General features: G+C 51.8%; 78 protein-coding genes and 1 non-coding gene across 79 annotated transcripts in view; 42 read left to right on the forward strand and 37 right to left on the reverse strand.

The window, feature by feature from the left end:
* Positions 1 to 1,203: 1,203 nt before the first annotated feature.
* On the reverse strand, positions 1,204 to 10,558 carry TGME49_273885 (hypothetical protein). The gene is made up of 8 exons (XM_018781703.1): positions 9,122 to 10,558; positions 7,388 to 7,970; positions 6,620 to 6,723; positions 5,707 to 5,867; positions 4,811 to 4,919; positions 3,962 to 4,105; positions 3,119 to 3,493; positions 1,204 to 2,304 (listed from the first exon to the last, which is right to left on the reverse strand). Exons 1-8 carry the CDS (start codon positions 10,037 to 10,039, stop codon positions 2,221 to 2,223), a joined length of 2,478 nt encoding a protein of 825 aa, XP_018636740.1. The 5' UTR covers positions 10,040 to 10,558; the 3' UTR covers positions 1,204 to 2,220.
* A 3,615-nt stretch (positions 10,559 to 14,173) lies between these two features.
* On the forward strand, positions 14,174 to 29,227 carry TGME49_273870 (SWI2/SNF2 ISWI-like (AT hook); the record flags this gene model as incomplete). The annotated part of the gene is made up of 20 exons (XM_002365947.1): positions 14,174 to 14,611; positions 15,258 to 15,628; positions 16,534 to 16,680; positions 17,029 to 17,384; positions 17,958 to 18,270; positions 18,668 to 18,792; positions 19,429 to 19,547; positions 20,238 to 20,435; positions 20,934 to 21,022; positions 21,706 to 21,876; positions 22,306 to 22,443; positions 22,929 to 23,279; positions 23,699 to 23,903; positions 24,609 to 25,124; positions 25,598 to 25,659; positions 25,838 to 25,970; positions 26,502 to 26,585; positions 26,943 to 27,128; positions 27,543 to 27,665; positions 28,072 to 29,227. The coding sequence occupies 20 exons, from the start codon at positions 14,174 to 14,176 to the stop codon at positions 28,615 to 28,617; spliced, it is 4,671 nt and encodes a 1,556-aa protein (XP_002365988.1). The 3' UTR covers positions 28,618 to 29,227.
* A 1,406-nt stretch (positions 29,228 to 30,633) lies between these two features.
* TGME49_273860 (hypothetical protein) lies at positions 30,634 to 32,486 on the forward strand. The gene has a single exon (XM_002365946.1). It carries the CDS (start codon positions 31,199 to 31,201, stop codon positions 32,228 to 32,230), a length of 1,032 nt encoding a protein of 343 aa, XP_002365987.1. The 5' UTR covers positions 30,634 to 31,198; the 3' UTR covers positions 32,231 to 32,486.
* Positions 32,487 to 35,762: 3,276 nt separating this feature from the next.
* Positions 35,763 to 38,133, reverse strand: TGME49_273850 (hypothetical protein; the record flags this gene model as incomplete). The annotated part of the gene is made up of 1 exon (XM_002365945.1): positions 35,763 to 38,133. One exon carries the CDS (start codon positions 38,131 to 38,133, stop codon positions 35,962 to 35,964), a length of 2,172 nt encoding a protein of 723 aa, XP_002365986.1. The 3' UTR covers positions 35,763 to 35,961.
* Positions 38,134 to 40,575: 2,442 nt separating this feature from the next.
* TGME49_273840 (brix domain-containing protein) lies at positions 40,576 to 44,631 on the reverse strand (the record flags this gene model as incomplete). The annotated part of the gene is made up of 5 exons (XM_002365944.2): positions 40,576 to 40,846; positions 41,628 to 41,993; positions 42,281 to 42,365; positions 42,806 to 43,502; positions 44,029 to 44,631. The coding sequence occupies 5 exons, from the start codon at positions 44,629 to 44,631 to the stop codon at positions 40,576 to 40,578; spliced, it is 2,022 nt and encodes a 673-aa protein (XP_002365985.1).
* Positions 44,632 to 46,108: 1,477 nt separating this feature from the next.
* On the forward strand, positions 46,109 to 47,699 carry TGME49_273830 (hypothetical protein; the record flags this gene model as incomplete). The annotated part of the gene is made up of 2 exons (XM_002365943.2): positions 46,109 to 46,289; positions 46,839 to 47,699. 2 exons carry the CDS (start codon positions 46,109 to 46,111, stop codon positions 47,006 to 47,008), a joined length of 351 nt encoding a protein of 116 aa, XP_002365984.1. The 3' UTR covers positions 47,009 to 47,699.
* A 35-nt stretch (positions 47,700 to 47,734) lies between these two features.
* Positions 47,735 to 49,928, forward strand: TGME49_273815 (hypothetical protein; the record flags this gene model as incomplete). The annotated part of the gene is made up of 2 exons (XM_018781702.1): positions 47,735 to 48,341; positions 48,685 to 49,928. The coding sequence occupies 2 exons, from the start codon at positions 47,735 to 47,737 to the stop codon at positions 49,794 to 49,796; spliced, it is 1,719 nt and encodes a 572-aa protein (XP_018636739.1). The 3' UTR covers positions 49,797 to 49,928.
* Positions 49,929 to 57,072: 7,144 nt separating this feature from the next.
* Positions 57,073 to 70,706, forward strand: TGME49_273800 (WD domain, G-beta repeat-containing protein; the record flags this gene model as incomplete). The annotated part of the gene is made up of 6 exons (XM_002365940.1): positions 57,073 to 59,406; positions 60,098 to 67,571; positions 68,017 to 68,497; positions 68,938 to 69,346; positions 70,010 to 70,120; positions 70,614 to 70,706. The coding sequence occupies 6 exons, from the start codon at positions 57,073 to 57,075 to the stop codon at positions 70,704 to 70,706; spliced, it is 10,902 nt and encodes a 3,633-aa protein (XP_002365981.1).
* A 2,479-nt stretch (positions 70,707 to 73,185) lies between these two features.
* TGME49_273790 (hypothetical protein) lies at positions 73,186 to 76,219 on the forward strand (the record flags this gene model as incomplete). The annotated part of the gene is made up of 3 exons (XM_018781701.1): positions 73,186 to 73,480; positions 74,047 to 75,664; positions 76,105 to 76,219. 3 exons carry the CDS (start codon positions 73,186 to 73,188, stop codon positions 76,217 to 76,219), a joined length of 2,028 nt encoding a protein of 675 aa, XP_018636738.1.
* Positions 76,220 to 78,837: 2,618 nt separating this feature from the next.
* On the forward strand, positions 78,838 to 95,284 carry TGME49_273780 (SWI2/SNF2-containing protein; the record flags this gene model as incomplete). Its single annotated transcript, XM_018781700.1, has 12 exons — positions 78,838 to 80,374; positions 81,025 to 81,794; positions 82,126 to 82,746; positions 83,322 to 83,516; positions 83,941 to 85,060; positions 85,450 to 87,198; positions 87,632 to 87,972; positions 88,668 to 88,920; positions 89,122 to 93,476; positions 93,906 to 94,043; positions 94,452 to 94,588; positions 95,170 to 95,284. The coding sequence occupies 12 exons, from the start codon at positions 78,838 to 78,840 to the stop codon at positions 95,282 to 95,284; spliced, it is 11,331 nt and encodes a 3,776-aa protein (XP_018636737.1).
* A 1,001-nt stretch (positions 95,285 to 96,285) lies between these two features.
* Positions 96,286 to 99,685, forward strand: TGME49_273770 (hypothetical protein). Its single transcript, XM_002365937.1, has 3 exons — positions 96,286 to 97,964; positions 98,407 to 98,481; positions 98,846 to 99,685. Exons 1-3 carry the CDS (start codon positions 97,723 to 97,725, stop codon positions 99,069 to 99,071), a joined length of 543 nt encoding a protein of 180 aa, XP_002365978.1. The 5' UTR covers positions 96,286 to 97,722; the 3' UTR covers positions 99,072 to 99,685.
* A 961-nt stretch (positions 99,686 to 100,646) lies between these two features.
* On the reverse strand, positions 100,647 to 103,423 carry HSP70 (heat shock protein HSP70). The gene has a single exon (XM_002365936.1). It carries the CDS (start codon positions 102,961 to 102,963, stop codon positions 100,939 to 100,941), a length of 2,025 nt encoding a protein of 674 aa, XP_002365977.1. The 5' UTR covers positions 102,964 to 103,423; the 3' UTR covers positions 100,647 to 100,938.
* Positions 103,424 to 106,447: 3,024 nt separating this feature from the next.
* Positions 106,448 to 107,440, forward strand: TGME49_273750 (hypothetical protein; the record flags this gene model as incomplete). Its single annotated transcript, XM_002365935.2, has 1 exon — positions 106,448 to 107,440. One exon carries the CDS (start codon positions 106,448 to 106,450, stop codon positions 107,438 to 107,440), a length of 993 nt encoding a protein of 330 aa, XP_002365976.2.
* Positions 107,441 to 107,963: 523 nt separating this feature from the next.
* Positions 107,964 to 111,837, reverse strand: TGME49_273740 (acetyl-CoA acyltransferase B, putative). Its single transcript, XM_002365934.1, has 10 exons — positions 111,666 to 111,837; positions 111,342 to 111,421; positions 111,098 to 111,199; positions 110,643 to 110,780; positions 110,322 to 110,485; positions 109,916 to 110,044; positions 109,468 to 109,597; positions 109,190 to 109,360; positions 108,855 to 108,974; positions 107,964 to 108,382 (listed from the first exon to the last, which is right to left on the reverse strand). The coding sequence occupies exons 1-10, from the start codon at positions 111,722 to 111,724 to the stop codon at positions 108,219 to 108,221; spliced, it is 1,257 nt and encodes a 418-aa protein (XP_002365975.1). The 5' UTR covers positions 111,725 to 111,837; the 3' UTR covers positions 107,964 to 108,218.
* Positions 111,838 to 112,827: 990 nt separating this feature from the next.
* TGME49_273730 (phospholipase, patatin family protein) lies at positions 112,828 to 116,620 on the reverse strand (the record flags this gene model as incomplete). The annotated part of the gene is made up of 6 exons (XM_018781699.1): positions 112,828 to 113,327; positions 113,485 to 113,832; positions 114,113 to 114,496; positions 114,958 to 115,681; positions 116,058 to 116,101; positions 116,354 to 116,620. The coding sequence occupies 6 exons, from the start codon at positions 116,618 to 116,620 to the stop codon at positions 113,124 to 113,126; spliced, it is 1,971 nt and encodes a 656-aa protein (XP_018636736.1). The 3' UTR covers positions 112,828 to 113,123.
* Positions 116,621 to 118,685: 2,065 nt separating this feature from the next.
* Positions 118,686 to 122,221, reverse strand: TGME49_273720 (hypothetical protein). Its single transcript, XM_018781698.1, has 5 exons — positions 121,220 to 122,221; positions 120,827 to 120,956; positions 120,306 to 120,581; positions 119,960 to 120,020; positions 118,686 to 119,377 (listed from the first exon to the last, which is right to left on the reverse strand). The coding sequence occupies exons 1-5, from the start codon at positions 121,658 to 121,660 to the stop codon at positions 119,335 to 119,337; spliced, it is 951 nt and encodes a 316-aa protein (XP_018636735.1). The 5' UTR covers positions 121,661 to 122,221; the 3' UTR covers positions 118,686 to 119,334.
* Positions 122,222 to 123,516: 1,295 nt separating this feature from the next.
* TGME49_273705 (hypothetical protein) lies at positions 123,517 to 125,833 on the forward strand (the record flags this gene model as incomplete). Its single annotated transcript, XM_018781697.1, has 18 exons — positions 123,517 to 123,712; positions 123,775 to 123,885; positions 123,973 to 124,060; positions 124,113 to 124,188; positions 124,250 to 124,302; positions 124,360 to 124,437; positions 124,506 to 124,549; positions 124,603 to 124,631; positions 124,694 to 124,756; positions 124,814 to 124,872; positions 124,926 to 125,003; positions 125,055 to 125,096; positions 125,153 to 125,185; positions 125,243 to 125,280; positions 125,337 to 125,414; positions 125,471 to 125,495; positions 125,555 to 125,661; positions 125,720 to 125,833. The coding sequence occupies exons 1-18, from the start codon at positions 123,554 to 123,556 to the stop codon at positions 125,831 to 125,833; spliced, it is 1,275 nt and encodes a 424-aa protein (XP_018636734.1). The 5' UTR covers positions 123,517 to 123,553.
* Positions 125,834 to 126,291: 458 nt separating this feature from the next.
* On the reverse strand, positions 126,292 to 131,171 carry TGME49_273690 (Wee kinase). The gene is made up of 10 exons (XM_018781696.1): positions 130,524 to 131,171; positions 129,299 to 129,896; positions 128,869 to 129,051; positions 128,297 to 128,371; positions 128,002 to 128,071; positions 127,490 to 127,821; positions 127,215 to 127,381; positions 127,043 to 127,085; positions 126,793 to 126,942; positions 126,292 to 126,684 (listed from the first exon to the last, which is right to left on the reverse strand). The coding sequence occupies exons 1-10, from the start codon at positions 131,042 to 131,044 to the stop codon at positions 126,439 to 126,441; spliced, it is 2,385 nt and encodes a 794-aa protein (XP_018636733.1). The 5' UTR covers positions 131,045 to 131,171; the 3' UTR covers positions 126,292 to 126,438.
* A 3,330-nt stretch (positions 131,172 to 134,501) lies between these two features.
* Positions 134,502 to 136,765, forward strand: TGME49_273670 (hypothetical protein; the record flags this gene model as incomplete). The annotated part of the gene is made up of 1 exon (XM_002365927.2): positions 134,502 to 136,765. The coding sequence occupies one exon, from the start codon at positions 134,502 to 134,504 to the stop codon at positions 136,602 to 136,604; it is 2,103 nt and encodes a 700-aa protein (XP_002365968.2). The 3' UTR covers positions 136,605 to 136,765.
* Positions 136,766 to 139,071: 2,306 nt separating this feature from the next.
* AP2VIII3 (AP2 domain transcription factor AP2VIII-3) lies at positions 139,072 to 146,585 on the reverse strand (the record flags this gene model as incomplete). The annotated part of the gene is made up of 4 exons (XM_002365926.1): positions 139,072 to 143,265; positions 143,760 to 144,551; positions 144,988 to 145,104; positions 145,434 to 146,585. The coding sequence occupies 4 exons, from the start codon at positions 146,583 to 146,585 to the stop codon at positions 139,072 to 139,074; spliced, it is 6,255 nt and encodes a 2,084-aa protein (XP_002365967.1).
* Positions 146,586 to 148,406: 1,821 nt separating this feature from the next.
* Positions 148,407 to 149,378, forward strand: TGME49_273650 (hypothetical protein). The gene has a single exon (XM_002365925.1). The coding sequence runs from the start codon at positions 148,623 to 148,625 to the stop codon at positions 149,097 to 149,099; it is 477 nt and encodes a 158-aa protein (XP_002365966.1). The 5' UTR covers positions 148,407 to 148,622; the 3' UTR covers positions 149,100 to 149,378.
* A 2,420-nt stretch (positions 149,379 to 151,798) lies between these two features.
* On the forward strand, positions 151,799 to 155,908 carry TGME49_273640 (hypothetical protein; the record flags this gene model as incomplete). Its single annotated transcript, XM_018781695.1, has 4 exons — positions 151,799 to 153,840; positions 154,431 to 154,630; positions 155,139 to 155,422; positions 155,779 to 155,908. The coding sequence occupies exons 1-4, from the start codon at positions 152,778 to 152,780 to the stop codon at positions 155,906 to 155,908; spliced, it is 1,677 nt and encodes a 558-aa protein (XP_018636732.1). The 5' UTR covers positions 151,799 to 152,777.
* Positions 155,909 to 156,564: 656 nt separating this feature from the next.
* Positions 156,565 to 159,662, reverse strand: TGME49_273630 (DnaJ domain-containing protein; the record flags this gene model as incomplete). The annotated part of the gene is made up of 6 exons (XM_018781694.1): positions 159,521 to 159,662; positions 158,855 to 159,186; positions 158,210 to 158,391; positions 157,821 to 157,882; positions 157,136 to 157,175; positions 156,565 to 156,610 (listed from the first exon to the last, which is right to left on the reverse strand). Exons 1-6 carry the CDS (start codon positions 159,555 to 159,557, stop codon positions 156,565 to 156,567), a joined length of 699 nt encoding a protein of 232 aa, XP_018636731.1. The 5' UTR covers positions 159,558 to 159,662.
* Positions 159,663 to 159,860: 198 nt separating this feature from the next.
* On the reverse strand, positions 159,861 to 160,466 carry TGME49_273620 (hypothetical protein). Its single transcript, XM_002365922.2, has one exon. It carries the CDS (start codon positions 160,447 to 160,449, stop codon positions 159,901 to 159,903), a length of 549 nt encoding a protein of 182 aa, XP_002365963.1. The 5' UTR covers positions 160,450 to 160,466; the 3' UTR covers positions 159,861 to 159,900.
* Positions 160,467 to 162,131: 1,665 nt separating this feature from the next.
* Positions 162,132 to 164,662, forward strand: TGME49_273610 (hypothetical protein; the record flags this gene model as incomplete). The annotated part of the gene is made up of 2 exons (XM_018781693.1): positions 162,132 to 162,367; positions 162,961 to 164,662. 2 exons carry the CDS (start codon positions 162,132 to 162,134, stop codon positions 164,660 to 164,662), a joined length of 1,938 nt encoding a protein of 645 aa, XP_018636730.1.
* A 2,212-nt stretch (positions 164,663 to 166,874) lies between these two features.
* On the reverse strand, positions 166,875 to 173,495 carry TGME49_273595 (hypothetical protein; the record flags this gene model as incomplete). The annotated part of the gene is made up of 1 exon (XM_002365920.2): positions 166,875 to 173,495. The coding sequence occupies one exon, from the start codon at positions 173,493 to 173,495 to the stop codon at positions 166,875 to 166,877; it is 6,621 nt and encodes a 2,206-aa protein (XP_002365961.2).
* Positions 173,496 to 178,574: 5,079 nt separating this feature from the next.
* Positions 178,575 to 194,439, forward strand: TGME49_273580 (hypothetical protein; the record flags this gene model as incomplete). Its single annotated transcript, XM_018781692.1, has 15 exons — positions 178,575 to 178,813; positions 179,221 to 180,818; positions 181,223 to 181,356; positions 182,791 to 183,285; positions 183,612 to 183,691; positions 185,076 to 185,340; positions 187,000 to 187,393; positions 188,202 to 188,503; positions 189,407 to 189,649; positions 190,386 to 190,481; positions 191,309 to 191,395; positions 192,303 to 192,449; positions 193,496 to 193,555; positions 193,854 to 193,949; positions 194,404 to 194,439. The coding sequence occupies 15 exons, from the start codon at positions 178,575 to 178,577 to the stop codon at positions 194,437 to 194,439; spliced, it is 4,272 nt and encodes a 1,423-aa protein (XP_018636729.1).
* Positions 194,440 to 196,323: 1,884 nt separating this feature from the next.
* Positions 196,324 to 215,650, reverse strand: TGME49_273560 (kinesin heavy chain, putative; the record flags this gene model as incomplete). The annotated part of the gene is made up of 22 exons (XM_002365916.1): positions 196,324 to 196,966; positions 197,606 to 197,945; positions 198,735 to 198,953; positions 199,463 to 199,602; positions 200,274 to 200,472; positions 200,939 to 201,118; positions 201,461 to 201,607; positions 202,280 to 202,415; positions 203,355 to 203,810; positions 204,235 to 205,115; positions 205,725 to 205,902; positions 206,556 to 206,671; positions 207,367 to 207,472; positions 208,001 to 208,188; positions 208,580 to 208,697; positions 209,442 to 209,639; positions 210,380 to 210,433; positions 211,284 to 211,474; positions 212,180 to 212,379; positions 212,972 to 213,067; positions 213,709 to 213,922; positions 215,516 to 215,650. 22 exons carry the CDS (start codon positions 215,648 to 215,650, stop codon positions 196,533 to 196,535), a joined length of 4,926 nt encoding a protein of 1,641 aa, XP_002365957.1. The 3' UTR covers positions 196,324 to 196,532.
* A 2,633-nt stretch (positions 215,651 to 218,283) lies between these two features.
* Positions 218,284 to 223,341, reverse strand: TGME49_273550 (hypothetical protein; the record flags this gene model as incomplete). The annotated part of the gene is made up of 7 exons (XM_018781691.1): positions 218,284 to 218,823; positions 219,207 to 219,530; positions 220,432 to 220,536; positions 220,808 to 221,245; positions 221,569 to 222,015; positions 222,261 to 222,370; positions 222,729 to 223,341. 7 exons carry the CDS (start codon positions 223,339 to 223,341, stop codon positions 218,284 to 218,286), a joined length of 2,577 nt encoding a protein of 858 aa, XP_018636728.1.
* Positions 223,342 to 224,657: 1,316 nt separating this feature from the next.
* TGME49_273540 (phosphatidylserine synthase, putative) lies at positions 224,658 to 226,502 on the forward strand (the record flags this gene model as incomplete). Its single annotated transcript, XM_002365914.2, has 1 exon — positions 224,658 to 226,502. One exon carries the CDS (start codon positions 224,658 to 224,660, stop codon positions 226,500 to 226,502), a length of 1,845 nt encoding a protein of 614 aa, XP_002365955.2.
* A 1,458-nt stretch (positions 226,503 to 227,960) lies between these two features.
* TGME49_273530 (flagellar associated protein) lies at positions 227,961 to 228,671 on the reverse strand (the record flags this gene model as incomplete). Its single annotated transcript, XM_002365913.2, has 1 exon — positions 227,961 to 228,671. One exon carries the CDS (start codon positions 228,669 to 228,671, stop codon positions 227,961 to 227,963), a length of 711 nt encoding a protein of 236 aa, XP_002365954.1.
* Positions 228,672 to 231,670: 2,999 nt separating this feature from the next.
* On the forward strand, positions 231,671 to 239,427 carry TGME49_273520 (PCI domain-containing protein; the record flags this gene model as incomplete). Its single annotated transcript, XM_002365912.1, has 11 exons — positions 231,671 to 231,802; positions 232,640 to 232,864; positions 233,563 to 233,719; positions 233,961 to 234,459; positions 234,901 to 235,006; positions 235,741 to 235,854; positions 235,992 to 236,101; positions 236,801 to 236,880; positions 237,347 to 237,526; positions 238,303 to 238,499; positions 238,954 to 239,427. The coding sequence occupies 11 exons, from the start codon at positions 231,671 to 231,673 to the stop codon at positions 238,957 to 238,959; spliced, it is 1,806 nt and encodes a 601-aa protein (XP_002365953.1). The 3' UTR covers positions 238,960 to 239,427.
* A 420-nt stretch (positions 239,428 to 239,847) lies between these two features.
* On the reverse strand, positions 239,848 to 242,716 carry TGME49_273510 (hypothetical protein; the record flags this gene model as incomplete). Its single annotated transcript, XM_002365911.1, has 2 exons — positions 240,576 to 242,716; positions 239,848 to 240,014 (listed from the first exon to the last, which is right to left on the reverse strand). Exons 1-2 carry the CDS (start codon positions 242,617 to 242,619, stop codon positions 239,848 to 239,850), a joined length of 2,211 nt encoding a protein of 736 aa, XP_002365952.1. The 5' UTR covers positions 242,620 to 242,716.
* Positions 242,717 to 245,787: 3,071 nt separating this feature from the next.
* Positions 245,788 to 255,967, forward strand: TGME49_273500 (O-linked N-acetylglucosamine transferase; the record flags this gene model as incomplete). The annotated part of the gene is made up of 14 exons (XM_002365910.1): positions 245,788 to 246,355; positions 246,752 to 246,858; positions 247,813 to 247,858; positions 248,657 to 248,731; positions 249,093 to 249,286; positions 249,670 to 249,798; positions 250,505 to 250,574; positions 251,029 to 251,258; positions 251,839 to 252,014; positions 252,874 to 253,249; positions 253,426 to 253,845; positions 254,204 to 254,386; positions 254,807 to 255,016; positions 255,815 to 255,967. The coding sequence occupies 14 exons, from the start codon at positions 245,788 to 245,790 to the stop codon at positions 255,965 to 255,967; spliced, it is 2,937 nt and encodes a 978-aa protein (XP_002365951.1).
* Positions 255,968 to 257,950: 1,983 nt separating this feature from the next.
* TGME49_273490 (glutamine synthetase, type I, putative) lies at positions 257,951 to 263,761 on the forward strand. The gene is made up of 7 exons (XM_002365909.1): positions 257,951 to 258,395; positions 258,788 to 258,884; positions 259,425 to 259,582; positions 260,394 to 260,508; positions 261,269 to 261,807; positions 262,520 to 262,816; positions 263,512 to 263,761. Exons 1-7 carry the CDS (start codon positions 257,961 to 257,963, stop codon positions 263,608 to 263,610), a joined length of 1,740 nt encoding a protein of 579 aa, XP_002365950.1. The 5' UTR covers positions 257,951 to 257,960; the 3' UTR covers positions 263,611 to 263,761.
* Positions 263,762 to 265,292: 1,531 nt separating this feature from the next.
* Positions 265,293 to 281,763, reverse strand: TGME49_243482 (dynein heavy chain, putative; the record flags this gene model as incomplete). The annotated part of the gene is made up of 15 exons (XM_018780676.1): positions 265,293 to 265,811; positions 266,548 to 266,701; positions 267,732 to 268,154; positions 268,887 to 269,192; positions 269,675 to 269,837; positions 270,490 to 270,746; positions 271,193 to 271,279; positions 271,636 to 271,817; positions 272,751 to 273,474; positions 274,019 to 274,270; positions 275,304 to 275,747; positions 276,549 to 276,881; positions 277,373 to 278,140; positions 278,696 to 279,655; positions 280,030 to 281,763. 15 exons carry the CDS (start codon positions 281,761 to 281,763, stop codon positions 265,699 to 265,701), a joined length of 6,900 nt encoding a protein of 2,299 aa, XP_018636727.1. The 3' UTR covers positions 265,293 to 265,698.
* A 1,051-nt stretch (positions 281,764 to 282,814) lies between these two features.
* On the reverse strand, positions 282,815 to 294,149 carry TGME49_273478 (dynein heavy chain, n-terminal region 2 protein; the record flags this gene model as incomplete). Its single annotated transcript, XM_018781690.1, has 10 exons — positions 282,815 to 283,189; positions 283,738 to 284,682; positions 284,999 to 285,103; positions 285,549 to 286,268; positions 286,889 to 287,101; positions 287,938 to 289,086; positions 289,566 to 289,835; positions 290,352 to 291,061; positions 291,650 to 291,995; positions 293,001 to 294,149. The coding sequence occupies 10 exons, from the start codon at positions 294,147 to 294,149 to the stop codon at positions 282,815 to 282,817; spliced, it is 5,982 nt and encodes a 1,993-aa protein (XP_018636726.1).
* Positions 294,150 to 297,685: 3,536 nt separating this feature from the next.
* TGME49_273472 (hypothetical protein) lies at positions 297,686 to 300,089 on the forward strand (the record flags this gene model as incomplete). Its single annotated transcript, XM_018781689.1, has 3 exons — positions 297,686 to 298,189; positions 298,599 to 298,791; positions 300,049 to 300,089. 3 exons carry the CDS (start codon positions 297,686 to 297,688, stop codon positions 300,087 to 300,089), a joined length of 738 nt encoding a protein of 245 aa, XP_018636725.1.
* Positions 300,090 to 300,115: 26 nt separating this feature from the next.
* On the forward strand, positions 300,116 to 303,098 carry TGME49_273468 (hypothetical protein; the record flags this gene model as incomplete). The annotated part of the gene is made up of 7 exons (XM_002365907.2): positions 300,116 to 300,148; positions 300,368 to 300,469; positions 300,847 to 300,907; positions 301,339 to 301,450; positions 302,207 to 302,276; positions 302,762 to 302,890; positions 302,997 to 303,098. The coding sequence occupies 7 exons, from the start codon at positions 300,116 to 300,118 to the stop codon at positions 303,096 to 303,098; spliced, it is 609 nt and encodes a 202-aa protein (XP_002365948.2).
* Positions 303,099 to 303,962: 864 nt separating this feature from the next.
* Positions 303,963 to 310,546, reverse strand: TGME49_273460 (eukaryotic translation initiation factor 3 subunit 6 interacting protein; the record flags this gene model as incomplete). Its single annotated transcript, XM_002365906.2, has 8 exons — positions 303,963 to 304,920; positions 305,361 to 305,552; positions 306,110 to 306,181; positions 306,781 to 306,943; positions 307,803 to 308,021; positions 308,287 to 308,772; positions 309,340 to 309,680; positions 310,346 to 310,546. 8 exons carry the CDS (start codon positions 310,544 to 310,546, stop codon positions 304,675 to 304,677), a joined length of 1,920 nt encoding a protein of 639 aa, XP_002365947.1. The 3' UTR covers positions 303,963 to 304,674.
* A 2,561-nt stretch (positions 310,547 to 313,107) lies between these two features.
* Positions 313,108 to 324,790, reverse strand: TGME49_273445 (sufB/sufD domain-containing protein; the record flags this gene model as incomplete). The annotated part of the gene is made up of 10 exons (XM_018781688.1): positions 313,108 to 313,694; positions 314,265 to 314,366; positions 315,153 to 315,301; positions 315,738 to 315,885; positions 316,640 to 316,756; positions 317,394 to 318,392; positions 318,763 to 319,763; positions 320,788 to 321,121; positions 321,414 to 322,283; positions 323,069 to 324,790. 10 exons carry the CDS (start codon positions 324,788 to 324,790, stop codon positions 313,554 to 313,556), a joined length of 5,583 nt encoding a protein of 1,860 aa, XP_018636724.1. The 3' UTR covers positions 313,108 to 313,553.
* Positions 324,791 to 326,376: 1,586 nt separating this feature from the next.
* On the forward strand, positions 326,377 to 331,066 carry TGME49_273430 (SAM-dependent methyltransferase; the record flags this gene model as incomplete). The annotated part of the gene is made up of 7 exons (XM_018781687.1): positions 326,377 to 327,376; positions 327,718 to 327,826; positions 327,965 to 328,120; positions 328,445 to 328,620; positions 328,951 to 329,097; positions 329,863 to 330,418; positions 330,925 to 331,066. 7 exons carry the CDS (start codon positions 326,377 to 326,379, stop codon positions 331,064 to 331,066), a joined length of 2,286 nt encoding a protein of 761 aa, XP_018636723.1.
* On the forward strand, positions 329,549 to 329,621 carry TGME49_273420. Its single transcript has one exon. It is a non-coding gene; the product is annotated as a tRNA-Arg (tRNA).
* Positions 331,067 to 333,033: 1,967 nt separating the features above from the next.
* TGME49_273410 (tyrosine-tRNA ligase) lies at positions 333,034 to 337,741 on the forward strand (the record flags this gene model as incomplete). Its single annotated transcript, XM_018781686.1, has 3 exons — positions 333,034 to 335,777; positions 336,367 to 336,463; positions 336,827 to 337,741. 3 exons carry the CDS (start codon positions 333,034 to 333,036, stop codon positions 337,739 to 337,741), a joined length of 3,756 nt encoding a protein of 1,251 aa, XP_018636722.1.
* Positions 337,742 to 339,066: 1,325 nt separating this feature from the next.
* Positions 339,067 to 342,049, reverse strand: TGME49_273400 (hypothetical protein; the record flags this gene model as incomplete). Its single annotated transcript, XM_002365901.1, has 4 exons — positions 339,067 to 339,141; positions 339,646 to 339,786; positions 340,717 to 340,888; positions 341,913 to 342,049. 4 exons carry the CDS (start codon positions 342,047 to 342,049, stop codon positions 339,067 to 339,069), a joined length of 525 nt encoding a protein of 174 aa, XP_002365942.1.
* A 3,685-nt stretch (positions 342,050 to 345,734) lies between these two features.
* Positions 345,735 to 349,847, reverse strand: TGME49_273390 (mitochondrial carrier superfamily protein; the record flags this gene model as incomplete). Its single annotated transcript, XM_002365900.1, has 7 exons — positions 345,735 to 345,947; positions 346,495 to 346,632; positions 347,048 to 347,173; positions 347,601 to 347,686; positions 348,283 to 348,398; positions 348,740 to 348,867; positions 349,173 to 349,847. The coding sequence occupies 7 exons, from the start codon at positions 349,845 to 349,847 to the stop codon at positions 345,735 to 345,737; spliced, it is 1,482 nt and encodes a 493-aa protein (XP_002365941.1).
* A 5,522-nt stretch (positions 349,848 to 355,369) lies between these two features.
* TGME49_273380 (ion channel protein) lies at positions 355,370 to 367,419 on the forward strand (the record flags this gene model as incomplete). Its single annotated transcript, XM_002365899.1, has 6 exons — positions 355,370 to 360,263; positions 361,068 to 364,471; positions 365,059 to 365,304; positions 365,519 to 365,689; positions 366,549 to 366,692; positions 367,360 to 367,419. 6 exons carry the CDS (start codon positions 355,370 to 355,372, stop codon positions 367,417 to 367,419), a joined length of 8,919 nt encoding a protein of 2,972 aa, XP_002365940.1.
* A 2,559-nt stretch (positions 367,420 to 369,978) lies between these two features.
* TGME49_273370 (coatomer gamma 2-subunit protein, putative) lies at positions 369,979 to 374,086 on the reverse strand (the record flags this gene model as incomplete). The annotated part of the gene is made up of 2 exons (XM_002365898.1): positions 369,979 to 370,325; positions 371,299 to 374,086. 2 exons carry the CDS (start codon positions 374,084 to 374,086, stop codon positions 369,979 to 369,981), a joined length of 3,135 nt encoding a protein of 1,044 aa, XP_002365939.1.
* Positions 374,087 to 377,509: 3,423 nt separating this feature from the next.
* Positions 377,510 to 389,704, reverse strand: TGME49_273360 (ABC transporter transmembrane region domain-containing protein; the record flags this gene model as incomplete). The annotated part of the gene is made up of 14 exons (XM_002365897.1): positions 377,510 to 377,897; positions 378,317 to 378,447; positions 378,877 to 378,967; positions 379,438 to 379,485; positions 380,050 to 380,196; positions 380,656 to 381,011; positions 381,388 to 381,569; positions 382,097 to 382,241; positions 383,128 to 383,284; positions 383,761 to 383,874; positions 384,943 to 385,052; positions 386,078 to 386,404; positions 387,319 to 387,537; positions 388,628 to 389,704. 14 exons carry the CDS (start codon positions 389,702 to 389,704, stop codon positions 377,510 to 377,512), a joined length of 3,492 nt encoding a protein of 1,163 aa, XP_002365938.1.
* A 2,182-nt stretch (positions 389,705 to 391,886) lies between these two features.
* On the forward strand, positions 391,887 to 394,257 carry TGME49_273350 (molybdopterin converting factor, subunit 2 protein). The gene is made up of 2 exons (XM_002365896.2): positions 391,887 to 393,086; positions 393,647 to 394,257. Exons 1-2 carry the CDS (start codon positions 391,940 to 391,942, stop codon positions 393,967 to 393,969), a joined length of 1,470 nt encoding a protein of 489 aa, XP_002365937.2. The 5' UTR covers positions 391,887 to 391,939; the 3' UTR covers positions 393,970 to 394,257.
* A 2,179-nt stretch (positions 394,258 to 396,436) lies between these two features.
* On the reverse strand, positions 396,437 to 397,060 carry TGME49_273340 (hypothetical protein; the record flags this gene model as incomplete). The annotated part of the gene is made up of 1 exon (XM_002365895.1): positions 396,437 to 397,060. One exon carries the CDS (start codon positions 397,058 to 397,060, stop codon positions 396,437 to 396,439), a length of 624 nt encoding a protein of 207 aa, XP_002365936.1.
* A 2,462-nt stretch (positions 397,061 to 399,522) lies between these two features.
* TGME49_273330 (hypothetical protein) lies at positions 399,523 to 402,837 on the reverse strand (the record flags this gene model as incomplete). Its single annotated transcript, XM_002365894.2, has 1 exon — positions 399,523 to 402,837. The coding sequence occupies one exon, from the start codon at positions 402,835 to 402,837 to the stop codon at positions 399,523 to 399,525; it is 3,315 nt and encodes a 1,104-aa protein (XP_002365935.2).
* A 2,890-nt stretch (positions 402,838 to 405,727) lies between these two features.
* Positions 405,728 to 411,034, reverse strand: TGME49_273320 (hypothetical protein). Its single transcript, XM_002365893.1, has 6 exons — positions 409,685 to 411,034; positions 408,533 to 408,640; positions 407,817 to 407,947; positions 407,418 to 407,492; positions 407,051 to 407,169; positions 405,728 to 406,802 (listed from the first exon to the last, which is right to left on the reverse strand). The coding sequence occupies exons 1-6, from the start codon at positions 409,719 to 409,721 to the stop codon at positions 406,556 to 406,558; spliced, it is 717 nt and encodes a 238-aa protein (XP_002365934.1). The 5' UTR covers positions 409,722 to 411,034; the 3' UTR covers positions 405,728 to 406,555.
* TGME49_273310 (hypothetical protein) lies at positions 409,528 to 414,277 on the forward strand. Its single transcript, XM_018781685.1, has 4 exons — positions 409,528 to 410,756; positions 411,929 to 412,427; positions 412,781 to 412,848; positions 413,293 to 414,277. The coding sequence occupies exons 2-4, from the start codon at positions 412,134 to 412,136 to the stop codon at positions 413,363 to 413,365; spliced, it is 435 nt and encodes a 144-aa protein (XP_018636721.1). The 5' UTR covers positions 409,528 to 410,756; positions 411,929 to 412,133; the 3' UTR covers positions 413,366 to 414,277.
* Positions 414,278 to 414,855: 578 nt separating this feature from the next.
* Positions 414,856 to 415,347, forward strand: TGME49_273300 (hypothetical protein; the record flags this gene model as incomplete). Its single annotated transcript, XM_002365891.1, has 1 exon — positions 414,856 to 415,347. The coding sequence occupies one exon, from the start codon at positions 414,856 to 414,858 to the stop codon at positions 415,345 to 415,347; it is 492 nt and encodes a 163-aa protein (XP_002365932.1).
* Positions 415,348 to 418,348: 3,001 nt separating this feature from the next.
* Positions 418,349 to 422,654, forward strand: TGME49_273290 (Mpv17 / PMP22 family protein; the record flags this gene model as incomplete). Its single annotated transcript, XM_002365890.1, has 3 exons — positions 418,349 to 419,966; positions 420,573 to 421,320; positions 421,931 to 422,654. 3 exons carry the CDS (start codon positions 418,349 to 418,351, stop codon positions 422,139 to 422,141), a joined length of 2,577 nt encoding a protein of 858 aa, XP_002365931.1. The 3' UTR covers positions 422,142 to 422,654.
* A 2,195-nt stretch (positions 422,655 to 424,849) lies between these two features.
* TGME49_273280 (hypothetical protein) lies at positions 424,850 to 432,809 on the forward strand (the record flags this gene model as incomplete). Its single annotated transcript, XM_018781684.1, has 10 exons — positions 424,850 to 425,043; positions 425,669 to 426,129; positions 427,032 to 427,157; positions 428,046 to 428,122; positions 429,152 to 429,391; positions 429,904 to 429,969; positions 430,297 to 430,402; positions 431,030 to 431,152; positions 431,775 to 431,855; positions 432,442 to 432,809. The coding sequence occupies 10 exons, from the start codon at positions 424,850 to 424,852 to the stop codon at positions 432,537 to 432,539; spliced, it is 1,572 nt and encodes a 523-aa protein (XP_018636720.1). The 3' UTR covers positions 432,540 to 432,809.
* A 986-nt stretch (positions 432,810 to 433,795) lies between these two features.
* On the forward strand, positions 433,796 to 439,028 carry TGME49_273200 (hypothetical protein; the record flags this gene model as incomplete). The annotated part of the gene is made up of 7 exons (XM_018781683.1): positions 433,796 to 435,241; positions 435,885 to 435,943; positions 436,224 to 436,287; positions 436,558 to 436,626; positions 437,184 to 437,296; positions 437,716 to 437,884; positions 438,333 to 439,028. The coding sequence occupies exons 1-7, from the start codon at positions 434,357 to 434,359 to the stop codon at positions 439,026 to 439,028; spliced, it is 2,055 nt and encodes a 684-aa protein (XP_018636719.1). The 5' UTR covers positions 433,796 to 434,356.
* Positions 439,029 to 442,029: 3,001 nt separating this feature from the next.
* Positions 442,030 to 444,834, reverse strand: TGME49_273150 (zinc finger, C3HC4 type (RING finger) domain-containing protein; the record flags this gene model as incomplete). The annotated part of the gene is made up of 2 exons (XM_002365886.1): positions 442,030 to 443,843; positions 444,168 to 444,834. 2 exons carry the CDS (start codon positions 444,832 to 444,834, stop codon positions 442,276 to 442,278), a joined length of 2,235 nt encoding a protein of 744 aa, XP_002365927.1. The 3' UTR covers positions 442,030 to 442,275.
* Positions 444,835 to 446,451: 1,617 nt separating this feature from the next.
* TGME49_273140 (radical SAM methylthiotransferase, MiaB/RimO family protein) lies at positions 446,452 to 453,860 on the forward strand (the record flags this gene model as incomplete). The annotated part of the gene is made up of 9 exons (XM_002365885.1): positions 446,452 to 447,346; positions 448,044 to 448,794; positions 449,371 to 449,481; positions 449,969 to 450,069; positions 450,522 to 450,754; positions 451,866 to 452,027; positions 452,498 to 452,653; positions 452,903 to 452,982; positions 453,455 to 453,860. 9 exons carry the CDS (start codon positions 446,452 to 446,454, stop codon positions 453,567 to 453,569), a joined length of 2,604 nt encoding a protein of 867 aa, XP_002365926.1. The 3' UTR covers positions 453,570 to 453,860.
* A 302-nt stretch (positions 453,861 to 454,162) lies between these two features.
* Positions 454,163 to 455,444, reverse strand: SRS30A (SAG-related sequence SRS30A; the record flags this gene model as incomplete). The annotated part of the gene is made up of 2 exons (XM_002365884.1): positions 454,163 to 455,294; positions 455,367 to 455,444. The coding sequence occupies 2 exons, from the start codon at positions 455,442 to 455,444 to the stop codon at positions 454,284 to 454,286; spliced, it is 1,089 nt and encodes a 362-aa protein (XP_002365925.1). The 3' UTR covers positions 454,163 to 454,283.
* A 3,748-nt stretch (positions 455,445 to 459,192) lies between these two features.
* SRS30C (SAG-related sequence SRS30C) lies at positions 459,193 to 460,384 on the reverse strand (the record flags this gene model as incomplete). The annotated part of the gene is made up of 1 exon (XM_002365883.2): positions 459,193 to 460,384. Exon 1 carries the CDS (start codon positions 460,315 to 460,317, stop codon positions 459,193 to 459,195), a length of 1,125 nt encoding a protein of 374 aa, XP_002365924.1. The 5' UTR covers positions 460,318 to 460,384.
* A 1,193-nt stretch (positions 460,385 to 461,577) lies between these two features.
* Positions 461,578 to 463,002, reverse strand: SRS30D (SAG-related sequence SRS30D; the record flags this gene model as incomplete). Its single annotated transcript, XM_002365882.1, has 1 exon — positions 461,578 to 463,002. The coding sequence occupies exon 1, from the start codon at positions 462,832 to 462,834 to the stop codon at positions 461,578 to 461,580; it is 1,257 nt and encodes a 418-aa protein (XP_002365923.1). The 5' UTR covers positions 462,835 to 463,002.
* Positions 463,003 to 467,153: 4,151 nt separating this feature from the next.
* TGME49_273100 (3'-5' exonuclease domain-containing protein) lies at positions 467,154 to 474,992 on the forward strand (the record flags this gene model as incomplete). The annotated part of the gene is made up of 9 exons (XM_018781682.1): positions 467,154 to 468,703; positions 469,687 to 469,767; positions 470,073 to 470,161; positions 470,670 to 470,824; positions 472,394 to 472,504; positions 473,388 to 473,498; positions 473,985 to 474,087; positions 474,534 to 474,573; positions 474,936 to 474,992. Exons 1-9 carry the CDS (start codon positions 467,474 to 467,476, stop codon positions 474,990 to 474,992), a joined length of 1,977 nt encoding a protein of 658 aa, XP_018636718.1. The 5' UTR covers positions 467,154 to 467,473.
* An 818-nt stretch (positions 474,993 to 475,810) lies between these two features.
* On the reverse strand, positions 475,811 to 486,654 carry CDC48CY (cell division protein CDC48CY). The gene is made up of 15 exons (XM_002365880.2): positions 485,918 to 486,654; positions 484,998 to 485,087; positions 484,364 to 484,488; positions 483,713 to 483,836; positions 483,154 to 483,276; positions 482,617 to 482,712; positions 482,248 to 482,442; positions 481,581 to 481,768; positions 481,071 to 481,287; positions 480,326 to 480,582; positions 479,471 to 479,749; positions 479,042 to 479,170; positions 478,284 to 478,407; positions 477,693 to 477,841; positions 475,811 to 477,059 (listed from the first exon to the last, which is right to left on the reverse strand). Exons 1-15 carry the CDS (start codon positions 486,213 to 486,215, stop codon positions 477,018 to 477,020), a joined length of 2,436 nt encoding a protein of 811 aa, XP_002365921.1. The 5' UTR covers positions 486,216 to 486,654; the 3' UTR covers positions 475,811 to 477,017.
* A 1,282-nt stretch (positions 486,655 to 487,936) lies between these two features.
* On the forward strand, positions 487,937 to 488,815 carry TGME49_273080 (hypothetical protein; the record flags this gene model as incomplete). Its single annotated transcript, XM_002365879.1, has 1 exon — positions 487,937 to 488,815. The coding sequence occupies one exon, from the start codon at positions 487,937 to 487,939 to the stop codon at positions 488,813 to 488,815; it is 879 nt and encodes a 292-aa protein (XP_002365920.1).
* Positions 488,816 to 488,960: 145 nt separating this feature from the next.
* On the forward strand, positions 488,961 to 489,648 carry TGME49_273075 (hypothetical protein; the record flags this gene model as incomplete). Its single annotated transcript, XM_018781681.1, has 2 exons — positions 488,961 to 489,288; positions 489,599 to 489,648. The coding sequence occupies 2 exons, from the start codon at positions 488,961 to 488,963 to the stop codon at positions 489,646 to 489,648; spliced, it is 378 nt and encodes a 125-aa protein (XP_018636717.1).
* Positions 489,649 to 490,228: 580 nt separating this feature from the next.
* On the forward strand, positions 490,229 to 499,230 carry TGME49_273070 (GTPase activating protein for adp ribosylation factor, putative; the record flags this gene model as incomplete). Its single annotated transcript, XM_018781680.1, has 12 exons — positions 490,229 to 490,644; positions 490,950 to 491,002; positions 491,538 to 491,577; positions 491,915 to 491,981; positions 492,950 to 493,391; positions 493,744 to 493,888; positions 494,393 to 494,497; positions 496,169 to 496,271; positions 496,690 to 496,723; positions 497,221 to 497,282; positions 497,752 to 497,805; positions 497,956 to 499,230. 11 exons carry the CDS (start codon positions 490,229 to 490,231, stop codon positions 497,788 to 497,790), a joined length of 1,506 nt encoding a protein of 501 aa, XP_018636716.1. The 3' UTR covers positions 497,791 to 497,805; positions 497,956 to 499,230.
* Positions 499,231 to 500,424: 1,194 nt separating this feature from the next.
* TGME49_273065 (hypothetical protein) lies at positions 500,425 to 501,531 on the forward strand (the record flags this gene model as incomplete). Its single annotated transcript, XM_018781679.1, has 2 exons — positions 500,425 to 500,720; positions 501,336 to 501,531. The coding sequence occupies 2 exons, from the start codon at positions 500,425 to 500,427 to the stop codon at positions 501,529 to 501,531; spliced, it is 492 nt and encodes a 163-aa protein (XP_018636715.1).
* A 943-nt stretch (positions 501,532 to 502,474) lies between these two features.
* On the forward strand, positions 502,475 to 503,771 carry TGME49_273060 (ribosomal protein S17, putative). The gene is made up of 3 exons (XM_002365877.1): positions 502,475 to 502,891; positions 503,149 to 503,236; positions 503,407 to 503,771. Exons 1-3 carry the CDS (start codon positions 502,810 to 502,812, stop codon positions 503,585 to 503,587), a joined length of 351 nt encoding a protein of 116 aa, XP_002365918.1. The 5' UTR covers positions 502,475 to 502,809; the 3' UTR covers positions 503,588 to 503,771.
* A 252-nt stretch (positions 503,772 to 504,023) lies between these two features.
* On the reverse strand, positions 504,024 to 506,654 carry TGME49_273050 (hypothetical protein; the record flags this gene model as incomplete). The annotated part of the gene is made up of 2 exons (XM_002365876.2): positions 504,024 to 504,651; positions 505,106 to 506,654. The coding sequence occupies 2 exons, from the start codon at positions 506,652 to 506,654 to the stop codon at positions 504,272 to 504,274; spliced, it is 1,929 nt and encodes a 642-aa protein (XP_002365917.2). The 3' UTR covers positions 504,024 to 504,271.
* Positions 506,655 to 507,852: 1,198 nt separating this feature from the next.
* TGME49_273040 (hypothetical protein) lies at positions 507,853 to 509,672 on the reverse strand. Its single transcript, XM_018781678.1, has 11 exons — positions 509,374 to 509,672; positions 509,204 to 509,310; positions 509,035 to 509,147; positions 508,901 to 508,970; positions 508,810 to 508,844; positions 508,687 to 508,752; positions 508,572 to 508,626; positions 508,494 to 508,514; positions 508,421 to 508,437; positions 508,248 to 508,363; positions 507,853 to 508,190 (listed from the first exon to the last, which is right to left on the reverse strand). Exons 1-11 carry the CDS (start codon positions 509,600 to 509,602, stop codon positions 508,084 to 508,086), a joined length of 936 nt encoding a protein of 311 aa, XP_018636714.1. The 5' UTR covers positions 509,603 to 509,672; the 3' UTR covers positions 507,853 to 508,083.
* A 669-nt stretch (positions 509,673 to 510,341) lies between these two features.
* Positions 510,342 to 512,958, reverse strand: TGME49_273030 (phosphoglycerate mutase family protein). The gene is made up of 8 exons (XM_002365874.2): positions 512,198 to 512,958; positions 512,032 to 512,099; positions 511,848 to 511,937; positions 511,585 to 511,667; positions 511,425 to 511,488; positions 511,261 to 511,305; positions 510,704 to 510,814; positions 510,342 to 510,616 (listed from the first exon to the last, which is right to left on the reverse strand). Exons 1-8 carry the CDS (start codon positions 512,384 to 512,386, stop codon positions 510,343 to 510,345), a joined length of 924 nt encoding a protein of 307 aa, XP_002365915.1. The 5' UTR covers positions 512,387 to 512,958; the 3' UTR covers position 510,342.
* Positions 512,959 to 513,743: 785 nt separating this feature from the next.
* On the forward strand, positions 513,744 to 514,316 carry TGME49_273020 (hypothetical protein; the record flags this gene model as incomplete). Its single annotated transcript, XM_002365873.1, has 1 exon — positions 513,744 to 514,316. The coding sequence occupies one exon, from the start codon at positions 513,744 to 513,746 to the stop codon at positions 514,314 to 514,316; it is 573 nt and encodes a 190-aa protein (XP_002365914.1).
* Positions 514,317 to 515,005: 689 nt separating this feature from the next.
* On the forward strand, positions 515,006 to 523,192 carry TGME49_272910 (T-complex protein 1 delta subunit). Its single transcript, XM_002365872.1, has 13 exons — positions 515,006 to 515,322; positions 516,179 to 516,280; positions 516,781 to 516,833; positions 517,494 to 517,583; positions 518,145 to 518,303; positions 518,637 to 518,786; positions 519,305 to 519,476; positions 519,879 to 520,069; positions 520,281 to 520,448; positions 521,193 to 521,279; positions 521,613 to 521,740; positions 521,931 to 522,022; positions 522,403 to 523,192. The coding sequence occupies exons 1-13, from the start codon at positions 515,298 to 515,300 to the stop codon at positions 522,612 to 522,614; spliced, it is 1,629 nt and encodes a 542-aa protein (XP_002365913.1). The 5' UTR covers positions 515,006 to 515,297; the 3' UTR covers positions 522,615 to 523,192.
* A 2,851-nt stretch (positions 523,193 to 526,043) lies between these two features.
* Positions 526,044 to 529,734, forward strand: TGME49_272905 (hypothetical protein; the record flags this gene model as incomplete). Its single annotated transcript, XM_018781677.1, has 7 exons — positions 526,044 to 526,184; positions 526,549 to 526,641; positions 526,740 to 526,813; positions 527,168 to 527,287; positions 528,696 to 528,747; positions 529,102 to 529,225; positions 529,706 to 529,734. The coding sequence occupies 7 exons, from the start codon at positions 526,044 to 526,046 to the stop codon at positions 529,732 to 529,734; spliced, it is 633 nt and encodes a 210-aa protein (XP_018636713.1).
* A 1,023-nt stretch (positions 529,735 to 530,757) lies between these two features.
* Positions 530,758 to 534,287, reverse strand: TGME49_272900 (DNA repair protein RAD51, putative; the record flags this gene model as incomplete). Its single annotated transcript, XM_002365871.1, has 5 exons — positions 530,758 to 531,833; positions 532,111 to 532,279; positions 532,951 to 533,243; positions 533,705 to 533,804; positions 534,219 to 534,287. The coding sequence occupies 5 exons, from the start codon at positions 534,285 to 534,287 to the stop codon at positions 531,400 to 531,402; spliced, it is 1,065 nt and encodes a 354-aa protein (XP_002365912.1). The 3' UTR covers positions 530,758 to 531,399.
* Positions 534,288 to 538,319: 4,032 nt separating this feature from the next.
* TGME49_272890 (RNA recognition motif-containing protein) lies at positions 538,320 to 544,344 on the reverse strand. The gene is made up of 10 exons (XM_018781676.1): positions 543,630 to 544,344; positions 543,081 to 543,166; positions 541,748 to 541,815; positions 541,049 to 541,150; positions 540,525 to 540,586; positions 540,198 to 540,258; positions 539,810 to 539,875; positions 539,193 to 539,276; positions 538,505 to 538,621; positions 538,320 to 538,425 (listed from the first exon to the last, which is right to left on the reverse strand). The coding sequence occupies exons 1-9, from the start codon at positions 544,304 to 544,306 to the stop codon at positions 538,505 to 538,507; spliced, it is 1,323 nt and encodes a 440-aa protein (XP_018636712.1). The 5' UTR covers positions 544,307 to 544,344; the 3' UTR covers positions 538,320 to 538,425.
* A 2,771-nt stretch (positions 544,345 to 547,115) lies between these two features.
* TGME49_272770 (hypothetical protein) overlaps positions 547,116 to 547,670 on the forward strand; it is an 11,393-nt gene continuing 10,838 nt past the window's right edge. Inside the window, exon 1 of the mRNA XM_018781675.1 lies at positions 547,116 to 547,670. This exon is cut by the window's right edge and continues 396 nt beyond it. The gene's annotated coding sequence lies outside the window, so the exon portion shown is untranslated.

Here is a 547,670-nt window from a genome sequence, read left to right on the forward strand (position 1 = left end):
TCGTTACCGTTCGAGGAGCGAAGAAGAGCGCTTGGCAAGGGGAGACGCCGCGCGGCGCATGCGTGCAGGCAGACAAACAAGCAGAGCAAGTGCGAGGGAAACGGAGGACAAGACGGTGTCGGCCGTTCAGAGAAAAGACGAGCAGTTCCGCGTTTCGTTTTCACTCGCAGAAAACCTTGGCAAAAGGCGAAGTGACAACGGCGAACAGTTCTCGAGCGACGAGGCGCTGTCTGCCCTGTCGCGTTTCGCATGCTGGCCTTCGCTTTCTTGGTCCACTGTTGTCTCAGAATCGTTCACTCCAGATGCGTCGGCGAAGAGGAGGCGCTCGGCCTTCGGGACGGTGCCCTCTTTGTCGTTTCCCTGTCGCAACGTGAAGCAGTCTAAAGGAGAGAGGAGAGAGAGAAACGAGCGGAGAAATCGAAGACTGCGCGAAGGGATGCGACGCTGAAGCGCCCGAAAAGAGACAGAGGAGCGGCGCTTCGTCAGACACCGGAATCTGCGAGTGGACGGGGAGAGCGGCAAGAGGGACAAGGTTGTTTCGCGGAATCTCCAAGTGTCTTCTTGGGAGAGCCCGGTGGCAAAGAGGAAGACCATCCGAGGGGAGACAGCGAGAAGCGACGGGGGTCGAAAGGCAGAGAAGGAGCGACAAAAATGGAGAGGGAAGAAACGATATGAAGGAGAGAGGGACATGGAAACGAGAATAAGAGATATGATAAAGGAGAGTCAAAGACAGCGAGAGGGGATAAGAGAGAGATGATGCACAAGAAGCGAGAGCTGGCGCGTAGTGGAAGGTGACAACTTGTCCTTTCCTCTGCGCTCATGGGAAGAGGCTGTGCCGTTGGCAACGTTGCACAGAGGCTTCGACCAGATTCGCGTTTTTCAGAAAAACTCAAATAACTTCGAGAGACTTGGTGACATATATACATATATATATATATATATGTATATATTCGTATGTATGTATATGATTATTGCTCGATGCGTATGCATACTCTTTTATTGATTGGTCGTGTGTGTTCAAGAGCGACCGCGTTTTCGACGGCGTTCCGAACAGAAATGAGGAAATGGTTTTTGGGATTTTCGGCGTCTTTCGTCGTCGAGAACGACGCGGCTTTCAAGCACTCTCGTCTCTCTTGTTTCTGCTTTGGACTACATTTTTCCTGTCAGTTTTTTTTTCACCGCCGCATGCAGATAGCCTGTCACTGGAGATCTACCGAAGCACGGAACTACAGAGCGGTGGAGAGCGGGAGCGATAAGAGCGCTAGAGAGGCAGACAAACCAGCGATAGAGAGACGCCGCGAGCTACAGGTCACATTCCGAGTCAGAACGCAGCAGAGAGATAGAGACGTTTGTGTGCGTAGACAGAGACATCGTAGGAGAAGAGAAGGAGACATAGTTTCGCCGTTGCCAGCAGCGGGAAGTTGGGATGAAGTAGTTCGGCATCGAGAGATTGCTGAATCATCAAGTGCATGCCAGCTATACAACTAATGTGATCTTCACTTCGACAGTCTCCTTCCTAACGTCAGTCCGTCCAGAGTGCTTCGGTCTACCTATCTGCATGGCGGACAGCGGACATGGCCGATCCACCCTCAGTGGCGGAGATTTCGATTCGCCTCACTTCGCCGTAGTCGACGTTTCCGGATATACTGAAGAACGCTCGCGACATGCAGCGACAGAGCGTTACGCCAAGAGTGTGCTCACCACAGTTGTCAAGAAAATGAAAAACGGAAACAAACGCAACGCTCTCTCGCGGTCGCGAGGCGCGTGTCTAGACAGCTCTGCTTTTCCTCCACTTCACATTTGTCTGCTCAGCGCGGCAACTTTTTTCAACTCTCGCCGCCATTCGCCGCCGCTGTCGGCTTCGCTGCCTTGGTCCGCGAAATAGGCGAGGCATGCGAAGGCTGCATGCGAAAAAAGGAGAGCGGGACCTTGCACCTGTGTCTGGCGCTGGTTTGAGTCCGCATTGAAGGACGCGAAGGGGAGAGAAGGGAGAAAGACAAGGAAGAAGCAAAAAGAACGAAGGAGAAGAAGGCGACGAAGGAACAGAAGAAGAAGTCGAGGAAAGACATCTCGAAGAAGCAGAAGAAAAAAGCAAAGGACCCTCGAAGGAGGGGAAGGGCAGTGAGCAGCAGACGAATCCCCGTATGACGATTATGATTCAGAACACGATGAAGATAAAGGGAGAAAGTGACATCATTGGAAGAGAGAAGAAACCACACATTAAGGCAGGAGACGAGAGACGATGTATTCTCGCTTTTCCGTCACAGTATCGAGGGCTTGCCACTGCGACAAGCGAATGACGAGCTGGAAAAAAAGAAAGAAACAAAGAAAAAACAACCATCCTGTTTCCCCACCGACAGCTGGACAGTCTGCACACTCTGCATACACAGACAACTCGAGACCCCCAAGAGCCGAACAAATCAGGAACACAAAAACGCACAGCTTCACATACCTGTCTCTGTACACATATATGTTTGTACATATATACAAATATATATATATATATATATATATATGTTTGTTTATGTATGCGCATGTGCATAGGATGGATGAATCTGCATGGTCTTTAAGTAAATGATGTCAGTTATCTATAAGCCTATGACCTCAAAAGCAATGTGTGATAAGATTGAGCATGGACTAGAGAGTCGACGTCTCGACGCAGAAAGCCACTCTCGGCACCCTCTTTCGGCGACGCAGAAGAAGGCTGTATTCTCTGCGCTTCCTTTCGGTCGCCGACCTCCCGCTACCGACCGCATGCAGACTGTGAAACACGACTACTGAAATACATCTTCGCCATGCGCAACTTATTCACACAATTCCGCATTCGCTTCAGGATATACTCTCACACACATGTTTATATATATACAAATATAAATATATATATATATATATAAATAAAAATATATATAAATATATATATGTATATATATGTATATGTATATATATGTATATGTATATGCTTGCACGAAGACTGAGTCGCGTTTTCTGTTTCCTGCGGTCACTCAAGCAAATGTTTGCTTGACATGCGCGCATGCAGGCCTGTGGAGAACGCGTGGACATGCGCTGTCTCGAGGTAGGTGAACGGGCAGGCGAAGCAGTGCCGGTCCCTCCCGCTCACCAGCGTGTATCCTGCGAGGCGCAAGTGCCGATGTTTCAAGGCTAGAAAGAGGTCTGAAGGCTCAGCGAAGTCTGGAAAAGTAGTGAAGTCGACGAGCACCGCGACGCCGCCCGTGGAAGAGAGAAGCTTCTCCTCGCGAGACGCGGAAGCCTTCTCTCTGAGCAAGACCGGGCACCTGTAGAAGCCGCAGAGGCGCGCATCTCTCTCCAGAAGTTCGCCGCCTCGCTCGTCTTCGTCTGGCCCAGCAGCTGGGTGCGCAGAGCGACGCGCTGCAGCGTCTCCCGAGGGTGTCTCTGCTGTCTCCGTTTCGACGGCGAGTCGTCCGCGCAGAGCCGCAGCCGTCACCTCCGGATGCAGTTTCAGAAGCTGAAAAACCTGCAGAGACAGAGCCGAGAACACCGCGAGACTCCGCTGTGGGGTCGGGGGGTGGGCCAGGTCGCGAAGTCCAGAACGATAGTCGGCAGAGGCAGGCGAGCAATAGAATATGAACAGGGAGGAAAACAGAAAGGCGACCAGAGGAAAGAGAGGAACATGAGCAAGAAGAATGAGAAGAAGCAAGACACGGAGGAAGAGGAGTACAAGAAGAAGAACAACAAGAAGGAGGACAAGAGGAAGAAGAAGGGGAACACACATTGAAATGAACGTTCGTTGTCCTGGAGAAAAAGGATCTGAGAGAACTGTGTCGCCACCAGACGGCGCAGGCTTGTGAAGGTCGGTGGGGAGAAGAGTCCAGCGAGGACACTGCCGCAGCGAGACAGCAAAGCACAGAAAACGCATGCAATGGTCAGACGGAGAGACAGATAACCGAGACGTCGCCTATCTGGGCTGATCCTAGAAACGGACTTCTTCTTCGGCGTCGCGAACTGCATGGGGAATGGCGTCGAGGTCTTCGCCTGTCTCGTCCTCTTCAAACGCGGCTTCTGTCTCTCGGCCGTCCGCATACAACTCGTGGAGCCCCTCCCACAAAGGCTTGTCCTTTTCCAGTTCCTGAGGAGACATGCGCATGCATAGGCTCACAGGATGCATTGCTGAGAAGCTTTCCCTACAACGGGAGAGCCTCTACACTCGCTTGATCCAGAGACAAGCAATCAAAGAAACGCATCGCCTTGAAACGTCCACATGACTGCTCAGCAAACGTCAGAAGTAGGAAGTCCGCTCTAATCTACAAGAACATGTCTGCCTTTACATACATACATACATATATATATATATATATATATATATTTGGACACAAACATATAAATATATATATATATATATATATATATAGGTACTCGACTTGCTTTCGACTATCGTTTCTTGTCGCAAAAGCAGAGGTTGACAGGGGAGGAAGTAATTTGCGAGAGAACGAGAGCATTGATTCGATGAGTAGCCTGAGTTCAGAAGCGACAGACACACTGGCGCGTCGGCGGCAAACAGGGCTCCACAGTCGCATTGCAGGAGGACTGGGAAGGTTGCGAAGGAGAGACAAAAACCATTCCCGGAAGACAGAGAAGCAACGCAGCCGCGAGTCCCTGAGACTCCACGCGCAGCTTGAACGGCGCACCAGCGCGAGTTTCGCTCCCCCCGGTGACATGACGGAACGCATCGGTGTGCCTTGCGGCCTTCGTTGACTGTGTTGACCAGGGGGAGATTACGGCTTCGCCTGGAGCAGTGTTCCGGCCGCGAGAGCTGCCTGTGTGTGAACCTTACCTCTCTGAGCTTTTGCGTTTTCGGCGAAGGATTGAGAAGCAAGTCGAGTCGGATCTGCGCAAGTTGCTGCTTCTGCTGTTTCGACAGCGCGGCCGACGTATCTCCTTGTCTGCACGCATCCGAAGCCCCGTTCAGCGAGTCGCTTTGCAGAAAAGGAGAGACATAAAAGGCGACCTCGAAGCAGACAGGAAATTGAAGTTTTGAATGCAGAAGTCGACTGTATGCGTCGAAACCAGCTGCAATTCTCTATCTCATGCAACATGTACGCTTCTCATACGAGACTGGATTCCAGCGGCTCCGGGGTCCGAACTCAGGCAGGCCAGCCGAGAAGACACAACAAGTCGTTTCTTCTCACAGCTTCGCGAACCGCCCTCGCTCGGCCGAGGCATCTGGCGAAGCCGACGCACGCAAAAGACAGACAGAGACTCCCATAGCCAGCTCGTGACGAATGCCGACTTCCGTTCGCTCACACAGACACCGAGAGAGATGGACAGTGATACGAAGACACCCGCAGCTTCAGAGAGAAACAGAAGACCCCAGTGTATCTCGACCCAGACGGCGACTGATAAATGCAGGCAAGGATATGGAAACAGACACGAACTGATGTAGATACAAATGCATCGACATCCGTGTACATATATATATATATATTCATACATCTCTCTATGAATATTGACGTACAAATATACGTATACAGGAAGACGCGCAGCGGCAGACGTAAGTAGGTAGATATGAATCACTGCCTATGAGTACATGTATCGCGAGACGAGGGAGACGTATGAGGGAAGGCCTCTTTTGGCCGAGGCGAAGAGATTCGCGGAACAAAAAGCGAACATGTGGAGTGGTTTGCCAAAAAAAAACGCGGCCTTCTTCTGCTCTCCATGCCCACAACATACCGCTCTGCTGACGCCAGCGAAAGAACGCACTGTGAGAGAAGCCGACGAAAGAGAGTCGCGTTTCCCTGGTGAAGATTCAACGCGCACCCAGCCCAAGCAGTCGTGAGCGCGTCCTCGCCGTCCATCAGCATGCATCGCTCCGCCACGACATCCTCCAGAGCCTGCAAATGACGAACAAACCAGACGAAAAAAAGCGAGACGCTCGTCGACAGAGCTCCCCCAGCGAACGAAAGACAACGCGGCTCAACGAACGCATCGCGGCACTCCCAAAAACGCACATCTTCAAGTTGCAGACGCTGTACACATGCCTCATGCGTCCATGTTCGTATGCACATACATATGCAAACATACGTATATTCACACGTATACAAACATATATATATATATATATATGTATATGTTTACATATATATATATGTATATGTTTACATATACATATATATATGTATATGTTTACATATATATATATATATATATTTATATATATATGTTTATATAAATGAGTATGCATGGAGTACATGGAAGAATGGTTTTCAAACCTAGAGGTCCCTGCTGGCAGACGCACGCCGGTATTGATACTTGAGTGCATGCAGGTGGGTCTGGATACACTTCCCGACAAGAGTTGCCAAGATGACAATAGAACGCCTACGCCTGGAGAACGTTCCAATTCCAAAGGCTCTCTAGACTCCTCGGCATGGCTGAGATGCACAGCATGAAGTTCGGTATGGCTTTTCTGACGTCGTAGCTCCTAGAATACTGAACATAACTCCCGCGAGGAGACACGGACATCCAAACGGGCATCCAGCTTGTCTGAAGTTTCTTTAGCGTCTCTCCACTTCTTGTCTCTGTTCTTTTGATTTCTCTCTCGACTGTGTCTCTCTTCTTCTGATTTAATCCTCGAGTTGCGACCTACAGAGAGAAAGGTGAGAGGAAAGGGATTTGCAGGTTCGCGCGTGAGCGTCGCGAGAGCCAACGTGAGGTTCGCAAGTTGAGAGGGAGGAAGGCAATGCAAAGCCCCTGAAAAAAACAGACATACGCTGCTTGCCTGCACGCGTTATCCCTATATCTCCACGGACATATACAAATATACATATATACATATATATATATATGCATATAACTCCACATACACATATACAAATATACATATACCAATATACATATAAATATGCATATATATGAGGAGATTTGCACACTCAGAGAAACGGACAGAGATATATGTATGGTTGTATGTGGGTATACATTTGCTTGTATGGGCCGTGAGGCCGTACCTCACCGTTTTCCGGAAAGAAATCGGGAGAGGCGCGCATGCAGAGTGTGATGCGGACATTCACACCAAAAACCTAAACGATGTAGGGTCGCGTCGTGTCTCCTTCAGGACATGAGGAACCGTGAAGAACAACGCGGGACAGTGAGGCGCATGCGTTTCCAGCGGAAGAGCAGACAACTCGGTGTCTTTCATCGGCCAAGAGTGACGGAAGGAAACAGCAAACCACGGAGAGAAAGGCGTCTTCGACGATCGAGATATTACGCCTTTTCGTTCAACCCCAGGATGCAGACGAGCACGCAGAGGGTGACTGCATGCGAAGGTCCGAAAAAAAAGGAAATGCGACAGCGAACACAACGCGAGACGAGAGCCAACAGTAGAAGGCAAACAAAAGGACGACGCTCCTCTGTTTACCTCTGAGAGCACGGAAGATCTCCTGATAGAGGCGCGGATGGACGACGCCGAGCGTAGCGAAACTGAGGAGGGCAGTGGTAAGCGAAACACTGTGGGTGACGTCACCAAGAGTCCCTCGCGACTTGGAAGAGTCGCGAGACAGCTGGAGAAAGAGCGGATGCGTCGCGACTTTGGTCTGTACTGCATGCGCCAGCAGACCGAGAAACGGCAGGTCTCGAAATCCCAGAGTCGATAGACCCAGAACAATGAAACTCAGCTCCTGCAGCGAACATGCGTCGACGCGGGCAGGCGGCGGAGACGTCAACTCCTGGCCAGTTCCTTTGGTTCCTGCCGGAACCGAAACAGACGAAGGCGGAGAAGAAGAAAGGAAGCGACAGTACGACCGCAGGAATTCCTGGAGGACCTCCCGAGAGGCGCCGTGAGAGAGGGGACAGAGCAGAACAGGAAGCTGAGAGAGCTGCTGCGGAGACAGAGCAGCAAAGCCGTCCGGCGACCCCTCTTGATGCTGATCGTCGGAGACGGACGCAGACGGCGGAGAGTCGAGGAGACGAAGAATGGAGGAAAGAAGGTCATCGGGGCAATACTGAGAAAAACCACACGCAAGAGCGAAACAGCGGGGATGCAAAGCACAGCTCAACGGAAAAGTATCGAAAAACACCCGCAAGAAAGCTCAGAGCGCACGAGCCTCAGCATGCAGCAACGCAGCGGCGAACGGACGCCCAACCGAGGCCGACGAAAAGAAGCTGAAATGGAGAGGAGAATGGCGACAGCGCAGAAGGGAGCACGACAAGCAGGAACTGGAAACCTGGAGAAAAGGGATACAGATAGAGCGGTGTTCGTATCGCTCTCCTCTGCGAAGTCCGGCGCTCTCCGCTACATCTCGAGACCGGAGAGGAACCAGGCCGACAGCACCGCTCAGTCACGAGAGAGAAAAACCAGAGGACGAGACAGGAGAAAGGGCAATCGGGATGTCCACATTTCGTCGTCTCTGTTGCTCATTCGATTTACAACGGAAATCAATGCAGGTCTCCTCAGCAGCGGCAGAGAAGAAAACAACGCGTGGAAAGGCAGCCGGACTTTTGTGGGGTCGCGATTTCAAAGTGCGTATCTTCCTCGTTCGGATTGCCATCCCTTGCCAGTCTTGTTTTCAAAAGTTGCTCAAAAGAGCTGGGTGCACCGGCCCTTCGGCTCGCTTGTCAATCCACGTCCAAGCCGCGATGTCCCTGTTTTTTCCTCTCTCTCATCGTCAACTTTCTTCGTCGCTTCCACCTTCTTCTCCTCCTTCTTCTCTTCCTTCATCTTCCCCTCCTTCTTCTCTTCCTTCATCTTCCCCTCCTTCTGCTCTTCCTTCTTCTTCCCCTCCTTCTTCTCTTCCTTCATCTTCCCCTCCTTCTTCAGTTCCTTCATCTTCCCCTCCTTCTTCTCTTCCTTCATCTTCCCCTCCTTCTGCTCTTCCTTCTTCTTCCCCTCCTTCTTCAGTTCCTTCTTCTTCCCCTCCTTCTTCAGTTCCTTCTTGTTCTCCTTCTTCTCTCTCCTTTTCTTCATCTCCTGCGTTCTCTCCTTCCTCTGCGTAACCGTCGCCTTCTCGCTGTCTGCACCCTCTCCTGTGTGGGCGCTTGCCTACCACCGAGACCGCCTTTCTCTGCTGTTCCTTTCCACGGCTTCGCGGCGTTTCTTCCTTTTCTGCGGATCGGACGGCGCGCGCGTTTCTCGGCCCCCTGACTGGCAACTCACCTTGAGTCGGCTGAAGGCGACGAGTGTTCGATGCAGATCGCCAGGTTTGAACGCGAGAAGTCTTTTTTTCAGTCGCGCGAGAAACCTTTGGAAGCGGATGTCTCGCCACACACTGTCTTGGCCCGGCAGACTCTGCGCCGCGGCCTCGACCTCGCCTGCTTCTCGCTCCGTCCTCGCTTCTCGGGAGACTACGCATGCAGCGACGCGGTTCAAGGCGACGACGAACTCGCCAGGGGACATGCCGACGCTCGCAGCAGGGTGGTTGTGCTCGTGCTCGTGAGCGAAGGAGACAAACTGTTTCTCTTTCAAGCGAAAGTCGAGAATCTGCAGAACTGTCTCGAGCGACAGCGGACTCGGATCCCGAAGGAGAGTCGCGAACGCCTCGGCAGAGGGCGCCGACGAAGAGAAGAGCCGCGATCCCCGCGGCCAACGCGCTGGGCGGAGGCACTCGCGGCAGACACTGGAGACGCCTGCGGAGGCGAAGGAAGCCGTCGGCGCAGGCCGCGAAACAGAGCAGTTAGACGCTGAAGAAGAGAAGGTAGAGACCGGACGGGCAGACGGCGAAGAACGTCGAGAAGACTGCGAGGAGCGGGGGGAAGGACGAGCAGCGAGGCAGGCCGCTGAGGCAGTGCAGAGGCGACAGGAAGAAAGAGAAGGAGACGAAGCAGGGAGGAGGGGAGAAGCAGGGAGGAGGGAGGACGAAGGCTGGGCGACGGACGGGGAGCGTCGAGTCTGATCCGAGAGAAAGCACCAGAGAGAGGAGAAAGAAGAAGAGAGAGGTGAAAAGATGGAGAGCGAGAGGCGAGACGAAACGAAGAGAGTGCAAGGTTGCCCGTGGAGGGATCGAGGAAGACGGGGACAGGAGGCCATCCATCGAAGGCCCCACTGGGGAGCCTCAGCGATAGACGTCCTCACCATCGTTCTTTCCTGTGAGTTCTCGAGTTGCGCGAGTCTGTTTCTTAAACTTCCGGAGCAAGTCCCCGCGAGAGAGAAAGAGAGAGAGAGAAGCGTCTACGCAGACTCGCTGCGTTTCCTCGGTCCTGGAGAAGGAAACTCAGTCCGTTGCCTCTCCAGAATCTCTACGGACGCATGGAGGAGTCAAGGTGCGTCCAGAGTTGAGGAAGAGTCGCTCCTGGACCTCGGTTTGCGTGGAACAACACAGAAGAACCACAGGGGAAGCCAATATAGATGCAGAGGCTCGGCAACGGCACCGTGGGATGGACTCCGCCGTCCAGGAAAAAGGCGCCGGAGGAAGAGCTTTCTTGTCCAGTCCTTCGTTTAGAAGATAACGCTCTGTTGAGAAGGTCTGGAGTGGAGCAAGAAGACTCTTCGCATGGGCCAGACGCAGTCGGGTGAAGACAGCAGATGCGTCACCGCGGGGAGTCGCGGCTATTCCACTTCTCTTGGGGGGATCCGCTCTGCGAAAACGAGGAAAAGACGAACTCCCGCGGGGAACGAAGAGGCAGCAATTGTCGCATGCGCGTTTCCACGTCGTTTTGGGTCGCGCCGCAGATTTTTGCGGCGGAGGAGACGGGGGAAGAAGCAGTTGGAAAAGACGCGCTCTCCCGGCATGGTAAAGAAGAGAAGAAGAGACAGGCGGATCCAGCGCCGCGCGGTGTCTCCAGTTTATCGCCGCGCTGAGCTTTGCAACGGCGAGCATGCGTTCGAGCCAGAAGGCAACTGTCTGAGTCGGAGAGGCAGAAGTGATCTTCCAGTGACTTCACTCCTGTTTTCGTTCGTTCTGAAGGCGCAAAGGCCTTTCCGTCGAAGCGCGTCTTCCTCTGCTTTTCGGGGGCATCTAGGCGAGGCAGCTAGGAACACAGGACAGATGAGCCACCCAAACAAAGAAAAAGGAAGACTGTCATGTCTACACAAAGCTGTTGTCATCTTCCTGTCTCTTCCTGTCTCGGAAGGAAACGACACGAGAAAGGATCTCCGGTCAGACCACAAATGTTTTTTCCGTTTGTTCCTGCAAGGCGTCGGTAGACAGAAAACTGTTTGCATGAGGGGGACTGGCGGAGGAGAAGCTGTCTGTTGCGTTGCAGGTACGTCGCCAGTTTTTGACTTCCTCAATTCTTTCACGACATCGGAGAGCCATCCAGAGTGTTCCTTGGCGACATTGCGCCGTTAACTTCTCATGCAAAAGGCCTCGAGCAGTCAAGGGTGACGGAACCGCTAACGAAATAGCAGTTTTAGGAGGGATACCTGTCACCACTGCGCTAGGAAAACTTTGGCGGAACAGTGTGTTGTTGCGGTCCGAACGGGTCGAGTGGTGTAGAGTGTACTGGAGTGTAGAAGATTCACGACTCCGAGCAGCGGTATCTGTTCTGGAAAGCACCGTCTCGCGTACTTGTGCATTGCTTGCGCTTTGCTGCAAAGTCCTAACACAGTTTCCTGTTTCCACGTCCACAAGCTTCTATGCTTGCCAAGCGCGCCTGACTACACTTCAAAGGCGCTGCGCGGCAGCCAGTGCAGCGAAGCTTCTGAAGGAAACCCAGGCCTAAGGGCATGCGTCTGTCTGGCACAGAAATATCAAGTTTTCCGGTTTCTCCGTCCGCCGGTGTAGTTGCTTTTTGCCTATCGCCAGTTCGCCATCATCTTTTCTCTGTCTCTCTTGCTCTCGCTTTTTCTCCACCCTCTCTTTAGACGCCTTGCGGGGGTCTTGGTGCGTGGAATCTTGCGTCAAGGTCCTAGTATATGTCGGAATAGCGACCGACCATATCATTGTCACTCCTGTGAAGTACGGTCGCGTCTCGACTTCAGGAGTGAAGATCATCCTCTTTTTGAGAGGCCTCACGCGAGATCCGACAGGAGAATATCACAAGCCACAGCTACTACCACAGCTGGACAACGGAGGGCACTCGCCGTAAATGAGTAGACAGAGTTAGAAAGCCCCCACATAACAAAGGAAACTTCGTGTTTAGACTTCTGAATGTACAGAGAAACAGAAGAGATGCTGACAGCATACACGGCCGCCAGTGTCCACAGAGGATTGAGTCGTAAATCTCGTGGACTCCTAACGAAGTCGCCTGTTAAGAGCGTGGTCAAAGTAGATACGAGCATAAGAGCTGTGAAGAAAATACGATCACGCTAAAAGCAGCAGCTTTTACCTCCTGCACAAGACCCCATAGTAGAGACACATTCACCTAAGAGGTTAATGGAGGTGAGGCTACTATAGGAAAACTGTGAACAGCAAGTTCTCCACTGAATCCAAATCAGGAGCCCCAAAATGACTTAGACCCATCTGGCCAGTTCTTTATGGAGGGCACATGTCCAACCGGGATCCTTATCGGATGTAGAACAGATACTGCGAGCGACCCCAAGAGAAGCTAATGGCACTGGGGAAACGAGGAGGTCGCGTTACGGCTTAAACAACTTTCTAACCACCCAGAGAGAAATTGGTAAAAGAATGTCACCATTTCCTCTGTACATTCCGCCAACATGTTGGCCTCTAGCTAGATAAACACAGGACGGAGAAACTACCGACTCGGTTCGTCTCTGGCTGGAGTGCAGACAGCCCCGTCGGTGGCATGCGCGTACAAGCTCTTCGCCATATTTAACCACCAGGATTGTTGAATGCATGGCTAGGATTCGATGCGGCTTGTGTAGAATTCAAAGATATAGACACACATAGAGGTACCGAGCCGCTTTCTTGCTTGGACCTGAGTTCCGACGTCGACTGACCAACAACACTTGACGGAGGGAAAAGCGAACGAAGACCCCGTATGCCACAAGCAACGCGGCCCAGTCAAGGATTTCTACGCAGACGTGAGAGGTGGAATTCGTTTCAGAAGCGACGAAGCCTCTGTTTTTCACTGACAGAAGTCTCGCCATACACGGACCCCCCTGGCGTAAGCGAACAATTTCGGACAGACGCGTCTTCGCACGCTTTTCCTTTCACTGCAGGCCTTCGTCTGTCTGCTTGTTTTCGTTCCGGCCGCGGTTTTCAGCGAAAGCCTAACGACAAGCTCCCTCCTCTTCACACTTTTGTCTTGAAACACGGTCCTATGCGTCTTTCTTCTGTGGAGGGTCTGTCTGTGTGTGTTCCCCAGAGGTTCTCGCGCTGCTATCCAATCACACCCCGGAGCGCGTACCGGTCGGTTTTTCCGAGCAGATTCAGCACAAGAGTGAAAAACGAACTCGCCTATTAGTTCGTATTTCTTCCCGCGCCTCGCCTTCAAACACAGAGGCTCCCGAGTCGCGAGACTCTGCCTCTCGCTCTGTGCAGGGGGGGAACAACACACTCGCACCGCACACGGTGTTGCATGCTCCCAGACGCGCTGCCTTTTTCTCCCGCTTTTTTCGTGTGAGGAGAAGCAGAGAAAGGAACTATTTTTCTGCGCAGATCCGAGGGAGACACTGCCGCTCGGCTCTCGCTTCTGCTGTCCTGCTTTGCATTCTCTATCGCTTCCGTCTCACGGAGAGGACCCGGACTCGGGCGGCGGCTCGTGCAAGTCCGTCGTGAGACATTCCCCTGTTGATTTTTCTCTTTCTTGCAGAAACCGCTGAAAGCGCAGCAGAACTAGGAGAGGAAGGTCGAAGGCGAGATACTGAGAGGGAGAAAAAGTCCGCCTCTTGCCGCGGCGCTCCGGCCGCAAGCGTGGCTTCCCTCGAGGATCTGGGAGAGGTTTAGATGCGTCCTGGCTGTTTTCGAATTTCCGCTCTTCTTCAGCGCCGTTTTTTCTTTCTTTTCTCAAAGGGGAAAACCAAAATTCGCCTGAGAGACTCTCGCGCCCCCGTCCGTCTCCGCGCTCCCAGAGGGGTCGCGTCCCCCTGCTGGTTGGGATCTTCTCTTCCGGAGGTCGTCCAGCCGAAGGGAGCGTTCTTTTTTTCTGGACTTTTTTAACGCTGCTATTCTCCAGCGGCTCCTTTCTCGTGTATCTCCCTTTCCTTGCGGTCCGAAACTCGCTGCTCGTCTCGCACTCTGCTGTTTTCTCTTCCGACAGCCGTCATCACTTCAGGCGCCATTCTAGCCGCCGCAAGTCTTTTCGTCTCCGCGACGTTTTCTGGACTTTTGCACCCCCGACCTCGTCTTTTTTCGCAGCTCTCCTCATGAATACCGCAACTGAGTCTTCCTCTCCTCCTGAGGGGGAGAAGGAGAAGAGCGCGGCGTCGGTCGACGTGAGTGTGGCGGCGAACAAGCCAGGCAGTGTCGAGAGCGAACTTTCTTCAGACAGGCGAATCAACGTGGACGACCTGTCTCCCGGGAACAAGCCGACGGGGGACGGGCAAGAGACTCCCGAGGCCGAGGAAGAAGAGGAGGACGAAGAAGAGGAGAAGGAAGACGAAGAAGAAGAAGGTCTGCGCGAAGGTGAAGACGAGACGCACACCTTCACGCAGGCGGAAAGACACTCCGGAGAATACGGCCTCGCAAATGCAGAACTCGAGGCGAAACTGAGGGAACTGCTGCGACAAGCCGATACGTTCTCATCCAGAATCCATGGAGGAGGCAATGCCGCCGCGCCTCCGAAGAAAGGCCCCGGCTCTCGAGTAGGTCATGAAAAGGCTGTAAAAAAGCAAGTCCTTTCTTCTTCAAGCCATCCCATTCGAGTCACTCCTCCTTTCTGTGTCGTCTTGCCTCTTTCTTCCGCGCAGGTCCGGACCTTCGTGTATGTGACTGCACTCTCGCGTTGTCTTGCGCGTCGTGTCTCCCTTTTAGGGAGGCCGTTGCGAAGACGCGGAGGACTATTTCCTGAGTTTCTCGTCTTTTCCTTCTTGCACTCTGCTCTCTTCGCTTCGCGCTTCTTTAGGCTTGTACACATCTATGCACTGCATACATATATCTATATATATATATATAGAGAGAGAGAGATATGTATATATATTTGTACATGTTTGTATCTATGTGTATATAGGTACAGGTTCTATTCCAGGTCCTTATTTAATGTCGCTTTTCACTCAATTGGAGTTACTTCAATGTGAACGCAGAGAGGAGCGTTGCATTCAGCTGTCCTCGCCGAAGTGGGGCGGTGCGAGTTGTGTTCCCATGCACACGCATATACATAATTATAGATATAGATAAATTCATTTGTAAATACGAATATATATATATATATATTTATATTTTTATGTTAGGATCCATTTGAGCAACCGCGTACTGCAATGAGTGTCTGAATCCGGCGCTTTGCTTTCCCAGGGGCGTGAGCGCCGCATGTTGAGTGAAGCCGAGGAAGACGACATTCTGCTGCGTCGCCTGGAGGAGGACTCGGGAGAGGGTGCAGAAGGAGACGCGTCGCGACAGGGTGATGTCTTTGTTCGAATAACAGAGCAGCCGTCGTGCATCGAGGGGAAAATGAAACACTACCAGATTGAAGGTCTGAACTGGCTGTACCAGCTGCACTGCCTGGACATCAACGGCATCCTCGCAGACGAAATGGGCCTCGGAAAAACGCTCCAAACGATCAGCATTCTCGCCTTCCTCCAGTTCGAAAAGAACATCCCTGGACCGCACCTCGTCATCTGCCCGAGATCCACTCTCGACAACTGGTTCAACGAAGTCAAAAAATGGTATGAATCCTGCTCTCGAATGCTACATTCGACCACCGAGTCATCTCTGTATATTTCTTCATACGAAGATCTACTCACCAATCTACCTTGATCTCTGTATCTCCCTACATGAATGTTCTTTTCCAGAACATGTATATACATATATATATATATATGTATATGTATACGTTTTAATCCATGTACCTGCATGTGGGATGGTGTTTCCAGATCCACGCAGATTTATTAGCTTTTGTGTCGTTCCTTATTAGTCTAGGATCACTACCTGAGATGCGAGCTGTTCTCGTATTTGTGCAGTTGTGGGTCATGTGTGTGCTGGACACCACAAACCTAACAGAGGTTCCCGGTCTGGCGCCTCCTAGACTCGACGCTTTGATTCTTTCATTATGCTTGTCTCTTCGGCATTCCCTAGCGAGAGCAGCTTTTCTCCCCAGTTGGTTCTTCTGTCTCCCCCGTCGTTCTGGTCTGTCCCACAGAAGCGTCTCTTCTCTGTGCTCTCCTCTTCCTCATTCTCGCTCTTTCTGTCAACAAATGTGCATGTATGCATAGATGTATATATATATATATATATATATGTATACACATATGTATAGATATATATATGTATACATATATGTATAGATATATATATGTATACATATATGTATAGATATATATATGTATACATATATGTATAGATATATATATGTATACATATATGTATACATATATATATGTATACATATATGTATAGATATATATATGTATACATATATGTATATATATATATATATATATATAGATATATATATGTTTGGAAAGCTGTCGTGTGTGTGGGGTCAGGTGTGTGAGTAGCGTTTGGCGAATTGGCTTGGCGAGCAGGGGAACTTTGGATGTCGCAACTTCCTCACGCGTTGTGCATGTCTCAGGTGCCCGCGGTTCCGGCCGGCGCGCCTGCACGGGACGAAGGAGGAGCGGCAGGAGCTGTACGAATCGGTCCTCGACCCTGGTCTCTTTGATATTTGCATAACGACTTACGAAATGGTCATCAAAGATTACCACCGTCTCGCGTCGAGGTGAGTGCAACGCGGTTCGCAGACGTCGACCGACGAAGGCACCGCTGAGTTCGGCGCCCAGAGGGTCGAGGGTCCACGACTCTGTTCGGCACCGAGACCCAACGAAGGCGTCGCATGCGAGCAGCGGAGAATCCCGCTCGAATTATCGAGTCTGCGTCAGTTTCTGTGTCTCTCTCACTGCTTTTTTCAAAAAACGACAAAGGAAAACGTCTGCTCGACGTTCCCAGCCTCCCCGTTCGCTTCCGCGATTTGACGCGCAATCGAGAAGCCTTCCTAGTCAGACGCACGCGCCTCGCCTTTCACAGTCTGATATGGACGCGTTGAATACATGTCGTTCGTTCACTGCAGGTTTCAGTGGAACTACTTGATCATGGACGAAGCTCATCGAATCAAGAACGAAAAGAGCGTACTGTCGGAAGTCGTGAGGCGCTTCCGACCTCGACGCCGTCTCCTGATTACCGGGACGCCTCTCCAGAACAATCTCCGGGAGCTCTGGGCGCTTCTGAACTTCATCATGCCGCAGCTGTTCGACGTCACGCTCGACTTTGCGGCTCTCTTCGACTTCTCGAGGCTCAACACAGAGCAACAGCAGCACCAGGTCATCACGACGCTGCACCGGATTCTCAGACCGTTCATGCTGCGACGTCTAAAGTCCGACGTTGCCAGAGACCTTCCTCCAAAAAGAGAAATCTACATCTTTGTCGGTGAGAGGAGCGTGGATCAGAGAGACCAAAACCTTTGTTGTGTTTTTGCAAAGATTCGGTTCTTCATTCTGATGAGGTCTCGTTTGCTGTACCAGCGCATCGAACCTCGTGTCTGGAACCCAGGAATGTAGGAGCTCTTAGTTTCGACGTTTGCATTTAACGCGTTAACAAAACCTGCCTCGCCGGCGTCTCGACCGGAAGATCAGTACTTCCCTTTCCTTCACATTTCCGTTCGTTTCCTCTCTCTCTGTCTCTTCCCCGCTGGATGCACTTGTCTGCAAATACTTGTAAAACAAAGCACATGTGTGTGTATGTGTGTGTGTACGGACCCCTACAAGTTACAAGTCTGTCGGGATGTATTTGCATGCCTTCAGGGAGGCCGCTGGCGGTCTCCTTGCGCATGCGCCTCGGTTTCTTTTGATGTTGGCCTCTCAACCTGTATGGACGTTTCGCCTTCTGTCTGGGACTTTGTTCGCCGGCAACGTAGTCGTTTTTTCTCTGTCTCGCGAGAGTGGAGACTCTGGATTTCGTTTCGCCTGTTCCTTGTTGCTCGTTTTTCGTCTCTCTTGTCAGGCATGTCAAAGCTGCAGAAGAAGCTGTACGCAGACATCCTGTCGAAGAACGTGGAAGTACTGAATGCGATGTCGGGAAGCAAAACGCAGATGCTGAACATCCTCATGCAGCTGCGAAAGTGCTGCAACCACCCGTACTTGTTCGACGGCGTGGAGCCTGGCCCGCCGTACGTCGAGGGGGAACATATGGTGGAGGCGGCGGGGAAAATGGCGTTGCTCGACAAACTTCTTCCCCGACTAAAAGCCGAAGGAAGTCGTGTTCTTCTCTTCTCGCAAATGACCAGGCTTCTCGACATCGTCGACGACTACTGCAGGTAGGGGCCGTAGTGTCACACTGAAGGCGTTAGGGAGAGAAAAAGGCCTGTCTGTATGAGGCAGGTCAAAGGCGACAGCCGCGCCGCGCCTCCAGTCCGGTGTGAAGGGCAGGGTCGCTGTGGCTTGAAGAGGGTGGACCTACGGTTAGAAAGGGAGAACGAGGAAGGAGAGGAAGGTGAGAACGAAGAAAGCGAGAGAACAAGAGGAAAGAAGAGGGAGAAGGAGAGGCGACTAGCAACAGAAGGCAGACGTCGGAAGAAGACGATCGCGAGACGTTCGAGAGCCAGGGAGAGAGAGAGAGAAAGAAGAAGACTGGCGCAGATTTCTCTTGTCCAGTCTGATGACGCAGACAATCGGAACTTGTTTTAATCATCCTTCTGTCTCGTTGTTCGACAGGTGGCGCGGCTTCGACTACTGCCGCATTGATGGGGGGACGCCGGGCACAGAGCGACAAGAGAGAATCGATGAATTCAACGCAGAAGGCTCAAAAAAATTCCTTTTTCTGCTGTCCACTCGCGCTGGTGAGCCACAAGGGAAACTCCCGGAGAAACGCCTTCTTTGTGTGTGCTGTAGAAGAAACTTCTAGTTTCCTTTCCTCTTTGGCAACGAGTGGACATGTCCTTCTCTTCGTTCTCCGTCGGGGGAATGGCAACGCGAACCGTGTGAGTTCTGCTTGAACGTCCGAAGGCTCCACCAACAGGGGACCACGGTTCTTCCTCTTTTTCTTCTCCGCGAAAACACCTTCTCATGCATACATAAACACATATATATATATATATATACATATATACATATATATATATATACATATATACATATATATATATATATACATATATATATATATGTATATATATATATATGTATATATATGTTTTTCATAGGCAGGCATGTGCAGATAGATCTCGATAACTATTTATGTAGGTGTGTGGATTTTTGCGTAAATAGACAGGTGCATGTCGATGCGCATTATTTATAAATGTATGTATGTGTGTGTGCTTGGGCAAGATTGGACAAGTCGCGACTGTAGATGTGAAGTAGTCCGTGACGACGAGGCTGTGATGGTGGAGTTTGAGGCTTTGAATGTCATGTGCCGTTGTAGTGTTTGCTTTTCGCTTGGTTTGAGACTTGCGTCGTCCCCGTTTTTCGTTCGTCAGGCGGCCTCGGAATCAACCTGGCGACAGCGGACATCGTCATTCTCTTCGACAGTGACTTCAACCCCCAAATGGATCTTCAAGCCATGGACCGAGCACATCGGATCGGGCAAAAGAAACGCGTGAGAACTGGGAAGGCCCTCTGCTGGTTTGCTCTGCCTTTGGCATTTTGTCGCATTCGCGTTCTGCGAACTGTCAGGTGCATTTATCCTCCTCGAGGTTTCGCGTAGAACAACATGTAGCTTCTGTTGTGTTTGTTCCAGACGCAGAACTCAACAGACCTCCCATTCGAACGATGGCGATACACGCCGCGAGGCTTTGGCCTGGGGCTGTGTCTCTGTGTCGCACCGAACCTCTTCGTCTCGGGGGGTATCTCTGTGCGCTGATTCTCTCCCTCTCACTGATTCTGTCGCTCTGGTTGGCTGCATGCTGAGCGAATGTGGAGACAGTCTCCTCACTGTATGATTCTCTTCATCACTCTGAGACGGCTTGACCGTTCTTTTTCGTGGAAGTCGATGCGTCGTTCGAGAGTCTTCAGAGTGCACCCCACACTTCGGGGCAGTGCAGGGGAAGTCGAGTTTCTCTGTGCCTTCCTTGGGCCTCGAGGGATTCGAGTGAATACGACTCACTGTCTCGTTGGGACTGCTGGAAGTGCAGTTCATGTCCAGGAAGTCCTTTTTATGCAAGTAAATGTTGCCGGTCGGTCGGTGAGTTCGCTTTTCTCAGCGACTCGACAGAGAACGTTCTCGGAGTGTCGAATGGAGCCGGGAACTTCACCTTGTGAAAACCGTTTTCTTCCTGCACTGCGCTAGGTCGTGGTTTATCGCTTTGTCACTGGCGACACCGTGGAGGCGAAGATCGTGGAGAGAGCAGCGAAGAAACTCAAATTGGACTCTCTTGTGATTCAAAAAGGACGCCTCAGCCAATCCAACCAAGCGCAAAAAGGACCCTCCACCAACGAGCTGCATGCCATTCTCCAGTTCGGTGCTCAGGAAGTCTACCGCACACAGGTAACGAATCCTTGTTCATAACTATCTGTGAACTACTCATGTACGCGTCTCTGGATAGACCTACATTCACAGTAGTGTCTGCATGTAGATGCTACCTACACACGTACGGTTACGTATATATACATGCACATACAAATATGTTTATAGATGTAACCATGTAAACATAGCAACGTGTGTATGCATTTGCCGCCGTGTTCGTATCTGGACCTTTTCATTTGATCTGATCGTTTCGTCCGAAGGTCGTCTGTAGATCGTCGGGCCACTGGAATACTGGGTTTCAGAGGCGGCTGCACTCGTGTCTAAGTATTTATACCTGTTCATGTAGATATACACGAATACGCGTAGACGTAGCTGTCGATTCTTGCATATATATATATATATATATATATATGTATATGTATATGGAACATGGGTGTCTGCACGTGGGGTGCATGAGTGCGGATTGTGGTGGGACGGGTGATGAAATGATTTTTTTCTGAGTGTGCCTGACCTGGCCAGGACGAGAGTTCAATCACGGAGGCAGACATCGACGTCATTCTTGCGGACGCCGAGCAGAGAACTGCGGAGATTCAGGCCCAGCTGACCAGGTAGGAAGAACGTTCTTCGTCGGTGTGTATTCACCATGCTCCGTTGAGACGGACACTGGGGCCTATCGCCCAGATTCGTTCTAAGCTACGCATGCATATTCGTAGACATGTATATTTCTCTCTCTGTGTGTATCTGTGTAGCCATTTGCATTTGTCACTTTATGTTCCTGAGTAGTTGCAGCGGGATCGAGATCGTCTGGAAGCCTGTGTGCATGGTGACGCAGGTGCAGGCCTTTGAGGATCTCCATGTTTTTTTTATGCATTTGTATGCATCCTCATTGTTTCTATGCATGCGTAAATGCGCGTACGTATGTTTGTGTAGAACCAGTTGCCTAACCGTTCCGAAATAATACGAAGCGCATCTGCACTTTCTCACGAGAAGCGTATCCCCCCTGTCGTTGCATTCGCTTATAGCGCGAGGGGGGTTTGAGCCTAAACAGTCGCTTTCTCTTTTTCTTTCGACCATGCATCTCCTGTTCCCTCTTAAAACATCGAACGAAATGTAATTCTGTATGCGGCTCCGAAGTGGTGCGTTTCATTTATCTTTTTTCGAAGACCTCCCCATTCTGTGTATCCCTTGATCTCTACCCCCTGTGTACCTATACATATATATATATATGCATGTATATATTAGTGCATGTGTGTGCGTGTTTGTTTGCGGCGTGATGGGTGGCGCGTTTCAGTTTGGAAAGAACTTTCGACTTGAGCAACATGAGTCTGGACGGAGGCCTGCACATGTACGGCGAAGAAGACGACGAGATGCGTAACCAGCCGCGAAAACCTGGGAGGAAGAAGGCGGTTAAACTCAACCGTCCTGCAACGTTCTTCGAGCTCGGCGACCGAAAGACCAAGTGGTGAGCTAAGCAAATTCTCTGTGGAGATACTCAGCAGAAACCCACTATTATCGCGCGTAGACTCGTCTGCACATATCTATATGTGAATGTGGCCACAGAGGTATATTGGTATAGACGTACACGTCTATACAGATGCACCCACAGATCTATAACCATATATATATATATATATGTATATATGTATATATGTATATATGTATATATATATATATGTATATATATATATGTATATATGTATATATATATGTATATATGTATATATATGTATATATATTTATGTAGGCGTGTTCATGTATACGTAGATCTATGATCTCTATCTACACGTAGACGACTGCGGGGAGATTATTAACGCTTCTTTTGGATAGAAGCGTCGCGAAAGGGTTGTGTTTGCTGTCCGCTGGAATTTCGTTTGCGATTTTTTTTTTCAAGGCGCGGTGACGGAGGTGCCGCTGCCATGGCGATGGTGAAGAAGGAACGAAAACTGTCGAGAAAGACCCTTACAGGCTGGAGAGCGGAAATTAACGGCGGCTACGACTTCCAGTTCTTCAATGCAGATCAACTTGATGCGTAAGCGGCGCTCTGCGCGCTCAAGCATGCACTGCTTTGCATGCACCGCTTTGCATGCGTTTTTTTCGTGTCCGACTGTCCCCGAGACATGCTACGCGTTTCCAAGGTGTCTCAGGATATAAAGACATCAGTGTGTATTTGGATTTAAACAGATGTCTCCAGATATAGACTGACTGAGATCGACGTTCGTCTCGCTACGTTGCCAGATGCATTGGTTCTCCTCTTCTGCGCAGGTGCAAAGGCTGCATGTATTGACATAGTCAAATAATTCTAACATACTTGGAGATACCTGTTCAAGTCGATACCTCTGCAATGCATACATACATATATATATATATATATATAACGGTATATATTTATATATATGTATATATGTATATGTATAGGTTCCTATATGTTTTTATGGGCATATAGGGATTGTAGTGGAGTTGAATGTGCGTGGTTCTTAGAGGTACAATGGATTTTGTGTCTCCGCGTTCGCGCAGTTTGGATGCGATCCAGCGCAACTGGCAGGCCTACCTGGACAACCGAAGAAGGAAGCTGCTGGAGACTTTGAAGAGAGAGAGAGACAGCGCCTTGGCATTGGCAGAGGGAGTGAAGAAGGAGGTCGAGACCGAGAAGGGCCAAGACGCGGAGGAGCCTCCTGCGAAAAAGCAGAAAACGTCCGCAGGCGACAAGCCTGAGACGCCAGTCTTCCAGAAGCCGACAGTCGCTGACCTGCTTCGTGCATGCAGAGAAAATGAAACACAAGTAGAGGGAGGCGACGCGTCCTGGACGCAAGGTCTCCGTCACCTCTCCGTTCACCAGGCCGAACAAGTCGAGAGACTCCTCGAGAGGTAATTGCCCGAAGCGGTTCCGCCAAATCAGACATCGCACAATGGAGCTCCTTTAAAGGGGCAGAGAGACGTCGAAGTCTATGCCCGTCGATCACGACTACTTGGAAAGCGTAATCCAATTCTTTCAGTGCCATACACACACAGTCAAATACATGCTTACGGAGACATGCGCCTATGTTTGTGCAACGTGACATGCTTCTCTTTTTATATGCATGCATGTGTGTATGCATGTATGTATGTGTGTATGTATGTATGTGTGTATGTATGTGTGTATGCATGTATGTCTTCCTCCGCACACCTGCACAGAGGACTGTCTCACGGTCTCGTTTCGTTACATGCACGCGGATGCCTCTTTCTGTCCGGATGCGGATGTTTGCCGCAGTATGGCCTTTCGTTTCTTCCTGTGTTTTCTCGATCAGCTTTGCGTCGGCAGCGGGTCTGTCTCTGAGCACCTTCGAGCCGAGACACCCGGAAGACGTCGAAATGGAAGCGTTGCCGCCTTCTGGAACCGTGGAGAAGATTTGCCGCCACCTTCGCTGTCAAGAGGGAGAACATGAATACTTGTTCTCGACTTCTGCTCCTTCTTTCGCTGCCGCCCTACAGCAGCTTGCTGAGGATTTAGTTGTAAGAAGAAACGCCTCGCTTTTGTGCGTGGAATACCCTCAGCCGAATAGAGAGAAGGATGGCACCTCAGATGGTGCCTAGGACTTTTTTTTGTGACGCGACACAGACAACCCAGGTCTGTCTCCTTTTTCTTTGGGCTCGTGTGGCGGAAGAAGAGACGAGAAGGAGACGTTCGTTTCGCAGCCACGAATCACGGTTGTGAGCCAAAGGTCTCACTCAGTCTTCAGTCGTTCGAGTTTCAGAAATGACGAAGGCTTTCTCGGTTCGATTCAGACCCTGTCCAAATGCGCACAAATGCAAACCTCAACACACATTTCATTATCCGCCTGTTTGCTTCCATACATGTGTACAGCGACTGTATTTTCTTGTGGGTACGTTCCATTGTGTCGGGATATATATATATATATATTTATATCGGGATATATATATATATATATATATTTATATCGGGATATATATATATATATATATTTATATAAAATACACCCTTGTTTCCGTGTATCAGTACGCACAGAGGGTTCTATTCACATGCAAATTTTTGAGTGTGAGTTGAGTATCCACTGTATGCGTAGGGTGTATGTGTGTGTTTTGTGGTTTTTTGCCCGAGTTCCTTTTTAGTGTTTGTTGCGCGATGTCCCGCTGTTTTTCTGACCGGTCCGAGCGTGGGAGTTTCAGCTTGCCCCCCGTCGTTCTTTTCTCGCTCAGGGTGGCCGTGCAGAGGCCTTGGGCGTACTGGTCGCCGTTGAGGCTGCGCGGCGTTTCGCCGTCCCGACTAGCGAGGCGGAGCCGGAGAGGCAGGGCATCGAGCGCGAGCGAGAAGAAATGGCTACGGAAGAAGAGGCCAAAGAAGCAGAAGGCAAAGAAGCAGAAGGCAAAGAAGAAGAAAGCAAAGACGCGACGAAGGAAGAGCTGAAGGAGAGTCACGAAGAGAGCGAAGCACTGGCACCCGAGGCCGAGGACGACGCTCAGGGAGGAGAGGAAGATGAGAGTGAGAAGCCGTCTCCCCCTGCCTCCTCCGGGTCTCCTGCTGCAGGCGAGGAGGGAGCCGTGACGAAGAAGAAGGCAGGACGTCCGAGAAAGAATGTGAAAGAAGAAGAAAGAGGCGTTGACGAAGACGAAGAAGACGAGGCGCTTCTCGCACTCCTGAAAGAAGAAGATCTCGACGACGAAAACGACCCTGAACGACCCGAGGAATTCACCGAGGAAATGCGCAAAGAGAAGGTAACACAGCAGCTGCAGTCAGGGAGAGAAGGGACAGGAAGCGGAGAGATCAAAGTAACGCAGTGAAAAGGATGACGTTTCGGTTGCGAAGAGTGCGAAGACAGGATCCTCTTTTTGCTCTCGTCAGACGCAGCCAAGTCGCATGGGACCTGTGTCTCGCTGGCAAGAGAAGCAGGTGTGTCTTTGCATGTGCATGGCCGTATCTATCCATGTCCATTTGCACATATACAAATACACAAAGATGCATGTATGTGTATGTATGCATGTATGTATATGCATGTATGTGTAACCATAGCTGATTCCACGTCCCCAAACCCAATACTTGGATCTATCAGGGGAAAGGAGCGTCCGTTTTGTCGCGTACGCAGACGTCAACAAGGAGACTGCGTGGTATTCTCTCTCTCTGATTGAAAAAGAATGAAATTCTGCAATTGGCTCGGCGTAAGGATGTGCCCTGTTGCGGCCTTTTTCAGGAGCGGCTTTTGGCTGAGGGTTTCGGCCACTGGAATCGCACGGAATTCTCAAAGTTTGTGAGGTACGCGAGCGGGTCTCCTCTCTCAGAACTGTCGTACCTCTCCACGCAGTTGTCCGTTTTTCCTTTTTTCTTTCGGCTCTTCTCGTGTGTTTTCTACGTGTGAAAGGTCTCGGTAGTGGCTGCGACTCCGACTTTCTCACACACACTGCGCATGCGCTTGCGTCTGCGCTCTTCGCAGCGGCCTAATTCACTACGGGCGCGACCGGCTCGCGGAAGCCTGGTGCGCTCACTTCCGCGGCACCACGAAAAGCTTGGAGGATCTGGAGCGCTACACGGAGGTCTTCTGCAAAAGATACTCGGAAGTCGAAGGGGTACGTTAAAAAAAATTGTATGGCATGAGAGGTCGGCCTGGTGGCGGTGCAGCTGCTGTCAGCTCAGCAGTCAAGCTCAGAGGCATAGATGCGCTTTATCCCTTTCCAAGTACATTCCGATGTGTCTGCAGACATGCATATATCAGGATGGAAGTGTAGAGATAAGCTGAGAGTTAGACTTGCGTTGGATATATATGGGTATGTGTGTAAATATACTTGCACGCGTAAACGCGAGTGGACTTACATGTATGTGTGTACTGTGGAGGACATAAGATCGTGTGGCGATCAGACGCGTATGCATGTCTGGCATTCGAGGTTGGGAGTGTCGTGAACGCGCTCTGGGTCACAGGTTTTCTGTCGACTGTCACAGAAAACGCATACAGGTTTTCTGTCATTGACATCGGAAAGAGGTCCTGTTAGGCTCTTCTCACCGAGCGCAGGGGGGGGGGATTCGGCAGGTGACAACGCGACTCCCGTAATTCGTTTTTGCAGATTTCTCCGTCAGTTGTCTCTGTGTTTCCGTCTATATAGGGCGACCGGATTATGCAGCGTGTGGAGAAGGCGGCAGATATTCGTGGAGCTCTGGACTCTCAAAGGCGCGCCGTTCAAGCCATGGTACATCTTTTTTTCAACCCCATCTACACTTCACACTAAGTTTATATATATATATATATAGATATAGATATAGATATTCATCATGGCTAGCTACTGATTCATACGTGGATTATATAGGCGCATGGTGCGCTTGGTGGGTAGCGTGGGCCGGGGTGAAGCCACAGAGAAGAACGGAAGCAAGGTGTAGGTTTATAGGCGCTGTGGCGCAATCGACTCTGGAGGCGCGTTTCTTCTGCACCGGTTTTCTTTGTTGGAGTGGAAGATTCGTGAAAGACTCGTCTCTTTCAGTTTCTACTGAACCAGAGTGGCTGGAGACCTGCAAGGGAACTCCCTGCTGTTTGCCTCGCTGTCGTGTAGGTCGAGGAACAACTTCGAGAAGAAACAGCAGGCAACGGGGCGTCGCGTCCGATTGAGCGTCCTGACGAGCTTCGCCTGCCTAAACGCCTCGCCCCCAGCACACACTTCACTCCCCAAGAAGATTCCATGCTGCTCTGGGGTCTCTACGAGCAGGGCGTCACTGCCTATGCCGCCATCCACGCGCTGGTATGCGAGAAAACGAAAAGTCGCATATGCAGAGATGCACCGTCCATGCAGGTCTGCGTGGGCATCCGTCGTTTACCGGTACACCGGAGGAGAACGACCTGTTCACGCACAGACACACATGTGCAGCCTCGACGTTTCGGAACGGGGCGCGTTGAGTTTGCATGCGGGAGCACAAGGACGTTCTTTTTCCGGGGTGGGCTCCATATGATACGTATGGCCTTTTTTTCTGCATAGTGGATCCCGTAACGGTCTACCTACCTATATATATATATATATATATACATATATGTACGTATGTGTATATAAAGGAGAGCGCCTCTAGGTACGTGAGTGGGCATGTGGCTTTTCGCGGATGGATTTCTTGTTCTCCTGGAGGCCATTTGTGTGTTTTTGCCGGTGCGTGCGTTCCTTCAGCTCAAGTATTACTGGTTTGACAGTCGTGGCTTCTTCCACGTTGCGTCGAGGAGCATGAAGCAAGTGGAGGACCGCTGCAAGGAGATCGTCATGGCCATTGAACTCGAGGAGACAGCGAAGACGGTGAGGGAAGGAAGAAACGCGTGGTAATTCGTAAATGTGTCATGTTGTGAATTGCTCTAGCTGTGTTGCGAATGTCTCTTGAAAAAGAGCAAGTGACAACAGCGAAGCAGAAGAACTGCCGAGCGCTGTTAAAAGCAGCACATGTCTTTCATGGGTTTGGCGCATAACTGTTTTTTATGTCGTCACCGAAAACGACAGAGGAAGGGCAGATTTCGATTTTCTTGTTTTCGAGAACAGAAACAGGAAACCCAGTTTCTCCTCATTAATGCTCCTCCACCATCCTAACGTCCCTGCGGCCTTCAGCTTCCTAGTGGTCTTTGAACCGAGACACCCAGTGTATCCCCCGGCGTTTTTCCCCATTTTTCTCCCCTCACTGCTGCATCGCCTCCGTTTTTTTCTTTTTCAGGGACAAAAAGAGTGCATGCGCTATCGGCAATTTCGGCCTACAAGTCACCGGATCGGGCGTCCGCCGACGCGGTTGAGTGCGGGAGGGCGGCCCGGGCGCGGGCATGCGTCACATCTGTCTCGGAGCCGGGAGAAGAACGGAGACGCTTTGGTTTTCCCCGGAGACGAAGGCGAAGAAGGCCGAAGCGTGTGTTGGGAGAACGAAGAAGGCGAGGAGCGGCGCGAGGGGAGGACAGACGGCATGGCTTTCGACACCGCGAGGAACGCCGACGGTCGGGGCGGCAGCCATAAGTCGAGGCGATGTACGGGGCGAAAGCGGGGAAGGCCTCGTGGCGGCCGGGGCAGAAGCTCGACCCGGGGCCTGGCTCCGACGCACCTCACAGGAGACTCTGGCACAGGCGCAGGATTGGGCTCCGGCGAAAGCGACCGGGGCGGCGAGGAGCAAGAGCTGCGACATGAGGGCGACGAAAACGAGTCGGGGAGAGAGGATGTGCGAGAGAAAGAAGAGGAAAAGGACGGTGATGAACACGGCAAACTGGTTGCGTAGGCGGAGGTCGAGAATCCTTCTTTGTGGCCTTCAACCGAGGTGCAAAAGGCGTAGATAGACATACCTGCACATATTTAACTCTAGATGGTCTTTCTTTTTCAGTCCAAGGCAAAGACGGAGAGACGGAATACAGAGACAGCGTCGCCGCAAGTGTGCGGAGCGGACAGCTGTCGAGAGAAAAGAACCATTGTGGAGTTTGATGTGATACCAAAAAACAGCGTGTCTCCCAGTTATCGAGTCGTAGAGTTCTGTTTTTGGAAACACATTGTCTGTGTGCCATCGTGCAAGCCGTCAGTTTCGGTGTCAATGAATTCGTTTTCGAACAATGCAATTGCTTCGCCACGCCTGAGCACAGAGAAATGTACCGGTCCAGTGTGTGAGGAAAGCCACGCAGGTGCCGAGGGGATCCTCAAAATGGGAACTCTGGAGTGTGGGTCCGCAGTTGTTTGTTTGGGCTGCAGGCCACAAGTGAAATTTCGTTTTACATGAGAGCAACTCACTCTTTGTCTGTTTTCATTCTCTTGGCGGTTGCTCTTCGCTTCTCAATGTGGTATGCAACTGTTTGTTGCGAACCCTTGCACCACGCCTCTAAAAACACGCTCGACAGTGGAATACGCTCTTAAGTCTGAAAAAACAATCTGGGCAACTATTGACGTCCTTCCGCGTCGATTGCTCTGCACACCGCCGTAGCTGTGTCTTTTTGCGGCGTGTACATTTCGCCATTCGTTGACGATGGATGGCTAGAACGAAGAAACGTCGAACCATTGAAAGACACGCGCCCTCCAGTGAGAGGCTTGTACGAGACTATTACGTTCCCCTTGTCCGCACTTCACTGTCTACAACACGAAAGCGCGAAACCGAAGCCGTTGACCTCGAAAATTGAATTTAAATCAACACAGCCCATCTATACACCCTCTAAACCTTTGCTTTACTAAAAGGCCCAGGCGGACACAAACGTTACAAATTCAGATCCTTCGGGACTCCTGCCACATAGTGTAGGCCATCTGTTTTCAATGCAAGTGCCCTATGAAGCCGTGTCTGAGCATCCTTAGTCCTTACGATCGTCACGAAAAACCCAGTCGAACGTAATTCTGCCAGCCAAGGACGTCAGGATCTATACCAGTGCTCCAACTCGTATAAACAGGTATGAGGAGTGGTTGATCGAAAGGAATTGGGAACAAGCGGCACAAAAGGGTGAAACGTGGATGCCGATGCTGACGCGCGACGTCCTTCCTGTCCGCCAAACACCGCTCTCTGGTGCTGTTCAGTGCACGAGACAACTCCCGACGAAAATATCCAGCACACCTGCTAAAGAAGATGGCTATCCAAAGAGATGATACACAATCTCTTAGAAGTGTTCAGATAGTGTGAGCAGAGTCACCATTGGGCGCGTCGCGTTCACCAAAATAAAACTCTCCGTTTGTCGATCACGGTGTTCGAGAATATCGGATACGCAGTGGAAGACAGGCAAGTAAGGGTATGGAGTGGATTTTTTAATGAGGGCAGAAGTTGTGCGCGCAAAGATTATGAAATTGGATTGAGAGTCCTCGTGTGCATGGTCGAGAGAATACAGGCTGGGCAGTGGAGACGACGCATCATAAACTGCAAAAGCAAAGTGAACACTGTCTGTCTCAACAACGAAAACTGTCGGCTTACATACATGAGCGTGAAGTTGTGCGGCGGACCGAAAAAACACAAGAGCATTCGCTGTATTCATTCAGCCACTGTCGGGCAACAGACGTCGACCCTAAAACCTATTCCCAAACACATACTGACTGATGCTTATGGTGCTCTAGATGGATTCATAAGCGAATGTTGTGAACTCCAAATCGTGACTTGGCAATTGTGCTTGACTGTCCGGAGATGCAAGGAGTCTACAGGCCTCGTTTTCATGAATAATGCTACCGAGGAACTCCCTCGCCTCTACAGCGTCGCTTTCAAAATATGCCACCACCAAATTTTGGTGGCTGGAATGAATGGCTAGCCACTTGATGCTGCACGCGTTGTGCATCTGCCAATGCTTTCCAACTCCTCTTCAAGTAAATTTGGGGGCGAAATAAGAAGCATAGTGTGTCTTCTGAAACAAGTGTTGAAAGATAACAGGGCTTCTTTGGCGTTGTTCTTCACGCTTGGACGAATCGGTTCTAATCTCTCGCCCGCCTCGTGGTCACCCGGTTTTAACCGCGAATCTGTGACAGCTGCTTCCGTGTCAGGACAAACTCACGGGGGCTAATTGCAGCCTGGCACGAGCGTTTTTTTCTTGCATCCCCAAAACGTTCAGAACGAGGCTCCGCCTCTCCTCCTTCCGTTGTATAGTGTCTTTTCGTGTACGGTTTCCGCGAAACAGGGAATCGCGAGACGAATTGATGTGCATAGATTAAGGTTCACCACCCTCATGGGACGCAAGCGGGGAGTATAACTTCCGAATCCATTTTGTTGAAATTGTAGAAACGCACTTTCCCTTAATGCCTTGGATGTCCCGTTTGGCCACCGACTGTCTCTTTTTCTGTGAAACGGGAGGCGCATCAAGAGACGGTGGGGGCATGATGTACTGACGGAACAGAAGGAACGTCTCGGCTCAATGGGTAGCGCTCGTAACCAGGTTTCTTCGTCCCGCATGGGACGACAGACTTTCGAGTCTTTTTGCGTGTTTCCACAAAGAGAGTCGCGGTCGACCAAGGCGATGCGACATCGATTTGCTTTTGAGTGGAGGAAAGCAAGTTTCTCATTTGTCGGCGTTTCTGCTGTCTTTCTACTCTGTCTCGACTGGCACAGATCTCCCCTTCTGCCAGCAGAATGTACTATGTCCTTTCGGCGCGTCCCTGTGGGAAATCTGCTGATGGAACCGATAAAGTCTGACTCTCTCGATGCGTTGAAGCACAGCGAAATGGGCATAAAGCGGGGAGGGACGGAGGGTGTACGCGGTAGACAGAAAATGGGCGTGGTCGAGAAGTTCTCCAGAAGCCTCAACGATGCAGCCTACTATTCGTCTTTTCTGGAGCTGAGCGCAAAGCAGACAACGAAGAAAGATGAGGACGAGGATGGTTCAGAGGACTCTGAAGATGACGAGGCAGAACGAGCGAGTTCAGCGAAAGAAGGTGAGCGCTCGGAAAAGGCAGATGAAGATTCGGCAGAAGGTGGAAATGGTTCGAGCAAAGAAGAATCAAAAGCAGATGGGGGGTCAGATGATGGAGGCGGGCATCACTTGTCTGGTGGACATGAGGCAAACACCAGCGATAAGCACGATACAGAGGAACACGCCAGCGAAAAACACGAACCAGCAGGCAAACCGAGGGAAGAGGAAGATTCAGATGGTTCTGAGAAGCGAAGTAAGACCCATCATGGGGGAAAACGCCACTCACTTGACGCTCCCGAAAACATGGACCCCGACAGCGAGGAGCCTAGCGGTAAATACAAGGTGCAGTTCAATTTTGAGCCAGGGCTCCTGATACCGAGTGACATGAAGGCGAAAGTGAAGCAACGGAAGGTTGCACAGGATGGCGTAGAATGGTTCCAAGTGGGAAGTGCCGAGCCTCCAAAACTGCTCAGCGTGGAAGGTGCCAAAGGGGAGGACAAATTTTTACATCAAATACACGTGGAGAATCGAAGCTAAACGTCAAAAGATCACAATTATGGGCCAGACCGTCCAATGAAGCCTGTGTTCCTTACGGAGCGGCCCAGTACAAGGGTATTTCACAGATCTAGAATCACAGTGACGAATTTGGACCGTTATTTGCGGGCTTTCCTCATTCTTGCGAGAAGGTGAATCATAGTTTCACACACTGACTGCAAACAGTTTTCAGGGAGCTAATAGTCATCTAGGCATGTGCGTAATGTCACGCTTAGAAATATGTATATATACCTATATGTGTGCATATATATATATATATATATATATATATATATGCATCTGGTGCACACACACCGTGTTGCTGGTGTGGTGGAGGTCAGGAAAAGAGAAAGAACGATTTAGAAGAAGCGAAGTGTAGTGAAACTTAAGAAGTTGTGTCGGATGGGCACAGGGGAACGGGGGGTTGTGTTTCGTTTTACCGATATGCAAGAGGAGGTACCAGTGTCCCCGCGTCGGTCCCCTGTACTACCACTTTTCCTCAAACCTGTTTTTCGTTTAATCTCGTTTGGGTGCAGCAAGAGCGAAGCGTGCTTTTGTCCTTTCCCCTCTCACTTTAAATCACCAACACTGGGGTCAAGACTCTCTGCGAATTCCCTAGTTCTGCTGCCGACTTCTGTAATACGCTCTCGTTTCTCCCTCACAGGTGTATTGACAGGGACTGACGGGGATATGTAGGGACGTGCACAGATACGAAACAAGGTAGCCGTATGCATCAATCACGAGTGGAACGGCACCTCATCGAGCAACGGTGCTCAATATTTCCTTAGAGCTCGGTCCAGTGGTTCGTCGCTCACAGTTTTCTGATAGGCTGTCACATCCCCTTGTGGGCAACGAAAATGCACTCTGTCATCATGTTGAAGACTGACTTGGGGGTGGCCTCGGCAGGGTCCATCCATGTCCACGCTTTGCACGTAGCGAGTGCTTCGAATCAAAGGCCCCGACCTGCGTCTGGATGGGGACGCAACTGCAGATGGGCATTGGCTTTCTGACTACCTTTCTATGCAGCCTCAGCATTTACCATCCTTTGTCCTGGTGGCTGCAGCCAAGCCTACCAATCGGGTTCACTCCGACACCAAACGCTATCTCAGTAACGCCATCTGCGTATGTCCGCATTAGCCTCAATAAATATCTCTCTACCTATTCATAGATATCTTTAACTCACCTCTTTACTTCACTTGTGTATCCATCTGCCTACACCTGTATCCGTATTTTCCACTGTCTATCTAGTCTCCAGCCATGCAGTCACTCCTCAATTTCTGATATGTAGAGTCGTCTAAAGAAGCTTCCTGTTTAGACTGGCACGTACCTACTTGGCCCGTTTTATCTCACCCACGCCAGGAAGGAGTTTGCGGTTAGGTCACTCCACGAGGTGATCTACCAGTTCGTAATTAGGTCTCGTCCACTCTGTCCCTCTGATTGATTTTTTGCGCACCGGGTCGTCCGCCATACGTCCAAAAACCAATTGCATGCGCGCGTCATTCGGAACGCGTATGATATGCGAATTCCCCTCACACACAGCGCCGTGTTTGCGATGCTTAGTTTCTTCAGCTGAAATCGATACACAGTCGGTCCGATCACTCTTCATGGACAAAACCGCTAAACACCACCTAGAATATCATCAGTGGTGAAGCCGTAGACATCGTCTGAACTACCGTAGAGTCTCGGGACAAACCGGATTCTCACGAAACCCGGCATGTGATGCCGGTTGCACAAGAGAACTCCAGTGCACTCTGAGAACACGTATAGAGCTACACTGATGCTCTTTCGGGCGAACCGCAACCCGGTGTCCATTAGCTGTATGAGTTGCGACTGGAAGTCGCTGGACACTCACACGCCACCCCGCGACGAGTGTCGCTGAAGCGCAGCACTCAGTGTTCGAGATGGTGAATCTTTGGTGGCGGTCTATGCGTGTCAGGGTGGCCATTGATTCGGAAACTACAGCGATAGCTGTGTTCTGGCAGCGCCTCCGAGATAGAAAACCAGATCGAATGTGCGTGCCGTCTACCATCGCTATCAGTGATAAAGCTCCGAACTGGACGCTACTGGCCTCTCGCTTTATCCGGTTGTGAATCTGGCTACCCGAGCGCGCTGGGCAGTGAGTGGCGTTGGTTTCTGCTGCAGTTTGGAACAGGGGGTTTCGCCACGTGTTTCAGTCGGATTCCGCAAATCGCGACTCTCCAGTGGTGCCACATTGGGCAAAACCGGAACGTTTTAATGGCAGTCTGACGGGGAGTTTGGCACTTCGGTATCACACTGTCCCACAGTGCCCCGTCACCGGGTGAAATCAAAGACTAGTGGACCCACCTCGAACTAAATGACCCCGACAAAAGTGCACAACTGCCTGGCAGTCAAGCAAAGGTTGGAATACCAGGTCGGAGAACACCCCAGTTAACCACACGAGAACCTGATTAGGCCTCGGCGCATCCTGTCGCTGTGCGATCACCTTGGAGGCGTCGGGTCGCGCCGGACCCGTGGTAGAGCCAGCGAAACGCGTACTCCGGCAGGTCGGGTCTTCACTTTAAGCGCCACGCATGGTGGCCCTGACGAATCTTGTGGAGATGCGTGAAAGAGATACGAGGTCGCCGACCCTTCAAGCGCGTAACAGCTGGGGTGGCGAGAGTCTCCACATGGTACAGAGGTCACAAAGAGCGTTCCGCATCCTAGCATCATCTCGAATCGTGCCAATGGAGTAGCTGAGGTACGCCTTGCAATGCAGACGTACCGACGTGATTCTGTAGCGCACTGTACTGAACCGTCTTTTTCAAAAGAAAATAACGTATTCAGAGCATGCATCACGCGACTCCACGTCCCTGAAGCCACAGTGTGTAGAGGCTCTCGGAAGTATCTGACGTTCTATCAAGTGCTTCTGTCTAAGGCTTCGATAGGACATCCGCCCGCAGCACATATATGACGTAGGCACAGAGTGACCAGCCAACAAAGACAGGTGCATCGGTAGACTGAATGTGAACCAGGGGGATCGTTGTTCGGCTGGAATCCACGCAGTGTTCTGTATACGTATAGAATGCTCAGGTCGGTGCAAGGCGAATGCAGCGAGAACCAGCATTGCGTCTAGATTCCCGTACAGCTGTATTAGTAATACGATATGTCGCAAATGCGCCGGCACAACGTGTGACAAACAGACGCCTATTCAGCCTGGGTTTCCTCGTGTAGAGACACGGAGCCTGCCGACATTAGAAACGCTTAGGAACTTGAGTCGTTGACAGTCAACTGCATATTTAGTTTGACCGGTCTTTTACGTGGTAGCTGGACGCTTGGCGAAACAAGGAAGCGCCAGAAGAATGGTGGACGCCGTCGTCCTCATCTCCCTTGAAACCAGTAACCCGGAAGAGTCCCAGATTACTCTTGTCTTCTCTCAGGTATACTTGCATGTATCCCTTCCCTCGCATCTTCTCTGCATTTCTGCTCTCTTCGACTCTGCAAAAGGGAAAGCGATTGCCGCTCACACACACATCTCTACGGCAACAAACTGCTTGTTCTCCCTCTGCCCGCAAGCCATCAAGACGGAAAACGTACTGAACGCCCGATGGGAGAAAGACACAAAACGAGCGCGAAACGAAGCGGGTCAAAGACCCACGACGACAAGGAATACAAAAGATACGACGCGCGCACAGAGAGAAGATCCCAGTCACTTTGCTCGCCATGTCCCCCCACATCCGTCGACCTCCTGTGACGCTAGCTTTGCTGAACCTTTCTCATTCACCATGTTTCGCATCCGATGTAAGCCGCTGAAGAGCGTCCATTCGCTGCTGCAGCTCACTGGCTTGGCGCCACGAAGCCTGGAGCGCAGCCTGGTGAATGCCCAGCACCTGCGCGACAGTACCCAGAGGGCCCGGCTGGAATCTCTCGGTTGCTTCAGAAAGAGCGAGGCCTACGTCGTTTAGTTGCTCGTCGATGTTTCGCAACCTTCTAGACAAGAGCTCTTCTTCAGAAGAAGAGTGAAACCCGCTCTCCGCTTCCCATTCTCTCTGCACACGCTGCGCTAGAGCGTCCCCTCCTGCAGCCCCGGTCGGGTCGCCATTGTCTTGGGGAATCTGCCGAAGAACCGAAGCTTCCACGGAGGCCAGCAACGTCAAAAGATCCCTTTGCTGGCGCTCAAGCCCATCGATGAAGTCGCAGATGTAGGTCTGGCGCTTCTCAATCTTGATCTGTTCTTCCCGCAAAGCATGGAGTTTCTTGCTCTCTTCAATCATCGCCTTCTCTACACTCCCCACTTCCTCGGCAACCTCGTTGAACCGCCGCACGCGGCGCTGCAGTCTCTTCTCCCACTTGGCCAGAACTTCTTCCACCCGCTCGTGCTGCAGTGTCTCCAGCGCGACTTGCTGAGGCGGCGGCAAAGTCTCCGCGGTGGTGGCACCGCTCGCTGTGGCTCCAGCGGGTCCCGAGGCCCCCTGGAGCTTTTCAGGTGCCTTCGCCGAGCCCGCGGCCGCCGCCCCGAAAAGACCTCCAGCCGCTGCGTTTCCAGAGCTCCCCGAATTCGCAGTCGAAGACGCGCCGAGCCCCGCTCCAAAAGGCGCAGAGACCGAGGAAGAAGAGGCACTGTCTCCTGCCGGCTTTGTGCCTGTCGCACCACCGGCGGCTGGCGCTGCAGCAGCCCCGAAAAGCGAAGTCGTCGCCCCAGTGCTTGAGGCCGCACTGGCGGCCTTTGTGTCACCGAACAGCGACGAGGAACCCAGGAGCCCAGTCGCGCCCCCAGTCGCCTTTGTCCCTTCAGCAGGGGCTGCAGACGCCGCCGGTGCTTCTGTGCCCTTTGCGGTCGCCTGCTTCTCTGCCGTATGCGCTCCAGCCCCATCAGCTGCAGGCTTCGCCCCAAAGAGGCCTGTCCCCGCGGTCGACGGCTGCGAGGAGCCTGCCACCGCCCCGAAGAGACCTGTCCCCGCGGTCGACGGCTGCGAGGCACTCGACGCCGCCCCAAACAGGCCTGTCCCCGCGGTCGACGGCTGCGAGGCACTCGACGCCGCCCCAAACAGGCCTGTCCCCGCGGTCGACGGCTGCGAGGCACTCGACGCCGCCCCAAACAGGCCTGTCCCCGCGGTCGACGGCTGCGAGGCACTCGACGCCGCCCCAAACAGACCTGTCCCCGCGGTCGACGGCTGCGAGGAGCTCGACGCCGCCCCAAACAGACCTGTCCCCGCGGTCGACGGCTGCGAGGAGCTCGACGCCGCCCCAAACAGACCTGTCCCCGCGGTCGACGGCTGCGAGGAGCTCGACGCCGCCCCAAACAGACCTGTCCCCGCGGTCGACGGCTGCGAGGCACTCGACGTCGCCCCAAACAGGCCTGTCCCCGCGGTCGACGGCTGCGAGGCACTCGACGTCGCCCCGAAGAGGCCTGTCCCTGCGGCGGGTGCGGTGGTGGCTGCCGCGGCGCCCCCGGTGCCTTGGGCTCCAGTCGAAGACCCAAACAGCCCGCCAGCGGGGGCTCCAGTGGCGTCGGCCCCAGCAGGCTTTGCCAAAGCCCCAAAGAGGGCGCTTCCCGAGCCTGACGCGGTTCCAGTGGAAGCTGCCTGTGCACTTGCTGTAGAGGCAGGCACGGTGCTTCCAAATAGCGACGGTTTCGCTGCGGAGGCTGAGCCGAAGAGTCCACTGCCGGTGCTCGGTGACGACAGGGTCTGGCCCGAAGAAACAATCGAAGTCGAGGCAGCCCCAAAGAGCGAAGCTCCCCCCGTCGTGCCTCCAAAGAGGCTCGGTGTCGCTGTCCCCGAACCTGCTGGGGCTGCGCCGAAGAGCCCCCCGGGCTTCGAGGTTCCAGAGGACCCCCCAAACAGAGATGACGAAGAAGAAGCAAAGGGACTGGAAGTTGAACCGAAGAGGCCGCCGCCCCCGCCCCCCGAGGCGGCGGAAGACGTGGTTGCCGTGTTGCCGAACATCCCAGATCTGAAGAGAAGACCGGGTGCGACGCCTCAGAGAGCAGACGCGGAGACGGGGATCGGAGGGAGGAGAGAACAGGGCAAGGAGGAAGTAACGGCACCTGACGAATAAGGCAAGAGAAGAAGCGAGGAAACGAAGAAGAAAAGCAGCAGAAAGACACCAGAAACGGGACGAGGACGGAGGGCGGAGAGGAACTAACACGACAAATAGACAGGGAGTTTCGACAAGCGGAGTTTCCCCACCTGGGAGGTTTACGAATTAGGAGACAAAAAACTCGACAACGATGAAGAACTCGAAGAAAAAGAGGAGATATTAACAGAATGTCACAGTTTTCGGAACTCAAAAACCGCGAGTCGACCTCACGGCCGGGCGTTGTTTATCATTCTCGAGTTGAGAGACAGCTGCCCCAAAAGACTTGACCGACCTCCGTCCCTCGTCGAACTCGTCGGTGTCGATTCAAGGTATTTTCCCCTTTTTGGCGAAGGGTCATTGGGTTGATTGCATCGAACATTTCTTGGCTGCTACGCAAAGAAGTTCCTTTGCTGTGTCGCACTATAGTGGGTGACACAACCCCGTTCGCAGACTCCGCACATGCATATACGCATTCGTCCAACATGCACACAAAGCGTGTGTAATAGAAACTCGTTCAAGCCACGGAAAGAAGAGTCAAAAACATAACAGTATCGAACGCTTTCCCGAATTAACCAGAGCTTGTTTCCGGCTAGTCCTAAATCGACTCGGTTACCTTGTGGCTTTTTCTAGCAGGACAGAGAGTGATTACTACGCGTGATCGGTGACAAAGCTCGACTATAGCCAGCAAACACGCGAAGTGCGCGCGATGAGCCATCACTAGACGAAGAAACAAAGGTTCCTCAGTGTATAATTGTTCATAGAATCACACCTACATGACATCCAGGTGGACAGTCATCCAAGGATGAAAGTGTAAGGACATACGCCGTTGGGTGTTTCGAACTTTCATGACAGAATGCAAGCCAAGAACTCTCTGAAGCTCAGGCAACCGCACTGACGTAGTGGCAACCCTCTCTATATAGATGTATATATATATTATGTGCATCAGAAAAGCAAATATACCGGCACTTTCCTAGATGTGCCTGAGTATCGAATATCAGCTGAGAGTTCTTGGATACAGCAGAAGTCCTCGATTCATACTCTCGTCCTGTGGCTTTTGCAGGCCATTCTTCCCTGTGTTTTCGTGAGGGCGCCGGTGGAGAAGGTGTGCCTGTGCGAGCGCACTTGCCAGGCCAGTGTCGAACTAAATTTACGATCTGATCGTTTTAGTTGCGTTCCTATCGTGACCTCGAGCGTGCCTCCTGCTTCGCCAGAGAACTCTCTCGGTTAGATCTAGAGGGCCTTTGATTTTTTTCTGCGCTACTGGACCGCTGCATTACGGGATTTTGACATATCTTTTCTCTCTGCACTCACAAGACTCAACTCCGCGGAGGTAGCACCTCTGCACTCAAAACCTCACGACAGGGTATTGTCCAATAGCGCAACGCATTTCAGAAACGACGCTGGAGCTGCTTCAATTAGTGAAGCACAATGCAGCAATCTTGCATGCGGGTCGGCCTTAGGCTTTTCGAACCTTCGTTAACGCAGCTCAATTACGGTCTTCAACAAGGGTCGTGTGTTCTGGTTTGGCTCCGGAGTGTATTTGGGACCCGGATACTCTGGCGACTAATATCAAGCTTGGAAGAACTAAAGAGATTGCGCAGTTTTTAGGCGACACAAAGCGACTGGCGGGGACTTATTCCACCGAAGGTTGTCCCTGCGAAGCCGAAAAACATTTTCATACTATCCTTTATAGTTCCCGTGCGGTTAGCGGAAACGGACAGGATCGCTGGTCCGCTTGGATTCTGCGACTTCCCTAAAAGTTGGGAGCCTGCACGCTTGTCGTTGATTGTCTTGACCCGACAAAACAGCAGATGCCAACACAGAAGACCGCATGTCTGTGCATTCGTACACGTCGTGGTTCATGCGTGGAGCTTCATACTGATGGATACGTATGCAAGGACGTAGCCGTCAAGATATCAGCATCTATTTGCCTGCGTGCTTCGTCTGTAAGGATTTAGTGCAAATCGCCATGCTTAGTCGTGCGCCGACTGACATCTGTACGTCGATATGCACTGGCTGACATAGACACTAGAGAATGCGATTTATGAAACCTGCATTGTCGCTCGGTGAGCTCTGTTGTTTCTTGGCATGTTCTGTTAGCATGCATGTTTGAGTAGCGGAAGTGGAGCCAAGCAGAAGGTCGCCGTTTCACTCCTGGTGGAACCAGAGCGTGAGCAGCCTAGCAACGAACGCAAGAGCGACATTGCGAGGCCAAGGCCCGCCTATGGACAGTTTGCGAAACATGCTTAGACTCTCTCCTCGCGCCGTTTCCACGGGTGTCTAGCCATAGTGCTTTTTCGGATCCCCTCTCACGTTTTCCCGGAAGCGTTTCCACTTTGCTGCTTCGCCTTTTTGTATTTTTGGAGCACCATGTCGGCAGACGAAAGTTTCTTTTTCCCGCCGCGACCCGCCGTGCCCGCGTGGGGCTTTCCTTGTTTTTTCTCATCCTTTCCCATCTTGGCACTTCCCCGCTTGTGGCTCTGATGGCCGCGCGCAGACACCGTCTCAATGACGCTCGAGCTTTCTGCTGGCGGGTCCACGGTCTTCTTCCTCTTGCTCTTGAAGGAAAAAGGATGGAACCTGCAGAAACGAGGACAGACGCGCCACGCAAACCCAGTAAAGAAGCCGTTTAGGCGAAAAACGCGTTGAAAAGCGACAAACCGTCACGCTTGGCCAGAAGGCAAAATTCCCACTGAGCAGCCACAGTGGCACGGAAACACTCGAGCGAAAGAAGTTGCACGAGGGTCACCCCCCAGCAGGGACCCCTTTCCGTGCTAAATTGCATGCAACGTGCATGCGGAGAAGCGAAAAGTAACAACTCAGACAGAGCTTTGATGGACTGCGTGATCAGCGAACAAAGTCGAACAAAGGTTTGTGTCCAGTGCCAACCGGAACGGGAGCTGCAACAGGCACTTTTTCCAAGACCGAGCAAGTCACTCTGCCGGTCTCGGCACAGTCTGTTCTCTTCAAGAAAACATCGATCGGCATGCACGTCGGCAAGCATGCAGCTGCTAAGGACGCCTCATGCGTTTGCCTCCTGTGCGACGGTTGCCTTCGTTTCCGAAAACCTTTGTCGCTTTTCCAAATGTGCCCCCATAGATTTAATTTGCACGTTTGATGAAAAACTAAATGCATGCATGTTGATGCATCTTCGGTCACCCCCATCTGTGTATGGACAACTTCCATATTTTCCTGCATACCACGGGAGAAAAGTAACGAGTGAGATACGGGCAGACAGAGATGCGTTCGCAAAGTCATAGAGAAACGCATTTCTTTGCAGACACAGTGAAAAGCTGCAGAAACGTTGAGGGACCCCGTGAGGCATCTGAACAGCGGCTCAGTTGGTGTGCATCCATCTTACCTCTTTCGCTGCCTGCCCGGTCCAGCCTCTTCATTGTCCTCTGCCTCGTCGTCTGCAGATGCATCGGCGTCGTCGTCTGTGTCGCTGTCTCCATCGGAGTCCGAGGCGTCTACGCCTTTTGTTCTTCTCTGCCTCTCTTTTCTCCCTTCCTCCCCGCTTTCGTCACCTGAACCTCCCTCGTCTCCGCTAGAAGCAGCAGCTCTGGCCTTGCCATTGGTTCCTTCCTTCTTCACTCCCTTCGTCCCTGACACCTGCTCGTCTCCACTGCCAGAAGCGGCGCTAGAACCGTCGCTGTCGTCTTCTCTGTCTCGTCTCTTCTTCTTCATCTGCAGCTCTACAGCCCTCTCCATTTCCTCTCTCTGCCGCCTGCGAAGCGACACCGGAAACGCGCAGCAATGCAGTTGCCCGCAGTGGCGAAAAGGACGCAAACTAAAAACGAAACTAAGGTGAGAAACCCCACAGAGGCGATGCATGCACCGGCGAGTGTGTTAGCGAAAACGACGCTGCCGACGAGGATGAGGAGAATTCAGCAGTCCACAGGGTGCATACACGAGAGGACAATTCGAGAGGCAACAAATCGAGAATGGAAGAGCAACTACACCCGGTGGGAGCAGAGCATCGCGATGGGCACGAGGGCGCCACAAAAGCCTTACTGTCGCTCGGCCTTCACAGCCGCCTCCTTCGCCTTCAACATGCGCAGCTCTTCTGGAGTCTTCGAAATAAAGTGGTGATAGAGAACTGAAAGAAACCAATATCACAATGCGGAGAGAAAAGGAATGCCATCACGCATGTACTACGGTCTCTGCTCCACCAAACGTGGAGTCCAAACATACAGAGCTACCTCCACATACGAACGCTTGCACGTAAATACATCGACGCTCTTGCTTTTCAACTTGTGACTCTATCTATCTATCTATCTATCTATCTCTCTACCTGTTTACCCATATGCATATATACATATGTAGACCCATACATATATGCCTGTATGTGTGTTTATATATATATATATATACATATTTTTATATAGGTTCTTCGTTGAGATGCAAATGCGCCTAGACGTTTTTTCGGCAGTTGGAATCAGTTCCCGCGAATTGCGTTCTGCGCGTTTCCTCTTTTTCGCTCTGTTCGCGCGAAGCACTGCCGTCGGCGTTCCACGTTTGACCCCCTGGTTTCCACACCTCTTCCGGCGCAGACGTCCTCCTCGATTTTGACAAGTTGCAGCTCCATTCTGGGTCCGAGTTCGACAAGCGCAATGGCCATTCTCCACATTTCGTCTCTGTGTCCCGCGTCCTCATCTTCGTCTCCGTCTTCTTCGTCTTCTCGCTCGCGCTTCTTTTTCGCTTCGCGGAGCTCGCCGTCAGCGCAAGAGCTGAGCAGCGCGTTCAAGCCGCCCTGCGGCTGGTTCGTTCTCGCAGGCGCGGGGCAGGTCGCCTTCGCAGTGCGCGAGTCGAACGCGACCACCGTCTCCTCTTCCTCGGCTTCGCTGTCTGAGAAACAGCTTCCGCGGCGCTCGCGGTGGAGAGTGATGTCGCAGATATCCACGTCTCTGCGCTTGAGGCGCGACTGCCGCTCCTCGTCTGACGCCTCGCTGGCATCCCGTAGGGCCTCGCCGCTCTGCAAACATGCCCGTGCATGCGCTTCGCGCTCGCTCTCGCGCTGCGGCGTAGCCTCGCGAAGGCCCAAACTCCTGAAAATTTTCCGCTCCACTGCCGGCCGCGACGCCGCCTCCACGAGACGCCGAACGCCCGACGTCACTCCGGCCGCGCGTCTGACGATCGCGTACTGCCGAAAGAGGTATGTGAAACGCGTTTTCGACGACCCAGACGCCGGCGTATGCTGGCGCCGATACAGCGCAACGCGCCGGCACTCCGACAACTAAACAGAGAAACCAGACAACACACACCAGAGACGCAAGAGGCTTCCGCACCGCGACTCGCGACGAGGCCGTTATAATAAGAGACGGACTCGAGACACAGATGGACGCTGGACGGCGCAGCTCCGAGCCGTTTTCAAGGCGCCGTGGTGGAGACAGACTGGAGACAGATAAAAAAAAGGAGACACTTTAGAGGGGAGTCCAGGACAGGCGAGAGCGAGAGGGACGGTCGCCAGGGAGAGGCAACAGACGGAAGACACTGTGCTCAGTGCCGCAGAAACGCTCTGTTCCCCAGAGAGGCGCTCAACTGTAAATGTGCGATCCCTTGGCCACAAGATGTATGTCTGCATACAGAAGGGTACTTGGGTGTTCCGTCCATCTGCGTTGAGAGGCTGGCAAAACAGTCAAGGACTTTTTCTGTCGCTCCACGGACGCCTGTTGTCTGCTGGTTTGTTCGATTTCCGTCTCTCACGTCTCTTTCCTTCGACTTGCCGTTTTTCTTCCCCACTCCCTTTCGGTCGCTCTCACCGGCACAGTTTGGACGTCGATTGCAGGGAAGACGTTTTTCATCATTTTTGTGACGAGCTGTTCGACGTCTTGGGCCTGGAGCGCAGCTCTGGCGTTGCCGGGGTCGCATTTGTCTCCTCCGTTCCTCTTGTCTCCAGCGCTGCCGCCACTGAAGAGGAGCAGCGCGGGCGACCTGAAGTCTCTGGAGTCGTTTCTCGCCTTGAGACCGGCGGCTTTTCGTACGTCCTTCATCAGCGAGAACTTCGACACTTGGAAGGTGAGTGTCGGGCCGCTCGGCAGCTGCGCAACTTTCAGGTAGACGCCGGCCTCGGTTTGAGAGACAGCCTGCAGATGTGTGACGCCGAGGAGCGAGGAAACGGCGACAAAGTCCTTGAGTTTGTTGCTGCGCTTCTCGCGAAGACGCGAGCTGCAGTATGGCGACATCAGCATGCGCAGGTCTTGGACGAGGAGCCTCGCGGCAGGCGTCAAGCGCCCCCGCTTCACCACGAAGGAGCACGGTGCCGAGGGAGAAGAAGACGGCTGGCGAGCGTCGCTCTCTTCCTCCCCTGCGGCGCCGCGCGCTGCGCGCCGCGAGGACTTCCCAGGCCGACGGCGTCGCCCCATGCCGCGAAGAAAGAGACAAAAGGACGCGAGAAGACAAGAAACACGAAGAGAAGAACCCAAAAGCAAGAGCAGTGAAGAAGACAAGATATCGAAGACAAAAATACGAAGGCTGGAGGGAAGAGAGAAGAGAATGAAGGAGGAAACGACAAGACGGGGAAATATATATATATATATAGAGAGAGAGAGTCTTTTCTTCTTGCTTGAGTCTTGAAGGCCGCGCTGACAGTTGAGATGAAGAGCAACGATGGGCAAAAAAGGGAGTTGCTGTGGCGCGTCTTGGGCCAGTGCTTGGAAGACAAGAGCGGGAAGTGCGACGAAGGAGGTAAGAAAATAAACGAACGAGAAAGAAGAAGAGAGACTTCTGGACAGATTGCGGAGCAATCGGAGAGTTGCGGTGCCCGACCAAGCGCGGGAGAGGGGCGAGGAAAGGGGGTTTTGAAGGCCTCGACCAGCTGAACCGACACTCGCGCAGAATTGCAGAGAAAAAGAAAACGGTCAGTTCCGTTTGAATTCTCTCTCGAGAAAAGTCAATGTGAAACACTCGACCCTCGAGCGGGGATTCTGTGGGGCAGAGGTTCGCAAACCGAACCGGAGAGGAGGCATTTTGGGGAACCTACGCCCTGGGTCCTACAGTAGGAGCCCTCCACCCCCAGGCTGTCGAAGAGGGGCACAACGAATTCAGAGTGACCAAGAAAGGAAGAGAAGTTCGAAAGGTTCCCGCACACCGTCTTGGCTTCTCCAGTGAGATGTGACTTACACTCGACGCTGTCGTCTGTTCGCGGCTAGGTTCGCGAAAAAACGCGCGGTTGCATGCGGAAGCCGCCGAGGTCAAAGCCCCAAGCGGGCAGACACACGAAACAAGTCGCTTCAAGCGCTGAAACGTGGTTTTGTTTCAGTCTTTAAAGTGTCATTCGACGCGTTTGATTCGAAAGAGACGGGGGGCGCCAAGCTTCTCCTACTGCCTCTCCGGTTTCCCCAGTGCCGCGCGCCGCGATGTGTGCCGGAGGGGCAGCAGGCGGACGGCGCCAGCCGAACGGAGAGACACAACGAAAGCGTGACTTTTTCCTTTGAACCGTCATTCGCATCTCTGCCAGTCTTGGCCGAGGGTTCCTCTTCTTCTTACTCCTTCGTTCTGCGTCTTTGCGGCTGAGTTCTCGATTCTCTAAATGCTTCGTTCCAGAAGCAACCCTCGCAATGAACGCGAATATTTGGGCTCCTCTTCTTGTACCTTCTTGGCCTTCCCACTCTTCATCTTTGATCTAAGGTCGAGAAGGACTTTGCTCGCGTCTCTCGTTCTTCTCTGTTTTCTAACATCTGTGTAGAGCCAGGCATCCACCTGTGCATACAGCCACAAAGCTGTACGTGTCTACGTTGTATCGTCTTGTCGAATGCACGATGAAGAGCGGTCTTCCATCTCTTTATCTTCTGCATCCTCCTTTTCCTTCGCGATTTTTTTCTTCGTTGTTCGGTCCTAAGCATGAGTCTTCGCACGCCGGCGTTGCCGGAGGATTTTGCCTACTTTCCTGCCTGGTACGGGCGAGTGCCTTCTTTTGTCGAGCTCGCTGATTCTTCGCACAAGCTCTCCTGCGCCGAAGAGTGGTTTTCCTGGAGAGTCGCGAATCTGAACTCGCTCTACCTGACAAGCATCCACCACGCAGGTGAGAACGCATGCGCAGAACGAGATCGACAGAAACACAACGAAGTCGTGAGGACAACTCTCCCTGCATCTGCGCTCCACACTGGCGCAACAGCATGCAGTTCGCCTCACAGACTTCCTCTCTTCAGTGCACGTTACTCGTCCTACATCAATCTACATAGATGTGTGTATATGCATGTATGCATGTATCTATAGTCGTTGCACATGGATACACAAGTACCTATATATATATATATATATATATACATAGATAGATACATAGATAGATACATAGATAGATAGATACATAGATAGATACATAGATAGATACATAGATAAGCTACTAAACATATATATATATATATAGAGAGAGAGAGAGAGAGGTATGCATAAGGTCGGGAGAACATATATGTGTGGGGACTGATGGGCAGGTGTTTCGGTGCACATGGAACCGAGGAACGCGCTGAAAGCGATTTGCATGTGCTTTGGCTCGGGGATTCGATCGCGTTTACCTGTCGAGGGCGAGCGGCGCATGCGGTGAGAACTGTTTGGAGCTTTTGTTTGTTTCCAGATCACCAACTGGCGCGAGTGTGGTTGGAAGGTCTGGACGACGTGATGTTCTGTCATGCGCTGAAGCGGATGCCCCTGGCAGAAAGACCTGGAAGCATGCAACAACGATTTCGCATCAAGTATCCCCTCAACGACGTGTGGACATATCGCCAGCTCCCTCCGCATGCGTAGACAAAGGAAGAGAAGGTCGTGAAGGACCAACGCTTGTGCACCAGGTCGAACGACCCTTTTGCGCCTGAGTGAAGACACTCAGGCCCGGTTCAGACCGACACCAGCAACTGGTCTGTCGCGGTCGTTGTGCCGTCTCGTGCTCTCCCTTCTTGCTGTATTTCGAGGCTTGAAGGCGGTCCTTCGCCTCCCTGAGGCTTCACGAGAGAGTCCCGTTTTCAAAACAGAAACACTGACAAGGACCGAGGAGGCGAGACCAAATGACTGAAGCAGACGCCTGAGGCAGCGGCGACGGAACGGCAGGCTGTGGCGCATATGTCACACTGCACATGAAACCGACTCTGTTTTGACTAACTGCGACGCCTCGCCTTCTCCTATCAACTCAAAGTGCTTGCGACCATACTTTCTCTTCGATCTGTCCTTGCCTGCCCGCACGGAGCTGGGAGTCTCCTGTCTCCACCGATTACACCCCGTCTCGCAGTTCGCTGGCACGCATGTGTGTCTCCGCGTCTCGACGGTTGCAAGGGACACAGGCGGAAACGAGGCAACTCCGTCTATACGGCGACGTCTGGCCGTAGCGCGTGTATACATTTGCATGCACAAGCCTTTGTGTTTATGTGGACTCGAGTGCGTGGGTGAGCATGGGATTTTGTGCCTGAGTCGAGGCGGACGAGTTGGGATGCGCACGTCCCTGAAAAAGCATTGCTTTTCTTTGAGGACAGGCTTCCGATGGTGGGGGAACACAGCGCTCGCTTGCCCTCTCTCAGCGGCGGACTGGAATGCGTTGACTTCGTCCAGTCATCTTCCCAAGCTGCAAGAGAGTCGGACTTCGGCGGAGGTCTCGGGGACTTTTGGAGTTTCAGTCTCGAGGAGCTGTGCAGCGCATCTTCTGGAACGGCCGCCGAGACACTCGCCTGGCGGGAGGTATCACAGCTCTTCATCTCGTGGACAGAGACTCGCGAGAAACTGAACCTAAGGAAGAACGCTTTGACCACACGCTTGCGACGGCTGATGCTCTTTCTGCCGGGGCGACGTGACTCTCGGACGAGACATGCGGCCCCGGTGTCGGTGCGGTGTCCCGCGCAGAACGCAGGCGGTCTCCAAGAAGAAGATGAAGACATCCAGAGAAACAGAGAGGCTAGGCTCGTGGAGGTTCTATGTCAGGCGCAAGAAGAAACAGAGGCTCTTCAACTGTTTGATCGCTTTTTCGAGCTCCTTGATATCCGATGTGGACGCGAAACGCCCTACGCCCTCCCCCGAACACTCGACCAGAGGAACGGAGGCGGCGAAGTGAGACGCGTGGATGAATCGCGGAGCGAAGGCTGGCGGCTGGGAGGTGAGAACGCAACTCTGTGTTGTGTAAAATGAGAGAAACAAGGCGAGGTAATGGGGTGCAGAACTTGTATCAGGTCGTTTTTCTTCTAGGAAAGGCGTTCTCGATTTGGGTTGGGGAACGAGAAGCACAATGAGCAGTTTCCGGAAAATGAAGAGAGAGTGCCCCCGGACGGGCGCCAGAACCGACCGGAACAGGCCGAGGAAGTGGCTAAGTCAGCAGGAAATGTCAAGTCTCGCCCCGTTTCCTTGTGTTTTATGCCTGAAAGGCAGCTGTACTGTCGTCCGATTCTTTGTACTGGCAACCAGTGTTTTCTTCCTCTTCCTGTCCCTTTGCTTCTCGCCAGGCCAGTCCAGCGGGCAATCAACTTCACCTGTCCATTCCGCCGCTGACGATCGTCTGAGAAGAGAAAGAACGTCGACGCGGCAAGCTGCCTGTGTCGGTCAGGCGAGCATTGACGAGGCGAGACTGGAAGTCGAGAGGGAGGAGTTTAGTCCTCTTCCTCTTGAGAATAGTTTAGGGTACGCTCGGAAAATATCTGATTTAGAGGCTCATGTAAAGCGTCAAATGTGCGAGTTCTTTTCGCCTTCTCAGGACACCATGACTGATGCATCTGCAAAGGGAGACGCATACTCACTAGAAGAAACGCTGAATCGTTCGTGCTCGCCTGTGCTCGGCGAGATGAACCAGATACCTGGCAGTATAGAGCAAATGCTCCAAATTCAGATAGAACGCATTCAGACGATTACCAGCGACATGGCTACACTTGTAAAGGGCTTTCTGGAGACAAGAGTTTGCGTATCTTCAGCGCGTTCTAGCATGCTGACGAACTCTGACAGAAACTCTACAGCAGGTCACGGTTCCGCTGCGAATGACAAACGAGGAAAGGGGCCGAAGGGTGTTTCTCCTCCGCAGGAAAAAACTCTCTTTACTCGCGGGTCCCAGGGAGGTTCGAGAAAGACAGCGCGGAGTGCTGCGGGAGAAAGCGTGTCTCTCTCGCACTTCCAGTGTCTCGTCCAGTTGCGGCTGCTCTGTGAAGCAGGCGCACAGTCTGTCTCCAATGAGCAGTTTCCGGAAAATGAAGAGAGAGTGCCCCCGGACGGGCGCCAGAACCGACCGGAACAGGCCGAGGAAGTGGCTAAGTCAGCAGGAAATGTCAAGTCTCGTCGAGCACAAGCAGAAACGGTTCGTAGCGCCCTGCTGGAGACTTCAAGTGCCTGCGCAGCGATTCTGGCTTCCACAGGGGAGGCTCTCAAGTTCTTCGGGGCACTTCAAGTAGCATGCAGCAGTGGGGAGTTGTGGGAAGAAGAGAGCGAAGCTTCGGATTCGGGGTTAGAACGCTGTCGCCGTTTTGCTAATGACCTTGACCAGCTGCTAGACCAGCTGCCTACATGTACCCGAGCACTTCAGGTTGCGTCGCGCCTCTGTGGCGCCACACAGGTTTCAGCGTTTTTCTGAGCGTTCGACCCGAAATACATCACAGTGTGACTCAACGCCGGATGCTCCTGACGCCAGTCGATTACATGATATCAGCAGAACTGTTAAAGAGTACAGCACTTCTGATCCCAGTGTTAAAACCGTTATATTTCCTCACAGAGGCCGTTCTTCCCACTGTGACCGAGCAACACCCAGACACCTACGGGTACATTAGTCCTTCAGGTCCCTAAAGCATCGAGAATCAACGTACTGCCGCCAGGTTACCTGAATTGTTCTTTCGGCAGTGGCTCTGCACAGGTCCATTATGTGAGCCCTCACTTCCTCAAGAAAACCGATGTACGCAAGCCGTTCTCTGTTCGGGACGTACCATCGGTTCAGATTGACCACGCAGGAGGTTCTGTAATTAATGTTGCGTTTTACGTTGTTGTCGGTTGCCGCTGCCCACACAGCACCGGTCTTCTCTCACGGTGCACTGCAGACGGAATGCTCTAGCGAAGTCCCAATCGATGCAGTACACAAAGCCTAGATACGTCCTCAAAAAGAGAAAACCAGTGATGCCACTATCTCGAGCTGTCCTGTAGCTCAAACAGGTACCAAGTGTAAACCACTGAAACATGCCCACGGTCCCCTGCAGGAAAGCCGCTGGTTGCAGACAAACTTCAACTTCTTTGAAGCGAGGAAAATCCACCGAGTCGCAAATGCCTGTCAGCGTTGTCTTCACCGACCTGGTAGCCCAAGCACTGTGCGTACAGAGTAACTTATGAGTCAGTTTCCAAGCAAATAAACAGCGCGAGCATTCAGAAGAACCCCGATGTTGATCAAGAGATGCCTTGTCGGCCACTGAAGCTCTTGAGACACTCGTGGACCAGAGGGAAGCCAGAGGTAATGTTCGACGAAAACTGAAGGACTTTAGCAGTCAACATTACAGCGGAGGCACATCCGTCCCGGAATGAGTCCAGTTCTGAGATACAGTCAGCCAAACGTCTTTATGATTGATGTATCCCACCACCCCACCGGACTGCGTAAAACAGCAAAGAGAGTCAAATGCCTTCCAAACGGAGACGTAGTGAAGAGTCAGTTGAGATGTTGACCTCCTGGAGGCTGTCCCACCTGTTTTGTGAACCTTGTAGACAAGGGCAGTGGGCAATGCATTACTGATTGCCTCAATGATATGATTGGTTTCAGCAGCTTTCGCTTGTTAACATAACAAGAAAACACATCTTGTGTCCCCGAATCGAGAACATTTAAAAAACGGGTTGCTCGAGAACAACCGCTACACAGGACAAATGAGAATGTCTCTTTATATTCAGCACTCCACTGTAAACCATAGAGCCAAGTCTAACCGTACAGACATTCTGTCACCTGAGAGACAAACAGATGCCAGATTCGCATGAGCCACTCTCATTTAGTACACCAGGAAAGCAATGTAGAGCCCGGTCACAAGGCCCAAAGATAATGCTATCACTGCGAGAGGTCCAGCGATCTCTTTTTCATCGAGACGGCTTGGTATGCTTACGCAGTAGATGTAACCAAGCGTGCTTGTCCATCCGTGGGTGACAGCAAACAGAAACATCACGATGACATACCACCAGAAGTCATTAATGACTGGAGCCCCTTCAACCTTGTAGCCTAAACAGAAAGGTACATAGAATATGGTCCGAAACAGCACAGCCGGCAGTAGCCACGTCCGCGGCAGCATGAGCCACTGAAGCCGCGTCGTCGCTTGGGAAAGGTCAGGCAGCCAGCGTCCTGCAACATCTCCAACGCTAAAGACCCCGAACAGAATCAGAAAATGATTAGATATGTTCTGAGAGTATTTCCATAAGACAGGCCCGACGCGAGGAAAGAGATTCATGGTAATGAAGAAGTTTAGGAAAATCGACAGTAACTCAGGAAACACGGTCTGTAATACGTGCCATTTGCTATACAACTCGGGGGCACGATGTCGAATCCTCCGTGACGAAGGTTCGGCACAAGCTTCAACTAAAATAGGGCTAATCGGTTTCGCCCCTACATCCCCGTGTACAACAGTGGACATTCCTTCCTCGTCCGAAGCCGCTTCAAGGTCTACGTCGTCGCTTTCCGTCACACTGTTTTCAACCGCCTCAATCTCTGCCGCAGCCTCATCTATTTCGCGCTCCTGTTGCCTGCGAACCGAGAGGCGCATCCTCTCAGTTCGCTGTTGACTAGCCTTTTTCAGTGCACGGCGCGCCCAAGGTTGCTGAAAGAGATACGAAACACTGACCGCGGAGAGCAGAGCTACTAAAGCTGAAAACAGGTAAACCGTCCAAGCCGTCGTTTGGACGCCAACACGGGTGTCCAGCGGGAACACGGCGAAGCCGAGCAGAGTGCTAAGGAGGAATGCACCGACACCCGCCAAGCCTTGGCCTACGTAGATTGAATAGTCAGAGAGAGAAGCATCGCAATTAGGAAAAACAGACTCCTAGAAGATTCCTCGCATAACATACGCGTGACCGAAACCGGGAGCGGCATTTGCTGCCAAACAGACTGGTTCTCAATCTTCGCGGTAACGCACAGCCCAGGTCAGCTCCTGCGTATCCTCTGTGTCGCCTCAGAATGTCCTCGAGAAGACGAATGGCCAAACGTAAGGCTAACGAATGCTGGTCGCGCACTGGCACAGGCATTCATCCGTGAGGAACACGCTGCCGTAAACTCGCTGTCTAGCAAGCGGAGGAGGAACTCTACGAAGGATAGCTAGGGCACATCGCATATGACGACGGCTGTGCGTTAGCTTTTTCGTCTTGCTTGGTGACTGTGTGTGTCTGAACGTGAATCTTGTCTGTCGTGAGTTTTTCCAAACAGCTGCTATTTTGTTGGGGAAGCAGTACCAGCGGTATGACGCCTTACCTACAGACACGGCGCCGACACAGGTCTTTGGCATAGCCCCTGCAATAGCGAATCCTGCGCCTTGGAATAGCCCAGAGCTTAACCCCGTTAGAAAGCACATCAAATGCATTCCTGTGATGGCGACCGTTTCAGGTAGATAGGCGAGGACGGGTGTTAAGATAGAGAAAACAACTACACTAAGACAGCCACCGATAAAAAGTAAGCTCTTTCTCAGCGCCCCAATCCAAAGAAGACAGGCTTGAACAAGAAGGATGGCGATTTGAAACATGGCCAGAAACGAATTATCCCAATGCGTGGCGCTGTCTGGGAACAACTGTGCGCTTATATAAGGCGCAAGATTTATGGTAAAGTTCCATCCGACTAGGGACGAAAACCCTAAAAGGCCGAAGACGGTGTTGCCAATCCGTGCAGCCTTGGGTGAGAACGAAGCTGCCCCATGTGACCCGCAAATATCGTCTATTCCATCGATAATCGATTCCGGGCCTTCATAGCTTTCCCCCTCGAATATGGACCGTCCAGCAACCGCGGAAGCACCTCCGAGATCTTCCGCTGCTGACTCTCCTGCTGTACTCATTGGCAGCCCCTCGCGTAAGGAGTAGTCTGTCAGGGTTGCCGCATCCGGATATCGGAACGTCGGTCTAGATGAGGCCGCTGCCTGCGCGACCGTTTCTTCTGTAGGCGGGAGAACCAGTGTCCGCTGACGATGCCATGGAAGCAGATTGAACGTCCTGAAGAGAACCGACTGGCGCTTAGGAGGCGGCGACGGTTGTGACGTCGGGCGAAGTGACAACGGTCTCGGGCGCGCTTCTGCAGGTTCAGAAATAGCTCGCGTGTGTGAGCTGGGAAACCTTCGCCCAGACCGGGGCCCCCCACGAGACTGCGAAGGTGATACTACGGATTCGGCTCGCTGCAGGGACAGTGGAACGAGATGAATTCCGTTTGGCCTCGAGGGAGTGTGGATCCCTTCAGCACATGCACTGCAGGGGTAACCCGCAGCGCTCGTGAGGGTAGGAAGGCTCTTCATGGTGTGCCCGAATCCGCCAGAGTTGATGGGCGTCAGACGACTGCGTCCCCGGATGCCTCTTCACACCTTACCCACAACCTCTGTGCACTCAATGACCACAACTAGTCGACAGAAAGTGGGACTGGGTTCCGGAGTTCAGAGTTGTACCACCCACGGCGACGATATGTGTCGAAGAAGAAAAACTATTCGAACGGGGACTTGCAGTGAAGCATTTCATTGCCCAAGAGCACAATGTAGGTTCTGCCTTTCTGATGTAGCACATATACTCTTTTGCAAATGGACAAAAGAAAAACGAAAGCTGCACATTGACGAAAGAGGCAAACATGCTACCTGCAGCGATAAGCTCTCTAAGATGGATCACGGTGTTTTGCACGCAACGTATTTGCCCGAACTGCAGCTTTCAAACTACGCGCCGAGCTGGTGCACCCGCCATGAGGCATCGATGCAAAAGTGTCTCGAAGCGCTTCTCCAGAGATACGAACGATGACGTCCCCCATCCTGTAATATACGCCCGTCAATGAAGTGAACTACAACCCATACCTTGGTGTCTCCTGGTCACAATAGCAGACTGGATCAAGAGTGATCCTGCAACAGAACTCAGAGAGCCAAAAAACGGTACGAATTCTAATCGGCTTTCTCTGCGTCTCAGCAAAGGCAGCCAAGGCTGCCAGCCGTGGCCGTGCGGCGAAGGGGGATATCTGTTTTTTGCCAGCGAAATTCGCGGCAACAACGCTGTTTGACGCCGTCTCTTCCGTAGGCATTTCCACGATTATATAAGTTGTCCTTCTTGTCACAAAGTCTGGTCACAAAAATGACTCATCCGCGCCTGTGCTCAGGTCAGAGCATCTAAACAGATGACTGACGGAATGCCTTTTCGGCATTCCACCCCAAATACTACCGCGTCGTAGAGAAACGCCTTCAGGACGACGAATCTGGGAAACGGAACAGAAGATCGGGCAGCAGCGTCGACGCTATTTCCTCCACAAAGGCAGCAACGCACATCTGCACGATACCGCACCGAAGTGAGAACAGGGCGAAGCGACAGATACATACATGTCCTCCCGCTCTCCTGGCTTGACCTAAGAAATGTCGTGGTTTTTTCCCGACGGTCGATAAAGCAGTTTTGAAAGACTTATTCAGGAGGGTGTATTTCGCATATGTGTTTGCGGTCCAGTCTAGTAAGCCTAGTAAGCGTCATCTTTGCCGCACACGGTTATATATAGTCCAGAGTTCGTGCATTTTATGTTCAAGAGGCAAGCATGCGGCTGCAGGCTTACAAAAAACAATCACATAGGGCAGCGGGTTGTCTTTGTCCATCCGTCTGCACCGTCGCAGTAAAAACCCCGACACTTCAACCACTGGGCGGCAGGCGACAAAATCGGTGATAACGTAGATGGGGGACGTTTGCATCGTTTGCGGAAATACCCGAGGTCTCTGCCTGATCATGCTAGAACACGGGATGGCCAGGCGCCAGCGAACTGGGTGAGCGGGTTCTTGTTTGTACACCTTGCAAGATTTTTGAGTTTTCTGTCTCATGTGTCGAATTGCTGGACGTTTTACTTGGCTATGTAGATGCTACTCCGTCGCATGAGAAAACCAACGAAATGGTCTGCAGGGGCAGCGCAGAGCTACATTGTGAGTCACACTTCGTCCCCACTTAGATTCTTGAAAAACCGTGGCAGATTCAGACTAAATTCACTGGCATCTTCTCAGTTACCATGGTGACCTCTAGAGCGAGAGAAGTAATGGATGAAGTCGGAGTTGTTTGACGCAGCTACAAGTTACACCATGATGCCTGTCCACTTGGTCAGATGGCGCTGGTCTACAATATCGCTTTGAAACACCGGAGCGAACACTCTAAGGGCGACCTGAAAGCTGAGCCACGCCAGGATGCCATTTGCTACAATGTTGGAGCCAAATTAAGAGTTTCTTCCATCCGCTTCATGCATTCATATATTTACAACGGTTGTACACAGAACAATCCGCTCCAACACCCTGTCGTCGTTCCGTTTCTCTAGGATGGTTTTACCTCATCACATAAGGTTTCAGGGACTTTGTGTAGCGGCACGGCAGCAGTGTACTTGTTGAAACGCTGTCAACGAATGACGATGATCCCAAAAGCATACTTGGATCGACGGGTTTGAACTTCCCGCTTATTTCGATTGATTCCCCTAAATCTGCAGTTCCTTCAGGCTTGACGGTCAAGTCGAAAAGAAATCAGCCACCGCGCCAACCAACATTCTCTCTATAAAGCAGCCGTGCCCGTTACAACCACACGAGCTGAGAGAAAAGCCTGACTGAATACCAGAACGTCGAACACATCATTTAGGTTTCTCTCCCCGTTTGCGGAAGATGACATCCTATGTGCATTACAATCGACGTCATCCCGCTGATATTATCAACCTTAGAACCATTTTCTAAGGGTTCCCTGCAGAGCCCGTTAACTACACGTGTGCCGGCGGTAATGATGGATCCGCATGCAGTACATTCGAGGCGCTGTGTCAACTATCGCTTGCGGGCTTGTGTGCGCTGATCCAAGTGGCTTCGTTCACGTCTACTTTCCCCTCGTTTTCTACTACAAAACCCCGTCAAGAGGCGCCAAACTAGAATTTATGGTCCTGTCTTTACTGTGCCGTTTCCCGTCCTGTCCTACCGCTGTTTCGAAGCGATCGTCCGCGAGCTGACGGCTAGAAAACGAGCTGCAGCCGCCCACCCACAACGACACATTGTCTTGCAACTTTTTGGTGTCTTTCGTTTCCTGGTTGCCTCATCAGATGGTTCTTCACTAGAACGAAACACTTTTCATGGGAAAATTTCCCCAGCGGCCCGCATCTCTAGTGCCGGTCGTGCCTCAGATATGCAGGTGTGTGTGGCACTTTTTCCTCGGCCATTTGGACATGTCGCCTACGAGTATACGCTTGTCTACCTGAACAAAATTATCGGCGCTGGAAAACGAGCGAATGCTGATGTTGTGGGGAGACCTGCATCCTTCGTGAACATACCCGAGTGGTGCTACGGTCGTTTCCGGTGTCGGCCTGGAACTTTTGTGTCCCTAGTGGATAGACCTCCGTCCACATGTGAACCCCTAGAGTCCAGTTCACCACACAGATGGTAAAACCGTATTTTCAGTGGTGGAAAAAACAGAGTCGAAAGTGGCTTTGTGTGCTGTAGAGCGAGGGCTCTCAGCAGTTCGTCCTCTTGCAGTTAAGATACCTCAGCGTTCTTTCCAGGCGCATCAATCTCCACGGGCTGTCCCTAGGCGTCGAACATGCTTCGGGAGAACCTCCTCTGCATGTCACTTTTGTCCGCTTTTGACAGCTGAGAAGTGCGGGGCCCTCCCCTTTTTCACCCGACCCCTGGCTGTGACACTTCGAAAGAGAAGTGTGCCTCCCCCAAGGACAGAAAATGTCTGGCGGAGGCCCGCCACCGATGCCTTCCATGCGGTCGTCCTTTTCTCCAGACCACCATTTGTGGCTCTCATCTCTCATCTGGCCCGACATTCCTCTGCAAGCGTCTATTTCCTGCATCGCCGTCAATCCAAGATGCACAGTTTTGGCAACAGGCACCCACACTGGCCACATTTACATTTGGCAACTGAGTGCGGTCCATGCCGCTCTGGCCTGTCCAGAAAGCCGCGTCTGCCGGCTTGGCTCGAACGCTGTGGCTGGGGATGCTCCGTCGTCGCATGCGGACCCGCCTTCCGAAAATCGGCTCTCGGTTTTGCCGCCGTCAGCTGATGGCTTCTCCACCGAGCAGAGCGCTGTGCCCGAGGGCAAGGAAGACGCAGCGTGGAGACCGGAAGATTTTGGAACCGGACGCGACCTTACTCAGGGAGACTGCAGCAGACAGAGAAACGCCAAGGTCTGCAGAGAATCGGTCTCCTCACGGAATGATGGTGCCTCTGGAAATGTCTCCGGCGACTTGCCAACCGGCAGTTCCCGGACTGAGTCGTCGCCGTTTTCGTCCGCTTCGACGAACGCAGGCGGAGCCAGCTTCGAGGCTCCTCTCCCGCTTGTCCCCCATTTGATTTTGATCAGTGAGTGGGGCGGATCTGCGCCGGTGATCGAGTGCGTCTTTGCCGTCGCAGCGGCGCCGCTGGTGAACGCATGCAGTGAAGAAGTATTGGTGTCTATACACTCGGACAGCAAACTGCGGATCTGGTCACTTCTCGACGGCCGGTGTCTGTCGGCCACGAAGCAGTTTCCGTATCCCTTGATCTCCATTCGCGTGCTGTCCGATCGGCGTTACGTCGTTTTAACTGGCAAAACCGGCGCGATGGTTTTCGACTTGTGGGCCCACTGTCTTGTGTGTCACCTCTCACTTTCTCTTCCAGGCGTTGCCTCGCCCTCAACTGTCTTTGCGCGTCAGCCAGGTGACGCAGCGCTTCAGGCGGTGCCGGGGGGCTCGGCGCCTGACAGCGCTCGGGGCCCTGGAGGAGCGGGGGAGTTCTATGGGAGACGAGATGAAGCGAAGAATCCGCTTTCGAGAGCCAACAGCGGGAGAATGTCCAGACGCTCCCCCAGGGAAGTGACGGAAGCTCCGAAGGCATGGCCGTGTGTCTGTCTCATCGCTACGGCCACCAGCCCGCCTCCAGACTGCAGCGAAGATGGACTACGAAGAGTGCGGACTTTGTTCCCGAATCTACTAGGTGACCTGCCATTCCCTCCTCTCTCATCGCAGGGGAACCCACAGCCGGGCAGTGAAAGACAGTCCACTGCAGAAGGAGTCATCTTTCGAAGCTCGTCTGGGGGAGACGCCGGAAGGCCGCCACCGGAAAACAGCATGGGTGTGTGTCCCCAAGGTCTCCCGCCTGACGCTCCCGCCTCGTGTGCGTCCTCGTCGTTTTCGCCCTCTTCGTCCTTTGCGTTGCTCCACCAACAGTCGAAGTCCCTATCCCCCACAGAGCAAGTCTTACGAGGAGACTCCTTTTCGTTCTTGGCTTTTCCTCAGGCCTCTGCAGAGGACTTTGCCCCGCCCTTTCCCCGTCTCAACACAGCCCCCCGGCACCGCGCCACAGAGGCTCCAGGAGGGAAAGGAGCCTCCCCTCTGTGGCCGAGTGATTCGGCCTTCTTCCACTTGGCTCCCGAAGACTCCCCTGAGCCGGGGCTCGTGCCGCCCTTCCTCGAGCAGCCCGTGACTGTCGCTGGACTGACGCCAGAGGGCCGCCTAGCTGTCTGGGACCTGCAGGCAGTCTTGGCTAGCTGGGAGGAGCAGCAGACACAGCTCGACGGGATGGGTGGGCGCGCACTGTTTCACGGGAAGCGGGAACACACAGTCTTTGGCTCGTTGGTGTCTCAAGACGCGGCTAGCTCGGCCCCACAGCGATACGTCGCCGGCACCACTCAGGGACCGTCGGGGCTTCCGGAGGAAGCTGCCGGGGATCCAGGACCGCCTGGAGACCGCAGCGCGGCTTCAGCGGCTGTTGGGGGTGCCGCGGGGCCTGGACGGAAAGGAGGCTTCTCCGGGGGACCGTACCATTCGAATTCCATGATCGGCCTACGCGACCCGCTGGCAGGAGACACGGCGGGAAACGGAGGAAGAGACAGAAAGAAAGGGACCAAGGCAGGATCTTCAGTCGGCGAAGGAGCCGCGGCAGTCCTCCAGCCCATGAGGACAGTGTTCGGCGGCATGTTCGGAGTTGGAGGAGAGGACGAATCGGATGACGAAGGTGACGAGGCAGAGGACAACCAAGCATCCAAAGGAGTCGAACCCGTATTCGTCTCCAGCGTCTGCTGCGAAGTACGCCAACATAAACATCTACATATTTTTTTTTACACATAAATCTGTATGCATGCACAGTGCGATTGCGAATTCAATTGTGCGGACACTGATGTATAGTTACGTTGGCAAATAGACGGAGAGAGAGCGAAGCCTTCGAAAACGGAGAAAGAGACGTATGCACCGAAACCGTATTGTAGCACGGCAGCAGGAAACCTATGCACAAAGCGAATGGGGCAGGCAAACACAGGAAACGCTTTTTGTCCATACGTCGCTGTATGTCGAATGGTCGAGGTCTGGGCGGATGAGAGACGCTGTCGTGCGTAAGGAAGAAATAGCTACCGAGCTGTGAGCGTTCGTACACAGTCCAAGCGCTGGACATTCGCCAGCCGGCTACTCTGCTCATTGCCGTTCCCTCACGCTTTCATGGACCCTTTAAATTCTCCCGACGTCTTCGCCACCTCTGCGCCAGAAACTGAAAAACTCTGTCTACTACCTCCCCGTGTAGTTACCTGACCCTACAATGGAATTGACTCCCGAAGACAGACAGTCACGATTCTGCCACACCTCAGTGCTCATGTTGCCTTCCTCGGTGCCCTTGTTTCTGTTGTATTGCGAATCTTCGTCGCCTCTGTAACGTCCGTTACGGTCCCCAACTGCGGTTTACTCCCATACACTGGTGGGTGTTTCTGATTCATGCACTGTTCTTCAGCCCTCATCGATTCCTGAAGTTGGCGGGAGCGGCGCCTCTAGTCTCCTCTCTGTGACTGCCTCATTCCTCGTCGCGCTGAGCTCCGAGAGCCTCGTCGTCTGGCGTCGCTTGCCCCGCATGTGCAGCCCGTCGGCGTCGCCTACTTCGATTTCCTACAGCCCGTTTCTGGACATTCCAGTCACCACCCTCACCTCTCCCGCGGCGTCCTCAAATTCCGGATTCCTAGGGCCCGGTTGTGCCCACACAGGAGACAGCCGAGACCGATCGAGCCAGAGCCAGGAGGAGGCCGAGGGGCGAGGAGACACTCGCGGCGAGGCACTGTCGTTGGCATGGTGCCCAGCGGTGTTTGGAGACACCTGGGGCGAAGGGGAGATATCCCAGGGACTGCCCGTGGGCTGGAGTGGCTTGCACCTTCTCCCCTACTCGCGACAGGTGTCTCGCTTCTGCGAAGAACTGGAGGCCCTTGAGCGACAGCGCAGCTCGGCGAATCAGGGGGCGCGAGCGGCGAGTGAGAACGAATGGACTCTTTCTATTCGAGGGCGAGGGTCGTCCAAGGCGTCGGAGTCTCGTGGGAGCTCGATAGAGAGTGGAGGCCTCGGGACGCATTTTTCCTGCGAAAATGTCGAGGCTGTTCTTCTCGCGTGGACCTCAGACGGTGCTCTTCGGGCGTTTCTTCTTCCGCTCCTCGACGCGAGCTTCCTGCCCAGTTCCACGTTGTCTCTCGCATCCGGAGGGCTGCCGGGAGGCCTCTCCCTCGCTCAAGGCATCCTCATTGGCCACATGCCGGACGACCTTCTTGGAGGCGAAGACACACCCACGCCTGTTTTCCTTCCTCTCTTCTCGCGCTTCTCTTCTGCGGTGGGTGGGGGTGCCCGACGGTGCTTGGGAGGGGGCGAGGTGGGAGAGCGCAGTGGCGGGGACAGAGAAGAAGGAAGACGAAGGAGAAGAACGGCGGAAATCGTTGGAGGGCTCCTGTCGCTGGGTGTCTCCCTGGAGGTCTCCGACCGTGTGACAGTGGCCTCGTGGAGTCTGGAGACAGTGGAGGCGATGCCTGCGGTACGAGACAACCCTCACCGGTTTGTGAGGGCCAGCCAGAGCAAGGATGCTCGACTGCCGCTGGAGGGGGAGGGGCTAGATGCACTGCTGTCCCCTGGCCGCTTGACTAACGCCCCCTCAGAACATGAGGCGCGGGATCCTCAGTTCGAGGAATCCCCCTTCGGTCAGGCGTCTTCGTCTTCCTTTCCAAGTTCTCGTCCGTCCGCCAAACCCCCGAGAACGTCCGCGCTTCGTCTTCGCGTCTCGCTGCGGGCGTCGATAAGTGTCGGCGAGTTGTGGCTGCTCCCCTCCACACTTCGTTCGAGTCTTCATCGCACCCTCTTCCCCCCGGTCCCGACTGTGCTCGACGGCGCCCGCGAGGACACAAAAAGGCCCTCCCTCGCCTCGAGGCGGAAGCCCCAGGGCGGCTGCCTCTTGCTGGGACAGGGGCGCGAGTGTGTAGACACGGGCGAGGCTGTGCGTGCACGGTTCTGGCGCCTCACTGGACTGCTGGAACAACGAAGGCACCTTAGCGAAGGTCGGGCCTGCCTGAGCTGTCTGGCAGGTCCGGAACTCGAGAGCGGGACTGGCGAGCGGAGTTTGGACGGTGGCACACACCCCACCAAAAATCCTCTTTCTTCACACGCGGGATGTAGCCTGCAAATGGACGCCCCGGCGTCTTCGCGCGTGTCTCCAGATACCAACGGAGCGTGTACATACACCTCAGATCGGCATATATTGTCCTGGTGTCTGGTGGAGTCCCACGGCCAAGTTTTCCTCATTTGCAGTGCGTCAGATGGGGCGGCGCTAGGACTCTGTCTGAACCACGTCGCTGCGCGGCTGAGGCTCCATCGTCACTTGGCTGGAGAGACCGCTGGGCACTCTGCAACTTGTGGACACTCTTGGAAGGGGCTGGTAAACGCAGATCGTGCTTCCCAGAGTGTCTCTACAGACGACACTCTGTTCTTGAGCGGGTCTCGCGATCTGGCCCCGTGGCCGAATGCCTGCCATGTGCTGCCCAGTTTGGTGCGTCTCCCCACTCCGGCGACACACCCCGGTTTGGTGGCTGCCGTGGAGGCGCAAGGCGCGCGCCGGAGTCTGGGCAAGACCGGCTGGAGGAGACGCGGACCCTCTGAGGCCACACCGCGAACGCGAGGGTGGGGTGGAGACAGCGTGGACGGGGGCGCGAAATCGAGACGGGGAGAACAAGAAGTCTGGGGACTCGTGGCTGGAAGCGCGCGAGGCTCTCCCCTTCGCTCGCTGTCCGCGGGGGTGGGCGCAGGAGGCGAGTCGACGACGACGTGTCTGCCGACGTCTGACGATTTGGAACCAGACGCGTTTTCGGACTTCTCGTCTGAGTTATCGTCTCAAGGATCCTCGGAGGAAACGTTCTCCGAGTTCGCCAGCGAGGAGTCGTCTGCACAAGCTTCATCGGCTTCTGGAGTCTCGTCGCCGGGATCCTCCGAGGACGAAGAGGAGAGAAGATCGCCTTCCATCGCCTCGCCTCTTGGCCGATCTCTCTCGAGGTTGTCCACGCGCCGCCGTGTGCGGCCACCTCCTGGCGCGCCTCCCCAGTCGCCGACGCCTCTGTGTGCGGCTCCGCCGGTAGCAGTAAAGACGCAGGTGACCCACTTCTGTTCTCTGAGCTCGGTGCTGCTCGCTGGAGGCACGAACCGAGGCGACATTCTCTTCTGGCGGCTGCCCTCCTTCTCCGTTTGCGGATATCTCCCTCGAGCCCTGCCTGCGCCTGTGTGCGCGATGCTGCGCGTCTTGTCGGTGTGCGGCGGCCAGGGCGAAGCGCAGTTCGACTCGAACTGTTTCTTGGTGGCCGACGCCACGGGGCAGCTCACCCTCGTCGACGCGGCCAAGTGCTGCGGGTGTACAGACACCTCGAGTGCAAATCCGCCAGACACCGAGTTCCACGCTTCGCTGTCTGCTCGGCGTCAGAAGCCGGACGGGGCTTCTGCCGATCGACGCCACGGAGTGCCCTCGACCAGTGGGGCGTCCAGGGAGCCCGCTAGCCAGACCAAAGATCGAGGCGAAGAGGATTCGCGTGGGCCGCAGGAAGCCGAGCAGAGACAGCAGCGAAGCGCGCCTGGCGCACGACCAGACGAGCAGGTCGCCTCGAGTCTGGGCTCGAATCTGGCTCCAGGGCTGGAGCCAGTGCTGTCAGAGAAAGGGCTCGTCGAAAGCCCCATGTACGTGCACTACCGCGCCTCGACGTGGAGTGTACGTACACCCGAGCTTCTCCAGGCGGTGCCGCGGCCGTGCAACTGGTCGGGTGTGTTTCAGCTGGAGCGGCCGGAGGGAGCGCCGTGGCGGACGTTGGGCTCTTCCGGCTCCCTCGAGGGCGGTCTCTCTCCCGCAGCGTCGCTCGTGGCTCCACACGCGATTCGTAAAGTTGCGGTGGATCTCTTGTCAGATACCATTTGTTGCATCACCGTGTCGGCGCGCTTCTTCCTGTGGAAGATTCAGACCGGGCAGCTCCTGAAGGAGGGGCCGCTGTCGAGGATTGCCGGCATCTTCGCACCCGACGTCCCCGACGCACACCTCTTCTATTCTCGCACCTTCCTGCAGAATCCGCATCTGTACTCCTCTTCGCCCCACCTCGAGATGACCGTTTGGGGGTTCGCGCTGGGACATCTCCAACTCGCTTCCTCCTCCTGTTGCCGCTGTTGCCACTTAGCCTGCAGTTCTTCTGCTTCCTCGCCTCGCCGTTCGGGAGCGAAATGGGCCAACCTGGCGCCGAACACAGAATCTCAGATGGTCGCGGCTGGCGACGTGGACCCGTGTGCGCAGAGTGGAAGCCAGGAGACACTTCTGAACGCCGAGCCTCCCTTCATCGCGGGTGAGCCGCCTTCCGCACCGTCGTCTTCAGACGTCGCTGAGAAGCGCCAGTCGTTTCGTCGGCGACGAGGCGAGATTCGAAAGGAAAGAAAGGACAGAGGCCAGAGCAGTGCGTGGGCTTCCCTCTGTTGCCACGCATCCGCGAAAAGCAGCATCGAGGCGCATCGAACGCTGCCTAGCGCCGCTGTCCTACTCCTCCCGGTTTCGCAGTTTCTCCAGCCCTGCTACCCCCCCAGAGTGGCGCTGCCTACTGGAGCTTCGGGCGCTGGCACCGACCGGGCCGCAGGCCTGGGGTCCAGCCGGGGCGCGGAGACCCCGCTGGCCGCGCATGCACTCGCACTCTGCTCTGCGTTTTTGCCTTTCGGCGTCAACGCGTCAGTCGATGCTGGCCTCCAGGAACTGTTTGCCTTCCTCTCGCCGTCGCCCTTGCCCCTTGTGCCGGGCGTTATCGGCGCAGACCTAGCGATCTCGTTCTCGCTGCCGCTTCTCTTGATTCACGGCATCCTCCACGACTCCTACGTGCGTCAGGCCCTCCGCGCCGCCACGGTGTGCGCGAGGCACCCGGGGGTAGACGCACGCACTTCCCTGCGCCCCCTCGAAGCTGCGCCTTGTTGCCACCAACCCTCGCTGTCTCATAACTTGCTTCTTCACCAGCGATCAGTCTTCCAGAGCTACGAGGTCTGCAACAGGGAGCCTCCGCGAGCGTCGGCTTCTCTCTCAGGATCTTCGTCATGTTTGTCTGCTTCCTCTCCTTCCCGCATGATCGGCTCTGACATAACGGGGTCGCCCCTGGACGGCGCGAGCGCGAGGGAATGTCTGGAAAGCTTCTCGTCTTTTGCAGCTGCGCTAGCGGAGCGTGACGCCGTCTGGACGGTGCATGCAGCGAGTGAGGTTGCACGGGCGCCGGCCTTCCCAGACGCGATGTCGTCTGTCGTGTCGCACCTCATACAAAGAGAGCAGCGGAGTCAACTGAGGAAGGCAGGATGTAGCAGCGCAACGACTCCAGCAATCCTCGCTGTCCAACAACGCCTGTGGCGCCTCCAGAAGCTGCCGGGTCTCTGCAGGTCCGCTGCGGCCCTCAAGGCCCTCGTCGCCTCTGGACCAGCCGCTGTGCTGATCGCTTCAACTGCGTGTCCGTCTGTGGTATCTCAACGGACTTCTCCGTCACCTGCTTCGGCTTCCCTGTCGCTCGCTGCGAAGGTGCGGGGTCAGCCAGCATCCCGAGAGGTCTCGCAGGCCCGACGGCGCAGCAAAAAAAAGAGCCTCCCGTCAGGCTGCGATCTCTCTGGCATAGACCTTCCTCCGCCGCCAACGTGTGAAGCCCTGAATCTCTTCGGACTCCCGTCTGTAGCAAGCAAGGGTGCGGGGGCCCTCCGGGTGTCGGCTGCGTCGCCCGTCTGTTTCTCCTCAGCATCTTCGCTCTCTCTCACTCCGAGCTTCTTGGGCGCCGACGCGGCCGTTGGACTGGGCCTCGGGGGAAGCAGGCGCGACTCTCGAGGAGCCCCGGGATTTCCCCAGGGACCCCTTTCAGGGCGAACCGGGGGCTACGTTTTTGGGCTTTTCTTTGCCTCGTCTACCTCCGCATTTCTCTCCGCGTCCGTGTACTCCGCCTCCACTGCGAGCCGCGCCTCAGAAGGCGCCAGAGTCCGTCTGCTGCAGGCCCTGGACGAAACGCAGAGCTGCGGCGCTGTCGGGACCACGAGCCGTCAGCTGCAGATCCAGATTCAGCACCACCAAAAAAGCCTTTACCACCATCTTCACGTCCTCCAGATGCAGCAGAAGCGCCTTGAGGCCAAGCTGTGCCCCGAGCAAGAACAGCCCGCGGAGGCTAAGAGACAGGCCACAGACGAGAGAGAAAATACAGTGCATGTCGGACCAGAAACGAGAGTCAAGAAACAGACTCTACCAGCTTCCGAAGTAGAGACTCCCGAATCCGGCGCTCCCATTTCTTCATCGTCGTTAACGAATCACATCCGTCAGTTGGAGATCCAGCAAGGTGCGATTCGCCAGCAGCTCATTAGCCTGCAGCAGCAGTTGATTTCCCTGGCAGACGGCGAATACTGGGGAGACGATGGGCGAGCGGAGGGCTCCCGTCGGCTTATACGCGGACGCGAACGGCTAGTGCACCTCTCGCTGTGTGTCGCGACAGCCCCGTGGCCGGGGTTCGCGGCCGTCCAGCGTTTCTGTGAACAGCGCGACGCACTCCGCATTCGCGGACGAGAAACCGCTGCTGTAAGCGCCGATCTCCTGAATGGCGAAGAGAGAGAGCAGGAGGCGCAACGACCACTGAAGGAATCGATTAACCCCAACTCGGCTGCTTCTGCCCCCTCGTCTCCGCCATCCACCTTCTCTTCTCTGACTTCTTTCTCCTCGTTGTCGTCTCTCGCGTCCTCGCCATCGACGCCCGTGTCGTCCGGTGAGGCTGCTAATGCTCACTCTGACGCTTCCAACCTCTTCCGGCTTCTCCTTGCTCTCCGGCAGGAAGAGCGAGGGCTGTGGCTGCGCCCCGGACCCTTCGCGTCCAAGGCGCGCTTCGGCTCTTGCTCTGCAAGCGCCACGGGGAGCGACGAGAGCCGCCAGCGAGGAGGACCTGTGCCCGGCGCCTCAGAGACTCGGCAGGCCTCACTTCCTGCGGCATTTGTGAGTGGCGGACGCCTGCCTCTAGCGATTGGTGGCTGGCCACTGCCGCGATTCGCCCTATATAAGGACACGGCTTTGAGTTCGCCTTCCTGCGCGCAGTTTCTGCGTTTGTCTAGCGCCTCGCTCGCCTCGCCGCATGTCTCCGCGGGCACATCGCTCTCGTTTCTCTCGCTTCTCTCGGCGGCCCTCGTCCCGACTCTCACCCCGCCTCCGCCCTCCGTGGGCGCACGCGCCGCACTGATTCAGGCCTTCTCTGACAATTTTTGTCACTCGTTTTTCCCCTCGGTTTCTCCTGCTTCGACTGCAGATGGTTGGCCCCAGGGCGGAGGCAGAGCAGCCCAGGAGACTGTTCATTTGCGGCATCCGTCAATCTGTGGCGAGTCTCGATCTCAGTCTCGTCTGACATCAATGGAGGACTCCACATCCCGCGGCCCTCCGGATGGGGTCGCTGACCAGCATGTCGCCTTGACACTGGAGAGCCGAAAGGAAGGACAGGCCTCGCTAAAAACGCTGCCTCCCTTTCCTTTCGATGTAGTCCCCGCAGGTCCCTCCTCGCCGCTGCCGTCTCTTTGGCTGTTGACGCTGTGCTTCCTGCATAACTGCCCCTCGCCTTCCCACTCGCCTCACGGGTCGCATCCAAGCGTGGGCGTTTCCGCTTCTTCTAGAGCTGCGGTGTACGTCCACCTCGGAGCCTGTGACCTTCTCAGGCGGGCAATCTGCGCCATGGAGGAGACGCAGCTCCTTCCCTTCGTCGATGTCTGCCTTCAGTTCCTCGGCGCCGGCTGTGCAGTTTCGCAGGCGGACCAAAAAGACGCGCTGCACCGCGCGGCAGAATCTGGCGTTGCGGCTCTGCCTCCAAATCTGGCAGACGAACTCGATGTCACCGGGCAGAGTGAAGTGGCTCTCGTCCTTCTCACAATCATTATTTACGAACGGCCTGGCCTCAGTAAAAGTCAGTGACTGCACGCGAACCAGCACACACATCCTTTTTCTCTCGTTGAATACTTGTTCCTTTCAGCAGGCTACTCTGCTTCACGCATACACGTTTTGAAGTGCGTACAAGCCACAAGTGCATATATATATATATAGATAAATAGATAGATAGATAGATATAGATAAATAGATAGATAGATAGAAGCATGTAGGCTGATGTGTCTGTCTGTAGTTAAACAAATATGGCGATGCATGTGTAAGGTCTCTCCCTGTATATACTGTCTCGCTCCATATGGTCTGTCGTCTGTGTCTTATTCCCCACGATGTTTGTGTGCTCGTGTTCGCGGCTGCTCAACAACTCCATGTGAAGTCATTTCATATGAAACATGAGGATACGCCTGTGGGTGTTCTGTGCTTCGAGGAGGATTCCCGGTTTCCCCCCTGTCTCTCCGTTTCTCTCTCAGTTGCAGGACTGAACGTGGGCATCATCGTAGGGCACCACCTGGCTCGCGCGTTTTTGGGGACGCTTCTGCCTCTCGCAGCTGCAGGGCCCTCGGCGTCTGCCGGCGGCATCGTCGCGCATGCGTCGGCTGGGGTGGCGTCCCAGGCTCGGGGGGGAGTGCCACCGGTCGCGCGCGCAGAACTGCTTATGGAGTTGTTTGCCTTGGGGCTGGGCATTGTGTGGGACACTACGTGTTTGTTGAGTCGATCCATTTCGGCTCTCTTGGATGGTTACGTCCCGCGAAGCCTCACAGCCAAGTTGACAGGCAACAACGGCGCAGGGGAGGCGCTTCTGCCCGACGAGCTGCTTCTCTGCCAGCTCATGGCTGCCATGTTCGCCTTTACCTTGCGGCCCCAGTGGAGCGCGTGCAGCTCCCTCATTCTCACCCGCCTCGCCCGCACGAACTTCTCGCTGTTCGTCAAAGTTCTCGGCAGAGCTGCCGGGTGCGTGAGACAGAGGCCGCTGTGCGGGAGGCAGGCCTCAGGTGTCGCCGCAGCGAGGGGAACGCCATCCCGACTCGCGCCGCTTGCCATCCCCTGCTTCTTGATATATCTCCATATTTGTTTTTCTGTCGGCCAACGCTTTTGGGAAGGAAGAAAACAGAGCTCCTTTCATACACGTCTATATCTGCACATGGGTGTGCTCGTCTACACGCAGATCCATTTACACATTGTCCTGTATGTTACTCCTTGCATGACGTATGTACATACTATAAAGATATATTCTCCGACGTCAATGCGCACAACTATCTACATCTATATACACGTAGATGTATAAATGTTCGTATGCTTAGACAGAGGTGTTTCCGTATGTGTTTGGTACGACCTGGGGCCGTGCGTGGATGTCATATTTACAGTTTCTCCTGCGGGTTGTGTTCGCTCAGCACTGTTGAGTTTGGCTCCGAGTATACGGCAGCGGCGTTGCTGACTCTCGTCCATTTCAGCGCGCGGATTCCCGAGCTGTCTCTGGAGCTTCTTCCGGACATGGTCGAAGCGGTAGTCCGGTGTCTAGACCCCGCGGAGCCTCACCTTCGTCGTCGTGCACTGAACGCCGCAACGGCGGCTCTGTTTCACCTTGTTCGTTGCTTCCCCATGGCAACGTTTCATCAGCAAACTCAACGCTTCGCTGTAGGCTGCGTGGATGGCCTCATCATCCTCTACGACCTGCGCACTGCCACCAAGTGGAAGGTGCTCGAAGGCCATACAGGCGCCGTTAACTGTCTCTCCTTCTCCGACGATGGATCGCTCCTCGCCTCCTACTCCAGTACCGACTGCACAATGCGCCTCTGGCAGGTGGGCCTGCTGTCCGTCCAAATTGCGAGTCCAAGTATACACATCCATACATTGGTCTTGATCCGTATATATATATATATATATATATATACATTTTGTGATTGTATTTGCATTTGTGCGCATGTCGTTTTATTCACGCACGGATTTCGAATACTACGTATATATAGGAGGCTCGACTGATATACATAATGGACATCATATTCCGTCGTGGTTTGAGATATTGAAGTCGCATGCTATGGAGTCGAAGAAACGTTCACCCGTGCATGTATGCATACTCATTTCCACGTTTATGTGTGTGTGTATTGATGCACACAACCTTCACAATAGCAATTGTGTGTGTGTGTAGATGCGGTGGACTACTGATACAAATGCTGCAGCTTGATCAGGAGATAGGGAAGCAGTATAGTCTGGAGAGGGTCCGCGAGCTTCTCCAGTTGTCTGAATAAACGCCGATGCGGTCAGCAATTATTTATATACATAGGTGCTTACTTTTACACATTCCGTTACGTGTATGCCAGAGATGGTTGGTCCCTGCGCAGGTTCTTTTCCTCGTTTGTGTGCTGACCATGTACATGTGAATGACTCCGAGTCAGTGTTTTTGTCTCACGTGTTTCGCTTTATTTAAATGTGATGGTTCTCGCCTTTCGCGTTTGTTCACTGCAGAGTTCATCTTCCGGATTCTTTGGGGGAATTCTTGGCATTTCAGCAAAGTCACAGAAGGTGATTGAGCTACCGCCCTGCCCCAAGAATATTTTCTGGCAGTCCATCCCTTACGTACGTCACATATCATGTAAAAAAAACTTTGAGACATCGACAGGTTGACTGTGTATCTTCGCCTTGGTAAAACTATTACTTTACCAACTAGCCAACTACATATCAGCTCTTTTTAGAGAATAAATAGCTTGTAAAACTTATATATATATATAAATATCCATTCAAATAGGCATGTATAGGGTGTATAGGGTTCGTATTCAGATGGCTAGAGCATGATTCTGCACGCATGCGTATATTAATGTATGCATATATATACAGTTTTGTGCAGGTGCGAATGTACATCCTGAGTTTTCAGGCATATCCGAATGACCAACTAGATTCGACGTCAATGCAGTTGGACGGTCTTAGTATATTGACTCTGTGGTCTGTAGCAACTCTAATAGATGTTCTGCGGTCCCTGGTTGGACATCGAGATGGCATGCAAATCTGCCAACACGCGTCGAAGCCACTGCGCTTTTTCTGGTCGATCGGTTTGCCTCATTTGTTTTCTCAGCAATTAGAGACCGTTCGCATGGTGAACAAGTCCAAAACGGAGTGGATGATCCGTCGCGAAGATGGCAAGGGCTACATGGTTTTGGTTTCCTAAATCCATCTGTGGGACAGACGACAAGCGGCGTATCTCAAAGGCAACCCGCTTATCTACAAGCCGACAGTATAGCATATATATATATATATATATATATATATATATATACCGGAGTGTTCTCGCATTAGTTTAAGTATATGTGATGGTCGTGAGGACTGCACATTTACAATGTCCGAGCACATGTCTATGCGCTTGAAAAGAAGAATGAAACTACCGAAGATTCGGAACACAGTATTGAGATGCGATGATGTTGATTGAGAAGTTCCAAGACGCTTGAACACCGGCGTCTTTAAATGACGGCCCTCGGTTTGCAGAAAAAAGACGTTTCTGCCTCTTCATGGACACTCATATGTGCACACGCACGTTTGTACATACATTGATACTGAGGAAGACGCAGACACGGATGAAGATTTTTGAATTCTGTAAAGTACACAATCATAGTTGCAGTTTCTTGTGGTGAACGCCTGTGCACCGTATCTCTCATTTCTCTCGCATACGTATAGAGGCCCATTGTAGCGGTTAGTTTTCGATCGACACTGCTTCACCGAAAGATCTCTTCAAGTGCATTGTAACGCACCCCTCAGCGTGTACATCTGGTAGCGATGCTAGGTGAAAACAGAGAAATAGTGACAATGTGCAGCGCAGAACCTTGCGTCTTATACAAGAACCTCATTCATGGGGTTTAGCGAAGGTGTCAACGTGTTTGAAGGCTAGACAAATAGTTAACGTTACTTTTGTCTGTAGAGGGGAGTCGACTACCAGTGGATTCGTACTTCCACGCCGTCCACACGAACCTTAAAACGCAGTTCGAGAGAACCAGCAACACTGCCGTGGATTTTTCAAATCGCGAGAGCGATTCTTTTGTATGTGTACCGGTGGCCGTAGACGGAAGCTGTCTGGCCCTAGAATCTTGCACCCCTCCCGCCAAGCAAACGTAACCCCGACAAGGTGCGCCTCGCCACCATTTTCAACTTGAGACAATTATGCAATCAATCAAAGGGGCAGTACGTTTGTAAAACTCAATCACTTAGCCAGTGTCCGTCCTCCACAGGACTATGCCCTTCACTACAGCTTCGGCTGTCCTACACTTTATTCACCGAAGAAATACCCAGGAAGTAGGTAGACACGATTTTACGCTAGTCCTTCCTACACGGAGAGATTCTACCTTCTGGACACACCATTCGTCCGACGAATTTATGTATGCGGGTGGCAATCTTGATTCATTATGTATCGTCCAAGGAATGGAACCGAAACCTCGTGTGTTTGCACTGAGAATACCCGCCTCTGGTTGCAGCATTTTGGCTTCGTGACTTTAATATGGAGCAGACTGTAATACTTCGAAAGCTCAAACGGTTCCTGTGAAAGAATGAACATGCGTTCTGCCTCATGTTGTGCTGCCCTAAACTGGAACTGGAATCTTACGGGGTACCTTGACAATGTACAGGATGGCCCGCGATCCACTCAGTGCGCTGGAAATGATACGAAACAGAGTGGAAAATGATGATGTGCAGAGTCTTAGCTTCAGGCGACGTGCTTTCAGCCACTTGGCTAAACGAAAAGATGTCCGGAGTGCGAGCATGCACCCGAAAAATGACACACGCAGTCAACGCGGGACAAACGTGAAACTATTGCGAGACGCCGGACTACAGCGACGCTAATCGTCTTCGTTTACTATGTGCCTCGGGAAACCAGCTCCCTTCGCTGAGGTTGTCCTGGGAAAAATCGAAAGTAGCTAGCCTACACTCATTAAGTGAATCATTTCCTTCGTTCCTAACCGCCAAAGGATTGTCTCGCAAGTCTTTTTTTTTGCGGACAGTACCCCCTGCCTTCCCATTTTCTCCCGTCCTTTTGTTAGCTGGCTTCCTCCGCGCGCTGCCTCGAAACGAAAGAGACGAGAATGGGTCTTTCTCCAGTGAAGTGATGCCTTCACACATTCGTCTGTGTGCAGCACGAATATATATTCGACAAATTGCTCCGAAACACCACCTGATACACGTCGAATATTTCTGCCATTTTTTCCTCTGTCAGTTCCTGAAGTTCATGATATGGAAACACTTGGGCGCTCGTACGAATTCACGCTACATGGCGAGCAGAGCAGTATACGTACTTTAGAAAACATGTATGCTAAAATACAGCCAATTATTAGCATGTATGAAAATTGTATTACACGTGTCTGAGCCTCCCTGTGTTCGCATGCCACACGACCGTATGTACCGAGTGGCTACCAATTTTTCTTCCACCCGCTGGCGAATCGCAGTTTTCTAGGGCTCGATTTTTTCCGTTTGTCTTTGCAGTCGTCGTCGGCGGCACTGAAAAAATAACTTGTTCTCGGATTCTCGGGACAGAAGACTCGATTTGTTTTTTGCGCGTCTAGAGCCGAATCGGACTCGGGAGTCGTGACCCAGTGTTTGAATTATTTTTCCCTTTCTTTGTGATATTTCTACTCCTCGGCGTTCCGTCGGTTGTGTGAAGAACGACTATGCAGGCAAATTGCGCAGAGGTGATTTTGCCATCGCTTTCCCTCCCTCTCGCGTACATCAAGTGCAGTCTACGTTGTATCCTTCATACTCTTCTCTTTTGTCGGCAGAAGGGCCCAGCTGTTAGTTTGTCGGATGCAGAACTTCCACAAGGGATACTGAGTTGTGGTATAGGAATGTTCGGTGGTTCAGATACGCTTCAACTCGTGACAGCGGAGCCTCTCAGTATCGCGTTTTTTAAATGCGGAGATGAAGAAGCGGAACGCGAGATCGAATCCAAAGTAGTCGCTTTTACAAGTACGCGAAAATAGCCGAAAGCAGGCGAAGATTCAAGTTCATTGAAGAAAAGAGCCCCCGATAGATACAGATGCAGCTGCGTTCTTGCGTTTGCATCTCTATTCAGTTGCTTTTGATGCCTGCTCACACAAACAAAAGCAACTCGAATGATAGTCACAGTCAGCAAAACGGCTCGGGTATTACGTGGTCACGGACACGATGTAGTTCTGTGCAGAGCTTATGTGAGAGATACATCCACGTTACTTTTCTTTGTGGGTTTCGTATTCCCTATAGATGGGTGTAGACACTCCGATAGATAACGGGATAACTGGATATATAAATGCGGTTATGTATGAAAATATGCACGTGTATCGGTGATCTATTTCTAGAGTCAATCTCAATAGTCAAACACGTGAAACTGGAAGGCGGCAGCAGGGGTGTTGCTAGTCACCCTTCGCAAGACCATGTTAACTCTCTTTCCTCCTGCGCCTGTCACTCAAGCATGTGCTTCTTCCATTCCCGTGCACGATCCTCCAGGTTGTGTTTCACCTCGTTGTTGGTGGTTCATCTTCTGTTTTGGTTCTCAGAAATGTTAGAGAGAGGGCCTTGCGACACTGCGCAGCTCTCTCTGTCCTTCTATCACTTACGTCCGCGCGAGCGAGTCTTGGGTCTGTTTCAGCCTCCCGATGAAAAAGTATTCTTTGAACGGTGGGTACTCTCCGTCTCGCTTGTTCTCCACGAGAATCTCGGACCCGCATCTCGTTTTTCAGCAGCACGGAAGCTCGACATCCGCGAACTTCCTGTGTGTACCACTGTTCGCGGAGCAAAAACAACTCGCGCTGAAGACGTTTCACGCGTTTACAGTGCCGACGTACAGATCCCAACGGATCGTCAGACATGCGCTGGTTCAGAGGGGTTGGCAGTTCTGTCGGGTGTATGTACACCCGCTGCCCATCGGCGCGTTGGACAGGACTTGTCTGAAATAGACGGAACGTACAAGCCGCCGACAGGTTCTGTATTCTCAAGCAGAGGGGAGGCGTCCAGCGCGCCTATTAGTCCGTTTTTAATGTGCACGCTGCCTCCGTCGAAAGTAGCTTGTTTGGGGACTTCCTCGTTGCCATCTCGATTAACTGAGCCGGCGTCTTCTGGATTTTGCTCTGAGGGTCAATCAACCACACACAGTGCTGGCTTTCTTGAGGAAAATGCGCGAGAATCGGAGTTGCTCATGGCGTATCCCGTGCCTCACAACCATGATCCATTCAAACAAAACGAAAGACGGCAACAGATTCTAACGTTAGGACGAAACAGTGACACCAGCAACGACAAGGAAGAGATGCGAGGGGTCGTGAATCTGACAGGGGACTATATCCGAGAGCTGTCGCACGTAGAGAAGCAAGAATTTGAGCAGCGAGTATCACCGGCTAATTCGTATCCTGTCTCTCTATCTTCATCAGGCTCTTTCACCCAGGGCCGACGGATTGCCCGCTCACTGACGGGTGTAGAACATTCGATAGGTGGGACTAATGCGTCGGGTGCAGTTAAGCCAATTCGACGAGGTGAATCCACCAGTGTTTTGCGTGGGCAAATCTCCACTACAAACGGTTCCAGCGGGAGTTTCCTTTCAGAGAAACACCTTGCAGAGACCCGTGTTGGTGGCCTCCTGTCTCCCTCTATAGCTTCAGCTCTTGACTCGCCCAGAAGCCAGGTCGCAGGGGGGAGTGCCCACGGAAGGTTGACCTGCTTTCACCAGCACAGCGAAACCTTGAGAGAGGAGGAGGAACCACAACGTGTACCAGAGTGTCAGAATAGAGCCAAAGACTATGTGCATGTACAAATTGCTGGCGTTTCTTCGACAAACATGGTGCCTACTGACATAGGTGCGGAACAAGAACACGATCAAGGCAGTGGATGTAATTGGTTCCAGTCGACGGCAGTTCAAGGTGACCTTATCCTTGAGGGTTCGTTGGGTGAGCGACTGAATGACACTGACCATACTCGGGAATTGGGGCGACGGGGAAAACAGACAAAACATGTTTCACGATTTTCCTCTTCCTCGTGGATGCTACAAGAGGAACGAGCAGCGCAGCGGTGCGTCGAACGGGCCGTTCGGCAGGTCATGATGAAGGTCATTCAGGTGACTACAGAGAAGCAGTGGCACCTCCCACCTCCTTTTCACGGAAGTCCGTGTGAGGGCTCCATGTACAGGTATGGCATGATAGTCCACATCTCCAGAAAATGCAGAACATTTCTGTAAATGTTATATCAGCTAGATGTCCGGACACACAAATGCTTGAATAGGCGAAAAGGGCCTCGACGGGGGCGATATTCTGCAGTGCGCGCAGAACAATCACGAAGTTCTGTAAGCTCTGACAGAATGCCTGTTAAAGTTCTTGTGCGGCAGCTGCACTCTCAGAGCAACATGTTAGGTCTTTCTACATGTGCAGTTAAATAGATGCACGAACAAGCATTTATATTCGCATTCACGCAGACGGACTGTGACTGTTGTCCGTTTCAGACCCACCCTCCTGCCCTTCTTATTCGCCTCGCCTCTACGTGCTTAATTAGTGAAACACGGAGGTAGATGTAACTGTCCACGAATTCGCAAGTGAATAAATGCAACGCTTGCGGTTCACATTTATTCGCAGATTTGAGATCAACTTCAGTGGACCTTCTGCAGTTTCAGTTGACCAAGGATGGCACATAAACCTCCCTGCAGCGCTGCGCACCGCCTACAGCCGACATATGCCGTACCTCACATAAGCGAAGCGCTGGTCAAGAAGGAGTTGAGCATTTTCAGGAAATATGAAACGGGGGTGTTTCACTACAGAGGAGTCCTGCACGATAATTTTTCTGTGGCGCGAAGGCGAAATTCATACGTGGTCTGAGTCGTCTTTTTCTAGTAAGCAGCGAAGCCTCACATTTGACACAGGTGTTGGTAAATCAGCTGGATAGTTTATTGTGGTACTCAATCTTTACGCGTCAGAGTTCTTGTATATCTTATGACTTCTGGTAGAACATGTACAGCGGATTTACGAGAAACAGTGTGCCGTCGCGTGTCACGATAGTCTGATCTCGGCGGCCTTCCGTGTGGAACTCCAGACAAAGCCACTGGGACATTCTGGGAATCTCACCAGTCTCACGAAAGGAGGGGACTCTCACTTTCCTGACACCCATTTGGTTGCCACATAGACACAAACACATGTCTATAAACCCGGACTGGTTTTTATGGAAATCTGTTAAGCAGATAAACAAGTTTAAATGCGAGACTCAACGCTGAATGCGGCTACGGATGTGTGTAGCTCATCGTGTCTTACCTATATGTGCATTTATATATATATATATATATATACATGCATAGACGAACATATATATATATATATCCGTGGCACAAATGTTCATTCAGCAAAAGGTGCCTTAATTGCCAGAGTAGGGGCTCTCCACAGATTATTCAAATCAGTTTTCATTTGCGCATATGCATATATGTACATACACGACCGAGCTTGCTCCTTTATCTGGACCGCTCTTTTGAGCGGCGGGAATTAACACCCAGATGGAGGCTACGCATGAACTGGAAGTGTTGTTGTCTTGCGTCGGGACCAGGGCGGAGGACATTGCCAGCGTCGCTGTAGCACACGACAACTGCAGACGACCTCATTTCAGACAGCCTTATTCCGTCTCAAACCGGCAAATGTACGACCGCCATTCTCTGAGAAATAAGGAACGAAGCAACACCGATCAAGACGACATCATCAGCCGCCGGAACAGCCTGTGTGATGGTGGCGCTGAATGAGCCTTTCCACCACTCCTCTCCTTCCGCTTCCAGGATCTTTTGCCTCTGAGATACTTTTTTCACAGCGGCGAACACCACCCTTGGGTGTCAGACATTTTTCGCGGCTGTTGTGTGGTTTAGACGTATGATTCAGCGTCAGAATTTACTGTCATGTAGACAACAGTCGGTCTGCGAAGCCTACAGGGTCACGCACATTCGACGATGCCTTGCAGAACACTTGTGTATGGATTCCCAGACCTGCCTCACACACACTTTCGTTTGAGCAATTCTGTGGCTTCTGCCACCAGGTTTTTCGACAGTAACTGTTGTGTTAAAACTAAGCTTTCCTGTTTTTGAGTACTCGTGGCATCCAATACAAATCAGATAACAACTGACGCTAGACTCATCTAAATCCTTAAAACGCTGGCACAGCAGCCGATCTGAAGAAACGCCGTCCGCGCTTAAGGTTGCATGATCCAGCCGGGACAGACTACGAGACAGTTAATTGGAACCTTTTCCCTGGGAGATATATTTCGGATCTTCTCGAGTGACACCGGGTCAGTCTCTTACTGCAGAAAATGCCAGGTACAAGACGTACCGGCGTGCAATGCACACCAGATTTTTTTGCATGCGCGCTGGCTTGTTGCATTGTCGGCTTTAAAGATTGACTGTCAAGAAATCGTCGACTCTTTTAACCAGACCGGCACGTTCGCGACGTTTTTGATAATTATGCGGCATGTAAGCATCAGAAGTAGGCACTTCTACTCATTTTATTAGGACATTTTTCGTGGATATCAGCGTCTCTTATTTTGGCGCAAACTCTCGACCTCAACGAAGCATGCGGTGACCCTTTTGTCGCGCTGGCATGTCGACTCTCCGATGCTCTAGAAAATGTGTTGCGATCTACTTTGGAGATCTCGGCTTTTTCTTCGATTCCTTCTTTTGATTTCATTTGCCGAAGTTCCATTTGAAGACGCCATTAAAGAGAGGGCCCACCGGCAGTCAGCTCCTTCGTTTCCACCCGCTCACGATTGCGTTCAGCCCCCCAGTAGGAATGGCATTTTTTGTGCTGCGAAGTTGCCTTCGACGATTAACGCGGTTACACTGTCCTTACCGCCACAAGCAGCCCTCTTTGTCTTTTACGTTTCTACTCATCACAAGTATCGACCTGGTGGTGATAAGATTTTGGCTTTCCTAACTCGCATACATCCCCACGTCAGCACAGTTGTCTCTCCAATGTTTTAACATACGCGTACACAGTATTCTTTTATGTACGAGTGACTCTACGGACACACGAATGGAACGTGTGCATATATTCGCTCTGGAATCTTGTCGTTTTTCTGCAACTGGTTCCCGCTTTTTGCGCCTCTCCTCTATTGTCGAACGAACCAACAGGCTGTGCCTCTCATACTCCAAATATACTCAAATGCATGTGTATACCGATGTGTATGTCTACGTGTATACATGTATGCAGGTGTTTGTTGATGTACGAATGTAGCAGATGCCTGTTTGTTTCCCGCATGAATGGTTCCTCGCTTGGCAGGGCGCCTCATGGATCGAGGTGCAGAGAGGATAGGTGTGTTGCCTGGCATGCGTTTCAGCAGCAGAAATGAGGGAAAAGGGTGCCAGTGTGTTTGGCGAAGCGCCGAACAACGCGGCAGAACAGACACGACAAGATAAGTCAGGTAGAGGAGACGAAAAACGCTCCAGACGAGCTGCCGGTCTAGCTGAGAGTGCTCACTTCACCGTCAAAGTAGAGGGGAGAGGAGCAGGAGGCACAGAAGAAGCCGGCCCGGAGGCGACAATGAAGACAAAGCCGACGCGCGGAAGAACGAGGAAGAGCGAGGCAGAGAGGAGGCCAGAAACCGATAAGAAGAGGGCAGTGAAGAGACGGGAAGCGACAACAAATAAAGAGGAAGAGGAAGGCGCGGAGAGTGTTGCAAAGAAGCAGATCGCGGGAAAGGGTGAGCGAGAGAGTCGCGAACGAGGGACACAGTCAAAGAGAAAGCGGAGACCCACAGAAGACGAAAACGCAGAGACAACTGAACCTCCAGCGTGTCCGAAAAACGGACGCACAAAGCAGGCGAAAAACTGTGAGCAAGAAACACAAACTGATAACCTGAGGGGCTGGCGCCCCCGTGCATTACGGAGCTGGAGATCCCGCCTTCTTCTTCAACTTCAGCGGCGAGAACAACTCAGTGCAGAAAATGCGACTCTAAACCCATGTACTGTAAACAGTGTGCGCCCTGAAGCTCCACCCACGTCTTACCTTCCTCCAGACCATCCTTCTTCGTGTTTGTCCGTATCTTCTCCATCGTCTTCTTCCTCTTCGTTTCCTTCGTCTTCTGCTTCTCCATGCATTCCTTCGTCTTCTCCAACTTCGGTCTGTGCGTCTGCTGATTGTTCTTCATTCTCGGCCTCTGCGGGCACTCCCTCTTGTGTCTCACCTCTTCACCCAAATCGGGAGGGCGAAGGACGCCTCTCAGCTGCGCATGCATTTGAGGCCTTCACGTACACCGGCGCTGAGGGGAGCAGCCTGTCCGCTCTTCGAGGGACGCCTGTGAAGAGGCGAAATGGAGGCCGGTCTCCGATGTCTCCTATGGAGGGGAGGTGTCGAGGAGGCGCTGCCTCTGCAGGTCCAGAGGAGCGTCACGGTCATCCACAGCCGACTTTGGGGGGTTGGGAAACTCCGGTGAGACCTCGCCGTGACTCCGCCGCTCCTGCGACGGTTCTCCCCTCAGTCCAGGCAGCGACCGCGGTCGCCGCACTTCGCGGGGGCGCATGCATCAGGGAAAACAAAGAGAGGCGCAGTGTGGCTTCGACCTCTCACGATGTGTCTGGCACTGGATCCCCCTTCTGTGCTCCTGGTTCGTCTCTCCCTCGCTCGTCAGTCGACCTCTCACTCTCGGGGGGTGCTGCGCCTTCAAAGTGCGTTGGGGTCTCAATCTCTCCTTCGCTGTCTCCGTCGAACTCTGGCGACCTTGACAAGGTCGCGTCGCCTACAGAAGGAAGTCAAAGAAACTCCATTCTGGCATTTTGGGAAGAAATCGACCGACGAAGGACTCTCAGTCCCTCAGAGGTTGCTGCCACCTTCACCTGCCCCGTCTGTGGAATCCAGGGGATGCGATTTGTCACTGGCCGCTACGGTGAGAGAGCCTTTTCATTTCCATATGCGTATATGCTCTTTGTCTCCCTCGCCTTCCCTCTTGTGTTTGTGTCCGTCTCTTGCCTTCTCCACGTGTCTCCGTAGATGCGTCTGTCTCGTTCCATGATCTCGGTTCGGCCGTCGTTGCTACGCCTTTGTCCCTGAATCGGCGAAGAGCCGAGGCTTCTACTCTGGATGTTCGACGACTCGTCACGGGCTCCCCGTCTCACAGAAACAGACAGCTTTTGAAAGCATTGCCTTGGTCACTTGCGACTGCGAACTCAGTGTTGTCCAGCGAAACCTTGCCAGCTAAAGTATCTGACGCAAACACGCTCAGGGACGCTTTTTTCTTAGGGCCGCAACCGGAACGCTTCACGGTTCACCTGAGTCGCTCCGTTTCCTCCTCTTCGTCTTCTCCCCCCCCCTTCTTTCGCTTCCCAGTCTTCCTCGTTGGCTTCGTTCCGCTCTTTCTCTCCACTTTTTGGGGTCAAATGCGTTGACGTATGGCGACATGTCTTTCTGTGTAACCACTCCACTTGTAGACGTAAGTGAAGGTGATGCCTAGGCACCACGCAGTTTTGATGGACCAGCCATACGAGCAATACTTTAACATCTGTTGTTGTTCCTGCTTACCGCTGTTCTGTCCTCCAGGCGCCTTCCTGGGTTGTTCGAGCTTCCCCGCATGTCGCGGGAAGAGGTCGGGCCGCGAGGTGGAGCTGTGGCGGGCAGGGGGGCCTGCGGGTCACAAACGGCGGAACGCGAAGTTGACCCTGACATGCGAAATGGAGTCTTGCTCTTCTTTTCGTGTGCATGCGCAAGGCGACTCAGAAGTCGGAGAGTTGCTGCGCCTAGCGCTTCCCTCAGTCATCCAAGGGGCCGCCGAGGCATTCTGGAAGAAGCAACGGGGGCAGGCAAAAGATGGAGAAACGAGCGAGAGGACGGCTCGCTTCCGAGAGGTAGAGAGGGCAGAAGGCCCGAAAGAGGAAGGCGTAGCCGAGCAAGCAAGAGGCATGCAGATGCGTGAGGGCGACAGCCAGGCTGAGGCACCTGCAAGCATGCATTATCGATCTAGCGGAGCAAGGATGGACAGCGAAGACAGAGAAACATTTACACGGGTTGCGGGAGACGCGGTCGACAAAGACAACAGTTGTGTCTCGTGGACACGAGACGAAGGCTACACTTGTGACTCTCCTCACGAGTGTCAGAGAGTCCAGAGAGACAGCAGAGACACCAGCGCGCGAAACGACATCCCAGACCTCCTGCGCCCTCTTTCCTGGTTACCCCGCGTAGATCGTTTGAAGAGCCGCAAAGCACCCTGGGCGGCTTTCTTGCCTTTCATCTGTCGCGCGGGAGAGATGTGGCGTCAGACGGCCGGAGACGGAAGTCGACATCTCAAAGAGAGTTCTTCTCGTGCCGCGTCGGTGAGTCGTCGTGCGAAAAAGCACAGAGGAAGGGAAGGGTGGGACGAGAGTGCAGAGAGAAATTAGCGGCGGCATGCGTCGGTGTGAAAGGACATTTGCTTCAAGATTTATTCTTGCTTCTCTCGAATACGAGCAAGGACCAACGAGACTTAGACTCTTGTGGCTTTCCGTAGCTTCGGAGGGCTTGCGCCGTGCACATAAGACAGACGAAAAAACGGGAAGACCATTCGTTTCATGCTGCGTCGTCTGGCGTTGGTTGTTCAGCATCCTTAACGGAGGGAAAGACTGGGAAACGCAGCTTGCGAGTGTGGTTCCTTCTTGCTTCGGACAGGACCGTCTCAGTTCGACGCGAGGGGGTTCAAACATACCGACTGATGAAGGCGTTACAGAGAGGAGGCAGAGTGTGAAGGACGATCTTTTGAATTCTGCTTCTCCTTGCGACGAGTCCCTCTTGCGCATGCTCCTCGCGGGCCTACCTGGCGGCGAGCGACGAACTGCTGGAGACGATTGCACGGCACAGCGCCCGCCAGACTGGGACTGGACGGTAGGCTGTCTCGCTCCCCCAGGTGTCCCGTTAGTTGGCCTGGCGGGTCGCGCAGGCGTGAGGGAGCCTGCAGAAGGCGCATGCAATGGACGAAACGAGGGCGATGCAGTTGATACTTTTGGCGAGTTTCCAGGTGACACAAAAACCGACAAAGGTGGGTTTGGAAGCGCACGGGAGAGGCAGAGGGAGGCGACGGAGACTGGAGTGGAAGATACAGGTGACCTTCCGTATGTCGACGGCTGCGTCTTCGTGCTTGAGGCCTACGAGTGGATCATCAGCAGCCTCGTAGAGCAGACCAGCGAGTGGTGCCACGTTGCCCCGATTCCAGGTCTCACCCTCAGATTCTTTAGAGAGTACCATGACCGCACGGGCGAACGCGAGAACGCCTTCTTCGTCGGAGACCATCAGGTACGTCGCAACGCGTCACAGCGACACAAGACGTTCACATGCGTACCGACATCGTTGCGTCCCGACCCAGATAGGTGTAAGTATATACATGCATCCGCGCAGTCGCGTACGTATCTATAAACATGTATTCTCACACGCACATGCGTAGGTATGCATATGAGTATACCGCCGCGAGCAGCTGTGACTTTGCGTCAAGTTATCTGATTCGCCTGACCAGGCGAACGGGTGGGAATTGGTTGTATTGGTTTCCTCCTTCCGTGTATAAATGACAAGGTGGTACATGGCTGAGGAACATTTCAGGTTGTTTTATGCATTTGCATTTTCGATTGACGATGGCTATCCCCGGGAATGTGAGCTACGCAGCGGCAGCCCGGCTGCGCCGCGTGCAACCGACAGGGTACGCCACACGCGAATGCCGTTTCAGCTTCTCTCGCGGGCGACTTTTTCGTGGTTTTCCGAACATGCCAACGGTGCCTCGAACATACTGACAGGGTTTATTTTTTGGCTGTGCGAAGTTTTCACGGTTTCACGTTTGCATTCTCGCCTATGTTTTGGTGTTTCCGTCTGGTATCCAGACAGCGCTGGCCATCGCCAATCATCGCATGCCTCCCCTGCTCCGCAAGTCGCTTTTTCCATTTCAACTCGAAGGCATTCTTTTCGCGCTTCAACGCGGCGGGCGGGTTCTAATTGGCGACCAAATGGGACTAGGCAAGACCATCCAGGCTCTCGCTCTCCTGAGTATCTACAAAGCTTTTCCCGTCCTTATTGTCGTACGTTTAAAGTTGCTTACGTCTGCGCCCGCACTACATAAATATATATATATATATATATATGCGTTTGTATGTATGTTTGAATGTGTGTTTGTATGTGTCTATGTCTACACGTGTGTATATACGTGTATATGTATAGATATACGCAGAGATAAATTTGAATTTGTGAATAGATGCATAGGACGTTCACTTGTGTACAAGAACGACCAAGGCAGGCATATAAAATTGCGGAATGTTTAGTCACTGTCCCGGCCTTTCACGGGTCCTCAGCATAGGAGCTCGAGTTTTTATTCCACATTCATTTTCCGGTCCCTTCTTCCTCACAAGACATGTGTCTGCGCGTTGTGTTGTGCTTAACTACATTGCATTCCAAGCGTATGTTTGCCTACGTTTTATGCGCGTTCTCTACACAACATGCTTCCAGGTTCCAGCTTCCCTGCGCCTCGTGTGGGCTGAGGCGATTGAGCGCTGGTTACCCTCCCTCAGTTGTCCCTCTGCTCTCCTCGTCATCTTCGGTAGCGACGACAGGCCGGCGCTTCCTGCCCCTTCCCCCGTTGGGTCTCCCGGCCATGTCCCTTCCTGCTTTAGGCCTCCGGTATCCGCGTTTCTTGAGCCTTCGGCTTCTGGAAATTCTCCCCCCTTGTCTTCCCTCGACCTCACGTCTCCCCTCGGGTTGTCCACAGCCCTGCCGTCTGCGTCTGCATTGCCTATCAAATCGACTGTCCTCTCCTCCCGCTCTTCTCCCGCTTCCCTGGCTTCGCCCCTAGGTTCCTCGCCACCGGCCGCTTGGGCTCCGTCCGGAGTCGCCCCCGCCGAAGCCTCTCAGCTGCCTGCCTCGCCTCAGATTGTCCTAACTTCCTACGAGATGACCCGCCGCCTGCCGGACTTTCTCAGTCAAATGAACTTCCAGATGGTCATCGTGGACGAGAGCCACAAACTCCGCACTCCTGCAAGTGCCGGCGCTGTTTCCGGACTCGAGGCGGACATGACGCGGCGAGTCCTGCAGCTCATCAAAGCTGCCACATACGCTGTGCTCCTCACCGGCACACCCAGCGTGAAGCATCCCTTCGATCTTTTCAGCCAAATCGATGCTCTCCGGCCTCCCATGGAGCCCCAGGCCTGGCGGCAGAGACAGGCGCGCGTCAGGGCCGACTGGGCGAGGTTCCGCCGCGAAGCGGAGACTGCGGGGGCACCTCGGAGCAGAGACCTCCGCGAGCGCGTGCGAGGCCCGGCGGGCCAGACTGGCGCGTGGGCGGAGGCGGAGGAAGAACCTGGATGGCGGGGGGCGGTGCGGGGGGCGGCGGATTGGGGGAATGAAACTGAGGGTGGTGAAAGGGCAGGTGGAAGAACCTCCTTCTTTTCTGGAGACAAGGTGGGGAGGCTTGAAGCTGATGGCGCGTCAGCGACTGCCGCCCCGGACCAGCTCAAACCGACGCGTGGTGAGGAGAAGGCGGCGAGATGTAGAAGGACGAGTTTTGCGGCGCGACCCCGGCGATACGCCCACGAAGGGAACATTTTGCGAGCCGACAGAATCCAGTTTGGAGGTACGGCAGAGTGGCTTGTAAAGTCGGTTTTCAGCAAGTGGAGACAGCTGACGTAAAGCTGTAGTGGCTAGCAATCCTCCTTCCACCACACGCACTATAGAGCAGACAAGTGTGGGACGCCCTGGAGCACCGCCGTCATCGACAAATCGGTTGTTCTCTCGTCTGGATGTAGACATGCGCGAGTGTGCAGAAATGCCAAGGTCTCTTTCTGCCTTATGTATGTATCGAAACACAGGTTCGAGGTATGCGGCCTGGGCGCTCTGTTCTGTTTCTGGTTCCTGCTTTACGTTTTGTCCCCCCACTCGCACAACTCAACTTCTTTGTCCGCAGAATCGGGTGTTCCGGTTTGTCTTGAGCTGCGATTTCCTCGGTGTTTCCGTTGCATGCAGAGGAGTACTGCACGTCGGTCTTGACCTACGGAAGTCGGAAGCGCTATGGCATTTCGGCGCGGAGCTGGGAGCTACATCTTCTTCTCACGACGGCGGTGCTCATTCGCCGCAGGCATCTGAGCTCGTGGAGAGAACCGGGTCCTCATGGAAAGCCCGGACGCTGGGGACTTCCATCGAATTCGTCCGCCCCACGCCCTCCGGGAGGAGACGCAGGCCAGGTGGCACGGGCCTCGGGAGGTTCCGGGCTCCCTCGGCGAGTCTCCGGAGCTTGGGACGGAGAACCCAAGTCCGAAAACGGAGACACACAGACAGCCGGAGACAGGCGGAGTGACGACGGCAGACACCGACGACTCTCCGGATTCGGGCAAGAGAAAGAGCGAAACGACGATGAGAGATGTGAGGGGTTTGAAGGCGGGGCAGCTGCAGGACAGGTCCGAGAAGACGAACAGGCGTGGGGAAGGCCGCGAGATGATGCGGGGGAAACGAGGCGGAAAGCAGAAGAAGGAAAAGCAATTCAGGAAGACAAAGAAGGTGCGATGTTGTCTCCAGACGGCGGGGATTGCCTTGCTGTCCCTCCACCGTGCATTCGAATTCTCCAGGCACTGCAACTCACCGGAGAGAACCAAGCGATTCATGCAATCGCCGTCGCCACAGTTCTTCGGCGACCCCCCTTTTCGTCGCTTTGCCAGGAGGTGCAGAGACTTTGCGACGAGCGGCAGAAATCAGCAAAAGACGAGCTTGCGCGACAGACAGAAGCACAGCTGGGGTTGGGAAAGAGAACCGAACGCACGCGCGGAAGCGGACACAGTGCGAAAGGGAAGACGAGGAGCTCTGCAGGGCGCCGGAAGGGGGCAAGCGGGGACAAGGTAGGAGGACCTGAGGACAGAGAGGAAGCAGGAGGAGCAGAGCCGAGGGGGAGGGAACTGCATTCACCGGAGAAACGCAAAGCGAAGAACGACGAAGAGTGTGGACCAGGGAAACGAAGGAAGACAGACGAAAAGAGACCCAACGATGACACCTCAGGGACACAGCAACGTCAGGACGTCGGAAAAGGCGGCAGGGCGAAGCGAGAGAACGATCCATCAGCCGGGCGTCGAGCCAGACTGGTGAAGGAGGAGAGAGACGCAACAGGAGATGCAGCGATCGAAGTGAATTTCGAAGCTTCCAAAGACGTCGAACACGCCAAGTGCAGTGGCGCGGAAGATCCTGCGCTCTCGCAGTCGACAAAGCGGTACTTAAAGACAAACAACGGCAACCCGCAGCAGACAGAGAAAACGCGAAGGGCGTCCCAGAGCCGAGGAAAAGCTCCAACCGGGAGGCCGGTGCCCTCCGGTGTCCATGCCGGCGAGGAGGGATCGAACCAGAGCGGCACGACTGATGCAAATATGTTTCGAAACAACAGTGGGGCAGGGAGAGATACGTCAGTTGATGACACAGCTGGAATTTTAGAAAGGTTAGAAGGTGAGATGCCCATGCAGGATGAAGGTCACGAACTGGGCGGAGGAGGCGACATACGGTCAGCCCTATATCTACGCGCAGTTGAGAAAATTGCAGATGCACTTGGAGGCAGCCTCGACCGCTGGACTGTCAAGACCGAAGCTGAGCGAGTGGGTCTGTCGAAGGTGAAAAGCGCTCTTCAGTGGCTGCGAGAGAAATTCCTCAGAGATGATGCAGAAGACGACGAGCAAGACGAAGAAGAAGGAAACGACGACGAAGGTAATTCTCTGACAGAAGAACCTGAGTTTGACGGTCAGTGTGCTTTCAGGGGTCTCTCGCCGTTTGCTTCGTCGCTTCACCCTCTGTGTCTTCATGCGCATTTTTTCTCTTGTCTCCCCTTTAGCTGGGGGTCTGAACGGCTACGGCTAGCTCGACCTACATTGCGACCCCGCGTCTACGCCACAGAGACACGCAGTGTCGACTATCTCGCACAGGCTGTGGTTGAAACGGTCAGCGGGAACATGTTCCTCGTCTCGCACTGTCAGGTTCCTTCTGGTCGCCTTCCACCGCTGCTACCGCTCCCCGACCTGTCACCTCAGACAGCGTGGGGACGTGGCTGTGGTTTCTGTCTCTTTTCTGTGAACGGAGTTAAACAACCGGATCGGTGTCTTTTTTAACTGTCTCAAGGTGGTGCGCAGGCGCTGTTGGCTGTCGCGTGTGTGCGTTTCCTATGCCGGGCGTCCAGGATCCCAGTCAACGAAGATTGTCATTTTTGCACATCATCGTCGAGTCTTAGACTGTCTGGAGCAAGGCCTCCGGTCCTTCCAGAAACGGTCGGAGAGAGGCGGGCGCCCTGGGGGCTCGCGAGGCCGGTGCCGCGGCGCGTCGGAGCTAGCCAACGCTCCAGCACTCCGTGAAGCCGCGGACAGTCTATGGGAGGGAGACTCTGCACGGAGAGCTGCTTTCGGCTTCGTTCGAATCGACGGAAGCGTGCCGGAGGAAGAGAAATTCAGACGACGAGAAATCTTCCACAAGGTGCCCCAGTGCAAGATTGCCCTTCTCTCCGTCACGGCGTCGAGCCACGGGGTGCGCGCTCCGCTACGACCCACAGCGCATGCATGCATGTACACATAAATCATATCTATACAGAGAGAAATTTATTCGTGTGAATGCGTCTACCTTGCACCTATGTCTGTGGTGTATTTAGGGGAGTCAGACCTGTTTCCGGTCGCCGACGAGTCGGAGGAAGGTGGTTTGGGACTCGCACGTCTAGTCGTCGGTGTTGCGTCTAGAAAACCAGGGAAGCCTGGGATCTTCCTTGGCATAACATGGTGTAGTTAGAAGTTACGGTCTACTGGATACGAAGTAGAAACAAGCAGTAAATGGCGAATCAGTGGTACAGTCTTGCGTCAGCTGAGGAGTCATATACGCACAAAGTGTACAAGACTTAAGCATGCTCTTCTGTGCATCTCCTTGGTGCGGTGATGCATCGCTGTGAAGGTCGTGCCTGTCTGGCTTCTCCATTCTTCTCGCCAACTTCATAGAGTCTCCCACAATGTCCTCATCACCTGTTTATAGATGTAAACGGTACCTTGTTAATTAAGCGCGCTTCTTCATAAGCGCGTGTACCCACACATACACGTAATCACAAATATATACGTGTATGTTTGAAATAATGTATTGTTTGGGGTTCGATGACGGTCTGTTCGTGCGATATTTTGTCGAGGAGCGCCTGAGAGTCATAATGTATGCATGTGCCTTTTCTGCTTTCTGCCCTGCAGGTGGACCTCTCAAACGCGAACGTGTGTGTGTTCGTCGAGTTGCTTCCAGAGCAGCACGAGCTCCTCCAAGCCGAGGGCCGCCTCCAGCGTCGCGGTCAGAGGCGGCAAGTCACGACTTTTTTTCTGATTAATAGATTTCTCGGAGAAGACGCAGATGCCGAAGGCTTAGGGGCCGAGAGCGCGGCTGAAGGCGACAGCTGGCGCCTCCTGACCAGCGATGCAGAGACGACAGAAGCGGCAATAGACGCGTCACGTAAGGACCCCGCCAGAGCCTCGGCGGAAAACTGCGACGTAGTGAGACGACCTGCGAGAAAGGGCAAATCCGGGGAGGGAAAGGGAGGTACATGTCATCCCGCGCAGACACACACAGACACCTCAAACGTGGGGGATGAAAAAAAGACGAAAAGGAAACCGTTTCCAGTCCCCTCTCGTCTGTTTGTTTCTTGCGTTGCAGTGGCGTCTCCATCCTGCGGGGAGGGATCGTCTTCATCTCTCCCTTCTCCTCGTTCTGCTTCGTCACCTGTCTCCTGCCCTTCGCAATCGGCGTCCCTGGGAACCAAGTCTGAGCCCTGCACGCGTGTCCGCCTGAGGGATTTGCTAACGCGGTTTTGGCGAGAGGTCCTGCGAGAGAAGAAGCGACTTCTTGCTGAGTGCGAGAACCTCGATGTCTCGGCCTGGCGGCGGTACTCTGCATGCGCCGCCGCCATTCACCACGTCGTCGACGGTCCTACTGAGGCAGCGGAAGGCGATACATTCCCTCTCAAAATTCACCAGCAAGCTGAGTGGGTCGGTGCTGCTTGTCGCGGAGAAAGCGAAGGCAGGCAGACACTCAATGTTGGCGAAGAGTCTGAGCAGAGACGTGAAGGAGACAAAGACGCCGGGGAGAGTGAAGACCAGCAAGAGAGTATCGGATCCGAGGAGGCGAAACAAACGGCGGTCACGGCTGGGAGCACGCAATACGACTCCAAGTCGGCAGACACAACCGGACGAAATTGGGCGCCTGAACGCGGGGTCGGTGCGCAGATGGAGCGCCATGAGAACAAGGAAGCAAGTTCGTGCAGACACACCTCGAACAAGCCTGTTTTCTTAGAGACTGTCTCCACGACGGTTGGCTTGCTTGGTACGGTAACGGAGACGCAGGTGGCCAATGAGGAGCTAGTCCACGGACTGAAAAGCCGGACAACACCGTCCGAAACTTCGGTCACCCTTCCTTCTATCTCTCCATCGAACAAAACGCTCGACAGGAGACGTCGCCCTGCTTTCTGTCTCGCCTCCGGCTTTTGCAGTGGAAGCGGCGATTCAGAGTTCAAGAGCGGGAGTATCCCAGAGATCAGCGAGACGCAGCCTGAGTTGCACTATCACGCGCAATCTCTGCACAGCGGAATGGAACGCGAGTTGGGGGCTGGGGAGGCGGACGACGACAACCCACTTGCGACGCATGTGGCGCCGAGGGATTTACGTTTCATCGTGTCGCCGTACACAAAGCGCGTTCATGTGCTTCGAGTTTGGAACACAAGGGACGTCACTTCTCGCATGCATACACGTTCTCCCGGCCATCCGTCGCCCTCTTTCCCTTCAGCCACCTCCTCTTCTGTCTCGCCAGATTCTTCCGATTCCGTCCCTCCACCTTCTCCGTCCTCTGAGGTGCCTTCCTCGGGTCCCGTTCCTCCATCAGCGCTCGACAGCCAGGCGCCATCTCTTTCTGAAGCCCCTCACTCTTCCCTCTCCTTTCCCGGTGGTTCTTCACTTCGTCCGGAGTCCCTCGCGCCTCTTCCTGTCGACATCGCTGGGCAGTCGTTCTTAGAGAGTCAAACGGGTACGCGGTGTGTCTCTTTCGCTCGCGACGCCTGTCTCGCGGTCGAGCCTTTGGGAATCTCGTTTCCCGCTGAGGAACTGCTTGCGCCAGGCGCCTTTCCTGGAGCTGTCTCTTGCACTGCGACTGCCTCGAGGATTTCCTTCAGTGAGGTACCGATGTTCTGCGCCACAGGGCAAAGGCCTGAGGTGCCAGGCCGGGCTCCTGGTTCAGGCGCTTCATCAGACGTCCTGTGGCGTCGCTCTGGGCCTTGGAGGAAAAGTGAAACGGAATCCCGCGAAGGATTTGAGGACATGGTGAAAGGCTATGCAGCCCGTTTCTACGCAGAGTACCTCTCCCTTACTTCCTACCAACGACGCAAACTCCGAAACGTGTATGCGCCGCTGGGCCTCCACGCCTGGATTGCTTCAGGGGCTGTCTTGACAGCCGGCAAAGCGCATGCGGCGGGCGCGTCTGCTAGTCGTCCTATCTGCGAAGGTTTTGCAGGTTACAATTCCCCATCCGTTCTTCAGATTGTTTCTCCCTTTTTTTCGGAACCGTTCCACACACCGAGAACGTATCATCAAGGCCAGGCGCCTCCTTACGAAGACAGAAAAGACGTCGCAATCGGGTGCCCGAGGCAGTGGCCTGTCAAGCTCCCACGGTCCTTCCGGGACCTCCCGCTCCAGGCCTACTTCGAAACCATGCTGCACATGCACTATACGCAGTGCATGCGACGCAGCAGTCTGGCGCACTTGGGAGAGAAGGCAGCCGAAGGACAAGACTCACTGGCAACTGTCTCTGGTTGGGGCACACCCAGTGACAGCAACTATTTTGTTCCCTCGCGGTACTACATGTTGGCCGGGGAGACACCCACAGAAGAGGCCCCAGGCCTAGGACACAACAGGGCGCGTGCAGCCGGCAAGGCTCCGCGGGTCGGACTCCAAGAGTCGCGGGAGTGTGAAGCTGAGGCAAGGACGGAGCCCCCAGAAGGCGACGGGACTAAGGGTGCACAACGCGCGAGTGCGGGATCTCTGGCAGTCGACGCCTCTCGTTCATGCTCGCCTCATGCGTCGCAAGAGAATGCCACCGAGACACATCCATTTGCGTCCGCGAAACCCAGGCGCAGCGACGCCTTGCGGGGCTCTGCTGCGTTGCGTGACGGAAGTGAGCATGCAGTGAAGAAGCGCAAAGGACGAGAACCGAGACGCGAAAACCCCAAAATACAAGGAGACGGAGGACCAGACGGGATGCAGGGGACTGTGGCGAAGGCGAGGACAGGTGGCGCGGGACCGCGAAGTTCGGGTGGTGCTCCCGATCTGCGGTGGGACGAGGACGAAGAGGAAGACGGCAGTGAGGGTGGTGCGTTTGACGAAACACTGCAGCGTCGCATTCCTGCGCCTGCACTGCCCCCACAGAGTGTCTCTGTGACACGGGGTCTTTCGTCGGCAATCCCAGCCACCTCCACGATGGTCCCAGGTGTCAAGGAAGAGTCGTGGCGGGGCGCGGATGAACCTGCGATCACAGGATCTCTGGACCCGTCCCAATGTGCCCTCTCGGGAGACGGCGAAGGCGCTGGTGGTGTAGAGACAGATAGAGCCCTTTGGCAGGGATCAGCACACACGTATCAGAGAAAGAGGCATGGCTCCACAAAGGCTCCTGCGTACCCGTGTGACGCTGTGTTGGGAGCCGCACAGAGTTTCTCTGATGATCCAGCTGTTCCCTTGAAGCTCACCACATCACGGTTCTTCCCACCATCTTCGTGGGAAAATGTTGCCTTGCCTTCCAAGGCCCCATCGTCTCTGAATTCTAAGATACCACCAAGTTGGGGACGAATTCGTAGGCTCACGGGTTCGTCTTTATCGAGTGAAACGAAAGATGGCGCATGCACCAGCTCTGATGATATCGTTGAAAGCGTGGACACCGTCCCGCCTTGTCCTTCGCCGACGCCCTCGGTGTCCCCTCGCTTCCCACGGGTCTTATCGAGAGAACATGAGACTGGAGGAGAACGGGTTGGTGTTGAAAACAGACTTCGATTAGATCGATATCCAAAAGAAGAGCACGACTGTCGCCTTGCATATGTCAGGGCGCTGGCCACATATAGTCGTCTTGGAGGCTCTTGCGTCACGTACTATCAACCTGTTTTTCTAGGTCCGTCCCGCCCCACCTTGCGTGTGAATCTGTCGCAGGTCGATGTGCCCCTGCAGACACTAGTAGACAAATGTCCCCTGATGGATTCCCTGGAAGAGGCGAGCCACGACGGCGGCGCCTGCTCTTCGCCCCCTCAGCCCCTCTGTCTCATGTGTTACCAGCCGCTTGTGGCACTGAGTACCACACGCAAGTGGAGTCGAAAATTGACAAACTCTGGAAGGGAAACGAAAGCGAAATGTGAACGCCCTCTGTCAGGCTCTGGTACTCCTCAATACGGGGTGAAAGCGGATGGTGACAGTGAGGAACAGAGATCACTCATGCTCAGTGAAGACGAGAAAGAAAAAGATCAGGAGAGTAAGGGTCAAAAGGCAGACTGTGGTGACAACGCGACTCGCAGTGCAATGCGAAAAGCCGACGCTCTACAAGGCTCCACGCCGCCCGTGGGCCAGATCACGGCGAGGGGTCTCCGCGTTTCGAAGCGCGGCAAAGGGAGACCAAAAAACGAACTGGTGGGCGACGGCGTCTCGGTGGGGGATCTTGAGAGGCGGAACGGTTTGCCGGTATATGAATGCCGGACACAAAAGAACAAAGCAGACGGATCGCCTTCAGATGGCCGCTCTGACTCCCAGCTACAAACGGATGATGAGGCCACTTTGGCATTGCACGACGAAAGCGGGTCCGAGCTGTGTCAAAGGGGTGCCCAGGTCATTTTCGCGAAGAAAGAGGAAGGCGATGCTTTCGGACCGTGTCACGACATGTGTAGTGACGAGTGGGAAGTCCGGTGCAGTGACAACGACTTGTTCTGTAGTGGAGCTTGCAGAGCTGCCTTCTTCGCGCGCAGGAATAGTGACAGTCTGCGTAGACAAGTAAGGGCAACTTTCCAGCATATTGAGAGAGCGTTGGGTCATACGAAACTAGATGCCAAGCGTACACAGGTGGTGCTGCACCACTGTCGGGGGGGGTTATGTGTACGCGACAAAAATAGCGGAGAGGAGCAGAATCGCAGTGAGGGGAACATGTGACTAGCAACCGTCCAGAGGAATGTAGACGGCAGACGCGAGAAAAGCGGGAGCTTTTTTGGGGAAGGCTGTCATGGCACAGCCGCGTAGCCTCCGACCCAAGCAGGAACTTGAAAGAGCCCAGGCGCTCTCTGTGTGTGGCAGACGAAATCGCTGAAGGCCGCCAGGCCTACGAAGGGGATATTGCCGGGGCAGGAAGCGTGACAAGACCAAGAAACAAGTTCCTGCACAATAAACAGAAACGGTCGCGCGTCCCCTGTGTCACTGTGTTTGTAGGTATTCCGATCTGATCGCGGCATCTGCAGTGGCTGCGGCATCGATTGCGTCGCCTTGCTTGCGGGTGTCAAGAGCATGCGAGAGGAGGGCCGAAACGCTGCAGCAATAGGCGAGTTCATCTTTTCCTTCGCTCCCACAGTAAGCAAGAGATATAACAAAGAAAGAGGCAGCATTTGCGTACGTATTGGCACACTGATATCTCGCGCGCTGTTGTGCGTCAACTGCGTATGTAAATTCGTCCGCTTCTAGCCTGTAACTGAACTCGCTGGTTTTTCAGCACTGTGCGACCGAGCCACCGTTCAATCGCTGCACGCTGTCGATGCTCCATCTGCTTTGTGGCGCGTCTTTTAGGTGTTTTTTTGTCTCGATTCACGACGATAGAGAAGGGCTTCGACAGCTACTTCGTTCGTTTTGGTAGTGTAATTGCAAGCCGCCCTGACCACGGGTGCGTCAAGGATTATGGCGGCCTAGAGCGTGTCGTCATAGCTCTTCCCCTCTTGATTTTCCCATGAGTTGTGAATTTGTCACTTTGAATCTCTGCCACAGTTCAGGGCCTTTCCGACCCTTGCTGCGCTACTGATTCGCGAACCAGTCGATGGCAACGCATGGCATGCAGATCATATAATTCCGGTCCACCAGGGGGGGGGCCTTTGCGATCTCACAAATGTGCAGACGCTCTGTCGGTAAGCGACGACCCTGGTTAACCAAAGCGAAAACCTGGAGAGGGGTAATCGAGTTCCTCGGTATGCTAGTCCTCGTGCAGGTTCCTATTCAGATGCTTTGCTTGTGTAGTAGTCGGGTTCAGGATGATTTTCCTTCACTCCTATGAAGCCTCACAGTTGCAAGGCCCCTACCATGTGATGCTTGTTCTCAAGCACTCGCATATACGATGGACCTCGTTGCAGACGAAGATGCAGTGGAGCGTGTGCATGCCTTTACTAATTAGGAATACGTGTGTGTCAGGACGGCCCCCTTCAGTGGTGAAATCAGCCTTCATAGCGGCAAATGCCAGTCGACCGAAAGAACATTTATGAAGGAATCAGATATGTCAAAGACTCGCCACATTAATGTGCATAATGATGCCTTGCACCGTCGTAGCATATCTACTGTTTGTATATGCGGACACAAACGTAAACAGACAGGTACAAAGGGGGTTCATGCGGTGTGCAGGCACGCGGATCATTCGTATTTCTAGTCATGCGTACATATCAATCGATACATACATTAGGGGTTTTACGTGAGACCGCTGGTGTGTTGTTTACAGAGCTTGTCACCAACTTAAAACGAACCGTGAAACGTCGCTGCGTGCCCACCGAAGTTGGATGGCACGTCAGGCAGGGTTGAGCACGGTTGAAAATCCACTATCATTAACGCAGTGATTCACTACTCGGCGGGCCGTAGGTTGATGCTCACACGATGAAACAAGTATAGGCGAGTACAGGGAGACTTGCAGACAGCTTCATTATCGTGAGCTCCAAACGGTCACGGATAGTGTGTCCTTCACTTGCGATTGTGGTCCGTGTTCTGTTATCGTATCGCTCGAGGTGGTCTCGACTTTCTCCGATCTTCCTTCACTTGTCTAGACCCGAATCGGTATTCGAGCAACAGTTTGGTTTTGTGTGATTCAGCTTACCAAGATGCATGTTTGAAACATTAGGGGAGAATTGGGAACAATGGTTTAATTTAAGACTTTTTCAGAGCCCAGTTACACGAAATTTAAAACCCACATGTGTAGAAAAATGTGCGGTCTCCTGGTCCGTCGTCTGTTGGTTGAGTTGCAACGCTGACAAGCAAAGTCCTACTGGGTTTCACTAACCTGCTTTTCCAGTTTTTTATTGCCAGGGAGCAATTCTACACAAATGGCGGGCAACTATTGATTCCTGCGAAAACCGCTTCCGCTCTCCGTTTGGGGAAAATCCCCGTGTACCAATGAAGCTTTACCTTCCCACTTGCTAGGCTCTTCCATCGCGGCAAAACTAAAGCTGGTGACGACACCCTTTTCTTGAGGAAAGCAATCTTTTCCATATCATCGTTATTACTATTGTGTTGCAGCACCGGTTGTCACTACTGGAAAAACATTTAAGTTCTGCGTTGCACAGAATAGCCAGAAATCCATTTCTTTTTATAAGACAGAAACTGTCGAAGGCGTTTTGAAAGCAGGTGTACCTACCGATACGGAAACAGCGGTGTCACTTTATTTTTGATGCCAACATTTCTCCAACGGCTCCAACAGTCGACACAACTGTTATAGTGGTGGTTCAGTTCGATAATTACAAATTTGACTCCCTAACACGTCGGTTGGAGACACTGGTCATAGACCTCCATCAAGGCTCCCTTAGTTCGCAAACATTTCATCGGTGACACAGTGAAACAACACTGCTGGGACAGCATTCCGCCGTTCTGACTCGCTGGAATACGCCAATGGTGTAATGCAGGGTTCAGGACAGCTTCGAGCATCATCGAAGCAACGTTGATGCTCCGAAGTGCTCAGGTGACAAGGAAAACTTTAGATTCATAAAGAAAGCTTTCCGAGAATACAGTCCATCTACGCCACACCATATGTCGTCCATCAAACTTACGGGAATCGAATGATAATCACGGCAATATTTTCTGTAGCGTACTACTCTGCGTTTTACAGTGGTGACAGAAACGTTTCTTTACCATCCACTACCCGTACACCATGACTCTGCACTTTCAAACAGCGTTTCATGGTGGGTTTGTAGGCGTGTACGCCTTCGGAACACCCCGGATTTTTTGTCAGTGTTTTGCAAGACACTCAACAAGCTATGACCAAAAGGGCGCAGCTCAGTTTACGCTAAACGCCTTTGAAACTGTCATCCTTGTTTGGAGCTGCTTCTTCAAAAAGGTCAAGAGAGAACTACCGAGGAAAACTCGCCGGAGAGAGCGCCTAAATTCATGAAAAACGCATGTCGCGTAAGCACCGCGTAGTGTTCATCAGATCGGCGTTCTTGTGAATCACTTTCGCAGACAGAGACGCCTCTATATCACCTTTGCGAGTAGCACTCCGCCGACCTCTTTGGCAACGCTGACGCCACCCGCTGCGGGTTCTGTTTTCCGGTGGCCGCTGCTCATTCAAGGGGCGGAGTCTACCAGAAAGCTGTGTCGACAGCCAGAAAGTATCCAATTGCTGGCCCCGCCCTCGCATGAGACGGACAGACTTCCGGTTGTCTGTCTCTGAGAAAAAGATATTATCCTCAAGAGAAGAACACCGATTGATGGCGACGCTGAAAGGCTTGTCGTCAGATCTTGATTGGATCCTTTCGGTTTTACGGTTCCACAACGTGTCCCAAACCTTGATTCAAAGCGACGGCAGGTGCATGCACATGCGAAACAACGGCGTGGTAATAGTTCAGCCAGCTGATTCTAGATCCTCTGCCAACAGCTTCATCCCTGAAGAGTGTTAAGATTGCTGTTATGTCAGACTTTTTTTTCTTCTCGTGCCTTCCACTTTTGACTGAAAGACTCCGGAGAAACATTGGTGTTTCTTTCGTTCGTCTCTTGTGCACGCTAACACAGAAAGTCGGCTGCCCATGGTAACTGTTTCAACCTCCAGCTTTTTTGTCTCGATTTTCTACAGTGACAGTAGTTGAACACGCATGCAAATGACAGGCCTCGGTGCCAAGCTGGCAAATTGTACGGCTCTTGTTTTTTGCGAAAGGGGGGTGTACAAACTGTCTACGTTTTTCAAAGTTGCGGTGGTCGGAGGCATCACATTACGAACTGAAGCATCTGTGTACGTGCACTCTATTCACATTCACAGGGGATAACAGTGTGTCTTTAACAGCAGTGATGCCAAATGGATGAATCTGAAGGTGGCAACGGGGGCACTGAAGCGCCCTTGTTTCAAGGAAACAATGGATCAAGATATCCACTTAGCGGACAGAGACAACAAGCGGAACATGGTGACACATTCGAAGCTCCGGTGACAGACAGTGAACCTGGCAGTGACAGCGGTGCAGGAGGCAACTTGTCTGAACATCATTTTTGGGCAGCTGTTGTCCTCGCCCTGGTCGCAGCTCTCCTCTGTCTGCTTGGCAAGTACGTCCTAATTAAGACAAAAAACCCTTACCGGTACTGCAGAACAATGCAGATGATGGTAACACGGGTATATGCTTCTTCAAGGTGTACAACAGGTTAAACTCGATCCTGCCAGGCTGGATAATCGTTTTGGCATGAGACGAAGTATGCGACAAACGTATTTCTTATCGTGCTTGAGAGTGCATTCCTTACGATCCTTCGAAAAAAATTGTTTGCAGCACCATCCAGATCGGGAATGAGTGTCGGCACACCACAATACTTGTATACGTCTGTTGTTGTCAGTTTGCACCTTCCGTGAGGCAACTCGTTAGGTGTATATTCAGTTCTCTAAGAGTCCCTTCTTCTAGAAGCCGTCGGATGTTTCCGTGTCTTTAAGAGGCGTTGCATTTCCGTCTGGAAACATGTTTTTTTCATGTACATCTCCATGTGGTTTCCCTTTCAGGCGTGCAGCAGCATTCGCCGACAAACGGGCGGAGGAGAGGAGGGCGGAAGACCAGCGGAGATGCCAGTCAGCGAGGTGAGGGGCGTAAATGATGCCGCCCCGAGTGTTCGGATTCGAAATCCAAAAGATGCACATTTTAACACTTGTGTGCAAGCGCATCCTCCTCTGTCTTTATTTTGATATGTATCCGCGCGAGCGCGCTTTAACAGAGCGGGTGTGAAGCATGCCCTTCGTCGTACGTGGTCGATTTTTCGCAGCGACGGAAAAACCGCGACAGGTTGTATGACTTGAATTTATTAGGCACGTCGTTAATAGCGTATGCACAAATCAACTCACTCAAAATCCCCGTGAATGACGACTGTATACCGTGTGTGTTCCATTTGTCATGTTGTAGCGAATCGTGTACGCGGTGTTGTTTGTTGTCTCGTACGTTTGGCAGGATGCGTTATGTGGAGAAGCTGGAAGGCGAAATGGAGGATTTCAAGAAAACAGAGGAGTTCAAAGAGCTAGAGAAGGAAGCTGCAGATCGAGAAAGAGGCATCCAACCAGAACATAGGCGAACCTGGCAGTTCAGGGGAACCATCCCGCAGAATCCGCATTTGGCACCTAGATTCCGGCCCAACGTAAATGATCGCTATCAAATCCGGCGAGGCAGAGGGGGCTGATGCTAAAAGAAGAACATGTGCAAACGGTTGCACATGTTTTGACGAGTGGCAACACTCTGCGAAGCACCATAACTTTTCGACCCTTGTTCATAAATACCGTCGGTGTGCCAACGACGCTGCCCTACCCCAATTCTGGCTCACCTTTTGGAGTGTGGGAAGCGGCGACAATGACCGTTCTCGACAGCGAAGTATTTCAAGTAAACAACGATGAGTTGGGAAGAATTAGTTCCCTCCACGTCTGACGGTGTTGTCAATGAGAGCGCAGGAAACGTGGTCATGAATGACGAGGCACAGAGAAACCGTTTTCGGATCGGTGCCTCTGAAAGGTGGTCGACCCCTGCCTCTTACACCTCAGTTTTTACGCTGCTGACAGGAGGTCAATTCCGTTTTAGCTTCGTGTTCGAACGTGAACTAGCATTTTCTTCCAATTAGAAGGTTGCCGTCGTTTTGGGTGCTCCTCAGGTGAGTGACACCCTCGTTCCTTTTGAAATGGAAGATATTCATCTGCATGTTTATTTGTCTCCCATAACATTAGTACGTTTCGTATATTGTCTTCGCCAAGGAAACAACTGCGTGTGCACTCGCTGCACAAGCTCAAAAGTCTGCATGGGCCACACGCGTAAAAGCTCAGTTGTCTTATTCGACGTCGCATTCTTGCGACCCTCACCACTGCAGCTTCCAAAACAAGATCATTGTCCTTGATGGTGGGCGAGTCACCAGCGGCCACCACAATGCGCAGACCCCTCATAACAAAAGGATTTGCCTCTCGCGTTGAGGGAATGATCTGATGCGTGCGTGACAGGCTCCATTCTTGCACCTCATGCATTCGAAAGAGTAGACGGTTGCAGATCCCAAGCTCACCTATTTGGGCAAGACCAATCGGTGTCCTGTTACAGCTGTGTAATCAGTCACTTGCATACTCCCGAACTCACGTTGTTGTCTGTCCAGCACTCCATATTTACGCATCGTGTGTTTCGAAAACCAGCGACCCCCGACGGCCGGAAGCCGCACGGTATAGGCACAGCGAGGAGTTAAGAACATAAAGATCGGAGATCATGTATTGTAATTATCACATTGTGAGCAACTATTGTGTACAAATGATCCGCTCTAGCTTTAGACGTGTCTCGCTGCTCCTGGATCCGCAGAACAGCGCCGACGCTACGAAAGAGGCGCCTGTGTTAAAACGGTTACTTCACGTGCTTTTGCTGGGTTGAAACAGCATACTAAGGGCAGACGCTGTTTTGTTATAGTAATGCGTCCACAGAAATCACTTCCGATGTGGAAGAAGGAGGATTTAAGCCTGGATTTGGCACGTACCTCTAAAGGTCTGCTGTCGCCGCAGAGCGTGTCCATCTCTGCGATGCTAATGCAACAGCTTACCGCTATTGAACTACTACGGTGTCAGCAGTGGGACCAACGGCTTTTTTTTTCCATTAACTCAGGTACCAACATACTAGATATCACTCGATAATGCTCGCGCATTTCGCCGGTGGGGACTGTGAAATGATGCAGAAGCCAGCGTCCATTCCTCTGTAAAGTGACGTCGAGAATCAATTCGTGCACCTGAACCCTATAGAATTAGGGATTATTCAGCAAGGGACTCATCCACATAGGTGGCAGGGTTTCTTTTTGCGAGAAAGTTGATGCTTCGATACTTTCGAAAACAATATGAAGTTGATGTTATATATACACACAGTGTATATACACCAGGACTCCCCCTCTTCAACCTCTCTTCCACGGAAGTTGATGCATGTGCGATACACCACTACTGGAGAGAAGTCAAAACTCCGGTTACTTTCTTCTTCCGAAGAACCCAAAAACTGTCACGTCACATGGGGTTTTTGTTCACTTCTTTCCGTTTCAACAGTTAATCAACTTCCTCCACGGTGGGGCCGCCAGAGCCTCCCATGCCTGCACCGGGCATACCGCCCATCCCGCCGGGCATACCGCCCATACCACCAGGCATACCGCCCATACCACCAGGCATACCGCCCATACCACCAGGCATACCGCCCATACCACCAGGCATGCCACCTGCAGCCGCACCTGCCTGGTACAGCTTGGTGATAATTGGTGTGCAGACGGACTCAACTTCCTTCTGCTTCGCCTCGAATTCCTCCTTCTCTGCTAGTTGGTTCTTGTCCAGCCAGTCAAGGGCCTCCTGGATGGCCTTGTTGGCAGTGTCTCTGTCCTCAGAGGAGATCTTGTCCTTAAGCTTCTCGTCATCCAAGGTCTGTCTCATGTGGTAGCAGTAGTTCTCCAGGCCATTCTTCGCCTCCACACGGTGCTTGTTCTGTTCGTCTTCGGCTTTGTACTTCTCTGCCTCTTGCACCATGCGGTCGATTTCGGACGCACTGAGGCGGCCCTTGTCGTTCGTGATGGTGATTTGGTTGCTCTTTCCGGTGGACTTGTCTTGCGCTGTGACGTTCATGATACCGTTAGCGTCGATATCGAAAGTGACTTCGATTTGGGGGACACCACGGGGGGCGGGGGGGATACCATCCAGGTGGAATTTGCCCAGGAGGTTGTTGTCTTTGGTCATCGCACGCTCACCTTCGTACACCTGAATCAGCACTCCTGGCTGGTTGTCCGCGTACGTGGTGAAGGTCTGAGACTTCTTGGTCGGGATCGTTGTGTTTCTTTCAATCAGCTTGGTCATGACACCACCAGCTGTCTCCAGACCGAGAGAGAGAGGCGCAACATCCAGAAGAAGCAAATCCTGCACCTGAGAGCTGGTAACTCCCTTCAAGATCGCTGCCTGGACAGCAGCACCGTACGCAACGGCCTCATCGGGGTTGATCGACCTGCACGGCTCCTTTCCGTTGAAGAAGTCAGTGATGAGCTGCTGAATCTTGGGGATACGGGTAGATCCACCAACCAACACAACTTCGCTGACCGAGCGCTTGTCAATACCAGAGTCCTTGAGGACCTTCTCGACGGGCAACAGGGAGTTGCGGAAGTAGTCCATGCAAAGCTCCTCAAAGCGCGCACGAGAGATAGACACAGAGTAGTCAATGCCCTCAAAAAGAGAGTCAATTTCGATGGTTGCCTGAGTGCTGCTAGAGAGAGTTCTCTTGGTGCGCTCGCACTGGGTACGCAGGCGACGAAGGGCACGGCTGTTGGTGCTGATGTCCTTTCCGCGGTTCTTACGCTTGAAGTCCTGGACGCAGAAGTCCACCAAACGGTTGTCGAAATCTTCACCACCAAGATGGGTGTCACCAGCGGTGGCCTTGACTTCAAAGATACCGTCTTCGATTGTAAGCAGCGACACATCGAACGTACCGCCACCCATGTCGAAGATGAGGACGTTCATCTCACCGCAGCCCTTCTTGTCCAGACCATAAGCAATGGCAGCCGCTGTAGGCTCGTTGATAATGCGGAGGACGCTGAGGCCGGCAATGGTACCAGCATCCTTGGTAGCCTGACGCTGCGAATCGTTGAAGTACGCAGGAACGGTAATGACGGCCTCCTTCACTTCCTTGCCGAGGTAAGCCTCCGCGATTTCCTTCATTTTGCCCAAAACCATGGCGGAAACCTCTTCAGGGTGGAACGTCTTCTTCTCTCCCTGGTACGTGACTTCAATGAGGGGCTTGTCTCCCGGACCAGCAATGACCTTGAATGGCCAATGCTTCATGTCCGACTGGACCGAGGGATCATCAAACTTGCGACCGATTAGGCGCTTGGCATCGAAAATGGTGTTTTCCGGGTTGCGTGCGACTTGGTTCTTCGCAGCATCACCGACAAGTCTCTCCGTGTCGGTGAACGCGACGTAGGACGGGGTCGTCCTGTTTCCCTGGTCGTTCGCGATGATTTCCACAGCATCGTTCTTCCACACACCTACGCAAGAATAGGTGGTGCCAAGGTCAATACCCACAGCAGGAGAGTCCGCCATGTTGTCTTCTGCAGGGACAAACAACTGCAACGCGACACAAAAAAGAACGGGGGAGTGGAAAAGGAAAAATGGTTGGAAGGAAAAAACACTGACCTTCGATCCGTCCTTAGTTTGAGCTGCACCGCACGGAACGGCACTCTCCTAAAGATGAAATGCGGGGCGAGTGCCGGACACACCCTATGACTCGTACCGGACAGCACACCCGCGCAGCAGCAGGGGATGATGAGGGACGAAGAGGGCGGTGTGTGGTATGTACTCGGACGTAGGTGCTGGGAGCAACTTGTCCGTGCTGCGGAGGCAGCACACGGTGCAAATCTCGCTGTTCAAGCCAAAAAAGACGAAACACACTGGCGATTTCTTGCAGAGCCCCGGTTTCCTTTCCGAAAGCCTTTCTTTCTTGCAGATACTTGACCGAACAATGCATCTTCTACACTCCTTTGCGCTCCATACTGACGCTTGCGACACGGACAGCACAAAGGTTCCTCGTGATGAGTACCGGCGTCGCTCGTGGGGGGAAGGGGGGGGAGGTGACGAGCAGGATGACGCAAGTCTTCGGGTGGGGGGGGCGGGAGCTTACTCAACGAGGTCAAAAAAGCAGGCACTCCCCGCAAGAGGCTGACGCTGCTTGCACGGTCCACTGCATGTCCTGCGTCTCTCCCTGACAGCTGCCAAATAACGGCTGTTGTGTTGTCCCCGTCGGGGGAGGGGGGGGGTTGCGCACGGCGCCGGACGTTTCCACTGGCAATAGCCAGTCACAACGCGTTACGGACAATATCTAGAACGCGCCCCTCACGAAAGTGGGATAGCTTCTCGGGGTGCTTCGAAATATTACTACCGAACCGCAATAAACAAAGAAAAAGAAGCACTAGGAGGGCCAGTGAAAGTTCATGTTAGGCGGGTGCTTAACTGTTGGATTCCGCGTTTGTAAAGAGTCGCAGAAGGCGGAGAGGAAGTGGTAAGAGACTACGGAAAGTTTTCTTCGAGAAGTCAAGCAGTCACAGCGGAGATATGAGGCACTTCAGCGACTGAGAAGACGGTGGCATTAACGTCAGAGTCACGCGCTCACGAAGTGACGCATGTAAAGTTGTTGGTAGATGACGTTTTTAGGGAGAAGAGCCGTGCATGGTACCGTACGGTGAGAAATGGTATACACAGTGGGACTCTGTACGAAACTGGAACCAAACTGCGGACACAGTGCACGGTAGCAGCACTCCACAAGTTAACAAGTAGTAGCAGATGAAAACCCACCGACGATGGAAGAATGTTGTGGGGTTAAGGCTACGGTGTGTGTCACCCCGTTAAACCTCTGTGTTCGTGGTAATACAAAGGTTATTCAAGAGCAGACTCGGAATATACTGCAGCGTAGGATGTTCCCGGTAATTCGTTGCTTGCGGGTTTCACTAACCAAGATGAGTTTGGGAATTACAGCGTGACACAGAACAGGGCGGGTGTTCTCACACCGGCCGGCGAGGAAAGCGTGTGCGAGCGAAACGGTTGATCCGTGCAATAGATTCAATGCTCGGAGAAGGCCAAACAAACACGAATTTTGCATGGTCACTTCGTGTATAGCAGCATCGCTGCTGATGTGTCAGGTGTTTTGTGGCCAGGTACAGTTATCCGAAAGTCGGCGCAAAGGAACCCATGAGGCGTATCCAATGAATCCTTTCGCCGTGTGCTCAGAAGTGGCACACCAGTACAGTTGTGATAGACGTCGTGCTGTTTCTTGTTCATAAACTGATGGGTGCACTTCTGCCTGAGTATCTGGAGAGATGTAATCATCGACGAAGGCTTGCCGGTCTGCCCGCATACACATCGCGGTGGTGTCATTTCATTGAACTAACCGGATGAGACAATGCTTAGGAAAGATGAAGTTTCTTGTTACATGAGCTTCGTTGTTAAGGGGAATGCATACGTGGTCAGTGGCTAACTGCCACCTCAGCACTACTACACCTGGAGGCGCCTTGCATCTCCTGTCTCACCCTTCGTTTTCCGTCTTTTGGTCAACGTTAACAGCCACCATTATCCATTGGCAGGAAACCCCTGTGAGTCACATATTTGAGGAAGGTCTACCTCATAATTTGACAACGCGCATTTTCTGTAAGTGGCTGTGTACCGAAACATGAAGCGAGTCAGTCAAAAAAGTCGAGTTCGCTGCTGTGTGGCAAGCTGCGCAGTTAACGAAGTGGGACAGGTATTTCTTTTGTCGCGCATCTGACTGAACGGCGAGCCACAATGGGAACGGCGCATCTCGTGAATCCCTCAGTCAACACTGTTGCGGACACCCCTGGAAGTGCTGCACAGTATCTTCGTAGACATCCGAGGGTCTTCCGTGCTAGTGAGTAGATACAAGTACGGATATTTCATAGAAATCAACATTCTCGACTCCCCCTTTTACACAGTATTCAATCGTGGGAGCTAATTTATCGTCAAGGTCATCAAACTACTAAACTGAACTACGTCACTGTTTGCCACGGTCACACACGATACCTTGTTTCCGCGATGAAGTTGACTCGACGTTTTTTGCGCGGATCCAAAATGTTTTGCGTTTCCCAAGACTAAACAAGTTTGTACAATTGAATCTGTCTCAAAACGAGTCCGTTGTCTGTGGGATTTTGCGTCAAAGAACAGTGACAAGCCAGACGTGTTGACTCAAACTAGGATTGCAGAAAAACATGCAGCGTCATGCGCGAAACGCGCGTTTCTACTGTTCATGAAGCCCTGACCCAGTGCTGGCACAAAGAAACCTGCAGGCCGTCACGCCGTTGACAGTGCTACCTATGTCTGAACCTATCATTCTCTTTTCAGTAACGGAAGCCGCATTCAGAGGAAGAGATTGGAGAACCAGGTGTCTGCTGAAATAAGCGGGCCGTCTTGTTAACGGTTCTCTTGCCCATTGGCTGCATGCTGACATCTGTGTGAACCGTCTGAGTTTAAGAACAGAGGCAACCCTCTGCGGACCACCTCCAAGAGCTCTACAAGTTAGAAACAGAATTCTATGCGCGAGCGCTCCTGCGCGAACCCTTAGGCGACGATAGTCGACACAGACAAAACCAGTCATCTACTGCCAAGATGGAAGCGACTGAGCTGAGGCCGTTGGTTCGAAAACGCAGAAGGGTGACGTCCGTCTCTGGGCTCTGAGCCCTGTGCGTGCACACATATGCCTCGACGCTTTGCTGTGCCCAACAGTAGGTGTATCTTTTGTCATGTTTCAGCGCAGTTCATCGGTTGCCCAATGATGACTGGAGTTGAGCCTCTGGTGTTGCCAGCTTGCTCCTTGGTGACGGAGCACGCCAATGGGTAAACATGTTTCCTTGGTGCTTGGATCAGGCACCGGCATTCGGCTCAGTTTTATCCCGCTGGGCCCCCTGTCGTCTTCTGTCACACCCACTGTCGTGACTACCCCGAAGACAGGGAGATAAGCGTTTGAAAAGAAACAGGCCATGAGCGCAGGCAGCAAACTTTTGTTGTTTTCTACGGTCATACAATGTATCTTTCTGGCCCCACTTCTGAGTACAGGGGCCGGCCAAGGCTTCCGACCCGGCAGCATCGGGGCTCCCAGCGGGGACTCTGCGTGCCACAGAAGCTGCCGAATCATGGTCTTCATTTGTCAGCTATAAAGCACACACCAGAGGGACCCAATTCTCACGCACTCTTGCCTGTTGGTTCTTTCCCCTTCACACAACATCCTGCCTGTATATCGCAAGTATCTTTCCTCGCCAGTCATCCGTCTGTAACGACAGACAACCCTCTTGTACAACGAAGTCCCGTTGGCAAGGCTAAGAGAGTGTATCACGAACAGAGTTTTCCACTGGAGAATCACTTGTTTGAATACAAGGCTCCTCAACTCTCAGGAGGCAACGTGAGAGCCGCCCTGCAGAGCTGGATGGCACAGCATCCGTCAGCGCCGCGAAAAGACGTCCAAAATTTTCCAGAGCTAAATAGAGTCACGTTACAAAACGGGGCCACGACCCCCAAACAAGTCTCAGCATGCAGACGAAGCCATGCGGTTACTCAATCGCGACCTCGGAATTCATTTCGTCCTCTGTCGACGCGACCTGCCGGCAACGACCCATTCTACACGTACGGTCACAGGAACCCACCGCGACCCGGAGTGGCGCCGCTCATACAAAATGTGTACGGTGTTGAACATCTGCAGGAATTGAATCGAAAATATCAAGCGCACCAAAGAAACCGAAGAGCAGAGGAGAAGCAACTACGTCGAGTCGAACTCACGAAAGCAGCGTTCGGACACTCGCTAGCACGCAACTGGCGCCATCCGAAAGCTGACGGTGCCCCTTCCCCCGGTGACAACCATTCCGTATTTCTACACCACGTGGGAAATCAAAACGTGAATACACTTGCGGCTGCATGCCAGTTCAAAATCAAAAAATTCGGCAAGACTCCACCTCGTACTACAACGCGATGGAAACGGTGTCCGACTTCAGAAACAGAGCAGTTGGGTCGAGACCCTGCTTAAGCCATCAAGTTTGTGTCACTTCAACACTACTCGCCCTCCTCCTGATAGACATTATTTTGCAGTGATGACAGCGAATCTATTGAGCTGTTCTCCAGAATAGCGTGAACAGCGAATGGATCAACTCGTTCGTCAAAGCGCCTAAGCCTGTCCTGGTTTCCAAGGAAGAGGACGCTCACATGCTCCCTACGTCAGAAGGATATTAGGAAGGGCTCTGCAGAGAATTTCCACGTTTGGCATTCCTTGTCTACCTAGGTAACGCACTTGCGTGAGCTGGCGACTCCCACGATGGCGAAGTGAGTCTGTCAGGGAGCACGCTGCGGCACCCCCGATGTTTACTCTCTCGCACCTTGATGTCTGAAAGACATCAGAATTGGAATTCTGGAATGGGCCCACCTTTGTCTTTCTTTCTGTGACCCACCCTGACCACCAGCGGTTCCATTTTCTAAAAGGCACTGCGGCCCTCTACGTGCTCGCCCAGTCACGTACAACAGGCAACTGTGCTAGACGCTTTTCAAGTGTACTCTGCGAGAAAAATTCATTTCTTGAATACATTCCTCTCCAGAGCCGTTTCTCGTTTTAGAGGCTTTGTGACAGCTTCGAGGGAAAGGTGTATAACGTATGGCAAAACAATCTCGCAAGTTAACACCCGATCAGGCCTGGAAAATGGTGCGCGTGTGTGGGTAGACAGGGCGTTTAGACAGGGCGTCTACTCCGCATGGACCTTGGAGATCCTGTTGAGACCATTACGCGAGCAAGCGAACATTCGGCGTTTCTATCGCTACCGTACCAGGTTCTCAATGATGGCTGCTGCGCCCATTCCAGTTCCCACACACATGGACACAACACCATAACGCAATTTCCTCCTTCTGAGCTCCGGTAAAAGGGTTGCGATTTGACGAGCGCCTGTGCATCCTAAAGGATGGCCTAAAGCGATGCCTCCGCCTGCATAACGAAACAGAGACTAGCAGATGAGCATAAGAGATATTCGTAATCACTGCCAAATAACTACGCCATTCTAAACGTATCTGCAATGTAGTGGTAGCTACATGCCTGTTGAGGGGGAAGATGAAGCACAACGACAATTGCGAAGTGGAACGACGCGGAGTAGTTCCAAGCAAGCACTGGTGCGTCTATACTGAATCACACTAAACTGACATGGCTCCACATTGGCTGTTTGAATCAGCGTCTCAACAGTAAAGTGACGGGTGCGGCAGATTGGCTCCTGGCGACCTTCCGGTGGTGACGACAACATCGGAGATAACTTTAGTTATCGTAGGGCTCTAAGAAAACATCAGCGACTAACAGTGCTGACCGAAGGAGTTTAATGGTCTCCCTTTATCTCTTCAGCGGTACTTGATTGACTCTCCCCACGTCAAGAAACCTGTGTCCCGAGTGCGGCTGCTGAGAAGCTTGCCTTTGGGGTTTAATTTCTCCTTAGGAATTTTGAGGTTGTTCACGCAGTACACGACTTGCGAAGCAAATGCCTCGTTGAGCTCAAAAATGTCAATGTCGTCCATCGACAAGCTTGCCTGCTCTGAAGTGCAGAAAATCATTCGACAACGGTACCAGAGACACGATAACAGCGCTGTTTTGAACCCCGTGTTCCTTGTTTGTTCACGAAATCACCGCAGATGCGGCCGGAAAGAAGCAAATGTCTGTAAACGTACACAGTGCTGCGGCATTGAGGACGTAACCGAGTAACATTTCCCAAGCGCCTTGTTCTATCATCTTCGTATGCGTCGGCCTCACCTAAAACAGCCGGAATGGCAAATGCCGGGCCGATTCCCATAATCTCTGGGGGTACGCCAACGACGGTGAAAGCCACAAATCTTGCTAAAATTGGAAGCCGAAGTTTCTCTGCTGTCGACCGCCTGGCCAGCAGAACCAAGGCAGCTCCATCAGAGACTTGGCTGCTGTTGCCTGCACCAACCACCCAGTCAAAATAACGCGTAGCAGTGGAGATCGAAATCGACGAACTCGTACGGCCGCCTCTCAGGAGGTGATGTTTCATGCATAACCATACTTACCGGCGGTAGTCGTTCCGTGCGCCTGAAATGCGGGTTTCAGTTTAGCAAGGTCTGCGACTGTCGTGCCTTTTCGTGGCCCTTCGTCAGTGTCAACTGTAACCTCCTTCTCCACCCCATTGGCATCCTTTACCTGAGCAGCCGCACGTGATACACGCATGCAAAGCTACTTATACATGTAGTCACAACTGTGAATGTTATATGTGTATGTACATGCGGGTAGATCTTCCTTCGAAGGCAAATGCATATCTACAAATGCATATACATGTTTATGGTTTCGTGCTTACATATACAGTTTGCATACTGTCACAATGATTTGGTGGGGAAACAAGGTCTGAGATGAACCGTCTTTTAGTTGAGTTTTTTTCCTCAGGTACAGGATTCAGCATGGAGTCTGTAGATGTGTAACCCGACAAACTCGACACAAAGGCGCTTAACTGTGTCGGCTCACCTTCACACGAAGCGGAACAATTTCCTCCTTGAAAAGTCCCTGCTCTTGAGCCTTCACACACTTTTCATGAGTCTCCTTCGCCAGCTGATCCTGAGCCTCACGACTGATACCGTACTTCTCGGCGACATTCTGAAAAATCTCAAAACGTGTCCCCGAAGGCCACCTTGATGGACGGCATGAGCTTGGGGATACGGAAGGTTTGCATCACACAACGCAAGGGTCGAGATGGTCATGTACTGACCAAATACACATATCTGCAAAAGCAGCGGATATATGTGTTGCGGGCAGATACCGTGTACCAGGAGTAGAGGTTGACAATGGAAGTGCCCGTAAGCAGATAACGAAACAATAGGCATGCAGGGACCTATCAGCAAAACAGGAGTAATCCCCTTAAGTGACCGCTTACTTCCGAAGTGAGCCCCATGGGAATGAGGCAATTGCGTGCTTGCTCATCTTGAAACACTCTCTCCGATAGCTTTTCGGGGTTGAGCGTCTTCATCATCTCAAAGTGTGACATGGACTCAACACCGCCACCAATACCAACATCGATGAAGCCGCCCCTAATGGCCGCTGAGCAAACAACAAACACACAACGGGACACGAGAGGAGCTGCATGCGAAACATCGGAGCAAACCGCTGCTCGTGGGGCATTCATCTTCGTTTCCACGCATGTTGCATGAAATACACAACGCTCTTCAAATATGCGCTTTGTGCTCATATTATGTACCGACGATGTTGGCAACAGCCTGCAGGCCGCTGCTGCATTGTCGATTGACGACGTTTACTGGGACAGACGCCGGTAATCCTCCCATAAGCATGCCAATCCGCGTTCCCAGGGCACCAGCTCCGGGCTGCAAGACATTTCCTGCATAAAAATGACAGTCGGTTGTCGGGAAATATTCTCTTACCATGGTGGACTGGTGAGCTGCAGACTGACTGAGGACCGTACTGCGAACGTCGATGTCATCAAAAGAATAACCATACATGCGTACAGTTGTAGACCCCCAGAAAGTGGTACATGGGTTTATAAAAGTGCGAAGCTTCAATACAGTAGAAGAATAGAACGTGGATGAACAGCCTAGAAAAGGATGAGAGCACAACGTGTACTGGAGTCTGTAGCAAGGGGTGACTGCGAGTTGTGCCCGTTAAACAATCGACCTTTTTGATTGAGCACCACCTTACCAATGCAGACGTCTTGAATCCGGTTCGGATCAATATTTGTTTTCTTCAATAGAGCCGCTAACAGATTCGCCAGAAGGTCTTCAGGATATGTGTCTTTGAAGCCTGATCCGAATACAGATGAGACACTCTTGTATCTACAGGCCGTTCAGCACATCCACGTTGTGCACGATCAAACACATCTCTTCTGGTTTCCTACTGAACGACTCACGAAACTGCTGTCAACGTCTGCGGAGCAGAGACGTACCACCTCTTTTTGCCTTCGTAATCGCCGTCCGGAGAGCCGCGCAAATAACAACATCGTCTGGATTTCCAGGAGTGGTGATGCTACGATGGAAAAGAGGTACACAGTACCGGAGAAACAACGCTTCTTCTTGTCAAGAAATACAACCCATAGAGCAATCTCGGGACGAAGAGGTTTGCTTTCCACACCCTTCAGTCGCCTTACCAAGAAACCATCTGTAGGTCGAAACTGCAGCAGTTCGGATCAGTTATCGCCAATATACAAAGATGAGCAAACAACCGTGCATCGAGTGACCTAACACGGACAACGTTCATGCTGTTGTCTCACCTCGAGGCGGTGTTGCTACGATGAGCAAATTGCCCGGAGAGTGTCGTTAGCCTGTTCATTTTTGGGTCTGCCTTTACAACTGTCTTCTTCGGAAAAAAGAAAGTCGGCGGTTACAACGGAAAAGCAACGCCCCTTCTCTCGACAAGACGAAAATCGACAGACTCGTCAGTAGAGTTACAAATTGGCGGTAACATTCGCATCCATAGACGCTCGTCTTGTCTGTAAGTGCCCGGAAAACGCAGCATCTCTCTACGCGCGGCAGCGTCGAATCGCCTCCCAACCTTGGACCAAAAGATGCTCTTTGGGCTGTGAACGGGATGCGCACGGCCTGCTCATGCTGTGTCGGATGTGAATGCTGGATTACTACGTATTGCGGTTAGTTTCCCACAGTTGGATCGTATACTACTGCGGAACTCGGGGACCGCTTGCACCCCTTTTTTGCGCCAGAAAGGCACGTTTTGCAATGTGAAGCTGGCTTCCATGTTGTCATGAGTCACGCCAGCGATTTTCTCCTGTGGGCAGACAAAATCGTCACATTGTACGTCCCCTTCATGGATAAACATTAGACTGAGCGAATGCATTGATTGAAAGCAGTCGCGATGCACTCATGGTGTGCGTTTATGCATTATGTCCCTTAAGGGTCAACCTGTCATTCTGGATGACACTTTCAGCGCAAACCTTCAGTGAAGGTGCAGTTTTCATGAGAACGGTGGAAATCAGGGTGGCCCGTCGCTAAAGTGCGGATTAAAGAGTCCTGCGCCTCCAGCGTAGGCAAATTACGTCTGTCTTGGCGACAGCACTATGCACAAAAATTGACATGCGCACTGCTTCTCGCATGTAACACAAGCATTTCCAGCTGCTCTCTAATGGTATAACGTCTCAGGCGGTCAGAAAAAATTTTGGGGCTACGAACCACGTTTGATTATTGGCTCTCTGTACAACACTGGCAGATATCAGAATTTGGCCGGGCTCTTAGTGATGCCTCACACTTCTTCGAGGTCTGACGTCCCTACAAATAGGATTTGTGACCTTAGTGGTAAGATGCTCTGACACCGTCGCTTCTCTGCTGAATCGACTTGTGTCACTTCGCAATTCTTTGTATGTCACCGCTGCTAGTCGTCGGTGAAGGGGTGTGCCCTAGTGCCTGCAGTAGTCGATGCGCTATACCCACACTAGATTGGATCACTCATTTGTAGGAGTATGTTATTTGTGAAGCTTTCTAGGATCCACTACTCGCCCTCCTGCAAAATGGATGGGAAATGAGTTCCACGATCGGATCATGAAACATTTATACGGAGACGTAGATGTACGCATATACATGCATATATTCAACTTCGCACAATTTGTATATTACAGTACGCAAATACATGCATAGACAGTCACTCTGGGCGAGCAGTGCAATTTTCGGGCCCCTCTCCCACACTCGCCCTCTTAGTTATTGCATGAAAATGGGCACGCTTAGGAGTTCGCATCATTTGCGAGAAGATTCCGTCTCTCCCGCTCTCTGGCTGCCGCTCGGATAACATAGTCCTCGAGCTCTTTTGGATCTGTTGTGACCTCCGATGAATCGTCGAACAGTGGTGGCACCAAGGGAAATGAAGAGACAGACGAAGTAGATGAAGTGAAAGCCTCGGTTACGCCCGGTAGATTCGTAGGAAACACCTGTACCACATAGGTCGAAGCAGCCACAGAAGCGCCAACAGTAGTACGTTTTCGTTAGAAGCAAAGCCGGGTCGGTAACAGATAGTGCTTCGACGAATTACCCGAACCTACGTCCACCAACATACATTACAAAAGTGGGATTCCAAAATTTCCTTACCTTTAATGCTTCCTCGTATCCGCGGCCCCTCTTCTGTGGGTCGGGGACAATCACGTCGTACAAACGAGCGAAGCCTGCCCTCACGCCCTCCAATATATGTTTCCGGGTCATTGAAATCCTGGCAATCTCCGCTGTGGAAGGATCCAAGGCAACAGCGAAAGCGTGCCCCTCCTTTTCGACTCCGTCCAAACCAGCAACCTGTAGTTTGATGTGGCGGTTCGTTGCTTCGTTTAACATCAGCATATCCTTCATGTAACGAATACGATGCTGTCGTTGCTTCATGTATTCGTAGACATGTCGCAGCTTGTGCTTTCCAGCGAAGAATCGACGAGCGAGACGATTTTCGACCTGCATGAACAGGCGACACGAACAACTCCAAATTTTTCTTTCTGTACTTCCTCATGGAGACGCCGTTATAAGCACTTGCGTCGTTCACTATTCCGTTTGCTGCTTCAGTGGAAACGATGAAGAGGTCCCTCTCCTCACTAGCACACAGTCAAAAGCAAATGTGCCATACTGCTGGATCATCACGCAGACTAAATCCACTGAGTTCGGGGACTCGACTCGATACGCCACGTCACAGTCCCTTGCGATCGTTCCTCACCCATACGTAGTTGATTCGGCTTACCGCAGCCTCGATTCCTCCTAGTCGCCCCACTCGCTTTCCGTCGGGTCTGCTCCGCAGAACGAGAACCTGATCGTAGCCGTCAGCTATGGCACTCCGGAAAGGGACAGGTTCATACAAAAGAGCGTCAGCGAGAGGCTCAGAGACAAATCCGCATGGTGCTTGTGGCGCAAAGCGGGGAAGCGCCGATGGTGTAATCAGAGGAAGGTAGTGAGGTGTTAGATTGGTGGACTCCGGGTAGATCGGCAGGTGCACCACCGGGCCTGCTAGGCCAGGTAACAACATCGATGCACGCACACATGCCATTAAAGACGGCAAGTCACGGATGTTTCCATGTTTGCTGTCGAGGACGATGGCTCGCTGACTACACAGTCCTGACGTGACGACCTGTAGGCAGAACATAACATGCGGAATGTTCTAATCATCATTGTCTTCAAATTAGGCTTCAGCAGATCACTTGGATCTCCGTTGTTCCCGTGAAAGAAAATATACATACGTCTTGGTGTCAACATCAACACACTTCGGAAGCACTTGTACTGAACTCAGGCGAACTTTTGTTGGTTCGCTTATGACTGATCCAGAGCGCATGCAGAGCCTATACTCCGCTGATCATTTGCTTGAAGGATGACGTGGGTAGGTCGAGGAGGTCGGTCTGGGTATATCTGCTTTCCACTGTACCCTAGGTTCACGCTTTCACTCTCGGGTCTACCCATAAATGTTACTGCACATGACTTCAGCACTCGCGCCATTTGGGGAATTACAACTAGCCACAATGTTATGACAGAAACCTACCGATTGATGGACATCAGCATCTGGGACACAAAATTCGCAACTTTTCGTCGCCATACCTTGAGCGGTTGCCAGGAATCATTGGCCTTGAATTTGTCCCAGTCCAACGGTTGCTTTTCCTGCACTATGTCCTTGAGTAGAACATCGAGGTTCAGAAGCGGTTTGCCCAGCTTATTGATGAGGAAGTCGATAATATCACCGTCAAGAAGGAATCCCAGTCCAAGGCCCCGGCCTATGCGCTTGAGATCGAGGAATTTTTTGCCCATGAAAGGCAGCCAGTCATAGTAAATTTGTGTTCCTTCGTAAGGCAGTTGTCGAGAAATGAAGTAAGCACCAATTAGGCTTCCAGCGGAGGAGCCGAACACGGCATCAAATGTATCTGCATATCCCATGTGATGTAGTGCCACTGCCATTCCTGCAGTGACGCAACCTCTCATAGCCCCTCCTTCTATGGCCAGAGCTAAGCGATGCTGCGAGTCTTTGTGTGGCCCTCCTCTGTAGCTGTCGAGCTTTCTTCTATACATGCTCAACAGTACAGGATGAACCGCATCCAGCAATGAATCTGCCAACTCTTTATATTTTTTTGCTACCGCCAAGATTGAAGCTCCGTTGTCACATCCAGCTGCCTCCGAAAGCAACCTCAGAAACGCCGTTCGATCCTCCCGTGAAGGAGCTGCTGTTGGAGAAGAGATGACACTGTCAAGCAAATTCGCGAACTGCAAGACTAGCATGGGGTTAAACTCATATGCCGGCGGGCGAAGGTCTCCACTCACATCAAGCGAGCTGAGGAAAATTCACAAGAGGACAACATCACCTAGAACTTCCATACAAGTCTGTCTTTCTCTCGTGTTGAGGTGATACTGGATTCCGTACCACACCTGCAAAAGAAATGAAATATCGTTCTATGGTCGCAAGCTTTCAGGCGAGACGCTGCCAAGAAGCAACCAGCGGTAACTGCTCCGCGGTTCCCGAACGAGATTCCCTCATTTCTCACGCGAATATGTCTACGCAAAAACCGCGTTGATGTGCTGCTAATGACGACTACCTCGTGTGATGCCTACCTCCATGAAGGAAGATTACTCGCGTCAGCAGACTAGAACCAGATATTTCTGAAACAGACGTAGGAGGGACAACTTCGAGAAAAAAGCGACCGACTCACCGTAACGGCACTCCTCGTCGAAGAGCTTTGTCAATTTGCTCGGGCTGGCGGATTGTCAATCTCCGACGATCAAGGAAAGACGCGTGGGTACGTGTGGAATGGGAGCTATTTCTCCTCGGAAAGGTCGATGTGGATTTCGGACCTAGGAAAAAACTCAGTTTCTCTGAACCGCTCCTCCCACGGAACGCCTGGAAAGAGACAAAGGGGGAATCCTTCCGGCAGTGCCATCTGTGAACAGACGTCAACGTTGTGGGAAATGCTGAAGCAAGACACCGACAGCCACTTCCGCCTCTGACCTCACGTGTGCAGTCTCGAGGTATGGGTGAAAAAGCGGCCGATGGCGTGACTAGTGGACATGGTGTAGAAAGGGACACGGTAATGCCGGTCACAAGAAGATACATGAGCTGCAGCACACAGCCGCCACAAGGACGGCGCGAAGGATCGCACGGCGACATGAGGAATACATCTTTTGTTATTTTGGGCACTCCGCGCGGTTGAAGCCCCCTTGCTACACCATTGTGGGCTGCAGACGAAGACGAGACAGGCGTAGGTGCCATCGTCATGTGCGACTTCTGGTGTCGTTTTCGGTGTCAATAAACCCATCTCCCAAGAAAGCGTATGACTGACAGCATTCACCGGCACCAACAAGGAAGTGAAGTGCCAGAGCCCCCACCGATATACATGGTGCTGCTTCTGAATTGCGCACTGAGTGTCACAGAACCGTTGAAATGTGCAGTTAGTGAGGAGCGGACACATACGTCACTTTGCATCTGTCCTTTCGAGAAGAGAAGGAATCACAAAGTCTATGTGCCCTTTAGACTACCCGGCACAAAAGAACATAAATGTAATGAAACACCGCCACTTCTTATGGGGCCGTTTGGGTACCATAGGGGAAAGAAAAGGACCCAGCGCGCGACGGGCCACGAGCTGCAAGGCGTACAACTGGTACAAGACAGCAGGACACGACAGACCTGTGTTACACGCTTTCTGTTTGATTCTTCGTTTTGGAGGCGTACGCCTATGCCTCAGAGTACAAGCGACTATTTGTTGGGATGAAGCAACGGAAAAAGTTTTCCAGTTCAAAGAATCATCATGTGTGAACGCTGGAAGAGCATGCGCAGCAAAGATGCGTTCAGCCCGCTTTCCAGGAGTGGCGGTGCCGAGACAGCAGTCCTGGTGCATCGGTTTAAGTTTTCTTTTCTTCTAGTACCACTTTCTCTCTCTCAGGATGAGACCCGTTCTCGTCGGAGACAAGGGGTCATTACTTGAGCAACAAACAGGGCTGAAAGCACGGTCAACTAAACCTCGAGGTCCGAAGTTACCGCGTAAAACGCATGCCCCCCCTGTCTCTTCTGTCAGACCGTTCCTGCAGCCGTGTAGCAACATCGAGCGCTTAGCGGGATGCCATTCTTTTGATTCTTAAGCATACACTCGTGTGACTTGACAGTTGAATACAAACAGAAAAGAGTAAGTATGTAAGGGATCACAAACGGACCCTTCTGGTGGAATGTTTTCTCCACTTTCACTTACGGCTGTTCGGCAAGATGCTCTGCGACAGTGCCACGATGCGGCTCACCATAGCCGCTGCCACCATCCGTAACTGCCCATCACCGACTTTTCCTCTCGCAGTCATAAGAACTCCTTTATTAACATAGCTTCATTTAAATTCCTATTTCATTTGAAATCAACTGCATCCATTTCTGGAGTAGCAACGGCTAATGAGGAGACACCCGCGTTTCATAGTCAATCGGATGGCGACAAGGCCAGCCGTCCGAGCGCGCAGCACACATCACCGCCCACCTTGTGGAGCTCAACACTTGATGAAAAAAGAACTAGATTTGTTCACTTACGATTACGGACAGGATATTCTGGCGCTTCCAAAATGAAGCGGAATAGATGTTTCCAATCTGGAGGAGAGAGTTCATTTGTGTAGCAGCTACAGTGTGGAATCTTTGAAGCTAATGGACTACTATGCATCGTGTACCATGAAAGCTCTCGCCATGAACTTTGTGCCTTCCGTTGCTGCTTTTTCTACTGCAGGATCAGCGAGGGGCACACAAGCTCCGTGGAGCTTCATTGCCTGATAGTAGACAGCGCAGCATCGTTTCCCAAGCCAGCACCTAGCAACGGTAAAAGAGTATGAAATGTTGTCAGCAGCAGTTGATTACTGTGGAACCGTTAAACGGCGGTTCGCCAAGACTCACGTTGTGTCAAGTTCACGGGTGCAATTGGACTGCTCAGAGAACCGCCGTGGTGAAAGGGGTATCCAATTGCCTTCTTCATTCGCTGAGGAACAGGTTTGGGAGTTCCATTGTATCTGTGGCAAGTCATGTCAATACTGATCAGGTCCCCGTGAAATAATTTGTCCTTGTTTTTCCCGCTAATCAGAAGGACATTGTCTTCGATAGATATCACACTATGCTGAACGTCGTCACTTGCGCGAACGTGAATGCCGAAGGGCCAGGTCACACGCGAATCCCACGGTGCGAAAATGCGTTCGATATTTCACAGTTTTATCGGCAGCATGAACTATACCATACCGAAGGAGACAGTTCCTCGCATGGCGGCGGCTTCTGTTCGGCCTTAGCACCCATGAAGCGTGGGAGTACGTGCTCTTTTACGTCTGAAAATCAAGCCGCGGGCATCTTAGGTTTCGTCAGGGAATCAGTAAAAATATGATCGTTTGGCCCATGTTGTATTCTAGTACCCACCTCAAGTCCGTGAGAGTTTACGGGGAGACTGTATAGTCCCAGCATTAAACCACTATGAAGAGCTTCTCACTGTGCAGCCGCCCATCCGCCGCAGGACTACGACGGTGACATAAAATCAAGAAGGTACACACGACAGCAAATGCCGGATGTTACCTCGCCTTCGTGGTTAGTGAAATTCACATTCACGACCAGAGAATCAGCCGTTCTCGCTTGTTGTTTTCTCTACCTGTTGCAGCCCCCGCGGAGAATAGAGGTGTTGTGCTGCCCTGGGTGCGTTGTTGTCAACCCACCAACAGATACTGTTACCCTAGTGGCATGGAGACAAGCCATCGGCAAAGCTGCATAGGCACAAACGGACAAGCCGTCCTGCGACACTTTTTAGAACGAAGAATCGATGGCTGTCAATTTATTCTTGTCACGGAACATGGGAGTTTTCACTATTTGCCTGTTCCGAGGGAAGTGCGTTGCTGCTTGCTCGTCTCTTCTCCGAAAACATTTCTCGCAGTTCCGGCATTTCACTGAAAGGCATGAAGCTCTGGCCAACAGCACGATTCTCTGCGCACCTCTCAGCCGTTGACTCCACGATGGTCATATGGTCTTGCCATTTGCCTGTACGAGACAATTGCGAACACCATTCGCAAAATACGATGAAGCCAGGTGGCACGGCGCGACGCTCGTATACAGCAACGCAGAATTCGCTCTCCTGTAAAAGGTGATTGAACTTGAATTACATTGAATTGCACACTGAACGGAAAGGACGTGGCCCCCCGACTACATTGGAAATCGAAGACTCCAAGAAGACAAACTGTTCTTAGCATAGTTATGGACTTCAGTGCATACTGATGAAAAGCTTTTCAGAAGATGGTTCACAAATAGAAAACCGTCACCACACAAATGAACACTGGGCCGTGTACAAGGTCTTGCCTATTAAAACGGTGGGACGCATAAGCACAGCCATCTCATCGCACGTCGACCGGTTCGGCATTCTTTACTAGGTTATCGGATGCATACGAGCCATGGTTCACCGATATGTACAGGCTGATTAAGCGTCCATTTAGCCCACCGTCGCACACGAGGCATTCCCAAGTTGACGCGTAGCATGAGCAACCACACCCTCTTTCTCGACACCGATGAGGGGGATTCGCATCATGCGTCAAATGGGTGTGCTTGCATTTGCATTTGGCTGCCCACCCGGTAACATCAAATCCAGCTCTCCGCGAGAGCCATGGTTCGGCGATGGCATCCGGATGATCTGCCCAGTGGAAACGACACGACACGAGAGTCTCATTTTTGTGCCTCTGCCAACTCCTCGCATCATCCTGCCGTAGAACTATCAAAATGCCGCTCCTGTCAACGCACTAGTGCTGCTCCGTAAGCAGGCGTGTTTTGCACCGGCAAGGGACAATCGAAGTGAAGCTTGATTATATGAAACGCGGGGAGTATTACCTCCCCCTGGTGTCAAAAAGGTGACATCCAGCTCCCTCGCGGCGTTTCTACCAGGATGTCGTTCACGCGGTGTGTGTCTTGGCTGCCTCACCAGGTATGAACCGATATTCGGAGCACCGGCACTCTGAACAAGGCGGTGGAAAGCGAGGAGGTGCAGGCCTCGTACCGGGCTCCCCATCTGATTGTGCCGCCTTCACAATTGGGAGGGGATGAGCTCTATATGGGTGCCCACAGAAGCAGCGACTTGAGGGGCCAATCCTGAAGCATTCATGGTAATCTGTGATCTCCACTCCGTTATTAGTGCGGAATAATTTCCCGTTTTTCGTCTTTCCAATCAGGTGCTCGTTACGCCAGACGGAATATAGTCCTGTTCAGGAACAGGTCCAAAGTCTAAAAGGAGCTAAATGACACAGCTCACGCCAAGCAGCTCAAGAGGGAAAAACAGATCCGATGGGCATGAGACGCTGATAAGAAGGTTGGTGCACACAGCCACAATCGAAGCATGGGTGTCCATAAAAGAAATCATGACAGAATACGGTGGAAGCGTCTCGCGCATATGGTTGAGGTATCGGGTGGGGAGACAAATCAGTGGGGAAACATGGTACTTAGTACCTGTTCTGATAGCGTCTTCGGCTGCCGCGACTTCAGCTCGTAACATGTGCTCGCTCCCTGCAGACGGACCAAACCGTCGTACACCATCCTTGAGGATGGTCAGGGCAGCTTGTGATGTAGTTGTGACTCCCTGAAAAGGCCCAATAGTTCGGAAGCGCAAGCTACTGGGTATTGTATGTAGTTAACAGCCCCGTACGATATGCCTTATAGGCTCCACTGTAGTTTAGACATCAAGGCATAATATAGACCAAAGGTGAACACCCTAGGTGACCCGCTCGTCCGCGCAACCTTCGAATGTTTGTGCTGCGCAGAACACAGGGTTGAAGCACGGCTTTCACAAAGGGGTAGACGGGCGCAGCTCGTGAAGCTAGACCGGATGGCATCTCAACTAACCTGAAAATGGTTTCGGCCTGCATTGTGCAGATGTTTCTGTGGCGTGTCTCTTTTTAGTTTGGGGACCGCCGTGGATAGATCACGAGAACCGGACACCCCCCGAGACAGTGCTATTGTCGCATAGTTGGAAGAAGACACGGAGCAATTCTCGGCCAGGCGACCCATGTCCCTCGATATGTCCGCCGTCTGTGGTAATCGTGTTGCCGAGGACTTTCGGTTTAATTGAGGATATGCACCGCAAGCGGCACCCCGGTACAGAGCGGACGTTCTCGCACCCCCAAGACGCGTTCGACGGGACCGGCTATAACCTGAGGATGATGCTGCAGGCGCGGGCTCATGGTATTTTCTACTGCTAGAAAAGCCCTGCGGCGTGGCGCTGGCTTCAGGACCCCATTTTGAGTAAGCAGAAGACCAGTTTCCAGTTCGAGTGTCTGTCGGCATCTGGCGCGTCTGAAAAGGGGGGGGGGGAGTCCTCACGGAACGCAAGAAACGTACTAGGCAGCCTTGCAGCAACAAATTACAGGGCCACCAAAGAAAAGAGAAGTTAAAAGATGTGAGACACTAAAATCGCGTCTCGTGTGTAAATTCCATCGGACTTCACGCAAAATGTTCAGCATGTGTACGAGCAATGGCGCTTGTCCGTGCCTGTTGGGGCGGTCCATTGGCCTCTTGTTTCTTGGACAAGAGAAATCGATTTGCGGCGCCACACCGTCGAGAGAGCTCTACCTGGCATGTTCGACCCACGTTTTCATGATTGGCAATGACTTCTTGATTACTCGATAAAAGCCAATGTGAATTTTACTGGAGCATAGAGAAGCATCATTCCCTTGGATGGATGGCCTGCCGGTCTACCGGACGCACACAAAAGCTTCTGGGGCTCCACAGCGTCGTCCGGAGGAGCCGTTGAATCTAGCCGCTGAGTAGGAGGTCAGGTAAAGCATTGGCCATAAACAAAGGATGCGAACAGCTCTGACTCCTGTGGTATTTAGAAGGATATTTTGTCATAACGATGTTCGTGCTATTTTCGTCGTGAGTGGAGGTCACGCAAAGAGGCATCCGTGCTGAGCCAGCTGACCTGCATCTAGCTACTGGTTTTGTTCGTCTATTCCATCAACTCCGAGCAACGCTTTGCTTTCACCGACCAGTGAGAAGGTCGTTTTCGCAGAAGCTTCGTTAAGCTGTTTTGTGACTCCTAAGGCGGTGGTGAGTCTCCTAAGAAAACGGTGCTCAATCGACACTAGTGTGCACATGCGTCAAGACTTGCATGATACCGGGAAGGGGGAGGATGCTGTTCACAAAGTCACCTTTGATTCTCTCAAGGGATGTTGCCAGCCTTGGTTACAGATCCCCGAGCGTTTGTCGTGTGTAGTTCTTGTACTATGTAAATCGGTGCCACAAAACTAGCATTCGGTTGTCTTGTTCTATTTCTACTAGCGTGCAATCCACACTACATAATGGACGGGGTAGAAACCCGATGTTCCGTCAGGGCCGTCATGATGATCTAATAGCAAGTTCCAAGAGCGGGCGTTTTTAATTCAGTCTCACGAAACGGTCTTGAGGCATGAGTAAACACTTTTGGGCTCACAGTGTGAATCTCTACAAAAACGCGGCGGCCACACGAATTATTGCAGACTCAGCTGGTGTCGTCAAAATCCCTGTTCCAACGATCCCGAGGGGATACCAGCGTTTACGAGGAGAAAGTATTGATGCCCCCCGACGGGGCTGAAGCTGGATACCCTATAACGCACTATAAGCAGGGATTTCTAGGTTTATATAAGCAACCTCCAGGGCAGCACATTCTGGACCGATCAAACTCATATACGAACCGAACAGCTTTGTTTCAGCTGCTCAGGCGCAGAGCAAAATGACTCCATTCCGAGACACGATGCACCAGAGCTCCATTTAGCAGCTGGGCACTATAATTGTTTGCAACCTATATAATCATGCTTCCTTCACCACATCGACAGGAATGCACAAGACCAACTTCAAATGTGGCGCACAATGCATTTCTACTTTCGTGGGCGGTCTCACGCACATCTCTCGCCTATCCCCTTAGTAGCGCACGAGTGAATAGGTCTACGAAACCAGACTGCACAGATGCTGTGGTTGGTATCACATATAACCGATAGAGAGAAGCGCAATTGAGAGTATTCGCCCTTGTAAAGGGATTATGTTTCGGGAATTTCTCTGAGTGCAGATGAAATGTTATTAGTAAAAGGGGCTGCTTTCGATCCGCTTATCCCACGCGTATATACACTTGGAAGCAGGCGCGTCACCTGCGCACCTTGTAGGTAACAGTACCTTTATTTAGACGGGCTTCTTTCACCCAACTCAATGCTTTCAAGTGCAATGAAGGGCTCTTTAGCATTTGTTGCAGTGGCGTCGGCGTTCGCCTTATCAAAGCCTGTTGACGCCCTCGGCGACATTCAGCTGGCCGCGGCAATTGCACGCCTCTTCGGGCTAGGTTCGCAACCAGACGCCGTTGCCACAAGCGTGAGTCGCTACCGCTTGCGTAGGTGAACTAAGTGATGTCAAACATTGTGCCCGGCCGTCAGAATGGGAAAGGGATTTTCGGACAGTTCCTTCAGACAGAAGATGCAGTACCTAGCAATGCAGTTCCTGATGCTGCAGTTGATAACGATGATGACCTGCGAGCCCAGTTTGAGGTATGTGCTTTATCTCGACGGAACAAAAACCTCTCAGCAAAGATTGATCCCACATCCACCCCCTTCCCCTCTCATCACCACCCGCAGATCTTGAACACAGATAGATATGATCATCTGCTGCTGACAGCGCACAAGAAGAGAAAATTAGCCGAGCAGCTTCGAGCAGCAGCTGACAGTGAGCCTCATTCACTGTGACGCGAGTAGCAGTGCTTGCTGACCCGTATCAGGAGCACAAGCAGCAGTCGTACCGTCTACAGATCATGAGAGGCAGAGGGAGACAGAGGAAAGCTCTGCTGAGGCTGTGTAAGCGTCGGGTTTAGAAAGAATTGATAACCGCCCTACCACTGTCAAGACTGCTGTACAGTTTCGACCGAACTCAGGCGAATATAATGGAGCGACAAGCGGATTTGCTGGACGGTAAACATACCTCAGTGGCCCTGGTCTTAAGCCAACGCCATTGCACGTACCTTGCAGCTGAAGCAAGCCAAGTCAAACGTCTAGTAGAAGCTGTAAAGGTAGAGGCTGAGAGGCCTTTAGAAGCCCCAACAGCAGGTGCCTGAATTTGATTCAACTGCAAAGCCACCGGTACCTTTAAGAATCTCTGCCTGGTTCCTCAATAGAGTGCGATATTTTGAAAATCGGGCCTGTCAAGTTTGTACCACAGGTAACTGGTAGAGCAACGGTGGTTCGTGCAGGAATGTCTCATTATCCATGCAGTCTTCTGAGCTTCTGAAGCACAGTGGAGAGTAGGTTTTACTTGGACCCTTTTTCATTTCCATCATGTTCCTCTCATTCGCATGGGCCGCAGTGAGACAATGGGTCGAATAACGGGAACTGCCTTTACGGTTCACTACAGGAAGACAGTGAAAGGGTACGTTGCACTGAGTTTTCTCCTTAGGAGCCCTGCGGCACATTGTCAACTTTGTAGGACATTTTTTTGGGAAGGCGTGGATTTGCCAATTGGAGCAGTTGCCGATTCACCCAATTGTAAGAAACTCGTTGTGTGAGACGTCATCCAGGGTACACTGACCAGGCAATAGGTTTCTCGTTCAAGTATCGGGGAAATGAGCAAGTTCTCTGCGCATCTTCAAGACTAGGACGTGACAGCTGGATTGACGGTGAAAAGTTTCTGTTGAACGTCTTGACCACGTTCGTCATGCTTGTGGCAGCCATGACGGAGGCCTGGTTCTGCCGAAATATGGGAATCAAAGGTTAGAGTACCAGCCTATGATTCAAAAAGGAGACTGCCTCAGTCACGTGACCACAGGAACGTTACCAAGCATTAAAACCGCTGTCACTGGTGAGTCCTCAGCAGTTATTACTAACGAAATATAACAAACCGTGATTGCGTATGCAGAAGCTAAAAAGGAGAAGATTATTCCTCCGCCCCCGCCGGTACCATAACGCTTAACATCTCGAAATGGGGCATCTGTTACACCACTGGACCACAGCCGCCGACGAAGAAGCCGAAACCAGCAAGAGTTAATGTCAAAGTTAGCATGGATGAAAACAGAGTAATGCGAGTCGAGGTAAGCCGAGTACAGACTGAACTCAAAAATAAGACAATTTTTTCAATCAAACCCAGGTCAACGGCAAGGAACAGCCAGTGGGTAAGCCTTCCACATTGAGTGTTACTGTGTTCAGAGGAAGTAAGAATTGATTTCTGTAGGGAAGCACGTAACGATCAACGCGGCCGAGTACGTGAAGAAGGCTGAAGAAGGCACCAAAAGTGACAGTGTGATCTCCGGACTATCAGATGCTGCAGATAAACTACAAGTAAGAGAGTGCTGTTTCTTTCCGAGCCCAAGATCTGGTGCAGCATTGTTTGGGTTAGGAGAAAGTACATAGCCTGGTTTCCCCAGAGGCGCATCACAAAAACGAAGAGTCGGAAGAGAAAAAGGCTGTCGAAGAGGAGACCGAAGAGGAAGAATCAGAAGTGGAGTTCTAGCTGGAATGTTGGCTTTCCTAGTCAATACACAACTCCGTCTGAGAGCGAAAACTACGTGAAAGATAAATGAGCGTAATTATTAACGGCGCAGTCTTAGCTTCAACACAAGGGCATATATGCCCCGAACAGCCTTGTGGAATCAGTATGCTGCCGGCACCAATCCGTGTGACACCGCAGACAAAAATAAGACCTAAACGATATTCATGAACAGTTTGATATTTAGATTGCATTATGGTTAATCCTACACTTTACTGGATGCTACTCTTGTTGATGCTTCAGTGGGTCTGTGACCCGTCTTCGACACGTTGCCCTCGCCCGCTCTCGAGACATGGACTTTATTACGCGAAGGTATCCGCCGCACAACACACTGCATCTGCGTAGCACTCACGAGTTGTGACAACTGAAAAACTTTTTTGACTGGCGAGGTCTTCTTCAGGATGGATGGGCAGCCAATACGCACAGTGACGAGCGTATTAAATTTCCGGCATCAATTCTTTTGCGGTTGTACCCGCTGTCTTACACACAAGAGATAAAAAGGAAAAACCGATACCGGACGGCAACGTCGGACACGGCAAAAACACTCATATACATCGTCCACACATATGTTACCGCAGGCTGTCAAGTGCAAATGCTGTCGTGCTCGCGCCCACTCTGCAGGCAAGCTGTTGATCTTGACCTTCAGCGCCGTCTTCGGTTGCCGGTCCCAGCGCAGGCAGCGGGACCAGAGGCGATCCCGAGTGAGATACTATTGCACACTCAGAATGCGCTTCGTTTTCTCTGTTTAGACCGGAACAAACCCCTGATAGATTTGTCCCAGACCGCCTCATATTCGTCCTCGATGTCTGCTGACTCTGAAAAACGACGGCATCCACATATGAGGAACAGGTGTGCACCCGTTCGAACTCGTACAGAGGAGCGTCTCGAGGAGATCATACTTCCTTCAATCCGTGCCAACTTACCCGCGCCAGGGAGTCTGTCGGAGCGCTCTTCTTTTGTAACAGGTTCACTATCTCTTCCGCTGCCCTGTCAAGTCGTTCTCTGTCATTTAGAATTCGACGGACACGCACGTCATCAATGATGTCATCCGTTGACGGTCGTTGCGCACTGTCCTGCGCCACACAACCAGATGCTTTACAAAAAGACCGTTACATGACCTCGAAATGCAATGCGTTATATCGCCGGTTAGGATTTTCTCTGGGATGCGCTCACCTTTGCTGTCAAAGCTCCGATAAGCAGTTTGAAGGTAGGGTCTCTGCAAGCAAGAGATATGATCCTAAAGCGACGTAGTTTGGGAAGCGTCTCCCATCCACGACGCTCCACGGCTGCCTGAAGGGGACTCATCACACTCATTCAGCTCACACTGTTCCTGTCACGCTCTCACCTTGGAGGACGTTTAGGAAATGATAAACACGTATGTCCAAGGATCAGTCGCCGGCACCTGGATGGTTCTTTGTCTGTGTACGGGACGCGTGCGTAGCACATCGCGTAAAGAATCATCCCGAGGCTCCACATGTCAGACTTCATGTCATAATTCGGGCTGAAGAGTCCCTGCATCGGATAAAACAACGAACATTCCGTGTGGGCTGTGTCATCCACGCACAATTGACGATAATAATATGAGAAATAATCATGTGGCAATTCCAAATAGCTACTCACCCGTTCATCGGTCTCCAGCAGCTCCGGGGCCGTGAATTCTATTGTTCCCGTGTATCCGTTTCGTTCGGCACGGAATATCCTCTCTCCCAGAAGTTCCGCCGTGCCAAAGTCGGACAGCTGAGCTCGGCACTGTAATTTGCCAGTCATTCGCTCAACAGAGTGCTGCAGAAGTACATTCGGTGGCTTCATGTCTCTGTACAGAATAGCGCTGTGGTGGAGATGTTGGAGACCGAAAAGAATGTCGAAAAACAATTTCCAGATCTGGTCGTCTGTCAGGTAACGCGACGGCGGATTCTCCACACCTCGGTCCCAGATCAAATTTTCCAGACTATCTGCACAGTGAGCACATGAGTATCACAAATCAACGTACAAGACAGGTGCGACTGTCATAACTCGCGCAAAACGTGCATACGTAAGTCTTCTCCGTTGACGTCTTAGCAAAGGCGGACGGCCAACGTGGGACCAGAAAGGTCGTCACTGTCAACAAGTCTGAGCAGTCACCGCCTGCTTACCGCCGTTACAATATTCCATGAGGACGAAGAGCCATGGAACCCAAGGACACATGGGATTCGACCGGTGCATCTGCAGGGACATGCCATAAGCAACGCTTCACACATTACTATTTTTCGCATTGACAGTTGCAAGAGATGCATCTGCTCGTTGGTGATCAGTTCATTTTGAATTCTGTGCACAACGATGGCGAAACACATGCCCCGAATAAACTGCCCCTTGATGTCTGGTACCCCGTCTTTGTCGCTGCTCTCACCGCAGCTCATACCGTGTACGCATCGTAAAAAATGAACTTACCTCCAGCCAAGAATGCTTGTAATCCACAATGTTCGGATGATGAAGCTTTTCCCTAATTTTGACTTCTTGAAGCATCTGCAAGGGACAGGGACACACCCGGGCAACAAAGGCTGACACTCGCGAATGCGTTACGTGTTCTATTTATCTGCAGTTCAACGGCGCCCGCTTTTACGGTTGGGTGCAACCTTGTTTCAGCACATGATTCCGACGGCGTCCCATTCAGTGACTGTAACTACCACTCAAAAGGTCTCACAGTCGACAGCTTCTGCTTCACGGACAACGAGTGTCAGCACCACACTGCTTGACACATTCGCGTCCCAGCACGATCTCGTTAACCCTGACACTAATTAGTTAATGCTTAAATCTGTTTAGAGTGTCTCTTTTGTGAAATACATTGCAGCACTTCCATCACGTAGTGTAAACCGCGTGTCGTTGAAGAAAAGCACACTGACACAGCGCAAGGAATTCCGCTTGACATGTACACCTGACATCCATCCACAGCCCGCTGGTTCCGATGCACAACCTCTGTAACGGCGCGCGCCACAGTAAGAACCTAGACTACAAAGGCCTACCTTTGCAAGCCAGTGCTTGTCATCACCGACTGGAAGTTTCTTAACTGCGTACTCCCCCAGCGTGAGTTCATCAAGGATATGTGTGCAGAGATAGACCTGGCCATAACTCCCGCTTCCCAGCTTTTGCTTTTCAATAAAGAAGCGATTGTAGTAGCCGGTGATCAAAAGCTCCGCGGGGATATTCTGCAAGACCATCCGCAAATACGTCGTCCGCATCGACAGTGACGCTGTCAAAAGAGGCCGAAGGAGAAACATCTCCGGGGACCTAAAACACGCTTCTTGCCCACCTCTCTCTTCTGCTCCGCGGCAAATGACCCTTTCGTTCCTCTCCCCGATAAGTATCCTAAAGGAATAGAAATCTTGACGGAACCCCAATGCCAGCTCAAGTCAACACAGAAAGAAGTGGGTTACAGAGCCTGGAAGTACTCACCCGGGTAGAGGGTATCGCATCCACTCCTTGAGGCTGATATGCTCCGAAAGAAAAGAACGGGGATTGGGGCTCTTCACGCTCAGGTGGGTCGGTTTTCCTATGCTCACGACACTCCCGCTGGCCTTCAAACTCCGTTGAAAACGAACTACTCGAATCTGCCGCGGAGTACGCGCTCTGCGCCATCGCAGCGTGACGAGACCTCGTTGAGTCGTCATCGCGTGTACCTCCGGGAGAGGAATTTCCACTGGCTCCTCGCGTGCGGAGTACTGAGTTGACTGCTGACGGCGAAGATCGAGATTCGGTAGTGTAACGATCAGAACTCTCTGTCGCCTCTGACGAGGTGTTGTACGACAACAATGCCGTCGTGGGGGGTGAAGAAACATCCGATGTCTCGAGCACGACAGACGCCAAAGATGAAGCCGGTACCTCAGATGTCTCGGTGGTAAAGCGGCTATACCGGCTTGGCGACGAGGCTGAGCTTTGCTGTCTCCTGAGACGTCTGAAGAGATGCTGAAGGATCTGGAAGTACGTTCGAGCTTCAAAGGAGAACTGTTTCAGGTCAGCTGTCTGCCCACAAAGTGGACACCGGCCCATAGGACTGCAAGAAACACAATCGCGAAACGAAATACAGCATTCCTCAGCAGTTGAGACCACGGACGAAAAGTGCAGCGACACCTGAATGTCTCATTTACCGTTCTTGGCTTTGCTCCAGGCCGTTGAGTACACCGCCCTGTACACTTGACACATGCGAACTGTGTATCAGCGAAATGACCAAAACTGTTTAACATGAACGAGCGGAGCCTGCCAGCTCGCTGAACAACGTGTGTCGTCAAGAATAAAACAACTTTCATTACCCTAACACGACTACCACGCTTCGAACGAACAAGGTAAGGTTTAAGAGTGAAGCGTCTTCTGCGCAATGCTTTGGCTGTATTCCTCCATATAAAAACAGTCCTTACAAACACTACATTTTCGCGTAGCCCAGGAAACGTCACCTAAGTCGGGACAAAGCTTAGGAAGTACTTCACTGCTAACCCACAACGCGGATAGGGTACCGTTTCGTTTAACCTATCATGAGCATGATGTTCGAAAGCATCCTCCGTTCTTCTGGAGGAGACACGGTCAAAGTGTACTCATGAAAGACACAAGCAATTCTGCGCTGGCAACAATATAGACTTGAAAAGAAGCACACTGATATGAGCAAATACACGAGAGATGCCCTTACTTGAGGCTGAGCGCTCTTTCTTCTGCAGCTGTTATGGGTCTCGCTCCAGCCCTGTTGGTATGAGGGTTGTACAAAACGATGTTCCGATTTTTGTACAAAACAATCTCATAGTTGTTCGTTAACGCCGTGTCTGTGGAGACAGGTGTTGAAAGACGGAGTCCCCCGGACGGGCAGCGGATGCCGCCTCGACTATCGTCACTCAATGACAGTATCGCGTCATCACAGGGAGGCAGCGAGAGAAGTCCGCATTCTCCTGGCAACGCCAGCAGAATTGGTTGGTGCGGAGGCGAGTCAGCGTGGAAATGTAGCGACAGGTCACAGCCAGGCCCCCGTTCTTCCCCTCCTCCCCCTGCAATTGTTCCTAGCTGGCACTGGCGTGTTTCAGACTCTGGAAGGACTTCGAAAGAAGACATCGGTTCTGAAAGACGAGCTCCCTCGCATGTTTCTGGCACTGCCGCTGGCAGGAACGAGGCACATTGCTCATCCACAGGGTTCCTAGCCCGCTGCGAGTAACTGTCCATGGCAGAGGAAAGATGTATGCGGCGTCCGGTGTCAACAGAATTGGAGTGAATCACGCAGCATTCGTTCGCATCCTTACAAAATCTTGCAAGAACTGGTTCCTGCTCTGCGGTACTGAGTCAATTTCAGTTCGTCTGCTCAAATAAAGCGGCGGAGAGCTCCGTCAGAACGCTCGTGTACGTCATGCGCACGAGGTAAAAGATTGAGGATGTTGCAGATAAAGGTGCCGGATTGTCCTGAGGGCAAAATTGACCTGCGAAGAACTGGGTCGATACTAAAAAAAGCTACAGCCCGAGCACAACAGACGAGAATGCGTGGTAGACACAAGGTCTACATTGAACGGAGAAGAAACCTGAAAAAGGTATACAGCAGCCGGCCAGGCTGTCATACCCGGAAATTTTTGCGTCTTCAGTTTAGAGACAAAAGCAAAAAAAAGGGATGTCTGCCCCCCTTGCGGCCGGCTTGCGAAAAGTAACTGCGGTAATGCGGATTTTGCATGCCTACTACACAGCTTTCGCTGGAAAGACTCGATCCGATAACGCGAGTCATGCAACTGTTTGCCATAAATTCTTGTGGAAAAGGAGGAAACATGAGTCGAATGAGTTCGACAATTACCCTCATTCTGCTTCACATTAGGGTAGTTCGGACTGCAAACTCACCTCGCCTTCGTCCGCCATGGATTGACGGCAACTCTCTGGGATCGATCCGAGCCATTCTGACTCTCTGGAACTTCCTCTTACACACATTCGTGCGTTTCGTGCCGAAGATTTCCCAAGAAAATGAGTGGTAGAAAGGAACAGCCCCGCGTTCCATGGGGGAATATTTCGCTCTGACAGTTTATGTTTTTTTAGCGGCAAACCTGATAACCTGTCAATGGCAGTGGTGACTACTGTCGCCCGCCCACCGTGCACGGGCTTTCTTAACGTTCACAAAATAAAGCCCAGCTCCAGCAGTAAGGTATTGACCAGAATGAAAGCCTAAGCATTGGCTGTCTCTGAATGCTAATGGGGTACCATGGCTTGCCAGGGTGTTGCATGTACACTGTTACCCCGTCTGACTGCCTACTATGGCTTCGCTAATTGTGCCTTAGAATCGCCGACCCACTACCAAACCAATCAATTCCTCGTTAAGGCTCGCTTCCCTAATGCATCTTTTTCCACGGCAGAAGGTTCACTATGACGCAGCTCTCGACCTGGAGGATCTTCCTTAGAGTTTCAATTCTTATGGAACTCCCCAAATCTCTTGGAAAGAAGGCCGCCTGCACAGTCACAGTGTTGTTGAAAGCTCCCAGCTTGGCTTGCCGCGCATTCAAGAACGCACTGCAGAGTTTCCACACCATTCTTGATTCTTGCTTCGAGAGTGAAACACATGTTCTAACAGCCGGTGCCATTTCCGTGAAGCGACAGCCGCAGTTGATTTCAATCATTCCAACGGCAGTCGCACCCAACGTTGTCGAACGCTAGGCTCAGCCATCCCCGAGGGGAAACAGAAATGCTGCCATCGGACCCGCATGGAACCCCTTCGATCTACCCCATTTCAAAAGCATTCTGAGCTGCAAACAGCTGCAAATGAAGTGTCTGCTTGGGGGTTGAACGGCGAGAGTGTGAAAGGGTCTCTAGCTTTATATGATGCCTGTTGATAAAAACGCCCCACGGAGGAACAAAGCGGTATGTATGGGGCATGAATGCAGTCACATGGAGCCAGTGGGCGTCAGTCTTAGACTTCGATGTTGCACCAATGCACAGAAGACTTCCTTGAGAGATCTAGTATTATGGCTCTCGATTATCGGACGTGTCTACTCGAGCTGTCCGCCAGATCCTTCTAAACCTGCTGACACTGCATACCTCCAGAGGTCTGCCGTGTTCGAAGTTACAAGTAAGGAATGCCCATGCTACCTATGCATATCAATCCTTTATATTCACTTTCCTGATATGTGAGACCGAAGATGGCTTACACCCCAAAAGCTGTCCGTGTGAAGGCGTCGCGACATGCATTCTCACGCTGAAACCATGGCGATATCTCTGCTTTTTGCAATCGTTCGTGCCTTCACCCCGCGAAAACGACCCTTCACAAAACTTCCCTGCAGTCTATTACAAACAGACAATGGTACACTGATGGGTGCACTTTCAGACACGAAAAACTAATCAGGAGCTTAACAATGGTGTGCACGTCGTGTGAGCACGAAAACAGGCATCGCACCGTACCGACAGATATGTGCGTCTGTGGTGCAGGACTGCTTTCAGCACCCGCTCCTGTACAGACACCATGATATTCACTTTCGTAGTCTCATTCCTAACTTTTGTCGGTAAAGAATACACGGATCGGTTTCTTGTTGGCCCGGCACTCGCTAAGCAGTTGCAGGAACACTTCTACGCTTTTGGGCACTAGCACCACTCACGAAACAATCCTGGGGATAACGACTGAGAATGGAAGGCAGCCCAAAGAAAAAAGGATCTAAATGTATCATTTTTGATCGATCTCTGTTTGGCGATGCTTGCAGATTAATCAGCACTCTTACCAAGTTTTCGAAGCCGTAGGGCTGTGTCTTACCCACGCATGCACACACGGCCCCTTCATGAGGATGATTCAGGAACATATTCGTGTGAAATAAGTAGGGAAAATGCTCGTGAACGAACCGCCGAATTTCCACAAAAATAATGCGCAATGGAGAAAAAAACTGTCCAAATTTTATTCTGCGTTGCTCTACGCTGCCCATCCGCAGCTTTGCGGTCACCCACTGCGAGGAGCATGCACGAACATCGCGGCTGAAATACTGCAACAGCAGGAGATCTTGATCGCAGGTGAATAATATACTCCATTCCTGCTACATCAATAATACTTTCTGTTCCGATTGTGTGAGTTAAGAAATGTGTTGTCCCGCTGGAGTCGTAAACTGTGCATTCTGAGGACGTGGACTACCGTGTCAACAATAGGTCTCTGCTCCAATTAATTGATATCTTTCTCCTTGTCTTCCAAGAACGCCTGGCACACAGAATCTGCTTGCTTTCTGCTATCTTCTGTGTTTTTCCGTACATTTGCTTGCCTTCTGTTTGCGACTCTACTTTCGAAGACACAATCTTCGTTGCGCAGAGAAGTGGTGCCTTTAGAGTCAGTGACCTTGGCTGTTTACCTCGTGTCAGAACTATTCTAAAGCCTGGAGAGGACGAAAAATGTATGAGACAGTTGACGCATCTGCATAGCAGTGCAGGCTGAAGCGTCTCTTTTCATGAAGGTGCCCCAGTAGCTGTTCTGACGCCCGCCGCCTTCGACACCAAAAAAAAATCAAGCTGAGGCGACAGAGAACATGACCGCTGGCGGTTTACTCGCTTTTGCTTGCTCGCAGCTCTGACGCAGACGCACCACGAAACACGGCATACGATGACTCCTACAACATGCGCATATCCAGTCCCATAATTAATTTTTGTAGAATGAACATCTCTTTCGGTGCCAGTGTCAATCATGACACCCATTAACCCGGAGGGCACATCCAGTAATGGAAGTGTATCTCTGGGATACAAAGAACCAGATGTGCACATTGAGAAATGCATACGAATGCACGGATGGAGCGGACCGTTTTCTCAGCGGAGGGTCAAACCCTCCGCTGTTGCACAGGTGAGGAATATTCAAACCGAAAGCGCGCGACAGGCGAACAATTTGGGTATCAGCGGATTTCGCATCAAGTCAGAGGCTCACCAGGTGGCCAGCAGAGCTCCGCCCAGGGGAGGGAAGTGTTGCTGCGAGATGGAGCTCCACCTAAGTCAACCATCGCTATTCAACAGGGATCGGAGCACCTTACTGAAATACCCAGGAGACGCAGGTTATGGCTGGGCATTCCCGACTTATGGAGATCCGTTTCCGTATCGTCATGAATGTTCCTTCCTTAGCGGGCATTTTGCTAGTAGGATGCGAGGAGTTACGGAACAGTTCGAACGGCCGTCCAGAGGGTCCAGTCTGGAGGAGAATAGAATCTTCCGACGAAGGAAGGAGTGTTTTGCTTTGAATACCCAGCAGCCGAGGACTCCTCTTGCGTCTGAAACAAACCCTCGTAGGCCGTTTGGAACAGATGACAAGGGCCAGCGCATGCAGGGCCGCGAAATCATGCATGGCGTGAAACGGAAACTCAGTGACGACGATACGAGTCAGGTTGATGGAACCAGTGGTCAGCGTCGCGTGCCCTCTCTTCGACGGCGTGCATATTCCCTACCTATCTACGAAACCGATGACGAGCAGGGGGATAGCAGTTGCTCCATGTGCCGGCCTGGCTGCGCGTGCCGACCCTCGTTGCTGGCCGCTCATTACCTGGCGAAACTACTTGACAAGACAATATTCCGTCCGTCAGAAGCCATGCCGTCGTTCTATACGACCGAAGAGTTTTTCGAAGCCATGATCTCGGAGAATGTTTCGCGAGAATCCAACGAGGGCTTGAACTCGGTGGCGAAACGCTGTGCTGCAAAGACGAGGAACACAGGTGAAGAAACGCCTTCGGAACCACACTCTGGTGCGCACATTTCGCGCTGCGTAAATGAGCATCTTCGCTCGTTCGTGGACAGGCCGGAGAGCGATCAGAGAGCGAATGGCTCAAGATTTTCTCAGAGTCATGAAGGGAAAGGAAGCTTCGCGGTAGACCCGAAAGCTCTGTCATCCGCACTAGCGCGCTATCGGAAAGTTCCCTTGTTTATGGTGTGCGCAGAAGAACATCTGCAATCAGATTGGTTGTCGCAGTTTACACCAATTCAGCGCCTTCAAGATATTCTTGAACCTGAGGTGATGTTCACGCGCCCAGAGAACTCTGCACAGCAGTTCACAGACGGTTATCGCAGCTGGGAAGGTCGCGAGTTGCATGTGCCAAGCGACTCTCGAGGTTTGTCTCTTTCGAGAGATGATGCAGAGACGTCAGGGCCATCGAGACAGAATGCAAATTCCAGCAGGACATGCCCTGCTCTGAGGGGCTATCTCTCTTCATGCTACCACAAACAACAGCGCGGATGCGATGAGTGTAGCTGTACAAAGAATGGTTGTGCGGTGAGGAGAAATCGGGTAATGCTGGTTGACAAGGAGATGCTCGAGCAGAGTGGCCTGGATCGCCGGTATGTCTGCCGCTTGAAATCAGCCGTGCGCCAGCTCCGTCGTAGTGAGAAACTGGCCGAGCTGCTGGCTTCCAGTGACACCGTAGAAAGTCCGAAAACATCAGAGAGACCCGGGAACGAATTTGATGATGAACTGGCCGACACCAGTAGTGACGGCGTCTCACGCGACTCTCAGTTGCAGCTCGCTGCGGACTCGCAGTCTGCCAGGCACAGTATGAATGGCTTTGCGAACGGTGCCTCCGCCGGCGGTGTATGCACCGCAACCAAAGACAAAGAATCAAGAGTTCGACGGAAACTCGCTTCAAAGGGAGAGGCCACGAAGGCGGATGTAGACGGCACGCACGCACGTCAGGACGGTTTCGAGGGAGACCGATGGCAGCGGAACGGTGCTGACGAACCAAGGTCATCGCGGGATTTGGATTCTCTAGCATACCTTTTGTTGGCTCGGGTGGCTGCGCCATACACGGATGTGTAACACTGTCCGAGGAAGATGAACATGTAGGTAACGGGAGCTTAATTCGGTACACGAATGAACGACACGGTGGCTTTTTCAAGTCCCGTCTCCCGGTTGCTCTGATGAAGTGATCGCGTGATAAGTTCACGTGAGAAAGTTGACTTTTAATACGAAGGGATGTCTGTCTCTAGCGTGGCGAAGCCATGCAAACGCGCGTGGGTCGACAGCTTGGCTAGCACCTATCCTCTGAATTCACCCATATACTGTTGGCCAACTAGACGAATATCCTCCGTCTCTACCAACAGCTCGATTACACGGCTTGCTCGGCTGACGCACTACTTCGCCCAACGATAAACGTGCACTGATTTCTGAAACTCGATACCAACCATTGACAGGGGACTAGATTGGAGGTCATAATTTCACATAGGAAACTACCTATTACACTATTCCGAGGTCGACCTCGGAGGTCTGCGTGAGTCCCTTATGGAGCCGAGTGCCACCATACCCAGACAGACAAAATTCGAGTAATACCGCTCGAAATGGCGTCTTACCTCTCACTGCTGCGCAGACATAGGTCACTGCACACGCACAAGTAGATACACGCACGTATCGTTGTCTGCGCCCGCGCACGTAAAAGCTGTCCGTGTGAGCAAAACAGACACGGCTGACAGTATACTTGCTTCGCGTACCCAGTTAATTGTAAATTGCAGTAATTGAGACACCCCGAGAGATAGCAGTGTCTCGGAATAATGGCAGCACTGGGAGACCGTTCTTCTGTTGCACGTGAAGGCTCATTATGGATGTAAACTATGCAGCAGCAAGGAACGCATGCATGATTGTGAAAGCATGTTGTTTCTGTGGTGAAAAATCCTGATCAACATCTCAGGAAGCGAAGCCCTTAGCGTGGATTTTGTGACGCTGGTGCAAAAGGCTGCCCTGCCTCGCCGTTTAACGCTACCGTGCAAAGATAGGCACGTAACATGGATCTGTACTCCAGTGTTGTGGACAAAGCAATGCACGCCGCCACTTCTGGAAATGGCACTTCGGCAGCTCAACCGGTGAAACTGAGCATATAAGTTCTTTGTGATTATTGACAATAATGACTTCAGGTCTTCGTCAATTGCATATGAAAACCACGAAGGCGGCATTTGATCCTTCGCTGCTCAGCACGCAGGCGAATGTGTCGTGCACCTTACGACAGAAGACATGGTCGGGACCACCGAGGTATCACGGGCTCGTGAACGATACCCTGATGCATATTTCACACCATAAATAATGAGTGTGGTCCGGCCTTGTATCCTACGACCACTTACGGCTTCGGAAATGCGCAACATACGCAGAAGACGAGAAATATCAAGAACTCGCACGAGCTACGCCGAGTAAAGAACGGAATACACGAATACAGCTTGATTCTTTCGCAGTACCAGAAAAAATGAGTAAATGTAGTCGTTTGCTGGTTGTGGGTTCCGGCCCAAGCAACAAAATATTTTGCAAGGCGAACATGGGGCTACACTGGCGAGATGCTCGCATGTGCACCCTTACGTGTCATCGGTAGTACCGCCCCGGCCATGTCAGTTAATAAAAGCCAGATTGATAAGAGCGATACAAAATTAAAAACCTACTCGTCCAGATACAATTTCTTGGACCCGAGGGGGAAAAGAGGAACCACCGACAGCTCCACGTAGAGTACCTTAAACAAAATTACTCGGTACACTATCCCCACGTGCCCAATGCCAGATTGCTCTGTACGTTCATCAAACTCTCCGGAGCAATGCATATTGCATGCACGGAATATAGAGAGAATAAGTATGCAGAGGTTCCGTGCGGAGTCCCATCCACACAAAAACAAAAGAAAGGGAACCAACAGCGATACGCATTACTCCATTTCACGAATAACGATTTAGATAACTAATCATGGAGCCACAGTACTCATATATATATATATATATATATATATATATATTTGTATATATATGCTTGTTGTCCAGCGGATCGATTCGTATGAACTCATATCGGATCAATCACCCGTCACCGCACTTGTTCTGAGCCGACAAAAGTCCAGCACGGAAATAGGAAAAAGACAACCTTCAGGGGGCCGAGCCGCGGCGGGTCTTGGTTTGGTGCAGTCGCCAAAGATAGTGACCGGACGGAACCTGGCAATTAACGGAGCCGTTTAGATTATCGACAGACACAGAGGAGCCCCTCTGGGCTGTCGTATCCCCATACAAGGCAACGCGACAGTGTGCGCCGGAAATTCTTTGTTGACAAAATTATTTCGTTTGTACCGTTTGATGATTCACGGGTTGACATCGTTTTCCCTGCCATAAGCAGGATTCAAGCTCCTCAAAACGATGTCCAGTTCATGCGTCGGTCACGCACAGTTCAATGCAAAGCGACGAGGGCGAGGTGATTCCGTGTCGCGGGTCTTGGGACGCCTTCCCAGTTTCGCTCGAGAGTCGCAAAAAGGTGCCGACTCTGCATGTGCTGCTTAAACGTGAGAAACACTTTCGCCATTCCCTTTCAAGTGCAAGAAGGTGCTGATTTCCGGCATCGACGGGACGTTCTCTGTCTGCAGGCTCAGCAGAAAAGCCGCGGTCTCTTTGCTCGCACATTCCTCTTTCGCGGTCCCGGGCACGCCCCGACTTAGTGCCAGCTGACTCAAGGCGCGTCTCTGCTTCGCAGCTTCGTCTTCCATTTGCTCACCTTGTCCAGGCAACCGCCCGACGCTTGGAGACAGGGCATCCGAAGCCAAAAATGGCACGCTCTGCAGCAAAGCCCACTTGTTTTCTACTCCTGGCCAAACGCCCGTGCCGCGCAGCAACTCGTGGACTCCCAGAGCAGCCGCCAAACCTGAGCCGCTCGTACGGCGCTCCTCTCGGATCCTTTCTGGAGGCAAAACCGCTTGAGGAATTCCTGTCGAGACCGCATGGGAACTCTGCGTCACAAAGTCTGTTCCACTGCCGAGGCCGTCCTTGTTTGGTGTCAGTACAGACGGAAGCTGGCGCCGCATCGCCACTGGCAACACACTCAACCCCACAGGAGGGTCCAAGTCACTCCGATCACCCAGAGGTCTCCCAGCTTCGTCCGAAGAGCTCAGAACAGAATCTCCCGACCGACTCTTTGCCACCGGCGACCCAACGTCAGAGCCGTTCCTCAGCTCGTCTTCACTTGTGCTCACGCACGCCTGACCCCTGACACTACCGGAGTGCGTGTCCACAGAAGACAGCGTCGGCGTGGTCTCGGGTTTCGACGCTAGCAGGTAGTCTTGTTCCGGAGTGTCCGCTGGATCCTCCAGTCGGCCTTCGCAACTCCTTCCTTCCGAGAGAGAAACGCGTTCCCTCGGGGACGCGTCAGCTTCGGAGGGCAGCGAATTCAGCCGCTTTGACTCAGCCGAACACCCAACGGCTGGCCCGTGGGAACGCACAGCCCCCTCAGCGACCTGAAAGGCCGAGAGTCGAGTTTCGCCCTGATCCCCGAGCGCACGCGGGGACAGATCCTCAGCCTCCTCGGCGCTTAATTGCAAGTGGGGTGTCTCATTCTCGCAATCATTCGCAAGTTTCACATCGCCTTCCGCCACCAGCGCCGCACATCGGTGGCGCAGCACCTCCCTCTGAAGCGCCACCATCGACTGGAAGGACTTCAAAAACTCTGTGAGGTCTTCTTGACGCGATTTCAATCTCCCAACAAGATTCTGCAGGCCCTGGAGGGCCTCACGTAAGCATGGCGTTTCCACCTGCTCTCGTGATTCATCAGCTGCTGCGCCTTCTTCCCGCTGTGTACCAGAACCCACTGAAGATTCCGGAATTATCCCGTTCTCTATGCCTGCCGTCCTGTCTCCTTCCCCCTCTCCTGCCTCCCCTGTCAGCTCCTTCCCGGAGACACGAGCACAATCAACCGCAGTGGCACAATCCTCGGCCTCCGAGCGATCAGCGCCTTGTCTGAGAAAGCCAGCATCTGACCGCCCAGATGTCCTCCCTTCGTATCCACTTTGTTCTGCTGTCGTGCTAGCAACACTGCCTTGATTTGTCTCTACGCAAAGCCCCTCGCGGCGGGCGTCCTTCAGTTCAGTCAGAATCATCGACAAAAGCTCGATGTTATCCCTGAAGAGCTGCTGCGCCAGTGCCGCGCAGGTGCCCACGCGAGTCATCGCCTCGTGCCGTTGCCTGGCTCTCATTCGCTCCTCTTCGGCCTTTTGGAGGCGCTCCTTCAACTGGTTCTGCAGCGTGCGGAGCGCCCAGAATTTCTCCAGCAGCTGCTGCGCCAGATCTTCCTTCTTTTTGCGGACTCGTCGAAGGTGGCCCGCAAGAGCCGCGCGGAGCTGCGGGTGTTCGCAGTGTCTGGAAGACGCATTTGTTCTTCCCTCAGAATCGCTTTTCTCCGACGGAAGGTGCGAGGACCCCTGAGAATGTGTGGGGGACAGCGGAACATCTGTCTTCCTCTCTGCGTCCGAGCGCGGACTGCTGTCGTCTAGCTTCTCCGCCAGGCCCCGCCGCGCCTCGTCTCTCGGCACGGCACCCAGACGAGTTCCCAGAGACAAAACGGTGTCGTTCAGTCTGCTGCTGCTGTCGCTTGTGCTGCAGGTCGCGTCATCGGACTCGCCGAGCCCCGTCAGTGCACCGTCCCCTCCAGAGGCTTGAACCGACCTTTCTGAAGGGCCTGCTGCCGTCGATCCAGAGCTGACACTGTCCCCGCGGAACGTGCCTCCTCGCTCGGCTCTTCGTTGCGGCGGCGCGATTTCTTGCTCTGCGCGGGCGGCTGCAACCGCGGCTTGAGCCGCTTCTGTAGCTGCTCGCAGCGTTCGAAGGGAGAGGATCTGGAGAGCTGCGAGGGCCTTTGACACCGAGGCGCAGACCGAGGGGGAAGAACCGAAAGAGTCTGGACTCTCGGCAGGAAGCAAGGCTTGGCCTGAGCATTCCCCCGAAGGCACGTGCGTCAACTGTGCCTCCACGCCCGCCAAAGTAGAGGAGAAGGCAGCGAAGAGCGGAGCTTCTGACGCGCAAGCCAGGCGGGACAAAGACGCAACGTGGGAGTTCATCAGTCGAGTTCCAAGTGTCTCTGAGCACGCCAGAGTCAAGGGGAAGTCTTCCTGTCTTCGCCGCTTCTTCGCCACCAGGTCTTGCGACGCAGTGTCGGACACGTCGTTCCCTGCTTCGGAGGCGCCTTCATTCGACGGTGAGACAGTGGGTGCCTGCTGAGGTGTCTCACTCGGTGCAACGCTCTGTCGCGAAGCCAGCCCCGGGTCGCTGAGACGATGAATAGCGCAGAAGTCGGAGAGAGCATCAAGCGTCGCACCGGGGAGAGTGGACACAGTCCGGAGACTCGCGTCGTGCAGGTGGAGTAGCTTCACACCTTCCTCGAACAGCTGTCCAGCCGTCCGCTGCGCACCTAGGCTTTCGTGGCCTGCTCCAGCCCCGAATGCGCGGATGAACGCTTCAACGTCAGCCGAGAGAACGATGTCTTGGATCTCCCCAGCGTCCTCCATATTATACCCGCAGCTGCCGGATCCCTCCAGAGAGGCGGCAATGCATGCGCGGCCTCGTCTCGTCCTGCCCTCTCCTCCGATACTGGCTTCCTCAGCGGAAATGCCAAACGTGCCTACCGCGGCGTCCCACAGACGGGCCCGGTCTTCACTTCCTTGCTTCCCCAGTGTGCCAGGAAGCGTGAAGGTGGACTGAACCTGTCCTCCAAATTCCCCCGCAACCGGAGTTCCCTGCAGGTTCAGAGAGAGCAAGGAGTGCGTCGTGGCACCGGTGCCTTCAACTCGGGATCCCGCTGCAGTTTCGTTACCCTCAGTGCAGGCAAGGAGACGGCGGAGCAGCTGTTCGGCCTCGCGTCTTTCAGCGGTGACAGGAGAGGATAAATAACTCGACGTGGAGGGCTCGACAGCCCCAACTGCCGAAAGCGGGAAGAACTGAGTAGACCGCGTAGACGTCGACTGAGACAGAGAACTGGGAATCGACAGCCGGCCATCACTGTCATTCCAACGGAGTTCCTGAGAACCGCCGACGCGACGAAGACTGTCGCGACAACCCTCTTGCTCAATAAAGGCTTTCGCATCCCCTGCACCTCCTATCAGCGGCACTCCGCCTAAAAGCGATTCAGAAATACAGCCATCGAAGAACGCCTGCAAGAGCGACGCTGTGCTGTCATCGTCCACAGCAGACTCGACAGTCGACACATCTGCACTCTTGGAGAGAACTCCGAGATCCTTGCCCTTCGCCTTGTCACCTTCTCGGGGTCCTTGTGAGCTTTTCACATTTGCCTTCGAGTCACTGCGTGCCAGTCGGCCTGCGCCCACAACTGGCTGTACATACACTCCATCGGCGGTCTGTCGTCCGTCTCTCTTGCCCGCCTTCCTGACACACCGAGACTCTCTGCCAGCCTCGGCATTCGCCGCCTCTCCGTCGGCGCATGCCTTGCGCTCCCGAGGCGACTGGCCACCGTCTTCTTTTTCATTGAATTTCACAGCCTTTCCAGGCTTCGAGACCGCAGCGAGTTGAAGAGCACTCGCAAGTGACGCAGGTGAAACAGAGGCGTCAAGAGACGAGACACTGGACAGCGCAGCCGGGTCGAGCGTCGGTGCACTGACTCCGTCACCTACCTGAGGCAAAGGAGTGGCGGAACTGCTGGAGACTGGGACTGAGGCACCGGGAAAAGAGTTCCGAGGGAGATTCCACGCAACCTGCAGGCATAAAAAAAGCGAAATGCGTGTTTATGAATATCCTGACCTTTCCGAGTGTCCACACAGTGCGAACTGGGGTAGAAAGAGCAACACATCGCACCAACGTCAAACCTGTGATTCCAGCACAACGCGTGTTCAACTGACAAAGCAATTACCCTATCCCTACGTGCTTCCCCTTCGATGTCTCCACGACTTCCACTCGCAAAAACGGGGGCTAGACGACAGGCATCCAGAGTTTTCGCAAACACATACTACCAACTCGTACCCACGGATCGCCTTTCGGGTCATCAACTGTTGTTGATCTGTTGACAATCGGGTACCCGGGCAGCCAGCGACCAACATGTACACCCAGGGACCACCTTTAGACGCATCGATACACAGAATTACTTCTCGTAAGGTTTCCACCCTCGTGGTGACAATTAATTCCCTTCAAAATCTCTCTGTCTCAATGCTCTTCTTCGCGCGAACCCAGAAGGCCACGGGACCCGCCTTACCCTCTGCTGCACTTCGGCCACGGGCGATGTCGGTTCTTCTTGAGACACGCGGCGGGTCCCCTCAAATCCCACACTCGCCTCAAGCGCGGACGTCTTCGCAACGGCGGCAGCAAGTCCCGAAGCACTGCCCCTCGCCCCCGGAGACTCGGTTACGCCCACACCCGACTCTCCGGCGTCGAGGCGCTTCGGGCCCCCCGTGGTAGCGAGCAACTTGGCAAGGCGGCCTTCCGCGGTTAGAGGCCCTGCGGCGTGTCGCGACGCAGCCACGGGTGTAGCGTCGTCGGCAGTTCCGGCACTGTCTCGCCGTCTCTTGACAGAGGCTCGTCTTGAGCTTCGGCCCTCATCCCCTCTGCTTTGAACCGCTCCAACTGCGATCTTTGAATCAGCAGCTCGAGGAGTTCGGACTCGAGCAGGAGCAGTCTCCTGCAAGGCCCGAGTGCCCCGGGGGCCCGCAGTCCCGGGGGTCTGCCCTGGCGCAGACAAGGGGAGAACAAGCGACGTTTGAGAAGCGGCTACGGGGTTGCATTGAGGAAGGACTGGTGCGAACGGGAAACCTGACCAGCTTGCTGCCGCGGAGTCCTGGGAAGACAGCTGTCCTGCCACAGGCAAGGCAGCGACATCGGAGCCTCCAGTGCGATGCCGAGAGACTGACACGGCGTGTTGAGCCGGCTTGAATCCGGAGGCCCCCCCTGAGGATACAGAGTCGGTGTCAGCAGACTGCGCCACCGCTTGCTGCTGGAGTCGCTCAGCTGCCAGCAAAAGCGTTTGCTGACTGGGAAGTGCGCCGTAAGTCTGAGACCACAAGGGGGAAAAGATCCAATCTCAAAGGTCAGGCCACTATGCAGGCGCATGCAGAAACTGTGTGCTCAAAAGACAAATGCATCACCAAAAGTCCCCTTGTATGTGTTGTAATACGTCTGACCAGCGTAGGAGATAACCAAGCTGTCTCCAAGGCTCAAATGACGGGTGATATCTAATGGGACGCAAAGGAGGCACCCATTAAAAACACAGAAAAAAACTGGACAACCCCGCTGTGTACGCAGAACTATGTGCAATGTGTGTGAAAGAGCCGTTCACATGACGTAACAAATACAAAGGACGCCGAAGATTGTGTCTGCAAGTATGCCGTGTTATGGATATGTCCTTTTACGAAACACAATTTTCGGGAGACGCACACACAATTCTACAACGTGCTAGAGGACTAGACTATCGTGGAAGAGACACGAACCTGGACAAAGCGAATGAAACACTCGGCGAGACACTTTGCCTTCTCGTAGCCGTAGTACTTTGCGGAATACGTCCGCATGCACCGTCGGCCGTCTTGGTAGTACCGAGTTCTCCACTCCTGAACAGAAAAGCCAAACAACAAACAAGACGAATTATCGGATCACCCAACGACAGACCTGCCCCCCTCCCGGATGAAAACAAATTAGGAACTCCCAGGCAGATCCATGCCACAAGCAATCCCCTTGTTTCTCGCGCGCATCTCCTTAACTGGTTATTTTACGGTCTAGCACCAGCACGCCACAGTCTCCCTGGTGCCTTTGCCCCCGCGGAGCATCACACGAGACGTCATCCAAAACCCCACAGCCAAGCAAACCTTCCGTTCCGCTACAGCCGGTCTCCATACTAACTAAACAGACAAGAACGGTAACGACAAAAGTCGCGACTCACTTGTTTGTCAGGGTGGTAAGATGCCTTGTTATTCCCAATGAACACTGTCCTCGGTTTCTCGCCAACTCCCGCAGCCTGGCCCTTCTCTTGAGAACCCACAGCGGCTGCAGCCGCGTCGCTTCCACTCCTTGCCAGGCTGCGGCCTGTTCCCCCTCCTCGCTTCACTTGACCAGCGTGAGCTCCTCGCCCCGTGGAAGTGCAAGCGCTGAGACCGGCGGCTGTCTGTGGAGTGAGCGGTGCGTCTGTCCGCACGCGTGACTCCATCTGGGTGCGCTCTGCGGGCAGAGGCTGGGTGAACGGCAGCACGCCAAGGGGCTGGGTAGTCGACGCGCGTGAGCACGTCGTGATTTGAGCGTTTGCGAAGGCTGACAGATTAGCTGCTCCAGCAGTGGAGACTGGCATCTGCCGAGCCAACTGTTGTGCCTGGAGTTGCTGGAAAAACAGCAACAAAGCGGTCTCGTCCCGCCGCTTGTCCTCTGGTGTGGCGGGAGCGCCGTGCTGGGACTGAAGGAGACAGGAGAGCGCCGCTAGCTCGGCTGCCGCATTCGCCGAACCCCCGTGGGTCGGAGACATGCCTGCAGGTACTCCCCGGGGCCGCAACGCAGCAAAGGCCTCACGTGTCTCCTGACTAGGGGCCACAGAGACCCCTCCGACGGAGACACTGGGTTTCCCTGCGTCCGATTTCAAGTCACCCAGAACAGACAAAGGGTCGACGCGGTTGGTGACGGCGACGCCCTGGTTTCTGGTGAGGAGTTGGTGCCACTGCTCCTTCTGGGAGAGAAAGACAGCGAGTCCGTCTCCTGGAGCTCCAGGGGGCAGTACTCCTGACGCCGCGAGAAATCCTGCAGGGTCGATGTGAGAGGGAGATCTGGTTGACGAGTCGGAAGCGGACTCGATGCCTCCCATAGATGTGGCACAGTTGATCGCAGCAGCTGAGAAGGCACTGCTGCCGCTGGTGCCTCCCGAGGTCGCGGCGGACGGTGAGGCGTCTGGACTCGTCGTGCAGTTCGTCGAACACGAGGAAGGGGTCGCGTCGACGGCGTTGACAGGAGTCAGCAAACCACTGTCGTCTTTGCAAACCGCCAACATGCACGGCTGCGACGGAATGGGAGGAAACCCACGGGGGGCAGGGGTTAACGGTTGGCACTCCATGGCGCCAGCTCCTGCACGCTTCACACTAGTTCGTACCGGAGCCGGGGCACCGAGAGGCCCGGAGATGGGCACCCGTGCGGAAACCTTGAACAATGAAGATCTAAACAGTTTCCCAGTCAGTGCGCTGACGATGTCTCAAGGTGCGGGCCTCACGAAGCGTCGACCTCCACTGTCCCCTGGCCGCAAGGCACCGGGGTCGAGGCGAGACTGAAGGGTTTCTCGCTGTTTAGGAAGGCGAAGAAACGCGAAAACACCGACAATAGACAAGAGAACGCGGCAACGGAAGGTTGCAGAGCAAGACGGCAAAAAAGCAGTGCCTGCAAACACTGCTTCCTGACCTTGTCAGGCGTTCACATGCAACACGGTAAAGGATTGCAACACGAACACCAGAGGAGCTCAAACTTCTATCAATACACAGACGTTCCTCCTATCTTTTCGTGATGGGGGGACAGGGTGTGATGTGAGTCTCCGTGTTTCACAAGAGTTCCAGGTAATTAAAACAGATTAGCCGTAAATTCAGCGGCCGGGAGACGATACCTCTTCACTAACGGACTGAAGAAAACACAGTGCCGGTGGTGTGGATACCGTAGGGAGAGACGCGCATGCAACATCCCACATACGCGAAAACGTGTTGTGAGCTATAAGCGATCTCGCTATTCGAAAGCGGTCAGTGCTGCGGAACTGTTTTTCCGTCCCGAGTGCCTCCAGAAGTGGAACTGCACCAGCAGCCAACACCGACACGCCGTGAGCTGGTGTAGACCGGAAAAGTACGCCACGCTCTCGAATGAGTTTTGCAATTTTTCCTCGATGATCAAAAAAACTTGCGAATTTTGATATCAAAACTCACGTACTGGAGGCCGAGAGCGACGAAAGGGTGCAACAGCACCAGCCGACATCTACGAACAAGCACACCTCAAGAACCAGCGGTTTATGGACTGACTCCTGAGTGTTGGTTTTCTCCAACACAGAAAACTGGAGGGACGTAATACGCGTCCACACACATAACGAAACGAAACAGCACACGTATTCGGACAGCTTCTGTGATCTCGCGTATATGGCACGAGGAAGGACTGTCCTTCGGACAGCGTGACTCAAAAGGCCGAATCCCGAGGAGGAAACAAACTTGACAGAATTAGGAAGAATCGGCAAGTGAGGAATAACTTCCGGTGAGCGGAATGGAATAGTAAAGGTTCTTTAAGCAACGCGAGAATTCATCCTCTCCGCAACGCAGCGGCGGGAGGGAGGGCGGAGGGAGAAACGACAGTGTCGTCGAAACGCGCTCGGACAGTGCGTTTCAGACCCGCCAAACCGTCGAGCCGACGCGGAAAAAGTGGAGAAATCCAAAGGAGTGGGTTTTTCCCACCGGAAAAGAAAATATGTTCCGACAGGATCGGCCACAGCGAGGGGCATTCGGAGGGCAAAACCCCCAGCGACCGGGCTGCCTTGAAAAAAGGGGTGCGTGCGTCCGAATCTAATCGACGGAAGATGAGAGAGGGCCGGCGAACAATGGCAGAAGGTGTTGGGAACACGTGCACAGAGTCGTGGCATTGAAGGAAAATGAATCAACTCACCCCCCGAATCCTGTGTATCCCGTATCGCTAGTCATTCTATTCCGATCTTTACGCTGGGAAATTCAAAAAGACTCTGACGAAGTGAGCAACAGTATCCGTCTCACATCTCTGCTTCGCTTTGCCACTCAGCACTCTACAACAGTGGCGGAGCCCCTCCACCATATCGCCCTCCTCGGGTTGAGAAACCACGCGACCTCCAATTTCGCTGGCGACGGAGTGTACAGAGTACCCACACTTGTTCCTCCAAAAAAACAACACCCATTTCATGCGCGACACTCTGCAGCCCTCCTTCCCTCCGGCCTCTGCTCTGGTGGGCGGGACAGGGAGGGCGGGAAGTGTGTTAGCGCGCTAACCCCGATACCAGAGCGACGTGGCCCCATTGACGAATGGCTGGTATGCTGATCCTGGCCCTCATTCCTTCGGACTCCCAGTCTTCAGGTGGCACTGTCAGCGCGACCCCCGCAGGATGCAGCCCGTGGAACAACACTCCCGCAACCCTACCACGTTGGCCCACACCAAAACGGACATCGCTGACCCGTTCGGGTGTTGGGAGACGTCTCCAGCTGTGGTGGTGGCTAGTGCTCCCGTCCTAGAGTTGCTGCGTCCTTTTACGAAACGCCAGAACCGGGAATCGTGCCACTATCCCATCAAACGCGCTAACGAAATGAAGACGAGCGGAGATACGAAGTTTCGATGGTTCGACGGCGGTCACAAAGTGCGGGCGGAAAACCTGAATTTCCTCGCCAGAGATGACCTCAACCACCCTCCCTGCCTTCCACGCCAATGCCGCGGTGCCATCTCCTGCCAGCCGAGGATGGTCGGCTGTCATGGCAATCGCCGGGCTGGCGAGGCCGCCTGTTGTATCCCCTCCGTTATACAAAGCCCGAGCTATGCAGGGTTGAGGAAGTATAATATTGAGTCTGTATGTGTTCAGGCAGGATAGTTTATGGGTGGGGGCGGCGGGGTCGCACATGGTGGATGGATTCTTGGTGTCCATCACGCGACGGTAAGTCTATACCTCGTTCCCGTGAAACACGGAGGAAAAGTAGGGAACAGCGCGGATATGGTTCTCGAGTAAACTCTCAAGCACGGAACGGCAATGCCGACAGGAATGTACCGGCCCGCGCAAATCGGTTCCTCTGTCTAGGACGCAAGTGGAAATGGTTGAAAGGGTGTTGCATTGTATGTAAACCGAAGAGACCAACTGGATCTACTGCTGTCTGCAGCTCTCACCTAGCAGCACACTTAACTGTTGGTGTTCTGCGTGCCGCTCATGTCTAAAAGACCTTCCGTGATGCTGCAGTCTGAGACAAAGGTGCGTCGAATGGTGGCGGACATTGCAGACGCTGGCCCTGGTGGAGGCGCAGGGGAACATGAGTAACAGATCCAAAATACTTTCTTCCTGCTGCAAGCTGCAACACGCGAGTCAGGTGTCCCTTATCGTTGGCGGTAACGTGTTGCTGCAAGGAATCGCGGTTACAACGGGACCCGCTCGTTAGAGCTGTTCCGGTCTACGAACATCAGTCATACAGAAAACCCTACTGTGTGTTACTTTGGAAATGAAAGTATGGGTATCACATGCTCCACCTCGAGAAGGTGCATTCATTCAGATAGTGAAGTTGTTGGCCAGATTCTGTGCGGTCAAGTCCAACTAAAAGCAGAGCACGCAACGTCGTAAGTTGGACCCCGCGGAATGCCAGCGCAAAGGAAGTTGCATTTTTATTCGGAAAGAGGACAAAATCGGGGAGACCCTTGGAAAAAGCAGACTGACAGGAATACGTGGCAGAGTGGGTTCGCTCTGTCATTCGCCTTGACCAACTCGACGAAATACTTCAGTATTCGTACGCACAAAGGGTGGCGCTTTTTAGGTACGCACGTTTACTCATCTTGTCATTCCTCCGAGGTCGCGGTCTGGGACCAGGGAGGAGAAGCGGAGGGATACAATCGAGAAAATAGAAGCATGCTGCAGTAGGTGTAGCAATCCAGTTAGTCACAACTGCAAAAAGACTGACGCTGCTTCTGAGGACCCGGACACAAAGCATCCAGAGTTATGCCTACGTGTATACCCCTACTCGTATTGCGGCAACGTAGATTGATCGAGTGTTAGGTACGGTTTTGCCAGAGGTAACTCTTGTTTGCTGTGCTGTGTCGAAACAAGACAGTCGATGGATGGATGTTCTGTTGTTTCTGGTAACCGATGGACTCCTTCGCGGTCAGTCTTCCTACAATGATATTGATGAGTATTCTGTAGATGTACACGAACCGGCATCTCCACAGCGGGCGGAAGATGATTGCGGGAGTCGATTGATGACAGGAGTAACTACTTTAAACCAACATCTCTCGGAGTTACTCACCGCTCTTCAGTCAAATGATTCCAGTCAATCACTACGAGTTAGTACCGTTTTTTTTTTCATTCGTCTAAGAACATACTTCAAAGGGGAGAAGTGTCGAATCTCTAAACCCAAGGCGCATCCTGCCAACCTGGACTGGAGCGGTTACAGAAAAACTGCTCGGCGAGATCCTGAGTCAAACGTGTCTGGGAATATCAGGTCTGATTGGCTGCTCATTGCCCCATCAAATGCGGCTGGACCAGAGACTTTTGCGACTAGTTGTACCGAAGCGGTAAACTCGTTGCCTGTGAGCAACTGGCCCCCTAAAACGATAGTTGTAGTTGTGCGCTATGGTTGGCGTGAAACGAATGAATCAGCTAAACGTGCTGACAGATTCTGCAGTTTGCATCAGACGATATGCTAGCGCATGGTGAAAATGATCAGCGGTTGACATTCTAATTACGTATGGCCGCATAAGCAGCGCTCCCGACAGGGCGGGCGCACCGCAAGGTCACTGCACACATTTGTACAGGGACAGTATCTACTTACAATGTGACAGTTACAGTACATGGTCTAGCGATGATCTTTATGTTCTTAATACCGGCTTTGTACGGACGATATGGTAACTTCTTAGTACCAATTTATATTGGTGGTTCGGAAGTCGTTTTCCCAAGAACTTCCGCGTATCGCCGAGAGTTGCTCATGTGTGCCCGGTGGCAGTCTGTTTTAGTTACTGCCGCTACAATAATTTCCCTCGCTATATAACGCCGTGGCGTTGTGAGGTCCAGTGTTTTATGAGTTACCATAACCGGCGTGTCCTTTTCTCAACATGGGATTGGTTCCGCTCCCGGACTTCTTGCAAGGTGCCTTCAAAGGCTGCCCCTCACGAGTCCGCCTACACCGAGTTAAGAAGACTCCTGGTGAATAATAGCGTGCACTTCTAGGTGGTGAGACAAAACGGGTTGTCTCGTTCGTTTTGAATTGTAGGTCCTGCATCAGTGGCCCAAAACACCGAACGGTGGCAGAGGCTCAATCCTTTCTCGTGGCATTGATTGGGCGTACTTTACTGCTTCAGATGGAACATCGTAGCCACACACTCTCTGAGTCGGGCGGTGATATAGTGAACTCTCGTATGCACATCTGAGATTTCTGCAAGTTTGTCTCTCAGCGTAGAGGAGGGGAGCAAACTGTGGGCGTACAGCCCGCCTCGATCTCGCCTCTGTCTGGGGCGCGGGTGGCGGTTGAGGGACACAACGCTGTTTAGGACTCGTCCATGCCACACGAAGAAAGCGTAGCAGAGCCATGTCGGACGCATTTCTGTATCTCCTTCGGAAATTTCGTCTCTTTCTGTGTTGGGGGTCACTGCTAGTTAACGCCCCACGCGGTTCCACTTTTTTTCCCTCTTTCCCCTTTCGGACGTTCGTTTCTTCTTGCGGTATCCGTGTGCCCTATCGAGTCAACTTTTCCGCGCGCAGGCTGACGTCTTCCAGGGACGTTCGATCCGGGATCACTCACATAAATTGAAAACACCAACGTTTTCTTCATGCGGACTGAATTATACGGTGGTCTATGTGACGATGCGGGTTGTGGATAACTCCATTCTTCTGTGGACCTTTGTTAGTGTCTGCCGCGGTGCCAGAGCCCATGTAGGCATTTCTGGTGTTTTGCCGGATCCCGTTTATTCTTTTGCTTCTCTTTAGCAGTATGTTCTGTTTCCCATTGCTGTTTTCTGTTATATGTCTCCGCCCACTAATTCATTGTGGCATTTGCTGAATTGAAAATCCGTATTCACACATGCACGGTGCCGCGAGTCATCGATGTCGCGCGATAGCCGAACGCGCTGAATATGAAGAGTACACTTCCGCAGTAAAATCTCATTATCGGACTGGCTGAATTTGTTTACTCAATTCTTGTTTGTAAGGCGTATTCAAAGCTGGAGGAGGTACTTGAGTTACTGAGGGAGGCTACCTGGAAGTGCTCCCGAATGTGTATGAAGCGCTACCATTCGAACACAACCCCTCTGCTAACTGTCCTAAAAGAGCGTTTTCTTGGGCTCTACGATAATGGATCATAGAAGTGAAATCGGTGTCTCCTTGTGCTTAGTTTTCTTTTAGGCTACATTCAGGGAGGAAGACATTTGCTTGTCAAGCCGCCCTTGGAACTAGCTTCGGTCATTAAAGCTGTGCCACGGAGGTGTATCGTCGCGCTCCGGCTACGTGCTATGTCCTTTTGAAACGTTCCTACTCGCTTGCAATCCCTGGCAGGTTGAGGAGGGGAATGCCAGAGATAAAATGGAGGCACGAGAAAGAGTGGAAGATGACGTTCTTTCCCAGCAGGTCCGTCCAGAGCCAGAAAAAGGTTTGCCTGAAATTGTGGTCTGTGCAAAGACTGTCGGCATGACCTCGTCGGAGAAGGTGAGCAAACCTGGTCAAGGGCTACATCAGAAATCGAGGGCCGTTTCAAAACCGAAAGGACGCGTTGCCACAGGACGTTTTCCCGTTTTGTTGAAACGAGAGGAAACGCCGATCCGGGCCACGTCCGGTCACCACCCAAAAGAGCAAGGAACAGACGCATCAGGAGATGAATCTGCATGGAGCGACGCAAGCAGCGATGTAGAGCCCCTTACACTGACATCCCCAGTTCGAGATTTGAAGCGAAGGGAGTTCGATGTGAAACTGAACGTGTTGCGAAGCCTCGTAAAAGCACGAGGCTCAGGCAGCCTTGTCCATCGGCCGGGAGTCGAAGAGGGAAGTGAGACTGATGAGTCCGGATGCTGCCGGATACCTCCACAGGGGCAGCTTGGTTTGGAGCCGACTGTATGTACACCGCAGGCAGCCGGTCAAGCGAGGGAAAGCTCAGCAGCATGTTGCGAAAGCCTGCGTTCGGCCTTTCTTGGGAAAAAGGCACAGAGGGGGGCAATGCGAACAGCAGAGAACCGACGGGGAACGAGGCGAGGCGTGCAAGTGATGAAGAAGAAGGCCCTTTTGGCAAAACTGTGTCTTGACAACGATAGTGGTGAAAACGTCCAGCAGCGCAGAATCAAAGAATCACGAGACAGAATGTTCGGTGCCGGGAGAGCAAGTGTCGACAAGAACCGGAGAGGGAGGCGTCGAGTACCAGGGGGGGTTGAGGGATTTCTGGGCACTGACAACGAATCTATGTGGATGAGTACTGCTTATTTGAAAGACCGGGCAGGCGACTATGCAGATGACCTTCTCGACAATCTAGGGCTTCTTGCCACAAACGATTTCCTGGACAGGGAGTTGGACAGAGACACACTGCTACTGGATTATGATGATTCTCTCTTTGATGATGACGATGACTTGCTCTTCCCTGACGACCCGTCAAACAGTCGTAAGTCCTCGCGCTCGTTGCTTACGGCTCTTTTGATGACTGCTGACCCCTGCTGGTAGCAGATCTTTTCGGCTCGAATGTACGTGCCTCCTTAGCATTTGTCTACATTTAGACAGTAGTTCATATACTGACAGGTCAAAGCGCCCGAATCACGCGAAAAAACACAGAACCCGCGTGGTTGTTGCTCTGATCTGAATTGTCGAAAAGCGCTTATGTCACGAAATATTTCTCGACTACCCAAGTGGCTCTGGTGCGGCGAGACGATTCTCGAGTTCCGTATCTCCACAGCCACACTGGACTGAGATACTATCGAGGGCGAGGGATAAAGAGTGCATGTTCGTACGGCGGTGTGCACAGAGGGAGCTTGTTTTAATTTTGTTTAAGAGCTTCAGAGCACGCAAAAATGATACACTCGCTTTGGTGACCCCTGATGTGATCGAGCCTAATTCCAGTTACCGAAGAGGCACTCCCTGATGCCTCAGGGGCATTTCTGGTGGTGTGGCTTACGCTCGCACCTGACGGTCGTGACCCCGTGGCGGCTCGTACACTGCATGCTTGGCCGAGTGTTTTTGTCCTGCGCATACTCACAGGTTACTTTCTCCCGGATGGGTACCCGCCGTCGCCTGGTCGACGAAACGAGGAGCGCGTCATCGACATCTCCAGCCCCAGAGAGGACAAGTCTTTGAGCGAACTCGAGAAAGAGACAGATGACGCTACAACGTGGACCATCATGAGACAGATGGTTGGTTCTCTTGGAGTGCGACACTGGGCGGCGTTTCTTCAGGTTCAGGTGAGAACGCACCAGACGCTTTAACTTGGGTATTTCGCTGTCGCTAGTTCTTCTTGCGCACCGGAACCATGAGTAAATTTGCCCCTCGATTTATATTGTTAAGGCAAGCTACCAAACACAAACGAGCAACGCTGGAAGCGACCGAGTTGTATGGTCCAGTGGACAGAATGTCGCTTGTGTTTACTTACACCAACGGAAGGATAGTCTAACAGGCATACACAGAACGCCGGATTTTGAGAAAATGGAAAGCGAGCAAGTTTTGTGACACCATTAGGAACTTTGTTGTATCGTGCTGTTGAGTTTTCGCCAGTGAAGCAGACCAAAGAATGCGTGAATATGCCCCCTCCTCCCCAGAGACGTGTCCGGTGTGCGAACTGCAGCTGACAATTGCTTCCGCTGACATTCAGGATTTAGTGGGTGTGGTCTTCACGTTTCTGCTGCCGTGCGTATATTGGACTGCTTTTGCAATTCGTCGTCGCCGGCTATTTCATCTGTGGTCGTTTTTCAGGCGGAGTTCTGGCTGTACAGTTCTGCGCATCGGCAGGCCCTTATCACCGCAACTGCTGCCCAGCGGTTTCTACGAGAAGCGGGGGGCACGAAGACCGGAGAAACTCAGGAGAAAAACGGCAGTGCCAAGGATGTAACCGCGACAGCAACCGCTTGCAAGCGGAGAGAACAAGAGTCAGCTGCCGCATCGGTGGATTCGCGTGCCGACTTGACACCCACTTTGGCTGTTAAGATGGTCGCTGCATGCGCACTTCGGCAGTTTGACAGAAGCAATGAATATCTGAGGTAGGCAAGCAGATAATTGATTCCCGCAAGGAGCACTGGACGAGCTGGGGTCTGCGGCTCCTCGGGGGTGAGACTCACTCTTTTCCAGAGAGCTGCATGGGAGAGGGTTTCCAAGTCCGTTCGAAAATTCAGCGCGTTCCCGTCTTCGGTTGCCATAGAATGACATCAAACACGTTTGAGCGTTGTGCCTTTCAAACGCACTCTAGCGCGTCTCGGACAAACAAAACCAGAGGCATAGTGACTTTACATACGGTGGAGCCCCTGTACGAGCGTCCTGGTGTGCATGTTATTCCCGATTGTTACAAAGAAATTTCATCGTGTGGTCGTTTTTGATTGTGCTGCTGTTCTCTTGGCAGGCAATTACGTGGTCGAGATCTGAACGCTCTATCCGAACCCCTTCAAGCGTACTTGGAGGAGGCAGTTCGCTTTCTAGCTGAAAATACAACCCCCACTCTTCCTTCGGTGCAGCTGGTTCCTCGTGTCTAAATGTCCTTGTAGGTTCTGTTCTGATTCTGAGGCACACGTTTGTGAGTGGCAGCCATGCGAATTTGCTCCTCCAGAGGCCACTTTTCTGGTCCGTCCGACCTTGTCGATTCGACCTCGCGCAGGATATACGCTACATTACGGAACGTTAGGTTGCCGATATTCCCTTTTCCCAATAATAATATCGGAAAGCGTCGCTGCGACGATGCCGGACAAAACCTATGAGAACCGTCCCACTGTTGTCTAGAGTGACTGGGCACAGGCTATTCAACTTTCTACAGAATAACAAACGTCCGCGCCCAGTGCTTTCGGGCCGGAGCTGGTAAGAGTCTTATACTCGCGAGTTGTAATTAATTCATTATCCGTACAGAGGCGCCTCGACGGGAAAATGTTTACGGCGTGTGCGAATGGAACGCATGCAGCATGGCCAGAAACCGGCCTTGACGTTACTGTAAAAATCCACGAAAGTCCAAAGAGAGATGAAAGGTGTCTTACCATCGTAACGGGCACGTAAGCATCTGTGGCTCCTGTCAAGGAAGTGTCTTTTCAACCGTCACTCGGAGAGGTTAGGGCGCGGCACCCCTATCTTCTACTCTCCTGACAATCACTTGGGAGTAAACACGACAGAACTAAGAAGCGGGGCAAGCGTGTAGCGGAAGTTAGGAACCACCGGGTCTAGTACCACGGACGTCGAACTCCATGACACTGCAAACAGGCAAGCAGGCACATACACACACACGCAGAGCCTGTGATAATAGTGAGGACACAGATGCGTCGTCACAAAACGGTTTCCCCCACATGCAGGACAACGATTGAGTTACGCTGGATAAGCGAGCAGCGAAAGCAGTCCAAGGGCTTTCCAGAGTGGATCACGTTTTACAGTGGCAGATCGAAATGGAGAGAATGTTGCTTGGCCGTTTCAGTCTCCGCCTTAGCGAAGACAACTTGCCTATGTATTTTGAACGATTCTACGTTTTGGCTTCGTTCTCCTATTCCCTAGCACCTTTAGTTAAATTTTGTGCCCTTATCCTAGGAACGCAACACGCACGCCGCCGGCAGGCGTCCACCTTACAGTTGCGTGTGTTGAGCACGACAGTTTGGGACCTCATGCTTTTAACTCCCTAGAAAGGGGGAAGCAGATCACCAAAGAATGCCTGACCTACTGCGACGGACTCCTCGCAAATATGGTAACTTCCCATCCGAAGGAAAACTCAGATAAGCACATCTCACCGGTACTGCCTGCCTTTCGAGTCAGTCATGAACGCTCGACCTGAGCAAAACAAGAGCGACACACGAAGCAACGTGCTTGGCGATTTTTGTCCCTCTGATGTGAAAGGTAGATCCGCATCGTTCCGGCGCAAATATTATACATATGCAAATGTGTCAGTGGCAACCCTCAAGGGAATTGTGTAGCCAGCTGATGTACGCAGCGGCCTAGACCCCGAATGCTGTAAACAAAGAGACCACAGACCGTACCCACACACACTCTCTCTTAGCCTATCGGTAGAGTCTGGAGCTTCACGACCAGCTGGGGTCTCTCAGGAACAGTCGCCTGCACGAATCATCCTTTCATGTCAGCGACAGTATTATAATCAAAATGTATCGCAAACACTATACCAAGGACTCGCAGCAGAGGCCTCTCCGAATGCTTGTAATGAAGAGCACATTCCACGTTTTCCCCGAAACGAAAAAAACTTTCGAGGGAACCGCCAGCGACATTGGCCGAGGCTTCGATGAAAATATCAAAAGATGTAAGCGTTCCTCACACGTCGTCGCGTCCGAAATGACCGCAAAGGACTGAGCTAAAGCGACTCGAATCTCCCCTTGTTACAGGCATCCGCAAGGTCTGGACTCAGTACTGTCTCTGCAAACAACCCGAGCTGCTGGGGTACCAAGGGCGAGGACAGAATCCTACCTAGGTCGTCGTACAGAATAGGACTGGGAGATGGTGAAGCAGCGTAGTTATCTCGACGAAACCTGGTAAATGAACGACACAGAAACAGGAGACCCATACCCGGAGGCGTCCGGTGAAGCAGCACGCGTTCTGACCCGACTGGCGCCTTTTAAGTCAACGTAGACTGACATATGAGCGATGCAGATAGGCTCCCGATGTCCGACACACTTGTGTCCAGCCAAGTGTGTGTATGATACCGAGTAACCGAGAACGCGAACGACCGCAGGTAGCTGCATGCAGTCTGGCAGACTCAGAACAGCACCATCACCAGTAGGTGAAATTGATAAGCGCCAACCACGACCTCTTTTCGTTGCGTCATCACCGTTATACTCCGCAGCGGGTTTGCTCACTTTGCATGTCGATACACCCCGTAGACAAGAAGGCAAGGGAGCAGAAGCAGCGGAAGAGTGCGGAGCAGCGCATGAGGAAGGGGAGAGAAGCCAGGAGGGGGCATGCCGCCTCCGGGCGCTTGTGTTCTCGGTGCGCGAAAACCTCCAAATGAGGAAGTGAATCCGCTTCTGGTCCGTTGATTCTGCATAAATAATATAGAATGAAACGAAAAAAACCGATTTCCGTCTCGCCACATAAACGAGGGAAGCGGGCACCGATAATATCACGCCGTGTCAGAATCTTCGCTGCCATCTAACGCATCATGCAATACTGTTATTTATTGCACGAGCGAGTGAGTTGCACTGATCACAAAAGCTAGCTTGCCTCGGATTGAATCCCACGCATCACTCCCAGAGAAAGCTCCGCCCTGTATTTTGCTCGCTACCGGACCCACACCGGATCATCGTGACGGTGGACGCCTGACTGCCGTTACGACTCCAACACCCGCGTGTCACTGCATCTGGCTAAGATCCGCACCAGCCCCCAATCATCCATTCGGCAGCAACTTCTTGATTCTCCCTATCCTGAAAACTCGTCACAACTCTTCTTCATGTGCTGGCTTGCGTTCCGCTTCGTGCTTTCCGGCTTCGTCTGCGGAAGCTTACCTCCATGTCCTTTAACGCCTGGTCCCTTTCCCGCTGTATCCGTTCTACCTGTTCTCTGAAATGCTGGTCGAATTCTCGCTCGCCTCTCCACTCAGCGCCTCGAAAGCCGTGTCTGCGTCCGGAAGCGTACCCGCCCTCTCCACCAACGGAGCTCGGGAGAGTCGCATCGTAGTCAGCGCGTTTCTCCGCATCTCGCAGCACAGCGTACGCTTCTTGTATTCTCTTGAACTTCTCTGTGCTGGATGCGCTTACGTTCAGATCAGGGTGATATTGTTTGGCTAGGCGAAGGTACGCCGACCTGATTGTGCTGGCCGGCGCGGTCCGAGAGACTCCTGCAGCCGTTGACAAACAGCAATGAATCAAGCCACGCCGGGTGTGCGTCGTTCGCGTGAGCGAGCAGTGTATGTACACGCGACACAAGTGGGACACCGTTCACACTGCCGCTTCACCAGCATCCCAGCCTCGATCGTAACCGACAAAAAAACAGTCTCGAGGTCGCGGAGAGCTGAAGCAAAATTAGCGTAGCTGTCTAAAAAAGCAATGGAGGCGAGTTCTGATACACAGGTAGCGCAGAGAGTGTGGTTATGTGAATCTCGTAACCGCAGTCACACTCAGTGTCTAGGTTCTCCCGTTTCCAGGACCCTGGCAAGGAGCCTTAATTCTTACCTAGAGTGACGTAGTGGTTGGATTTCTCATTTGACATTTTCGTTCGGGTTGTATTCACGTTGCCTCGGGGGCCGCTGTTCACCAGGCATTTCGCCCGCTGGATGCCAGATCACAACAACCCAGATAGACGAAACGCAAAAACAAACGCCTCAAGAAACACCAGCCGAAATCCCGAAAGCGGCTGCTCCTTGACGGTGTAGCGCCGCATTTCACTGTATGCCTTTTCTGTGCCAAACGACTGAGGATCCAGGCCGCAAGCATTCATTCAGAAAAATGAATCACACGACATTTTAACTCTCTAACGAAAGCAGGCTTGCCTTTCATCTCTCCGCCATCAGCGCCTTTTGCCCAAAAACTCGAGAGGCGCCACGAGAAACGACCTAAGTGGGACGGCAACAAGAATCATGAGACTCGCAGCAGAAAGCCTTTATATGAAGAACAAATTGAACAAATAAGGCAACATCGAACTTTAACGGCGCCTCATTCAACGCGCGAGGGGCATGCAGGCAGGGTCTGCGAACACCCGCTTGAAATCTGTACAGAGGCAGCCGAAGATCGGCCTGTTTGCGCGGCAGAACGAAACAAACAGCGACAACTTCAAGGAATCTCAGTCTCAGATGCAGATGACAACTAGAAGCTTTTGGATCCCGACACAAGGTGTCTTCCCCTTTCAGCAACGTTCCAGAACTGCAGTGCTGGGCTAGACGTTCGAGTAGCGGAAAGTTAGGGAAGCACAGCAGAGGAACAATAACGAGGTAAGAACCAACAAAATAAGCACGCACAATAAAAACACACAGAACCGGCACAGCTCCTCCTTTTTCATGGAAGGATGAGACAGCTGGAGCGTCGGCACCCTTCGCCAAAAGTGTATCAATCGCGGCAGTTAGAGCGGCTTTTGTCGTTTTCGTGACAATGGACTGTATTTTCATACAGTAAAAGGCACTGCAAATGGGTAGAGAAGGAGTCTGTGGAAGAAAGCGGAAGCTAAGCACTCGGCGCGTTTAACGCTGTCGTTTTTTTTCGTGTGAACAGTCGGTTGCATGCGTGAAGACATCCTGTCGCGTCTCCGCGGCTGACGTCAGAGTTGTTAGGCAAATTCTCCACAGATCTAGATTGCCGTGCATTCCTCGAGGTAGAAACCCGTTCGAATGTATGGCTTCTTAGTTCTCTGCATTGCGATACAGTTTCTGTATTCGGCGGCGCTTGCCCTTCAGTGCACGTTTCGTCGCGTGTAGGACCGTGTCGACTAACGGACATCATGAGTGTCGGGTGTCACTAAAGAACCGCTTCGCTTCCTCATTTGTGGTTGTCACAGAGTCGCTCGCTTTTCCCGTTGGGCAAAGCATCGGCCGTCTGCCTTCTCGGCGGTATTTTCTTCTGCACCACCAGGGATTCGTGGCTCGTTGACCTTGGGGAAAACCGTTGCTTCGGCAAGCGCGCAAGACACCGAACTTCTCTTTGGCGGACGTGCTTCTTTCTCCGATAAATTTGCGTCGATCCACACACTATCGAACTTCGCGCTCCCTCGAAGACGTAGGAAGCCTCATTGGCTGCTGACTGGAGCCCACCGGTCCCATCCGTCAGAATCCCAAAGCGCTGACAGTGGTTACTGGGGAAAGACTTTTTTCGGCTCACCGTCCTCTACTCGTGAAAGTCATCCAGAGCCTAAGGGCTGCACATTCACCGCTTTTGGAAAGGAAAAGTGGAGCTCCTCATTCCGCGGCTAAAGGGTTTGGTTCCAGCCCCCCTCTCGGCGTCTGCGTCTCATCAGCGTCGTCGTCCAGCGAAACTAAGAGCGGTTTTCGTCACGACAGGCGGCCCGTTGATCCGTGCACATTCGCTCCGGCCTCTATTTCGAACGTATGTGCGAATCCCCTAAAAGAAATTCCGAATATCGAAGCGTATCTGCAAGAGGCGGAAGCAGACCTGCGCGGTGTGACAGCATCCTACACGGATCTTTAGCATCAATCGGGATCCTATGTCGCCACCCAATAAGGCAGTCACACATAAATATGTCTTAGGAGAACTCTCAAACGATTTACCGAACATATTTGCCGATTAAGACTCCACCCGAATTCCTGAGACACACAAGGCAAGATTTGCAAGCATTCCTCCTCCCCGTACACATGCTTTCTTCAGCTCTTTGTGCGTAGAAGCATGGCCAGCATGTGTCCTGTAACGCGCCAGTCATCCATGCTTGCAGGAGGTAGTTCCAAAGCCCACAGGACACCCACAGGCCCATTCGTCTGGCCACGGAGCTGTCTTCGCAGGTTGTTCTATGTTGGAAACGACCGCATTCCCCTTCTCGTTTGCTTCGTTGTTTAACATCTCGCCGTCGGAGTTCGCCTTAACTGTCGCCTTCACGCCGCTTCCGCCGACGTCTGTCGAACCTCCGACTTTGTCCAAAGCTACGCGGAAAGTGGAAGCATGTCGGACGAGTGCCAGTGGGCATTTTTCCCCACATTCGAGGTCTCCGAACTCTGGACATTCCCGACGATTTCTCGGTCTCCTACTTCCGGCGCCTCGCCTCGCGATGTGTGTCCCCGGGATGACGACTCCGTTTCTGCAGGTGCAGACAGTTCCTTGCCCGACGACGTTTCTTCAGATTTAAATGGCGGAGAAAGCACTGACGAGAGCGACAACGCCGACGGGCAGCTGGCGGCGTCCCGAGCCTGTGGACAGAGCAGATCCGGAGAACAGGAGAGACAGCCTGCATGCGGGAGCGCCCTACGCGTCCGAGGGACAAGGAGGAAGGAAGACCGAGAGCGGCAGAAGCCCAGAATCCCTGAGCTTGTTCTCCCGGCAGTTCCTTGCGGAGAGCCGTACACCACAATCGTCCTGGTCCCGGTGTGTCTCGGATGTCTGGTTTTTTCCTCAAATCCCCCTGCGCTTCCCGACAGTACGATAAGCTGTCGGATTGCGAGACACCCGGCTTTCTCCACGGAGTGTCTGGCGACGCTGAGTTTCCGCATGGCCTTCGCCTATTTGTGTAGAGAAACTTCGGGGCTTCGGGGGGGTGCAGAGAAGAGTCACTCGAAAACTCGAGAGCGAGAATCAACCTCTCGAAAGAGAGGAAGAAAGGAGGAATCCGAGAGGCAAGAACCAGGCGCGAGTGGGGAGACGGAACTGGCCGGTAATACTGGCGAAGAAGCCATTCTTTTTTGTGCACAGAAACTCCTCGTTGACAGACCCCCTTTAGAGCGGTTCATCCTCCCGCCAGCTGCTCGTGAAGACCAGAGGTTCCTGCGGGGGACCGCGTCAGATGGTGACTGCGGTGGAGGTATCAGGACCTGTCTTTCGTCTCCTGCGTGCATGCGCTCTTGTGGGTCGCCCACTTCCGACGATGCCGGTGATATTCCATCGTCTTCTTCGTGCTCATCCTGTTTGGCTTCTGCTTCATCTGCCTGCTCGTCGCGGGCCTCTGCGTCTTCACACTGCAGGTCTCGTCCATCCTCTTCGGCTCCTGCCTCTTCGCTGCGCCCCTCTCCTTCTTCAGATCCCTCTCCTCGTGCCTCCTCTTCCTCTAGCTGTCCAGCTTGCTCTTGTGGGTTGTCTTCTTGTCTGTCCACCGACTCCCCCGGTTCTCGCACGTCTGCTTCGGGGGTTCCCGATAAGTTCAAGAGATCCTGTGCATATTCCGGAAAGCCTCCACCATCCAAAAAACGACGACTGCTGCCTGCAGCACAGCTGGCCTCTCCAACGTGTACCCTCAAAGGACACGTGTATCGCTGCCCTTTAGAGCGGAAACACTCGCTTCCCACGCCGTCCGTTTTTTTAGAGAAAGACGGCTCTCTCTCGTCCTCAGCGCTTCGGATTTTATCGCGTCTCCACGTAAAGTATGTCCCCTCTGAGGATCCCCACAAAGTGACTAGCGGGTCCTCGGGCTTTGTACGCACTGCATCCTTCTCTGCGTCTGTCAAGTCTGGGCAACTCGGAGGCCGTGCGTCACCGCCTCAGACAAAGACAGGCCTTAACCCGCTCATCTCTCTTCTCTGTTGTCTGCCTCTCCTCGAGCCTTCCTCGCGGCCTTCCTGCTTCTTCTTCCTCTCGCCGTCTGCACTTCTGACACCTTCTTCTTCTCGCGCGTCCTCCTCCTCTTCTTCTAAGCCTCCGTACCCGTCGGATCGCGTGAGGCCTGGAGGCCTGACAGGAGACGCGTTCAAGTTATCTAGGCTTCAGCTGCTGTACGATTCGCTTCCCTTGTGTTGTCAGCCTCTCGCGTGCTCGTCATCGTTGGTGTCTCGTTTTTCGTCTTTGGATCAGTCATTCGGCGTCCCCTCTGCGTCGCCTGCCTTTGTCCCCATCAACACGTGGGCTTTCTTTCTCTCGCTGCTTGCCACCGTCACATCTAGTCCTCTGCCTTGTGTCTCACCTTCTTCCGTTTCCCCCTCCTCCTCTTCTTTCGAATCGTCTGATGGCTTCTCGTCTCTCTCTCGATCGGCGTCGCCGCGCTTCAAGCGGGCTCTGGTCTTCGTCTTTGAGTTTATTCCTACGCTCTGTTGCTCTGCATGCTGTGAGGCGGACCACGCGGAGAGCCTCCGGAGACGCGGTGCAGAGCCGACAGCGAACGCAGTTGAGTGTAGGGGAAGCCAGGGCAGTAGCGAGACCAGCCGAATCGAAAACGTGCAGCGGGAAGACGATGCAGGAGGTTGCCGCCATGGGGCTGGTGAGGGAGAGAGACGCACCGAAGAGAAGGAGGGAGAACACCGCCTCGAGGCAGGCAGCACGGAACAGACGCGACAGCAAGGGCGAGAACCGGAAAGCAATGATGACGCGGGAATGCCGGTTTCAGATGAACAGAGAGGAGATCCGCAGCGACCGACAGGAAGGGTAGAGAGAGAAGAGAGACGGGCAGCGAACGAGAACGACGGTTTTTGGGCGCGAATCTGCGGCGTTGAAAACAGCCAATTCATTCGTGTGTGTCGAGAGAGATTCTCCCGCGTCGTCATGCTCCTGCCGCCGATCCCTGAGGCTTCTCACATCATGGGATGTGAAGAGATCAAAGGAGAACAGAGTGGGAGAGAGGAGACACATTCACAAGAGAACATCGAGGCAGATGCCGAGCTCGCCTGGACAACATGGATTGAACAAGGGGGGCGTGTCGCTGAGCTTACCAATCCGGCATTCGATCGGCCATTTTAGTGGCGGCTCTGACAATGCTTGTCAAGGTATCACGATGCGTTTGTGTAGAAGGATCGTCTCTTGTTTGTCGTGTGGTGCTAAGGGGGGGTATCGTTTATGTGGAATTTGTTAAAGGTTCGGGGGGTCTGGAGCAAACGTCGTGACGGCTTCTTTACTCTCTGCAAAGAGGCAACAAGAAGTCCCTGTCAAGGCTTTCTCACAACGGCCAGACCTTCTCGGAGCGCGTTCATGAACGGTTTGAGATCTACATTTAGGAATATAAACAAATGTGGATATCTGAAGATTGTGATTTAGATAGATATGTTATTCGTAGAGATACACTTGGCATAGATGTAGATATAGTTGGATCAATAGTGCGCATGTGCATTTAGACAGTTGTAGAGAAGAGATCTACACAGTGGCGGATATCTGAAATCTCTCAGGTCGCGGCGGATACAGATGCCATTGGTAGCACCAGTCATTTTAGATAGATACGTAGAACTCCACATGTGTCAGCAACGCAGCGGACTCTGGTTGTGAGACTTGCGTGCGGCTTTTAACCCTCCGTAGAGAGTATCTAGGATACTCCACGTGATGGTCACGTGCTTTGTGATTGCTGTACACGGCCACCCGACTGGACTGCTTAGGGCAGACAGAAGTGTTGCATCTGCAACCAGACACAGACGCAGCCGCTGGCAAAGAAATTCTTGTACCGTCGTAAAGCATGCAAACATTGGCACACCCGAACTGCATTCTCTCCGAAATTCGAGGAAGCTGTGGCTATTCCCACACGAGGCACGTTCGGCGACTCGGGCGAATTGAAGGCCTGTGCCGCAACAGTCGAATTTATCAGAGACTCAGAAAAGAACAGGATAAGGAGAAGAGACTCGTTGGCTATTCTCTGCAGTACATCAGGGCTCAGAGGGCAAGCATGGAAAACGTGTTGGCAATGAGTGCATCCATGCGAACGAGAAAGCACCACAAAAGTCAGTTTTGGTTACGAGATCGATAGGATGGCTGACCGGGTGATGAGTTCGTTGCCAATCAACGTGTAAGCAGAGAATCCACAGCAAGCGTGCAGAGCCGAGACAGTGCTGCATTGAGACGGGTGGAGACTCCGTGGAACAAAGTGTCTGTTTGTTCCGAGTATGTGGCAACGTATAAAGAATACACTGGAGTTTTTCACCTGCACAGGCAGCGCTGGGAATTTTGACTCACGTCAGAGTGTGTATCGTTTACACAGTAACCCGTCTTGTTGTCACGGGCTCTACATCCAACAACGCATCACGAGTTGAGTTCGTGCTTATCTCTTTCTTTTTTGTAACTCGAGAAAAAAGAGAACGCATGCCGTTTGTGCCGCCGCGACGCAAGTGAAGAGTTGTGGCACTTGACGCGGGTGGTTTCCCCAGCACGCAAGCTTCCTGAGGATTGAGACTGGGGCCACATGAGGAAGTGCGACCTGGGGAGCTCATGTTCCTCCCTGTTGACTGTGTCAGTCGCCAACAGATTCCTTTGTTTCATTATTTGTTGGCCCTCTTATCTCCCGATTTTCAACCGTCTTGGTCGGTGCCCTATCCGCGCGCTGTATGACGATGAAACCGGGCACCTTTACCGGTTTCTCAGCTGCTGAGCATTTACTATTCTGGTTCCTCTCACTTGAGGTTTGTGCTGCTTTTTGTATGCGAGCGAAGGCTCACTGAGGTCTTTGCATTCGCAAAAGATGGTGGAATGCAGAAGAAAGCACTAACACAGAAGCGGGCGCAAAAGGCTCCATCAGGACGCACAGATTCACGCAACCCTCGCAGTGGAAAGCCACCAGGAATCAGAGGTTGCCTTCAATCGAAAACTGCTACTCTCTATCTGTGAAGCCCGAAATTGCACAACCAACCTCACTATCCACAGCAAGACATATATCAGTACCTGTACATCGCAATATCTATACAGAACGCCACGTAGCACTCTCTCTTGCACGTGGCCTCACTACGTGTCTCACACTAAGTGTCACCATCCACATTGTCGCGTATCTATCTCAACATCTATCAATATAAAACACCGCTGTTCTTGCTATCTCACAACATGTCCCACTACCTATCTCGCTACCGCTTTCCAAGGAGCTACACGCTCACGTGAGAAAAAACATGGTCTCGTCACCGGGAAGTGACCATGCGCTCCCTCTATAGACGGCCTCCCGTTCGATAACGTTAGACATTTTCATGCTCCTCACGAGGGCTGTCTAATCAAAAAAGAGAGAGGAAAATGTCTCAACTTTTGCACCTGCCCAGAGTCTTTCGTTCAGCTGCTGCTGCAGCTGATGGTGAGCAGAGTAGGCGGGCTGGGGGCGGCCTGTGGCAGCTCTGCGCTGTGTCTCTGCATGCACTCCCTCTGGTTTCTCTGCATGCGGCCCCTCTGGCCTCTCTGCATGCGGCCCCTCTGGCCTCTCTGCATGCAGGCCGTCCGGGCTCTCTGTTTCTCTGCCTCTCCGCGGGCACGCTGGAGGGACAGAAGGCAGATAGCCACTCCGGCGAGACCCCAACAGGCGATTGAGTTCCTCTGTTAGTCGCTCTGATGGACAAAATGGCAGTTGTAGACATGACTGCAGAGAGGCAGATTGAAAGGAAGAAGATGCAGATGATGCAAACGAAGAAGAGGCGAAAGAGGCGAGATCCGGTCCCGTTTGCGGTGAGGCGTTGGTGTACGATGCGGGTGTATTGGAAGCGTTTGTTTCCGGTGGCAAGGGCGTAAGGAGCTGCGGTAAAATGTTTAGAACGAGGTCTAAGGCGTGGAAAATAAAGAAGCGGAGAGGCCAAGCTTGCTGGACCTGGCAGCAGCACTGCTGGGCTGTCACTACGTCACTGTGAAAGACGCCTCCGTCTCGGATCACCGCCGAAACGACTGGCGAGGTCTCCTCCAACGCCTTCGCGTCCTCGTCGTCGCTCTCTTTCATCACCTTCGTCTCCTCGCGACCCCTCCTGGTTCTTGCACTTTTGCATTTGTTTTTTCCACTTCGTCGCGAGGCGGACACCCCCAGAACGCGTTTGGACTTGTGGGGCCCTCTGTGATCCTTGAAGTTGATGCACAGGGACGCTGAGGCCGCACGGAGATCTCGAATGCGATTCGTCGTTGCCCTCGGAGACAACAGACTGCATGCAACCAAGGCAACTTCCTGCTGGGCACGAACCACTTCTGGCGGTTCGGAAGTGTCTGGCTCCCGGTGAGGATGCACCCCTCGAGCGAAGGGTCGCTTGTCGAGGAGAAGACGCAGAAGCGGCCGCGGACAGAGCAGCAGATCTCCGCAGTCGATCATCAGACGACAGGCGAGGTTCGGCGCACGGACCTCTGGAACCAGCGAATCGCCAGGAACGGATGCAGACTGTTGCCCCGCCGCTGACCCACCCTCGGCCGCCTCAGCTGTAGGCACAGAAGGCGAGAGAGAACCCCGCGACGCAGACGCTGCAGTCTGAGGCGGCGGAGAAGCTGGAGGCGGAAACGCGGTAGACGCAAAGTCCTCGGATCTCTCGGAGTTCCACTGAAAAGTAAAAGAAGAAGAATAGGGGGGAGAAGAAGCACGCGGAGAAGAAGCAGGCGGAGAAGAAGCAGGCGGAGAAGCAGAAGGGGGAGACGAGGGAGAAGGAGAAGAGGAAGAGCGAGAAGAGCAAGAATAGGGAGACGAAGAAGCGGGAGAAGCAGACATGGCACCAGTAGGTGAGGAAGGCACAGGCAGCGCAACTGTCTTCAAATACGTGCGTGTCGCGCCTGACTTGTTTGGCGGGCCTCTACATTCCCCACTGAAGCTGGAGGAGATGCGAATCTCGTTTCTCGCCAGAGCTGAATCCTGCTCTTCAATGGCTTCGTAGACAGCAAGAGGGAGAGCTGCGCCCTCAGGCAGTGAAGCCAAGAATGCGTTTCGACTTTTCACTTCTTCTTCGCCTCTTGAGCGTTCACTTTCGTGTCTGCCTTCTTGATTTTCCTCTTCACGTTTCTGTTCCCTCTGTCGCCCTTCTGCTAGTTCTGTCTCTTCCTGTCTCTCAGCTGTCTCTGCAGTCTCAAAACAAGACTCCTCGCTGCCCCCCTCCCTTGCACCCTTCGCTTCCTGCTTCCCATCAAGCGTCGCGGGGTTTGTTTCGTCGCCTGCGCTCTTGGCCTTTCGTCTCCGCTGCATGCCATGGAGGGGTCGGAGGAGAGGACTGAGGATGTCGACTCCGGGCCGCAAGCGGTAGGGCATGCAGAGGAGATAGATGCAGATCACGTAGACGAAAAAGGGGAGGAGCAGCTCTTCCTCCGCCTCCTTGCTGAGGCCGCGCGGCAGAAACAGCCACGACAGCGACGCGTCCCCATCCTGAATCATCTCCAAGCGAGCGCCGGCGACGAAGTGGAAGGCAGAGGAAGTGGGCGCGGAGACTGAAGCGGACGAAGAGTTTGAAGACGAGTGGCGCTTCAAATAGACGAAGAATCCCTCGACGCCTGGTGCCACCATTTCGTTTCGGAGGCAACGGCGCAGCCAGTGAAGCGTCCGCTGTCTGCCGACGCCGCTTCCATCGTCGAAAAACTCAGTGGCGTTTGAGATGGGAGGAGCTGTGAAGCCGTTCTGCTTTTCCAGATTTCCCCTTCGAGTTCGCCGGCGATTGGGGCTCGAACTACCTGACTCAGGCGCCGCTTTGGAAGAAGTCAATCGCAAATTTAGAACGCGCTGGCGACGCGTGCGAGGCGGCCGCCTGCCTTCCTGACTAGCTGGATGCGGCCCCTCAGTTTTGTCTAGTTTCTCTTCGGTTTCGCCCGTGCGTTTCAGTTCCGCTTTCGTCCCCCCAACAGGAACGATGCATGCGTCTTTCCCCTTGAGAGACTCCCCTCTCGTCTCCCAACATTTTCCCTCAGGCGGCTGTGCATCAGCACCCTTCTCCGTCTCGGTCATCTTCACCAGCTCGAGAGGCTCCTCGTTTGGCTTGTCTGTCCCGCCTATGTGGCTTTTGTTTCTGCCACCAGTGGCTTCGTTTTCTTCCTGATCTTGCGTTTCCAGCTTCGGGTGTGTATGTGCCAGACAACAAAAGTCGTCCTCGCTTGTTTCCTCGGCGCTCGCATGCGCAAGAAAAATGGTGGCCTCTTCGGTCTTGTTCTTCTCAGTGAGAATCGTCTGGGTCTTCTCGCCGCGACGAAGAGAGGAGAAGCCACAACCCGCAGGCGACTCTTCGCTTTCCTCGCGTTCACTCCGGAACCGCGTCGCGTCATTCATAACTTCCCCGTCCGTGTCATGGACTCTGTCGTCACTCGGAGGTGACGGGGAATGTTCTCTTTGTCGAGGGATCTGTTTCTGTGTTTCTCTGTCGAGGCTACTCTCTCTGTCCCTGACCTCTGGTTCTCCAAAACTACGGACCGTTTGCGTTTCAGGAATTGACAGTTTCGGACTGCCTTCGTCCTCACTGTTCACCTCGTTGTCGCCCTCGTCTCTGGCGGCCTGTGTTTCACTTTCAGGCTGCCCCTGCACCAGCACTGGCCTCCGATGCCGATCCAGTTCGCCGACTTTGCCAGACCCGACACAGCGACAGATGAAGCCATTTTCGCCTCTTTGTCGCGCGTGCACTTGTCCACGTCTCGCCGCTGGTTCTGCTCCCTGTGTCTCGCCTTTCTCGTCTACACAAGCGTCCACCGCGAGCTTCCTCACTTCGGCATCGACCACCGTCACAGGTGTCCCACCTCGCTCTCGAGGCAGTTCTCCACCAGTTCCCCGCAGCCTCTGGATTCGTCTTCTTCCACTCTTCTCTCCTCGACATTCGCCTCCTCGCTCGTTATCTCGAGTGTCTTTGCTCGCCTCTCGGCTTACCTCGAAGTCACGCTGCCCCACACACGAGATCCGGTCCTCTGTCTCACTGCCTCCCTGGTCCTCACCTTCTCCTTCTATCTCTGTCAAACATGCCTCGCCAGCGCTACGGGCTGGCTCACTCAGATCGACTCGGCCTTGGTTTCTGCTGTCTTTCTCCTCTCTTGTTTCGTCTCCCACCCTGTCGCCCACCTGCGGCTCTCGCGTCGCCATCACGCGGCGGCCCACACTGTCTCCGGAAAACGCCAAACGCCCTTCGTCCTCGCGATCTTCTGCTACGTCGCACATGCTGGTTCGCACGGCCTGCGGCGGGACTCTCTGTGATTCAGGCAAAGAACGAGAGGCCGCCTCACAAGCTGGCGACCCGATGCCAGATGCGATCGAAAAGACAGGAGACTCCGTAGGAGCCACATCGGAGGCGGCAGGCAGAGGCGTGGTATGCGCCGGAGGCGGGGAACGAGGGAAAGAGGAGGGACAACTCGACTCCGAGAGCAGAGCATCACGTCCACCCCCAGGCCGAGACCGCGAGCACCCAAGCCCCTGCACAGGCGGCCAACCAGAACGCAGTTGAGGCGTTGGAAGGCCAGAACGTGAGGCACAGGAAGGCGACAGAGACGGAGAAAGAGACACACTTTGGGCCAGTTCAGCCGCAGGCTGCCCGGCACCCCCGTCATGAATGTGAGCATTTTGGGGCGCCGCGGCGGACGGTCGTGGAGTAGGCGCCTCTGACGACACTGGAGGCTCCGCAGAACCTAAAGCTGAAGTCTGAGAAACCGCAGACGAAGCTGTGCGTTTGCCCTCAACTCGCGTCTTCCCAGGAGGAAGCGATTGACACCCGTTGGCGCTGCTCAACTCAATCAGCGTTCGGAGACGAGACAGATTCGCGACCTCGACCGGATGTACGAGCGGATGGAGAGGCAGTGCACAGCAGCGAGGCACGAGGTTCAGAGAGGAGAAGAACAGAGCACAGCGCAGAATCGCCTGCCGCAACACTTTCTCCGGAAGGCGACAAGACGCCGCGTCAGCAGACTGCGCAGGACCACAAGAGGCTCCACCCACGAGTGGCGAGCACGCGGGCCGGGACGAAGACTTCTGTGCGGGTTCAGCGGCTCCCCCAGACCTGAGGTGAGAAGGCGACGGTGAACTCGAAGACGCAGAAGTCTTAGAGGTGAGAACACAAGACGAAGACGTATCCACTGCACTCGACCGGGTACGACCAGAACGGCATGACGCCGCAGCTGGGTCGGATGTGGACTGCAGAGGAGAGGAGGAAGCCGAGACCTCAGCAGCTGCCTGCAGACGAGCGGACGAGCGAGTGCGAATCCCACACCGTGCTGGCAAGGTCCCTGGATCCTCCCGAGCAGAGCCGGGACAGTTGCCGGAGGATCTCAGCGTCCTCGAACAACCTAAGTGTACCACAGGCGATGACGTGAGAGAAGCAGAAAGCGTTGATGATGGTACCGAAGAGGTTACAGAAGACGGCACACAAGAGGTTTCAGACGACCGCGCAGAAGGTTGTACTGAATCGTGGGAGCCAGGAGGAGACAAAGCGGCAGAGGAAGGGGATGGCGGGGATGCCAGAGAGGCGGATGAAGCCAGGAGAGTCGCAAGTGGAGGATCGATGAGTAACGAACTTTCAGGCTTCACATTCCTGTCGGGGTCCGCATGGCAGGAAAACGTGTAAGTATCCCCTTTTTCTCCTTCAGACCATGTGTCGCATTCTGAGGAAAACGTCATGCGCATCTCAGAGGCCTGTACAAAGGGCAAAGCTGGACCCGACGAGCAGGAGGAATGAGCAGTGTTCGTTTCTGCCTCTGTCTCAAGAAACACAGAAGACGCGGCCGCAACTGGAGGCGCATCTCCGCTCCGCACAGAGCGCGCTTTCGCAGGGAGTCTTCTGTCTCTCGTACTTTTTCTCTCGCCGACGGCATCGAAACAATGTGAAAAGGTTACGCCCCCTATCTCTGCGTCTGCGGGAAGAGCTTGGAGACTTCTCATTCTGGCTGAAGAACGAGAGGCACCAAGCAGCTTCCATCCTTTACTGTTTCCGAGTGATGACTCTCGGTGGGAAGGGGGGTTCGAGTCCCCCCGTTCGGCTTCGGTTCGTTGGGGGGAAGAACTGTCACGAGCACCCGCTGGCTGAGTCTCGCGCTGTCGCCGAGCTGTCTCTGAAGACACAGGAGAATTCGCAGGCGGCGATGGAGGTGTTACAGAAGATGGCGAGCAGAGACCACGGCGACGATGAGCTCTCCAGCAGCCAGTGGCAGTCCTCTTGTCGTCGGATGTCCGACGAGAGGCAGGGCCCCCAGATGGCGTCGGCCAGCAAGACGAAAGGTGAGCTTTCGTTCGGGAGCTACCACAGGCTGGAGGGGGAAACTGGGAAACAGAAGAGCGACGTGAGAGCTGCTCGGTAGACGGCAACGTGGACTCCTCGACTGGACCTGAGATCGACAAGGATGCAGCTTTCGCTTGTTCTTGTACAGCTCCACGAACGGCGTGCGAGGGCTGCTCTTCTGACTGAGAAACAGGACGTCCTCTAATGGATGTAGAGACATTCCGTTCCTCAGCATCAGTGTATGTACACTGCGCCTGAGAGACGCTATGAAGGTTCGCCGGCGAGCGCGACGCATTTCTGGCCCTTGTCTCACTGACGTGTCTGCATCCGCTGCCTCGTGCAGAGACACCAAGCTCTTCTCCCTGAACTGTTTTTGTTTCTCGTCTATGACTATCTGCCCCGTCCTGTGTACGAGGCTCATTGGTTTCCTCGTTTGTGCATCCCGCCAGCACCAGTTTGCGCCTTTTCGATTTTCGCCCTTCATTGATGGAGGCGAGACTACCAGGGCAGCGCGTCTTCTGTTCATATACATCTCCATTCTCCGTGGCTTTTGTTTCTAACTCAGGAGAACATGCCTCGCTGCAGCAAAATACATTGGAGACAACGTTGCATGTTTCCTTGGAAAACAAGTGAGATGGCGACCGTGAGACAGTCCGCAACTTCTGTTCCCCTCGAAGGGGGCAAGGCACGGCGGGGACGACCTTCATTCTCGTACAGACGTTCTGCCAGTATCAGTCAGTTGGCAAGCGTTCGCTGCACACTGTTTTCTGTCAGAGAAATGCTCTTTAGAGCACGCTCTCTTGGGCTTGATGGAAGGAAACACTCGGGAAGGCTTGCCTTCCTCTCATGCGAGAAGACAGGTCTACACAGAATGCAGGCTTTCTTGCAGCGTCCGAAAAAAAACCAAGAAAAAAGGTCTTTCCATCGCCTAGACCAACTGATGTGCCGCCGCCCTTTTCCCCGTAACGGGAGGGGCCCGAGACACAGACGATGACTCTCGTAAGTGGAAGCGCTACACGCGTTGCAAAAATGTGTTCAAGTAACCACTTTCTTCGGTGAGTTCCTCCCAGAGGAACGGACAGAAGGTTGAAACGGATACGCAGACTGAGGTGTCCATCGCGAAACTGTGAAAACGGCCTCTCAAGAACCGTGTGGGTCAAATCGCTGGTAAAACGCGGATGGCCAGCAGCCCGAAAAGTTCATCTGGAATTTTTCCCTGTTCCACATCCAACTTCCCATATTGAACAGACAGGTCAATTCGGTGAAAAGGTCTTCCGACAGAAAAAAATAAAGCACACCGACTCCCGGCAAGCCTTCCTGGACAACGAGGTCTGAAGATACACGCCAACTTTACCCGGAGTGGTGCCGCTGCGAGGAATGCAACGGGGTCTTCCGACGGCGCTCAACTGTTGAAACGGCAAAGAGGTTCATTTTCGCCGAACCTCCAATCTCTGAAGATCAACAAGCAGTTGAGTTCAGTCAGAGAATTGCTCGGATTTGGCCGCCACATCGAGTGACGACCGTTCATGCACACACTCCTCGATGTTCCGTTGACTCAGTGGCGGCACCCGATGATGACGCTATCAAGCCTCAGGGGTGTCCTTGACGATGTAGCTATACACATGCTTTTTTCTGAGGCACGAACGCCTTTTTCGCTGTCGGGGGGAGAAGTGTAAACAGAGGGGAGGTCGTCAACATGAGCAACTGTGTGCCGATCCCTCCAAAAGTGTCTTTGGTCCGAGCAAAAGAGGCGGGACATACGGTACGCCGTCCATTCGGATGCCGCGCGGGGACTTCCCGCGCGCCAACTGGAAAACGGGGTTTCTCTGTCAGCTCTGCGGGGGGGTTCTACACAAACCAACTCAGAGCTACGCTAGGCCTGGCTTGTCTCATTTGAAAAGAAGGCGCTGGACGCGGGCACCACACGCACAAAGAAAGTCGCCACGCAACTGTCCCTGCCTGAGGTTCAGCGGGGCCGCCCCGCCTACTCCGGGTACTGTACCAAGAGAAGCTGCTCGCAGACTTTCATGGAAGATGCGGACGCCATCTCGACAAACAAGCGAAGCTTGACTTTCTGTTACACGTTATGCAAAGGGAATGCTAGTCTATAGAAACGAACCATTCCTGGGAACTATATCTTACAAGCCGGTCCACTGGTTGAGATCTTGAAAGTTTCTGTTTGTTTGGGCGAACCGGCATGAGTAAAACTGTGTAGAGCTTCAGTCGCGACCCACATGGATGTTTATGCAGAGGTGTACATGGCATATCTCTATCACGGTCTTTCTGGTTGCAGGGCTCCAGAGTCTTCATGATTTGCTCCTAACTCTGGTAAGTGAAAGGGGTCCAGATACATGGCCTGTCACCGAAAAGAAGAGCCTGTCACTTGTCTTGAGTTTCTTTGCATGCGCGAGGATCTGTCCAAGTGTGAACTAAAACTCTGTAACCTGCTTTGTGGCGCAAGCTCCACGACAAAAGAATGCACGTGGAAACGGATCCGGAAAACGCCTTGGGAAACAGCAGACCCGGCGGCAACGATTCTTTGAACGTTGGCAACCTGCTTACTCGAAATCAAGGGTGCATGGTGTTATCTCGTAGAGCAAATACAAAAACGATAAGATACTGCTTTCAGAGAAATGGCATCAGTGCGTGTTGTTGTTACAAAAGCGTGGGCGCCTGAGGTCACCAAGCAAGCAGGGAGTTGTAAGATGTATGTTCACGCGTTCGCCACCGTAGAAACGTGCGTCCGTCAGTCACTACGAATCCGCTTTTGAGCAACTTCGTAGAAGTGGCTGAAAAAGATAGGGCGAGCGACTTCAATTGTCAGGCAGTTTGGTTTGCTTCAACGAGGTCTCTCAGAGTTTGACGGGATGTTCTGCCGCCTGCGCAGAAACGCCGCTTCCGAACAGTGTGGATAGTCGCGAGTGCAAGGTGGCAAGCGTTGTTCCCAATGAGCATCAGAAGTCCGAAGGTGGTGACACAGCCTGCATCTGTTGCTTTCTACAATTCGGACTGGATTGTCGACGTAGAAACTTCGTACCCGTGGCCAACATGCCCCTGCACCTGCCGTTGTCCGCCTTCGATAAATGTCAGCATAGAAAGTCCCGCACAATTTGCTGCATGTGCAGAAAGTCGGTCCCTCGTTGCAACAGGTATTACATGTGAGCCATTCAGAAGTGATCCTGAGGAAACAACACAACTTGGAGCCCCCTGCTCACTGAACACATGCTGTTGTTTACAGCGAACTCGTAGTGCCTTTCTTATCATAACAACAGTTGTGTGATGTTGTTTGAATTATCCAGAGATGGCGTAAATGGGGAAGTCTGCTGTAATGAGGGCACGCTCCCATTAAACTTCGGGATGCGGGAGGGAAAAGGTGACTGTCGAGCGTTGATACTGCCAGCTTCAACTACTACTTGGTTAGCTTACCAGCGATTCACCGTCGTGTCCAGGATGAAGCACCTTTTCTCTTTGGGGCTTCTATTTACGGCAAGTAGCAACACCCTGTATTGCCAGAGGCTGCACCATTCTTCAGGAAGAAAAGCACTCCTTTTCTCTTTTGCCGAGCCGTAGTCAGAGATGTTTCACATCGCGGGAGTTCTGCTGTTGTGCGGTTCTGCTTTGTAGCTCCATCTGACGGAAAGAATGCTACACATGTGACTGCCTCTCTTTGTTGATCTAGACATCGTATTATTCTTTAGAATCTGTTTCTATTGTAGTATTTCTGTGGGCTAACTGGATGCTGTCCCTGCAGGACGGATGACTGTCAGCGGCATGCCGAACCAAATGGTGCCCATCAAGCGACACACCACGCTCAGATTCAACTTTCAGTGCAAGTTGATTTCATGCATTTTTGGTAATAAGCCGTTGGTGCCCATGTTCCACGATTCTTCTTGTAATCACGCAAACCTGACGATAATTTTCTCAGGAACACGAGCATGCGGTGGCAGTTAGAAGTATCCTCAAGGATCTCCTCGGTTTTGCCACTGTGCTTTATTCTCGCGCGGTTCAAGACAGCCCCAAACCCACGATTTCGCGAGACACCTCCGCCTTTCTCAAACGAACATGCTCCTTCTAAAGGCCGTACCCTGTAGTCGAGATCTCATCCGAACGCCACTTCTTTAGATTTGGGCTGCTACGGCACGCGTGTGGACTCGACTTCTGTACAACGCCTTTAAAGCCCATACAAATGTTGCATTTATTGGCGATTGTGACTTCCTTACTAACAACTGCCTGCGATTCGAACGTTTAGGATCTGAAGGCCAATATGCCTACATATCATGACTTGACAGTGGCTGCCAACGATATCCGTCCGTTCAACTCGTAGTAGATGCCCTCTAGAAGAAATTTCGATAATTCGTTGTGCGGTTGTACGGTAAGCAAATCAATACTTGCTCCAAATCAAGTCGGAAGAATCCGAGTGGATCGTCTAGATTTTTGCTGGGAGACAGGCGGCATGTTTTGTGTGCTGGCCATGCTGCGGCCTCCAAGAAAACTCGCAGCACAGGAAATGCTGCCTATCACTACCGGGTAATGCATTGATATAATCCTTACACAATCACTCAGCTGAGAATTGAGCACAGTCGCCGCGCACAAAACCATAACTTCGTCGTCTGAGGGATTCGCGGTAGAACCACAGTGGTATTTACACAGTTCAACTCTGTATCCTTCAACTAGAAAGAGATCGTCCGTCTCATGACGTTGTTGCTGGCGTGTATGCCCTTGATCCTTCAGCATCGTTTCTGCCGTGGTTACAATCAATTACGGAACGATAGCTGCAGTGTGCACATGCACTGAAAATACTGAGTACATGCAGGCCAGAAGAAATTTTTCGTTGCTGCTTGGGACCGACGGGCTTGCCAAGTCTATCGAAGAATTCTAACTAGGTGCCTCGACTTTTTCGCGATGAGCATTTCCCGTCTTGCCTCTTCCGGATACATCCAAGCTGAAAACTGCAAATTTGTTGTGAGAACACTTTGCACACTGCCTCCTCTCGTCGTCCACGAGATAAGCTGTCTGCATGTTGCGGCTTGCGGAGAATCTAGCTACACTCTTCCCTCTTTTCCTTGGCTTCCTTCGTTTCTTTTTTCCTTAATTTTGTTTTCTCGTCTTTCTTGTTTCTCTTCAATAGCGGCTTCTGCCTTGCTGAGTCGACCATCATTAGACACGTCGTTCCCGTTCCGCTGTTTCGGCGACAGCGTTTCGCGATCGAGACTCTTCCTCCCTTCTTTGTCTCTTCTTCTCTTCTGTGTCTTCTTTCCTCAGTCTCTCTGTCTTTCTTCGTCGTTATTTTGTTCTCTCCTCCCTTTTTCTGTGGTTGTGTCGCCTTTTCCGTTTCAACTTTTTTCGTCTTCTTGTCGATTGAGTGTTTCGCAGCCCACTCCTGCTCTGGCTGCGAATGCCTAGAGTAAGCACTCGCAAGTGTCGCTTAACCGCTTGTCCTTTACTTTCTACCCAAAGTATGAAAACTACCAACCAAGGGCTCCCCCGTTGCTTTCGTGGTCGCTTCCTTCCACCATATATGCACATCGGGATGTGTCGAAAAGCGAGAATTCCATGTCTTCCGTTCTAAAACTTGCTCATGAATCATCCACGGCGCTGTGCATTTCGCAGAGGGCCCTTCCGATCCCTTTTGCCTTTTATTCTTTGCACACCGAGCCCCCTGGCTTCGAAACCGGCTGAGGGCGAGGGACAGGGTTCCTTTCTGGGGACAGCAACTCCGGATTCTGAAGAGCAGAGAAAAGAACTTCGAGCTTGCTCGTGTGACTCTTCTGACCCAGAGCGAGTCCATGGCGAGAGCGAATCAAGTCGCGTCGGTGCCGGCTTTTGCCGACCGAGGTCACGGAACGGCGAAAGCAGAACCGCGCCCAGACGAAGGCGAGAGACAGGGGAGTTCTGGGAGTCCCCGGCGACCGGAAGAAGATGGAGCAGCCACATTCGCTGCCAACGCAGCAACTAAGAAAGACACACCCTTACAGGCGGAAATGCAAGCGGCCAATCCGCTTGTGTATGTGCTCGAGAGACGCCAGTACGCAACCGTTCTTGTCCCTCGACTCTCGGTTTTCCTGGAACTCCAACTGCATTCCTTCTTTCTCGAGAAAGGGAGTGCTTCACTGATGTCGCTTCTCAGCTTGTTTCTCCACAACATAGGCGACCTCTGAGGGAGTGCTAGAGGTGTCGGGAAAAGCGATCGTGTCGACAGCGTCCCCAGGCTTTTGAGTCTGACGACCGGTCTCCCTATTCAGTGGGTGCATGCGAATGTATTCAGACAGTGTATCTGAGGCAACACCGTAAGATGGAGTCCTGTGTGTTTTTCTTTGTTTGATCCTCAGTCCCTCTGTCGAGCATGGTCATGTGCTTTTGTGGTCTCCTTGACATCCTCCCAGACACTATCGACTGCCATCACGTCCTTTGTTTCTGTTGTCTCCACCGCAGACACTGTTCTCTGCAGACGCTGCACTCTTCGCTGGCCTCGTCGTGCTCCTCTGTGCAAGAGCAACTTCTTTCTTACCTGCAGACGAACTATGGAGAGATTTCTGCGATTGCGGAGGAGTTGGAGGACGCCGACAGCGAGCTGTTGCCCCTTCTCGCGCCCTTGTCTGCGTACAAGCTTCGCGCTGGTTCTCTTTCTCGTCAGCTGAATTCTCAGCGCAGTGCTCTCCTCTTTCTGCTCGAGCAAAAGCAGCGTGCTCTTTCTAGACGCAGACATCTGCGCCTCCTCACCCAAGCCTACCGCACTTTCCGCGTGACTGCTGCGGATTTGCTGTCCCTGCTCGGATCCTCGACGAAGCCCTCAAGCGAAGACCCTCTGCGATCCTTGCAGAACGGAGACACTTCGGAGACGCCTGCCGCCGCCCGCCTTGCCCCAGCCTCGGAGACGCGGGGCCTCTCCACTGTCAAGGAAGCGCGAGAAGAGCAGAAGGAGGTCGCCCACGACAACGAGGTGAAACGCGCTCGCGACCAGTTTCGGGGCTTGGTAAAGAACGTTAGACAAGCTCTGGAAGCCTCGGAGGGTCTCAGCTCCGGCGGCGCGAACGACAACGCGAGTGCAGCTTCGGGAGAGGAGTGTCTGGCTGTCGCAGCGTCGGAGAGAGCTGCGCGGGCAGCAGCGGCGGCCGCAGCCCCTCCAGAAAGCGAGAACAAGTTTTCCTTCGACAAAGCCGCGTTGCTGGAGACGTGGAAAGACTGCCAGTTCCTGCCTCTGCTCCCCATGCGGGCAGAACTCCTGAACCGATTCGTAGGCTTGGAAGCCGCAGCCAGAGAGTTCAAGAGACTCGAGGAGTGTCTCCTGGCAGCCCTGCCCTTCTTCCGGGAGGGGGAGAAGGAAGTGGGGGCTCAAGGCGCCTCCGCCGCTCCAAGTGCGGATTCACCACCCCAGAAGTCCGGTGCGTTTGTGGAGAATGCAACGTGGCTTTCTCTGGAAGAGGTCGAATCGCAAATGCGCCAACTGCTACAGGCCCCCGAGCCTTCGATTTCAGCCAGTTCAATGTGTGAAGGCGCACCTGAGGCCTCGCCACTGCCTTCCTGCTGCGTCTCTGGGACTTCCGGCTCTCTCGAGGGCTCGGCGTTCAGCGTCACTGGAGAGAGCACTTTGTGTGAGGTCGCAGAGCGCCGGGAGGTACGGCAAAGCTCCGTGGCAGGCCGCTCGGCGTTCCGCTTGCCTCTGCGCCTCGCCGAGCTTGCAGCAGCAGTCCAGGAGCTCCGGAAGGCCTTGCATGCGCGGCTTCTGCGGGAGTTACGCGACTTGCTTAGGGCGCTCTCTCTCTCGGCAATCGAGGCACAGAAACGCCTCAGAGAGAACTCGGACGCGGCCAGCAACGAAGGCCTTTCGCTCTCTTGGGTTTCAGCAAAACGCTCGGGGAAAGACGAGACGACCACGACGGTAACAGAGCATGAAGAGGCAAGGCGCGTCGTTCCGGCATTTCGCGATCAAGCTCACATCGAAGACGAGTGGTGTCTCGCTCTTCAGCACTTAATCAGACCTCTTTTGGACGAGACAAGCATCCAGAGGGCAGCGGCAGCAAGGGAAGAAGGTGAGGATGAGACAGAGTGTCGACGTTTAGAGTTCTTGGCGTTAATTGGCGTAGAATCGATCGCTTTTGGAAGCACGTTTTGTGGGCGAATGCACCGCGCCCTCTCAATGCGTTTCTAACAGCTGCTTCGAAGTAAAGGGGGAGAGCCACTCCTCCATTTCACCTGCGTCGATACATACGCTTATATGTATTCATCTGTATATATTCGTTTATGCGTACACTACGTTCTGGGTTTTTCGCGTACTTTCGTGCGTTCGAGGGTACACACTTGAGGTAACAGAGAGGCACGCATATTCACATATATCTACATGTATGTCTCTCTTCAACATGAACTCGATTAAGCTTCGCGCCTATTCCTTTTAGAACTCGTGTGGCGTCCATGGCTTTTTGTCCGTCGATTTCAGTCGAAAATCTCTTTCGAAGCCTCTTCGTAGACGCCGTGGTCGCCGACGCTCTGGCAGCATGTCAGCGACAGCAAAGCCCTGCGGGTCGAAGCCATCGAACCACCTCAGAGGCTCCAGCAAGGAGCGAAGTACACGTGAGTGAAGGAGTGTTGCTTCGTGGAACAACAAATGTGCTTCCTCTGCACTTCAACTGTAGTCTCTCTCGTAATGCTTTCACCCTGCTCGTCGATCCTTTCAAACAGGCTCTCTCGTGCTGCTTTCGTTCGCTGCACTGTTCGCTAGTTTGTCCGCAGAACTGATGGGACATTTATGAGAGAAGCGCAACTGAGGAAAGGAATATTTGTTCTGGGAAAAGTCGTTTTGTCTCCTCTCTACCCTCAATGTAGGCTTCTCGTAGTGTTTCTACTCGCTTCTTCTAATGTATCGCCCCTGGCTCGAAAAGACAAATTATTGTGGGAGGTGCATAGGCGAGAAAAACGTTCATCTCGCTCTCTCTCAGTCACTGTATTTTATTCTTCTTCTGTTTACTCGCTGCTGCTGGGAGTGTATTTGACGTTCTTACCGCCATGCTATCACTCGTCGGCTTCCAAATGTTTCGGATGGCATTTTCGTCACTGTTTTCGTCTTACTACTCGTGACCTATCTGCGCGTTTGATTGAGCTTCTTGTTCTGTTCCTGCTTTGTCAACCTTTCGTTTTCTTTCAGATTTTTTCTGATTTTCTCAATTTTTAAAAAAATTGTCGTTTTCCAAAATTTGCTTTTCCAGTTTCCCATCTGTTGAAGTTTTCTCCCTTTTCATTTTTTTTCAAATTGCTGCGGTTCTTAGATGCACAGCTTTCCCCGACAAACTGAGAACTTCTTTCTTACCTCAGTCAGGGGGGGCAGGGCTCTCGTTGCATGCGTTAGCTAATTAAAGAAGTTTTACTTTTCTTCATTTGAGCTATACCAGTAGGAACACAGATGACTGTCAAGCATAATGGTGTGCTCCTGAACGTGGTGGAAGCTGGGATCAAGAAAGATCTGCACTCAAACTTCGGGGTCAATTGGGGACAGCTCGTACAAGAGGAGTTCGTGCCCTGCTGTGGATCTTCACTGATTCTCGGTCACAACAAGTTAGACGCTAGCTTCCCCATTTGCAAAAACACCGGTTTGCCACAAGAGTGCTATGACTCACGAAGAGGAAGAAGGGCGTCCAAGTCTCGTGACGTTCTCCGTTTCCCTGTGCTGCTTCCCCTCGATCTTGGAGAGGGTCGTGCTCTTTAAACGCAGCGGGAATCGTAGCTGAGAAGATGATACTTCTGATTGCTTCTCTCAGGCCACTGCACGCCAGATTTTTTTTGACGTTCGAGGCAGAAGACACCACCTCTGACCTAGCATGCGCGCTTGTCTGGTCGTGCATGATTCGCATTTTTGCTGCTGTGACCCTTGAATGTGTTCCTCCTGGTTACTCGTTGTCGAGGTGTTCCTTGGACATCTGTTCGCTCCTTGTCTGTTTCTGGCTCTTCTTTCTCGGCTTGCCTTGCCTTCTACTTTCCGGCTTCACTGTGTTCTGCGCTTGTTCTACCCAGGTTTATCGCGCCTTTCTTCGGGCTCTAGTGGCGAGTCTCTCGGCGCCTCCTGGGGTGTTTCTTTGGGTAGCCAGACGACTGTCGGAGTGGCAACACTCGCAGAGACCGTGCGTGTCTCCTTTGTCTTTCTCGTTCGCCTCCTCGTCAACTTCTGCGTCTCCTCTGGGTTCAGCAGATTCGAGTGACGAACTGAAAAGAGTCAGCCGAAAGAGCGAGGCTGTTTCCTCTCCGGGCGTAGACGCCGCGAAGGAGACGAATTCTCGACTTCCACGGTCTTCGCCGCAGACACACTTCGCTTGCTGCTGCTGCTGTGAAGGCGAGGAGAATGGGGAAGCGACGGGGGTCGGGCGAGAGAAACAGGAAACAAAGGAGACGCCAAAAAAGGAGACGCAAGACGGAGACCTGGGGACCGTCCCCGAGGCGGAACCGAGACGACGAAGCAGAAAGAGAAAGCTGTGGCTGCTCGCTGACGTCCTGGCGGTTCGTGTTCTTCAGGTAAGCAGCTGGGATGCTTCTGTTTCTTCGATCTGAATGCCACGGTCGTGAAAGCAGGCGAACGCCGAAAAGAACGAACAGCAAATCAGACAACCAAGCGGCAGTTGAGGAACTGGAGCGCCAGTACACTCTGTTCGGGGCTTGTGCGGCAAACATTCAGACTTCCAACAAGGGTGTTCTCGGGTGCCGCTTCGCAGCTTTCCCGCTTGCTGCTCCTTCTCGAACGACTGCTCCAGGCAGGGTGGGGGGCGAGCAGGAATAAAAAGGGAGGCGTGCGTTTTCTCCTGAGTTTTCATCGGCGCTCTCACGGGTGTGGCCGTTCGCAGACTGTGGATGCGACGTTCGGGCGTCTCTTCAAACCGGCATTCAGAGAGATGTTCCTCTCTGTCTACGTCGACACTCTCGAGTAAGTTGAGGAACGATCATCTCCAGAGAGTGCTGTTGTCTGTTCACGTGGATGTGCCTTATTCGTATGTTCATGGTTTCATTCGACTTTTCACCAGATGTACACCCAACAGTTCGCTGTAAACGAACCGAGTCAGGCGACCCTTTCCAGACTGAGACGTCGGGACCATTTTCAAGCGAAAGAGGCTTGCAACGTCGAGATGCCGTGCTCCTTGAATTCATGAGCTTCTGTACGGATTTGCGTATTCTTGGCGAATTTGCAGTTGCGCCTACCTTATTCGGAACGAATATCAATATATATATGAACTTCATCAAGACGAGCAAAATTGCTCTCACGTACGTTGTGCACACACACTGCTCTCACCTGGACCTCATACTATCGCCAGCTGGTCTGGAATACCTCCATCTGTCCATTCATATTCACAAATTCATTTGTCACTAGTTCCCTAATACTCACATCTGTATCAATTTATATACATATATGTAGCTATGTATTTGCCAGTTATCTGTCTACCTATAAATATGAATTCATACGTGAAAATGACTGCATTGTGTTATATATATATATATATATATATATATATGCATTTATATTTGTCTGGTCTGCACAGTATAAATTAAGGCGTCTGGTGTTTAAAGCGTGTCCCGTTAGATTCAGGAGCATACCGTTACATTCGATATTCCTCGTTCATATTGTGTGGGTGTAGTTATGTATGTCTAAGCATGAAGGTGATTTGTTTCTTTCCATTGCGTTTCCGGTATCCTCGCTATTGTGCCTCGGATGCTTTCAGCGTCTCTAGTGTGTTTCCCTACTTCAGTTTGCACTCCCGTTTTGGTACGTCATTAGCGCTTACCTCTGCTCAATTCTAAGCTTGTGCTGGCTTGACATCGATTCAGTAAATGCGGCAATGCTGGTCAAGTTCCTTTCCTCCAGAGACACATAATCCGGTGTTTCCCGAGGGCGCGGTGTGCCCTCAGCCTTGCAGGTTCGGTTCTAGCATCACTTGCATGTTTCGTGCGTCTTGCCCACCAAGGCTCACTGTTTATGCTTTCAGGGTGCGTTGAGTCTGTGTTTCTGCTCGAGACTTTCAATGCGTTTGAGATTTGTTCGTCGACGATGTCGCGCGTCGCGTTTTAGTCGACTCGGGAACGACTGGTGGTGTGTTGTTTCGTTTTAGTTCTTTCCTTTCAGAGTCCCGTACCGACCCCCCACTGCCGAGTGTCTGGTTCTTTTGCATGCATGTTCCGCGTCTCCAAGAGTGAAACTTTTTTATGACCATGCGGGTCCTCGAGCTTCGCGTCACGAGACTCTGTATCGGATCTCGAACCTGGTGCCCGAGCGTCTTCCGCGCATTTCTCGCTTCTTCGTCACAACGTTTGTCCAGGTTCTTTTCAGCTCTCAAGTGGCTCATGGTGCCTTGCGAAGAAGCGCGGTTCCGCCGCTTGCCTGCCGTCAAGGCGTTCATGGCGCGTCGCTCTTCTCTCCTTCTCTGGGCGACGATCTTCGACGGGCAGCAGCTTGACCTCCTGCAGCGCCAGCTCAGGGAAGACCAGCAAGGAGAAGACACGCGAAGCGTAGGAGAACGGGACGCGAGCAACGACGCGCGAGACGGCCTTGATGCCTACCGGAAGATTCTGTATCGAGACCAGGTACGTGGAGGCTGACGTCTTCGTTCGATCTCTTCACACTCAAGGTTAGGGTGCAAAGCGAGGGGCAACGAATGTTGAGACGAGCGCGTGATTGCCACCTAGAGCAGGTGAAAAAAACGATCTCGGAACGATTACCGTTTCGCCTGCACACGTCGCAAAACGGTCAATTGAAGAGTTGCTGGCCTTGTGCGTCTCGAAGACGATGATTGGCGTCCCCCTCTACGGTGCGCATACCAGAGAGTCCAGCGTCCGTGAATGTCTGATGGGTGCTGCAGGGCCTGGTGTTTCGTTGGGGCGGCAGTGGGAAGAAGGTTTGATAGTCTGCATCGCTGGTCGACATTCGTGTTCGCTTTTCTTTAGGTGACGAGCAGTGCGTTTAGGACCCGTCTGCATGCGCTCGTTTCAAGATGCACTTTCTTTGCAGTGGTGTGTACTCAGTGTGCTGGGGGGATGGGACGCCAAAAAGAGGATTTTGGATTTCGCTGCTCCACAAGCCTCCATGCTTATCTGAAGTCTTCTGTAGTCATTCTAGCTGTTGGCGTCGCTTGCGTGTGCCAATGGAAAGGCGAACGATTTTCAATTCAGTGAAACGAACAGTCCGGCTCGCAGCAGGTGGTCCCCAGAGGAAGGCAGTCAATATGAACCTAGGGATCGCCAAGCATAATGCGGGACACAGAGTTCGTACAAGGACTGCCGACGTCTGCCTGTGCATCTCAGTTGATCCTCGTGGGTAGAATATGGTAGACGCCGACTTTTCGTTTGACTTCTTGAACCATCCGGGGACCATAAAAACTATAGCTGGAAAGACGCAGCCTCCAAACGCAAAGAAGGACGACCCGCGGGGGAAGACGGCTCGTGAGAAGAACGTTTGCCAAGTCTGCGCGGGAGGAGGAGGGGTGTAGGCGGTCGGACTCCGTGGTCTCCATCTCTGCACTTCATTCTCACGTGCTTGCCGCTTTCGCTCGGGCGTTTCTTCTTGTGGAGTCACGGCACTTCGGAAAACGGGCAGTGACGCAAGCCGGTGCATGTTAAGGCAGGCTGATGAACTGGAGGACAGCTGAAGCAGTCCTCAGAAGCGTTCAGCTCCACTTCGAGCACATATGGGGGATGCAGCAGTTTTGCCGACTGCATTTAAGGTCATCTCGGCATTGTTAAAAGGTCCTGCAGTGCAGACACGGAAAAGGGATCAAGGACGCGTCCGGCGCAAGAGGCTTCCCTGTAACCAGATGTGAAGAGGTCGAGAAGACGGCAGCTGCACGGAGACGCTGTTGAGAAAAAATTAAATTCTTAGGATGTTCAAATGCGTGGACGTCGCCGCAGAGGCCCCGCCGAACTGCGACGAGAGGAAGCCTGAGGTCCACGTTCTCGCCTTGCTCGGGGAGGGAAAGATGACGACGTCCGGAAACTCCCTTTTCCTCCCGCTTCTTCCACGAATTTCATTTCCAATGGTTAAGAGAGACTTTACGCAGGAGAACTCTACTGTGGGTTGGGCTAGTGAAAAACTACCATTTCAAGGACAAGGAGTGAAACGAATGTCTACCTACTTTAGGAGGACCAAAGAAGTAAAGTCCCAAAGACAACTGCAAATCCAAGAAATCAATTTCTCCCTTCTCACCGCGTCTTCGTTTGAATTTTCTGCCTTCTTCTTCTCTCTCGCAGACCTTGTGGTTCCCCTCCAGCGTTCTGCTCCTTCGTCTCCTTCGTTGCCGGGTCGACGCGGACAATGCCATGTTCTGCAAGCCTCTCCCTGTTCTCTCAGATAAAGGCTTCCATCTCGCGTCCAATCTTTCCCCGTCTTCGCATCTCTCCTCTCCACCTCATCCTTCCCTTCCAGAGGGGGATCCTGTCACTGTTGAGGACGCGTCGGTTCTCCACTTCTCTTCTGTTCTGGAAATGCAGCGAGCGTCGCGGCTCTTCGGTTCTCAGTGTTTGCCGCAGTCCCTGGCCTTCCTCCTATCTTCCCTTTCGGCTTATATTCGGGCACTGCCGGCCATCGCACGCAGAGATAACGGCGCCGGACCGAACCAGCAAAGCGTTCACTCCAGCCTCCCAGGTCCGCATGCTGAAGTCTTGCCGCTTACTTGAATTTATTGGTTTTCATCCCTTTGAATCGTACGCCACGGTCCTTGTCTGAGCGGGGAGACAAGCAAATCTGCTTCTCCCCAAAACAGAAGAGACATGACTGTTTTCTCTCTTGCAAGTAGAATATAGAAAAACGTTTCTCGCTTTAAGAAACCTGATCCGGCAGGCTTGCAGGCAAGTGCATGCTGTGAACGAAGACGCTCTCGATTGCATCAGGTCCGACAGAAACTGTCTACACAAAAACAAAAATCGATTTCTCCTCTAGTGCGATTTCGAAAGCGAACGTTTCCTTTCCGTATCTGAAATATTCTGTAACGATCGTTTCTCATGTGTTTTGCCTGCCTTAGTCGGCGGATGTACAAGTATGTCTCTCTCCATATCTCAGTCTTCTTACATAACTATATATATTCATGTACACATACATCTGCCTTACGGACAAATAGAATACAAATATCCTTATATATATGTATATATGTATGTACATATACTCATGTATATTTGTGTACAAGAATCTATAAGTGGGTATGTACACGTTCTTGTATATGTATATGCTTATTCATATACACATATATAGATAGATACAAATGTATACATTTGTACAAGAAGGTCGTTGGTGAGTAGGTACATGTGGCTCATTGTGTTTACGGTGAGTTTCTGTTTATGGATTGAATCTCTAGCTGTTATCCAAGTAGGGATTTCCCCTATCTTTTCTTCGAAGTGTTTTTCACGATTGTTTGCGCCATGGTTGTTCGCTCCATGGTTGTCTTTTCGTCTGTCAGGGTCGCCTGCTGAGGAGTTCGACGTTACTCGCGGAGGGCCGTCGCCTTCTCTGGCTGCCTGCACACGAGCCCTGTTGCTCATATCGGATGTTCGGGTGCTTTCCCAGTCGATCTCTCCTTCACCTGTTCCTCCAGTTTTCCTGCTTTGCGGTTCGGACTCACCTGGTGGATACCCGGAGAAGTCGCCCTCCGCGTATCGGCGCCTTCTCCTCGACTTCCCGCTTCCTGAAAGGAACGCCCCGTCTCTTGCCTCGGGTGTATCGACACCGTCTCAAGCGCTGAGACTGGGACCCGTCTTCCAGGTACACACTCCACAGGACGTAATTGTATTGCATCGTTTTGCGACTTCTCGAGACGTTGAATGCGACGCAAGAGAGGCCGGGCTGCACACACACCGTCTCTGGCCAGTGAGACGGTTGAAACCTCGCGGTATTTGTTTTGAAGGACGTAGTTGCTCCTCCTGCAGAAAGCTAAATAGCGCGAGAGAGGAGCGTAGATGGCTAGAGATGTGGGCGTGGATCCTAGGCAGACACGCGCCCCGAGGCATTTGCTAGAGCTATGGATAGTCCTTTGCGAGGGGAGGAAAGAGAGTTCTTTCTAGGACGAAGGACCGGGAACTGGCGTCCGTTGATACAGGTGGCGTCTGACAAGAGACCGGTTTTAAATTACGCCAGTTATTTCGTTGTTCCCTAGTCAGCGCCGAAACATGGTTGACGTCCTTGGAGCCCATAGCACTTACAGTTCTTTCCTTCCGCCTAGGCAGATGACTGCATGTAGCCGTATCAAGAGCGAGGGAAGACGACTACTCGGGAGCGCACTGTGGTCAGGGCCGTCGTACTGGAAGTCGTGCTCTCTGAGAGAGGCGAACTTCCCGGATACCGTTAGAGTTCGACCGCCTACGCCATTAACGCTCGCCCGCGTCGGTTATGTTCTATGCATCGTAACTGGAAGAGTTTCTTCCCCTCTTCACAGAAATGAGAGAATCCTAGTTGTCAAACGCTGATGTGGGCAGCAATGTTGTGCGTGGGGTGATCGTTGCTGAACATACTTCTTTTACCAGATATTTCGCGTGAATACGTGCTAAGAAGTCAACTCAAGAACTCCAAATATAAATGCAGACTTTTTACATTATATACATATGCGTCTTTTTGGTTTGTGAGTAATGTGTGCAACGCTTTTTATTCTTGTTTCGTCTGCGTTTCAAGGCCGCTCTAGGAGAGCTGCACCGGGGCGTGGAGGCCGCGCTGCCTTTGGGGCAATGCTGTGTCTGCATGCAAGCTAAAAAGGAAAGATTTTCTGGCGCATCCTCTCCGCCTTCTTCGGGCACCTGCGCGCACCGCCGAGAAAAAGAGCGAAAAAAACTTGAAGAAGGAAACACTTTGGCTGCGACGATGTGGGAGATCTTTCAGTCGGCTGTTGAGCTTTTGGCGACTGCACGAGCTCGACTGGTGAGATATATATATATATATATATATATATATATTTATATATATATACACACCACACATGTGTTTGTGAATATATTCGTGTGGATATTTATGCATACAGGTGTATGCGTTGATGCATACGTTTACATGCATATACATGTATATGTATATGCAAATATAGGTATAAATGTAAATATATTTATATGTGTACAGATGTGTGTACGTGTATGTACATGAATGAATAAACGTTGTGTGTGTATATATATATATATATATATATGTGGACCGAATCGCTGAATGAGAGGTAAGGTCGATGTTTTTCGTGATGGCGAGGCGGGAGAATGGTCTGCACATGCACAGGCAGTAAGTGAGGAGTGAGGAGTTGTTCTGGTTGTGTTGATAGTTCCAACGCCCCTATACCCCTCTGAAAACAGGAGAAGGCGGCCAATTACTGTGCAGCATGCCTGGATCTACACCTCCCCTTTTGTGTGCATCGAAAGTCTAAAAAAAAACGTGATGCTTTCCTTATACATCCAAACAAATACATATCTATATATCTATATATGTATGTATAAATATTTATGTACGGTTGTGTCTTTACGTATTATGTACACAGTGTAGCGAGTGTCGATTTCGAGTGTCTCGGAGCGGCTTGCGTGCTCGTGGAACCTTCGCTTTGTTCTGCAACTCTCTTGTTATTCACCTTCTTGGTAGGAGTCTCCTCAGCTGCCTGGGTCTCAACTATGCTTGTTTGCAGGAGCAACAGCTTTTGTCGCACTTGCAGATGATTTCTAAAGGGCGTCTCTTGCCCCTTCGCAGCATTCCAGCAGCTTACCGGATGACGCAGAAGCAGGTGCGTTCGTGCGTCGCTTGTTGGAAGAACAGCACTAGAGAGAGTTGTGAAAAGAACCGCGTTTCAGAGAACGATACACTCAGGAAGAGGCACGCACTGGACCCTCACCTGGGGGAGACTCGCTGGCTCTCGCTGTCAACGCGAAAGTCGAGAATCATAGTCCATATGTAGGACGCCCGCGGTGTGACGGTGTTTGTCCCACTTGAGCGTGGCAGCTTTGTCGCCGACACTCCACGAACTGAAGGTCGTGTTTTCTGCTGGCCTCCCAGCGAACCTTGTAAAAAGACGTTTCAAGGAAATCTCTTCCAGGTGCCCCGAGGAAACTCTGGAACGTGGACAAGGGGACAGCGCACCCCGTCACCACTCCAGAGCGCTCACGTTTCTCTTTCTTAGACGCAAATGCCCCACGAACGGTGGCTGTTCCGATCGAGTGATGCGTGCATCGCGGAGACGCTCACCCCACTTTTTCATGAGTGTCTCTACAAAGACACGAACAACTCGGTTCGAGAAGACAACACATTAAGACACACCTATAGAGAAAGTCAACTGCACTGTCTGAACACAAGACATATACATATATATAAGTATATATATATATATATATAGGTAGGCAAATGTGTAGGGTGTTAAGAAGAAACACTTACGCGTGTGTATATGCCATTTGACAAAGCAGAGTAATAGAGACTCCGATAAATGTCCATGGTGATCGCTGACGTTGTTCGGATGTGTGTGTTTCCTCTTTCTCTGTTCCTTCTCGTCTTCAATGCTCGATTTGTCTCTCTTGGAATTCGCGTTTTTCTCTCTTCTGTCGTTGTCTTGCGTTCTAGGCTCCCAGATGCGCCTCGCCGTACATTGACCGAGTCTTGCAGCCTCTGCTGCTTTTCCGCTCAACTGTCGACGCTGTATTACCTGGCGTAAGATTTTTCTTTCGCAGAACCATTCGCGACGAATAGCTCTGTCGACTCGTCTCAACACGCACTTACATAGATGTATCGCAGCTTGTACTTCTTCGCCCCATGCGTTTCATGATTACACTCCCACAATTTCCAGTACAGCTTCCATGGAAGTGTAAGTCTAAATAAAAGCCTCGCCACCATCATGCCATGTGGTGCGTTTACCAATGTCATGACGTCCGTAGGCACGCTAAAAGTTGCTGCAAATTCATGCATCATTCTTGCGCAAATGTATATTTATGCATATATCTATATCTATCTATATATCTATCTATCTATATATATATATGAATATGCATGGATGTATGCATGTATATCTATCATTTTATATATACATATATGTATGCATGGTTGTCTGTTCTACTTCCCTGGGCATCTGTCTCCATCTGCCTACCTGTTCATATATACGTTGGTGCGTGCGTTTGAAGATATTGGTGTCCAGGAAGCATCGGCGAAAGGTGCCACATACATCTCTATGTATCTATAAGTATCCGTCTCTCTTTTTGTGCATACTTGAATAGGAGTAGATATCCAGATGCTAGACAGCCCCATATAGAGATGTTCAGTTCCGTCAACGTGTGCAGATCTACAGAAGCTCGAATTGTCACATGTGATCCTTGGAGCTGTACGCAGCGGATACATAGATTTTCTACCTTTCCGAGTCTGTAGAGAGTTGTCTGTCACGACGTTGGTGGTGTGCACATACAGAAAAAGCAACGTGAAGTGTACACATCTGAATCGCTGCATGTGTAAACAGGGAAGTCGCCTCCTTCGATCGGTCTCGAGCGCGCAGGATCCCTCTCGGTCTCATTGCGGTTTCTCGTCTTTATTTTCCACTGGTTCGTGTCTTGGTTGTCCCGTTCTGCAGGACGCCGGTCGGAGTGTACTTAGGCGTGTGGTGACCATGGTTAGCTCTCTGTGGATAGAAGAAGTTGAACTTCTTCTTCAGACAGAAGAACGGAAAGAGAGTGCTCTGCAGAGACTCCAGCGTGGCAGTGTGGGCAGCGCACAAAAGGTAACTCAAAAGCTACGATATTTACGGTCTTAGTGCCGGCGTTGTACGGAGGATTTGGTAACTGCTTTGTACCAATCTGTGGTCGTGGTTCGGAAGTCGTCAAGAACGAACGCGACCTCCTATTTGCTAGTGCCATTCGTGAACTCACTTGGGCTGATCCTGAGTACGTAGTGAGCGAAACAGATACAAGGAACTTGACCGAGACAGCAGACCGTGTGGAAGTGAGGTACATGAGGAGAGGAGGCTTTCGTGCGTTCGTTCTGTCTCAATTTTTTCCCCCTTCCGTCTCTGCACCAACATGTGTGTTGAGGCCTATTTACTTGGCTGCACATGCGCAGGTAAGTCGGAGACGATCCTTTCTGTAGACGCTGGACGATGTGAGTAGTCTTTTTAAAGTCGTAGAAGAGCGGATTTCGAGAACAGATTCGACGCGGAAAACCTTCGCTGGCGTAGGATGTGAACACTCAAAATGTTTCGCTGGCTCTCCCTGCACGAGTTGCTTCCCGCTTCCGGTCTGTCTTGCTGCGTAGCTAAGCGGCGATTTATCCATTTAGAGCTTAGCGTAAAATGCGGACGCTCAGCCTGCCTCAAGCGTGTGTGACTGGGGTGCCAGTGTCTGGGAACGTATTTCCAAAAGCTTTTCTGGTGGAGGCAGCATTCTTAAAGACCTTATCAGGGAGTGCTTTAGTCTCCTGGATCTGAAAACGTGGTTTGGCGGTGTATCTCTCGTCACGCGCGGAAGTTCGAGGTCCGACCAGAAACTCGCCATGTCGAAAAAGACGTTTTCGACGCTTGAGCGAAAACAACGTCTGCGTACGTGACTTCTCAGTACAAGTCCAAAGGCAGCAGTCCGAGGTTTCCAGCTTGTACTGTTCCTTCCACGTCCGTTCGGTGTTTAGTGAGAAGAGAGAGTCTGTTTTTGTGAAATGACTTTGGACGCGTTTGTGTCTCCAGCTCTCAGGTGACGTTCCTACCCCCTAGGCTGCACGACTTGTGAGGTGTTCAATGGGGTGTCCTGCGTCTCTGTAACAATGGTGTCTGTACAGCAGACTGGGGCAGGAGGCACCTTGACGGATTTCGAGAAAATGAAACTGCAGCTTTTCCTCGTGAGTCTGGGACGGGATGAAAGCCGAGTTCAGCGAATGTCCAGTTGTGGAGCAGGGACTGCAGCGTTTCGCTTTTGCCCTGGTCGAGCGAGAAGCAAAAACACATCATTTCTGGAAAACTGGAACGAGGTGTCGGAAGCGAAGGGCAGCCACGGAACGGCGACAAGATGAGAGACGAAACGGGCCTGTCACGACAGTAGAGAGAATAAGAAAGGTCAATTGTCGAGCGTTGCGATGGTGCGCGTGAACTGAATGCCAATTCTGTTCTCCAACGTTTCTCTCCCCGTTCTGCTCGCAGGATGGACAGACTCTGGGAGAGGCACTTCTTCGCCAGCTGGCCGAAGAGCAGCCCCAGTCCCGTCTGCTGAGAACGCATTTCTCTCTTCTTGACAAGGTTCGTATGGGAGAGCACGTGGAAACGAAACCAGCTTTCACGAAACGTGCACTTCCGTAGGCCAGGTGTACGGGCGCGCCCAATTTTCAGGGACACTGGTGGGGATGACGATGAAACGCGCATTTGCACACCGGAATATAGGCAGTAGTGTATCCTTTCGAATTTCTGCGTTTACGGTTGAACTTCAGTAGCAGTCGTCTGCGACACGGTTCAGAAAGGGCCTTGTAGAAGTGGAGGGGAGAAAAACTGCGAAAAGGTGCCGGCGGTTAGGCGGGGGAAGTCCTATCTGTGCATGCCTGTATTCTCGAGCGGCGATTCCGGATGGATGACCCCCGAAGTGTCTCAACGTTTGTGAACAGAGGGAGAGTTGGAGAATGTGACTCCTTCCTTGAAACAGGGTGCACTGGGCTTCGGACATCCATATGCATGCGCTCCCTTTCTTTGATTTTTGCAGCTTGGAGACAACACACAGAAGAGTCACTCTGGGTGACACATTGAAGAAAATCGAAAAAGGTCGAAACCTGAAGAAGGAAAAGGAGCAGCCGCGGGAAAGAGGCACGAGAGGGCACAGAAAGTTTGAAACGAACAGCCGAATAGGAGTGGACGAAACAGGGAGGGCGTTTCACTGAAGGAGATGGAAGACGTGGTTCAAAATAGTAACAGAAACACATGCTTCGAAATTCTGTAGAGACGCTGAAACAGATAGCACGCTGACTGAAGTGCGTTTCTTTCGCCTTCTCGTCCGTGAGTTTTCTGTTTGTGTTTCTCCTCTTTGTCCTGTCGAATCTCTTCAGTGTTCCTTTCGGAGCTGAGAGAGAAGGTCGATACAGGTGCAGCGCACGCGAGAGAACGCAACCGAAGAACGAACGCGTGTTCCGCTGCAGATCTCGTGCTTTGTGTTTTAGCGGTAACTCGGAAACATAGGCTCTCTTCCAAAGAGTTTCTTCCCTCGGTTTTGCGTTGTGACGAGATGAGACCATGTGTTGTTGTCTGCTGAACAGAAAATAATAGCCGATGAGGGGTACTATTAATGTAGGATACTAAACTCTAGCACTTCCACGTGTGTTAAGAGTCAACTGAGTAGAGGCGCTGCGAGTGAAGAGCGTAAACAGCTCCGAAAGAAGTACCTGGGGTCTGTTCCTACAAGCAAAGTCTAGACGTTCGTTCTTGAGAAAGTATTTTTACCCGAACCACCAGAGCGGCACAAAACAGGTGAAGGCACAAGTAGTTTCCAAGATTGCTTCAAGAGGCGACAAAAAGTGTTGTGATGGTGCTTCGCTGGAGACGCATGCGTCTTCACATGCGACGGGCGTCTGACGAGGCGAACGCACGCAATGTTTGAGGCGCGTAGGCCGTAAAATATTATTTGGTGCTGACATGCCGCGCTCAACGGATCCCTGGTGGAATGTTTGGACAGGGCGATTGCGAGACACTTCAGCTCTGCATTCAGCGATGTGAAACGTGATACCATGATCCCTTGTCTTGGGTGTTGTCGGTTTGTCGCTCGCAAGAGGGAAACACAGCCAAAACGATGTCCACACATTTGAACGACGCGCTAGACACACACTCTGTTTTCTTCCGCGTTCTGCGCATGCACAGAGGGAAGTTGCAGGAAAAACAGCTAAAACCACTGACGTGTGAAGTACACGTACACCACAGGATGCACTTCCTCGTGCAAGACTCGCCAGAGTCTGCAGGGAACAGAGTGCGGTAACAGCATGGTACGCACGACGAAAGAAGAGACACACAGGCGCCTCGACGGCAGAAACGATGAAGTTTCGATAGGGTGATTTCTCTCTCGAAGAAGCCTCGAAGCGAAGACCAAAGGGAACAGGACCGTCGCCGAAAGCCAAGGGCATTCGTTAGGACTCTCAGCAGCCCATTCACCCTAGCGAGCTTTGATTGCTCTTCCCTATCTGCAGACGGACAGAAACTTTTCAGAACACATGGCCGATGAGGGCAGAGGCCGCGAAAGCGTTCATAAATGATCGCCAGGGGGATAATGCAATTTAAGAGCCTGGGTTTTCTCTCGTGATCGTGTCGAGGGACCCTGACTTTGGTGTCGAGAAGCGCGCGTGGCGCGCTTCGGATCTTCAGACTTCACGGATGTGTCGCCGAAAAGAAAGCGGCAAAAAAGGAAACGATGACTTGAAAACTCAGCAGGCAAGAGGTCACGTGCTCCGAGTGTCTGCTTCGTCTCCGTGGGTTCGAAGATCCAACGCCTCTCCTCCGCTCTTCCGTCCCGCGAAAGTTCATACCCATTATCCTCCTCGTCTCTCCCCTTCCATTATCCACATTATCCTATGTTCCACTCCGTTCTTTCTGCCCCCCCGCCTCCTTTCGCTGCGCTGTATGAAGTTCCAAACCCCGCCGTTTTCTTTCGACACCTCCACTCACAACCAACCAAAAACTCGCTGATGTTTGTCCTTCCCGTCGCCCCTTTGAACCCCATGTCCCTCACCCGAATCTGTGGAGTTCCTCACTCTCGCTTCTGGGGTTGTGCGACTGGTATTCCACGCTCTGAGTACGCACGAAATGGAGGGTAAACCGCTGCATAAGCACGTCTATTACCGGTTTCCCTGCTTACGAAGCTGGCGCGCGCCTCCGTATCAAAGCGGCCATGTTTGCAAAGCCTTTGTCTCTGGGATCTCCCGTGAACGCGGGGGCTTTTACCACAGAGACCACAGCAGGAGCCGACGGAGCTGCCGCCGCTTGTTGATCTGGACTTGAGACAGGCTTTCCACTCACTGGAGAAGAAGGTGAAGGAGGAGAAGCATGGGTCGAACTGACTTTCTCTACAGTCTTCGGCGGCTCTGCTTTCGCCGCAGCTTCGCGATCCGCGGACGTCGCCACCGCAGGGCTTGCAGTTTTCTTCCCGGACAAAGTGCCGGGGACCGCACGGGTCCCTGTCGGGCGGCTCTTGGGAGGCTTCGCAGCTGCTGGAAGTGCGGCCTCTTGGTGATTCGACGCAGGCTTCGCGCTGGCCACCTGACGCGTGGGCGACGCGCTGGCGCCTCCTGAAGAAAAGGGAAGAAACAAGGGTAAATGTTGAGAGACTGGCACGCCCCACGACCGAAAACGACGGCTTTGTGTCGCTCATACAAAGGCCAACCGAAATATAGAACCGGAATCTTTTGTTGTCGATTAGGTAGTTCCTAAAATGTGTCAACTTCTTTTAAAACCTTGAGATACTCGACAGGCACTGTCGACAGCGTGAAACCTGTCTTGACTTTCTACGAACGAAGTCTAGCGCTCCACATGTTCAGCTGCCGAAATCCAAGAGAAAATCTTCGCGACAGGCGCGCTCGGAAAAGGGGAAGGCGACGAGCAGAACGAAGGACAGTAGAGACCGATGCGTAAAGACGAGGAACAGACGCGCGTGGACAGTGCAAGCGAATCGCACCAGTGAGAAAGTACGAAACGCGCGAGGGTAGCCAAAACAAAGACAGACCACACACGAAAAAGGGCCGCATGGGGAGTCGAAAGAGTTTCGAGTGCAGTGGCGAGTTGGGGGAGTCCATGCAGCGAGGGAAAACGGAGAAGAAAAGTTGAAACCAAAGGACGATATCAAGCGGTGGGAACTGGCCGAAGACGAAAGAAAGCGTGAGCCAAAATTGACTAGAGCGGACAGATCCCACCCCTCCCCCCTTTCTTACGTGTCTTCTTTGTTCCAGATGCAGCCTTTGGCTTGTTCTTGGTCTTCTCTCTGTCTGCTTTCTTTGCTGTCTTCTTCTTCTTTTCCTCCGGGCGACCGTGCGAGTCCGAATCGCTTGCGGAGCGAATGAGGTCTTCTTTGTCAGCCGTGACGGCATGTTTTCCGAGAGATTTGCCATCTTCCACAAGGCCAGAGCTTTGAGACTGGAAAGCAGCCTCTTCCTCACTCGGGGCACCCTCCCGCTGTGCCGCTTGCTTGCGAAGAGCGTCACGTTCTTCCTCGAGTTCCTTAATGCGTGCGTCCTTCTCCGTGAGTTCCTCTCGCAAATCCGCCACCTGCGTCTAAATAACAAAGAGAAGAACCACAAGGCAACGCAGAACCAACTGAACGGCGAGCTTTTGAGAAACGACAATCAGGGCAATCAGAGGTCTTTCTTGGCGTATCGTTATGCAGCCAGATGGTGCGGAGATTCAGGAAGTCCTGGGCGCGCCATGGAGAATCAGTTAACATGGAAAAAGCTTCATTAACAGAGAAAAATGTCGTTTGGTTTGCTTTCTCTGAAGCCAGACGCGTGCGCAGAAAGCAGACTGTATCGGAAACCACTGCTTTTGCTCAAGGAAACAAATGGCCTAAGCGGACCTCGAACTTATCATCCAATCATTGTCAGACACTGCATGCATCACTATTTAAATGAACACTCTTTCTGCGGAAATACAATCGACATGTGACACAGAGCAGACCAAGTTGCATCTCCAATCGAGTGTGTCTAAATACCCGAGATGCACAAGGAACCCGAGTTCCTCGAAATATGCTTGCACATTATGTCTTATCGTGTACGCATATGTATACATGATGTATACATGTAAATATGCATATATATATATATATATATATATAGGACACAGAGTATATATCAGTCCATTGAGGGGACATACTGATGGTCTCCTACATGCACCAGCCCACGTATCTCTGACTGACTAGTTGACGCAGCCTCTGACCTCCTCCCTACTTTTCCCCTGTCGCTCTAGTCGGCTTCCCGCGACAGAAGCAGCGAATTTCTCTAGTGCATGCAGGGGAAGAAAAAGAGAAATAAGAAGCAATTTCCAAATCCCTTGCGGAGCAAACTGTACCTTGAGACCGGAAACAGTGCGTGAGTGAACAGCATTTGCGAGGTTGATGTGAGTCTTCAGATCGTTCACACAGTCGTTCGCTGCAGCGAGCTCGGTGTAAAGTTTCTCATTGAGTTTCCGCATCTCTGCCTCGGCTGCTCGCGCTTCCTCGAGTTCAACGAAGAGTCGAGAACCGTAGCGTTGGAGAATGCAGACGTCGTAGCCCAAAGAACGAAGCGTCTGGCGACAGAAAGAAAACGCAAAGCACTCGCTCGAATTCAACACGCAGTTCTTCGACGGAACCCGTCAGGTCGCCGGGGCGGAAAAGGCAGAGTGCAAAGAGAAGGAAAAGCTGGACACCTAATCTATGAAAACATCAACGCACACAAATGATGCACGGCTCGCGCCCCGTACCCGACGTGACGGAGGTCACTCAGACAAGAGTGTAGAAAAGCGTATTTTCTGTCCACCCTACAATTTCTCTAGCCACTCCCAGCAAGGCCAGAGACTCAAGACTCCACAGAGGAAACAGCGGTGAGGCAAAGTCGCGCCGCCTCATCTCGTGAGAAATGTTGCCCGACTCTCAACTTTTAGGCTCCACTGCTGACATCAGGGGCGTTCCCATGCAGGCACAAAACGAGCCCCAGGTGAAGTCCGTGATGATCAAACAGATCATTTTCCTACAAAGACACTTCTCGGAACTGCGAAAACATTTCTGAGAAGAGCAAACGCCAGTAGATTCTGCCTACCGTGTCTGGAGTCGACGCGTTGATTTCTTCATAGTGAGACAGAGACTGAGGCGCCACAAGCAACGCAGCTTTCTCCACTTTCAGCTTGTCGATGTAACTCCGCAGAACATCATTTCGTTTCATCAGTTCCTTGTATTCATCTACGAGGTGGGAACATATCCGGACACACGCACAGGGGAAGGACATGAACATGTGTAGCCCTCTACGCGTGAGACTTCCGGGATCCTGTCACAGCTTTGCCCGCGAAGGCTCCGGATTTCTCATCAGGCATCACATGACCTGCAGCCGTCTGCCTTGTCACATTCTTCGCTATCTCTTGTCTGCAAATCCGCCCCTGGAGGGTCGAAGCACCCTGTACCACAGCTCTGGCATCTGCCAGATCGCATACGGAAGAGAGTTCCTTTCCCTCCTGAACACGATTCTCCAGAGACACGCGTACCAAGGAATCGTTTGTTCTTCCACGTTCACAGACGTTAAAGAGCTTCTTATAGCGCCCTACATAATCCGAATAGACATCGGAGATGTATACGCCGAGCAATTCAGCCATTTTTCATCACTTTCCGTCGGTCTCCCGCAACTCTCTCGCGTTGCTCGTCTTACCACGATTTCCTGCCGTTCCTTATGACTGTGCTCTGCGAGGTTCTGCAGGAGGTGAAATCGGCTTCTAATATATTCTATCTGTCGCTTTTTCAGCTCCGAAGCAGGCCAGAACTTTGCCTATTTCACTACATGGTCTACAGAGTTCGATCTAGAAGGGCTTGGTTCACCAGCACAAACGCCCGTTGTATTTGCAGAAGAAACTCATCCTTACATGTGAGAAGTCGGAAGTCGGCATTCCTCTCGGAGAGTTGGATCGACATTTCTTCGATTTTGCTCATCAACTTCCCGAACTTTGCGTTCGTGTCTTCCTCCACGATCTTCTTCTCCTGTCGACGTTGCAGCTCTGCCTTGAACTCCATCAAAGCCCCGAGGAGGCGCTCGCAGTGGTCGGAGAACTCCACCCTCTCAAGCTGCAGAAACAACAAAGATGAATCTTCCCAGGTTCGGTTTCAGCATTCTCGAGTGAAAAATCCGTCTGACGCGAGGCAAGCTCTGGTGTTTCTGTGTGACCAGCTTGACGTTCCATCCCGCTGGATGTGGCGTCACCCAATGTGGACGAATTCAATGAAACCGGGCATTCATGTCTCGAATCTGACAAAGTCATCCTAGACCAGAAAGAGCTGGCATGCGTCTGGAGACCGCCTGTTTTGTGTGGAGTTACTAAGAACACGGCATTCTTTGCTGTAAGCGCGATTTTCGAAGTTCCTGGTCCCTCGACGCAGTTTTAGGCCAGTGCATTCGATGAAAACGGACTCCCTTTTGAATTCGAATACGTCTAGTAAGAACCTGAATCGAGAACAACGAAATTGCAGGTGATTCCTTGGAGGAAAACCGTGAGCCACAAGGCATCCGTCAGACGAACTCCCGGGTTCTCACCGTTGCGCGTTTGAATCGCAGCTGCATTTCCCTGAGTTTGCCGAAGAAATGGTCCCTGAGTTCGCCGAGTGCGCGGCGCATCTCCTGCTGTTCGTACAGCATCGCGAGCATGTTTTGTTCCCAAGGCGTCAACAAAGACAGAACGCTATCCACGATCCGCTGTCGCTTCACCTCGGTACCCTAGAAAATCGAGCAAGGGAGAACCGGAAACGAAAGGCTCTCGGAAATTGTTCTCTCGCCGTTGGACGCGTTGACACGCATGCGACAGTGCTCGACTCACGGTTGTCTTTGCGTCCTCTCGACAGCAGTAAAGACACTAAAGAAGGAACGGAATCCAAGTGACCAGTGGTCGGTAGGCAGTCACCGCTCTCCCTAATACACCACAAGAAAGAAGCTCTCAACTGCAGAAAGTTCAGGAAACAGCCGCTTCTTCGTCGTGGGCAACCTGCACCAAGAAGGAGAAGAGCTCTGGCTCGTGGTGCCAAGCAACGACGAACCATCAAGGGATTTGTTTCTGTCTACCTGGAGGTACATTTCGTCCTCTTCCTTGATTTTGCCGTCCATTGTAGGTCCGGTGGTCTCCTTTGGCGGGTGAGTGCTTGGAGCGAGGCCTAAAATCTCCTCAATCTGTTCGAGTGGCTCGCGCTCCTCGGGATTCTCGGAGGCATTCTACGGAGGCCGCACACACCAGAGAACTAGTTTGCGAGTCTCTCTAACGAACGACATGACTCATGTTGCGAGACGGGTGCCACAGAGCACTCGTCCTAGGCGTTTGCAGGCTCGCAAAAGTTTGCCGGTAACGCGCTGTCCTTTTCAGAGGCATTTTGGAACAATGGAGATGAAAGATACGCGTCGCAGAGCTCCCAATTACATGTGCTGTACGCATCGTGCGCAGGTCGCGACACATAGAGTGAGCGGCCCCTGACCCATATAGCACACATATAAGTATAGCCATACGGCTACATATACATACATGAAAGCACGGATGCATGCATGTTGTGTACGTCTATACGTGTGAATAGTTGTCTGTAGACATGCACGTATATAGTACATATGTATCTGTGTATGTATCTATGTATGTACCGCCGTATGCATACATAATTACATGTATATCGGTGTAAATGTGTGTGCGTATCTGTTTAACGGTAACCAACAATCGATTCCAGCACACGATTCTACATGCAAAGGATGAATCGGCATGTGCATGTCGATCTGCCGCCACCATCGGATATGGACGGATGAATGGAGACTCGAAAAGGCACATTTCTACACTGACAAAGGTGCATTGGTCTACTGGGAGAACTGGACAGACATTTCCCAAATGAAAGACAAGAGACGTACAGTGCGAGCAGATGGAATTCCTTCTCCCCTCATGATGCTTAAAGACGTTTCCAAGAGTCTGCTGTTTTCCGTCGTTGCCCTCTCTTCGTCGTCGGTGAGGTCGCGAGACGCTTGCGCCTGCAAGACCATCAAGCGTCTGCGAAACACAGAAAGAAGAGCCGGAAAAAAGTGAGACAGAGGACGAAAGATGTGTGTGTGGAGTGAGGACGAAACGTAGTATTTAGTGGCTGTGCGGAATGAAAAAAGAGAACGTGGTAGAAGGAAAAAACACAGAAGAAGAAACGTGGACATTAGCGTCTACGCACAAGTTGTCTTCTATCCCGATGTCGAGGAAGGAGTTGTAGAGTCGCATCACTACGCATTTTGCCTCATACTCAGTATATGAAGAAAACAGCCTTTGTCCACAGGGAGAATGTCCGAAAAAGGCTAGACTGCCTTCTGTAATTTTCAAGAGAAATTTGTGTTCTTATGAATTCCCCCTTTCATCTACAAACTAGTCATGGCGACGGCCTACTTCAGAGGCAGCGCACCGGTACTTTTCGAAGACGCTTCTATTTCGATTCTTTCGTCTTCTTATAGTTCAGGAAGACACCAACAGCGAATAGGAGTTCCAGGGACTAGCTACACCCCGAAACGGCAGACTGTTATTCCACTTGTCATATCTGATTCAAAATTTCAGGATCCCTTTTAACACGAGGCAAACACCTCTGCGGCTCTGTGGAGCATAACCCCCAGGACTCCAATACCAGTGCAAACATATATATGGATATACATATATATATATATATATACGTAGAGGAAGACATATAGACACAGGCAGAGACAAATATAAATACACACTGGTGGAGCGGCAGAATCCAAGGTAGAGATAGAGAGAAATATACACAGATCGAAGTGGGCATAGACCTAGAGACCGAGAGGGGCTTTCTGATCGAGGAAGCGTAATTGGCGTAGAGAGACACACAGGCATATATGGCGCGGAAGATGAGAACTAGATACTTTGTGGAGAGACGCTGCATGTCGTTCATCACTTGGGTTACTAGTGACTGGGTGCCTGGTGCCTCTTGACACTTACGCAAGGACATCGTTGAGCATGGCGTACGCGAGAGGCTTGACCTGGTCGATGTCGGGGAACATGAGACCCTTGAAGGCGTCCGCAGGAGAAGTGAATTCGAAGCAATCAGGAGAAAGTTCACCTGCGAGTCCTTTTCCTGACGCGTCCCTGTCGGCTTCGGGAACTCCACCGCGTTCCTGGAATGACTTGAGGAAGTCGGCGAAGCGCATGGACCGTTTGACTAACTTCTTCTCCGCGTCCTTCAGCTGGTTCTCGTCCTCGATTGCGGGCAGCGACGTGGCAGAGCCTTGCGCCTCGAGACCCTCGGGTCGGGGCTCCACAGCTGGTACGCTCGCCGTGAAAAGCACAGACAATCCCAATTTGTTCATAATCACGGAGTTGTACCGCGTCTGCAACATGAGGTCGTGGACCCGCTGCTGCAGCTTCTTCACTGAGTCGTGCTCCGTCTGGAAACGGCTGGAAAAACGCAAGCAGAAAAACACGAGCGACCATGCGGAGGACGATGGGCTCTCCCAGAGAGAAACCGGGACTCCTGGTAGACAAGAGACTTTCCAGAGAACGAAAAACATGTTTTGACAGGACGAATTGACTGAATGACAGAACGGGTCCATTAGGCAGAGGGTGGAAAAAAGAGAGAGAGAACGCAGCTTCGGAGAGGGAAAAAAGGGACTTTTTGAAGACAAAGAAAGTTCTACAATGACCGGAACTGTCGCGGAGACAGGAGGACAAACAAGCAAGAACGAAACTCGGTGGAGAAAGCCTGAAAACGCCTGAGCACCTTTAGCAAGCACTTCCGATATCTCTGGAATCACTCGCGCGCCACCACTGATCTCCTCCCCCCTTCCCACGTAGCATTCATTCTGTTGACTTCTCCACTTACAAAGTGAGTCTAGAGACGGCTTCAAGTCCGAGGGCTTTGGCCTTCTTCAGCTTTTCGAGAAGCATGTTTTTCTCGTTTCTCAAACGAACGAGTTTCTCCTCCATCTTCACTTTGTCTTCCTTCAACTGTTCCCTGTCTTCTTCTTCCAGCTCTTCCTCGACGTCGGTCGCCTCGTCTTCCTTCTCCTCCGCCTTGTCGCCTTCCCTCTCCTCTCCTCCCCTGGCCTTCACCTTCTTCTTTGTGACCTTCTTTTTCGTTTTTTTCAGCGCAGATTTTGGCGGCGCCTTCTCGTCACCCTCGGGGCTTTCGCTGCGTTTCTTCAGAGCAGACTTCTTCTTCCCTCCTTCGCCGGCTGTCTTCCCCTTCTTCTCCTCCACAAAACTCACTCGGCTCGGACTGCCCAACGGGCTCGCCTCTTCAACCTCATCCACATCATCTGCAATCCTCACCGTCGCCTTCAGCACCTTTTTCTCACTCTTCCTCCCCCGGCCTTCCTTGACCCGTGCCTCCTTATCCACCGTCGCTGCCGCGGCTTTTCCGGCTGTTTGGCGAGGAGACGGCGACGAGTCTCTGGAGGACACTGAAGCCTCAGCTTCTTCCGGCTTTGTTTCCTCATCGCTGACGCCTCGTCGAGTTTCGCTTCCCGCAACGTTTTCGTCTCGCCCCCCTTTCGCCTCGTCCCAGTCGACCTCCTTGGCCAGCTCCCGAGACTCTGGCTCCGAGCCTCCACCTTCCTCCTCCTCGGAGGTCGAAGAAACCTCTTCGAAACGATCGTCGATGTCTTCCAGTTCCTGCACAGCTGCGTCGATCGCAGGCTCGAAGGTGTCCATGTGACCCAGAGACAAAGACCCGTACGAGTCCGGACGCGTCCCGTCTCGCGTCTGGAAACAGGTCCAGCGAGCGGAAAACAGACAGAATGTCGATGATTGACGCGAGTGGAGGCGCTCAAAGTCGACGAGGAGAAACGGCAAATGGACATGAAGGCGAGACGAAACCGACAGCAAGGAAAGCACATGCGAACCGAGAAAAAGAGAAAAGACGGGGCAGGCAAATCCGACAAACGAAGGCCATAAAGACCTCATAGCGAACAACGCAGGTGAGCAACGCCACAACGCCTCCTGGAATTGCACAGTGGAGTGGAAAGGGGAGTTCCGCCCTACAGGTGGACTCTTCGAGGTAGACAAGCGCAGTGAAGCGGTGACAGATGAACTCCGCACAGATTTTAAACGGATTTGACGAACGCTCGAAACGTGGAGACTCAACAACAGTCAGAACTCGTACACGACTTAACTGCACTTCGTTTCTTCAGACTGAACTACTTTTCTCAAACTAGACGACGTCCAGCACATTTTAGCCTTACGCGCTGGCCACTCTCAAGCAGATACCAACTCGTGGTTGCTTCTGTGAATCTGACGCTACAGTTTACATATTCTGAATGTGAACATCCCAGGAAAACCTAAATTTTCAACATGGAACACGCGTCGTCTCACCAGTCGATTCGCTTGTTTCCGAGCGACTAATCCAAACGCCTTTGTCAAACTGACACCTGAGACTTCTCCTGAGTAGATATCCCCGCTGTTCAGCTTGTCGATTGTACGCAGATTCTGTCTGGCGGCAGCCAGCGTGTCGAGACGCCGGAACCCCTCGAAGCCCGACAAGCCTTGGGAGCTGAGGAAGAGGACACAAAAGGGAAAACGAGGGAAGAGATTGAAAACAGACAAGACGCACACGAATAGCTTTTCGAAAGACAAGAACGAACAGAGAAGGGCAACAATGCAAATGGCTGAGAAAGTGAAAACCGCATGTGTGGTCAACGAAGTGGAACAGCCACAAGAGGAGCAAACACACGGAGAGGGCTGACTAGCTTTTTTCGAGTAACGAATTGTTCACGAGCTGGGTCTCGGGTCTTGACAGCTTGATTCTCAACAAGGAAGCGTCGAGCAACACGAATTGAAAAATCCAAACAAGCCACCTGTTTCGGGCCATCCAAAACAACGGCACAGCGGAACTGTCAGAAGTGATAACAAATCGCATAGATGAAATCGCATGCCTGCTCTGGAACAGCAGCCACCTAAGAACAACTCGTCCAGCAAGACTTCCGAATCCAACGCCGAATCCGCGTCTACAAACAACCTACAGAATCTGAAAATGCATCTGTGGTTTCCTGTAGTGAACGATCTCTAGGATTTCTTGGCGTGTCAGTCGAAATAAAGTAGACAGGAAATCCAGGCTTTTTGCTGGGAGGTTTTTGCGGGATGCTTTTCGAAACACGATACGAGTTGCGTGCAGAGAAAGAAAAACTCGAGCAAACGGAGACGTACCCGCGCATCGTTTTTCTCTTTGAGAGCGTTCCGGATACGCCAAACACTCCCGCAGTCGGCTTCGTGGCTTTCATGATGAACTGCTGGAACTTGTTGATCTTCTTCTCCAAATCGATCTATTAGACGCGAAACACGAGGCAAAGCAAATCCAACACATGCATCACGGTGCTCAAAGCGGCCCTTGCCTTCCAAAGAACAAACGAAAATCTACCTTCTGGTCGCGTCTTTGTTCACGAGTCCAACATGTAGGAATCCTTGAGGCACGCAACGAAAACGGGTGTGTTCGCATCAAAGAACAAGAAGCCTTTTGAAAATTTTTCGAAGTCAAGAAAACGCGCAAGGCAAACATAGGAGATGGATACAACATCTTCGACGTCTGACTGGTCTCCAGTGAAACGGCACGAATACAGTCAAACCATGCAGAAGCTTCTGCTAGCGTTATTGAAGAAGGGTGCTGGATTTTCAATAGAAAACGAAATAAGATAACGTTACGCGTTCCTACTCGTGTCCCCAAAAACCCATACACTCGCATTTACACTTCGGCCCTCATCGAACGTCCCTTTACTCACATATGCACATGGGCCTACGCTCACGATCACACCAGTATACATACATACATAGACATACATATGCATATATACACATATATACATATATATATGTATATATATATATACGTATATATATATATATATGCATATACATATACAGAGAGCGGTGATTGTGGATGTCGAGGAAGAATCACAGGGAGATTTGTAGGAACATAAAAGGAATGTAGAAATCTGGTAATTCTGGCGAGTGTCTCCCTTACCTTTAGTTGTTGAACTTCCTCGTTGTTCTCCGGACTCTGTGCGGCACGCTGGGGTAGGTGGTCGAATAAGCCTGCGCCTGCCATGGCTTTGAGCTGCGACTGCAATCTAAGCAAATTCATTCACGAACACGCAAACGAGTCCCGAGAAATCAGCGAGAGAGAGGAGCACTTGAGAGAAACGCCAGCATGCGATAAGGGAAAGAAGCATGCAGGAAAACCAAAGCGTTTGGTAGCCACATTGCTGAGACGAAGCGGTTTAGCTCGTCAAAAGAGCGAAATGTGCACACAGAAGGGAAAATTCCGATGACATCTGACACTCTCACATTCACGTGTACATCAATGCATATATGTAGACTTACGTGCATAAACATATAAATATATACATATATATATGTGTGTGTGTATTTCTGTGTACATACATACAGTTGCTTGGCTGTTCTTTGTGCGTACACGCAGAAAGTGTTTCTCGTTTGAATTCGACATCTGTATGTCTCGTGGTGTTCGGTTTGGGCTTCGACCTACGCCGATCGAGACTTCCACTCCCTGTCAACTTTGAAGGAAACTGACGCACGCACGATTCAAGTGCGTAGTCTAGAGGATTCGCGTGTCTTGGGCAGTTCTACGTCGCACTGACCTCAAAATAAGCTTTTTCTGTTGGGCGATGAGAGACTGCTCCGGAGAAAAAAAGTTCGCAGACACCTTCTTTTTGATGGACTTGCACTTGAGAGCGAAACGAAGAGTGGAGAAGGACGTATCGAGATACATGTTGGAGGGGTGGACAGCAACCAGCACCGACGCGCGACTGTTCCCCCCGAGAGCTTTCTGAAGAAAGCAGCCGTCCACGGCGTCACAAAAAAAAAGAGAGGGACAGAAAGTCAAGCAACAGCCAAGCAAGGGGAAGCGCGAATCTAGGAAAAGATGGTCCTGTGGTTCGACTGCACATCCTTTCGAGATGACAAAGCTGCAGTTTCCAGTCTGTGAGCGTCGCTCGACAACGGATAAGTGTGCTGGATCGTGGTGTCGGTACACCAGGGCGTGCAAGCTCTCCACCAGCAACTACGAGGTGGAATCCCAGTTGCATCTCGGTCTCTGTTCCCCGAATCCAAGTTGTCTCGTGCGTCCACCTGGACCTTCCACTGCGTGTACTCCTGGAACGTCGCTTGTTCATCAAGCTACAGCGACCCGGCGACCTCCTTTTTCCTGATACACTCACCTGAAGAAGCCTTGTGAGCTTCGAGTCTCTCCAGGGTATATACACTTCCTTCTCGCCTTTCTTCAGTTTCCCTTCAGCCTGCTGCTGCGCCTGCTTTGACAACTTGGAAATGACCTCGCTAAAAGGAAAGCACGCATACGGAAACTCGGGAACGTGGTAGCAATGGATGTTAGCTCTCTTCCAAATCAGTCCCCTCTGTCGAGGTCATCTTTTCTCTAGTTGAACCGTGGTGTACAGCGAGCACAAAGAAGTTGGTTGCCTTAAACCGAGAAAGGAAGCGATATGTGCCATAACAGGCACAGACGTGGACCCCTGTCCATTTCGCATGACACTGAAATCTTATACCTTTCGCTGTCTTCGACAGTCTTCCCGTGAAGGCTGTGCGGCCCTCATACGGAAGCTGGCTTCCTCTCTAACTGGAGTGCTGTTCAGTTTCCTAGGTGCTGAAAGCTTCTGGCTGAAATGGCAAGATTGTTATGGACTGCCACAAGAAATAAACCATGTGAACATCGACATTTGAACCGCACGCAATGTCCACACAGCAAAGAACGAGCACCTGGCAGTCACGTCTGCACCACCAGAATGAGGGCACACGAGAAACAGAGCGCCTCCATGCTCCCCAAAAGGACTGTAAGGTCCATGCAAAAGAGTCCGGTAGAAAACTAGAGCCACCTCTGCCCCAGCCCCGGACGCGAACGCAAACATCCTCTGCAAGCTCTTCCCACACCGACTCGAACTATGCGCGGCGTGTCGTTAGTTTCAACACAGTGAGGGTGTTGAGTATACCGTTGAGAGAACATCTGACAGAGCGACTCGAGTCACGAAAACCCAGAAGAGAACTGCTGTCATGACGACGACTTACGACAAAAGGAAAAGGGACTTGTTGATGGCTTTTCCTTCTTCCATGACAAGCTTTGCGTTCTCGACCCCTTCCGAAGCACGACCTGCTTTCTCGTTTCCTGCCAAATCGACAATCTTCAGTTCTCCTCTTCGGCTTATATTCGAGCCGTCCTCAAACGTCCGCGTGGACTCGAGGGTGATGGAGAAAACGACGTGGGACCTGTCAAGGAACACAAACAGAAACGAAGACGCTTGCCAGAGACAGATCATTGCTACGACCCCGCGCCGGTAGAATGCGTTGGAGTTCGGTCGGGAGGTCACACAGTCTCTGAGTCACGCTGAGCGTGGCGCCTGCAAAACTAATTTAGCTTCTGCTTCAGCAAAACGGCTGGATGGGGAAAGGCGATTGGCAAATATCTTAACCTGGACAGGGAGAAAAACAGGATTCTGGGTTTATGCGTATGGCCCTCAAAAGTTTTCAGCTGTGTTTTTCTGTTTGTGTTCAGGCATCCCTTATCCTGAAGTGACAAGGGTGGTTTCCTGAGTTCCTTGAAGCACTTAACTTCATCAGCGGTTAAGGAATCTTTGGATCTTCTTTTCTGCGAAGGTTACTGCTATAGGATACTTTTTCATCACTGATCTCCGTGTGAGTCACACAAGCACTGGGATGTCGTAACATAAGACGCACAGGATGTTCTATGACAGAGATGAAATGCCTCATTTCCTCCCTTCTCTCTCTCGTTGTAATGCTTCGCTCGTTGATGTTCAGCAGGCACACGCTGTGCGCAGGCCTCACGTGGGTTCCTTCCCGAGCAACGGCTTTTTCTACGTGTCGTACTCGTTGGCCACCGCAGACATAACAAAGTCCAGCAACAATCCTTCCCGCAAATGAGACAAACGCAGCTCCTAGCTGTTCCAGTTTTCGGATGAAGCAAAAAGAAAGAGTTCAAAAACACTTACCGCGAAGACGTTTCGTTGAAATTTGTCCTTGCAAAGTGTCTTCTCTGCTCAGCTCTACAGACACACAAAATACCGAAAATCAAGGGTACGATGAAGCAAAGGAAATCACAAGGAAAGGCTCTAGAAACGAAAGGCAGTCTACTCACGGCGTTTCTCTCAGGATGCTTTTGGAGCTTGCAGCGATATATTTCAAAAAAGATGAATTATAAAATATACTGTCCTGTTCGGTCTCGAACTACCGAGGTCGCGTTTGACGATTTTCTGAAGACCTGGGGCATCTGAACCGTAGCGGTCTGACTCTTGAGACTTAGCGACGATAAACATCCCAGGTATTCGCATGTTCTGCGTATGGGTTTGATGCTTATAGCAACCCTCCAGGTACAGATGTGGCGCGTGAAACTGTCGTTTATCCCCGTGTGTTCCTGGCGGATGCTCAACGTTTATCGTACTTAATTCGACTGACAAGTGGCTATGCAATCTGTTCTCGGCGTACATACACAGGGGAATATCAACTTGTTTCCACTTCCATTCCTCACCTCTTTTTGGACGTTTCCTGATTCGGTGATCATACGCTACAGCATCTATACAATCCGCTTAATTCTATGACTTGTGCAACGCTTTTCTCCAATTGTAAGTTTGATCGATTCGTCTCTTCGATGAATTAAAGCATACTGCCTAATCAGTTGAGTTGCCTGAGAAAAGCTTGAGCATATGAGTTTTCTGATACTGCATATACTGCAGCAGAAACCATACTCTATTCCAGGAAAGTACACTGCTTCCCTCTTTCAAAGTGTGAATCGTTACCTATTTCCCTTCTCAGACAAATACTCCACGACATGTAGACGACTGCTCCATTCATCTTTGTCTCTCTCTTACTGCACCCGCCCGTCGATCTGCGACTTACGCGGCAATCAAGCTCATAGCTTCTTCCATCGTCGCCACAGTCTCCTCGTGAAGCCCCACGACGACGAATCCCCTTTTTGGGTCTTCCTTCACTTCCAAATTTTCCACTGCTCCTCCCTTCGCGGACTCCTGTAGCAGATCGTTCACGCGTTCCAAGTAGATTTCGACGTACGACACGCGCATGAGGTACTCCTGAAGAAACAAGACAGTTGAGGAACACTCATGTGGAGAAGGACCGGTTATGTGCGGGACCTACGTGAACTTCTTTGTTCCAGTCCACCGTGGGATGTCGGAAGTCGTCTTCCCTAGAATTAGAAAAAAGGAGAAGTCCTCTAACGCGCTCGTGCGTCACCGTAACGCTCCCACCACGCCTGCAATCGACCACACTCGAATCTGTGTACCTGCGGACGAAACTCCCATGCGTGCAAGGGATGCCGCTGAAAATGGACCTTGCAACTCTAGACCGGGAAATTCAAGTATAACGAGTACCAGGCTCACTGCAACTAGGCATCCACATTCACAAGAAAAACTCCCCGGGACGGAATGCGAAACATATGGAGTCAGAGAGAACAGAGCGCTTTGCCGAATGGGGGTGTACGATGCCAACGGGACGTTTCAAACTAATGAAAAGGTGATATTTCAAGGCCACGCAGAACAGCTGTTCCTTCTATGTATCACCAAGCAGCGGTTCTTCTTTAACCTTTCTCGGGTCACCTAAAACGGGAAACGTCGCCAGCATTCGCCTCGAAAATCCCCCAAATCCGATTCGCCTAACCGCACGGGTGTGGCACATTTCATGATAGTCTCTGAAGCCTTATTCACGGAAGCAACTGAAGTTTTACTGTCGATACATTTCAGACAATCTCGAAATATCCAGCCCTCTGCGTCCAGCCTCACTGTGTTTTCAGTTTCTGCATCATCGTGGTGATCATCTTTCCCGTTCCTGTCTCCCTCGTCGCCCTGTTGTCTCTTCAGCTCCTCTTCTTCTTCCTTCAGCAAAGACGGGTCCGTAACGCAGTCGAAAAACTCAGCAAGAGATCGAGGAAGAATGCCAGGGTCGTCTGCAACTCCCATGATCGAGTGAGTCTTTCCAGAACCTGAGGAGGAAAGAGGGACGGCAGCGACGCACTGGAGCCTTCATCTAGACGGAAGAAACACATGCACTGGACTGAATCGGCCGATTATGCCTGAAACACACCCTCCTGCTACACTTTATATAATGGGAGTTCTGCATCTTGCCTTCACGAATGAGAATTACACTTCACGACGTTATGTATGCAATTCCACGCTGACCGGAGTCGAAGCAAGACTCCGTGGTACAGGAAGTAAATCGGATTCCTGAGGTTCTATGAACTCGCCTGTTCTCCCAGATCACAACTGAAACTCGTCTCTCTCTTCCACATACAAAAAGGGAATGCTCCGTTTGCATGAACTCCCATTTTCACTCCACACCAAAAGCCGAAATCCCTAGGTTTCGAGTGCAGGGTTTCTGGGGAGAAGGGGTGGGGGCTTTTGCAGAGATTCGAAATGCAGAGAGGTCCACGGGAGTTGAGCAGCATTTCTAGATGAATAAAATCAGAAGGCATCTGGATCTTAGATCGGTCATCACGGTATGTCGAATCGTATACCAGCTGCGAGAAAAAGGCAGGGTTTAGGGACAGAACAATGCTCTCTCTGCGGCATGCGCACCTGTTTGTCCGTAAGCAAAGACGCAACCGTTGATCCCTTTGAAGCAATCCAGAACGATGTCCTTTGCCACGTAGTCAAACACCTCAGAGTTGTGGGCTGAAAAAGCAATGCGCATGTAGCACACCGGAGTCCTACGATACGAAAGGGACAGAGGAATTCTCCACATCGCCATCGTTGCTAAGACAGGTCTCCTCGTGTCCAAACAGACACCAGGAGTGAAGGCATGCGAATGTGAAGACGAAAGATCGTTGAATTTGCTCCACACATCACACACCTCTGTGCTCCACCTTCAGATGAAAAACGGAAAGTCTGGAAGACAACGAAAGACTCTCCCGTTGTCACGACTCACCACAGCGCGAGCTCAAAGTGAGCAGAACAGTTCAAAAACTACTGTCCACAAAGAAGCACAAACAGACCTCTGTAGATACACGCCTTGCCGCACAGCAAGAACAAGCACAGATTTATACGAAACAGAAACATAACTCTATGAACATGAGAGATGCATGACGCATGTGTGCATCAGTAGACCGAAACAGTCGGGATCCTCGAAATTTTGTGCGTCGACGTGGTCAGCGTGAGAGTCAAGGAAGTCCTTCTGGAGTACCGAAGACGCCCATGTTGTCTACGCGCGGGTCTTCGCGTATACATACGAGTCTGGACGTGTGTCCCTGCTTCTGTTCAGTGCAAAGAAAGCGTGGTTCTTCCCAGCACAACGAAAGGAAGACTGTTCAACTCACTGTTGTCGTCGAAGCAGCGGTCAAAAACATAGTGTCTCTGAATGATGTCTTTCTGTCCTTGGGACTTTTCTGCAGCTTTCTTCATCGTGCCCAGCACGGCTTTTCCTGCTGCTGTCTGTCGGCTTTCTTCCATCTCTAACTGAGACGGGGGCTCGACAATCAGTTCCAAGGAGCTTCTCTCCACTCTCCACGCTTTTACATGGCGAGCCTCAACCTGAGGAGATTTTTGGAAAGGAGGCAATCGAGAGGGAAACGTGGAACGCCACTGGATGGATATTCGACACCAGTCTCCTGTGGAGGTGAGGGGAAACACCGTGTTCCTTCACGAGAAGTTCGACACGAAAGGGGGTATGGATATGCAACACACCTGGATCGAGGGGCTCGCAGAAATGTCCGCAGAAGCGTAGAGAGGCAGACACAGGACTGAAAAAATACCACGAAACTGTTCGACGTTGATTTCTGTGGTGGCATCCGGATACCAATACGTTGTACCATATTCTTCTTTTCAGGGTGTCACAGGCAGAAAGAGGTACTGATGGTGTTGGCGCAACAGGGGCGACGTACGCGAAGGGCGGGGCATGTACACATGTAAAAAGTAATCCCAAGCGTCAGTTAGAGGAAAGACACGCAATAAACGGCCCATCGGGGTGCTCAGCGCAAGTACACGATCAAAGCAAAAGCGAGTGGTGCGAAAAGCTAATGTCGGAGAGCGACACCGGCAGGGAAGAAGCACAGAAGACAAAAGTAAACTGCACGCGGGCAAAACGACTGAGAAGCAACTACTAAAGCAGATGTGCCAGTTTCTGAAGAGTCCAGAGAAAAATGTGTGTACGACAGAGAGGAATACACCAAAGAAGTATAAATACGAAACAGTAAAGTGTCTGGGTTCGGATAACCACAGAAATGGTAGAAGGGGCACGAGGACTGTCGCCGTGTTGATAATCGGAAGCAGAGTTGGTGGGGTGCGTAAATCGAGAAAGGCTCGTTTTCTTGCAATTAAGATTGGAACGAAAAGCAGGAGTGGCAACGCGCGCGCGAGAAAAGAAGATTCATCCAAGGACTGGACAAGTGTAGAAGGGGGAAACACAGCAGGACGGCGAAGACACGCATTATATCCATGGAAAAAGCAGGTGACGACTGGTAGGGAGTAGGAGCGACGGGAACTAAGGTCGGCCGGGAAACAGTGCATACAAGGATCCTGAAGACGAAACTTGAATTCGGACGTTCCATTGGCATTCAGCTGCGAATGTACAACAGTCCAGGAGATACTCAGCTATAGCAGGCGTGGTCACTCGGCCTTAGAGGTCGCACGGCTTCGAGTAATTTGAGATTTACGAAGAATCAGGGCAGGGACGCCTAGAGCCACGACCGTTTCGAAGGATGGAATTATGCGACAGCGAAGAAAAATGACGAGACGAAGGCAGCGGACAGGGTGAACTCGAGAAAAGAGAAGAAATAAACGTGGGGAAAGGGTCGCTTCGTGTCTCCGATTGCTCAGGGGTTGCATCTCGTCAGATGAATCAGGAATACAGTCGGAATGAGGAAACTACGAGTTCCGTGTCGCCATCTTCGCGTTTTCTTTTTTGAGTCAAAAGCAGAGAACGGGTAGCCACCCAGAAACAGTTAACATGTGTCAGCGCTCGTGTTTGCGTATGTGAGTCGTGGACCAGAAAGGAGGAACAGAGGAAGCTCGGAGAAAAGCAAATGCTGCATATCCATTTATTATCTGGAAGAACGCGTTCTACGTCGGGAAGGTATAGATAGAACGCGACTTTTCTATAGTTATCTGTTACTGCGCAGAGTTTACCTCCTTAGGAAAGAGAGGACGCATACGAGTGCAGACCCGAATGCTCTCTTCCTTGTTGTCGTCCAATCCTGCAAGGTCGTCCATGCCCGTTGCATCCAGAAGGGCTCCTGGATCTCGATTCCCCTTTCCGTCCATGATGATTGAGGGGTGGGTGAAGCAGGAAGAGACTGAAGCGACTCAATCGCCCTGCTGATCGTCCCCTTTATCTCTGGCGTCCCTGCTCCTTTGCTTCCCTTGTCTTGAGCTTCCCTTTTTCAGCTGCTCGCCAGGAGTCTCGGGGCAGAAATGGCCCGGTTCCCGCGGAGTAGCGTAGGAATATACCGGCGGCAGTACAAAATGCCGAAAACACCCTGTGCTTTTGAGGGAAATTTTCTGAAACGTTTGCAAGTTTTGGTGGCGCCAAGAGAGAAAAAGTCAGTCTGAAAATCCCTCTGGCTCACAGCGAACTGAGAAGCACAGGAATCTCCGCGAATGTGTAAAGGTCCTTCGTGTCACCTGTACAGGGGCCCAGAGCGAAGAAATGCTCGGAGAAGAGCCCCACAAAGAAGGAAAAACTAATGCTAGAAAAATGAATAGGCGGGACCGGTCCTCGTTGTAGTCACGTTAGTCGAGGCAGAGCAACACCGTCCCGGCAAAAGCAAAAAAAAGAATCACCTCTTGCGATTCGGGGCTTCCTTCCAGCCCTTTGAGTCAGGAAAACGTGCGAAGTCAGAGATGTGAAAAAGACTGAGAAAACAGGGACGGATAAAAAACGGATCCTCGAACTAACTGTGTGTCAAAAAGTTCATTTATCCTCCATTTTTGAGTGCACAATGGCGAGATTCCACGACAGAACGGTTGGCAGCAATGCCGCGTATCCATTGGGTTCACTCAAGACACGTGCGACACCCAGCCAAGGCCATGCGCGAATAAAACTATGTGCATCCTGAGGTGGAAATAACGCTTTTCTTAGGCGACGAAGATGAAACAGCTTCAATCCGTTGGTAGTGCCTTCGCCTCCTGTGGTAAACGCGCTCCGCCTCGGTTGGACATGTCGATTGCTAGGACAAGCGAACTCAGTCCAAGGGCTTCAAGCGCGAGAGCAGTTCGCCCGCTTGCGCAGCAGATAGATAATTGCGTTTCTGTCCTGTTGTTCTGTGCACTATCGGAAGCTGTTAAGCATGAAAATAGAGGGAAAAGCAGGCTTTAAAGTCGCCGCGTACACAAAAGACAAGTGTCTGTGATGTTTGGTCTCTTGCAATTCGCTATTTATTCGGTTTCTGTCGATTGGATGGACGGCATCCGCACGCAGCAGCAGCTAACCGATGGTTTGCACGCCAATGAAAAACACAGTTTGCCGTAACGGCTGAGCGGCTGCTCTTCCCCCTACCAAAATGCGACAAACACATTTGAGTTCAGAGAGAAAAGACGCACTTTTTTGCAGCTTTTTTCAAGAAACTAGCGGGAGTCCGAGTAAAACCGCTGTCAAGCTCCGAGTGGCAGATTTGCTAGTGCTCGTGCGCTTCCATCAGTCGGTTGTCCTTGGTTATTCCACTCTTTCGCAAAGAACAAGCCGAAATGTATCTGTGCTTTTGACTCCAGTGATTGTGTTTTGGCTGACAAGACCATGGATTTGCCTTTCAGAGATCGAAGGAAAGGAGAGATCCTTGGTTCTCCTGGAGCATGCAGCAATGAACCGCATTACTGTGTCAGCCAACGCCACAGACGATACGCACCGACTAGGAAAAGTCATAATATGCAACGACAAGAGCTTCTATAGTGTATGTCAAATCAAATTCTTAGGTCTTGCAAAGAAGGTTAGCCTGTGGTCGAGTGCCGGCGTCGTTTCCTCGCCGAACTTCTGGCATCGGTGTGGTCGTTTCCAAGGGAACCTTAGCAACCTTCCACGGCTCGACAGTTCAGCGACATTGGATGCAGAGGATAGAATGTATGGAACCGCAGGTTACCATTGATCACATGAACACAGTAGTTAAGAAAACCTACGACGAGTTTGGTATGGACACCATAGTAATTACACGCACCCCCGGTGAGGCACTGCGATTTTTTTTAGCATGGGGAATGATGCGGTTCTCCGAGGACCCAGAAGCTTGTGAGCTCGCAGATGAGCGCCAAATGCGAAAGGAATGAGAGGAAAGTGAAAAAAAGAGTTGGCGGTGTTCGACATCGCAAATTATGTGATCGTTCGATCTGTTGCAGCTACTGCATTTTCTGCAGCGCTCCCTCAAATCATCTGTTCTAACATCGATGCACGATCAGGGAAAATGGCCTGGTCCCGAAGGTCGCCCCTACCCTCTGCCCACGGCACGGATACACTCAACAAACTCCTCACAAGATTTAGCCCCACGGGGAGAGTATTCAAAAAAATCATTCGTAAAAACAATCTGACCTTGTGGCATCGATGCCACACTATGAACAATCGCAGCGAGGCAGACCTCCACACTTCAGGGACATCCATGCCAGTTGTAGTAGCAGTGTCTTACACGAGGTAAGGATCTACGAATTCTCGAGCGTTGCTAGCCTGGTAGCCGGACAACGGATCTACTCCCACACACAGCTGGCATGTCCAACTGTATGAAACTGACACGAGGTAACACTGGTTGATGGCACCACTACTAGAGATGCGCGAGTTTTTAGCTTCTCTCTAAGAGAGCGTAAGTCTTCTCTGGAGATATGAGAAGATGTTCCCGTACTCGGATGCGGCTCTGGCAGCAGCGTGACGTTTCCAAGATGCCCGAAACGAAAATGGGGAGTCGGATCGCGACCAAACGTTACAGTGTCGAACTGGGGTCCAAGGAAGGCCAGTATTTCCTCCTGAGCTCACTTCGACTGCGTCCTTCTGGAGGATCATGACTTTTTGTTGCAAAGCACTTGCCTTGCGCCTGCCCACCAGTCTGATCAGGTGAGCTGTCTACGCAGAAAACCTCCAAGCTCGATTCGAGCGGGTGTCCCATCAAGTGCCGCTCCCAGCGAATGGCTTGTGAAAAACGCGAATCTTTGGTTCCAATGAAATAGGCGGCACGTGCAGCAATCCACACTTCAATTAGTGCTGTTATTCCTGGATGTAGAAGTAGAGAAATGTGGTTTGGGCCGCTGTAGCCTGGTGTCTCTACAGCCTTCAAGTCGTGGAATGAACCATCGTCTGAGACGTGACTACTTGCTTCTAGCGTCTTTATCATCAGTCGTCTAACTGTTGGCAAATCGAAAAAAACTACAGTGTATGGTGACGACGAAGCAGCGTCGCCCACTCGCCGTACGGCGTCTCGCAATTCTCGCTTCTCGTCTTCGCTTCCGTCCGTGCATATGAACGCCTGACACGGGACAGGACACAAACGCAGACAAGCAATGTCAAGTGTTTCGTCGCGGCAACCGTAAGCTGTAACCGTAATACTCTGAGAGGAGGTGACACACAATTGAGAAAGAAGTTCTGTGTAACTCTGCGGATGGATAAGATCAAATTTTTCTCAATAGTGACGATGTAACAGTCGGTGTTTAATCTGACGTTCCTGGCAGTGGGGCGATAGGCGGAGAGTCGCGAGCGTATACTTTCACAAGGAGGGTGTAGGCAGTCATAAACAAAACAGTCGCCCTCTACACGTCTGTGGAAGCTTCGTGAGTCCATGTACTTCCTGCAAAACAACCGGTTTTTCTTGGGTCCGTTTGAGAAGAGACACAACTGGTCATCTTCGCCTACCTTGAAAACCCCGTGCTCCTTCATTCTACTCACGAGGTACGCCGCTGCCCTTTGCAACGGCACTGAACGCTTCAAATACAGAAAATCGGTTCTTCTCAAATGTGCAGCAATGTATCCGTGTTTCGCCAGGTTTTCGTCTCTTTCTGTGCCACCTTCTGTAGACGCCCTCTCTCCTTTGCCGGCTTCGGTTTTATCCCGATTGCTGAGGAATTTGTTGATAAAGAGGTCGCCGATTTGTCGCAGTTTCGGATGTACGTGCAGCATGTCGAGCAGATGCGCGTCCAGCAGCACATCCGGCCAAGGCACCAACAGATTCTCCCCGAACTAAAATGTACACACAACCGCAAAACCCAGTGCCCCACAAAAAACCGTCTCTAAATAAAATCGCGTTACGAATCAGTTGCAATATTCTGTTTTTTTCCTTGCCATATACCCAGGTAGCTGCGACAGCAGATGCAGGGGTCCAACCGATTGGCACACAAACGTCTGGTTGCGTGTGCTCCAAAAAGTGCTAATCGCTCAGGGAATAAAACACGGCAAATCCAAGGACGAAACCCGAACCGTACTGGGCAACACAACGAATCGTGAGAAATAAACGCACTTGTATACTCTACGCATCCACATAAGACAGCATACGTGTTCCGGCAGCGAGCTTCAGCCGAGGGGATTGTCTGCTTCAGTGTCACAGCACAAGCAGGCATACTCCTTCGCGACCGTGCATGGGCATGCGTTCCCCTTGCCACACGCCTGCTCATGGACTACGTAAAGCATCTGTTCGAATTCTTTCACACAAGCTGTCTGCAGATAAATGAATATATATGTATATATATGTACTAAGTGCATTTGGTATGCCGATTGGTCTTCCGTATTGGTCCATGAATGGAAATACCAATTAGTTTGAGTGAACAGAACACTTCCCTGTGCATGTAAACGGACATACCTCCGTAGGCTGTGTCACGCCTGTTTTGCGTGTCCACGGAGAAGCCTCTGCTCAATGGATTTGAGTTATACCAACACTTGATAGTCGGTGACTTCCTGGCTTAAAATTAACTCTTCAACCAGCCTGGGAACCGTCATCTAATACGGATGATTCAGACCCTTTTCTAAATATTCGCCGTAACGTCCACTGGTGTATGTACTACATGCTACAGTTTTTAAAAAGCAGCAAAACAGCCTGCCCGCCATAGTCTAGCGCGGGAGACTCTGCCAGTCGACAGGAACTCACCTTCAACCACACAGTCTGAATTGCGCCTGGGGGGCGCTCCGCCACTGAGCGCCACAGCAGATCGGCAATGCGTGGGGCATCTGCTATGTAAAGACTAGCGCACCACTGAAAAGGCGACACACAAAAAAATGATGGGAAGGCAAAGACGTGGCTACGCGAGAGAGTGCGATAGAAACAGCGCACGCAGACGCACGCGACCGAATGAGAAGGCGAGCAAGAGACGGATCAGATATTAAGTATATTACCGGAGCATAGTTAGGATGCGAAGTACTGTAAAATGAGACCCAACGGAACGCCACGTTTTAATCTAACGAAGACAATCAGGGACAAGAAACGAACCGAGGAGACATGAAAGCACGTATGGAAACGCACTTACCATTTCCAGTGCCCGTACCGTTTCGCAGAAGCCTGCGAGCCATAAGGAGACTCCTGACCACGTATCTGAAACTTTTGCTTCCTCCTGTATTTCTTTCCTTGAGCGGCTCGTGTCGCTTCTTCGTCCCGGTTTGCGCTTTTCTCGTTCACCATCGCCAGAGGGATTGTGCCCTTCGTTGAACTCTCCTGTTTGTTCGTCGATCTCTTCCCTTGGGTCGCCGCCTCTCTGTGCAGGCGCTCTTTGACGCTCTTCAGGCGTCAAGGCGGCGTGGATCTGCGGACACCCTGGAAGATCGTTGACATTGCAGCACACGTCGTCCGTTTGTGCTTGTTCATCTGCTATCTCCGAAGCGCGGGAAGACAGACAGGCACAGAACGGGAGGCTCCTGGATGATGGCGTGGACGAAAAGCGCACCGAAAGGACGACATCCAGCTCAACCTGAAACCCGGAATGCGGCCACCGAAAGACAGGGAAGGACAAGGCTTCACGACTGTGCATAAGGATGGTCACCGAAAGACAACGTATACAAGGGAGAAGGCGAACTTCGGTTATGCATATTGATCCCCCGACGTGCTGTTCGGACTCCCCAGAACAAGGTCGTTTATACAAAACTTAGGCGCCCCACTATATAATGTGTAGCAGGAAACCCAGCTTCAGTACGGAAACGTTCCGTCATTATAAAAAAAACACTGACTGGCATGGTGACACATCAAGGTGTGAAACTGCATACCGTAAAGACATCCTAGGCCCTCTCCACTCACCGGCGTTGTCTGCTTCTCCTTCCTCTGTCGTCGCTCGCCCCAGGGGTCTGGACGCATCAGCTGATAGGTCAAAAAGTCTTCGTACTCCATCACAGGGAGTCTTTCTCCCAGATCCTGGAAATCAAAGAACGTACCCCACCGAACGTGCTTCAGCCACGAGTTTTCGGCCATCGCCGTAATTGTCTCTTCGGAGAAGTGCCAGTGCGCTAGCCGACACCATGGAGGCAGAACGAGGACCCACATGGGGAAGAAAGGAAACGTTGAGCGTGCAGAGCATGCGTGTGAAAAGGACGAGGATGCGCAAAGCATGTGAGACGCCTGTGGATGACCTCGATCCTCGCGCGCCTTTTCGGCCGTATGCACATCTGTCATTCTCCCTTGTTGCGCCGCGCGGGCGTTTAACAGAGAGATCACGAGTGCGACCCGGTAAATAACTTCCTTCTGAAGCTGACCACAAGAAGAGACAAAAAACAGATTCACCGAAAGCCCATGAGACGAGGTTAATCGGCAACGCCTCTCCAAGACAGCACTGGTTGACTGGCACTGGGGTTTGAACGTTGTTGGTCATACACGGAGAGGTGTGGTTAAAAGATCAACAGGTCAAGGAGCCACATGTATGCGCTGCAGACTGGCATACCGTACGTTCGCCGTTCCGAAAAACTTGGATCGTCTGTTCTTTGTCCCGAACTCACGTGGAAGCCTTCCCCGTTTTTAACGTCGTACACGAGGAAACGGAAGTCGGGAATTTCCGGATGTTCCAGTGAGTCTTGTGCCTCGACGCCGCTCAGGAGGGTGGCGCCGCCTGTCGAAAAACACGAAAACGTACGCAAGCAGCAAGTTCGGATGCTACTACCCGCTACTCCGTTTCGTAGAGCTTTCCTTCGGAGGGATGTTCACGTTGCTGGCGTAGCTATTGACCCCTCTGGGCAGTCCAGCTTTCTTGATACAAAACACAAGCGAAAGGCAACTCCATCCCGAAACGCCATCTGCCTGCATCTGCGTCCAGTCCCGGGTGTTACTTCTGTGACTGGCTGCCGTCAGTGGAACACTCCGCAGTTTTGGTCCAGTCGCGTTAGTCTTTGTTTGACTCTTTTGACGATTCGCTTACTTTCACTGATATGCGGCATAACTTCGAGGCATTAATCCACCCCAGAACTTACGAGGACACGTAACGCGGGATGGAACCAAGAAGCTGCTCAGTTTCCTGCTAATATTTCCGAAGGCGTAGCAGACATCCTGAAGTGCTGCTGGCGACACTGTTGCGGTGGTGAATGGGAGACACGAGAGGAAGACGGTAAGAACTGAGACGAGGCCTAACAGCAAGCGACGGTGGTTGAGCAGACAAGGCGGCCGGCCACCACGGCGCCGCCTGCATGCACTGAAAAAACCCGCGTTAACTGCTGGAAATAACGACAGCACAGAAGCTGTCTGCGGGCCCGGCTGAGTGGCATGGATCAACCAAGGTCTGCCTCCCTCGGCAATGCGTGGATTCGTGCTCGGACGCATGGTGCCGCGTGGTGGACTGGCAGCCAGGGCATAGCGTAAGACGAGGGTACCCGAAGAAACAGGGAGCAACCAAGTTGCTGAAGAGCCCCGACACGCGATGAACTGAGACAACGGATGCGGGAAAGGCAAGGCAGAAAACGAAAAAAAAAGACAGGGACTCGGCAGAAAGGGGACCGAAGACCACGGTGACACATGCCAAGAATTGCGGCAGCTCTCCAACATCAAAAAAATGAGAGCACGTGCTTGGCCCCCTAGTTGACAATGCATCTACCCTGGTCTCATAGACGGGATGCATGGACACTTGTGTCGGGGGAGGATTACACTTTTACTAGGCCTACAAGTCCATCAGGCTCACCACCGAAGAGCCAGACAAACAGATACGGATGAGTCGAGCGTGGTTAGCAGAGAATGCCAGTTGTACTATTCTGAGACACACCATCGTGCATGTGCTTTGTTTCTTCCCAGAGGCTCGGGCAACACGTGCGGACGGCATAGTTTCCCGCCATGCCGCCTCAAAAATCGACCCACGAGCGGCGAGGATTACCTTTATCGGGGAAAACGTTGGCACACACGGTCACACCGCGATGAAGTTGTTCGATGACCAACGCGCCTACTGGTTCGTTACCTCTGTTCGATGCTCCGCTGAAATGAAAAACAGAGAGCCGATTCCTTGAGAGCAACTGCCTAGGCGAGCGCCAACGAGGAGATTCGGAAACTCGCGAGTGTCTTGTGAATGCGCTCGGCGTGCGGTGTGAAATCCAGCCTGTGAGAATCCGCCGTCATGCAATTCCATCGAGATCTGACGAAAAATAGCGCCACAAAAGCGACTTGGAGACAGAAATTAAGAAGGCGCTGACGGGCGGCTGTATGGCATGTCTGCGCTGGAGACAAGGCGAGCTAAGGGGGCCAGCTGTCTCACGTCTGCGAAAAGGCGCCCATGAAGGTCACCTCCACACCGTCATCCCCCATAGTCATTCGACAAGGTGCTATCCGTTTATTCTGTTTTTTTTCTCTGGTTGGTTTGGACGAACTTCAAGAATATGTGGGAAAAAAAGATCTTCGCCGCTGATGCCATCACGAACTTGGAGCCCGAATAAAAGACGACGTGTGAGCTCGTAGAGGCAACGGCTTGCCTATGACCGGCTACTCTTTGCACAGTTCGTTCCGCCCCAGGAAGTGTGAGGCATGTTGTTCGACGGTTCTTTGCTTTCTCCTGTGTCTGCTCCTGGCGGCAGAAAGATAATTGTTTCAAAGGGCGAAGGACGAGACGTCGACTCTGGGGGAGGTCGATATCGGGGGCTTTCTGCGGTGCCAGCTGTCTTGTCGCTCGCAGGAGGAAAGAGAGCCAGTCTGCAGGATTTGTCTTATTAGTAGTCCAAGGCCACGTTGCACGCAGCCCAGGTGCTGGCAGAGTTCCGCCCACAGTTTCGGCCTTCGTGTAGCGGGCAGCTGATATCCCTTCCCGATTTTTTTCCATAACAGTTTGTTTCCCGTGGCTTTCCAAGCTGCAGTTTCCAGGACCGACGCGAAACGCTGCGTCCGGGTCTTTTCCACACGTCTGGGTGAGCAAATCCAAAGGCAAAATGCAACTCCCTTCAAGAAAGGAGTCCGGAACCCCCAACAATGCGGCGTCACCAGGCAGCCTAAAGTCAGCGAGAACCACACGCGCTTCGAGTCCCTCGATGGCCGAGTGTTCGCCTCGAGTGCTTGTCGACTGCGGTGTCGCTCCGACTGAGCAAGGGGCCCATGGTGAGCATAAAAGCTTGGAAGTCTCCACTGACAACTCAGCTCGCAAGGAACCCCGGCGCGTGCTCTGGGGTTCAATTCTCATCCTGAGTTTACTGCTTCTCGGGTTCTGGGACCAGCTGTTTCCGCCTTCCCAGATGAAAGATGTCGTGCGCTCTGTCCACGAAGGCGCCGGGAAACCTGGCGATGTTGCTGGTTCTGCAGAGCTTCCTGCAGAAAGGTGTGTCGAGGGAGAGTGGAAGAGGGACAAGGGGGGAGAGTCTGCACCAGGTGACGACCCCGCGTGCCAAAAAGGCGCCACACAAGCGACGCCTCGTCCATCTGAGGAACACGCGGGAGCGGCGAAACCAACCCCTGCAACTCCTTCCGTGTTTTCTTCACTCCTTGGTGATTGGTCATCTCCCGTTTCCAGCTCTCCAAAGAGCGCGAATGTCAGGCGTGTCGTGCTAGCGCTTCTCATTCTTGTCTGCATGTACTGTTTCATCCAGGCGAGAGACTGCTCACTCGTTCTCCCGCACCCCGGCTTCTGGCGTGTGGTGCACGGCATGTGCGTCGTTCACTTGATTGTCATGGTGGTGCTGCTGGTCGTTGACGAAGAGACGGGAAGACACGCGTTGGAGTTGCTGTTCCCCGAAATCGCAGGAAAAAGAGAGGAAATTTTTGCGGGGACACTAGTGGTAGACTGCCGAATCAATGCAAGCACGATCCACCGACAGTTGACAAGTGTGTGGTTCGTCTCCCACGTTGTTGGCTGGCTTGTAAAGATGGTCATTCTCCGACACTGGGGGTTTTGTCTCATCTACTCCCTTTGCTTTGAACTAGGCGAACTGTCGTTCCACTGGCTCGTCCCCGAACTCTGCGAATGCTGGTGGGATAGCATCTTTATCGATGCGCTGCTCAGCAACGTTTGCGGCATGTTTCTGGGGGTCCTCTTCATGAAGCTTGTCAACCTGTGCCAGTACGACTGGCTAGGCCGCTACCCGCAGGATCAGAACGTTTCCATGAGTCTGACTCCGTTTGCATCTGAAGCTTCCGACTGGAGCTTCTATAAAACGCCCCGCCATCTGTTCATGTCTATCGTGCTCCTTATGATCTGTCTCTTTTCGGAGCTGAACGTCTTCTTTCTTATGGCAGCCCTTGACATCCCTGCTGCGCACTACAGCAACCCTCTGCGTACCTTGTATATCGCTCTCCTAGGAGTTGCCGCAGCTGCAGAGCACTATGAATTCACCACGAAGCGCCGCGACAGAATTGGCCGGAACAAGTGGTTACTCATTATCATTCTCTTTGTCGAATGGCTGGTGTGCGCAAAATACGGAGCGCGCCGGTACGCTGCAGGGCTCCCTCCCCCCGACATTTTTGTGCCGTGGATTGTTAGCTCCATCCTCTTTTCTCTGTGGTGTTACTGTTACTATACCACAGCTGACCTCCGCACAGACAGTGGGGAAGGGAAGCTGCTGGCGAAGTCTCCCGGCGGGAAAGGAGCGGGTGACGAGAGCGCAAATCTGGCAGCAGAGTCGAAAATGACAAAGCGGTCAGCTAAGCAGTGTCCAGCGGCTTCCTGGCAGGATCGGATCAAGCTGCTCATTCTAACATTACCCCCTCAGGCATGCTTTATGCCGCTGCTGTATCTCTCGAAATTCTACTTTTTCGACTACGTGAAAATCGAACGAAGTCAGTGAAAGCCGAACAAGCCGGGCACGAGAGGAAAAGAATTCAACGAAAAGGAGTGATTCTTGAGTGATTTGTAGGGACAGCTCGGCCTTGTCCCGTGTGCCCAAAGGCAAGCGGCAAACTGAGTTGTAGGTCGAGGTGGGTTGTGGTCCATTCGGGTTACAACTGCCGAGACACAAAAGGGCAGGCGGCAAAGTTCCATGGCACTGGAGAGTGCTGCAGTGCGAATGTTGTGAAATCCCACGGTCGCCTTCTGGAGAAGGAGCGGAGCTTGTCTTTGTGCATCGGTGTAGCCTTGTTGTTGCAACAATGTGCTGATGAGCGCATGGCCTTGAGGAGGTTGTCTGTCGAGCACCGACGGCTTCAGAGGGTTCACGTCGGTTCATACAGAGAATTGCCCGCAGCGAAGGTTACTGCTTCTCCAAAGACGGTTTCTCTATAGATACAACGGTTTGGCCGAAACGTCACGCGTTTCGCCGGTGACAAGTTTTAACCCCGGCATCTGTTTGTGCATCTCTAAATTAAGCGCTGTCGGTAATGCTTTCCAAGCTTCACGCGAATGCTCCTGAGAACGTCTCTACTTGTTAACGCCAAATAGGGATTCAATATGAAATGCATGAGTGGCAATAAGATTTTTCGTTGAGTTTGGTACTGTCTCCGGAGGCGGCAAAGTTCCTCTGCAGCACCGCTGCAGGATTTTCATGCCGGCACAAACGCATGAGTGAGGTCCAGGTGGAAGCATCGAATTTAGTGCATCCTTGCGAACACTTCTAGAGTGTGGTCGAGACAGCCGTGCAGGTGTACCGCCTACGTTGTCAAACGTTGCAGACACAATGAACACAATGTGTGCGAATTAATACATCTACACCATTTGACATATCGGTCGCAACTTAAAGGCGAACCATGCCCCAAGAGCATGTGTGACGGGTCGTCGTTCGTCTCCAACGATGTCTTTGTCGCCGACATCAGTTCCAGGGGCTGATTAGTATTATTTTTGCTGTGATGGGAAACGTTTAAATGTTTTCTGCTAAAAACAAAGTCGTAAGTGTTCGTGAAACGGGGTGTGGATGTTACCCACCCGGGCTTGTCATGGTGTTTGCGGAACCGTTTCGGAGACAGTAGAGTTTGTGTGCTTCTGTTTACAGCCTACGCGTACCAGCCGCACAAAGACGCAGAGTCCGCAATGAACTCTATGGCATATGTCAAAAACTCAAACTTTAGAAAATGCCACTGCGATGTTGCATGATAATCCTTCTTGAGGGTAGTCATGTGGATATTGATCAAAAGCCCCGTGATTAGTCATTTCTAGCTAATGGGAAGTTCTTCCCCATTACGCAGCCACAACAACTATTAACGGGACACGACGAGTTTTCCGGATCGTCCTGGTAAGGCGTCCCGAGATGCGCTATGTGTTACCAGGAACTGAGGTTTTACTGCGAAGATCTAAACTGTAAACGATTGAAAGGTCAAGCGACAGATAGGTCGTCGTTGAAGTATAAATGAAGAGTGGGAATATGCTCGTCGGGGTCGATGCCGAGCTCTCGTAGGCGCACCTCTTCGTCCGGTACGCCGTTCTCTTCCAGTGTTTGCTCCATATTCAAAGGTTTCATAAGCCTCTTCCACGTGTACGAGCCGGCATGATCGTTCTCGCTGAGATATCTCGCCTGTATTTCGTTTATCGTGTCCTCGGATGGCACCTCAAGAACCACTTCATGCTGAACAAGCAAATTCATGATGCGGATTTTCCGTGCTTTCTTCGTAAGGCGTCCTATCACGTATTTCTCGTCGAGCCACCAGGGTGTCCCGATTGTCGTTGCCCATTCGCCGGAGGGGTACGGTGGTGGGATGTGGATGAATCTGCCTTGCGGCGTATAGGGCTGCTCGATTCCTGTCTCTGGGTCAATGTATCGAATGGGATTTTTGGTTTCGACGTCAAACCAGTCAGAAATGTCCGTTCCAGCAGCGGCTATCAGAGGAAGAGCTAACTCATTTTGGTGCTGGATAAGTAAAGGCGTCAAATCTAGAACACGACCGAAGAGGGCCACCCAACAATCGTACTGAGAACTGTGCCTCGCGAGGTCGGACAAGGTATAGTAACGGCACCGAGCCATTTGTTTGGCGACCAGACGAGGATCCACATCTTCATAGTTCTTTACCGTTACTGGTGTCTTCAACATCTTTCCGGAATTGTTGGTTCCACTGCAATCAAAATGGCTTCGAAGCTCGGTATTTTCTAAAATCGGTTCCCGTACGTGTTGTAAGGTCCTCGGTTTCGTTCCTCTGGTGGCAGCTCGTTGGAACGTGCTTACGTGTCGAGCGCCGCCAACTGTCTTCAGGTTGCTCGTGTTAATCGTTGTGCCGGTAGAAACGAAGCTGTTCTCCAAACTTGTCCCCACGTTTTTCAATGCACAGACAGGAAACCAGCAGCACTGACGAACCAGTCAGGGAGATGACGAGCATTTCTACCATCTGCCCAACTGCATTTCTCAAGCCCTTGCTAATTCTCAACAACCTCCGTTTCAGTATCCTATTCAGCGCCTGGCCAATAGCTTCGAACAACAAGAAGGAGGATACGTGTTGCTGCCCGCTAAACTCATTCTGTACGGCCGACATCGAAAAGGGTGCTCGGGGCTGTCCCCACATGACCGTGGCTGGACCTTCGGACTTATATGGGAAAGCACGCCTCGCGCGTTCACTGGAATAAACTCGAAGACTTTGTTCTGTGTCACTGTTGGAGGCCCAGCTGCAACACACTGGTAACACGATATTGCTTACGATTGTGCCGCCTCAGGTACGCCGTGACGGTGGTTTTGCTGCTGGCAGGAAGACGCGCATGACGTAGCAGCATGAATGGATTTATTGGCGTATGCCTGAAGCAGCTCTATTATATTGAGCATGGACACGGTGTGCTCCGCCACACGACACAAACGAGCAAGAACATTTGGGGCACTTCCTCTTTTGTGTGTTTTAGCAGGAGTTCCTCGTATTGTTGCCAACCTCCTGTTGCAGAGCAGGATGACAAAGAGAGGGTCTTAACGTAGCCGATCCTCCTTATGCGAGGGTGATACTATTATAGGATTCCGTGATCTATGTAAAGGAACCAGTTTTCTATATGTTGAGCGCAGTTATTTAGCGCTCACGACGAAAATAGTGTTGTCGAGCCTGCTGTTCTGCTGTAGAACAGGCCATCTTCCGCGTGTAGGCTCCTCTGTGCTGGACCTTGTGAATCTGGTCTTGCGCCATGGTCTAGTTACCAGATTTATTGACCGCATTGTCTCATGGGACCTGCTTCACGCATGGTTTGGCGAAGAAAAAGGATTCCGTCGAGGGCAAACTACTGTTTCTGTACCGTGTGTGTGGTGCGCGCTTGACCGAAACTCCCGCGATTCAGTAGCATGCTCCCGCGCTTGTTAATTCTGTAGCAGCGTCTTCATAGTGGCGTAGTGTCCATCTTCATCGACACCAAAAGCACAAAGGGTGCTGTATCTAGCATGCACAACTCTCAAAATAACGATATGCCGAATAACAGACTGGAAGTCGTCACAGCCGTGAGGGGGTATGATATCAGCATGAAAGGAATGTTCCAGCAAGATGCTCACTTGTTCGACTTTTCAGAAGCGTATTCCTCTACGCTGTACATCTGCGCCGACGTACCTATGTAGAGGTTTACCTGGGAATCGCGAATCTGTTTCCCCACCAATTCAGTTACAGATTATCCTCACCCACTGATGCACCTGTGCACTGCCACCCATATACACGGCTAACATCGTGCATACACGCGGTTGGTGAACAATCCCATTCATATCGATCTCCGTACAAACTCTTAAGGTGGTATCAGCATGCGTAGACCAGAGCGGTGCGGACAGTGGTCGCGCTGCCAGTTCATGTGCTGTGCCCGTTAGAGTTACGAATTCGTGGCCAGCGCGAAAGAGAGCACCTCGCCTAGTAGCCGTGCTCGCAATTCAAGACAAAACGCCGGAGGAATGCTTATTCACTGAAGTACTCCCTGATTTTTTCAAGGAAGAGCCACACTGTACTACGATGAGGTGAAGAGGCGACGCGGAACTTCGCTGAGACAAAAAACGATGACGTGCCTTGCGAAGCAGCAGTTATCACCATGTTACCTTTTGGCATTGCATTGTAGCTCCCAAAAGACGTAGGGACACAGTGCTGTGCCCCGAATACCACCACTAACCAGTTTCACAATAGTGTAGTCTCCACACGACTATTTTTCAGGCCTCTGGCAAGCCAGGGAACGGTGCTTGACCGCATCTCCTAGACTGCCCTGTAAATGAAAGTTTACTCGTTGTGGGTATAACGGATAGCACGGTTCACTTTGACTTTTCATTTGCTGTCAAAACCGCAACCGTCACGGCATATCGGTGTATTAGCCGGCCGTGGCCCCCAGGGGACCTTTGCCAGTTGTTGCCGGACCTATGAGTGCGCATGCAGTCGGACGAAGGAACTCGCCAGCTCTCTACCGTGGGGAGACGAACGTCTTTCAGAGCAGAGGAAAAGGTAGCGGTTCTTTTCGGAGGAGAGGAAGTCTAGAAAAGGGCAGCGTAGACGGTCGAAAAGCGCAGGGAAGGGAATTTCACGCGTTCCCTCCTTCTTCACGTTCCCTCTCGGCAGTCTGCCCCCCTCTGCCAAGTTCGCAACTCCCAAATTCATGTGTTTCCCCCCACATGTTTTGCTCGTGTATCTCCCTCCTCTCCCGTTGCTCCAGCTTTTGCCTTGACAGCCTTTTATCGCGTCCGTCTCCTCTTTCGCTTGTTCTCTAAAACATCTGACACACGAGCGGTTCCGCCTGCTTTGTCAAAAAAACACAGGAAACCACCTTTTCTCCGTTCTTCGCCGCGACGTCTTTGAACCTAGTCCTCCACTGACTTCTGGCGTGTCTTTGGAATCTGCATTCTTTCCCCGGTCTCGTCTACAGCCGCCTTTTCTTCGGTCCGTGAGTATTTTTGTCTCTTTCTCTTCCGTGCGCCTCTCCACCGCACCCTTCGTCCCGTGTGTCCGTGTTTTCTCCCTTCGCCTCTCTCCCCCGTCTCCCTGCACGACTCTCTGAGTTCTTTTGGGTCTTTCACTTTTTCTCCAGCCATTCCTCCCGCGACCTCAGAGGAATCTCCGCTTTTCTCCGCGAAAAGGGTACTTGCTTCCCAGAAAAAAAGTCGCCATGGTGTCGGACTCAAACATGGCAAACGGCGCTGCCCCCTCTCAGGGCGGCTTGGGCCTCATCAAGCTCATGTCCCCTTACTGGGACTCCCACATGTCGATCCCTGTGATGGACTGGATGTTGTCCAACGAGGTGTGTACTCTCTCACTCTCTTTCTCGAAGGCGAAGGCAGCTCGGTTTCCCGTCCTTCCTTCCCGGCAGTGCCACGTACTAATTCTGGCCCTTTGGAATCTCCTGCCTCTTTCTCCCGGCTCTCTCTCGCCCTCTGCGCGCTTCTTGTCCCTAGAGTCACTGCGTGCAGACATGTTTTCTCTTACAAATACACCTTCGAGTGTGTGTCGGCAACCCGGAGACGGGGTAACACGTTCCGTTCTCAGGTCGCATAGCGGTCTGTACTAGAAATGCTAAAGTTCTTCGAATTCGCGAAACCGAGCCCACTGTCCTGACACACGCTCCTCTGAGATGTGTGATCTGGCCGCGCGTGCTCTACACAGAGCGGTCGATTGTGTGTTCGTGTTTCTTTCCTCAGTGTGAACATGAAACATCCGTGACGATGAACTTGAGAGACCAATGAGCGTCTAGGTATTACCCATTACCTTTCAATGGTCTCCAGACTTTTCTTCGTCTTCCTTTCTTCCTGCCTCAAACGCTCGCTGAATTTTGTCTCCACCTATGGTCTTCATTCGTTTCTTCTGTCACCACCTTCCAAGGAGGACCAAGTGATTTCTGAACTCTCAGTGGTCGAGAAACGCGAGTCTCGTTCTTCCCTGTTGTCGTTTCACCAGATTCCGTGACGGCGGTTCTGCGGTACAGTGCGTGCCGCAGCTCCAGTGGCTGCCCGGTGGATCAGGACCTGTCGCAGAGTCACGTCTCCGGTTTTTTACCGACCTTTGTTGAATGTCTTGTGGCAGGACAGGAACTCTCCCGCTGAAGCCTTTTTTCTCTCTTTTTCTCCCGCGTGCTTTGCAGATGATCACACCGGAAGAACGCGAGCAAATGGGACAGAGTCTTCTCGGACAGGCTGCCACAACTCCTGCGGGGCGCGCCGCCGTCGAGGCAGAAATTCGGGAAATCGAAGCGAAACTGGTGAATTTCAACAATGCCATTGAGGCCTACAAGAAGGAGCAGCAGAAGCGCATAGGCGGCTACCCCGATCGCAAGACACTCGTCGATCTCAGCGAGTGGTGGATGACGGTACGTTTCTAAAAAACGAGCGTGTCCTGAACCTGCCGAACTTTTTTTCCCGGCGACAGCAGGTGGGCAACTACACCCTCGAAACCTGTGCAAATTCAGTGCCAAGCTACTGTCGATCACCCTTTGTTGAAGCACTGTGGATATAGTGGGGTCCACGCGATGCAAATGTCTCCTTGGTCCCCCAGCACAGTTCACGCGACTCCGCGAGTGTTTAACTGAAAGGATGGCTATTCAGCTACCGTAGGACCGTCGTGTCCAAGGCAAGTCGAGCGGAGAGAGGGCAGGGTGCGTGGGCGGCGTCAGTCGGAGTAAACGCAAAAATCAGGTCGAAAGATCTGAAGAACGGCTAGAAGGACAACGCATTTGAATGCTCGTTGTCGAACTGGGATTGGGAGTGGAGACTCTGTTTCGACAAAACCGGATACGAGAGAGGAAGCGAAGCAAGAGGTACAGCCCACTTTTCTCGTGACCCCTCACGGACAGAAGCAGAAAGCTTTTCTCGCCGGCGTCTCTGCCAGGGTGCCACCCACCACTTGGCTTCTTTAAAGCTGATTTTCATCTCGCAGTATGTTTTTTCTCGCGAATCACCTGGTTCTCCATGGTCGACTCCGCGACGCGTTCTGCGGCGCTTTCTTCGCTTTCGCGCGAAGCTGCGGCTGTTCTCTTACTCTGTGTTTCTCTGTGTCTGTCACGTGCAGAACTCGGGGCAGTCGCCAGCTCCGCCTGCTCTCGAGTTGGGCGTCGACGCTCTCGTTCCGCGTCTGGCGAAACTTTACTACGACATCGGCGACTACAAACAGTCGCTGCAGCAGCTGCAGTACATGCTGACCACCCTCTACGAGCTCCTTGCTGAAGGTGAGGCGATTCGCTGAAAGCGCGTGTGCCAGGTTCCTTCAAAATGGAAGCCGCAGATCGTCGGAGAGGGGCTTTTGCTTCGTTTCGCTCCATTCCGAAAAACCGATAGGTTCGCTTCGGTGTGTTTGCTCTGTACCCTATCTCTTGCCTTCATACATATATACATACAAAACACCCTTCAGTTTTGAGTTGTGTTTCTCTCCTGTTCATGGCTTCGTTTGCCGGGCCTTGTTGTTTTCAGGGACGAACACCCAGACGCGTATGGCGTGCTACTGGGGTGTTTGCGCGTGCATTATTCTGCTGCACCACCAGCAGCAGAGCGAGAACAAGTCGGCAGCGTCCGAGGAGACAGAAAAGAAGGAAGCTGCTCAAGACGAAGAACTGCTGCAGACTCTCGACCATGGCGAGGACGAGGAGGGAGATGCAGCGAGGGCAGCGCTGGCAGAAGCGGCGAAGAAAGCCGCTGTGGAGACACACACTGCAGCTCAGTGCATTTTGAAGCTCGGCGATATTCTAGACCAAGTGGCTGCTGCCTCCAGCAAAAAAGATCACCAGGGCAACCCGCCGCTGCCTGCCGGTCTGACCATGTCCAGAGAGCAGCAGCTGCTCAACCGATCGTGGCTTCTCCACTGGAGTGTCTGGCCGCTCTTCCGATACTATTTCTTAATGGTCCACACCAAACAATTCATTCCCAGAAACCAGGCTTGGAGTCTCATGCTCGAGTGGGTCCTCCACGAAGGGTAAGTAGGACATTCGGCCACCACACATGAAAGCAAGGAATCTGTGCTGCCTTTATACATATATATATATATGTAGGTATTTTATTTGTATTTGCAGGTATGGTTTCCGTGTTTGAGTGAGAGGCAAGATGTCCGTGTGTTTGTTTTGTCTGTCATGCCTCGATGCGTGGCGAGGCGTTCGGAAAGAGAGAAGGCGAGTGGGGAAAGAGTTTCGTTTCTTTCTGCGACACCAGGTGGTGTTACGGCCCGGGATTGCCTCTGGAGACTGTCAACATGCGAATGCCGCTCGCGACCTGTGGATGGATTTCCGTCTTCGTCTTTGAGTAGCGGTGGAGTAGCCAGAACATTCGCTGCAGTTCGGCGACCGCAGCTATACCCTGCACCGTCACTCCGCATTCGAAGTAGATTCGGTGTGATCATCCTGCTTCTGCCTGCTTTCAGAAACCTGTCCTGCGTCACAGTCGTGTGTCCGCATCTTCTGCGATATTACGCCGTCTACGCGATTCTGAATCGCAAGAGAAAAGATCATTTCCAAGCTGTCATTACAGTACGTCCCTTCGTGCCGCATGCACTCGGGTAGAAAGCGGACCTTTTCCCTCTTCGAGCATATTCGTCTTCGTGTCAGGACCGCATGCACGACCGAGAAACCACATCTAACTGAGCTGAGGAACACGCAGGATGGACACGAATGGAGGAAAACGAGAATGAGGAAGACGTGACAGAAGTTTCTGCAGATCTCGTAGTACCCTCGCGGGATAGTGTATGCGTCAAACGGCGAACCGTTGTAGTTTCGACTCTGTTTTGTGACGAGGTTCCTTTTTTCTCAGAAGGCAGGGTTAAAACAAGCATGGAATCCTAACCAGATAGTAACAGAAGCTAAACATCTCAGGAAGTTGTTGAGAGACACCACAGCGAGCCCAGCAGCGGTGTCGATACACCTCCCGTTCTGCTCGGTGTTGCACTTTCAACTGTCTGTGTCACGTTCGTGTAGTGGGTTCTTCGTGTTGCCGTTCTGCTTAAGCTGAGGCCTGAAGTGGGATAGCACTTGTTTTACTAGGAATAGGTCGTCCACGTATAGGTGCTAAGAGGGTTCCAACAGACCATACACAGGGGTACCGTGCACCACGTTTCAGGACAGGTTGTCTCTGGTGAGACACACTGCATAGGACTTCATTGCCGAGTTTAGAACCACCAACTTCTTTATGGTCGCAACACTCCATCACGTCAGAAAACTGCTCAAGAGAGCTGGAAGTGTTGGCTTTTCGTCTATTTTTTCTGCAGGCGATAGGCCAGGGCAAGAACCGCTACAGTGACCCCTTCACTTCTCTCTTGGAGGCTCTTTTCCTTGACTTCAACTTCGACGAGGCTCAGCACCACATCGCTCGAATTGGAGAGGTAAGGCTCTCCACCTTTTCTGTGCCTCTAGGATCCGCTCTTACTTGGTTTGTTTTTCCAGTTGCACGCGTGTGTATATACACCTGGTTGTGCGTATGTGTGTGTGTGTGTGTGGCTTTGCGTATTTCCTTTTCCAGGAATGTGACTCGGACTTCTTTCTTCAGCCTCTCAAGGGAGCGATCAACGAATTCGCACGCTTGTTGATCTTCGAGACCTACTGCCGTATTCACAAGTGCATCAACGTCGAGTAAGCAGAGGGAAGAGAAACACGAAGAACTTTTTCGCGTTGTATACCGTTTTGCCGTCGAATTCGATGCCACAAACCGAAGGTAGCGGTCACCGGGGAGTTGTCTCTGTTTTCCTCGATCTCTCTGCCTCTGCTTCTCCCGCGCTACGCTCTCTCTCTCTCTGACCCGTCCTTCCTGTTTCTCTCTCTTCCCTTGTTTCCGCCTGTGTCTCTAGAACTGTTCTTGACCGGTTCATGTCGATCAGCTTCCGTCGATCGTTTCCCAGTCTCAAGAAGACTGCACGGCTTTTCTTGGGGTGTCCTGCTAACCACCCGAATTGAAGAGCTTCATCCTGTGTCCTGTTGACGGATTTGGTGTAAATGATCTCTTCATATTGTCGAGTATATATTCAGTTATGTTTCTGTCGCGTTGGTACCTTGGGATTCCCAATTAGAGTACAGTAAGCTCGATAGTCATCTGGCGTGTATTGACCTACCGGTACATGCGTATATATATATATATATATATTCATAGGCGTTTATCTGGTCTATGTATAGGTCTATGTATATCCAGTGGTGTGCATTCAAGTCCTGTTCCTGTCGGTGTTGTTGTGGGATTCGTAGACAGAGTGTGGATGGCTCTCTAGTTAAAGACGTTCCAAAAGCGTTCTCTCAATGCACAGCGACTGGTCCGTGATGCCTGTCGTTTGCTCTTTGCAGCATGATTGCCAAGAAGGTGAACATGTCCCCTGAGGCTGCTGAGCGGTGGATTGTGAATCTCATCCGGCACGCTCGTCTTGGTGAGGAGACAGTAGTGGAATGAGTACTCGTGATGTGTTAGGTAAAGGCAGTTTTGCTTCAAACACACCTTCGGATATCGTCCTCTTTTCAGCCCCCTATGCACTATTTTGTCCTCGTCCGTCGTTGTTCATTTCAAGAGGACAGCGACAAGCTAGTCTCATTGCGAAAAGGGAAGAGACCACTGCGGGTGAGGAACAGCTCAAGACAGAGCTGCAAGGACGAGGGCAGGTGATCGCGTGGAACTTCTTGCATGCAGTGCCCATTTGTCTGACCACACTCCGATCTGAGTGCCGCCTGCGTGCGGCTTCGAGTGCACAAGTTCAAGGTTTTCCCTGTTCGTTCTGCTTCGGCTGTGGGGGGTCGTAAATGTGCCAATACGCAGAGACAGAAAGGCGATGAGATACAAGAGAACCTGAGACACAAAAGACAGATGAAGAGCTGCGTGTCGATTTTTTCTGTCTTCAGAGGCACGCATCGACAGCGAGAAGAACCGCGTCCAGATGTCCGCTGCGCCTCCGAACCTGTACCAGCAAGTCATCGACAAAACGCGAAATCTTTGCATTCGCTCAAACTTGATTCTTCAGAACATTGCCAGGCCTGCAGGCTTCACTGGCCGAGAAGGCGACGACGTCGTCACGTCAAGAAGTAAGTTGCCGCAACGGGTTCAGATCGTCCACGCCTTTGCTCACCGGGTCCAAGTTTTGCTGTGTTCTTCGTGAACACCCTGTGGAGTACAGAAAGTCTGGTGGCATCCAGCCTGCATTCGACCACCAATATTTGGATACAAGTTGTACAGTTTTGTGGTTTTGGCGTTGTTTGTTTCCTCCTCTGTGTCGGTCTGCCGGAGGTCTGTGTCTATTCATCTGTCTATCTGCATTGACGAAAATGAATTTTGGGTTTTTGTATCTGCGGTGTGCTTCTGAATGTAACGGCACATTGTGGAAACAAACGACTCCTTGACTTAAACTGTGGCGTTAAGTAGGCAGAGGCCATACGCGGATTCTTGACTTCCACCTGTGCATCTAAGTTGATACTCGGTTACATATGTTAGACACTGACCTGACTTCTGTTCTCTCTAAACCAAGGATTCTCTTTCTGCCACACACGGTGCATTTTCCAGTAACAGGCACGATGTCGAGCACCTCCTGCGAGTTCTAAGCGTGTGCTTTGTTGAGTTGTTGCCTATTTTCGTGGTTTAAGAAACCATAGAAAGGCGACGACACCAGCTGTGTTGGACGGAGATTGACCACGGAACGCTGCATGCGCAAATGGTCTTGATCCGCCGGTGCTATGCACCTGAGAGAAGCACCGGTTGTGCATTTCCGTTTCTTTATTCCTCGTTTTGTCAGCAGATAGAGAACACCCGGACGTCAGTGGGTATAAGTTGTGTGTCTCGGCTTCTCTCTCTTTCATTTTCTCAGCAAATAGACAGAGAGGAGGCCGAGGACGCCAGTGGGTCCAAGGAGGCGAAGGGGACGGTTTTTATCGCGGTGAAGGAGGAAGAGGAGGCAGAGGCGGGCGAGGAGACAGGGGACACATGGGAGATGGGAGGAGAGACCCGATGGCAGCGGTGGCTGCGTCCATGGCTAGCCGACGACAGGACGACACTGCCTTTGCGGTAAGAGCAGAGAGTTGACGTGGACCTCGAAAACAACGAATGTTGTGCATCCGCTACGCTGTGTACTTTCTATGTTGAGACAGGTTGTGTAATGCTCGAACTCGCTGTCAGAAACATGCACTTGTGTGACCAGACGTACGAGAGCAAGAGACGGAATAGCCAAGGTCTGTTGTAGCGTCGCGGCGACCCTGCCGGGTCGTATTGAGTAAAAGTGTTTCTTTAGTAATTACCAACTGTAGAATTCGCTGAAAATTAGAATTGAACGGATTACTTGAGTATCTTCAATCCGTTGCTCTCCCGTGGAGCAGTTTCAATTATAGTAGGCGGAAAGTGGTTATGGTTTTTAGAGCTGGAAGACAATCACTGGAGAATCAAAAAGGAAGCATTTCTCTCTCGTAGAAAAATATCAGTGGCTCGTGTTCCTTTGCTGTGTGTGGACTGTGACTGCTTGCAGGCGTAACTTCAGCCTTCCTTCGGTTATCGCTATCGTCTTGAAAGTGTGAAGTGCCCCTGTAAACAAGAAAACCTGTTTCGCCACTTCAGTTACAGTCTACATGTTTTTTCCATTTCACACGTCTTCCCTCTTTGTCTGCGCCTGTTTGTCTCTTTGTCGATCGGTCCAATGCGTCTGCATCTCTGCGGTAACTCGCCAGCTGAAAGGCAGAATTGCCCCGTTCATATGGGAGCAAAGTTACCGTGTGTTCCTCAACATATTTCTGTTCCTTCTCTGGTTCGGGTGTTTCTGCCTAATCGCAAAAGAAACTGTGTAAGCGACGGATCGGGTAATGTTTAAACTATTAAAACGGAGTTTTTGATGAGGCGAGAATCTGTTTGACGAGGTTGCGTCAGGTGCTTTGTCGATGCAAGCGTCAATCGCTGACTCCAGTGGCAAAATGCCAACCAAACATGCTAATTTAGTTTTTCCGTGAAGTCTCTGTCGAAGGAGATTCTCTATATTTTGCATAGCGGGGAAGGCCTAGGAGTGGTTTTTGCTGTTTCTTTCGCATTTTATGATACTTTCCACGTTTAGACAGGCTTGACGTCCACTCTAAAAAGTGCACAAGTCTCACTTTTGGGTTTAGGGTTCAGCGATTGGCACACATGAGACGAACGCTTGCAATGGCATTCTGAGAAAAGGAGAAGCGATTACTTTTCTACTCAAAAGAGGCTTGTTATATGACCATAGCAAGGACGGTGTCATTTGGCCTCCCTGCTTATGTCCTTGCCACGAAGGTAGCACACACATGAAAATAAAAACGATTTTCTTATAGGCACAATTCCAGTAAATGAAGCCATATATATTCGAGCCTCCGAGAGAACGGATACCCGCTTGTGCAAACGTCCGACACTAGATTCTCTCGGACAAGTCCAAGACTGCTTCTGAAATCGTTGACGCGATGATTGCAGCTGCCTGCGGCGCGGCGGGCTGAAGACTTGCGGGTGTGAAGGCAATGATGACGGGAGGTACGAGCTTCAGCAATAAGGTACTCGCTAACTGAGTAATCTGGCGGACAACTGAAAAGAGAGCAACTCACAGAAGCACGGGATTAACTGATCTGACAGAAGCATTTACCGCTCCATGTCTTGCTTGCGTTATCAGTGGGCAGAGGCTGCCTGGCATCCACCGGGCATCCCATGGAGAAAGAAGCTTTTCTTGTACTGGTACTGGTGACGGCCGTTCTCTTCTGCGGGATCTATACGCTCACGCCACCTGATTAAACATCACAACGCATCCATGGTCTGACAGGCTTTACTCACGCGACCTCTAATATAAAGTCGACAAATGGCACAAAAGCACTTCCTAAATAGCTCGAACGTTGCCGTGGACGTAGTGTGCCTAGAACGTGAGACATTAGCTCGAATCCAGGCCTCTGTCGAAACATGGACACGGGCTATCGTTTCACAAGCGGCTCCGGACCGTTGAGACGACCTCGCGTTAGCCTCGGACTGTTGATGAACTATTTCCCCGCCCTTGAAAGGCTTAAGTAACGGGAGCAAAGACTGACAACGAATTCCTGGCATCGCCGCTGACTGTTTTGTTTCGTTCTTGAAAAGCGTATTTCCACATTTACTTACGGTTCCGTAGATGGTTGCCGGATCCTTGTCGTTGGTGACCGTTGTTGCTGGCGTCAGAACTGAATGCCTCCAACTCTTCTGCGTTGCCAACAACGATTTTCGGAATGTGGCGGTCTTCAGAGGCGTGGCGGTGCTCGGCGCGTTTGCCGGCTTCCAGATCACGTTCAGCACCTTGACGTGAGGCGAGCTCTCTCTCGTAGGCAGATGATTCACCAGTCTCTTGTGACGCCTCAAGCTTTAAATCCGTGATGTGACGGTCGGTGAAATGGACACAAAACCAAATGGTTGCCAGCAAGTTCAGCGCCAACGCAATCACCGCGATACCACTAGAAATGCCGAGTTTGCAGACTGTTGAACCTCCAGCGGCGCTAACACAAGCGGCAACATCGGAAGTGGTTCCCCAAGCTCCCAGACCAGCAACCAATAAAACAAGCGATACAATCCAAGAAAGCGTTCCGAGCATTTTCAATGTGAATGATGGGTGAATCAAGCCGCCTGTCAGCATTCGACCCCAGGTGGTGCATAACCAACTGCACAAGAGGCCAATGGCTGCGAAGACGAAGGCAGGGATGACCAACGACCAAAATGCTTCACCGGCCTTCTTCAGCTCCGGTAAATAGCGACAGTTGAGCTCATACACTGCCGGACCCAAAAGGGTTCGACGAACGCGAGCCATGTCGTCTGTCATGTTCCCTGAGGCAGCAGGATCTCGTCCAAAAATGACCTGAAATGGTGCTAGAGCCCAGTCGCTCAGAAAGAGTCCCTCGCTTTCCTTTTTAGTTTTGAGAGAGTCCATCCTGGGTGACACTCTTTCAAGATCAACACTATCGCTGTCAGCGTCTTTCACAGGGAATGTGGCGTTGCTCGAAATGCTGTTCCCAGCAGGCAAAACGGAGTCTCCATCCTGTCGCTGGGGATACTTGTGGCCATCGTCCAAATCGGCATATTCTTCGACGCCTTCCATAAGCTTAGCAGCTTCACGAGCATCTTGGTCTGCACCGACAGCCAGTCGACGAGAAGAGGGTTCAGAACCTATAGTTTGATTCTCCACAATCTGTTCTGGTGGATAGTCATCAGTTTCCTTCGAAGGAGATAGAGGAAGAGAGTGCGTGCTGTTTTGAGCACCGTCTGGGTCTTCCAAGCAATACGGGCTGTCGATGAGATCCGCATACTTCCTTGGCTTATCTAGCAGGTACAGTGTTCCCGTTTCGTTGAACCGTTTCAGCTGGTGAATGCGGCGAACGCTGTCAAGGCTGCAGAACACGGAGATTGTGTTGTTGCCATTGCGATCTTCGAACTGGAATTCGTGGGATCTCCATGAACACGAAATAACCGCAAGCGACAGGAACAGTACTGAGAGAAGACCGCAGAGCGAAGAAATGCCCATTGCCTGACTGAGCACGAAATTCCATAATTTGTTCACTTGTTCGCTCTTCTTTCCTATGCTTCTGCGAATGCCTCGGACTGAAGACGAGGTTCGAGATATTGTTCGTGACAGGTGCCTCAATGCAGCTTTTGCAGGGCGTCTTTTCTGTATCCCAGTGACGTTCTGATCATTCGGAATTTCCTCGGCTGTCACTGTGTTTCGTTTTTGTTCTTCGGGTTCCGCCATGGGACAGCTTCCATTGTTGCTTCGGTGGGTATCGGGCTGCGTAAGGATTTCCGAAGCTGCTGAAATTTCTCTCAGTGTGTCGGTTGCCGGGGTTTTCGCATCCGAGATGTCTTCGTGTTCTGTGACATGCTGCTTCGCGTGAACTGTGGCCTCCATTTGAGCCTCTGCCTGTTTACGTTCGTCATCAGCGTGATTTGGTGTCTTGTTCTCATGCGAGTGAGACAGGCCTTCGTGTGCATCTGGACGATCGGTTCCATCGGCCTGTGACTCCTTGTCAAGGGTTTTCGGCCCTTCATTTCCTGCTGTTTTTTCGAGCAGGAAGGCCGATCCCTCACTCAAGTCTTCGTTTCCGCCCATTGAGAAAAACGCCGACGAACTGTCACTGAAACGTGGATCGTGATGCTGACCACCAGACGAAAACTCACGAATCATCGGTACGAAAGCGAATCAGTTATCACCGTTGGGCGTGACTGCCTCAAAAACATGTCAACAAACAAGTTCGTGGCCGAACAGAAAAGAACACTGTATCAGCGTAGTCAACTAGCGGGGAGTGTAGACAGGCGTGGTCGCGTACGCTCGAAACAACAAATGCGAAGTTAAGCCCCGTGGGCTCCCGCGTCGGCAGGACATTGGGGTTCGAGACAGAATAACGGTGGTTGGCTGAACGGACCTGACGGCCTTTTGAACGAAGACAAGGAATCTGCGCCGCTTTCTGGATGAGAATTTCCCACGCAAAACGAAGAAACTGAACATGACTTTTCATGGCGACGGACCTTCGTCTTAACACACCAGGCCTTCGAGCTCAGCCAACCAGGAGAGGTCACGTGGTTCCCCTTGATGTTGAAACGCGCTTACCATTGATCACAATCGCCTTTGGTGATATGTGTGGATCAGAACTGCCAAAGGTGTTAGCAGATTCAAGTGTAAATAAGGCTGGCTACAATGACTTGTTGATCTTCGCAACAATGGAATACATAAGAGCCTTGGACGTGCTGAATTCTGCGCATCCGTTAAGGTGATATACTCCTGTTTGAGTCTAGCCGGTGGCTTGTCCACAGAGTGCGGCTCTGTGAAAACAATACCAGCCCAAAAGTGACAGAAGACGATCTAATTTTTAGCCACTGCCAACTGGTGAACTATGCCGGTCGGCTTGGTCGATGAGTCGAACTAGGGAAGACTCGAGGCCGTCTTGCTGCCTTTATACCACACACAAGCTTTAGGCCCTTTCAGAGTGGTCAGCACTCACGGATAAGAGACCGCTGGTGGCAACAGCTTTTCTGTTTTCCCGTCTTTCCCGATGACAGGCTCACCATGAGAATACTTGTGAGCATCCGTAAAAATGGAAACAGATATGGTGCCTATGTTCCGGAGTGCGGGGTTTGTCTAAATGATATGGTAACTGCTTTGCACCAATATATATTGGTGATGCGGGCGCCATTTTCCCAACAAGCTGATGCGATTTTTTGTCTGTCAATCGACAGATATGTAGCTATCCGCTGCTCAAGATTTTGTCTGCCTGATGCCACCAAGTAACGCTGGGCTGAAGTTTCGCAGCGTCTACATCAAGGAACGGATGATGCGGTACTGACCAGTCGCCACAATCCGGTCTAAATGGTATAAGGCGCTGTGAAAGAACTCGAGACTTCGCTGCTGCCACTTCCGTGGTCTCAAGCTGCCCACTTGCCGTTCATCCAGCACTGTGCAGACTAACAACTCTTCTGGAGCTTATCAACCTGATCCGCTTTCTCTCGCGCTTTGCACGACCCTCATGTTAAGTGCATTGAGCACTGTGGTCACAGCACAACCGCCTACAATATCAGCCCACTTGCTGCCTTGGATCAGGCCTTACTGCCACAAACAAGTTATGTTTTCATTGCGCAGGGTTGCCCTGCTGACTGGGGTCGCTTCTTGCTGAAGAATGAAGCGAACAACCGTCATGTCACAGCACGGGTGTACGAGTTTGACGATCGCTCTACGGCACATTCTTTGCCAGCGTAAATTGCATCAGATGTGTTGTTCCTTCGTTGCCTCCACTGTCGAGTGACTACATCCCGTGACGTAGTGCAGTTCACTTACTTGTTCTGCAGCATGATAACTCTCCCAAGGCGTAACTTGATGAACCACCGTGGACCGGAAAACCACATTCGCGGTGAACCGGTGCAGTTTGGATCACGGTACGTATCAGTTCGATCGTTTTCTGCCGGTTGACGGTTATCGACTTGTCCGATTGTGTTTCTTTCCGTGATGAAACGGCACAGCCCTCGTTATGTTAAGGTTCCCTAACAGTTACCTACTCACTACTCCAACCGTGCATCCATGCCGCCTTTCCGTTTTTGGTGACTCTAACTCTACCGCAGATTTTTGACGGTTCGCAATCTCATTGTTTTTGTTTCTTCTGACTTTGGTCCGAAATCAGACATGCTCGACTCAGATGCTCCACAGCATTTCCCAGGCGCCCTCTTTCCCCCCTCCCCCCCCCCGACTGTTCGCCCGCACGTGACTGTGACTGTCTCCAGTTCCCGTTTTCACGAGTGGCATGTGTCCCTGTCTTCCCGCCTGAACGTCGTGCTGGCAGATTCGTTTATGGGCGTTGCACTTAATGCCGCATACACTCCGGCGCCGTTCCTTTCACGCGAGTGTTTGCGGGAACTCCGTACGTTGCTGTTTAACAAAAGGAAACGGCAGTGTGCACCCGCCTGTGCCGGTTAGGTTGTTGCGCGGACGGTCAAAAGGCTCGCTTTACCAGCAGCAGGGTTTTTCTCCCAGCTCGTTCTTGTCTCTTTGGAAGTTGCATTTTCCCTGCACCGTATGAAAGTAGAGCCACCTGTTCCTTTCGAATGGCACACACAGAAGACACTACACGTAACTGGCAGAACAGCGTTGCCGCATCAAACAGCCCGCTGCTGTCGTGCTTCGAGGCTCTTCCCCCCTCCTTTTCCGGCTTTGTTCTCCGCTTGAAGCAACCCTGGTTGTGCCTCAAGTTTCTCGATTCGGCACTGCCTCGCCCTCTTCACTGCAACTTACCGCTGTGCGCGACCAAGAACCTCGCCCGCTAGAAATTGCCTTGCACCCGACAAGCTCAGCGTTGTTGCCCCTTTGTTGACATGAAGTCTCTCTCAGGACTGGCCATTCTTGGTGGAGCCGCTCCTCGTCTGAAGCCACACCGATTCCTGACAACTGGTATGCCTGTTTATTTGCACCAGGCACCTTGTCGTCACCGCGGGACCGGGAGCTTCTCACCGTGGCTCCAAGGTCTTACACTTTCATTTCTCAAGTGTGCAGCGACTCGAGGGACAGGAACTCGAAAAAAGTTAGATCACAGAGGCGGAAACCCCCCACTGCAGTAGACTTGGGTGGGATGCGAGACACTGCAAAACAAAACGCAAAACGCCCTCGTCCCAGTGCCGTCAAAAAACCATCTCTTCCCTTTCTCCCTGTTTTCCTTCTCCTCCCGTATCCAGTCTCCTCTCTATTCTACTATCAACTCTACCATCCCCTGTACTCTCTATTCTACTATCCCCCATAGTATCCCCTCTACTCCCCCCCATCTACTCTCTACCCCACCATACACGTTTGAAAACGTTTTGTCTGCTTTTCGCGATGAACGGACCTGATCCTTCCCGGCCGTGCCTCACGCCGGAGTCTCCTCCTCACAGTCGCGGCCGTTCCTGCCCTCCCTCGGATCAACTTGGCAATTCCTCTTCGTCTTCTGCTACCACACCGGCAACCGACTTGGACTCTGCACTGCAGGACAACATCTTTGCGCAGGCGCCCTCGGAAACTTCTTCTCGTCCTCTTCCGATCCCTGCAGCCAACGCCCTGCGACACCTGCCTTCGCCGCCGCTCGCCAGGGAAGCCTGTGACGGAGGCGCGAGGCCCTCGCCTCAGCGGAACTGCTGCGACGGCAGGCCGGCTGCATGCAACCACCGTGCAGTCAGCGACGTGTGTGCGTCGCTCCCAGAAAAGTCCTTTGCTCGTCATTTCCTCACGTCTTCTGGGACCTTTCCGTCTGCTGCGGAGATCCTAAAGAAAGCGGCGTTCTTCAACTCGGGCAACCGCCCTCATGATGCCCTTCTCCTCTGCAACGCTGGCCTGGAAGTTTACGCCGAAGATGCCGACTTGTGGAACTGCAAAGGCGTCACTCTTCGAGCTCTTGGAAGACTCCAGGGTCAGTCGAAATACTTTCTTCCCAGACGTTTCGACATGTGTGGAAGTCTATTTAGAACCGGCAATATTGCCACCAGTCGTGCGTAGCTACACAACCGTTGGCTTCCTCAAGACAGGCAGAGAGGACTCCTCAGCTTTAGCAGAGAGGACTCACGGAGGTACAGCAGCGCAAGGATTCATTGAGTCTATTTGTGCACCTAAGTTCGGACTCGGTTATTAACGTCTCGTCGCCGCCAGCTTCCCGGAGAAGCAATCCTTTCCGTTGAAGAGCACTTTTCGTGCCGCGCCGGCGTCCTTGCTTTTCTTGTCGAGTATTCACTCTCAGGCAGGAGGGGCATGCACACGTTCTTGCGCCAACTGTGACAACTTTAAAACTGTTATTCTTCTACGGATGCAGAGGCACTTGATTGCTGCCGAGAGGCGCTTCGACTTGATCCACGGAATACAAATGCTCTAAACAACATTGGAGTTGCATTGAAGGAGAGAGGCGAACTTCTACAAGCTGTAAGAGGACCTGAACATCCGACGTTTGTCCCCGTTCCTTGCTAGAGAACGGTCTGAGATTCGCAGTCGAACTGCGCTCTTCTGAACGGTCTTTCGTGTCCGAGTCTCTTTCTTCTGTCAGCGTTTTCTATTTTGTGATGATACTTCTCCGACATTCACTCTCTCCACCCTAGTTTCTGTAACTTACGCGTTTCTGTAGCTTACTCTCCCTTCTTCCGCTTCCTGGCCGGTCGCTGTGTATGGTTGCTTTCGTTGACTCGGGAAAGCTGCAGACTCAGCCTTTTCCATCGCTTTTCCCAAAAGCCTTCTGGATCGCGTTTGCAAGTCTTTGCTGAGGTGTGGAGTGTCTTCACATTCATTTCTGTGCATCTGAATCTTTTCACCTCGTCGTTCTCCGCCTGCTGCGGCCTCGATCTGCACTGCTGCAACAACGAGAATCCGTCTTTTTTTGGAATCCCCTCTGGCATCACGTTGAAAAGCTTAGCACATGCAAATAGTGCCAACACGGTTTGGTCGCTTGCGAGCAACTCTGCAGTGAGAGGGTCATAGATGCGCTGCACTAATACAGGCGGCAAAATGCCAAAGCAAGAAACATCTGGTGAAGATCAGTGGCTGAACGACTGTTTCAACTGATTATTCTGACGTATTTGTTCGCCGCCCTCTTTCGCCGCTTTCTGCAACGTGCTTTTTCACTTGTCCTCTTGTGTCTGCAAGTTCCTTTTTCCGTGTTCTCTGTTCCTGGTCAGCTCAAACCGTTTCTCTCTCACCTCCACGTTCTTTTTCTCTGGCTTTTGCCCTTCTCGCATCTTCCCTAGGGAACGAAATCCATAGGCGTTCAGGTCCTCTATCATAGGTGTTTCACCGACTGCCGAAGTCCAGGAAAAAGAACTCCTGAAGGCGTACACACAGGAAGAACGTTCCCCTATCGCATGTGCCTCTTTGCTTTTCATGCAGGTCGAGCACTACCGGGCCTCTCTGGTGGCGAATCCTCACCAACCAAGTACGAGGAAAGGAGGGGGAAAAGCAGACGCGGAAGCTGCATGTTTCACTCACAGTTAGAGCCTCTGAGCTGCCCTCGTAAAGAGAGTGTTACCTGTCGGATTGTCAAAGGATCGACCGTCATGGCATCAGTGGACGTCAGGCGCTCCGTATGCGGGAGAACAGTCTCGTTAAGACTCACACAGCGACAAACGTTGATAGCGACGACGCACAAAAAGGCGTTCGTCACTGTGTTTTCTGTCAAACTTCTGATACTTGTTCGGCGTTTTCGTGGTCGCCAGTGGCGCTGCTCGACACTTCGAAAGGGCATCGAAAAACGCAGGTGCTTTTTCGCTTTTCCGTGGCGTCCTATCAGAGCTCCTATCCGCGCCTAGCCCATATTATCATGTGTAAAATGGAGTCTAGCTTCAGCTGTTATCTGGTTCGTGCTGCATGCCCGGGGTGTGTAAGGAAGAGGAGAGGTTAACCACGCTATTTCTTCCCCACTGACTGTCCTGCGTTTTCGCAGCGTCCCTCATCCCTCGGCTTTTCTTGCTCTACGGCTCTTAGCAGATGCGAGGGATGTCATGTGAGATATTCTCGACCTTCTTGAAAGCATCGACAATTGGCTCTCCGTGTTGAAAGGGGTTGACGTTGAATGATGTACTTCGTGTACAATGTGAAACTTGGCTCTGAAGATAGAGGAAAAGGAGTTAGAAATAGCTCTGTTTCGCATCTCTCGATTTGCGACTCTCCAGTTGATGCAGACCGTCACCAAAAAGTTTGTCATACCAACGTTTTATCACCACTTTGTCTGCAGCATGCCGCACAAACTTGGCAGTTGCCCTCACCGACTTGGGCACGAAGCTGAAGCAGGAGAAGAAGCTGCAGGCAGGTAGGAAGGGAAGCGCTGGTTTTTCAAGGACCGAATGCAACACAGCAACACAGATTCTGTCTGGCCTTGTTCGTCGGCTTGGCACTGCTTTCTGTAGCTTGATAGGTTTCCTTTGTTCGTTCTTCCGTCATGTCTCATCACTCTGGGATTCCAAAGTCTCAGATTCGAGCTCTTGCTGGGCTCTGACTTCTCTCGCGCCTCTCGCGAACCGATCGCGACCGCAAGCCTTGTCGAGGAAAAAGTCTCGTCTGCTTCCCCGTTAGATGCAACCAGCCACTCAATCCACCTCTTCACTTTCCGAAATCCATTTGCTGCACTTCTGGTGAAGCCGTTCGCCTCTGCTGCGCTTCAATGCATGCAGCGCTCGTTTGCTACACAGAGGCACTGACCGCAGACCCGACCTACGCGCCTTGCTACTACAACCTTGGCGTTATCCACGCAGAAACAGATGACCCCCACACCGCTCTCCAGATGTACAGAGAAGCCACGCGCCTCAATCCCAGCTACGTCGAGGCTTACAACAACATGGGCGCTGTGTGTAAGAACCTAGGCAAGGTAGGAGGCAGAGTTGTTTTGGGGGGGAGGGCGCGTGAGTTTGGGAGCAGGACTCGAGCCGACCAAAACAACCGAAGAACTGCAGTCGTCACAGGGGAGGCAGCAGAGCAGCGGGGGGACATCGAGCGTGGCTACGAATGCTCGTGTATCCAAATATAAGCCGGCCACAGACGTTCACTGAGACCGCGCACGGGTCCGAACCTGACACTGAACTGGTCGAGATCTTTTGCTCTCGGTGCTCCCCGTCTACTGGATGCATGCTCAGAGACTGAAATGCGTTGGGGATGCGTGGAGGCTTCCAAACTTCTGTCTTCTTTCAAAGACCAGTCGCTTGTTGCATCGCCCGCCGACGAGAAGTACCCTTCTTCCCCTTATTGGTGCAGCTGGAAGACGCTATTTCGTTCTATGAGAAGGCCCTTGCATGCAATGCAAACTACCAGATGAGTCTGAGCAACATGGCTGTTGCTCTCACCGACCTTGGAACTCAGCAGAAAGCTTCTGAAGGCGCGAAGGTACTGTTCCGCCTTCACTGGTTTCCTTTATGGGTCGCCCATCCAGGCTTTGTCGATGCTTAAAAGGAGGGCACACTGTTTTGTTTCGGGATATCTCTTAGAGGTCGCAGTCCAAGATGTGATTATCGTGTAGATGCTCCTACACTATAAACAGGCTTCACCAACTCTACAATGTTACACAATCTGAAAACGACGGAATAGAGACTAAATACGATTTATGTGTTGGCCGACTTGAGCGACTCTAGGCAACCGCATTAATCGTTCTCGTTCCCTACACTTTCTGTTCGTTTCTCTTTCTTTGCGTCTTTCGACCGGTGAATCAGTTAGATCGACCCATGTGTCTAGGTGCATTTGTACTGACCTGTTCTACGTATATATATATATATATATATTATTTGTATATGCATATGGATGCAAGCATACCGCTATCTATACATGTGTGATTAGATACATGTATCTGTAGACCAGCGCGGAGATAAAGTACATGTTCGTCTTCAGTCCACGTTCAGGTACTGCGCGTCTGGCCGCTATTGGGGGGTCAATGGAGAACGCGTATTTTCTCAACTGGACACAGATCTCTGTTCTGTTATGATATTTTGAGTGTTTCGGCTTTGCGGAACTAGCTACATGTGAGAGTTCAGGTCGAAACTTCATGCCTTTGGCTCTCCTTGTTCTTGCTGTCGTTCTTCCCCCTGTCCACTCACAGAAGGCAATTTCGCTCTACAAAAAGGCCTTAATTTACAATCCGTATTATTCGGATGCGTACTACAATCTGGGTGAGCTGACCGTAGTGTTTACGGACTCGTGTGTTTCTCGTGTCGCTTGGGTTTTACTGCCAAAAAGCGTCTTCTCTTTCTCCTTGTCGCTCTTCCTTTCTTTCACCTGCTGTCTCTTCTTCAAAGCCTTTCATTTTTTGCCCCTCCTTGTTGACTTCTCTCCGAGACGAGAACTTCCCTTGTTGTCACAAGCTCTTCACCGTCCTGCCCTAATCTATTGCAGCCGCTGTCTGGGATGCTTACAGCCTTCGATCCCTTCCTTCAACTCGCTTGTTTTTCTCCATGTGTCTCCCCTGACTCGACGCTCTCGCTTTTACTATTCTTTTTTCTGTTTCTCAAAATTCCAGTTTTTTCTTCATCTCTGCCGTGAATCTCCTTTACGTTACTCGTTTTTGGAACTTCAGCCCTGTCTTCATCTCCCTCCCGAGCACGGTTTATTTCTGTTCTCGCTCAGGCGTCGCGTACGCCGACTTGCACAAATTCGACAAGGCGCTGGTGAACTATCAGTTGGCAGTGGCCTTCAATCCTCGATGTGCTGAGGCGTACAACAACATGGGGGTCATCCATAAGGATAGAGAAAACACGGACCAGGCCACTGTTTACTACAACAAAGCTCTGGAAATAAATCCGGACTTCTCTCAAACGCTCAATAACCTTGGCGTGCTCTACACGTGCACTGGGAAGGTGAGGAAAAATCAACACTTTACTCAGAAGGTTGAGAGACAGAAAATACGCTCTTCTCGAGTGATTCTCGAGAGAGCCAAGACTTGCTTCAAACTGTTCTAGACAACAGCGTAGGCCTTTTGCACATGGACACTCTGTATCTGTTTGGCGATAGACATGGTGTAGGAATCCACCAGCGACTCAGAACGCATGGCTGTTCAGCCGCATTTCTCTGTGTCCAGCGGAGCGTCTACGAATGCGTGTACCGCTTCTCCACTTCTTTGTCTGTATAGCGGTTTTACGGTTTCTGTTTGCCGTGTGCGACAGCAGTTTCCATGTCTGCACAGCAAACGAAATGCCCCCTGTGACGTCGTTTAAGAATCCGTTTCGTATACACAACTACATGCGCTCGTGTAAGTTGTGTCTTTGAGTTTCTTGTACAAACTAGTCCGAACCGGTGAGGAGTTTTGTGCCTGGACGGGCGGGTGTGCTGAACGTTTCCCCCTCTTTATGATGGTTGTTAAACAGACTCCATCTAAATTCGTTTCCGTTGAAGACACGAGACAGTGCGGTCGGACTCGGCTTGTCGACTTGCGCGCAGATTGGCGAGGCGCTGCACTTTGCAAAGCGTGCTATTGAAGTCAATCCGAACTACGCCGAGGCATACAACAACTTGGGAGTTCTGTACCGGGACCAGGGCGATATCGAGGACTCTGTGAAAGCGTATGACAAATGCTTGCTTCTGGATCCCAACTCACCAAACGCCTTCCACAACAAGTCAGCGTTTTCAAGGTTGTTTCATTTTCTTTCGATTCGTCTCCACTTTCCTCATTGTGTTCGAATCTGTTTCATTGTTCCAATCGTGTTCATCTTGCCTCAGTTGTTCCTCAATGTTCTTCACTTTGTTTCCAATTTTTACGGCTTTCCTGTGCCATCTTTGCTCGCTCAACACGCCACTAAAGGAGGTTCAGTTCGCTGCTGGTCGACTCTTCGAGGGGTCCACGTGCGACAGAATGAAACAATATCATCAATTACGCTGACTCGGGCCCGTCGTAGACTCTGCTTAAACTGCTCAGTCAAGTAGACACACGCCGTCCACTTGGTGTCCCTTTGTATTGTTTAGGTGATGGTTTTGAAGGGCTTGCAAATGCATATATATATATATATATGTTTACATACAGGACTATATATATATATATATATATATATCGTGTAGGCATGACCGTAGTTCACTCCCGCGGTGGGTGCAGGGTGTAGGACAACTGTTTTCGAGATATAATCTCAACACGAAATGCAGGGCTGTCTCCCTGGAATGCTTTTTTCGCCTCTCCAGTGCAAAGGCTCAGATAAGATGAAGACCGTGGTCAAAGTGCGCGTGTCTGCATCTATACAAGCATATGCTCCTCTCGTATATATATATATATATATGTATATATAGACATATGCATTTATATGGATATGTGCACATATGCATATATATCATATCGATATTATAGTGTATGAAGTGTGTATGTATGTGCACACTTCTGTATGTACACATGTTTGTATTTGGGTGAGCACATGCGCTTCGGCTTTCATGCCACGTAATTCGGGCTAGGCATTTTCTCCGGCATTGTTTTATTTTTCCTGTTTGTAGGTTACTGGCGTTGAACTATTTGGAGAATTTGCCTGAAAACGAGATATGTCGCGTTTCTGAGAAGTGGGGACTGCATTTCCTTTCTTCTCGGTCTCCGTACACTTCCTGGCTGTGTCCGCCGGTCACCATCTCACCTGCCCTGCCTTCGTCTGCCGTCCGCTCACCTGCCCGTCCATCTTCATCGTCAGCTTCTTCGTCTCTTGCCTCTCCTGGCGATTCTTCAGCTTCAAGAGTCATACGCGTGGGGTACATTGGTCCAGATTTCTTTACTCATTCTGTCTCTTACTTCATCCATGCTCCCTTGGTCTACCACGACAAAGCGAAGTTCCACATCACTGTCTACGCGAACGTCATCCGAGAAGACGAAAAGACTCAAGTAAGTGCGAGACAAGACGAAGCCCGTTGTTCGTTCTCCGTTTCGTCTCTGGTGTCGCTTCTTCCCTTTTCCTCTGTGTGACTGTCTCCTTCTTTCTTCCTCCTTCCTCTCCTGCATCCTTCTCGCTTCGTCTTCCGGATCTCTGCTTCCGCCGTCTTTCTGTTCGCGTCTGTCAGATGTTCAAGACGCTCCCGCACCGCTGGCGGTCTATCGTGGGGTTGAACGAGCAGGAGGTTGCTCGGATCATCCGAGAAGAAGACCGAATCGACATTTTGGTGGAACTCGCAGGGCACACAGCGCACAACCGCCTCGACGTGATGGCATGCAAACCTGCGCCGGTTCAGATCAGCTGGATTGGCTATCCGAACACAACCGGCTTGAAGACCATCGACTTCCGCATCACTGACGCCGTCGCGGACCCGCTGACCACAACGGAGAGGTATGTGGAAGAGCTGGTCCGCATGCCCAACTGCTTCCTCTGCTACCAGCCGCCTCCGGACTTCCCGAAGCATGTGCCAGCGAAGCCGCCCCCCGTTCTCGATCACGGCGTCGTCACCTTCGGCTCGTTCAACAATCTCGCAAAACTCGGCAATCAGGTCAGCGCAGCTGGAGAAGCGAACCGCGAACAACACCGCAGAAAAAAGCCACCACGCGTCTTTCGTCGGGCGATACACACGCACCGCTGGAGGCGACAAGTTGCGCGGGCACGGAAACAGACAGTCAGCATGTCTTGAAATATACGCCTTTCTCATATCTACATCTATAAACATACATCTGTGAGTATTTTGTATGGGTTAATATGGATATGGGTATGTATAAATGAATGCATATATGTATGTACATATATATATATATATATATATATATATATATATGGATGAATGTCCGCATGTGTATATGAATGCGTGCATGTGTGCATGGATGTACGTGGTGTGTTTCTGTGGATGCGTGCAGGTGATTGAGATCTGGAGTCGGATTTTGAATGCCGTCCCGAATAGCCGGTTGCTGGTCAAAGCCCGGCCGTTTGCAAACAAGGAAATGCAGCGGAAATTCAAGGCGAAATTTGAAGCGCATGGAATCTCGGGCGATCGTATCGACGCCATGGCTCTCATTCCTGCATGCATGGATCACTTAATGGTGAGACGAGATAAACGCAACTCTCTACTTGTTGTCGTTCAAGTTCGCTCTACTTTTTCTTCGTCTCTATTTTTCTCATCTCTACTTTACCTTCTCTCTACCCCCCTATGCATTTCCCATTCTCCGAAAGCTTCGCCCTGCTTGTCGTGCGAACTTGGTCTTCATTTGCGTTCTCGTCATGGATGGCTCCTCCCGTTTCCGTCTGTGTCGCCGCTGCGTCGCCGCTGCGTCGCATTTTCATCTGTTGAAAACGCGGGCCTTCGCGCACTCAACGCTTATCGTTTTCTCTTCGAGCTCTGCACCTTCCTCTTCCTCTCGTGACATGGGTCTTCCCTCGCAGCAGAAGAGTGTTCAGCGCTTCTCCGTTCATTTGTTCACTGATCTGTTTCGGTTTTCTTTTTCTCGCCATTCCTCTCTCAGGTCTATTCGCTAGTTGACATCGCCCTCGATTCCTTCCCTTACGCCGGAACAACAACCACCTGTGAGGCACTTGTCATGGGCGTCCCTGTCGTCTCTCTTCGTCGCCCAAACATCCACGCACACAATGTAGGAGCAACTCTGCTGGTTAACTACGGACTGCCCGAACTTATCGCAGACGATCCCGAACAATATGTTCGTGTAGCTGTCGAGGTACGTCATTTCAACCTATACATATATATATATATATATATATATATGTATACATATTTGTTTCCGTCTGTCTTTGGTCGATGTGTATAGACCGTGGGCGCGAAGATAGTCTAATGTGTAGCTGCGTCCATGGAAATCAAAAGAGTGTCGTATGAATCTATGTGTATCTATCTGTGTAAGCCGTTCAATATCTGTCTCCTTGTGTCTATGTTTTCTGTATCTATCTATTCCTATCTGTCTATCACAGTCGATATCAATGGACATATGGAAGTCTTAATATGAAGGACGACATGCACAGTGGCTCATGAGGGAAGACATATTCGTGCATGTGCCTCTTTTTTGCATGCACATAGATCGTCTCCCATTTCGATGTGTGTATGCGTTACCTTACTCAAAGAAAAGAGTCGTAGAGATTCACGACAACTAACTCACAGCCTACGACCCTATGTCGACTGAGATCAGCAGCAGCGTGGTATTGATTAAGTAGTGGTGAGAGAAACACTTGCATGCCGTGTGTTCGTTTTGTGTATGTGCTCATTCGTCAACTCCAAGTGCTTGAGGCATTTTGGGTTGTGTTTTCCTTCATTCGACGCTGTTGTTTACACTCCGATGCAACGCGGGACCTGTCAGCGTTTGCCACACGAGCCAGAGGTGTCGATCCACACGCGCCCGTTTAAATCGTGCCTGGTTTCCTTCATCCCTGTGTTCCGGTTTTTTTCGGTCGAGAGGTTGCGTTTTTTTATTTCTACTTTCTGTTTCCCCGTTTCGCTTCGGGTTGTGGTCTGTTTCGCTCCTCAGCTCGCAGGGGATGTCGAGCGCCTAAAGCGCTATCGGCAGAGCATCCGCGAATCAGTTCTCGAGAAGGCGTCTGAGCCGCATGCGAAGCAGTTCACTCGCGACTTAGAGGAGCTGTATCGGCAGCTGCTAGCTCGCAAACACCGGCAAAAGTAGCTTTTTTCCAGCCAGAGCGCTGCAGAGGCGATCAAGAGTCTGGCTTATTCTTTTGCGGAGGTCGACAGGCGCAGCAGAGATGAACACGCGGTGTCTGTAAAGGCAGCAGGAAGAGTGAACACAATGGGAGGGGTGCAGCGCACCGCGCGCGGCGAGAATGCCCTCGTTTCAGTAACGGAAATTCACGGAGAGCAGCATCTCCACTCTTGGCATAGGATTGCTCTCGAAATTAGGAGAGAGCTACGGGCACATGCAGTCTGCAGAGACGGCGCAGAGCGACTGAGATTCGTGCCGACGCTCATGTACTCACGTACAGCCCCGCGCGAAAAGGAAAAAGAGGCGACAGAAAGCCACAAGTGGGAAGAAACGCCGCAGGTAGATAACTGGCCGTTCATCACCTTATAGAACAAGAACGGAAAGCAAGGGAAGAGACACGAGAAAGAGATATCAGAGGGATGAGAGCCTGAGCGTCTCGGTGTTTTGACCTCCTTTTGCCATGGACGCTTGCCTTAGGCTTTTGGCATCAACAGTGGCTCTCGTATTGGCGTGCTCAGTTGAGTCACAGCTGCTCCGTGAGAAGTCGCTCTCGAGTTCTTTCACCATCATTTTAGAGTTCCTTGCAAAGGGCCGCGTCCACTGCCATTTGTGCAGGGACAGATTCGTCCGCCATTCCGCTGTTCTGAGGATAGAAACCTCTGCGGGAGATGCGCGCGCGACTCTAGTGGGGTGCCTTTTCCTTCCACCCCCCCCCCCCTCACAACGTGTCTGCAAAAACACGAACCAGGTCTTTTTTTTCTTGGGATGGCCTCTTCGAAAGCAGCAAAACGCATGGTGCCAACGTAGCTACGCTGGCAGACTTTATGAAGAAATCACGCGAAAATATGAGGCTGATTTCTGCACTTAAACGCGGACCACAGAGGGAGAAGCCTGTCTGCACACGTGAGCAAGTCCATTCATGCGTGCAGCTGAGGAACAAGGAACTCGAACCCGTGACATGGAAGACGCTTGGGTTATTTAGCCTGCGGACAGAAGACACTTGTCATGTCGATAAAGTTCTGGTCTCAAACGCTGAAATCGAGCACTTTCAGCTTTCTCCTGTCCGGTATTCTGGAGGCTTCTCCACTGCCCTATTCTTTCTTGAAAGCCATGAAATTCGCGTTCTGAGCGGCAGTCTCGGACTCCGCTACACATTTCTTTGTTACAGAGATTGCGAGCAGAAGAGATCGATGCCTTTCCATTTCACGGGCTCAGTCGCAGGAACGCTTCTATCCCGAGTCGCCCTCAAAAGCTCTCCATACAAGACCTATACTAGTCATACACTCGGAACACTCTGCAGTTCACTGGTGTGGTTAGCAGCTTCAAAGAATCCTCAAACCAACACAGACGTTCCGCTTTTGCCAGTACATCACACGTCGGTGACTCCACACATTATCTTGACGTGCTCACACCAGCCACTTGCACCCCACGTAGAGGTCGACTAACGTTTCTCCTTTTCTGTGTTTTTCCTCAGAACAAAACACTTCCGTGTTTCTGCCTTCTTCCTTTTCTGTCTCAGAAGCACTTTCAACCCTGAGAGTCTGCGTTCCTCTCTACCCGTCCTCAGTGTCCTTTCGCAACTTTGACGGAGACAGGACGTGTCATAGGAGACTACTCCTTGGAGGCTTCGACCCCCTTTGCAAGTGTGATTCCCCGAGAGCCGACGAGCTTTCTACATGCGTTGAAGTCCCCGCTACAAGGCAAGAAAACCTATTTTCCAGAGCAGCTGCAAGCCAATTTGCGTTGCAGTGCCTTCAGAGTGGCGTCCGTGCATGCGTGCCGTTGCACAAGAGGCGGGCAAAAAAGCGGGCGGCCGACGCGGCGCCAGCGTTCGCGGTCACTACGGCTTCCCGTTTTCTCGTTGTTTTCTTGCCCTGTCTCTCTGTCTGGCGTTTGCGCCATCTCGTCTGCGAAGCAGAGGAACCTGAGAAAGGAACTTGGCTCTCCCCGTTTTCACATGTCAGTGCGGGGTTTTCGACGAAGGCACCCAGAACAGTCGCGGAGAGGCGTTGTCGGCTTTCTCCTGTCCCTGTCGACTTCGGTTTTTGTTGGCTTTCCTTGTCGATTTTCGACGTTCAAAGAGTCAAGAGTTCGTCGCCGAAAACGACCCTTCGCTTCTAGCAGAAAAGGGGTTTCTTGCACAAAGAAAAAACGAATAAAGCGTTCTGACTGCTCCCGCTCTCGCGAGCAACTCATCCGACCATCGCTGGGGTTCATCCAGCCGCTGACAAATTCTCTTCTTTTTCGTTTTGTGGAAATGTCGCTCGCTACGCCTTTCAAGTCCGCCAGCGAAATGCTGGAATATATCCAAACGCATGAAGTTCAACTTCTTGACTGCTGCTTTGTCGACCCCTGTGGCCTTTGGCACCACTGCAGCATGCACGTTTCTCAGGTATTGACTAAACGAGTCAAGTGTGACATCTCTGCCACTCGCCTATATACATGTTCACATATTCACCTCTACATACATGTATGCGGATATACTCAGATATTCAAGTGTACCACATATACACACACATATATATATATATATATATGTATGCGCTTGTATGTTAACGGACTTGTGGTTTCTGCCTGGTGTGTAGATTCGTATATTTTTGCTTATATCTGCACACGCTTTGTGGGATGCGTGGATCATGTACGGAGACATGTCGCAATTCGCATCTCTGGTAGCCTTTTTCGGATTAACTGACATCAGCGGCCTCGAGGGTGGGCGCTCTGCGCGCCTGTTTCGTGTAGACTTGTGGAAGTGGACCACCGCTTGTGTTTTTCTTTCCTCTCCAGGTCGATGAAAAAGCTCTGAGAGAAGGATTTGCTTTCGACGGCTCCTCCATCCGTCTGTTCGCCACAGTTGCATGCTCTGACATGTCCATGATTCCTGGTGCGTTCTGTTTTTCTGCATTGTTCTAAAGACACTGTCAACTCTCACCACCCGCCTTCACGTGCTCCGGATCGGAATCTTGTCTGTTGCTTGACGTGTATGAGTGGCGTAGAACTTCTCTCCCACTGCTGTCTTCTGCCCGCTTCAAGTCGCGATTCGTTCTCGCGGCTTTTCGCTCCTCGTTTCCTCCTCTCTCGTCTCCACGGCGGCTGTCCTGCGCCTTCGCCTTCTTTTTTCTGTGTGGCTCTCGTGCCTCTCTGGCGTACCTCACACGCTTCACTGTTTCTCCTTACCTCTTCCTGCCTTTTCTGTTTCGTCTGTGGGTTTCCAGGTCGCTCTCCATTCATCCCTCTGCTTCGCTCCTTCCCCTTCGTTCCACCGTGCCGCCTCGTGTGTCCCTGTTCTTTGCTTTGCCAGTGTCTGTCCTTTTCTTCTTTGTGTCTTTCTTCTCTGCTGTCTCTCTCCAGCTTCGCTTCTTTCTTCAGCTCGTCAGCGCTGACGTTCTCTTCGCGTTCTCCTTTTATTTCGTGTCTTTTGCAGATCCGAAGACTTGCTGGATCGACCCCTTCCAAGATCACAAGGTGCTGCATGTGACCTGCGACATCAGCGACCCGAACGGGAAGCCTCTTGAACGCTGCCCTCGACGTATCGCTCAACGCTGCGAGGCTTGGGTGACCTCTCTCGGCCTGGCAGATGCGGTGAGCGTCTCTATTTCTTCCTGCGCGCTTCTCTCGCTCGCTTTCTCCCCTGTTTTTCTTCCGGCTTCGTTCGGGACAAGAACGCTCTTCGTGAGGAGTGCGTCCGTGAGAAGCGTGGACAGGCCGTGTCTGTGGGCGGTCTTCGGTGTGACGGGGAAGAGGAGCGAGACGCCTTCAGACGCGGCTTCTGAGACTAAGTAACGAAGCCGAACCTGCGGCAGAAGTGAGGGGTAGACACATTCAAGGTAGCGCATACCTAAACGGGTTGTGTAGTCGACCTCAACGGTTTGTGGAGGCACTGAAACACAGTGACATCTCCACAGGTCAAATCTCTATTGCTTGGTGAAGAGCGGTGTCTACGCAGGAGAGGGGAGTCAAAAAGAACTGTCTCCAGGTGTGGGCAGAGGTGGTCAGCCTGGACAAAGCAGTTAAGGTCGCTCGGGGGACGATTTTGTTTTTGCGATTCTGAGTCCACGAATGTGTAGGACACGGAATGCAAGAATGTCACTCCAGTCATGAGACACAACAGACTTCTCCGTGACTGGTGGACAGGCCGCCTGTGAATTGCGTGAGTGAGGTAGAGGGATTAGGTTTCAGCATTTTTTGTGACAGCGATGCTCTTTCATGTCCGGGTTGTTTGTCGCATCTCGACAGCCTCTATCTCGGATCAGGGCAGAGTCTACATACACTTTCCAGTTCTCGTTTTGCATGTGAAGCCAGAATGGTTTGCGACTGATCCACTCGGTGCAATAGTTGCAGCCTAGCTTCCGAGTTGCAAAGACGCTCGACCATTGTTTTGTCTTCGTCACAGGTCTACATTGGCCCAGAGGCGGAGTTCTTCATTCTCGATGACGTCAAGTACAAATGCTCTCCCAACAAAGTCAGCTACGAAATCGACTGCGAAGAAGGCACTTGGAACAGTGACGGTGAGTTCCTCGGCTCGCTCTCCCTGACTTTTGTTGTTCGTATAGTGATACAGAAACACGAGGGCGACCTTCGCTGTGGTGCACGCGTTCTTTCGTTGCATGCGCTGCCTTCGTTGCATGCACATCCACGCGTGAAGCGCGACATGGGAGTCAGAGGGCGAAGCGCGAAAAGCAATTGCAGTGAACGTTCTGTTTTTCTCTCCGTCTCCTGATGACGCTCTCGAAGACGCGGGAGAGAGGCTTACGTCCTCCAGAGTAGAAGTATCTTTGTTCTGCAGGAACAGATGAGCTCAACGGATAGAAATACTCTTTCCCTACACCACTGTTGGGTTTCGTTGTCTTTCCGTTTCCTTTAAGCTGCATTGTTTTCAGTTTCACCCTGGATACAGTTTCTCAGTTTTAGCAGTCTGCGCTCTCACCGCGGCTCACGCGTTTTGCAAAGAGCCCTCTGAAGAGTTCAGGGATTCACCTTTTCCTCTCTTGTATGACCCACGACACAACACGTATCCATTGTATGTTTTTTAATAGCCACTTCGGGTGTATTTTCCTTCTCTTCACACACCCTGCTTTGGGGAAGGACAGCGTGATTTTGCGTCAATTTTGCGGTGAAGTATTAGATCGGCACCCTTCTCACAACTTTCGTCCTCTGCCGCCCAGAGCGTGTGCGTGTCCGGAGTGTCGTCTTTCCTTCCTCTCTCTGCTTTCAAGGAAGTTAACTCGTTTTCCACATTTTTCCGCCTCCATCTTGTTTCTTCTACAGCGACGCTGACGGGGCCGACGGGATCTCGCAACCTGGGACACCGCATGCAGCACAAGAAGTGGTATTTTCCGGTCTCTCCAGTTGACAAGCATGCAAATCTCCGCACCGAAATGCTCCTGACGATGGGCGACCTGGGTCTGCCAATTGAAAAGCACCACCACGAGGTCGGCTGTTGCCAGCATGAATTAGGATTCACCTTCCGACGACTTGTAGACGCTGCAGATCTGATGATGGTGTACAAGTACGTGGTAAAGAACGTTGCACAGAAAGCCGGGAAGACAGCAACGTTCATGCCCAAGCCCATGGCCGGCGACTGCGGTTCTGGCATGCACAGCCACCAGTCGTTGTGGAAAAACGGGGCGAACCTGTTCTTCGATGCAAACGGCAGCTACATGAAACTCTCCCAGCTCGCCCTGTGGTACATCGGTGGCTTGCTGAAGCATGCGCATGCAGTTCTCGCGTTTACAAACTCCACGACCAACTCGTACAAGCGTCTCGTCCCCGGCTACGAGGCCCCGACGAAGTTGACTTACTCGAAGGTAACAGACTCAGAGAAACCGATAACGGAGTTGTGATGTTCTGTGCATCGAAGTGCCTTCTGGGTTCTCTGTGCATTCGTTAGACGCTGCTTGTTTAACCCAGAGGACTCCCCAGTTTTTACTTCCGGAGTCAGGCAGGCACAAATCACACACGTCTTGATTATGTCCATCTACGTAACGAAGTCAATACTCGAGTATAGCTGGTATAGACCCCAACTTCCGGTAAACCCACGCTGCTAGTGATACAGCATCCAAGCAAACGTGAATACCATGCGGGGCACGTGAGCAGTGAGGAATACCGAGAACTCTACAGAACAGTTATACATTCTACACTGAATGTGACTTTTCTTATAGGATGTATTGGTTTCGCAGCTACAAGCCGCAACACTGGGACCTGCAAAAGCACTATCGAGTGGGAAGGAACCTGTTCGCGATCTCTGGACTAGTTCTACGTTTTTCTCCATTTCTGAGTTGCCTTCATCGATCCAAGGAAACTCGTGCTATCACTGCAATCGTCTGTATCCATAGAAGATCTATTCCAGTCCACGACTATATATATATATATATACTTGTAGATACACATATGCATATTTGTACAAATTCATACGTATAAATAAATATATATATATGTATATGTTTACGTGGTTAAATTTTGAGTGACGCGTCGCGTTTGCATTTTGTTTACTTGTTCGAGTGGTGCATGTGTTTGCAGGGGAACCGCAGCGCAGCCATTCGGATTCCTCTGTGCGATGGAGACAACCCCAAGGCGAAGCGCTTGGAGTTCCGGTGTCCTGACGCCGCCGGGTGCCCATACCTCTGCTTTGCAGCGATGGTCATGGCAGGCGTCGACGGCATTCGCAAGAAAATCGAACCGCCGCCTCCTGCAGACTGCGACGCTGCAGAAATCGACTCGCGCGTCGTTCCTAGCACTCCGTCTTCGCTGAGTGAGGTCCTCGATGCTCTCGAACAAGACCACGACTTCCTGCTCGAAGGTGGAGTCTTCACCAAGGTACGAACGGCTTATGTAACGAAACACACCTTCCATGCTTCAATAGAAGCGAAACCTGACGTTTACTTATATATATAGATATAGGTAGATAAGGGGGGTTTACAATGAACGTCACCTTGTGCCTTCAACCCACAACTGTTCTTACCCGTTTATATACGTATGTGCAGATGGTATCATTACTTTAATCACAGCATTCAATAACGTTGCTTTATTTTAACGTAGATCTTTCCCTACCAACCGACTGTGATGACCGTATCCCAATCCTTAAAAAAGGTTCATTTGGAGTCTTTCCTTGTTTCCTCTATGTAATCTACCCGGTGACTCTAATCTAAACGTGTTACAGTTTTTATCCGTACTCGTTCGTCACTACTGAGGGAATACTTGTATTTTTGGACTTTAAATTTGATTTCAGATGACAGGTGTTATTAAACTTATGACGTTGTTTTCCAATCTATCAGCCCAGAGCTTTAACGCGGACATCCCTGTAATTGGTCAACATCTGTTCTTGAAAGGCGTTTTGTCTCGTTTTTAAGTAAAACACATTTATCACCGAGTACTCGGTGGAGGTTGAGTGCACGAAAAGTGACACGCTTATTTTCTCAAGCTCGCAGAAGACACAGTAAGACAGTGATCGCGTTTTTCTAAGACCCAAGATAATGTGGAGAAAATGCCTGTTTGACTGCGTTGTTTTCCAGGATTTCATTCACGCTTACATCGAGATGAAACGTGCAGAAGTCGCAGCAGTCCAGCTCACACCTCACCCCCGGGAGTACGAGCTCTACTACCATTGTTAGAAAGAGACAAACAAGTGGCAGGCATATCTTTTTCCACTTGGCAGAAAACGAGGTAAACCGAGATGAAGACTCGGTCTGGCTTTCCCTCTCCGGCGTTACGTAGCCTCGGTATCGGTTGCGTGTAGACAGCGAAGATTCCCAGCAAAATCCAGGGCTGGTCGTCCAGACTATTTTTGTATGCCACTGCATGCCGGTCGAGGCTTTATACGGATCTACTCATCTCCGTGCGTACACATCTTACAAAGCATGTATACAGAGATAGGCGGAGCCTTACAGAGGGTTTGTGACACTTGACGGGTGTACCTTGCTGCATGCCTGCGAGCGTGCAGTCCAGCTTTGTTGTAGACTCATTGTGATTGGCTATACAGATTTGCATGCGTACGATTACATGCGCGTGTGCAGGGTTGTGTATTGATGGATGCGGATGCATGAACCAGTCCACGCGTCTGCGAAGTTGTCGGAGGTATATAGTGAACTGACTGGAAGGGGGGGTGACGAGATTCGGCGCAGAAACAGATTTTTGTGCAGTTATCAAATTGTCACCGGATGTTGCCAGCGAGATTGTTTCTTTCCGTTTCACTTGGTTCCTTGCGACCTCGCTGTTGGGGTACTTGTAGAATATCAACACGACTGCACCTGTCATTTTTGACGCGATGGACATAGATCCGCTGACGAACGCAGAAGACACAGAGCCGCCGGCTCGGGGTGTGTTTTCGTCACTCTTGTTAGTCTGTCGAATGCCAAAAAATGAAGAATCCCTAGAGGAGAGTGTATCTCGTTCTCCAGCAGCGCCCTCTCTCTCAAAAGCGACTTCCTGGCTTCTGATCAGGCGAACAAACCGTGGCGGGTTTTTGACACTTTGTGCATGGGGGTAGAAATTGCAATGAAACGGAGGGGATGTAGGCGTAAACGCCGAGGAGACCCACCCCACTTAACAAAGATTTCCCCTGGCTCACTCGTGGTTTGTCTCGGCAACAGCAACACGGGCAGGGGCGTTGTGTTCTTTCTTCGTTGTTGTTGTCAGAAGCAATAGTATTTGACGGCAGTGCTACCTCTAACTGGTGCCTCTGTTATCAACAAAGTACTCAGGGAGCCCCTTTGTTCCTTTGCACCGAATTTTCGTCGATGAAAAAACACTTCATAACATGCTTCTCGTCCGTCTTCAAGGACATCCACAAAGAGACTATGCATGCTTTACCTCTTCCGAACCAACTACATGAAAATACAAACGGAAACCAACTCGGCTGCGATGTACCAAATCGAGTAGGACCACACAATTATACACATGCATGCAGTTGCACGTTGCTCGGTTTATTTGCCTTCGACTTCCCCGTCTCTGTGTGAAACACACGCCGGGATCTGTGGCTAGCTGAAACATCGAACGCTGAAATAAAGACGGGCACCATTTGAAGCACTGAAGAATCGTGACTTCGTGATTCATGAAACCTGAGTTACCAGGCGATACGAAAACGCTTGACGGGTTGTCACCTCGCCAGCGAGAAAGAATGATCAGTAGCCAAAGTGCTGAGATGCGCCCGAGGAAAATCCCGGGGCAAAGCCAACGAATGCGTCAGTAAAAAAAAGAGACAGGAGGGAGGCAGCAATTACAAAGATGGAAGCTGGACAGCGAGAGCAGGTGCACGAGTCCTCCAATTCGAAGAACTCAGCTTCATGGCAGAGCCCCAGCTTCAAGAAAAAGGGCAGGCAGACACATGGTACAGGACGAGAGGTGACCACCGAGGTTTTTCTCTATTTCGAGCAGTAGGAAAAGAAAACCCCCAATAGCACTTTGAGCATCGACAGACGTTTGTGAGGAGGGATATCCCTGGAACGCTAGAGGAGACACGCACCTCGCAGAAGCGATGACAACGTTGACCAGTCCGCATGAAACGTATACAGCGCGTTCTGCCTTGGAGAGAATTCTTTCCAGATATCGACAAGCACGAAAACAAAACATCATAGTTCAATTGAAGGATATATATATATATATATATATATGGTCACAATCGTGTTGGGAGTAATCGTCTCTTGAGACCACGGATTCTTCATAAGCATGTTCAGGGGAGTTTATGCACATATTTATTGAGTTTATGTGCTGAGTTGGAGGAGAAGGGCGACTCCCCTCTTTGCCCAGTAAGCCGCGGAACTTTGATGAGGATCTATAGGAAGTCGAACAGTTAGCACGTAGTTTGTCGAGAGCCCTGAACAACACACAAAAGAACTGAAAGTGCGAAACTGGCTTCACACAAAGACACTAATTTTCTTTGCATGCCTTTTCACATTCGTGTACAGCCTAGATGTCCCTCCATCTTCGATGACTTTATGGACAGCGACAGAAAAAGATGGAAATCCGGCTAGGACCAGTACACCACTTTGAACGACAATCGACAGTCCCCAAAGGACAGTACACAAATGTGTGATTGTACGCATCAGTAATCCTGTGGAACTGCACAAGTGTCTTAAGATTGCTGGTACGTGATTGTGTATTTAGACAACAGGCGAATACACGTCCTTGGTGTATGCTCAGAACTGTCTCGATGTCACTTTCCCTCTAACCGTCTTTCTCTCTGTAGACGTATCTATTCCATGGCTAAGGGAATCGGGTTGTGTTACCGTGTATTCTCCGCCGTGATACACCTTTTGATGTGGCCTGAGTTGGATGTGGTTCCCTCCACAAAGTACGAGCTTGAAAAGGCTCTAGGTCTCGAGGCTCCTGAGTGATTCATCCGCGGCATTTTATCTAAATAGTTGTTTCCTCTCGATAAACGAATGATTCTCGTATCGGGACTGGAACATCGCCAGGATTCCTCTGTGATATTCGGGCTTTGATGAATACTCGAATGTTACTTTGTCAACCAAACCCATGACTCGACAAGTAGCTAGTTGACTGCATGTATCTTAGAAATAAGAGAACCATTTTCTTGTCTTGTGCCGCACCCGTCGTTGACAGCGTTCCTGCACGCGCAGCCGTCTTATAGACGGGGCATTCATAGACGTCTCGAGACTTTCTTGGTCGCGATGACTCGCAGGGCTCAATCCAAATCATGGGCATTTCGTGGAAAAGAACACCTGGATGAGCTTCAGCTACCACCTGAGTGCGAGCAGGCGAAAGCGACACCAAGGAGAAGACATGCGATGTCAAGGGCCACTCTATCCCAAACTGGTGGGCTGCTGGTATTCATGGCATCAGCATAATGAAATAACCGTAACGGTGGAACTAACTTGATGAACATAGCCACGTAGGCAATGAAGCTGCATTCCGTCTAACCTTTCCACTGGATGCGCTTTCAACTTGTTACAGGCTATGAGAATGAAGGTAAGAGAATGCGTAACGCCGTCCATGGAAAACAAAAACGCTTTAAAGAGAATGAGAGGACGCAGTGATAAACGTTTGAAGACACAGAACATGGGCCGGGGAAAAACAAACCCCTTCATGATCTAAACCAATGGTCCATGCGGGTCCTCCAAGAAAGATATAAAAGAACATGACAGAAAAACATCTGTTGGAGTGCGTCGCTTTCGACTGTGATGGCCACTGATTAGAGAAAAACGGAAAGACTGTATTTTTTTATGGCTCCCGCAGCTCTCCTTGCACCGTTGGAACGCATTCCACACCCGAGATCCACGCTCTATTTTGCAACGTGAAGATAATTCTTTTGGAAAATTTGAACCAATAGAGTCCGATATAGCAATATAACACTGATGCACACTACCGTGCTTTCGTCTTCCGTGACCCATTTCAGCTCGTTGTTTCGACGATGCTCAACGTTCCTACCAGACATCGTGACTACATACGGTGGTTGGTGTGCTCCAAATAATTATTATCACCCCAGCGCCTAGCTATACTTTCAGAAACATCTGATGCATTTTTGAGCGTTCAACATGTAGTCAGAGGGCCGCAACACAGCCGTTTAGGACGTTTTTCACCTCAAAAAGGAATTTGTCCCCAGCGTCGTACATATCGGATGAGAGATCTGCCGAGAGCAACTCGATGTCGAAAAATGCCATGTGCAATGCCTTTAGCACCCCACAAACGCATTTCTCCCCGTGGGATCCGAGGAAGTCAGTGGACAGAGTGAAGAAACTGAACGAAACTGTGCACTCCGCATTGTTCGCCTTACCGTTTCGTCGTCATCCCACCGTGCTCCTTCTAAATACAATCCATAGACGTGACATCCGACAGACGGCGGAGACAGGGCAGCTTTAGCGTCCGTTTCAGACTTGGTCGAGGACTGGAGAACCTCGAAATCGAGAGAAATTTCGTCTATCGGCACTTGCGCGAGTCTTGAGAAACTCTGGAGGACAGCTGTTAAAAATGACTGCGTAAAGAAGAACCCCGGGAGCCAGAAAGCCGCGGGAGGTCCTTCGTCGACCCATCGGCTGAAGAACTGCAACCGCTGAATCAAGTCTTTTATCCACGAACTCAGAGGCTTCATCGACGGATAAGCAAAACGCAAAAACTCTCTTGGCACGCGATTATCAGACAGGTTATTCCCCAGCTCTTCCAGCTCTGGAGTTAGGAGAACGAGGCCGTTTTCTGCGTCCTGGGGCGGAGAAAAACACACAACAAACGTTCTGGAAAGAAGAGGTGAATTTCTGGAGAGAACGCCAGTACGATGTTCGCCACAGATGTACCCACATAGGTTATAAGTAGAGAGGGCCAAGGTACAAACGATCCGCGAAACAGAAAACATACCTCATCCGTAAAAACGTTCCTTCACACCTCGGTTGTCTGCATCTCATACCTAAGGTCTCGCGGACCATTTGGAAAGAGACACCACTATACCAATGCAAACACATGAGAACGTCAAGTATATATGTTTACCATTCGGATAGATCCATCACTCGCATGTCTAGATATATGTACATCTATTTTCTGAAGCCCTCGGTAATCCTCCAACACGAAACGGACTGTGTTATATGCATCATTAGTTTCTCTTGAGAAGCATTCAGAAACTACATGGCTCACTTACAGATACTCATTTCGCCATGTAACCGCCTGCTTACTCACCAGGGAAGGCATGAGAAGCACCGCGCCAGTCTGGCTATCAAAGCAGCTGTCCATCTCCTCAACTGTAATCATTAACGCTTATAGACGGAATGCTGGTACATATATACATATATATATATATATATATATACATATATTTGGAGCGGTACAAAGACTGACAGTGTTTTCGTATGCGCACTTCGCATGGTGCACCTGAGACCAAATGATTTGTAAGATTTTTCTGGGGGTGCTCGTGTCCAGTTTGCTTGTTAACTTTGCTTGTTACCTGCAGCGCCTTGAGCTGTGCCTTTATGACTTTTAGCAATCGGTTATATCGACTCAGCTCCTGGACAAGAACTGTGTTTAGAATCTCCTCGTATCGAACTGGGTATTTCTGCTCAACTGCGGCAATGTCAAAGAGCTCGGGCAGTTGGTCCTGAAGTTTCTGTGCCACTGCAGAGGCAGGTGTAGAAGAGCTCCCAGATGCATTTCCAGACGAAGTGCGCGGCTGGAGAGAAAGAACTGCGTCAAGAATGGAACTCGCCTCCGATATCGCCACCGACATATTTGCATTTGGATGAAGTGTGTAAACCTGAATCAACACGTACGAAAAGCACGCGGAGTTGTCACACACAGTTGTATGTGTTTAATTTGCATGTATTATACATATTACACACATATATATACTATTTATATATGTTGCTCATATAATACGTGCATTTGTATTTCAGATGCATATGCTCGTTGATATGTTTATCAGAATAAATGCATATTCGGACGTATATATATATATATATATATATATCGCTACATCTACAGGTCAGCGCATATACGTGTAAAAGCAACAAAATAGCTGTATCGACAGAAATGTGTTGTGGTCTCGAAAGGAAGTTTCGCTGGCTGCCGCGGTAAACAACCGCATGCACCAAGACCTATAGTGTTGAACATGGATATCCCTAAAGGAGACATAATGAGCGGCAGAGCATATCTACCTGTCTGTTCAAATACCTTACACTGATGTATAATGATATGTGCGTGTTTTCTTGTTGAACCGTTGGGTTTCGCCCTGCTTACCTCAGGGCTTTCCTCTGTTGGCATTTCGCGTATGAAGTCTAGATACTCTTCAAGTGTAAATGTCGCAGGAGGAACTTCAATTCCCTCCGACGCACTGAGACAGAAACCTTCCTCGAGAATTTCAGGGGAGTAGATATCGTCAATAAGGTAGTTGATGAGGCGTCTGCATGCACAGACACCAGAAGGAGTAAGTCATGCGGAAACCTGCTGGCAAAATGTTGACTGTGCTACGCACATCTCTCGGAATGCATAGGACGTCTGTCTTCCACGAAAGAGCATGCCGCACATGCCTTGTGTTTCTCCTTTTCCAATGTTACCTGTCTCCTCTTCTGCCTCTCTCTCTTACTTCACACTGGCGCATATTCATGCGAGCACCCCCGAGAAGAAGCGCGGTGTGGCCGCAGAATGATCTGCTCGACTACATGTGATTGCTTCAAGTGCCGACGAATGCAAACGTCTCTGTTTTGTAGATCTACGCAGATGCAGAAGTGCTGGTGCGTATCCATTAGCTTAAAATAGTGCACTTGATTGGGTTTGTGATTTTTTTCAGACGTCGACAGGGGAAGAAAGCCATGACGTAGCGCGTCTCGACAAGTTCAAATAAAGAAGCGGCTTTTTAATCACGGTTTCTATTGTTCACTACACGTTCCATACTATTACCTAAAGTGCTTTAATATTCAAAAACATAGATCAAGAAGGACCGAACAACTTGCCCCAGCGTGGGTGCTTGTGGCTGTGTAAATATTGGGAGGTTGCTTCCTTCTTTCATTCGCGAGTGTTCGAGACTCTAGAGAAGCGGCGTCACGAAGACTGACCTATCCCAAGGATCTGTGATGCGTCCTCCGTAGTTTGTCTCGGCCGCAAGATACTTGAGAGTTTTCCAGGGTATCTGGTCAAATGCGCCGACGAAGTGTCTCAGCTGCTGGATCGATATCTGCATGTCGCTTTGTGAGAACTCGTAAGGCACGTTCCATCCTAGTGGACCGAACTTCCTTCTCTCGAGGAGCATCGCGTGGAAAAAGCACAACGCAAACAGCATGTTTTTCCACGCGGTTGGCTTCGGGTGGTCCTCCTGAAACCGCAGAAAAGCCAAAGAGCGCAGAGATGCTCAGTCGGGTATTCTTTTCCTGGATGAGCAAGCACATTTACGCGGACCACCATTTCCAGTCGAGAACTCGGATAGATGCGTGAGCAGCTCCAGACAGACGTATCGACATGTAAGTAGGCACAACGTGACACGCACACACATGGAGACGATTTTGCGTTGGAGCAGGATGGAAAAAAGGGGGCGAAGCATTGGTGCACCCAGATTTCCGAACGGCTTCCAGGTTTTATCTATGTACGTGGTAGCTATCTGAAAACACGCAGGAGACGCAAGCACATGTGGAAGAGTCTTGCTTTCACGCGAGCGCATAACCAAGTCGTACGCTGGAGAAGCGTGCGGTTATGGATATCGGACGGGAGACACGGACGAAAGGACCTCACCACTTTTTTCACACGAAAAGTGTAAAGTCTTACAAGGAAAGATTCGTCGAAGCCAAGGTAAGACCGCAGGAGGTTCTGGCGCAGACCGCGAGGCGGCTCATTCGTCACTTTCACGCTGTTCTGAACAGGGAAGGGAAGCGACGCCACGGGAACAAGGGAAATTCAACCTGAGAAAGACGCAAGCGCACGTACACCTTCTCGGCGAGAGGAAAAAGAAACCCGCCGTGCTTCTACTGGCTGGGACTCTAGCCTCACGCTCACGAGCTGGACGGTCGGTCGGGAAAGTCGGGCGACCGCATGCCCGTCAGGCAAGGAGGTGAAAAACGGTTCTCTGGTATTAGCGGGGGACACGTATTCTCTCCCCTCAGTTGCCGTTTTCTTTGCTTCTTTCTGCCAGAGTACGGACCGTAGAGAAATGTACAGCGATGGGCAATGGAGAAACCAACGTCACATTTCGTTCTCCACTGGCTCCGTACCAAAAGCACTGATTCAGGAAACTGAGGCGACGGCATCGACGTCAGCAGGAGACGGAAATCTGGATGCACGTCTCTCAGAGGGAACTCCTCGACGATGCGTTCCAACTGAGGAAGGAAACTGGCGCTCAGGTGACAGTTCTGCAGCAAAATCCAAGCCCCTGTACTCACTGCAGTTTCAATCGCTGCAACGCAGAAAAAGAACGGAAGGCAACCTAAATGTAGGTACGGGATCCACACATACCCTTCCGGACTGCCCATATATATATATATATATATATATATATATATGTATATACGTTTATATTTATATGTATGGTGCTGTCGCATGCGTACAGGGGTATACAATATTATTACATGTATAGTTGCACGAACGTGCGGGGGGGGGCGGGTAGACGAAGGAACAGAGGTATACAAGAGAGACCGAGTTTCTCACAAAAAGGAATAATGGAAGGGCGAAAGGAGTCGTGTTTCGTTCGGTAAGAGATCCAGGCGGCAGGGGTAAAGATTAACTCATCGAACGTCACCACCGCAGCGTTTGTTAAAAGACATGTTCCAAACGCGTGAGGAAATGGGGAAGTATGAGCAAAAGGTAGGACGGAAAGGTATGGACGAAATGGGTTTGCGCTGCGATCCGAAACACAACTCAGACACGAAGGTTCCAAAAGTCAAACTTCAACTCCTTCCCAAGAATCATTGTTGTGTTCTCCGTCGTTATTCAATTTGGCGCTCAGAAGTACTCCAGCGGTTTCTTCACCGCGGCGTTGTTTTGTTCGTGGCTGACAGTGACCTAGATTGAGGCTTTAGCTGTTAGAAGATTGGTGTTGCATGCCTGGTGACGTGTAGTGTGATCCGTACCCATGGGAGCACAGTTTCCTTAGACTGATATGGACAGCGTTCAACCGCCTTTCACTGTCGCAGCGGCAGTGCTCCTCCACAAGCAACCTCCATCGTCAGTGGTATACTAGCTACTGTCTTATCCCTTACTACCGGGTGGCTTCTCTTCCTCTACTGAGCCCCCCCCCGTTGAAGACAACAGCTTAAAAGCAAACGTGAATGTAAGAGGGATGGTGTGACTCTTTCCTGCGCTCTTTTCCTCCCGCCGCCTATTGCGTTACCTGCAGCCGCCTTGGGATCTTGTCCCTGACCCAAGCTGATGGCCACTAGCTTTTTCTCCATTCTGTTCGCTTGTGCCAGTTTCAGAATGGCTTCCATCGGGTCGGCCCCGGCCGACAGAGCAAAGACGATCGGCCGGGTCGGAGTGGATAGTTTGTACGACAGCGCGAGGTCGAATGCGGGAGGCTCAAGGAAGAACGCGCCAAGTGTGTCTTCCACTAAATTTCGCATCGCCTTCAGCAGGCAGTCTGGACGCAAAGCCTGAATCAGCAAGCACTTTTCCAGCTCGGTGGCACGTTGATCTAGGTCATGGGGCCACGGGCTGTCTAGGGGCTCTTCACTCTCGAACACGTCTCTCCAGTCGTCAACAGTTTCTTGAAAGAGGCCCAAAAAGTTGGAAAGGAGCGCGCCTTCCTTGGCATTTTCTGCGAGCTCGACCAGCCGAGTCCACGCGAGGTCGGGCAGCCAGTCTTCAGCTCTTGCTGGTTTCGAATAAGAAATTTCGCGTCCCGTTACACCCCCCATCAGCAGGAGCTTCAGTTGGTCGGTTTCCAGTTCGTTGTCCACACGCAAGGACGTCAGTGCCAGGAGCAGGGAAAACAAAAGCTTGTCTTTCTCAAACAGAGACCGACACACATTCTCGTAGAGCATCGACAGAAACTGACGGTCGATCTCTTCCAGATGCATCTGAATGTCGTCAAGGTCGTCGTGCGCGTCTCGAGCAGCCTGAGCAGGTAAAAAAGAAAGATAGAATGATGGAGACAGAGATCCCGCAACACCGGAAAAGACGGCAGGGACACGGAGTCTCGATTCGTCTGAAATATGCTCCTTTCAACACCATGAAACGTTCGGCTACTTCCCGTGACGTCGAGGTGGAGCTTTGGAGACCACGCGCGGTGTTCACACAAGGGACTGTCGACAACATCCACATGTGTGTGGACTAATTTAGAAGAGTAAAAACAGATTCAAGGGGTGGCGTCCGGCACACGCGCATACTGCAAATATTCGCAAATACAGATGTATATATATATATATATATATTTATGAGCGCATGTTTGCAGCTCTTGGTGAAGGAAATGTTTAATGCTTACATATATTACAGACGTATTAGCGTCCGCGTACATGTACAGTGACGATATATATATATATATATATATATATATATATATATACATTATACGTATATTTGTATATATCTGTATGCATATGCATATTTTTTTGTGTGTACAAGATTGTCGACTTTCCTTTCGCATCCGTTTTGTGTGCCGACCTCGATAGCGTTGACGAAGATGGCGAGAAACCATTCAACGCTGAAGTGGTACATTCTGTCGATCGTAGCCAAGTCGGCAACGGCAAAGAAGAGACCAGCTGTTCGATACGCAACGGGGCGGTAGATGGCGCGCGTCGAATCGACGATTTCTGCTGTTTTTTTGTATTCCTCCACTCGATCTTCGATAGCTTGGGAAGCTGCTTTCGAGCTGCTCAGAGTTCCAATCAGTTCGCGGTCGTCCAGAATATCACCCTAGAACGGGAGACAGCGAGAGACAAACGCAGAGGGCAAGCGAAACATGCATCGAGGCAGAGAAAACGGGAAACAGGGTTTCTCGATACTGCCTCTGTACGAAGGAGTTGCGGTCCAGAACTGTCTACATTAACTCTCGGTGAATTCGACGGAATTGGTTCAAGGAAGAGTGCTCGAACAGCGAAAAAGGGAAGACATGGAGGATGCAAGGGCGAAAGGTTAAAACCAGTTTTTCTAGAAACTGTGTTAGATCACGACTGTCACTCATAACTGCAAATTATTTTATGAGCATTTTCGTATCCCCGAACTACTTAGAGAGCCTTTGCTTCGATGCAGCACTATTCTACGTGGTAACAATTCTGTCGATAAACCTCTGGGGGAACTGAAAACAGGAGTGGGAAGTCTAAAGCGAGAGAGCTAAAAAAAGTTGGGTCACCAAGATTAGCAACGGTCAGCAGATACAGAACGGTACACCAGGTGACATTTCGGGAATACGTGCGTGCCTCCTTCCGTGTTCTACGACTTTTGTCTTCGGTGCTTCCCCTTGCGTCTAGCCGTTATTCTCTTTGTCGTCAGCCATGCCTCCTTTTGAGCGTGGTAGCCGACAGCAGTTGCAGCTCAGGTCCTGGTGGAGGCTGCTGTCGCGTTGATTCGAGCTCTCAACCAGGACAGCTTTTCTCTTTGCCTCTCTCACTCTCTACTCGCAGAGAAAGCATTTCCCCCGAGATCCCGACTATCTGTTCTTATCTATCTTGTTGACAGAACCAGCAGCAGGCTAGGGACTTGGAGAGCTGCATGGGAGGATTGCCTTTTGTGTTGGGTGCACGCTTGTGTAATGTAGAGAGGTGTCTCAATTTAACGGTAGGCTCTTGAGTGTAACAGTACATGCTGAAAACGAAGGACGCTGTAACAGCGACTAGGAGACTCGGTTCAAACCGTACAAAAAAACTTGTGACTATCTGTGCAACTAAGACGACACTGGGGCTGCTGCTCACTCGACAAATGCCGGGGGCGTTCATGTCCGCTTACATACCTTCGCATTGGACAACAGGTGGAGGATCTTTTTTTCTAGATCCTGCAGCTGCTTTTTACTCATGGAGCTCTCAACGATTAGCGCCTGCCTCTTCGCCTCTATGGCAGGTTGTTCGAGTGCGACGAGCGCCCCCAGAAGCTGATCTTCAAGGCCTTCAGGAGTGACAGAAAAATTTAGCATGGTAAGCTGCGCACAGTGCTCTGGAGAAAAGTGGGGATTTCCAAGAAGAGTGGAAAGAGAGAGGTGAAACGTCTTCGCGTACTCAACAGTTGTGTCTCTGAGACGAATCATATCAATGTTTCCAGCCTTGAAAACGGCGCGTGAAAGTAGACTGTCTAGGGACGGATCCAGTGCTTCACTGCAGTGCTCAATCAGGACACGAGACCCCATCTGTACTGCGAGCTGGAGAGATCGGAAGTAGGCATCTCCGGAAGCTCGAAGAACCTGGGGAAAGGCAGAACAGAGAATGAGGACGCTGGAAGCTTCTGTCTGCTTGTCTTCATGTTAATGCGACTTATGTTGCCCTCTCATGAGATTCGCTGTTCTCTGCCACTTTTCCTGGCTTGGAGATGCGGTACCGTCTCCTCATTCGGCTCTATTTGGAATACCAAGATGTGTATGCGAGCATTCGCACCCACAGGACGGAAGGGACGCTTTTTCGATCTTTTCGGCATTTTCTTCCCTCTCGGGTATCCCTCTTAGTTCAATAATCAGTTAACCTTTCCTGTTCCTTTTGGACTACATACTCACGGCATGGAGTACTCGCAAGCAGAGAACAGCTGAAGCTAGACCCTGTGGTTCACATTGCAAAGTGGACTTTTGAGGCCTTGCTCCCACAAATCAGAGTCAGAATTCACGATTATGTGATGCAGAAGTAATCAGAAAACAACTGAAGCCAGACTGCCTGTGACGCACGTTATGAAATGGGTTTCCTGCATTTCTATAAGCTACCGTTGTAAGGGGAGCAGACACTCCGAGTTCGACTGGTATTCAGAGTATGCTCGAGAAAACCGACAAGTCATCATGCACCTACGAGCTGTACAAAGGGAAAGTATCGTGATATTCACTTTGGTACACTCCCTCCCTCTGGTGTTCTGTACGGAGACAACGGATAGGATTCGTGTTGGCCGGGCACCTGACTGTTTAGGAACGGGATGTCCCTTGCTACGCGCGGCGTGTTTGGAATTGCTCGAGGTTTTGGCCTGGTACCGATCCTTCTGCACAAAGAGAGACGCGGTTCCTTACAATCATATCCGGATACGTTTTCTTGAGCCACCGGGTTGCCTGATTTTGCGGATCAATCAGCAGCGGCCAGCGCGCGGAGAGGGAGAGAATGATGGCGTTCTCAATAGAGAGAGGATCGTTGGGGAGCATGTTCACAATCCACGTCTGAATCTGCAGAGAGTCACCCACAGCTTTCTGGATGTCGAAATGGGCGCTCAGCTCTACACCGTATCTCGCCAGAGTTCCTCGCCACCTCTGCAGGCACCGCTGGCGATACGCCGCAGGGAAAACGCCCGAGTAAGCAATGACCGCAGAAGTCACCAGCAACTCGCCGAGAAGCGTCTGAATGCGGAGCTGAAGGAGCCAGAACAACAAGAAACGCGGTGAAACCTAATACATGCATAGGTAAGGAGATCAACATAGTACTAGCCAGGAATACAACAAACTACACACTTAAATATGGTGAAGAACCTGTCTTCACATGGAATAGGTTTAGAGTTTCTCCAAACTGTTCTTTACTATAGAAGGCAAATCCACATATAATTCCTAAGACTGCTCCAAGAGCCTTGAGACAGCGTACCCGTTGGCATGTGAAGAAATCTCACGGAACTGTCAGCTCCAATTCACCTTTGTCAGAAAAACGTCTCCATGCTTCCCATATATATATATATATATATATATGCATGCATGTCGATGAGTTTAAGTCGTGTTTATGTATCTGCATATGTGAACCCCAAGTGACACCAAAGTGTATAGATGTGTACTACTGAACACAAGTGACGCTTCGAATACAGTCTGGACACCCTTTCTCCGCTCGTCTGTCTCAGGCTGTGTTTCTCCCTGACTTTGAGCTCGTGGAAAGATGCTTTCCATCGGGTGTTTTCCCCAGCCAAGTCGTTGATGAGTCGCTCGGCGACTTGGAGTCTGAGGGAGCATTCGTCGAACTGCTTTTTCAGTTCTTCCTTTTTGTGTTCAGCTGCTTTGTGCTCGGCGAGCAAACGCTCGAGCAGCTCCTCGACAGCGGTTAACTCGCGTTTCTTCTCGTCGAGTTTCTCCGCAGCGACGGCCAACTCGGCCTCAGCTTTTTCTAGGTTTTTCTGTTTCGGCTCCACGACTTTCGCAACCTGGTCGTAGACGATGATGGCGCGAACCCACTTGCAGAGGCTGGTCGCAGCCACCGACGCCTTTTTGATGACTTCTGGGTCAAAATCTGGGTCCGTTTGGTAAGGCAAAATGTCGCTCATGACTTCCACGGGGATGTGATCTTTGTCATAGGTGAATAGGCGCTGAAGAAACTTCGTGTCGCTTAGCAAGTGTTTCTTTGAGGCGGTCCAATAGTCGTCTGCCTTGCGCATGCTGTCGGCACTCTTCACCTTCGCGGGCTTGATGCTGAACATCTTGCACAGGGCCTCGACGACTTTGATGACGCCCGCAGGCGGACTCTTCATCGAATTCAGCTCCGTTATGTCTGATTTCGACAGTTTCTTGAGAGCTTCGACCGCAGCAGTCAGAGCAGGCAGGGCCGTGTCCAGCTCTGCCTTGCACTGCTCTCTGACTTCCGCTGCTGCATCGGCCTGACTCTTGCACTGTGCCTCTTCGACTTCAACTGTGGCCTACGCCACGCACGGAAACGAAAAGGGTACAGGGAAACAATTAGGGATCCAGATTCACGCTTTTGAGTACCAGAGTTCTCTTCGACAACAATTCATGACTTGAAATGCGGTCAGTAGAGGGAAGCTTAGAAGTGAGATGGAGGAGTGCAGCATTTATGACAGCTGTCGTGTTCCGACATGTCGCCGTTAAGAACAAGCGAGGAACCGAGAAAAAGAAACCACTAAACAACGAGAGAAAGAACTATTGGAGGCTCGGCATGTGGAAAGGGCGAGAGACATGGAAGTGGTTCCTTGTTTTGCTTCTATGAGACGACTCTTCTCGAAGCTCCACCTTTTTCCAAACGCCTATCGTGCGTGAGCACATTATCCAGTGTCCGTTCTCTTCGTTGACCTTTCTCCTGCCGTTTCTTCTTCATTTCTACGCATTGATTAATTATCGTACAAGCACTCAGATAGTGACTGAAGCACGCTCATGATCCCAAACCCATAACTTCCTGTACAGTTATCTTTTTGCGTCCTTCGTTGCGGCTGCGTGTTTTGTCTCGCGTTCACTACCTTTGTCCGGGCAGCGCTTTCTTGCATTTTGCTGATGTCGACCATGAGATCCACCATGTCCTGTGAGGCTTTGATGAGCTGGGGCTTGAGGGTTTCCAGTTCTTCCTGAATCTTGCCTACTTGCGTGGACGTCGAGTGTATTTTCTCGAGGCCTACGCGGTACTGGTCGACTTGCCGATTCAGTTCCTCCCGTTTTGCTACACTGAGGTGAGAAAACAACTTAAGGAACTCAATGTAGGAGCGTGGGGTGATGTAGTAGTGACGTCGGAGTTCTTGTCGGTACTGAACGGTGACCTCGTCAACGTCAAGTTGCATAGACGCGAAAATGGAAGACAGGTGTGAGGCACTGTCGGGAAAGATCACATCGTCGTCGCTAAGTGTCTTGGCTCCTGCATGCCTGCTCCCCAATTCGCTCGCAGCGTCACCTGCCTCAGCCCCTCTCGCTGCTGGTTCTTGGTCGTCCGACCTCTCGGTCATCGCGCCGTCGCTCTGACATGCGTCTGCCCCTGCTCCTTTGCCCACGCTTTCCTGTTCTTCGGGTGGATCTCTGGGGACGGTGGCTGCTTGCCTTTCGCCGCGGTCGGCGCTCGAATCTCTGGCTCCATGTGGCTTCTGCCGGGTCGTCAAAAGACTCCCCAAACGAAGGGCACAAAGCTCCTCTCGGGCGACAGCTTCCAAGGACGGCTCGCGCCACTGCGAGAACCAATCGATTGCGCAGCAGTTCACTAAGGCTGGGAAAAGGCGAATTGTGTGCCGCAGGGTTTCTCCGCTGGGCGAAAAAAAAAGCATCATGTGGAGATACTGCCGACAATTTTCCACGAAGAGTTCGAATAAGTCTCCCGGATTCGAGCTCTCCGACGGAGGCGCAGAGGCGGCTGCCGTCGACGCGGAAGAGGAGAGGGAAGAGGATGAAGAAGAGGAACTCACAGAGCCGTGACTCAGCAGGTCAAGAATCCCAATCTACTCAAAAACAGACGCAGGTCGAGAAACAGAAGCAACATATCAAGTCCGTTGCATGTACGTGCCCACAACGCATATATGTATGTCATTGTGTATCTATCGTTAGTAACAAATATAGGGATCTAGTGCGTGCGACTACACTGATGTCTACACGCATTTCTCTCTCTGCCTCTCTATCTGCAAGTCTATCTGTCAGTCTATCTGAGGGTCTTTCCAACCATCCATCCATCTATCCTTCTCTATTTGCGTCTATCTATCCATCTGTCTATCCGTGTATACATATCTCCCTGTATTTCCTCTCTTGTTTCTTCACGACTCCACCGCAAGAGATGGCTCTCTTCCCTAACTCTCAGCTGATTCATTTCTCCCCCTACTTTGTCTTCGGTGGAGAAGATGTTCGGGATCTCTCCAGTGTTGAGTAGGTTGGCGACATCGTCGAGGAAGGCGTCGTTGGTGAGTTGCGAATCGGAGAGAAGGAACGTAAGGTGTCTCCGGTGGCCGCCAGCTTTGACTAAAATGGCCTTGACATCTTCTCGCCAGTCTGAAACTCCGTAGGACCGCGTGACGTCCACCGTTGCAATTTCGAAGCCTACAAGGAAAGTCGCGAGACGCGTGAGGCTCTTCCGACCGGATCCGCCAAACCCGACTAGAAGCCCGTTGCCCTTGGGCTGCTGCAGAATGCGGACGACGCGTGTGAGGTGCTTCAGAGCCTGTGTGAAGAAGACGAGGTTCATCGGCGACTTCAGATACAGTGCATTGTACTCGGACAAGGTCCTCTGTGCCACGTCGCGCAGCTCCTCCAGAGTCACTTGCTGGTAGTAGGGCCGTTTCGGGTGGACAAAGTCGCAAAACAGAATGGGCGAAGAGCCCGCCGGGACGAGGTCGCAGTACCTTCGTCTGCAGCGGGATTCGAGCACCCCAGCGAGGAGAGAAAAAACTTTGGATTTGTCCTCGCGGCACACGAGCCGGTCACAGAACACCCGCTGAACCTCGTGGATCCAGCAGCGGTACAAGTCATCTGAAGAGCGGAACGCGTCCTTTGTGCAGAAACACAAACCCTCGACTACGCGCGACACGTCTCGCAAGTTGAACGTGTAGTGGGAGCGAGACGGCGTCGGCGGCAAGGCCTGGCAAATTCCCGTGTACACCTCCACTGTCGCCTCGATAAGTTTCCTAGCTTGGGTCTGGATTTCAGCTGGAAAACAACGGTACTTCCACGAGAGAACCGTGTCGAAAATCATGACCAAAGATGCATGCGCGAACGCCGGCAAATATAGCAGATTGAAATACCGAAGGTAACGCGGCGGCAAGTGCTGACGACTCCCCCCGGGGACTCCCATGGCCGCGAGAAACTGGATCTTCTCGATTTGACGGAATTCCCACGACTTCCGGTCGTACCATCCACCCATGCTGTGCCACTGCCGGAGCAACTCGATGACGGGCTGCGCGCCGTAAACCTCCTTCGCAGGCAGATTCAGGTCATCCAGAAAAACCAAGCATTTGCGCCCTAGGGATGGCGCAAACACTCCCTTCGTCCGACTGCGGTCGACGCGACTATCGATCACATCCTGGACCTCGTTTGCGGTCGTTTTCGCGGAAAAGCACAGAGAAATATAGGTGTACGTATCGCGGTCGAACGTCGAGGCGTCCTTCAACAAAGACGAGATACACGTGGTCTTCCCCGTCCCTGTGACTCCGACCAGAAGCGTGTGGACTCCACGCAGAGCGTAGAACTCGAGAAACAGCTTGTTGCGGACCGTGTCGGGAGTGGGAACCACCAGGGTATGTGTCTTGGCATCTTCTGGAATCGCAGACAGCGAAGGCACGAGGAGACTGAAGGTCGACCACTTCAAAGTCTTCTTGTCGAAAAAGAAATCGAAAATAGACCCGGAGTCCGGGAGCCCGTGTCGCAGAGGCCGCGGCTGGTACAGGTCGCCTTTGTTGACCATATTGAAGTCCGACAGAAGCTGTGGCGTGCCGGCAAGCCACCGACGGAAAAATCTGTCAAACAGAGCCCGACTCGCTGCATCGATGCATGCGCCGAATGACCAAATAATCGCGAAGAAAAAGAGGTTGTCGCGCATGTAGATGCGGTCTTTGTCGCTCATGGAAATCTGCGCACACACACGGGGAGAAAAGAGACAAAAGGCGAGGTCTGGTCAGAGCCATCAAAACAAAGAAAGCGGCCAAACAGCTCAGGGAAACGGTGGACACCGAGACAGCTGACCGCGTTGGATTTCATGTCTCCAGGACATTGAGAGTATACTACAGGCGTTGAACTCGATACATAACGAAACGAACTGCAAGAAGACTCATGCAGATATCTCGGGTGTGAAGTCAGTGTATGCGTGATGGAAAGGTGTACATACGTGGTCAGACACAACGGATGAACACTCCAAAAGAGAAACTTGAAACACACGGACTATTCGGGTGGCAGCAAGTTCGGAAGTTGAAGTGGAGAATCTTGTGCGGTGTTGTCCACAGGCGGATGTGTTTAAACGGCATGAAATGAGAAATACACGTGGAAGCAGAAGAGGTAGAAGAGGGGCCAGCGACTGGATTGTTCAGGAGATGTTAAACCGAGACCAATCGATGCACGGAACACATCAAAAGGAAAGAATGGACAAATTGGACTTGCTTCAGCTGTAGGCGCCTTCGTATCCGATGATCCGTAGGGGACGTCGACCAGAAGAGAATCGAAAAGACGCAGCAGCGATAGTACCAGCCTACAAGGAAAGTAAACCCGAGGCAGTGGGAGAATGATGACATTCATGCATTGTTTAAGTGTCCAGTTCGAAGGCGTCTGGAATGAAAGATGAACGACTCAGAAGTCCATGAGGCATTCACGTCAAGTGCTTCACATTTGGCATTCGGCCACCATATACGGTTTTGTATACGCACGTTGTCCAAAGCTCCTGCATCCATCCACTTCTCTCTGCGTATAAGTGCAATCAAACGCTATGTACGGAATCGGGGAATATGTGTTTTCCATCACTGTACTTTGGGGAATATACGTTGATTTTCAGCAGGCCACTGTCTACGCACCTCGCTGCTAATCCGTGTCTCTGTACGTACGCTTGGATGCGAGAAGGGTCGTGAGAAGCCTCAGGCACGTACGCCGTTCCACGACGCCACGACACCAGAGTAATTTGCGCATTCTCACCAGTTATCTGACACGACGCAAGGCGTTGTACTGTTGACCTTTATAAATTGAAGGAAGATCGGGAGAGCATGGAGAAACAAGTCTGTGAGAGACAACCCGGACTCGCTTTCGTCTATGCAGGACAGCGGAAGGGAGTTTGGTGCTTTCTGCCTCTGCTGATGGATCCAGGAAATCACCATCGGCTCCCAAGTGCACTGCGCTTGATCAAGGTAGACCATCCCGCAACGGGAGACAGTGGCTGGAGAAGCAGAGGAGAGGTCATCGACTTCGAAGATCATCGTAGTCAGGGCCGAGAGTTTGATGATCTCTCCGCTCGTGAGACAAAGCCTTTTGTTGTCGTCCAAGACCGTATTCATGTTCTCAATCCACACCTGGGACATTCGACACACAGCCAGGCACAGTCCGCGACACTGAGCACGCGAACCCAGGAGACGCGACCTGTCAGCAGGGGTCGAGGACATATAGGCGGCGCAGCATACACAGATCATGCCTGAAAATATAGTATGTAGGATATTTTTTAGGACTTCAGTCATGAGAGACAGAGAGCCACGTTCTGTGTGACTGCTGTCCACCGCCACCACTGAACTGATTGAGACAGCTAAAGGTGACGAATTCAGTTATCATACACTCTTGAGGTTACCCCACATCGACTACGTTCTACGCGCAATACAGGAGGACTGCTGCCACGTAGTTCGAAACCCTCTCGCTCTAATACAAAACAGTTCTGTCTGTCGTTGAAAAAGCGAGTTCTCACGTCAACCAAAGACCAAGGAAGCCGAAAAAGATGTGGAAGCAAGAGGCTATACAAAGAAAGGGTGATGTACCGTGGGGATCAATTGGAAAAAAGCACTATTTCAAGTTCACAAGTTGTAGCTTGTTTTTTGACTTGTCTCTCCCGACAAAATGCCATTAACCTTACCGCATCGACGGGGCCGTCAAGGACGATCCACTGCCGGGCTTGAACATCGCTTTCGTTGGAGGCAGCCCGAATAGCGATTGCAAGAACTCCGTCTGTCCACTCTTGCGTGTTTTCATCGTATTTGCCGTAAAGCTGTCCCTGTGTAACACTTTTCGGATTGATTTTATACAGTTTGCATGGCAAGTATTCGTGAGGTACTGTCCCATTTTCCCCCTCTTCCTTTCCACGTCGGCGACCTCCTTCGTCTTTTTCCTGCTGGGCTCCCTCTCGACCTTCTTCTTCTGTTTCGTCTCCGTTGGGTTCTTCCTCCCATTCGTCTTCGTCGCTTATCTCTTGCGCTACTGCAACTCGGCCTTCGTCGGCCTCCAACGGCTGCCTGGCAGCGTTGCGTTGCCTGTCTCTCCTTTTCCTCCCTTCGTGTCTCTCTTTGGTGTCTCTGAATAGATCTTCGCGATCACTGCCTCCGTTTTCCCGTTCGCGTTCTCGGCCTTCGCAGGCGCGTCCAAGAGCCTCCGCGAGACACTCCAGCACCGCCGTTTTCCCCGTCAGTGTCGCCCCCACAATCATGAGCCCGTGCCTCACTTTGATGGTGTCCCAGAGTTGAATGCACTTTGTTAGAAACGCCTCTGTAGGTTGAAGGTTCTTTTTCTTCGCAACCTGCTCGATACGAGAAAGCAGAAAGCCGTTGTCTTCAGAGGCCACTTTCACCCCTGGAAACAGATCTGAAACGATGTCACGGAAGAGCTGAGTATCGTTGGGAGTAAGCTTGGGAACGCTGACCCTCTCCAGCGCGTACAGGGTCAGTTCGTCTTCCTCAAACGCTGATCCAAACGTTCTTTTCAACTGCCCGGCTGCGGTAAGAATCGCCTTCAGAGCGCGCATACCAAAGTCGTAGTGGTCTTGCGATGACAGCTGCTCTGACGACAGACGGAGGCACGCCAGGGCCTAAGGGGAAGGGCGGGCAGGCAACCGGAGGGAAGAGCGTCCGGTGGAAACAGAAGACACACACGAAACATAAGACACAGACGAAACAGAAGACACACACGAATGCTGAAGAACAGGAACTCCAGTTGACGGCGGGAGCTGCTCTTCTTGTAGGATTCACGGGAACATGAAGACTGCAGTTCTCACGTGAGTCTCCTGCTGGTGTCTCTGCATGTTCGAGTGTCTAGAGACGTTCGCGTTTCTTTTGAACTGCCGTTGCTGTGTTCACCGAGGAACTGCCCTTCAACGTGCATGCAGTTTTGTCACGTTTCCTCACCTTGCGAGCCACATTCCGGGCGTCTGCAAATCCATATGAGTATAGCATCACTTCCGCAATCAACGAAAAGTCCGGAATCATCATCGCGCAAGGTCGGAAGAGAGCCTGACGGATGCAGGGGCGCAGAGGAAAGACGCAGTTAACAACGGCGTCGACGAAACACCTTATGAGTTCTAGCCACGAGCTGGCCACAAGCAGGAATACCACTTTACACACGACGCCCAAGGAAACGCCAACAAATATGATGCCTGCGTACATGCCTCTGGAGAAGCAAGAGAAGCAAATACATATCCATGCATGTGTAGGCAGTCGCACGTACATCGATGTGGAGTTATACATTCTGAAAACCCTATTGACAGTGCAGTAGTGGACGCTTCAGTATCCCACCTCCTGCAAAACTGTGTGGTTCAACAAACAGTCGAACATACGTGCATATATATATGTATATATATATATATATATATATAGATATGTGCACATATAGGGTAAGACGGAGAACTGGAGAAAGTTCGATTGTTCGCGTAAACCCGTGGAAAAGGAGACGACTTACCTTCAGGTTGTCTGGTAGATCGGATCTTCCGGCATAGCCCGGATTCATGGTAATATTGATGGCGCACGAGGGTACGAGTTTCACATCCGTCCCTTCAAAAAGAAAAACTTTAACCTGGTTGCGTATGGCCTGTTGAATTGCATGCACTTGTTGAGCAATGACCGACAGAACTTCGACTTCGATTCGGTTGAATTCGTCGAAGCAGCACCAAGCTCCCGAGGAAACCAGGCCCTTGAAGAAGCGCCCAATCGACACGTAGTCGAGACCGTCAGAGCAGTTGAAAACGAGACACTGCATACCCGCAGCTTTTGCCAAGTCTTTGGTCGTTTCAGTTTTTCCTGTCCCCGCTGGACCTTCCGGTGCGCCGCCGTACTGCAAGTGGAAAGCGCCGATCAGAGTTCGGTAGCACCGGTCAGTTAGGGGCGTGATGACGAGTCTTTCCGTGCTGCCCAAGTATTCAAATCCGTAAAAGATTCGCGCGTTGATCATGCTCAGCTGAATCTCCGGCTTTGTGTTTCTCTTTCCCGTCAGCAAAGTGACACTTCCTGGCTGCTGCCACGACAGACGCAATTGCGCGAGCCACTCGAAATCCGACAAAGAAGACGTGTTCTCCTTCTTCAACTCTTCCACCACGTCCCGCGCATGCACGTCGATGGTCAGAAGAGTCGTCACTGTCAGGCGATTCAGCTGCGTTAAGCGGCCGCGGACCAGACGAACGAGCTGCAGAAGAACACGCAACAATAGGTTAGGAAAACACGAGAGAGCGTAAAAAAAGGAGGCGGAACGCCCTCAGAATAGGCAACCAGCCGCACGGTCTTCTCAGGCAGATGGATGCAGCCTGCTGGTGACAGATGAGGGGATTTGCTTTAAGGAAGAGAAGAGGAAAAAGAAGGACGTTCAGAGGACGAAGACCTGGAAGTCTTGGGTATTCTCGTTTCTCTACGCCGATGGGCTTGTTCGGCGAATCAGAAAGGCGCTATTGCGTCACAATGGTAAACACCGACAAGAAACGAAAACGCGGCACGAACGGAGAAAACGTTGGTGAACGCAGTCAATTGGAAATCGACCAGAGCGTGTTTCTGAAGACACTGACATCATGTGTTAACACGGGCACTGCAGCTGTCTATGAAGCACGCTAGTTGGGCACCACCGCCCCCAGCCTCCTGCATTGAACTTCAGAGTGAGCTGAATTTGTCTTGGCGTCTAGGCGGCTGTGGAAATGGAAATGGCGTCACCGGTTCTTTCTGCCTAATACAATGCTGTACATCCTTGCCGTACGAGCCACTGCTAGAGGGAGAAACGTCTAAAGAAGTTGAAGAAATCAGCTTGCACATTCTTACTCCCTGAAGTTGATCATTGCATTTGTCCAGGTAGCTAGCTAGTTGGGCACCATTGATCGCGTCCGCGACCTCTGAAGTCCAGAAGATCTGGCTGGCCGTTAGGGCGACCTGACCGGGCCAGGATAAACACCATTCTGTTCTGGGTCGTATCTGGTAATCTTTCATCGCAGCTTCCATGACATCCCGCAGGCTGTCACTGACAGAGCTTTCAACCTGGAGAAATGGCGAAGAAAAACGCACACGTCGAGCAACTAATCGAGTGAATTCACTTCTGGGGCTTCAAAGTCTTAGGGCCGCAGAAACAAATTCAAGACTCGCTTTGTTCACTGTGAAACTTCACGCTCGATGGCACGTGTAGTACGCAGCCTTCAGAGATCGAATTGCGGATCCACGGAAATCGAAAGAAGCGGTTAGTTGTTCTCACACCGGCGCGGTAGGTTTCTGTTCACCCCTCGATATCTTTGTACGTTTGCATAGATAAGTTTGCGTTTTTTTGCCTACGTGTGAGTGAAGCTATACATTACCCTGAGAGGACGAAACAGGTAATTTTTGTGTACATTTGTTTTCGTGGATACGCGTGCGAACAAACGAGGGCAGTCCAGCAGAAGATGACACGGAAACCGCATTTGCCGCAGAACCTGCGACGGTAGCAACGGGGGGATAAAAAACAGAAGGAGAGAAGTCATCGTGTGAGAGATACGCGAGACACGCGACGAGTGGGGCACAACTCTGGAGGCGAGACACAACGAAAAAGCAGAGAGAGCGGAAGGCTGAACAAACACGAATCCCCCACTGAGTATACAGTGGAGCTTGCGGACGCGGGAAAAGAGGAAGAAACAAGAGAGGCAGTTGACCACTCGACAAGGGAAAAGCATGAAAGTGCCACTCAGCCCTGGGATTAAGATTCTGTCCGACAGATCGAAACTCGTAATGTCTGTTTGCCGTTATTATAAATCGAGTAGCGATTGTCACGCGCACAGGGAACAACGCCGGAAAGCATGGTAAACCGCCACTCTACAGACCCAGATCGACTGCGTGTTTGCCAGGACCTCGCCAAGCCAGTGTTCAGCTCCGACAAATCGGGATCCGTCCACGAGAGCCACGTGGCGTCCGAGAGGAATTTCTTCTCCGGCAGCGCTTCGTATGGCGTTTATGACCGTCCCATGTTCGTCGAAAGCGACTCTGTGAATCCCCTCGAAGCATTTGTTCAAATACATTTGAACGGGTGACAGGTCCGTCGTTTGCGACAGGATCGCGAGGAGCTCCTCGTTGGAGAGGAAGAAGAATCTGGGGAAGGCGAGGCGCTTGGTCTCGAGGAAGTCGTTCACGCCCCTCATAATCTGCGCTAGCTTCGTATTTGCTTGCGTGAAGTCGTGGTGGAGATTGCCGAATTCCACGATATCCAGAACTCCGGGTGTCTCTTCGGCTTGGGCGACGGTGCGTCTCCACAGGTCATCGACCTCTCGGAACAGCCCTGCCTCGTGTGGAATTTGCTGCGAGATGTCTGCGCTCTGGAAAATCGGCTGGAGGTACATCCAGGAACGTTGGCAGGCTTGGAGACTGTCGAGAGCCTGTTGGGTTTCCAGCAACTTCGATTCCCACTCTCGACTTTGGTATTCTATGCACCGGATGAAGCGCGAGCCGCGCATCGTCTGCGTGCGTACGAGGTGGTCGTCCAGAAGAGCCTGGACGACATCAAAGCCTTTCATGACGTACGTGTGTGTGTCTTTGAAAGGGATGAGTTGGAGCTGCATCGCTTTCCACTCGACCTTCATCTTCACCAGGGCGTTCTTCAACGTGAACTCCTTCTGGGCGAGCTCGCTTTTTTCTTCGACGATCTGTAGATGGTCTTGGATCCCGCTGTCGAGAAGTTGAGTGAGGGAGAAGCCCTCGTCGACGTCTAGGTCGCAACCAATGGTTTTCAGCAGATCGACCCAGTGCCGCGGTAAAAACGCCTCGTTGCAGAGAGGACGAATCACAGGAAGATGCTGACGAAAGCGTTCTATGGAGAGGTGCAACGCATCCGCGACTCCGACCTGCACGGAACGTGAATCTGTGAGAAAGTGCTTCCGCAACTTGTACGCCTCTTGACTCCATCGATCCAAACTCGTCTCGACCTCCGCCGGATCCAAAGACGTGATGGCGGCGCTCAGCCACTGAAGTTCACCGTACTTGAAGTCGACGACCAACGCCCACAACTGGACAAGTGCAACCGAAAACAGAGAAAGAGACAGAAAACGATGACAGAACAGAAACTCGTCAGACTCATTGTCCCCCACGCTCAGTCGGTCCAACTCTCTGGTGTCCAAAAGGGGTGCGATAAAATGCTTTTTGCAGAGTGACGGGTACCTCGGAAAGAACCGTAGCCGCACCCATCACCCATCCACGGATGCATGCAATTTTTATGTCTGTACTACCTTCTCTCTCTAAATAGATGTCTGGCTTGATATAGACGCGCTCATGCACGCATGCGGATAGTGTTGTAGATCGATAGTCCAGTCACTTCACCGGCAGTCCCCTGCATATATATATATATATATATATATGCATGCGTACATACGTACATGTATACATGTGCGTATATGCTGGTGTGGGTGCACATCCAGGACGATCCTTTTAAAGAACCGGATTAAGTCATTGCGGCAACGGAGATGAAGAAACAAGACAATCGTGTTACTTTTCTGAAAGGCTCGAAGGCTGCATAAAGGTCGTCGACACGACTGTAGTCGGACGGTTCCTCCAAGCCAAACAGAGTTTCTGCCTTCTTAAAGGCCTCAGTTCGGTTCTTGGCGGCCGTCAGTTGTTCCTGCAGCTGCACGATTCGTTTGTAATATTCCATCGCCTGCTCGGTGTCGCCCATCTCGTTTCGGACGAAATCAACTTCTTGCTCCAGCTGGCTCAAGTCCTTCTCCAACTCTGCCTTGTCCGCTTCCAATTTCTCCTCAAACTGGCAGACCGAAGAGTCGAGAGAAGCGAGTGCAGAAGAGACGGGTGAGGACAGCCTGCTGCTTCGCGTGCATTCCTCAAGCTTAGGTTTGTCCATCAACAACGACAAGCTCATGAACTTAATGCGTTTCTTCAAAGGAACGCACCCGAGGAGTCCGAACAGTGCCGGATGCAGATGCATGGTGTGCTGGCCATACATATTCAACGAAGTCTTGTTTCGTCAGTGCTATAAAGAAGCTTATTTAACTGGTTCCTTCTTTGAGGGGAAACGTGCTGAGTTGAGGCCGGTTAGTACATAGCATCAAACCTATGACTAACTAGCAGAGTTGAATAAGACAGAGTTGAGATGTGTACACATGACTGGGTTCTTGAATTTTCCAACGCGATGAGACGGACTACCTATTCTGACTCAGTGCACCGCATGAGGTCCGTTGACGTGCAAGCTCACCACACACCAGCTTGCGTTACGTATCTACTCGAACAACATCATTTTTTAACCTCAAGTGTTCGAATTTACCCGCAGTCGTCCTTTTTCAAGAATTCCACCCGTTTCCACAAGGTCGAATTTAATCTGGAGAGGCCAGCTGAAGGCCCTGTAGGCCTCTTCGTGCACAGTTTTGTTGATGGCGAAATTGACCGACGCGAGTAGGTCGATGGCTTCATGAATGAACCTCGTTCTTGACGTCAGGGGATCCGACAATTCATTTATTGTGGCGATGAGGTTTTTTAAGGAACCTAGCTCTTCCTCTGTCGTTGGAATAGTCAAGACGCGGTCATGGAGGTCGTTCCACTCTCTCACGACAGCAGCTATTTCATCCTCTATGAACTTAGACACTCTCTCGCATTCAGCTTTCCAGAGCTTTTCCGCCTTGGCCGAAAGTGTTTCTTTCACGTGCGAGCAATCCAGTACGATCATCTGCAGTTTGACTTCTGTCGGGCAGACCGTCTCAATTTCAAACATTGCAGTGTGGTATTTCTCTAGACGTTCGCGGACACTCGGAAGGTCTGACGGATCAAAGTCGACGTGAGCGTTCTTTGCGCCCTCTGCAACATCACTGGATAAATATGCAAACTTGTTGAAGAGAGCGATGTAGTTTTCTGCCTTTCCTAGACACGTTCGCAGCACGCTTTGGACTGCCTCTCGAGTCTCATTCAGCGGTTCATACGTCGCCGAAATCTCGTACAATGGTGGATTTGGCAACTGAAGAAAGGGAAGCAGCTCCTTCTCTGAACACATCCGCACACGACAAACATGGAGTACCTGTGTCCTTTCAGGAGATCAGAACTACACAATTCAGTAGTGAAGTCTCCACAAAACGCGTAGAGATACACATTACACACAACTGTATACGCGTCCACCTCGGGATGGTATCGCAGCCAGTCCACACGCTCTGTGAGCCGGGTTAGGTTCAAAAGCTGGCTTAAACCTAGCAGCAATTCACCAGCCCCGTGCAGAGCCACCGCCTTCAGTCACCCAGCTCACCGAGAGACTTGACTTTGTTGGAGTGCTCAACCAGGCAGTCCAAAAGCGAGGAAACTTCTCGCGTGACACTGAAAAACAGTACAGGCAGACACAGCAGGAGATCGAGGAGAGAAAACATTTGCTTTGTTGGTAAACCCGCATTTGTGTGACTGCGAAGCGCATCTCAGTCGTGAGCAGACTTGGGTGCACCCGATAGCGCCGTCTCTTTCTCAGTCCTGCCACGAGTTTTTGAGTGCTTGGCCATTCTGTCGGGCGCACGAGTTTGTGGCTAGCCCTCTACCGGGAATAAAATCGAACAGCTCACGTATCTGGGTCTGGCGAGAGGCGCACACCATTTTCTGTGGCGCGGACATCAAGAATGAGGAGAGGGTCAGCGGGGCGTTGTGTTTCGTCGGCGACGAAAGAGAGGAAGAAGTGTTTCCAGTCGGCAATCGAGGTCCGAACGAATTCCATCATGTGATGTGAGAGGATGATGTCAATTTTACGCAGAATCTTGCGCAGGTCGCTCCGCAAGTATTTCTCCATGTCGTCGACGTAGAAATGGTATTCGCCTTCTAATGCGCCAAGAGTCGCCATGGTCTCATTGTAAATATATTCACGCCAATGTTCTTCAAGGACATCCTGAACATCTGCGCAGTGGTCTTGCTGGTGTTGAATGAACTGAGCCAGTTTGAAAGCCTACAACCAATCCGCAAGGCTGAGCGATTCCGGTCATGTTCTTGCCTTCCACCCGCATCTCTCAGTCACACTCTGACAGGGGGGTGTATACACGCCCGTATCGTCTAACCTTTGTTGGGCGACGACGCCGACATGTGTTCCCCTTTCGTCTCGACTCACCGTAATAGAAGTAAAGGGAACTAGACACAGGTGTGGTTGTGTAGTGTATCTGGGCATCAAGATACTGCCTCCAGAGAAACGAGTCTGCTGAGTGCGTCCGTCAATGCTACAGGTTGACACTCAAGAAGCCTCCTCTTCACAGTCCCGAGGCAATGAATCCCGTCCTGACTCGTTTGTCAGTTAGTAAACATGGCCACGTGGCTTCACAGAATCGTGGTATGTGCTACATATCGTTTGTCGGAGAAAACACCCTGAAATAGAAGCTGGCTGAGCAAGATTCGAGTTGGAGCGTCTCAACAGCGAACGGCCGACATTTGCGTTGATGGTCCAGCGGAGTGATGAATAACCAGAGGCATAGTCTTGGCCAGAATGTTTCATCGGCGATCACTTCACCACCAGACTGACTCCAGTGTCTCGGTACGTTCCACCAATAACGAAAGAAAACAAAGCAAGCTTGCCAGCAGACGCGTGACGGCGACTCTTGTTGCCACTTACGCTAGGATCAGTGTCGTTTCTTCGATGGTTCGCCCGCGTCATGATACCCGGAAGGAACCGGTGCCGGTTTCTTCCACAGTTGGTGTCCAGAAAGCGAAAGTCCTGGATTTCCCAGAAACGATTCGCCACATGCAGGACTAGCTGCAATTGCAAAGGGAGAGACACGTCTGTAGAAACCAGGTCGCTCCCAATTATCTGAAGGGCGTGTACATATTACAAAGGAACTCTTCCGACTTCTTGAGAAACGCGTGCCATCCTTTCCTATTAAACGCAGTGATATCTGCACGTCTTCTACACCTTCTGCAGCGATAGTTCATGTGGTGTTAAGGAGCGCAAAGGTTCTTGACTCACCTTAGTGATTCCCTTCTTGAAATGTGGACTCCGCCTGAGCAGCGCCCGGGTTCTCGAGAGTGTCTGCATGCCGGAGACAGGTTCGCATCCCTTTTCCTTCATCGCCGAAGGAAGGAGAGGAACGAAGAGAGATCCAAATCTCGACTGCAGCTTCTCAGGAGTGAGAAACGCGTAGGGAGTACCATTCAGGGTAAGCGTTTTGTGTCGGACTGCTGCGAACTTCATGGCGAACATATGAAGGTCTTCCATCTCACGGAACAAGTCACGGACATATCCATGATCGAGCTTTCGCAGACAGCCTCGACCCTTGAGCAAAATGCGCTTCAGCAATCGCTGTCTGGCGTGTGTTCCTAGCGGTGGGAACTCACAGTCCTGGAGACCGTGAATGAGGTTGATAAGAGACTGGCGCAGACGCATCTGGTCCCGCCTGCGTCGGCATCGTTCTGCTCTTTCTTGACACTTTACTGGATCTTCACCAACGAATCGGATCGCGAGGCGATGCACGGTTTTCTCGGTCCCGTCCACTTTCAACCGCACTTTGAATTTCTTTTCGTCTTTGAAATAGTCTGTAACCCAACAAGGGGTCATCCGCCAGTCGCCATCGAGGAAATGTAGCACGTCTGCATCCTTCGAACACCGTTCGTCAAACTGTAGGTGTTCGCAGACTGCATCCGACGTGTGTCTTTCCATGATTGAGACACCGTCAGACAGTCCTACCACCCTTTTCGGCAAATTTTCGTCCGTTTCGTGCGGAGCCCCATTTCTGACAGAGAGAGTGTCAGAACCGCCCTCGGAGCCCGAGCGCGGAGCACGGTCATCACCACTAGTGTTCCTCCCGTCGTTGTTATCGTCTAGCTTGCCATTGACAGAACCGCGGCGTGAGTGAGTAGCAGAGATGCAAGAGTGAGCTGAGGCCTCGTTACTGGCAGAATGTCCCAGCCGACACAGAGCCTCCTTGTTTCGCCGGCTAGCACAGCGACGGACCCATTCCTGCGGAGAGGGATCTGCGTACAGGTCTGGATCGTCGAAATCTTCGAGACTCAGCTTAAGCGGCCCATCTAAAAACAAGAAAAGTGGTTTGTTGTACTCAATTGCTGCAGCCGAAGGGCACTCGCTGTGATTTGTCGAGGATGCCCTGCGCTCTTCCATAGTGACCACGCTCGTTGCTGAAGCAGGATGACTGACAGAGTGGGCTATTGCCGCTGAATTGACCTGCGTTGTGGAATGTAGGTATGAAGAATGCTGATCACTTTGTGCCGATTTCGGATTGCATCCATCGCTCGCAGTTTTCGCAAGCGACGACCTCGCGACACTAACCGCACCAGATAAGAACCGTCGTTGATCCCTATCAAACAGTGGAACATCACTTCTGGGACGGCGCTCTTGACGACTTCGATAGCATGGATATTGTTGGATACTGTCTGTATATTTTGCACTTCTGCGTCCAGGAAGTCTACAGCCGTAGCGCACTTTTGTGCGCAGACTGCGATGAAGAGAATGTGCGAAGTTCTCCGCGCTAGACTGTCGGGACTCAGGCCGTGTGCTTCCTCGACTTGGCGAGCCGAAAAGGGCCTCCTCAATTTCCTCCAAAGATGTACTCTCTAGCCCGCCAGCAGGTCGGCGAGACACTTTACATGCGCTTGTGGCAGACGAGATTCGAGAGCAAAGGCTTGGACTACTAGATGACAAGCTGGACAAAGCTCTCTTCTCTACTCCGCGAAGCGCTTTCCCCGTTGGCGGGGAGAATCCAGCTAGGAACGGATGGTCTATATGCCTCGGAGGCAGGTCTGTTCCGGGGTTTTTCAACTGCTCTTTTCGTTCACCTTCAGCAATCCATGTTTTGAAGACATCTTCGGATGCTTCTTCCGGTTGATCCTGCTCATGGCTCGATTGAGCCCTGGTGTTCTCGTATTGCATCCAAGAATTCGCTCTGCCTGCAGCCCATCCACGATTTCGAGACTTTGATGAGGGCTGGCGTTTGTGACATGAACACATTCCTCTTGTGTCTGAGTGTACAGTCGGAAGTGTCGAACACCCACGTGATTCGGATGACTCCGTGAGTGGGGTAACCACCCAGGTCGCGGACCGCACAACGCTGCCATCATCAAAGCTCCCCGTGTCGTCGTTCTTCGATTTTTGAGGGCGACTCTCGGAGAATTCTGCGCTGTCTGGCACATCGAGATTTTTGCCTGAACGAAAAAGATCTTGTGGTGTGAAGTAGGAACGAAGTGTGGAGACAGGGCGACTAGTTGGAGCTAACGGCCACTTTACTTCCCGTTTTGCTTCCCGAGACAAGCCTACAGCGTCGGCCTTAGGACCGCCGCTCACCCCCGGTGTAGGTTGTATCCCCTGTAACGTTGCACGGAGAGGTTTCCGACGGCTACCCGAAACGTCTTTACATATTGCAGCTGCGTCAGGAGGTCCCGTACAGTCAGGCTGCTGATTCCTGATTCTGGTTGCTGGATGGCGTCTCCACCGTCGAGTAGTGCTTTGGTTCCGGACCAGTGATGGATCAGACGCTGAAGGGCCTCCCGCCGTCGAGTGTGGGCGCCGGCCATGTCCTGATTCTCCTGCCGGTAGCACAGCAGGGCAGCAGTGTGAAAGGATTGCTCGAGACTTCTTGAATAAGTCAGTTTTTTTTTCGACACCTCTCTTTCGGCTACGAAAGCAAGCAGGCGCCCATCTCAAATGCCTCATGGTATACTTGTTCTTTCACGACACCATATTATCGAGCTGCAGCTGCATCTGTTTCTTCTGTGCGATATTCTGGGACAGAACGTCTGGGTTGTGTTGGATGCCCCTCCACTTCTCTGAATGGCACTCCAGGATTTTACTTTCGAAGCTTCGTACAACTTTAGGTGGCTACTGTAATACTACTGTAATACAACGCAGGCATGTAATTCCTGTAATCGACAGGGAAAACACGTTGTGAATACTGGGGTGGTCGACGAGATGAGACAAAATGTTAGTCTGTACTTTCAAATGCACATTCTGTGGTCCCGGTGCTTATACTTTCGGAGCTGATTACCAGTTCCTGGAGTGGGAAGCAGGCTCAGCTCTAGTTCGCGGCAGACCTTCCCTGCTAGAGTGATAACGCCTTCTTGCTTCCGAAATGCTGTTACCGCAGTTGCCTGGGTAATGGGCTCGCCTAAATTGTCGACATCCCCCAGAACGGGAAACCCCCGTTTGCCAGCCGTACCGCTGTCTGAACACACCCACACGTGATGCATCACGCGTTTGATCTTTCTGCTTGAAACATATGTGATGTCTTGTTCTACAAAGCGACAGTGGCGTCTGGTAGATGTATACTGACAGAACACTTTCAGAAGCTACTCAGCCAGTGTAACAATTAAATCTGACCGTCTCGCTCCTCAGGCTGTGGCACCCAGCGTGTCCGTTCATACCTTTTGTAAATTTGTTAGGAGAGGCCATCTCGGGAATAACCGATGGTTACACAGCAGTGGAAACGTGCTGGGGACTGTTTTGCATGATGATGTCCAGTCTCGACAAAAACGACCCAACCTACATTCGCGGAGGCGAACCTGGTTGGAAAGACTTGCTGAGCAAATGCAACTTTTCGAAGGATTGAGAATTCGATGAGTAGAGATTAATGTGCGAATCGAATCGGAGCACGCAAGAAGCCATCGCGTGTGTTGTTTATCTCGGCGAGAAGCACCGCCACAGCGGTACGCTCTCGCGGTGAATATTTCGGCATACTTCAGCCCCACGATCTTTGCCGTTGGACAAAAAACGAATCGGCTACGGGGCAGCCGGAGCTCTGCCACTGTGAGCGAAAAGCAATTACCATTTTGCGTATTTCTCTCTGACGCCGCATGCCTGTCGTAAAGTGCTCATGATATTCAACAGCCCCTCTTGCGGGGCCACAAAGTACGTGGGCCTCGACCTCCAATTCCCCTCAGTTTCTTTCGAAACTACCATCACGACCAAGCTGCAAGAGAGCAGTAGTCTTGTCCCGTGTTTGGTATCTCGCTCACCGTAAAAACATTTATTGAGGCGCCAGCCCACAGGTGGGCTGGACGTGTGTCCACTTCGCAGGGCGCACGAGCGCGAGCGCATCACTCTTTTCGCATCGCTGCAACAATACGAAAGTGCGGTCTCTCTTAACGAATCGTGCATCGTGATTCCACATTCAGGCGAAACTATGTGCTCCTGAATCACATTCTGGCAGGCCATGTCTTGGAACAGTGCCTGTCTGTCCACTTTTTGCACCCACTCCGAGGACACTCCCCATTAACAGATCACAGAACAGCGATTGAGAAGAGCCCCCTTATGCACTGTGCTTTCCATAAACCCTCTGCTGATATAGTTAATTCATGATACTTGTGTTGGCAAAGTCTCGAAGCTTCAGGTGGTCTACCATCTTGTGGGAGAAAGGTGACTGGGCGGGAATGCGCAACCTAAAATCCGCAAACTGAGGCTGTCGCGTAAGATATCGCGACTACCGTATGACCCCACAGACGCATTGAAATGAAGCTGTTAAGGCGTATACGTTTTTACTGAGACAGTAGTGCCACTGTGTCCAAGCGCAACCGATCTCCGCTGTATCGTAGGAGCTGGCACAGGGAGTGCTGCTTTCCTGGAGTGAATTGTACTCCTGGAACAGGCATTGAGCGATTTAGAAGAAACGTCCGGCACTTCTTAATGCCAACGTCTATTTGGAAAAAATGTGGGGCGGTTCTCAAAAGCCACGCGCTCCACCCCAACAGGGTCTGTCGTCCCGTGGTGTCAGCGTTTCTGTTTTTGAGCAGCGCATGTACAAGAGGAAGCTGGAAGATGCTCAGTTGGCAGAGCGCCGAGCGGATGTACATCAGAATCGTGTCCATCAGCATTTAGCTGATGCCGCAGAGAGAAGCTCCCGCCTCATGGAGGCCGCCATTGTGAAACGTCGAGCTCAGGAACTGAGGCAACAGCAGACAGAACACCTGGCACAAAGACGAAGAGCCCTCAAGGAACTTCTCGAGAAAGAACAACTGCTATATCAAGAAGAACTGAAGGCACTGGAGACCACAGCTGATCAAAGAAAGGAACAGCTTATGGAACGTGCTCGAGAACTGCGGCAGAAGAGAGAAAAGGAACGGGAAGAACTCGCTGAGAGCCTGCAGTACCGACGATGGAGGGAATCGGTAGACGAACTCAGGTCGTCGGATGCCAAGCTTCACGCCCTGCAGGTGAGGACGGAGGTTCACTTGCGGAAAGAAGATGAGAAAACCGAGTGTTCATTCGGCTTGTATCTATACGTCGCTGGCGTACCATGAAAGACTGTGAAGAATAATGTTGTTCCGAATAATACATGCCTCGGCCGTGCTACGTCTACAAGTAGATGGAGCTGCTGTGAGTCGCTATTGAAATGACAAAGGAAGGAATTGTCGCCCTCGGTATCACACTTGAGAACCAGTGAAACATCACCGGTTGAAACCCTCGTGAAGTTGCCGAATTTTTACTAGGATAGTTTTCCGCATGGCCAGAAGGCGACGACTCCGGCAAGAACACAATGCCTCATACATCAAGCTGTATTTTATTCAGCTGTCGATTCACGGCTCCGAGGAGACCACACTAATATACTGTTTTGATCTTCAGGCATTAGCTGCCAGGGACGAGCAGATCTTCCAGAAGGCGCTCGACCGTGACAGGGAGGAACAGCGAGAAAGAATTTTTGCCGCCTTGTGGCAAGAAGAATACGAGAAGAAGCTCAAGAGAGAGGAAGCGGAGCAGGAGCGTGTCGTACAGCAGAGACAAGAGACAAGAATTGCACTGGAGGAACAGGTCAGCGGTAAACGCGACCATCGCCAAACGCTTGGCGTGTGCAGGCGAGGCACTAAACGGGGGTTCGGTCCTGACACTTGCAGTGTCCTGGGAGAGAAAACAAATGGGGGTCCGTATCATTGTATGCCGATCAAGAACACCACAAACGTCCACGTTATGGTCTGTCTAGGTCTGTGTATAACGAGGCGCTCCTACAGCTAAAGGTGTTGGGTTTCAATATCCTACTACATCACGGTTATCCCACATCGGTTATGCTCTAGGCAGGGGCGCTCGCTCACAGAATTCTCTCTGAATTGCTTGCAATTTCCAGCTGTCGTTACTAGGGCCTCGTACTAGGACTATGCAGAACGACACTACGATGATTAGGTCATCAAGTCACTATGAAGCCGACGTAATGCTGTAACGACACGGGATAGAGTTAGACAGAGCCGCCTCCTCCGAACTCTGACGAGTGCGAACGGTCTCCCCACGTGTACATCTTTCAGATAAACACCACCCTCTCCCAGGCAGCATTCCTTCCCCTGGCTACTCGCTTCTCGTCTTTGACTGAACCGAAAGAAAATCCGTTGCTGTATAAATCGTGATGGCGTTTCTCCAAGCGTGTTGCCTGCCGTGTGTCGGTCCAGCTAGCCCAACAGAGAGACATGAAACAGAGAGCAAGTCAGGAGAGACAGAGGGAAATTACGGAGCTCCGCCAGGCAGAGTGCGAGAGAGTTCTTGAAGACAGGCGGAAACGGATCGAGGAAGCCATGAGAAATGAGGAAAAGAGAAGAGAATTGATAGACGGCATCGCAGAGCAGAAGAAAGAACGTGAAGCTCAGCGAGCCCGGGGATGGGAACTCGAACGGTATGGTGTCTATTTTCCACGTCGTCGTACGACGACATCGACGGCGGCTCACCCGTCCCAGTAAATTATCCACAGGCATCTTAGATAGGTTATGTTTGTTTTGTTGGCACAGCAGCATGCATTTGAGGAACGTGTGGATCCGGGTTTCTCTCAGACCTTGCTCTGATCATCCAGCAGGGCCCTATCCTCAACCTCAGGTGGCAAGAATCAACAGATAATTCATTCACATGCAGCCCTACCGCATGATGTCACTTATCGTCAAAATCGAGCAATCGTACAAGCAATATATATTTATACTATTGGTTACATGGGGCTACAACGCTGGAGAGTGTTACGGCTGTGGTCTGTTGCTGGTTTGACGGCTGTCGCACTGAGTGCTGGTAGCATTTTCTGTGTCTCGTGCGTACCCTTGAGCAGACAATTCCTTCAGGCAGAGAAAGATAAAGATGCTCTTTTGAAGAAAAGAGAACAAGACGAGAAAGAAATGACTCGGCGCAATGCAATTGAATACCGGGAGGTGAGACAGTTGAAACCGGTTTGTTTAACATGAGTCTCCAGCGGAGGTTGCTGTACACCCGCGTGCGCTCACAAGGATTAGTATGCTCTACCTCTGTAACCAATGAATTTAATGCTGACACACGGCGCACTATCATTTAAACGAGTTCGTGTCTCGCCTGCCCCCCGTGATGCAATCGCGAACACCTCTAGCCTGGAATCTCTCTGGTTCTGCACCCAGGCACTACTCCACGACATGCAGAAGAAAAAAGAGAATCAACATGAACTTGAGAGGTTGTATCTGGAAGAGCAAGTGAAAGAATGGCAGAAACAGGATGCCCAGGTGTGTAAGTATATCTGTTTAGGAGAGGAAACCTTGCTAAGTGGTCTTCTTTGGCTGCACCTAGTGTCCGGTTAGACGTCTTCTCCCAAACGTCAACGGTTCCTCGCCCACATTGGTACCTTTCGGTAGCCATCGAACTCGCTGGTTGCCTGTCTGTGAACGTATATACAGCCACCCCTTTCGGGCTGTTTCGTTTTTCCTGTTTACGCGGCCGTGTTGTGTAAACTAAATTCCCAATCCACATTCGTGTGTCCCTGTCCTGCACTCAAGGTATACCGGCTGTCCTTTTTCCCTTCTCTATCTCTCTGCGATTGCATTTCTCATTGTGTACACATCTTTGTCTCGGCTCCAACGTTTCCTGCCTGGCCTCTCTGTAGATCCTCCGCGAAGAGGAAGGAAGACGACGACTGCTTGCGGAGGTGATCCAGAGTCGTCAAGGTGCGTCCAGAGAGACTCTCCCTTTTTCCACCCCACGCCAACGATACGCAGCCCATTGAAAGAATCCTGAGTTTGTCGCCGTGTCCGCGCCATGCAATGCTCAAAAACGGTTTTCGACGAACCACTCCACCCCAATCCCGTTTCGGCCGTCATAACCCTCGTAGTCACCGCTGCACACATTTTGGACTCGCACAAAAAAATTGAGTTTGCTTGCATCTGCGCAAGGAGAGACATTACACTGAGAAAACTAGCCATTCACGAGGTTTAAAAGTGGCAGCAAAGGCGTAGTGCTGTTGATCCTCCATGAATGTAGCGACATTGTTTCTCTCACTGCAGCCAGCAACACGCAAAACATAATCAAAAACTGAAGCCCGTGCCACACGGGAGGTCACACCTCACAGTGTACCAACACTTCTCTTGTGCGTGTTTAGAGCTTTGCCACCACAAGGCCGCCGAGGCTGAAAGACTGGCGGACCAGAAGAAACAAGAACTGGCTGAGGTCAAGGAACACTTTCGGCAATTTAAGGAAGAAGCTGCGAGATCGTAAGCCGGCTAGTTCAATGGAAACTATCGCCGGAAGCAATGAGCCTTCGACAGGCGTTGTCGACAACAGTGTTGCCCGCCACAAGTCCGTTTCGTACTTCACGTAGACGCAGTAATAGTGCATGTACGTAGAATCACGGGTTGTTCACATTCCCGCCTTTACAGCACCGCGTTTGACGATCCTCGCTACAAATTTCTGGACCTCCCTTTCTTTCCATGTTCTGTTGCAAGTTCTCGAAATTTACAAACCATTGCAATTAAAGCAAAACGATTTCTGCCATTAAAAAGTGCAACTTTAAAGAGCTATTAGTTCTTAATCTATCAGTCCAATATTCAGAGCAAATTAATAGTTTCTCAGAAGCTATTCATAAAAAATAAATTAAACTAGGATTTTGGACTTATGCGCAATATGGCCGAGACAACCGCGCCTCAGAAAACAGCTTGAGTACACCAAGATCCTACACCTGATTCTCCGTCTCTCTGTCCGTTCGTGCATATATATATATATATATATATATATATATATATATATGCATACATGTATACATACGCATTTGCATATATTCACAAGGACGCATGCGGTGTTTTTAAGCTCACGCTCAGTTGTGTGCTACATACCCATTTATTGATGTGGATGCATCGAGTCCACAGGGTGAGACCTCTTTCCGTTCTGTGCTCCTCTTCCACGTGTCAAAGTGTGCTTTGAGTTTTCGCAAGGGAGAACTGGACCTGTGTGTGATGCAAGTGGATTTTTAGGAAACTCGAAGAAGAACGCATGAAGGTCCTCTATCGCACAGAGCTGAATGAGCAGCTAGGGCAGGCCAAGGTAAAACGAAATAGCCTCCTCGTAGGGTCTATGTTTACATCTTCACCTGGAGAGGGGACTCCAAGGGCATGCGGATTTTAACACCCACCAAGTAGAAATGCTTCACTGCGTCGACACACATTGATATCGACGGTCGAAGCAGTGTCCGTCAATATGCGCGTGGGGAAAATGGCTCAAGCCAGAGCTCGGTTGCTCGTAACAACGTGAACCTTTTGTGCCGACTCCGACGGTTTTACACTATAGAAGGCCGCTGGATCTCTCACGCGATCCATCAGACACGGGAACCGACAGTTGTCACCGAAGTGGTTTTATCTCCACGTTCACTTCTGTGCACTGCAAGATCTTGCATCGGAATCCGCGACACGAGTGTCTGTCAAACTGACGAGGATCAAGGTCGGTTACCAGGAAGCCGCTGTCACAAACACTTCGTCTTCTTTGGGAGTTCGATAGACAGCTGAGGTTTCTCTGACCATGTTTTTCTGCAGGCAGAACGAGAAGAGGAAAAACGTCGAACTGAAGAGGAAACTGAGGCAAGGAAGAGAGAAGAACAAAGAATTGACCATGCTCTGGAACAAGAAAAGGCGAGGCAGGCGACACTTGAAGAAGCAGTGAATGTAAGGAACGGGAGTACTCCTCCGCAAAGTTTGCTGGAAACGGCGAATCACAAACCGAACAGTTGTGTGCTTTGCCCACTTGCGTTTGTGTCCACTTTCTCCTCAGAACATGAGAAAACAACAGAAGGAGGCGATGGACGCGACCCTTGCGAAACGCACGGCAGTCAAGCCAGCAGCTGTAGTTGCTCCTTGGGATCGCGAGCACTAACACATTTGGCAGTGCTTATTGCCTGACAGTTCTAGCCAATGAATATGCACATACAAAGCAACATACGTCTTGTCCTTTAGCGACCTGCACACACGACTGCTTGCCACGTGGTAATGATGCATGTATGTGCTGGTGGCTGAATCCGTGTAAACGCATCTGAGAGCACCGAGGCCCATTGCAAAGAGGATAGCGCTTTCAGTGAAATGACGTCGGAGGCCAAATCGGCGTCGATGGCAGGAGCGGGTAAAAAGGCTGGCGTATTCTTGGAATGCAATTTCACGGTAAACGAATGAAACTGCCGGTGGAAGAGGGGCATTCCCTTGCTCGGGAGTGCAGTGGTTCCCCGAAACACACCAAAAGCTGCTCAGTGATATTATTGCGCGGTGTTCAATTTGCCATTTATCTACAATAATTACCATCTGAACTCAGCTTTCCCAACACAATCGATCGAGGAGCCGGTCAACAAAGACCCTCGAGATAGAAGCCAGTAGAGGCACCGTCGACGGCAGCCACTCGCAATTCAAAAGAACTCAAGAATGCTTTGGAAGAGTTCTACAGTATAGAACGGCGAGACCATCCCGAGTGTGCAGTCCGTCCCAATACTTGATTGCGGGGAAGGACATGTATTCACGTCGAAAAGTTTGGAGGCTCGGAGAGAACGCACACAGCTGCGTCCTCTGCCCTTCTGCTGAGATCGGTGGACATCGTTCGATCTAACACGTTAACTCGCTGCATCTTTTCCGCTTGCACATCTCTCAGTGTACAACCATCAAGTTACAGAGCTCCTCGCAAACGCTAGCGTGTCTGCAACATGCTTTGCTTGAAGGGTATCCACACGCGCCGCTTGGCAGAGCCAGACAACGTCAGGTACACTCGCTTAAGCGAGAGAAACTGTTTTTCTCTCAAGGCAGGTCAATCCACGAACTCTCGTTTGCCTGCCCACCGTTGCCACCACCAAGAAAAAAACATGCACACTAGGTTCGGCAACTGCGAAAAACAGAGGCAACCGAGAATGCCATTCTGGCTGCGAAAATTACGATTACGTGAAGGCCACCAAACACAGAGCCAGAAGAAGTCGACGACGCAAAATTGAAACACTCGACAACGGCGTGGTGTCTCCGGCGGGTTTCTCGAAATACACGCGGTCTTCCGTGAAACCGTATAAAATCCTATTGCGGCAACGCAAATCCTTGTTCGCTCATTTCTCTTCTGTACGTCTCTCTGTGTGGTGCGTTTCGCTCCGGCGGTAGTGTTGCCTTGCAGCCTCCCCCTTTTCTTTTCGTTTTTCTCTGCGAAGGTTGGTGTGGTTTTCAACTGCTGAAACGCCGTGTCCCTTCTGTTCCTCTGCTGCAATCACTCTGCTTTTTCTGTGTGGCGTCTCAGCGATAAGTTTCTCTCCCCTCTGCTTCACTGTTGTGCCCCCGTTGTCGGCAGCCTTTAAGACAACACCTTCGGGCTTTCCTTCCCTCATTCACAATCTCTGCAATGGTTGCCCGTGCAGGCCCAGAGCGCGTGACGTCTCTGGGTTGTACAGAAGACACAACTGTACAGACACTCAGGGTCTGGAACTCTCTTTCTACGCAAGGGCCGCCTGCTCGCGCTTAGGCATCTCACTCGCACCAGCGTGACCCCCGTAGTTGCGGCGGTCTTGAGAGCGGTCAAACTTTTCTCTCTCGCTGTTCTGGTTTCCCCCACGTTCGCCCTGCCCGCGGTTGTCACGTTGACCAGAACGAGCAGAGTTCTGAATGGAGTTGAACAGGTGCTGAGAACGTTCAATCTGCTTCAGGAACTGGTCCACATACACCTTCTGCGATTGTTGGCTCTGTGAAAAAAAGGAACGCCCACATAACCACACACAGAAATACATAAATTTATATATATATATATACATATATATATATATATATACATATGTATATAAATATAAATATATATATACATAGATGATTTCGTTTAAATGGATGGGCCGTATTGAGGTTATGTTTTTCCGGGACGGATGCTGATGCTGCACGCGTCGCTGTCGCTATGTACATAATAAGCATGCACCGAACTGCCACGCAACGTTTCACGGACCCGACTTCGCACCTGTCCCCACTTCATGACCCTTCACTGCATCTCAACTGCCTTTCCTCGCTTGCGTCTCTGCAAGTCGGTTCCATTCCAGAGAGCGACACGCGCGCATGCAGACAGCAAACAGAGACCTGCGTGAAAATCGGGAAACGCCCTTCGGCGATCTACGCACACACACGTTCTGTTGCTTACTCGAACGTGGATCATGTCCTGGTCCATGTAGAACTCGACGCTGTTGTCCGAGGAACTCGGAGTCAAGTCTCCACTCAGGAGAGAGCCGGAACGCCAGACCTTTTGGCGGCCCTTGTACTTGACAGAAAGAATTTCGGAGCGGACGGCATCTTCAGGGTCTTTGTCGGAGAGTTCCATGAGCGACGCGAGTTTCTGAAACAGGGAAAGATCCAAAAGTCCTTTTCTCGAGAATGTACTTCCGAAACAAGCCACGCTCTGCTTTTTCCACTATCTTCTCGCATCTACTCTTCACGCATGGAGGAATGCGCATGGCGTCCAACTACACAACGATCGGCCACCAAAGATATACCCGATTCTCAAATCATCTGTGACACTGAGAGACACACCGGTACAGACCGCGGCCGAGATACGTATACACAGAGGTCGATAAAAACATGTACGTACACACATACAGTATAAGCATAAACAGATAGACCTTCTATCTACACACAGATGTGAATATTTCCACAGGGTTGAATCCTTCGTGTTCAATTGTTTCTAAAATATAAAACCTCATGTCATCCCGCGTCTTGCCGTGTCGCGTCTCTCCCTCCACTTGGGACTGCAAGCAAGCGAGGTGGAATAGTCGGAACCGACTTCCAGTGCACTTGGAAGAACAGAGAAACTTGGAAAGTTGCCTCTCAGTCAGTCGGGCTCGCTGTGAGACACCCTGACGTCTCTGTGTTCTCTAAATGTGTTTCGTCACCTACCGAAAGCTGGATGTTATTGTAGAGCTTCGCGAAGGAATTGATCGTGCTGATTTTCTTGTGAAACTCGACCTCCTGTAGACGCCACAAAGAAGGAAAGGAAGTATCCAGAGCACGGGCCTCGACTGCTCTCCCGACGACGCGGTTCCAGCGAGACGTACCAACGTGTACATGCAGACACAGTGACACCGAGAGACCCAACGTGGGTTTTGTGGAAGCGCAAACGCAAAATGGTTTGCCGAAGTGCCAAACCCATTCCGATCCAGTTTGAAGAGCCGAACTGAGAAGTTGAAGAATGTGAAAACGTGCGACCCCCACCCGCGTCGGCGCCAGAGAGGAAAAGGACACCACGTTGAGGATCACCGGATACTCGCATCAACCGAGAGACACGAAATGCCCTGGAGACGAAACCAATCAACGCAATACTGTGTACCGTCGACGCCCAACGACATGCGGAGAGCCGTGTGCACCACCTTGGAGCTACGCGTTGTCTACATATGGTCTTCTTCGAAACTTTCCACAACTCCTACATACTGGAAACGCCTTGTCCGGGATGCCTACACACATGGTTCTCCTCCACTCGAGTTCGCTCTGCACATGCCTGCCAGATAACAAAAGTGACAACGCGTTCTCAGAGGTGGATCCGCACAGACGCTGCGTCGTCTGTCCGTTACCTTGAAGAACATTTTGCACTGACGAAGCTGAACTTCGCTGTAGGAATTCGCGAATCTCTCCAGCGCCTGAGGATCCTCAAACGACGGCGTCGCGGGGTTGATGAACTTCGGACATGCCCAGGTGAACAGGTCGCAGTACGTTTCGTCGTTTTCTTGCTGCAGCCTGGAAAACACACGCCGCGGAAGAATCAGCAGAACGCACCTCGTCGAGTGCATCCACGTTTTCGACGGGACTGTTCACGACCTAGGTCAAGCTTCCATTCGCGGTCCGTTCCGCTCCCTGCGTTAGGGGACTGTGCGAAAACACGAACGAGCAGCGCTCCGCGAAAAAGCACGAGACACGATATCGTGGCCAGGGTCTAACGCCGCAACGGTGGGCGCCCGGAAACGAGATCTGAGAGCTTCCACTTCGACGGGAGTTTCGCAGGTCCAGAGTTGCCTGCGACCCAATGAAACATGAGGCTGCCACCTGGCAACAACAACGATCCGAATACTACGCCTAGAACGTAGTCGAGCACACGATCCGCCAGCCTGCAACGAACTCAGAAGTTGGTTCGGCCTCCCCGTATCGGGTCGACACTCAGTAGGAGCAGGTTTCCATGCAGCCAGATGTCCCCTCACACAGTCTTCGCACGACTCTGTCTCTGCTGCACTGTTCGGTTCCTCAGCAACCTCAGGTTCCAGGACGTTCGAAGGTCCTGACGACTCCATGACAGCTCCCACAACGGAAGCAACAAAGTCAATAAAAACAGACACTGTGGAGCTTACAGACAGTCCATACACGAATCGAGTCGACCCATGAACACACACATAAAGGTGCAGTTGTCTAGTGCCCGCAGATTCGTGTTCAAGTCTCCGCCGTCCGTATACACAAATTAACCAAATACGAATATATGCATATACATCTATATAAATGCTTACACAGGCATATATATGATTGTATATATATATATATATATATATATATTTCTCGATGAGCGCTGGAGTGCATGCGCCGTGGGGTAGGAAGTTTACTTGCTTACTTGTAGAATTTGTCGGAGTATTTTTCCTTGATCATTTGGTTGACGCTTTCGTCGAGCTTCACGTTGCAGAGCGAGGCGCAGAGCATCACCAGGATGTACATTTTATCGACGGCCTTGTTCATGGCCATTTGCTGGTAAAAGTGAGCCGACAAGTAGCTTCTTTGTCGAGACACAAACACCAACAGCTGACTCATCACACGAATCGCGTCCGTGTAACGCCTGTAAACAGCAGACACAGAAGCGAACCCCAGGTAAAAACAGAACAGCTACACTTGTCCTTATCTAGACGTACGCATATATTTACACACACACACATATATATATATATTTGTATAAAACATGTGCAGCGTTTCTTGGAGCCGGGCTCCCATCAACGCATATGATGTGTGTGGACGTTTGCCTGCACTGTTTCCGGACATTTTTTGTGCGGCTGTGCGGAGAAATCTCGCAGGCATTCGCGTGAGGTTTTGCTGGCTGTGCTCACCGCATCATGGTATACGCGAAGCCCAGGTGGTAAAAGAGGGTGACATGGGCAGCAGGGACTTTCCAGTAGAAGCCGCGAGAAGCGAGCTCGATGCTTTCGACACTCTTGACGCCCATGAAGTAGTCGCCCATGAGCACGTGCAGCCGGAGAAGAAGAATCATGGCAAAGTAGCCGAGTTGGAAGCGAATTTCGCTCTCAAACAGCTTGTTCTTCGTCGCGTCGTCCTTTGGCTGCCGCAGGAGGTCCTGGACTTCTGAGCGCTGCACGAGTGCATGCAAAAACTCGAGCACCGGACTCGCCTTCCACACGTCACAGTCCTTGTCCATCTCCTTCAAGAACAGGGCGCGCTCCTCCTCGTCCTCCGGCAGGCGCCGCGCGATTCGCTGTCTCCAGCGACAAGCTTCTTGAAACTGGTAGACGAATTCGTCGAGGATGTCCCACAGCCACTGCAGGGGCAAACGCAGAGACTTCCCGTCCTTCTGGTCGCTGCAAACACAAGGAGAGAAATCAACACCACACAAGACTTGGAGCTACACAAACATGTAGGGGGAAAGCGCGGCGGACTGCAGAGGAAGCGACAGACGTCGAGAGAGACAGAGCGCGACAGAGGAAGAAAGATCAGAGAGAGAAACGTACCGAGGAAGACTCAGGGACAGAGATGTGCAGACACCGAAACACGGAAGGCTGCATGCTACGCTTCGAAGACAGAGAACGACGCTTGCGGACAAAGATACAGTCAGAGAAAGACAGAAGGATGACACTTTAAAAAGAAGAGACAGAAACACGGTGCTCCTCAGGCTTCATTGTCGCCACGCAAAAAGGACTGGTCGCGTTCTGTGTGAGGAAGCAGTTTTCGACGACTTGGTTTTCCGCGTCCGGAAGATTCCGCAGAAACCGGTTTTCTCCACGAGTTGGTTCCCGCTGCTCCCTCTCTGATCTCTGCCTGCGTCCTCCGTGCGAGTCCCCACAGCACAGCCCTTCGCTCTTTCTTCTCGTGTCCAGTTATCATTTCCTTCGACACCAAAAGAGCGTTTTCTGGGCGCCTTTGCTCACTCGGGACGGCACTCGACTTCCGCGAGGAAGTTGATGAGGAGCGCATAGTTCTCCCACGCTAGGCGTCGGTCCTCCCAGGTGATTTCTTGTTGACACTTGAGGAACAAATGGCGGTAGTACAGCTCCTTGTACAGCGTGATGATGAGGCAGTGGTAGCGATCGAATTGCCGGTAGAAGGTCCCAACTTCGTCTACAGAGGGCCACCGGCGCTCGGCGTAGTAGCGCTCTGTCAGGGCAGGAAACTCCACCTCGTACAGACGACGAATCGCATCCACATTGCGGTCGTAGACTTCGTCGTACAGCGACCGGAGAAACTCCTCAACGTCGTTCTCGAAGCGGACCTAGAGAGGGGAGAAAAGGCGAGAAAAAACGCATCGTTTCGGTGGGTGTAAGTGCTGTCCGCGTGGCGAAAGAATCGATACGGTCAGTGGATATAGGCGTTCGAGACACAGAGGCAGCAGAGATGTTGTGCGATCTGTTGAGAGCGCTGAAAGAGGCAGGCAAAGCACGGAGAGAGCCGACGGACAAAGTCTCGGTGAGGATAAAATCACGACGGATGCGTTTCCACGGACACGACGCTCGATAGGTGTACGTACACCCGAGGTGGGCGAGGGTATCTGCAGATGAGAGTTCTTGAGTAGACTTGTTTTTGAGTCTCTTCGATCCGTGGATACGCTACGGCGCAGACGCAACGAAAGACAGAAAGTTTCATGTAAGAAAACGCGACAAAGAAACGAACGCTCCCGTCTCCCGCAGTTCCTCCCCGACACAGGAATCCTGAGTTCCCTAGGCCGTGACGCAGAGGCACTTGAGATCTTCCTTGTCTTCTCTCTCAGCTCATCGCCGGAAGATTCCAAACATCTCTGACTACTCTTTTGATAGAAGCGCCTCGATATGGAGGCGAGCACCTGAGCGCGAAGGACGCGGAGAGGCCGGGGAGAGAGTACCCTGTTCTCCTGAAGGCGTTCACGAGAACTCAGTATTTCCTTGAAACTTCGTTTCTTACCTTTTCACCCATCATTCGATCCAAGGCAGCGTCGTCGAGGCCCTCGCCTTCCACATTTTGTGAGGCCTGGTTGGAGGGAGAGACAGGGAATCTGGAATCTGGGGACAAGCTGTCGTCCTCCTCGTGACCAACCTGCGCTCCTTCCTCCCTCTTCTCCACCGGAAGGGAACCGGCGTCTGCGACTTGGCCTTCGCCTGACATTTTCTTATGATTGAAAAAAACGGAGTAAACTAAGGAGAGACGCGGGGAAAAGCGACGAGCAGGCGAGCGCCAGGGACGGAGCCGGCGAGAGAAGGCGCAGATGAGGCGGAGAAGAGCGAGCGAAGAGCGGCGTCTGGGTTTGGAGCGCGGGGGTAGAGAAAACGAATGGAATGAGAGAGGCAGGAAAACGAGAAAAACAAATCAAAAGAGGGAGAACTAACGGGACGGAGGAAACGAATTTCGGGGACGGGAAATGCTGCGCCACGGAGGCCTGTGTGGGGAAGACAGATTTGCTCACGAGTTCGACGACCAGAGACAAGAGGCGCGGGGATGAGGCGAAAGAGAGGAAATAAAGTAGAAAAACAAGACACAGAGAGCGACCGGAGAAAACGAAGAGCTTTCGGGAGGCTTCCCCCACCACGCACCTGTCGAAAAGTCGAGACACACACCGTAAGAAAGGCAGGCACTCCGCAGCCGGGGTGCAGACTCCACACAAATGATGAAGAAGCAAAAGAAAGGTTTTCCTCGCGCTTCGCCCGTTCCGGAGACTGCCAAAAGAAGGCGACAGAGAAGAACGCGAAAACCGACCGAAACGACGCCGGCAAGTAAAACAGCGCATGCAGACGTTCCGGGAGCAAGTCCCCAGAGAGGGGCAGACCAGAGTGGCACGCAAACACGCTCAGACAGAGATCCCACACAGGCGAGAGCCGAGCCGGCGAGATGAAAAAAAGGAAAGAACCGGTTCAAAATGAATTTTCGCCTCTCCGTAGATTCGTCCGTGGTTTAGAAGCGGCAAAGCGAAGAACCATTCCTGTATTTATCTCTGGAGGTACGGCCAGCCTTCCGGGTATCACCCAGAGAGGACGACGCCAAAATACTCAGAGAGATACTACACAGAAACATACACATCTGTAACCTACATATATATACATATATATACATATATACGCATATATATATATATATGATTTATATGTGCATATTCGTATCTGTCATATTTTGGAGATTTAATAAGTGAATGAGATTGAAGGGAATTAAAGGAATTCTTCTGTCTGATCGAGAGAGTGTTCTTTTTTCACGGAAAAATATTCGTGGTGTGTGTTGTGCATCAACACGAGATACTGCTAGTACCATTGACGAGGAATGGAAACGAGACAAAGAAGGCTGATCAGGCAACTTGCAGAGACATCTGGGCAAAGAGATGCGAAAAGTGCAGAGCTTCCTCCCCAGGAACAGCGAGAAATTCGCCTCACGCGGCTTCTTTGCTTTCTGTAGTACCGACGGCGCGAAAAATCCTTGTCGTCTCAAACGAGGAAGACGACGTTAATTTTGTTCGCGTGGAAATCTTCTGGTCTACGTCGTCTGCCTTCGCCGCCTCTCTGCTCTCTCTTCTTCGTGGAAGAAGACGACTTCCCTAGACGACGTAACGGCTTGAAGAAGGCTCGCGACCCTAGGCCACGGTTCTCAGATGGAGGACACAGAAGGAAAACTCAATGTGACAACGAGTTTCCAGACCTCAACAAAGGCGCGACGAATGGTGTGTGTAAGGCTGGTGTGCCTGCGCTATCCGTGGAACTGTAGATGGTTCTTTGAATGGAAACGAGGCGCCAGTCTGGTGCACATAGACAGTGGATACCGCTAATAATATTGCAGAGGTAGACGTCACCAGACCGGGAAACACAAACCGTTTCTACACACCTGCTGCTTGCATTTTGGCAGAGCCTTTCGACTGAAGAGCTTGGAATAGACTCGAGTGAATCTTGCGCGAATCGAGATCCTCGTTTGTTCCCTCGGAACAACGACTTCAGTATTCGTATGGAACTACGCAAATTTAGAGACAACTGCGAAGGAGACGGAAAAAATGGGATCTTGTTTATGAATTATAACATCCTTATAAATATTTGTTTTGCAACATTGTTCTAAACATCGCAATCAACGATATGAATAGGATTCAATTGAACTAAAGAAAAAACTCCAAGACCGAGCCTTGTCAACGAAGCCCCTTTCAAACAAGGGAACGGCGAGTCTAGATTCAGCTGCTGCCTGGTTCGGCCTCGAGTCCTTGCCAAGCCTGTGCAAATGGATTGACGGTGGATTCAATGTCGAAAAGTGAAGAGATCTACCTCTTTCTCGTCTAGGATATTAGTTCGACAGAGACACTATACAATCGGACATCGCCGGTGGGCTCTCTGCCAAGTTCATCTGTTTATCTACTGACATGATCGCCATTTTGCTGGCTGGCATATACATATGTATATATTCTTACATACATCAATTAATATTTATATATATGTATATATAGATATGTGAAGATCAATAGATAGATGAGAACGTGCAGAGATGTGGATCTTGAGTGCAGATCATGAGGACAGAGCTCTGTAGTCAGTCGCTTGACGATCACAAGAGATGCTAACCGTTTTGCTCCAGTGAAAGTGCATAGGAGAGAAACATCACCACATGCTAAGCCGGCGTCCCTACACCTCGCTTTCAAGTCCCACACTCACACAAAACAGAATGCATAGATTTTTATATATACGCCTATATATACCCCTGCATATACATACATACATACGCATGCATATGTATGTATACATCATATATGTAATTAGACATATATGCTTGTTTGCATGCATTTGCACACATACACGCGCGTATATGTTTAGTTGCATGCAGCGACCTGCGGTGAGGAGCCTGAGGGCGATTGAACCACCGAGTTATCGTAGGTGAAGAAGCAGTCTCTTCCTACATAAGCATGCATCCGGATGCATGCACTGTTGCGCAAGCCAAAATTCTAGAGGTGAGTTTCACGCATGCAGATCCAGTGGAAAGGCAAGAGCTTAAGCCACGTAGATCTGACACGTTGTTCGCGAAAAACCAGCCACACGACCAAGTTTCCTCTCTTCAAAGGGAAGTTTTTCAACATAGACTAATGCCCCTTTTCGGATGACTCTACACCCTCTAGACTTGCATGCGCATGCGCATGCACTGCCCGAAGTGAACATCACGGCTATGCATGCTCGCCACCCTTGAACATATGGTGACGTTTCAGTTTTTTCTTCTTTTTCGGTGCCATGGAGAAGATTTTTTTGAAAACGCGCTCGCGGAGATTTTCGTCGCCAATCGGCGAAATCACATCATCCGCATACGCCTGAAACGCATTAAAAACATGTTGCTGCGCTATGTGTCTCCTCGGCCCTCACACATTCAGATCCTCAAAAACATACAAACGTCCAGACATACATACCCATGAATACAAGCGTGAATCCATGCATGCGTGTACATATACATATATGTGTGTATATATATATATATATATACGTATATGTGTATACACATATATATGTATATATATTTTTGTGATGACAAAGAGATACATGCATCGCCTTGTAGTTGAGCGCACAGAGTGTTTGACTGGAAATAAAAGACTCTGTCCTGTGACATTTCGAGGTGTACGGCGAAGGAGAGCGGAACGGACATGCAGACGTCCCAACCACGTAGACAACACCGCCTCCGCCTAGAAAAACATGCACGTTGATGAGCGCCATCGCATGTGCATTTGCATCGCTGTCCGACCCTCAGGTCACCTGTTCGTGTCTGTCTATATCCAATTGTGAACCAACGCACTTTGAGACGTATTTCTACGAATGTCCAACGAACTTCGACAAAAGCCGCGGGATGCATGCAACTCTCGGAGGCGTACAAGTAGCGGTGGCCTTACCTTCATTAGCATTTTTCGGGCCTCGAGTTCATCCATTCCTCTCGACATGAGGAAGAAGAGAGGCTCGATGTCGAGATCTCGGATCATTGCTCCATGATTGGCCTGGAGAGAGAAAACGCGAACCATCGAGTGTGTCTTTTACAGAAGTCGAACTTACCGATGCCTGAACTGAAGTTGCAGCTTGCTAACAGGCATGTGTGCCACAGGCATATCACCTTCAGCTTCGCCACAAAGACGCGGTTCTTCCATCCCCAAAGACGCAATGATTCACTTCAAATCCTTGATGCTGTAGCGGGATGTCACCTGTATCCTAGGTCTCGTTGGCAGTCTCTCTAGGGAAGATGTCTGAGGCGCAGCTTCCCAAGTGTCTCCAGATGACACGGTGACATTACAGGTGGGGTGGTGCCGCATGTCTTTATCAAACGGAGGCTACTCAAGTTCCAAACAGGCTCCAGGAAAACAGGGATCGGAAGACGGAGACTTCCAAAATGAAATTCACGAGGTTCCTACAGGTGGTTAGGTGCAAGATCACGTAATACACCGGATCCACATATTTATATATATAAATATATATAAATATATAGGAATGTATAGATACGGATGTATATCCGCTACCAAACTGGTACATATCAGCAACGTACTGCCCCGTTACATCACTTGAAGTAGCTCCCGTGTGTGTTTCTGCGATCTCGAGTACAGCGCTCGGTACCCGCGAGCTCCACATCGGTTATCGAGTAGGTGCAGCGCATGCAGGCTCATGGTCAGTCGATTTGACGAGAGGAAACAAAGTCGTTTTTTGCGGAACACGGCACACCATGTTAGTCCTACAACGATTCGCCCCTTGACCGTTTGCTACTGTGCGTTGTTTTGAAAATTGTCTTCGCTTACTTTTACCACGTCGTCAGGAATGATTTCCAGAGTTGGGATGGCGACGCAACGAGAGCCTTCGTCGAGAAGAACAACGCGATTCAGAGACTCTGCCGCGGTTCCAATGCCGTCGCGTTCAATGCGAATTCGCCCCCGCCACACTGCCCGCGCTAGGGAGGTCCAGACGCACGCAGACAGAAAAGTCGAAAAAATCGAACAAGAAAGCCGAGCGAAAAATCCGCGACACCGACGGAGAGCATGATTGTACGGAAAGAAAGGCGGTCACACGGCGAAGAGCAACGAGGAGAAAAACCGCAAAAAAGAGGAAACATGGAGCGGAGGGAGAAGAGCTTGGAAACGGAGGTAATGCCGAGGGAGAGAACATGCACGAGCAGAACCGACGAGCAGGCGAAGACGGAGACCGGAACAGACAGAGGGAGAGAGGAAACGCGAAAGAACAAGAGAACGAGAAGCCACAAGGGAAACGCGAGAAAACGCAGTGAAGAGGGAGGGAACACAAGCTTTCAAACAACAACACACAGAGCACGAGGAGAAGGAAAGGACAAACCAGGGAGAGAAGGCGAAGTGAACCGCGAAGTCGCTTACCCTTCCCACCGACCAAGGACTTCATGATTTGCGTCGTTTCGCCACGAGGTTTTAGGTGATGAAACATTTCGTACTTCCCATGTTCTTGGTGTCCATTCAACACGGCTAGCCCCAGTGAGGTGTGTCTGCTGGACTCGGCGCCTTCAATCTGAAAACATAACAGAAGGAAACCAAAGAAGATGTCTACTCCCAGTCCAGCGGGACTGGCCATTCTCGCATCTCCAACAGAGTCGCATGTCGCTGTTAATGCGAGAAAAACCTTAAACGTCCCTCACTCTCGCGCTCCAAGGTCGAGGTCGAGTTCGCCTTGTTCGTAAACATGTCCACGCCTTCACTTGCCTCTACAGTTTGCCACGATCTGTGACCCCGCATGCTCCTCCCCTTATCGATCTCCTAAAGATAGTCTCTGTATCATACCACCGTTATCCCCTATAATGGAAACTCCATGATATGTTTCTCTGCTCGACAGGCCAGCGCCACCATATGCTGCATAATGACACACCTGGATCCACCCAGCTGTCCATACGAATGTGCACGTACACATATATATATATATATATAAAGGAATAGGCACCTGCCCCGATCTATCTGTAGTCGAATAGATCCCTATCGATAGCTATATATATATATATATGCATATGAGCATCAGTGCATATTCGCGTAAACATGTATCTTGACGTACATCTCTCTGCGTATCAGTCCACCTGTTTCTCTGTTTGCATGTATTCATCTACCTACCTACGGTTCGCTATTTGCACTTCAACATCGATATTTGTTTGTCTACGTCCGTGTACAGCAGGACTCTGTGGCTTTTTGTTTCCACCGGGAAAGTGTTCAGGGACTGCGCTGCCTGCACCGACTGCCGGCTCAAGAGACGGGGAGAATCTTTCCTGTGGACGAACCTGGAGATTGAAGCGTCCGGCTTGTGCACCGAGGTCGACTTGTCGGAGAACGTAGGTGCTGTTCTTGCCCATCTGGACGCTGAGGTTTTCCATGTGCCAGGAGTCGATCGCCTGTTCCTGCATGCAGGGCAGCACCCGACGGAAGACTTTCTTCTCCACACATCCGTCTCTGAAACACCGAGAACGGCCCTTGAACGGTCTGTCAGGAGGCCAAGCGGGGCTGTCGTTTTCCGCAATCGCCGTCGAATGCCGGATGCGGGAAGGAATGAACGTTTTTCGCAAATCGAGACTCCTGCCCGTTGACATTAGAAAACGTAAGGTCGAAAACTTCACCACCTCCAGGTCAACCCCCCAAGTGGAGCCAGTCTTCAGGGAGTCGTCTGCATGTGCGTTCTTACGCAGAACAACAAACCGACCTCCGATACATTTCGGCCTGAATAAACGACGAGTGGTTTGTGTACAGAGGGGATTCTGTTTTCGTAGAGAGGTGCACAAAAGAGCATGTCAATGGATTCAGCAGAAACAGCGTCCCGTGTCTGTGCATGCGTTTCCCTCAGACGTCGGTCACGCGCCTTGGGGGTTTCTGTATCTCAGTGCCTCTGCATCTGTCGCATGGGGGGCTTGATCTCACGAGCTCTTCATGTGGAGGTCGCGTGCATGCACAGATACATGCACAGAGGCCTCTGGGATCTGAGGCTTTCGAGACAAAGCGCCACAGACTCTCCCCTCTCGCTGCAGGTCCAGCGACGCGTACCTGGTCGTAGACGTGGTGGAGCTCTGCGTCGGACTCCAAGACGATGCGTGTGTTTGAGTTGACGAATCCACCTCTGCCGCGGCCCCGCATATAAGCCGGTCGGGCCATCTCCTGGCGCGCGCCTGCCTCGGCGAGTCTCTGTTGGTCATTCTCGGGCAAGAGATCAGAGAGTGAAAGAAAGGTTTGGTGAAGCGTGCAGTTCACCCCCCTTCCCACATGCACAACGAGCCGCGGATTCACCAGCGGATGCGCAGGTGGAGAAGAAAGAGAAGGCGGAGGAGAGGAAAACGGAAGTGAATGGTTATACGGAGGAAGGTAGGGAAGAAGGTCGACAAGATCAGAAGTGAGGAGGTGTAGAACTTGGAATTTCATTTCTTTCCTCCTCTGTCGATCCGCTTCGACTCCGATCCCTTTTTCAGGTCCTCGAGAGTCTTGACTTTCTTCAATGGCGTCAATGAGTGACTCAAGTGTCATCTTTTCTTTCATTCCCGTCTTCTCGCCAGTCGCTGCAGACGCCTCCGCACACCCCGGTGAGGCTGCACTCCTTGGCGTCTCCATCTGCTCCGTTTTCGCCATTTGGTCCACTTCCTCGCGGCCTCGCTCGCGGTCGACCTCCTGGCGCTGTGTGACAGCTCCCTCGGCTGTCCGCCTGTCCGTCGACCCGGCACCCTCTTCCCAGAGACGGTTCTTCGCGCTCGTCGCTGTCGCTCCGGAGTCGACGTCGTTTCCACGTTCTCCTCGCTTTTCGTCGACGTTCCGCCTCCCCTTGTCTGCGCCTGCCACAAGTGCGTCGACCATCGCCATGCCTCGAGCGCGTTTCTCCTCATTCACTTTTTCCTGCGTTTTTTCGTCGTACCGCGGGTCGTCGCCCACCACGATGCATGCAGCGTCTTGCATGCTCGCCAGATTCAGCGCGGAAAACTTCGCCATCCCAAAGTCCAGCTTCCGGTAGTCGTAAATCGCAAAGTCGCTGTCGTACTTCCGACTTGTTTTTCCAATCTAAAGGCAACAGAAACAGCCCTGTTCACAGGCGTCGAAACCTCTCTCTCGCGTCTCTCGCGACGAAGGCAAGCAACGCGAGAAGGGATCTACAACGGACACAAAAGAGGAACGATGCAAAGGACGATACGCGCTTGTGGGGAGTCGAAAGGCAAACGTCCCTGCGAGCAGTCTGAGCACGCGAGCCTAGGCATCTGCCTATATGCAGACAGAGGCGCAGAAGAATCAACATCTGTAATGCCACAGGTAATTCACTTCTTATGCACCCATAATACATCAGTATTGATACACCTGTAGACGGCTCTTTGAGTCTGTAGAAAACTGCATGGTATTTACGAAAACGTAAACTTGGAAAAACGAGGTTCTTTACCTGTCCCCTATGGAAAGGCTGAGTATTTGTTCTCCAGTAGTTTGAATATTCAGGAACGAACTGCAGTTCTTGGGCGACTGCACTCCGCACCCCGGGATGGCGAATGTTCAGAAAACTTCCAACGTAGGCTTCTTCTTCTTCGCCTTCTGCGTCATCTTCAGATGCATTCCCAGCGCCGTGGTGTTGGGTGCTTTGTGTCCCATGAGAAGCACAAGGCTCTTCCTCCTCTCCCCCTTCCCCGGGTGTACGTCCACCCGGCTTCTGCCCTGACCCCCCACAGCAGCCCCCCCCGGTGCCTCCACCAGTTTGCCCGGCTCCGTCCTTGTTCGTTCCTTCGTCGTTCGTTGACTCGTTAGCTTCTCTTCTCTCGCCTTCGTTTCTTTCTCCTCGTTGTGTCGTGCTCTCCTCGTCTCCGTGAAAAGTCGCGCGCATGCCTCTCTCCAGCAGGCCGGCTCCCTCGACTTCTTCTTCGCCTCCCTCCACGCCTCCGAATTTCTCCAAGTTTCGACTCAGCTGCGGATCGATCACGCCGTCCCGCAAGACCAACACCGCGTCCATGTTCGGAAGGAAGAAGTCGCCCAAGCGCAGAGGCACGACCAGCGAAGAAGACGCGGAGGAGGGAGAAGAAGACGAGGAAGAATGTAGTGGCGAAGGAGCCGACGTTGAGTCGGGTACGGAGAAGACGACACTGTAATGATGTGAGGACGATTGGTTCGCGTCAGGGCGTTTGCGCGCGTTGCTGACTTGCGCAGCTTTCGGTTTCTTGCCCGGCGCCTCTCTCCTTTCAATGCCGGCCGTGAGACTCACGCGGTCGTCGACAGGCAAGAGGTAGAAGGACCGAAGGTTGTGCTCGTGACGAAAAGCTTCGAGACGTGCATGCGGAGTAGGCAAGTCGAGACACGCCTCCCAACCGATCACATTCATCAGCTTAAACGCATTGTACAGTCGATGGTTGACGTAGAGGTAGTGGAGCGGCAGTGGGTACGGCGGCGGCTGCGGCGCTGCATGCAACGGAGAAACAGTCCAAGTTTCTTTCGTTTCCAGTCAGATGCCTCTGAACTCGTCGACGTCCGTGGTCGCTACAGCAGTGCGTGAGACTGCGAATGCAACAAAGACGCTTGACCGTACACAGCGTTGCGAGGCGCGAGAGCACAGGAAGATGCACTTGGGATGAAGGCATCGGCACACAGCTCAGTTGGGGCAGGGAGAAGCGGAGACAAGCCGCAGAGCCACAGTGCATATCGAGGATAGGCGGGGAACGACGGGCGTCAAGTTTGGATGGCCATGCGATAGAGGTCGGCTTCAGGTATCGTTCGTGCATGCGACATCGCGGCCGTTATGCGGACAGGACAGGCCCACTTGGCAAACAGGACACAGCAGCTTCTCGGAAGCGAGTGAAGGGGATTTGCTTCCTTCGCCGGCGAAGCTCGGCCAGGGAATCACTGAAAATGGAAAGACTGCGAGAGTCGAGCCCTCGCTCGATTTGTTTCCTGATCAATCGTAACACAGACGTCTTCGCTGTCTTCTCAACACAGTTGCCCTCTGGCATTTCTTCACCTTTCTCGGCGTCAAGGCTCGGAACCTCGATTTTGTCTCTTGTGGCGCCTGGCATCGCCACACATACTTACGTGTGTCACTCAGCTTGGAGACAGACTGTTTGTTTGAATATGCATATGTGCACGCATGTTAGTAGATTGCATATACGCTTGCATGTATCCATGTTCATTTTTGGTTTCCTTTAATAGTTGAACTCGAAACGAAGACATGTCTGGTTTTTCAATAGGCGCTAAATCCTTTTTCAACAATTAAGTACAACGTCGAGGTAAAAATGTAAGTCTTAAGTATTCTAATTCGTTAGGTTTAGTTCTAATCTTTTTTTCATTTTCTGTAAAAACAGGTGAATATCTCAAATAAACAAATCAACTGATAAAGGGAGGCGAACATATCTGCTCTGTCACAGCCACGAAAAAATTAACGAGGAGGTGCACGCCGTCTACTCCGTTGCAGTTGCGGGGATATACGTACGCCTGTATCTGCCTCCAGCTTGTTCGAGTTCTCTTTGTTTTTCTCGTCGCCGCCTCTCCCTCAGAATCATAAGCTCGCCGATTTGTCGTCGGTTCTTGTAAGCCTCTTCCTGTTGCTGTTCATGGCGCTCGCTGAGCCACGCGTGAGCGGCGGAGAGACGGGAGTGTGCGCTCTCTCGACCGACAGTCAGGAGCGACTGCCAGAACGCCTGTCGCTTCTTCTCCTTGGGAGAGAAATACTGGATCCTCAGCCTGTTTCGCTGGCGAGGATCGGCCGTGTCGATGACCGGCTTCGTCAAATGCGACGCCGTCAGCGTAGTGATCGCAGTCGAGTTCTGAACAACGGAGAAAATGCATTGAGAACGAAGACGAATCACGTTGCAGAGCTAAAGCAGGCAGTTCACAGACATACGGAACCGGCCTGGAGGCGGATCTGATCTTTCAAGCTAATACACACACCTCGATACGTACATAAATACATAAGTAAATATATATAAATATATATAAATATAAATATATATATATATATATATATATGAATGCATACGATCAGTTGATGAGAAAGACGCGCAATGGACGACGTCACGGTTTCGCCAAGCGTCGCTTCCTACATACGTTCCCTCCTACCTTGCAAGGTCGCGGAACGTCTGTCCAGTCCGGGGGGACGAATCGCGGCTCGGCGCTGATATCCTCGTAACCTTCTGCAAGCCAGGAGTCATTGAAATGGAAGTCGTCGTCGACGTCGACCTGCGTTCCTCCCCCCAAAAGACTCTTCATGTGTCTCTCTGTCTCGCGCCACACGCGTCTCCTCATCTCCTCTTCCCTCGCTGCCGCGTCTTCCGTCGAGGCGTTCTCTCCCTCCCCGGCGGCTTCTGCTGCGCGTTGCCGCATCAGCTTCTCTTGTCTTTTTTCAGCGGCCCACACAGCGCGCTCGACGGCGTCGCGAACGAGAGGGAGGTCGGCAGCAGCTGATGCGCTCTGGACGGCAGCGGCTTGGCCTATCTTGTGTGCAGAGAAGTTCCGGTGTTTCGGGATGAACGTGTCAGTCGCTGTGCGTACGAACTTGTCAGCGACGATCCGCTTCCAAGGAGTCAACGAGTCGACGACCTGTGGCTGCAGACGGCCTCGCGCCTCCGCGCTCACTCGGAAAGGACTCAGAGTCGGAAACGGCGTACTGGCGTTCCGTGGAAGCAATGCGCCGGCGTCGTCCAGCAGCGGCGGCGGCTGCGCCAGACGCCCTCGCAGCAAATACTCTTCAGGGGACTCGCCAGAAGCCGCCGAGAAAGGCTCCACAAAAAACGGGTCGCTCGAGTGCGACACCGAAGCAGAGGGAGAAGGTGAAGAAGGAGAGGAAGCCGCAGACGGAGACGGGGATCGTGGCTGTAGAGAACGTTTTTCGACCGTCGTTTGCGACTGCCCGCTCTCCTCGGCCTTGCGTCCCCGAGGTCGGAACAGTGCGGAAAACACTTGGAGGCTCTCGGCGCTCACGGCTGCAGGCTGTCCAGACTCATACAGCGAAGGCGCCAGGAAACGCGAAGTCAGTCACGAGAAGGAGAGCGAACGACAACTGTGGGGGAAGGCGAATGGGACTGTGCAACTCGTGCTGCGAGTCCATCATCCACCGACGTAGTTCAACGAATGCGAGGACGCGAGAAGGAATGAAGGAAACAGGGGAGAAGACGAAGGAGAGAAAGTTGGAGGGAACGATGGAGCGGAGCCAGAGGTAAGCACGACGCAGAGAGAGGAAAAGAAGCAGAGAACGTTAGAGAAAAAGCAGAAAAAAAACCAAAAAAGAAGTCGAGTACACTCATGCGTAGCGACATCAGTGTGCGTTCGTCGAAAAGGTGAGACGCGTTCTGTAGAGCGGTAGAGAGAAGCGGATTTATACGACGTCTTCCGACGCAGCGAAATAAATGCATGTGTTCGCACAACACGCGTGGTTTATCTGAAAAAACGATGAGTCTGAAAGATATCTGCAAGCATCAACGCGTCTCTTTGCCTGCGCCTCCCGCATGACGCAGACGCTCTAGGGCACCGATTTAATCTACGAATGCGAAAGCCATTTCTTAACGGAGACATATAGAAATACAAGGACTTGCATCTATAGGGTTACACACACACGCAAAACAGATGTTTACATACAGCTGCATTATGAACTGGTCAAGTAACATGCAATGTTACATAGACACACAAATGTAGGCGTATTCATTTGTATGTCCTCACAGACCGATACGCAACGGCGCTGTTGCGCCCTGGCATCCCCTGATACGTCTGTGGCTCACCATCGCGCAGTGGGGGCTTGTCGCGTTTTCACCTCTTTCGCCTTCTTCACTGAAACTTGACAGGAGCGATGAAGTCGACACCGGCGAAGCACAGTCCGACGACAAGTGAAAGGAGGACGACGCGGATTGCACGGAAGAACGAGACGAGAAAGGGGATCCAGAGCGCATTATTGCCTGTGCTGTATGTACACTTGACAGCTTGAGGGCTGATGCCTGTCTCCAGAAATTCCCCCGATGTTCGTCGAGCCGAGCCTCGCCTCCACAGCCTTCCTCCCGCCTCCGCCACGCTCCGCGCATGCCCCCGTCAGCCACCGACACCCTGCGGTGTACATACACCCCGGCACATGACCGAGTGGAGGCGCCGGCGCCGAGGGCTGTATGCACTGCTTTAGATGGGGAGGGGAGGAAACTGAGAGAGGAGAAAGAAAGTTGTCTGCATGCAGCTGCGGGTGACGGACACAGTTCAGGCGAGAAGGATTGAAGACAGGAAAGGGAACAGAAAACTGCGAGTGAGTCATGTTTTTTCGCAGATGGGGCGCATGCGGCCGAACTCAGATCCGTATCGAGCGAGGAACGTGTCTTGGCCGAAGGAGAAAACGCCGACCCAGGCGAGAGAAGAAATGTTGAAAATGAAGGGAGAGAAGCGTCGCCTGATGGACCCGAAAGGCAGGCAACAGCCAACGCGGCTCGTCGGCTTCTTTCGCCGAGAATTCGCCGACTCTGACGGAGATAAGGTGACTCGCACAAAGACCTGGGGAGTCCAGCAGACGCCGCCCTCCAAACCGCGCCGGCCCCTGGGTGTACATACACCCCAGGGGCTGCAGCAGACGGGTGAACAAGGGAGGCGACAAGAAATACAGAGAGGAGACTGAAGAGGAACGAGACGAAATGGAGACATACCTTCCAGCGGGAAGGTCGTCCGCAATTATTTGGAGTACCATGTGAAGAAAAACGCGGTAGAAACAGGGATGGCGGATCTACGGGTGAAACCGCGATTTGCCCTGAACATCCAGGCGCAGAAGACCTGGTACAGGAAGGAGAACAAGAGGATGAGAGAGGGACAGAAGCCGGAGACGAGACAGGGCTCTCCAACAGGGGCAGAGGGGACAACGAAGCAGACGGAGGAAACGCAGACGATGAAGCAGCATATGAACTCGAAGACGGAGCGGAAGTAGGGTACACACAACAAGGAGAACTAGCAGGCGAAAGAGAAGAGGGAAATGAAGAAGGAGAAGACGAACGCGACCATCGAGAGGTGAGCGAGGAATTAGAGGATGACGGAAGGGAAGAAGCGCGAGAAGGAAGTGCAGAGGTAGATGCAGGAAAAGAAGGCACTGAAGAAGACGAGGAGGGAGCCGATGATGGAGTAAGCTCAAGGAAAGAAGATGTATCCGCAGAGAAAGTGAAGGAGTAGAACCCAAGGGTAGGCCGTGAATCCGACAACGGAGGAGACGATGAGAGTCCGAAGAAAGATGACGACGAAGCTCGACGATGCCCGAAAAAATGTGCATGTGACGGAGAAGATCCAGAAAAAAACATCAGAGAGCAGCGGCGTGGGTTCCGTCCTTTTGTTCTCTTTTCGACAGCGGCCTGTGCAGTTGCTTTCCCTTTTCTTCGCACTCGACAGAATCGCCTGCCCATCCTTGCAGCTGACGAAGGACGGTGGGCTCCCGGTCCTCGCTTCTCTTTAAAGACCGAAAGGCGTCTTGACTCGTCTGTCATGTTTACGGTTTCTTTCTCCGTGGTTCCGGTGTCAATTCAGCACAAAACGCGGGGAAGGAAGGCTGCTAAGAACAGCCTCGACTCGCCCCCGCGGCGGCGACGCAGAGACTGAAACGCATGCGTGGAGAGAGGAGGACGAAGGAGGAAAGGGAAGAACGGAGGCGTCGGGAGGAAAGAGGCACACGAAGACAAAGAAGCGAGTAGAGAGAGAAGAGAGAAAGGGAGGTAGAGCAAGAATGATACCGAGAAAGAACAAGAGACGCGCGAAGGAGAATAATAGAGGCCAATAGCGGGAAGGTGATGGAGGCTCACACTTCGAGCTAGCCGACAGCGAGCGGACGAAGGAGACGAACAAGACGCAGAGAGGGCGTCTGGTGGAGAGAAGATGAAAGGCTCTGAAGACTCTGAAGCCCGAGCCCGAGGCACCCCGACGGCAGAGCGACTACGAAGTGGAGGAGAGCAAAAAAGGAAATAAAAACAAGAAAAGAAGAACAAGGAGAGAACAGAGAAAGAAACGAGCGCGGCAGAGACCAATCGAAGGGACTGAAAACGAGGGAAGGGAAACGAACACGAGGCCGGGTGTGTATCACCAGGCGGCTAGCTCGGCGAGTGGCGAGAGTGGGCATGCTGGGGAAAAAGAGAAAAAAGAGGATCAGAGAAGAGACGAAGCGATGATTTCCCGATACAAATGCACCTTCTCCTCGGTTCGGTAACTTCCTCTTCCTGAGCAGAGGATCACCAAGAACCAAAAGACGGAGAGACCTTCCGAGAGGTGACGCGTCCCCAGGCAAGGCGGGAGTTGACGCCAGAGCGCCGGGAGACACAAGGAGACAGGAGAGAGAATAGAGCGGAACACAGCGACGGAGAAGGCTGGAAGAGAGTGGATAAGAGGGGAAGGTCGCAGTCCATTCGGAGAGCCGATGAAAGGAAACGGAGACGCGAGACAACACACGAAAGGCCTGGTGCCAGTCGCATGCAAGAGACTTCTCTGCATGCACCCACCGAGATTTTCCATGAGTTAGAAAAAAGCCTGGAGGAACCTGGTGAGACCCGAGAGCACAAAAGCTCCGTCAGCGGAAGAAAGAAAAAAAATACTTCTTTCGTTTTTGGCCTCGTGGCTTAAAGTCAGTAAACCACTGGCACACTGGCAACGTGCAACTGCATGCAGCAGCAGGGAATGAAGACAGCCGAGAAGTGGAGATGGAAAGCGTTTTAAAAACGCGAAATACATCAAAGAGAGCGCTGTTTGACTTGCTGGAAGTCGAAGATGAAGCTCGATTGTCCCTCCCTTTTCTTGAGTGCCTCTTCTCTCGTGCTGCTGGCTGGTCACGGCCGTCGGATGTCCTCTGCTTTCTCGCGCATGTCTGTTTTTCTGCACCGCGATTTCTTCCTCTACCTCTCTTCTCTGTGTTTTTCCTTCTCTGCTCCTCTTCTTGCTCGTTTTTCTTGTCCTTCCTCCCTCGTCCTCCTGTTCTCCTGTCTGTAGCACTAGGGGTCTCCCTTTCCTCCGTGTATTGTTTCCTGTACTTTTTTGCGAGAGAATTCTCTTTCTTCGCCTATTTCTTCCTGTGACTGTGAGGCAAATCATGAAGATCGCTTCTCTCTGTCAGAGGCCTCTACAGGCCAGGCAAATCTGCATGCACCGAAAGGCGAGTTCACGACTGTCTTCTCTCGCTGCGTCTCGTGCCTGTACCTTCTCCGGCTCATTTTCTTCCTGTCTCTCTTCTTCCTCTCTCTCTGTTCCACGTCTTCCTCCTTCTCACATGCCTGATTCCTCTTATGTAGTACCCTCCTCTGTTGCTGGAGGCGCGGACTCGCGTTCTCCACCGACTGCAGACTGTTCTTTCTGTTGTTCTTCCGTAGTATCTTCCACTCTTTCTCCTCGTCTCCGGTTTCTCGCGTCTCCTGTCAAGCCTCTGTTGGCGTTCTGGTCTCCACTTTCTCATGTTTACTCATCATGCACGTCGTCCTCACTGTCCACTGTGTATCTCGGTTGTCGCCGGAAGTCGTTTGCATTCGTCTCTTCTCCTTTTTCCTCGCACTCGGCTTCCTGTCTAGAGAGAACAGTTCCTGTCGACGGTTCGACCTCTCTTGCACCGTCTCGTACTTTGTCTTCGCCGCCTCTCGGCACTGGTTTCACTCTCTCGCTGAGGCATGACGCCCCCTTTGTTCCCGCCTGCCTGGGTTCCTCTCTCGTTGCAACAGACGCCCAACTCACCGCTCCTCTCCTCTTCTCGCGTTTCGCCTCGACGTCACAGCTCCTTGGTGTCTCTGCTTCTTCACGGATCTCCCCCAACCATGCTTGTGTACTCCATTCTCTGCGCTTTTCCTCGACAACGCATGCTGGCAAGCATCGCGAAGACAGGCTGTCTCTTCCTGCCGCGCATGTCGAGAGATTGCGTTCTGTTTCTGTTCCCCACTCTGGCTTTGCCTCTTTCTCGCGGCGAAGACCCAGAGCGAGCGCATCTTCTTTTCTTCTCCAGGACACACCAGCAAAACGCCCCCGTCTTCTTGTGAAATCAGCCGCAGCGGCGAATCTGCAGAGGGGTCGCCCCTGGATTTTCAGGAACGACGTCCTCAACGCGGGTACGTTTCACAGACAAGCGCGCGCAGAGGCAACGAATCACAAAGGCCGAGAGTGGTGCCGCCCTTCTTTCCTCTCTCTTGTCTTCTTTCCTCCATGCCCACACTTGTGATTTGCAGATGTACTCTCTTGTGATGTGCGGTTACATATATACATATATATATATATATATATATATATATGTATATGTATAGATAGATATATTCGTAAGGTCGTATGTGTATGAGCCAGTAGATAGGTTCACCTCGACATGTTGTCACGGGGATCCAGGGAGTTTCGTCGTTTCGTCTACTTTGTGTTGGTCAGGGATTTCTGTCTTTCTCTTCTGCTTGCTTGCCCTCAGACGAGCTCGACGTGCATGCACCTTGCTTCGTGGAAGTCGCTGCCGATGAACGGGGAGACACCTCCCTCGGCGTGGCTCTGTACAATGCAGAGTCGACCGTCGCCGCCAGGTAGGCAGAAAGCTTTGTTTTTCGTTTGACGGTCCTTCGCGATGGAGACAGAAGACTTCTGGCTTCCCTCATTTTCACTGCCCTCGGTGTGTGCATCCACGCGCGTCTCCCGAGTTCCCGTTGTCTCTGTTGCCGCAGAGTGTTTTGTCGCGATCGCTTTCAGAGAATCGACGAAGGCTTCCTCGCGCTCCAGCTGCGACGTGCTGCGGATTTCCGCCGAAGGCATTTCACACATCCTTTCTACCGCGTCTGCAACGGAGAAGGCGATGACCTCCCAGGCATTATTCTGGATAGGTCAGGCGCAAAACGCAGTGAAATTCGATGTGCTAACTGTCTGGATGTTTCCGGAAATCACACGGGACGAACTCTAGGGTCATATACCCTCTTGGGTCGCGAGGTGTACATACACCCGTAGTGACAGATCTGTCTCTTCGGCACTCGGTTCAGGTTTTGGTTTCTCGCGGCTTTGCTGCTTCCTGGCGAGACGCTGGCGGACACATCAACTTTTACGGCGGCCCGAGAACGTTTGCAAATCAAGGGAACTGCGTATGTGCGTTGATAGTGGCGGGCGGTCGCCTGGATGGCTTCCTGTCTCGCTCGCGTGTCTGTATTTCTTAGGTACGGCCCCCACTTCGTTCTCCAGTTGAATGCCGCAGGGCTCGACGACTTCCTCCCGGTCCTTCAGCCGGTCATCGAAGACGTTTTCGAAGCCGAGCTGTCGACTTTGCTTCTGCGGAATGATTCGCCGTTGAGACGACTGGAAAAACTCCCCTTGACGAAGTCCTTCCTCTCAGGTACACGGCTTTTTTGTCGTGCTGTTTCGGTTGCTAACAGCTGGTGCGTGCAAATATCCGTGCTCCTCGTCACTCATTCCAGGGCTGAGCGACGGTGTCGTCTGGAGTATTGGGCATCCTCCGCTAGCTTCGGTTTGCGTATGCAACTCTCCCGGCTGCATGTAGACTGTTGTCTGTGAAACATATAGTTGTCGTCTCGTAGAAGACCGGGGATGTGTCTGGTAATGTACGAAATGTGGTTCGTGCCGGCTACCAGCTTCTGTACGCATCTGACGGCATCGTAGATATTCACCCGGAGTTCCCTTTTCCTGGTGCGGCGCGCTGGTTCAGGGTATCGCGACACCCCCGTCGAACTTCTTGAAAATGGAAGCACCTTCCTGGTCGATCTCCTTGAAGGCGAAAGAACCGGGTGGAATTTCGAGCAGCGACCCACTCGCGAAATGCTCGCTCCTCTCTGCCGCCGCCGAACCGTTCTCGGTCAGCAGTGGAGGCATCATGCGGCTGAAACTCCTTGAAAAAAACGTTGGCGGCGCCGAGCACAGCCAGCGCTACAGGAAAACACAGGCGACACACAAACTGGACACAGCAATCCGTGAACGTAGTTGAGGACATGTGTAGGAACCAGGGCCGCCGCGGTTGCATCAGTTGAGAGCGAACGCTAGAGCATTTCTTTCGAAGAAGACTCGCCGGCTTTGTCTCCGAAATCACGCAACTCAATCACGGCACACTGTCGCACGAATGCAGAAATGTGTGCAAGTGCATTTGCACATGCCGTTTGCGTACACCGTATGATTACGACATGCGGCCGGGATAACGGCTGATTTCGTGCTTACTTTTAGACGAAGTCTCGCACTTGTTCTGCCTAATGGAGAAACAATTTCCCGAGTACTGTCAGAAATTTGGTGACGCCTGCTGAGGTGCGGTCACCGGCGGCGTGGCCCAATGGATAGGGCGTCTGACTTCGGATCAGAAGGTTGTGGGTTCGAGTCCCATCGTCGTCAGCTGAACTGTAATGAAGTTTGCCCATGAAAACGTGGCGTTTTAGAGTTGCCAAAGAGTCCCTCACTGTAGCTTTGTCTCATTATTATTCGACGACATTTTCTTTTTACGCGTTTTTTGCCGGAGCGTGGTCACGTCTTCTGTTCCTGGTCATACCGCGGTGGTGCGGACGTTCCACAGTATCAGGGGCAACGTCATACTCTCATTTCTTGTCGTATGTCCTTTTGCTCTGCTTTTTTCCAGATCTGTTTTCTCACGGAGGCGCGTTCGGCATTCAGGCAGCCACACACGGGGCTTCCGTTGTGGTGTGCGTTCACCCGTCTAGTGCGTCTGTAGAGCTGGGCCGGCGGAACATCGAAGCCAACAGCTTTTCAGATTGCGCAGTTCACGTTCAGGCAGACATCCTTCCTTTTCTGCTTCAGCTCGCCACAGACATAAACGCCCATGATTCACAGTCAGGAGGTTCTGCACGTAATTCTATCGGAACGCTCCCGTCGTCCGCGGGGAAGGACGCTTCTCCGAGCGACTCCCGGCCACTGTTACCTTGGTTGCATGATTCCGTTTCACGCGAAAGAACTGCAGAAGCGGTTGCAGTCGCGAGAGCCTCCGGCATAGAAAAATTCGACGTTGTCGTGTTGGAGATGCCGTCAGTGTTCTCTTTGTCAGCGTCGAAAGCGGCCGACCACGTTGGACAAATTCTGCGGGCGGCAGTCAATATCACGGCACAGGGGGGGCTTCTTCTCATAAGAGTAGAGAGTACGGCAATAGGGCGCTTTGAACTCCTTTCCCTCATTAGAAGGCAAGTCTCAACATGAACATGGGACTGAAAAAGGATCCAACAACACGACGACCGTTTTTGTAGATACAATGAGCCGGCTGGTGTGCCCCAAGATGAGAACAAATGAAGTATATGCCGCGACAGCGAAATACGAGGAGAGGCATACGAGTTAATAGCGCATTTTTTCTAGTGGAGTAGTAGCCCAAGTGAAGCCAAAGAATCTTATCCATTAGTCCAACTCGCGCTATGGAGTAAAGAGGTATTTGGGGATTCAGGGATCGAATCTCACACAGTAATTCAATATCGGCGGGGGACGGCGTCAACACTAACAAACCGTACTGGTCGCGTGGCGATAATGTCACTGAAGCACATTCCCGTGATGTACGCCAAGTAAGTCGACGTAAACCACAGTCCTAACAATTCTAGCGGTCCGGTGGACGGCAACTGTGTGACTGCCTGTGTTTCCGGCAATGAAGAGTGCTAGGCTTTATTTCTTATTTCCAATGCTCTTTTGTGTGCTCCTTCAGAACACTGCATGTGTGCGGCGAACAAGGAAGAGGCCGTGGAGGAAAAATTGTCGGCGAGGGAAGCCTGGCAATAGACCATCCGATTAACGTTGCGCTCCCTGAATCGCGACATTCTCACTCTTTCCTCATTGCCTTGGACTGACCGGGGCAGAGTTGTTATTTATTGTTTGTCCAAGTCCAGGCTAATGACAAAGAAGGAAGGAATCACGGGATGTGACTCTCGCTTTCCCGCATAATAGGATACGGGGAAGACGCAGAACGCCCTATTTGCGTTTGTGTCTATCATGTTATTACAGCGAGACTAGAAGACGGAAACCGGAACCTGATTTCTCAAAATACCAGCGAGCTGGTGCGGAACTTGAGTCAGGTTGCTCTTCGGAGTGTGCACTGAAGGAAGGGGGTAGCAAGCAGGCCACGTACCAATGCAGAGGATTTCTTCTCTTTCTTTGGCTGCACCCTTTATCTTATGGGCGGTCGTGCCTCCTACATCTCTGTATATCTCTGTATAAATGCCTGTGTTCACCCACTTCATTGGGTGAATTTGAAGGTAGCAGTGTCGTCTCCACCTTACAGCACAAACGCAAATCCTACGACTCTTTAGCTTTCCACACTAAATAAAATAACTCAGCCACACATTGGCACAGCCATCAGGTTCCTCAAAATCCCTTGTAGATGCTGGAAGTCCCAGGAACCCGCTATCGCTGGGTGACATCTGAAAGCTTGCACTTTCCCCTCTCGATGATGTAACAGGAAGAGCACGGGGTTGGTTCGGGGGATTCAAGTGCTAGCAGTTTTGTCGCCTTTTAGGTAATGCTTACCATTTGGCCCAGGAGCTGTTTGCGCCGCGTCCGCTTTCCCAGAGACATTAAGGCGGGGCGTGCTGCTGCGCCTCTATTGGTGGTAGAAATGATACTCAAACAAGTGCTACTTGTGATCTGCACTTCTTCCAAGCGTCATCGAGTAGCAAGCTCGGGGGAGACGTGTCAACCTCCAAAGAGATTCTTGTATTGTTCAAATCGTTTGTTGTTGCAGAGTAAGCCTTGTGACGGTCGTGAGACGCAGCTGTACCACGCTAACGATCGACTCTCTGACTGGTCTGCCTCACGCTCAATTTTCCTTTCATTCAGCCGTACTCTGCGCAGGAATAACGCATCTTAGGCCCCTCACATCTATTACGGTGTCAGGGCAAAAAATACCTCCTGGGCATTTCCTGATTATACCCAGGATCTGGTTTTTCATGGTAGTGCCCCCCCTCGATCGTGGCGATTCCTCTTGCTGCTGGAAAGTTCAGAGGCCGCACCCTGGCAAACGCTTCGCTATCCTCATTATAGTCGCTGTTCCTCTCTAACAAGTTTTCCACTTCTTCTCTTAAGACTGTGGCTAGGACTCAACAACCACTGGCTTCGGATGGAATAACTTTTTGCGCCGCACACACTGGCGCTAGCTGTCATTCAAGGACGACACAAATAGATGGTTGTGGTGCTAAGGAGGCGACTCTTATATCGATTAGCCACCAATTCAGGTGTGTAGCGAAACCCGTGCTTCTTTTCGTCAATGCTATCTATTTGTGTCGCCACATGTATCTCCACCTACACGACTTTCCCTGGAGCATTTGTTCCGTTCTTATTCGCTATGGCTCACAGATCGGACACTCCGGAAGGAACCCCGAGGAATCATCAGAACACCGAAAACTGAGAGGCACTGCTGGCTAACTGAGATTCAGACGAATCTTTCTGAAAGCGTTATCTGCAGACGCGTTTTCCCCGTGAGTGTCTTGTGGTAACGTTGACCAAGTTACTGCATGCGATATCGAGGAACTCCGAAAGGAGTTTCGACAGGGAAACGCTACATCTGCGCATCCTTAGCAGAGGCAACTCGTTTAGATGACACGGGGTGACACGTTGAGCTACAAAGGCGGCTGAAGGATTTATAAAACTGGAGGAAAGCCTCGATGTCTTTCACCTCGCGTTCTTCAACGCATGCAGCGATTCGCCAGGCCCTCCATTTTCTGAACGCCTCTGGCGAAGTTTGCATTCTTTCGACTTTTTCTTTTCTCCTATTCCACAGTCTAACTTCTTCTGTAAGGGTTTTGTTCTCCCTTTCCTCTGCATGTGTGTTTTTCTCTTATGCTGGGCTCTGCGTAAACAAGTTCGACTTCGATTCCACCGCGCTTGGCTGTCTCTGCTCTACCCAGCGTCACGAAGTCGGCTTTTCCCGTCTCTCTCCGTCGTTTTGCCTGCCCTTTGTTTTCGTTTTCTTCATAATGTCGTTTCTTTTCGGTTTCACGTTGAGACGGTCTCCTCCGTCCTTGCCTCTTCGGATCCTCCGCATGCACAATCAAGAGAACCGGTAGTTTCACCGGCATCGAGAGTGGTAGCGCTCAGCCGGCATGCGAATCGTGTGTCATATGTCGGCAAGATGTCTTGTCTTCACTGCATTCCTTCGTTTTCTCTTTCCTTCTCAGCCTCACTTGGCTGGGGGAAGCTCAGAGACACTCGCATCTTCTTCGTCTTCCTCGCTTCTCTTCTCAGCGCCGGATTGTTGCACGTCAGTGCGGGAGCCAGAAGTCCTTCTCTCTTTTCGTTTTCAGATCCTTCGCTGTCTTTCAGACCTTTCGAATCTCTCCCTCCCTCCCTGTCTTCTGCTCTTGATCCTTCTTCGTCTCGCTCTTCTTCGCTGTCTAACTCGATGTCGCGCTCTCTGCTGGAGTCTGGCGATCCATCCCTTGTTCGGAGTCGAGCGTCCCCCTGCCTCCGCGACTTTCTGTCTCGCTTCCATTCCTCCTCGTCCTCTGAGTCTTCTCTTCGTCTCCAACTGAACGTTTCGCCTTCCGCCCTGCTCACACCGAAGTTCGCCTCTTTTCTCAACCCCCCGTCTGCTTCTGTCCCACTCTGCGCCTCGAATATGGCCTCTGGCTCCCTGGCGAAACTCTCTGCGTGCAGCCGTTGCCCTCAACCTTGCTGTGGTCCTTCTCGTCGCGTTGTCCGGTCTTTCCTTGCTCCCCTTCTCTCTCCTCGCGTTCCCGGAAGAGCATCGCATGCACTGAAATTCCTTCGCTACGGTCCACAGAAGGCGCAAACAGTCGGCATGCCTTCTTCTCGTCTTCCTGGCGCTTCTCTAGCGTTCATGCCTTCGCCTTGGCACATCGCGCAGACTCGACACACCCCGTCACCAGCATCACTTTGCTCGTCCTCAGCGTCGCCTCGACCCTGTCCATCGTCCTTCACTGTCTGCTTCTCTCTGTCTTCTCCTCTTCGCCTAGATCCAGCGCGAGACACCCGGCGTCCGCGCTGGCCCTTCGCCGCCGTCTGGTCCTTTTCCCCATCTGTTTCTACATCGCCTGCATCACGCTCCTCGTCGTCTCGGCCAACGCCCGATTCCTCGTCTCCCTGCCCTCTGTCTGCCGAGTCTTCGCGCGCTCCTCTGGCAGACGCCTTGTCTCTCTCAGCCTGTGGGGACGACATCGGAGAGGCTGACGAGGAAAGCAGAACGCTGGAGGAACATGCGTTCGCCTCTCCGTTTCTCGCCGACGCATGCAGGCGAGGCGTCCTCGCTCACGGCAACGCCCTGCCTCGTCTTGACCAACTTCTGACGTCCTGGACAGCTGCGCTGCTCGAACAGGAAGGCCGCAAACGCAGGGTGGGGGAACTGGAAAGCTCCAAGTTGAATCCGAATCACGGGTGTCAGAAGACTGGACAGCCGTCAGGGGAACGGGGAATGCCTGACGAGCAACCGGACGCTCCTCTCTCCTTTTATCTTGGCATTGACTTGACAGGCGGCAGTCTTCACATTGGACATCTTCTCCCGCTGCTTCTCCTCCGACGCTTGCAGTGCCTCCAGCTCGTTCGCCCTGTTCTTCTGCTGGGGACTGCAACGACTCTCGTAGGAGACCCGACCGGAAAATTTCTGAACTTCGTCAAGTCGAAACGGCTCTTCTCAAGTCTCTCTGCGGCTTCCCCCAAACGGTCCTCGTTGCTGGACTCTGTCCTGAGAGACTTGGCCGCAGACGCCCGCTGGCGCGCAGAGAGCGAAGAGAAAGCAGAAGGCTCTAGAGGCTGTATGCAACCCAATTCGCCGCAGGCCTTTTGTTTGGACGTTGCAAAGGCAGGCGAAGTTGAAAGCAACCGAGATGCGATTGCCAGACAACTCGCGCAGCTCTTTAATCTTGATTCCGCGAGCGACGGGGTAGTCCCTGCGCTCAGACCCGAGCCTGCCGAGACACTTTGCTCTTCTCTGTCGACTACGCCGCCCTCGCCGCCTCCCGCCGCGATTGTGGAAAACTGCTCGTGGCTGTCGGGATTGTCGTCGCTCGACTTCCTCACTGAGTTCGGGGCGTTCCTATCTCTGCCGCGTCTCCTCTCGCGGTCGAGCGTCGAGGAGACACTCGGGCCCTGTCTCTTCGGGCGCGGAGACAGGAGCCCAACGCGGTCGTCGAGCCGAAACAAGGCGAACTTCTCCTTCGCCTCGCTCGCGTACGCCGTGCTCCAGGCGGTCGACTGGTGCTTTCTTCGGCGCCGTTTCGGAGTCGTCGGGCAAGTGGGGGGACGAGACCAATGGGGTAACATCTCCACAGGTCTCGAGCTGGCCCGAAGACGAGACAACCTCTGTCTCTTTGGGCTCACCACCCCGCTGCTCCTCAATCGCGCAGGCGTCAAGATGGGCAAGAGCGGAGGCGGCGCAGGGACGAAGGGGACGCGGCGAGAAGGCGAAGGCGAGAAAGCAGGCGGAGGCAAAGAGGGGGCGATGCATGCAAAAACGCCTGGAGGCAAGACGGTCTGGCTAAGAAAAGACTTGACTCCCCCCGTCGAGTTCTGGCGCTACTGGAGAAACGTCGATGACGCAGATGTCAAACGGTCAGAACTCGAAACATGAAAGAGTCACTTGAGCGCGGTTCGCGGTTGAGGATTCGAGAGCAAAGGCGACGTACGATGCGCGTGTGATACCCAGCCGTTGCGTAGGTTCTGCTCGTGTATCTTGACTTTCTGAGTTTTTCTCTCTTGTTCGTTTTCTCTCACAAGCGTAACAGGTTGCTGTCGTCCGCAGCGATGGCTTTGCCGCCTTCTCTCACCTCTGTGTCCTTTTCGTTTTTCTCATTCTCGTCTTCTTTCCACTTCGCGTCACACGCGTGAGGCTTCTCTCAATCTCTCTCCCGGCGGTTTGTCATTTCCTGCATTGGGGCGCCTCCCTCTTGGAACCCATTGAATATGGGTGCCTGCTCAGCGCCTGGCTTGACACCGAAGCTGGTTCAGACAACTGAGGCGTTGTTTTGGATATCCTAACCGACGCCCTATACCTTGAATGGATATCAGTGTAGTACGTTTCCATCGAAATACGGCAAAAAACGTTCGTGAGACCGGTCGTCCAGCTCCCTAGAAGCAACATGTTGTTTCTATGTATTGTCTCTCGAGTTTTTCTCTATTTCTTTCTCTTCCAACGCCTCAGGCTCCTGCGCTGGTTTACGCTCTTGTCCCTCCCGGAGATCGAAGCCCTGGAGGAGGACACACGGCACTGCGGGGCTGGCGCTCTGAACTACTTGAAGGTAAAGACGAAGATCTTTTATTTGCAAAACTTGAAACTAGGAGAAAAGGAGAATCGCACCAATGACGAGGCTCCATCAGTTTCTCGAAGCGCCGCATGCAGCCGGGGGTCTCCCTAATGTCCGGTGAAGGCGGGACGCCGCAGAAAGACAACTGAGAGATCATCGCCGAACGTGTATGCGACCTGTTTACACCGCAGGTCTACACAGTTAATGGGGAAACAGGGAGATGTTCATCTTCGATGCAGACAATGCTGCACAGAGGAGATACGCAATCCTCGTGATTGTCCACTGTTGTGAGAGTCGAAGTCTTCCATGCGCTTGTTCCAAACGTTGTTTTTCCTTCTGGCTCTTCTCTGCTGTCAGGAAGTTCTCGCCGACCATGTCACGACCCTCGTTCACGGACCGAGTGTGACGAAGGCCGTGCGAGCTGTAGTGACAGCTGGGCGACGGCAGAGCTCCGCGCCTGGCGTCTCGCGCGTAGATCCGAGCGGAGCTCTGCAAGGAGGCGAGGTCGCGCCAGCGAACGAATTCGACCAAGCTAAAGAACCCAGCGCAGCGAGGCTCCCCCCCACACACTTTCTGAAATCGTCATGCGTAGGCCCAAGCCAAACAGAGGCGCGAGGAGTAGGAGAGAAGCCTGGACAGCTCCGTCTCTCTGGAGGAGTGCCTGGGGTCTCCCCAGAGTCGCGGGGGACAGGAACGCATGCACCCGAGGCTGAGGACGCACCCCCAGCAGAGCATGTTTGTCTGGGAGATGGAGGAGACACGCCCGGGTATCAGAAGCGACTTTCGCTGTCTCGCCTTCTCGCGGGCGTCTGCCTCTGTCCCTCGAGAGCGGCGGCAAGGAGACTCATTGCCCAGGGCGCTGTGCGAATCAATGGAAAGAGGATTCAGGCAGACGGAGAGATTACCCTCGCGGATTTCGAGGAATTCGTGTGGCGTCCATCGGCGGCAGGGGCGGCGATTCAAGAGAAGCGAGACGAGAAGCAGGGACGCGGAGGAGAGCGTGCAGATGGAGAGAGAGGCAGAGGGACAGAAGGAGAAGAGGAAGTGGAGAAAGAAGCAACAGACGAGGAAGGGCGTTTGGAGAGACACGACGAACAGGACACAGAACAGAACAAAAAAAACCGTAACGAAGAGAACTTAGAAAAGGCAACACAGCCCGTTCATCAATCTGTGATCTCTGTGGGCAAGAAGGGATTCGCTGTCATTCATCTAATTGACGACGCAGACTGGCCTCCAGAAAAACGCAACGACCATCTCCTCGTCGCCGAATGAAATCAAATCGACAAGTCCACATGTCGCGTCATTCCAATAACATATATAAATATATCCATATACGTATATTTATACATTTACAAACAAATAAGTAAATAAATATATATGTATATATATATATATATATAATGCGGATATTTGTACCAAGATACATACATGCTTATGAGTGTGTATCTCTTTACGTTCTGCACACGATTTGCATCTGGAAATCCGATCGCCCTGCGCAAACGTAGTCACATTCAGTGCGTACATATATATATATATATATATATATATTGTCAAGCGAAGAATAGAGGAGTTCGGAAAAGGACTCTTTAGTAGCTACGGATCGAAATCGCTTTGTGTTCTCTGGTCGGCGCACGACATGGACAGGCAGGTGGGATCTTCCTTCACTTGTGCGTTGATTTCTGGACTTGTTCTTGCGGCTTTCGCCCAAGTCGCTTCGCCTTTCCTCTCTCGTCTCGCGTTTCCTACGGCAGGCTCTGTGCCGCTCCTGGAAGGTTCAGGGGCCAGGCACTTTCTGACTGTTCAAGGAGGTGTGAATGGGGACGTTCACAGTGTGTTTGTCAAATTTGCGTTATGGCCGTCCGAGAAAGTCGATTTAACATGATCGTGAAGCCACAGCGCAACAGGGCTTCGGTAAACAGATCCACCAGCTGCACGAATGGGCACAGCCGTCGTGTGAAACGACTCTTGTCGATCCGCGTATCTCCACCGACCCCGAAGTGCTCTCTGCTCCCAAGAGAAGTCTACATAAAAAGCGAATTGTGGCATCGGATGCCCTTAACGACATACACCCAGCTAATACGTGTATGTAAGGTAGACGCCAATATATATATATATATATATATGTAGATGGTAGTTCGCCTGGAGGAACACTCGCAAGAGGGTGGTGGATCAAACATGCAAAGGCAAAGCGTCCCTGCATGTGCCCCGGCTTAGATTCGGATAAATACGGCGGTCCTGGGTACCGCCCACATAAACATGAGACCCCCCGGCAGGGGGAACTGCATGCGTGGACCGAAATCAGCTTAGCACCCTGCCTATGGGGCATGCGCACTGAAGCATTTATCGAACGTGATTACTGAGAAATTTGAGGCTCTGCGCGCTTGGTTGTGTCGCCCCGCGGCAGTGCCACTGGGGAGAGGAGACCCAAGCGGGCAATTCGTCGAAGGTCCAGAAAGGCGAACAGCAGGAAGCGTGAGACAAGCAAATGGAGACAAGCGAAGACAGAAAAGACAATGCAAGTGACAAGAAGAGAAAACCAAACACAGTGTGCAAGGACGATGCACGACTCCCTTATAAGGCGACGCAATTCTCTCGATTTACATCAACAGTCTCTCTTTCATTTTCTTGTGCTGGTACGCGAGATACGGGCTCTGCTTGTCTTCGTATTCCCCCTGAAAACCAAAAGCAGTGAAGGAGAAACGCGAGAATGGACAAAACGCCTCTTGTCAAAGAGAGACAGACAAACATATATATATATATATATATATGGGGTATTTATATATATATATATATATATAATTATGCAAGCACATAAAATCCTGTCGACACGTCTACGCAGCTGTCCCGCCTCATGTAGATGTTCATAAGTGTAGTACAGAACATGCGTATAAATAACAGCAATCGGTTCCACGTATGCATCTCTCCACCTCACCTGTCCCGGTATACATCAAGACCTAAACGCATGTATTTATATATATATATATATATATGGGGTATTTATATATATATTTATATATTTATATATATATATATATATATATATATATGGGGTATTTATATATATATTTATATATATATATATATATATATATATATATATATATAACTGGGGATATGTCGACAGACGAGGGGTGTGTCCGAGACTCCTAAGGAGGTAAATCGAGGAGAGGACTCACAACCATTTTCTTTGCTGCTCGAGTGTAGTGTTCGTAGAGGGTGAGTTGCTGAGGGCGACAAGCTTTGAGCGATTCGCAAAAGTCCCGGACAGCAATGAGTTCCTCGTGTTCTTCGTATCCTGGCGTATACCGTCTGTACAGCTGAAACGCCGAAGCAGAAAAAGGGAAGTCGAGCGAAAGTTGGAGGGAGTAATCCGGACGACGCACCACAGATCGACGCACGCAAACAAGCTGAGAACCGCCGACACAACGAGGAAGTTAACAGCGGAGGCAGGGAGGAAGTGGAAGATAAGAGGCGGAAACAAGTGAGGCATGCAGGGAGACGAGAATAATAGTAGGGGAATACGCGCGGAGACGAAAGAGCGCAAAGTGACGGCAAGCGAAAGAAATACGCAGACCGCACAGGGAAAAGCAAAAATGGAGAGCGAACAAGAGTGAACATCCAGAGATCGAGAGAGAGAAAAGAAGGAAGCAGAAGCAGGGATCAGCTGAGAGAACATGAGGAAGGAAAGCAGAGATATGAGAGGACGAATAGAAAGAGAAACACAGATATGGAGACCGAACAAGAGGAAAGAAGCACAGATCTGGAAAGCAAAGAAGAGCACACGAACCGAGATGTGGAGCGCCAAGAAGAGAATGCGGAGTGGAGATCATAAAACCAAACACGAGACCGAAAGGGGGGCAGAAAGCGACTAAGTACAAGAAGAGAAAAGGACGTCAGGCGAGAAAACGCACGAGGCGAATTCTAGGGGAATTCGAGGGTCACCAGAGGGCAGAAGAGGGAGAAAGGCAGAAGAGAGAGAAAAGAAGAAAACAGGCGAGAGACGAACAAGCAGGCGCAGAAGCGGAGATTCGAAGAGACGAACTCAGAGGCCGAGAGGTGGACCGAGAGAGGGAAGGAAAAACAAGAGACAAAGAGTCGAAGAGCACAGCGAGGCAAAGAAAGATGCGAAGTCACTAAGGTCACGACGGAGGAGCGCGGAAGCCACACAAGCGCATGTCGACAGCAGAGAAGAGAGGAAACGCGAAAGGAAGAAAGAAAAATTTGTTTTAAACTTGCGCCGTTCGTACTTCGTGTTTAAGCTTGCGAAAGTGCTCCATCACGAATCGACCGCAGACGGCCTTCATTTCACCCTTTGAAATCTGGGGATGGCCGCATGCGAGAGCCAGCCGTTGATCGAGGTCAGCTTGTCTCCAGTACTTGTTCGCATCTATCAAGTACTTCAGGTCATCGTTCAAGCTCCTGAGAGGCACAGAGAGCGCTGGCTTTTCCTAGATTGAGAGGCAAACGCCCTGAGGGGCCCCACGGACGTTCGAGCCGAGAGAAGAGCGAGAGAAAGCAAGAGAGAACGCGAAACCCCAACAGGGCGTACGAGAACCGACCGACCGCAAGGCTAAAACAGAACGAAATTGGGGGAGCGAGAAAACAGAGGAGAGCGAGACAGACACCAGAACATCCGACAGACACGAGAGTAGGGAGAGGACAGAAGCGGCATTTGCAGAACGACGCGTGTGACAGAATGGAAGTGACGAATGCAGCAATATGGCGAAGAAGAACAGGACGATGAAGAAATGAAAAGATGAGAGTTGTGAACTGAAGCAGACGCTAACGGGGAAAGGAAGAGTCTGCTATTTTTTTGGGCAATGAAGCATATGGTAGCAGGGAAATGAAGAGAGTAAGAATTGAGAAAAAATACGTAAATTCTCAAGAGACAGACACTGAAAGAGAAACGCGTTCTGCTGTTCGTGGGCAAGACGCAGAGACAAAGGCGCTGCTTCTTCAGAGGCTACAGGGAAGTCGATAAAGAGGAAGGAAAGAGTAAAGAGGAAGATCGAAAGAGAGGTAGAAAAGTGAGCGAGGGAGAGTGCGGTGGAAACGAGAAGGAAAGAACAGAGCAAGTGTAAGCGATATATATATATATATAGATAGATAGACAGCTAGAGAAAGAGAGACACAGAGAGGAAGAGCGAGGAAAAGAAACTGTGAGACGGAGAGGAAGAGAGAGAAAAACAAAGTGCGAGAGGAGTTAGAGTGCAGAAGACAAAGCTGGCAACTTCTCCTATGGTGCTGGTCAACAATGAAAGAAAGCGGAGGGTGAGGAAACCTGTAAAACGGAGAAAAACTGGAGAGTGCCACCCGTTGAAGACAGAAGTAGAAAAGCAGGAAACGCAGTACACAGAAGAAAAAGGCAATCAGAGAGGGGAGAGAATGCGAGGGAAGTACGAACTCTTGGCATGTTGGTCGACCGCGTCGTCGCCTAACTCACCCGACAACGGTGTTACAAACAGTACAGAAGAGCATGCTCTCCATTTCCCCTCCTGATGTTACTTGCGCCTGACTTCTAGGAGAGAAGAGAAGCGGCAGCGGAAGGAGGACAGGAAGGAGAAACGACGCGAGGCTCATCGTGTGTCTCACGAGCAGTGTCTTTCCCTCGAAGAAATCGACTAGAAAGTCGTTTTTTCTGCAAGAACGACAAGGAGGTCTGCTGAATAGAGGAGAGAGGAGAAGAAGCAGCGTGCACGGAGAGAAGAGAGAGGAGTTCCTCGCCTACCGCGAATGCGAGAAAGAGAAGCATTCTTCTGTGAATCAGGACGACAAGGAGATTGGCTCGCTATCAGAGAGAGGAACAAAGTACGTTCTGCTGTTAAAGCAAGGGATTAGACGGTTCTGAACAACCGTGAAATGAACTGAGCAGGTTGTGGACGAGAAGGTCAGAGAGCACGGGACAAGGCGTCGAAGAGACGCCTCTGGAACGTACGACCGCGCGAGACGAGAGACGGAGCAAGGAAAAACTATAGAAGGCAAAGCGCCTGGAAGAAATGAAAGGCGGCCGCATGCCCGGGGTTTTGCTGGATGTCTTGCAAGCTGAGAAACGAAGACTCGTGCAAGACAAGAAAGGAGCACCTCGGATGTGGTGTAAATGAGGGGACATGAGGAGGGTGGCAACGCGAAAGAAAAGGCGGCAGAAAAATCCGAAAAACAGTGAGAAAGGATGGACAAAGTGGACAAGAAGGAAGGAAGAAAAAAGAGGAAGAAATAAAAAACATCTTGCGTCTTTTCAACCTCTCTGGAAAGTGTGCATGGAGCGAGTTGCGCGTTCGTGGCTGTCGCTCACGAGGGCAATGATGCCGGAGAGGAGTTCCTCGAAGTCGCTCCAGATTTCCTTTCTTTCTCCTGAAAAACCGCTTTTTCTTGGCTTTCTACGCCTTCTGATTAGTAGCAAAAGACGACGGGGCGAAGTCCGTCAGCTGAGACATTTTTAATCGACCAGCTTGGAAGAAGTTGGGCTAGCTGCCATGCAGTGGCAGACTGCGAGAGCTGATTCGCGCGAAAAGAAAATATAAAATTTCTTCAGAGTGACGTTTCGTTGTTCACATCAACATCTGGGAGACACATCGCTGCCTCGCACATTCACATTTTCTTCTGACTTCTTAGCCCCGCTAGGCAGGTAGGCTTCACCGGCAGAGAGACACTGGAATCGAGGTAGATCCGTAGAGTTAAATGGAGTCTCCGAGACGCACAGAAAAATTGCAGAGGCAGAGAAGTGATATGTTATGATCATCTGTGGGTCACAAAGGAGCTGGGAAGAGATTCTTCTTTCGAGAGACAAAAACAAAGATACTCGCGTCGGTAGACTGTTATTTATAGGAGCGGAAGACATCAACAGGCAAATACAGCGAAGTCAAGAGAAGTAGGCAAGCAGGCAGTGACAGAAAAGAAAAAAGCATGCACGTATTAATCTGCGCAGTGTTAGTGAATGTTTTGACCGTTTGTACATCAGACTGCATGTAGCTTGGTGACAATTGTCGATAAGTTCAAATGCGAGCAGTTCTCTAAAGCACAGTCTCTCCAAACACAATCCCACAAAGGGACGGCCTGCTCATTTCTGGCCCTGCCTTCTTCTTCCGTTGCCGCAGATGTGAGTTTCCACTGATATTGAATCACAAGAACTTTCGATGCCACAGACCTCCGCGCGACGCTAAGTACACTCTTATCTATCTGTAGCTCTGTCTCTGAGGAAACAAAGAGGTCCAGACCGTGCGAGGATGATGTCTCTCAGTTTACTTATGAACGCTAGAACTGCATTGTTGTGATTTACAGGTGGGCGAGAGTTGGTTGCATGCATGTTTTTAATTCGCTTCCTTTCAAGGCGTTTCTCGTGTTGTTTTAGATGTAACAGAGTTCCTCAATCTGCTGCGCCGAACTCTTGCACGAAAGTGTACTTCCACGTGCATATCAATGCACAAATATGCATGTCTGTCTATCTATATATACATATGTATATATATACTTATATATATATATATATATGTATAATAGGTATAAATATAAACGTGCAAGGGTGCACAAGTGAGAAAAGATGTTTTCTGTGCAAGTTGAATCGGGTGTGCTGTGAGCGTCTCCCAAGCGAAGCGAAAGAGCGAAGCTGCAATATTCATGGAGCTCTTGCTGGGGCGGCCTCCGAGCAGCAGCGAAACGCGGCGAAGCAGAGAAAGCAAGGGGAGAGGGGGAAGAGGACGCGGACGAAGATTATGATTTCGTTGAGAACAACACACTTCCCCTCACAAGAGGAAACAAACACAAAATGACACAGATTCACGAAGACAAGAAAGCGCCAGATCAGGTCTTGAACCACGCAAATCTTCCACCTGCACATGCACTGACATGGTGTGCACCCATTAGAAAGATTTGGCACTAGGATGACATCTTTTTCCACCCTTCTCCCCTCACTCAAAACGACCAAGCGCGTAGGCAACCAAACTGGGGAGATGGGAACAGAGCACACAACTCGGATCCAGAGAGTCCTCGAAATGCCACACAAGCAGACTTTTGAAATGAAAACGCGAAACCTTTGAAGGGTCCTTGCATCGCCGAAGCGCGCGCAAGGCACAAGCACCAGCTCCCTCTGCAACTACGCAGGGAACACGGACAGCCTGTTCTCGCTTTCTCGCTCGTCCATTGGTCGGATTTCCTTCGACCTTGCCTCGAAAGCTTTCGTACACTGCAGATGCCAACACCCATCCTTTCTCGCCCAAGGTCCACTCGCTTTGCCTGCAACGCGGCTCGACCGCGAGTCCCTCGTTTTCCTTCTCGACAACTCTGGAGTTTCAGCATTCTGTCTCCACGCTCTGCTGCGTCGTTCACTCACCCCGTTGTGAAATTTGTCTTTTCACACGAAGGAACTGAACCTTCAAAGGGAAGTGATGCCAACGACGACAGAACGCGAAACGTCTACACTGAGAGGGCACTGGCAGGTCGACGCTCCTCTCGACTTCGCCTTCATCATAGACCCGCCTCCCTGATCTGTCCTGTCTATCTGTTGTCTACCTTCTGTCTATTGTCACATTTCTGCTCCTCCTCTGTCTCCGCTTCTCTCTCCTTGGTACTCAGTGGCTCCTTTCTCCCCTCTGCCTCCTGTGTACTTCGGATGCGATGCAACGACAGCGACGCTCCCACCGGCTGGCAGGGCAGGATCGTCTCGACGCCATCTCCCCTGTCTGTACACATTTGGAGGAAACTCAACGTTTCCCCGCAAGTGCAAACACGAAGACGAACCACTGCAGAGTTCGCTGCCAGTGAAGCGGCTCTCGCGACCCCTCCCGAGACGACGTGGAAACGCCTTCCCTGGAAAGGACAAACATGCCGCTCTCGTCCTCTCTGAAGTCCTTGCTTCTCTAGGCTGCGGACCCAGAGACAGCCTCGTGAGACCCGGCGGATATTCGGTCCTCGCGCGGCGACAAAGACAGACGCAGACGGGGGAGAAGAAGAAGCAGAAACGACGACGAGCGCGCGTCTGGGTACGCAGCTGAAGAGAATGGAGAGGGTATCGCGCCCTCGAACAAAGGTAGAGGCGAAAGGCGGCGTCCTTCATTCATCGGTCGACGAGAGGAAAGCACACACCAGACTCCAAACCTGTTTCCACTCCTGCACATCCTTTCTCAAATAGAAGACTCATGAATCTGTTACATACATCTACACCTGCATGGCGCATATCCTTGCGCGGGAGTCTCAACACATAGGCGAGAAGACATTCGCGAGTCGGCACACCAGTGAGTTTCTCGCTTTCTTCGCAGGCCTCCTCTAACGCCTAGAGCGGACGAGGAGGGTGTTGGCAGAAGATCGGAGTGAGATGTTGCTTCCCAGATTCGTTGAGAGAAAATGCCAAGCCTGCCGCGAGAAATCCCTTGATCCAGTTCAGAGACACGCCGTTGTACAGCCCCCTCCACCCCGACCGTCTGTACAGAAACTTGAACGCCTCGATGAGCGAGGGCGGAGACGCCGACCCTGTGTGTCCTGTCTCCTGCCGAGATGGTAAAAAGCAAAGACAGCAGACATGAGCGGGAAGATATGAGATATGCGCTGCCAATCAATCCGCCAAGACGGACCGAAACGCAGTAGTAAGGCGAACGCGTAACGCCTCCAGAAAGAAACGAAACCGGTTCGTGTAGAGAGAAAGCCAATAACCGCGCGACAGACACAGTGGCTCAAGATTCACACCGACGAGCAATGCCCGAACGCGGAGACACGGCAGACTGAACGGAACCACCGAACAAGAAACAAAAGCAGGGTTCTCAGTAAATGTCATGTAGGCCGCATGCAGCGGCAGAAAACGCGTTTCTGGAATTGAGAGAAACACCTGGAAGGAATGCAGAATTAGACCGCTTTGGGTTCAGTAAAGCCCCCGGCAGGAGCGATGGAAGTAGAAACCGTGTTTCGTCAGATCAACAGACGAGGAAGGCAGAGGCAACGCAGCCGCGTTCTTCTGGACAAACAAGGCAAGAAGGAAGCGGAAGTGAATGTCGTTTCTAGAGAGAAAGTAACACAGAGAGTGGTGAAAGCAGCCTTACATGGAAGCGATAGAGAAAGGAACTTGACTGCATGAACTTCCGAACGGTGTCGAGAGGATACGTCGCTGTCTGGCCGGCGACCCCCGCCAACCCCCCACAGAGTGCGTTCACCACCGGTGTGATTTGCATACCCTGCGCCTGGAACAGAAAGCAAATCGGAAACAACATGCCAAACTCCATCCAATCTACACACCTCGAAGCTCCACCGGAAGGGACGCCAGAGAGAAAGATGGAAACCTAAAACCTAGAGCAGTGTTACAGGCGCCGAGGAAAGACGACCCAGCCCTGAGAGAGCGGCGAGCAGAGATCCAACTTGAAGACACCGATGACGAAGAAGCAGAACGAGAAGGGAAGCGGTCAAGGAAAGGGTGACGACGCCCCGAGGCGACGAGCAGCTGGAAGATACGCGAGGGAGGAAAAGACACCAAAAAGAGGAAGAATTACCGGCACGAGAGGATTCGCAGAAGACGCGGTAAGCAGGGTGACAAGTCGCAGGAGACCTCGCGAAACAAGTCATAGAAGACAAGGAGAAACAAACAGGGAGCAAACGTACTCTGCACTCGTCCTTGAGAGTCTCGAACGCGCAAAACGAAATGCCTGCATAGGGAACAATGCCGAGCGCCGTCGCGGAGATACCTCGGAAGAGAGAACGAAATCCCTCAAATTTCCAAAGAGACACCTGCGACATACACAGTGCATCCCCACAAAGCATCCCCGCAGATTGACAACAACCTTCCTACCAGCGCCCCCACTGTTTTCCTCTCTCTTGGTTCGAGTGGTTTCTCGATCATTCGCGCGCCTGCCTCGTTTTCTCTCATCTTTGATTCTCTAACTCTTAACTACTATCGTTCACCCATTCTCATCCCGCATGCAGCTCCTCTCTCCTTCTCTCTCTCCCTCTCTCGCTCACGTTTTCTCTTCGCCCTTCGTTTCTATTTCCTCTCATTCTCTGTCACTCTCTTTCTCTCTCCTGCCTCCTTAGTCTCTTTCTTCTTCCTTCTTTTCCTTCACCTCCTTCCTTCTTCTCTTTCTCCTTCTTCCTTGTTCTCTTTCTCCTTCTTCCTGTTCTCTCTCGTCTCTCCCCTGCTCAGGCGCTTAGTTCTCACCTCCGCATACGAGAGCCGGTGGGCTGTCACGGCCATGCGCGTATTCAACACATCCAGGGGGTACGTCAGGAGCGTTGCAGTCATTCCTGAAAGATAGAAATTCCAAAACAATGCAACACTGCTCTCTGCTTCCTCGCTTCTCCAATGCACGCCCGCGAGACTCCGAACTCCATCCTCGCCTTGTAAGGACCAAACATGATACACACTCTCCACTCATATCTCGCATAAACATCTAACAACACCACACTTACATACATATATATATATATATATATGTTGTACATGGAGATACGATAGGCCAAGGTGAATTTGCATGCCCACAATAATCTGTGTGGTCGTGATTGTAAACCGACTTCCGTAACAACACATGAGACTGCCTAGACTTCAGTGTCTCTCTCTATATGTATACAAACATACATATATTTGCATGGACATACATGCATCAGCCTTGAGAGGTTCTGCACAGATCTATCACGTCGCCTGCAGTGTATGTACTGTATGCTACATCTGTCTCTTTCTCATGACACGTGCAAGTGTCCATACACCGGCCTGCAACGCCTGCAGATTTCCAGGGTCTCTGTATCGTCTTCACATGTCGATCCTCCACCCTGAAACTGCGAAACTGCAACGGCAATGCATTTCAGGCGTTGTTGTCTCACGTCGTGCATGTCCTTTATCTGACCTGCAGCGGATCCCGCCCCGAGCTGACACAGCTTCGGCCATGACGGCGCCTGGGACCTGAGATACAAGTTGTATCTCTCGAAGGAGTAGAAGCTGAAGCCGCTGTAAGGAAAGGCCCTGCATCGAGGAACGAAGAGCGAAAAACGACTTCTTTCACGGATACGCCTTCCTCGAGTTCTGCATTGTCTCCACGCCGAACTAAGGATCTTGCGTATTTGCGTAGAACCAAAAAGGCCATCGCGCGTTCGTCCCTGTCTACACTCGCAGGTTTGCTGCATGCATGCATACATGCTGGTCCAAAGACTAGAAGGAGGCGCGCGGAGGACGCAACCGATGTAAGCCTCGTCTGTGCGGGAACAAAACGGAACTGCAGAACGCTCAGGTTCAAGAGATCATCGACGGGGAACAGGGATGCCGTCATCGGACAGAGAATCCACGCCTCTGAGAGTGGAACGCACCGGATAAACGCGCTTCCATTTCCTCGCCAGAGCGCTCGAACTCCGCCCTGCTCCGAAGACGCCATGTTCTTCAGTACGCTGACCGCTCCCGAAAGCTGAAACGCCTGACCAGTGGCTGCCGCCTTCACCTGCGTTCCGCCCACAAGCGAAACACACACCAGAGGTTCATCTCTGCTGGGAAGAAGATACGAGGCGAAATGGGGACCGGCATCCATCCTAGAGTCAACGACGCATTCTCACTCTGATGTTCAGGCCGTGAAAAACCGAATGCAACCATGTCAAGGACACATCAAAGATTGGACAGCGAATCACATAAAATGCAACTACGCGGACATCTGATTCGTAGCGATCTCTTCTTTTCATCGCATCTGCACTTCAAACAGGGCCTCCATTCTCCGATGGCTTCCCCTGTCAGAGAGACCCGGAGACGCACCTGTAGATGCATCTTGAGGCGGTCCAGAGGGTAGACGACTGTCTTTGCGCAGGAGCCTGCAAGAGCGCCTCTCAGAACCTGGCAGGCGGCGCAGAGAGGCGCCGTGCTCGACGTCCAGCTGTCGTTGACCAAGACGGCATGCGCAGTTTCTGCCGGAGTCTCGCGCCTCTTCTCCATCGGGCACCTGGACACTGGGCCGCCGCAAGGCTCTCGAGCAGCCTCGTCTCGAGGGCGCTCTGCCCCGCCGAGCGTCCGATGCCCTGGTGCCTCGGGGACAACCTCGTCCTGCAAGGAAGAGAGGGATGCGCATGCGGCGGGAGGAAGAGCGAGGCGAGACGCGGAGCGAGGAAACGGTGAAACGGGAGAAGAGGATACGGCAGAAGCGGTGGCGAGAGGGGGGGATCGACAGGAAGCAGGTATTGGATATGAACCGAGCATTCTGCGGGACGCCTGGGAAGGCGCACGAGAAGCATACGGAGGCCGAAGACATGACGGGTCAACTGGCCCACAGCCTGGAACAGTTGGCTCAGAGCTTGGAACGGTTGGCTCAGAGCTTGGAACAGTTGGCCTGCACCCGGGAGAAGGCGGCACAGGCAAAGACGCGTCCGGCACCCTCCTGGGATAAGGGTGAGAGGGCGGTTCGTCACTCGTGGGTGAAAGCTGGAGAGGCACCATCGTGGAAAGGAGACGAGAATGTTGGGGGGAAGAGAATAAGATGCTTAGGCGGGAGAAATGAGACACAAAAAGAGTTGATTCCACCGGAAACAAAACGCGTAGGGAAAGGCATTGACGCGCGCATGCGTCTGCGCACGGACACCTTCGCCTCTGTCGGAAAGTGACCGGGGAAAAGACGACTCGAGGAGAAGACTTGAAGGGAAAGCGAGGTCGCCACGAAGCAGAGCTGCAAGGATCTCCTGTTTCTCTGTAGCGCAGTTGGAGCAACAGCAAAGGACATTTGAGAGGAAGACACAGATCCCAGGACTTGCGCGAGAGTGTGTTGAGACAGTCGTCTTGGAGAGCAGGGGAGGAAGAAGACACCGCGAGTCACAGAGCCGCGTCTCAGGCACTGTCGCACCTGGGAGGGGGGCCAAGCCCCGACGGAAGCATGCCCGTCATCAGAAGCAATGTATGCGCTTTGGAGATCGGCAACGCGAGTGGCTAGTTGTGAACGGGAAGACGAACGCTCCAGAATCAGTCGCTGAAAAGGCAGGAAGTACTCGACTCACAGCAGAAGGAACTACACAGGCAAGAGCCCCTGGATCCACGGGCAGATTTCTGCCCCGGTAAAGACTTGCGTGCTTTCGGAAAGCATTGTGCACAGGAAGAGAAACGATGTGTGTGAAGTGGCGCAAAAAGATCAATGCATTTGCGGGTTGAAATGCCTCTGGGTGCAGCCTAGCCAAGCAGCAGGAAAACAGGGTGCCGGCAACGGTGCACCGATAACGCGGATGTGCCTTCCCCTACAAGGTATTGCTGATAAGAATGCAAAAGAGTAACGCAGGGTGAACATTCGGCAGAAAAAACGCGGTGCACGGGCGATTCCGAATCGCGTTTTCCCTGGCGACCATGCTCGCTCATTGAATGACACTCAAAGCCAGCTCCGACGCGGGCGGGGTAGACTGGTGTGTCCAGCTCTGACTCCTCGCTCGTCTAGCCGCTTTTCCCTCTTTTTTGCCGCGAGAGGGACGGCTTTGCAGAGGCCTGTCAAATTGGAGGTCTGCGACGAGGAACCTCAACTGGCAAGAAACGGCGGAATTCGTGTGCCCGCAGCTGCAGACTCGCAGGTCCTGAAGGCGGAGCGACCAAAAAAACGCGCAGTCGAAGGGGACTTTCCGAATCTGTCAAATCGGAGTAACGCTAAGAAAGATTAATTTCGCCAAGAAAAAATAACACCTGCGATAATCGCGAAAAACAGTCGACCGTGTGCAGAGTTCACGACGGACAGGCGGAATGGAGGTTGTTCTTACTTACGGAATGAGAGGGCGGACTGAAGACGAAACTTGGAAAAGAAAGAACTCGCACGTTTTCGGTGATGAAACGCTTCACCACATGGAAACGAACGGAAGAGTGAACCTGCGCTGACAAAAAAGAATTCCGCGTGGCAGCATGCGCGACACATGCACATGTTGCATGAGGCAGAGTTGCCAAGTTGACTTGAGCGCTTGATGCAGGGCGTCGTCTCGCGGGCTCGTTGCAAACGACGCCGTCCGCAATTCCTTCTTCCTCCGTTTCTTTTCTTGTCAGCTTCTTCATATGGTTGATCCTCGAGCGATTTGGCTAGAGCATGTAGCCGCTGCGTTTCACGACAAAAAACCAGTGATACTCTAGCAACGCCCATCTCAAGAGATTGTATAAATGCTGTAGGGGTAAATGGGGGGACCTAAAGTGGCCAGCAGGGGAAAACTCTTACGAGCATGTCGAAGATGAATTGTGGGAGTCGAGGTACAGAAGCGTCTCTACTTTGGGGGTATGCCCTTCCACCGATGTGCCGCTCTGAGGAGGCGTCTCCCAGATTGTGTTAAAACTGTACGTGCTGTGAGTCTTGTGGCTGTGATAACCGCGTTACGAAGCAGCAATCCTTGACAGATTTAAGCGGTCAAAGGAAGTTAGTTATTGCTTACATAGAGGAGAGCGACAGGACGAACGACAGTTTGCTCCGATGCCCACGACGGAGTTTTGTTGGAAGTTTTATCAGAGCTACAAGGAATCATGTTTGGCTCACGCTGCACCAACTGACATGTTATAACAGTTTCTAGACGCACTGCTGATGTTGACAAACAGAGGTGGAAATCACTACTAGCCTAACAACCACCTACTAGCCAACGGCGCTTTGTAAGTCACCGTCAAACAACAGGGTAAGCGGCATGGTATGACAAGGAAAGTGCTGTATGTCTCTCTCAACTTGTTGAACAACCTCCTAACCTCTACAGCACGGAAATAATGTCGGCAACATCCCAGAAAGTGGGAATCCATGGATGACCCGGTGCCAGTTGTTCAGTTGCGTCTTTTTATTGGCCAAGAGCCTCGCGCTTCCACTGTCTTTTCTACTTTATTTTTGATACCGAAGCTGGGAATGCCTGTCGCTCTCCGGAAAAAGAGATATCACAGCCTGTAAAGGACTTCCTAATCCTACCCAAGCGCCTGCTGAAGAGTCATGAGAATAGGCGCTCTACACCCATGGGGAAGACCGTGGAAGATAGGTGGCATGGTCGTTATAGCACACTGTGTTGTCTTTTGCTCAGGAGGGGCTGCTGCTCTCCTAGTCGCCTATTCGAGAGCAGGGCTTTCGCTTGAGGAATCGACTTACAAGATGCTTCAGCAGAAGGGTCTCTCGAGACAGCGTCTTTCGCTCAGGAACTGCAAACTAGACGAGAAAATGGAAGAAGAAATCACCAGGTCCGAGGTTCTAAACGCAGCATAGGTAGCCATACAGCAGTGTTCGCTCTCTAGAACCGTGCAAGAGAACGCACCCCGGCCGTTCAACGTGTTCAGAGTCTTTTCGATTGAGTACAGGGCGAACAACAAAGATTTTGAGATGCATAGTACTGACGGCTTCTACCACTGGACGCAGGTACAGTGTGCAGATAATGGAACTCGGGCCGTCTCGTCAAGCACGAATACTGGTGCATCCGAAGAACACTAGCTTCTTTGGTACCCGAGGTTGAAACGCATGAAAATGCTCTCTCCTCCCAAGTGTGCCGTTTCTGTTTCTGACGAACACCTGGCACCCACGCATTCGCATGACGCATCACGTTGACAACTCCTGCGGAAAGCGGTTCCCGCACATGCTGCTGTGAATTTTTCGGTGGAGCTCAGAAACTCTAGCTTTTTGTTAAGCGAAAATCCCTCTTTCACAAATCGACTGTGTGTTTATCCTCTGCCACTGTTTTTGTGAGACAGGCGTCAGACTACGTCTTTTTGGGATCGTGCACTATCACTTGTAACTCAGAAAGCCCCTGCCGTGGGTCTCATGGCTCTGCTCCCGCCCGGACAAAGCACGTGAAGAGGCTGTAATTGCAGTTACTGTACTAAGCGTCAAATTCACTCCTAAAGTTGGAGGGTGCAACGCGAGTCGCCCCTTAATTGAGCATCAGAGCGTCTAAGCGAATCCGCTGTTTCCCGTCTTGTTAACCCATCTTGCACCGGAGACGACGCACGCAAAACGTCACGCGGCATCCACACAATAAGGGATGTTCTGTTTGTTTCCAGCCTCTAGGCGTGCAAATGAGCAATGCGACTACGATTTCACAGCCACACGACAATTCTGCACAGTCCTTCGCCTCGTAGCATCTGTGGACTATCACCGGCGACGCCGAACTGCTGAGCACGTGCACGAGAGCAGGGGGCACGAAAAAAGGGACAGTGCATTTTGAAAGACCTGAAAACTCAAATAAAAGTCCCGGTGGCTTGGTGTGAACAAACCGCCCCACCGATGAACCTAGTAGCTCGCTGCCACATTCCCCAGCAGGCCAAATGAATGAACCAAGATTGAGAAACGCCCTCTCACTTCTCCTCTTTTCCGTCTGCTCCAAAACAAAATAACGGTATTCCCCAGCAACTTCTATGAGCGCAAAATTCCCATGCTTCGCTGTCCGACTGGAGATTCCCAGCTGCTAATCAGTTCTAGCGGGAAAGCAATCCAGAGAGACAGCTAGTATCTGAGTGTACCGCGTTCCCTTGGAAAGGTCTTCTCTGAAGCAAGGCGCATTCGCAGGAAATGAAGCAGCAATCTTTATTGAAAGCCACGCTGTCGCATCAACAGACCAGTTGTTCTGCCGGACTCTGGGTCTGAGTGTGACCTTGGGGGAATCGAGTGACCCCTTTATCACAGTTCAACGCATGCATCGAGACGATCGTACCGATTCGAGAGGCACCACAGCATCTTGGAACTCGGGAGAGAAAACATTCCGAACTAAACAGACGAAATGTTTGGCAAACGCCAAAGGCGATTGTGCCAGTTTTTCTTGTGCGATACGGAGGCGCACTAGTCCGTTCATCTATGTTCAGTTTGTGCCTGAAGTTGAACGAATTTCGCTCCGGTGTGTGATGCATCGAGGAGACAAAAAGGTTTCTGTCGCGTGCGATTCTCTTCGTCTGTCAACATCTAAGCGCACACGCTGTTGTTCTTGTTTCTTTCCAGAAGAAACGGCGCTGATTCGTATTGTTGCTACGCCAAGTCCCGGACTCTTCTTGTCTGAGTAGAAACGCAATCCTAGAAGCACCTTCATTCCGCGTGGGGTTTCTCGGGCGTGCCTCCACATTTAGATGTCATTATCGTTTCCTTATACTACCTTTACTACAATATGATGTTTCGTCGTTCCTTACCCATTTTTAATGCGTCCGTCGAGGCCGGTTCGATTGTCTCCCAGGCCTCTTTTTTGTATTGCGAACCCGCTCGGCGGGCAGAGTGGCGCCTGGCTGTGTGCATGTCACACAAGCAGTCCGTGAAATGTCGTTTGATTTCCCTGGAGGGGGCAACATATTAGATTCGTTTCACGCTGGCAGTCCATCGTATGATCCAACTGAAACATTTTCGCACCAGTGGCGACTTAGAGGGAGTGCCAGTCCGTAGATATTTGTCTAACTGTGTACGGCGAGCCTCAACACCACCGTAGAAAGAACTTGTGCGGGTGTAACAACGTCGTCTCGAATTTCGGGAAACGCATCTACGACACAAGCATGGTCGCGTCTCCATATTCTCACCCGGTTCGTCGTAGACTTTCCACAGCTCTTTCCACTTTGCGGCAGACTTCCCGCCGCAGGTTTACCACCGTGTAGTCCGCATCCGTCGTGTTTTGCGGTCTCGCGAGCTGTCATTATGGTAGCGGTAGCCTGCACGAAACGCCCACACCCCGTTCGCGGCGTGACCTGCATTTCATGCTTTATCCGCAAACTTCTACCTTATGGCATCTCCGTCAGGCACCGCTGTTCAGCAGCGCCTCTCGCTTTATTCCACTTCATTTTTTTCTCTTCACTGTGTTGATGTCGATGGCGGCAACTCCAGGAGTCTGTGCCGCGGTTCCTGCCAACGCTCTCGTGGGCTGTGAGACATCGGCCCTCGCCTGGCCAAGTCCTCGTCTTGCGCTAAGTTCACCTTGTCGCCGCCCTAGGCTGTCTTTCTTCTTTTTCTTGCAAGCTCCTTGCACGCACTGTGGTTACACTTTTTGAATGCGTCGCTTTCGTCTGCGGGGTACTCGATGGAGAGTCCGAAGCGAGAGTCTTCGAGACCTCCGGGAAACCCGGGGGCCGTGCAGGTCCCTGTCAGCAGTTCGTCAGGCCCAGGGTACCCGACCTCTGCGTTTTCCGACGCGGTCACTCATCAAGGTGAGTTTGCAGGACCTCCTCCGTTCTTCCACAGTCCACCCACGAGAGCCGAGTCTCGCCGCGGAGCCGCACCCTCTCAGCCGGCCTTGTCGCCATCAGGTTTCGCGGGGCTTCATGCGCCGCCAGGCCCTCCGCCTTCGGCAGTCAGTTCTGCCTCACCGCAAGATGGCGCGAGCGGCTTTGCAGCGTCGCGGGTCGGCGACGGTGGCTCCTTTGTGAAGCGGTCCAAGTCCACATTCGTCCAGGGGGCGCCTCTCAGCGGCTCGGGGGGGCCTGGAGGCGAACTGGAACTCCTTGAGCAGCCCCCCAGGCCGCAGGCCCCGCCGCAGTCGCCGTTTGCGGTGGACATCGATTTATTTGAGATGCCGGACATAAAGAAGCGCGGCAGACGCCGACGCGTGCTGCAGCTGCTCTGGACGCACGGGCTGTTCTGTTTGGGACGGCTCTTGGTTTTCGCGTTTGCATTCTTCCTCATCTACTGCACGATAGCGGACTTGGGTCGGTACCGATGGCTGTCGCTGGTGGTGGCAATTCCGATCGAGCTCGTCATGCTGGTTCTGTGCCAACTTCTCCTTAAACTGCCCGCCTGGAAAAGGTACTTTGAGCGCATGATCACAGAGAAGCTGCTCCACTTTTCGCACCAGATCGAGCAGCAACAAATCGGACCCCAGCATATGCAGTCCTCACGGCTTCCCTCCGAGCCGACGCCGGGGGGAGGCGTCGATGGGGACGACGGCCCCGCGAAGGGGCAGCAGGCAGGCGAGGACGGAGACGAGACGGGGAAGAAGCCCACGGAGAACGGCCACTCGAGAGTCCACTTCCGCAGAGGCGTCTCGCACTGGGGCTCCAAGCTCGCAGTCAATGTGGAGGACGAACATGGGGAGCAAAGCAGCACGAGCGACGCAGATCTGGTCGAGAGATCTCGCTATTCCAGGTCCCGCGCCACTGGCTCCGACACTTCCAATCGCCTACACAGCGCGCCGGACGGGTCGCATGCTCCTGTGCTCGACCGCCTAGGTCGGGCCTCAACCGTTTCTGCGCCGGAACGAGACGGCCGAGGGGGCGCGACTGAGGGCAGCAAGCCGGACGGCTCCCCTAGTCGGTCGAGAAAGGGCAGCAAGGGTGGCGGGAAGTCTCCACACCACGAATCGGACGCGACCTCAGAGTCCTCGACCCCGTGGCGGCGCCTGTTCAGACGCACGAAAGTTGCCAGGCTAGAGCGTGGAAGGACGATGGACGCAGGCGCGCATCCAGGTAAAGCGCAAGGGACTGCGGGGCGGGTCGGCAGCCTCCCGGCTCTCGAGAGCGAAAAGGGGCGCTGTAACATGCAGCCTTGCAAGGGTCGTGCCGACCGCTTTCAGGCATCGTCCGTGGGGGACGTGCGAGCCGAGGCGGGCTTGGAAGGCGAAAACCTACGAGCGCCTGGCAAGGTACCCTGGAATGGAGAACAGCCGTTGTATGCAGGTGGCGCTTCAGAGCGACAAGGAGACGCAAGTCGAGATCTGCGCCACGAAGGTTCTTCTGGAGGGTCGGCACCCCGCGGGTGTTACGAGTTGCCGCACTCCGCAGCGGTGGATCCAAGCGTGGCGCCCGTGCCGCAGGTCGGTCGTCGCAGCGTGACGCCTATGGCGCGGCTGCCGGGACGCGCCTTCAGCCCTGGAACTCCTGTTGCGACGTACCGAGGACGTTCGGTTGGGCATCGGGACTCACCCTATCTCAGCCGATTTGCTAGTGACGACTTGAGCAACTTGTGGATTACGTATCGCAACAGGCCGCCGGCTACACGTGGTCCGAACCTCCGCACCCTTGCAGGCGCCCCGCCCGTCTCGGGCCGGTTGTACCTCAACTACTACAGTCAGGGAAGACCCGGCAGGTATCGCCAGGTTCGCGGAGCCTGGGGAACCGAGGGGCGTTTGCCGGGCAGCGGCCCCGACGCCAGTGGGCGGTACGGGACCGGGACACACCTCAAGGGCGTCACGAGCTGCGTGGACTTGCGGATGGCGACGGAGCCGATGGGAAAGGACCCGTTGCCCGAAATGGCGCGTTGGAGCACTGCCGATGGCCATGCGGAAGAGCGAACAGACAGCGAATGCCGACCCGCTCGTGTGGCAGATTTGTTTCGCCTTCGCAGCGTCTCAAGAGGTGTGGGTCAGTGGCCCCGGTCGGGGGGCGATGCGCTCCAGTGTCGGAGGAACTGGGGTCCCCTGCGGCTCCCTCAGCGCTTCGGGTCCGGCGTCAACGGCCGAGAAGACATGAACTATATCCTGGAAGACCCAGACGATGAAATGCACTCGGATGGGTCAGACCGAAACACCACTCGCCTCCGTCGGCGCTCGACGCTGCCCTGGCCCGGCGCACACCCGCTGCTCGATGACCAGGACCGGCATTCGCTTTTCGGAGTGCCTGTGGGGCGCGGCTACTCGCTAGGCGGGGCCGAGAGCCTGCTGCGCCACCGCCGCGCCGGCTCAGGCTCCCGTCGCCACCACGACTGGACTTCTCGCATTCGGCTCTTGATGCTAGACGAAGACGACAGCCTCGTGGACGAGCAGAGCTTGTACGAAGTGGACGAAATGGACGCGCCCGGGGCGGAAGACAACGAGGGGCGATACCTCAAGGGGAAGGCTGTGCCGCGGACGCGCCGCGAGGCGCTCGCGGCTTGGTGGCAGGACCAGAAGGACTGTTGTTTGCTTTGCTTTAGGTGCATGCTGGTGGTCTTCGACTCCCTGGCGGGGCCTGCAGTTGGCAGCTCGGCCTTCCTGCTGGCGGTGCTGCTGCGAACCATGGCGTGGTGCGCGGTATGGGTGTGGGCCTCAACGCTGATGACGCGGGAGCCGGAGAACAAGGATTTGTTTGCCTGGGAGTTCGACCGTCTCCCTCAGGCTTACTACTTAGTGGAAAGCACGTTCCTGTGGATGGTCACCTTCGACTACTGCGCCGGGCTGTTCAACGCGCCTCGAAAACTCCAGTTCGTCCTCAGTCCCTACTCGATCGTCGACCTTCTTACGATGCCCATGACTTCCTTCATCGTCAACTGCTTCGTAGACGACCAGCAGCTCGGCTTGGCGGCGCCGGACGGCCCCTGGGCTGCCGATGTCTCCGGGTACGCGGCCCCAGCGAAACGGCACTCGCAGCTCCATGCCGCAACCCACGATCAGTTTCCCTGGCTCCTGCTTTTTGGTTGGCTGCGGTTTCTTCGGCTCGTTAAGACCGAACACGTTTTGTCTCGGTGCTTCCCGCACCTGAGCGTGGTGAAACTTCGCATTCTGTCTATCGTCGTCTCCTGGCTCATGATCGTCCTGACCTTCGCAGGCGGCATGTTCGTCTTGGAGGCACCGGAGCCTCACATCAACTACACCAATGTCTACGACTTCTGCTTCTACGCCATCGTCACTGTCATGACGGTGGGATATGGGGACTTTGTGCCGCGGTCGGCAGCCGGGCGGGCGCTGGCCATCATCACCATCATCTCGACCTTCGCGTTTCTCCCTGGCGAGGTTCAGCGTCTCATGGAGGCGCTGCGGGAGCCGCGAACGATGGTCGGGTCGCCCCCGGCGCCTGGCGATGACTATCTCTGCATGGTGGGGCCGATCCAGCCCCGTCAGCTCGCAGTGATTTGTCGAGAGATTGCCCGAGCTTTCCCGGGCAGTGTGCAGGCGATTCTGGTGATCACACCTCTTCCTGTCTCCGCCTACGACGACATTTGCTTCTTCTCGCTCTCGGTCTGCATCCGCGGCGGCGTTCGCGGCGAGCCGCTGCCGTCGAATATTCGATCCTACTGCTCGAATGCCCGTGCTGTTTTCATCTTCAGCAACACGCGGGCGTACCAGCGTTCGCCTGGCGACCCCGGAGGACCTCCTGGACCGAGCTGGATCGAGGGCGTGGAAACTCGCGAGCAGGAGGAGGACCACATGACGCTGCTGCGGTTCATGGGCGTCAGGACCGTCTGCTTCCCCGTCAGACCCATCAACGTCCAGCTTATTCACGACCACCGGAAGGCCCTTGTAAAGGAAATGGGGGCCTACTCCACGCTTTGCATCAACGAAGTGAAGATGAAGTTGCTCGGGAAGAGCTGTGCGGACTGCCCGGGATTCGTCTCGATGATTGCGAACTGGTTCACGTTCTGGCGGGCCAGCGAGGAGACGACCGGCATCGCGTGGGCCGCTAGTCGTGCGAAGGCCGCCGCCGCCGCCAGCATGCGCCCAACGAGGAAGACAGACTTCCAGCACTACGCGGACGGCGCCGTCTACAACATCTACCGCATGGAGTTCCCCGAGTGCATGCTCGGAGTCCACTACAAACTCCTGACGCGCCTCCTGTACACCCACTACGAGGTCTTCCTCATTGGCATCATCGCCATCACGAAAGAAATCTGGATCAATCCGTTCCGGTACTTCGTCGGCGAGGAACTGGTGAATGGCTACACCACATGGCCCTTCGCCGGCATCGTCCTCGCCCCCTCCCTCGAGACAGTCGTAAAACTCAGCACTCTTCGGGAGCTCCCGGTCAAAGTCCCTCGGGCTCCCTGCTTCTCAGGTCCCGCTGGATCGCCCTCAGGCTACCACGGCGGGTCCGCATGCACAGCAAGATCCACACTGCTGGCGCGCGAAGGACAGGCGGCGAAACGCATGTGGACCGCTGCCCGCTCGCATGTCGCAGAAGGCGTCAAACAAGGGATTCGAGCAACAGAGAAAGCTCGGGCAACTCTCAGGGGAGGAGACCATCCAGACCCCTTCGCGACCAACTCGGCGAACGATGCTGATCCGCGAGGTGAGCTAAAGAGAAGAGGAAGAGAGATTGAAGACGGACAGACGACGCTGACCGGAGTCGTTTTCAGTTCGTGACCAGTTCTTCCTGCAATAGGTGATAGTTTCATCTACCTAACGCTTCTGTAGTGTCACCTGCATGCAACCTGTACAGGCATAGACAAATTACATTGTGGCAGTCTCACTCCTGATGTGAGGCTGTGCGCAAGGCGTAACTCTGTCTATCTTCCGTAACGATGGTGAATTCAGACTTGGTCCATTTGTTTTGATAGGATTCAGTCCAGGTGCTTTCAGGTTTGGTCCACGACACCGAGAAGGCCGTTTGACAACTATATTGTTGCATGAGCCATTCACCATGGTGATCCTGTGGAGTGATCATGTTGCCGTCGGATCTTGAAATCCACCACGTTCTGCTGTAGGCGTCATCGACATTTGCGAGTGTGTGCGATGCGTTTCGTATCTGTAGTATCCAACTGGAGTAGACGGCACCTCTACCCTTCTCCACCCATGCTCACAGAAGGACGTCCGTTGCAGAACTGAAGAAAGATGTATTCATCGTCTTTTGACAGTGTGTTGGTGTTCACAAAACGAACCGGTGACGGTACAGATATGAAGCTTGGAAGCCAATGAGACATTTCTATGTAGTACTGGAAGGGCAGAAAGGGTAGATGTGTCAAAAGGTGACAGAACAGAAGTGTGGTTCGTTGTCATTTTCCGGCTTGTTAATCTTTTAACGAGTTTCACTGGGTCACTTCTGTCTCGCGCATCCGAAACGCATCTGCTTTGTTTCTTGCCTTCTTGTTTCCAGGTGGCGACGCCCCTGTTAGTGGCGACGGCCTGGCACCTTCGCGAGCAGGCTCGGGGCAGCCAGGCGCTCATGGGGGATCGGTCGCGGGAGATTTCTACTCCTCACCAGCGGGGACATCGAGCCACTGTGGGTTCCCTGGACAAGCGTCCCCAGGGCCCTCGCCTTCATTCAGCTCTGCATCCTGCTTCGGATCTTCCTACGCCTTACCGGCTAGTGCGTGCGGCGCAGCTGGTGCCAGCGGCGCTGCCCCGAGTGCGCTAGGTGTGAACTCCACGAGTGCCACGGGATTTGCGGCGTCCCCGGGAGGATTCGGTGGCACCTCTCCGAGCCCTGGGCCTCTCTGTGCACACCATCGCCGGCAGTTGGCGGGGGGAAGCGCGTCGGCTTGCGAGAGCTTTGCGTCAGCCCCAGCTGCTCAGGCCTCACCGGTTGGGTTTCCGGCGTCGCCCTACAAGCCGGAGACTACTCACGGGTCCCCATCCCCTGGCTCTGGAGCCTCGGACTTTGGGGCCGCGGCGCGGGGCGACAGGCCGAAGGCTGGAGCCTGTGTGATGTGCCAGAATGAGGCGAAAGGTTTTTCCTTCGACTCCATGGCTTTGTCTCAGCAATCGTTGCCTGGCCACTCTTTCGCCTTCTCGTATGGCTGCGACCTACACGGGAGTCGACGCCCCGCGTTCGGCGGGATCATCCAGACGCAGTCAGTGGCGGAGGCGCGTCGGACGATCTTTGCGAAACCGGGGAACCCCGTGATTCTTGCATGCGGCTGGCCTCGAGGCTTGCGGATTTTCGTTCAAACCCTCCTCGCGAACGGCTCGTACAATGTCGTCATTCTCTCGCCCCACTGTCCAGCGACGGTGGGACCGACAGACTTTGCCGCCTACACGACCTCCTGCGCCTACGTTCGCGGCAGTGCGCTGAGCACCACAGACTTGCTGCGCGCCGGGGCCTTGCAGGCGAAGAACTGCGCCGTCTTCAGCACATTGCACGTGGCCTGGAAGGCAGACGTCAGTGCGGCCCGCCTCGACACCCAGGCGCTCCTGGTCCGGAAGACGATCCAGGCCCTCTTTCGCGCCTTTCCAGTGAAAAACCAAGACCAGGCCATGGCTGCTGCCGCAGCAGGGGCCGCCGAATCCGACGCCCACTTTCAAGAGAGCGGAGAACACCCTGATGACTTCGACAGGCAACCTCCACCAGGCCCTGCGGAGCACCCCGCGCCACGACTCCACGCAGGCGAAGCTCCATACCAAGGCCCCGGGGGTCCGAAGCTGGGCGGCCTGAGCGGCACCGCGCTGCCAGGCCCCGGCACCGAGCCGGGAGTGCCAGGGACGCCGCCAAGACGGATGACGGACGGGGACTGGGGGACAATGGCGGGCAAGTCGAAAGCCCTGGCGAGTCGACATTCCGGCGTCGAGTCGGAAGGTCTTCCGCGCTCTGCGGCGTCTCAGGGCAGCGTGGTGGGAGGCTGCAGTGCGGCTGCCAGTGGTGAGACTTTGCGAGAGCCGATTCCAGACAGTGTGCGAGACACTCGGGCCAACGACCTTCCGGCACACGTACTGCAGCCCGTCGCCCGCCACACCGCGCCTGCCGCTGCATGCTGGGAGGAGCAGGAGACGACGGACATTGTGCGGTATTGCCCCCGACAGGGGACTGAAGGAAGCGCCAGCGAGCTGGAGGAAGGCGGGGCCGGAGGGGCCTCCTGGACTTCAGGGCTTCAAGCGGCGAAACACAGGGAGGTGCGAATTAAGGTGAGCGCTTCGGAGCGTGCGCATGGGGATGGGCCTCCTCGCCAGGGTGGGGAACCCACACAGGTAATCGGGGGGCCGGCTCAGGTTCATGGGAGTAGGTTACAGTCAGAGGAAGTTTGCCTGGTTTCTCCCAGGTCCGAATTTCTCAGCTCCCTCTCCTTTCCACCGCGTTGCTTTAGCCCCGTGTACTCCCCTGCGGAGTCGGATAGTGTCGAGGAATCGCCGGAATCGTGGGCGCGATGTGGGCCCGTACCGGAACCAGCGCATCGTCTGCCGCGACGCACGACTCGCCTCCATTCTGTCGAGCTCATGGAGAGGCGATCCAGCGAAGGTTCTCCCCACTCGCGGACGCGGCCTTCGCCGTATTCGCTGCATTCTCCGTCTCGGGTCCGGGATCTCTTGCGGGATAGCCGAACGCCCCTGGTGAGTCCACGGTCTCGTTCGGTCTCACGCGATGACGCTGGCAACTCGAGCCGCTTCGCCACAGCTCCCTGGCACCTCGCACCGCCCCCTGCACTTGCGGTCCCGCCTGGGGACGAGGGAAATTTGCCCCTCAGTCCCCAAGCCACGTCGAACGTCTCAGGGGTGTCTGTGCCGCCTTCCGCGTCTGGTCGTGAGGATTCTCCGGTGGCTGCCAAGCCGGGCTCCAAAGAGTCACTCAGTCCGGGGGCGAACGAGCGAAACGAGGAGCAGTGGAAGCATCAGTCCGCACTGCAGCACGAACTCGAGCAACTTCTGGAGGATCAAAGCTTCCAATCGCAGCTTCGCCAGCAGCCTAACCCTCCGCAGTCGAATGTGAATCTACGTCCTGCCGGGGCCTACCCTTACGGCCCCCATGCGGCCACCTCAGCTCGTGCCCCGCCGACAGGCCCGCTCGACCCCGCACTCGCCTCCAGCGTGAGCCTCCGCCTCCCTGTGTGCGCCCCTGGTCCAGCGAGTGGGACGCCGCCTGGGGCAGGTGGCTCCGTGCCCGCGGGCCAGGCGCCAGGCGCGGGAGGCCTTGCCCAGCCGCAGACCGGGGACGCGGATGCGACATTCTTTCCCCTCGCTTCGTTTCCCTCGCCGGCGAATCCTGTGGCGCCTTTCCCCGTGGTTCCCAGCGCGTCGTCCACCTTCGAAACTTCCGGAGGCGGTGGCTCACGCCCTGGAAGCAGCGCAGACCCCTCTGGCGAGAAGAATGACGGTCGGGGGTGGTGCGTTGTTCCTTCGGAGTACGTGCGAGGCGGCCCACAGGCGCCTGCCATGATGGCGACAGGCAAGGGGTCCACAGGGTCCGTTGGCATGGCTCCAAATGCAGTCGAGACACAGGCGCACAATGGGGACCTTGAGGACCGAACCAAAGGTGGAGGGCCAACGCGCTGCTGGATGCCTCAGAGAGAGCGAGAGGGCGAGAAGGGACACGCAGGAGTGGGAAGCCATCCTTATCAGTACCCACCTCCGCATTCGCCTTCTGGGATTTCAGATGCTGGGGATTTGGTCCAGCAAAGAAGCGGAGCAGACGGTGCCTTTCTTCACGGGGACGGGGGCGGGGGCGCAAGTGGCGGCGGCACAGCAGACGCTGGAGAAGGCGGGTGGAGTGCCCGAGATGCCGGCGAAATGAAGACATTTTTGGACGAAAAGGCCAGGAAGGAACCGGGGATCTTCCTGGATCTGAAAGAAGTATGTTGACCGTGTCTGCGTCAAATGCCGAGCCCTATTTCCGGCGTGGTTGTGTGGTTGGGTTTTCTGCCAGATGTTCAGAGCTCATGCTCCAGTCGTTTTTGCCCTTCCTGTCTTCCGACTACATGACCTTCGTACATATGCCATCGTAACGTGACCTGGTGTGGTAGTCGTTTCAGCTGTCCCAGGTGCCTGTTGAACATTTTTCTGCCTCACCGCTTCCTAGACTCTATCCACCTGTTGGTGACTTTGCTGTGTCATGCATGTCCTCGGGTGTCAACCGTATACTTCTCCCCCACATGTCGGTTCCGCCTTTTTCTTTCACATCTCCGTTCTCTCGCCGCTGCCAGCAACGTCGGTGATCCCTTCGCCTGCCATTGAGTGCTTGGAGGAAACAGATTCGACTCTCCCCATGTCTCGTGACTGCTGTATGCACGTTTGCTTCACGGCTCGTCTCTTTGTCCTCATGCCCTCCTTCTTTCTTCGTTTCTGCTCTGGTGAAGGGTGCCGCTTTCTCTCGGACTGGGCCTTAGATCAGCAGACAGCATCTTGTCTCGCTTCCTCCCTTTCCTCTTTTCTGCTTCAAGGGATCCTTCCTGGAGTACTGCGACAACTCGATGGTGATGAATGAGGCGTTCGTGTACGAGCGTATAGACTCGTATCGCCGGCTCTGGGTGCATGACAAGAAGGAGATGACCGCCGCGTACCTCGGCAGTCTCCTCTTCGCCTCAGGTCATGCATGCGTGGAAGACATGTTCTACGGCTTGATGGCACACACGCTGCCCGTCTCCAAATACGCCGTTGACGCCTCCGTCATCGACTATCTGGTCGAGGTGCGGTTCGGAAGTGCCGATCCAAACGATGCGAAAACCAAGATTCTTAAGCAGAAAACCGGACGATATGACCTCATGCATGTCTATAGGTGAATGAATGTATATATATGTATATATATATATATATATATATACGTCGATACGTAAGGTGTAGGCGCACGTGGCGTCTGTGTAACCGTCGTGTTTCTTTCCTGTTTTGTTGGATGCTCAATAGGATCGCAAGGGATTCGTAAGTGAGCAGAAGCGTTTACAGCGGGCACTCACGAGATATGCTGGTGGACCGAATTCTCTTTCTTCTCCTTCCACCTCTCCTACGCCTTCGCCTCTGGGCCTCGAGGCCGTCCCCCCCATGTTCGTCGGCGTCCCATTCAAGCGGCTTTTTGAGGTACATCATCTCAGAAATCTACGTATATATACATATATGTATTTGCATGTATATATATATATATATATATATATATATATATATACTTGCAGGGGGATGCCTATATATGCGGACTTTCATACGAGGGACACCGGGGACACAGACGATTCGATGTGTGTGGGGCTACCGTCCTGTCATGTGCACATGAAGCGAACGCGAGACGACGCTACCAGCTAGCGGCTCAATGCTTCAGGGAGCAATCTCAGCTTACTCACAGACGGGAAGACGGGGAAACCTTGAAACGGCGATGGTGTGCAGACACATTCTCCTGGGTTTCCGTTTTTGTTTAAACAGAACCTGTAGTTTTGTGACGCAACGTGATACTCGAGTTCGGCTTCTGCCCACAACCGGTTGTTCACATGTTCGTTTATTTATCTATCTAACTATCTATCTATCTATATCCGTCTATATAATATATTTATATATATATATATATATATATATATATATATATGAACGAGCATACATCAGTACCTATCTGTCCACATCTCTCTGCGTTTATATCCATCTATCTATCATTCCGTGTATTTCTTTATGGATGTGGATTATTTACGTATCGGTTGCACGCCTATGTGTGTAAGAGAAAAAAAGTCGGTTCCATGTTTTCTTCTGCGGTTTGTGGCATTCTTCTGCTTTTGTATCTGTCGCCGTTTCTAGAGAGATCCACAGCACAAATGAAACTCCGGAGAGTGACTTTTTTTTGGTTCCGTTTTGTACAATGTCGTTTCTCCAGTGTGGTGATGGGCCGCGGTGTGTCTACGGGTCGGACGTCTCGCGCAGAAGCCACGCTGCATTTTCCCTGTCTCTGTGTCTCTGTCAGCATTTGATAAAACTCGAAAAGAAGATTGCAATTGGCATCTACCGCCAGTACCGCGTGACGACAGACTACGCAGGTCACCGAAGGCCGAAGAAGCTCGTTCTCTGTTGTCCTTCTCCACATCTTCGTCTCACAGCTTTCGACAAAGTAGGCAGCGAATCATCCAAAGGCATTTTCTCCACTTCTGTGGGATTTTTAAAAATTCAGCCATACCTTACTACTGCGTCCCTAATGTTCGTGTCTCATCAAACCTGCTTGGAGCAGATAATCGTGCATGCACTGCAAATGACGGAAGCTACGGACACCCGTCGAAGGCGTACAAGAGAAAACAAGCATGCGTCAGTAGAATTGCACGTTGTCTTCGACACCCCATTGTCAAACGAATATACAGACATATATATACATATAAGAAGTAATCAGGGCAGAAATACGTGAGAACGCGTCCAACGTAGGTTGCCTGATAAACTGGAGTTGAAATGACGTTTGGAGGAGGAAGGTCGTGATGCCGAAATTATGACGTGGAGAGGAAAGTCATGTTCCTGTCTTTTTTCTACATGTACTTGCGCCGAAAGCGACGGGCAGTGGCTGCCTGAAGCAGAGGCAAAAACGAGAGGAGTCCTCGCATCCGCGACGCATCGTTTTTTTTCATTAAGTCCGTTTGAAACTATTTATAATGCAGTGCACACTCTCGAGAGTACGGCTTTGTGAAACACAGCATTGTCCGAACCGGTGAGCGAAGAGGCGAGAAAGGGAATAGCGGCAGAACTCGTGAGCTGTTTCTGGTGTTTGTTTCCTGTCGCTCTGGGTTCCTTAGGTTTACGTCCTGCGGCCGTCCAGCACTGACGCGCTCCGACAGCCGCGCGCGTTTCTGTGAAAAGCGAACGTTTCAGGGAATTCTTCTACACAAGAGCGAAACGAAGGAGAATGAGGACTGTCGAGAACTCTGGATGGTGGAACAGGGTAGTGAGGCGAGACGGCGCGAAGAGGGGGGACGAAGGGAGAGCCGCGACGGACGCAGGCTGACAGGAGTGCGGAGAGGGTCCGCCTCGCGGGGAGTTTTTCCGAGGGAGTAGCCGAGTTTTTCTCCGTCGAATCTCACGACGGCCACTCTGTCTCTGTCACCTCTGTTTCGCCGCACAACTCCGTTTACAGAACTTCCTTTTATGCTTGAACCGCGGCCTGAAGCTGTCACGCAGGCAGTTTGGGGCACCTCACACTTTCGGAGTTACTCCTCTCTACACTCACACTTACGTGCTCTGAGAGTTACTGCGAACAACAGGAAATCTTCCAGTACATACGCCGCCTGCACTGAAGCATCAAATGGCCTATGCACAGATCAGGATCCATACTTCTGACGTCTGTGTATACGCAGGGTAGTGGGAGCATATAACTACATACAACGAGGGAACATATTTATGTATATATACATATAAAATGCATACGCATAGATAAACAGATGGTACAAATATGCACAGTACGTAGTGTGTAAACATATATGCATATAGAGGTATGTATATGCTGCAGAGACAGAGTACATGGGAGAGACAGACTTTGGCCGAGACCCGCGCATGGCGTCACTTGAAAGCGACAACATCGTTTCGGATTTGTCGGAGGGCTGACTGTCTGGCATTTCTCCCTTTCCACTCAGTAGAGTCTGTTTCAGGAGTGCTCTCTTCGGGAGAAATGCGTCAAAGTCGATTTGCCTCCGAACGTCTCTTTGCCTCACCCTCCACGTCAGATTCTTCGTATCTCCTGACTGTGCTTCGCAGCCGCAGTTCATCGTCGGCTTCGCACGACGTCCCCTACAATTTAAATAAATGTGAAATCAAAGCACTTGTCTGGGAAGCGAGGACGTCGCTACCGAAGGTGTGTGTTAACAAAGAAACGTTTGTTCTTTGCGCGTCCCGAGGACGAGTTTTTTACTTGGCAAGCCAGCAGCATGGCAAGGGCCTCGGCCGTAGCTTCCTGGAGAGACTGTGCAACAGCGGCCCTCGGTGAATATGCAGGTCTATCTAGATGTTGAAAACGATGAACATGAACTCGTCCTACTCAATTCTTCTCGCAGAACTTGAGAACATAGACACTATGCCCACTCGCAGTTAGTTCATGCAAACAGTGGGCATGTGCTTGTCTACATCCCGCCGCTTCTTACATTCCTGTTACTCCTTTTGGATTCACATGAAAGACATGTTTCAAAGTTTTTCACTTCAACAGACACACTTGTCCATATGGTACGTTTTACCCTAAACAGAGATCAACGTTAAGAAATGTGAGGAAGGAAAAAGTTTTTCCGGTGCTGCTGCACTTTCCGCGAAGCATACGTTTGGTATATATATATATAATATTAAATTGTATACATATATATACACTTCCTCGAAATGCCGGGAAAAGAACTGGAGTCATCGTCCGTATTCCAGGTACCACAACGTGGTTGATGTGTGCTGTGCCACTGCGAGCGGATGAAGCAACGGGAACATCTACTCCGAACCATCAAGTCAAGGTGGGCATCTTTCTTTTCACAACTTTAGACTCCCCACAGTCTTTCTCTCCATTGATTCGCAGAAAACCAGGTCTCTGAGACCACGCTTCCAGTGGCTTCTCGGAAATGTTTTGGAGGCGCCTTCTATTTGGAGACGTCTGCCCAAATTGTTTCTCGCAACATGAAAGCGAACATTAGGCGCAGCCTAGCTCACACACATTTTATCTTTTATCTTGTCCCCTCAATGCAATGGCGATGCGACCGTCAAGACAGAAGAAGTCGAGGGCGCAACAGAGACGCCCGGGAAACGCGGATAGGAGAAGCGTCTGAAGTGAGAGCTGCTGGCGCGCGCTGACAACCACGTAACCTTGAAAAGCAAGAAGAGTCAAATGTGGAGAAGAAGCTCCCATGTGAAGAAACCAGTAGTCTCGCCCCTCCGTACCGCAGGGAGAGAGAAGCGGCAGTCACGGTCAGAAGCACGATACGACGGTTCCTCTCTTTCCTTCCAACTCATCTCTCTTTTCAATATCTAACATTTCTCCACTTGCGTCTTCTGCAGTTCCATCCTGAATCTTCTTTTCCTCATCGACTGAAGCTTCATGTCTCCAGGACGATGAGCCTGCGCAAGCCGTCGGGAGACCCTCGGAAGCGAAGCCTCACACAGGACGCACTCTTCGCCGTCGGCTCCGCGTGTGTCTCTCATTAAACGGCTCGAAGAGTCGCAGGTGCCAAGGGAACTCTCTCATCAAAAAAAGGCGTCAAACATGAGAGGTCCTACTCCCCGACGCGCTCCTGCCTGGCCTCCTTCTCGCTTCTGATGTGGGTAAAGCTGAGTCCTCACCTTTCCGGTGTCCCGACGCCGTGGTCACCTAGGAGGCGCCTGGTTCGGCACCGCGTTTGAGTCGAGCTCCTGATTTGCTTTTTCAGAAGTCACTTCCGGCCTCACCGCCTCAGTTATTCAAAACCTTGCAGGACGGCCTCGCAGACAGAGACGTCGTCCGAGCGCACCACGAGCTTCAACAAGCAGCCGTGGTCCGGGGACATGAAGACGACGGCCGTGGCGAGGACCGACGCCTCGCCGAGAAAGGTTCCGGAGCAGAGGAGCGTCTGCGTTGTTTTCTGAGGATCTACGTAGTCACTGCGGTCGCAGGGAGCAAGGTTCAGCATGGTCAACAGGCCGCTCACTGCCGCCTCGAGGCTCCTGAAATTCAGGCAAAACTTCCCGACAGCTTCCGCGCCTTGAGGGCTGCTCAGCGAGTTCCACATCACCTTGAACTCCCCCTGACGCAGAGCCTTCGGAGCTGAAGAAAAGAGACACGTGAGGGACAACAGACTTCGACATTTGTGGGGAGTCGCAGGATGGACAGAAGACCACAGAGAAGAAAAAAGACTGGGATAGACGGGGACCGTCGCGGTGGAGCTTGAGTCAGGAAACGGAGGGTGTTCAAACTCGCCATTGCTCGCCGAGGCTCGAGAAGCGAAAAAACAGTGAACACAAGAAAAAAGCGGCGGTGCCGCGTGAGGCGACAAGGAGGGACACAGGAGAGACAGACGACTGCGAAGGATTCAACATGGAAAAGCTGAGCAAGAAGCGAAACGATGGAACTGAGCGGAAGAGACAAGAGAGCGACGGCGAGAGAACTGGTCAAGACTCCAGCTTCGAGAGAGGGACACAACTGAGTTCTTTGTGACTTCTGTACGCCATCGCCTTAGAGGACTGCGTACGACAGCTGAAACTGCTGTATTTCAAGATCGTACGGCGTTCAGGGTCTCCCGTATCGGTTACGTTTCAGACAGGCTCATGAAGAAAGAGGAACGCAAAAATCAGAAGGCGAAAAAGGAGCGAAGACCTCAAAGACACACCTCACGCAGGAAACAAGCCACACGATTCCGATGACGGTTCTTGCCCTTTTGCGCCGTCTCTCTCGTTTCTTGCAGTGTGTTCCGATTCAGCATTCACGAGTTCCGTGGAGATCCACTACTTCCTTCTGCCTCGACACCCGTCTCCATTCCCACTGTCCACTGTCGTCTTCGCTTCTGTCCTCAGAGCATCTCTCTCCGTCTACTTCGATCTGCGTCTCTCTCCCCGTCTCTGTTTGTTTCTGTCTCTCTCTACTCTCTCTACGTTTTTTCCTCGCTCTCTATCTTCCTCTCAAACCTCTATCGGTTTTGTTCTCTCAGGTTCTCTCTGCTCTCTCTCTGCTTGCGTCTCCGTCTCTCCGTCTCTCCTCTCCTCTCTTCTCCTCTCCTCTGGCCGACTTATTTTCGGCTTACCGATGTAGTTTCCAATGGTGACCACGACAGGTTCGACCGGGTATTCGTCTTCGTAACCGATGTCGTCTCCTGCTTCTTTGAGGATGTAGCTCAAGACCGCAGCCAAGGCTCCTGTCTCTGCGTTTTGAGCGCGTTGGCCTCCCTCGCCAGCACCCAGGCGCTTGAGAAGGACGAAGCACGGGAGCGTTTGCTCCAGTCCCAGCGCGGGGATCGGCACTCCGCCGACGACGGCCCAGGGGGCGCCCTGTTGTGGGGCAACTCGCATCAGTACATTCTCGAGGACTTGTCCTTCGAGAGTGTTTCGAACGCGGAACTCGAGCACAAGAAACTCTGCAAACATATGCTTCACGACTTCCACGGCGTACTCTGCCTCCTTCTCCGTCAGCATCGTCCCCTTCGTCGTCATCAGCAGGGAGCCGAGAGTCTCAGGCGCTACGAGGCCCGCAAGCACCCGGTGCAGCTCCGCCTCCACGGCGCCTCGACTCATCGCGGTCGGCGCTGCGCCTGCGCCGGAAACGCCGCCGTCGACGCCTTGGCCTTCTCGCACAGCTACGGCGTTCGAGCTTGCAGTCGATCCCAAAGGCGCTCGCATTTGTGCGCCAGGGGCATCGACTCTCGCCTCGTCCCCGCCGTGGTCGTACGCCTGGAGACTCGTTCCGGATCTCGTGTGAGCCAGTTGGCCCGCGCCCGCGGCGCCACTGGCCTTCATCGCGGCGAGGGCCTCGCGCCGGCGAGCCTGCTCCTCTTGCCAGGCGGCTTCGGAGGGTAGGCCAGTAAAGTCAAAGGCAGGCATGTCTTCGGCGCCCACCGCCGTCTGCGTCTCGACAAAGTTTTCCAGAGATGCACACAGCAGCTCCAAGGCGAAAGGGGGCTCTGTGCTGAGAAGCTCTTCGACGGAAGGGACGTCGTCGGAGAGAGCCGTCGTCGGGGTACCTACGGGGAGGGACTCCGGCTTCGAGGTCCCTGGAAAATCTGCTTGTGCGTCGGGAGCCTCCGGAGACTGCCTCATCGCCTTCTGCAGTGCAGCGTAGTACAGCTGCGTGCGGTCTCGTACCTCGTCGTCGTTGTCGGAGAGACAACCTTCGAGAAGGACGAGAATGTCCGGCCGCAGTTCGGGACAGTTGAAGGCGATCTTCGTGAGGGCGTCGACGCCCGCGGCGCGGACGACCGCGTTCTCGAGGATCAGACGGTTATAGATGAAGCGAATGAACTTCGAGGCGGTCGCGGTCGTCGAAGCCTGTTCGCCGAGGAAGGCGAGAATCTTTGTGCAGAGGCCGGCGTATTCGCAGTCCTCGATGAATTCGCAGAGCTGCAGCAGGCCGAGTTCCTGCGCCTGGGGAATCTTCTCGACGACCGTCATCAAGGCTTCGACGGTGCATGTCTTGAGCTCAACACCGCCTTCCTCGCGGAGATTCGAGGCCAGAAAATTGGTCAGCGTCACGTACTTGTTTGGGTACGCGAGACACAGTTGAAGCACGGCCTTCACGACGTCGATTTTGAATGTATCTGAAACCTCACTCGTGAACGAAGAGATCTGCTTCGTCAGTCGCTCGACTCCGCTCTCGTGGCCAGTCTTGAGCAGCGTCGTGAGCGCCGCCGTCGCGATGCTTCGATTCGGATCTGACAGCAGCGGCTCGAGCTCTGCATTGCATCTCGCGAGAACGGAGGCCAGTCGCGGCTTCTGCGCCTGCTTGTTGATCACGTGTACAGCGGCGAACCGCACCACCGGTTTCGGCGAGGTGAGGAGAATCTGCAGAACCGTCAAAGCTCCGGATAGGTCGTAGCTCTGAAACACAGTTCCCGCGTCGCCTCTGTCTGCAGCGGCTCCCGCGAGTTCACACAACGCGCGGGCAGCCTCGAACATGGCCATCTCGTGTTTGTGGCGCAAGCAGCTCTCGAGGTAATCCAACAGCAGTCGCTGGTGTGAAGGGTCGGAGGCTCCGCCAGCTCCGAGACTCGGCGGCGCCGCGTAGGCGTACGCAGGAGAACTTGCGTCCCCGGCCGAGAGGTCCTGCAGCAGCAAGTCCTTCACATAGCGAATGAGGAGACACTCCGCGAGTGGGTTCCGCTGAAACCTCTGCAGGAGCTCGCAGAGGCTCTTGTGGAGCGCGAGGCGATCGGACGACTTGATAGCGTGAAGCAGGACGAGTGCATGCGCTTGGACAACTGGAGCGTTCTCGTGCTGGAATATGCAGCTGTGCGCCTCGCTGACCCAGCGCCGGACAACTTCCGGGGCTGTGTGGAACAGATTGATCCCCGCCACGAGGCCTGAGGAGGCTACGAACGGATTCTTGTCCACGATCGCCGTCTTCAAGTACCGCTCGATCTGCGAAACCATAGCGGCGTCGACGATCCGAGAGAGCACACGGACTGCGTTTCCGCGGTGTCGATCGCTGTTGCTGGTCATGTCCTTCGTCAGCGAACTGGTCACGATGAACCCCTCAGCTGTCTGTACACTTAACTCCTTGAGGAGCATGTAGATCAGGCGCCGGAGGCGTTCGTCGCTCGACTGGAAGAGACGCGTGACGCCGAAGAAAACGGTGCTGGTCTCTGCACTCGTGAGCGGGTCCGCATTGCTCGACAGAAGGTAGAGAATCTTTGTGATGATCTGGCTGCACTTCTTCGGATTTAATGGCGACTCGGAGAACGCCCGCGCCTCCTGGAGGACTTTCGCCTTGTCGCAGTCGTACGGTGTGAACTGTGGTTTCTCAGAAGAAGACCCGCTGAACTTGGACAAGTCCACGTTCAGGTTCTGAAGCTTCGATCGCAGAGACGAAGCTGACAACATCTTGGCGGCAGTGGGGGGTAGAAGAAGAAAAGGACAACAAAGACAACAGCTTTCTAGAAGAAAGCGAGCGAAACACTCGCATCCGAAAGAGGAGGGAAACAAGGACAAGAAGGAAACGGATTCTCGAGCAAGGGCCAGCCGGAAGCGACGAGGTGGCTGAGCGAGAAAAGGCAAAATGAGGTGCGACGCTCTGGCAGATATCGCTCGGGAAACGAAGGAAACAGCAACTCGATACGACAGGAAAGGACAGAAGAAGGACTTGTAAGAAGTGCAGGCACAAAGAGTCTGCGGGCGAAAAAAAAACGGCCGCCTAAAATCCTCCCCAAGAAGGGTGAGCAGGGAAAACGAAACCAGAAACACGGCAGCTTCGACGATGGTGGAACCAGCGTCGGAAAGCAAACGCCGAGAAGAAAAATGTCTCCTACTTGCGGGGGAGTGAAACGAAAAAAGGATCCCTCAGAAAACAGTGAAGACTGATAGATTCGTTCCACGGTGTGTGTCCATGAAAATAACGAGACTGAAGAAGGTCACGCAAGAAAGGCGCGGAAGAAAAGCTCGGAGCCGCAAGAAGACAGGGATCAGGACAGAGAAGCAGGAAAGACAGAGAAAGGAGAGACAGTGCGCGGCTACGAAAAAGCGGACCGATAAGAAAGTAATCCAGAGAGGCGAGAGGCACCCGCCCAGAGTGACAGGGAAACTGGAGGTGAAACCGGAAAACAGGGAAGGGCAGTTTCTGACTCGCACACACGCGAAAGAGATGAGAAAAAAAAGAGGAAGTGTAAGGAAAGAAGAAGGCGGGAAGCTCGAGAGGCTTTTTGAAAAAAGACGAAGGCAACAGGGCAGGGATATTGTTGGACACCGAGACAAAGGAAGCTACCGGTGTGACCTGGGGTGGAAGTCGACAAATCAACCGTCTGCCTTTGCTGTCTCCCTCAAAAGCATGTTCAGCAGAAGATGAGAATGTGTCTTCCCAAGAAAAACGCGAGAAACGTCACTTTTTGACGACGGACGCCTCCTCCGTCCAACTTCGAAGATTGCATGCAAAAATACGGCGGCTTGCTGGGGCGCACATCCGCCGAAAGCATGCCCGCGTGAAAAAGACTCGGACGTACAGAAAGTGACTAACCGCGTTTGTCATACGGTTCTTTTCAAATGTTCTTCGCGGAAGCAAGTATCAACAAGTATATCGGCCGCACCTTGCAAGCACTTGCATTCCAAACTCGGTCCTCTTTCATTGTTGCGCTTTTCCGGTTCCTCACAAGAAAGCCGTAGCTGTCTGGGTAGGTCACTTGCGCGAAACATGCCGATATAGAGAGCGGAGGAACGGTCGATCTAGGAAGAAAACAGAGTTCCTTTTCTGCTTTCTTTCGCTTTTGCAATTGTCACTGTGTGCCACGTGGACGCGTGACTCTGGCTTGGGTGTAGTCTGCGTTACCATTTCTCAACGGCTATCGGGTCCGGGTATTTTTCTTAGCGTGGAAAACGCGTGTAGAGGGGCAGGTACACAAGCCAAGGGAAAAACACATTCTACAGCCTCCACGGATAATACTCGAGTCTTCTGCAGTTCAGGGGCAGTCCTGTCTTTGCCTCCTGTTCTGGGGATAATGAGTTCTAGGATGCACAAACGTATTACGAGGTGCACATGCAGATGTTCCCCTTCGCGTATGCTTGCCTAGGTGCGTGTTCGCATATATATATATATATATATACAGATGTTTCTTAAGACATGTAGATGCAAAATAATCAGAAGAAATGCTTTTTTAGTACAACGACACGTTCGACGAGCTTTTCCTCTGAGTACCGCCGAACGGGTAGTAGACATTCCCTACACGCATCCGTGAGTCTGTTTTACCAGACCACCTGCAGCGCGTACGTTACTTTATTTCGCCGCATGTTTAGCGTCATTTGCTCTCTAAATTGACCACTGCAACGTCCCGAAAAAACTCTCCCTACAGAAGAGCAACAAAGTTGAAAAACGCAGTGTGGATTGATGCATGATCTCGTAAATGTGCCTTATTGTTGTTGTCGACGAGGTGATAATCTGTGTCGCGTGGCAATGTAAAACCCAGAACCGGAAACGTGGTAACAGTGGAGACAACTCGATTCCCTGTTTTCACATGATTTGTTTGCGCGTGGAACGTCGTGCTTCACCTCTCGGTCGGAGTGGACCAGCCCACACAGGGAACTTTGCTGGTGGGCCATCCGTTGAGACACCTCAACGCGGTGTTCACTGTTTTCCGTACGCTTTCGAAGTAAATAATCCACCTACAGATATGCATATGACATAGCAAAAAACGACACACTGTTTGTTCCTTTACTCAGAGCAAGTATCACAGACTTCGCACGCCTTCACAAAGCAACATGGTTTTTGCCGCCTCACAGGTTTCCCCCGGCGCCACAAAAGTGCCAGTAACCATTCAAATGTGCCAAGACACACGTTTCTGTAGTGCATTTTCGCGTGACGTCGTTGCTGCAGAGCTTTTGAGGGGTGGTATCGAAGGTGCGCATCGTGGGCCTTGCTTTCGGTGATTGGAAATACATCCCAAGCGGCTGGCTGCCTATGTACTTTAGAGCGAAGTGCTAAACACTGTCTCCACCAGGCTAACAAACGGGTCCTCAGTTCTAGTTCCCTTTCATGTCGCGCGTTTCATGAGAGACACTGAAAAACGCGTAGCAGCGTCGAGCTCTCTCGTCCTGGTGCGAGCGTTATGTTTGCCTAGTCAGTTGCGGCGTAGAATGCGTCTGGCATTAAGAACAGGAAAGTGACATGCGGAGTTCTTAACGAAACTGAGAACGCTGGAAATACAGAGAAAGAGCGAACCGCGAACTCTCTGGAACGAAACTAGGTCGTAGGTCCATTCCCCACTGCCCCCCCCCTAAAATCCTCTATATAGGGCAAGCCGGAAGAAACCACGAAAATCAGACACAAACCTCTCGCGGCGTATGTGTCTGCCGCTGTGTGCTTTCTTGCTCCTTTGTCGCCGTGACACAAGAACAGACGGCCGCACTGGAGGCACTGGATTGGCACCCTCACTGCGTTGCCCGACGCGTTTTTCTCAGGCCAAAAAATCGAAGCAAAAAGGAAAGAGAAGGCAGGAACACCGTGATACGAAGTTGCGCCGCTGTTCCTCCTTCACCCAAGAAACGTGCTCACCGACACCCGCTTTGAAAAAGAACGAGATACGACATGTCTATCCCCCTTCCCCTCAGTTCCGACAGTTCCTGTCACGATTCGCTTCCACCTGAAAGAACGTTCTGGCGTCGAAACCAGGTCAAACGCCCCCCAACCTGAACTGAGGGAGCCGTGCACTGTCCTTCCACCGATGTCGGCTTGAGAACTTCGTCTACGTCGCCTTGCGGGTCTTCGTTGATGCATACGAAACGCTCCAACTTCCCGCTCTGTTACCGCTCTCCTTTTTGCCCTTATCCCTCCGCTGCCGCATTCGGTTGCCGCGTCGCAGTGTCGTCTTTGCCTTCGTCCTTTTCCTCCCTTTCTGCCTCTGTCTCTTCTTCGCTCTCGCGACTTTCCTGCTTCGCCTGCGCCTCCCAGAGCTCTGCATACAGTCCCTGACGATCCAGAAGGTCCATATGCGTCCCCATTTCTGCAACTCGCCCTCCGCGCATGACACAAATGAGGTCTGCATGCATGATCGTCGAGAGTCGGTGAGCGACCATCAGCACTGTGCGATTGCTGTTGAGGCTCAGCAGACCTTTCTGGATGGCCGCCTCCGTCACGGAGTCGAGTGACGACGTAGCTTCGTCGAGAAGCACAATCGGCGGATTTCGCAAGAAGCAGCGCGCGATGGCTACCCTGCAGATACACCCCAGCCAAAATCAGAACGTGCATGCATCATGTGACGGAAAAAGAATGGAAGGGCGCTTTCTTGGAAAAGGTCTGCGAAAGAAAACGCAAAGACTCTCTTGAAAGCATTGAATGCACCAGACGACGGAGACGTTGCTGGGACTCCTCAGCGAAAGAGACGACATGCATTCCTTTAGGAAGACGTAGCACCAGACAAGTCACGCCTTCTCCTGGAAACGTTTCAGGATCAAAGGCGCCCTCGCGTCTGTCGCCGCACAGCGTCTGCGAAAGAGAAGCCGAGCATTCTCTTGGAAGCGTGGAGGGGACAGGCAAACGCACTGCCGTCTACTATTATGCGTTTCACCGAAGCGCCGTCGCAGTCGCTGCTTTCTTCATCTCTCTCCGGCACTCAGCCTTAAATTGCGTACCTCTGTCTCTCGCCTCCACTGAGTCTCAGCCCTCTTTCACCCACCCTTGTGTTCCACTTGTCTTTCATCGCAAGCACGAGAGGGAGAAGCTGCGCGGCATCCGCGGCTGCCTCGACTTCGCTGAACGTCGCCTAGTGAAGAAAAACAACGCAAACTGGGAGAAACAACATCTTCTTCGCGGTGGACATGCCTTTGAAGAACGTACAAAAGTGCAGTCCGCGAGGCGAAGACGGACATGAAGGCGAAGCAAAAGAAGGCTGGCAACTCCAGGGACGACCGCGCGAGTAGCTCAATGTGTCTGACATTGACTTGCTACCGGCGTTCATGTTTGCATCACTCTGCGAGCATGCGCACCCCACCAATTCGGAGCGAGGAAGAGTGACCGCTCAGAGGCAAGGATGCTCAGTACTGCCCTTGAGATTGTTCCCAAATCCACTGTACGCAGAGAGCTGAGAACAGACACAACGAGCTTGAATCATGGACTGGATGTCGAATAGACAGCGAGGCGAAACCAGACTCGCCACGGGAAGCAATATCGGATTTCGCGTATTCAGTCGTACGTTGGGCTTTGCGTATGCAATGTTCTCGTAGATTGTGGCGTTGAACATCACTGGTTCTTGAGGCACCATGCCGATGCATGCACGCAAAGACCTGAGAGGCAAAAAACAAAGGAACTAGGCATCAGCAAATAGGGACGAGAAATACATACAACAATGGGATGAAAGACACACTTTCCGCGCCAGTGAATACTTTATTTGACGACATCCACAAAGTGAACTGGGGATGAAGAATACTCACACAAAACGTCGCTCCGGCGCAAGGCGGAAAACAACGAAAACTCGGAGACTGTGACAGCACCTCCCGTTACGTTCCCTATCCTCGTTTCAACTGTCTGCTATATGCCTCAATATATGTATATGTATATATGTATACGTATATATATATATATGTATATATATATATATATGTCTTACCCAGTCCGTACGCATGCACGTCTCGATGAATACACGCGTGGTTTTGCACCAACGCATGGTTCATCCAGTTTTGTCACCAACGTCAACGGCGAGGTCATGTACAAGCGTTGAAGTACGAAAAAAGAAGCTGGTTTCATCTGGGCTTACTCTTGAGTGACGCGAGAGACGTCCACGCCGTTGATCAAGACGCGGCCGCTGCAGAGGCGACACAGTCCCAGGAATTAGGCAATGTTTGAAAACGGACAGTTTATGAAGTCAGCGCCCCCAGAAAAAACCACGCATAAACACTTGTATTCACATGACTGCATTTCCTCGGAGGGTGCGACTTCCTCTCTCCTCATGCGTCTTGCTGACACAAGTAGAAAACTGCTTTTGATCTGTTCCTCGTCCTGGAATTCGTCTTCCTTTCTCGTCGTTCGAGATACCCTCCTTCCTGTTCTTCATCTCTCCACTGCGTTTTGCGCGTTGCTGTTGTTTTGCGCCTGCTGACTGTCCTGGGATACGGACAGCACCCGCCTTCGCTCTGAGCTGCATCCTTGTCCCCATTCGGGTCAGTCGTATGCCCCTTCGCAATGATTTCTCTCTCTCGACGGCCTTGAGTCCTCTCTCTTGACTTCCTTGACTTCTCTGTCAACCTATTTGAGATCTCGACCTCAACGTTGTTGATGTTACACTTCATTTTCCTTTGTCTCGCATCAGTACCCGTGAGGTACCCTGTTCGTTTCGTCTTTCTTTGTTTTCGACGGAGAAAACAACTACCTGTCTGGTTCGAGCAAGCGCATGAGCAGTTTGGTCAGGGTGCTCTTGCCGCTTCCGGAGATTCCCACGAGTGCGCAGGTCTTGCATGCAGGGATGTTAATGCTGACGTCGCGAATCGATCGTCGGTGTCGCCCTTGGCCGTTGTAGCTGCATGCAGAGGAATTCCACGACGCGCGCGCGAACAAAAACAAGAGAATGAACTCCTGGACAGCAAAGGCCTTCTATCGCATTTCACCAACCTGGGGTAGTCTTGGTCTCAGTGTCACTTCTACCACGAGATGGCAGAGCTCTACGCCTGTGCGAATGTTCGTTGGCTCGCGCTGTATTTCGGATGCGAGCGACTCTTCGAGGGAAACAAGGCAACCAGCCATCCACCGGCGCATGCATCGACACGATTCAAGAAGGCGAAGTGAAAACAAGGACCCGGTTGGACACTGTGGCATCCCCAGAATCTGGAGAGGTCCAAAACGAAGCGTTTACGGTCTCACGCTCGACACAGTTTCCTCGACGACTCTACTGGTGAAATAGGACGCGTTTCGCCTGGTTCGCTTCGCTTCGTAATCCTCAAGCGCGGGCGTCCCTCGCCGTCCATTCGCAGTCTCTCACCTAAAGCAGACATTTTCGAATTCGATGCTGGGTGCGTAGGGCAAGGGCGGCGACGCGTCTCCGACGGCGTACGCGACAAGCGGACGAAGCGGAGCCTGGAGATAGAATCTCTCGAGTTGCGTTTCGTTTTTTTCTGTCGGCTCGGCTTCATCAGAGGCCTCCCCCTGCGAGCGCCTCTGTGCAGGTGCGGGCATGGAAGCATCTAAGGCAAGAAGTGCAGAAGCGGGAGCCGTCGTGCCCAGGGAAACTTGGAACGTCGAGGCAGTTGAATCCCGGAACGAGACGCCGGGAGACGAAGGCGGTCGGGTGAGGATGTCCACGAGGGACGCCGCATCGGGCGCATCCACGATGCCCGGCTGAGACAGCAAACCATGAAAGGAAGAGTCACTTCCGTCTAAGTCCTGCCTCGTGTTCAGATTGCCAATTGCAGAAGGCCAGAGACGCTGTCCCAGAGGCCAGGGATCGAGAGTAGTGAATCTCGGTTTTCACCCAGAACAGGTACCGCAGTTCTCGCTATGCGTGGTTGCCTCCCCCAGGTGTTACTCTTTCGCGCGCCTCTCGCATCGTACAAAACGCGCAAAACGTCGCTCGCCCCCACCGCTACCTACGCCAGGTGGAGACAGACGCACGACGAGGAGTCGAGGCTGAGTTCAGGCGCGTGATCGACGCAGTGCCTGCGGAGCGCCCCGTTGTTCTCTTCTCGGCAAGCTTTTCTTCGAGTGTGTCTTTTACCTTCGTGCCTAAGAGATGAGACAAATTCTGAGCGTCCGCCACCGAGCGCACAATGACGTTGTAGATGGTCCCGAGGAAGTTGAGAGGCGCAAAGACGTTGAGGAGATACATTTGCACAGTTACAAACTCCCCCACACTCATCGTCCCTTGGGCGATGGCCTGAACGGTGAACGCGAGACCTCCTGCGCATGCAGGCGAGACGACAGATACACAACATGTTTGGAGCTTTGACGGCGAACACACTCACGCCCAGAGGGATAAGCGGCCAGGCGGGTGGGTCGTGCTAAGCCTCTATGGAGATTCGTCGTATAGTGGACCACACAGAGGCCTGCCCTCAGTGTGTGAGCAGCTGCGGCGTTTATCGGGGACGAAACCAGCGCAATCACTGGAGACTTCGTTCGGACGCGCGTTCATCATCGACGCACAGAAGGAGATGGAGTTGGGCGGCATAGATGAGAAGTGAAGACGACATTCACTGCCACCACAAAAAACCAACGCCGAAGGTCAAACACGGTCTGCGTGAGCCGGAGAAAAAAACAGAACGAGAAGACAACGGATGACGAACTGGTGCACGTTCGCCACTGTTCATCTGTGAATCGTATCTAGCACCAGGCCTCGCACTCCCTGTGGTGAGAACACAGGCATAAAAGTTGGTTCTGATCGTGGCAGAATGGTGATTCTTCCGAGACACCGCAAAGTCAGTGCCTACCCACGAGCGTTGCGTAGACAATGGTCTGTTGCGCCGCATTCAGGAAAGAAAGAGAAGCTTGGATCTTGGTCCCCAGCTCCTGGAACTCTTGGACAGCACCCACGTAACGTCGAACTTCGTAGTCCTCTGCATTGAACATCTTGACCTAAATTCAAAGAACAAGACAAACGCGAGACCGAACCTGTAGCGCTCATCATATATATCCATATCAATAGATATATATATATATATATATACATAGAGAGAGAGATACATATATGCATAAATGTATGTGGGTATGTATATATATGGAGATACGCATGACTGTGGATGTGCATGAAGTTGTCTATTGAGTGACTCTGTATTTTGATGAATTCGAACTTTGTATGAATACAGACGCTCTCGTGCGCGAGAACGCAGTGTCTCCGCCGTCCTCACAGTTTTTTGCCTCCACAGCCGGGATGGTCTTGGTGATTTTATACAGGTCTATTTCTCAGATTCACTTATTTCAGTCTCCGCAAGGTCGACGTGGATACGTAGTGTTTTTGAGCTGCGACACCGAACCCAGACGAAAAGAGAATACAGACGTAGGGAGATCCACGTAAACAGAGCGCGAGGCCGGTGGAACGAGGTTCCCGTTCAGCTTTGCAGAAAACAAGCAATGGATGTGGGAAGGGACAGCGTGAGGCAACAGACGGCAGGCCGACAGAACAGCTCTCTTTTTTATGTTTCTTAGCTGATCAGAGCTGAACAGAGTGACTTTCAGCTTCCTCACCACATTCATCAGGACCCCTTGACGCGTCACGTACATCAGCAAGTGCTCGACTATATGTTGACAAACATAAATGACAGGTCCGTACAGAGATCAGTAGGCTTGTTGACCGATACTTGCACACACGCACGAATCCACGTATGCTCAAGACACGTATATGTATATAAATACATATAAATATACATCAATATACATGTATATACTTGCGTATACATGATGCAAACACAGAAACAGACGCACGAATGCATTTCATAAGGTTTTTGAGATTGAGTTCACGTACCGTTTCAAAGTTGGTGAGTGCGTCAATGGCCAACTGGTGATATTTACTGTCTCTTTGATTTTGAGCCTCGCGCCATTTGCGCCGCCAGAACGTCACTTGGAGAGTCACCCACGCGTAGATGGAAAGCGAGAGGAAAAGCAGAGAAGCGAGGACGCGACTGCAGACAGAGGCATGCAGACACGAAACAAAGCAGGAACCACCGCGACAGATGGCGATCACCTCAAACGCCGATGGATAACGTAGAGAGGCACCTGGGACGTAGCCTACAAATCTTCCTCGGCTTGTGGCTCTCTCCGTTGTACCCCACAGTGAAGTCGCTGTGTATCTCTCGCATCAACTTCCAGCGAATCGCTTTCCTCACAACGCGGTCACTCGGACAGGCAGTCTGTCCACGTCAATACAAACGGACTCAAATTGGGTTTGATTAACCTTCCAACAGAGTGGCTCGCGCTGCATCCGCGTCTCCACAGTTCAGTAACCGTCTCTCACTCTTGGTCAAGAACCGGAACTGGTTGGCCGTGCAAGCAGCGGTTCCGTTCAGGGTGCGTTCCTTGAGATTTTCGATTTCTTGGGGAACGTCTCGCCTGCTTGGCGACACCATTTAGCCTTTTCTCTCCTCGCCTGCCAACTCACTGGCGCAAGTGGAACATGAAGACCAGGCAGACGGCAATGCACTCGAACAGCGCGGGCACCAGGTAGAGAAAAAGGTATGTCATCAAGTAGGAACATGCTTCTGTCCCCCGGTCCCTGCAGAAAGCGGAACAGACGGCAGATGAGGACGAAGTGCAAATACGACGGATGGAGGAATAAACAACCAAGGAAGAAACGAACTGAACACGAAGTGTACATCCAACAGGAAGGATCACATATACAAGAGCGAGACAACGTGGAAAGGAAGGTTCACCTACAAGGACGCGAGTTTAATAAAAACAATATGACGTTCTCCCTCGACAAAGCGAGCAACACCGCAGGCAGCAATATGCACCTCAGTGCCAAATCTGCCTGTCTCCCGGAACTCGCAGAAGCCACAAACTTGTGGCCGTCAGTCTTTTTCTCGTGACCGTGTCGCACGCGTTGCATCTGTCCTCGTGTGGACCGCAAACCCTCTATCTTTACATCGAGCTTTATAAAGAGAGACACAACCAAGACGGAGATACATAGAGAGAGGCTTCTGGACAGAGCTCACGGATCAACGAACAGAACAGACATTACCGCACCGGTCGATGAATGCTGATTCAGGAGTAAACATCTCCTGGGACACTGCGAAACATACAATGCTCCCTTCCTGCCGCGTTCGTGGGTTGTGGTTACCACAGTGATTGAAACACAGTATCGAGTTCTTTGCCTCGAGATGTATGGCCTTCCGTACAGCTGTAGGTCGCGTACACAAGTCCATTCACATCGAACAAAGCATGGGAGGTTGCGACACGAATTCCACCGTCTCAATCGGCTGTCTCAGGTTTGGAAAAACAGCTCCCAAGTCACCATGCAGACCCGGCGCTATCACGTCGGCTTTTCCCCTGCATCGTCGAGGGCACTTGCCCGAGTTCCCTCCACACCTGCGCATGTAAGATGCACCCTTTTTCCAAAACTGTGCCTCACGCAGAACGTCAAGACGCAGTCGACACAGGTTCGTGAAAGCGACTTAGCTGCTCAAGAAGCCTTCCACTTGAGCGCGTTGACTTCAGCACCGAGGCGGCCTTGTCTGTGTCATATTCGTACAGTCGTATGCGGTATTCGAGGCACGATCACGTCTTGCTGTTGTCCCGTTGAAACCCCCGTTGAAACCCCCGCAGATGTTTTTTTCTCTCTCACGTTGCGCGAATGACGTGACCCATTTGTTTCTTCACATGCCATTCAAGAGGCAAGGAAAGCAGGTGCCGGAGAGTTCGCTCCGATGTCTCCACGTACGCCGCCTGTTGCACCTGGAAGCCAAAAAAGGAGACCAAGTCGGGAAGCAGAAATCACCGAAACACGGCAGGTGACAGACGCCGGAGGAGAAGACAACGATAGCGGGAGGGAAGAAAACAAGACCACACAGCAGACAGAAGGAGACGTGGACGTCTGCTGCAAACTCGCCAGCCTCAAGGGACGGCGAGAGAAGAACAACAGACTCCAGCGGAGCCGAAGAAGGTCACAGTTCCGATTCTCTGTCTTCTCTCGTACGTTTCCGTCTACCCTCTTCTTCGTTTCCTGATTTCTTCCAAACCTCAGTTCCTGATGCTTCTCGAACGTCTAGCCCGGCACGGCCACCGCCGTTAGGTCCACTTCCTTCCTTCCTTCTCCACTAAGTCTGCATACTATATTGCTGCACATTTCCACTTTGTACTATCTCTTGGAGCGATTTTAGCTAAACTTATGGATTGACCACCGAAGACAGCTCGACATGAATCGTCTATCGCAAACTATTGAGATTACGAAGTTATGGTTTTGGGCTCGTGAGTGTCTCTCAATAACTCGCTGAGTGTTTGTACGATAATTGTATCAGTGCATTACCAATGAAGGTAATGCGTCTCCTTCATCCGTCCTCGTTTCCTTCTCTTTCCTGTTTGTGTCCGTCCTGTCTTCTTCTTGTCGTTGTTCCCGTTTCTCCAGCATTCGCCATTTCCTTCCTACTCTTCCTTCTTCTTTGCCGCCGACCTCCATGGCTCTCTTCACGCTCCGAGGCTCCACCACACTTCAGAGGATTTTCCCCAGAGTCCCCATCCTCCTACCACGCGGCCAAGCGGACAGAACAACTACATGATTCCTCACGCGCAGTATCTCTGTTTCCTCTCCCTTGCTTGGTGTCTGAGTCTTTGGCGGATCTGCCTTCACTGAAGCGGAGATTCAAAATGCCGAGCGAGGCGGGTGCAGCACGGTGCATTCCGGATCCCAACCTGCTGTCGCTGTTCCACCACGAGGTCGACCGCGAGCAAGGTCACGGAAACTTCCTCAGGTCTCGGCCTACCTTCAGATAGGCGAGGGCCTGCAGCTCTTTGAAGAGTTTCGCGCCCAAGGCCGCGCCGGCGAAGGCGGCAACAAACAGAGCGCCTCTTCGCCCAGCTTCTGTCGCTTCATCGTGTCTGCCTTCTGCCGCGAAACGCGCTGCCTCGGCCGCGGCTCCTGCAGCTCCGCCGAGCAGCAGGGGAGAGGCCAGCGTCAACACTTTGCTCACAGCGATGCACAGAAACGTCGACAAGGCGAGGGCGCGAAGAACGAAGGGAGAGTTCCACTGGCTCGTGAACTCCGCGCGCGACGCCACGGCCCCTGACGGCCAAAAGTAGGGCCGGAGCAGCTGCGAAAGGGAAGAGAAATTTGAAAGTCGAAGAATCCACACGAGCAGCTAAAAATACAGGAAACATGTATACTGTAAACGTTGGAGAATCGTGTTGGAAAGACGAAATAACTGAACAGAGAAGAAAAAGTCAAACGTGTGAAAACACCAGAACCCAAAGAACGCCCTTTCTCGTATACAGTAGAAGAAAACAGTGATGAAAAACACTGGGTTCCTTTTACAGGGGAAACGAAAAGATGGAAAGGGCACATACATTTCCATACTGGAATGGAGGCCTGCGATGGTCTAACACAGAAAACAGTAGAGACTTAATCTTGTCCTGGCCAGTGCGCTCGACACACTTTTCTGAGAGAGGGTGAGAGTCTTGACCAGCGACCCGCAGTCCAGTCTAACTACGAAAGCACTGAAAGACCCATGTAAACAAGGGCGTCGCAAGTTGGGAGTGGGACACCGAAGTCACATGGCGAGCGAGAAAAACGTAGAAACGTGAGAAGCTTCAACAACGGCACTCGTGTTGAGCGGAAAGCATTCTCGGCCTCCCCCTGGGTTTGGTGGCACCTCAGAAAAGGTGAGTTCTACGAAATGCTCCTTCAACTTTGTTCTTCTTCCCGTTCACCTTCACTGTCTCCCACCATTCGCATGCTTCTCGTCGGTCTTCAGACGTTTTCTCACTGGTTTTGACAGCGGTACGTCCACGTCATACTCAACCATTTGGGTCCATAGACGCGCTTACATGTAGACAGAGACAGAGAAATAGACAGTGCGACACACAGTCGGAAAGATCGAGTCACAGATGAAGACAAAGAGACGGAGAGAGCTCAACAGACATATCGAGTGCGTACGCAGCCTAACGAGGACGACAGAGGCACAGGAGACAGTGGGCATATAAGCATGTGCAAGATCCGTCTGTCTACCTTCAGGAACTCGACAGTGCTGAGATCTTCGATCTCCTCTTGGTCCTCTTCGGCAGAACCCTGGAGGTCCGCAGGGGCCTCCAGTTCCCTCGGTTCCTGTTCAGAAGCCTCCCGCTGACTAGCGCATGCAGCAGCTTCCCGTTTTTCGAGTTGAAGAAGCTGAAGAAGGCGACGGTGAAGCAGCGCCCTTTCCTCACTCAGGCACACTCGCACTCGCCACTGGACGCAACGCAAAAGAGACATCAGAGAGGAGAAGAAACTAGTGCAGATCAAAACGGAAAGGAACGCCACGAGCTATCTTCACACGCGCAGTCAGACTAAGCCGCAACAGAGAGCTGCGAATCTTCGTTCACCGGAGGGGAAACACCTCCACAAATCAAACTGAACAGCCCCTGAACCGGCTTGTCGTTTCGCTCATGTACGTATGTATGTATATACGTACGTATGTGTGCATGGATATACACATGTATAGGCGAATGTCTTGTATAACGTTTTTATAGGATCCAAAGGCGCAAGCAACAACAGAAATGTACAGATGTGCTGTGTTGGCAGGTAATGAACCAGAGACCTGAACGAGCTACGCACACTGCGCAAACTGGGGGGGGAGGGGGGGCGAGCTCTGTGTGGCAGAAGGAGCGGCTGTGAGGCGCGGAGCTTGACAACGCTGAAGCGTCTCAAGGACAGGGAAGAGAAAGCACGAAGTCTGCAGTGCTAGGCATATTTACGAGGAGGGACAGCGTCGCTCTGCGAGTCCACAGAGAGCCTTGCCAACGTGTCAAGACTTCGGGACTTGGCCCTTGGAAGCAGCCACAAAGGCAGAGGCAGGAAAAAGACATGCCATCTCGAGAGAAGAAGCGGAGAATTTTCACCTTTCGCTAGTCGTGATCTATTTTTTCTGAGTGACTTGTCGAACGTACAACGCACGTTTGAATTCGATTCGTAAGAGTGAACTCGTTTTCTTCAACCACTCATATGGATGAAGTCCAGCCAGTTAAATGTGTTTCACCTTTCTCAGCCCCCCTAAACAAAGGACAGTTTGGCCTCTTCGTGCCTCGCTCTCCCTTCCACGTGATCACAGTGCACGGTCAGCAGCAACGTCCTGAGCGTTGAAAAAAGAAGACTTCTACCTCATCACCGTAGTCCTCATCAGTACTACATACTGCCCTACAGCTCTCGCTCTGGGATTCTCGTGTTTGATGGACTTGTCCCCTGGCGTCGACGCGCGTGTGATACAACCTAACCTTCCGACTAAGCCTGAAAACGAAAACTATCACACCACAGATCTTGCGTTTTCCACCATTTGACGCACCAGAGAGTATGCCTGTAAGAAGGGCGCGACAACTGCCCACGCGACCTCCAGGAAGGGGAGAAGCAGATGGAATCCGGAGCTAGCGATGAGGTGGAGTCCAGCGCCAGTTTCCTGTTGGTTTCTTCGGTAAACTGGCGAGGACGACGTGTGAGAGAAGTCGGTGAGAATGTCCTCGAAGCGCAGGTTAATGGCTTTCAGGACGGCAGCCAAGAGACATACGAAGATCACTCGCAGGGCGGTGTCGATGCGGGTTTTCCCCTTCGTCGCGACTTCTCCTGCCTCTCTCTCGGCCTCTTCAACAGCTCGAATGACGCCCCTGTAGCGTGAGACCGCTTCTGCGCGCTCTCCGAGTTCCGCGTACGACGACACAGCACTGGATATCCCTGAAACGTCTTCTCTTTGTCGTCCTTCCTCGAGAGCAGCCCCCGCCACAGGGGTCTTCTCCCGCGGCGCAGCCAGCTGGCGACCTCCCTCGCTGTCGAAGTCCACCACATGGGAGAACGCGTCTGGGGCAGGGTGCACCGTAGAGGCGGTCCGGCGCCGGACTCGAAGGACGGAGAGAATCACAACGAGAGAGCGACACAGGTGGAGAAGCGCGACGTCGAGAAGAGAATGAGAAACAGAGTACGACCAGGAGCGCCACTCCTGCGCCAGAACGAGGACCATCAGCAAGGTGTCCACCGACACTGACGCCCACAACATGCGCATGCGCCGCCGACGCTCCTTCACGTAGCCGTCATAGGCGAAACTCCAAGAAGGATAAACAGAAGAAGAAGCGTGAGAGGAGGAGTGAGAATAAGGGAGAAAAGGGGGAGAAGAAGGAGATGCAGAAGGCGAAGAAGGCTCCAGAAGAAGGGGAGCAGTGGCTGAGGAGGCTGTGTCGAGTGTGAGGTTTCCAGCATTCGCTTGAGCGTCGTAGTCTCGGAAAGGAGGTCTTGGCGGTCCTTCACGATCTGACGCACCGGCGAATGGAGGAAGGGAGGAACGCGTCTCCTCTCCGTTTTCCGACGAAGAGGATGCTCCACACTCGCCGACGAGTGGCTGCCGCAGAGAGGAAGAAGTCGCGCAATGCGTCATCCTCGAACAGAGTTGAGGTCGACACAAGAAGGCGGAATCAGAACGGAACACGGAGGATTCGCGAGTTGCGCGTTAATGCGAGAAAGAAAGGCAACGAAAGCCCAGGCCGGCGTGGACGGCAACGGGGAACAGTTGAAGGAAATGCAGGGGAAGTGAAGGAGCAGAGAGGGCAAAAGATGAAACAAAAGCATGCGGTGGCTGTTGAGGCACGACTCAGGCGGGGATCTCCTACGCCTGCTCGAACTTGAGTGTTGGTCGAATTGACGCTCCGTCTCCTTTGAGTCCCCAGTCAAGTGGGCATCTCCCCTTGAATGTTTCTTTTCTCTTCCTGCGGAAACCCAGAACAGGTCGTTGTGTAACTGGGACAGTTGCCTTCGATAGAACTCGTTTGTTGTGAGGAAATGACGGAGGGTGCTCGTCTCGCTGGACGAGGTGCCTCGATCTAGATTATGACGCAACACGCACCCATTTCCCCCCTGTTCACCGTCATCTTTGCGTTCCTTCGCGTCTGTAGCCTGTCTGCTCTCCGAAGAAACACGATCACTTTTTCTCCTTGACCTTGACGCCTTCTCTGGCTGTGGGCTCGGTACATGGTGGGCATGAAAAGGCTGCGGAGGCGGACAACGATACGCGTAGCGGACGCGGGTTTCCCGGCAAAAACCACGAGACAAGAAAAGCAGCAACACCAAAGCCTGGTCCTCAGTCTTTCACGAAGAAGAAAAGTGAGAATGTTGCGGAATTCCTTGAGCAGAACGGTCAACGAAAAACGCTTTTGTCTACGTTGCGTTTTGAGCGAGACGTCTGCTCGAGCAAGTCTCTTCTCGATCTGTCGTTGCAAGGCGTCCTTTGGGGTATCTAGAAAAGAAGTAACCTTTCCATACGGATGAAGCCACTAGATCTTCTCCTCGCTTGAGAGGAAAATCATAACGCATGGGTTCAAAGGGATTTAGCTGCATCTAGGTAGTAAAACTCCTGCGCTCCTCGACATTTTTCGCCTTCAGCTATGTGTGCAGAAGATGACGCGCTTGCTGCGTGCGCTCGCGGCTGGGGACAAAACACCGGAAAAGTGGAGGACTAGAGAGAGACGCGTTCTGCGTGTTTTCTTAACGGAGGCGCAGTCCCGTTTCAAAGACTCGACCTATCTACTTGCAGACACCATAGAAGGGAAGGACCAGCTGCAGGAGTGCCGCCATGCCATTGTCCAGGCGGCACTTAAGAGCCGTTCTCCGAAAAGACGTTTGCAGACGCGGTTCTTTCGAAATTCGGAACCACGCGTTAGGTGATGCTTTCGCCAGAAGTTTGTGACGAGATTCTTGCTTGTGTGTGGTGAAGGAGCGATAGGTTCCTGTAAAGACTCCCCATCCTACAGAAGAGAGGCGGCATCGACCGTGTGGCGATGTCTGGGGGGCCACTAGCGCACTGGTGGAAGTGAGTTTTTGTAACGCGTTTTCGTCAGGAGTTGAGTTAGTCTTTCCAAGTTTTGCCTTCATCTTGTTTAGACACTCTCTATTCTTGTGTTCGAAGGAGGTTTTCGTCCTGTTGTCGTGAATAGAGTCTACGAACGCTATCTCTTGTGACCGAGGATCATTTTCCCCGGCAAAAAAGTTGTGACGAGAGAAGATTCCTTCTTAACGTGGCTCGTCTCCAATGGAAAGAGACAGGGACAACAGGGAACGAGGACTCCTGTTTCATGGTGGTACCCAAGTGAATGTTTTCCATGTGTTAGATTTCTTAGTGAATATCGATTCCTGCTAGCGGGCCGCGTTTACCGTGACCTTGTCTCAGTTTCCGGGGCTGACACTCTTCCCCTGCGTGCCACACTTGTTCAGCGTTCCTTCACCATCTCTTCGAGGGCACAGAACAGACGATTCATAGATTCTTTTCCGTCCTCCATCGCTCCTCGACTTGCCATGTGCCACCTGCATCGTGATTTGGTCCACCTTCCCCGTGTGTTTTGTCTTGGAACGGAAAAACGAAAAAACGGTCGAAGCTGGAGGGACCCAGATTTCACCAGCGTACCTTTGCGACATCGGTATTTTGTCAGTTTAGGAGGTTAGGTAGGTGAGGTATTGCCCTGTTTTGAATGTACCGCAGGTGGCGAGGTGTACTGTCTTTTATTCCGGTGTTGTCGTGCTGACACCTTTACAGGGAGAAACGCAGAAAACGGATGGCTGAGCAGGCAACAGCGAACGGCTGGGTTAGGCTGTCCTACACAAGAATTGAACAGAAGACGGTATGATGGCGGGACAGAACGAATCTGACCGTGCGAGTCGGCCACCGCTGGGAGGGAACACACAACGAAATAGAGAAGAACGAGGCGGAAAAGATGCTGAGGAGCATACACAAAACGGAGAGGTAGAGAACCGCCGAGACAGTGATGGGAGAAACTGGGATAAAACACATGAACTGGAAGAAGTCGGAGCCTTGAACGAGGAAGAAGCTGTTCTGGCAAGTGAAGATGGACGAGATCGCGTTGTCATCACGGCGCAGCCTCTACGCTTGGAAACAGTTTTCGCATTCGTCCAAAGTTCGTTCTGTGGAGCTACGTCTGTATTTGTCGGTACAACTCGAGCTACTTCAGCTCTGGGTACCTCTTCTGGTTCAACCTCGCGTACTTGTCTACGGGCGTCGCTTGCCCTTGCTGATGAGCCGTTTCCTTCCTCGGCGTTTTGTGATTCTTCGCCTTCTTCATCAGACAACATAGTCAACAGCTCACCTCGACATCAAACCAGCAAGGGGGCAATATCGGCCTCCGGCTCGTTTGTGCCATGCCAAAATCCGCGAACGAACTCTCCTGTCTCAGACGCCTCCACCTCTCATTCTTCCTTCAGTCAACCACCCGGTGTTACGTCTCAAATTCATCCGCATTTATCCCTCCCTCGCATCGCTTTTAGCTCTGATCCTCACATTGTAGATTCTGTGCACAGTCGGGCCTCCCCAGATTCCATCGCCTGTCGTCAGCCGTCACCGCCGTCCTGCCAGCTCGCAGAGTCCCAGCTGGAGAAGGGAATTGTGACAGAGTGCCCTTTAGGAAAAGGGGTGGAACTTTCGAGCTCGGGAGAAAGAGGGAAGTCCTCGAATGAAAGTGAAGTTACAGATACGGAATCAAATGCGAAAGACGTTCAAAGGGAAGCAGAGCGGCAAGCAGTGGAGGCGCTACAGGGCCACAGAGAAGGATGCAGAAACCAAGAGCAAGAGCAGCCGTTCCAGAGGGAAGATGATGAAGCGGTCTATGACGTTGTTGCTCTGGATTTAGAATGTTATACATCCATGGCTATCAAGGGTCTTCTTGCCATCTGCAGCACTGCACGACAGTCGTTTCCTCAAGTGGAGAGAATTGCAGTCTCTCATAGAAAGGGTCGGGTCGCTGTAGGAGATCCAGGTACGGGCATTCTGTCTTTTTTCACGACTGCTGCTAGGCTGATTTAATTTGACTGTCCTCACTTTCCGTAGTGCGTAGCATTTTGTGTGTGCTGCTTCTTGTCCAGCGCGCGAAATCACTTGTAGATATAAATGTACGTCGATTTGCTTTCATGAATACGACAATATACGTAAGCATTTATATTGAGGCGTGTGCGTATGTGTTCTGCGAGAACGATGCGCGGCTACGTGCTAAAGTGTCACACGCTTTGTGCTGCACAAGAAAAATTCAATAGTACGAACTCACACTGTGTAGCCGATCATTCGCACCTAGAAGCTGCTGTCACCAGTTCTGAAAGGTATCCTGTGGAACGCCGGTCCGGTCCATGTCATCCAGTAACGGAGTGTAGTTTCCTGCTTTTTGTGAGAAGTGTTGTGGTGGTAGTAGCCACCTCACCAAATTGCACTGACCACATTTCAACTTCTCTACTGTTACTCACACAGCCCGGTGGTTGTCTTGCCATGCCACTATTTTTTTTCATGATTCTTTGTTCCTGCTGTCGCGTTTTGTGGCTTTTTCAGCTCTGATTGTCTGCACATCGTCGCCACACCGGAGTGCATGTATGGGAGCCTGCTCCTTGGTGGTCGAGCTCGTGAAGCATCATCTGCCGTTTTGGAAGGAGGAAATACTCTTGAAACGGGCTAAAGGGCATGATAAGCAGACCACAGGAAATGACAACTCGAGAGCGTGCAGGAGCATTGACAAGGGAGATGCTTTAGCTCACGGCATCCGCGGATTTAACCACTCATCGGATACGATCGAGTCAGCAACGGAGAGACGGAGAGTTCCGGGTACATTCCTGCTGCCCCTGCCTTGTGTTCGTACTTCTCTATATCCGACGTGAGAGTACAACAGTGGCAGAGAAGGCGTTTACGCTGGAGATAAAGCATACTGCCCACTCACTGTTTTTCACCCCTCCTAGGGTGTCGATTACGAAGCGAAATAGCTGTCTATGAAGTTCTTTCCTCGGCGATGTGGGCTTTTAGGATAGATTTATCGGGTGCATAGGAACGCCAACGCACGCATAGGCACACATCGCGGATTTCGCCGAACGGCAGGCCCAATGTGTCGCATTACTTAAGCAACAGGTGACTGGCGTCACTGCAGAGCCACTGAAGTTGACGATGAAACTGAACGTACTTGATCGAAAGGGGTTCATAAACTCGGAGAAATGGTTCCGTTCCACTTAGCTTCTTTTTAAGCTAGCTGGATAAAGACGCTCTGGACGTAGACGTTGTCAGCATGTACGAACAGGCTGCAACTGCTTAACACTTGGGAAATCTGTGGTTTGACCATTATTTCAAGGAGCTCCGTTCTTCAATACAGAGAGCTCCCCTGTTTATGTGATTAACTAGGGGACACGCGTCAGCCTGCTCAGTTCTCAGTTTTCCGATGAACTAGCCCTGTACTGTTGTGGAGTTGGGTCTCCTGACGGTACCTCACACTGGTCACTACAAAAATAGCAAGCATCGTACAGTGAATAAAGTGAATGGCTGTGCAGAGGCACGCTCCGTCTGTAAGACTTCACAGCGACCTCTCCATTCGTCATGCTTCTGGTCTGAGTACGTGGGTTTTACCCGGATTCGAGCCGGTATTCTATTCCTTTCTCGAGGTGAAGGCTAGAAGGGCGCGCTTGTCGTTGGCACGATGCCAGGGAGATCGTCGTTGTGCATCGCTATCTGTCTCTGATGACAGCGCTCTGAAGTGACAATGCGCCCCACGGAGGCGACGGGGGCACCGTGCAAATATCACAAGAGCTATTGACTAGAGGGAGACGGCGCAGGAATGTGCCCTTCATCTTCCATGTAGAGCGACGAAAACATCGGATAGCCTCATTCGTCATGAAGCGACCTATAGCTCCCAAAGATGGGTTTTGACGTAGACCTCGGGGAGAGGCAAACAAAGGGGTACGAATGAAATGCAACAGCTGGAACAGCACTAGTGACACAGAGAAGAACAGGAACTCCTAATGCTTTGGTTCGTACCGGTCTTACACACCAGTCCCACATTAAGCTGTTTGGAGACTAATGGCTATCCCGTACAATCTCCACAGCCATCTCAACGAAACATGTCACATTAGCTCCTACGAGCACCCCATTGCTGGTGCCGCCATGGGGTGGGCATAGGAGCAAAAATTCATTGCTCTATCAACACTGGGTTTCATCCGATCCGCTGACGTGAGCGAAAGACGAGCCGCGTGTACCTTGTGGAACATATTTGTCCTGGGATCTTTCCTTGGCTACTTGGAGGATACTACGTATCTGATGTAAAACACTGAAGGGATTCTCTTAACTACACTTTTTCTTGCACTTTATAGGTTGTTTTATATTTCTTTCACGTATATGTATTTTTCACCTCGCATACAGGATACACAGTGGATGCCGCGCTCCTTCAACCCATTCAACAAGCACTTAAGGACTTATGGTGCCTAATTGACGGTGGAACTAGGCGCAGTATTTTTAAATCGCTGGCATCTGTGACACTCCGCTTCCAGCAGCAACATTCTACTGTTCGCCGGGTTATTCAAAGCTTCGTCATCGGAAAATCCTGGAGTGTTCAGTATCATCATATGCGCCACTATACGAAGGTATACATACGCTGACACGCTTTCAGTTGCATGCCAGCAGTTGTTTTGTCTGGCACGCCGTTTCTCCTCTTCAAGTCTGCAGGTGTATTTGCCACCGTAACTTCCACGAGTACCCAGTAAGGACAGGAAGATGACCCTATTCCTGTAACGACCCCGGTCCTTGGGCACAATTTGGTGCGGGTTGCCAACTGCTCTGCAACATGCAAAGTCAGTAGGTTCTTATTTTATGAGGTTTTTCTGTGCCGAACGCCAGTCGCTTCACCGTTGGAATAACGACGATGTTTACTGGAAATCCTTGTTCATCGTTGCTTCGTGGCAGGACGAACATCTTCGCGGCGGGTGATTTTGCCTTGATCAGGAAGGTGTCTGATCTCATCAAGACCCAGAATTATTTGCAGGTTACGAGTTTATCCATGCCCGTGTGTATCGCTCCTTTGGCCTGTTCGAACTGTCCATTCATCCAAACGAACTCTTTGTGGGAGCCAGACACGTTCGGGCGTGCTTTCAGCTTCGACATCGCCGAATTTATTTTCGTCGCAGCTCGCTCTAGCGTCCCCTTCGCACGTAAGAGGCGTTCTCGGGGCCGAACCTCTGTCGCGCGCTATTTCATCTTCGGAATGAGTGCTGTAGCCTTAATTGCCCTCGGCCAAAACTCTCCTTCGCCTCCAAGAACTTCTCACGGTAGCGAAACTCTGTGACTTGCATTGCGACGTTTGAAGGAATTTCACCTCTCATTGTTCGCGCTCTCTTCAACCTTGTTTTTCAACCGCAAAAGCTCTTCTTCTGCGCTGGCTTTCACGCTCAAGAGGAATTCCTTAAGGCTTGATGACGATCGACGAAGTTGCTGCTTAATCCAAAGGTACTTTTTGGATTTGGGAATGCCTGTCACTTGTCTTTTCAGCTTTGAACCGATCGACTTCGCATGTTGTGTGCCTCGGCCGAGTATTCCCTTGATCCGCACGAACTCCTTTCTAGCGAGGATTCTAGCTAACAGATTGTCTGCAACGGCAACTGCATTTTTGCGTGCTTCCATCTCGGACAATTTCGTCAGTAGTTCCTGGCGTGTGCGCTCGAGAAGATCGACCAGAGCCATTATGTCGTCCTCACTAACAAGGTTGTCAAAGTCACCTGTCACGGGAGACACCGCTTCTTCTCTGTGGGCATCGACGTTTGGCAACCGCGTGGGTGTGCCGGAGAATTCCTTCTCTCCGCGCGTGTTCGCAGCATCTCTCAAAGCCGGGGTTTCCTCTCCAGCTGTGACTCGCGGCACACGCCACGACTGAACAAGCCCTAGTCCTGGAAGACAGATGGCTACGGTTACCCCGAAAGCTGCCAGTGAACCACGCATCTTTTTGAGGAGTGGACGGCCCCAACAATAGTCTTGGCCCTGCTAAAGGAGATCCAGGACGGCCCTCGAAAAACTCAAGTATGCCTTTGCGGGCGTAGGTCTCGGCAATTATCAAGCGCGAATGCAGGTGGCGGCCACAGAAGCCATGCACAGGCAAGGAAGAGTCCGTGGCAGAATTAGATATCTTGTAGGCGAGCTGTAAACTGCTCAATAATGGATGCTTTGACAAGGCGCCACTTAATTCCCGGCCGTAGACTGAACTGGGGCAATGCACCTAGCAGGGGACTGCCTGACAAGCGATTGGTACAGCACACCCACGTCTTCCGGAAAGTCAGTTCAAGATGAGCAAGGCATCAGTCTGTTGTGAAAAAGTTGGTAGATGACCGTGGAGGGTTCAGTGACGAGTTCCTCGATTGTAGTACAGAACGGGCACCGCCTACTCAAGTCTCGCAGAAAGTCGGCTCAATTTCTTTAACAAACTCCTCCGTGAATCTGCGAAACTGATGCAGACACTCTTCTTCCGTACGCGGTGTGTCAGAGCAGCATCAACAGTGCACAATCAAAAAGAGTCTCACTTAGAGGTATCGGAATCGGCGACTCGATCACGGAAGGTCCAGAACAAATTCAGCACAGCAGCTGTCTCCTTCATTGACAATGCAAGACGCACTCCGGTTGTAAAACGATACTACAGGTAATGCCGTATACCTTATGCATGCTCAGATAACAGGAAATCCGGTCATTTTTGTGGCTTTAGGGAGTGGCAGCCAGCGAGGGACAAACACTTCTCCCGCTCCGAAGGGCGGTGCACGCCGGCCCGAGCAACCGGTACCCGCCAGCTTGTGCGCGCCCCCTAATCGAGCTGAGAGCGAGACAAATTCAAGGTTCCAAAAGTTTTCTCCAAACTTCGTCTGCTGTGTTCGAGCATTCCGTAGTCCTTTAGTACTTGTATTATCAACGCCTTCACAGATACCCCAGATTCAAGAAGCAGAGACCCGAAGACGTGAACAAACCTCCAGTGGGGACCGGGCTGCTGAACCCGTGGTCTCTTGGGCTCTCCGCCCCACCGTGCCTCGGCTTCTCTGGATGTCTTTGTGCCTCATTCTTGCGCCTTTTCTCAAGCTTCGGCAAGCTTCAAGACGACTTTATTGGAGTACCTGAATCTAAGGAATGGCGACAGGGTCCCGCGTCCTTCTGAATGATGACTTTGCCGGAAGAGGGGGTCCTGTCCGCGTTGATGAAAGCACGATAGGTATTGTATTGGGCGCAGTCAGTCTGTTTGCATCTCTGTACATAGAACAAGGTGTTTTGAGTTGCGTCGGATAAAGTTTTCTCAGAAGTATCAATTTATTGACATGCATGTGATGGACGTTACAGAGAAAGACGTGGAAGCTATAAGGTATCGCACGTTGCAGCAGCAGGATAAAAGCACATCGTCTAAGCGGAAGCGATGGTTTTTAATATTGCCACCAAGCCTACGGTACCGACGGGACAAATCTCAATGACAAGGATAGTTCCTTCGGATGGCCACGGTAGGTTGGCATCTCCGATTATACTCTGGGCCCTATTCTCAACAGTAGACCACGCATATTCCGGTGATACGGCAACTGGATAATTCAGTCTCGTCGGAGGCACCTCCCTCCTATGTTCCCCTGTGTTGTCGACAGACAGGCATTGCATCAAGCGATTCTTTTCAGATCAAACTCAAATTCGGGTCTTCACAAGTGGGATCCAACCTGTATGCAGGCGACTCATAGCGGCGTCTTCGCGACGGGAGGATCTCCACTGGTGTTCAGCGCGAGTTCACTTTCAGTGACGTCACAACAACTCTCTGAGCCTCCAGCAAGCGTTTACTGTTGCGGCTAGTTCGCGTTGCTTAGCTTCGTTCGAAATAAACCGGAAGTTAAGGTGGCTTGGCAAGATAACAAGGGGAAGGAAAGCCAGTGAGCGAGGCACTATAAAAACCCCATCTCCGTAGAAAATGCTTCTGCTGTCAGTCACGACGTAACATGTACCACTGCCCTCAAGAATACATCAACCTTAACTCATTATGCGTTCCCGGAACAGGTGAAAAAGCAACGCAAATGCTCACTGTCACGACAAAACACACAATGGTTAACATTTCACCTCCGACTTCCGTCGGCAATGAAACGGCGAAGTATCACATTCCCGTTCTCCCTCAGTCGTTTCCAACAAGTGATTTTGTTCGTAAACAAATGGCTCGCATCCTCCGTCTCTTGTCTGCTTTTTTAACTTGTGCGATACCGAGAGCTTGTGACGTCACAGCCCGCGCGTCCGAGGCTCCATCATCTACGCCTATGTCTGCCCCACAAGCCTGTCGCTGTAAACGTTCTATCTCTCAGCTGTAAAGCAAGCCAGAAATGGTAATGTACGACTGAAAAGGAGCTAAAATGAAGAGCGAGTCTCGTGGTCTTCTGCGGCTTCTGCACATCAGAAGCTCGGTCTTACGACGATTGGTGCTCCTCCTTGTCACGCTTGACAACGAAGTTCACAAGCCTGCTGGACGGCACATACACCACATGTTCGACTTTGTAATCTGGACGGCTGAGTCTTCGACAGACGCGCCAGTGCAGCTGCGCTGCAGCGATCGCTTTCTTTGCCTCAGAATCCTCCACACACCTTGTGCCCTCTGGGTTCTCCCTACGTTTTCCTTTTTCTGTAATGTGAAGAGAGCCGCACGATGCTGAAGCGAGGGATGGAAGTGGCAACGTCCACCCTATAATTTTTGCGTTTATTGCAAGTGCCACCACAGGAATGACGCATTCTCTGGGAGCCGGTCGTCGCGTTCGACGTTTCTTCCCCCGGGATCGAAGCAGAGAACCGAAGCTCTGTGCGCGCTCCTCAAAGAGTCTCTGCAATTCCCTCTCGCTAGTTGTGCTCTCGACGGCGTTTCCTATGTTTTCTTCAGTCCCTGTGCGGATTAATCCGCCGACGGCTTCTTCCGGGAGTTCCTGGTGGTGAACAGCCTCACATGCCTTGGCGGCAGTGTCGTGACGACCGTGTTCGTATCCCTTCGTCTCTTGGATTTCTCCGGCTTTCTCGCCCAAAGCCTGAACGCGCCTACCGGACTTGTGCTGCCACCACGCCTCCCGATCTCTCTCCACTTCGGAGATTCTCTCCGTCAAGCCTGGTCCCGACGACTCGTTTTTCTGCCCTTCCTGCGTTCTCTCACTTCTTTCACGCTCTCCGTTGGTGTCTCCCAGCCTCCTAGCGCTCTCGCGCACCGCCGCCTCCGGCGAGTTCTGCTTCACCTGCCTCTCGAGAAAGGATTTCTGGACCTGTTGAAGAAGCCGAAACTCTTGCAGAAACGCGTGGCGCTCGGCCCCTGTGCGCAGACGAAGAACTCCACGCCTCGGAAGCAGAGAAAGCCGACTGCGTACAATCGCGCTGCCGCTCACAGGCTTCTTCAGCTGGATGTACGCCTCGCCCAAAGGAATGGAGGCGACGGACCAGCGGGGCGGAGCGCGTTTTGACGGCGCGCATGCACGCAGCATTTCTAACGTCAGCATCCCTCGATGGAACCGGGCTCCTTCCTGTTCCCGACCCTGGGTGTCCCCCCGTTCTGATCCTGGCGACGTCGCGAAGACTGCACCGACATCTTCCGCGTCCTGAAACCTCTCAGGCGCGTCCTGGCGTTCCACCTTCTTCCCGTCGCGACCCTCATCGCAGAGCAGACTCCTCACTGAGACGATGCCTCGACCTCGAACGCCACCCGCGAGTGCCGCAGCGAGCAGCAAGCTCTCCCTCTCGTCGAGACTCTCGGGTGCGGGTCTCTCTGAAGACGCCTCCTCTCTTTCCTTCCGCGTCTTGGCCTCTTCATCGATGAGCCTCGCGAAGCCGTGAGGCACGCGAGAAGCGAAGATGGTTCGCGCGGTTGACACACTTGCGCGACAAGCTCGAGCAATGTCCGCGCTGGAAAGCGCGTTTCCCCACGTAATCCCACAAGAAAAACGCAAGACAAGGAGGTGAGGAAGGAGAGCAAGCTCGACGACGAGGCGCCTCGTCGCAGGCGTGTACCTCCAGTAAAGCGGCTCTAAACAGAGTCCGGGGTTCGCCGCGGTTGTTCCGTCTTGTTCTGCTTCTCGGGAGTTCTCATTCGTCTCGGCAAAGAAGAGACAAGCGTCTTTGTATGCGTTTTCCACGTGTGCCGAGACCGTTCCGGACGCCTTCCCCCTCACCATGTGTAAACAACGCGGCACACTCGTGATGTCTGTTGGCTGGCCCCTCGGTGCAGCATCCTCACTGTCGGTTTCTGGCCCTTCTCCTTTTCTCCCTTCCAGTTTTCTTTCTTCTCCCTCTCTTGGTTCCGCGTCCCTTTCGTCCACTCTCCTGGCTGCTTCGCCGCCTTCACCTGCACGGCTGCGTTCCGCAGGAACGTCGTCTTGGCTGCCTCTGTGGCCACCACCGAGGAGAGCGAGTCTTCCGGCGGGGAGAAGTCGAATCCTGAAGCGCAGAGACGATGCCCGCAAAATTGCACTTCTCTGGACTGCAGTTAACCATCGGAAGTTGGAGAGAGAGACCGGCGAGGCACCAGCAGCGTCACTGGCTCTTTGCTGTCTCGGAAATTGGAAAGAGGGCAAATCAGACGAAGACGTCAAAGACGCTCGCAGGTTTTTGAGGACTTCCACATCGCCTGCTCGACGAGCGTCTGAAGCAGCGCATGCTCCTCCTTGGATGTGAGCTTTCCTCTCCGGTCTCCTCTCGCCGTCTAGCCAGTTTTCTCCACTCCTGCTGGGGTCTCCTCTCTCCGGGTCCGCGCACAGGCTGGCCTCCTCTTCGTTTGCAAGTGTGTCGTCACCAGGCTTGTTTGGAAAAAGAGGGCGGAGACACGGCGGAGAGGCGAGGGAAGCAAAGGGATCCCAAAACGGAAAACGAGACTGTTGAGATGAAGCCGAAGGCCACAAAATCCGCAAAGTCCAGTCTCCCAGTAGCCAACGTGGAAACATGCACCAGCCACCATCAGCAGATGGAGAAGGAGAAGACGAGGAAGAAGGGGAAGAAGCAGAAGCGGAGACAGAAGAAGACGCTGCAGAACAGGAGGACGACGATAGAGTAGAGGGAAACGAAAGGCGTCGGAATGCATTGACCCCCAAGGTTGGATGAGGCGCAGACAAGAAGAGCGGAGACGCCCATCGTGAAGGAAGACCTACGGACGTGATGAGACGGTTTCCCTGTCCCTGGTCTCTCTTCGACCTCAGCTTGGGAACACTCTTGGATTCTTGATTGGCGTCGCAGGCGAGAGGAAAAGGCAGGGAGGAGTGGGGAGAACGGGCCGAGAAGACACGATTTGTGGAACAGAGAGATTCGCTCAGAAACCAAGCAGAAGCAAAAGACGAAGAGATTCCAACTGCACGCAGTGCGGCTGGACGAGGAGCCGAGAGCGAAGACACGGGAAGCGTCAACGACTGAAGAAATGCGGGGGATGCAGAAGAACAGCGAGACGAAGAAGGTGCCTGTTTTCGACGGAACTCACAGGAAGTGCAAGCGAACAATGGATAAAAGAACCATTGGTCTTTTTCTGGCTTTCCAGAGTCCCAAGAACGAGCACTCCGACGTGAGGGTGTGAAGCTTGAGAGTGGCGCTGCAGGATAGGCGAGCGCATGTGTGTCGACGAACGAAACAGAAGCGACAAGGCAGAAGTGAAGGCACATGAACTGCGCCGAAAGGGGGAGAATGGAACGACAGAAAAAAGCATTCAGTGAACTGCTACGGAGGCCAGGTCTCCTCCTCCGAGTTGGTTCCTTCTGTGAGGAAAACATCTTCTCGTGTCCGTCGCGCCTTCAAATCCAAAAGAGGAAGTTGACGAGCCCTCAGGGGTATCGATTTTCTCTCCATCGTCTCGTTCTCTCAGCGTCCGTGGATGTTTTTCTTGGTTCTTCCGGCGATGGCAGAAGAGCAAACGTGCAGTCTGCTGGCGAGAATCTAGAAGCAGGACCCCTGCGCGACGAGGTTCGCTTTCTGCCGCGATGAGTATTTGCCGCTGCCCGAAATTCGAGCATGACTTTGGCATTCCCTGATGGGGAAAGAGCGAGGAAAGCAAAGACAAGCTGCCTTCAGCAAAGAGTAAGACGAGGGGGAAACCGGGTCGAAAATGCGGACGCGTGAAGGATACCACGAGTACAGTGTCGGAATGGAAAAACATCGAAGACGGATGCTTTGGAAGCAGTGAAGAAGCAAACAGGTTGCTTAGCAAGACAAGCTTTGCCGGGAGACGAAAGGGAGTGATACTTTTCAGAGGCAACGAATGAAGCATCGAGACCGTGTACGAGACGGAGACACGACACACGGATCGAATTGTGTTGCTCGCGTCTTGCTGCGTGACAGAGAGATGCCCTCAGGTGAACCTTCACGAAAAAAAGGGAGAAGGCATTAAACGAGATGCTTCTCCACCCAAACGACTAGAGTCGTTTTTTTATCCTTCGCTGTCGAACACGCAGAAAATGCGCGAGTGCAACTTCTAGACTCGAAAGGCATGCAGGGGAACGCCGTGGCGAAAATCTTCTTCTAGCGTAGGTGGGCTACGGAACAAGCCACCGGTACGTCTTGTGGCGAAGACAAGGTTTTTCACTGCCATGATCATTCCTTTGAATTAAACTCTTCTTGCACAGACCACGTGGATCTGGCGATATTTGATAAGGGGAAGTGGGCCTGAGGCGAGGGTAGGGCCGTGGTGATTTCATTTCGACGGAAAAGAGGGGACGACCGGCTGTCCACAGGCTTGTTGTTCGGTGATCCCAAGATTTTCTGCGTGATGGCAACGGAGCAGGCGTTTACCCCCAGCAGTTTCGAGTAAATTCAGGCGAGGCTACAGTGCCAGTTTGGACAATTATGTTTGGAGTCTTCATCGGCCGCTACGGAAACAGGGAGGTACAGACGGAGTTCTTCTGGGACCTCTCTCAGGAGGTCCAAGCCTGTCGAGTTACTTTTGGTGGGGTAAAGAAAATTCACTTACAGCTGAACTTTCCCCCGCCAACGCTTTCCAAACAAGTGATCTACTGGAGGTTCACCTGTCGTGAACACGGGCACCTGTGCTTGCAGTAGTACTATCGAGGCTTTGCTCATAAGGGGTTCCCAGGGTAACCTAAAAGCGTGGATTAGACAGGCAACTAGCCGCGAATACACAAGCATGCAAGAAAATGTGATCTATCCCAGCGTATTTAAAGGGATCTCCTTGAACGCAGACCTAGCGCCACTGGAAGTAGAAAGCAACATGTTTCACCCGTTCACATACCCCGAGGGAAGACCGATTTAGACACCGCCACAGTTCTCGTGGCCATGTGGAAATGCTTGCATCGTGGCTGCCTGCAGGACCGCGAAAAAATCTCACGGCGTTTTTACGAATGTGCACTTTTGAAGTTTGAACAAGTGGATACGCATGGCCCACACAGGAGAGTTTACTAGCAGAGAACAAGCCTTGAATAGTTAACAAAATCGGTGTACCTCTTTCGCTAGGAGACTATGTGCACGGCAACGGGCAGAAATGAAAATGGATTGCGGTGATGTACAAAGATGGCAAGACATTTGGAGAGACTACGAATGTTATTGTCGTTGTGCAGTGGGACAATATTTTCAGCGACAGAAAGCTACTACTCCGAAGTAATATAAATAGATAAGCGGAACTTGACAAGACTGTGGAAAGGTGTCACAATGCTCCAGGTTGACTGGTCGAAAGCGCCTGTTCATCATGATGTAGAATCATGTGTCAACATCGAAGACGTTCAGTCGCTCGCAGGCGTTTATCTCGTTAAGCAGTTCGAAGTCCATATCCATATGACTACCCATCTGTCCTTGGACACAGATGCACACGATGGACTCAGTACCCTTGGAATCAACAACCGGGTTTGCTCGCGCGTGTGATGCTGTCTCTTCCGTGTATTCACCATAGCAAAAAATACCGTAGCAGACCTGTGTTCACAAAAAGTTGCAAAGCAATCGAGAAGCCGAGATGTGCACAAGGGATCTGCTCCACTGACACAGTCAAACATTATCAGGCGCGTAGACTCTTATCTTAAACCGTAAACAGGTTGTAAACTACCACAAGTCGACCACGCTGCAGCACACTGACGCACAGGGATTTTCTGTCTGCGTTCCCCTCGTTTCTGAGGAGCATTGATCTGAGTCGCTTCTCTCGGAGTTGCATGCGCAGTTCCGTTGCGGGAATCACAACTCTGGCTTCAAAGGGGAGACTCCGTCCTCCAATTCACAATCTTGCGCCGGACAAGTAGTTGCGTCAGTGGTATGATGTCCCAAGAGTCTATCCCAGCATCCCACGGTGCGACGTGTTCCCTATTGGAGATAAAATTATGTGGCGGCTGCGCGCTGGTGATATCTCGACTCCTTCGATGATGTCCACGATGCTTGGTGACCGAAGAGGAATAACCATGATGTCGCAGGACACTGCAACTAGCACTTTAGCTGTCTTGATAGGTGGCGATATACAGCAACCTCGAAGAACACGGTTGTTTGTTTCTCGTAAACTGGAGCTCACGTTTCTACAAGGTTGATCTCTAGCTCCTTTTTTCCACGGTCGCTTGTCTCAGCTGCAGTGCAGAGACTGACGCACGCGCGTCGGGGGCACTTCATCTAGGACGCACAGCCGGTGCGCAGGGGCCCAAAGCGTTCTCTCTCCACCGTGACTGGAAAGTAATGTTCTGTTTGAACAAGGCTGAAACTCTGTTCATTGTTGCCAGTTTCTATGTCTGTGTCGACGGCTAGAAAGCGCGACGCTCGAGTGTCCGTAACACAACAAGGGGAAGAATTGTCTCGATGCATGAGGACATTCTCTGCATCGGCCTGACCATGGCAGTTACAGCAGTGAACAGAGAAACGGGAAGTGAAGCAAACGACTCGTAACTTTCACCGAAAAACAAACCCGCAAAACAAAGACACGTCACGCTTCACTCGAAAACTGCACTGGCGTAGGACACGTGAACAGTGTCTGGATGGATCTCCGTCGGGAAAGACACTGTCCGAGATCCGCAAGGGCAACAAAGCGCAGGAAAACTGCAGAGATCTGACTGCGTAGGCTTTCCCTCTCATCTTTCTGCGCAGTGCAAGTCTCCTGAAAAGCGTGTTTCCATATCCCTCACCCCTTGCCCTATTGGAAACAATTTCGCTATTCAGCAGCACCTCCACCAGAACTCGCTTTTTGTGGAGCCTCTCTCTTCCGATAGAGAAGAAACGGGGGACTACACACTTCGTTATTCTCACTTGCTTTCTCCCTTCGCATACCAAATTCCCCCAGTTCGTTTCCCCCCTCCACCATAACTCCATACCCGTCTGGCTTTCCTTGCTTCATTTAGATGTGAACAACATGTTCCACGTACACTTTTGTGGACGTCTTGCACCTCCACGTGTCACTGCGGAACGTCACGCTGCTCCATACGCGGATTTGTATTCTTCAAATCCTTTTTTATCACAAATCACCTCCATCTCGTCCGCTAGACTGTCACCCATCGCTTGACGCGCGCATCCTTTTCACAGCCTGCCGCTCTCTTTCGGAGACGGAGGCGGGAGGCCCGACGGACCCACCCTGATTGTTCTCTCTCTTTCCTCTTCTTCCTCTCGCGAAATAGCAGTCCCTTCAGTAGTGGCCTTCGCCTCATCCTGTCGTCCATCCAGAGAGTCGTTCTCCTGCAGCAAGGCTTGGCGTCCATCGTCTTCCTCACGGGGACTGTTCTTCGTGGATGTGTCACGCTTTGAGAGACGCTTTGCGAGAATCCACCTGCGAAAGCAAAAGTCGAAGTTCACTTTTTTGAAGCATCGACAGGAGCATGTGTGTGTAGGTACCCGCGAAAGACTTTAAACGCGAGTATGCGTACGGCTCACGAAAACGAACTGTAGATGCATTAGTGATCGCCCACGGCTCAGCTGTGAAGAAACGTGGCACAGTCGCGCGCGGATACGGAAGTGTCGAACCAACTAACGTCTTCATGTAAATTTGGTGTGTGTCTCTTCCCAAAAGAGGCATACTCTGAAGGAATGGCGATGATCCACTGAAGAAGCCAGGCGAGGAAAATGACGAAGAAGAGGGTGGCCGCAACGAGGGTGAACGCGATCCCAAGACAGGATCCCTTCGGCAGGCAGCTACCCTAGAAAAGACATAGCCACAAAAGCAAGGCGAAAAAGTGACGTTCGAGGACGGCCTCAAAAGCGGATTCGACCCAATCGTTTTCTGCCTTGAAAAACAGAAACAGGGTCTGGTAACACACACTCGATGTGTGTTGCACATCTCAAGACGCCTCTCGAATCTACCTGCTTTCGGAAGGGCACACAACCATCCAAAACTGTCTAGCTTACGAAAACATTTTCTTTATTACAATCGATCCCCCTTCCTTACCGCAAATTCGCAAGAGCATTGCTCAGGTCCAGCCACGCCGGTCGCGCCAGTGTTCGGCGCTTCTTTCTGAGTCATCTAAACAACGCAAAAAGAAATCTAAAAAAACAGACAGTGAAAGATGTGGGATCGCACCACCCTGCAGAATGCATGTAGCATGTCACATAACGCCGTCAACCAATAATACGCGACCTAAATAAGACCGGGTTGTCGTTAAAAACATTGCGAAAAAGCTGCAGTTCCGACCGCATGTCGTGATCCGCAAGTTTTCTATTGAAAGACATCACAGGAAACACGCCAAAGAAATAGGAAACCGATACATCCATTCTGCAAATCAAAGCATAATCTGAGGCGCGCGCGTTTGCCATGTAAGTGCGTAAACAAGTCGAACGAAAAAGGTACCTGCAAAGCAGAGACGGCAGCGCGCTCCTCCTCGATGTCGGCTTCCTCCTGTTCGCTTTCGTCCGACAAGGTGTTCTCATGTTCGTTGCCGGTGGTGGCCTCCAGGTAGCTGCCGTCTGCCTCATGCGGTTCTGCACGGAATCAAGCAACGCGAAAAGCGGATGTTTGCCATGCTCCGTGTGAAGCAGAAACGATTCCCGGTCTTCTGAACTGACCACAGGGAAGCCAGCGAACGTGGACGGGGGAGTTCAGAAGCATACAAACGGGAGATGGAACTGTACTTTTCATGAGGAGACACTGATGCGGACGAAGCCAGTGCTTGACCAAGCTTTTGAGGCCCTGCATGTTTGTTATGAAAAGGAAAGGGTGGAGACAGGCAAGTCGACACAAGTCTGTCATTTGACAGTAACTTGAATCGGCTATTTCTCTTTTGCTAGGAGGACAAGGTCCAGAAGGTAAGTCCCGACTTGAATCGACGTCACACACTCCAGAAACAGGGCTTCCCTGTCCCGCTGCGTAGACGGGTAGTTGAAGTCCTGGCTCCCAACGAATCTACGATGTAAAAGACCTTCTATTCGTCTTCAGGTGAAAAGGAGCCCTCAGCATCGCGTTTCCTTCCCCGTATACCTCGGAGAAGCCGTTGCAGAGCCCTCCTCACAAGACATGTCGCTGATCCTACACGAACCACGCATGTCGAGTTCCTTCCAGACACCTACCGACTTGCGCAGGCACCGGAGACGGGCCTCGCAGGTGAAGGACAGCACGAAGGGGAGACGCGGAAGGATCTGAGTCGAGAGAGGGTGTGTCGGCTGAGCAGAGAAGGCCTGGAGAAAACCACAAAATAAAAACACGAGAAAGCCTGTCGAGTCTCGTCGGCCGATCTCGCCAACTGACGCCGACGGTACGGAACTCGAAGACAAATTCAGAAAGCCATTTCGATGACAAAGAAAGACGACCACACTTGTTCCACGCTTGGTGCACCGTTAACGGTAACCGAGTGCGTGACGCCAGTGGAAAACAGGGTGCCGTGGATGACCGATACGGAAATCCGTGAAAATGAAGGAAGCGCTGCTGGTCGCATTTAGACGCAGCCGACGAGAGAAGATCGGACAGTGGATAAGAGAGGTCGAGACAACAGCAGCACGGCGAACCGGGCTACAAAAAGAGCGTTTCTGGAGAACTCGGACTAAGAAAAGCACTGACCCAAACACCCCTGGCGAAGGACACACACAGCATACGGAAAAAAGAAGGAACAGAAAGAAACACAAAAATCCATGCTGAAAGACATCATCGTGGTGCCACCAGCACGCAGTATAAAGACGAACAAAGGCACCGAAATCACGGAATAACAACCAGAACCCTCGAAAGTGATAAATGGACGAACATCTAAACCCCCAACATCGATTATAGAGGAAGGAACAGGAAGAGAAATCAACGTGGAAACTAGACCCACAAGACAGATGAAACAACACACACGTCGAAGGATATCTATCAGGAACCCCGTGAAATATAGCCAAGAGGTTGTGCTGGTGAGTTTAAATCCGAAAAAGGACAGAACATCGCGGAGTCCTGTTCGGTTCCGTGCAAGCCATCCTTGCCCCTAAAAATCCTTCTAACTGATGTGTCCGCCGGTATCCTCCAAGGCATAGAAGTACACATACAAGAAAAATGCCTTGCATTCCGTCGTCTATGCAAACTGCGGTGAGAAGTTTCGTCTGCTCTAAATACTGACTAGTGGATTTATTCGTATCTCAGTTTCACAGAACGTCAGGGCGGGTACCGAACCAAGAATCTAGGGACTAGATTTGAAAAAAAAACCGAGAAGCTGGGTTCTGGGGGCCAGAGAAACTCGAGAAATCGTGGCTTACCGCCAGCGAGGAGGCCAAGGAAGAAAAGTACCTTCATTTTTACCGAAAAACAATGTGAAAAACGGTTAGGCAAGCAATAAATGGGAGCCTCGGCATGTCAAGGTCACGCACAGATGCCGGGCGGCCTTATGTCGGGACGGCCGCAACCCAAGAACTTTTAACCGCGCCAAAAAAACAGGGCTAAACAGCGTCTACGGGGGACAATCAAACAAGAAAGTCAGCGAGGGAGAAAACGCAGGAGGGACGTGGAAGTCACTAGAATCGACAGAATATCGGCGAGGCCGTCCTACGAGTCCAGTCTTCTTGTCTCGGTTTCAACGGAGACGACGGGACCGAAAGACCGAAGAAGAGGATACTTGTGCCTTCTTCTCGGCTCTCTAAAGTTCTGATGTGCTATCAAAGCCCGTGAAACTTGCTGTTATGATAAAGAACCAGCACAACACGCTGCCCTTTCCGTGCATCCGTGCTGTGTGCTGTTCACTGGCTGAGATCAGGAGCCTCGCTCTGTACACCGTCTCGGGATGAATCGAAGTCGGGACCGAGCGACCAGCTGGAAACGGAGTTTGTGCAACGGCACACGGGGAAGAAACCAAAGTCAACTTTTTCGCCAGCAAACCCAGAGCAGCAACCTCCTTGTGCTGATCTGCATGCTTAGGGATGAAACAAGGAAAACGTATTAAATACGACAGGGTCAGAAAATGTGGGTTCGAGGGACTATCCCAATGTCCAACAAGCGGTAGCGACGTGCGTTTCAGCGCCTCGATGCGCTTCTGTCCTGGGACTCATTACTCGCATGTAAGCCGGAACTCTTTGTGGTCGCCGCCAAGCTCTCTTCAAAAGCTGCGCATTGTCTGGAGCCACGCAGCTGAAGGGAAAAAAGGAGGGTCAGGCACAGCGCTAACGCCCTTGCCATGAGAAACGTTGATTTTTGCAGCCGCTAGAGGATTAAAAGTCAACCTCGTCGATTCGAGACGGCAAGCACCTCTCCCAGATCCAGAAGTTGAGCCTCAAAAAGTCTCCGCAACTAGCTGAGAATGCATCGACGTCGCCGGTGACCAAGGCCTTGAGCCTGGTGTGTACAGAGAACGTGTTTCTCTCTTTCGTCCTGTTTCCAAAGAACGCAGAGTGTTTCTTTGTGTGTTGCCGAAAGGAACTGCCCGTAAAATTTCACGAAAAGTGGACTGGGAACGAACGCCGCGCGTACTCACCGGACAGTCTTTCGCTAACGACAGAGAACGTGGTCGAAGAGTTTGGTTTGTGTTTGTGATTTCCATGGGCTCCTTTTATCCTCGATATGCTCTCGTGAGTTCTCGTGAAGGATGTAGAAGTCCTCTGCGACCGAGTTGTGTAGGCCCGTTCATATTGTCTACGAGTGCAGTCTTCCATCAGTGTAGTGTATTTTCCGTGGAATCGGACGAGATATTTCTGTTGCTCTACCCTGCCTTTGTCCGTGTCACTAATAGATTGCCAGTGAATAATTCCCTTACTCACAACCTCCGACGTGCCATCAGGACAACTCTCGTAACTGGGCTGAGAAAGCGTAGACACGCCACCAGGAGCCGGTGGCCTTGCAAGTCTGTTTTTGCATTTTCACAAAGGAATGCCTTCAGCTTGACTATGCTGGAGTGTTGTGAAGAGAGCAATTCTGCTGAGTCATAAGTAACGGATCCAGGAGGAATGTGCGGAGAACTGAAGAAGAGAAACGGAACGTTCACACGCTTCCGTGAACGTAGACTCCGATGTCTGTGGCTGTTCTTTCTGCATTCTTGAGGACTTTCTGGCTTTCCCCGTTTTTCTTGTACGTCTCTATCCCCTCGGAACCTTCCCGGTTCTCATCTGTACTAGATTCCACAGTTTTATGCGGAGCGACTCGTTTCGTCTACCGTTGCCCTTCCGTGCTTCCTTGCGCCGGTGGCTCTTCATCGTGGCCTGGCAGCAGTTTATCGTCGTCTGGCTCTTCTCGTTGTGCCTTTTTCACTGGACAATCGCCTCGCTTCCTTTACTCTTCTGATGGAAATCCAGTTTCTGACACATGCGTGCTGACGAGCTCATAAGGGGCTCCGTAGGCAAAAGGGTTCCGCACCAGCATGCGGACAATCCAAATATATTTGGTTCGTGTTTTTTATCGACCACGCTTCCTGAGGTTCACACTCAAGTCATCATACGGTGACGATGTTTAGGAAGTTCAAGGAGCCACTTTCTTTCTGCAACCGATCGTCTTATTTCTTTCCTGCGTGTGCGCAGCGGCCGCCTATTTGGGTGAACTTCCGGGATTGGGATGACTTTGTTTTTTCATAACCGCGAGAGACTTCCGCGAAACGCGAACGAAACGATGATCTGTGAGGACGGCGTGATTCGAGGGCAGAGCGTCACCGCGCGGCTTCTGAGGTGAACCTGCAGGGGGCGACAGGCTTGTTTGACCACAGAGCCTTTCTAAAGAACGGCAGCAATGTACGACATCCGGAAAAGTTTGTTTCCGGGTGCGCCGACCAGTCCTGGCGCACCGCGTGGATCTGTCACCGCCAAGGTCAGGGCTGAGAGAAGAGATTCTCATCGGAGAGCCTCAGCAGAAGAAAAAGTGGTTGAGGCAAAGGAGCCTGCCAGACGGCTCTCAACCGGCGTGTCAGCGGCAGTGTCGCGGTCAGACTCCATCGCGGAAGAAGATCGTGGCAGCATTCTTGCCGCAAAGGGTCTTGCGAACGAAACGGATTTCTCTGATGCACTCCTTGCTCTCTCCAATGAGGTACGTGTCACGAACCAGCAAAAAGAGGACACTGAAAAATCTCTGACCGGTCTTCCAGCAGAAACGGTCAAAATGCATCGTGCTCCCGGGGGGATGATCCGGAACACGAACGGGGAAAAGTCTCTCCGGATTCCAAATCCTCGATCCGTGACTGGCTCTTGGCTTGTCAGTGGTCTGCGCGGTTGCAGACGCGGAACGCCTTGATTGGATCGCTTGCGAGAATGAAACGGCATTAGGGGGCGTCTCGTTTCAGAGAGGAAGTGGCGTTTCGAAGTCTCGTAAAACATGTAGTCTATCGCCGCCTCGTAGCCCTCATTAAGAGAGACGGAGTCTTCTGTGTGTTGGGTTTTTAGTCAAACACGATGGACTTGGAACTTGGGGAACTGGTGCGGAGGTTCCAACTGATGGTAACAGACAACAGGTATGGACGCGAGAGTATCGAGTTCTCACGAAGAATACTTCGTTTTCCTTCTCTTATTGCCATCTGGAGTTGACAAGAAGGAATCTCGGCCTAACGTCCCGAGAATGCTGCACTGTGCATACGAGAATGCGACAGCTACGCCGCTTCGTAGCAGCAAAAGGAATCTCGTTGCGTTCAAATACCATCTCAGAGGTGGTACATTGTTTCCACCACTTTGCTGTCATTTTAACGCATAGTCTGGACCCCATCATCGTGTGTCGTACCACAACAGGTATTTACGGCTTGACTGCCATAATGGTTTGTCTCCTATTTGCCCGCTTCACTTAGAGTGTCTGGTTCCCTTCTCGTGGTCACGTTGTTGTTTGGTCGTAGAAAATTGTGGTTTTGTCAGTGTGTCATTTTTCGATGTTCTGCGTGCCTCCCATGTGCTGGTGTTCGTCTCAGTCGTGCCATCGCTGTACTGGAGGGTCACATCAGTGCGCTCGCGCCTATCGGTGATGACGAGAGCAAGGAATAAGCACAAGGGAAAGGCGAAGAGCAGGCGAAGCGAGTTGGTTGGCAGCACTGACTTACTTTTCTAGGCCTTCTGAGGCAATGTCTTCATCAACTGAAGAAACTTACGCCTGGGCATCAAACTTCGGGACGTGTGAGAAGCAGTTACATTCGTAAGCAAAGATTGCGTTTAACAGATGCAATCGACTGAAGCAGCTCCATTCATAGTTATGCAGAACAAACAAAGAGCTTGGTGCAGACTTGAGATTAAGTTCCTTCCCCCGCAACGAAACCCCCGAACAACTCCGGGTGAAGTTGGAAGGCGGAGTCTTACGGCCCGCATTCAGAAAACTCAGGTGCGGCACGTGTCTCGAAACGGAGGGTGGAAAGCTCGGTGTTTAGCGGCTACCAATAGAATGTGATTTCTACGCTAGTCGCTCTTTTGAGCTGCGCACCTTTCTGTAGTGGTTCGACGGGTACTTCGCTTTCAGAAAAATCATACATTTGCAACGGCGCTTGGTTGAAGCACACTGCTGTAAGTCGTTCGACTATCAGCAACAGAATTCCAATTCCGATGCTTTTTCTGTGAGTCGGATGCTTCAAAGAAGAGACGGATTGGGGCTATTGTTGTTGTAGCGTGAAAGGATGTATGGATTTTAGTCGCTTTGTTGCGGATCGTTACGTCTCTGCTGCGGATTTACGAGTTTAAAATGCTTTTGCTTGCATTGGATGCTTGAGAAGCGTCATCAGTGGCTTCGTGACAAACGAAATATGTTACTCTACAGGTTAGGCCGTGGCAAACTGGACGTTTTGGAGAGTGCGCTGGACGCGTCTCTTTCGTGGGTTTTCCCCCTGTAGACCCCCTAAATCACCGAACTTTGCTCATGCTCTGCCTTTGAATGGCTCACTCTGTGTCAATGATATTTATGAAGTCCTCTGTGGAACGGAATGCGACCGTCCGGACGGTCTGCCGGCACGTTGCGCTCTCATCAGTGCTAGGATTTGAAGGCCAGTACCCTTCCCAAACTGTCTGTCTAGAGACGCCAAAAATATGAAGGTGTTAACAATGCGAGAGCGGAACACGCGGTAAGCAGGGGACGGAACGGTTAGAGCAGCGTAGTAGTCTCCGTGGCAAACAGACTCTTTCGACCAAGGCTTTTCAAGTAACAGATGGGTCGCGCCAACCATTGTCATGAATGTAACGTACATGATGTAAACGAAGGACTCTTCAACTTAAAGTGACGAGGAACAAACCGTACAAGGAGGAATTATGTCCACCCGCTATGCATCCAATTTGATACTCGGTTATATATGTTAGACGCTAACGTTTCTGTTTGCTTCGTAACACTATTAGCTGGATATTGAAATCCAACACTTTCTGCTGTCCTATGTAGCCCAATTGGGTGGTTGTGTACAACATTCACATAGAGCTTGGTTGTTTGTATCGCATGACGGGGGTCACATTATATTTCACATGTACTGGTGGTGTTACTCAATACTGGTGTATGGAGTTATATGAACGTGACAGTTCCACCAAACCAAAAGCCGCGCAAACAGTTTATCCGGATATGGAGTCAATCAGCGCTAACAATTGCTCGACAAAACCACGATTTTGGGCCACTTAGGGGGGAAACTCAGGTCTTCCTTGTTATCCAATTGTTGCCCACGAACCTGATTCAGATTGGAGTGCTTGGGCAAAACAGACGGGCATTTTTGAATATGCCAGATAATGAGAAGCAATCCAGCCACATCGCCGCGGTGAATTGTCTGCTTATACTTTGCTGCTTGTGTATCCTCCACTTGTGCGACTTGTCATCTTGCCAAAATCAATTCGTCACTAATAAATGGAATTCCCGCAAGCCTCTGCCAACTCTGGCCCAGCAGGAGTGGCTTCTTTCTCAAGACATTGGTCATGTTTCCAAGCTGATGAGATGCCGTAGACATTCGCACCACAGCTTTGTGACAGGCATTGATACTCTTTCTGCATTTCTTATCATGCATTGGTAGACAGTTCCAAGATGTCTACCGATGATTGCCGAAACAAAGGAAGTGAAGAGACAGCTGCAGCTCCGAACTTGGGGGTGGGACTGGATGATGAACGTTTGCAGGAGGAGATCTCGAAGAAAAGCAAGATTGACCGTTCTACCTGTCGTCGCCACTGCACGTCATCTGGCAAAAAACGGCTATATGGCAAAACACAGAACTCTGTTGTAGATTTACCCGCCACGTTTTACATCATGTGCAATCGTCGCAGACGTTATTTTGTGGATCTGCAGTGTGCACACGGAGGAAAGACCGTCTGATATATTAGAGCTCGTTTTAAGCTTGGCTTCGTGATATCTTTTCCGTTTCCGTCTGTGTGGGCAAGCGGCACATGCCCTGCTTTTAGTGATTGGGTATGTTTTTGTTACCTTGCTTGTCGCGTTCTCCATGCGTCGGCCGAGTGTCGCAGACGTGACACGGAACAGAGCTGCCAGGGAACGTGACGGAGTTGCTGCGACACTAGATCGTAGCAGACGCGCTAATTGGCGACCGCATGGCATTGAAGAAAATGGATATGACAATGATAATCAACGCGGCGTTCCTCAGCCTCACATTCACGGCAATTATTTGGATATCATCTGATTCAAGAGCAGCCTTGGCGATTCACGGATTGGGGAAACAATGCCGCAAAGCACACTGGGACCATTCGTGTCATGTTACGCGTTGCACTGTGTTGGTGTAGATTTGCCTCGATCTTCTGAAGGCGAAATTGTGATCATCTGAAAGCAAATGAGTGCATGTCCTTGCGACTTGTCAAGTCACACTGGCGCAACCAAAATGCCGGAAGCTATTCATCAAATATGCATGCTACACTGGGCGGGGCAGGAGATCAATGTGGCAACAGTCTTGCATTCCAGAGAAAGGGCAAAGACAATTGCGTTCGTTCGTTCACAGGCATCAATGCGCACACGCATGCTTTCACTATCAAATCATGCCGTTCAGAGCTGTCAACTGTCGACTGCTTGTTACGATCGAACCGAAAGACCACGCGTCGTGCTCTCACATCTTGACACGAGTCGGTCTGCGATTCGAAATCTCTGCAGCCGAAGACAGAGATAGGGCACAGTATGTGACGGCAAACTCAGGAATCATAGAACGAACGATCAATCGTTTTTTCTACCCAGAAGCTCAGGCAGACACCCCGCCTTATGCACAGGTGCTGTCTATCCCCATAATGGCAAGAGCGTCTTCGCACCACATGCCTACGACGACGAGTCTCGATAACCGAAGGGAGTAGCGACACCCGTGAGTCTTTGTCTCGAAGTCACCAGAGGACACAACAGACTTTCCAGCGTGGCGTGTTCCAGGCAACCAATAAGACTACCGCCGTTTAGCTGGCGCTGAAGAGCATTTGTCCCGGCGTGAACGAAATGATCGTGGAATGTTGCGTATTGCAGGACTAGAGCACTTTTGGCAGTGAACAAGAACCAGCAAGGGTTCTGTTTGTCGTAGATGCACATTCAAGCAACTGACAACTTCCTGGAATGGTAAAAACGTTTATAGGTTGCTTTGCCAAGGCAAAGGCAGTGCACCGTGTAAACCTGATCTCCAGTCATTTAGAGATATTTAAAAAACGGTATACATAGATATATGCAGGTAGAGACTTGTAGATACTTGTAGACGGACACAGGTACAGAAAGGTGGGCATCGCTACTGGATGGTGCTATCGAACTCGATTTTGCGGGAATATCTCTAAATCACGGACAGTGGAAATCGCTGTTCTCGACATTGGTCGCTGGGAAACTACATTAGACACCAGCACCCTCGATGCGAATAGGTCATGGCCATCAGTGAGCGTGTCCTTGTTCGGTTTCAGATGCAAGATCGTGCACGGTACAAGCACTTGATATTCCCTAGTTCCACTTTTGGCCAGAGAAGGATCTCGGTTAACCGGATCTGTACACCATACCCTCCTCTAACGGCAGCAGAAAAGTGGACAAGGGGGAAGTGGCGCGCGTGGACATTCTGATTTGTCGGGAATCACGCAGCAGTTTGCAGCGGAGACGAAACCAATGCTGTTCCCTGCCGCGCTTCTTCTGTCAGAAGATCCGATCCAGTTCGTCTGAAGCACGAGCATGCGTTTCCAGGTTCGATTGATTCCACTGCATGCAGCGTCTTTCGCGGCTCGCGGCCCCGCTGCACGCGTCGTACCCGCGTTTCCTGGCTCTTCTGTCGGCCGCTTGAGCATGCAAGAAGTCTCTACACAGCCGGTCGCGCCAAATTGAGTGAATTCCCTCTTCGTTGTTGTCCCTTGAAAGAGGAAGAACGTCTAGGATGCTGCGTCGAAGCATGCGGATGGCACTCAAAAGAGGAAAATTGAGGCCCGGCACTCCCTGCTGATCGCTGGCCAAGATGCTGTAGAAGAAGCGTTTTGGGTGTCAGCGCAGGAGACAGGAGCGCTAGGTCTTTTCCGCTCGACTTTCCCGGGTCACGTGTTCGACAGTGTCGATTATCGTTCTTTCCTCGCGAGTCTTCAGTTGCGTCCTGGCTGCCTTGCTTTAGTTCCTTCTTTTTCCCCGCGGACAGGACCGCGTCGTGTCTATAGTGTCTTTCCCACCCGCTGATTTCCATTTTACAGAATTTCGTTGGGATGGCCACACCCCAGACGGTTCTTTCCTGCCTTCTTTCTTCCACTGAACGGTGTCACTGGTCCGCCTTCTTGGCGCGTGCGCGAGTTCTGCGGGCGCCGGTCGGCTGTCGCGCGGGGCTCTGCGACCGGCCGCTGTCCTGATTAAATGGTTCCTCGTCAACGCGTAAGGAGCATTTGCAGACTCTGCCGTATCCGTACAAACCTGACGCGGAGTCTGGTGTGTCGCAGTCGAGGACAATAGCGGCAGCTTCCCCTCGGATCCAGGAAGGATGAAAAATGCTCGCCTCTATGCCGAGTGTCAAGTCTTGCGTCACCGTGTCGCGGCTTCCCTTCCAACTTTCTTGAGAAAAACGAACGTTCTCGAAGACCTGAGCCATGTCGCTCGCCGGCTGGGTCTCGCGGTCGACGCCGCGAGCTCTGACCAGCGGCAACTCTCTCCGTCCGCCGTCCGGTCGCTGGTCCTCGGTCGCCACCCAGCCGGCCGTCTTGTCAGAAAAGCGTGGACTAACAACAGGAGCCGAAGCTGAGAATAGACGCGAAACGCTGCGTCGGCGGCGATGCGAACAACATGAAGTCCCAGACGCATCTTGCCTCTCGTCTCCTCGACAGAATCCAGCTCTCGAAGCTGGTGTGTCTCAACCAACCAAACCGTCACTTGCTCCACACACTCGGCGGGCCGCCGCAGGTGCACAGACGACCTCGAGTGTATGTACGTCTCAAAACGCCAGTGAGAGAGGAGACGAGCCTCGGTTCTCCCTTGCATGTCCCAGGAGCTGTCCGTTCTCCCGATACGAAGACCTGCGGTCCTCGTTCGGACCTGTCGGGTGTATCAGGAGTTTCGCTTCTGCTTCCCTCGTTTCTCACAAGTCGTCTCAGGATTTTTGTCTCCACGCTTCACGGCCGTGGAGGCGGTGTGCGTCCAGACGCGACCTCTGCACTCTGTTTGCCTCGGTGAAGGCGCCTTCTTCTGCTCCGAGCTCCTCGTGCGCTTCTTGCCGCTCTTCTTCAGTGCCATTGCCGGCGTTTCCACCTGCTGCTTTTTCGTTTTCTCACGAGCCATCTGTTGACTGTGGCGATGGGGTGCGGCGGCATCCAGTGTCCGCTTCTTCTGTCACTCGCGCCATGCCTGCCTCTGGACTTTGCGCTTCGCTTCGTTTTCTGCACTCTTCGGCGACTCTGTCTTCCTGCCGACACGGTCCCTCAGAGGAGACCCAAGCAGCTGTTTGTCGCAAAGAAAATCCACGGGGGAAGGAGGCCAGACCGGCGTCAGTCGAGAGAAATTCAGGTTCCGGTTCGAGCTGTGGAAGCTCACATGGCACAGCAGACAGTGCGTCGCAACAGAGACAGCGGCAGACCCGATCTGAAGACAGCGCCCAAGGCGAGGGACCTTTCAGAAGGCCGGAAGAAGAGAACGGAGGACGGAACGCGAGCTCGTTCCGAGAGCGTCTGAAGCGTCCTATCAAGGACCGAGAGCAACTCAAGAAAGACATCGTTTTCAATTCTGTTGCTGCACTGACAATCTACGCAATAAGCGACACAACTGCACAAAAGCTGCAGCAGGGGCTTCGTGACCTTGCGGAGGCAGCGGAGGGGGAACGGCGAGATGAGCAGAGTCGCGCCGGCCTTGGCAGTGTCTGTACACCCGAGGGCGACGCGGATGAAAACTGCGCCGCGTTCGCTGAGTCTGTTGGTGCCCGAAAGACAGAAGGGGATCGTCGGCCGGAAGACACGGAGATGGAGGCGAGAGGGAGAGAGAGAGGGAGGGAGGACAGGCCACAGATGCAGGAGGCGGAGGAAGCTGAGAAAGAACCGAGAAACCTGGGCGGCGACGAAAGGAAGGAGATCGCGAGGCAAGAGAAGAGAGCGGAACGAAACGCGGGGACGCACCCGCAAAAAAACGAAAGAAAGAACTCGGGGAATTCCATCTCTTTCTTCGAAGAGTGGGATTGGAGACGCACCGTCTCCATATCTCTTGAAGGTTTTCTTTTGAATGGTGCGTACAGATGAACACGAAGAAGAGGAAGGAAACGCGCAACAAAATAGGGGTCGCCCCAAGCGCGGAGACGATGTAAAGAAGGCAGGGAATAGAAACAAACAAGAGTGAAAATTTGGAAGAAAGGGAAAGAAGGTTTACGTGTAAGGAACCTGTCAAAAGGTCGCTCGACGCGTTTCTCTGGCTGTGATGCCGGTCGACATCCTGTTCTTTGTGTTGTGTGTAGCAAAGGGTCGAAGTCAGTTAGCTGTCCCCTTTGTCTCGATTCAAAGATTCGGTAATCATGTCATGCCTTCACGCATCGCTCGAGTCACCTTTTGTCTTTCGCGTTTTTGTGATTGCTTCTGGCGATGTTGATGCTCCAGAGTCCCTTGTTGTCTGCTCTTGCCTTTTTTCACTCGTTTTCTCGACTTCCTCACTTCTTTTTCCGCTCCGCCTGCGCCGCTGTCTCTCTCACTCTCTCTCAGGCTGTCTTCCTCCACCCTCGGTCGTTCTTTCAGTTCTGAATCTTCATCTCTCAATGTCCCTCTGCAAAACATCTGCATCAGTGTCTCCCCCCCCATGTGACAGTCCCCGAGTGCGTCTCCGCTGCTGTCTGCGATCCAGGCTTGCTTCTGACTGCCTTCTACCACAAGTTGGAAGTCGTTGTCCACGACGACGTCCTGTCTCCACCTGGTGTCTCCCAGCCTCCCCCGGCTCGCACTCGCCAGCAAGCCACAGCCTTCTCTTCCCCTCCTCGTCACGCTGCTCCTGCGCCGTCTAGTTTCTCCAAAGCCAGGTCCTCTTCTCAGTCTTGTAAAGCGCATGCGGGTGCTCATTCGTCCCTCACTGCTCGACAGCGGAACTTTCGTCTGTGGCGCCAGAGTGTGTACAAAGTCCTGATGGGACAGACAGCCTTCATGCCCATCGCCGCGGTCGTCTTTTTGTTCCTAGCCCCCGTCTTCAGAGCCGGACTCTTTTATCTTTTTCCTCCCGCGGGAGTCTCTCGACCCGCGGCTGCGACTGCGTCTTTGCCTTCGTTCGCTCCAACCGGCGCGGAGCTGTCTCCGCCGCGCCCCAGCGTCGGCGCCGAGTCTCCTCTCGTGGGGCTCCAAAGTGGGCCCGCTCCGACCGCGGTCGCGCCTGGCCAGCCTCGCAGAGTCAACGAATCTTCGACGCAGTCTAGTGCGCAAGAGTGTGAGAATGAACGAGGAACTACAGAAACAGAGGCGGCAAAGGAGGCGCCAGATCTTGTGAAAGAGGACTGGTTCCGCCTCGCTTGTCGCGAAGGAATTCTCTGTGTCCAAAGAAGCTTTTGGGAGGTGTACGTCGCGAGCTGGTATGTTTGGCCAGTCACTGACGTCATCAATTTCAGGTGAGGACCTCCCTGGAGTTCCTTCACAGTGGAAAACGTTTCTGTCGTCCTTTGTCGTCCTGCGCGCCGAAGAAACTCGCGCCTTTGTGGCAATAATTTGCATGCGAACGCGCCAGTTCTTTTCTTTCGGGTGTCTGTGTGCCGGTGGTCTGCGATATCCAATGGATCGTAGTTCTCGAGCTCTGTGGAGGCGCATTTCTGTCTTAAAGAGAAAAATGGAGTTTCTGCTTTTATTTGTGTCACTAAAACAGTAGAGGGTACATCCATGTTGAGAAATAAATGCAGAACAAGGAAGAACTAGAAACTCACGTGGAAAAGGGTGGAATGGAATCCTCTCCAATTCAAAAATTTGATCGAGAGGTGTGTCGCTGAAGTCCTCGAACGCACACCGGCTGAGAAACGACCTTTCACATGGCTTTTCATGTTTCAAAATGTAATTTCCTTTATACACCCGCACAGCTTTCTTCATGTACACGTCGCTGAAGGGAAGGAAAGGTGAGGTTCTCAGGCGCGAAATCGAACGCGAGATCGCGTTGCTGACAGTTTCCTGCGTCTCAGCCCAACACCCTTGGAGTCTCTGCTTCTTTCGCTTTCCTTCTTGCGTTCGCAGATACATCCCCCTCCGCTATCGCCCTCTGTGGGATACGACGATCGACTTGTTCTGGACTGTCTATCTCTCGGTGGCGGCGTATCCAACGGGCCTTGCGATAGCGGCACGATTTGCGGCGGAGCGGAATGCCGAGTGCGACGAGGAGGAGGAGGTGGGCGCCCTCGTGACTCTTTTTCAAGCGATAAAACTCCTTTTGCTGGATCGTCAGTAGCGAGGACTGCATGCGGAGCCACCGCGTGTGCCCGCGTCTTTGAAGACGTTAAAACGCAAAAAAGAAAGAAAGAATGTGAAGGCAAGACGCGCCCGGAGCGACGCTGCCGAGCGCTGTAGATCTGGGCTGTGGAGCGTCGCGAATTCTTTCCTTCGGCGCAGAGGGCGGTTGAGAAAAACCAGATTTCGTTTTTCTGCAGGAAATCCACGAAAAACAGACTAAACGAAGGAGACAAAGCGCAGCAAAGGGCGTCGGCACAACAACAACGTAGAGAGGCTGGCGGAATGTCAACAAAAAACTCAGGAAAGTCGAGAGTCGATCCCCCGATCAGGCGGAATAACCTTATGAGGAAGCAAAGAGCGATCGAGCCAGAGACATAAACAGACAAGCGAACTATCGATGCATGCGTTTTCGAATTCAAACTGTATTTCAACCTGTCTCTTTGGGTTGTCACTGACGAGACAGACTCTGCAAGCCTTCTTCTTCTCCTCTGTAACTCTTCTCAATGCGTAGGCCAGTACTGTTTACTCCGCACTGGTATACGAACGCATACACATAACTGAATAACTATAGCTATATATATCTTCGCATGCAAATGCATGCATGCGCGTGGAAACGTGGCGAGGCCGAGCTTGCCTCTGCAACCAGGTATGCAGGGAGCAGCGCAGATTCAAGACGAGAATCCGCGCGGATCTCTGACGTTTGTGAAAAGGTTCAACTTAGTTTATCCACCTCTCATTCAAGTTTTGGTTTCTCTAAACTGGAGAGCCCGTATGCTTCTACCTTCGTATTTATATACATATGCATGCATTGATATACGTGTGTGCATATTTTTGCTTGTCCCTACACACATCTACATGTAGGTGCAAAAGTATATGCATGTAAATATATATACATGTCGTCTTCATTGTATGACCTGGGAGTATGCATACGGGGCCTTGCTATGACGTGTAGAGGAACAGAAAAAATACTTTTTATCAGGTTTGTTTTGTTTGCGGGTGGCGTCACTGGAACTGGGTCATGGAACTCGTCAACTCTCGTCTTGAGGTCTCTCGCGATGGCATGTTCACCTCGCCAGTATATGCTGCGTCTTTGCGTCCGTGACAGGAAGAAATGGTAATTTTTATTTCAAGAAAAGAACAGGGACGTTCTCTGACACTGCCGTCATCTCCCTCCTTTGTGCCTTTTCATTTTATTCATTCCGGAACCTTCCTTTGAACGCCCCTAAACGAGGAAACGCGTCACGAGTCACCATTCGGATACATGACCGCACATGCAGTCAACTGCATCTCTGCATACACGTCCACTTTCATATATTCATATATATATATATATATATGCAGGTAGACAAATCGATATAAACATATAGAGGTGTAAAAATAGATATAGATAGCTAGGGATATCGACGCATAGAGAGATAGGTAGACAGGGAGAGATGCACCTAGATGCAGATGTAGAAAGAGACACAAACTGGTAGACCGATGTCACTGTAGATACAAAGAGGCACAGAGATCGAGAGACAAAGATATCAGCAGAGAGAGATGCATAGGTAGTCCGAGAGGTAAAGACAGGTGTAGACGGTTGCTCAGACAGCCAGGGAGACATGTCATCAACAGTTGTTGATAGGCAGTAGATGCAGTCAGACGGATATCGACAGCAGCGGAAGTCGACACACGGTCCTTTGCAGGCGACAGAAAATCGACTGGTGTACACGGGTGCTTCTCCAGTTCTGCAACGCGGATAGTCTGTGTAGCGTCTGAGACATGAAGACCAAGACTTCTCGCGAACAGTGCCTGGTTCCTCGTTGTCCTTTCATCGTGTGTGGTTTTTCGTTTTTCGCATTCAGCTTCTTTGCGGTCTTTCAATGGCTTCTGCCTCGGCGCAGGAGCTGAACGTCTCGCCAGGAGGCGCAGAGGGACTTGGACGAGAGAAACATTTCCTCGAAAACGCAAACGGAAAAAGAGGAAAAGGCTTTGTAGACGGGACGGCGGAAAAGGAGAAGCGACCCAAAAACCACGGTCTGGGGAACTCGACTGCATGCACACAAGAAAAGTAGAACTTTCGAGTGCCCCCCATCCAGTACCACCCTCTTTGTCTTTTCTCTTCCGCGCTCTGTGATTTGTTCTCTTTTCTCCATCTTTTTCGTTCTGCTTGCAACCTTCCATTCTGATGGTCTTTTTTGCTGCTGATCGCATAAATTTGTGACACAACGGCGCATGTCACCTGTGAAGTTTCTCTCGTGTGACCTCTTGCGTCAAGTCGCCCACCGCCGCCGTCTCCTCTTCCTCGTTTTCTGTCTCCGTCTCCTCTGTGTTTCTCTTCTCGTCGTCTTCTCCTGCGTTCTTCCTTTCGTCTGTGTCTTTGCAGCTTCGTCCTTCCGTTGGAGCTCCGTCCTGCCCTCCTTCACCCTGCTGCCCTCTCCTCTCGACGCTCTTCTGCTGGCCGCTTCGGCCGCGCCTTTCGCGGAACAGACGCCCGGCGGAGAGGCAGAAGCCGGTGGAGGACGCAGCGGAGAAGCGAAGGAGAGAAGGGATGGCAACGAAGGACTGGACTAGAGAGAAGAAGGACCGGCAAGTTGAAACGAGACGAAGAATAGACGCAGGTTGAAGAGGAGACGAGAGGGAGAACAAGGACAAGGAGAAGAGATAGAAGAGGACATGAAGCGCAACTAGGAAAACTCCGAAAAGAAGGAGAAAGAAGAGAGAAAAATGAAGGACATGGAGGCCACTAAGGCGACCGATGAGTGCGGCGGGAAGTCGCCGTCGAGAAAAAAGAAGCGCGAAGAGGACGAGGCTCACGGAGGCAGAGAGGCGAATGAAGACGAGGATTTCACAGCATTTGCGCTCGAAGCGCCACGATGGAATGTTATGCTTCAAGACGCTCTGGAGACCTATTTTACCAAGTATCGCTTTCTTTCTCTGTTTCTTCTTCTTCTTTTCTGCTCTCCTCTCCTCTTTCTTCGTCAAGCATTATTCTCCCTTTCTTCCGTCTTTTTCTCTTCCCCAGTTCCTTCTTCTTTTGGCGCTTCTCCGTTTTTTCCTCACACTCCTCGTATCTACTCATCTCTTCTTTCGTTGTCCTTTTCCCTGTCTCTGCTTTCTCTTTTCTCTTTCTGCCCTCGTTCCTTTTTCCGTTCACTCTTCTCTCTCCAGTGCACCCTTCTTCTTTTTCTTCTCTGCATTCGCCCGGTCTCTATCTTCTCTCCTCTCTTTCGCCTCGCTCTCCTCGTCCTTTTTTTCTCTCTCCCTAAACTCGCTCCGGTCAGGCTCGCGCAGGACCTCCGGTTTCTCCTTCGACGGCCTGTTCACCCCTGTCAGCTGGGGACTGCCTTCTTCTGACTTCTCTTCTAATTCGTCTTCAGGCTCCGGCCGCCGTTGTCTCTCCTCTTTTCAACGCAGCCTGTTCGCGTTGCTCGGTTTCCTCTCTCTCTCTCTGCGGTAGTCGTTTCTTGCCGGTGCCTCTCCATGTTTCGACCTCTTCTGCGGCATCACCGCAGACTCTCCCCGTTTTTCTTTCTGCTTTCGCAGAGGCGTCCCTGTACCGTCGGCCGCGAGCACTTTGAAGGAGAGCCAAGAAATTACACGAAACAGCTTCGTCCATCGACAGTTCATCCGCGATCGCGACGGCGTCCTCTACAAAATCGAAGCCACTGCGGTGCTCCCTTCTTCACCTTCTTCTTCCGCTTCCTCTTCACCTTCTTCTTCCGCTTCCTCTTCTTTTTCTTCTTTGTCTTCTTCCTCTGCTTCTTCTTCGATGGTGTGCCGAGTTTGTCGCGAGGCAGCTGTGAGTGAATCCACTGCGTCTGTAAACTCGTCTTCTCCTTCCCAACCGGCGCCTGCCTCAGACGAAGCCACCGGCCATCCTGTGAAGAAACGGTGCCTCGCCGGAGGATGGAGAGACCGGACATCCGAGTACGTCGAGCCGTCGCAAGTACTCCTCTACGTTTCGTACCGACATTTTCAACATGTATGGAGCGCTGGAGCCTCCGGTAGGTTTCGCGTCTCGCCTCTTGTCTCCAGCAACCTGTGTCGTCGACGTCTGCTGCGTCCCGCTCTCCATGTACGTCTTCCTCTGTGTCGCTTGTCCTCTCTTCTGGTGCCTGCTCTCTAATCTCTTCTCTCACTTCGTTCCACGTCCTTAGCGCGCTTCGTTCTGCCTTCTTCTCTATCCTGGTTTCTTCTTTTCCACTCACGTTCGTCTTTCCTTCTCTTCTCTCTAACTTCTCTCTGTGTGCTCTCGTGGTGCTCGCGTCCCTTCACAAGGCGTTCAAGCAAAGCGTCTTCAACATCTTCAGCGCTCTCGTGTACGTATCTGGCTCTTCTCCTTCCCTTCTATGTCCTTGTGACTCGCGTCTGCTGCTCGCGGTTTCCGCTTTTTTATCTCTGTTCCATGTCGGACACAAACGCCTTTCGCTCTAGATCCTTCAGAACCATCTTCACCTCGTTCTTCGTCGCCCCCTTACGTTTACTTCCTCGTCACCCGCTCCACCGTCCGTCGCCTGATATCTGTGCTCCGGAATGCGATTCACCTCTCAGTCTCTAACCAGGGATATCTATATCAGTCTCTCTGTCCACCTGTACGGTTCTATGTCTCCGTGTATAACTGTACCTCTCTCTGTATATCTCTCTCTATCCATATCTACCTGGATGTCTCTATCTCTCTCTACATCTCCTTCTAGATCGATTTCTACCTATATCTCTTTGTCTGTCTCTCTATACCTCTCTGCACCTATCTGTGTCTCTCTTTGGCCACTGAATATCTATATCTGTTCCTGTCTGTACGCCTGTAGGTGTACGTATTAAATTTGTTCGGGCGTCTCTCCGCTTCTTTGCGTCAACTGCTGCACACCGTCTTCCACATCTTCTGTCTTGTTCCCTTGGATTTCTGCAGAAGTTGTGCTCCACTTTCTTACCGGCAAGGAACTGGCGGAATGCCGCGTGATGGCTCTTGACCGCGCTGCCTGTCGGTACGATCTTCTGATCGAAATTGCCAGCCTTCCTCAAGCTCCGTCTCTGCGTAGGTGATTCTATGCTGTCGCCCTCTGTTTTTGTGTCTGTGGCTGCTTCTATGCTGGTTTACTTAACTCGTTCTCCTTCCTCCCGTTGACCCATCGTTCTTTGTCACTCGGCCTCAGGCGCATCCGCAGCGCGGACGTCCTTTGCGTTCTCCGCCTCCCTTCTTTCGTTGTATCCCCCTTTTCCGTTCTCCCCTGTTTTGACAGTCTCCTCGACGCTATTGTGCGTACTGCAGTTCCGCAGGCACCGTACAGCGTGGATGGGGGATGAGCTGCGGCTTCATTCCGATGCTCGTTTTCATGCGCAAAAACAGTGCCTTTTGTCGTTCTCCGCATCCTTGCTTCCTGCCTCCCTCTCTGCTTCGCTCTGCGATCCGTCAGAAAGGCTGTTCCGTTCGACCGCTTTCTGCGCTTTCTGCGCTCTCTGCTCCCTCGGATCCTCGCGCTCTCTCCCCTTTACATCTTTTCGCGAAGCCGCTCGAGTCGCTGCTCGCGACTGAGCACTCGAGGGAGCAGTGTCTGCCTTCTTCTTGGCAATTCTCAGGCTCTCTGAATTCCCCTTGAACGACACAGGCTACGACTGAGGGACGGCACCACGCATGTCTCTCTCGCGCCTCGCACCTCCGCAGATTGTCGCTCCTTTGTTTTCTCGCTTGTTCCATTCTTTTCTCCCTCGCGTCCTTCTCAACCAGCGCAGTCGAAAGACACGAGACGCCGCCCTCTCGATCAGCGCAACCGACAGAGCTTTGAGAGCAGAGCTGAACGATCGAGCAGGAACGCCGGCCGCCGGCGGCAACTCTGTGTGCATCTCGTGGACGCGTCTATGTCGGTGCCGGGCGCTTCTGTGGAGAGTCCTTCTGGTCTTTCTCCCCTTCGCTTTGTCCTCGCAGGAAGTGAGCTGGCCTTCCAGCTTTCGCGTCTTCGCTGGAGACTTCAGTGCGGACCTCTGCAACAGTTCTTCCGATCCGTGAGTCGCCTGTCTCTCCGTTTTTCTCCTGCTCCGTTTCCGTCGCGTCCGCTGCTAGTGGCTCCGACGTTACCGGGTCCTTGTGCCTGTGTGTGCATTTCTTCCTCTTTGGATCTGTCGCCGTTTCTGCGGCCGCGACGCTTCTGTGTCTCCGTCCGTTTGCCTTTGCATGCAAAGCTGCTTTTCTCTGTACCCGCCTTGAGTAGGTGTCGAGTCGTCTATGGATGGTCTTCCGTATCTGTTTGACTGTCGCTGTACATACATACCTGCATATATATATACATATATATACATATATATATACACATATATATATATATATATATGCATGTGTGTGTAATTACCCACACAAGTTGCTGTATATCTGTAATTCCTGCAGACATGCCTTTCGAGTAAACTGAATGATGTTCTCGCTCGCTACTGTTGCTCCTTCGCCCTGACCTCTCTCGCGTCTTCCGGCCTCCAAACTGTCCTTACCCTCCGGCGGTTTTCAGTCTCTCGCTTTGACTTTTTTTTGATGTCTTTTTTCAATTCGCTTTCTTCTCGAGCTCGCGGGTGTAATGCCTCCGCACAGATTCTTCTCTCCGCTCGTGTGTCTTCTTTCACTGCCTCCGCTTACCGTCTTCTCGACCCCTCGCGTACTCTTCTTTTTTTCAGCTCTTCTTTTTTTCAGCTTTTCTTTTTTTCAGCTCTTCTTTTTTTCAGTTCTTCTCTCTCTCCTTCTCATCCACTCTTCGTCTCCTCTGTTTCTCCCTCTGTCTTCTCGTCCTCTTTCTATTCTGCTCTTCTTGCTGTTCTCCTCTCTCTCTCCTCCTCTCTCTGCACGCTGTAGATCTCTCCCGCTTCGTTTCTTCACTCCCCACATGTCCGCTGCATCTCCGCCCCTCGTCTCTGTTCTCTTCCCCTGTTCTCTTCTCTGTTCGCTTCTCTCCACTCTCTTTCGTTTCCGCCTCTGCTTCGCTCCACGATCGCTCTCTCATCTTCGTCGCTCTTCGTCCGCGTTTCGTCTGCTTTCTCGCTGACTTGCAGGACGCGTTGCGACGCGCAGCGCCATCACACCGCCGGTCTCGGCGAGTCGGCGAAGGCAAACGGCGAAGCCAGCAGTATGTGAAGAAGGTGATCTTGAGAGAAGGAGAGACCATTTATCTTTGCTCAACTCGAGCTTCGTCTGCGCCTGCCCAGTCCGTTGCGCAGGAAGAGGGAAGCGACTCACCTTCGCTAACGGAGTCGACGGTCCTTGCTGAAGACAACAGAAGACTTATCAACGTGGTGCGCCCAAAGATGACCTCGGAGACACCCGACGGCTCCGTCGCCGGCCTTGTTCCTTTTCGATCGATGGACCTCTGCTCGTCTGTATGCACAGCCTCGTTCTTCTCGAAGCCTGTGTCTTCCCTGCTAGGTCGACATACACTCGTCTTGTCTGCGGACTCCCCCGAGATGCTTGTCGCCTGTTCTCCAAGGCGCCTCTCGCTGCTCGTCTCTATCTCAGTGGTTCTCCTCTTTCTTGCGTTCGAGATCGCTGGTTGTTGCTGCATTGCACTTTTGTCGCTCTCTTCTTTTTCTTCGTTTCTCCACACTCGCCTTTCTTTCTTCTTGCGCGCGGCGACTCCGACGCGGTCCCGACCGGCGATATGTCCCCCGCTGCCCATCGTTCAGTCACGTTCGTTCTCGCTCTCTCCTCGAGTCCACTTTTTTTTCTCCCCGATTTCTTTGGACTGCGATCCCCCCTGGAACCTCCTCCGTAGCCTGCGCCTCTTCGCTCCTTTCCTCTCCATTTCCAGGTATTTTGTTGGCAAGTTGACGAACTGAGTGCATGTGACGCCTACGTTGCCCGCTGCTGCGTCGAGGTACGTTTCCGCCTGTCACCTTGGACTCCGCGTCCATCTCTTCGTGCTCCCCCTCGAGATTCGAGTTGACCTTCATGCCCTGCCTCTCCCGTTCGTTTGTTCTTCTCCCCTTCTTCTCCTTCGCGTTGTCTGCCTACCTTCGTCTCTTCTCCTCGCTTCGTCGTCTCTGCTTCTTCTTTCTTCTTCTCTTTGTGCTTTTTCTCTCGGTGGATCTGTCTCTTTTTTGTCTCACCGTCCGGTTGTTCACCCCAGCGTCGTCTTTAGCAGTTCCCGGTCTGGGTGATTCCCCGGGTATTTTCTGCTGTTGACATCTCTCGTTTTTTCAAGGACGTCGCTGCTTCCCTGCGAGAAAGCCTCGCTGCAGTCGCCTCCGAGACAGGCGCGTCTTCTCTCCAGGTCTCGGTGTCTTCTCAGTTGCCTCCTCTCGCAGCAGGTCGGCGACGCGTAGCGCGAGCGACGTCACCGTGGATACGCGCCTCGGTCGCTCCAACTCCCTGGAAGCGAAAGGCTGGATGTCTCTCTATACACACGCATCCGACTCTGCGCGCATGACTGCAGCAGTGGAGACTCTTGAGTTTTTCGTAATTGTCCGCGTTCCTCTTCTTTTCTCATTCGCGCAGCTTTGCAGGGAACACCTGCCATCGCAACTGAAGGGTCTTCCATCTTAAAAAACATGCAGATATTCTAATATATAAATACATATACATACATATACATACATGCTTGAAGGTATTTGCGAGCAGAACAGCACAGGCGTCTCCGTATTTATCTTCGCACCTGCACAGGCACCAGTACAGACGTCGAGCAGTCGTTTGTGAGTTTTTCTTTTTCCATGCCTTAGTGCACATGTTTAGGTATGTCGTCGTGAAGCGTGGAGGCGCCTGTGGAGGGCCGCGTCTTGCGGCCTTACGCTCCCCCTTGACGCATCGATTCGGCATCCTTTTCAAGAGTGCGGAGCCGCCACCACAGCTCCAGAAAGACTCTGGGAGAGCGCGAGTGGAATAGACGTCCATGTTGCAAAGTAGCCAGAACCGTTGCCTGCGTTGATTCTTCTCTCCAGAGTACGAAACGACTCGCCAGTGTCGCCGCCAGAGTCAGGTCTCCACATCTCGCTCTTCCCCTCCATGTTCTTCGTATCCGGACTCCTCGGTGTCTTCACCTCCCCCCATTTGTTTGTGTCTGAGTAAGTGTGTCGTTCTCTTGTCTCCTTTGCTTTTCATTTGCCGCATCTTCGTTTGGCGTCTCCTTCCATCTGTTCCGCGTTCATCGCTCGTTTCGTTCAGCGGAGGTCGCTGCGCTCTGCCCGCTGCGTGTTGCGCATTCGATGTTTTCGAGCTGCCGCCTCTGCGTCGTTTCTTTGCTTTCGCGCCGCATCGCTGCAGCTCTCTTTTCCTTGCTCGACTGCGCATCGCTTCCCGCTGTCAGGTTTTTCCACAGCTTCGCAGGGGCATCCTACGGTTTTCGTTCTCTCCTTTGTTTGCTGCTTTTCGTGCTTGACTTCTCTCATCTGGTGCTGCAACTGTTCTTTGTCAGCAAGTCCCTGACATTTCTCTTCTTCTAGTGTTCGCCTTCACTTTCGCGTCTTCTCGGACTCGAGTCTTTTCTGGTCCTGCCAAGTTTTCCTTTCGCTGCCTCTCGCAAATGGCACGTCGGCTTCAGGCCTTTCTCCCTCTTGTTCCTATCCCTGTCGTTCCTGTCAGCGTCTTCACACATTCCCCGGCGCAGTTCGCGTCTTCTGATTCGTACTTAATTCAGCGTAATTCTCTCCGATTCTTGTCGGCCTTCTTGCGGTGGTCGTTTTCCAGGCTTCGACGCCACAGCTGCGTTCGCGCCCTCGCTGCCGTCCATGACGCGCTGCATGCGTGCTTTGACCCTCTCGGAGATTCGTGAGACTTTGCTTTTTCCATCATACAGTCTAGGTTTCAGGTTTCTTCCATTGGATTCGAGCGTAGTCCACAATTTAGACTTTCTTCCGAAGAGCGTCTTGTGCCCTCTCCTTCACCACTCGAGAGAACCAGATTTCTGTGTATGCGCATGTCCCCCGAAGCCTACCGGTGGATCTTGATATGCTAAAATTTTAATCAACGACAAGTCTCGGATTCCTCTTCTCCTTCGACTTTAAAAAAGCAGTTCTGCCCCGCCGCTTGTTTGTTTCGGTGAAGTGTGTTTGGAAGACGAAACAACAGTCCACGGCAAATCTCCGTTCTTCGTTCCCTGTCTACTTGCTCAGAGGTAGAATGTTTCATACAACTCAACTGTTGTCCGTAGATATATTTCGTGCATTTATCTGCTTATCTGCATTATCTATATTTACATATGTATACTTATATATATACATATATATATATATCAACATATAAATATATATATATATTCTCTGTGTGTATGTTTTGCATCTGCCTCTGCTGGTTTCTTCATGCGCGCTGCAGTGTTCTTTCGGCTGTTTGTGTGCTGTTTGCTTCTTGCCTGCAGTGATTTCAGTGTATCCCTTCGTCGTTCAGAACCTTGTTCGCGCAGAGAAGATGATGTTTAAAAGAATAACTCGAGAGGTCATGTCTCTCCTGTTCTAAGGGCGTGTGTCTGCAACGTCTTCTCTCTCTCTGTCGCTGTCTCAGTGTCCATTTCGACTCCCTTTCCCTGTGCTTTCCCTTGTCTTTTTGCGCATGCGACGAATCCCTCGCGTGAGATTTATCCGCCGGCTCAGTTGTTTCCTCCTCTCCGCGCTCCTTCCTTTCTGCCTGTCTGCGCGCCTGGCTCGCGCTGTGGCGCGGCACCGGAGCCCTCTGGGTTTCAGTCTCTTCGTGAACTACACAGTTAACAGAAAACATTCCGACTGGGTGCCGACACGGAGAAACACAAGAACGAGACGCTAGACAACGAAACAGAGACGAAGAAAAGAGAGATCAGAGAGAAACACAAGGGAAAAAACGCACTGTGGGTTCGGGACGTCGCACTCGAGCAGAAGCCTGCGAGGAACTGCACGGACGGCAGGGGGAGACACGGCGTGGAAGCGCAGCTTTTCTCGTCGAAAATGCAATTTGGGAGACTTTCAACACACACAGCTGGTCACTATTTCGTTTAGATGAAAGGTCACCAGGTAGGAAAGTCCTTGGAGGCAATGGGCGCTGTGCCTGGAAGCCGGTTGCACAAAAAACACAGAGATCGGCACCTCCCCGTTTCCGCTGAAGCCGGCGCGCTGGAACGCGAAAAACGCCTTCCGCGGCTGTGACCTCGATGTCGCCACTGCAGCCATCAAGCATGCAAGGCAGTCAAAAAATGAGCATGTGCTCTGGGGAGAGGATCTCTGTCTGTTTCGCAAAAAAAAATAACGTGGAAGCTGGGCGCGCTTCAGACACAGCGGCTCGAGTCTCAGACTTTCACATGTCGGCATTCGCCAGGCGACTCGCCGAGACGTATGAGATATTCATCGGGAAAGAACTTTGCTCTTCTTCGCTTTGAAAGACTTCTCTCGCGAAACAGTCCTTTTTTCACCCGTTCCGTACATCGATTTCGAGATCTTTACGCGTCTTTCCGTGTCTCTCCCACTCGGCCTTCCCGTGGAATCTACCTGTACTTTTCGTTCCCTGTGTGTGCGTATTTGCATCGACTCATAAACTTAGAGAGAAATAAATTCGTATTCACGGCGAGGAGCATTCAGGCTGTTGCTTTGACAGAAGTCACGTCTTCCAGCAGGTCCCCGACACGACTTTGCGACGCATTCACTTCCACGCTTAGCTGGCTGCGTGTCTAAGCGAAGACGAAGCAAGGCAAGGGCTTTTTTCGCTTTCTCTGGGCAAACCCCTCGCGGCACATCTCAGCGGACTGCCTGTTTCTCTCCCTCCTCCACACTTTTGTCTGCTTCTGTGTCCACCTTGGTAGCTGACGAATCGACGCAACTCGCCACGCGGAGAGCAGCGCCTTTTTCTTTCCTTGCGTTCCGCGCATGGTGGCCGCGTGCCTAGTGGCGTGTGTTTTTCTCGAGTCTGTTTCCCGTCGGTTCTCGAAGAACTTTCTCTCCCGTTGTGTAATGCGTTCTCGACTTTCGATGGCAGTCACGCCGTCGAGACTCTACCCCTCCACGCTGCCACCGCCCGTCTCTTCTTACGCGAGCCGCCGTCTAGCCATTGGTCTGGAGTCTCTCGGGAAAGCGGCGCCGGAAGGGCGTCTGGTTTCCCGCTCTCGAGTTGAACACAAAGTATCTTTCGCTTCGTTCGCAGCCTTCATTTCCGCGGACTTTGCTGACACACACGCCGTCGCTGGGGTGTACATACACCCCAACAAGTTCGGCACTGCGGCGACGCAGGGGTGGCCGCACGCGGGGGCAATGGCGGGTGTCTGAAGTTTTTTTCTTCGTTTCTCCGCGGTTCCCTCTTTCGCTTTTGCCACCATGTTTCTCGAGGCGCCCATTTACCACCAAGCGGCGCTCGCGAGCGTGTCCTGCGCGGTGTTGATTTCCTGTTTCGTGTTCTGTTCGCACCTGGCGTTCGCGTATCACACGGACGTTCCGAGCGCCGCTTGGCTGCTGTTGGCGCATCTTCGTCGCATGTTTTTTCCTCTGTCTTCTCCCACATCTTCTGTCTGGCGACACTGGCCGCGAGTTCGCGAGTGTTCCGCAGCGCCTCTCCAACCGCCTCTCTACGTCTGTCGCATCGTCCTTCTAGTTCCAGTCTACGCCTTGACTTCGTACCTCGCCTTCACCTACGCGCCTGTCCCGCCTCCGTCCTCCGCCTCAGTCGTTCTCTCGCCGCCCTTCGCTCAGCCTTTGGCGGCGACCGACGCGTTGTTCCCCGTCGCCTTGCCTCCCGCCAGCGTCGTGGATTCTGACGAAGACGACGTCTCCGCCGAGCGCGACTTCCTCCCCATTCTCTCGCCTGCGTCGTTTGTTTCTGCTGATTCCTCTGCACTGTCTGCCTCTCTGTCGCCTCCCACTCGGCGCCTCTCTGCCGCCTCCGACTCGACGCCGTCTCGTTCGTGGTCTTCCGGAAGCTCAGTGGCACCCATCCAGAGACCGGCCTTCGAGCAGCCGTCTCACACCTCCACGTCGCGCGATCAAGCCGCGGCTGCTGGTGGTGGACAGGCAGCAGGCGCCGGCATTGGCGGGAGACTTGGAATCGACCTAGAGGAGGTCGAAGAGAGGACCGGCGGCCTCTTCGGCTTCGCCCTCCACGCCGTGCGAGATGTGTACGAGGTGTACGTCCTCTACAGCTTCATTGCGTTGGTGGTGTCTGTTCTAGGAGGCGAAGAAAGCGCCGTGGAGCAGCTGCACCTGAAGGTGAGAGCAGCAGGTGTGCCGCGCGCTCCGAAGGGTGAACAGGGCAGGGGGAGACGGAGAAGCAGGGGATTTGTCGGCGGGCAAGAGGCTCAGACCTCGCTACGGAGCCGAGGCAAGTACTTCGCGAGAGTCACGTGATAGCAGGGGGTAGGAGAAGTCGGTGAAAGGACCGGCAGACAGAAAAGGAACAACCACAAGGTTGTGACTGCGATATGAGGGAGAGCGTACCAGGCAGGAAGGCGATCCAGCGCGTACCTGCGTTCTGCTGAAGTGCTCGAAAACAGCTGAACAGTCTGGACCGCAGTGTCGTGCTGCGACAGTCAACGAATGGCGGGAAGGACGCTTGCCTGGTCCGCAGCGTCTCTCGAGATAAACTCTAGAATCTGCATTAGCCGCGGCGGGGAAACGAAGCGGACGCTGAGAGAGAGAGAGAGGTAGAGGTAGAGATCTCGACCAAGACGAGGAATCGCAGAGACCTGAAAGACGTCTCGGGGCTGTGAAAAGAAAGCGAAGGACAGCGAGGACAGAGTCAGAGCAAGTCGAGAGTGTCAGTCGCGGTTTGAAGCGGAAGGGAAGGCAAGAAAGGCAGAGCAACTGAAGAACATACACCGAAGAAGAACTGCTTTTTTCTGTTTTCCCTCAGGGGACGCTTCAACACCCATGGCCCTTTAACTTGGTCTTACCTCCCCTCGACTGTAACAGGTGCGACGAGCTGTGTGCTCGGCAAATGGCTTTGCTTCTTTGATTTGCTGTGTTGCTGGAGTTCGTGCTTGGCTGGATAGTGTGCGTTTTTCACCGGCACCAGACTTCGTGACCTCTTCCGCCGCAGCTCCTTCTTCCCCGCTTGCGCCTCTCTCTCCTCTCTCTCTCGTTCATCTTGTGCGACCGCAGTTTCTTCTTCCTGTCGAGGAGATTTGCCTCTTTCGCGGGTGTTCAGGTGTACATGGACTCTGCTGCAAATGTGCGTTCCGCGTTCTTCCAGAAACCTTCTGCGGCGAATCAAGCTGGGGGCCGCACAGTTCGTCTTCGTGAAGCCTGTCGCAACGGTGAGAGGAGAAACGTCTTTCTGCGTCTCTGTGTAGCTGCGTCTCGACCCTCGTCTCCGGACGTCGCGGCGTCCGTCGTCGTCTGTGCCTTGTCGCTTGCGTTTCTCTGCCTCTCGTTTTTCTAAGGTTTCCTCCCTTCTGCTCTTCACGCGCTCCAGGGGAAAGGAGACAAGCTTCGTGGATCTGCGCGAGGTCGAGGTTATAGCCGTCGACGCGTGCCTACCGAGTTCAAAGTCCTGCTTCTCGAATCTTCTGCTTTGCGTGACTCAGCTTCTCAGTCTCCTCTTCAGACAGCGAGGCTTTCTCTACTTCGCAGCCATCAGCAACATCTCTGCAGCGGTAAGAGGCGGCGGCGCGGCCGATTCGCTTTCCGCTATTGTCTTCTGTCTCGCTATTTTCTGGCACCTCCAGCGCCCCTCCCAGAATTCAAAGGTTGGAAGCTTCGTCGACGTACAGAGACAGCGACGCGGGAACTTCTCAGACGTAGAAAGACACCCTGATCAGATCCATGACTCCTTCTCCACCTGTATTCAGCATAGGTCTCTTATGCGTGCAGATATATATACATATATACCAATATGTATGTATATATATATATATAGGTATAAGTGTAGAAGTAGATTTAAATATACATATGTATATGCATATATATATATATATATACGTATATTTATGAGTGCCGAGCATGTGGATGTTGTGAATGTGTGGACGTGTATCTGGAGTTTCGAGGGTCGTCTGACTGAAGTAGAATGCATCGTGGGAAGACCGGAGAGGGTATGGAGAGATGCGGACTGGGGGAGTGTCTGTCTTCATTTGAAGAGCTGTGGCGACGCTTTCGTTCAACTGGAGTTGCCCCATTTGCGAGTATCGCCTCTGTTCTTTGTCTCGCTTCGTAGGTGGCGATGTATGCCCTGGTCCTTTTCTACTTCGCTGTTCACCACCGCCTGCGGAGCTTTCGTCTTCTTCCCAAGTTTCTGTGCATCAAAGTCGTCGTCTTCTTCTGCTTTTGGTAAGGTTTGAGTTTTTCGTCACAGGTGCAATCGGTTTCGCGAGCTGCATGATGAGGCCGGCAGCTCAGCAGGAGACCCACCCGGGCCTCCTGCTCAGCTGCGACAAGTCAGACTGCTGCTCCAGCAGCTTCGCCGCTCCTCTCCCTTCTTTGGAGATGCGTTGCAGTTCTTCTTCTCGCCGTGACTCACTGTCTCGCTGGACGAGCGTCGAAACTTAATCGCGCGTTGTCTGCACTTTTTCAAGCGAACTGCGGTGCTGCTTTTCCCTGCAGATACACTGTGTGTCGCTGCCTTTGGATCTGTGTGTGGGGAGGTTGTCTCTCTTTTCCAGGGATGTGTGTCGTTTCTTCTCCCCGTGAGAAAATCTCGTCGAATTCTCCATCTCAGTTTTGCCGTTAACGCGCTCGTTCCTCTCCAGGCAGGGGCTTGTTCTGCGGTGGCTTGTCGCTCTGCTGCTCTCCGAATTCGAGGCGCGTCCAGATGCAGAACGGACTATCTTCCAGGGCCTCGCGGCGAATCCGAAGGCCGCTGCCGTCGCGCTGCGGGTGTCGGACTGGATGCTTTGCATCGAAATGCTTCCCTTTGCGGTGAGGAGGAACTCGGGGAATCACGGTCGAGCAATCCGAGAAGAACCGAACAACAGAACGAGCTAGAGAGAGAATCCTGCCGCTTGACGAGGAGAAGGAGGAGGAGACTCAGGACAGAAGGCGTGGAGGAGCGGGTGGCGGCGGAAAGCATCCGCAGGTCTTGCGTCTCTTCGTGTTTTTGCCAGTGGGGCGCGAGACAGGGTGCTCTTCTGTTTCTCGTTCTAACGGATCCGGGAGACCTTCGCCTGATTCCTCTCCCCTGTCACCTCCTGTTCCGTCTCTCCCTCGTGCGGATGCTCTGTCTTGATCTCTCTGTTGTCCTCCATATTGTTCTATCTGTTGTTCTTCCTCTTATTTTCTCTCTTGCTCTTCCTCTTATTTTCTCTCTCTCGTTTGTCGTTTTGTGGTTCATCTGCGTCTTCCTCTGCTCTCCCGTTTGCGCTTGTAGATCGCGGAGGCCTGTGCGTTTTCGATTCGTGACTTGCGCGCGGTTGCGGCGGCGTCTCCGAACTTCGGCAGGCGCGCGGTAGGTCTCTCTTGTCAAAGTTTCTCCGCCTCCGCCGGGAGCTTTCCGCCGCGGGCGTCCGGGCGCGGTGTTTGGAGCGAGGCGCCAGAGGACCTGCGGCAGGCGAAGGGAGAGCCGAGATTCTCCTTCTGGGGTGCGTTTCGAGGTTCGGGGAGAGCCGCGAGCCGCGACTCACTGCCTGCTTCCGCAGGCGACGAGAGCGAGCGTCAGCTGCTCTTCGCCGAAGCCGCAGACGGCGACGCGCGAGCCGGGAAACCTGAGGAAGAGTCGTGCATGGACGCGTCTGGACTCGCTGGAGACCCAGAGCCGGCCGGCGAGCGCGCCTGCTTCTTGGAGCCTCAGGGCCGTCTAGAAGAAGCGGAAGACCCAGACTCTCTACGCCGCTCGGCGTCGGCGAATAAACTCGAGCAACCTCTCAAACACTTCGTCAGAGGCGTACGGGACCTTCTGGTCGCAGACGACGTTCTCTGCGACGCGACCGATGCCCTCTTCGGACGCCAGAGGTGCCGGAGGGAGTACCTGCTCGAAGAGCGGAGGCGAGGTGAAGAGACGGCGCTGGATCACCCGGCAAGAGACGAAGACGAAGGCCGCGCCGACCGCGCAGAGCCCAGGGTGTAGAGCGGAAGAAACGCGGGAGACGCGAGAGAGAACCCAGACACGGAGACGAGGAGACAGCGTCCGAGAGCAGGCAAACGGCAAACGAAGAGAGAAGGAAAATGCAGCAGACGCGCAAGGGAAAAGGTTTCGCGTGGACGCGGAGAGTGTGTCGCGCGTTCGCGACCGATTTGGAGAGGCAGTGGCTTCGGGAGACGAGAAAGAAAATTTTTTCCGGAAGAAGTCGCCTTCAAGTGGCTGGGGTCAAAGGCGAAGAAGTCGCGACTCGAGTGGACGCGTACTAAAGACAGTGTTTTCTTTCCCCATTTTCCTTCTTGCTTTTCCAGACGGTCTCGTCTCGGCGTTCAGAGCAGTCGTCTCGACGCCGCAACAGACCGCAGTCAGAGAGAGGAAAGAGTGAGCAGAGGCCCTCATGTCGTTCGCACTCGAATGGTCCGACGCTCCTTTGCTCCACCCGTTTCCATCCGCTCTTAAAATTGTCTCCCTCTTCGCGCTGCTACCTTTTCCACGTGTCTACAAAGACGCGGTATAAAAAGATATAAAAATATAAAAATATATATAGATATATAGATATAGATATACCACGTCTGAAGATATATATACCTATATATATATATATATATATACCTATATATATATATATATATATATACCTATATATATATATATATACCTATATATATATATATATACCTATATATATATATATATACATATATTTGCATGTTTTAATCTCTATATTTATGTGGGTATCCGCACACTTGATGGCGGCAAACACTTTGTTGAATTGTCTCTCTTTTCCTCATCTGTTCTCCAAGGGGAGAATTGCGTTTTTTTTATCGACGGGGCTCGAGTCTTTTGTCAACAAAGAAGGCAGCCAGTAGGGAGAGAAGGCCGAAAGGTTTTCTTTTTTGTATTCGCTTTTTTGGAGCGCGCATCTCTCTTTAGGCAGATTTGGAATTCCAGCTGCTGGAGGTCTTTGGGTGGCGCACCCAGGCTGTTTCTTCGTGGCGTGCATGCATGCGTGGAGGCGAAGGCGTTATGTCAAGTTCTCGTTTCTGTTCTCCGGAGTTCTTGTTCTCTCAGTCCTGTTTCTCGCTTTTTTCTCTTGTCCTTCTTCGTGTTTCTTCCTGCCTCTTTCGTCTGCGTAAGGAGTAGGAGAACACTACGTCTTCCATGTTTTCTGTCCCTGCGGCGAGGCAGGAGGCGACGCGCGTGGAGAGCTAGAAAAGGCCTCACAGGAGAGTGTCTGCTTCCTCTGGCGCATGCGTTGAAGTTTACTTGTTTGCGCGGAAAGTCGTTCTCGCCGCCTGTGGATCCCTTCCCAACAGTCTCTCACAGGGACATGTGTACGAGACACAGAGGGGTGCTTGCGCTGTCTGGGCTATAGACGCAGTCCGCAGATGCCTGGAATATGCAACACACTCTCATGGTGCATGCGCATGTCATTGCTAGCGCTGCTTGAGTTTCCAAAAGGTCGTTGGTCAAGCTTCGGAGGCTGGAATTCGTCTCTCGTCAATCTAGAATCCACACTGAATCGCTGTTCCAGGGACACAGTCTAAGTGCGGATGCAGAGCCTAGATGTGTGTGCGGCCCAAGAGTCTTGGAAATTCGTCCTTTCTGTGTTCTATCAGAGACCGCTGAGGGCGGAAGATCTAGGAATGCTTGAATAGACGAGAGCATTCAATTCCCGGTCGGCCTGTGCACCCTTGAGAGAATCCGTGGAGAGAAGCCAATGTGAAGAAATGTGCCTTTCTTACTTGACTCCGCGTTCTCTTCAGTCCACACGCGGCTCTTGTCCGTAGAGAGACCTGAGGCTCTGAAGAGTCGCAAGAGTCGCAGCTTCTCCCCATGGTTTCTCACGTCTGATCTTCATAAAACAGGTTTTGACGGCGAGACAGAACAAGCATGAGTCCCCGATGGCCTTGAGTCCTGCGGGATGGTTGGGGGGGGGGGGGGGGGAGGGAAGCCTAGAGTCTTAAGATACCAGCAACACTATAGCATTCCAGAAAGGCACACGAGTCCATGTAAAGTGATTTGAGACCGATTCTTCGTCTCTATATTTATACTTGACACCGAGCCAGGAGTCTCCACTGCTAATGCACACCTATTCGTTGTACTGTTACCTGATTCCCTACATCGTCTTGTGGTCAAGTGCAGATCTCTTACGTCCTTCGCTTGCCTTGAAGCCTACGAATATATAGAGCGGCAGGCCCTGTTGAGCGCGGCGGAACAGGCATAAACTCGACGTCTTCATCAAATGGGTCGGCACGCGGCGTCTCCCCAGCATCTTGCAACTTACATGCGTTTCTCGAGTTCCAGTTCTCGTGAGTTTTTCAGCGGAAGAAGGAAAGAGAAACTCCCAGAAAGGAAAACGAAAAGAATCTCGTCAGGTTCCCTCCCTGTTGTGAAACTCAGAAAGCAAACAGAGCGGCAGCGGAGCAGCAGCGTCTGTACGCGACGCGGAAACATTTCCTTCAGATCCACCGTTTTCTCTTAGTCCGTAGTTTCGTGACAGGAGGAGCACCAGTCACAACGTAGAAACGACAGAAAACTCCGAGCTTTCCTGCGACGGGACTCGGTCCAAAGGGAGAGAGTTTGAAAAGAAGAAATCGGGACATCAGCTTCGCTGCGAGAGGACGACGCCTGCCTTTTGCAGGAGACACAGTCACCTCTGGAAAAAAAGGACGAGAGCAGATCAACATTCTTTCTGGAGGAAGAGAAAGGAGAGACGACCAAGAAAGAAGATAGTGAAGAGAGCCTTCGGGAAATCGAGAAGCAAAGGCGAGAAAACGATAAAGAACATAGACACCATCAAACGCGACCTCCGGCAGATGTTCCGGTGAACAGAAAGAGCGAGGAGCAAGCGAACAGAGGGGATTTGCACAAATGTCACTGCTTTCGAAAGGAGACGCTTCCTTCACTGTTCTCTCTCAAGCTGTGTTGAAGAGAATCCTTTAGGAAAGGTCTTGGCTCTCTCTCCCAGATCCTCCAGTTCTGACTTGGGCTACTGCCAAGCCCCTTCGATTCTTCCGCAGCAGCGACCCAGTGGTCTTTGGCGAAGAAGACACACACGTAGCCGTTTCTCTCCGTCTCAACTCATTTCGTCTTATCCGCCGTTTTATCTGTCTTCTCCTTTGGCTTCTCTCTCTTCTTCTTTCTCTTCTTTCTCTCCTTTCTCTTCTCTCGCGTCTCGTTCTTGTCCTGTTCGTCCCCGCCTGCTCCTCTGTCCGCATGTCGAGACGCTCCATCACGTTTGCTTCAGCAACTCGACCGCGTGGTGCATGCGCTTGCCTTCGGCCTGCGCAGTCCACTGATACGCGAGGAGGAGACACCGTCCGCAGAAGGCCAGGCGGTGAGCCTTGCATACAAACTGAAGCGTGTGGTTCCTGCCCAGCACCCGACCCTCGAGGGTGAGTTCCAGCGAGCTCTCCAGCTCGGCCAAAAGACTCCGCGACACTGGCTCGAAGCGCGCCGGAGGGTGAGAGGCTCTCGACGCCGCCGACGCCGAAGCGACAGAGTCAGCGGAGACTCCGTCAGGCGAAGAGACAGACGCATCAACCTGTTGAGACGAGGACGAGGACGGCGACCGCGCGTCTGTCGCCGACGCCTCGCCCCCGCTCGGTCGCCCTGTCTCGGCCTCGACTCTTCCACCTCCAGAGGAGGCGCCCGTCGGTCCAGAGGTCCTCGGTGTCTCTGGTGTCTCTGTCATCCGCGCGCGTTCGCGATCACCCTCTTCTGCGTCTCCGGATGCAAAGACAGGAAGCAGACGAGCCGCGAGGTATCGCAGAAGATGCATCACCGGCATCCTCTTGTCCACGCGCAAGTACGGCTGATCCAGCGCTGGGAGACACAGCGGCCACAGAGAAGAAGGTACCGAAGAAGAACAGTGTCTTCGTTTGATGGCTTCTCTGCGTGCATTTCCGAGTTTCCGCCTGATGTCGTCGATTGACGAGAAGACATGCTTCTCGTTCTTGTCGAGCCGATCCTTTCGTTCTGCGTCTTCTTTTCCACCTTCTCCTTCCCCTTTCTTTCTGCTGGGCGTCCTCATATCTGTCTGCGGAGTCTCGACTCCTCCCTCTTGCGGCCTCTCACCTTCCCCACAGTCCCTCCTCTTTCCGCCCTCCTGCGAACTGAGCTGAGAGAGCAGCGCGAGGGCCTGAGCCTGGTCAGGCACCAGCGCGACGGCGAGCGTCTCTTCGTCGTCAAACAGAGCGAGTCTCCCCTTCACCAGTTCCTCCAAGAACTCTTCCCTCGACGGCGCAGTCGCCGGCAGAACCTCTTGCGTCTGCGCAGCCGCCGGTGCTGTCTCCGAAGAGGACAGACCGGAGCTATCCAGTGTGGGGAGCACACCGACGGTCGGAGACGACCCTGCAGCCGCGCCCTGTCTCGGAGTTGCCGCGGAGGAGACACTCGACCAAGCGCATGTCTCCGTTTCCTTCTGCCCGCCTGCGCTCCCGCCTAGCAGGCAGCGCTGAGACCCTGTGCCGGGACTTGCGCCGCCGACTTGCGCCGTCGTCTCTTCGGCTTCGAGGAGGCTGTACGGCCGTTCGCCGGCGAGGAAGCGCCTGAGCTCCTCTCGCTCGAGAGCTTCTTCGCGAGCGAAGCGTGGAAAAAGCTTGTCGATCAGATTCTGCAGGGACCGATCAAAGAGCACTGGCGCCTGCGTCGGCGGCCCTCCAGACGCTGGCGAGGAGACACTCGAGGAGACAGACCCCACGGACCCCACACCCGCGGCGACAGACGCCCCCGCGCTTCCGCCCGCCTCCGCCGCAGCCGCCGCAGACACGCGCGGCAAGGCGCGCCGGACGTCGATGTCTGCAAAGGAAGCGAAAGTCGGAAATCAAGAGAGACCTCTGTGAGTTGCGGAGAGACGCGAACTGGAGACGAAGAGAAACAATCCCAGAAATGCCTCTGTAATGATGGGGACAGAAAAAAACGGGACAGAAAGGAGACACATAGAAGAGGAGTCGAGAGAGACAGCGAGCAGCGAGAAAGGGGCCCGGGTCACAAGGGAGCGCGAGTGTGAAAGAAGGAAACAGAACGGAGGTTTCGTCACCCTCTTCTTCTTCACTGTCTGCATGTTTCGTCTGGCAGCGCGCTCGAAAGCCTCTGGAAAGCTCCCGTGGAAGGCTGTCCTACCGTTGTGGTGACAAAGGCCATGAGTCAACTTCTCCTCACATCGGGGACAACATGTCTCCTCGAGTTCACCCTTCTCGGCGCGCGCCAAGAGACACCACTTGCAGAAGGAGTGCAGACAGTCCTTGATGGTCACAGCTTCTCGAAAGTATCCCGAGCACAGGCGACAACGAAAATGCTGCTCCACCGCTCGAAGAGGAAAGCGAACGTCCATTCCGTCTTCGCTCTCGAAGTTTTCGCAGATGCACAGGTCCGCCGCCGCGGACAAGTTTGGGCTCAGCCGAGACGCCGAGGAAGCAGACGAAGAGGAAGACGAAGAGGAAGAAGACGAAGAGGAAGAAGAAGACGTAGAAAGAGAAGAAGCGAAAGAAGAGAAGGAAGAAGTGGAAGGCAACTGCACAGATGCTGCAGCCGACATCGGAGATGAATCAGGTAGATTGAGTGACGGCGACGAGAGTTGAGAGGTTCCTCCCGTTGCCAGATATGCATTGGCATTCTCCCCGATTCTCTTCTTCTTCACGAATGGCCCTTCGTCTTCGTCTCTTCCTTCGAGTCTCCGTTCCTCCCTCCCTGCTGCTCCTCCAGGCTGTACCTCGACAGTCCTTTCAGCTTCTCTGTGAACCTCTGGCCGTTCCCCTGCGGAGAGGGCGCCAAGTGAGGACGACGGCATGCTGTTTGAAAGCGAAACTGAAAGAGTCGGAGGCGAAGACGGAGAAGAACACCAGAGCAGAAAGAGAAGGCAGCAGGTCCTGCAGCCGGCGCTTCTGCATGCGGAACGGAGGTCCTGGATGCGAGACACTAAACAGCGAAAAAACGCATGCGAGCGCGAGAGGGACAGGGTGGAATGTAGACGTTTGGGTGGAGAGAGATAGGCGAACGAGGAGAGAGAGGGAAATGCAGAGATTGATAAGTAGAACGAGATAGAGAGGGACGGAGGAAAAGAGAGGTATACAGAGAAAAACTCAGAGGAAGAGAGAGACAGATGGAAAGGAGCAGAAGCGAGCAGAGAGAGGGGAGTAAACAGAGGTCCGTGGAAAAGAGAGGAATACGAACTGATATGCAGAGAAAGAGCAAAACCCAAGGATGGAAAGAGACGAACTGAGTTGAGACGTGAGAGAAGAAGGTCGAGATTCACTGCGCGTAAAAGCCGCAGAAGGTTGAGGCATGGCACATCAGTAAAAGGAGGCAGCAAAGAGGAGAAGAAGAAAGACGAGTCGACGTAGCCAGCGAGAGATGAAAGAAGAGCAAGGAGAACCTTCAAGACAGAAAAGAGCGACAAACGAGGCCTTTACTATGCGTGTCTTCCAGGTCCGAAAAGATAAAGGAGCATGCAGACGCGTCGCGAGCCAGTGGCTCCGTCAGAAGCGACGAAAGAAAAAACTGCGTCTCTCGTCCTGAGAGAAGTTTTCTTGTTTCTCGCTGGTGTTCTTCCTCTCTCCTGTCGCCACAGTGTGGTTGATCGGCTGGTGCATGCAATCGGGCCATGGTCGCCAGAGCCCCGTCCGTGCATGCCTTTTTTGTTCGGCTTCTCCTCTCCTTCTTCTCCTTCTTCTCCTTCTTCTGTCTCTCTCCCTCCAGAACCGTGGGCGGAGTTTCTCGTCTTTTGTGTTTTCTGAAATCTGCGGCTAGGGGATGTTTCTTCTCCTGCGGGGATCCTTCTCTCTTCCTCCCCGATTGAAAGCGCAGTGGGAGAAAAGAACGCTGCCGCAAAAAGGCCTACACTGTGGAAAGAGCTTGACCGCCTCACAGGCAAGAGTCGCCTGAAACGTTTCTGTTTTCTCCCGAGCCGCTGAGTTGCCTGATCGAAATCTCCGCAGGCCTCTGTCTGTTCTCTGTGACTGTCGGGGGGCCGTAGCCGTTTGTCATGTCTCCTTTGTCTCCGTGTCTCCGGTCTCCCCAAGCCGTCCCTCGACCAGTCGTCGATTTCTTCTTCAGTTTCCTCGTGCTCTCTCGTGACGGGAGCCGTTCGTTCATGTTTCTTCCTCTGGGTTTCGAGTCTCCCTCGAAGTTCAGCGCCGCCAACGAAAGTGGAGGTCCGTCTCTGCCGACTCGCGTTCAGAAGAGAGAGAAGAGAAACTCCGAGAAAAAATAGCGCAGCCGGTCCTCCTCTCTCTGCGTGCCTCTTCTCTGTCCCTTCCTCATCTCCGACGGCTTCTTTTCTCTCTTCCTTTCCTCTCTTTGCCCTCTCTCATCTTCTCCCTCGCTTCTGTTTCCTTTCTCGTACACCTTCCCTACTGAGGCGTTCCTCTGTCGGTGTATCTCCTTCTGTTCCGCGCGTCTTCCTGCCATGTCGGAGTCTCCTGCTTCTTCTCTCACCGCGTCTGGCGGAGAGGGCGTCGCGGTCGCGGGAGGCGCCGCTCTTGTTTGTTCGTCTGCCGCGGCTCTCAGCTCGCGAGGCTCGTGGAGGAGCTCGGCGTTTCTCCCCGCTCTCGCCTTGACCGGTGTCGGATGCGCCGTCGGCTTTTTCCTCTACAGCGCAGGTATCTCCTCGCGGCTGAAACGGGCACCGTCCTTGGGGGCGAGAGCGGCTGCGCGAGCAGACACAGAGAACGGCGCAGCGTGCTACACGAAGTCCAGAGGAGACGACCAGCTCCCTTCTGCATGCGAAGGAGACGACCAGCTCCCTGGCGAGGGCGCATGTGCAACAGATGCGGACGCCGTAGGGACCGCCGGCTGCAGCTCCGATCGCTGCAGATGCGACGAGACAGGAAAGGAGACAAAGGAGACCGCTGGGTATCGAGGCGGAGACAGCGGGTGCGGGAGCGCAGCCTGTTGCCAGCAAGTGGACGGCGAAACGCGGCAGACAGAGCTGGAGCTCGCGGAAGAAGACGCGAGTGAATGCGACCTCGAAGATCTCCAGGCGAGCGACGACGAAGGTGTGGAGACACTCGAGCCACCCACACACAGCCACCCCACATTTCCGAGGGTGAAGCCGAAGAGACAGCTGAGACGCAAGGGGACAGAGAACGGAGAGACCAAGAGTCAAGCAGAAGAAAAAGAAGAAAAAGAAGAAAAAGAAGGAGATCAGAGCGAGGAGGCGAGGCAAGGCGAAGATCGCCGAGACGCAGGAGCGGCAGGCGAGAGCGAGCGGGGCAGAGACTTTTTCCAGCCGGGCAAAAGACAAAGAATTTTCGTGAAGACGTTCGGCTGCGCCCACAACCAGTCCGACTCCGAATACATGAGTAAGGTCCCGCTGGAACGGATGAGGCAACGGACAGACGCAAACGGCTTTGCGACTCCGCGCCTATCGCACAGAAGTCTGCATGCACGAAGATCTGTCGCGCCAGACCTCAGGAGACATGCAGCGTTCAGGGCAAGGAAAAGAACCTTAGTCACATCCTTAGAAACGGCCAATGCTGCGAAAGTGATCACACATACTCACATACTTGTAGTCGCGACTAGAACGTCGCAACCAGCTCACATACCAATATCCATATAGATACCTATATATATATATCTATATATGTATATAAAATATATATATATATGTATATATTTATATATATATGTATATGTATATGTATATATTTATATATATATATATATATGTATATATTTATATGTATATGTATATATATATATATATATGTATGTATATGCATATGAGTACAACATGCTTGATGGTTAGGGGTAGATTAACTGACAGAGACATCGACAGGCGTAGTTCGAGGAATACATTCCGATGCATATTGATGGGGAGATGGGGACCCAGAGGCGACACTGAGATCTTGTAGCGACATGTAGATGCGCCGATTCCATTTACGCATTTCTGGGCGTACCTGGACTTGCGTTCTTGCACTGCATGAAAACGCGCAGTACAAGGACAGGTCTGGACTCGAGCAGCAGTTTTCCTTTTCTTTCTTGGTCGCGTTTTTTCAGTGGGTCTGCTCGACGCCGCGGGGTACACCTTTGTGTCTCGGATGGAAGACGCAGATGTCTGTCTCATCAACTCCTGCACTGTGAAGAGTCCGTCGGAATTCGCCCTATATTCGGTGATTCAAGAAGCCCTGCAGGTGGAGGTCCCCTCGGCGTCCATGGTGCGTGCACAGCAGCGCGCGAAGGCAGCTAAGAAGGACGGCGGCAGTGAGCCGCGCGCGATTGCTTCTTCTTCTTGTTCTTCTTCGCGTTGTTCCTCCGATTCGTCGAAGCCGAAACTCGGGGGCGAGGACAGAGACACAGAGCAAAGAGAACGAGAACAAGAAGAGGGCAAGGAGCACCCTGCATGCATAGGCTGCGGTGGCGCTGACGCCTGTCCCCCGGCCTTTGCTCTGACGGGACGCGCAGAGGAGGAGGCGAAGGGAGCTGAGGCGCCAGATGCGGGAGAATCGGTGAGAAGCGGAAACGCGGCTCCTGTTGCTAGGCGGCCCATTCCCTGCGTCGTTGCCGGCTGTGTGCCATACGGCCTCGGTGGAGACACACGAGACAACGACTCGAGAGGAAAGAAGCGTGGAGACTGGGCGAAGCAGGAGACGAAGCGCGCAGCCGAGGGTGCAGGCGAGAAGAAACAGAGCGGCCAAAGAGACCTGCTGAAGCTCTGCTCCATTGTAGGAGTGAGTGCGATCGACCGGATCGTCGAGGCTGTTGAGGAGGCTCTGAAGGGCAACGTGATCCGCCTCGGTGGCAAACGAAGGTGAGCGGAAGTTCGACGCGAGAGCGAAGCACTTGGCGCAGAGAGGCAGCTGCAGCGGGGGTCGACGCAGATGAACAGAAAGACGAAGAGACGCGAGAGAAAGAGAGGCTGGGACTCGGGCAGGTCCGGCACCGCCGCGCGAGGGGGCGCCATCTGGAGAACGTCGGTCGAAACGAAGACTGCCAACAAGGGAGGAGACGAAGGTGGGCGTCCTCGGTGTGTAGCGTTCTGAGGTCTGGCAGGGATCAATGGCCGCGGATCTGCGGAGACACAGCAGGGCGGGAGGCGTCGAGGAGAACGAAGGGAGACCCAAAAGAGAAAAAAAGAACAGAGAGAAAGTGAAGAAGGCAGGAGGCGAAGGAACAGAACTGCACAGAGATGGAGAAGCGCTAGTGAGGGTTGTAGGCCAAGGAAATATGAATCGAGAAAATGCGAGAACTGGGAGACATCAAGAAGAAAGGAAATTCAGTGCATGTGGCGGCGAGGAAGGCAAGCTGTAGTGAGATGGTATGAAGGCCGTACGGAACGGGAAGATACACCCGAGAGGATTCGGCTGGAATCTGTTTTCCTCTCCAGGTTGCCGTCTCTCGACCTTCCAAAGATTCGGCGAAATAACCTCGTGGAAATTGTCCCGATCTCAACAGGGTGTCTAGGCAGTTGCACATACTGCAAAACAAAGCATGCAAGGTAAGCGTATTGAATAGGGAGAGCGGTTTTTCTACTCTCTCTGTCGCTTTCTTTCCAGAGTCCGTTTTTCGTTCTGCGACGTATGGTCTCTTTGTTTCCTTCCTTCTCCTCTCCTTCGCGGGCTCGTGCACAACTTCACCGTCCTCTCTTCCTCTCGCATGCCCTCCCCCACTTTGAGTCTGTCTTCTGCGTTCCGTTGTCCTTCCTAGGTTCCCTCATTTTCTTCTGGTTTTGCTGCCTCCTTCTTCGCTGTTTCTCCTCTGTGAAACAAACTGTCGTTTTTTAATCCCCCTTGCTTTTACGCAACTCGTGCCAGCCCCATGTCTGTGTTCCCTTCTTTCGAAGGGTCGCTGTCTTCTTTTTCTTTCGCTCGTTTCGTTCTCCTCTTCTCTCGTTCTCTGTTTTCTCTCTTCTCGCTGTGATCGGCCGCATGTCCTGGTCCGTCGTTCTTCAAGTCGAAATTTTTTTCTGCGGCGGGTGTTCCCAGAGGCGACCTGGGGAGTTATCCGGAAGAGGCAATTGAGAAGCGCGTCGAGGCCTCACTCGAGGAAGGTGTGAAGCAAATTTGGTTGACATCTGAAGACTCCGGTGAGCTGAAGAATGGCGTTTGTCGGCCGCCTCTTCTCGCCTTTCGGGTGGTTCGTCAGCCGCCCTTCGCTGGACGGAGTGGAGACGACGGGGAGAGAGAGGTCGACTTTGGATACCGTTTTTTTCGTCAGTTCGGAAACGGATTTGTGTCGGTAAAACGTCGTGTCTCAAATTGTGTTTCTTCAAGTCGAGGGGCAGTCGGCGAGAAACCGGACATCTCGCGGTCGCCTTTCATTTGTTGGCTTCGTTTGCGAGTCTTCTCGTGTGTCATTTGGTCCGGTCTGCTTGTTCCTCTCTTTCTGTCGCTTGCTCCACTTCTGTTCGTTGTTTTCTTTCGGTTCCTCTGGCCACCCCCACCTGCGACTCTCTCCCTGCGCCTGCGTCGAGGCGTTTCTCCCCTTCAGTCTCTTCTTGTCCTTCCGTTTCTCCCCCTTTGTGCCTCCGCTCTGTAGGCGCCTACGGCTTGGATCGACAGAGCAGCCTGACTGGGCTGCTTGCTCGGCTCTTGCGCAACGTCTTCGACAGGAAGGCCGATTCGTCGTTGATGCTTCGCGTCGGGATGTCGAATCCACCGTTTCTTCTGCAACAGCTGAAGAGCGCTGTCCAGGTGTTCAGCCATCCTAACGTCTTCGAGTTCCTCCATCTGCCTCTCCAGTCGGGCAGCAACGACGTCCTGCTAGCCATGGTGCGGAGAGTTTTTTTCGTTGCCGGAAAGTTCGAAGGACTTTCAGATTTTCGCTTCAGCGCCTTCTCCAGCAGCCCCTGCCACTGTTGTCGCATCCAAAGTATCTGTGTGCTGTGCCTCCACACAAGTCATGCATTCTCTCATCCATTCCAACATCGCAGTCTGTGAGGCAATCCAGGTCCGTGACGCTCCTTCGTGTCTGCTTTGACGGTGTAACCTGTCAGCTGATAGTTAGCCTGGGCGTCCGTCAGACGCAGCCTTTGCTTTCGGCGTTCACATCCAAAGCCAGGTTCTCCCTTCTGTTTGAGAACTCAAACGCGCTTCTCCATTCTTGTTAAAGAAAAGCAATTTTTTCCAATTACTCGGGATAACACCACTGCTTGCGTCATCCGTCATTGTAGACCCAACTCAACGGTGTCACTCTCGTGCTTGACCAAAACAACAACAGTCGAGTTCCGTCCAAACAGCAGACGAAAACGACGTTTCGCAATCTTCTTGTTTACTGTGGGCGCATGCAGTGAATCTGTCTTGGGAGGGGAGGTGTAACTGGCCTGCCGGCTTTCAGCACTGTAGCAGCGAGACAAGGCCCGGTCCTCCGTGGTCGACAAGAAGGCATTTCCCCGAGGCATCTGCTGTCTTCCGCTGACTGCATCTGTCTTCTTTTCTTTCGACTGCCACAGGACTTCGTAGTTCACGGGTAGAGGTTCTCTGCCTCCATGCTCTTGAAGATAAATATATACATACATACATACATACGTACATATATATATATATATACATATATATATATATACATATATATATACATATATACATATATATATATGTATATATATATATATGTAATTGTGTGTGTGTCGTGGCATGGGATACGTGGCCGAGATGCATGTGTAGACTTATGGATGAGCGCGTATCAGATGCAAGGTGCATGCAATGGAAACGCGTACATGAAACTAGCCACACACATAACGCTATTTATCGCAGACAGAAACGCTCATTGCTTTGCATATTTAGAATATATATATATATATATGTGTGTATATGTATGTATGAATATGTGCATGTGTGATAATGTGTGTCTGTGGTGTGATGTTTGGCTTTGCTTCTTCAGAATCGCGAGTACACGGCAGAGCAGTTTGAGGTCGTTGTGGAAACTCTGTTGAAGCATTTTCCTCGAATGACGATTGCGACGGACATCATTTGTGGCTTTCCTGGAGAGACCGACGAGGACCACGAAAGAACGCTCGCCATCATCAGGAAATTCAAGTTTCCTGTAAGTCTAGAAACCATCTCAACCGTGTTTTTCACTGTCCGCTGTGCTTGTTTCCCGGTGCTTTTCCATTTTCTCTTTTCTGCACGTAGTCGTTGGCACCCCATTTCTCTCGGTCCCTCGCCTGCACCTAAAGAAAAACTCAACATCCCTTCTGCAGTCTTGATTACACTTGCTTTGTATTCTTAACTTCTCTAGTCGTTGGGGCTGCTTCTCTTCCATATGTCCTCCGTCTGGACTCTCACATACTCCCCCGAGCCGTTTCTTTCTTTCTGTGTTTCGTCACGCGCGGCGATTTGACTCTGCAGGCGCTTTCCATTTCTCTTTCTCATGCTGTGTCTTCGCCTCCCAGCCGCCTGCACACACCTGCGTCTGTGCACCCGAATTTGTCTGGGCATGTCTGTTTTTCGTTGTCGAGTTCCAGTGTTCCTTTATGTGTACTTTTATAGGGTGTTTCGTGCTTTCTTCCTCAGGTTGTGAACATCTCTCAGTTTTACCCTCGTCCCGGCACACCGGCTGCGTCGATGAAGCAACTGCCTTCTCAAGTGGTTAAGCGACGAAGTCGAGAAGTTACAGCTTTGTTTGAGAGCTACACCTGCTACGATTGGATGCTCCATACCACGCAAATGGTGAGGACTCTCTTTTTTTCGCGAATATTTTCTCTCTAGTTCCGCACCGATCGGCGTTAGTTTTGTGTATCTGTGCTCGTGAACCGAGCATTGGAACTGTCTGCTCCTTTCCGCCGCGCCGGTGACGACGTGAGAATCTCCTTTTCGTCTCGGTAGTTTTCGTGGGGAAGAGACGCTGACGCAGAGTCGCAAACAGAGAGCGAGTTTCCAGGTTGCTTTCGCAATCGGTTTCTTTTTTTTTCCTCTCAGGTTTGGTTCAGCTCCACGTCAGAAAAGAGCGACCACACAGTCGGGCAGACGAAGCAGTACGTCAAAGTCTTGACGCCGAGGTAAGGCAAGAGACAGCTTCACAGAAAACAATATATATATATATATATATATATATATATATATATATATATACGCATATATTTATGTGTTTATATATATATATATATATATGGATTTTTGTGTATGTAGATATGTGTGTGTATGCATAAGGACTGTGAGGGTAGGCTTTCACACCGTGATACGCAGTCTGTGGAACGGGAACTTGTCTTCGTGGCGTGCTGTACGATGCGTCGGCCTGTGTATTCCGACGCGTAGATTGTAGAGTGTGGCGAGAGTGAATACCAAGTGTCACCGTTCCTGGCTTTCCAGTTCCTCATTTTAAGCGCCCTCGTTTCCCCGCCTGGGACGCCTTTTCGGCACAAACATCTCCGGTCGTTGCTCACAACGACGCGTCTCGCCTGTCGGTTTTCGGGACATCCAAGAAATGCACTGGTGGCGAATGTTGCGTTTGTCTTTGCGGTTCTTTTTCAGAGACGATGCGCTGTTGGGAACCTGCTGTCTAATGCGCGTCACGGCGGTTGAGAAGTGGCACGTCGTGGCTGTGAGAGCGGAGCCAGAAGGCAAAAGGGCAGCGGCGGAAATCTGAGAAGAGAACGCGGAGTAGACTGGACAGGCCTTAAGAGCTACGAAGGGCAGAAGGTGGAACGCAACGGGACGACCGCATTCGTTGCTTTCCCTGGATCCCATTTTATGTGTTACCAAAAGTCGAAGAAAGGAAATGCTCTTCTTCTTTAGGGAAATTCGGAGCGCACAGGAACTGTGTCTCAGCGTTATGCAGTACCTGACGTTTCTTCGCTGTGTCACTCGGTAGCTCTTTTCGGTATTCTCGAATCTCCACAGTTGACGAACTACGAATGCCTCTAAACTACGAAGGGTGCGGCTTTGGTGGAACACGACGTTCATGAGACCGAAGCTATCCTCACTTAATCAGATCCACGGCTGGCCACGTATGTTTCTGATTCAGCAGTGGTACGCCTTTAAAGAATCCGGATTCATCCAAAAACGTGCTTTTTTCCAGCCACCCTAACCGTGGGGTTTTCACAAAAGTAGTCGCGACAACGACAGTGGCCAAACAGTAGAGAATCTCCATTCGGTGAATCCTCGACAGAACAGGTTTCCCTCCTAGCCGATCGAACAAGTGCAGGCACACGGCCTGCTCTCATCCATCTGATTTCTCGTTTAGCCGCCTACCGTCACGAAAAACTGCCTTTCACAAAACTATTCCAGTGCTGCGGGTTGCAGCTCGGTTTGGACGAACAGCTCTCTCGACCGAAAAATCGCAGCTCACAAAATTCACTCTCTACAAGGCAAATGAGAAGGCAATCGATGCAACGGACAACAACATGAGAGATATGCCACTTGCCAACTCAGCAGCAGAGGAAGGTGCAGAGGCTGCAACCGTCACATCAACGGTGCACACAGTCGGCTTCGCTTCTTGGGCGGTGTTGTCAACTCCGTTCTTCTGTGCATTATCTTGAACTGGTGTCTGTCGGTGGCACCCGACCATGAACGTCTGTTTCTCTGTCGGGAACTGACCCTCTGGAATCTTGAACGTGTACTCGTTGCTGGGGGGTTCTGTGGCTTTCGTCCACCAAGTTGTTTCGTAATTCGGGAAAATTCCACTGTACGCGTCCTTGCACGTGTCAGCTGCGTCCTTTCCGTCTTCATGAGCGCAATATGTCTCTTGATAGTTTGTCGGCAGAATCTGTCCTTTATCTCCGCACACCAGAGTGAACTTGTTATTTTCCGGAGTCAGAGTGATGGCTTGGTGGGCCTTGTTGCTATTCGCCCCGTAGGCGCAGTTGACAGTCTGCTCTTGAGTTGCACTTGCCTTTGCTTCAAGCGTCACTGTCACCTTCATTGCGGTGGCCTGCGTCGCGGAGTCGCTTGTGACGCAGCCGACAATGAACTTTTGGTCGACAGAGGGAAAGTACTCTTGAGGGATGACCAACTTTTTAGACGTGTACTGATTGTCTCCTCCATCATCCTTCCAAGACACGTCTTTTGGAGAGCCGCTGAGAAGAGTGTCAATTTCAACGGAGTTTGGAACGCTTCGCGTCGAAGCTGGTTTGCAGTCCTTGAGCTCTGTTGTGGTCGACGGACAGACTGCTTTGCCATTTGAGCTTTCAGGCGCAAATTTCAGTTCGGTCTTTTTGCATCTTATGTTCAAGCCATTTTGATTCTGTGAGAGGGTCGCTACGAGATCCTTCGCAGAACCATTCTTGTCTTGGCAAGTGCACTGGGTCTCAGTCCCTTCGGTGAGACAGCTTGGGTCAGTGGCAGACGCTCCGCCATCCGGGGTACCAACACACTGGGAAAAAGGAAGAAAGCCAAACACTACAAGGGAACTCACAAACAATAACAACCCTCCTCCCAGTCGCACTTTTGGCCCCAGGGAAAGCCGGGACACCGGGCAGGAGGGCACGGATCTCAAGCAGCGCACACGGGAAGAAGACGCCATGATGGAAGCACCGCAATAATACACTTCTTTCAATGAATAAGACAACTGAACACTGTTGATGAAAGAAAACTCAAGTAACGCTTGGTTAAGTGCTTTGCGGGTTCAGCGGTACACGATATTGGCAGCATACAAGACACCGTTGGAGGGCGGTGCCCGTCTGCGGATTGTGGCCCGCTGCAGGTCCGTCGATCCGGTTTCGCACGCGTTCGTAAGACGGAGACACAAAGGAAACGCGCGCATGTCTTCTTCTCGCGAGCACATTTCCTTGAGCAGGCCTGGCTGTACTTGTCATGGCTAGATGATTCTGGAGCTAGAACAGTGCCGTACCCTCTCCACAAGACAACCGACCATCCAGCCGGAACTCGCTACTACATTCCAGGGTCCAGTAATCTTCAGCAGACTCGTCGATGAAGCATCAAGCCGTTGAAGCGGTTCTTCTCCTCTGGAACGGAGCAGAAAAGGGATTCGTATATAGTCATTTGTTAAAGCAATCGACGGGCGAGCTTGCTGGGATCTCCGCGATCTTCGGTTTTGTGCTGTGGGTGGACATCTTCGATGTGAGCCACATTCCGAGGTCATGGTGAGAGGGCAAAACCCTGCTGGGGAAGAAGATCATCGTGAAGTCTTATCCCGTTGTACCCTCCTTGGAGTGTGCATAATGATTTCCAGCAGTCTTCCTTCCGGGAAATGTTCCCTGGGAGGCGAGCAGGATATGGTCTCGCACGTATATTTCTACAACTAACTGCAATGTGGGGAAAGTCTGTGTCTCGCTACATCAGGCCTTGCCTCTCCGTAGTCGTATTTCCATCACTTCCACTTCTCAGCCCACGCCCCTTCTCGGTGCCCAGCCAGTTTCGTTGTGCAACGGTAATCCTGCTCTGCTTTCGGAAAACAAACCATTCTCGGTGTTTGTGAACTCTGCCTCTGTGTCTGTTTCTCCTTCCGAGGTGTGTTGTCGCGAACTACCGCCGTTGTTCCTTGGAGGGGAGATAGCCTCGTGCACAATCTCTATGCCAGTGACTGAGCGCACTGTCAGCAGGACAAAAAGTACACGTTCGTGACAAAGATACTTACAACAGGACAGTTGTACGCGTCTCCGTCACCGTCGCGACGCTTCCGTTCCTTGTTGGTCGGGCGACTCTGTGTCTTTCCGCATTGTGCCAGTTGTTGCTTCGGTCCTACTTCTCGTCTGACATCCTTCCTCCCCTCAACCATATGGTATCAGCATCTGTCTGACCTCCCTTATCGCTTTCGTCCGTGTCTGGTCCGTGACTGTTTCATTTGTGCCTGTTTCGGGGTTTGTGTTCATGTTTTCTTTTCTGCCCAGCTGATTTCCTTGGCGTGACGAGGAGAACCGCTCTTCCAGCCCACAATTGGACAGACTGGTCATGAGATTGACATCAGTGACAAGTGGATCACACGATCCTCCGCAATGGCCTCGCTGACTCGACACCACCGCAAGGGGGACGGAGTCTGTCTGTCTACTAAAGGGGTTCCTCATCAAGCCATCGGACACTTCAGAAGACCGGTTTGTTTTGCTGTAGGTACCGGAGAGCAATGAGCACGTAATTTCCCCGTTTGATGCATTGCAAAAGAAACATCTGGTATCTCGGAAGCAGTGCAAACGAATTAAAGCAGAAAAAAGACAACAGCATCCGGGACATTTCACTGAGGTGCTCGACCTCTACTCACAACACTTCCTAACCCCCACAGACTGGTGAAGACAGTCCCGACCACCGAGCCCAGCACAACAACCATGCCACTTGTCCACGCCGCAGACGAAGCCGCAGATGGAGAAATTGTCACTTCGATGGTACACACTGTCGGTTTCGCTTCCTCAGGGATTTTCTCTTTCCTCTGACTCTGAGCGAGGGGCGGTTGATGTCTTCTTCTCGCAATCAACAGTAATTTTCTGTTCCTCTGATGGGAACTCCCCATCGTTGGTGTTTTCGGTTATCCACCATGTCTCTTCGTAATTCGGGAAAATGTGTGTGTACTCGCCTTTCCTTTGCCCTACGTACTCAGGTCTGCAATTCCAATCAAATAACAACTGAAGCGAGACTCCCTGTTACACATTATAAAGTGGGATTCCTAGGTTTATATAAACTTCTTTTTTCTGGAGGGTTTTCAACGACATAATAGGCCTCATTGTATTTAGTTGGCAGAACTTCTCTTTCGCTACCACAAACCAGAGTGAAGCTGTTTTTCCCAGGAGTCAGCGCGACAGACTGGTGCGCTGTATTGCTTTTTTTCCCATACGCACACTAACGGCTTGCTCCTCCGTCACAGTTGCTCTCTCTTCCAGTGTCATGGCCACCTTCATTATGTCTTCCGTGCCTTCATCTACGCAGCCGACGACGAACGTTTGATGGGCGAAAGGGAAGCTCTTCTTTTTGGTTGTCAGCCTCTTTGTCGTGCATTCCGGATCACTTGTGACATCTTCCCAGGTTATGTTTCGGGAGCCACTCAGACAGGAATTGATGTCGACAGAAGTTGTAGCGCTTCTGCTCGGACCTTTCTTGCAGTCCTTTAGCGCTGTTGTGGTAGAAGGACAAACTTGGTTGCCTACTAGACCTTTGGGGGCGCATTTTAAACTACTTTCTTGTTTGCAGACAATTTCCAGCACGTTTTTCTCTTCAGAGAGGGTTGCAGTCGGATTCCCTGTTTTCGATTTATCGTTGCAAGTGCATTTGGTCCCCAATGCATCAACCACGCAACTTGACTTAGGCGTCACCGCTTATTTTCGCGCAGCCAAGATACCGTTGGGAAGTGGAACTGGTCCGCAGAATGTGCCCACCTTCAGAAATAGTGGACCGGAATGTTTTACTTCCTGGCGCATACAGAGTGAATCCCGCTAGACTCTCAAACAATTCTGTCTATAATGCAGAATTCTACGTTGTGGCAAGGGTAGGCCTGCTTCTCGTTGCGACTTTTTCTGGAGTGTGTGTTGTCAGCCGCTTCGCTAGAAGACAACGGACCATCCCAAAGCCGGGCACCCCACCGTTCAACTATCCGGAGCATACTCGAGATAGAGGCGCTCTGCCGCTACACCTGTTCTCCTCTGTTAGAGAAGACTGACGCTAGGAATTCTTTGCGTAAACTCAACGAGGCAGTCTAAAGGCCGCACTGACGTTATGTGTCCTTCCCGGAACGGCGCGGTTGTGTTAAGGACCAGTGGGAGGCGAAAATTTCTGCACAACAGTCGGGGACCCAGCGGCGCTCCAACGCTGACGACCATGTTCATGGAGAGCGCTGGCGACCACTATTCTCAAGTGTACGGTATCATGGCGGTTATAAGCGAGGCAAGTTTTCGCCTTACAACTGTCGTCCAGGACAGCTACCTGGAGGGAAGCTGCCGGATGGCATGAAGCGGCCTTTGCATCCGACTCGGGAATAGATATTCCGCGAGACTGCTGTCATAAGTGACAATGCTAGAAACCATATCAGTCTCATGTTCCACTTGAGTATCAGCTCCTCAGCAACGCCACACCTAAAATGATGCACGCCTGTTCCCAAAAGCGTTTTCTGACTTGCCACACAAACATTAGACACCGTCGGGACAGAATTGCCAACCGAAGGATAGTGCGGAGGACTGCCTTTTTGCCTGGAAGTTTGTTACACACCGTACATTTGTAGGCATAGGTATAATGCAGACTTCCACTACAGTTGAATAACATTATTTCCATTGATAGTCCACCCTGAATCTCCAGTCAGGATCCGTGGAAGACGATTCCAAAACGTCCACTCGCTACAAAACAATTGACGAGACTATCCCCACAGAGGAGAGCAACAGAATAGCCATGGCACTCACGGAGGCAGACGAAGCTGCAGAGGGCGCAATCGTCACATCAACTGTGCACACACTCGAGTCCTTCTCGTTGCTCCTCGAGGTCTGGTTGTTGGGGTCGCTGATTTTTTTCTTTTGGCAGCCAACTGTAATCTTCTGCTCCTCTGGTGGGAACTGGTCATCTGGAATCTTGAACGTGTACTCGTTGGCGTTGGAGCTTTTCATCCACCACGTCTTCTCGTAATTCGGTAAAATGCCCCCGTACGCCTCCGTGCAAGAGTCTGCCGCATCCGTTTTATCTGCCGTGACACAATAGTTTTCATCAAATTTAGTGGGCAGAACTTGTCCTGCGGTACCGCATACGAGAGTGAAGCTGTTCTTCTCAGGAGAGAGAGTGACGGTTTGGTGTACTTTGTTGCTATTTACTCCGAAGGCACATGTAACGGTTTGCTCCTTCGTCGCACTGGCTCTCGCCTGAAGAGTCACCGCCACCTTCATGCTATCCTTTTTGCCTTCTTCTATGCAACCCACAATGAATTTTTCGTCCACGAAGGGGAAATTTTCAGGCGGAATGGTCAGTTTCTTAGAGGTAAAGTCCGGGACACTGTCGCCATTCTGCCACTGTAGAGATGGGGAACCATTAAGAAGGGAGTTGATATCTACAGATGTAACGGTTTTGACCGCAGTTTGTTTGCATTCGTAGAGTGACGTTATGGTCACAGGACAGACTGTGTTGTCCTGTAGATTGTCAGGGGCGCATTTTAAGTGTGTAGCGTTGCAGCTAATCTGCAGACCATTTTGTTGCTCCGAGACGATCGCCGTAACGTCTGGGTTCTGTACAGTCTGGTTTCTGCAAGTGCACTTCGTCACAGCTCCTTCAACCACACACGTTGGATCAGAGGGGGGTGTTTCTCCACCCTGCGCCTTCGCATATACTGCAAAAGAGACATAGCCAGAGCGCACAAAAGTGCTCACAAACAACGCCAAAACGGTTAGTCCCATCCGCAGTCCAAGCCCCCGGAAAAATTGCGACCCCCTGCAGGGGGTCACCGATCCTGGACAGCGCACACAAGAAGAATTTCCCATTTTGGAACAAACACAATGGCTCACACTTTCCACAAGGGTTAAACCAGTCCGTCAATACTGAAAAAAAATGAGAGCACCGTGCACAAGATAGTTGGTTGAAAGTTTTCGGCGTTGACAGAGTGGCGAAAACCGCGTCAGCATGCGTGAAACTGGAGGGAAGGGGTATCCGACTCGGAGACAGGCCGCCTTCACGGCCCTTGACCCAGGTGGGTATTTAGTCCAGGGAACGGAGACTGTTGGATTATCTAAAAAAGGATCAAACGCCGCTGTTGCAAATTCATTAGTATAATCTGCAGCAAAGCTCGATGCTTCTCGTGGTTTCCTGTTTCTTGTGTGGCTGGTGCCGCCCCCCTTTGCCGCAAGACAGCCGACCATAGAGCGGAAACCGTAGCAACCCAACATCGAACTATTCGGAGCGCCTGCGCCGTTGACGGTTCATGGCGTTGAAGCGGTTCTGGTCCGCTGCAACAAACGGACAGATGGAATGGTTTGCACACATGCATGATGAAGACTGACTCGGAGGTCAGGTACAGTTTTTGCGATTTTCTTGGTTGTGCTGTGTGGAAGTCGTCGATAGAAGCTGCGTCTCCGAAGGTGACAGATAATGAACATTCGTGGCGCGCTCATGCTTTGTATTCAACTTTCTTGCACCACAGTGCTACCTGGGAAAATTCGTAAGCTTTCGCTCAGCAATCTGCCTCCTGGGAAGAGTTGTCTACGTTGAAATAAGGGTATGTTTCCTCATACACAGGAATGCGTCTAAATACCGCGCGATGAAACTCTGTGTTAGCCTTCAGCACTTTCTGTCACTCTTGTTCTTTCATGCCCGCCATTGCCATCGATCACTCTGGTGACGCATGTATCAGATGCATTTCCTTCTGCGGCGTCGCTGAATCAATGCTGCAAAACCTGAAGAACAAGTTCGCCTCCAAAATTGCCGTGGAATTTGACAGAGTCTGAGGGAGAGTCTCGCTAGGTCACTGGAGGTGGTAGCGGTGACCAGGGGAACAACGAACGCGACTGCACAAACTATGAATGAGGTCCTTTTTGATGCATACGGATTTTCGCAATACAGCAAAAAAAGCCCTTCACGAGTATATGTGTAGCGCCGCTGCTCTTGTACTCCAGGTGACACTGTCGGGACAGGATAGACATCAGAAAGACAATGACAGAGAATCGTCGCTTCTGATAAGACCCTGGTCGCGCCAGCCGTTGTGGAGAAACAAAAAGTGGCACTCTACTCGAAATTTAACCCACCCCCTACAAAACGATTGCGGAGACAATCCCCACCAACGAGAGTAAGAAAGCACTCACGCCACCAAACGCAGCAGATGAAGCAGTGGATGGGGAAATCGTCACATCAACAGTGCACACTGTCGAATTCGCTTCTTCAGGGGTGGTCCTTTTCCCCTGACTCTGAGCAGGAGGGGCCGCTTGTGTCTTCTTCTGGCAGCCAACTGTAATTTTCTGCTCCTCTGATGGGAACTCCCCATCCGGAACCTGGAACGTGAACTCATTGATGTTTGCGGTTGACCACCACGTCTGTTTGTAATTCGGGAAAATGTCTGTGTACGCGCCCGTGCAATGGGCAGCAGCTTCGTTCCCGTTTTCACTGACACAGTAGGCCTCATTGTATTTAGTCGGCAGAACTTCTCCTTCGCTGCCACAGACCAGAGTGAAGCTGTTTTTCCCAGGACTCAGCGTGATGGTTTGGTGTTTTGCATTGCTTTGCGTTCCGTAGGCACATTTGACAGTTTGTTTTTGAGTTGAACTTGCTCTCGCTTGAAGTGTCACTGCCACCTTCATTGTCGTAGTGTCAGTCTTTAAGCAACCGACAACGAATTTGCGGTCCACAAAGGGGAAGTTCTCTCGGGGGATGGTCAACCGCTTAGTGGTGTACTCGCTGTCTTCGCAAGACTGCCAGGATATTTTGGGGGAACCGATGAGAAGCGAATTGACATCGAAAGGCGTATTAGCGTTTTTTTCCTCCGGTTTTTTGCAGTCCTTCAGTGCTGTAGTGGTTGCTGGACACACTAGATTTGTACCCAGGCCGTCAGGAGCACACTGCTGTTCAGTCTGTTGACAGCCAATTTCGAGAACATTTTTTTCTTCAGAGAGGGTTGCTGTGAGTGCCTCATTTTCAGCTGATTCTTGGCTCTTGCAAGTGCACTTGGTCGCAGTCTCACCAACCACACAGCTTGGGCCAGATGCAGCCTCTGGCCCGCTTGTGGCTCTGACACCGACGGGAAAATGCAAAAAGTCAAACAAGGCAAATGCTAGCACAACACTAACGAGCACACGTAGTCCTTTCTGCACTCCCAGTCTCCGGGAAGTCGGGTGGAGGTTGCAGGTGGCTCCGGAACCCGGGCAGTACACAGGAGAAGAAACCGCCATATTACACGCTACACACTCCCACACCTTGTACGGTGAAAAGACAGGGTAGACCTGCACGGCCGAAGACAGACGAATATGCTGCAATGCCTGCGCCCGAACGTTTTGTGTGTTGTGATGGGACATCAACGTGCACAGAGGAAAGGATAACGTTGAAATGAGTTACTTGCTCCTCGTACCGAGTCGCTCTTCCAGCCCGGGGAACCGCGAGTTTTCGTCTCTCAAGGCACGCGGTGTTGTCCTTGCTTAAAGAATCCAGAGAGAATTCGTTCCTTCGCTTCTTTCTGCTCTTACTTTATCCACCTTCCCCATCGTTTTTGTGGCCGAGTCGTCGGGAAAAGGGGCGATCGCTCCCGCAAGACCACCGCCAACGGGTGTGCGGCCGGGGACGGTGGAACAGAACACCCAGGCTAGCGGTACCACACGCCGTTGCAGTGTAAATTGTCTTTGGGGCTTACCTCCACCCAAGTAGAGATAGTCGCTGTTGAAACTAACTCACGGTTCACATATGTATTGTTTAACATAGCTGATTAGTTTTAGGTTCGATATTCTGTACCAACACACCTAAAATCGTGATGTCTTTTTGATACGTGAAACTAACCCACAGTCCAACCCTGTATGGTTTAACTCGGTTAATTAGTTCTAGGTTCGATATTCGGTACTAACGGCTTTAAAAACATGAGGCCTTTCGGTACGTGACGAACGGTGTGTTCACATACACCCTTCGCCCTCCAGGTGCACTTCGTCCCAACTGCGCCCCTACCGTGGATCTACAATCAGCAGGCACAACAGGCACTTCTTGACCTACATCTTCAGCCGTCGGAAAAACACATGGATAATGAGACAGCACGAACGTGCTCACAAACAGTTCCAAGACCGTTGGTCCGATTTGCACTCTTAAACCGCGGGAAAATCGGGACACTGCACACGAGGGCACGGACTCGCCAGCAGCGCACACGGTAGGAAAACCCCATGGTGAAAGCAAGACAATTTCACGCTTTCCGCAAGTGAGAATTTTGTCCACGAGTCTTGCAGAGACCTGAAAACATCAATGACTCAGTCGTTTGCTGAAGAACTGGTTTCCATGGACGGAAAGCCGACGGCATGCAGGACCTCAATGGGAAGGGATGCCCGTTTCAAGCTTTTTATCGATTATGCGATGTGTTCACTTAAAACAGATTACTGGGTTCGAAACAGAGAAACACACACTAGTTCTTCCGTTGCACTGCTCTGCTCTTTAACAAATATGCCTCCATTTCTCGTAGCTACTCGTTTCAGAAGCCAGGGGATTCGCGGGCCTTGCCACAGGGCATCCGAGCATTGAGTTGGAAGACCGGGGGTTGCGTAATCCGGTTTTTCGTCTTTCAACTGCCAAATGAACTGCATCCTGAAGTGAGTGCTTCGAACTGAGAGCAGTCAGCCCCGAGAGGGGGTCCTTTGTAGGCTCGTTCTGGGCTTTTACACTACGAAATGGATTCCTGGTTGAGATCGTGAGGGTCTCCAGCCGGATGCCCAACAAGTCAACGCACAGTGTTAGAGTATCGTGCGTGACCCTTGTTCTATTCTGCTTGCGTGAACTACATTTTGGCATTCAGTTCGAGAAAATGTGGGGGAAAAGGCAATCTAAAGGCCCTGCTGTCGACAGTGTTCCTCAGTGTCGTTTAATTGTCCGGATTCATGACAATTCACGTTTCCAGAGATGAGAGTGTCGAGTAAACTTCACAGGCGGGGCATGGGACAGGCATGAAGCTGACCCCGAAGAGGATGGTTGTTTCTGCAAATCAAAGATCAATGTTGGTGTCTGTGTGGGGATTTCTCTGCTGGAGTCGAGCGATCTTGTTTGTGGCTCCATCAACTTCCACACTCGACGATCATCATCCGACAAGAAATTCCCTACATTTGGACTGTCATCATACAGTCGGAACAGACGAGCGTGCCGGCCTCTTGTCGCCAGTCCATCTCTCTTTTACCGATTCACAGTAGTCAACCACACATGAGGTAGCGAGGACACTCAGTGCCACGTACGCCTGAAAGAATGTGCACCAGGCAAAGGTTGCGTTGTCAGCAGTTCGCTTTGGTTCTTGGGAAACGGCCTCCTACCACCCATTACACATTGGTAAAAAAATGCCATTTCCTCCGTGCACACACGGTGTTCATAGCGTAAAGATCGTAGCTAGGACATGAACTGTAATTATCACATGATATGTAGACATTGTCTGTGTGCAAATAATCCGCGATCCAGAACAGTATACTTTAAATCGAATTAGCTAGTATCTGTTCCCACCTGCCTCCTTCTGGTCTCTCTACATCTGCGCCTGTAGAGGCTCCCTGGACAATCGCTCGAAGCCGGCTTCTGCAGAGTCAGACGCTCTTATTTCCCCTGCGCTAGTGACCTCTGCGACTTTATCGTATTCAGGTCACACACGGGATTGCCACCGGTTCGTCAACAGAAGATATGTACCTGATCTCTGATAGTACCATGGTGTAAATAAGGAAAAATCACCTCCAATGGATACAAACCAAGATATGCGGCCTTACTGGGAAAAAACTGTTTCTACAGCTGGATTAGGGTCCTTTTAGTCTTCCTCATCTTCCTTCCTGCTGTTCCTCATCATCTGGCCTCTCCCGCCTTTACAATGCCCCAGGCTGCTCCTTACATTCCGTCTCTCCCCTTCCACAAGAAAAAAACGCGTCTTCTTTCTCTGGCGACCCATCATCATCGGTTGCAGCCCTGCCTGGAAATACTCTTCTCCTTCCTTCTCCTTTCTCGTCGTGCTTCTCGTGATCGTCGCGCAGATCTTCTTCCCTCGATCTGTCTTCTTATGCCACCTGTGCCCCCACCCTGGTTCCTCCCAGTCCCCTCAGCACAGATATTTCGTCCTGAACATGAAGATGGATAATTCACACTTCTCTCCGTTTTTTGCTGTGCATGCACTTTCTAAATCTCCACTTGCAAAGGGATCTTTCTTCTGTTTGTGCTGCCGGTTGTGAACGCATCCCAGTTCTCCCCTCGCCTTGTCTTTAGACCGGCATCATCCATGGAGCATCATGGAGTGAATGTAACGTGGATCCCATACACGAGCTGTAGATGGCCTTCACGAATCTTGAAACATCGAAGTCGATAGGTGAAACGTGCAATGCTTGAACATTACACCTGCTACACCTCGCTGCCCAACACCAAGGCAGTGTCTGTGCCTATCGTTCCCCTATGTCTTGTTGCAGAGAAAAATGTTGTTCTGCATCAGCTGCTGCCGCAGGGCTTCAAACAACAACGTTTCTTTCTTCCCTGCGAATTTTCCATGGGAGCACGGTACCATCCGATTCGGTGTGGTGCCATGGGAACTGAAACCATCCGAAAGTCCAACAGTATCTTTTCATGCTCTTGAAATTTCATTGACAAGTCGATGACCTAACTACCAAAGAAACACCGGCGGGAGAGAGAATGACTTTCAATGCCGCATATCCAGCGCTAGTAAGGTCCTTGTCTGTGCTGGGAATGTTTCTGGGTAAGTCCGTGCTTACGACAAAAGTGAAATGGCTGCTGGTTTATATCCCGCAAATCAGATGCGTTTTAGGTCGATGGAATTTATACAGGACGCTGGAGCGTGGACCGTGTAGGCAGTTTCCGTGTTTATTGTCAATTCCAGTTCACAAGCAAAGAGCCGCAGATTGTGGGAGATGTTGACATCTGCCGATGAATGCGCCGAGAAGGTTTCAACTGTTCACTCAATGCATGTCTCATCCTAGCGAGGATAATTTGTCTGCCGCTCTTCTGTCTCACAACCCTCGCCAGAGTCCTAGGGTCGCGTTGTTTTCAGACGTTTACAGACAGAGTAGGTTCTGTTATATTTCAGAAGTTGACAGGCTCAAGAACAGAGAACGACGCTGCATGCATTAGATGTCGAGCATCGAGGCTCACTCGCCTGCCGAAATTCGCGTTTCCGGAAACCGGAAAACTCTCTACGTGCATGTCAGAACATGGGTCGACTTCGGAGTGACAAGCCAACGGTGTAAGTTCGACCTCACGATGCCGAACACACACTGTGTTTGATGAGAGTCCTCCCGTCAGGCGCATCTCTACACATTGCAAGCGCCAGACTTCTTCTACATCTGTCAACGCGTTGGTTCCTGCAGATTTGCAGCAGCTCAAGAACCAAGTTCTCTACCTCAGGGCCGGGAGGAGAAGCCTTCTTTTCTTGAAAGCGACAGCATGCAAGTTTCTTCGACGCACACGAGAGAAGCGCTGGCAAGCGCAGAGAACGCGTTTAAAGAAAGGACGCTGCAGTCCGACTTCTTTGTCCCTTTTCGGGATTCCGCAGCAGAAAATTCACAAAGGCGTCTCTCGGAAGGCAGGTATTCGCGGCCTCCTTTTTCCTTTCCGGCTGTTGCATTTCCTCTCGAAGTGACGGAGACAGCATGCACAGGTGGTTCTCCATCGGCCAGCGAAGAGAGCTGTTTTCCACGCGTTGAACTGGAAGGAACGTTTGCGACTTGTTCTGAGTCAGCCTTCTTGATACAGAGGTCTTCTCTTTGAAATACGTTGCTCCCTCTCCGTTCACTTCCCTGAAACTCTCCTTTCTTCGTCGTTTTCGCGTCGGCCGCGATCCCCGCCTCATCGGGAAAAGCGCGTCGGTCGCGGAGTCACCGAACTGGCGTGGATGTGCAAGGATTTTTACTTCATCTCTTGCACTTGCTCGTCTTTCACTTGACAGTCAATGCCTCTGGAACTCCAGAAACAGAAGCGTTCCGCCAGTAGCGCCGCAAAATGCAGACAACAGTGAGCATTCCGTGTGCTTGGAGGCACAACACCCTCTTTTCATCTCTGTGCCCTCCTCAGTTGAAGAGTCACCGTCAACTTGTTCGACGGAAGGACCGGCGGGGGCATTCTCTGCTGTCTCGACAACGAAGAGAGACGCGAAAGTTACCTTTCATCCTTTGCTCCCAGGACGATTCCACTCCTGCGGGTCTCCCCTCTTTTGCTGCTCGGTCCTCCTCTTTTCCCCAGGGTCGCGGGTCTTCTGATCACGTTTCTTCTGACTCTCTTGTCTCTGCGTCATGCTTTCCCGCGTTGCTTTCTTCTTCTTCGACTTCTCCCGTTTCTCAGCGAGTGCCGCGTTGTCTTCCGCCGCCGGTCTCTCCCGCCGCCACTCCCCGGTCCGGCGCGCAGTCTTCTTCGTTGTATTTCGTTTTTTCGGCTAAAAGAAGGATTTGTTTCCAGCGTCTTCTTGCTCATTCTTCAAGAACAGCACCAGAGTACCGGACTCCAGGTCCTCTCTTTTTGCATGACCTCACACAGCCCAAGTTCTCTCTGTCTCGTTGTCTCTCTCCTTTCTCTCTCGCGCCGACTCAACGCATCGCTCTCCATAGTCGACGGATAAGGCCGTCTGCACAACCTGCCTTCTCTCTCGCGCCTTCGTCCTCTCCTGCTCCGTGCTCGGCTTCGTCTTCTCCTCCTCCGTCTTCTGCTCCTTTTTCTTCTCATCCTCTTTTTTCTCCTTCTGCCTGTCATCCTCGGTTTTCTGCGTCGTTTTCTTCCTCTCCTTCGCCTCCTTCTGCTTCTCGCAGTCGGAAAGTGCACCTCATCGACGACCCTGGAGACTGCGACGCGATTCTGGATGAGCTCTTCTTCGCTCCGTCCTCCTCTGCTCTTCTTCTCCCGCCCTCTCCCCTCACCACTCACCTCATGGTCCACAGGCAAATGTCCTCTTCGTCTCTCTCCTCCTCCTCCTTCTCCTCCTCCTCCTTCTCCTCCTCCTCCTTCTCTTCGTCCTCCTCTGCTTCTCCGTCGACGTCTTCTCCCTTTCTCTCTGGGGACTTTTCTCGACAGCTGGTGGCGCTGGACTGCGAGGGAGTGACGCTCGGCAGATTCGGTCGCGTCTGCACAGTGCAGCTGGCGACGCCTACGCACACGTTGCTCCTCGACGCCCTCAAACCTGGCGTTGTGGGAGGGAACCGGAAGTTGAAGGACGTTCTAGAATCGCCTCATATTGTCAAGGTGCGTTTTGGGCGGCCATGACCAGTGCCCCTCTCTTACGAACTTCAGCGACTGCTTCTCTCTCTCTCTCTCTCTGTCTCTCTCTGTCTCTGTCTCTGTCTCTCTCTGTCTCTCTGTCTCTCTGTCTCTCTCTCTGTTTCTGTCTGTCTCTGTTTCTGTCTGTCTCTGTCTCTCTGTCTCTGTCTCTCTGTCTCTGTCTCTCTGTCTCTCTCTGTCTCTCTCTGTCTCTGTCTCTCTCTGTCTCTCACACACCCAGTGCCCACAGCGGACTCACGGCGGGTGTGTGTCGACGCTGAAGTCGTCTGAAACTCTTCGCTCGCGCAAAGAAGGCTGGCGGGAGAATCCGAACACAGCACTGTGTACTCGACTCAACGCTGCAGGAGTGACTGCAGTTCAGTACTCCTCGGTTAGAGGTTTTCTGCGTCGATCGACTGAAAGGCCTGGTCTGAAGAAGCGAATGTGGAAAAAGCGTCTGACTGAAAAAAGCCTGGTCTCTTCTCTCTCTCCGTCGGACGGATCGGGGAGACTAGAGACACACAGCCTCGCTCTTGGCACCAGGCCGGTGAAACAGGTGGAAGGGTCTCCACGCTATGTGATTCTTTGTCTTCCTTTTGCCTGTAATCACTTTGAGAAGAAAAGAAAAACTCTTCACAAGTCCTCTTCCGCTCGCTCTTCTTCTTGCCTTCGCGTCCCCCGGGCTCTGCTGCCTCCTCGAGATGTTCAAAGACTACTCGCTTTCGAGCTGTTGCTTCCTCCCTCTCCCTCTCCTTCTTCTCTCTCCTTCTCTTCTTCTCTCTCCTTCTCGTCTTCTCTCTCCTTCTCTCTCCTTCCCTTCTTCTCGTCTTCTCTCTTCGTCTCTCTGCTTCTCGTTTTTTTGCCTTTGCCGTCTGTTCTCTTTGTCGAGGACTTCTCCTCTCTCCTGCCTGTGTCTCGCCGCGCGTCGATGTGTGTGTCTGGAGTTTCTCGACCCTGCCGACCTTCAGGTTTGTCACGACTGTCGCGAAGACGCCTCTGCGCTTCTTCACCAACACACCATTCGCCTGAGAAACGTCTTCGATACGCAGGTCAGGGACAAACTCCAGAGCCTCGTGCGTCGCCGTTTCTTCCACCGCGCCTGGAGACCTGGCCGCCGCCAGCCTTCGTCTCAGCCAGTGGCTCCCCGACGGACTGCTTCAGTCAGCTGAAAGAGTTCTGGACTTCTCTGTCTTGTCTTCTCGCCGCGTGTATGCTCGCTTCCGCTCGACTTGTCGGATCGGCCGAGCAGGTTCTCCGTTCGTAGGCTCCCCTCAAGCCAAGCTCCTTTCCTCGACAGCCTCTGAGGGCTCGGCATGGCTGGAGAACGTTTGAAGTGAATTCTTGTTCTTCTCAGGTCGCGCATCAAATATGGAGTGAGCAAAAGGAAGGCGCCCTCTTTCAAGCGTCTCTCTCTGAGTTGTTTCGGAGCTTCTTAAATCTCCGGTAGGCCTTCGTTTCCATCCGTCAATATGCACGGCCTCTATATTCCCAAGCATTTATGTACTCATCTGCGTGTATGTATTGTGTGTGTTGCTGCGGCCACCTAGGATGGACAGCATGAACTGTACAGCGACACAGACATACACAATATATATATATATACATATACATATACATATACATATATATATATATATATATATATGGCATATATGTATATATATGTATGGCTATATATATATATATATATATATATATATATATTGGTAAACATGTTTATGTATACGGTTGACTATGGAGTTGCTGCTCGTCTCTGCCTTTGTTGTCTCGGCTCTTTTACAGAAGATGAGAGGAGAGGGTTAACGGATTCGACTCTTCGTGTCTGGAGAGGATCGGGAGTCTCCCAGTCTCTCCCTGCAGTTCAGCTGAGAATGTCTCCTCTTTCTTCGCGTTTTTCCGTTTCCTGCCAGCTGGCTCCGGATTGCCTTGCTGCTTGATCTCCTCTCTTCAGAGACGGCGGCATGTCGAAACAGGCGAAAAGCGCCATGGAAGCAGATCCATCTGTCTGGTGTCAACGACCGCTGCCGACGGATCTCCTGAGATACGCGGTCTTCGGCGTTTCTCATCTTCTAGACCTCGCTCATGTTCTTTCCTTCCATCTTTCCTGTGAGGCGCCACCCAGTTCAGCAAGTGTTCAAGTCACATGGGTCGGAGCAAGTCTCTGCCCATCTGCAAACCTAGCAACCTATCTACTTACGTCCTTGTCTAGCTCTCTTCCTAAAGAGAGCTCTTTGTCGAAATGCATCGCTCGGTCTCCCTTCTGTCTGTCTGTCGATTTCCCTATCTGTCTACCTACGCAACTGTATTTATCTGTCTATATATATATATATATATATGTATATGTATATATATATATATGTATATATATATATATATATATAGATTGTATGTATGGACATGTGTGTCCGTATCTATCTGGGTGAATACGGTTGTATGACGCAGTGTCCATCTGTTCAAATAGATGTCCAGGTGAACTTTGTGATCTGTCTCAGTGGTCTTCCACGTATACGCGTCTATGTGTGTACGTACCCAGCGACGTAGATCTTTGCCTGTGTGTCTACGACTGCATGCACGCGTTTGCTTCTCGCGCTCTCTCCATCTGCCTGTCTATCAAGAGCTGTTGAGATCGACATGCACTTCTGGGGATTGAGGGAGTAGCTGTTTGGATCTCCACCAGCAGGAAGGCATCTGTAGAGAGGGGGCTTGGTCGTCGTTCGTCGTCGAAACTCTGTGCACTTGTCGCGCCCTGTTCCTCGTGTCTGGGGACCGATCGCCTGCCAGATCTCTAGAAAAGAGCCGTTTTCGAGGAAGAACACAAACGTTTCGTCCCCAACACAGAAGTCGCATAAGTCTGCATCTACGAAACGGCTTGTCTAGGTAGCCTACATGCACAGATCTGGACAGGTTTGCTTGCTCCTACACAGGCGGACGTCCACACTCTAAGAAGTGAATACGCACATATGCATGTATATGTATACTTAATTACTCATCTCTTTATGCATTTGTACAGGAATGTAAGTGTAGAGTTGGGTGAAAGCTCACCTGTTTCTACATTTTCAAGCGCCGTACGAATATGGGTGTGAGACCTGTGTCCACATCGAAATGCAGCTGTGTTTGCATCTGCAAAGACGCGAGCTGTTGCTCCGCCTGCGCTCGCGGCTTCTCTCAGGCGCAGTGTGCTCATGTTTGTGTTTGTGTGTCTCTCGCGTTCCATCGAATTTCCTCTTTGTTCACTGTCTCCTCACTTCGAGAGATCCACGCGTCAGACAGACAAGCGAGGGGCTTGACAACGAAGGCGCCGAGCGCTTGTCTTCGTAAGGGTTTCGAAATTCTTTCGTTCACGAACCGGGATCACCTGTTTCTTCAAATGTGCATGTTCATACTATTAAATATGAGAAACATACAGACTACATGTACGAAATCTCTCTCAGCATATATATATATATATATATGTAGGTATATTATGTATCACAGGTCATACATATTATATAACAAATATATATATATATATGTATGTATATTTGTATGTGCATGTGCATGCATGGAATTAAGAATGCACATGGTGCCATTGAGATTGACTGAAGTCTGTGACGACACTTGGCGTTGTGGTAGGTTTGCTGGTGGCGTTCCACAGGACCTTTGCGACTTCTGCTGTCTCGTCTTCATGTTTCTCAGCATGCAACGAAGTAATTCGAAGGAGCTGTGAAGTTTATTTGCCTTACCGACACCTGAACAGTCACCTCAACTCGCCCGCAGAAATCGCATCTCCCGGCGCAGTCATTCAAGGTGGGGAACTGACCGCGAAACGCAGGAACATTGGAAAAAACGTTTTGCTTCCGCGCAACGTGACGCGCAGTCTCGAGCTCCACACTGAAAAGACAAACCACACAATTATATATATATATATATACATATATATATATATATATATTGTTTGTTGGGTGATGTGTGCAGAGACCGGGAAAGGTAGATAGGTCCTGAGGTGGATCTGAGATTGTGTTGACGTTCATCTAGAAGTGTAGATGCATCTGGTGGTTTCTGCGTCTAGACGCATGCATGCACGCCTGCATACGCGACCTAGAAACCATGGAAAAAGAACACAAGATAAATGCTGTTGTGCATGTATGCTTCTTCAAACTCACCATCTATAAGTATATATATATATATATATATATGTATATTTATACGTATACGTTTATTTATATGAGTACATGTATACATGTGGACATGCCTTTCTTTTTGAGTGTTGCACACCGCCTCCCCACTGGACTGTTTAAGAAACTGAAAGCGTCGGCTTTCCATTTCCTTCGAGATCAAGGTTCTTCCGTGGCGATTAAGGTCTAGGCGTTCAGTGGGAGGGCGAGGAGGAACCGTTCGTGTAGGCGGCTTTTGTAGACGACACCCTTTCCCTGTTTCACCCGTTTTTCTGTTGCAGAGGCACCCTTTGTTTGCTGAACGGACTGTGTAACTCCATGGAAGAAGAGGAGCGACGGCCGTCAGAGGCTCTTCTCTAACCACGGTTTTCAAAGATGTAGAAAAAGCTGTGTGTACGGGGGTGGAGTGCCGAGTGTTCGTCCACGAAGAAACAGAACGGAGTCGCCGAGAAAGCTAGGGAACTGTGCAGTTTCTCCTTTTTTAGACTCGACTGCGGCTCCCATTCTTCTCGCAGGCATGGTGGCCGCGCGAACTTGCGCAGGTTTAACGCTGAAACTCAACTGCGGGAGAAACGGAGTCGTTTCGACGCCTGCTGCTCTCTCGCGCTTCCACGATGTAAAGCTCGGTGAGTGCATGCGCAAGACCTTGGCGTGGATGCAACAGAGTGGGTGCATGAATCGCCTCGCTGTTTCCAACAAATAGTTTTATACAGCTTACAAGTCAGTATTATTTTTCTCTACATCCGGTGTATGCATGAGCCATTGATATTGTGCGTGCCTTGTTTATTCTCTACATATTATGTTTGCCATATATGCAATTACTAAAGTTTGCATATTATATATATATATATACATGTATCCTTGGAATAAATTATATGTTGGACAAATGGTATGCATGTATATGTATATATATGTATATACATATATATATATATATATATACATATGTATATATATATATGTATATATATATATATATATATGTATATATATATATATATATATACATATATGTATATACGTGTGAGTCTGTTGAGATGGACGTGCATGCTCGTGCCTCTTTTCTGTGTCTCTGCATGTGCGCGAGTGTCTCCCGCGTTTTCCTTTTTCAGGAGACATCGTCGACGTCCAAGTTGCCAGTGTGTCTCAGGATGGGCAAACTGTCTATCTCGATCGCTACGACAGCCTCTACAACTACTGGAATCTCAAAGAGAGGTAACTCGCCTATCGCCGAAACAGAGCCTGCCGACATTTCTTATCCTGCAGAAGAGTGAAGCACCTTAAACCCTCTGCTATATGTACGTATGCATATATATATATATATATACATATATATGTAAGTGCATGTGTATGAATCTCTGTCTCTCAGTATCTATATAGATACCTCTCTGTGTGTGAGTACTGTGTTTCTGTATCGACAGTTTGACCGCTTTCATCTCTTTATATGCATGCCTGGATATGTGCGTGTCTATGTGTATCGGTAGAGGCGTGTGTTTACTGACATACAAAGGTATTTGTGCTGGCGGGTTTCTGTCGGGGGTTACGGCGATTGAGTTTTGTTTGTGTGTCTCTTCAGTCTCTTTCCACCGACCTGCCTGCGAGTTTCTCTTCCAGTTTTTTAGTTTGTGATCTTTATGCAAATGCGGCTGCTGTCTCCGCAGGCCGAGAACGCGGCATCAAACAGCGATGGCGTTGACCAGCGTAGGTCGTCGAGCATCGCTCTCTGAGCAGAATGGCAAATACCGCCTGTTCTCCTCATCGGAAGGACTTGCGTGCGTCCTCATGCCGCCGAGCTGCAGTGAAGGTTCACTGGTGTCGCTTTTCTGTCCTGTTGGAGTCGAGGATACCAGTCCAATACAAGTACACGCATACCTACGTACTACGCACATACAAAATACTAGTATGCTTATACATCCCCACATTAATACACACTTAAGGATTTCTGTGAGTACACGTTTATGCCCGCAACGTTTGCATATTGTATATATATATATATATACTCATTTGGATATGGAGATAGAGTCAGCGTTCGACTATGGCGCCTTTTGCGTTTTTTCTTTCAGGAGTCGCAGGTCGATCCGTTGCTGCTCTTAACGCCAGACGAGGATGAAGGGTCGTGAAAGGTTCCCAGTTGAAGAAGTGGAAGAGGTTTCTTCATCCTTTTCGTTTCTTTGTCAATTCTTTTCCGATTCTCCCTCTCCGCATCTCCACACACAAAGATATGTACATGTATATACATATATACAGGCAACAATGTGTACGCCTCTGTGTGAGTGACGGGGCAGGTTTTTTCTGTTGTAGTTCCACATAGGCACGAGGCAGGAAGGCATTGTTCACTGCATGCTTGTGGGAGGTCGAAGATTTTCGAGCGACCTGCGGCGGACTTGTTGCCTCGGTGGCGAGGTTTGAAACGCGTCAATGGGTGTCGCACGCATTCGAAAGGTTTCCTGCAATTCTTGTCGGCAAAATCACTCCTGCACTAGACAGAGGCTCCCGTCGCATGCACCGTCGAAAAAGGGTCGAGTGTTCGTTTCTTCGCTAGAAGTGGAAAATGCACCTGCGCAGAAGGCTGCTGAAGAGCCGCTCGAAAAGAACGCGAGAGTGACAGCTGTGAGTCTCTTGAAGCTCGAAGGTTGTCGACTCTACAACTGCACCTTTCTAGCCGCCTCTTCCCCTCCTCCGTTTCTCCCTAGAAGGCTGTGCAGCACCCACGGCGCGCCGAAACATATTTCTTTCGAGCGTGCAAAAGTTCCTGCACAACCTTCCCCGCCCCCCCCCCCGGGGCGACGGCTTTCAGTGAGGAAGGCACCCCTCTTTGTGGTTCGCAGGAAAGAACGAGAGAGTACCACAGCATCGCATCTCGGCTACACGAGAGACTCGCTTGGCGCCTGCGGCTGCCGGTGCTCCAGAGTGCAGCGTTTCGCACGGCACACGCTTCTTGGACCGTTGAACTGACTGGAGACCGATTCGAGTTTTTCACTTTCCCGGTATCTGTGTGCCGAAGCTTACTTCGTCATCGAAGTCACAGCCAGAGAATCAACTGGAAAAGAAATCGAGGAATTCTTTTACATCCACGCACCTCCACAAATAAGCACAAACACAAATGCAACTCCAGTCCCGAGCCCCCAACAGAGATGGGTCATGTTCGCAGACCAGCCGGAAGAGCTGAGAGAGCCTCGGTCTCTTTCACTGCAAGACATGCGTTTCCTCCATCGAAAAAATGGTGGATTCCACGGCCTCTGTTTTTGGTCCGCAGATCCGGCTGGCGACTGGAGGCTTCTGAAACTCTTCGTGCTCATCCATGCGTCTGATTCAACATTGAAAGACTGCTCTGTCTTGCATTTCACCGTCTCTCCTCTGAAGGCTGCACTCCAATAGTTGTACTTATTTTCTATTCACATTGCTCGAGCCTCTGCTTAGGCAGCCACTGTCGACGCGGAAGACAACCGTCGCGAATACGAGAACAGTTAAACTCGCAGAGATCTGCGCATCTCCGGTCCCGGCGCTCCCCACTGGCCACCGCGCGTTTCTTTCCGAGCGCAAACGCCGCTTCTCTCTGCTTTTTCTCTCTCGCTGCCTTGCGCGCGTTCAGACTTCTCCCGTCATGCTCTCTTCTGTGTCGCCTGTTGTCTCCTTCTCTCCAGCGAACAGAGCTTCTTCACAAGTTCTTTCTTGAGTCCTACACCCCCGTGGTTCCTTCCTTTTTCCCGCAGACTCTTTTCCCTCACGAAACGCCTTTCTGTCGGATTCCATTTTCCGAGCCTGGCGGAGCAACGGGGAGAGACCCAGACGCTCGTTCTGCGCTTCGCCTCTCGGAGGAAAGCGACGCTTTTCGCGCGGACTTGCGCCTGCATGCGCGGCCCGCACACAGCGAGGTTTACCACGACCGAGCAAAAACTGGAGAACTGGTTTTCCGCGTTGAGAGATGCAGACACCCCACTTGGTGTGTCTTGAGCAGCTCCTCCACGGAAAAACGCAAAGTGCGATTCAGAGCAAAGCAGCCTTTCTCACGCTTTTCTTGACTTCTGCATCCAGCTGTCGCCCCATCTTTTCGACCATCTTGCACAAGCGTAGTCCGTTCTACGCTGCTCCGCATGCTGACAAACACACTCCTCCAACTTGCTCTTTGCACGGCCACCGCTCCTCTACGAGTAGAGGTCATCGTCATCCGCGTCGTCACCCGCAATCTGAACGGAAGCAAAGCGCGGACGGTTTCCAAGTCTCAAGAAACAGACTTCTCCACTCCAACCACACAGACATTTAAGACACTTGCAACCAGCGAGAAAATCTCCTTCCATACATGCATCTTAGATTGAACCCACGACAAATATATATATATATATATGAATATATATGAATATATACATGTATATGTTTATGTTTGTATATGCATATATATATATATATATATATATATATATATATATATATATATATGTATTTACATGTATATACGTCCACACGACAAGCAATCCGACACTCTCACACCGACCGAAACTCACATAGAAATAGACACACACATACAGAGAAACAACATGCAGGTATATAAACATATACCTGTTATCTATGCCATACATGTATATATATATATACATATGTAGCGTAGGTGGTGAGTGAATGCCATTGTATCTATGTAGATATCCGGACGCGAGCACACAGAAATCTTCGGCTGAGTGCGAAAAACCGACCCTGCCATATCTCGTGAGAAACGAATGTTCTTGTGGACCTCGTCTCTCAGCCACACTTGCGCGACGTTTTCACTTTTTCGATTGAGTTTTTTCCACGATTCCCCCCGAAACGTCCAGCGTTCCAGAACTCACGCCTCCCGATGCATCGTTCGCGTCGTCGGGCCATTCGATGAGAACCTGCGTCTCGCCACCGGCTGCCTGGCTCTTGTAGAGAGGATCGAACTTCATCCGGAAGTTGTCGTACTTGGTCAAGTCCGTCTGGGATACACTCCGACGCGCCCCTGGAAACAGAACTCTCACATCCGGTCTTCACAAGTAAACGTTCGTCTCTCCACTGCCTTCCTCGTTGCGATTGTCATCATGCAGCTGGCCTCGCGTTCTGCGACGACGAGAAGTCTTCCCCACGGAACGAGCGAGTCGAAGACACCTTACACTGGACAGACGAAGGACGCGAGAAGTCACGAGGCCTCGTCGCGAGCTCGCTGTACATTCGAGCCGCAGAACGTCTTCCAGAAAGTTCGACAGATACCTCCCTCAATGCTGCGTTGCAGTGGAGAGAGACTGTCTCAGATTCTCCGTGTGTGCAACCACGAGACGTGGAGGCTTTCCATTTCTTCTCTCCGGAACGACCGTCCTTTTTCTTCGAACGCGTTGTCTTCATCATCTCCATTCCTCTTTTGAGGCGCAACAGCCTTCTTCACAACAGTGCCTGGCCTTCCTCACCTGCCAGTCCTTCCTCGAAATGTTTGCGGGTGATCTCATACACAATGTCAGTTTTCTCCTCTTCTTCGGCGTCCATCTCGTCCGCGCCTGCATTCACTTGCGCAAGTTCCTCAGCCGCGATCGCCTGAAGAACACACAGACGCCCTGATCAACAGTGTAGACTCCGCAGAAACTCGAGAAACTAACGAGACCCTGTGACGCGCGCGCCTCAAGATGGATCGCGTCGCCGCAAAGAAGGCAAGTACATTTACAATATTCATGCACATTTGCATGTCTTTTATAATTTGGTGGACTGGTGTATCTGCATGCCAGTGTGAAAACTGATGCACAGTCGTGTGGTGAAGGCTCCTCGATTTCTGCCCTCAGTTTGATGCTCACTCTAAACTGACATACTCCGTTACGATCCCCGCCTCATCTCACAGACGCATGCAATATGAACGCGTCTCTCGAAACTCGATAGAGCTACGAACGTAGAAACACACGCATTTAAATGTGCAGCGGGGAGAAAAAAAAGGCGAGAGCTCGAAGGAGGAAACTTCAAAAGGAGCTTCTCTTCGCGAGAAACCTAGGCAGTTCATCACGCAGCATCTCCGCTTTCGAGCTCCCTTTCTCTCGCTCTCTCGCTCTCTTTCTCTCGCACCGCGAGACTCTCTCGCGTCTCCTTCCTCTCTCCTCTCTTCTGTTGAGCCTTCGTTTTCCGCGGCTCTCGAGTTCGCTCGACGACATGAAGACTTCCTCTCCGTCCCCTGTTTTCTTACATCGCGAATAGCGGCCTTCGCTGCGCGCTGGCAAAGCTCCGCCAGGTCGGCACCGGAGAATCCGGCTGTCTTCTGCGCCAAGAAAGGAACGGGGACGTTCTTTGCGACGGGCGCCTTCCTCAAAGTGGCCTAACAACGAGCAGAGACAAACAAAGCGGCATACACACGGATTCTCCTCTTCTCGGCTTCACTTCCCTCGGTGGAAAACGCGCCAAAGTTTCCAACGCAAACACCGCCGGCCTTCACTTCTCCCTCGTCCGCGCTCTGCTTGAGTCTTCCTCCTTCTCTCCCTCTCTCTCTCTCTCTCTGCTTCCTCTCTCTCTCCTTCTCTCTCTCCCGCTCTGCTTCCTCTCTCTTTCTGTGTCCTTCGCGTCTGCCGCTCCGCGCGTCGCTTCTTCTCCCTCTGCATCTTCCTCGCGCGGTGCGTACCTGGAGAATGCTGATCCGGGCAGGGAGGTCGGGGAGAGGAATGTAGATGAGTTGGTCGAGCCGTCCAGGCCGAAGCAGCGCCTCGTCGAGGAGCTCCGGCCGGTTTGTCGCGCCGATGAAGAAGAGGTTCTTCATTGGTCCTACACCGTCGATCTCCGTGAGCATCTGATTCATGACGCGGTCGCCTGCGCCGCCTGCGTCGCCCAGTGAGTTTCCGCGCTGCGTCCCGATGGAGTCCAACTCGTCGAAGAAGAGCACACAAGGACTCGCCGCGCGCGCCTGCACAAGACACGCATATGGCCAGCGAAGAGCGCGATGCACAATTGCGGCGGAACCAGCGTTGTCTTTGTCTCGTTCAACGCGCGAACCGATCAAAAACCTTCCACTCCTCAAGAATGAACCTCCGTCAAAACGCGAGAAAACAGAGAACGAGACACATACATACATACATACATAAACGTCTCGACTCTCCTTCGTGGGGTATCGTCTCCGACCACCGGCGAGCGACTCCCCTTCCTCCCTGGAGAACTGCGTCGCGCACACCGCATGACGCTCAGTCCCTGCTCTCTCTGTTCACGAGGGATCGACTGTCTGGAAATCCCCAGCTTCTCCCTTGAGCAGCCCACCGGCTGCGTCCTCAGCGCGACTCGTTTCGCAGCCAGAGACCGTCGAAGATCTGCATCTTCTTCCGGCAGTCGAAGCTCTGTGAAACAGCCTGACCGCCGCTACGCCTCGGATCTACGCGCGCGCGCGGAAACCTCCCGGCACCAGTGTGTGTGCAGCTGGCAGGGTGGAGGCGAACCTCGCGTTCACCTTTCCTGCTCTTCCTTCTTCGGCTCCGTTTCAGCGTCTCACCTTGTCGAAGACTTCTCGAACGTTCGCCTCGGACTCGCCAAACCACATAGTGAGGAGTTCCGGACCTTTGATCGAGACGAAGTTCGCAGAGCACTCGCTCGCCACAGCCTTCGCAAGCAGAGTCTTCCCGCACCCAGGCGGTCCGTAGAAAAGGACGCCTCGACTCGGACTCATGCCGAACTTCTCGTACTTCTCAGGATGGTCGATAGGGTACAGAATCATCTCTTGCAGGTTGCGCTTCACATCTTCCAGACCGCCTGGAAGACAACACTCGAGCAAGTCACATGAACACCGACAGATATCCTTTCTTGTACATATTCATACATGGACTTTTAAATATATACACACAGAGAATATACATATACATACATATATATATACATATATATACATATATCTATATATATCTATATATATAGAAGAGGTGCGAATGGAACGCGTCTCTGACGAGTGCCGGATGCGTTGCGAGTCCAGCCGCGCTTGAGTTCGGAAGCTTTCTTTACAGAAACATCCACCCGTCCAGAGAGAGAGGACGAGTGACGTGGAGTCGGGCATCGGAATGTAGATGGAGAACAGACCTGGCCAACTGCAGTGTCTCTTGGTCTCGGCTAGCCAGCTGTTTGTCTGTTTCGAAGCTAGAAAACCAGGCACGAGCCCTGTTGCTGTCTGCCGCGTCTGTTCTTTTCAACGGCGCTGCCGTCTCCCCACCAACACAGATGTTCTGTGCGTCTGGAGTTCTTCGTACCGATGTCATCCCATTTGACATTCGGGACTTCGACGACCGTCTCTCTCAAGCTGCTCGGATTGCAGCACTGGAGCGCACTGGTAAAGTGCTCCTGAGTCACGGCCATGCTGTTGAGAACCTGCGCGTCGATCGTGTCGTCTTCCAAGTCAATCAAATCCATCTTCTCGCGAATGCAGGACAGCGCGGCCTCGGTGCACAACTGCGCCAAATCAGCGCCCTATAAAGGAAATGCAAACATCGCAGGACAGACCAAAACGTCTCTCCGGTTCGCCGGCTCTCTGGCTCTCTCGCGTTCTCCCGTTCCTTCTCTCTGGTCCTCTGCTGATTCTTTTCAACGTCGCGTCGTTCGCTCTCCCCCTGACGCGCACTGGCAGGAGCAAGCAGACTGTGTATCCTTCTCCTCGTCCGACGGCCACAGATGCCTCCGCGAGCAGGCGGACGCCGAGACCTTCGCGTTCCCCGCCTGCTCCGGTGCTCGCCTTCGGCCGCTGAGCAAGGACAGACACTTACAACGAAGCCGTGAGTGTTCGCTGCGAGCTCCTCGAGCTTCACATCGTTGGCCAGCTTCATGTTCCGCGTATGGATGCGCAGGATTTCCAGACGTCCGTTGTCGTCGGGGACGCCGATATCAATTTCTCGGTCGAAGCGTCCGAAGCGGCGCAGCGCCGGGTCGATCGAGTTCTGACGGTTCGTCGCCCCTGAAGAGAGATTGAAAAAGAGATCCACCTGCACTGAATATGAGTGAAGTAGACGAAGAGCGCATCAACCTGGTAGAGAGCCAGGTCGTCGAATCGGAGGAAACGTCAGGACACAGACAGACCTCGAGAGAGAGGGACAGCCACAGCAGGCGAACAATCGGAACAGGACTCCTCTCGAAACAGAACCTCCACGCCAGATGCTGTTGCAGGACTTGAACGACGAGCATATGCACAGGTGAAGCTGCGTAGCTTCAAACGGAAACAGACGTGGAGATCTAAAAATAAATGCATGCAGGCCACCAACAGGGTGTTTGCAGCACAGCAACTGCGCAGAATTAGGTGTGTGGAGACGAAACGGCGACGCAGGCTTCATTCGAGACACCCAGCTCACATCCACGCGCAAACCCCGCTGCTGTCCACCGACACCCGTCTCGACAGGTCTTCGCATTCTCCGAATATAAGCCGACGGATGGACTGACCAATGACGACGACCTGTCCTCGTCCCTTGAGGCCGTCCATGAGGGTAAGGAGCTGAGACACGACGCGGCGCTCAACTTCTCCGTTCGTCTTTTCTCTCTTGGGAGCAATGGAATCAATTTCGTCGATGAAGATAATTGCAGGCGCGTTCTTCTCTGCCTCTTCGAACGCGCGACGCAAGTTGCTCTCAGCTTCACCTGGAAAAAGAGCAAAGCAGCAATCACGCAAGAAAGAGGACATGATCTGCGGATGAGCAGATCCTTCTTCGACGCTTCTTCGATGACACGCTGCGCTCTGTCTCCCAAACTTCGAGGAGAGGACTGCGGAGTATCTGCGAATCGAGGGAACTGCAGCAAGGTCTGAATCCGTACCTGCCATCTTGCTCATCACCTCCGGGCCGTTGATGAGGAAGAAGAACGCTCCTGTCTCGTTCGCGACGGCCTTCGCGATCAAGGTCTTGCCGCTGCCTGAGAAAAGCGAAAAAAGGGCGCTTACAAGAGAAAACCTGGAATCGCGATTCGAATTTTAGACCGAACTTGCCGACGCAGCGGAATGTTTCAACACAGAGACACCCAGCCACACCGAGTTGAAGTCCCACAGGGCAGGCTCGACGCACAAGAAATGGACCATGTCTCCGCGGATCAGCCGGTGGGGCAGAAACGAGCATCTCCCCCGCATACATCGTCAAGATGTAACAAAAGGGAGATCACACTGAGTTTTTCATACGCTGTCCGTGGTACACTTGGAATCTGCTACCTACATATGCACATGTACAGACATATTAGTATACATAGAATACAAATATATATATATATATATGTATGTATAAATGGTACATTTACAGTCCATCTAATATATATAGTGTAGAGGGGCATGCGAAGAAAAACGGATATAAATTTAGACTGTACCTGGGGGGCCGTAGAGGAGGACTCCGCGCGGGGGCTTTACACCCAGAGTTTTGAAGAGTGTCGGGTGACGGAGCGGCAGTTCAATCATCTCACGAATCTGCGCCATTTGTTTGCGACAGCCACCTGCAAAAGAAAATCAGATTTTGTCACTTTCTCTTTCTTGGCTTTTCCTTTTCCACGCACACCGTGTTTCAAGCAGACGAACGTTACGCAGGAACGCCCGTACGCATTTCCGGGAGTCTGCATGTACACCGTGGAAGACGCGAGACCTCGAATTCTCACTCATTCTCTGTTCTAAGCGCCGGAGGAGAGAGGTCGACTTTCCTCTCCTCAGCTTCCTCTCCTGTTCGTTTGCATGTCCCTCTTCTGCCACCCTGGAGTTTCTCGCTCGCAAAAGTCGACGTGCATGCAGCCCCAGCACTCCACAGAAAAAAAAGGGAGCTGTGGCGGACGTTTTTTCCACCTCCTTCGCAGAACCGCAGTATCACACGGCGCCATGCTTCGCTTCCTGTGTCGCTAAGAGACGCGCGGAGACGTCGATAGAAAGAACATTTCTCACCAATGTCGTCGTATCCAACTTCGTCGAGACGCTCTTCTTCTTCTCGCTTTACGGGGTCACCCTCGCAGTGAATGACGGTGTCGGGGGCGACAATGCAGAATTCTCCCGGGTCGACGCCCACAACCTGGAAAAACAAGTCAATATTCACAGCTTCTCAGCAGTTCCTCGACACAGATTCTCAGTCCTATCCATGTTCAACGCACACAGACGCAGACACACATCTACATATCTACAGATATGTATGTATCTACATGTTGGTCGGTATGTGAGCGTCTACAACAAAGCTTCGCGCAAGCGCTTTCGGATTCTGTCGCCTGGCGAAGAGAGACAGACAGAGACCGTCGCTCATCACATGTGGACAGCGTTCTCTTCACAATTCCCTCTCCAAATGCAATGGCCAACGCACTCCAAGAGGGAGAAGATACCATCTCATGCGCCTCCGTCAGCAGATCCTCACAAACTCCAATTCACACCAAGACAGACTCCTACGTATATCAAAGTGTACGTACATGCATGCGGGTGAATATGTATAGAGGTGTAGGTTTGGGTTGACAAGAGTGCGTAGTGAGTACAGAGAAGGGTGAATCTAGCCGATGCTGCAGAGGTGGAGAGGAAAAAGACGAAGCGGAACTTTGTTTGGCGACTTCACACTATTTTGAGACTTTCCTTGAATTCTACAGGACGGAAGCCGCCGCGAACAAGGAAAAGATCTCCCTTGCGAACAGGGCGATACGCTTCCATGAAATACGGCTTGAGGTAGATGTCGAAAAGATTGCCTACAGAAAAACCGGAAGCCAACACCTGCAAATCAAGACATCTCAAATCCCTCTCATCCCGCACAGAAGGCGGACGCACCAACAACTCAACTTCCCTCTGCTCTTGCATGCAACTCCACACGCTCACAATGGAAGCCCAAACACAGTGGTCCTCCATATATGTATGCATATATATACTAAATGCGTACAAGTACAAATATACATACATATATATATGCATATATATTTGTAGATGTCTTTTTGTAGATATTTCTGTAGATATTTGGAGGTTTGTGTTGTCTCTGAGAGTATGTGTCAAAAGAATGAATGGAAGACCCTTCGTCTGGTTAGTTCCTCGCAGAAAAGCGCGTCATTTGCGTCTCTTTGGAAACTCGACGTTCAGCCGAGGTGAACCGCGTTGAGAACAAAGCATCTTCGAGCACTCCCTCCCGTGCTTTCCACGGTTCAGCCAGAAGCGAAGCAAACTTGGTGCATGCACAGAAAGCGAAAGCAACGAACTGCTCCTTCACCTGTGATGCCCTCGATGGTGTCGTCCAGCGGGAGAACGTGGATGCGCTTGCCGTACGGACAGTCTGGGCAGGCACTCACGTGCACCATATCTGAGGAAACAGAAACGGCAAAGGTTCTCACTCCACGGATGTCGCAAGCTGCGCAAAGTACTGCATGCAAGCATACAAACACACGTAGGGAAGGAACTGGGGCTGTCTGTACACGCGGGAGAGGGAGCGGGGGCTTCTGTTGGGAGACACCGGCGAGAAAGACCGCGAGACTTTGAGGCCATAATTGATCCTCGAGAGCCACTGGTCGAGCAGCGCACTCCGCAGGACAGACGGCAAGGGAAAGGACGAAGATCCAAACGAGGAGCGCTTCACAGCGTGTGACGAAACATGACCGAAACACTGTTCCATGAGAAGGCGAAGGACAACGAGAGCCACAACCAGAGGGAAAAGACAAAAGAGCATGCGAGGAAGCGCCCGACTGTTTCTTTTTCCACAGCGCGAGGCATTGACCAAGGATGTTGTCTGCACCCTCTGGGGTGTCTCTACAAATCAGAACTCGTAAGACTCGCAGGGACCCCCCTGCAAATTCGCTTTCTTCCATCTTGAGAGCAACTGCACAAAACTGTGTGTGCCCATGCCTCACGCTCCCCGACAAAAAGCAGCCTCCCGTTTCGTCTCTTCTTTCGTTCCTTCGAACCGCATCCGGAGTCTCCTCGACACTCGGTCTCCCTCCAGGTGTACATACACCCGGCGCTCCTTCCGTTCTCGCCTAAAACGAATTCCCTCGGACGCGCTTTTCCCCCGTTTTTTTTCGTGCGTGGTCCTTCTTCCCGCGCTCTCTGTGTTTCTCCCCTGCACCCCTGCATGCTTCTTTCTCGCTCTCCCTTTGTCCTTCGTCTTTCTCCGTCGGTCCATCTTTTTCGCCGCACCTCCGAGCTTCACTCTGAGGTTCTTGCGCACGACTTTGTTCAGGCGAATCTTTCCTTCGTCGAGGTCCTGGTCGGCCAGGACGACGCAGACGGTGTCATGCCGCATCTTTCCCTTCAGAAGGACGGTGTCTCCTCGGAAGATCTGCAGCTCCTCCATCTTCGCTGGGTTCAGCGCCACGACGCTGTTGTCGTCGTTGATCGCCTCCTCGACGATCAGCCGATTCGGAGACCGCTTCTTCTGACTCTCCTCCTTTTTCTCCGCCGGAACGGATTGCGGTCTGCGAATGCCGCCGGCCATCTTGTCTTCGCAGTCGAAAGAAGCAGCGCGTCTACGCAGGCCGAGCGTTGAAGAGCAGGTCGCAAAAAAGTCACTGGGGAGAGAGGCGGCAGCGGAGGGGGAGAGGCGGGGGCGCACAGCGAAACTCTCTCGGCTGGTGAGTCGTCGCCAGGTGTGACCAGCAGTACGGAGCAAGGTTAGCGGATGGAAGCAGAGAGCTCCGAGGATCCCGCGGGCGAAGAAAAGAGGAAATCGCGGGGAACGGTGTGAAGAAAAAAGGAGAGCGCGGCTGCAGGAGACAGGGGTCGTCGAGAGGGAGGCGCGAAAAGAGCGAGAAGTCCGCAGAGGCAGGACGCGCGACCGAGGAGAATGCAACGGAAATGACGAGGCGAACGCCGCGTGCAGAGGAGCGACAAGGCAGAAAAAAGGCGAGGGAAACGGAAACGGTCTCTCCAGTGCAAGAAAAGAAAAAACTGGCAACGTTTTCTGCAGACACCGGGAACTGCAGTTCTTGCGCGCACGCTGCGCCGGTGTCTCGACACCCCAAAAACCGCGAGCGGAGTTCTCAACGCGTCCGGCGCCTCGGCGCTTGTTCAGACATTTCTCGGCAAGACTGAGAACCGCGATTTCAACACAGAAACTCTCTGGAGACGCAGAAGAAGCTTCCGACGCGCCAAGCCTGCAGCTGCACTTTTCCTGAAAACCGAGTCGCGGCGTCCACGGACAACAAACGCGCGGTCTCTGGGGGGTGGTGTTGCAGTGTGCGCGAGCGCCGAGCAAGCGCCGAGCAAGCGCGCCGGCGCCTCTTCTCTTCCCTCGTGGACAGCCGCGCTGCAGATGTCCGGCTTCGGTGGCAAGTCCTTCTTGGCTCCAGACGAAAAACGCCAGCCCTCCAGCGATCTTTCAGTTGCACTTCAGCCTCATTTCAGTTGCACTCCAGGCGAGGAGGCATGGCGAAGAGACGGACTTCTCTCCGTCTCGGTGCTCTCGGTGAGAGAGGCAAGAAGGAAGAGGAGAAGGAGGAGGAGGATTTAGGCGCGAAAGAGCCAGGAAGGACTCGCCTGCCTCTGCGCGAGGATACGCCACACAGACGACGGAGGAAACAGAAGATAGACATTTGCACAGACACAGAGAAAGAGCGAACTGGAAGGAAGAAAAGGCGCGCCCCAGGGACGCGGCAATCCGGACAGGAGAAAACAGGAAGTAAACAACGAGGAGACGCGAGAGAGAGACAACCTCGGAGAACCGCCTCGGCGCTCAGAGGGAACAGACAGAAGATTCGACTGTACAAGAACGCTTGAGAAAGGGACGAAGTTTAGACAAAGGAGGGAAGCACGACGCGCAGCTGGTTTACGACAGAGGACACAGAAAACGCGAGAGATTACACACAAACGGCAGACGACCTTTGTCGCAGCCATGCTCGTCTTCGATGTTGTCCGCTTGCTTATATATGTGAATCCTTCGAGGGGAGATGAAGTAGAGAGGGAAGAGATCTACAGAGCCGTTAGTGGTTCAAGACGGTGACCTTGTCGTTTCAACAAGCATATGGACGACAATACAAGCACTGTACTCCCCCGTAGAGTTGGAACTGGGACGAGGCGTCTCAGCTGCCGAAGTTTCTCCTGTATTACCTGACAGCAATTCGCGGTGTGTGTGTGTGTGTACAGCCGGTACAGTTGTCGTTCGAGGAAGTTCGCTGCATCGCTGACATCAGACGTTTCTCGTTCGCTGCTCTGTACGAAATGCGATGCATGTTCTGTCACTACGGGGGTGTATTTATAGATTCGGAATGGAGAATGCGGCATCATGTGAGAGAGGGGGAACTGTCTTGTGTGTCTCCTTCTTTCCTTCCTGTGTTCTCGCCGTCCTGCATCCTTCATCGTCTTTTCTCCTTCTCTCTCTTCCAGAATATCCCTTCTCTCCTCCGTTATTCGCCTTTGCTCTTGCTCGTTCCTCCTCACCTTCTTCTCTCTTTACCTCTTGTTTCATTCCTCCCTCTTTCTTCCTTCTCACACGCGTATCGCTTTCTTCCTCGTCTCATTTTCGCTCTGTCTGCCTTTTCGCGTTCTCCTTCCTCTCTTCTCCACTTGGCAGTCTCTCTTTCTTTCTCTCTGTCTTTCTCTTTCGTTCTTCTTTCTTTCGTTCCTTCGCCCGCCGACCTCTTCTTTCTGCGTTGCAGTATGCTGCGTCTTTCTCGCCTCCGTTTGTCCGTTCCAGGACCTGCGCGTCTCTCCTCCTCAGGCAGTGAAACGCGCCTTTCTCGAGTCTCCTGCTTGCAGTCTTGGCGGGACTTGGGGAGACGACGTCTGGCCACAGAAGCCGCGAACGCTTCTTCGAATGCCGAGTTGTCTCGCCTTGTGCCTCTCGGGCGCGCGTTTTTTCTCCTTCGCTCGCTTCCGTGGAAGGAGGCAGTGACGCTGGAAGCCTCCGCAGAGTCCTTCCTTTCCACGCGACGGCTCTTGCTCCTCGCGCTAAGAATCCCTCGCCCAGAGAAGGAGGAAAAAAGGACGCAGAGCGCGTACCCCTCGGCGTCTTCCAGGAGAAGAGGAGACAGGGAGGGGAGGGAAACACAGAGAGAGACGCGACACAAGGACAGAAGAGAAGACAGAGAAGAGAAATAGCAAAAAAAGAGAAGAAAGAGAGAGAAGAGGAAGAAAGGGGGAGGGAAGAGAAGCGAGGAAGATACTCACGCCGTACGTAGCTGAGAGACCCGCCACCTGTCGTGTTGAATTTGATAGAGTGAAATGAGAATAGAAACTTCGAAGAATGAAGAGAATCTGCTTTTTCGTTACTCTTGAGTGTCACTGTTCCACTCCTTTTCCATCCTGCGAGAGTCCGCGAGCGCAACGGATTTCCTCTCTCGCCGTCCTAAAGAGCCTTTTGCTTTCTCAACGCGCGGCAGTCAGTTTCTTTTCCTCTGACTGCTCATATACGCACATCGAGGAGAGAGGCACCCCGGTGGTTTCCCTGGTTTTCAGGTGCAAACAAGCTCACCAGATCACTTTTTTTCGTTGGTTTCAGTTCCCCTCTGCCCGGTCGGCGCGTGGAGTTCGACTCTTTTCTGCATCCCCCCGATTTTGTGCAGCTCTCAAGTGTATGTGGACGTACAACGGCGTGTGAGAAAGAGAAAACGCCAAAAGAGAGGGAGAGGGTCTCTGAGCGAGGCTCTCCTGTTGCGACTGTTGAAAAGGGAGAGGCGAAGAAAAGCCTTTCAGGTCGAGAGAGACTCCCAGTGGGCCGGGGGGGATGGACAGACCGACGGTGACATTGTCTCTCTCTTTCTTCCTCATTTCTTGACTTCTATTTTCGAATTTCTCCTCCGTTTTCCACGATCCTTTCTTTTCTCTCTCTGCAGCTGCGACGCGCCATGTCTTTCTTCTCTCCCTCGGCCCGTTGGTGTGCAGTTCTTCTGGAACGCGGCGTCGGCGAGAAACAAACTTTCGCCGTTTTCTGATTCGCGGGAAGGGCGCCTTCGTTCTTCTTTCCGGTCGCGAAGTGCAGCCGTTCCTTTCTTTCGACGTCCTCCTCCGTTCCTCTTTTTGCGCCGCTTCATGCGCCGAGAAGAGAGGAGGAGATAGAAGAGCCGCGAGGCAGGCCGGCGGGCCGCCTGGGAAGAGTTCTTCTTTTCGACACAAGGCCTCCTGCAACTGACATGGTTTCCAATCTCCAGCGGAAAAGCTGAGCTGGATTCAAGACGCAGAGCACCAACCGGCTGAACACGGCGTCCGTTCTTTTGAAAAGAAGGCGGAACTCGCGTTTCCACGCAGAGAGAACGAGCTGAGCATCGTGCTTGTTCTCTCGACAAAGAGGCCTCTCGCTGTTACGTCCTCTCCGTCTTCCGCGTGTACTCCGAAATTCTTCTCCCCTTGTCTTTTCTCTCGGTGTCTCTCCACATCTCGCCGTCCAATTTCCACCTCAGCGACGTCCTCGAACTCTCGAGCAGGAGCCTGCCGCGCTTCTTTCCTCGCGTCGCTGCTTCTTCGTCGGCCTTCCCTCGCGCAACGCGTACCTCTCTCGACTTTTTTCGCTCCACGATGCAAGCCTCTTTTTCTGCGAGCGCTGCCGCACAGCAGGCGCCTCCAAATGCGTCTTCGCACCCTGCGTCGCGCGCAGAAACGGCTTTTCCGCAGACTTCCTTCTCCGTCAACGCGACGCCTTCTGCGCCTCTCTCGGGTGTTCCGACACCGGGCGAGGCCGCAGGCGCCGCGCCTGGGGGCTCTCTGGAAGGCAGCCTCGCTCGCATGTACATGAATTTCCCCGTGGACGCGAAGCGGTACGTGAGCGAAGCCGACCGAGACGAAGTCTTTAGAAGACTCCGGAGAGAAAATCGCACATGCTTCGACTGCGCGACGCGAAATCCGACATGGCTCAGCGTCACCTACGGCGTCTACCTCTGCCTCACCTGCAGTGGAAAACATCGACGTCTGGGAACCCATATCTCCTTCGTTCGGTGAGAGACGCGGTGTCCACAGGAAGGACGCCTTCTACAGGCAACAGACGCAACGGGGGAGGGGGACCGCGAGTCGCGTGCAGAGCGACTCACTCTCTGTTTGACTCTTGGCACCAGCTCAGAGGCAGAGAACTCCAGAGGGAGACTTGTCGAAGACGCACAGAGACCTTAGCGTGCGACCGTGGATCTCTGGACGCAGATGGTTCGGAGTAAAACAGACGCAGAGTAAGAAGAGAAGGAGAAGAACAGGGAAACACTTGGGAGACACTGCCTGTCTTTTGTGTGGGTTTCTGCTGTCTCCACAGGTCCTGCGAAATGGACAAGTTCTATCCGGAACAGCTTTTGAGGATGGAAATGGGTGAGGTTTCTCTCTTCTCGAAGTACAGGTCTCGAGTATCCGTTTTTGCTGTGAGACTGCCTCATCTCTTTCGACAGGATCTGGTGTACATCCACCGGAGAGGCTTGTCCTCTCCTGCTCTCGCGACCTTCCCTGCTGCGTGCGTCTCCCCTCTTCTGTTCCCCTCCTTTCTCCGTCGCGCTCTCTCGTGATGGGCCTTCTGTGAGATTGACAGGCGGGCAGCCAGCGAGGGAAGTTCACTGTGAAGCGTTTCTCCAGCTTCGGAGGTTCGTGGTCCGCCTGGGGTCCCCGGCCGGGGCGACTGAAACGGACTCGTGGACGTTTGACGCAGACCTGTTGGGGTCTCTCCTCCACTGTTTCATGCCGTTTTCTCCTGTCGAATGCGGAGGCTACACAGACGACGACCGCGCGTCAGGCCTTCCGAGAGAGGAAGCGGTTTCCGCGCGAGTTGCTGGACGTTCTGGTGTCTTGCGACCTTCGTGGCTCTGAAGGGAAGAACCGTCCTTTCCTTGTCTCTGTTGTTCTTCTCTGGCAGGAGGAAACAAACGGGCACACGAGTTCTTCAGAGAACATGGGTGAGCAAGCCGCTGTCGACATCTCCACGCCGTCCCCGCGTCATCTGGAATCTGTGCAGTGCATGTACACCCCTCAGGGTGCGTACGCGGCGTAGGGTGTACAGAGACCCCGGAAAAGACGCGAAAGTGTATTGGTACTCGAAGAAAGACGTCTTCTCGCCCTGTGCAGCAGAGAGTCTCCGGCGACTCTTTTGTGTCAATCTTTCAGACTTCAGAGACGCAAAAACGGGAGCAGATGCTGGCACTCCTTTTCTTGAAGAGGAGGACTGACGAGCGTTGGTGACTCTCTCGTGGACGTTCTCTTCTCTCTCTGCTCTCCTTCGCTGTCTCCTCGTAGGATGGACGCCTCCAAGGCTGTGGACTACCACGGAAAACTTGCGGCGAAATACAAGCAACAACTGGATGTAAGGCGGGAGTCAGTCTATGACCCGTTGCGGGGCGGCCAGTTCTCTGTTTTCTGTCGGATACCTTCTCTCAGGTTCAGGTCAAAGAACGTTTTTCCGAACAAAACTTCGTTCACACACAAAAACGTAGCGAACCGAGAGTACCTAGGAGAGCTACTGTGACTCCAGGAACGACGTACAGACACAACCTGTTTCTCTTCGATGCCTGTACACCACACACACAGAAAGGCGGACTGAGGCCGAGAGTTAGAACTCTATAACCATTTGGCTTGTTTTCGTGGAACTCTCGACGACCGCTGTACGATCCAGAGATAGAATGCAGCGTAGAGTTTCTCCTGCTTTCTTTCCTTGGGTTGCCGGGTGTCTTGCGTCGTTCCCGGTTTCTTCTTTCTCTTTGCCTTCCTTGTTTCCTCTGTCGGCTTACGGATACCTCTCCGTGGTCGGTCGAGTTCTCTCGTCTCGATTCGAGGTCGACGGTCGAAACCGTACTTCTTCCTTCTCGCGGTGTCTTTGAACAGCAGAGACATGAATCTCTTTCTTCGGCAAAACGCCTTTGCGCTTCGTTTACTGCCCTTCGCACTTCCCCTCTGTCTCGCGATGCGGCCAAACTCTGGGACGTCGTCCAGGGTGTATGTACACCCGATTTCCCTCGCAGGTCAATACGCCTCGTCGCATGCGTACCTAGAAAACTGTCGCTCTTTTTTCTCGCGTGTCTGCTTTTTCTCGCATCCCCCCCCCCCGTCCACTCCCCTTTCTCTGACTTCTTCAGGGAATACCCTGGAGCTTGCGCGCTGTATATGTACATTGGCGTAACTCCACTCTGCAGAAGCATCGTAGCGCAGGAAGGTCTTCTCTACACTGAGGCAACCCGGTTTCCGTCGACAAGAGAAAGGAGCCGTTTCACGTTCGATATGCCTGGCTCCATCTGCAGCTTCCTTTCCGACTGTGTGTGTTCGTCTGCTGTCCAGCGGGTCGTCGCCCATGAGATGCAAGCAGCAGGTTGGGTCATCCCTTCCGCTTCTCCAGCGTCTGCAGAGGTATCTCCTCCTCTCTCGTCTCCTGTTTTCAACGCCCCCCAAACTTCGGCTCCGCCCAATCCATCCTTCTCTCCGGCTGTCCCAGCACAGCCTCTTCCGCTCTCTGCTTCGTCGGGTGTACCTACACCTGGCTTCGGACCCGCTTCGGCTGTATCTACAGCTGGCTTTTCTGCGCCTGCTATGCCACAGAGCGCATCTTTGGCCTCCGAGAAATTTGGGGGGAGTGCGGGAGCTGGGGGACGAGTGGCGTCAGGGGGCATTCGAGCGAGGAAGCTGGATTTCGACTTCGACTTCGAAGCGGAGGCGGCGAACGCCGCGGCTGTGGCGGACCAGAAGCGCGTCGAGGAACAGATGAAGAAGGCTGGAGGATTTGGTGAGACGGAGGAGAGCGAACGAGTTCTGTGTTCACTCGAAGAAAGAAGACTGGTCTCGGAGACCGTTTTTGTGCATGTCCACGCAAACGAGAGGAGATGAGAGAGAACTAGAGAAGCGGGGAGAGACGCGAGAAGAGCAAATGAGAGAGAAGAGAGACCCAGGCACAGGAGGGAGAAGAAGAGAAGGGGAAAGTGGAGCGAGGGTTGCATGCAAGCAGAAGTGACTCATGGTATGCTGTCGACGAATATTTGCTTGCATGCGTAGCAGAGCACGCATCCGGGAAGGAAGCAGACTGCGAAGGTCAGGTTGACACAAGAGAAATTCAGCTGAGATTGTGACTGTTTATTCAGGAGCCCCTGCGTCTTCCTCAGCACCGCCGTCTGTCTCTGGAGCAATTGCAGCAACCTCTGTGTTTCCTTCTTCCTTTTCGACGCCTGCAAGTGTCTCCGGCATTTACAGTCCGGGTCCTGCTGTCAGTCCAGGAGCTCCTACAGGGTAAGCCGTCAGCGCGTTCTTCCGCGTCTCCTCTGAGTCCCTCTTGTCTCCGTGCAGACCTGTCTCGCCTCTGTGCGTCAAAGGGTCGTCTTTCTCTCCGCTTCATTCTCTCTCTTCTTCGCTTTCGACCTTTCGTTCTCTCTTTCTCACGTTCTGTTCTTTGTGTCTTCTCTCGCAGTCTCTCTCACTGTCCGTCGTGTGTTTCTTCCTGTCTGTCTCGTCGTCAGTATTCTCCTCGCTTTGATCATCCGTTCCTGTCCTCTCCTCCATTCTCCCCTCTCTCTTTGTGTGTATCTCTTCCCCTCGCTGCATTTTCTGTTCTCTCTGTTTTCTATGCCTTCGCTTGTCGTTCCGCTTCCCCGTCTTCCTCTCTTCCGGGAGATCTTTCTCTTGCTCCGTCTTCCGCCCCTTCGCTATTAGTTCTCCTTTCCGCAAGGCCCACTTGCGATTCCTTCTCTCCTGTCTCTCTGGTTTCTCTCTGGATTTTTTCCATCCACTTTTCAGTGGAAACGCGAGCCCTGCGCCGAGCGACCCTGCGAATTCGAATCGCTTCAGCAATGCCAAGTCGATTTCTTCGGAGCAGTTTTTCGGAACTTCTGGCAGCACAAGGTAAACGTTTGCTGCATGAACTCGAGCTTCGCATTTCCTGAAAAGGACTGAAGAGTCTCCTTGACTCACAAGCACGAAACGCTCCAACGATCAAACGTCATTGGGTTGATGTCTGTCCTCTTATAAAGTCGCTCGTGATTCGCTGCTCGAGCTGTCAAGCCACCATGCCTTTGTCTTTGCCTTTCCATGCCCTCGGCGGCGGAGCAGGCGATGGCTGCTCAGGGAACTGTGTCCGCAGCAAGAATGTGCAGAGACGTAGAATCGCGGAGCTGAGGAGGGAGGTGAGAAAAGAAGCTCATATATAGAAAAGCAGCGCTCGACCCTGCAATAGAGAGAGAAAGAACTCCTCCGGCTTCCTTTCAAGGAATGCCGCTTGAGATTCTCTTCGTTCGTAGGGTGTGAGCGAGCTGTAAAGTGAAAATCTGTCCAGTGTGTAAAGTTCAAACGTCATGCGGCGCAACAGGAGTTTTCATTTCGAGGGAAGCACGCATGAGGAAGAAGGGCAAAGTCAGTCGGTGCAGAGACTCCGACCGAACACAAACTGCGTTTGAGAACGCAGGGTGCATGGGAGGCGTTTAAAGTCCAGGCGCCCGAGTACCCAGGGCGCTTGACCTGGGGCACCGTGAGTTTGTCTCAAAAAGAGATTCCGGTGTCTGCTTTCGTGACCGGCAGACAGCACGAGCGGTTCTTTCCTCTCGTACCTGCGGGGCATTGTTAGTGACGCTCCCGGTGCTTCCGAGAGAAGAATGAGAAGGGAGAGGAAACTGAAAAAGTCAAACTTGCGACGAGAAGAAAGGGATTTCAGGGTGTAGAAGCGAGTGAAACTCGACGCTAACCTGTCCCGGCGAACATCTCGTCTGTGCGAAAGGAAAAACAGCTCTGCGTCCATCTAGAAAAAAAAGAGTCATAAACCGAGGCTTAGACTCGAGACGAAAAAAACAAATCTGCACTTGCGACGCAGAGCTTTGAAGTTCGTCTGGCTCTGCACAAGCTTGTGTGTCGAAGTCTCTTCAAGGACTCTCAGGAGACATTTCACACGGAGCTCCTTTGAAAAAGCAGCTGTGCATGCAAGCCTGTGCCGTGAGGGAGTCAATCGATCGCTTTGGTGGAGACGAAACAGAGAGAGGGAGAAAGGTGGACCAGATTTTGTCCGGGAGGGAATGAGGGACAAAGTGGACTCTGAGATGAGAACCTGGCATGCGCATACTTCCGAAATGGACGCCTGCTTGCGGATCAACTCACAGTTCACTTATTTCACTTATTCCACTTGCAACACACACACACGCAGCAACGATGAAATGCATGCGTCACAGACAGGAACAGACGACGTCAGCTGTGACGCCCTTACGTTCGATACATGTGCAATCACGAGTATGTCGTCATACGCATACATACATATATACATATATATATGTATATATATATATATATGTATATGTGTATATGTGTATCTGTGTATGTATATATGTATTTGTGTCTATGTATGTATGTCTTTGTGTATATGTGTGTGTGTATGATTCTGTATTGAGAGCAGAGCATGCATGTTGGATGTCACGGGATAATTAAGGATGGAAACTTGGCAGAGTGGCTGGAGGTGCCTCCCTCTGCGGCTGCATGTGGGGCGTTTTGGATACGGAGAAATGGTTCGTAAACAATGTGATGTCTGTGCAGAGGGTCCGCCTCATTTCAAGCAGCAATTAACGTGGATCCGTCGAAGCGCAGCATTTCTTCGGATGAGTATTTCGGCGTCGATTCAACGAAAAAGCAGAGCAGAGTGAGTGGTGGATGCACACGCACTTCAACGTCTTTCAGTTTGTTTCCTCCGTTTTTCGGCGCGCTTCTGGGTCTCCTCGTCTGCAAGTTTCTCTCTCCGTTCTGCGGTACACCTCTTCGTCTGATGTGTGTCTTCTTTGTCTCCTTCTGATTCGAACGCATCTACAAGTCCATGGATTCCCTGTTTTCTGCGACTTCATTTCCTTCGTTCGACGCTCGAGTCTCCGTTGCTTACCGAGTCTTCGGAAATTCCCGTTGTGCTTCCCCAAACGATTGACCTCCGTGTGCTTCTCTCTGTTTGCTTCTTGAAATTGCATGCTTGTGCGACGTTCTGGACCCTCTCGTCGCCCTGCGGTCTCTGTTTGGTCACTGGGAAAAGCATGCGAGCCTGCTGCTATCTCTTCTTTTTCTGTTCTCAGCTTGCGGCGTTTGAGGACCAGGCCGTCGTCCACTGTAAGTCCTTTCTTTTTCTAAGCCCCGCTTTCTTTCTTTTTCGTGTCTCTCAGTCACGCCTTTTCTCTTTCCTTTCCGCGTTCCACATCCTGGTGCGGTTCCTTTCTTCTCGGATTCCCTCCCAGACTCGTTTCTCACACTCTACGTCTCGTTCAACGCGGTCTCTGTCTCTCTTTCGTGGACTCTCGCCGCAGTGACTCGTCTGTCTTTCCTGTTTCTCTTTCTCCTCTTTCCACCGCTACGACTCCTCGACAGATCGCTTCCCGGCTCTTCTAAAATACACATATCTAAACTCGAATGTCCATACATAAATATATATATATATATATATATATATATAATGAGCGTGCATGAATTTTGTATGTGCAAGTTTCGACATGTGAAGGTGTGTCTCTGTGGAGCAGTAGATTTTTTTTTTGTGTTTTTCTGTATGGTGCGGACGAGAACGCCTTGGAGTGTATCAACGGTGTTTACGTTTTTTTCACTGTGTTTTTCAGTGGACAGCCTGAAGATGTCGGCGCAACAGGGCTGGGCGACACTGGCGTCTGTCGGAAGCGATGTGGGTCTCGAGAAACAGAAAGAAGGCCATTCTTCGGAGGTTCTCTCACCTGCGTTTGCGTCTGCAGTCATATGCATAGAGCTGCTCGGTCACATTAGTGTTGATTCAAGTTCAAGGGATTCCTGTTTCTTTTCCTTTCCTGGCAACAGTTGCCTCCCGCTTTCAAGGGAGTCATAGACCCGGTGTGCATCTTTGCATCTGCACATCCATTTGTCTCCGTAGAGAAACGCACATGTAGACGGGTCTGTGAGAGTATGATACACAAAGACGAATCTACGTATATATATATATATATATATATATATGTACGTATGTATGTGTGTGTCTAGAGTTGCTTGCATGATTCCGTTTTCTCTCTTTATGCGCGCGCATGCGTTTAGAGGTTTGAAGACCTTGCGCCTGTGTTTCGATTTCCGGCGAATCCGGTGTATCTGTTCGGCGTTTGCTTTTTTCCCTGCGTTTTGGCCAGGCTGTTAGTCGTGCCAGAGACTGGCTCACCGGCTCGTGAGAGGCGAAAAGAAAGGTACGTGCAGATGAGGTTTTTGTTTTTTTTCGAGGTCTAGACGGGGCACTGTGTTCCTCGGTTGATGTCCTTGACTCTTCTCTGCGAGTTTCCGTGTCTTCTTTTCTTTCTGTGAAACGCGGATCTTCTTTGTTGTGTCGGTTCCTTCAGGTTTTCGGGTGTCCACGGAAGCAACGTGAGAATCGAGTTTCGCTTTTTCTTTTGAAAGGTCGCTTTTCTCTCACGACGGTTTCGTCTGGCGTTCAGCGGTGCCGGAAAGGGAGAAGCGCCATCGAGGTGCCTTTCCTTTTTCCCTGTTCGTCCTCTCCATCCTCGCTTGTGTCTCTCCTCTGTGGCTGTTGGGCGTTTTCAAGATGTCTCTTTTCTTTGTTCATGAAGAGTGGAGGGTCAGTGTTTGTGAAGGGGAAACGGAACTGTTTTGAAAAAGAGCTACTTTAGCAGCGCAGCAGAGGACTTCCTGCGTTTCGAGACACGGACGCGTGACAAGAAACTCTGCTTTATGCCGTTTTGGTCGGACAAAAGTGCAACGTTTTTAAGTAGAGAAAACAGCGACAGCGGATGTCCGCTGTGGACGAGAAACGAGAGCGAAGGGACCTCTTTCTGGTAGGAGTGAGAGGCAAACTCCGTCATCGTTTGTGCTTTTCTTCTTTTGGAAAGAAGGGGAGAGACAGGGCACAGAAACGCTCGCACAGGTGGGGAAAGAATTCGTAAGACTGGGAAGAGATCGGTTTCGATGCTTGTGTTTTGTAGCGCTCGTGTTTGAGAGAAGTCGCTCTCTCTATGTGTTTCTGTTTTTGTGGGTTTTTTGAAAAGGATTGTGGGAGAAAGAAGCCGAGTTTTCTCGGATTCGAGCCACGTGGGCGCCTCTTACTCACTGCCAGAGTAACAGAAAGAACTGTGCGCACTCGGGTGTTTGGAGAACACGCATGCAATCGCTTCAGTCTCGTTGTGTCTGCGTATTCCGCAATCTGAACGAGAACCACCCCGCAGAGAAAGCCGGGAAAAGGGGAGCTTTCGTGCCTGGTAATCTACCGGAAATCCCCAGAACGCGAAAGGTGCCCTCAGACTTCGAACAAGCGCTTAACTACAGGATACGAAACGTCAGAAGCTTGCACAATTGACAACGGATCTAGTGTCTGTACATCTGTACACCGAGTCGTGCGTCTACGTGATCACGTCAAAGGCGTCTGCGTTTGTTACCGTCACTTTCGGGGGCTTTTGTCTGCGTTTCTGAGAACTTGTCGCGCTGCGCGTTCTGTGGGTCTCCCGCGGATGTCGTCTGTCCGTCTGCCGTTCTGCTCTGGGCTTGTGCAAAGCCACAGGGTTTTCGGGTGTCTGTTTTCTGGGGACTCCCCTGTGTCTACATCGTCAAGGCTGTGTACACTTTTTTAACCGCAAAACCGCCAAAGCCCACTTTGGCCTTCGAAGAACGACATGGAAAGGCTTCAAGCAGATCCCGTTCGCCTGAAACGGGCGCGTCCCTGTCTTCTTTGACATTCCCGACCAACAACGGCGTCGCGTGCCAGAGAAGCCAGTTAGTGCTGCCATTTCCTTACGCTCTTAGCTTTGTCGGCAGCTCTGAAGGAAATCGGACGTAGTAGCTTTGGATTTCAACCCAGTTTGCTTGCCACACACATAGCAGCGTATCGACGCCTTTGGCGACTTGCTGTTTCACCACAGTTCTGGGGACACGGAATCGTGGTGAGCCAGTTCTATTCGCTGTCGGGTTCGTTTATGGGGTGTCAAAGGCTAGTGTCGCAGAATGACGTGTCAGGTTTTACGAGCAAGCCACACTTCTTCTCCACTCGCTCGACGTCAGCAAGAAAAGACTCCACTGCTTTTTTTGTGTCCATGCGAGGAACAAACGTTGACCGCGAGGGCCCGCGCGAGTCACAGCATGTGTCAATTTGTCGACCACTCTTGTACGGCGCGCCTTTTTCGTGTTGCAACACTCAGCTGTGAGAAACTAGGATGCCAGTAGCTCTATCTGTGAACTGCACCAGAGACTGGAAAGCGGAAATTGCGTCAAGCATTTCCTGAAGTCCGTGGCATCACAGCGATGCACATCACGCCTGAATGTACTTTTCTATGCGAGAGTAAGAGTAAGTCTTTTGTGGGAGCATATCGTACAAGACGGACTGCTCGTTTTGATCTGGAAGGACTGTGTTCACCGGAGGCAAGGTCTACTGTGTTAGCAAAGCTTGGTTTAGGCTTTTGGTGGGAACACGCGGACTTCCTCTCCAAAGGATAATGCTGTTGTCAGGTACTATGTCACTGGAAACGCTACTCTCCTCTGTGTGGGGCTGAATGCTTCCGCCCACAGTTTTTGCATGCACAGATAAAGTACTCTTCCGGATCGTTCAGCTGGAGAGCCTTTGTGGCTTGCTTTATATGCATTCGCGTGCGGCTTTGTGAAGAGTGGGCGTTAGGTCGAAGTGCCCCACCATGGATACCTTGAGACGCAGTTGACACGAAGGCTGGAACTCTGAGCTAGACGAGCCGTGAAGCGAAGAGTTTATCTACATACCGAGAATGTGACAAGGGCTTCTGTCGATGTTGACAAGAGCCAGTATCTGTCGTCAATTCTCGGAGAAACGTTCAGGTATCTAGGTCATTGAAATGGCAGACGCGTCACGCAGATCTTCCGGGTCCTCATGGTGTGGCTGCTCCGGCAACAGGAGTGGACAGCAAGAAACACAGAGAGAGTCCTGCGACCGACGTGTTCTTGGTGTGAGTCCCAGGGCAGACGAAACGCCGTTAAACACTTTCTTTGCAAAGCCAATCTCGGCATCCGACAGAACTGTCAGTTCGGATGACTGTGGCGATGTGCTTAGGGGAGGTGCCACGACGTTAACAGCCGAACAACAGCTTGTGCAGCGAAAAAGCCAAGTGGAACTGATGATCGAAAACGAACGGTGAGCTGGGCGGTCGTTTTACGGGGAGACCTTTCGTAATGTTCCTCTGCATTTACTCAAAGGGATGCACTTACCGGCTACGATGTAACTAGGGAGGCATACATAGCCGGAATGAAGAATCTGAAGATAGCACCGACAGGAACATGACTGAAATGCATACCAGTAAGTATATAGATACCACCACCAAATCCATTGAGAACGTGGATGAGTTCCTCGATGGAGTTCAGTTGTTCGCGCGCTGAAATCAAGTAAAGTTCGCATCACAATGCGAGGGCCGATTCTGCACACAAGCTCTTGGGATGTGGACCGTCTTTTCGCTGTGTGGCTGTGAACATCGGAGTGGAATTACCATAACCGTCTGCATCATCCATGGTACTCGCTAACAGAGCCCTTCGCGTCATGTCTTTTGAATGACATCTGATTCCTTTGCCACACAGCACGAACTTCGTACTTGGCAGGGCACAACGCGCCTTTTGCATCGCTTACAAAAAACGCCAGCGAGAAGCATGTCGTACGACTCTGTACACATTGTAGAACACGTCTCCAGTTTGACACGGAGTGGTGAGTCTATTTAGCGACGATATACGTTTCTTTGCTGTTGGGTGTCTTCCGCAGGTACCTGCGACACCATGCTGAACTGCAAGAAATGCTAGCACTGTTCATGACGAAGGTTCTGGAGGACAAACCAAACAACATCCTCAAGTTTGCTGGAGAGTTCTTCACTCAAGATGGTCTCAAACAGCTCGTCGAAGCACAGGCGGATGAAGAAGACACGTATAGCGGCATTGATGAAAAACTGGAAGAAGTTTGAGTTCCAAGCCTGCTTTGTGTGTGTCCTTCTACAACGCGCAACTTCTCAGGGAGGAACTTTTCAAGCTCCGTACAACAGATTTCTGCCTGATTTTAGTCTGCGAGAAGGTTTTCTTCAAAAATGGATGGCACTGTGATTCACACGTTGTGGACATGCAGGTTGACGTGTGGCGTTCAGCCACTTTTCCAGCACTCTTGATGAGACAGTACCGATGACGGGCGCTCCATCGAGGAAACCTGTGGACACTCACTTTCCACATCAAGCTATTTACTTCTAAACACAGGTGTTCCAATCGTGCAACAACCCAACGACGGAAACGGGAGCAACATCTGCCACAAAACCCATTAGGATGACCTTTTACCTCCGACCACCAGCTTGCCTTCGTTACAAACAACACAACAAGTATGTCCCGACAGCGCTGCATTTATCCTACTGCAGCTGCTGAATTGGAGCAGATAAACTCCGGTAATCACTGAACTGGTTTCCATAAGAGAACCGATGCAAAGTCCGTCGTCTTGATCTGGGACATGCGGTTTTTCCTCTTTTGTAATGAGCATTCCAGCAGGCGCTGAACAGCTGTCTTCCGACGGAACACATTTTGGCAAATGTCTACAGAAAAGACATTAAGATATATTACCTTGTTTTCTGTAGAACTTCGGTTGTAAGTTCCCCCATTGCCACGCGACTGCCAAAGGAGGACGCAGTGGCTTCCCTACCCGCGCTGTGTATTTTGGGAACCTCCAGTGTGCTGGTTCTCAGATCGTCTCCTAATAAATCCTGTTAAGTCAGCAGAAGGACGATTTGTTGCCATATGGGCGTCGAGAACACCTGACAGACGAAAATAACAGTAGTTTCCTCAACTTCGGATTCACAACGTCGCAGTACCTCATCCTCTGCCCCGACTTTACGCACTCTCCTGAATTGGGAACCCTACACATGCACCGACACAATTTCCGTTGCGTCCGTAGCATCGATATGATCTTTTGAGTCGAGCAACATAACTATATTTTAACAACCCCGTCTCTTGTCGATTGTTGCCGGAGGTGTTGCGTTATTTGTGTCTTTTCGCAAGACGCCTATTCCCGTGTTTCATGGTCAACTCTGCAGGGGCTGCCGCCCTCCGGCAGCTCTGAGCTCCGTCCAGCCGGCCAGAAAAAACTGACCCTCTCTCTTTACCAAACAAAACTTTGTTGAATCTCCGGCGCATGCACTCGTCCGTCGTTTCCCTTAGGAAGCACCATCAGGGTATCTCATGCGCCTGACGATCGCTACCCAAGGATGGCTCTCAATCTCTCGTCTACGCTGCTTCACTGGCACTACAAGACGTGGCAGCGCAACACTGCTGGGTACCTGCGAACGTGTAAGGGAGAAACTGCATTCGATGTGTTTTTTGGCCAACGGCTCAGTCCAGTTTGTTGTCCAGCATTTCGGCGGGTTTGTAGAAGCGAGTGTCTGACCCCTACGACAACTCACTAACTGCATCTAGTCTGTGTGGAAAGGAAGTCCTGGTTTATGCACTTTGACTTGGAGTTCGAGGGTAAAATTCAAAGAACAGTATGTTGCCACAAAAAGGAGTCGCTCATTCACCCGACGTGTCTGCGTGTCCGGGTGCTGCAGTCATGCGCAACAAGCTGCCGAACAATGAGATGATTGGATACGTCATCAACGACAAGCATCCGAAGTCGATTCGAGTTGCCTGTGACAGGTGAGAAAGCTATGTTTTGACGGCTCTTTTCCGCCGCCGACCGCTCTTCAGAACCGCGAGTTCTTTCCTACTGCCGTTTCGTACACAACGTTCCACGTTGCACCTCGCCTGTCTACGGATTTATGGCACAAGCCAGAGACTACAACTGTGTCACTGCATGTGCTTTGCAGGTTCATGTACGTCATGCGCTACAAAAAAACGTTCCGTTACACGAAGAAAGTGTGGGCACACGACGAGGAAAGCGAAGCAAGGCTGGGTGACGTGGTCAGGATACAGCCGCTCGGATATCGAATAGGTCCGTGGAAAAACTATGTTCTGGTTCGTGTCCTCCATAAAGAACCTCGAGACTAGGGCTTCGTGTGTCGGAGAGCTGAAGTGCCGTGAATTTTAAGGATCACCCCTGTATAGAGCTCCGGCGTGAGCTGCGTGGTTGTCGCAACGGGGTTCACGGCCCCACGCTAGGTATGCATGTTTCTCTGCTGTCGAACATGTGTTGACTTATGTGGGAACGCGTCTTCAAATAACTGTGTGTACCGTTCTACCTGGTTGCCACAGTTTCGAATCAAAAGAAGTTACACTTTACATACAGCTGGCATGCTCTGTAGAATGACGCTTACGACTAAGGCAGCACCAGATCTGAACACTTGCCTTCAAGAAGTACTCGGTGAAACAGAAACGTTTGTCAAGCTACAGACTTTTTACATTCGAACAGCAAGACTGTAGTCTAGCTCGTGCTGGAATAGCGCCTCTTAGGCAAATACCGCGACTGCAACGTCACGCGACGAAGCACATCTGACAACAATTTTTATAGCTGCGTAGAGCTTCGGAGATCCACATAACAAAAGGAATGTTCGGTACATGGAACACCCCGATGTGTTCGCGGGTACAGAAGCACGCCTGGTGCTCAATTTTCTTGCCACACCCGTCGATCATTGTTGCGTTTCACAGCCATCTCGGCACTCCCATAGCTGCATTACATCGACTTATTAAATCGACTCGCTGCATCCTCAGGCTCTGCTGGTTGACGGGAAGTTATCAGAAACCTGGCACAGCAGATGTGCGATTGACAGGTCGCAGGGTTGCAGACTGAAGCAAGCGGGACCCCCCTATTTGAGTTTGGAGCAGTTGCCACTTGTCAATGAGAGACCTCGTTTGATGCAACCCCGGTGATATTGACACTCGAGATTGCATCAAGGGTTCGATCCCGACTTGCCGGCCGTCACTGCGAACCCACGTTGACGAAAACGTCGCTGGACCCTCCAGCATTCCGGGCACCCAAGACATTGAAACGGCGCATGGACGCTGAACTTGACCTGAGAGGTTTGGACTGAAGGATGCCGGGACATCCGTTGCCTCATTCGTCATTACCAGCCGATCCGGGTAGATCTCCGGATAGAACAGTGCCACCGGCTTCCCTGAGGACAAATACGAACATCGCGGGTCCTCACTTTCATGAATGACGCCCACAGTGAACATAGCCGTTCTACACGAAAGAATGTCACCAAAAGCAAGAGCGATGAAATCTGAGTGCAGCGTGCACACAGTGGGTCACTTTTTTCTGGCTATTAGTGAGCTCATTCTGCACGCGTCGCGATTCTCACATCTGCTTGGTGAAACCGAAGATCTATGACTCCCAACCAAAAAAAGCTTTTTTTTCTCTGGACTTGTAAATTTTCTTCCGAACTTCATCGTTACTCTTTGTCTTGGTTGCGTTTTCTCTTCGAGGCATTCTTCATGCTCAGCTGATTCGATACCAACTTGACATACGAAAAAAAACCGAACCGCGGAGACCGCCACTCCTCGAGTGTGCTTCCTCACTCACAACCACGTCATCACTGCATCCACGAAATGCCACGCGCTGGGACGTACCTGAGAAGTTATACGTGAATTCAGCTTCAGGTGGACCCCGATTCTCTGTTGATCCTCCTTCAGCACCATGAGTGCCGCCGCTTCTGTATTGTAACCCTTCCCCAGCCAATGGAATCCGGTGATTTTCCGCCGATGTGGCACCTAAAGAGCGCCCATTTTCGTGGGGATTCCGCGACTCTTTGCATCGTTCCCTAGGGCTAGAATGCAGCGTGCCATCCACAATCGCGTGGAAATTCGATGGCATGTCCCAAGTGCCGTCGGGTGGGGGGAACATTTGCCGAGTGTATGGATTCTGCGTTTCGGGCAGACGCACGTAGGGTTCGTTTGATATCCCCATGGTCGCCGGGTTCCGCAGAGGCCGTACCGAAGATCCCTTAGTCTCGCCACTGAGGTAGCACATTTGATCTCCGGGCTTCCCTTGTAACCGGTTTGCTGGGTACTTTGACGGATTTTCATGCACGCTGTGCAGGCGAGAACCTGATGGTTTTGAAGTTTTCCGCTCAAACCCATTGTTCCTCTCCACAGACGGAGTTACTTGCTGCAGGAGCTCGAAAGCTTCCAGTAACTCCGGCGGTAGAGATTCAGGTTGCGAGTCAACTCGCGCGGTATACGGCTCTCTAAACACCGGCCCAGCATTCTGCATGTCATCGGATTCTGCTCTCTGGCGGTAGCATCGCTGAATATGCCCGGAAATATGGACGGTTGACGTCTGCTTTGCGCGATGGCTGGCATTTCGACATTGTTCTGCCGCTGGGACCTCCAACAGTTTGCGACCCCCTCTCGCAGCGGGCCTCGTTGCCGGACTGCCACAAGCAGGCCGAGGTTCAGAGGATGTCCTTGAACGCAAACGCTGGGATATACCCTCGAGCCCTGCTGGAAAATATGTGGATCCTATCGGCCGTCGTCCACCCGAATCCTGAGTTTGAGGCTGGTTTGTTTCTTTTAGCAAATTCTCGTCGATCTCTATGCCCGAGTGGGTCCATTGGGGAGAGTAGTTTTCTGCTGCGTGCTGCTCCATTCTCTGTACAACATCTCCACTCAATGACGCACACATGACTGCCCTTGTCTCAGGAAATATCCGGTGAACGACCACGTCCAAATCCCTTTCTGGATCACCGAGGCAAAGCGGCGTGTTGTCTCCTGCACTGCAGGCAGTGTCTGCATTCCGGTATGTCAGAGTTATGACGTCTTCTTGTCGCACGAAATTCAGAACGTCTGCCCACTTCCCACAATAAATCACTTCTTTACTGGCAGTTTTAGAATGCTTAAAAAGCAGATCCGACCGTATGGACGCAACTGTATCATTCTCCTGGGTTGTTGATAATGTTCGGAGAAACATTTTGCACGGGCTGAAAAACCCCCATCTGCCAGGCCTTGAGAAGTATACCCTACCAACAAGTTGTGGCCTCGTAGGCTTGGAAGACTTCTGCAAGCGAGCGCCTTGGCGTGGTGACCCGGGGGTGCCCCGAGTTTGTTTTTTCGGCTTCTGTTGCAGAAGCCGTCCCCGCAAGAGGAACGAGCTTCTCGACACACCTGGTCGGATGCGCATTGCGAGTAAAATGTGGTGCTACTAGTATCCTGCCCGTTAAGCCCGTGTCGCGGCAAGTATTTCCCGCTTCGACGGCAAGAATCGAGCAAAGAGCAGGCCGCACGCGGACTATGACTTCTTTTATCCAAACCTGAAGGAAACACTGTGCAACGACTTAAGAATGATACTCCCCTGTACTTACGACAAAATGAGAATACGGAAAGCGCAACATGGCAATTTCCGTTGCACATCTCATGCCAGATTTGCTTGAGAACGGCGACCACAGAGGGAGAAACGAACGGGACACACAGGGGAGCCGCGGAGCAAAATCCCGAAAACCCGGAAGCACTGAGAGCTGTAACGGTGTACGTCTCAAATGCCGAAATAAAAAAGAAACTCGTTACCACAGTCTTTAACATATATAATCCAATGGTGGGAGGAAATATCTCGAAGTATAACCACGGTAAGAAGCTTTAGCTACTTTCTGACCACAGTCACTCAATCGGTAGCAGCATTCAATCGCTAGTGAGCGCGTCACTAACTGCTGGCACGCGGCATTTTGCCAAGCTCCGATGTCTGACCGGTGCGCCGCGGATGTGCCGATGCTGGACGTGGTGACTATCAAGACAGAGACAAGACCATGGTTTCCTGTTTGGGGGGCTGTAAATCTATTTTTCTTAGTGGGTGCTGATTCCGACAACAACAGAGGCTGGCATTCACAATTCGGGCTCGACTGCTGCACAGAAAATTGAATACTGCTGCTGGCATCGCTGCTACCAGTTTTTTTTCTTCTGTGCCGAGGGCCATCGCAAGTGCCCCAAGTGTGGTCAGCCTCCAGTATGCAGAGCTATATACGTACAACATACATAATATGGTAACGCTACTCGGGCAGCCACACCCTTACTCTAAGATTGTTCTCGTGTCCCAGCAGATGCTGATGTTGACAGTGACAGAGAAGAATTATATTGTTCTTTGGCACCCTTTGGTAGCGTCCCAAAAGGGATGCCATATCCAGTCTTTTTAAGGACAGATAGTCGGCGCGCACACATGGGTAGAAAATTCAGCCAGCACAAACACCACGTAGGTTTCTGGGTACAGTAGCAGGACCTGTCGATTTATAGTGCCAGATGGTGGCTGATTCTCGCGAAACACTCCATTCACGGGCATTCCGTTTTTCGGCTGTCAATCAAACATCAGAACGCCCACCTCTCGAGCACTCGAGCCTCTCTTGTAATCGTTATCACGATTGTATGAAGTGCTTTTTGAGCGGTTTCCAAAATGCAATGGATGTGACAAGAGTTTGTTCAGCCGTTCGGAAGTCGGAATATAACCTTCCTAGATAGAAAAAAGTCCTGAGGTTGAGCACTTCGCGATTCTGCGCCGGGCACAGCACCCCTTCTCACGATACAAGGAATTCACTATGCCGGGTCGCACCAAGGTCTGCCGTGTACTACTCCCTGCCCATTTGGTGAACCGCGTAGCCCGCCTTAGGAACTCTTTCATCAGTAAGAGGGATTTCCTTCTGTTCAGCCATCGCTTCGTGGACCGCTGCGAGCTCTGAGAGAAAAGCAAAGTCATTGGGGCTTCGTTTGATTGTAAGGTCTTTTACGGTACCTTGGGCCGTCTTCGGATCTCCTTCGGAGTTGAGCGTATTTGGGCTCTCGGGGTCGTTGTCCGCGAGTGGATTAGGAAAGTCCGAGATGCTCGGGTGAGGCGGCTGAGGTAGCACACTAAACAGAAACACCACAATCATCCACCTTACTGAATTTTACGGCTTCCACACTCACTCTGAGACAGCTCGTCGCTGAACGCATCATCACTAACATTTCGCACTAGGAAATGGTGTTGTTTAGGCCTCACTTGTTGCAGTCCTTCCATTTCCTGAGATAGCGAATGTTCTACATATGCTACACTCGCATTATCAGAATATTCACTTACTTGAATTGTGAGACCGTTAATTACAATGCGGGGTTTGCCCAATGGACTGTCGGCCCTGCAAGTCCATACCAAGTTTTCCCCTGTTTCGACAACGAAGTTGGATGTATGGACCCACAGATGAAGGTTTATTCCAGATGGTTCCTCGGTAGGCACGATTTCTGTAGCAACAGTCACTTCCTCCCTGTAGGCCATCTATCTCTGCCTCTCTCCAATATGCCCCGCAAAAGAGACAGCCTACACTTCCTTCCCAGGCTCCGCTGGCAGTTTCCCTTTCTGCCGAAAATATTCGTCTTCTGCCAGCGCAGTTTCTTTCAGAGGACATCGCTCACGACTCCTGTTTCCTTGCAGAAGATTGACTCATGAAGATAGTTGAGCCACTGATCGCGAGTGCGCATATCCCTGAAGCCAAGCAAGTAGATATTCAGTACAATGTATGACCTGCCGAACAAAACTTTTCGCGTACCGAGCACAATACACAGTTCCGATCGCTCTCTTTTCGCGTATAGCAAAACATCTGTCGTCGACGGTTTCCACCGGAACCATGATGTCCTGTATGTCGTACTCCTTTTCTACATTCTGATGACGGCAAGCTTTCCCGCATGAAGTTGTTTTGATACATACAAAGCACCTACAATTCCACTGTAGATGAGAAGCTTGTCGCGGGATAACTGCCCGACAGTCAATATCTTTGCGTCCGCATCACTTGTGTCAAGAATCATTTCAAGCAGACCTCGGTGTCCTATAATGCAGTAGAGCAGAACATAGTGTAGAGTGAGATTGTTCAAGAGCATAGAAACCGCACCTTCGCCGCAGACCCTCATAGCCTGCTTGCCGGCATCGTCATCCGTGTTTTCTTGTTTGAACGAAAGTTTCATGATTCCATCAGCCCAGCCATTCCTTGCTTGTTCGTTTAGCACTTGAGAAATGGCGGGCACTCTCTCCCCATCAACGTTCGGCTGGCTTTGTGCCCATATTGAGGGGGCGACCAGAAGGGCAGCGCTAAAGTAGATAGGGGCCTGTAGATGCTTCATTGTGGTTTATGTTATCAAAGCACACCTGCTCCCTAGAGGGTCGAGTAGTTGTAGCTAAGAGAAACATAAAGGTGACACCAAAAAGCTACCACAGCGCAGTGATGTGCCGCGCTGTCTGTACACAAGAGACGCCCATGCCCATCCACTACTAACCACAATGTTGTACGCATTTTTCCTACGAGAATGAGACTATGTAGCTTTCAGGCGGTTGTATTTCCCTAAATGTCTCAGCTTTGCTAATGAAGGACAGATACTCATTTGAGTGTGTGACTGGCTGAGGTCTACCTACACAACGATGTGCCAAGAGGCATCCCAGATTACCCTGAAAATCGTTTCTATACTAATAGGTTGTGTTCAGTTTGCTCTACTTCTACAATAATTACCAATTTCCGTCTGAGGCAGAGGAACGGGGAGTGCTCAGCAGCTGGCAGCAATTCGGAAACTGCACAGTGTTTCGTATCAGCGCCCTTTTTCTGCAACTGACCAAACCACATGTGACGAGCATATCATAGTACTAATTGCGGCACCGCAACAGTCCGCTTGCTTTTCAGTGGTTGAAATCGCTCCTAATGTGGCTGTTTTATGTGCAGTGTCAGTTAGACCGTCATAAAATTTGCTCATTACAAAGAACTTGCTGGCGCAGTACACTGCCAAGAGATAATATACGAAGAAAATGGCCAGCTTTCACAAAGTTTCACATTGACATGACCACCTCAGAACTTCGCCACGATATTTTGTCTCTACACGTATTCAATCGTTGCTGGTACTTGTTTCCCGCGGTCAACCTCAAGTATCTTTTTAAGGTCCGTAACCTTGCCCCAGCGAACAATCGTCCATTGCACAGGGTCTGCATAATCGGGAAGCCTATCCGAGGGAGCAAAAGTCGGCTCCAACTTGGTAGGATCTAAACCTTCCCCAGTTGCGTTTGGCGTTCTCGCCACCAGCGTTGCGCGCACCACGTGCAGAGCGGCATTGAGCTTCGGCGCATTGGTCGAAGCACTCAGAGGCACTTTCCTGAGAACACAATGACACCTTCGTTCCTATGAATGAACCGCTCACCACAAGCATAGAAAGGAGAAACTCCAAAAAACATGGACATACCTGATAATCCGAAATAGTTCATCTAAAACACCACCATGGGTGACAACGAGAACTCGTTCGCCCTGGTGCTTTCGGACGATTTCTGAGAAGAATGACGCGACTCTGTTGAATCTGACGCAGGCGAACACAGAGCATGACAACAGCGTAGGGCAGCCCAAATACCAGTTCGTGAACGTACCAACTACTTTACATCACTTGGATACGGCAATGACCACCCGTGAATGGAATTGTTTCTGTCGATGGCATGCTCGTTAAAGAACAAACAAGTGACACATTTTGTTTCGGTAATAAAGCAGCCACCGTGCAGGTAGCGGCCTCGTCCATGACGGCTGTCAGGAGATCTACGGGACAAATCTCTCGTTGCACTTCCGCACCACATGGGGTCAGATCACTGAATTGTCTGTGTTGTTCAAGGACCCTTTCCCACTTGAGAGATCTTTCATATGGATAGAGGAGTTTCCTTTCGTGTGGGAAGAGGACTGGCAGCGGCTGCAGGTGCACAATGTCTCTTCATGCGTTTCGTCGCTCGTATGGTGTCAGTGAAACAAACGACGTACCTCATTCTCAGGCTCTCCCCGCCGGGAAAAACGAAATCTGGGTTCCTGGAAAAGATATGTCAGCCCCAAACAAGGGCATCGAACACATGGTTGGATATGGGTATCTAGATGTTGCAGGCGGACGCTACCAGACACCAATTCTTCCAGTCGCTACAGGCACTCACCGATTCTTACGCCACATTGCCCACTCCACCGGAAACTTGTTTTGTATGTCGGAGAGTAGAGAACCTGCATTAAGAACAAAACGTAAAATTGTGGATGGCCTTCATGGCTGTTCCATTTCGGTTTCTCGGTGGCAAGACGTATCCTCCGTTGATTCCTTACCTTGCAAGATGCCTGCGTTCCACTCCATAATTCTCGGATCGTGACGAACTCGTGACAGAGGAATGCCCCCCTCCTTGCATATTCTGTTCAGCACCACATACCATGGGCAAGCAACCGGTTCGCGTGAGCGACTCTGATAAATCCTTAACTGGTTAGAAATCCAAAGACAAAGTGAAGGAAGTTATGAAAGATTGGAAGCGTCTAGTGTAGTGCAGTGGCCCAGAAGAGAACTCTGATACAATGGGTCTTGCAGCCAGCCTTACATTTCCGCTGATTCCGCAGTTCGGCTCAATGGGCTCGCATACACCATGTCAATAGCCACTTCTCCGGTAGCTGGGTTCCCGTAGATTGTCCTGCACACCGCACAACGGTATTCATCTCCTGTTGCACGGCCTGGCCTGCAATGTCAAAAACACCGCTCCCGCTACCCCCATGGCAGGTTCTTACTTGACTTCCACGCCACAAATTCTACACTGCTCTCGTCCTTCCTCGTTCAGCGGAATGTCAAGCTGACCCTGCACCACATGGCAGCAGAAGCCTAAAAAAAACCACCTGGAACAGTAGCCCCAGTCACGAGCAGGCAGCAGCCTCTAGATGACTCAGATGGACGCACCTGAAGCCGGTGGATTTTGTTGTAGTCCGTCAGGCCATGGCGCACAACGACAAGCTCGCAGACACTGGATGCCAGTCCATCGAGATGCGGAGACTGTCGGGATACCTTGCTGGACTCTGCTCCATTTTCCGACTCCAGGGTGTCGCTGGACAAGTGCCAGTCCTTCTCACCCTCACAGCGTCCCTCCATTTGCGCCAGCCCGTCCTACCTCGGCCCTTTGACTTTCTGCTCCACATAAAGGTTTCTGGCTTAAACTGGTATCGGTTTTCGCGGGCGATCCATACGGAAGACGGAGCTGGGAACTGAGTCCGCTCGGACTTCCTTACACTAATTCCGTCACGAATAGTAGCATCATGGGAACACACGACCTTCCGTCATATTCAAAAAGGGAATTCTTGGTTTCCTCTGTGGCATGGGACCACAAGTGGGGCAGCGCAGAGTTAGCACGCTTTCAGCCACGCAGAGCAGGCTTCGAGCTTAGCGCGCTGCTGTGTCCGAGGGACTTTCCGTGCCAAGCTTACCGGCACACTTTCTACGCTTTCTTCAGAGGAGGAAACCTTTTTTGCAGAAGGTCAAACATTGGATCCTGGTGCTTTAGAGACTCAAGTGCTTTTCCCGGTCACAAGTACCGAAACTCGACTCGCGAAAAAGCGAACGAGTCTGTCCTGTACCCGCCTGCCCTCCAGAGTGCATGCATCCCCCATCAAGTTGGCAGACACCGTCGCCACTAATGCTTCAGTTATCCGAAATATTAAGGGGGACGGTTAAACTGGAATGATGTCCCAGTCTGCCGCACCATGAGAATTTTCCTCGATCCCGCCACAAACTGCCTCTCTTTTTCCACCCCGACTAGCCAGCTCGGGAGATCTGTTGGGACTCCACTGGGCCGACGAAGCAACCTCTTTCCTCCGTCGCTCCTCCAGACCCTCTGAGCGAAGGCCAGTTGAAGTTTAATTGGGGTGTCAATGCCAAACCCCATGCAAAAGTGCATGACAGTACTTTTTCTTTCCTTTAAAAGAGTATGCACCTCATCCTTCTACCATGTCCTGTACGAAGCCGTATTATGCGCTTAGTCCCGTGACGGTTAGTTCCGATGTTGGGTCTGAATTCAACTTAGACGATACATTCCGTTTCTTGCCCACATGTGTGAGATGTATGAGCGTCTGGCATCGGATGAGCAAAAACAAAACATACACGATAAAGCAACTTTTTCTAGCACTTTTGCTCTAGCCAGGAACACGCGGCAGGCCCCGGCAGTCGTGCGCCTCGCCAAGGACGCATCCAAACGGAAACAACTCAATAGCAGCAAGCGAAAAGAATCTTACCACTTGTTAGTGTGATCTCTTTTGTCTGCTGATGGTGTGCCAAGTGAGCGCTCGACAAAGCCGGCGACAACGGAGGCGAATTCTCTTCTCTTTGTGGTTTCAACCGGGACGCCTGACTTAGCCTGGACGAGATTCAAGGGGAGGCAAAATGGGCTCAGTGATTCCCATCGGCGTGTTTCTCTTAGAGCCACTGTGGATGGAAGTGTACCATACACAACTCGATGAACCTAAGAAATTCGTACCCAAAAACGCGGTCACCCCTCAGGTGTTCGAGTAACAGGAAGAATGGTGTGATTTTTGCAGCAGAAGAGGAGATGGCTCTGGTGCATCGCTCACAGAAGCTGGGAGGAGCCCACTTCCACGATGTGGACGTGAATCTAGGCAGCAACATATACAACCTTCAAGCACTAACACGAGAGGGAATAAGAAACGATATAGTTGTCATCAACGATCTTGAAATTGCGTCGGAAAGCACTCTCGACCAATGCCTACGCCACGCTGCTTGCCGCTCAGTAGCGCGTCAGCGGCGACGTCAAAAAGTGCCTTGCACACTAGAGGCGTATTGTCTGTGTTGCAAAAGAACTGAAGCGGCCCCCAAGCAACAACGAAGGACGAGAGATCGTTGCCAGGCTTGCCTCAGCTCATACCCATTACTCATTAGTTACCGGATTAAAGGCTGTGTTCTCCCCACAGTCCGAAGTGCCTACGATGATCCTTCAAACCTAAGGCATATGATAGTTGCGTCCACAACAGGGGATGGATTCCCTTTTCCGTACCCCGTCTACACGGTATGAAGCCAGGCAGAGCAGGCCGACTCCAGACCCCATTCCGTGTCTAGTATCTACACACAAGAGAAGCGAGAGGAACCCCCATTACCGTCCCAGGCACCTCCCTGTGCATTTCGCTGTTTCCTGAAAGCTTTTATGCACCTCCGTATCGAATCGGGTCATCGACAGTTCACTCCGAGGGATGGTTGGATCCCCAAAGGCAATCCAGCGACCCACTTCGCCCCGCGTATTCAAGACACGAGGACAGAAACCGTCGAGTCGTCTGCTTCTATTCAAACAATGGTGTCGTCTTCTTCTGCCGCACCACACACGCTGGTCCCCAAAACTGCACGCTCCAGGCGCTTCGTGCATCCGAGCGTGTCTGTGGAAAGGCTTTTTCCAGCAGCTCACCCAGTGCACCCCGGGGAGTCGCGCGTCAGAAACCTGGAGCTCTGCACACGGGAGTACCACTGCACTGTCTGACGTTGGGGCAGCTTTTCCATCCACGGTTGCTTGAGTCTCTGTGCTTCCAGATGCACCCGCCGGTTGTGCTAAGCGCAGTGAAGGTTTCTCCAGGCATGCATTTGGCCTCTCTGCCTTGTGTGTTGGTTTCCTCCGTCGCATCTGTCGCTGGCGTGGTGACCGTTTGCATGCATGCATGCAGCCGACGCTCTTCGCGAGCAAACGCCTCCCGTTCTGCTACCACTGCCGCTGGCAATGAACAGCGGACTTCCGGTCACATCGACGTGTATTTTCCAAGTTTCTTCCCGACTCGCGTGCGGTGTGCCATATTTCTTTCTCCAGTGCGAGTTTGCACTTGTTCGTCCCCTCGGTGTGTACGGAACCTGACAGACAGGGCAGGCTCCCCCCCCGTCCGGTTTCTTTTCCCGTCCTCCAGTGCGAGATCACACGGTTCGGAGCGGAATTTTCACCTCCTGCACTTTGTCGTTTTCTTAGAAAAGCCACCCGCGCTTGTTTCTGGACTACTCTTTCGTTTTTCCTGCGAAAATGGCGGCTGCTGACGTGGCAACAAGTAAGCAAGTTTTGTATTGCCGCGCACCGCTTGCGAGGAGGTCACTACGAGGTATTTTCCAGCATTTTTTGCGGTGGTAAAAACAGTTCCTGAGACCGAAACCGGTGGTTCGTTTGTGTCTCTGTCACCGGCGCGTCAGTGAAATATCAGGAATGGCAAAAATGCCCGCAGCCAGGCCACAGCGAAATTACGGTGTGCGGCTCCTCGACGAACAGTCTTCTGTTCAGCACAGAGAGTCCACGTGTCTGTGTGTGTGTGTCCAATGGCGAATTACCAGAGTGCACAGTCGCAGCGAAACAATTCTACGTTGCACCCGATTTTCTGCGGTGGAAGCCTCTTCGCTCGACTGCGTCTGCATTGGTCGTACTCCACCGCATTTTGAGGCTGATGTTGGCCGTCACCACGTCTGTTCAGTGTTTCTTAGTGAACTCTGTTGAACGCGCGTTTCTCGCTTACACACCGACGGCCCCCTTTCGCTTTCGCATCCAACGCACTTTCAGGATAGGCCTCTGATTCGTAGTGTACGGGGTCTGCTCTTTCTGTGGACCCCCCTTCCACAGCCGAAAAAGGAAGTCTTTTTCCCCGTAAATGACAGAGAGGCTTTTGGCTCGGTCATTCCTTTCTCGAGCTATTAAGGAAACAGCCAACTGCTCGTGTCTGTCTCCGTTGCATGCTGATACACCTGTCGACGTACGCGAGCATGTACACCGTGACAGGTCGTTTGCGCCGCTGCGAGGAGCTTGCGCTGGTGTGGGAAGACCTGTGACGAATCCCCCAAATGCGGATCTCTGTGTGCCTGTTTTTTGAACGGCGTCTGACTTTCTCCGAGGTTTCTGTCGTCTTGCCTGTCTCTCAGAGAGCGGAGGAAGCAAGCCCAGTGCCGGCAAGCACGATGGCATGTGGGCTCATGATGAAAAGCAGAAGGACATCCGTCGACAGAACATCATTGCAGCCAAGGGTGAGAGTTCAGGACAGATGTTCATGCAAAGAAAGACAACTGCCTTCTTTGCGGTTGCTTCTCACCGCCTCATTGAACTGCTCAAGACAGCTGAAAGTGGCGAGCCTCAGGGTCCCGCGACGTCAAGTCCCGTCGGGAGTCGTCTATACGCGTGCTCTGTGGACTCCTTTTCTCGCTCGGGTGTTTGGAGTTCGTTTACATACGTTCCTCTTTCCGATCTCCGGCGCTCTCCACTTCCTTCTGAAACGGAAGCGCCAACCGCTTTCATCTCAACAGTGCTCGCGACACACACGGAGTACAGACGCGCAAGTACTTGCGTGCATGCATATATGCGTAGGAATGAGGGAATGGGTGGAAGCGCGTACGCAGGTCTGTCTCCAGACTTTGGTGCAGAATTTCAAGTGCACATTTTTTTGTGTGCGTGTGCGTGTATGGGATCAAGAAAAATACAAGTCCATCTACAGTAACGGCCCTTTGTGTCTTCACTTTGCCTTCTTCAGCTGTCGCAGATGCGGTGCGAACAAGTCTGGGGCCTCGCGGCATGGACAAAATGGTAAGTGAAAAACATTTTGAGTTTCGGTGTCGAACATACGACGAAGTCCCGCGAGCGACGAGGACTACGACTTCTCAGCTCGTTGTTTTCCCTGGAACTCCGCGGCAGACGCTCTCCTAAGATGCGAGTCTCAAGATCTTGCGTCGCTCGGTGAAACAGCATCTGGTTGGCGAATTGTGCGAATACGCTTTTCATGATGCTTCTGACTCGATGCGTTCGAAAATGCCAACTAAGACCTGTAAATCCGAATCAGCTCTCCCTGCACTGAGACGTGAAGGGAGCTTTCGAAAAAAGTCAGTGTCAGACGTAGTAGAGGTGGCAGAAAAACACACAAACACAAACACAAACACAAGCACAAGCGCTACATGCATAAAGAAGTATCTCGTCCCTCCGTGGGGAGGTGTAAACAACCATTTTTCGCGTGCATCGCTGTTCTCAGGCAGTGTTCAGCGGGGGTCTGCCTTTGTCTTTTTCAGTTCGTCTCTTTTTGCCGTCTTGTCATGCTGCGCCCTGTTGAGGTAGACCACTGCAGCCGTCTGTCGACCCGTGACACTGTGAGAAGTCTCCCGAGTTTGGTGGTATTTCTCTTTTTTTCTTTGTTTCCTTGCGTTCCTCATTTGTCTTGCTTCTCTCTGTTACCTTGCGTTTCTTTGCTTTCAGATCCAAGGACCTCGTGGAGATGTCCTCATCACCAACGACGGCGCTACGATCCTCAACGAGATGGCTGTTGTCCACCCAGTAGCAAAGATGGTAGGAGCGAACTCATGTTTTTGCAAGGGATTTTTTTTCGTGCTTCCTTGTGAACATCTCCGAGTTCCCGTGAAGCTCCGAGGTTCTCTTCGGCCACCGAGTGTCTCTACGGCCGGTGGAAGGTGGAAGGACGCTTGGGGAAACCAGTACAGTTTCCATCTCGCTGCGGCAAAACTGGGACAAAGCGTAGAATAGAACCTCGGCGAAATACAGGTTTTCACGGACGGCTGCCGCGTCAGTCGTCTTCAGTTCCCGATGTACTATAATGTCAATGTTCTTCGATTTGAGTGGTGAAGACAGACATAACTTTGCGCGTTTACTCTCTGCATTCCTTCCGACGCAGAAGCATGTACTCCGCATACAGCGGGAACGTGCATGTGATTGGGGTCCTCGGTGCCCCCTTGTGACATGCATGGAAACGCGCATACCTCTTCATATCCTCATATATATATATATATGTATATCTGTGGGTAGATGGAGTGAGAAGCATCCATGTAGCTCTTTGTGCGCAGAAAATCTATGGTGATGGTGCTTTATTTTCTGTGACTGTTTTCGACTCAGATGGTGGAGTTGTCAAAGGCGCAAGACGTGGAGGCAGGAGATGGAACGACAAGTGTTGTGGTCCTCTGCGGGGCTCTGCTGGAGGCGTCTCAGCAGCTCCTCGACCGTGGCGTCCACCCGCAACTCATTGCCTCTTCTTTCCTCGAGGCCAGCAAACAGGTGAGGAAACGCACGTGATTACTCGCATATCCGTATGAAGGTCTCTCTTTCTACGTATGTCTACCAATACGTCTCGATCTACGTCTATATATCTGTCGATCCATATCAAGCTACATCGATCCATATCCATCTGTCTACCTACCTATATACGTATGTCTCTCTTTCTATCTATCTGCGTTCAGATATATATATATATATATATATATACATATACATGGAGGAGTTACCTTTTTTCGGTACACGCATCTGCTGATAAATGAACTTGCGGAACTCGCTGGAAGCACGGAGTTGCAGTGTGCAGAGTTCTGGAACCTTGTTTTCTTGTGTGTGTAGTCGGAGAAGATCTTGCGAGAAATGGCGGTTCCTGTGGACTTGAAGGACCGCGAGAAACTCATTCAAATTGCAGCGACATCTCTGCAGTCGAAGGTCGTCAGCCACAACGCCAAGCTCCTCGCTCCGATTGCCGTCGACGCGGTGATGAAGGTACACACAAAGAATAATGTGTCAAAGCGAATTAACTGCTTGGACAATTCGAAGCTCCGCTTCAACTTTCACAGCATAGCGAATGACGTCCATAGCTCTGCTGTTCGCCTCGTTTTATCGCCAGAGATGAGATACGAAAAGAAAAACCAGCTCTGAGAACCTGCAGCCTCGCAAACACAAACATGTCATAGTTAGGAATCGGAAAACACACCTGTGAGGTGAAGAGTCGAACATGCGCACAGATGATCCAAACAAATATGCAGACTTGTAGTTTCCATAGGGATTGGGGCCTCCAACGAGGTGGAAATCGCATCCCTCAAAACTGTGCACATGCATACATAAAAAAAACGCGTACATATCCATCCATACATGCATACGTCCATATATCTGCACGTTGTAAACCAATGCATGTGCATGTATGTTGGTATGCATGCATGTATTTCCATTGGTGACTGGCGCTCGGTAGAGGTGGCGAAACGCCTTTGCATTGAGAGTTTTCTCGATTGAATTTTCCTCAGGTTCTTCCTGAAGGAAAAGACGTCGACAACGTGGACTTGAACGACATTCGCGTCGTGAAAAAGCTGGGGGGAACGGTCGACGAGAGCGAGCTGGTCAAGGGAATCGTCATGGTCGAGCAGAAAGTTTCCAAGAGAGCGGGGGGACCTTCTCGAATTCAAAATGCAAAAATTGGTGAGGAAAACGGAATGCAGAAATGCACTGCTCCACGAACATGACAAGCTGTCAAGGGATCTATTCCTTGCCATGAAGACTCTGCATCCTTACATATATCTCTATATATACGTAGACATACTTATATAGGCACATTTATGTGTATCTGAAGAGTTCTTGGTGGGCTGGACCGTGAGAATATGAAGGTCCATTTACAAGCATACATCTTTTTATATATATATATTTAAATAGATAGAGTCATCCTTGTATAATTACATGTGTGTATATATGTATATATATGTGTATGTGTGAGATATGTGAGGAGTGTTTTGCCGAAAGCCGAGTCGTGAGGAAGACGAACCGGTTGCTTCTTGGTGTCGAGTTTCGGGGGTTCCTTTGTATTTTTTCCGTTTCGCGATTCAGGTCTGATCCAGTTTTGTCTGTCGGCGCCCAAGACAGACATGGAAAACAACATCGTGATCAAAGACTACACGGCGATGGACCGCATGCTGAGAGAAGAGCGCATCTTGATTGCGAAGATGGTCAAGCAAATCGCGGCCACAGGATGCAACGTCCTCCTCATCCAAAAAAGCATCCTCAGAGATGCCGTCAACGTACGACACACACCTCCCCTCCGATTTCCAGTGTTTTCTCTCTACATGCATATATTTATATTTCCATATGTATCTAAATGTACATACTTACGTATGTAGATATATATACATATGTATATATATATATATATATATTTGCACGAGTGAGTGGATTCGTGGATACCAGGAGTGAAAGCCTTTTCGTCCTCAAATTGTGTCGCTTGTTTTTCAGGACCTTTCTCTCGACTACTTGGCGAAGGCGAAGATCATGGTCGTGCAAAACATCGAACGCGAAGACGTTGAATTCATCAGCAGGACCCTCGGCTGCCAGCCGGTCGCTTCGCTGGATCATTTCACGGCGGACAAGCTTGGACATGCCGACCTTGCTCAGGACGAAATGGTGAGATGCGTTCTTTGAAGGAGATTTCCTGGACATGTAAAAGACTAGAGGCAATCACACAGGCTGAAGCTATCTGAATCTCTATTTGTATCTATTCGAGATTTACGTCTCTATGTATTCTTACCCATCCGTCTAATCCATCTGTGTGTATCTACATCTCCATCTGCATTTGAGGCTATATATAATATATATATGTGTATATGCATATATATATATACATATCCATATGTATGTGTATGTATATATTGATGTGCACAGCAGGAGGTGTACATCCATACGCGTACGTGTAAATGGTAGTGATTGGGGAACTGGTGATATACGGCTTTCCATGCAGCGCTCGGTACCGATTCTGCATGCGGGAAACTGTATTTTTACATGCCCACATGTGTAGGGAGAAAGTCTATCGATTTAGGTCGTTGCGCGAAAGGTGGGCAACACAGCGAGGTGCGTCTTGGCACTGGAGTCAGAAAAGACTCCAGATGCCAGTTTTCCGACGATGATTGTGGTGGAGACGGAGACGAAAGAGGGGCGTTGACCGATGTGGATATACACATCAGATACCGCACTTTGTACGAACTGAACCTTGCGTACACGGCCTTTCAGAGCGAGACGCGAGATCACGGATTCCGCACCAAGGTGCACAGCATGCCCCCTGGGATGCATGCATGCAGCGCATGTAAATCCTTTTTCCGAAAACAGGAGCTGGAGAAAAGTCGATTTGTCTTTCCCCTGTTCCTTCTGCAGGTTGCCGGCGGAGGTCACATTGTCCGCATCACTGGAGTGAACGCGAAGAACACAGTCACCGTTCTTCTGCGTGCCTCTAACAACCTGGTAGGTCTCTGTTTGCTTGTGCTTCTCTAATCCCAAGCACACTTGGAGACATAGATCCGCATCTTCATTCGTCTACTCTTCAAATGCATGCACAAAAATGCCTGGGCATCTGTCAATATACAGGCATATACGCACACATATATACACAGATATATATATATATATATATATGTATATCTGTATATATCTGTATATATATGTATATATGTATATATATGTATATATGTATATATATATGTATATGTATTTGTTTCTGTGGGGGCAGGAGGTGTCTTGCGGACGCGTGCATTCGTATGTGTATCAGTGTGCTATTTGGGTGCGACAATCTTTCAGATGTTGGACGAGACTGAACGTTCTCTCCATGACGCTCTTTGCGTGGTTCGCTGTCTCGTCAAAAGAAGACAGCTGCTTCCTGGCGGCGGAGCTGTCGAGGCCGAGCTCTCTCTCAGATTGAACGAATGGTAGGCGAACGGTTACCAGCGTGCATGCAAACTCGAGTCGCAGATACACTTGACTGCAAGCAATTCTATGTAGAGATGTGCTGTGATATCGCAAGCGTATCGGCATGCATGCAAACTCGAGTCGCAGATACACTTGACTGCATGCAGTTCTATGTCGAGGCTTTTATTGCATGCGTCTTGACTTCCTCAGGGCCCGAACGTTGCCTGGCGTCCAGCAGCTCTGCGTCAGAATGTACGCAGAGGCGCTTGAGTTGATTCCTTACACTCTCGCCGAGAACGCGGGTACGCATGTCGCCTTATAGTAGGAGCAACCCATCTGAAGACACCCGCCGGTGTAATAAAGGACATACTTTCTTTCGCATTGTTTCATGTTCTCGTTTCAAGTGTTTGTTGAAACTGAACAGAGAAGCGAAGATCCCGTCACAGTGTAGAAAACCAAGTGCCACAGGTACCTGAACCTGTTTTATTTCTGTGTTCCTGTTGATGCTGATTTCCGTCTATATTTTTGTATACTCTACGCGCGCGCGTTTGGAATACGGAAAGGTTGCTTGAGGGTATATGATCCTAACGCCTTTTGTGCCAAGGAAACAGAATTCGTTGTCTCGTGATCGGGGCAGCAGTGGTATGAAGACTGCATGCCTTCTCGCCGCAATTGTTTTCAGGTTTGAGCCCTCTGGAAATCGTCACAGATTTGAAGCTGAAGCATGCGCAGGGCGAGAAGCTTGTCGGCATCAATGTGCGTCAAGGCTGTGTGTCGAGCATGGTCGACATCAATGTGCTTCAGCCGCTGCTGGTTAGCTCGAGTGCAGTGAAACTCGCCACCGAGGCCGTGATGATGATTTTGAAGATCGACGACATCGTCATGTGCCGCTGATTTCTTTTCTGTCAAACGCCGAGATGTAGAGCGCGTGTCGAGCGCCAGTGAAAACAAGTCTTTTTCCACGGAAAACAGAGGGAAAAAGTGAGAAAGGAGGCTTTGTCTACTACGTTTACATCCTTGCATGCTCAACAGCACTCCTGGTTACGCCTCTCTCTCGAACTCGTACACACGCAAATATCTTTACACTTTTATCTCTGCAAACTGCTTTTCGAATCGATGTGCGAGACAGAGCGATGTAAGCCTTTTCTGACGGGTGCCTGAGTGACTCTCCCTCGCGGGTGGCGTCGCGCTTCGTCGTCAATGTCTACAGGGTGGAAGCGAGGGGCGTCGGTACACGACGAAGAGAACTTGGATTTCCACGTAAAACGGTTCTTCGTTCCTCTTGTGTCCCGTGTGCTTTCTGCTGTTTATCCCTTGCTTTTCTCCTTTATGCACTCGACTTCATGCTTCTCGCTTTCTCTCCAGTGTGTTTCCTCGATCTGCGGACGCATGCTGTCTACCGGACTATAATCGGACACTGTCGAGCTTCTCCCATTGCTCGACAGTCTTTCTGTCGTGACTCGTCGGCAACAACTGTCAAAACGCAACGGCGACAAACACTCAAAAAGGGCCAGCTCGTGAAAAACCGCAAATGTCAACACCGGACCGACACTTGGTTTTTTAGAATTGGGAGATGCGCCAGTCAATTCGTGCCATTCCTAATCGAGGAATAACTCCAGAGAGCTTCAAAGAAAATGCTGCCGGATGGACTCTGTTGTCGAATCCGCAAATCTGCAACACATCAAAAGACATGTTGCGTCTACATCTGCTCACGGGAATTGTCCCGTGGAGGTGTATCGATGCTTTTCTGTCACGAAACGCAGCTTTAAGGAGGCCTCCACACAAGGCTGGATAGTTTTTACACGCGTGCGGAGGTGTCGGCTTGCATTTCATTCTTTTGTTACACATGGACTGAATGGTACCTGTTGGAAAAGAAACTGATAAATTATGTAGGGTCGCACAGTCTGGAGCCAGACTGCAGTTTTTTCAAGTCCGTGCACTGAGGCTTTTGGTCAGCGACTGGGTCAAAATCGCGTTGCTTCGTCTTGGTGATTTTCCATATTGTACATCGAATCACGAATCTAAGATGAATATGGAATCAATAAATACTTAAGTATTCAACCGGGAAGCTGCTTGTGAGAGGATTCATCGGCTTGGATGATAGACATTTAGCGTGGTGGATTGATCTGTATTTTTCTAATGATAATGGATTTGGTGAACTTCGTAAGCAAACACCTTCAAGATCTAGGCCAGCAGTCTCACTCGTTTCTTCTTGCATTTAAATGATTCTAGAAACCCTGCAGGTATAGCTACCGTGCGTATTGTATGTTTCCGTTTGCTCAAAGTTCTGCAGTTAACTGGTGTCCATGGGCAGTTAAGAAGAACAATTTGCACGTTTCCTTGTCAGTTCATTGTCGATGACAGCCTCCGGACCCCGCAGGAGCCTAAGGCAGCATGCACGTCGTCGGTTTCCTTGAAGAAAGAAAGAGTCGACTGTTTCAATGAGAACAGCGCCGACATACAAACAGAAGCAGGAACGTGGACATTTCAGAGTTTTCGAAGCTCTCTATTTACATCGCCTTGTCAGCAATAGCTATGTTTGTTTTTGTAACTCAAAAGGGAAGACTTTGAATGCATCGGCCTTCCGGATACGCCATGTTTCGACGCCTGATCAGAGTTACCCGCCCATCTGTTCGAAAGAAAAAACGAGAGCAACTGTCTTTAGCGAGATGCTTCCCACTGTGTTAGAGTTGTCCAGCGTCAGTTAATAAACCCTTTGAGTTTGCTCGGAAGAGAAGAGAAAAAAAAGCGTGCAGCACAGAAATCCCCGGCTTTGGAAATTGCAAGAGGAACACTGCATGCGTACCTCGTGGAAACGTGAGAAACGACAACCACTACAACAAAAGGGGGTGCTAGGAGATTTTTCACCCAAGAGAAAAGGTGCTTTTTTGAAAAGTGGAGAGCAACGGAGTGTCACTGGAATGCAGAGCGGCGGTTTTTCAATCCTAGATTCGCTTTCTAAATTTCATACTGGACAACAGCAACCACGTGGGTTTCTTGCACTTCGCGACCTGGTCAAGCACACTGGTAATTCTGTGAATGCGGCTAGCGCCACTCAGTGTAGGCTTAGGGCATGGCCTGGCTAATTGTCTCGTAAGCGTGTGTTTCCGTTCTCTCTCGGGTACAGCGAGTTCCCCATTCGTCGTCTCTGGCGTTACTTGCCTCACCACGCACAGAAGGTCAGAAGTGGCAACGGACCTTGTTGAGAGCGGGAACGCTGCGGTAGTTTGATGAGGAGACGGACCGGAATATGAGGAAAGGAGAGAGGGAAATTGCACACAAGCCACTCTTTCGCTCGTGACAACAATGAAGAGGAAAATTGCAAAAGAAAGAGGCTGCTTGTGTCTCTGAACACGGGGTACTTTGCGGTAGCCAGAACACGCGTCCCACGCACACGAGAGGCGACGCTGCTGTGAAATCGACAAGCCCTTTTCTCTTTTCCCCAGAGGAAATGTGACAGTTTCACTTGAAAAGAACGTCCAGATTCTTTTGCCACACATACGTAGCCGCTGGCCTCTCTCCACAGTCGTCTCTCGCTGCCGTTGCACCGTTTTCTTAAAGAAATAGACACTCTACAACCAGGCGCTTACACACCCCTGCAAAGGGAAGATATCCCGAAGGAGGAAGAGTTGAACTCTGAAGACAAAGAGATGTCATGTTGCTCTTTCCGCGCGAAGAAAAGCCGAGCGTCTCCAAAGAACAGAGAAGCAGCGAGGAACTGGAGTAAAGGTAAGCACTTCGACGCAGCTGCCGCCTATTCTAGAACACGCAAGCTCCACGTAGAACACGGGGATTTCAGTCTCGTTGATGGTGGTGTGAAAAGAAAAAGTGGTAAAAGAGGATTGTGGAGGTGCAAGCAGACGCAGAAGTCCGAAGAGCAGAGCAGAACAGGGACAACTTTTCTGTTGCACTTCCAGCAAGCACGAGAGAAACAACGTCCGAGACAGACCCCCATCTCCTTTTTCCTCTCTCCGAACAGCTTTGTTGTTACAGTCGGTTGCAAAAACACAAATCCACCTTATTGGTGCTGACGCCCAGATCGGCGTCGAGTTGATTCTACGAACCTCAACGGGTAAAAGTCCTAGACAAGCACACGCGCATCAATCAACGCATGAACTCGCCAGACACACAGAAACCTACAGAAATTTCTTCTGAGGACATGCCCAAGTCTCGGGAGCTGCAGAGCATCCCTGAACGGCAAAAGAAAAAGAGTAATCCAAACTCAACGAAAGGCAGCCTGAGGTCGGGAATGAACAAAGTGCTTCAGCACCCGAGAGTTCGGCTTCGACAAGCCTTCTTGTCTAATCCCTGGGTCTGTCGCAGATGCGACACACACGAGCGAGATGCGTGGCTCGGTCACAGAAGAAGGACGAGCAAGAACACCCTTTGTACAGCGAGCTGATGGAAACTGAAACTGACGAAGATGCAATCTCCACAGACGACGAGGACTTCGCTTGGGTTCAGGTGATGAACATTCCCCTTCAAAACGATCTAGGCGTCATCGATAGAAACGAAAAAACCTCGCTAGCGAAGAAGCCCGTACACGTCCATATATATATATATATATATATATATATATATATATTATATGCATGTCTTTCTGAAGTATCGAAATACATCCATTTTCGTCATTTTAATCGCCGGACGTCCTTCCGGCTTCAGCAATCTGTATGTCTCTGAAGAAAAAAGGTAGAGTTTGAGCGATCGGATACCTACCTCGTATGGGATTGACCGATTCAGTGTTTTTCTCCGGTAGAAAACAGATCCTGGTGTGTTCGCGGGGGACCTTGCGACATCCTCGATTGGCTTTTTCTTGTCCTCTTTGCAGAGCGACGTGGAAAGCAGAACAGTGGAAGACGAAGAGAGTTTCTTGCCTCCGCTTTTTTCATCGCTTCTCCGGAAAAGCAACGCAATTTTGTGGGTAAGCAGAGAGCGAGGCTGTATCGCAGAATCTGCAGAATTGCCTTTTCCTTCCTCTTCAGGCGCCAGGTTCGCTTGCTTCTGTCTTCCCGGCTGCAGGTGTCTGTGGCAGCTTCTCTCCTCTATTACACGAATTTTGTGTTCGTTGCTGCAACGTGCGATGCCGTCTACAGGTGAGGAAACAGCAAATCTGCTTGAATTGCCGACTGCGTGAAAAAACACACACTGCTGACAGAAAAGCAATCATGCCGACGCAGCGTCCACAGCTTGGTTTCCTGCTGATTTCTCCCCTACCAACGAACAGTACCACATCCAAGGTCCACCCGATCCAAATAACCGCTTCATACATGTGCAGATACACTCGTGCGTTCAGTCCTCTCTAGATAACTACACATGCGCCCTTCCATACAAAGGAATCAACGCACAAGCTTACACATATATATATATATATACATAAATGTATGTGCGCTGTTGTTTAGATTTTCTAAGTATACATTTGGAGCCTGTGTGTTCTGTGACTTTAACAGGATTCCGATGTACCTGAGTCTGTGTGGATTCGGGCTCGTTTTTGTGGCTGCTTTTTATGTCGGCGTTTGCCGGCCGTTCCTTGTTGCCGAGGAAGGTGAAGAGGACGACTTGCTTCCAAGGTCAGCCTTGTCGAAGAGCATGGAGTGTCACTCAGCTAACAATTGAGGTGGACGCCCTGCTCTTCACATTGAAATGCGCTTCCCAGTTCATATGAACTCCTTTTCCTGGGGAGTGTATGCAACAGGTGGGCTGCTGATGGCCTAGCTCTTGGAGGCCTCTGTTTGCCGGGTCCGACAGAAGGCGGTAGAACGCATGCACAGCGCGGTTCCGGAAATCGATTCGTTGTTTCCAAAGAGAACGCACGCAGAGCAACTCGCCTGCAGAAAGAAACATGGACGAAACACACACTCACTCACACAAACACACAACGGCACTGGGATGGGTGCCTCTCTTTCCCAGCTTTTCGATGAGAAGGTTGGAAGCAGCCTCCTTGACGCCGGGCTCCCTTCGTGTCTGCACGATGCATTTGGGCGGGCGTAAGTTCAACAAATGCGCTCGAAAGCGTCCTTAAAGCACGGTGCTCAAAAAAGTTGTGGCGACACGGAACGCGGGCAGGACTTCACACTTTGATTCGGAGTGCACAAAAAAATCACTCTGACATTTGCTCTGCTCAATGAAAGAGAGCCACGGAAACTCTAAGCGCCAAGTCGGCGCGAAGGCCACCCTTGACCTCTTCAGTTGGGCCTTTGAAAATCGGACGATGACAGGGACTTTCGCCAGTGTGCACGAAAAACTGGCTTGCTTATCGACCAGGTGCTTTTTTCGGAGTCCTTTGGAGCCCGAAGGAGACGGCTTGCTCTATTTTGATATCGAAACGGAGTAGATACAGACACTTAGACCTGCATGAATCGGTACATGTTTTCTTGTTTAGCCAACCTCTTTGTCTATTTTTGACTGCGTCTGTATATATACATATATATATCTACCTCGATAGGCTTCCGTACCAACAGAGGACAGATACACTTCGGCGTCACTTCGCTTACAGTACTTTTGCGCCTTTCTGTACCTGAAAAGCATAAAAAACGCGCTTGTCAGAACACTCCGGCTTCTCTGCAGACTCATTCCTGGACTGAGCGTCACAGTCCTCCTAAGTGCAATCTTGTAAGCTAGAAAGGCACACACACGAAACCGCTTTCCTTGATCGTGGAAATGCATGTATAGTATTCAGATACGGATATATAAACAGTTTTTATAGGTGATGAAGAGCACAGAAACCATCTCTATATTTACGTGTCTTTACACATATACTCGTTCGTATCGTTGTGTGAGTTAAAACATGCCAAGATTCCCAAATAGTGATCTCATGGAGCTACCATTGCATCCCTATTTTAGTATTTTCGGACCCTGTTTATCGACAGCACCTCGCTTCTCCCGGTCGATAGGTGTATATTTCAATATCGGTGAGCTTGCAACTTGAATCCGCTGCAAAACGCGGCGAGAAGTCGTTCTTTCTCTCTCGTTCCTCAGGTGTATCTTCGCCTTCTGGAATGTCTGGCCGTTCCTTATTGTTTTTATGATGGTGAGTGCCACGAATTCCCGCGGAATTGGAAATCGCCACGGTCCACCTCGCTCTCCGAGATCCGTTTTTCCTTGTGAAGGTACACAGGTGGATTTGAATGTGTGCACCTGCCCAGAGTAGGGAACATACATAGAGGGTCTTTTCTTTCGTCAAACGAGCTGTCTCTCTGTATCTGTGTCAGGAAGTACGTCTCTCCCTCGACATGTTGATATAACAAGGACGGTACAGACACTTTGAAGGCACTTCCTCCATACTCCTTGCTTTTCTTTGTGTCTGGTAGTGACAGGTGAATCCTGGTTTGTGCCTGCAAGCACGGCATCCTGAATGAACTGAAGAGTTGCTTTGTTTCTCTAGATCTCCTTTTCCTTGGGGTTGACGCACACTGGAGAGCTGCTCCCCGGAGGAGTTCTCGGCGGCCTCCTGATGTACGCGGTCCTCGGACTGTGCCTCGCGTCGCCGCTCCTCATTCAACACAAAGGCAAGTTTGCTCGCAGAAGATTCAGTCCTCAAGACGACTTGCAGCTTCATCGAACACTCTCTTCCATCCTGCTTCTCCTCTCCACATATATATATATATATATACGCATACATAAATAGATATGCATGTATATACGGTTACCGATATACATCCAGTTATGCCTGTGTATCTACACGTTTACCGATAAACAAATACATTTGAATATGTAAACATATATACCGCTGCGCATGTATACATATATCTATATATGCAGTCTACCGATATATATGTCTTTATATGTATATTTTTGCTGACTACACCTCTGTTCTCGGCCTGTCGTATGGACCTCACTTTCTACGCACATGCCTATCTCCACATTGTGTCCATAAGCGTGTCTGCGTAGTTCAAAGCCTTCCGTCGATTTATTTAAGCATGCATGCTCATCCCCTTCTTCTGATGCGGAATGTGCAATGCAATGCTGGTGTGTCTCCTTCTTCACAGGCTTGGCTCATAGGCCTGAAGTGTGTTGATTTCCGATTCTTTTCCTGAGATCCTTTTCGCTCGAAAGACACGCGCGAGGCGTTTCCAAGAATACACATGCTTAAACCCAGGCAGGGGAGAATGCCTCTCACCTGGATTTCGAATCTCTGTGTCTACAGCTGAAACGTCTTCAGCTGCTACGTTCGCGACTCAGCTCCTTGCTTACACAACTGTATATATATATATATATATCCAGATATATGTAAATATCCATCTGCAAAGTGGCTGACATATATATATATATATATATAGGTACGTGTATATGTTACTTTTTATAAAATTGTGGCCGAACTGGACGAATGCCATTCGGAAGTTGTGAAGTGAAAATGCGACTCTGAAGACGACGATCTGCAAGTCGCTCGAGAGACATTTGAAAACGGTTTGGTAGCCGGTGTCGAGAGGTCAGCTGTGGCTGTAAGAAGTCGCTTGCCATTTCGACGATCCTGGATTGGAACCAGTGAGCTACAGGAGTTTCCGAAGAATAACAAGATATTCGCGTTCTTGGAAACGGTCGCCTTAGAAAGGACGGATTTTAAAATTGGCTGTTTATGGGCAGTGCGAGGGGGCGACGGGTGCCAGTGCCGCAGAGATCAAAACAAATCTGAGAATAGGTATCCTCTAAAAAGTAGAAGTTATAAGAATGCGAGGAAGCAGTCTTTTCTGAGAAGAGGAGAAGAGGTTACGGTGATAGAGCAGCTACGTAAAGTCGTTGTCTTTATTACTAGAAGAAATGCGGTAAAAGAAGAGGAGAGAGAGAGCCTTTTCTGGAAGGAAGGCATTGCAGGAAAGCTGAGACAGCAGGGTATTCTCCAGGAGGAAGAGTTGAAAAGCAGTCTCAGAGAAGAAGGGAGTGCCTAGAAAGGAGAGGAAGCTGAGCGTAGACGGCTTTTCGGATAGAATCAAGAGGTCAGAGAGACGCTAAGGAGCTGACGAAAGAGGAGAATCTCTGGGAGGAAGAGTGACACATTATCTGGGGAAAGCAGGTTGTCTCTACGAAGAAAAGCGATGAGGAACCCAAGAAAAAAACGTCGTCACGGGGAGATTCCAACAGATGATGCAAGGTCAAGAAAGACTCCCCATCAGTCTCCCCGCGGAAGAGTCGAGAGCCCCCAGCTCTCTGCCGCTTTGAGAATCGCTGCGAGATCTGTGGCGATGCATGTCGCGTCCGGAAACTCGAGCTCTCCACACGCAATTGTGCAGAGAACGCCCCAGAGGCGACGAGACACAGGGAAGTTCCGAGAGGCCAGAAAAAAAGGTGCATGGCCCGCGGAAATCGCGACGGCTCCTCTCCCGCCTGTGGCCGTCCGGTTCCTCCTTCAGACCGCCGGACGGAGGAGGTCAGCAACGACCTTCTCTCCGCCGTTCCTTCAGATCCCTCACCCGAAACGCTTGTGCCAGAGAAAGAAACTTCATGCTCCACACAGGCGGATCTGTAGACACACATGCGGGTCCACTCTACGCAACGAATCGCTACATACAAAGACACAAAGCGACGACAAGCATACACGCATGCATGCAACGCACGTTAACACACTGCATCCGTGTAGCTCTGTGACTTTGAGCCTGTTGGAAAAAGGCGTTTGGGGATCCGGGCGCCGGTGCGTCTCGACTCCCTGTGTGTGAGCCGGCTGCTCGTTTCTACAGGCGCGGTGACTTCAGTTGTCTTCGTAGTCGCCGATGCCTCCTTCGCCGATGGCGAACACCGCCTCGCCTTCCGCGAGACTCGGACTGTCGTAGATCTTGCAGATTCGACTTTCGCCTCGGCCTTTCCTCAGGTAGAGGCGCGTCTGACTGGCATGCGCCATGATGTTCCCTCCAATCGGAAGTTTCTCGTTTCCAGAGAACATCCCTCCCATGTTGTCGACTTTCGCGACGACCTGGTTGCTGACCACGACGGCAACGCCGTAAGTGTCTGCAATGCGCTGCAGACAGCGCAGAAAGCGGCAGAGATGCGTCTGCCTGCTCGCCAGCTCCCCGCGGCCCGTGTACTCCGACCGATACAGTGCAGTGGCGCTGTCGACGATCAACAACGCGAAGCGGCTCTCAGCCATCATCGCACTCGCCTCCATCAGCAACTCCATCTGATGGTCTGAGAGGCCGTGAAAGGAATCACACGAAAGGCAGAACTGTGACAGAAAGACGGGCGTCGAACGCACCGGGGGCAGGAGAGAAGCACTGCGGAGAAGCGGCAGAAAACAGAAGCGAGAGAGAAGAAAGAGAGGGACCTACGAGAAAAAAAACCGAGAGAAAGAGCGGACGGAAACACGGCAGAGTGTCCGAAAGGAAGACACCACCTTTCTCGGAGACAGACGGGAGAGAGGAAAGGCGACAGAGAAGAAACGAAAATATTTTTTGACGTCGCCTACCACAGTTGTACGCTCGAGCATACGCGACATTGTCTAGACAGTCGTTCGCGTTCAGTCCGAATCTCTTCGCAATCGAAACAATTCTCTCGGGGCGGAAAGTGCCTTCGGTGTCGATCCACAGGCATTTCCCTTCGCCGCCTGCCTGCTCAATTGGAAGTTGACAAGTCACCTGCACAGACGCGCAAAACGTCGCTCTGTCAGCAATCCTCAACTCTAAACTCCAGGTCTGCGCGATACAGAACATGTCTGCCTATCCGTCCAGAGAGTCGACGATTCCCTGTCGACCGATCTACCTATCTCCAAGTGTAGAGCGCTCTCAACCGATGTAACACCAGTTCGCGTTCCTCAAAAACTCTCCATGCACGCAACAACATATGCACCTCAGAGACCTATACACAACTATATATATATATATATATATATGCATATGTACGTAGATGCAACCGAACAGTTATCTACACACACAAACGGTGAATTTCACTATACACGTAGAATGAATCCTAGACATATCTACATATACATAAACATATGTCTAAACATATATATATATATATATATATATAAACATCTAGATACATATATATATATATATATATATATATAATGAATTTGTTCATATGGATGGATCAAACCGTGGATTTGTCTCCAAGTGCATTTGATTCAGTGTCTGTTTTTTCCAGCTGTCTTGACTTTGCTTTTTTCCGCGAAAAGTCTCTGGAACGCTGGAGAGTAATTCCTGACTGCTCCTGGTCCGTTCCTCGCTTCTTTGCTGTTCTTCTTCGTCTTCTCCCTTCGCGTAACACCGCGTCTGTGCTTGGTCTGCGAGACAAGGAAACTCACAGCGAGGGTATGGCAGAGCTGTGTTTTCCCGGTCCGGAATTCGCCAAAGAGTTCTGTGAGGTTGCCGGTCTCAATGCCGCCTTTGAGGAGACTGTCGAGCTGGACGCTCCCGGTGGTGAAGCGAATGAGATTCTCTCTGGCCTCGAGGTACTCCTGAGCGCTGCAGAATCCTAAGTTGCAGAGTTCCTTGCTCGCTTTCTTCAGTTTCTCCACCTTTTGTTCGCTCAGACCCTTCACCGCCACCAAATTCTTCACCGGCGCAAAGGCAATGCACTCCACGGTCTGGTATCCCGCTGAACGCGTTGAGAAATGACGCAGACAAAGCGGAGTGTCATTCTTCCAGAACTCCCGCGTGGAAACCGGAAAGATGCAGCTCTTCACTCAGAAGACACCGGGAGATCAAGCACGCACACACTGAAGAGTTCGAGAGCTTCTCAGTGCAGTTCGCGAGAGAACTGGAAAGACAAGCCACACATGCACATCCGCGTCTACAGAGGCACATGCACTCAGAGACAGAACGACTATGCCTGCATCGAACTGGGCGCATGACTGCATGCAGCGTTTGCGCAGAACTCGATTATGAGAAAGCACATGCGTCTTCACCCGTGCTTGCGTATGTGGATACACTCGCAGATCTGCGCTTCGATTCAAGCTTATCCGTACAGTTAGAGTACTTCTTCATCTGACTGCATTCCGCGTGGAAAATAATGAAACAATAATGAAACTGGGGTGAGTCTCAAAAAGGGGAACGCACCGTCTTTGAGGAGCTCCAGATCTCTCTTCGTGAAGCCTTTGGCAAGGAGATGCTCAAGTTTCAGAGGACCGCTCTGCACCTCCTCTGCAAGCTGCTGCGCCTGCGGAACAAATGCATGCAGGAGCAGAAGAAGGACGAGGAAACTGACGAGAGCTCCTGCGACAGAAACTCGTTTCACAGCCTCGCGGCGCAATCGCGTCCTTGTTGCCGTGCTCCGGAGAAGACACAGACACGGAAGACGATGGGGAAGAAAACCAACGCACCCGCGCGCTTCCTCGAAAACTTTGGAAAACCGGCGTTTCTATAACGAGACTGAAGGCCGGGCCGCGGGGGGTCACTGGTCCACGCGGATATGAAGTGAAAACGCGAAAGAAACGTTTAAATGGAACCTGACGAAGCCACTGCGCGCACAGCGTGTGATTCCAAAAACTCGGAACCATTTCCGCAACTCGCCCTCCCATTTTCTGCGAGGAACACCGAGACAAATTCTCCTTGAAGATGGATCGGCACATACTTGCTGCTGCTGAGGTTCGCTCTCCTGCACCGACGCCGCCCGCGACTGCTGAAGAGAGACGGCGCTCATGCTGGCCGAGAGGAAGTTCAAGTTCGAAACGTTGGCCTTCCCAGATCCAGGGGGATGAAAACCGCGTTTCCACGCTCCAAAAACCGAGAAAAACCTCTAAGAGCGACACTCTCCCATCGACAGAAGGACATCCACGGATACGTACACACTCACAGACAAGTGCATACATAAAGAGGCACACATCAATACATATCTATACGTACACGTATATGTACAGATGTAGAGTTAGACGCCTCTCTCTCGATAGAAAGCGGTTTACAGGCCTCTTCGCACATGCATGCATCTACGCAGAGATGTAGGAACCTGTTGGTAGAGGCTCTCTTGATGGAAGGAGAGATGCAGAAGAGTTAGGAAGAGAGGTAGTTCCACGCAGGAAAGAAGTCTTCAGACATTAAACGTTGAGGTAATTCGCTTGCCAAGGCCAGATACATTTTCAGAAAAATCATGACGTTCTCCAGAGCCTGTCGAGCTATACAAAGTCTCGAAACTCGTCTTCCTTCACACCCTTCCATGTATCTCCTCCATACATGAATGCACATATAATGCATATATATATATATATAGCATACACAAGATCTACATATATATATATATATGATTTCAGAGATGTTGCTGCAGGTTCCCGTGAGAGTGTATGCGTATTTTATGATTCACACTGGGAGAGTTGGAAGATTGACATTGATGTTGTGGGAGTAAAGGGGAAGAGCGACGAGGAGGAAAAGTCACGTGAGACTGTCGAGGGGAGAGGAAGCTCGGATTTTCGCCGGCAACAACGTCAGTAGGGGAGAGGAAGAACGGAATGTTCTGCAGAAGAGACTGAGTCTCCTCTGTGAACGCGAGGAAAGAAGTCCACTTTTATTCGGACCTTCAACAGAGAAAAACGGATGTCGCACTCCGGCGGCCCGAGACAACAAGACCGTGGCAAAAAAGGGGAAGAAACCTCGGAGACGAACCGGCCCGCTGCTGTGGAGAGAAGAAAAGCTGAAAAAACGCAAGATATGAATCCAGTGTCCTGGAAAAGACCCTCTTTGTAGAGGTTGAACGGCAAATTCTCTGCCGAAAGTCGTTTTCCACCTGAAAATGGCGCTGCGCGGTGGCGGGTGAGACACGCGTTTTCTCCGTGTGTCTTGTCAAATGGACGTTGCATGCAATCGGACAAGGCGGGAAGACAACGCGAGGAAAGATCGCGAACCAAGACGCTTTGTTTTTTGAAGCCGCCAGAAATCGCAAAGGCGCACACGGCGAGAGAGATTTGCCGAAAGACCACAGAAAAAAGAACGGAAAAGCGTAGCAGCTCCGAGGGAAAAAGGGGAGTTCTCTATACAAAAGCGTTCGTTTCCGCTGAAGAAAGAAAGCGTCTCTGCGGAACATTTCAAGAAACTCGAGACGCCAAGCTCTTTTGCAACTCCCACGGCAAAAATACAGACTCTATTCGTTCCAAAGGCAGAGCCGCATCTACATGGTGTGCATCTGTGCTCATCTACTCTTTCTGTGGAGTCCCAGTGTGCGGATCTCTACAGATTTCTACATGTTTGAAGAAAGAGCCTGAGTTTACGCTCTGTCTGGTTTCTGAAGCCTCATGGAATGTTCTTCGTGCGTTTGATTCTGCCGTGAAACGACTGAAAATTTCGGTCCTTTGTGACTGTCAGGTCGAGGCGCTGCTGCTGCGGCACACCCGAAAACGCCTCGAACGACGAATTTGGAGAGACACACATTCCTTGACTTTCTCTGCAAAAGACTCAACCTCAGAGACGAGGAAAGGCAGCCCTAGCACGAGCTGAAATGAATCCTTTCTTGAAAACGCGAGAGAGGCGAACAACGGGCCGCCCTTCTTCTCGACAAAGCAGGGAAACGCGACTTCCACGATACGAGGAAGACTGGCCAACGCGCCTCACCGAGACTCCGGAAAATAAAAAAGCTGATGCGCATGTGTCTCTACAGAGGAAGCCGGAAACCGTAACTTTGTGCTCGCAGGGGTTTGCGATAGAACCGCGCTCGCATTTGCACAGTTCAACCTTGTAGTTTTAACGTCACGGCCTAGGTGTGGCAATTTTCACAGAAAAAGAAAGGATAAATATGTGCTGACATCTATGCGCAGGTGCCGAATTTCTGTAGGCAAACGACGAGACACCTATTCAGAGAGAAAGGGTGAAAGAGGAGCAGAAAAATGAACTGCGAATCGGGAAGAAAAAAATAAAAGACGTCTCTTCAAATGACTCGGACTGGACACATGGAAAAGGCGATATATATATATATATATATATATATATATACGTATGAATGTATATATGTATGCAGTCGACGTTAGAGACACAGACGTAGTCGTCCATGGGGACATACATAACTAAATGTATACATGTATATATATACATGAATATGGAAAGAGTGATCGATACGAGTCAGTTAGTCAGCGCCGTATATTCAGTTTAGCTGTATGTAGGCTGGCACCATGAGCGCTGCCTGCAAAAAACACTGTCTCCTTTCTCCGCGAGTTTTCGTTTGCCTGTCCACATCGTTGTAACTGAGAAAGCTGCCCATGCACGTTTACAGAGCAAAAACGTAAAAACAGTCACTAATACGTATATATATATATATATATATTTGCATCTTCTTACATACACGTGCGTACAGAAATATATATATATATATATATATACGAGCAGGTGCATAGTGAAGGCAGGAGGCAGTGACGTTCCGGTGTTTCGAGGATATCTTCATTTTTGAGGTGATCGAATGTCTGACGGGGCAAATGAGACCCAGAGGATTGTCTTCTTCGTGGATCTCAAAGAGGACGCCGCAAGATCTGTTTCGCTTCGTGAGCCTGCGCATGCGTCTGCGGCAGAGTGTGTCTCCGTAAAAAAGAATTCGGATTAAAGACGAGAAACAGGGTGCGCTTTCCCCGAGAGAGGCAGTCACATTGCCGCACCGGAGACGCACAGATGAAGGACTCGACCACGTGGTGCATGCATGCAAAAACCAGTTTCCTTTCGAAACAAAAAGCCGGCTTTTTAATTGCCCATAAAAATGCATCACTGTGCCAGCATAAAAAATACAAATACTTACTCATAGACATACACTCAAATACATGCTTAGGTGTATGCAGAATGTACCCATACACTCATACACATTGACTGCTTTATGCATACGCATGGATCTGTCTATCTCTCTTTGACGTATATATATATATATATATATATATATCTTTGTACACCTGCCCATAACCACGTGAACATATATATATATATATATGTATATGTATATGTATATGTATATACATGTATACATATGTATATATATGTGCACCTGTGGGTGTGTGGCAAGTTCTTTCAAGTTTGGGAAATTTGTGGATCGCTCCACGGTTTCGTTCCGTTCATGGCTTCGAGTAGTTTCCTGGAGGAGACAGTAGGGTCGGCGGCGTAGAATCCCAGCCAGAAAAGTTCTCTTTCCGCTGCGGTTTTTGAGTTCTCTTCACTTTCTGTTTCGGACACAAACTTCGCCCCGCGGTCTGCACAGACAGTTTCAGAGACTTGCCGATGTATCCGCTGGCGCGGAACTACAGGCTCTAACGCTCTCGCCACCTCAAAGGCAAATGCCTGAATCCGCAACAGTCGCATGCGGCATGCAAGCAAGAATGGAAGAGAATTGACACAAAATGACAATACCTATGCAGTTATCTGCCTATCCATATCTATGTGGTTCTACATCTACATACACCTGTATCTATGTGCCTATATATATATATATATATATGTTTATGTGTATTTTTTATATGCTCAGTAGGCCTATGCGTTTGGGAAACTGTGCTTTTGTATCGTTGTTAGACCTACACACATACACACGCAGATGGAATCAGGAAAACATGTGGAAAATATATCTAAGACACACATACACGTACCTATGTACACTCATATACATATCTGCATACGAATATATATATATATATATATATATATACATATATATATGCTTCCTGATGCGTAGATGTACGAATTTTCATCGATGAAAGTGTGAGTGCAACGTTGCATTACAGTCGACAAAATAAACATTGGTGGCGATGAGCTGTATGTAAGGAGCATCTCCTTTTCGTCGTTACAGTCCACATGTGGGCATGCGAGTATTGAATTTTCGCGAACGAATCCTGAGATAGAAATGCGGGCACAAGTAGATCTATAAATTTGTATGTATATTTCTATTCGTTTATATATATTTCCACGTACTTAGGGAGGCGGCGGAGTGAAACATACCTCTTCTGCTTGTCGATATCCGTCGTCCTCCTCAATGCCTTCTTCTTGATATGTTGTGTGGCGACGGACGCTCCAGGCACATGCGAGACTCTGCCGAAACGCAAGAAGGGGAATTTGACCTCGACTAGTTCACAGACAGACATACGAATTTAGCGTCTCCACCGTGCCTAAAAACGCTCTTTCTTGCCACAGGAGACTGGATCCGAAAGAGAAACAGAAACATACCTTAGCCCCGGGAACAAATGTCTCCAAAACACCACGGAAAACGATGCGGTGGCCGCCAGATACACTCAGACACAAACAGGTATACACGAAAGACTGTCGACACAGCACTCAAACAGAACCGGACTGCCTGCGTCTCAAAACTGCAATGCGAAACAGAAAACCACTGAAGCGAGAACCGCTGTTACACAACCACCAAGTGATGTCCCTTAATTAGGAGTCCATGTATATATACATATATATGTCTACATATATAGATATATGTATATATGCCTTTGTATAATAAAACAGGCATTGTGTTGATATACATATATATATATATATATATGTAGAGATGTATTTACACAGTAAAGTGACAAGCAGAGTTGATTGAAAAGGACGAAAAGACGAAAGTTGCAGCTGAGGCGGAGAGAGGATTTCGTTGTTTGTTGACACGTACATGGCAACGGAGCATGTAGCCCTGCATGTGTGTGATGGCGGCGAGGGCGGATTCATGAGAACTGAATTCGAGGAAGGCGATGCGCTGTACATACACCCCAGGACATTGCAGAGGAAACACGATTTCTAAAGGAGAAAATCCGCAAACAGACACCGCATGCACTCCTGATATATACATGTACCTTTGTATAAGTGTGCAGATGGTGAGAGACGTGCACCAAGCATTCGAGTTAAATAAACAGTAATCCACATATTTGTAGCAATATACATGTCCATATATATATATACATATATATATATATATATAATTATATGTACTACTCTATATGTTCACGCATAGAGTTTGTTAGATACGGATGTGAGTCTTTGGAGTCGTGTAAGTCAGTTGAATGTTTCTAGAAACGCCTGTTCATTTCTATGTGCCTGGGATGTCTCTGTGTTACGTGAGCTTCGTCACGCGAGATGTGAGCCGCAGGCTCTCCCGACCGATGACTGAATTCACTGTCGCTTTTCTCGTATCCATCACTGTGAAGGGAGTGCTTCACCATTCGCTCTGAGCTTCCCGTTTTCCACTGTTTTTCTTTTCCTGCCAAAGCAACAACTTTCGCTCCCCCACACCTTGAAGCTGTGAGTGACAACCGACCGCAGATCGCCGAAGTAGCTGAACAGCGTCCGCAGTTCCTCCTGCACGCTCCCCCAATAAACGCCGCAGAAACGAAGCGGAAATCGTCACTTTTCTCCACAAGAAATGCTCGCACATTTGTCCCAATTGTGCATGGACGTCTATGGGTATTAACATGTATGTATGCATGTATGTATGTATGTATGTTTCTGCACGCATGATCGCATGCATATGCAAACTACATTCACGTAGGTGCCGATCTCCAACATGGACGATTATATATGTATAATATATATATATATATATATATGAATGCGTACGCATGCACAAGCATAAGCGTGCAGAAAAGAGAAGAGTTGGTTGTCCATCGTTTTAGAAATTTACCTTTGTGGCATCAGGCGGTACATTTGCGAGGAAAATGGAGCCGTTACACGACTGTGTTACTCTGAACAAGACATCGAAAGAACGATCTTCGTATTGCTTCTAGGCATAGGCTCTTCAAGTCCTTGACGCCGACTGTCTTCCTTCTCCTCGTCTGTAGACGGCCAGGAATCACGGCTGCACGGTCGTCGTGAGGAGAAGCCAGAAGAGTCTGACAACGAGAAGGAAAGCATGTAGTGAGAACAAGAAGCACCACGAAACAGAGCTATGCATGCAAAATACCGAAATTTTCGCACCACGAGTGTGGAAAAAGTGAAAATCCGAACGTACTGTTTGTGGCTTGGAGACACATACACCCGGCGTCCCAGGAGGCCGTACGCTGCGCCTCGAGTCTGCAGGAAAAACAGTCCAACCTTTCATTCACTTCTCTTCGGGTACATGAGTTTTTGGTTTGTGACGGACGATCAAAACGTTTCCAGTAAAGGAGAAACTTGCCACTCGCAACACAAACATCAGTTATTATATCTGGACGGAAGAAAGGCGACATGCCCCTCCTCTTTTTAAAAACAAATGCCCAAAAACAAATCACAAAAAGAAACACATGTCTGCATCTCCTAGTGCACCAGCATCATATTCCCCCCTCTCTGCTTTTCCCCTCTACATATACATATATATATATATATATGCATGCATATATATATATGCATGTGTATGTAGCTGCGTATCTCAATCTTGTTCTGTGCATACACATAGATGCATATACATATACATGTGTGAATTTGAGTTACAGCGTTTGTAACGGAGAGTAAAAAGTGGAGAAGTGGAATAAGAGTAATCTGGGTTTGTGTTCAGACCTGGATGATTTTGAGAGCTCGTAAAGCGGCCTCGACACTCGTAAAGCGAAGAAAGGCAAAGCCGAGACTTTTATTGTTTCGACATTTCGCATCTTTTACCACCTGCGACAAGACACACAAATGTTTCTATCCGAATTTCTATTTTTTAGGCGAAGAACGAAACTGTGTCCTGCTGATCAAACGCCCGCCAGGGTGTTCGCGGAAATGGTCACGCATCTCCATCTTCAGGAGCTGCGGGTATCTACGTAAATCGTTGATTTCCATGTACTCATCTTTATCCTTGTCTATATCGCCTATGTTATGTATCACCGTAACAAATAGACAGACACTCTTGCTTATTTTCCATCAGTTTTTTGCGATTCGGGTGTCGGTCAATCACGTTCTGCGTTATCGTGGTAAAACCAAAGCCATTCTTTGGTATCTCTGTCTGTGCCACTTGCGCAAAATAGATTAACTGTCTCTTTGCATGCATGCGCGCGCCTTCGTCTCGTCTCGATCTTCAATGTGGAGCTCTTCATGCGTCATGAAGCACACTCTCTGAGGCTGTATCGAGATTTGTTTATGGGTATGGGGGTTTCTACGTGGTACAACAGACGTCTTCCTTAGAAGTAGACAATTTGCCGTTGCTCTGCGGTGCAGGATTTTTCTTTCTAAGCCAGTTAGTGTAAACAGCGCAGTAAAATTGAACAGACAACTCACCTTAATAGAGCGGGGAATTTCAGTCCCCAGAGCCTTCAGCAACTCCAAAACGTCTTCATCTGTTGCTTCTGGCCAGGAAGAAGAATCGAAGTGGTGCGCGGAGAAAGACAGAAAGCAATAACAATTTGTATATCTCGCCTACAGACAAATAACCTCTCTAATTCTATCCTTGTGTTTATACTGAAGCATATTGAAATAGAGATTTCCGACACATCCCAGTAGACTCTTACAGTTACATATATGCAAGGGTAGATACTTATAGATTCCCACCACATCTAATGCGATCCATAAGTTTGTACAGAATAATACATAAACAGAGATATCTGACATATGCAGCGCTATGCGTAGAGTCAAATGCGAATATATACATTGCTACAGATATTTGACGTGTGTAGCTCTCCCCACAAATATATATATATATATATATATATATACATATATACATATATATATACATATATATATATATATATATATATATATATACGTGACTACGCATAAGCATCGATGCCTGCCATAGCTAAGTCGATGCCTCTTGTGGTTGGAATGGAATTATGGATGTAGTAGATGCTTGCGTTCTATCTTGTGAAACAACGAGTTGTTGATGCAAGTTGTGCACCACAACAAGTGGAAAGACGAAGAGGTAGAAATCACACAATTTGGTGACAGCAGCGTCCAAGTAACACGAGAAAAACGGAATTCGGAATCCTCACGCTTTAGCTATCTTCGACGAGACGCGATATATTGTGCGTGTAAGTACCGGATTATATTCGGACCGGGCGATAGCTCTCCGACTGATCAATGCGCATGCGAAACACATCCCGCCTTTTTTGTACTTGCATGCACATACATGCGTCTACGAATGGTCAGACCAGTTAACCTAGATAAATAGATAGGTGGAGAGATGGAAAGAGCAGTCATGGTAGATACGGTGGGAGGAAAGGATAGGAGAGTAAGACAGGATGAGAGACAGTTTTCGTAAGTTCGTTTTTATCCCAGTGAGGGACTTGTTGCAGCGAGGTGGTAGTCGATTCACACACACACAGACGCACTGATCATTTCTGATTCATCGTCTGTAGAAAGGCAGCGCCACTTGCATGAATGCAACGTGTATACTACGTGCTGCTATCATATTGCATGCAGATATTGAATCAGCCGCCCGTGATGCGACAAAACGATTTCATGCCTTTCTCGACTGTACGTGCAAGGAAGCTCACATCGCCTGGGGTGTGGAGGCGTCGTGAAGACTTGCATTGGGGTACACAGAGAGTAGTAAATCGTGAAAAAGATCCCGTGGAAGGGAATCGACCTCACGCAATACTCGAAAACTTACCGGGACCCAGACCCGCGATGTAGAGGTGGTACTGATCCACAGGAACCGGAGCCGCCCATGTGGCATGTGGAGAAAAGCGAATGTGACTGGGAAGCGCATGCACACATCGCACGCCGTTCTCTCGCGGTGCTCCTCTCGTTTCTGCTTGAAGTGACTCTTGCTTATGGAGTGGACTTCAAGGCTTAGGATTCTGCTTAAGAAAAAGAGCGCTTTCGCGCAAAGCGATTATCCACATCTATGCATATACTTTCGGGCACAAAGGCATACAGGGCAAACAACCATACGCGGTTCCTACAGCTAGTGAGAAAAACCAAAATATCTAGAGAAAGAACACTTCTTTTGCTGGCCATAGTCCACTGCTGTTCTTCGATGAGAGCAACTCTACTGCCTCAGGGGAGAAAACCACGACTTCGACAGGCTTCGTCGGAAGGCGGTACAGCTCGTCAAGCGATTATTAGCGATGGGAGGTGGTTTTCTCCGGAGAAAGACACACCCGAGAATCGCGGTGGCCACCTGAGGCCTACTGAAGAACTTCACGTTTCTACTCACTGAGAAGTTCCGGGCAAAACAGGAGTGGTTCCAAAGAACGCGAGGGCGGTTTGCATGAGTTTCGCGGAAGCGAAGTCGATGACGGCGTACGAACTGTGCCCAGACTTTGTTGGTTTTGCTACGCGAATGTCACAAATAGAGAAGGGTAAGTCAAAAGCCTCTGCATTCACGAGATGCCGAGGATGAATGACACTTTGGTGGCGACTTCCAGGTCGCACAGCTTCCTCTTTGGTCGGAGGACCGGCCACTGGACCACACAAATACGGCGTTTCCTGGAGAAGCTTCGGGATTTCTTTGGTGAACAGCTCTTGAATGCGCAGTTTCAGGGTCTCTGTGTCGAGGAACGCAGGAAGCTGTGTAACGAGGAGGCTGCGATACTCAGATTCAGGTTCCAACGACGAAAGGGAGTTCGTGCCCGGTTTCCCTCCACGCAGCAGCTCCTGGGGAGGCGGCGCGAGAGTCCGGTATTTCTCGGTCAAGGAACCGTTCTGGAAATTGCCAGCCGTTTCCTCGTTGCAGAACATGTCGTACGGAGCCGTAACGGCCTCACTTTCTTGCCAAGCAATAGAACTGTAACGAGCATTTCGGAGTTGTTTTCGCGGGGGGGAAAACGACGATACCAAGCCTCGTTCTCTGTCCGAAAAAGTTTCCGCGTTTCGGGGAAGAGGTACAAACATTTTGCCAGCACGTCGAAGGCGACAAGAAAGGCGAGAACGCGAAGCTTTATTGAATTGGAAAGCGAACTCCGGTCAGTTAGACTTCCTTGAAGACACTTCGGTTTCAATATCCCACTGTAGGCCGCTTCTCGTCCACATGGGCTGTGAGTGTTCTCGGTGGACTGCTGTTTTCGCTTGCGAATGCCTCTGTTTGCTGGACACAAGTACCAGTGAGTCAGTCGACAGAGTTCGCTGTATGGAGTGCCGCGGATCAACATTCGGGGGAATCGAAGCGCGAATCTGAAGATCGACGCCTCGCAACTGGTATGAACACGGCGGTTTGGCTGACAGGCGTTTCCGTGCAAGAATGCCACACAGGTATTTTCCTGGTGACAACGAAGGACATCAGACGATTCGCTCCTTCGGCACTTGAGAGCGAACTGACGCGACGCGACACGGCACGGTAAGAGCCTTTTTTACTCGAAGGAAACTCACTCGCTGCTCGGACTGACAGGACGGAACAGCGGACAACAGGCACTGTTACAACCAGGACACAAAGCCAAGAAGCGAAAGGAGGACCGGCTCCTGCGGGGCAGACTCAAACGAAACGCGTTCCGCTTTGGCAAACACTGAATAGGTAGACGCACAAACACAGTGTCAAGCGTTTCCGGCGAAATGACACGAGAAGGGAAAACAGCTGAGAGGAACAGGAGGACCGAAGTTCACTGAGGTTTACCCGCGAACCGCCACGAACAGCCCTTTCCGGTGACAAAAGCTAAAAGTATGTCAAGACGCCCTCAGAACGTGACAAACGAAAACAAGTCAAAATTGCACAAGCAGATGTTTCGTTTCCTGGAAGGGAGTGCGGACAAAGCTCCGGTGTCGGCACGATAAAAGAAGCGTCAGAAAGGCAAATCGTTTGTCGCAGACCCGACGGAGTTCGAGTTGCTCGATGTGGAATGTAACCAGACAGTGCCTTCTGAGTGACTGAAGCACCGCGAAATAGTTGAGCAGGACCTGCGTTCTGTCAGGAGGAACTACGAAAACCCCCAAGGAGAGCGACTCAATGAAAACGACTTGCGTAGGTGTCCCCGTGCAGACAAGCTGATCAAGTCAAAAGGGATTCAAGACGAAGGAAACAGTCCATTTCTTGTGACGACAACCAAGGGTTTGTACGAAACAAAGTATACGCCGGGAACTCGACCGACAGAACACGAACGGGAGAGCGGCTTTTCGTGGACAGAGACAGAACGTCAACAGCTTAACATTCCCGGCGTCACGCGTTTGGGCGTTTCCCTTCGTTACATGCAAACTACCATCACTCGCAAAGTTCTTCTATCGCGAAGAGGCGTTCCTCCCCCTACCAAAAGAGATGCTGAGACGCCGTATGTCGTGCAGAGACCTCTAACGGTGCATGTCTCGTTGCTCGCATTTGACTTTTCACCGCGAGCATATGCATCACGAGGAGGAACGCCACTTTGCGTAGTGGGGGCCATGAACGAGGAGGAACAGTCAACGCTTTTGACAGAAATCCTATCCTCGTGCCTGCTCACTCGCTGCCTGCGCCCTCAGACTGCCATATCGGAAACACACAAATCCCCCAATGTTCGGGCAAAAGGTTATACGCGTAATAGATCAACGGCTTCTGTGACTTGCTGTACCGCCAAGCAACCGCTACGCAAGACAGAGTAGTAGCGGACATTAGAACTCCGTCAGATGGAATGTTCGACCTCGTTCAAGAACATTCAAAGACCGTTGTATCAATATGAAATACTCCCCCTACATTTCTCTGGCCTGCTAGCGAAAGAGTGTGGAGTGGAAATGGAAACACCCGGGGAAGGTACAGGAACTTACACAACGAACGCATTCGCCACTTCGTAGCGTTTTTTAGACATTTCCCTTGTGTTGTTTTTCAGCTTTCCACTGTTCGCTGAGGACCAAAGAAGACAGGCTGTACCTTGAAGACGCGAGTTTTCTTTCGTTTTACACCGACGTACCGAAGCACACCAATGGCAAGTGCGACGAAAATCATGCCGGACGCTTGGCATCCGTTAGAGACTTTCCTCTTCTCCACTGCAGCCATTTGTGTACATGCAAGTTACATGCTAAGCTTTAGCAGGTACATACCTGAGTACAATTCCCGTTTTTCAGAGACACGCGACTTCCCTCCTGTGCATGTTGAATTTCTCGTGACGACCACGACGACACATTAACACTGTATTTGGAGTGAATCAAGGATGGAGTTTTTTATCGTAACCAAACTGCTGTTCCACCGCGAATGTCCATGTGATGTCTGGGAACCGTCACGGAACAAAACCAAAGAAAATAGACAGCCTAAAGCGAGAAGATATACTCGTCTAAATAAGAGATGACATCTCACCCTACTTCCATCCACCATACATACATCTGTATATATTTGATTAGATGCGTATCAGTTTATCAGTTTTTGTCCGAATTCGCTAGTTTCACAATTGCGTTCGAAAGAAAAAAATGCCACTTACGCAGTTTTCTCGGAAAGCGAATGCAATGCTTGCTTTGAGGTGAAAGACAGTGCGCGTAGACCTGACAGATCCACGACGGCGTTTCCGTAGGTTCCTGTGCCTGGTTTCCCCCCTTTCATCGACAGAAGTCGCTTTTTTTCTGTTTCTTTCGCTTCGGACTTCAGAAAACGCGAGAGAAACCGATTTTGCGTTCTTTCCCGGAAAAACCGCCGCCGATCCCACAGTGGCGCCACAGACTCCGCTCTTTGTGACGCTGCTCATTTTTTTTGCATGCATGCTAAGCGCGAAAAACCGCCTTTTCTCTCGTTTCCTGTCGTTTGTTTCTCTTTGACTTGGCATTTCGAACGCGACACAATTGCAGAGTTTTCCTCGACCTTCTTGTCCCTCATTTCGCTCTTCTCTTCGAGAAGCCGACTCTCTTCAACCGACCTCCGAAGCCTCTCTGCCCGCGGGGGGAGACTTCTTACCGGCGACGGGGAGTCGTTTTCGCTGCACGCACATCGCAGTCTTTCTTTGGCTTTGCGACGTCTTCGGAGTCAAAGAATTCCCTCCCTTTTCCTCGCAACAGAACTCCTGGAAGCGACCTCGGCAAGTTCCTCAAAGGAATCAGGTCGTGAACTTGTCGTGCCTCCTTTACTTATGCATACTTCCTTATACACGTATACTTGTTTACATGCATAGATTTATTTATATACGTATGCACATACATATATATTTACGTATATTTACATATTTACTTATATGTATGCATAGACATTGCCAACACATTTTTGGTGCCTATATAAAAATATATACATAAATATATATATATATATATATATTGCTAATTAGAGTTGCATGTGCGCGTGTGTTTGAGAACAGCATTTGTACAGACATGTGAAATG

The sequence above is a fragment of the Toxoplasma gondii genome, chromosome VIII (genome assembly GCF_000006565.2).
Source record: "Toxoplasma gondii ME49 chromosome VIII, whole genome shotgun sequence".
Classification (NCBI taxonomy): domain Eukaryota; phylum Apicomplexa; class Conoidasida; order Eucoccidiorida; family Sarcocystidae; genus Toxoplasma; species Toxoplasma gondii.

What these genes read in the sequence shown, in the direction of transcription:
- TGME49_273885 (XM_018781703.1), bottom strand. Translation starts at nt 10,039, where the DNA reads ATGGTGAGGACGTCTATCGCTGAGGCTCCCCAGTGGGGCCTTCGATGG. An exon ending in GATCTTCCGTGCTCTCAGAG is followed by an intron (nt 6,724 to 7,387) that starts GTAAACAGAGGA and finishes TGTTTTTTTCAG; the next exon opens with GGGCTTTGCATTGCCTTCCT. An exon ending in TTCCTCTCACCTTTCTCTCT is followed by an intron (nt 5,868 to 6,619) that starts GTAGGTCGCAAC and finishes CGTCATTTGCAG; the next exon opens with GCTCTGGAGGATGTCGTGGC.
- TGME49_273860 (XM_002365946.1), top strand. Translation starts at nt 31,199, where the DNA reads ATGGGTAGCGCTCGTAACCAGGTTTCTTCGTCCCGCATGGGACGACAG.
- TGME49_273770 (XM_002365937.1), top strand. Translation starts at nt 97,723, where the DNA reads ATGGATGAATCTGAAGGTGGCAACGGGGGCACTGAAGCGCCCTTGTTT. An exon ending in CTCCTCTGTCTGCTTGGCAA is followed by an intron (nt 97,965 to 98,406) that starts GTACGTCCTAAT and finishes TTTCCCTTTCAG; the next exon opens with GCGTGCAGCAGCATTCGCCG. An exon ending in CGGAGATGCCAGTCAGCGAG is followed by an intron (nt 98,482 to 98,845) that starts GTGAGGGGCGTA and finishes TACGTTTGGCAG; the next exon opens with GATGCGTTATGTGGAGAAGC.
- HSP70 (XM_002365936.1), bottom strand. Translation starts at nt 102,963, where the DNA reads ATGGCGGACTCTCCTGCTGTGGGTATTGACCTTGGCACCACCTATTCT.
- TGME49_273740 (XM_002365934.1), bottom strand. Translation starts at nt 111,724, where the DNA reads ATGAACAGGCTAACGACACTCTCCGGGCAATTTGCTCATCGTAGCAAC. An exon ending in CCATGGGGCTCACTTCGGAA is followed by an intron (nt 110,045 to 110,321) that starts GTAAGCGGTCAC and finishes GAGATTTTTCAG; the next exon opens with AATGTCGCCGAGAAGTACGG. An exon ending in TGCCATTCCGGCTGTTTTAG is followed by an intron (nt 108,975 to 109,189) that starts GTGAGGCCGACG and finishes TCTGCACTTCAG; the next exon opens with AGCAGGCAAGCTTGTCGATG.
- TGME49_273720 (XM_018781698.1), bottom strand. Translation starts at nt 121,660, where the DNA reads ATGCCGACAGACACTCGAACTGGAAACTGGTCTTCTGCTTACTCAAAA. An exon ending in CAGGCCGAAACCATTTTCAG is followed by an intron (nt 120,957 to 121,219) that starts GTTAGTTGAGAT and finishes GGGCCTTTTCAG; the next exon opens with GGAGTCACAACTACATCACA. An exon ending in GCTGGATTTGATGTTACCGG is followed by an intron (nt 119,378 to 119,959) that starts GTGGGCAGCCAA and finishes TGTCTCGTACAG; the next exon opens with GCAAATGGCAAGACCATATG.
- TGME49_273690 (XM_018781696.1), bottom strand. Translation starts at nt 131,044, where the DNA reads ATGGACAGTTACTCGCAGCGGGCTAGGAACCCTGTGGATGAGCAATGT. An exon ending in GAAAGAGCGCTCAGCCTCAA is followed by an intron (nt 129,897 to 130,523) that starts GTAAGGGCATCT and finishes TGTTTCTTGCAG; the next exon opens with TCCTATGGGCCGGTGTCCAC. An exon ending in TCGGAGCTTTGACAGCAAAG is followed by an intron (nt 126,943 to 127,042) that starts GTGAGCGCATCC and finishes TGTGTGGCGCAG; the next exon opens with GACAGTGCGCAACGACCGTC.
- TGME49_273650 (XM_002365925.1), top strand. Translation starts at nt 148,623, where the DNA reads ATGCAGCCCGTGGAACAACACTCCCGCAACCCTACCACGTTGGCCCAC.
- TGME49_273620 (XM_002365922.2), bottom strand. Translation starts at nt 160,449, where the DNA reads ATGAAAATACAGTCCATTGTCACGAAAACGACAAAAGCCGCTCTAACT.
- TGME49_273490 (XM_002365909.1), top strand. Translation starts at nt 257,961, where the DNA reads ATGTCAGTGCGGGGTTTTCGACGAAGGCACCCAGAACAGTCGCGGAGA. An exon ending in CTCTCGGCCTGGCAGATGCG is followed by an intron (nt 259,583 to 260,393) that starts GTGAGCGTCTCT and finishes TCTTCGTCACAG; the next exon opens with GTCTACATTGGCCCAGAGGC. An exon ending in AGGCACTTGGAACAGTGACG is followed by an intron (nt 260,509 to 261,268) that starts GTGAGTTCCTCG and finishes TTTCTTCTACAG; the next exon opens with CGACGCTGACGGGGCCGACG.
- TGME49_273350 (XM_002365896.2), top strand. Translation starts at nt 391,940, where the DNA reads ATGATGGCGGGACAGAACGAATCTGACCGTGCGAGTCGGCCACCGCTG. An exon ending in GGTCGCTGTAGGAGATCCAG is followed by an intron (nt 393,087 to 393,646) that starts GTACGGGCATTC and finishes TGGCTTTTTCAG; the next exon opens with CTCTGATTGTCTGCACATCG.
- TGME49_273320 (XM_002365893.1), bottom strand. Translation starts at nt 409,721, where the DNA reads ATGAAGGTACTTTTCTTCCTTGGCCTCCTCGCTGGCG. An exon ending in TCCGGTGCCTGCGCAAGTCG is followed by an intron (nt 407,948 to 408,532) that starts GTAGGTGTCTGG and finishes GATTCCGTGCAG; the next exon opens with AACCGCATGAGGCAGACGGC. An exon ending in AATGCTCTTGCGAATTTGCG is followed by an intron (nt 407,170 to 407,417) that starts GTAAGGAAGGGG and finishes TGTCTTTTCTAG; the next exon opens with GGTAGCTGCCTGCCGAAGGG.
- TGME49_273310 (XM_018781685.1), top strand. Translation starts at nt 412,134, where the DNA reads ATGTACGACATCCGGAAAAGTTTGTTTCCGGGTGCGCCGACCAGTCCT. An exon ending in TCCTTGCTCTCTCCAATGAG is followed by an intron (nt 412,428 to 412,780) that starts GTACGTGTCACG and finishes TTGGGTTTTTAG; the next exon opens with TCAAACACGATGGACTTGGA. An exon ending in CTGATGGTAACAGACAACAG is followed by an intron (nt 412,849 to 413,292) that starts GTATGGACGCGA and finishes TGTTCGTCTCAG; the next exon opens with TCGTGCCATCGCTGTACTGG.
- CDC48CY (XM_002365880.2), bottom strand. Translation starts at nt 486,215, where the DNA reads ATGGCCGGCGGCATTCGCAGACCGCAATCCGTTCCGGCGGAGAAAAAG. An exon ending in AGTTGGATACGACGACATTG is followed by an intron (nt 483,277 to 483,712) that starts GTGAGAAATGTT and finishes TTTCTTTTGCAG; the next exon opens with GTGGCTGTCGCAAACAAATG. An exon ending in CCTCCTCTACGGCCCCCCAG is followed by an intron (nt 482,713 to 483,153) that starts GTACAGTCTAAA and finishes CGCTTTTCTCAG; the next exon opens with GCAGCGGCAAGACCTTGATC.
- TGME49_273060 (XM_002365877.1), top strand. Translation starts at nt 502,810, where the DNA reads ATGGCTCTCAATCTCTCGTCTACGCTGCTTCACTGGCACTACAAGACG. An exon ending in TGCTGGGTACCTGCGAACGT is followed by an intron (nt 502,892 to 503,148) that starts GTAAGGGAGAAA and finishes CGGGTGCTGCAG; the next exon opens with TCATGCGCAACAAGCTGCCG. An exon ending in ATTCGAGTTGCCTGTGACAG is followed by an intron (nt 503,237 to 503,406) that starts GTGAGAAAGCTA and finishes TGTGCTTTGCAG; the next exon opens with GTTCATGTACGTCATGCGCT.
- TGME49_273040 (XM_018781678.1), bottom strand. Translation starts at nt 509,602, where the DNA reads ATGAAGCATCTACAGGCCCCTATCTACTTTAGCGCTGCCCTTCTGGTC. An exon ending in GGAACTGTGTATTGTGCTCG is followed by an intron (nt 508,971 to 509,034) that starts GTACGCGAAAAG and finishes GCTTGGCTTCAG; the next exon opens with GGATATGCGCACTCGCGATC. An exon ending in AGATCCGAAGACGGCCCAAG is followed by an intron (nt 508,191 to 508,247) that starts GTACCGTAAAAG and finishes CTTTTCTCTCAG; the next exon opens with AGCTCGCAGCGGTCCACGAA.
- TGME49_273030 (XM_002365874.2), bottom strand. Translation starts at nt 512,386, where the DNA reads ATGGAGGGACGCTGTGAGGGTGAGAAGGACTGGCACTTGTCCAGCGAC. An exon ending in ACAAAATCCACCGGCTTCAG is followed by an intron (nt 512,100 to 512,197) that starts GTGCGTCCATCT and finishes CATGTGGTGCAG; the next exon opens with GGTCAGCTTGACATTCCGCT. An exon ending in GGGGAGAGCCTGAGAATGAG is followed by an intron (nt 510,815 to 511,260) that starts GTACGTCGTTTG and finishes CGCCTGCGTCAG; the next exon opens with ATTCAACAGAGTCGCGTCAT.
- TGME49_272910 (XM_002365872.1), top strand. Translation starts at nt 515,298, where the DNA reads ATGGCGGCTGCTGACGTGGCAACAA. An exon ending in GAACATCATTGCAGCCAAGG is followed by an intron (nt 516,281 to 516,780) that starts GTGAGAGTTCAG and finishes TGCCTTCTTCAG; the next exon opens with CTGTCGCAGATGCGGTGCGA. An exon ending in CTCGCGGCATGGACAAAATG is followed by an intron (nt 516,834 to 517,493) that starts GTAAGTGAAAAA and finishes CTTTGCTTTCAG; the next exon opens with ATCCAAGGACCTCGTGGAGA.
- TGME49_272890 (XM_018781676.1), bottom strand. Translation starts at nt 544,306, where the DNA reads ATGTTTGTACCTCTTCCCCGAAACGCGGAAACTTTTTCGGACAGAGAA. An exon ending in GTGTCTCCAAGCCACAAACA is followed by an intron (nt 540,259 to 540,524) that starts GTACGTTCGGAT and finishes TGTCTTGTTCAG; the next exon opens with AGTAACACAGTCGTGTAACG. An exon ending in TACCGCCTGATGCCACAAAG is followed by an intron (nt 539,876 to 540,197) that starts GTAAATTTCTAA and finishes GGGAGCGTGCAG; the next exon opens with GAGGAACTGCGGACGCTGTT.